The sequence below is a fragment of the Scyliorhinus torazame genome, chromosome 6, assembly GCF_047496885.1.
Source record: "Scyliorhinus torazame isolate Kashiwa2021f chromosome 6, sScyTor2.1, whole genome shotgun sequence".
Classification (NCBI taxonomy): Eukaryota; Metazoa; Chordata; class Chondrichthyes; order Carcharhiniformes; family Scyliorhinidae; genus Scyliorhinus; species Scyliorhinus torazame.
Genome location: NC_092712.1, coordinates 228,513,062 through 229,089,777, shown reverse-complemented (window position 1 = coordinate 229,089,777; position 576,716 = coordinate 228,513,062). Strand labels below are relative to the sequence as shown.

The following is a 576,716-nucleotide window of genomic DNA, read 5'->3' as shown; positions in this document are numbered from 1 at the left end:
GGATTCAACTCTTTTTAAGAAGAAGGTAAAGTTTGGACTACTGTACCCAGCCCGTCTTTGGGTTACACACGAAGAGCAACATTTCTACTTCAAGTCGCCCAAGGAAGCGATGTACTTCGCGAGAAGGAAAGGGCTGGTCGCGGACTGAGGTATTTGCACTGAACTTTGCTGCAGTGCTCATGTGGGTTTTTTTTTCTCTTCCCTTCAGTTCTTTTTTTCAAAAAAAGAAAAGTTTTTGTCTTTGAATGTTACTTGTAATGCCTTTTGTATTGAGTTGGGGTCTGGGGACGAGCTGTTTGAGTTAAAATTTGCATTTGCACTGATGGGTGGATGGAGGTGTGAATGTTAGATATTAGAGGCGGGATTCTACGACCCCCCCCGCCGGGTCGGAGAATCACCGGGGGCTGGCATGAATCCCGCCCCCGCCGGTTGCCGAATTCTCCGGCACCGGATATTCGGCGGGGTAGGGAATCGCGCTGCGCTGGTTGGCGGGCCCCCCCCCCCCCGGCGGTTCTCCGGCCCGCGATGGGCCGAAGTCCCGCTGCTGGAATGCCTGTCCCACCGGCGAGAATCAAACCACCTCTCTTACCAGCGCGACAAGGCGGCGCGGGCGGGCTCCGGGGTCCTGGGGGGGGGGCGCGGGGCGATCTGGCCCCGGGGGTGGCTCCCACAGTGGCCTGGCCTGCGATCATGGCCCACCGATCCGCGGGCGGACCTGTGGCGTGGGGGCACTCTTTTCCTTCCGCCTTCGCCATGGTCTCCACTATGGCGGAGGCGGAAGAGACCCCCTCGACTGCGCATGCATGGGGATGCCGTGAGCGGCCGCTGATGCTCCCACGCATGCGCCGCATGGCAAAGTCATTTCCGCGCCAGCTGGCGGGGCACCAAAGGCCTTTCCCGCCAGCTGGCGGGGCGGAAATCAGTCCGGCGCGGGCCTAGCCCCTCAAGGTGAGGGCTCGGCCCCCCAAGATGCGGAGAATTCCGGACTGATTCGCGCCATTTTTGCCGCCGGTTGGCGGACATCGCGCCGATTGCGGAGAATCCCGCCCTAGATGTTTGATGTTTGATCTTCCTTTTGATTTTCTTTGCGTGTTTCTTTTGGGGAATTGGGCTGGGATTGTTTACGTTTGTATATGTGTGCCCGAGTGGGGGCGGGGGGGGGGGGCGCGGGGAGGGGGGGGGGTAGGTGGGGGAACAACAGGTGGGAAAATGTCTGGCGCCATGGGCAGGGGCCACCAAGCTAGCTGGGCGGGCTAGCACACGGAAGCGCAGTGGGGGGTGAGCAGATGGTATGCTTGTTGGAGGGGGCTGTGTGTCTAGTGCTGTTACTAGGGGGGGAGGAAATGTTCTGCTGACGGGGGAGGGACTTTTGCTGTGGAACAATAGGGAGGTCGGGGATGGAAGCGGCCGGGGGCGGGCCTGCAGATGCGTGGGGCGCGGGCTGGAGACTGGCCCAAGAAAGGTGATGGCTGATCGGCGGAGGGAGTGGGGGGTGGGGGGGGGGGTGCGAGAAGCCCCCCAACCAGGTTGATCACATGGAATGTAAGAGGGCTAAATGGACCAGTTAAGGGGGCACGCGTGTTCACGCATTCAAGGGGACTGACGGCGGACGTGGCAATGTTGCAGGAGACGCACCTTGGAGTAACTGACCAGGTCAGGCTAAGGAAGCGGAAGTGGGGGGTCAGTACATAATGGTCAGTGGAAGGGCAGCACGGTGGCGCAGTGGGTTAGCCCTTCAGCCTCATGGCGCCAATGTCCTAGGTTCGATCCCTGCTCTGGGTCACTGTCCGTGTGGAGTTTGCATATTCTCCCCGTGTTTGCGTGGGTTTCGCCCCCACAACCCACAGATGTGCAGGGTAGGTGGATTGGCCACGCTAAATTGCCCCTTAATTGGAAAAAATTAATTGGGTACACTGAATTTAAATATATAAATAAATAAAATTATGGTCAGTGAAAAGCTGGAGGGGCTGCCCGTGTTACTCGTGAATGTGTAGGCACCGAATTGAGATGATGTGGAGTTCATAAGGAGGATGTTGGGGAGGATTGCGGACCTGGATTTGCATAAGCTGGTTATGGGGGGGACTTCAACACAATCATTCACCCATGGCTAGACCGATCTAGCTCAAGGACAGGCAGGGTGCCAGTCATGGCAAAGGAGCTAAAGGGGTTTATGGAGCAGATGGGAGGGGGTGGATCCATGGAGATTTGGGCGGCTGAGAGTGAAGGAGATTTCCTCCTATTCGCACATGCATAAAGTGTACTCCCGGATTGACTTTTTTATCCTGAAGCGGGCTTTACTGATGGGGGTAGTGGACACTGAGTACTCAGTGATCACGATCTCGGATCTTGCCCTGCACTGGGTTACCCACAGGTGAGCAAGGAAAGTAGCCAGCGCCAGCACTGGAGGCTGGACGTGGGACTTTTAGCTGATGAAGAGGTGTGTGGGCGGCTGACAAAATGTATCCAGAACTATCGGGAAGTCAACGACACGGGGGAAGTTTCAGCTGCGGTGGTCTGGGAGACGCTGAATACGGGCCCACAGGGAGAAGGCAGATAGAGCAGAGACAGACCGACTGATAAAGGAAATACTACAGGTCGACAGGAGGTATGGAGAGACCCCAGAGGCAGGGCTTTTAAGGGAACAACGGAGGCTACAGGCAGAGTTTGGCGTGTTAACTACAGGGACGGCGGTAGAGCAGCTGAGGAAGGTGAGGGGGGCGATCTAAGAATATGTGGAGAAGGCCAGTAGAATGCTTGCGCAGCAGCTTAGAAAGCAGGAGGCAGCCAGAAAGATTGGAAAAGTAAGGACAGAGATGGGAACCTGGTCGGAGATTCAGCTGGGGTCAATAAGACGTTCGAGGAACCCCCAGCTGGGCCGGAGGAGATGAGGCAATTCTTAGGGGGGCTGAAGTTCCCGAAGGTTGATGAAGACTTGGTAGAAGGGCTGAGGGCCCTGATCTGGTTGGAAGAGATAGCAGATGGGCTGAAGGCCATGCAGCTGGGTAAAGCACCAGGACCGGATGGGCAGCCGAGTAAAGCCCCATGACCGGATGGGTACCCAGTGGAGTTTTGCAAAATGTTCTCTGGGATGCTGGGGTCACTGCTGATGAGGACGTTTAATGAGGCAAGGGAGAGAGGGGGGCTGCCCAGGCCACTATCTCATTGATGCTGAAGCGGGATAAAGACCCGGAGCTATGCGGGTCCACCAGGCCGATCTCCCTACTAAATGTAGACGCCAAACTGTTGGCCAAATCATGTCCTCTAGGATTGAAGACTGCGTTCCGGACGTGATTGGGGAGGACCATACGGGATTTGTTAAGGGGAGGCAGTTGGCGGCCAATGTAAGAAGGCTGTTGAATGTTATCATGATGTCCCTAGAGGGTAGAGACGTAGATGTAGTGTCGCAATGGACGCCGAGAAGGCATTTGACCGGGTGGAATGGGATTATCTGTGGGAGGTATTGGGGCGGTTTGGATTTGGGTGGGGCTTCATTGACTGGGTCAGGCTGCTGTATCAGGTGCCCGTGGCAAGTGTTCGGATGAACAGGCTGACATCGGGCTATTTTAGGCTGCACCGGGGGACGAGGCAGGGATGCCCCCTCTCCCTGCTGTTGTTCGCACTGGCTATAGAACCACTGGCAATTGCGTTGACAGCCTCAAAGGGCTGGAAGGGACTGGTCTGGCGGTGGGGGGGGGGGGGGGGGGGGGGGGGGGGGGGGGGGGGAAGGTGAAACACAGAGTTTCGCTATTCGCGGACGATCTGCTCTTATATGTGTCGGACCCATTGGAAGGGATGGAAGAAATTATGGGGATTTGGGCCGGTTTTCGGGTTATAAATTGAACATGGGGAAAAGCGTGATGTTCGCGATCCAGGCAAGGGGGCAGGAGAGGCGATTGGGGGAGTTGCCGTTTAGAGTGGTAGGGGGAATCTTTTGGTACCTAGGCATCCAGGTGGCGCAGGAATGGGAACGGCTGCACAAGCTTAATCTGGCCCGACTAGTAGACCAAATGAAGGAGGATTTTCGGAGGTGGGACATGCTCCCGTTGTCACTGGCTGGGAGGGTACAGACAGTGAAATGACAGTTCTCCCGAGATTCCTGTTTGTGTTTCAGTGTCTCCCCATCTTTATTCCATGGTCCTTCTTTAAACGGGTCAATAAGGTGATCCCGGGCTTTGTGTGGGCGGGTAAGACCCCACGAGTTAAAAAGGGGATGTTGGAGCGCAGCTGGGGGGAGGGCGAGCTTGCACTCCCGAACCTTTAGTAATTATTACTGGGCGGCGAATATAGCCATGATTAGAAAGTGGATGGTGGGGGGAGTCGCTGTGGGAGCAAGTAGAGGTGGCATCTTTGAAGGGCACTAGTTTGGGGGCGTTGGTAATGGCGCCTCTGCCGTTCCCGCTGGCACGCTACTCCACCAGCCCTGTGGTGGACAAGGCCCTGAGAGCCTGGGGGCAATGGAGGAGACATGTGGGAGCAGAGGGAGCATCGGTCTGGTCTCTAATCTGCCATAATCACCGCTTTGCCCCGGGGAGGCTAGATGGAGGGTTCCGGAGATGGCAGAGAGCAGGGATCGAGAAGATGGGTGATATGTACATAGAGGGGAGCTTTCCTAGCTTTAGGGAACTGGAGATGAAATTTAAACTGACGGGAGGGAATGAATTTAGGTACCTGCAGGCGCGAGACATTCCTACGCAGGCAGGTCTCAACCTTCCCACTCCTACCACCAATGGGGATACAGGACAGGGTAGTTTCCAGAGTATGGATGGGAAAAGGGAGGGTTTCAGGCATTTATAAGGAGCTTATGGGGTCAGAGGAAACACAGACCGAAGAGCTGAAACACAAATGGGAAGAGGAGGTAGGTGGAGAGTTAGAGGATGGTCTCTGGGCAGATACGTTGAGCAGAGTCAACCCGTCCACAACATGTGCCAGGCTCAGCCTGATACAGTTTGAGGACATTCACTGGGCTCACATGACAGTGGCCCAGATGAGCAGGTTCTTTGGGGTGGAAGACAGGTGTGCAAAGTGTGCGGGAGGACCAGCGAACCATGTTCACATGTTCTGGACATGCCCGAAGCTTAGGGGATTCTGGCAGGGGTTTGCGGAGGTCATGTCCAAAGTATTGAAAACAAGGGTGGCGCCGAGTCCAGAGGTGGTGATTTTCGGAGTGTCGGAAAACCCGGGAATCCAGGAGTAGAAAGAAGCAGACGTTCTGGCCTTTGCTTCCCTGGTAGCCCGGACACAGATATTATTAGCTTGGAGGGACTCAAAGCCCCCGAAGTGGGAGACCTGGCTATCAGACATGACTAGCTTTCTCTGTTTGGAGAAAATCAAGTTCGCCTTGAGAGGGTCACTGTTAGGGTTCGGCCGGAGGTGGCAGCCGTTCGTCGACTTCTTTCGGGAAAATTAAGAGGGGGGTGGGGGGGTGGCATGGTGGTAGTTTAGTGTCGAGTAGGAGGCTAGAAAATGTGGGACCTATGAGAGAGGAAGACGGCTTTTGCACTATGTTTGTATTTGTATGTATAGTGTTTCTTCTATTACTGTTATAAAACCATAAATACCTCAATAAAATGACTCCCAAGGAGCTGCCTAGCTTGTCCTGAAAAGGCAAAAATTATCTCACGTGTTCGTGGGCATGCTGCATTGAATCAGGCCATTCTTCAGTGATGGTTTTCAACAGTTTTTGTAGTTTAGAATATTTCACCATTTTTCCTTTCACTTTGTGCAAAATGTGCAAGATCAATTTGGGATCATCTTCTAGTTTGATGGCAGTGAAGTCAAATTGTAAATCGAAGGATACATTTTCTCTTTTCACTGGGGTACGCAATATGCTCAGTGTATGCATTGTGGAAACCATGATATCTCACAGTCGTAACCTTGAATCTTCATCCTGCCAAGTTGCATTCTTGCCATTGTATTGATCATTGATTTTCGCCAAATCATCTCAATGACTTGCAGTTAATCTCTACGATATATCTGTCGTCAAATAGGTGTGAAATGCATGATTCCAAACACTAAAGATGTTTCCCACTTGATGTTGGAGTAGGCGGATTGCATTATAGACAGAGATTTTGAAGTAAATGCAATTGGTTTGCCATTTTGGAGTATGCATGCTCCCCAACCTCTCTGTGAGACATCTATCTCCAGGGTAATGGTCTTCCTGGGATCATAAAATTGAAATGTTGATTTTTCTGAGAATAACTGTTTCAGTGCTTCGAAAAGGTATTGGTGGGCTTCATGCCACAGAAAAGACGCATCCTTTCTCAAGAATTAACTTAGTGCTGAAAATTTTTGAATGAAATTAGGAATGTATCGAGTCAAGAATTGGAAGACGTACTTGAAGATCATCCTTATCTTAAGGAATTGACATGGCTTTAATATCCTCTAATTTACTTTAATCGGGATGTAAGCCAGTACTGGAATAAACAGAACTGAAGAAATTGATCTGCGGCATGCTCACATCACATGTTCTCAATGATCTGTCCTCTTTTATGACACGCAACTGAACTGTACTCTTGTACTCTTCTAATGATTCTACCTTTCTCCAGCTTGTCTAGTTTGACTTTCGATTTGTCTTGTACGTGAATGCTCCACTTTTGTGGTGGATCAATTGACAGATTTGCATTCTCCTGCAAGTGTAATGTTACAGATCTCTGGAAACTACCAATTTTGTGAAAAATTCTTCCGATTTCAATGTTAGGTCATGAAGTGAGATGATATGACTAATTTCCAACCTTGATCTCCCTTCTGATGTCTTACTGGCTTCATGCATTGTAACCAGTGCAAAGCCTTAACATGCCAGTAGACTTACAATAGCTGGGATTTTAATTTCAACACTATCGAACATCTGTGAAACCCGGCAGGATTGATTGTTCTTGTACACCACGACTATGGATCCTGCACATGGAAATAATGAACCAGTGTAAGCTGAAAGTTTCATAGCAGTAGGTTTCACGATGGCCTTCCACATCTGTGGATGCATGTGTTTTAGAATTTGCAGAAGTGGTGGGTGCGATGCAATGGCCACATCGCAACCGACTTGGTGTCGGATTGAGGCCGTTGCATCTCGCAAGAGGCACCTCATGAAATTCGCAATACTCAAGGGCGGAATTCTCCCCCACCCCCCACATCGGGTGGGAGAATCGCCCGGGCACCGCCCGAGTCCCGCCAAGCCGTACCGACGCCCGCACGCGATTCTCCCCCCCCCCAAACCGGCGTGGTGAGAATCACGGCTGGCCGCTGGTAGAATCGCCGCTCGCCATTGGTAATGGGTGAGTGGCGATTCTCCGGCCCGAATGGGCCGAGCGGCCTGCCCAACACGACAGGTTCCTGCCGGCGCCATCCACACCTGGTCGCTGCCGGCAGGAACAGCGTGGGAACGCTGGGGGGGCGGCCTGTGGGAGGAGGGGGGGCGAGGGCGGTTCCTGCACCAGGGGGGAGCTCATAAGGGGTCTTGCCCGCATTCGGTGCCCACCGATCGGCGGGCCGGCCTCTCTGAAGGAAGACCTCCTTCCCTCCGCTGCCCCCCAAGATCGATCCGCCATCTTCTTGCGGGGCGGCCGCGGGGAGGACGGCAATCGGGTTGACGCGCGGCGCCGCTTTTACGTAGTGTCAAGGCCCGGCGGGCGTAAATGACGCAGCGCCACTCCTAGCCCACTCCTAGGAGAGAGAATAGGGGGCTGGGAACGGCCTCCGATGCCGGAGTGAAACACTCCGGTTTTCACTCCGGCGTCGGGACTTAGTCTCCCGATGGGAGAATTGCGACCCCTATGCGTCGTGAGATTTAATGGGGTCTCGCGAGATGTCAAGGGCATCATTCTCCGATCCCCTGCCGGCTCGGGGAATGGCCGTTGGCCGCCGTGAATCCCGCCCCCACCCCCGCCGAAGTCTCCGGTACCGGAGATTGGGCGGGGGCGGGAATCGGGCCGCGCCGGTTGGCGGGACCCCCCGCTCAATTCTCCGGCCCGGATGGGCCAAAGTCCCGCCCAGAAATTGCCTGTCCCGCCGGCGTAAATCAAACCTGGTATTTACCGGCGGGACCAGGCGGCGTGGGCGGGCTCCTGGGTCCTGGGGGGGGGGGGGGGCGCGGGGTGATCTGACCCCGGAGGGTGCCCCCACGGTGGCCTGGCCCACGATCGGGGCCCACCGATCCGCGGGCGGGCCTGTGCCGTGGGGGCACTCTTTCCCTTCCGCCTCCGCTACGGCCTCCACCATGGCGGAGGCGGAAGAGACTCTCCCCACTGCGCATGCGTGGGAAACTTTCAGCGGCCGCTGACGCTCCCGCGCATGCGCCGGGAAACTGTCAGCGGCCGCTGACGCTCCCGCGCATGCGCCGCATTTCCGCGCCAGCTGGCGGGGAAACAAACGCCATTTCCGCCAGCTGGCGGGGCGGAAATCCCTCCGGCGTCGGCCTAGCCCCTCAATGTTGGGGCTAGGCCGCCAAAGATGCGGAGCATTCCGCACCTTTGTGCCGACGCGATGCCCGTCTGATTGGCGCCGTCTTTGGCGCCAGTCGGCGGACATCGCGCCTTTGGGGGAGAATTTCGCTCCATGATCTTGATCTCGCCCTCATGGAGTGTGATCCAGAACTGCTTATTTATATGATTGATTAGGCTCATTTAAGTATGCATTTAAGGCAGCATGGTGGCACAGTGGTTAGCCTGCTGCCTCACAGCGCCGAGGTCCTAGGTTCGATCCCGGCTCTGGGTCACATGTCCGTGTGGAGTTTGCACATTCTCGCCGTGTCTGCATGGGTTTCACCCTCACAACCCAAAGATGTGCAGGCAAGGTGGATTGGCCACGCTAAATTGCCCATGAATTAGAAAAAATTGAATTGGGCACTCTACATTTTTTTTTTTTAAAGTATGCATTTGCGGGATTCTTCCTGCGCCCGGGACCTAACGGCCACACCTGGGAGACCTCGCCAGGTGGCCATTTAATACTGGTTTCCACAAATGTGGACCAGTCATAATGGAACCTGGGCGGGGAGGGGAGGGGGTTCTCCCAGGCAATTAGAGACACCAGGGTGGGTGGGGAAAGGGTGGCACCCAGGCACCTAGGACCCTCCAGCCTGGCACCCTGGCAGTGCCACCCGAGTACCAGTTTTGCAACCATGCACTCGCAACAAGAAACTTCACCTCCTGCCAGTGCATAATGGAGAATCATGAATAGCTTTCCTGTGATTTTACAGTATGCACTGGAAGTAAGTGAGGTTCTCCACAGCCATTGCATAGCTGGAAAATGAAGACTAATTACTCAGTTTTCACTTAGCGTCATGGAAGCTGATTCAGAGAAAAGGATTCTTTTTCCCGGAAAATTTATTTAATTCATAATATTTACAAAACGTTTCAACTTGAAAATGATAAAAAGGGCCATTCCGATTTGAAGCTATGGCACAGTTTGCCTTTGAATGGACAGTACTGACAATCTTGCACCACAGGCCAGCTCTACATCTATTATGCTATTGTTAGGAAATCAGGGCTTTGTAGTTAGTATTTTGTGATTTCTTTGAATTATTCATTTTTAAACTGATTGTAGCGAAGTGGAGATTGATTCTATTTTTGATTCATTTCCCTTCTTTCCTTGCATAACAACCAAATGCTAAGCGCCTAAAGCAAAGGTTTGCAATGCATTGCTTTATTGGATACCATCTATCTAATAAACCATCAGTCACAATGTATCAAGTTCCTATTATTTCAGCAGGACAGTGATTAAATATGTACAGTATAGACAAATAGGAATGTTGCACAAATGGGAATCCTCATGGTGTTAAAATGAAACATAGAAAACATCTCTGGCATCATTGATATATTTTTCCATCATTTTATTGTAACCAGCAAAAACAATCTCCAAAGTGAATCTGGTTTTCCGGACATTAGCCAGCACTGCTTTTGAGGGTTTATGGTCAGCTTGGAGATCGTATGGGATACTATTGGCAGATAAAAACAGGAGACGAGAGTAATTTTAACTTTCACTGTTGAGAGAATAATGGGTGAGTTGGCTTTGGCCAACTTGCTGTTCCATTAAAGATGAGGGGCGAAATTCTCCTACCCGCCCTGCCACATTTCTGCCCCGACCGACCGGCGGGAGTCTCCGTAACACCGGCCGGTCAATGGGGTTTCCCATTGTGGGGCAGCCCCACGCCGTCGGGAAACCCCCGGGCGCCGGCAAAACGGAGACTCCCGCCGGCGGAGAATGATGCCCGAGGTGTGAAGCCAGCTGCGAAGTTACTGTCACTCATTTTTCACCCATGATAAAAGTTAAAATTCTCCCCTTGGAAACTTAAACTATCACATTTGGATTTGGATTTGGGTTTATTGTCACGCATACCAAGGTACAGTGAAAATTATTGTTCAGCATAAATTCCAGACAGATTGTTCCATACATGAAAAACACAGGACATACGATAGATACATAATGTGAATACATAGAGACAGACATCGGGTGAAGCATACAGAGTATCTTACTACTCAGTAGAAAAGATGCTTGGAGGTCTGGTATAAATAAAAGGTCTGGTGTAAATAAAATAGAGAATGAGCAGCTCTGAGGTGGCAGAGCAAAACCTATCACATATGGAGGCCAGGAGGTTTATTATTGCTTTATTGCACAGGATTTCGTTTTGCATTTTGTTTATATCAAGGGCTTATGCTGATAGTTCATGTTTCCCATGTATTTTATGCCACAGTAGGACATTGCCGGGAATTACTTTGAAATTAAGCAACTTATATTGTGGTAAATCAAATAACACAATAAAACAAATACGAAAAGAGACAGTAAAAGCAAACAGCATGGGGAGAGGCACACAAATTCAAAATGCTCCTTGAATGAATATACCCAGGAATATTTTACAGGATTGAGATAGTCAGTTGCTGCATTTCGCCATTTTTTTCAGCAAATAGCAAGCCATTTTAACTGACTTCTGACTTATAGAGTCTTTTTCATCTGACAAATGAAAATTGAATGCCTTTTCCATTGTTCATAGCCTATATTCAGTGTCAACAATGTACACTGAATGAATACTCATTATTTGCACTTGCGACTTTAAATGAAAGAGATCAATTTATTTTAAGATGAACTGTAAAACAAAATGTTTTCCAATCACTTTAGTATGATAGAACAGTGTAAATAAATTACAAACACACGGGTGGGATTCTCCAGCAGCGTTCGCCTGGCGACCGGAGAATCTCACCCGAGGTCAATGGGGGCGAAATTCTCCCCCAACGGCGCGATGTCCGCCGACTGGCGCCAAACACGGCGCCAATCAGACGGGCATCGCGCCGGCCCAAAGGTGCGGAATGCTTCGCATCTTTGGCGGCCTAGCCCCAACATTGAGGGGCTAGGCCGACGCCGGAGGGATTTCCGCCCTGCCAGCTGGCGGAAATGGCGTTTGTTGCCCCGCCAGCTGGCGCGGAAATGCGGTGCATGCGCGGGAGCGTCAGCGGCCGCTGACAGTTTCCCGGCACATGCGCGGGAGCGTCAGCGGCCGCTGTCAGTTTCCCGCGCATGCGCAGTGGGGAGAGTCTCTGCCATGGTGGAGGCCGTAGCGGAGGCGGCAGGGAAAGAGTGCCCCCACGGCACAGGCCCGCCCGCGGATCGGTGGGCCCCGATCGCGGGCCAGGCCACCGTGGGGGCACCCCCCGGGGTCAGATCGCCCCGCGCCCCCTCCCAGGACCCCGGAGCCTGCCCACGCCGCCTGGTCCCGCCGGTAAATACCAGGTTTGATTTACGCCGGCGGGACAGGCAATTTCTGGGCGGGACTTCGGCCCATTCGGACCGGAGAATCCAGCGGGGGGTCCCGCCAACCGGCGCGGCCCGATTCCCGCCCCCGCCCAATCTCCGGTACCGGAGACTTCGGCGGGGGCGGGATTCACGGCGGCCTACGGCCATTCTCCGACCCGGCGGGGGGTCGGAGAATGACGCCCTGGGTTTTTCCATTGTCGGCAGCTCGCCCATGGTGTTCTTGTGGCGGACAGGGCAGAAGAATCCAGCCCACAGTGGATGAGCTCCTGCTGTGAACTTGTCCGATCACTGGCTGGGTAGGAAATAGAATGGATCCGAAGGGCTGAGATCCGTCAAGTTCCAGAGGATGTGACGTTCAAGTCTGTCAGGGACCCTTTAACATATGGGGCGAAAGTCTCCTACCCGCCCCGCCACATTTCTGCCCCGACCGGCCGGCGGGAGTCTCCGTAACACCGGCCGGTCAATGGGGTGTCCCATTGTGGGGCAGCCCCACGCCGTCGGGAAACCCCGAGGCGCCGGCAAAACGGAGACTCCCACCGGCGGAGAATGACGCCCATGAACTGAAAGTAAAAAATTTGTTGTTCGGTAAGGAAGAATGTTTAATTGTTAATTTACTTTTGTGTTCTCTAGTATGAAGCCCAGCTTCTTTTTTTTAAAATCTTTTTATTGGCATTTCTCATATTTATAAACAGTTGTATATATACACATCAGGGGCGAGATTCTCCGACCCCCTGCCGGAAGTCTCCGGCACCAGATATTCGGCGGGGGCGGGAATCGTGGCGGTTGGCGGGCCCCCCCGCTCGATTCTCCGGCCCGGATAGGCCGAAGTCCCGCCGCTAATATGCCTGTCCCGCCGGCGTAAATTAAACCACCTACCTTACCGGCGGGACAAGGCGGCGCGGGCGGGCTCCGGGGTCCTGGGGGGCCGCGGGGCGATCAGGCCCCGGGGGGTGCCCCCACGGTGGCCTGGCCGCGATCGGGGCCCACTGATCTGCGGGCGGGCCTGTGCCGTGGGGGCACTCTTTCCCTTCCGCCATTGCCACGGTCTCCACCATGGCGGAGGCGGAAGAGACTCCCTCCACTGCGCATGCGCGGGAATGCCGTCAGCGGCCGCTGACGCTCCCGCGCATGCGCCGCCCGGCGATGTCATTTCTGCGCCAGCTGGCGGGGCACCAAAGGCCTTTTCCGCCAGCTGATGGGGCTGAAATTCGTCCGGTGCCGACCTAGCCCCTCAAAGTTGGGGCTCGGCCCCCAAAGATGCGGAGCATTTCGCACCTTTGGGGCGGCGCGATGCCTGTCTGATTTGCGCCGTTTTGGGCGCCAGTCGGCGGACATCGCGCCATTTCCGGACAATTTCGCCCCACATTTTTCTCGCCTGTGCTAATTTCCTTTATTATACAGAGGTTTAGTTTGTCCTTCGTTTAACTGACCCTACGTGCCTTTCATTGCCCTCTAGATCGGTCTATGGTTCCTCCCCTCCCCCCCCCCACTTTGGAACAGACCGACAAACTGCCCCCAAGTATCCAGGAAGCCTTCCTCCGACCCTCGGATGGCGTACTTAATCTTCTCCAGGTTGTGAAATTCCGAGAGGTCAGCGAACCAGTCTGCAGCTTTGGGTGGTGCTGCCGATCGGCAGCCGAGCAGGATTCTCCGGCATGCGATTAGGGAAGTGAAAGCAAGGGTGTTAGCCCCCTTCCCCATGAGTAGCTCTGACTGCTCTGATACCCCAAAGATTGCCACTATTGGGCATGGCTTCACCCTCACCCCCACAACCCTGGACATTGCCTCGGAGAAGGTGTCCAGAACACAGCAAGTTTGTGACAAGCCCAAAGCATGTGGGTGTGATTGGCCGGGCCCCTCTGGCACCGCTCGCATTTGTCCTCCACCTCCTGGAAGAACCTGCTCATTCGGGTTCTGGTCAGGTGCGCTCTGTGCACCACTTTCAGCTGCATTAGGCTTAGCCTTGCGCAGGCGGAGGTGAAGTTCACCCTGCTCAGTGCTTCACTCCAGAGTCCTCATCCTACCTCTGTCCCCAGTTCGTCCTCCCATTTTTGTATGATCTCGTCCTGTGGAGTCCGGGCTCTGTCCAGTAGCTGTCCGTATATTTTCCCACATAGTCCCCCCTTCCCGTTGCTTGTGCCTATCAGGTCCTCTAGTCGTGTGGTTTCTGGGTTCCCAGGGTACCCCACTGTCTCCTTGCGGAGGAAGTGTTTTATTTGGAGGTGTCTCATTTCCTGTCCTTTTGCTAGCCTCCACGTCCTCGTCAGTTCGTCTAGTGTCGCCAGTCTGTGCCCTACGGAGAAGTCGCCGACCGTCAATGTGCCCCTGTCCCGCCTCCATCTTTTGAAGGTGGTATCTAGCATGGCTGGTTGGAATCTGTGATTGCTGCAGATGGGGGCCATGGGGGACATTTTAGTTATCCCGAAGTGTTGTCTGAGCTGGGTCCATGTTCTCAGCATGGACGCTGCCACTGGGCTTGTTGTGTATCTTGTTGAGGGGGATGGGAGTGCTGCTGTAGCCAGGGCCCGGAGGGTCGTTCCTTTACAGGATGCCTCCTCCATTTGTACCCAATCTGTGTTGGGTTCTAGTACCCATCCCCTCACTCTTTCTGCCGTTGCTGCCTAGTGGTAGTATTGTAGTTTGGTAAGGTCAAGCCCCCTTTGATTTTCCTTCTTTGCAGTGTCTGATTTGGGATTCTCGGGTTCTTAACCCCCCCACACAAACGCCATGATTAGACTGTCTACGTTTTGGAAAAAGGCCTTTGGGATGAAGATCGGAATGGATCTAAACAGGGGTAAATCGCTGGCTTTGAAAGCAGACCAAGGCCAGCAGCACGGTTCGATTCCCGTAACAGCCTCCCCGAACAGGCGCCGGAATGTGGCGACTAGGGGCTTTTCACAGTAACTTCATTTGAAGCCTACTTGTGACAATAAGCAATTTTCATTTTAATTTCATTTCATCTTGATCAACTGCACTCTCCCCGCCAGGGAGAGTGGGAGTGAGCCCCACCTTTGAAGGTCTCTTCTTACTTCCTCCACCAGGCTGGTCAGGTTTTACTTGTGGATCTGTGTTCAGTCTCTGGCTATCTGGATCCCCAGGTAGCGGAATCTGTTCTGGGCTGTTTTGAATGGGAGCCCCTCCAGCTCTCTCCCTCCCCAGTTTGGGTTCACTGGGATTGCCTCGCTTTTGCCCAGGTTAAGTTTGTAGCCCGAGAAGGTTCCAAACTCTTTCAGCATTTGCAGTATTGCCTTCAGTCCCTCCTGTGGCTTCGAGACATAGAGGAGCAGGTCATCTGCATAGAGTGAGACTCTGTGCTCTCTGTCTCCTCTTCAGATTCCCTTCCAGCTTTTCGCGTCCCGCAGGGCTATCGCCAGGAGTTCGACGGCTAGCGCGAACAAGAGTGGTGACAGAGGGCAGCCCTGTCTTGGTCCTCTCTGCAGCTGGAAGTATTTAGAGCAGGTGGTGTTAGTTCGGATGCTCGCTTTGGGAGCGTTGTACAGGAGCCTCACCTAGGCGGTGAACCCCGCTCCCAGCCGAAACCGTTCCAGTACCTTGAGGAGGTATTTCCATTCGACTCTGTCGAAGGCCTTTTCTGCGTCCAGGGAGACGATCACCTCTGGTGTTCTCTCCCCAGAGGGGGTCATTTTTAAGCCCAGCTTCTTAAAGTTTTTGACGCTGCTTCATAATCAAAAGTGAAAACATCAGCAGCACTGTATTGGATTTTATGAGCAGGTGCTATGCATGATTTGCTGACTGTTAAGATTAACAGTAAGAAATAATGAATAGTATGTGTTTTAATTTCTAATATTCTGTTTGCAAATATGGGCTGCTCTTAAAAGCACTCAGAACTGAAGCCACAATTTAGCTCCCTGTCCTATTGTGGATATACTAAAGCACCAAGCTTAAGGAATAGCAAAAAAGGAAGTACAATCTATATTTATTCACTTGTGTCACATTTGGCCGACTACCAGAGAGCCCCACTGGAAATCAATGGATGGGATTTTCCAATCCCATCGTGTCAGGACCTTGCTGCAGGAAATATGGCCGCACAGCTAAAAGTCCATTGATTTTCAGAGGGACCGGATGATCGCAGCAGAGGGCAGGACTGGAAAACCACACTCAATGTGTTGCCCATCTGCAATCAGGACAGTTAGACACCTTTTATCCACAGAGGTCACCACAGCAACAGCCACACTCTCAAGCACACCTAAGGTGTATAAGTAGTTGCAGACATGAGTTTTGTCCCTGTATAACCCCAGGGCCAGAGTTAACAGCTCTGTAAAATTACACAAAACGTAAGAATGTTCAGTGTTCAGTGGAAAAGCTGAAGTCCCAAATTACACTGCTCAGCGATTTATCCATTTAAATGTTTAATTAACTTGGTAGATTAACATTATATTAGACGTGTTGAGTGATGTGTATGATAGATTTTTGAAAAAGTGTTATCATTGTGTTTATCTAAATAAATAAAGTTTGTGCATCTATGTCAGCCTCTATTATTTGAACTTTTATCTAACCAGTCTAATTATTTAATTGCACTGCCAGAAGGAGGTCACTCACACCCACACCAGAATGCAATTAAATAAAAGCCACTTCCCCTATCACTTTAATTTTCACTCTTATGTCAGATAATCAGGTTTTCAATTTGTTACGAATCGGTGAGGGACCAGTAACTTATTGCTTAAAGTAGACAAAATTTGAAATCCGAGGTAAGTATGAAAAGAATAAAGCCGCAAGGATCCATGGTATTAAACAAACAAAGAAACATTTACTATATAAACTCAGAAAATTAAGACAATTTACATTACACTATCTACCTTATATTCTAACATTAAGAATTAAAATGAGATAAATATGAATTAAGAGGAAAGCTGTAGTTAAATGCACCAAACTGTGTAATAAATGGTAGATGCAACCATGGCAGATTCCATGGATTTATCAGCATCTCCATGGTGCGTTACACAATCTCGTGAAAACTCTGTCTCCCTCACGAATGATTGCAAGCCTCCACATTTGAAAAGCTGGCATCTGAATTCCTTCAAAAGCCACTCTGACTCACACTGCCTCAGTGATCGCACACCTTCAATCTCTTCTCCAAAGACTGCCTTCCACGAGTTTCACAAAGCTGCACACCAACATATAATTACTGGTACACGATCAGCTGTACAGAAGACCACTGGCTTCACTGAGCTGCCATTGCCCCTGGGTTTCCCTGAACTCCAGTCTTCCAGGTCCACTGAGCTATAAATGGTTCCCAGGGCTTCTTCTGAAACTTAGCCCTTTCCAACACCGAACCAGTGACTTCTCTCACGTCACTGGCTGCCCAGGATTTCTCTGGAGGCCTGACAAAGGCAGCTGTTTTGATCACTGGAGCACCTTCTGCTTCCCAACACCACCAGTCACATGGGTTTACATTTTCCTGCCACCACGAGTCCTATTGTTGAGTTTCCATGCTGCCATTACTATGCAGGTACCTCGGTGATTCTGCCACAACCCCCGACAAACCTAGAATGCTGGGCTAAGCTTGCACAGCCTATCACTCTGCCGAGTTCCACGCAGGTGCCAAAACTCTTGGGCTTGTCAGGAAATGGAGTCCTTGACCTACACCCAGAATAAATTTATAAAGTATTACTATTGTGCAGTTGGAAAGAAAAACCTATGGAAGATAAGTATCAAGATCACAGTCATTAATTCTTCAGCATGCCTTTCAGACAGCAGTCAAACTTTCTCCAAGACTCATCCTGGTTCAGTCCAGAGAACAGAATGATGAGGAAGATTAAAATGGTAACTATATTATTGGTGGCAAGCTTCCAACAGTAATGCACCAAGATTAAATACAACGAGTGTCAGGTGCTGAATAAGGCAAAGAGGAGCTGCCACCTCACCTGAGTAAACTTCTTCAGTAGAGATTAGTGATCCGCATGCAGTACTGAAAATGATCAGCTTAAGTAAACTTCAAAGGAAAAGTCATAATTCAACTTGAAAAATCAGATGCTGAACTGTTTAAAGTTAATTTGACAGGTAAGATGCATTTCTATAGCATCTTTCACAACCTTAGGGTATTCCAAAGCTCCTTACAACTAATAAAGCACTTTTTAATAGGCTAGCTGCTGTTGTAATGCTTAAAATAGGCATCCAACTTGCACACAGTAGAGCCCTATAGACAATAATAAGGTAATTATCAGATAATCTGTTTTAGTGATACTGGTTGAGGGATAAACATTGGCCAGAATCCCAGGGAAAACTCTCATACTCTTCTTCAATTAGTGCCAAGGGTTCACCAACTGAGAGGAAAGGTGGGGCGAAGTTTAGCGGCGATCCAAAGGAAATCGCCTTTGACAGTTTCAAATTTCCTCAGCCCTGCACCAGAGGGGGTCTAGTGGTACCATGTGTATCATTCCTGTCTCTGAGCCAGCGGCCCTGGATTCAAAGCCCACACCAGGACTTGATGGTCAAAGGAAGGTGCACTCATAACACAGCCAAATGGGTTGTGCATTAACTTGTCAATCCTTCCAATATATGACAGGTGGTGAGAGTGGGAGAGAGTCTTCAGCGGCTATGTGATGGAAAGAAATTGAAGCCTCTACCATTGCTCTCCATAGCTAAAACATGTTGTATGTTAGCATGGCAACTTAGAGTCATAGACTCACTCAAGTCACTTGGCAGAACAGCCAGTGTGGATCAGATTGGGACCAACAGTGTGGGTTTGATCCCTGTTTTGGTTGGGCCCTGCCTCCTGACCCTACTCTTTTTAAATGATATCACAAGATGTAGCAGTTGTGGCTAAGCCATTATTTATTGCCCATCCCTTGAGAAAGTGATGGTTGCCTGTGTGGTTGATGACATAAAAAGCACCAATCAATCGTAAGGGATTGGGTAATCACATTGTGGGGTTATTTATTTGTTCTAGGCACATGTAAACAGTAAGCTGAACGACATGAGCCGCAGAGCTGTCAATGTGTGTGCTTTGCTTAAACACAAAAGTGAAACTAAAACTGGATCACATGACACACATCTGGACTAGTGATGGCAGGCTGCAATCTTTCAAAGACATATTACAACAGAGTTGCCTTCCTGAACTGCGACAGTCAAAATGGTGGAGGTACGCCCAGAGTGCAGTTAAAGACGGAGTTGCAGGATTTTGACTCAGCGATAGTGACAGAATAGTAACATAGTTCCAAGTCAGGCTGGTATGTGGCTTGCAGGGAAACTTGCAGGTGGTGGTGTCCCCATGCTCCTGCTGTCCTGGGGAGGGATTCTCCAAAAACTGGCGCGATGTCCGGGACCCAGCGCCAAAAACGGAGCGGATCACTCCGGCGTCGGGCCCCCCCAAACAACGCAAATTCTCCGGCCCTGAATGGGCTAGCAGCGGCGTGACGCCATTCGCGATGGCATCACCCGGCGTGGACGGTGACGCCGTACGGCGGCATTGACGCCGCATGTCATGACGGCTCATTAGATGCGCCCCCCCCACCCCGGAAGACCCGACAAGGTGGCCGCCCGCCGCGCAGCCCCGAGGTTCTAGGACCACGACATCGAGGCGCTCCTGGACACAGTGGAGGAGAAGAGGGAGTCTCTGTACCCCGGACACGGCCGGTGTCTGGGGAGGGAGGTGGCAAAGGCCATCAGCGCTGTGGCTCTGACACCACGGACAGGCACCCAGTGCCACAAGAAGGTGAACAACCTCGTCAGGGCAGCTAGGGTGAGTTCGCCCCCCCTGCCCGATGTACGGCACACCCCCAGGTGAAACCAACCCTAACCCTAACCTCTGTACTATATGCGCAACCGATGGCGTGCATTAATATACCTGTCTAACACTGTTGCCTTTTACCCCTGCCACCCACCCGCCCCCCACAGGAGAAGCATGCACACAACAATAGGGAGCATGAGAGGACTGGAGGGGGCCCAGCTGATGAGAGGCCACTCACCGTACATGAGGAAAGGGCCCTGGAACTGGGTGGCGGACCTGAGGACCGGAGGTTGCCGATGCAGAGGTTGGGGGCCCACCAGCAAGTGAGCCACCGACAGCCCGTCCCCATATCCCCTCTCCCCCATATCCCCCCTCCCCCATATCCCCCTCCCCATATCGCCCCTCCCCCATATACCTCCTCCTCCATATCACCCATATCCCCCTCCCCCATATCCCCCATATCCCCCTCCCCATATCCCCCTCCCCATATCCCTATTCCCCCATATCCCCCCACCCCCATATCTCCCATATCCCCCATCACCCATATCCCCCTCCCCCATATCACCTGATCACCGCCTGCGTGTGTAACCATGCATGCTTCATTGTGTATCGCAGGAGCAAATGTCGAGGCACCCATCCCCGCAGATGCCGGCCGCCCGCAGGCTGCCCCAGGGCAACCACTGGATACGGAGAGACGCGGACCCTCTGGAATGCGACGCCCGCAGGATGCCCCAGGGCGACCACGGGATACGGAGAGACCCGGACCCACTGGCACGCGACACCCGCAGGATGCCCCAGGGCGACCACGGGAGATGGAGCGACCTGGAGCAATAGGGAGACGACGCCCCTGTCTCGTGCGGGTGCGGCGACGCAGGCGTGTGCCACCCAGCAATGAGGGGGGCAGCCACAGGCCCTCGTCGCAGCCGAGCCACGAAACCACTACCCAGGACAGCCCTAGCCACGCCACCACTACCCAGGACACCCCTACCCAGGATAACCCTACCCAGGACGCTCCTACCCAGGACACCCTACCCAGGAAACCCCTACCCAGGACACCCCTACCCAGGAGACCGAAATGCAGGACAGTGACACATAGTGGATGGGTGGAGACGAACCGCCACCCCAAAGTACCATGGACTCAGAGTTGGACGATGCGCACGACACACAGCCACTGCTGTCACCAACACCCTCCACCATCGCAGAAACACTCACCTCGGTTGGGCACTTTAGTGATGAGGCGTCTGGTACACTCACTGGTGCGCACAACACAGCCGTACAGGTACAGCAGGTGGAGGTAGGAGCAGCAGAGGGGCCGGGAGGTCGGAGGGCATCCTGGTGCAAGCGAATATCTGCCGCCCAGATGGATCCCGGGTTCCTGGAGTTACCACACCCACCCATAGCCCCGATGCAACCACCGAACCTGGGACGAGCGAAGAGGGTGACGGCCAGCTTGCCGCAGCTGCAGTCGCAGGTGGAGGAGTGCACCCATCGTCCAGGAGCTGGGAGTCGTGCCGGTCATGCGTGCCACCCAGGCCGTCACCGCACGGGTGGCATCCGCGGTGGAGGCAATGGGTGCGACGGTGTCAGACATGGGGAGCGGTTTGCGAGGCCTGCGGCTTTCCGTGCAGGCGGCGTCTGTGGCCCAGGACATGGCTGCCCTCTCACAGGAGGCCATGAGCCAGCGCCAGCGGCAGATGGCAGAGGCGCTCAACGCAGTGGCCCTGTCTCAGCAGGCCATGGCCCAGTCTCAGCAGGCAATGGTCCAATCCCTGCAGGCCATGGCCCAGTTCAGCAGGCCATCACTGAGGACATGGGCGCCATTGCCCATGTGCTAGCTGGCGTCGCACAGTCACAAAGGCCAGGGATGGCCAACTCTCTGAGCTCCATGGCTGCAAACCTGCAGACCCTTGTCAATACCAGCACGGGCCTCCAGGACTGGCAGCGGCAGGTGTCGGAGGAGCGTCGGATGGCCGGTCCATTTGCACCCCCGACCAATGTAGAGGCCTGGAGGCCATTGGGCACCCCGAGGGAGGGGGAGTTGCTGGCAAGTTATTAAAATCACTTTAACACCTACAGAAGCTGCCTTTGTGCTCTGTCCGAAGCGTGCGGGGGTGTCATGTACGTTGAGTACCAGTGTGTGTGTGAGGGGTGGTCTTACCTCAGCCCCAGGTGAGTCTGCCCCCTTCCCCCTGGGCCGCCCTCACCATCCTCCCGGGCAGAGGACGGGACCGTGTGCTGCAGTGTCACAGCCGCATGCAGGGATGGTCCGGGTGGATGGTGGTACTGTGGCCATGGGTCAGACATCGTCCAACGTGGAGCCAGGAGCCCATCGCAGAGCGGGTTGTCATCATCCTCCGTGGCCTGCAATAGACACGCTTCCACCGGCGCCTGTGTGAGCGCAGCCGTTGTGCCGCAGGTGGATCGGCAATGGGGGGGTGGTGTGCATGCGGGTGGGGTGGGTGGGGTTGGGGAGGGGGGTGAGGGTGCTGGGTGGGTGGATGGGTGGGGGGTGTGGGTGGTCCGGTGTTGCCATGGTGTGCGGTCTGTGGCCATACTACCCGATTCCCACGCCCATCTAGTCAGTGAAGCGGGCGTCTATCAGCCTGTCCCATGCCCACTGGCCCAGCCGGTAACGGTGGACAGCCACCCGTCCATGTCTAGCACGTCTGCCCTGACCATTGCCCCCATCCCCCTCATCTGGGGAGGACTGCGCCTCTTCCTGCTGCTCCTCCACTCCGCCCTCCTCTGCCTGCGGCACATCGCCCCTCTGCTGCGCTATGTTGTGCAGGACGCAGCACACCACAATGATGCGGCCGACCCTATCTGACCGATACTGGAGGGCGCCCCCAGAGAGGTCCAGGCACCTGAAACGCATTTTGAGCATGCCAAAGCACCTCTCTATCACTCCCCTTGTCGCTCCATGGGCATAATTGTAGCGGTTCTCCGCCTCATTGCGTGGCCTCCGTATAGGTGTCATCAGCCACGATCGCAATGGGTAGCCCCTGTCGCCCAGCAACCAGCCCCTCAGCCGGGGGTGGCGTCCCTCGTACATGCCGGGGATGTAAAACCGCGACAACACGTATGAGTCATGTTCACCTCCCCCATACCGGGCGCAGAACATAAGAACATAAGACCTAGGAGCAGGAGTAGGCCATCTGGCCCCTCGAGCCTGCTCCACCATTCAATAAGATCATGGCTGATCTTTTGTGGACTCAGCTCCACTTTCCGGCTCGAACACCATAACCCTTAATCCCTTTATTTTTCAAAAAACTCTCTGTCTTTATCTTAAAAACATTTAATGAAGGAGCCTCTACTGCTTCACTGGGCAAGGAATTCCATAGATTCACAACCCTTTGGGTGAAGAAATTCCTCCTAAACTCAGTCCTAAATCTACTTCCCCTTATTTTGAGGCTATGCCCCCTAGTTCTGCTTTCACCCACCAGTGGAAACAACCTGCTCGCATCTATCCTGTCTATTCCCTTCATAATTTTATATGTTTCTATAAGATCCCCCCTCGTCCTTCTAAATTCCAACGAGTACAGTCCCAGTCTACTCAACCCCTCCTCGTAATCAACCCCTTCAGCTCTGGGATTAACCTAGTCAATCTCCTCTGCACATGCTCCAGTGCCAGTATGTCCTTTCTCAAGTAAGGAGACCAAAACTGAACACAATACTCCAGGTGTGGCCTCACTAACACCTTATACAATTGCAGCATAACCTCCCTAGTCTTAAACTCCACCCCTCTAGCAATGAAGGACAAAATTCCATTTGCCTTCTTAATCACCTTTTGCACCTGTAAACCAACTTTTTGTGACTCGTGAACTAGCACACCCAGGTCTCTCTGCACAGCAGCATGTTTTAACATTTTATCATTCAAATAATAATCACTTTTACTGTTATTCCTACCAAAATGGATAACCTCATATTTGTCAACATTGCATTCCATCTGCCAGACCCTAGCCCATTTACTTAGCCTATCCAAATCCCTCTGCAGACTTCCAGTATCCTCTGCACTTTTTGCTTTACCATTCATCTTAGTGTCGTCTGCAAACTTGGACACATTGCCCTTGGTCCCCAACTCCAAATCATCTATGTAAATTGTGAACAATTGTGGGCCCAACACTGATCCCTGAGGGACACCACTAGCTACTGATTGCCAACCAGAGAAACACCCATTAATCCCCACTCTTTCCTTTCTATTAATTAACCAATCCTCTATCCATGCTACTACTTTCCCCTTAATGCCATGCATCTTTATCTTATGCAGCAACCTTTTGTGTGGCACCTTGTCAAAGGTTTTCTGGGAATCCAGATATACCACATTCCACTAAATTAGTTAGGCACGACCTGCCCTTTATGAACCCATGCTGCATCTGCCCAATGGGACAATTTCCATCCAGATGCCTCGCTATTTCTTCCTTGATGATAGATTCCAGCATCTTCCCTACTACCGAAGTTAAGCTCACTGGCCTTTAATTACCCGCTTTCTGCCTACCTCCTCTTTTAAACAGAGGTGTCATGTTTGCTAATTTCCAATCCGCCGGGACCACCCCAGAGTCCAGTGAATTTTGGTAAATTATCACTAGTGCATTTGCAATTTTCCTAGCCATCTCTTTTAGCATTCTGGGATGCATTCCATCAGGGCCAGGAGACTTGTCTACCTTTAGCCCCATTAGCTTGCCCATCACTACCTCCTTAGTGATAACAATCCTCTCAAGGTCCTCACCTGTCATAGCCTCATTTCCGTCAGTCACTGGCACGTTATTTGTGTCTTCCACTGTGAAGACCGACCCAAAAAACCTGTTCAGTTCCTCAGTCATTTCCTCATCTCCCATTATTAAATCTCCCTCCTCATCCTCTCAAGCAGCAATATTTACCTTAGCCACTCTTTTTTGTTTCATATGCAGGATAATAATGAGGTGATAGCAGACCACCTGGATGTTCATGGAATAGGTCCCCTTCCTATTGGTGAACACGGCCCTGTTATCTGCAGCTGGCCGCACGGCGATGTGCATCCCATCAATCATGCCCTGGACCATGGGAAACCCGGCCACGGCAGAGAAACCCACGGCCCGGGCATCCTGGCTGGCCCGGTCGACAGGGAAGCGAATGTAGCGGTCCGCAATGGCATATAGGGCGCCTGTCACTGCCCGGATGCACCGGTGCACCGCTGTCTGCGAGATGCCGGACAGGTCCTCACCTGGCACCTGGAATGACCCCGGGGTATAAAAGTTCAGGGGCACCATAACCTTGACGGACACGGGGCGAGGGTATTCCCCACCCCCCCCCCCCAGTGCCACACGGTGCCAGGTGTGCCAGCAAGTGGCAGATGTGTGCCACGGTTTCCCGGCTCATCCGGAGTCTCCTCCTGCACTCCCGGTCCGTGAGGTCCTGGTACGACAGCCGGGGCCGGTAGACATGGGGCCTCCTCGGGTGCCTCCATTGCCATGGCGCCGCGACGTCCTCCTCACCCTCCTCGTGTTCCTCCTCCACTACGTGCCCCCACCGCTCCTCCTCCTGCTCGTCCTGTCGGGCGGGTCTCCCTCCAGCCTGGGTGGCTGCCGCCTGCCCCTCTGCGGCATACTCCTCTGCAGCAGCCTGCGCCGCCTCTCTGGCACGCTCCGCCTCCTCCTCCAGGGCAACATGGAGAATAGCGGCTGCCGCCACGGCGGCCAACATCGCTGGCTGATCAGAAAACATGACGGTCTGCAGGGGTGGGGGGGAAATGACGACATGTCATCATTGCCCGTATCCCCCCCCCACCCCCACCCCACCCCCCCACCCACCCCCAGCCATGTGGCATGGGCTGCATGGGCACGACTGTTGAAGGATGGCACCTGGCCAGGCGGACAAACTCCCTTGCCCTCGCACTCCCCGTCCCCGGCACTCATCCCCCCATACTCGGCACTCATCCCCCCCATACCCGGCACTCACCCCCTGTCCCCAGCACTCATCCCCCCGTTACTGGCACTCATCCCCCCCTCCCCGGCACTCATCCCTCCCGCTCCCTCGCCGGCAGTCACCCCCCCCCCTTCCCTGGCACTCCCCCGAAGCCCACCCCACCCCCCCCCCCCCCCACCCCCCCCCCCACCCCCGCCACACACACACCCACACTCACCTCTCCCACACACACACAGACTGCGGCCACGCCATCACCTCTCCTGCGGCCACCCACCAGGCCGTGACCTATCTCCGCGCTGGACGGCGTCAACCATCAGCACTGGTTGCCGCCGTTAGAAAGGTGTTTTGATTTACACCGACGTGACCCGACTTTTCACCCTTCGGAGAATTCGGCGGGCGGCGGGGGTGGGATTTACGCCGCCCCCCCCTGCGATTCTCCGACCCGGCGGGGGGTCGGAGAATCCTGCCCCTTGTCTTTTTAGCTGGTAATGGCCAGGTGTTTGGAAAATTCTGTCAAAGGAGCCTTGGTGACTTGCAAGCTGTACATCTTGTAGGTAGCACACACTGCTGTCAGTTTGTCAATTGTGGAGGGATTGAATGTTTAAGGTAGTGAATGCTGTGACAGACGAATGGTTTGCTTTGTCGTGGATGGTATCGAGCTTGTTAAGTGTTATTGGAGTTTCACTCATCCAGGTAAGTGGAGAGTATTCCATCACACTCCTGACCTATGCCTTGTGGATAGGCTTTGGGGAGTCAGAAAGTGACTTGCACTCTGCAGAATTCCCAGCCTCTGGCCTGTGCTTGTAACAACAGTATCTATATGACTGCTCCAGTACAATGTCTGATCAACGGTAACCCCCAGGATGTTGCTAGTGGGAGACACACAAATGATAATGTCAAAGAGAGATATTTGGATTTTCTCACATTGTAGATGGTCATTACCTGGCACTTGTGCAGTATGAATTTTACCCGTCGCTCCTTGGTGAAGATCACGGTGCTATGGATCAGACCTGCCCTCAGGCAAAGAACTCACAAAGAGGATTACACTGGTGTGTCAACCTGGATTATGTCTTCGCGTCTCTGAAATGTGATTTTAAACCACTGATTCAGGGTTTTTCAACATAAAGCCCAAGTAAGTTGAGACCATTGAAGATAAAAGAATAAAATGAATTGCAGCAGTATTTTTCCAGAACATTTCAAGAATAAACAAAAAAATTCCGTCCTGGATTAATAACATTTTAAAACAGGAAAAACAATCCCAGTAACCCAATTACCTGCATATTGCATTTCATCTAAAAACACATTTCATCAGTTTTAAGTGAGGTTATCAGATGTACCAATATAATGTAAGGAGGTACCTACCCTTTGTGAATTTGAGGTCACAAAAACTCTGCCACCCCTGTTTTAACTTGCACCAAGTCCTGTACCACTATCACCCTTGTGCTCGCTTATCTGTGCTGGCTCAGCATTAGTGAGAGCACAATGTGGTAAACCACTGTTGCACCTCTATTAGGTGATGTCCGGTAGGACCTGTACTACAGGTACATTGGTAGTCCCTGCCTGCTGGCTCTGCCCAGTAGGCGGAGTATAAATATGTGTGTCCTCCATGCTGCAGCCATTTCGCCAGCTGCTGTGGGAGGCGACACATCTTAGAGCAATAAAGCCTCAGTTGTACCCAACTCAAGTCTTTGTGCAATTGATCGTGCCTCACACAAGGATCTGCCCATCGTGTTGCTCTCTCTTTTCCTCCTTGGTTGCTATGGCGAGGCAAGCAGCAGTTCTTGTATGTCGAAAAGCATACAGTTAGAAGGGGTGGAGGTGGGGTGGAGTAGGATGTAAAGTATAAGGTCCACGATCATACCATCTGTAGCTTGTACTTCGTACCACATAGCAGGGTGAATGTGAGGTGAGAGTTGAGATGGGGTGTAAGACAGTAAGATGCCGTCATCCTGAATGCTCTCCATGCTGTCAGATTCTGAGAGGCCCTGGCTAATGCACTGGGGATCATACACAAATGGCAGCTGGTGGAATTGAATCATAGAATCTACAATGCAGAAGAAGGCCATTCGGCCCATCGAGTCTGTACCGGCCCTTGGAAAGAGCACCCTACCTAAGCCCACAACTCCACTCTATCCCCGTAACCCAGTAACCCCATCTAACCCTTTTTGGACACTAAGTGCAATTCAGCATGGCCAATCCACCTAACCTGCACATCATTAGACTGTGGGAGGAAACCGGAGCACCCGGAGGAAACCCACGCAGACACGGGGAGAATGTGCAGACTCCGCACAGACAGCGACCGAAGCCGGGAATTGAACCTGGGACCCTGGAGCTGTGAAGCAACAGTGCTAACCACTGTGGTACCAGGCTGCCCTAATTGGAGATGGATGGTTTGAGATTGGTGCCCTAGACATGGAATGCAAGCGAGGAGGAAGTTCCACAAGTCTCAGACAGGCAGTGGTCTCAGAGGACTGTAAGAGTGCAGTGGGAAGATGAGAGACTGGGGGAGTGTGCAAGAAGTGCAGGGTTGTGGCATCTCCAATGAGAAGTTCAAATCCATCACATGGCCACTCACAGTGCCTCAGTGGGGCACTTGCCCATTTTAGAGAGCCACCGTCATGCTTCCTTAGATACTTAGTCAGGATGTTCTTAAGGACATATTCTGTTCCTCCCTCAGGAGCACCATCATCTGGGTTAGTTGCGCTTCCTAGGGACACCCAAGAAGGAGCCGACAAGTGATCCGCTCTCTGCACCGAGCACCAGTGCAGATACAGACACATCAATGGGCTATAATGCATCGGCTCAGTTTGGACTGCACTGTGGTGACGGCACATCGCATGATGGAGCTGGCGGACACAGAGAGTTCCAGGGCGCCAGCAGTCAGAGGATTTCTGGAGGGCAGGACGATGCTGCGTCTGAGGCAGCTGATGAGCCTCTGGAGTCGTTCATCAGATGCCAGATGTTGGATGTCCAGCAGGATGTGTGGGAAGATCAAGCGGAAATCCCTGAGGGTCTACGTGCCATGGTATCTGTCATGGAGCAGTCTATGGTTGTTTGAGCGCTGCGATGAGCCTGAGCACCGAGCACACATCCTCCCCCTTTAGAGTGTGATTCTCATGGAGAGACATCTCCAGGAACAGAATCAGAGGTTCCTGGGGTCACGCTGGGATTGCAAGCTCACACAACGGCTGTGCTCTGTGGAGGCATGACCATGGCTGCATCTCTCTTCCACCTCCGACCCAGAGTGCCGGAGTGGCATCGTAAGTCACCTCTACAACGGATCTCCTTTGTCACCCAGCAACCAACCACTCAGCTGAGCTGGAGCCACAAACCGCCTTGGCACCTTGGAATGCCGCAGTGTGTATGCAACCTCAGAGCCATACCTCAAAATCTGTGCCATGAGGTCGCGTACCATCTGAATGGTCATGGAATGGTAACTCTTTCTATTCACAGGGGCACCCTGCTGACCCGCTGAAGTTTTGATGGCCACATGAGTGCAGTCTAGGATGTGGGGGAACCCAGCAATAACTGCAAAGCCTGCGCTCGCTCAGTCTGGCTGGCTTGGTCCTTCTGATAATGAATGAATGTGCAGACCCATCTGAACTGAGCATCAGTTATGGGTTTGATGCAACTATGAACAGCTGATTCAGACGTTCCATACGGATTCCCTCACTGATTCCTGGAATAATTCAGATACATAATAATTGAGCGCCACAGTGACCTTCAGAGCCACTGATATTGGGTGCCCAACCGTTTAGCTGGAGGTAACCTCAGCCCAAATATCAGGCATAATGATGTCCTGCTGTCCCCAGAGAGGGGGATCCTCCTGTGGTACTGGACCTTGGACATTAAGGTAACTGGATCACTGTCTGTACACTCTGGCAGCAGGATAGTGGCATATTCTGTGGTTCCGTCTGCCTTCCTGATCCTGCAGGCCCTCCACCCCCTGTACCTGCACCTCCCCTCTGATGGATCCCTCATACAATCATAGAATCATAGAATTTACAGTGCAGAAAGAGGCCATTTGGCTCATCGAGTCTGCACCGGCCCTTACAAAGAGCACCCTACTCAAACCCACATCTCTACCCTATACCCGTAACCCCGTAACCCAGTAACCCCCACTTAATCTTTTTGGACACTAAGGGCAATTTAGCATGGCCAATCCACCTAACCCGAACATCTTTGAACTGTGGGAGGAAACCGGAGCACCCGGAGGAAACCCATGCATACACGTGGAGGACGTGCAGACTCCGCACAGACAGTGACCCAAGCCGAGAATTGAACCTGGGACCCTGGAACTGTGAAGCAACTGTGCCAACCACTATGCTATCACGCTGCCCGCCTCTCCCTGCGACACTGCCTGAGGACACCGGACCTCCTCTCCCTTCTACTCCACACTTCCCCCGGCGCAGTGCGCAATCCCCACCTGCTGAAATGCAGATGGCATTGCCCCATGCGCTGAAGGCTGCAATGGGCAAAAAAAATAAAAATGAATTTCCGAGATGTGGGCGTTGCTGGTTAGGCCAGCATTTATTGCCCATCCCTAGTTGCCCTTCAGAAGGTGGTGGTGTGTTGCGTTCTTGAACCGCTGCAGTCCTCGAGGTGTAGGTACACCCACTGTGCTGTTAGGGAGGGAGGTCCAGGATGTTGCCCCAGTGCCAGTGAAGGAATGGTGATATATTTCCAAGTCAGGGTGGTGAGTGACTTGGAGGGGAATCTCCAGCTGGGGAGGGTTCCCAGATACCTGCTGCTCCTGTCCTTCCAGATGGTAGTGGTCATGGGTTTGGAAGGTGTTGTATAAGAAACCTTAGTGAGTTACTGCAGTGCGTCTTGTAGATGGGACACATGGCTGCCACTGTTTGTCGGTGGTGGAGGTTTTGAATGTTTGTGGTAGGGGAGCGGACTGCTTTGTCCTGGATGGTGTTGAGCTTCTTTAGTGTTGTTGGAGCTGCACTCATCCAGGCAAGTGGAGAATATTCTATCACATTCCTGACTTGTGCCTTGTAGATGGTGGACAGGCTTTGGGGGGTCAGGAGGGGACTTAATTGCCGTAGGATTCCTTGCCTTTGACCTGCCCTGGAGCCATAGTATTAATATGACTAGTCCAGGTCAGTTTTTGATCAATGGTAACCTCCAAGATGGTGATTGTGGGGGATTCAGCGATGGTAATGCCATTGAATGTCAAGGGGCGATGGTTAGATCCTCTCTTGTAGGAGATGGTCATTGCCTGGCACTTCTGTGGTGCAAATGTAAATGTCCAATGGAGTTGACAAAACAAAAGAGTATTCAAAACACAGTTATCAAAGCAAATACTTCAAAAGAAAACAGGAAAAGGTCTGAAATCTCAACAATAAAGCATTGCAAACTTTCACTAGAACTCCTCACTCAACCAATGCTCCAGCCTCCTTTAATCTCGCTCTTGGATGAGAAAAAAAGTGAAAAAGCGGGAATGCCACCTGCCCATGTTGCCCATGTGGCACAAGAGCAATTGCATGGGCAATGTCAAATTGGAGCCAATTACCCTTTTAAATGCCTGATGTGGCTGAATAGTTGTAGGCGGTCATGCAACCAACTCCAGCGTGTGCCCGCCAACTGAAATATCGTGTGGATGTGCGGTGACATTGGGACGCACACCCAACATCATCGTATGCGATTTAACATTCTTCCAGGTCAGAAGAATGTTAAATCCCAAAAATAAAATGGAAAATTCTGGCCCATGTATTTTCGCTTCAAGGGGGATATACCACCTTTAAGAACAGAATGCTGCCAGCACCATTTGGTCTCAGCGCAAAACAGTCAGCAGTGGCAGAGGAAGACAAAAATGAGGAACCTACTTTGTCCGGAGCACTACAATCCCAGTAATGAGGTGGAAGCTCTGGATTTGTGTGTTTTCCACCTACGAGTGAACCAGCCCAACCCCCGTCCCCCCAAAATAGAGCGTGCAAACGTTTAGTCAAAGTGTCCTTGTCAATGTGGAGTACAATCTTTCCCAGTAGGGACAGTAACCATTTATCTAACTTCAGAGAGCTCAAGGGCGAAATTCTCCAGAAACGGCGCGATGTCCGCCGACTGCCGCCCAAAACGGCGCAAATCAGACGGGCATCGTGCCTCCCCAAAGGTGCGGAATGCTCTGCATCTTTGGGGCCGAGCCCCAACCTTGAGGGGCTAGGTCGGCGCCGGACGAATTTCCGCCCCGCCAGCTGGCGGAAAAGGCCTTTGGTGCCCCGCCAGCTGGCGCGGAAATGACATCTCCGGGCGGCGCATGCGCGGGAGCGTCAGCGGCCGCTGACAACTTCCCACGCATGCGCAGTGGAGGGAGTCTCTTCTGCCTCCGCCATGGTGGAGACCGTGGCGGAGGCAGAAGGGAAAGAGTGCCCCCACGGCACAGGCCCGCCCGCGGATCGGTGGGCCCAGATCGCGGGCCAGGCCACCGTGGTGGCACCCCCCGGGGCCAGATTGCCCCGGGCCCCCCCCAGGACCCCGGCGCCCGACCGCGCCGCCTTGTCCCGCCGGTAAGGTAGGTGGTTTAATTTATGCCGGCGGGACAGGCATATTAGCGGCGGGACTTTGGCCCATCCGGGCCGGAGAATCGCGCGGGGGGGCCCGCCAACCGGCGCGGCGCGATTCCCGCCCCTGCCGAATCTCTGGTGCCGGAGGCTTCAGCAACCGGCGGGGACGGGATTCACGCCAGCCCCCGGCGATTCTCCGACCCGGCGGGGGGTCGGAGAATCTCGCCCCAGATATTAGTTACCAGGGCAAGGCTTGTTGACCTGAAAGAGTTTAAAACGGATGAAACTCTACCGTTCTACAACATAGAGCAGTGTTTTTCAAACTTTTTTTCCGGGGACCCATTTTTACCAACCGGCCAACCTTCGGGACCCAACCCGGCCGACCTTCGCGACCCACGCTGGCCGACCTTCACGACCCATGCCGGCCGACGTTCCCGACCGATGACGGCTGAGCTTTGCGACCCACGCCAGCCAGCTTTGCGGCCCACGCCGGCCGACCTTCGCGGCCCACACCGGCTGACCTGTGCGATCCACTATTTTCTCTTACCTTGTTTGTTGCTGACAAAAATGGAGAAAATGGTTTTGGGTCCCTTTGGCCCCAATGGTCCCTTTGTCCCTTTGGCCCCCCGAACTTGAAAAAAAGGCTGCGACCATATAACAGACAATGCGGCCGCACTGCGCATGCGTCCCAATCATCGGGCACTCATGCGCAGTGCGGCTAAAATTTTTAAATCTGTTCCTGGCCATTTTGAAGGCCGCTCACAGCTGGCATTATTAAAAGTCGGCTGCTGCAGCTGTTGCGCATGAATTTGCTCGATCGGGAGGGCCGCGATGGACGGCTTCACGACTCTCCCGACACCTGCCCACGACCCACCCGCGGGTCGCGCCCCCGAGTTTGACAATGCCTGGCATATAGCAGTCATTTTCAAACCCAGGGTCATGACCCACCATGTGTCTCAGCATTCCCAATCGCGGGGCCATGTGTCATGGCATTCCCGCTCATAAGGCCATGTTTCGCGGCATCCCCAATCGTGGGAAGAAGTGTCCAATGATGCGGCCGGTTTGTAAAAATGCCGGCCGTAACTGGCTTTCAGAATTCCAGCCGTTCCCGGATGTGTGCTCCCTCAGCAATGCGCTGACCTGGAGCCCAGCGGGTCAGAACTCCTGCTGATGTCAGCGCTCTGACCCAGGAGCATATTTTTTAAAACTCATTGGAGTTTTCCTGCCTGGAGAGGCAGCAGGGAGCAGGTCACGCTCTGACGTCACGTGATCTGGGCACACGCGAGAGATTCCTCCGTTTTGCAGCTGCCAGCAGTGCTGGTGTGAACTCCAGGGCCTCTGATGAACAACCCACGAAGAAGAAGCTGAAAGCAGAAACAAAGCAGCACAAAGATGATTCCTTGAGGTGCGGGTTATTAATTGTGCCACTGTAAATCAGGATGCAAACCTCATGTGTGTTATATGCGGGAAAGCACTGGTAAATGAAAGGTTAAAGCTCTCAAAACTTCAAAGTCATGGCGAGTTTGAGAACCAGCATCTTTAGTTTTTTTCAATGGATGCAGTGAGATCTTCAATGATCAGCTGAAGTCATTATCAGAAATGTAGCATTGAAAAACAAAACAAGTGAGATCGTGAGGACCGAACAGGCTCACCTGTCACATTAAAGGTAATGCAAATGGTGGGTTGCGAAGTTTGGGCGACGTGGGTTGCGAAGGTTGGCCAGCATGGGTCACGAAGGTCGGCCTTCGTGGGTCATGAAAGATGGCCGATTGGTAGAAATGGGTCAAAAAAGTTTGAAAAATACTGGCAAAGAGCCCTGATCAGTTCATATGGTTTGAGCAAGGACCAGTCTATTCAACAGACTTTAACTTGTGAGATTGTCTGGAAAGGCGTGTGAAGAATCCCAATGCCACTCCTCTTTCTGCCAATGTGTCTGTGGTAAGTGGTTGTTCGAGTTATTGTTGCACTTCTCCACATATCCAAGATTTACACTCCCCATGTGCTAATACTTTCGGACGTTCAAGGAGCTGCCTGAGGTTGGCTGATGGTTGGAGTCAGAATTACTGCCAAACTCTACATTTGTAAATGCTGCCAGATGCAGACAATAGTGTTTTGTGACTGTGCTAGTAATGAGGCACAAAGCAGCCCTGCAGACAGCGCTAGTATGTGCATTCTTCAAATTTACTGTGGCAGCTACTGCCCAGCTGGAGCTAACTTTGTGTTTCATTGAGTTTTTTTAAATCAGATAATGAATATCCAGATCAGACTTACTCCCCTGATTATTTTCCCAGCCTCTTCTTGTAAGCTGATTGGCTGTGGTGGATTTTGTTTCTCCATTTGGGACAAAGAATTTATTCTATTTTATGAATCTTTTGTCCTCCCTATTTACTGATATAAAGCTCTGAAATGAACCACTTTTGTTTTACATGAGCTTACCCACTGACTTATGAGACATAGAAAATATGGAGGATGAGGAAAATAAAAGTCAAAAATCTATTTAGAAATGTAAACATTCAAAAATCTGAAGCAAGATGGACTGGAAAGTATGAAACTATGAAACGTCCATATTGGGTGCTGCACGGGCATAGGAGCTTATAAAAGTCACAAAAATGGATTGCTTTTCCTTATCCTTCTTGGCTACTGCGTGGAGTATAATGGTTGGACAGGCACAGATTCAGCAAACTCAGTCTGTAGGATTATCTTACATTGGGTCAAAATATCCCTTGCACCTCTATCAAATAATAGCTTTGCAATTTGCTGTAGATTTACTGAGACTTACATCGAATGTCAGGGCCATAGGCTTTGATTTTCAGTTGTCTTTGGTGGAACCGCCGCGGGTGGAATTTGCAAATCGCATTGCAGAGAATAGCACTGGATCCCACTGTCACCAGATCACGATGAGATTTCCAAAAGGAGAGATGGAGGGAAGAGATTGTAAACTTGTTGTAAACTTGCACCCTGCCAATTAAGTGCTTGTTTAACTTATTGCTGAGCCCGTCAACAGGAGCAGTTTCATATTTTCATTTGGTAGGCTTTCGAGGACATGCAGGGCAGAATCCTCCAGTAAGCGGTGCAGAGGAAGTGAATGGCAAGACTACTTGGGGTGGGATAGCTGGCCACATGGGATCACACCGGGTCAGCCAATAAACTATGCATGTGCAAGGATCGCAGTGAATCATGCAGCAAGGACAGCGAGTGAGTTGCCACCCACGCTGTTACCCAGGGCAGAGAAAGGAATCATGAACCCTGGTGCTTCCCCTGTTTCCCAACCCCTTTGCCCCACCCCCCACACTCTCCTTCATTTTAACCATCCCTCTCAATCATGCATGATTGTTCCCCCTTCCAAGATTCAACAATCAATTCAAAGGTCCTAGTAAATTGATGATACCCATTGTTGGAATTTGGCTACAAAACGGTCTGATATATATGCAGCATAGCTCAATAATATTAAGAGTAGCAACAATAAAATGCAGTGTTAGTTTGTATGCAACATATAGGTGATCCCATCACAACTATTAAATAAACAGAGAGTACAAATGTTACTTTAACAGCATTGTGCTGTATTGTTAATTTGACAGGAAAATATCCCAACAGTTATTTAGAAGATGGTACAGATGATAAGATTGATTTTGGTGACTGCCTTAGCCCTCATTAACATGTTCTGCACAATATGAACATGGTGACAGCAAATCCATATGTGGGAGCGAGATTCAACACTTGCCCAAGACCTTTTACATTCTGCAGACGTAGATTACTTTTGTCTGCCTGGATGCATGATGTTCTTCAATATAATTATTTCATATGGGAGGTGTAATTGGATTCTATTTTCTCAGTAATTCACATGGTAGAAAGATCAAATGACTCTTGAGCAGCAAAGTGAATTTATTGAACAGAATAAGTCTTCACTGTCAGTGAGAAGAGTTGACGCCCTCAGGTGCCTCTGTGCGACATGGATAGATGGTGGCACAGTGGCTAACACTGCTGCCTCAGCACTAGGAATCTGGATTTAATTCCGGCCTTGGGTGACTGTTTGTGTGGATATTGCACGTTCTCCCCGTGTCTGAGTGGGATTGCTCCGGTTTCCTTCCGCAGTCCAAAGATGTGCAGGTTAGGTAAATTGCTCCTTAGTGTCCAAAGGTTAGGTGGGGTTATGGGGAGTGGGAAGGGGAGTGGGCCCAGATGGGGTTCTCTTTCAGAGGGTTGGTGCAGACTCGATGGGCTGAATGGCTTCCTTCTACACTGTAGGGATTCTATGATGCAACGTTTAAGAGGCCAGAGGACTGAATGGTTCACAATTGTATTTATGTTTTCTTGATATGCAAATTTGAAGACTCTGCAATATATTTTCAATATCGACGATGCAAACAACTTTATCATGATGTTTCAATACCTCAAAATCTCATACAAAGCACCAAATTAACCAAATTAAAGTGGGATAATAGATAAATAGACCAAAGGACAAGATTGAAGTCAATATAAAAGGAGTTGGATTCTCCGCAGCACCGTGTGATCGCGATTTTGGCGCGGGGCTGCGGAGAATCCAATTTCACGCCCGAATTGGGCCCGCCACAGGTCCGGCAATTCTCTGGGACCCGAGAATCGGCATGATCACAGAGTATGCCGCGCGGATGGGGGCCCATTGACAGAGGCCAGCCCAGCGATCCTCCGCTCCCGACCGGCCGATTTCCCAACGGCGTGGAACTAACCACCTATTGCCGGTCGCGATGCTCACATGGTGGCTGGGCACACAACCTGCGGCCTCCCTGGTGAGGGGCGGGGGAATCAGACACCGGGGGGAGGGCGGCCTTGCAGGCGGCCGGGGTTAGTATCTGCGCGGTCAGATCCTCGGGAGCGCGGCCGATCGGGGGGGGTCTACGTTTTCAATCTGCCTCCGCGGTCCGAGTCCGCCATGGCGCTCGGTGCGGCCACTGGAGGCCGCCGCTGTGTGCATGCGCAGACTCAAAACTGGAAGTGCGGGGGCCCGTATCCACAGCTAAAGCTGCGTGAATTACTCCGGGTCCCTGCCAGCCCCCTGCAGGGCATTGAGTTAGCTGATCTTTTTTGCAGGAAACTCCAGAGTACAACTCCAGCGTTTTTACGCCGGCGTGGGGACATAGTCCCATTTTGGGAGAATCCAGCCCAAGTTCTTTGAGAATCATGTGCAAAGTAAAACAAGTTACTGATTCACTATAAGCACACAATACACCCCATACCTGGCAATTTCATGCCCCAAAGCCCACTCACAGTAAATTTTCATTAGCAACAAAATAAACAAAATTCCAGCCATGATTCCACCCTTTGTTCGCAACATAATTATGGATGTTAAAGACCATCTCACCCAGTTCATCCCATCCATCCCAGAATTACATACAAACATACATATTAGAAGCAGGAGCTTGCTCTGCCATTTGATAACATGAAATGAAAATTGCTTATTGTCACAAGTAGGCTTCAAATTAAGTTAATGTGAAAAGCCCCTAGTCACCACATTCCGGCGCCTGTTCGGGGAGGCTGGTACGGGAATTGAGCCGTGCTGCTGGCCTGCCTTGGATTGTTTTAGAAGCCAGCTATTTAGCCCTGTGCTAAACCAGCCCCAGTCCATGTTATACAAATCATTATAACTCTAAAGTATCTAATTGGCAGCAAAGCACTTTGAGACATTGTGAAAGATGCTGTACAAATGTAGGTTTTGTCTTTCTCTCATTACACCTGTAGCAATTGTGAAAAGCAATCTCTTTAGATAATTAATCACTGAGCAAAACAGTTCAACTCTGTTGTGAACCTCCTCCAACTTCCTCCCCAGTGTCCCCTCCCATTGCCCTTATCTCCCTCCCAACCCCTAATTCCCAACTGCCCTCCAACCTATCCCTGATGCCCCTTCCAACCACTCAACCTCCACCTGACACCCCAACACTACTCCACCCTCCCCCCAAACTTGAATAAGCTCCCCCATGCTCATCCCAACCTCCTCCAATATATCCTAATCTTCTGGCCAATCCCCAAACTCCTCCCAACCCCCCTCTAACCATGTATCACTCCCCCTAACCGTCCTACCAAATGTCTCCAACCTCCCCAACCCCCACACTCCATCCAACCTCCCCCTAAACCTCTTCCAATCCTCCAATATCCCTCTGACATCATTTAACTTCCCCAAACCCCCCACAATTCCCCCAAACCTCCCTCTAAACTTTACCAACCCCAAACCCCCTCCACCCTCCACCTAGCCACCCCCATTTCCCTCAAACACCTTCCAAACACTCCAATTCCCCCAACTTCCCACAAACTCCCATAACACCCCTCAAAATCCTGCACTAACCACCACCTGACCCTCCTCCAAACCCCCCTAATCTCCCCTTCCAAACCTCCTCTACATTTCCCCTCCAAACACCCCCTAACCATTTCCCAACTCCTCCTCAGCCCCCCAAATCCCTCTTCCAACTCCCCACGTTCACATTTTCCCCATCCTCAAAACACGCCTATCCCCACCACATACAGCCTCCCCCACACGATCACACCCCACATACATACATCCCTCCACACAGATACACATAGCCACTACTCCCCCCCCCCACCTCCCACACAGACCCACTCCACACACACGTACACACACCCTGCCCCACACACACCCCACACACATACATACACCATCCAACTGGTTTTAAAAACTACAGGGATTTGACTTATCATTCTTCAAGCAGGAACACTCAAAGTTGCTGCACTGCTGCTGTTGACCTTCGGGCAGCTTTGTGATTTTCTGACAGGTTTTCCAAAAATGAAAAATTGGAACCATGAAACTGCCCGAAGGTCGGAAGCAGTACAACAGCTCAGTGAAATGGATCTGACAGGCCGGCTTTGAAAAGATCAGAACTCACAGCCTGACAGACCCATTATTTTTGAAGCCAACCTTTAGAACAAGACAAATCAATGACAAAATAAGGAGAGCTTCATCCGAATGAACCTTGTTTGTAATTATTTCATGGGATGTTGGGGCGTAGAATTCAGCGGCTTCCGCCTCTACGTCCTCCCTAATCTCTGCGCTGCCCTACGACTCGGCCTGGACGTCCAGTGTAACCTCCAGAGCCTAAACCTGAAATCCGGCGGGCCCCTACCACTACTTACTGTGTGCGGCCTCGCGACCCTAAAGGTCGATCCACCTTCCTTCTTCGCAAATCTAACCCCGATTACAAACCCGTCGCCACCAGGAGCAGACCTTACAACACGGTAGCATTGTGGAGAGCACAATTGCTTCACAGCTCCAGGGTCCCAGGTTCGATTCCGGCTTGGGTCATTGTCTGTGCGGAGTCTGCACATCCTCCCCGTGTGTGCGTGGGTTTCCTCCGGGTGCTCCGGTTTCCTCCCACAGTCCAAAGATGTGCAGGTTAGATGGATTGGCCATGATAAATTGCCCTTAGTGTCCAAAATTGCCCTTAGTGTTGGGTGGGGTTATGGGGACAGGGTGTAGGTGTTGACCTTGGGTAGAGTGCTCTTTCCAAGAGCTGGTGCAGACTCGTTGGGCCGAATGGCCTCCTTCTGCACTGTAAATTCTATGATATCCATGATAACACCCAGGACAGGACCTTCATCGGGTCCGAGGTCCAGCGGCTGCTTCGGGAAGGCATCATCAAGGCCATCAACAGCCCCTGGAGAGCTCAAGTGGTAGTAGTTAAAACTGGGGAGAAACACAGAATGGTCGTGGATTACAGCCAGACCATCAATCAGTACATGCAGCTCGACGCGTACCCCCTCCCATGCATATCTGATTTGGTCAATCAGATTGCACAGTACCGGGTCATCTCAACGGTAGACCTCAAATCCGTCTACCACCAGCTCCCCATCCGTAAAGCGGACCGTCCATACACTGCCTTGGAGGCAGACGGTCGCCTCTATCACTTCCTCAGGGTTCCCTTCGGCGTCACCAACGGGGTCTCGGTCTTCCAAAGGGAGATGGACCGAATGGTCGACCGGTACGGTTTGCGGGCCACCTTTCCGTACCTAGACAACGTCACTATCTGCGGCCATGATCAGCAGGACCACGATGCCAACCTTGCCAAATTTCTCCACACCGCCACTCTTCTAAACCTCACCTACAACAAGGAGAAGTGCGTGTTCAGCATGAACCGCTTAGCCATCCTCAGCTATGTGGTCCAGAACGGAGTTCTGAGGCCTAATCCAGACTGCATGCGCTCCCTCATGGAGCTCCCCCTCCCCTACTGCCCCAAGGCCCTCAAACGCTGCCTGGGATTCTTTCCGTACTACGCCCAGTGGGTCCCAAACTATGCGGACAAGGCCCGCCCACTCATACAGCCCACCCATTTTCCCCTGACGGCCGAGGCTCAACAGGCCTTCGCCCGTATCAGAGCCGATATCGCCAAGGCCGGGATGCACGCAGTAGACGAGACGCTCCCTTTCAAGTGGAGAGCGACACATCAGACATCGCCCTAGCCGCCACCCTCAATCAGGCAGGCAGACCCGTGGCATTCTTTTCCCGCACCCTTCATGCCTCAGAAATTCGGCACTCATCCGTTGAAAAAGAGGCTCAAGCTATCGTTGAAGCTGTGCGGCATTGGAGGCATTACCTGGCCGTCAGGAGACTCACTCTCCTCACTGACCAACGGTCGGCAGCCTTCATGTTCAATAACACACAGCGGGGCAAGATCAAGAATGACAAGATCTTGAGGTGGAGGATCGAGCTCTCCACCTACAATTACGAGATTTTGTATCGCCCCGTCAAGCTCAATGTGCCCTCAGGCCCCCTATCCCGAGGTACATGTGCCAGCGCACAAGTAGACCGACTCCGGGCCCTGCACGACAGCCTTTGTCACCCGGGAGTCACACGGTTATACCATTTTATAAAGGCCCGCAATCTGCACTACTCCGTCAAGGAAGTACGGACAATCACCAGGGACTGCCAGGTCTGTGCGGAGTGCAAGCCACACTTCTACCAGCCGGACCGTGCACGCCTAGTGAAGGCCTCCCGCCCCTTTGAGCGCCTCAGCGTGGATTTCAAGGGCCCCTCCCCTCCACCGACTGTAACATGTATTTTATCAGTGTGGTCGATGAGTACTCCAGATTCCCCTTCGCCATCCCATGCCCCGACATGATGTCTGCCACCATCATCAAAGCCCTCAACACAATCTTCGCTCTGCTTAGTTTCCCCGCCTTCATCCACAGTGATAGGGGATCCTCATTCATGAGTGATGAGCTACGTCAGTTCCTGCTCAGCAGGGGTATCGCCTCCAGCAGGACGACAAGCTATAACCCCCGGGGAAACGGACAAGTAGAAAGGGAGAACGGGACAGTATGGAGGGCCATCCAACTGGTCCTACCATCCAGGGACCTCCCGGCCTCCCGCTGGCAGGAGGTCCTCCCTGATGCACTGCACTCCATTCGGTCACTACTGTGCACCGCCACTAACAACACAACCCATGAACGTCTCTGTGCCTTCCCCAGGAATTCCACATCCGGGGTGTCGCTCCCGACTTGGCTCGCAGCTCCAGGACCCGTCCTTCTCCGTAGGAGCGGTCGAATCCACAAGGCGGACCCGTTGGTGGAAAGGGTGCAGTTGCTCCATGCGAACCGCCAGTATGTCTACGTGGCGTACCCCGACGGCCGCTAGTATACTGTCTCCCTCGGGGACCTGGCACCAGCAGGTTCCACACACCCCTCCGGCCCGGCGCCACCCTCCCCTCCACCAGCGCTCCCAGCAGCAACCCCCCCAGAACCATTCGTCCTCCCCCTGCCCACGCCCGTGGGTGAAGAGGATTTCAGCACGCTCCCGGAGTCACCGAAGACCAGACGAGCATCAGCATCGCCGCCACCACTGCGTTGCTCCCAGCGGCACATCAAGGTCCCAGACCGGTTGAATCTCTAACTGGTCCACTGGATTTCAAAAGACATTTTTACTCACAAAAATTGTACATGTAAAATTCAGTTGTTGTATATAATTCTCCACCACCCCCGCTGGACTCAATTTTAACAGGGGGTGGATGTGGTGAACCACTGTTGCACCTATATTAGGTGATGTATGGTAGGACCTGTACTACAGGTACGACAGTAGTCCCTGCCTGCTGGCTCCGCCCAGTAGGCAGAATATATATATGTGTGTCCTCCGTGCAGCAGTCATTTCGTCAGCTGCTGGGGGAGGCCACACATCTTAGAGCAATAAAGCCTCAGTTGTATTCAACTCTCGTCTTTGTGCAATTGATCGTGCATCAATTATCTGCTAAACTTGCATGCCAACTTTTTGTGATTTATTTACGAGGACCCGGAAATCCCTCTGTGCTCCAGCTTTCTACAATCTTTCTCCAGTTAAATAACATTCAGATTGCAATGGTGTTCTTGATCTAATGTCTATTATCTCTGAAGAGTGTGTTTTCTGTTATGACGTCTTTGAATTATGGCTGAATATGGGGTGGAAACATGGACATTTTGAGGAATATGAGCATCTTTGGAATTCTGAGGAATTATTGGATGTTTGGACATCTGTTGCTGGGGTAGTTCAACTGTAACATACACAAATAAATTATGTGGGAAATGATTCCTCTCTAGCAGGCCTCGGGTGGCTGGATGGTGGACTGCACTGGTCAGCTTTGATGGGTTGTGTTTTATTGGCATCACGATGGAGAGCGAGAGCTCGAGATTAAACACCTGTAGGAAGTTCAGCAGCTTTGGGACATCTCAACATCAGACTGCCCTACCAGTCCCCAACCGGTGGAAGGTAGATCCATACAGGTAGGGGGATGGGGAGAAAGGGGCCTGATCTCTGGAGGGTGGGAGTCAAAATGAGAGAAACCCATCCTACAGGAACTAAGAGGCAGCAAAATTCCAGCTTCTCTTATACTGGGTCACCAGCTGACGCAATTCGGTCCAGAAATAGCAATTGTGGTGCAAGGGAACATGACATCTTAACTGAAATAAAAAAATGAAAATGTTGAAAAGGCTCAGCAGGTCTGGCAGCATCTGTAAAGAGTGAAACAGAGTTAACGTTACGAGTCTATATGACTTCTTCAGAGTTAAAGAGAGGGAGAAATGTAATGGATTTTCGACCATATGACCATAAGATACAAGAGCAGAATTAGGCCATTCAGGCCATCATGTCTGCTCCGCCATTCAATCATGGCTGATATATTATACTGGTTAAGAAAAGTTAGAGCAGTTGGAGCAAAATGGATGCTCAGTGATAGGTGGGAGCTAGGAGAGATTTCATAAAGATGTCATGGGCACAATACAAAGAGTGTTAATAGTAATGTTAAAGACTAAAGAAGGTGCTGATAGCGACATAAAGGTAAGATAGCATAACTTAAGAACAAGTGACATATGGCCCGTTTGAGGGGGTGGGGGGGGGGGGGCGGCGGCAAAGGAACATTGGTTTGAAAAAGGGGCCAAGATGGAGGAGAGAGTTCATGGTCTGATTGTTGAACTCAATTGTTGAGAGGTTGAATCAACTCGGTTTGTTCTCACTGGAACGACGGAGGTTGAGGGGCGACCTGATAGAGGTCTACAAAATTATGAGGGGCATAGACAGAGTGGATAGTCAGAGACTTTTTCCAAGAGTAGAGGGGTCAATTCCCGTAACAGCCTCCCCGAACAGGCGCCGGAATGTGGAGACTAGGGGCTTTTCACAGTAACTTCATTTGAAGCCTACTTGTGACAATAAGCGATTTTCATTTTCATTTTCAATTACCAAGGGGCATAGGTTTAAGGTGTGAGGGGCAAGGTTTGGAGGAGAGGTGCAAAGCAAGTTTTTTACACAGAGGGTGGCTGGAACTCGCTGTCGGAGGAGGTGGTGGAAGCAGGGACGGTAGTGACGTTTAAGGGGCTTCTTGACAAATACATGAATAGGATGGGAATAGAGGGATATGGACCCAGGAAGTGTAGAAGATTTTAGTTTAGACGGGCAGCATGGTCGGCGCGGGCTTGGAGGGCCGAAGGGCCTGTTCCTGTGCTGTACATTTCATTTTTCTTTGTTCAATCTTGAGTCCTAAAGTCCGTAAAGTGCCTATTTAGAAGATGAGGTGCTGTTCTTCCAGCTTGCATTGGGCTTCACTGGAATATTGCACTAGGCCAAGGGGGGACATGTGGACTTCAGAGCCAGACGCTGAGTTGAAATAGCAAGCAGCAGGGAGGTCGAGGTCTTGCTTGCAGACTGAGCGGAAATGTTCTACAATGCCTTTAGTCTCCCCGGTGTAGAGGAGACTGCATTGGGAGCAGCAAATATAATAGACCAACTGAATGATGTGCAAATGAAACATTACTTAACCTGAAAGGATTTCAAGTGGTTTCCGATTGCATTTTAACTGGTCCACTGACTGAGTCAGGTTTCTGCAGCAAATTCGCTAGAATGACAGTGGGAATAGAGCAATATGTTATTTATTCCTTCCAAATTCCACCCCAGGACTGTTTCTGCCAGATATTTTGCTTTTGACCTATGAGTAGCACTGATTTTGCAGTCAGCGGTGAAGAAATTACAAATGCTGACTTTTTTCTTTATTTGTTCATGGATGGGTGCTGGGCCAGGATCTGTTGTCCATCCCTGAGGACATTTAAGAGTCAAACATTACTCTGGGTCTGGTGTCACATGTAGGCCAGACCAGGTAAGGATGACAAATTTCCTTCCCTAGAGGGCATTTTAGATGTGTTTATACAACAATCGACAATGGTTTCATGATCATAATTAGACCATTAACTGTAGATTTTTATTGAATTCAAATTCCACCAACTGCTCTGGTGGGATTCGAACCCATGTGCCCAGAGCATTACGCTGGTCTCCAGATTACTAGTCCAGTGACAATACCACAACGCCACTGCCTTCCCTTATTATGCATACAGAATTTTCATATGCTTTTGCATGACTAATTGTGATATTACAGACCTTGTTTAACATGTCACCAGCTACAGGGATGTGGGACCAGACAAGAAACAGTATGCCTCTTCAACCAATCAGATGTAGCAACTAAAGCAGGAAGCGTCAACAAGAATAGTTAATGAATTGTAAAATCTTATTCAGAAAGTTAAATAAAGATAACAAAGGAAGATAGGATTTAGAGAAAGACATAAAAGACAGAAAAAGTTTTTTAAACTCTTAAAATTTTAATGTGTAGCTGTTTCTAAATTTCCAACAATAATTAAAATCTGAAGGAATAATATTCTATTCTTATAAAAGTAAAGTTTCAGTGCCAGAGAGATTGTTGGTCAGCAATTATGGCTTATCGCACTATTAAAAATTCACTTACACTTGCGTGTAGAAGCCCAAACTTTTTCTGGTACATTTATTGGTTAGTTTGTGAGTAGCTACCATATTTTTATGCCCAGTTATTTCAATACTAAGTCTATGAGTGAGGTACCTGTGGTGATATGCCTAAAAAAAACAGTCGCAAGTAGCAAACAGCATCATGAAAGGAAGCAAAAGAGAAAACGACTAGTAACACAAGTATGGCAATCATGGACACAGGCCTTCCAAAGACACAGAGCAAAGAGCAAGAGAAACAAGAGGCCGGCACATAAATCAGTCTTCGAAGAGGCTGGCAACAGCTCGAATGATCACAAAGGTGATCCCATGGGGGAGGCACAATGATCTGTGCAAAGCAAACAGACAGTTGTCAGGCATGGCATCTTTATGGACACCTTAGTAAAACTCGTTCACTTTATTAGCCAAATATTATGAATGTATAAAGCTTAACGATCAATGTTGCTTGTAAAATTGTCTTAATATTTTGTGAGGAAGGGGATGTAGTGATATGCCTGTGGGATATATCATAGATGGATGGTGTGCAGACACACCATGCGGTCTCAAGACCAAGTTCATGTGACCAGTGACTCCCATATAAGGGGAGACACATCCGGCCATCTTCAGAAGAAGATTGAGAGGTTAATAAGACATATCAGTGAATGGTCAGTGCATGGTGCAGATTCTAGAGGAGTAGTTAGCAGACTCCATGATAACGTGCTCTGTAGCAGATTGCTATCTTACCACACGAGACTCAATAAAGGATTCTGGTTTGGAGAAGTCGCGGTGTTTGGTGGATTCCTTCGTAAGGTATAAAAGACCAAACACAACAGTATCGATGTGACAAAACACCTGGAACAGTAGGGCAACTTGGACAGCAACATCCTTTTTTAAAAAAATATATATTTTATTGAAATTTTTCAAACAGAAATTTTCCGTTTTTACAACTTAATAAAGGAATATACATTAAACATTATTTAAATAGTATATTAAACTAACAACAAATGAAAAAAAGAGATAAACATAAAGCAAATATCAACAACTGGCAAAAAACATGGGATAATACTCCACCCCCCCCCCCCCCCCCCCCGGTTGCTGCTGCTGTCCTTTCTGTTTTTCCATTATCGATCCGCGAGATAGTCAAGGAACGGTTGCCACCGCCTGGTGAACCCCTGAGCCGATCCTCTTAACGCATATTTTATTCGTTCCAGTCTCATGAACCCTGCCATGTCGTTTATCCAGGCCTCCACGACCGGGGGCTTCGCTTCTTTCCACATAAGTAGAATCCTTCGCCGGGCTACTAGGGACGCAAAGGCCAAGACGTCAGCCTCTTTCGCCTCCTGCACTCCCGGTTCTTCTGCAACCCCAAATATAGCTAACCCCCAGCCAGATTTGACCCGGACCCCCACCACCTTTGAAATCACTCTTGCCACACCCTCCCAGAACACATGCAATGTCGGACACGACCAGAACATGTGAGTGTGGTTCGCCGGGCTTCCTGAGCACCTTCCACACCTATCCTCCACCCCGAAAAACCTGCTCAGTCTTTCTCCCGTCATATGCGCTCTGTGTAGAACCTTAAATTGAATCAGGCTAAGCCTGGCACACGAGGACGAAGAATTTACCCACAGCCCCTCCTCGGTCTCTTCCCCCAGCTCCTCTTCCCATTTTCCCTTCAGCTCCTCTACCATCGCCTCCCCCTCGTCTCTCATCTCCCTGTATATTTCGGACACTTTACCTTCTCCAACCCATGCCCCCGAAATCACTCTATCCTGGATCCCTTGCGTCGGGAGCTGCGGAAATTCCCTCACCTGTTGCCTCGTAAATGCCCTCACTTGCATGTATCGGAAAGCATTCCCTGGTGGCAACTTATATTTTTCTTCCAATGCTCCCAGACTCGCAAACGTCCCGTCTACAAACAGGTCCTTCAGCTTCCTAATTCCTGCTCGCTGCCAACATTGAAATCCCCCATCTATCCTCCCCGGGACGAACCTGTGGTTATTCCTTATCGGGGACCACACCGAGGCACCCGTCACTCCCCTGTGTCGTCTCCACTGCCCCCAGATCTTCAAGGTCGCCACCACCACTGGGTTTGTGGTGTACCTTTTCGGGGAGAACGGTAGCGGCGCCGTCACCAGCGCTTTTAGACTCGTTCCCTTACAGGACGCCATCTCCAGCTTTTTCCATGCCGCACCTTCTTCTTCCCTCATCCACTTACAGACCATCGACACATTAGCGGCCCAATAGTAGTCACTCAGACTCGGCAGTGCCAATCCCCCTCTGTTCCTACTGCGCTGCAGGAACCCCCTCTTTACCCTCGGGGTCTTTCCCGCCCACAAAAAGCCCATAATACTCCTGTCTATTTTTTTGAAAAAGGCCTTCGTAATCAGGATGGGGAGGCACTGAAACACAAAAAGAAATCTCGGGAGGACCACCATTTTAACCGCCTGTACTCTGCCCGCCAATGACAGGGCACCATATCCCACCACTTAAAGTCCTCCTCCATCTGCTCTACCAGTCGCGTCAGGTTACGTTTATGTAGGGTTCCCCAGTTCCTGGCCACCTGAATCCCCAGGTATCGAAAGTTCCTTGCCACTCTCCTCAGCGGCAGCGCATCTATCCCCCTGTCCTGTTCCCCGGGGTGCATCACAAAAAGCTCACTCTTTCCCATATTTAATTTGTATCCCGAGAACTCTCCAAACTCCCTGAGTATCTGCATCACCTCTGGCATCCCCTCTACCGGGTCCGCCACATATAGCAGTAAATAATCTGCATATAGTGACACTCGATGTTCCTCTCCCTCTCTAAGCACCCCCCTCCACCTCCTAGAGTCCCTCAGCGCTATGGCCAATGGTTCAATTGCCAACGCGAACAGTAACGGGGACAGGGGGCACCCTTGTCTTGTACCCCTATGTAATCGAAAGTATCCCGATCTTTGCCTGTTTGTAACGACGCTTGCCACCGGGGCCGCGTACAAGAGTCGAACCCATCTAATGAACCCCTGCCCGAACCCAAATCTCTTCAGCACCTCCCACAGATAGTCCCACTCCACCCTATCGAATGCCTTCTCTGCATCCATCGCCACCACTATCTCTGTCTCCCCCTCCGGTGGGGGCATCATCATCACCCCCAGCAGCCTTCGTACATTGGCATTCAATTGTCTCCCCTTTACAAACCTTGTCTGGTCGTCATGTACCACCTCTGGGACACAATCCTCTATCCTTGTCGCCATCACTTTGGCCAGCAGTTTGGCGTCTACGTTTAGGAGGGAGATGGGCCTGTATGACCCGCACTGCAGCGGGTCTTTGTCTCGTTTCAGAATTAGCGATATCGTCGCCTCCGACATTGTCGGGGGTAATATCCCCCTTTCCTTAGCCTCATTAAAGGTTCTCGCCAAGAGCGGGGCCAGCAGGTCCATATACTTCCTATAAAATTCCACCGGGAACCCGTCTGGTCCCGGGGCCTTCCCTGCTTACATGTTCCCTATTCCTTTGATCACCTCATCCACCTCAATCTGCGCCCCCAGACCTGCCACCTCCTGCCCCTCCACCCTCGGGAACTCTAGCTGATCCAAAAAGTGTATCATTCCTTCTTTCCCCTCCGGGGGTTGGGACTTGTACAGCCTCTCATAAAATGTCTTGAACACCTCGTTCACTTTCCCTACTCTCTGCTCCATCTTTCCCGTTTCGTCCCTAACTCCTCCGATCTCTCTCGCCGCCCCCCTCTTCCGAAATTGTTGGGCCAACAGCCGGCTCGCCTTTTCCCCATATTCATACTGTATCCCCTGTGCCTTCCTCCACTGTGTCTCTGCCTTTCCCGTGGTCAGCAGGTCAAACCCCGTCTGTAATCTTCGTCTTTCCCTGTATAGCCCTTCATCTGGGGCCTCCGCATACTTCTTATCCACCCTCAAAATTTCCCCCACTAATCTCTCTCTTTCTTTACCCTCTTGTTTCCCCTTGTGGGCTCTGATGGAAATCAGCTCTCCTCTAACCACTGCCTTCAGCGCTTCCCATACTACCTCCACCTGGACAGCAACATCCTTAAATGGACATGTGCAGACAAACGTTACTGTTCAATTTACCCTCTAATAATAGTGAATGCCATTCACCTCATTATCATTCTTACTGCAAATTACTGGCTGTTAATTTCCTGCCTCCTAAATCAGTCTTCCATAATGAGTCTAGATACAATTTTCCATAAAAAAGAAACCTTCATCAAATTCTGGGGTACATTTTTATCTTTGCTGTCTGGGCATTAATTATTATTTGGGCCGCACATGAAAAAGGATAATCTCCCCTTGGGGAACGAACTGTCATTAACAGAACCCAGATAACTTTGCTTTCGGAATTCAGAGATGAAATATCTGGCAGGTTCTGCAATTGTCTAACTGTGTTTTGTGAACTGCATGACTGGAATTTTGTCATCAATACACACACACGGCAACCAAGGTAGCAGTGGAGGAGGGGATGGAGGTATGGCGGAACGGCAGCAGAAAATGGTGCAAATGCTGTTCAGTCGAGTCCCTGAAAAAAATGCTGCCTTAACTCCATTTTACTTGAGATGGACAGCGAGCCGGATGGGGAATCAGTTCACCAACTGAAAACAAGCAATTAATGGGCAATTAAAAATAATTGATAAAATAATTAAAATTGTTTTTACGTGTCCGCTTGCATTTTACATGATTAAGGTGTGGGCCATGTGGGTTGTTTGGGGGCGGGGGGGAGGGGATGATGGTGGGGAAGTGGGGACATGTCTCAACAGTTTTAAAAGGATTCCAACAGGACAGCAGCTGCAGAGGCCTGCTGAATTCAGGCAATTGTAATAGGGCATTTCATTAATTGATCAGACAAGGACAAGGATTCAGGACCCCTTGAGCCACTGGTCTTGTTGGCAGGCCCACAACTTGGAGTGGTGTCTAAAAAAGTGATGGGATGGTGTGGCTTCTCAACAATCACTGAAAGGGTGCCACTTTTATATATTCAATGCACAGGTGGCATGGGCACTGTGCATTTCAGTGGGATTTCCTCCACTGAGCAGTGTTGCCAAGGACTGTGTCGGTCTTAATGGACAGCACTGTGCAACACGATGGTGGTGGAGCTGAACTCCAATTGCTTGGTGGACATCCGATGCTTTTCAAGCAAATGGTTTTCAAGGTCTCTGTGGCATTGAAATTCAATGTCTCAGGCCCATTCCAGGAGCCTACTGGAGATATGTGCAACATCTGCCAACCTACTGCATATCACTGCATCAAGATGCCATCTTCAGGAAGGCCTGTCCATTGTCATGTGAGAGTACCTTTAAGAAATGGATGTTTAAGCAATGTACCTTTAAGAAATTGAGCTGATCATATTACTGAAGTGATGTCAGAGTATGAGGGGAGCTGACATCACTTCTGCTTTTTGAGTTTCGGTTTGAGAAGGCAGCTGGGAGTGTCTGAGTGTTTTGCTGTGAGCTGCATGAAGAAACACAGAGCTGGTCTGTTGATTTCTGTAATCCAAAGACTATAAATATATTGAATGTAACCTAATGTGCTCCTATTTTTGAAGGTTTGAAGTCTTTTGGATGTTTAAAGGAACAGTTTGAAGGATTATTTAGTGTTGTAATCTTTTGGGGTTATCTTTGAAGTAATGGGTGTTAAGATATTCAATGTTTGTTTTTAAAAGGTTAACTTGAGTTCAGAGAATAAACATTGTTTTGTTTTAAAAACCACTTGTCCATTCCTGCTGTATCACACCTGGAGAGTACGCCGTGTGCTTCCCACACCACAATCTATTAAAAGTTGTGGGTCGGTTGAACTCCATGAAACATTTTGGGGTTCTGTAAACCCGGACCCATAACAACATAAATGACCAAACATTTAGACTGAGAGAGACAGAGGTTTCAGCACCATTGCTGGATTTCCTCAGTGCAAGGTCTCATAAACTGTATGGCCATCAAGGTTCCAACAGGCCAGTCAGGGGCCTTTATCAACCAGAAGGGATTTCATTCTCACAATGTCCAACTCATCATTCCCATCTCCAGTTGGTGCAGCCATCTCTGCTTTAACCAGCTCCCCAAGTCCACGCTCTCCCCCGCCCCCCCTCCAGGATCCCCAAGATGTCCACTGCTACCACCCCTTAAGCAACGGCGCCACACCACTCCATCTGCGTCAGCAACCCACGCCTTCCCCCACTACCCCCAACATTCCCAACAAAGAACAAGAAAATGAAAATCACCCCACAGCCCACAACACATCAATCCTCACTTCACTCCTGTTAACTAGCCTATGCAATAGCATAGTGGCCCCCTCTTGAGGTAACTACCTTCCCCCAAACGCCCCCATCCCTCGCACCCGCTCCTCCATCATCTCACTTATACCCACAACCCTAATAACCCACGTAATATAAACAACGATACAACATTCAACCCAACCGAAGAGCACCAACACTCCCCCCAACTGATATCTCCAAAGTCCAGGCATTGTCAAACTCGGGGGCATGACCCGTGGGTGGGCCGCGGGGGAGTGTCGGGAAGGTCGCATAGGCGTATGTTGCGGCGCTCCCGATCGCGCAAATCTGCGCGCAACAGCCACAGCAGCCAGCTAATAACGCCGGCTGCTAGCGGCCTTCAAAATGGCCATGAACATGTAAAAGAAATGCAGCCGCACTGCGCATGCGTCCCAGATGCAGAAATCTATGCGCATGCGCGCTGATGATCGGGCACGCATGCACCGTGCGGTCGCTTTTTCTTTTAAATGGTCGCAGCTATTTGTTTTACAAGTTCATGGGGGTTTTACTCATTTTATTAATTTATTTTATTTTTATTTTTTTCATTTATTTTATTCTTTTATTTTTATTTTTTTCATTTATTTTATTGATTTTTTTTTTTACAAGTTCAGGTGGGGTTTATTTGATAAACTTTTACAGGAAAAAAATTCAGAATTTTGGGCAGATGGTGACTCCATACTTTCCGACCACGGAAGGCTTCACCTTCATCCAACAGGTTCCATTGGAGGAGCATGTACTCGGGCCAAAGGGACCCAAAACCATTTCCTCCATTTTTGTGAGCAGCAAACAAGGTAAGAGAAAATGGTGGGTCACGCAGGTCAGCCGGCGTAGGCCGCGAAGGTCGGCTGGTGTGGGTCACAAAGGTTGGCCAGCGTGGGCCGCGAAGGCTGGCTGGCGTGGGTCGCAAAGGTCGGTCGGTGTGGGTCGCGAAGGCCGGCTGCGTTGGGTTCCGAAGGTTGGCCGGTTGGTAAAAATGGGTCCCTGGAAAAAAAGTTTGAAAAACACTGCCATAGTCCAAAATTATTACAAGTCCCCAAATCTATGGTCTCACAAAAAGCTACTCGCCTTCTCCGGCGTGTCCATGTAGAACTCCTGGCCCACAACTGGGCTGGGAACAGCACCACAAACATCACTCCTCCCTTGAACAGGTTTGAACTACTTTGACCCTGTTAAACCCAGTTAAACCCACGTTGCCAGCTCTACACCAAAATCCTGGTTGTCCAGAATCACATTTCCTTCCCAGGTGCACTTCTTTGTCTCCTTCACCCACCACATAATCTTTTCCTTGTCTAGATATCTGTGCAGTCGTACCACCATCACCCTCAGCTGCTCACCTGCCTTCAGCCTCCTGTGCGCTCGATCCACTTCGGTCGAAGACCCCCTCCCCTACCAACATTAAGCAGATTCGCTACATATTTAGTGGCCTGTAATCCCTCAATGCCATAATCCAGAGATTCTGGCTCCTCGACCAATTCTCCAAATCATTCACTTCCTCCCTCAGGTTCCTTTGGCCCTCCGCCACCAGCGTAATCTCTGCCTCCAACAAGGCCAACCGGTCCTCATGGTCCGCCACCAAATCTTCCACATTTTTGGAGCGACGCACTGTGTCTCCACCCTCTGAATGACTACCCAAATCGGGTCAACCACCTTTGCCAGGTTTTGTGAGGGCTCCTGCTTTTGTTGCTGGAACTTGACCAGCAAAAACTCCACCAACTGTTCTGTGGACTGCTGAGTGGGCAACGACGTCACAGAGTTCTCCGTCATCTTTCCTTCTATTGCACTCCTTGAAAGCTCCTGGTCTGACTGTTGTCTCTTTATAGATGCACTCCTTGTTTGGTAGGGCTGAGACATAGCACCCCCCCCCCCCCCCACCTAAAGAGAATCCTCAGCTCTGTGTGTTCCTATACTTTGCACCATCAAACACCCCCGTAAATGGGTAACAAGGACCGAACAATTCTGCCTCAAGCAGGAACCACCAATTGTGCGACCACTCACTCCATGGCTGCCACCGGAGGTCTCCATATGGCCACCAGGCGGGCAGTTAGCGAGCTCCTGCAGCTACACCATCCCCCCCCCCCCCCCCAGCCCGCCCCCCACTAATCACATCACAATCAGCCCCACCTCCCCCGGAATGCACATCATCCCCCCAGCCCTGGATTTTCTGTGTCCCTCCCTTCCCCATGTACGGGGGGTGAACTGATCTGCTTCCCCTCCCACAGAGACCCCCTAAATAGGGGGACCCCAATAGAGACTTCCTATATGGGGTGAGCCCCCTGTCCCACAGAGAACTCCTAAATAGAACATAGAACAATACAGCGCAGTACAGGCCCTTCGGCCCACGATGTTGCACCGAAACAAAAGCCATCTAACCTACACTATGCCATTATCATCCATATGTTTATCCAATAAACTTTTAAATGCCCTCAATGTTGGCGAGTTCACAAATAGAGGGAACTCCACAGAGATCCTCTCGATAAGGAGATCCCCCAAAGAGACTCCCTAGATAGGGAAACCTCCCGAGAGACCCCATCGATAGGGAGACACCCCATAGAGACCACCTAGAGAGGGTGGACGCCCACAGTGACCTCCTTTCTGGGTGCGTTTAGATGTTGTAAAAGTTGCTGGATGTGTCTTTCTTTCTTCCTTTACCTATTCTAGGTCACATTCATGGGGCTGGTTTAGCTAGGGGCTAAAGAGCTGGCTTGCAATGCAGAACAATGCCAGCAGCGCCGGTTCGATTCCTGTACCGGTCTCCCCGAACAGGTGCTGGAATGTGGCGACGAGGGGCTTTTCACAGTAACTTCAAGAAGCCTGCTTGTGACAATAAGCTATTATTATTAAATAAAATGACTTCTCAAGGCTCGTTTTCATTGCTGGTTAGAATGCAAAACAATTTTCACAACCTAAAATGGCACAAAATAATATATGTCCCATTCTCTTCACTGCTTTCCAAATCTTGTTCTGATTTATTCTATGGCACAAGGGAGATGGTTTTTGTTTTCTTTTAGCATGGGAAGAAGATTAGGTATTACGTTTTTTGATCGCTATGTGCAATGCGCAGGTGTGTTACTGGTTCATACCAGTAATTAGCTGAAATGAGGGGCATAGAGAATGGTGTTTTTGTTAATGCCAGCAGTACTGGTATGGCGAGTATTCAAATTTCAACCAGTGCTCAGTTCTGAAACAATTCCGAAACAGCTGAATGCCTTATTTGCACTGCGCTAATTTTTGGAGTTATTACAAACCAGCTGGAGACAGAGCACCGGAAAAAATATTGGAAAACTGTAGTTTAACTTCCTGAGTGCCACATAACATTTAGACACGTACAAATACATTTAACTTATTTGACTACTGGAAACTAGACAATGCAGTAAAAGCAAGGTACTCACAGAATAATTCTTCAATTACATTCACTGGTGTATTTAAATTATAAAAAGGTCAAACGTAAATACCAATTGGATATACAGCCCTATTCTAAGGGTCTGGTTTAGCTCAGTTACCTGGACACCTCGTTCATGATGCAGAGTAAGGCTAGCAGTGTGGGTTCAGTTCCCATACCAGTTGAGGTTATTCATGAAGGCGCCACCTTCTCAACCTTACCTCTCGCCTGAGGTGTGGTGATCCTCGGATTAAATCACCACCAGTCAGCTCTCACCCTTCAAAGGGTGAAGCAGCCTCCGATCATCTGGGACTATGGTGACTTTACCTTTACCCACATTGCATGGAAGCAAAAATAAAGCACGTAATTGCAATGGTTTAACGATTTGCACCCGAATATCTTATCACAGTCCTTAATGTCCATCAAAAAATGTCCATCATTTATAATATAGAAGAGTTGTTTTGTGACAGTAGTCCAAGGTATTGATGATTGAACCTTCACCAAATAAGTTGAAAAGAACGAAGGATCTCTGCCACAATAAGAATGATAACTCTTTTCCTTGCCAATTTAATCTCTTTTCATCCTTCAGGTATTGATTCTTTGCATGATTTCATGAACCCCAGTTCCTCTCTAGTACCTTGCCCAAGGTGCTATTTTTTATATTTATGCTTTCAGGGTCAGCTCAAGGGTCAAATACAGTGGACACAACAGTACAATCAGGAGACAAATCTACTTTTTAATTACTTTCCATTTTAATTTGTACATTTACTCTTCTTCTAAATGCTGAATTGCTTATGTGGGTGTAAAGTCTCAGGCAAACGACCACTCGGAAGTGACGTCTGTAGCAAAAACTTTGATTTTATTCAGGTTACTGTGAACTCCTCATACATCCCGAAGGGTCTCCCACCCCCAGCCCTCAACTGGGCCGGGGTATTTATATCCCAGCAGCCCTTTGAACAGAGGGGTTAGCCCCGCCCCCTCACCTGGGTAGATCATATTTAGGAGACGCCTCCAGGATTCTGATGCTGCAGATCCCTGGGCCTCCTGGAGGGTTATAACAATGGGGTTGTTGAAAGAATTGGGCTTTTATAAAAATGTGCTGCCGTCACACAGACTGAAAGTGGTTGTTAATGATTGAGGCCCTGTATGACGCATTAACTTGTGACGTCTGACAGGGCATCAACTTTAGGAATGCTGCTTAAGATTCACAATCCTTACTCACATGAAGAATTCCAAGATTTTGTAGGTGATCCTAGACCAAGAATAAAAATAAGAAAAGCCTGCTATGTCAGTCAATAAGATCCCCAAAACCCTTAACTTGACTGGAGTTCAAAAATCTAACTCGGACTTGAATATCTATAATGTCCCAGGCTCCTCGGCTCTCTGGGAACAAGAATTCCAAAGATTCATGACACTCCGAGAGAATAAATTCATCCTCATCTGATGCTCAAAACCTTATTCTGAAACCATGCCCTAATGCACCTCTGTGAACTGCCTTAATTGCAAGTATATCCCTCCTTAAATGAGGGGTGGAATTCTTCAGCTGCGTCTGCCAGGCGACAGGAAATTCCCGTCCGAGGTCAATGGACCGCGTCCCATCCGTGGTGATCTTGAGGTGGATGTGGCCAAAGAATCCAGCCCCAAGACGCAAAATCTGGATGTAGTCCTCTGGATGGATAATAAAGATTATTATTATGTGCCGGGCCGAATTCTCCCAAAAAATGACTAAGTATAATTTTGAGCACATTTCGCGGGGTGATTCCTGTCGGGTGTTTGGGCACGATTCAGATCGGTACTCACCTAGACGTTTGGCGTGATCTATCAGCCGGTAGATGCCGGAGATGCTTCTTCCAAGCTTTATCTGGTTCGCAACTCCCTTGTGAAATTTAATGGAATCGTGCGAGACATCTCCATCTGAATACCGCCCATTGTGGGCGGGGATTAGTATTTGGCACATCTGTATATCAGAGTGAGACAGCTAGTCCCACTCTAATATACGCCGCCCGATCTACCAAGGTCCTTTGCCTTGGAGACCTCAGGGGCGAAATTCTCCGTTATCGGCGGAAAGTCCGCCGATCGGCGCAAAAAACGGCGCAAATCCGACTTGCGTCACATCGGAAAAATGGGTCGATAGTCTCCGGCCCGAAATGGGCTAGCAGCGACGTAACGGGATCCGCGCTTGCGCAGTGGTTCACGCCGTGCAGCGTCATACGCGCTGCACGGCGTCACGGCTCATAAGGCCGCGCTGCTCCCCCCCACCCGACCGCAACACCCGACCGCAACACCCGACTGGATGGCTGGCCGTCGCTCAGCCCCGAGGTTCGAGTCACGTGATGTGGAGGCGCTCCTGGACGCGGTGGAGCAGAGGAGGGACGCCCTGTATCCCGGGCACGGCCGCAGAGTTGCCCCACGCCACAGCCGGCGTCTGTGGAGGGAAGTGGCAGAGGCCGTCACCGCTGTGGCCCTGACACCACGGACAGGCACCCAGTGCCACAAGAAGGTGAACGACCTCGTCAGAGCAGGCAGGGTGAGCCTCCCCCATATCCCCTCCTCCCCCATATCGCCCCCTCCCCCATATCCCCCCTCCCCCATTTCCACCCCTCCCCCATATCCCCCCTCCCCATATCCCCCCTCCCCCATATCCCCCTTCCCCCTTATCCCACCTCCCCCATATCCCCCCTCCCCCATATCCCACCCTCCCCCATATCCCCCCTCCCCCATATCCCCACCCCCATATCCCCCATCCCCCATATCCCCCATATCCGCCCCTCCCCATATCCCCGCCCTCCCCCATATCCCCCCTCCCCCATATCCCCCATATCCCCCCTCCCCCATATCCCCCTCCCCCATATCCCCCGCCCCCCATATCGCCCCTGCCCCATATCCCCCTCCCCCATATCCCCCCTCCCCCATATCCCCCCTCCCCCATATCCCCCTCCCCCATATCCCCCGACCCCCATATCCCCCATATCCGCCCCTCCCCCATATCCCCCCCTCCCCCATATTCCCCCTCCCCCATATCCCCCCTCCCCCATATCCCCCTCCCCATATCCCCCGTCCCCCATATCCCCCATATCCCCCCTCCCCCATATCCCCCTCCCCCATATCCCCCGTCCCCCATATCCCCCCTCCCCAATATCCCCCTCCCCCATATCCCCCGTCCCCCATATCCCCCATATCCGCCCCTCCCCCATATCCCCGCCCTCCCCCATATCCCCCTCCCCATATCCCCTTCCCCCATATCCCCCTCCCCCATATCCCCCCTCCCCCATATCCCCCCCTCCCCATATCCCACCCTCCCCCATATCCCCCATATCCCCCCTCCCCCATATCCCCCCTCCCCATATCCCCCCTCCCCCATATCCCCCCCATATCCCACATATCCCACTTCCCCCATATCCCCCCTCCCCCATATACCCCCCCCATATCCCCCATACCCGCCTCCCCATATCCCCCCTCCCCCATATCCCCCATATCCCCCCTCCCCCATATCCCCCATATCCCCCCTCCCCATATCCCCCTCCACCATATTCCCCCTCCCCCATATCCCCCCTCCCCCATATCCCCCCTCCCCCATTTCCCCCCTCCCCCATATCCCCCCTCCCCCATATCCCCCCTCCCCCATATCCCCCCTCCCCCATATCCCCCCTCCCCCACATCCCCCATATCCCCAAGTGAATCCAGCCCTAACCTTAACCTCTGCAATGCACGCGCAACCGATGGCGTGCATTCATATACCTGCCTAACACTGTTGCCTTTTACCCCTGCCCACCCCCCCCCCCCACAGGAGAAGCGCGCACACAACAATAGGGAGCATGTGAGGACTGGAGGAGGTCCCGCTGATGAGAGGCCACTGACCGTACACGAGGAAAGGGCCCTGGAACTGGCTGGCGGACCTGACGACCGGGAGGTTGCTGATGCAGAGGGCGGGGGCGTACTAGCAAGTGAGCCACCGACAGTCCGTCCCCATATCCCCCCTCCCCTATATCCCCCTCCCCCGTATCACCTGATCACTGCCTGATGTCTAACCATGCATGCTTCATTGTGTATCGCAGGACCAAACGTCCAGGCACCCATCCCCGCAGATGCAGACCGCCCGCAGGATGCCCTTCGGAGACCACAGGAGACGGAGAGACCCGGACCCTCCAGCATGCGACGCCCGCAGGATGCCCCTCAGAGACCACAGGAGACGGAGAGACCCGCACCCTCCAGCATGCGACGCCCGCAGGATGCCCCTCGGAGACCACAGGAGACGGAGAGACCCGCACCCTCCAGCATGCAACGCCCGCAGGATGCCCCTCGGAGACCACGGGAGACGGAGAGACCCGGACTCTCCAGCATGCGACGCCCGCAGGATGCCCCTTGGAGACCACGGGAGACGGAGAGACCCGGACCCTCCAGCATGCGACGCCCGCAGGATGCCCCTCGCACACCACGGGAGACGGAGAGACCTGGAGCAACAGGGAGACGACACCCCCGTCACGTGCGGAAGCGACCACCCAGCGACGAGGGGGGCAGCCACAGGCCCCCGTCACATCCGAGCCAGGACACCACTACCCAGGACACCACTACCCAGGACACCACTACCCAGGACACCACTACCCAGGACACCCCTACCCGGGAACAGCACTACCCAGGAAGACGAAATACCGGACAGTGACTCAGAGTGGATGGGTGGAGACGAACCCCCATCCCAAAGTGCCATGGACTCAGAGTGGGACGAAGAGCACGACACAACGCCACTGCTGTCACCAACACCCTCCACCATCACAGAAACACTCACCACGGTTGGGCACTTTAGTGATGAGGCGTCTGGTACACTCACTGGTGCGCACAACACAGCCGTCCCGGTACAGCAGGTGGAGGTAGGAGCAGCAGAGGGACCGGGCGGTCGGAGGGCAGCCCAGCCCAAGCGAATATCTACCGCCCAGATGGATCCCGGGTTCCTGGAGTGACCACACCCACACATAGATCCGATGCAACCACCGACCCGGAGACGAGCGAAGAGGGTGACGGGTGGCTTGCGGCGGCTGCGGTCGCAGGTGGAGGAGTCCACCCGCGTCCAGGAGCTGGGAGTGGTGCCGGTCAGGCGTGCCACCCAGGCCGACACCGCACGGGTGGCGTCCGCGGTGGAGGCAATGGGTGCGACGGTGTCAGACATGGGGAACGGTTTGCGAGGCCTGGGGCCTTCCGTGCAGGCGGCGTCTGTGGCACAGGAAATGGCTGCACTCTCACAGGAGGCCATGGGCCAGTGCCAGCGCCAGATGGCAGAGGCGCGCAACGCCATAGCCCAGTCTCTGCAGGCCATGGCCCAGTCTCAGCAGGCCATGGCCCAGTCTCTGCAGGCCATCGCTGAGGGCATCGGCGCCAGTGGCCATGTGCGAGCCGGCGTCGCACTGTCACAGACAGGGTTTGCCAACCCCCTGGGCTCCATGGCTGCAAACCTGCAGACCCCTGTCGATACCAGCACGGGCCTCCAGGGCTGGTAGCGCCAGATGTCGGGGGGGCGTCGGATGGCCAGTCCGTTCGCATCCCCCACCCATGTCGAGGCCTGGGGGCCATCGGGCACCCCGAGGGAGGAGGAGGTGGTGTGGTCCGTCCCGGCTCCCTCTGTAGGGGAGGTCCCGGTACACCGCGACACCTCGGACTCCCCCCCTTCCGTCCCAGGTGCATCGGGTGGGCAACGGGCAGGACAGGCTGGCAGCTCGCCATCCCAGTCGCCCGGGCTGCAGCCTGGCCCATCTAGGCCAGGACGCCCCAGGAAACGGCCGCCAAAGGGATCCAGTGTCAGAGGGCAGGAATCACAGGAGTCCACCTCCAGTTCTGCTGTGCTGTCTGGGGAACCACGTAGACGTAGTCAAAGGGCCCGTAAGGCCAAACAATTAGACACTGAGTAAGTTGGCACGGTTGCAGGGCACAGATGAGTTTTAGGGGCTAGGGCACGTGCATGAACTCCTTTGGTTATTAAAGTCAATGTTACACCTACAGAAGCTGCCCTTGTGCTCTGTCCAAAGTGTACGGGGGTGTCATGTACGTTGAGCGCAAGTGTGTGTGTGAGGGGTGGTCTTACTTCAGCCCCAGGTGAGTCTGCCCCCTTCCCCCTGGGCCGCCATCAACATCCCCCGGGCAGAGGACGGGACCGTGCGCTGCAGTGTCACAGCCGCATGCAGGGATGGTCCGGGTGGATGGTGGTACTGTGGCCATGGGTCAGACATAGTCCAACGATGTAGAGCCAGGAGCTCATCGCAGGGCGGGTTGTCATCATCCTCCATGGCCTGCGATAGACACGCGTCCACCCGCAACTGTGTGAGCCCGCCCCGTTGTGCCGCAGGTGGATCGGCAATGGGGGGGGGGGGGGGGGGTGGTGGTGTGCATGCGGGTGGGGTGGGTGGGGTTGGGGAGGGGGGTGAGGGTGCTGGGTGGGTGGATGGGTGGGGGGTGTGGGTGGTCGGCTGTTGCCATGGTGTGCGGTCTGTAGCCATAATACCCGATTCCCACGCCCATCTAGTCAGTGAAGCGGGCGTCTATCAGTCTGTCCCATGCCCGCTGGGCCAGCCGGTAACGGTGGACAGCCACCCGCCTGTGTCTACCCCGTCTGCCCTGACCATTGCCCCCATCCCCCTCATCTGGGGAGGACTGGGCCTCTTCCTGCTGCTCCTCCACTCCGCCCTCCTCTGCCTGCGGCACATCGCCCCTCTGTTGGGCTATGTTGTGCAGGACGCAGCACACCACAATGATGCGGCCGACCCTATCTGACCGATACTGGAGGGCGACCCCAGAGAGGTCCAGGCACCTGAAACGCATCTTCAGCACGCCAAAGCACCTCTCGATTACTCCCCTTGTCGCTACATGGGCATCATTGTAGCGGTTCTCCGCCTCAGTGCGTGGCCTCCGTATAGGCGTCATCAGCCACGATCGCAATGGGTAGCCCCTGTCGCCCAGCAACCAGCCCCTCAGCCGGGGATGGCGTCCCTCGTACATGCCGGGAATGGATGACCGCGACAACACAAATGAGTCGTGTACACTGCCTGGGTGACGGGCGCAGACGTGCAGGATCATCATGCGGTGGTCGCAGACCACCTGTACGTTCATCGAATAGGTCCCCTTCCTATTAGTGAACACGGCCCTGTTATCTGCAGGTGGCCGCACGGCGACGTGCATCCCATCGATCGCGCCCTGGACCATGGGGAACCCGGCCACGGCAGAGAAGCCCACGGCCCGGGCATCTTGGCTGGCCCGGTCCACAGGGAAGCGGATGTAGCGGTGCGCCATGGCATATAGGGCGTCTGTCACTGCCCGGATGCACCGGTGCACCAATGTCTGCGATATGCCGGACAGGTCCCCACTCGGTGCCTGGAATGACCCCGTTGCATAAAAGTTCAGGGCCACCGTAACCTTGACGGACACGGGGAGAGGGTGTCCCCCGCCAGTGCCACGCGGTGACAGGTGTGCCAGCAGGTGGCAGATGTGCGCCACGGTTTCCCGGCTCATCCGGAGTCTCCTCCTGCATTCCCGGTGCGTGAGGTCCTGGTATGACTGCCGGGGCCGGTACACACGGGGCGCCCTCGGGTGCCTCCGTTGCCGTGGGGCCGCAACGTCCTCCTCCCCCTCCTCGTCCTGTCGGTCAGGTGTCCCTCCAGCCTGGGCGGCTGCCGCCTGCCCCTCTGCGGCAGCCTGCGCCGCCTCTCTGGCACGCTCCTCCTCCTCCCCCTCATCCAGGGCAACATAGACATGAGCGGCTGCCACCACGGCGGCCAACATCGCTGGATGGTCTGAAAACATGACGGCCTGGTGGGGGGGAGGGGAACGACGACATGTCATCATTGCCCATATCCCCTCCTCCCCCCAGCCAGGTGGCATGGACCGCATGGGTCCAACTGTTGTAGGCTGGCACCTGGCCAGTTGACCAACTCACTTGCCCTCCCATCCCCTCCTCGGCACGGACCCCCCCCCCCCCCCCAACCTCCACCCCAGCACGGACCCCCCCCAACCTCCACCCCGGCACGGACCCCCCCCCCAAACCTCACCCCGGCACAGACCCCCCCCCAACCTCCACCCCAGCACGGACCCCCCCCCAAACTCCACCCCGGCACGGATCCCCCCCCCAACCTCCACCCCGGCACGACACGAACACCCCCCCAACCTCCACCCCGGCACAGCCCCCCCCCCAACCTCACCCCGGCACGGACCCCCCCCCCAACCTCCACCCCAGCACGGACCCCCCCCCAACCTCCACCCCGGCTCGGACCCCCCCCCCAACCTCCACCCCGGCACGGCACGGACCCCCCCTGCCAACCTCCACCCCGGCACGGATCCCCCCCCAACCTCCACCCCAGCACGGACCCCACCCCAACCTCCACCCTGGCACGGCACGGACCCCCCCCCAACCTCCACCCCGGCACGGCACGGACCCCCCCATCCACCTCCCCGGCACGGACCCCCTCCCGGCACTCCCCCGGAGCCCAGCCTACTCTAACCACCCCCCCCCCCCCCCCCCCCCCGCCGCCGCACACACACACACACAACCCGAGACACACCTCTCCTCCTCTCCTCACGCATTCAGACTGCGGCCACGCCATTGCCTGCCCAGAGCCAACCCCGCAGGCCGTCACTCACCTCCACGCTGGTCGGCGTGAGCCTGGAGCACCGGGTCACGCCGATGAAAAGGAGGTTTAATTTACGTCGACGTGAACGGTCATCACGTCGACGGGACTTCGGCCCATCCGGAAGGGAGAATATCGGCAGGCCGAAAATCGGCTGCCTTGCGCAGACCCGTGACATTCTCCGCGGCAGCGGCGACATTAACGCCCCGCCGACCTTTCTCCCTTCGGAGACTTCGGCAACCGGCGGGGGCGGGATTCACGGCGGCCAACGGCCATTCTCCGACCCTCTGGGGGGTCGGAGAATGACGCCCCAGATGTGCACCGTTCAGTGCTGGCCCGAAATACTGGGACCAGATAGAACGGCGCTTGTAAAGGGGTCTCCCAGGGGATTAGAGGCCGCCAGGTGGTTGTCCTCTGGGCAGGGTGGCACCATGGTACTGCTGGTGCCACTTGGATTCTTTGGCACTGCCAGCCTGGAATACTGGCAGTGCCACCTGGGTGCCAGCCTGGCACTGCCAAGGTGCCCAGTTGGCACTGCCAGCTGGCAGGGGTACTGCCAGGGTGCACGACTGAGACCCCGGATTGCAACAATGTCCTGTCAGATAGCGTAGTGTTTCTCGGAGCTGTGTGCGACGGGAAACACCCAGCTAAAAGTGTTCGATACCGTACTCTGGTGCAGTTCGCCTAGTTCAGCCTATTGTATTTTCTTTGGCGCTTAGCTCTTCAGAGATCAATGGACCATTTTGAAAGAATGCACAAATCTCAAACTGAGGGTGGCAGTCCACCATATGCCCCACCAGGGATATCACGATCCCCCACAGACATGGCACCCTCAATCCTCTACCCTCCATCCAGAGGGGCAACCTCGCCCCCCCATCATTAAATGTCCGTGAGGCCCCACTCCACCACCACCCAGGCATGATAGTGACCTGGCCCGACACTCATCCATCCTTGTAGACAGCGCCCCACCCCCCGAGTCAGCATACCCAGCTATAATCATAATCTTTATTATTGTCACAAGTAGGCTTACATTAACACTGCAATGAAGTTACTGTGAAAAGCCCCTAGTCGCCACACTACGGCACCTGTTCGGGTATACAGAGGGAGAATTCAGAATGTCCCATTCACCTGATGAACTCATCTTTCAGGACTTGTGGAAGAAAACTGGAGCACCCGGAGGAAACCCACGCAGACATGGGGAGAACTTGCAGACTCCGCATAGACAGTGACACAAGCCGGGAATTGAACCCGGGTCCCTGGCAGACCAGCGAGGGCGTGATCCAGCTCGCGTCGGGTGTAACAGGTTGGGTGCATCACGCACGGTTCAGCAGTAGCGCAAAATCCGTATTTGGCCTCTCCCACTATGCACCCGGCATAACGGGATTGGCAGCGGAGCAACGCAGTTGAAAAATCGCATCCGCGGTGTCACCAATGCTCTGTATAGTTGTAACAAGACTTCCCTCTTTTACACTTCATCCTTTTTGTGATAAAGGTCAACATATCATTGACTTCCTAATTCCTTGCTGTGACTGCCTGCTAACCTTGTGTATTTCATATGTAAGGACCTTCTGTATTGCTGATTTCAGTGGTTTATCTCCATTTAAATGTTTTATTTCCTTAAAGTGTTTTCAAATATCTTTTTGTACTTTTCTGAGAGTTACTGGAATGTATTCTTTCCATCAACCAATTGGTTCACAGCTTGCCAATTTAGTATTATTTTTTTCAACCATGCTCCTCTGAAAACTACAGGAATATTTCCTTTTACCACATGAAATGGATATTTTTTAGATTCACCATTCACTTTATCCTGCCCCAAGATACAACCCTCATTGGAACCATCTCTTCCGTGTACGTTTTCAAGATTATATCACACGGTTTTAATGGTACGTCCTTGAGCTTTTGTTGAAATAATTAAGTATATAGGCTCCCGTATCTACTTCATTTTAATTTCATTCCCATTTAGTTTAGGATAGACCCAAATCTCTGTATCGCCTTAATCGATAATACACTGAGTTTTAGTTCATTGAACTCCGTAAACATTGTGTCTTCCTGGGAATTTTCATTATCTTTGGTTATTTAAAATGAATGATCTGTTTAAAATTAGGGTTCGCATGGTGGCACAGTGGCACTTCTGCTTCACAGCGCCAGGGATCCAAGTTTGATTCCAACCTTGGGTGACTGTGTGGAGTTTGCACATTCTCCCCGTGTGTATGTGGGTTCCCTTTGGATGCTCCAGTTTTCTCCCACAGTCCAAAGATGTGCAGGTTAGGTGTATTGGCCATGCTAAATTGCCACTTAGTATCCAAAAATGTGCAGGTTTGGGTACAGGGATAGGGGGGTGAATGGGGGAATAGACCTAGAGTGCTCTTTTGGAGGGTTGGTGCAGATACGATGGGCCGAACAGCCTCCTTCTACACTGTAGGAAATCAATGAAATTTGTTAGATTCTTGTTTTGGATTTAGGTTCCTTCTTGCATTTACTCATTTTGTTTGGTCCAGCACACCTTTGTTATGTGACCTTTCTTGCCAGAATGTTTCTCAACAATTTGTTTTCTCAACACCACCAGTCCTGAGGAGAATGTCCCAACTGGGCACGCCACGGCAAGCTTGCATGTTGTTCTTTCATCAGTGCTCGTTTTGTTTATTTTGGCGGCAGCTCTAATTTGGGAACCTTATTTAGCTGCCAATTCCATGTACGCTGCTACTTCGACAGCAGGTTTGCGTGTAAAAGAGCTTTCGGCCAGCAATTGTCTCTGGATTGTCTCATTTCTCAATCCGCATACAGCGTGTCCTCAAGAGTCAATCCAAACGCACAATCCTTTACTAGTTTCCGTAGTTTTGCTACAAATTGCGGAATATGTTTACCCTCTTCTTGACTACATAAATGAAATCTGAATCTCTTTGCTATGATTAATGATTTGAATGAGAAGTGTTCTTCAAGGGTCTATCTTAAGTCATTGTAAGTTATGGTCCCAGGCTTTGCAGAATAGACAAGATCTTGTAATAGGGTGAAGGTTTTCTGTCCTATTACACTCAAAGAAGTTGCTACTTTAATTTCATCCGGTATCCTGTTTGCAGCAAGGTAGTGCTGGAATCTCTTTTCATAGGAACTTCAATATTCCACATTCTCATCGAATGGTTCCATAGTGCCATCTTTTCCCGGCATTGCAGTTACCTGTTCTTAAGTTGTACTACTTTCTTTAATTTTTCCTCCCCTTTAATTTCTTTCTCTTCAAATTAATTTATATTATTTCTTTTGGTGTTTCTAAAAAGAAATTCTTGGCTGGATTGTGGCTTTAAAATAGGTTTTTTCCCACTTTTGCCAACGCCAATCTGTTTTTAAAAAGCAGATTTCAGCTATGATCCAGTTTAATGTTTGTTACTATCACTGGATTTGCCCTTTTTGGACAGTTACTTCCCAAAAGCAGGTCTCGCTCTCTCTTTCCGAGGGTCTGTCGCTGCAGCCCAACCCGTGCAAGTGCCCAAGGATGAAAAGACTCCCCAGCTTGGTAAGTATCTGGGGCGAGATTCTCCGACCACCCGCCGGGTCGGAGAATCGCCCGGGGTTGGCGTGAATCCCGACCCCGCCGGATTCTCCAGCACCGGATATTCGGCGGGGGCGGGAATCGCGCCGCGCCGGTTGGCGGGCCCCCCCCCCCCACGCGATTCTCCGGCCCGGATGGGCCGAAGTCCCGCCGCTAAAATGCCTGTCCCGCCAGCGTAGAATAAACCGCCTACTTTACCGGCGGGACAAGGTGGCGCGAGCGGGCTCCGGGGTCCAGGGGGGGGCGCAGGGCGATCTGGCCCCGGGGGGTGCCCCCACGGTGGCCTGGCCCGCGATCGGGGCCCACCGATCCGCGGGCGGGTCTGTGCCGTGGGGGCATTCTTTCCCTTCCGCCTTCGCCACGGTCTCCATCATGGCGGAGGCGGAAGAGACTCCCTCCACTGCGCATGCGCGGGAATGCCGTGAGCGGCCGCGAACGCTCCCGCGCATGCTCCGCCCGGAGATGTCATTTCCGCGCCAGCTGGCGGGGCGCCAAAGGCCTTTTCTGCCAGCTGGTAGGGCGGAAATTCGTCCGGCGCGGGCCTAGCCCCTTAAGGTTGGGGCTCGGCCCCCCAAGATGCGGAGCACTCCGCACCTTTGGGGCGGCGCGATGCCCGACTGATTTGCGCCATTTTGGGCGCCAGTCGGTGGTCATCGCGCCGATACAGGAGAATTTCGCCCCTCATCTTTTTACTGCCTTATTTTCTCACTTCCCGACTTTTCTTTTAGCCCACCAATAGTGCAAATTCACGGGCACAACAGCCAACGCTTGACTAAACGCCCCATCGCAGTCGTGTAGAAAAAAATTTAAGAATGGTTCTGAGCGCTTTTTAATCACATCTGAAATTAACATGCACTCTTAGCAAGTCTAAAATCTGTTCCCGACGGTCAGTTTTACCATACGTTTATGGACGATGGAGTGATCTCCCAAAAATCGATCTTTGCCTCGAGGTCCAAGTCTGGCTGTTTTTTTTCTTCTGACTATTTCATTGGAAAAGCATCTTTGTTGCTAGCTTTGTTAGAATAGCCAATGTTGTTCCTCTGTTTAAGAAGGGTAGCAAGGATAATCCAGGGAGCTACAGGCCGGTGATCCTTACGTCAGTGGTAGGGAAATTACTGGAGAGAATTCTTCGAGACAGGATCTACTCCCATTTGGAAGCAAATGGACGTATCAGTGAGAGGCAGCATGGTTTTGTGAAGGGGAGGTTGTGTCTCACTAACTTGATAGAGTTTATCGAGGAGGTCACTAAGATGATTGATGCAGGTAGGGCAGTGGATGTTGTCTATATGCTCTTCAGTAAGGCCTTTGACAAGGTCCCTCATGGTAGACTGGTACAAAAGGTGAAGTCACACGGGATCAGGGGTGAGCTGGCAAGATGGTTACAGAACTGGCTAGGTCATAGAAGGCAGAGAGTAGCAATGGAAGGGTGCTTTTCTAATTGGAGGGCTGTGACTAGTGGTGTTCCGCAGGGATCAGTGCTGGGACCTTTGCTGTTTGTCGTATATAAAAATGATTTGGAGGAAAATGTAACTGGTCTGATTAGTAAGTTGGCAGACGACACAAAGGTTGGTGGAATTGCGGATAGCGATGAGGACTGTCAGAGGATACAGCAGGATTTAGATTGTTTGGAGACTTGGGCGGAGAGATGACAGGTGGAGTTTAATCCAGACAAATGTGAGGTAATGCATTTTGGAAGGTCGAATGCAGGTAGGGAATGTACAGTGAATGGTAGAACCCTCAAGAGTATTGAAAGTCAGAGAGATCTAGGAGCACAGGTCCACAGGTCACTGAAAGGGGTAACACAGGTGGAGAAGGTAGTCAAGAAGGCATATGGCATGCTTGACTTCATTGGCCGGTGCGTTGAGTATAAGAATTGGCAAGTCATGTTGCAGCTGCATAGAACCATAGTAGGCCACACTTGGAGTATAATGTTCAATTCTGGTCGCCACACTACCAGAAGGATGTGGAGGCTTTAGAGAGGGTGCAGAAGAGATTTACCAGGATGTTGCCTGGTATGGAGGGCATTAGCTATGAGGAGCAGTTGAATAAACTCGGTTTGTTCTCACTGGAACGACGAAGGTTGAGGGGGGACCTAATAAAGGTCTACAAAATTATGAGGGGCATAGGCAGAATGGATAGTCAGAGGCTTTTCCCCAGGGTAGAGGGGTCAATTACTAGGGGGCATAGGCTTAAGGTGCGAGGGGCAAGGTTTAGAGGAAATGTACAAGGCAAGTTTTTTACACAGAGGGTAGTGGGTGTCTGCAACTCGCTGCCGGAGGAGGTGGTGGAAGCAGGGACGATCGTGACATTTAAGGGGCATCTTGACAAATACATGAATAGGATGGGAATAGAAGGATACGGACCCAGGAAGTGTAAAAGATGTTAGTTTAGACAGGCAGCATGGTCGGCATGGGCTTGGAGGGCCGAAGGGCCTGTTCCTGTGCTGTACTTTTCTTTGTTCTTTGTTTTGTTCTTATTTCTTAATACTGTTATGTTTTCAGAGGTTTTACTTTTAATCACGGTGCAGATAAAGGATAACCAGGTTGCCACACCGTCGGAGTGTTGTCAGAGTTTATTGCAGACGTGTTGCTTTCTCACGGTCGAAGATGGAAGAAAAGGAAAATCTCCCAAGTGCCTCTGATGATGTCACCACATAATCTTGTGACACACTAAAGTAAGTAAAGTCACCATAGTCCCATATGATCACAGGCTGATCTCTCCTTTGAGGGGGCGAGCTGACTGGTGGTGAATTAACTTGAGGATCACCACACCTCAGACAAAGGGCAAGGTTGAGAAGGCAGGGCCTTCATGAATAACCTCAGCTGATACGGGAATTGAACCCATGCTTTTGGCCTTGCTCTGCGTCACGAACCAGCTGTCCAGCCAACTGAGCTGATCCTGGTGCAGGCAATGTAAGGAGGCCCCTCCAAACCAGGGGTTCCTGTGCCCCAGTTTCTCAAGGGCCTGCAGATCAAGAATTGATCTCTTCAGTCATAAACCAGCATACCAATTATTACAGAGGCAAGCTTTCCCACGATCTTCACCAGCCAAGAATCTGCCATCATCACATCTACCTCCTTAATAATGAATTAAAATATTTTCCGAATGACAGAAGTTAGACTAACTGGGCTATTTTTTCCTGTTTTCTATCTTTCTTCTTTCTTGAATAGAGATGTTGGGCTAGATTCTCCAAAATGGGGCTATGTCTCCACGCCGGCATAAAAACGCTCGCATTACACTCCCGAGTTTCCTCTAAAAAAGATAAACCGATTCACTTAACTTCAGGTGGTTAGCAGGGACCCGGAGTAAATCCCGCAGCTTTAGCTGTGGATACGGGCCCCCCCACATTTCCGGTTTTGAGTCCACGCATAGGCACGGTGGAAGCCTCCAGCGGCAGCGCCGAGTGCCATGGCAGACTCGGACCATGGAGGCAGCTCCAAAATGTAGGCCCACCGGTCGGCCGCGCATCCTTCCATCGGACCGACCCGATATGTTCTCCGACTGCCTATAAGGCCCCCCGGTACCCGATACCGCCCCCCCCCCCCCACCCCCCCACCCACCCACCACCAGGGGCGGCCGCGAACTAAGTCCGCAGCTGCCATGTGTGGTTCCCGAATATTGCCTTAATAGGTGGTTAGAACCTCCGGTTGCAGCTATGCCTAGGTAGGTCGCACGTTCGGCGGCTCCCGCCGGGAATGGACTTTTGGGCTCTTCAGAGGGGCCCCAACGGCAATTGTTCGATGGCTTCCAGTGTGGGAAGGTGACAGCAAGGTCCCCCTGGCATTCTATGGATTGGACCAGGAGTGGAGCGGTTAAAAAAGTGATCCTGGTGCAGCGAAAAGTGCGAGGGAGGAAAAGCAAGATGGCGGCGGGTGGAGACCAAGCAGCGTGGGCGCAGGAGCAGCAGGAGTTTCTTAAACGCTGCTTTGAGGAAATGCTGGCGCCAATGAAGGCGGCAATTGAGAAGCTTGTGGAGACCCAGAAGGCCCAAGGGGCGGCGATCCGGGAGGTGCGGCAAAAAGCTTCGGAGAACGAGGACGAGATCTTTGGCCTGGCGGTGAAGGTGGAGGCGCACGAGGTGCTGCACAAGAGGTGGGCGGAAAAATTTGAGGACCTGGAGAATAGGTCGAGGAGGAAGAATCTTCGGATTCTGGGTCTCCCTGAAGGAGTGGAGGGGCCCGATGCCGGGGCATATATGAGCACGATGCTCAATTCGCTGATGGGCGTGGGAGCCTTCCCGTGGCCCCTGGAGCTGGATGGGGCTCATCGGGTCCTGGCAAGGAGACCCAAAGCCAATGAGCCGCCAAGGGCTCTAGTGGTGAGGTTCCACCGCTTTATGGACAGAGAGTGAGTCCTGAGATGGGCCAAAAAAGAGCGGAGCAGCAGGTGGGAGAACACGGAGATCCAAATTTATCAGGACTGGAGTGCGGAGGTGGCTAAGAAGAGGGCTGGTTTCAACCAGGCTAAGGCGGTGCTCCATCGGAAGGGGGTGAAGTTCGGGATGCTGCAGCCAGCGTGATTGTGGGTCACGTTCCAAGATCGGCACCACTATTCTGAAACGCCTGATGAGGCATGGAACTTTATACAGACTGAAAAGTTGGACTCAAATTGAGGGTTTGTCGTGGGGGGATGTTTCCTGTGTTTACCGTGTTTGGGGAATGTTCTTTTGTTTGAGTGCTGGGTGGGGATGGGTGAATGGATTTGATGTGGGCGCTGTGGGAGAGTGTGGGCGTCGGTGTTCGAGGGGCAGGGCCCCACGGAGGAAGAGGGGGGGTGGAGGCCCGGGGATGGGGAGTTGGGGTAAGGCCGCAAAAGGAGCTGCGCCAGAGGGGACGGGGCCGGCTCAGGAAAGCGCCGGCTTTTTCCCGCGTTAGGGAAGGATGGGGCGGGGCTGGGGGGGGAAGGGCGGTGCTGGAGAGGAGTGCACACTGACTGCCAAGGGGTGGGGGGATTCTCACACTGGGGGGTCGATGGAATGGCGGGAGAGCCAGGGTCAGCAGGAGTCAGCTGACTTACGGGAGTGTCATGGGGGGAGCAAAATGGCTAGATGAGGATCTAGCGGGGGGGAGGGGGGAGGGGGCGGAGGGGGGAGGGGGGGAACTGGGTTGCTGCTGCATTGGCCCAAAGGGAGCTGGAAGTAGGAGAGGTAGTCGGTGCGGGGGTCCGCCGCCTGGGGGACTGGAGGGTGCGGGAGGCGCAGGCACGAGGCTGGCCTAGAAAAGGAGATGGTTAGTCGGCGGGGGGGGGGGGGGGTGGGGGGGGGGCAGCGGGTGTCATTCGAAGCACTGACTATTGTAGTGGATAATGGAGGTCGATATGTGACTGTGAGTGGTAGGTTGCAGGGGTTGCGGGTGGTACTGGTGAACGTATTTGTTGAAAAATGTGAATAAATATATATATATTTTTTTTTAATAGGTGGTTAGAACCACGCCATCGCGAACTCTGTCGGCTGGGAGCGGAGGATCGCTGGGTGGACCTCTGGCAATGGCCCCCCAGCCGCGTGGAGTAATTCGCGAAAAGTCCAATGCTCGGGTCCCGGAGAATTGCCGGAGCGGCACCGGGCCCGAAAATTGATACTTCGCCCCCGCGCCAAACATGATTTTGGCGTGGGGCTGCGGAGAATCCAGCCCGTTACATTTGCTGGGTCCTATCCAGAATCTTGGGAACTTTTGAAGATTACAACCAATAAATCCACTACGTCTGCAATCCGTTTTGTTCTATGACCCTAGGATGCAGGGCATCAGAACCTGGGGACTTTAGTCCCATTGCTTTGCCTAGTATTTTTTTCCCTAGTGATCATGATTGTTTTAAGTTTCTTCCTTCTTTTTGCCCCTAATTTCTGACTATTATTGGGATGCTTTCAGTGGCTACTACCATGAAGTGAGATTCAAAATAGTTGTTCAAAGTCTCTGTCATTTCCTTGTTTCTCATTATTCCCCAGTCTCATCCTCCGAGGGACCAATGTTTACTTTAACAATTGGCTTCCTTTTCATATACTTGTAGAAGCTCTTACCATCTGTGTTTAGATTTCCTGCTATTTTAATCTCATAATCTATTTTCTCCTTTTTTAAAACCATCCTTTGCTTACTTCTAAAATGTTCCCGATTTTCTGTTCAACCACTAATCTTTGCAACATCGTGTGCCTTTTCTTTCAATTTGAAACCATTCTTAATTTGCTTCATTAAACACTCTTGGTTCATTCTTCTTAAAGATATATCCCAATGTAACATATCTTTGTTGAAATTGTGACGTATTTCCTGGAGATGACGATTGGACCAATATCTACCTACCCAGATGTGGTAAAGAAATACTAGCATAGTAATAACATTACTAAACTGACAATTCACAGGCCTTCTCCTTCCCATGCCGGGTGGGAGAATCGCCCGGGCGCCGCACGAGTCCCGCCACGCCGCCTCGACGCCCGCATGCGATTCTCCCCCCCCCCTCCAAACTGGCGTGGCAAGAATCACGGCTGGCCACTGGGAGAATCGCCGCTTGCTGTTGGTAACGGGCGAGTGGCGATTCTCTGGCCCGGATGGGCCGAGCGGCCTGCCCAACACGACAGGTTCCCACCGGCGCCGTCCACACCTGGTCGCTGCCGGCGGGGACAGCGTGGGAACGCTGGGGGGGCGGCCTGTGGGGGGGAGGGGGGTTCCTGCACCGGAGAGGGCCTCAAAAGGGGCCTGGCCTGCGATCGATGCCCACCGATCGGAGGGCCGGCCTCTCTGAAGGAGGATCTCCTTTCCTCCGCCGCCCCGCAAGATCCATCCGACATCTTCTTGCGGGACGGCCATGGAGAGGACGGCAACAGTGCATGCGCAGGTGACGTCATTTACGCGGCGTCGGTCGTGTCAATTTACACGGCGCCCCTTTACGCGGCGCCAAGGCCCGGTGCACGTAAATGACACGGGAGCGGGAGAATAGGGGGCTGGGAGCGGCCTCCGACGCCGGAGTGAAACACTCCGGTTTTCACTCCGGCGTCGGGACTTAGTCTCCCGATGGGAGAATTGCGCCCATGATTCTAAATCCACCAAAGTGGCTGAATATAAATTTGATTAATTAAATAAATGTTTTTAATACTTTGATGTGATGTATGAGTTCCTGGTAAGGCTTGCATTTATTGCCCTTTTCTAACTGCCATTGAACTGATACCAGAGGATGGTTAAGAGTGAACCAAATGGCTGTGGATCTGGAGTCATATATAGGCCAGACCAGACCACCTCCTTCTCAAGAGGCAGTTAGGAGGGGCAATAAGGGGAGACAGTGGTGTAGTGGTATTCTCAATGGACTATTAAACCAGAGACCCAGTGTAATGGTCCGGGGACCAGATTCAAATCCTGCCACTGCAGATGGTGAAATTTGAATTCAGTAAAAATCTGGAATTAAAAGTCTAAAGATGACCATGAAACCATTGTCAATTGTCGTAAAAAAACCATCTGGTTCACTAATGTCCTTTAGGGAAGAACATCTGCTATCCTTACCTGGTCTGGCCTGCATGTGACTCTTAACTGCCCCCTTGAGGGCAATTATGGATAGGCACTAAATGCTGGCACAGCCTGCGATGCCCACATCCCATGAACGAATAAAAAATAAATAAATAAATTGCCCATGTTCCATGAATGAATAAAAACAATTGCTGATTTCCTTCCCGAAAGAACATTAGTGAACTAAATGAGTTTTTAATAATCATGAAGGACATTTTCATGGTCTTCATTATTGAGACTAGGGGCGAATTCTCCGTTATCGGCGCAAAAAACGGCGCAAATCTGACTTGCGGCACGTCGGAAAAAAGGGTCGATAGTCTCCGGCCCGAAATGGGCTAGCAGCGACGTAACGGGATCCGCGCTTGCGCAGTGGTTCACGCCGTGCAGCATCATATGCGCCGCACGGCGTGACGGCTCATAAGGCCGCGCTGCTCCCCCCACCCGACCGCAACACCCGACCGCAACACCCGACTGGATGGCTGGCCGCCGCTCAACCCCGAGGTTCGAGTCACGCGATGTGGAGGCGCTCCTGGAACGCGGTGGAGCAGAGGAGGGAGGCCCTGTATCCCGGCACGGCCGCATAGTTGCCCCACACCTCAGCCGGCGTCTGTGGAGGGAAGTGGCAGAGGCCGTCGCCGCTGTGGCCCTGACACCACGGACAGGCACCCAGTGCCACAAGAAGGTGAACGACCTCGTCAGAGCAGGTAAGGTGAGCCTCCCCATATCCCCCCTACCCATATCCCCCCTCCCCCATATCCCCCCCCTCCCCCATATCCCCCCTCCCCCATATCCCCCCTCCCCCATATCCCCAAGTGAATCCAGCCCTAACCTTAACCTCTGCAATGCACGCGCAACCGATGGCGTGCATTCATATACCTGCCTAACAGTGTTGTCTTTTACCCCTGCCACCACCCCACCCCCCACAGGAGAAGCGCGCACACAACAGTAGGGAGCATGTGAGGACTGGAGGAGGCCCCGCTGATGAGAGGCCACTGACCGAACACCAGGAAAGGGCCCTGGAACTGGCTGGTGGACCTGAGGACCGGGAGGTTGCTGATGCAGAGGTCGGGGGCGTACTAGCAAGTGAACCACCGACAGCCCGTCCCCATATCCCCCCCTCCCCTATATCCCCCTCCCCCATATCACCTGATCACTGCCTGCGTGTCTAACCATGCATGCTTCATTGCAGGATGCCCCTCGGAGGCCACGGGAGACGGAGAGACCCGCACCCTCCGGCATGCGACGCCCGCAGGATGCCCCTCGCACACCACGGGAGACGGAGAGACCTGGAGCAACAGGGAGACGACACCCCGTCACGTGCGGGGAGCGACCACCCAGCGATGAGGGGGGCAGCCACAGGCCCCCGTCACATCCGAGCCAGGACACCACTACCCAGGACACCACTACCAGGACACCACTACCCAGGACACCACCCAGGACACCACTACCCGGGACAACCACTACCCAGGACACCACTACCCAGGACACCACTACCCGGGACAGCAGTACCCGGGACAGCAGTACCCGGGACAGCACTACCCAGGAAGACGAAATACCGGACAGTGACTCAGAGTGGATGGGTGGAGACGAACCCCCACCCCAAAGTGCCATGGACTCAGAGTGGGACGAAGAGCACGACATAACGCCACTGCTGTCACCAACACCCTCCACCATCACAGAAACACTCACCTCGGTTGGGCACTTTAGTGATGAGGCGTCTGGTACACTCACTGGTGCGCACAACACAGCCGTCCCGGTACAGCTGGTGGAGGTAGGAGCAGCAGAGGGGCCGGGCGGTCGGAGGGCAGCCCAGCCCAAGCGAACATCTGCCGCCCAGATGGATTCCGGGTTCCTGGAGTTACCACACCCACACATAGATCCGATGCAACCACCGACCCGGAGACAAGCGAAGAGGGTGACGGGCGGCTTGCGGCGGCTGCGGTCGCAGGTGGAGGAGTCCACCCGCGTCCAGGAGCTGGGAGTGGTGCCGGTCATGCGTGCCACCCAGGCCGACACCGCACGGGTGGCGTCCGCGGTGGAGGCAATGGGTGCGACGGTGTCAGACATGGGGAAACGGTTTGCGAGGCCTGGGGCTTTCCGTGCAGGCGGCGTCTGTGGCCCAGGAAATGGCTGCCCTCTCACAGGAGGCCATGAGCCAGTGCCAGCGCCAGATGGCAGAGGCGCTCAACGCCATAGCCCAGTCTCAGCAGGCCATGGCCCAGTCTCTGCAGGCCATGGCCCAGTCTCAGCAGGCCATGGCCCAGTCTCTGCAGGCCATCGCTGAGGGCATCGGCGCCAGTGGCCATGTGCGAGCCGGCGTCGCACTGTCACAGACAGGGTTTGCCAACCGCCTGGGCTCCATGGCTGCAAACCTGCAGACCCCTGTCGATACCAGCACGGGCCTCCAGGACTGGCATCGCCAGATGTCGGGGGGGCGTCGGATGGCCAGTCCGTTCGCATTCCCCACCCATGTAGAGGCCTGGGGGCCATCAGGCACCCCGAGGGAGGAGGAGGTGGTGTGGTCCGTCCCGGCTCCCTCTGTAGGGGAGGTCCCGGTACACCGCGAGACCTCGGACTCCCCCCCTTCTGTCCCAGGTGCATCGGGTGGGCAACGGGCAGGACAGGCTGGCAGCTCACCATCCCAGTCGCCCGGGCCGCAGCCTGGCCCATCTAGGCCAGGACGCCCCAGGAAACGGCCGCTAAAGGGATCCAGTGTCAGAGGGCAGGAATCACAGGAGTCCACCTCCAGTTCTGCTGTACCGTCTGGCGAACCACGTAGACGTAGTCAAAGGGCCCGTAAGGCCAAACAATTAGACACTGAGTAAGTTGGCACGGTTGCAGGGCACAGATGAGTTTTAGGGGCTAGGGCACGTGCATGAACTCCTTTGGTTATTAAAGTCAATGTTACACCGACAGAAGCTGCCCTTGTGCTCTGTCCAAAGTGTACGGGGGTGTCATGTACGTTGAGCGCAAGTGTGTGTGTGAGGAGTGGTCTTACTTCAGCCCCAGGTGAGTCTGCCCCCTTCCCCCTGGGCTGCCATCAACATCCCCCGGGCAGAGGACGCTGCAGTGTCACAGCCGCATGCAGGGATGGTCCGGGTGGATGGTGGTACTGTGGCCATGGGTCAGACATAGTCCAACGATGTAGAGCTAGGAGCTCACCGCAGGGCGGGTTGTCATCATCCTCCATGGCCTCCACCCGCAACTGTGTGAGCCCGGCCCGTTGTGCCGCAGGTGGATCGGCAATGGGGGGGGGGGGGGGTGGGGGGTGCATGCGGGTATGGTGGGTGGGGTTGGGGAGGGGGGGTGAGGGTGCTGGGTGGGTGGATGGGTGGGGGTTGTGGGTGGTCGGCTGTTGCCATGGTGTGCGGTCTGTGGCCATACTACCCGATTCCCAAGCCCATCTAGTCAGTGAAGCGGGCGTCTATCAGTCTGCCCCGTGCCCGCTGGGCCAGCCGGTAACGGTGGACAGCCACCCGCCTGTGTCTACCCCGTCTGCCCTGACCATTACCCCCATCCCCCTCATCTGGGGAGGACTGGGCCTCTTCCTGCTGCTCCTCCACTCCGCCCTCCTCTGCCTGCGGCACATCGCCCCTCTGTTGGGCTATGTTGTGCAGGACGCAGCACACCACAATGATGCGGCCGACCCTATCTGACCGATACTGGAGGGCGCCCCCAGAGAGGTCCAGGCACCTGAAACGCATCTTCAGCACGCCAAAGCACCTCTCTATCACTCCCCTTGTCGCTACATGGGCATCATTGTAGCGGTTCTCCGCCTCATTGCGTAGCCTCCGTACAGGCGTCATCAGCCACGATCGCAATGGGTATCCCCTGTCGCCCAGCAACCAGCCCCTCAGCCGGGGATGGCGTCCCTCGTACATGCCGGGGATGGATGACCGCGACAACACGAATGAGTCGTGTACACTGCCTGGGTGACGGGCGCAGACGTGCAGGATCATCATGCGGTGGTCGCAGACCACCTGTACGTTCATCGAATAGGTCCCCTTCCTATTAGTGAACACGGCCCTGTTCTCTGCAGGTGGCCGCACGGCGATGTGCATCCCATCGATCGCGCCCTGGACCATGGGGAACCCGGCCACGGCAGAGAAGCCCACGGCCCGGGCATCTTGGCTGGCCCGGTCCACGGGGAAGCGGATGTAGCGGTGCGCCATGGCATATAGGGCATCTGTCACTGCCCGGATGCATCGGTGCACCGCGATATGCCGGACAGGTCCCCACTCGGTGCCTGGAATGACCCCGTTGCATAAAAGTTCAGGGCCACCGTAAACTTGACGGACACGGGGAGAGGGTGTCTCCCGCCAGTGCCACGCGGTGACAGGTGTGCCAGCAGGTGGCAGATGGGTGCCACGGTTTCCCGGCTCATCCGGAGTCTCCTCCTGCATTCCCGGTCCGTGAGGTCCTGGTATGACTGCCGGGGCCGGTACACACGGGGCGCCCTCGGGTGCCTCTGTTGCCGTGGGGTCGCGACGTCCACCTCGTCCTGTCGGTCAGGTGTCCCTCCAGCCTGGGCGGCTGCCGCCTGTCCCTCTGCGGCAGCCTGCGCCGCCTCTCTGGCACGCTCCTCCTCCTCCTTCTCCTCCTCCTCCTCATCCAGGGCAACATAGACATGAGCGGCTGCCGCCACAGCGGCCAACATCGCTGGATGATCTGAAAACATGACGGCCTGGTGGGGGGAGGGGAACGACGACATGTCATCATTGCCCATATCCCCTCCTCCCCCCAGCCAGGTGGCATGGACCGCATGGGTCCAACTGTTGGAGGCTGGCACCTGGCCAGGTGGACCAACTCACTTGCCCTCCCATCCCCCTCCCCGGCACGGACCCCCCCCCCCCCCCCCAACCTCCACCGCGGCACGGAACCCCCATCCCGCTCCCCGGCACGGACCCCCCCCCAACCTCCACCCCGGCACGGGCCCCCCCCCAACCTCCACCCCGGCACGGACCCCCCCCCCATCCCCCTGCCCGGCACGGACACCCCCATCCCCCTCCCCGGCATGGACCCCCCCCCAACCTCCACCCCGGCACAGAACCCCCCCCCAACCTCCACCCCGGCACGGAACCCCCATCCCGCTCCCCGGCACGGACCCCCCCCCCAACCTCCACCCCGGCACGGACACCCCCATCCCCCTCCCCAGCACGGACCCCCCCCAACCTCCACCCCGGCACAGACCCCCCCCCAACCTCCACCCTGCACGGACCCCCCCCATCCTCCTCCCCGGCACGGACCCCCCCAACCTCCACCCCGGACGGACACCCCCATCCCCCTCCCCGGCACGGATTCCCCCCCCAACTTCCACCCCGGCACGGACACCCCCATCCCCCTCCCCGGCACGGACCCCCCCCCCAACCTCCACCCCGGCACGGACACCCCCATCCCCCTCCCCGGCACGGACCCCCCCCAACCTCCACTCCGGCACGGACACCCCCATCCCCCTCCCCGGCACGGACCCCCCCCAACCTCCACCCCGGCACGGACACCCCCATCCCCCTCCCCGGCATGGACCCCCCCCAACCTCCACCCCGGCACGGACCCCCCCCCCAACCTCCACCCCGGCACGGACCCATCCCCCTCCCCGGCATGGACCCCCCCCAACCTCCACCCCGGCACGGCCCCCCCCCCCAACCTCCACCCCGGCACAGACCCCCCCCCCCAACCTCCACCCCGGCACGGACACCCCCATCCCCCTACCCGGCACGGACCCCCCCCAATCTCCACCCCGGCACGGACCCCCCATCCCCCTCCCCGGCACGGACCCCCCCCCCAACCTCCACCCCGGCACGGACCCCCCCCCCCATCCCCCTGCCCGGCACGGACACCCCCATCCCCCTCCCCGGCATGGACCCCCCCCCAACCTCCACCCCGGCACAGAACCCCCCCCCAACCTCCACCCCGGCACGGAACCCCCATCCCGCTCCCCGGCACGGACCCCCCCCCCAACCTCCACCCCGGCACGGACACCCCCATCCCCCTCCCCAGCACGGACCCCCCCCCAACCTCCACCCCGGCACAGACCCCCCCCCAACCTCCACCCTGCACGGACCCCCCCCATCCTCCTCCCCGGCACGGACCCCCCCAACCTCCACCCCGGACGGACACCCCCATCCCCCTCCCCGGCACGGATTCCCCCCCCAACTTCCACCCCGGCACGGACACCCCCATCCCCCTCCCCGGCACGGACCCCCCCCCCCCAACCTCCACCCCGGCACGGACACCCCCATCCCCCTCCCCGGCACGGACCCCCCCCAACCTCCACTCCGGCACGGACACCCCCATCCCCCTCCCCGGCACGGACCCCCCCCAACCTCCACCCCGGCACGGACACCCCCATCCCCCTCCCCGGCATGAACCCCCCCCAACCTCCACCCCGGCACGGACCCCCCCCCCCAACCTCCACCCCGGCACGGACCCATCCCCCTCCCCGGCATGGACCCCCCCAACCTCCACCCCGGCACGGCCCCCCCCCCCAACCTCCACCCCGGCACAGACCCCCCCCCCCAACCTCCACCCCGGCACGGACACCCCCATCCCCCTACCCGGCACGGACCCCCCCCAATCTCCACCCCGGCACGGACCCCCCATCCCCCTCCCCGGCACGGACCCCCCCCCCAACCTCCACCCCGGCACGGACACCCCCATCCCCCTCCCCGGCACGGACCCCCTCCCGGCACTCCCCCGGAGCCCAGCCTACTCTGACCCCCCCCACCCGCCGCACACACACACACACAACCCGAGACACACCTCTCCTCACGCATTCAGACTGCGGCCACGCCATCGCCTGCCCAGAGCCAACCCCCCAGGCCGTCACTCACCTCCACGCTGGTCGGCGTGAACCTGGAGCACGGGGTCACGCCGATGAGAAGGATGTTTAATCGACCGTTCACGTCGACGGGACTTCGGCCCATCCGGAAGGGAGAATATCGGCAGGCCGAAAATCGGCTGCCTTGCGCAGACCCGTGACATTCTCCGCGGCAGCGGCGCCATTAACGCCCCGCCGACTTTTCTCCCTTCGGAGACTTCGGCAACCGGCGGGGGCGGGATTCACGGCGGCCAACGGCCATTCTCCGACCCTCTGGGGCGTCGGAGAATGACGCCCATGCTTTGTAATTCCAGATTTTTTATTCACTGAATTCAAATTCTACCACGGACTATATTGTGATTAGAACCCATCTCCCCAGAACATTAGGGTGGGATTTTGAATTCTTTAATACAGTGACATTACCACTATGCCACTATCTCCCCTATCTGGGCAAAAAAAGCGAGTCTCAGTAACGGTGACCATGAACCCATCAGATTGTTGCAAAACAAACCACATTTGGTTCACTACTATGCAAGAGAGAAGGAACTCTGCCAGCCTTACTTGGTTTGGCCTAAATGTGACTCCAGATCCATCAGAATAAGGTTGACTTTGAACTGCCCCCTGAAATGGCCTAGCAAACTATTTAGTTGAATCAAAATTCTACACAAAAGTAGAATCAGAATAAAATAATACAGCACACCTGGTATCAAACTGGACATCAAATGCAACAAAGGTATAATACCCTGCCCAGTGCGCCCTGAAAAATTGTTACTAACATCTGGGGATTGCACCAAAATTGAAGGAACTGTTCCACAAGCAACAGCCTGACATGGTTATACTCTCAGAATCATACCTCGCAAATAATGTCCCAAACACCTGTTCCATCATCCCACCGACAGGACAAATCTGCCAGAGGTAGAGGCACAGTGGTAGACAGTCAGGAGGGATTGGCCCTGGGAGTCCTTAACATCAACGTTTCAGTCCACATGTCTCATGGAATAGTATCAAAAATGGCCGAGAAAACCTCTTGCTGATTACTATCTACGTCCCTCAGCTGGTCAATCAGTACTCCTCCATTTTGAACAACATGTGAAAGAAACAATGAGGGTTGAAAGGGCACAGAATATATTGGTTCCTTGCGGAATGTAGAAGAGCACGCCGGGGCAGCATCAGGTACATTCATAAATGAGTTGTCAACCTATTGAAGTTGCAGGACTGAACTACATGCAGGACAAAGAATAGAAGCAGCATGCGGTATACAGAGCAAAGTGATCTCACAACCAGCAGATCGGATCAAAGCTCTGCAGTCTTGCCACATCCAGTCATGAATGGTGGTGGATAATTAAACAACTAAAGGGTAGATAAGGCTTCAAAGCCATCCCCATTCTCAATAATGACAGAGCCCAACAAGGCAGCACAAATAAAAAATAAGGCAGGTACACTTGACACCATTTTAGCCAGCTTGACAGTGGACGATCCATCTCGGCCTCCTCCGAAGGGCCTCAGCATCACAAATGCTAGGACTTCGGTCAATTCAATTCATTCCACCTGATATCATGAAACGGCTGAGCACATTGTATAAAACTAAGGGCAACGATCTCCAATAATATTCTGGTTGTAATGCTGAAGACTTGTGCTCCAGAACTAACTATGTCCCAAGCCAAGCTGTTTCAGTACAGCTACAGCACTCGCATCTATGCGACATTGTGGAAAATGGCCCAAATACGTCCATTTCACATGAAGCAGGACAAATCTAATGCAGCCAGTTACTGCCCCATCAGTCTTTTATTTATTCCCTCATTCATGGAATACAAGTCTCTCTGACTGCACCAGCATTTATTGTCCATCCCTAATTGTCCTTGAGATGGTGAGCCACCTTCTTGAACTACGGTATCCATGCGACGTAGGAACACCCACAGTATTGTTAGGGAAGGGATTCTGACCCAGCGACAGTGAAGGAATGGCGATATATTCCCAAGTCAGGATGGTGTGTGGCTTGGAGGCGAACTTGAAGATGGTGGTGTTCCCGCACATCTCCAACCCTTGTCAGGTCACGGGTTTGGAAGCCGACTTTCGATCATCATAAATGATGAAGAGTGTCATCGATATTGCTATAAAGTGGCATTTACAGGGGCAGTAACCTGCTCACTGATGCTCAGTTTTCCTTCCAACAGGGCCAATTAGTTCCAGACATCATTATAGTCTTGATCCAAACATAGACAAAAGATGTGTCCTCAAGAGGTGAGGAGAGAGTGCCTTCCCTTGACATCAAAGCATCAGAATGTGACCTCAAGCAGCCAATGGGCATGATTTAATGGCACCGTTGCGCTTAAGCAAAAGCGTGACGAGACAGTAAATCACAGGAGAGGCCAAAATGCAGAACCACGTATTCGCGACCTAACTGGCCTGCTCACATTGGCGAAATCGCATCCCGCCATAGCATGGCAAGAAACCAATAAGCACCACCTAAAACAAATCTCCATACAAGTAACAGGAACGACCCCCTATCTAACCATCCCCCGTGTTTTAATGGCCTTCCCAGTAAATGGTCATGGGGACGCCGATTAGTACTCGTTTAAAAACGTGAAGCTGATGGAAGGGCTGGTGCGGGGACCCGAGGAGGTGAGTAGTTATCTTTGCTCCCAGGTGAAGAACCCGGGGGACTGGGGTTGCAGGCCCAGTGATCAGAGGAGGGTGGGGGAGCCAGCCTCGGTCGGTGTGAGTCGCCATTAGGGGGGGAGGGAGTTGTGGAGCAGGGGTGGGGCGGCCATGGGCTCGGCTGGGGTTAGATGGGTCCTGCAGCACCCGGGGGTTGACCATGCCACGCCTGGATAATGTGGTCCCGTTTCGGGTGTAACCCGAGCCCCTGCCTGCCTGCCCCACTGACCACCCATAACTCAAGCTGACTGCGGAGAACTTTGGCCACACAGCTGAAAGATATTGCTAATGCGGAATAGATAGTTGTGGTTAAGTGAGCACTTCACACATCCCAAGTGAATTCCCATGGGTGGATGGGCCATGTAGCATGTGGGCATTATTGCCTATCATCCCAATCAGACCATGATGCCTGGATACTGTGCCTGAACACTGCGTTAGGCAACACCTAAGACGCAGTGGTCAACATCCGATCACCCAGGAGATGGCCCCCAGTCCCGGGAATGTCCCCGGCCGGAGCTTAAGTTTGTGCACCGGGGAGAGGACCAGTACCCAGTCCAGGAAACATTATGTGCTGGTGTCTGAGGAACGGGGTCTGGGGTCCAGTGTGAGCATGGGTCCCTGCTGGGGGTGCGTGGGCAGGGCATACTGGGTGAGGGGGAGGGGGAATAATGGGGGGGCTAGAGGGTTCCCGGGAGGAAGACACCGCTATTTGTCGGTCTCAATTCCTTACAGTTGTTAAACGGTATGGATGATATGCTGGACGCTGTGGAAGCAGCCCCAGTGGTGCTGCTGGCAGGCCAGGCGACCAGATGACTGAGAATACAGTGGCAGCAGCATTGACAGTGGTTTGAGGCGGCGGTGCATGTGCAGGGCCCCACCCCACACCCTGCAAACGCTGCCTTCCAACAGGCCAGGTAGGGACCGAGAGGGGGAGGCCAGAGATGGTCCAAGGTGTACAAGTATCAGTGGTCTTTCGAACAAATGACGGACAGCGTGTGCCGCAGAAGGCTCCGTCTTATTAATATAGTTAACACTCAGCGGCTTACAGATTTCTGCACAAAGTCCTTGGGAGAAAAGCTTTCAGAAGTCAGTCTGAGAAACGACCTCCTTTCCTCAGAAACCAGAGCACAACTCTAAAAATGAAACTAACAACAGCGCCTGAATCGCAGCTCTGGCAGATATATAATCTGGATACCTTAACCTAAATTCTTTTAAATCATTACTGCAACAGGCACATAATACAATATATATAAAAAATTCCTACATTCATCACACAATTACCTCCTCAAAGAATTCCAGTAGATTTGTCAAGCCTGATTTACCTCTCGTAAATCCATGCTGACTCTGTCGATTGTGCCATTCTGTTCCAAGTGCTCTGTTATTAAATCTTTTATAATGGACTCCAACATTTTCCCCACTACCGACATCAGGCTGGCTGGTTTATAATTCCCCATTTTCTCTCTATCTCCCTTTTTAAATAGTGGAGTTACATTAGTTACCCTCCAATCTGTAGGAACTGTCCCAGAGTCCTAAGAGTCTTGGAAGGTGGCCACCAATGCATCCGGTATTTCCAGGGCCACTTCCTCAAGTGGTTTGGGGTGTAGATTATCAGGCCCTGGGGATTTATCGGCCGACAATCTCATTAATTTCCCCAACACCATTTCCCTACTCATAGAATCATAGAAGAATCATTGAATCCCTACAGTGACGAAGGAGGCCATTTGACCCATCGAGTCTGCACCGTTCCACCGAAAGAGCACCCTATCTACATAGAACATGCAGTGCAGAAGGAGGCCATGCAGCCCATCAAGTCTGCACGGACCCACTTTAACCCTCACTTGCACCGAATCCCCCAAACCCAATAACCCCTCTGAACCTTTTTGGACACGAAGGGCAATTTATCATGGCCAATCCACCTAACCTGCACCTCTTTGGAATGTGGGAGAAAATCGGACCACCCGGAGGAAACTTACGCAGATACGGGGAGAACGTGCAGACTCCGCATAGACAGTGACCCAAGCTGGGAATCAAACCTGGGACCCTGAAATTAAATGAAAATCGCTTATTGACACAAGTAGGCTTCAAACAAAGTTACTGTGAAAAGCCTCTAGTCGCCACATCCCGGAGCCCGTTCGGGGAGGCTGGTACGGGAATTGAACCGTGCTGCTGGCCTGCCTTGGTCTGCTTTAAAAGCCAGCTATTTAGCCCCCTTGCGATCGCTCAAGATTTGCTGGTTAGCAGTGGCTACTTCACAGTGCCAACAACTCGGGTTTAATTCCGGCCTTGGATGATTGTCTATATGGAGTTTGCGCTTTCTCCACGTCTCTGCATGGGTTTCCTTCGATTAGATGGATTGGCCATGCTAAATTTCTCCTTTGCGTCCAAAGATGTGCCGGTTAGGTGGGGTTCTGCGGGCAGGGGAGTGTGCCTGGGTAGGATGATCGTTCAGAGGGTCGGTGCAGACTTGATGAAGTGAATAGCCTCCTTCTGCACTGTAGAGATTCTATGGATTCAATGGAGACATACAGGAGGCCAGCTGAATTCAGGATGAATGCGAATGAATCAGTTCATTCATCCTGAAATTCTCAATTTTCTTCTGCAATTCCTCTCTTCTTTGTAGCCGTTTCCTAAGCAGCCTCAAGACAAGGGCCAGAGTGAGTTTGTTCTTTCAATGATTTATTAGACTGCTTGCACAAAACGCTAACCAACACAGACTCAACAGGACCACACTGCTCGGCCAACTCACAGCCAGATCTCACGTTTGTTCCAACATCGGCGAAGCATTCAGAAAATATTGCGTACTTTAGGAACAACAAATTTCAAAATTATGCCTGAATGTAGTTGTCATAATGATTTTAATGAGTCTAAAAGAGAAAGGTTTGAGCTTATATCATCTGTCATGACCTGAGGTTGTCCCGAAGTACTTTGTAGCCAATGAAGTACTTTGAAGTGCAGTCATTGCTATAATGCAAGAAAATTGGCAGCGAATGTCCACAAAACCAGCTCACACAAACAGCAGTGTGAGAATAACCAGGTAATCTGTTATGGTGATGTTGATCAAGGGATAACTATTAACCAGCACCATGGGATAAACAGTTTAAGTGGCATCATTGTAAAATAAATGCAAAAAATATTAATTATTTAAATAGAGTTAAAATATTATTGGAGACGCAATCTACCCGGCTTGCTACACCTCGCCAGATCTAACATGATCTCGTGAGATGTCGCGATGTGAAGCCCGCCCATTGTGGGCAGGATCATGTTTTGGAAAATTGCACAACTAGTCTCATTCTAATATGGAGTTCCCAGAGGGAACCAAGGCATTGGGATCTATCCCCTTCGCCTTGGTTGAGCACCTTTAAATGCTGGTGCCACAAATGGGGATCAGACAGAATGCGCTCGTGGAGGTCTCCCAGGGGATAGGGGACCCCCAGGTGTTTGACCTCTGGGCAGGGTAGCACTCTGCCACTTCTGGTGCCCTGAGAAAATTGTTTTCTGCAAAATTGCAATGAGCCCATGTAGCACTGCTGCAGGCAGGGGCACTCGCAGGGTACCAAACTAGTAGTGCCAAGGTGCGAAGCTGGCATTTTATGCGCAGCAGTGATCGGGCCGAGGAGGTGCACTGCACGGGTGTCGGGGGAGTTCGAGGCCGGGGGTTTGAGGGGGGTTCAGGGTCGCATAGGAGCTCTAGAGATCAGGATGCCATTTAAAAATGGTATCCCGATCTCTCGCTGCACTGAGGAGTTCCGGCGAGTGGAGTTCCTCAGTACAGAAAACAGGGCTGAGTGCGACCCTGGGCACGCATTCCCCGCTGAGGCCCCATATCTAACTGGTTGGACATTAGATGGCGGGGTGTTTCTCGCCGCTGCAAGCATCAGGAAACACATGGCTAAATGTGCTCGCTATTGAACTCTGTTCCCATTTGGTTAGATCAGGCACAGTGTCCTCTGTGATCTGATCCCCGGCACAGTCAAAATACCAGCCTGTCAGCCTGGCAGTGTCCTGTCAGCACGGCAGTGCCATCTGGGCACCTTAGCACTGCCAGGATGGCATCCAGGTGACTCTGCCATGGTGCCCAGATGGCACTGCCAGGGTTCCAGGGCCACAATGCCTGGGTGGCACCAGCAATGCAAGGGTGCTATCCTGCCCAGAGGCCAACCACCCATGGGTCTCCGATCGCCTGGGAGGCCTCCTAACATTGAGTGGTTTATAGTTTGTCATGGTTAAATTTGGTAGTAACGAGGACCAGGAAAGAAGGTCATTCCGTCTGGTCCCCATTTGTGGGGACCAGTGCAAAGCGATGCCCGGCTGGGGTCTCTTCGTCGAGGCTGGTAGATGCTGGGTGGCCATTCGATCCGGCCTCAGCACGATTAAGTGCGTTTCCAAACACCGTGTGAGACTAGGTCCCATTCATTGTGGACAGGATTCGAGTTGTGACATCTGATGAGATCTGGTTAGGTCTCGCGAGGCTTTGAGACCGTCGGAGATCCCAAAAGAGGACTCTCCTGGGATCTACCAGCCATATCCTGTTGGAATCGCATCCAATATCTTTCCTCTCTATTGCGTTAATCTCCTCTTTAACCAGCAATGCAATCCCCTCTCGAATATCCTGTGACTGCTCTGAGATATCCTTGATTCTCACACCAGGGAGGCAACATACCATCCTGGAGTCTCATTTACGGCCACAGAAACACCTGACTTTTCACCTTACAATTGAAACCCCTATAACTATTGAATCTCTGTGCCTTTTGCTCCTCCCCTCTGCAGCAGAGCCAACTGTGGTGTAATGAATATTGCTGTTGCTGCTTTCCCCTGAGAGGTCATTCCCTTCAACAGTAACCAAAATGGTATATCTGGTTGCAGGGGAATGGCCACAGGAGATTCCTGCACTGCTTGCCCAGCCCTCTTGCTCTGCCTGATAGTCACCTATTCCCTTCCTACCTGTGGACTCTGAGCCTGCTGCGTGGCCACCTCTCTCTAGTGCTATCCACGATACTCTTTGCCTCGCGGGTTCTCCACAGTATCCCCAGCTGCCGCTCCAATTTTGAAACCCAGGCTTCTAGGAGCTGCAGCTGGAGACACCTCCTGCACACATGCTGGCCCCGGGCACTGGAAATATTCCCGGCTTCCCACATCGATCATGAGGAGCAAACCATGGCTTTGAGCTTTCCTGCCATGACTTACCCCTTTATATTAAAACTTTTGAAGATGTTCAATATCAAATTATAGTGGATTTTCTAGAAACCTTCTTTCTTGGTCCTCGTTACTACCAAATATAACCGTCACAAACTATAAACCACTAAAAGTCTTTTCAAAATATAAGTGATAAAAGTAGCAAAAACTTACCCAACGTTACCATTATTTACCAATTAGCTCTCTCCCGTGTAGCCTTGATTACTGCAGCACGGCAGGACCACTCTCTGAAAATTTTAATCATTACAAAGCAAGGAGAAAAAGCAAAAAGTAACTTTTTCTGCTCTGTACCGAATTCCCACTGTGTTTCAAATTCTTGAAACCCACATTCACTCTAGCTGTGTTTCACACCAGATGGGAAGTTAAATCAAATCAGTTCTCTCATTCACTCTCAATGTTTATGAAGCTCTGATGTGGAGATGCCGGCGTTGGACTGGGGTGAGCACAGTAAGAAGTCTTACAACACCAGGTTAAAGTCCAACAGGTTTGTTTCAAACACGAGCTTTCGGAGCGCTGCTCCTTCCTCAGGTGAAGCTCAGTTGTGCTCCACTCCTGCCTGGCGTCCGCTGAGACTGAGCTCTGCGCTCAGTTTTTTTTTAACTTCACATCTCCCTGATTCACCTAACTCCCTGTTTGCACCCAACTCCAAAAGCACTCTTGTTTAGCCAAGCAGCACTCACATGGCACTTTCTAGAGGACATCTGGGAGTTGAGTGAATAGGACATGCAACAAAGGACAGGATTTTCTCATGTGTTTGAGACCCTGACTTCTAGGCAAAATGGGATTCTGAGCCAACACTTGCCAACAGCAGTCTGGCACAGCGATATTTCAGAGGCTGCCTGCGAATTGGCCTCCTCCAATCTGACCATGACTTTGGGATGATGGGAAGACTCCTGAAAATTCCAGCCCAATCAGAGGAAAGCCGACTCTGAAGCCTTCAAGCCCCATGGGAAGACAGATAGGAGAACAAGAGGGTATGTTTGAAATAAAGTGCTGAGGGGTCAAATTGGCTGGACCCTGAGATCAGAGAAAAACCTTTCTGGATTTCTCATTGAGCACGGGAGATAGACTTCCACTTGGTGATGGAGCCTTTGACCCCTCTGGCTCCGAGGACTGACACAGAAAGTCTTCCTCCATTAAGCTGGTGGTTTCTGCATATGGCAGGGGACTGACTCCACCACCAGCAAAATGTCAACCCCTAACTGGAGCTTTAAATATGTAGGTTGTCTGCAGTGAGCATCCGATCTGCTTACTGGCCCATCCCAGGAAACATCCCTGATGATAGAAATGCATCAGGGAACCAACCAGATGTAGCTCCCTCCTATTTTTCCAGCTCATGCTCCCAGCACTTCCCCGGTTCCTGGCTTGCCATGCCGGCACCAGGAGAATTCAGCCCTCTCCTCAGCAATCTGATTGAATAATCCTCACTGCATCATACAAGAGGTGTATTTTTCCCCAGAGGGCGAATGGACTAGGGTACAGGTGGGGAATTAAAACCAACAAAACGCAAGTAAATCACACAAAGAATGGCAAGTAAATCAGGAAATGGCTCCAATTCACTGATTTCTCCATTTAACTTGAGCAGGTTAGGTTGTTTGCATATAATCCCTTTCCAAGAGGTGCATTCTCTGTTAACTAATTGCTCAATTGGAGCAATGTTTCAACTGACGTTCAAATTTAAAACTGCATTCATAGGTTTCCAAGGTTTCCTGAAACTTGCTGTTGAAGACAAGATGGTGGCAATTAAGAGGCTGAATCAAACTTATAGAAATACTGAGTTAAATGGTCTGCGTGGATTAACTCCAGGTGCTCTGGTTTCCTCTCACAGTCCAGAGATATGCAGGTTCGGTGGGGTTGCGGGGATAGGGTGGGGGAGTGGGCCTAGATAGGATGCTGTTTCCAACAGTTGGTGTAGACTCGATGTGATGAATGGCTTGCTTCTGCGCTGGAGGAATTCTATGGTTCTTACCTGATAATAGGTTTGCTGCAGTACCTGAGATTGCTGAGATTTGACTTTGGAGGATTTTTGAATAACAGTATGGTGCTTGGCAGCTTGATTGCTTTAGTTTGGACCTCAGATGGGAAGCAATACAAAACGCACCTATACCAGGAGCACCAGCCTTATTTCAAAAGACCTGTAGCTGGATGGCAAAAAGGGCAGAAGCAGAGAGTTTGACTTAAAGAGTTCAGGCTAGGAGCAGCAGAATAGCTGGAGAGGATGAAAAGCAAGACGGCGGGTGTTGGCATCAATTGGAGGGCCCAGAGGGAGTGCAAGCATCAGGGAGTGAGGTAAATAAACACTAAAAGTGATGCTGGCACAAGGAAAGGTGCTAACTGGTGAGTAGCTGGCGAGTTTGTTTTTATAAGTCTTGAATAAATCTTGAGTGTTAAGTCTAATAAATAGAGGCATGGCAGAGCATCACAGTCTCAGGGAATGCACATCCTGTTCCCTGTGGGATCTCGAGGAAACCTCTCTTAGCTTGGACAAACAATACTGGGAAATATTAAGTGAAGGAGCTTGCGCTCCCTGTTTTTCTGCATATAGCATGTTTCTGTAAGCAGTCATCATCCCACAGCTAATGGATGTGCAGACAGCGAAACAGCACCAAGATGCAGTATGGGAGTTCGCTGGGCACATCTCGATTTCCAACCAGTATTCAGCCCTGAATAGGGGTGAGGGAAATGGTTCTTGCCACAGCACCATCGGGAAAAGGACCTATTTTACCAAGTTGCGATGTGATTGGGCAAAATGGAGTGGAAACAGCTGCTTGAAGGTGAATCACTGTCAGAGCAGCGTTCATGGAGCAGATAAAGAGGGTTCAGAATAAATATCTTTCCACAAAGAGAAAGGGTGGAACTCCCAAATCAAGACCCCACTTAATGTTAAAAAGCATACAGTGTTCAATATGGCGAAATTAGAACACTTCAGTAAGATGCCAAAAGCTGAATGCTGCAGAAAGCCTGGAGGAATATAGAAATTAAATTGAAATTAAAAAGGGAATTAGGAAAGAAAAGCGAGTGCATGAAATTATATTGTCAAGTAAAATCATGGAATAGCCAAAGATGTTTTATAAATACATAATGAGCAAAAGGATAAGTAAGGAAAGAATGGGGCAATTACAGGCCAGAAATATAATAAACAGGGAGGGGAGAATAGCCCCTGTAATTACAGACCAATCAGCCAAACCTGGAATGAAGAAAATTACTGGAAAAAACTCCAAGAGATGTTTTAAATCATCATTTAAAAAGTCACAAATTAATCAAGGACAATCAGCATGGATGTCTTAAGAAAACCGCGTGTCTGACTAACCTGATTTCCCTGTTGTTCATGTTATATATCAATGATTAGACATTAATGTGATTCAAAACTTTGACAGTAAGAGAGAAAATTATAGGCAGCAGCAAGATATCAATGGATTGGTAAAGCGGGCAGAAAAATTGGCAAATAGAATTCAATCCAGAGAAATATGAGGGATGTATTTTTTAAAAATTCATTTACGGGTTGTGGCTGTCCCTGGTTAGGTCAGCATTTATTGCCCATGCCTAATTGCCCTTCAGAAGGTGGTGATGAGTTGCCCTCTTGAACTTTGAGGTGTAGGTACACCCACTGTGCTGTTAGGGAGGGAGTTCCAGAATTTTGCCCAGCGACAGTGAAGGAAAGGCGATATAAGTCAGGGTGGTGAGTGACTTGGAGGGGAACCCCCAGTTGGTGGGGTTCCCAAATATCTGGGAAGGACAAACAAGGCAAGACAATACACAATAAATGGCAGAATTCTCAGAAGTGTACAATAATAGCAGAAAAAGTCCGCAGAGTCCTGAAGGTATAAAAAGAGGCAGATAAGGTGGTTAAGAAGAAAAATTAGATACTTTCCTTTATTGGCTGAAGTCTACAGTATAAGAGCAGGGCAATTATGCTAGAACTGTGTAAAACATGAGTTAGAACACAGCCAGAGCACTGCATACGATTCTGGTCATCGCATAACAGAAAAGATGTGGTCACCTCAGAAAGGATGAAATGGAGATTTATGAGGGTTTTGCCCCAAGAATAGAAAATTTTAACTATGAGGAAAAATTTAATTGGTTGGTGTTCTTGACTTTGGGACAGAGGAGGCTGAGAGACGGTTTAATTGAGGATATATATAATCATGAGGAGCTTGGATACAGTGGGTAGGGAGGATCTATTTCTGCTAGCAAAGAGGTCAGTATTCAGGGGCATTGATTTGAAGTAACTGGAGAAAGGATTAGAGGGTAGTTAAGTGCTGGATCTTTGACCCAGAGGTCGGTGAGAGTCTGTAACTCACTGCCTGATAGGATGGTAGAGGCAAGAATCTTTACTGCATTTAAAACACACTTAGATGTGCACTTGAGGTGCTGTAATCTATAGGGCTGCTGAGAAAGATCTAGAAGGTGGAATTGGACAAGGTAGTTCTCTTTAGGCTGGCAGACCACGATGGGCCAGATGATCCTTTTCTGTTCTGTAAACTTCCTTGGTTTCTATGTTTCAAAAAGGAAAAAAACAGAAAGGATAGAAGCAGTGGAGGGCTGCAGTTTTCAGGAGGCTCCACATGCGACACAGGACGGACAGGCAGCGGCTGCATTTCCGTAGCATGCGTGAATAGAAGTGTTTCAGGAGGCTCAGATTATTGTAACAGGTTGTGGCAGACAGATGAAACCACCTAGAACAACACCTGCTGTCTGCTAGACCTGATGGCCATCCATTATCAGTAGCTGTCAAAGCCCTTAAAGCTTTAGCCTCTGCCAGAGACATATCAGGATTTCTAAGTCAGCAATCCACAAATGCATAAGACAGGTGTCTGGTTCCTTGTTTGCCAGAGCGGACAATAATATCCTTGGGCGAAATTCCCCTCCTCGCACTGCCGGTAGCAGAGTTACCGATGAGGCGGAGAATCCAGCGGTTGTGAAGAAAACGGAATTGGCACCTGATGTTCCTGTCTGGAAGCTACAGAGCAGTCCAAACCAAGGCAGTGAAAAAGAATCACTGCTTTAACACGCATCTGGGCCATACACCTGCTGGCTCATACACAGGAGGCAGCTCCCGTTAATTCCTGGAAAGGGAAAACCAGTCAGCTGGGTTTAAATCCCCTCAGATCTTTGATCTGCAAGCCATTCATTCATTTCTCTTTGATATTGATTTTATAAGGCTGTGATTGACAGCTTCGACAAACTCCATCTGTCAGCATTGTTCCATTCATCTTCCTTTACGGTTGAGGAACTCTGAAGCGCTTTAACCACAATGTTTATAAACATCAGGCTTTGAGTGAGAAAAAGGGCGGGATTTACACACCAACCTGCCATGTGTTTTCCGGTGGTGGAGCCGGCCCGCCGGCAGGATTTGCTGACCCCACCGTTGTCAACGGGATTTCCCATGCACCGTCCCAGACCAGGGTTCTCTTTTCTTAGGGGGGCTTCCTGACAGGTCTCTTTTCTGGGGGGGGGGGGGGCTTCTTGAAAGGGGTTACTTTTCTGGGGGAAATATGAATGCATCTCCATATTTAGGGTCTCTGATAGGTGTCTCTTTTTTTAGGGGGGCTCTGGGGGTCTCTTTATTTAGGGTGTCTCTCTAGGGGGGTCTATGTTAGGGGGGCTGGCAGTCGGGTCACACCCATTCTGGGAGGGAAGTTCGTAAAAGTCCACTACAACACTCATATATGATTAATGTGGGACTGAGTGTAATACTGCCCACACAGTGATGTAAGAGAGTACAAGACCAACACCGAGGGGCTAGTTGTGTCTTGGACAGAGCTGTGTGTACCAGCAAGCATGGAGACAGCTCATAGCTTGTAACATTTGCTGTATATTTGTAAATAATTCTAAGATTCAATAAAATCTTACTGTTAACCTATGTCTGACTACAATGACTTTTTCCCGACCTATCGAACTGTATCCAACACCTTACAACATGGTGGCAGTTTGTGGGAAAACCCAAAACCTCATGGAATTTGCAGAGAAAAACTAAAATGCTGGAAAATTAAAGGTGCAGTATTTTACCACACTGAAAGCACCTGCTGTGAAGATGCAGAGTAGACAGTCTGATTGCCTGAGAGTAGCTTGGAAGCAAGAGGCAGATGTTCAAAATTCCTTTCTGCAGCAGAAGACTCCATAGAATTCTTTAAAAGTTGAGCTTCTCACCCCAGAATGCAGAGTCAGTTGTCTAAGGGTTGAGCTTCAGGCTACAGCAAGCCCTGAGAAATCTTTAACTAACTCAGTCAGAAGACACTGGTCGATCCAAGGAGCCATTGTTGATATATTTTTCCGCTTGTTAAGCAGTAAAGGTACAGAGGCCAGGGAAAGCAATACCTGAACTCGCCAATAGAGCAAACATGTCAATGCTGTAGAACAAAGTACCCCACTCTGGTGAATTTAAGCCCAATGCTTTCAGTTCAACATGATTGGACACTATGGTAAACTGCAGAGCAAATTTCTGAAACACACAGATGGCCCAAAGATTATCCATGAGGTCAAGACTGCAAGTTTAGAAGACACACAGTCATGCTTCTTGGGTGAGGTCAAAGATCTTGGGCGAAATTCTCCCCCAACGGCGCGATGTCCGCCGACTGGCGCCAAACACGGCGCCAATCAGACGGGCATCGCGCCGGCCCAAAGGTGCGGAATGCATGCGCGGGAGCGTCAGCGGCCGCTGTCAGTTTCCCGCGCATGCGCAGTGTGGAGAGTCTCTTCCGCCTCCGCCATGGTGGAGGCCGTAGCGGAGGCGGAAGGGAAAGAGTGCCCCCACGGCACAGGCCCGCCCGCGGATCGGTGGGCCCCGATCGCGGGCCAGGCCACCGTGGGGGCACCCCCCGGGGTCAGATCGCTCCGCGCCCCCCCCAGGACCCCGGAGCCCGCCCACGCTGCCTGGTCCCGACGGTAAATACCAGGTTTGATTTACGCCGGCGGGACAGGCAATTTCTCGGCGGGACTTCGGCCCATTCGGGCCGGAGAATCCAGCGGGGGGTCCCGCCAACCGGCGCAGCCCGATTCCCGCCCCCGCCCAATCTCCGGTACCGGAGACTTCGGCGGGGGCGAGGGCGGGATTCACGGCGGCCTACGGCCATTCTCCAACCCGGCGGGGGGTCGGAGAATGACGCCCCTTGGCTTTTCAGTTTGGAATGTGGATGTTTCAGTCAATGGCCATTCAACAAATGAGATACAGGAGCTAGTGTAACAGTCCTACTGGACAAGGAACTGTCATGATATCCACATTAACATATCATGGTGCAATCACACACACACTGATGGACAGGTAGTTGGACCAACCAACACACACACAACATCGCAGCCAATCACCAGTGAGAGCACACGCACTATAAAACGGGGAACACCACAGTTCCCGCTCATTCTACCAGGAGATAGCTCAGAGCACAGAGCTCACAGCGTGCCACTCAGACATACACCATGTGCTGAGTGCCTCACTAAGATAGTGCTAGGGCTGGGTCCACAGGTTAGCTGGTGAAGTACGAACCACAGCCAGAAGTTAATAGTTATTATTGTACAGAATAATAAAACAGAGTTGTACCATCCACAACCGTGTTGGTTCGTTTGGAGTATCGGAACACCCAATGTCATGATATTCAAACATACATCATAACACATACATAATGATAGACAGACCAACGGACCAATTAGAACACATAACACGACAGCCAATCACAGACAAGAGCAGACACAGTATAAGACAAGAAGCACGACACTTCCTGGGCAGTCCATCTGGAGACAGCACAGGGCCAGGACCATATAGCAAGACACTCACACCGTCACAACGTGCTGAGTACCAAGTCTGATGTATAAATAGTTAGCTGGAATAAAACTGCGTTGTACCAATCGCAACCGTGTTGGTTCGTCTGTACCTCAGAGCACCCAACACTTCATGATACCAGGAGTAAATCGATACCTACCGGCAAATCTGCCATCCTGAGCCATGGACACCCGCAACAAACCGCAGCCGTTGCAAGTCGCTGGGAACCTGGGCACAAATTGGAAGCTCTTCAAGCAGCGATTCGAACTCTTCATGCAAGCCAATGAAAAACAGGGTGCCTCGGACGAAACAAAGATGGCCATGCTCCTCACTACCTCAGGGCAGCACGCCATCGATGTATACAACTCCGTGGTGTTCGCGGAAGGCGAGAACAAAGCTAAGTATGACACGGTCCTCCTCAAGCTCGACCAGCACTTCAACGTTGAGGTCAACGAAAGCTTTGAGAGGTATGTCTTTCAGCAGCGCCTGAAAGGTAAGGATGAGCTCGTTCAGTCCTTCCTGACGCACCTCCGCATACTCGCGCAGTCCTGCGGTTACGACACCACTTCAGAGTCCATGATCCAGGACCAGATCGTTTTTGGCGTTGCCTCCAGTGGCCTACGCCAGCAGCTTCTAAAGATTAAAGGCCTGACCTTAGCATCTGCAGTTGAAGCCTGTGTCCTGCATGAGAATGCGACCAGCCGCTATGCCCAATTTCAGGCGACCGAATCGGCACGGAGGGGGTCCCACGTGATCGAATTGGCAAGCCAGGCCGCCCACGAGGCCGAACGCATCCAGGCAATCGAGTTTCTCCCAGCCCGCGGCCCGGACGAGGGCGGCCATTTTGTGCGCTTTTTAAGGCCTCCCACGTTTGTGCGCGCCAAAACCTACGGCAACACTGAGGGACGTGCTGCGCAGGCGCGCCCGACGCAAGACCGAACTGCGCATGTGCAGTGGCGTAACGAACGCCATGACGTCATGACATGCGGCAACTGTGGAGCTGCACATTTAAAAGGGCAATGTCCTGCAAAAACCCGACAATGCCTACGCTGTGGCAAGATGGGCCACTACACTGCCTACTGTCGTGCGGCTCAACCTGTTGATCTTCCACATCTCCGACAACCTCGCAGGAACGTGCGGACCATTCAGCCTCCACATCACAACATCCAAACCGACGACACAGATGACCAAGACGCCTTCCGGGTTGCGGTCATTGATGCAAACCGGGTCAACACCATCAATCTGGGCGATGAATGGAGTGCCACCCTAACGGTCAACCCAAATTCGTCGCCCTCCTACTAGACTGGACTTATGAGACTGTTCACACGTCAAACTCTTGCAACCACTGTCTTATAACATGTCACTGTTTTATCGTTACAGGCCTCGTTTGATCGTTCCAAATTTCAACGTTGTTCTTCTTTTGTTATGGTACAACCTCGTTAGCATGTCACACCTGACATCGCCCCTTGTATATAGTTAAGCCCCATGTACATGATGTAAATATTACGCACACACACACAGCTTTAGCTGCACTCAGGACACATTTATATTTATAACCACGTAGGCACATAATCTTGTAAAAAAGGGGGATGTCATGATATTCAAACATACATCATAAAACATACATAATGATAGACAGACCAACGGACCAATTAGAACACATAGCACGACAGCCAATCACAGACAAGAGCAGACTCAGTATAAGACAAGAAACACAACACTTCCTGGGCAGTCCATCTGGAGACAGCACAGGGCCAGGACCATATAGCAAGACACTCACACTGTCACAACGTGCTGAGTACCAAGTCTGATGTATAAATAGTTAAATGGAATAAAACTGTGTTGTACCAATCGCAACCGTGTTGGTTCGTCTGTACCTCAGAGCATCCAACACTTCACCCAACACGACATGATACCAGGATTGGAAACTCGCCAGCGACTGTGAGACCTACCTGCACCTCTTCAGAAACCCACCATCCTGCGCCATGGAAACCATCAGCCCGCCGCAGCCGCTCCGGATCGCTGGAAATCTTGGCGTCAACTGGAGGCTGTTTAAACAGAGCTTCCAACTCTTCGTAGAAGCCACAGACAGGGAGAATGCATCGGACACCAGGAAGATCGCCCTCCTCACCACAGTGGGGCAACACGCCATCCACATCCATAACTCCCTGGCATTCGCGGAAGGCGAGGACAAGACGAAGTACAAGACGGTCCTTCTAAAATTTGAGGAACACTTCAGCATGGAAGTTATTGAGAGCTTCGAGAGTTACCTCTTCCAGCAGCACCTGCGGGGTAAGGATGAGCCTTTTCAATCTTATTTGACATACCTCCGTATCCTCGCGCAGTCCTGCGGCTATGAGGCCACCTCCGACTCCATGATTCGGGATCAGATAGGTTTTGGGGTCACGTCGGACACCCTACACCAGCAGCTCCTCAAAATAAAGCGCCTCACCCTAGCCACCGCCATCGAGACCTGCGTCCTCCACGAAAACACGACCAGCCGGTACTCCCACTTCCAGGTGGCCTAATTGGCACGGTAGGGGTCTTACGAGGCCGAGCGGGTCCATGCGATCGAGTTCCTCCCGGGCCGCGGCCCGGACGAGGGCGGCCATTTTGCGCGCTTTCCGAGACCTCCCGCGCATGTACGCGCCAAAAGAGGGGACGTCGACGCAGAGGAACGGGATGCGTAGGTGCGCTCTACGCAGGACCGCACCGCTGTGGCAGGATGGGCCACTACGCTGCCTGCTGTCGAGCAGCTCAACCTGCCAACTCTCCGCAATTCTGCCAGCCTCGCAGGGACGTGCGGACCATTCAGCCCCCATACACCGAGTCATACCCTGACGACATGCAGACCGGTGATACCGACGACCGGGAACCCTTCCGCGTTACGGTAATAAACAAGAACCGGGGGCGAAATTCTCCCGAAACGGCACGATGTCCGCCGACTGGCGCCCAAAACGGCGCCAATCAGACGGGCATCGCGCCGCCCCAAAGGTGCGGAATGCTCCGCATCTTTGGGGGCCGAGCCCCAACATTGAGGGGCTAGGCCGTCGCCGGAGGAATTTCCGCCCCGCCAGCTGGCGGAAACGGCCTTTGTTGCCCCGCCAGCTGGCGCGGAAATGACATCTCCGGGCGGCGCATGCGCGGGAGCGTCAGCGGCCGCTGACAGTTTCCCACGCATGCGCAGTGGAGGGAATCTCGGAAGGGAAAGAGTGCCCCCACAGCACAGGCCTGCCCGCGGATCGGTGGGCCCCGATCGCGGGCCAGGCCACCGTGGGGGCACCCCCCAGGGCCAGATCACCCCGCGCCCCCCCCAGGACCCCGGAGCCCGCCCACCCCGCCTTGTCCCGCCGTTCAAAAGGTGGTTTAATCCACGCCGGCGGGACAGGCAATTAACGGCGGGATTTCGGCCCATCCGGGCCGGAGATTCGACCGGGGGGGCCCGCCAACCGGCGCGTCCCGATTCCCGCCCCCGCCGAATATCCGGTACCGGAGACTTCGGCAACCGGCGGGGGCGGGATTCACGGCAGCCCCCGGCGATTCTCCAACCCGGCGGGGGGTCGGAGAATGACGCCCATGATGTCCCCAAGTCGGACCCACCAGCCGATGCCAGTGCACAGCATTAATCCGAGCGATGAATGGTGTGCCACCCTAACGGTCAACCGATTACCAATCGTATTCCGCTTCGACACTGGCGCCTCCGCCAATCTCATTGCATGGTCAGCCTTCCACACCTTGAAGGTTAAACCACCGATTCTGCCATCCCACTGTCAGCTGGTTGATTATAACGGAAACGTTGTCCCGGCCATGGGGTCCTGCCAGCTCGAGGTTGCACACAACTCACATACAGCCACACTGTCTTTTGAGATAGTTGGATCCTCGAAGGACTCTCTGTTAGGCGCACAGGCATGCAAGATCCTCCACCTCGTTCAGCGAGTACACACTTTGTCTCCAGAAGGCACGTCCGATTTCCCGGATGCAGACTTGAGGGCGCAGCTCCACTCGCTCCTCGCCCACAACCAGCAGGTTTTCGAGGCCATGGGCACACTGCCCTACACGTACAGAATACGGCTCAAACCGGACGCCACCCCGGTCATTCACGCACCACGTAGAGTCCCAGCACCACTCAAGGACCGCCTCCAGCAGCAGGACCTGCAGGACCAAGGAGTGCTTTCCCGGGTCATGTAGCCAACCCATGGGTCAGCTCCATGGTGTGCGTAAAAAAGCCCTCCGGCGAGCTCCGGATCTGCATCGACCCGAAAGACCTAAACAACAACATCATGAGGGAACACTACCCCATACCCAAATGGGAAGAGATCACGAGCGAAATGGCCCGGGCTAAAATTTTCACCAAGCTTGATGCCTCAAAGGTTTTTTGGCAGATTCAACTGGATGAGTCCAGCAGGAAGCTGTGCACTTTCAACACTCCCTTTGGCAGTTACTGCTACAATCGGATGCCGTTTGGCATCATCTTGGCATCCAAAGTGTTTCATCGCATCATGGAACAGGTGATGGAGGGCATCAAAGGGGTATGAGTCTATGTTGACGACGTCATCATCTGGTCCACCACACCACGGGAGCACATCAGTCGTCTCCAGCGTGTCTTTGCTCGGAGAACACGGCCTGCGCCTCAACCGAGCCAAGTGCTCTTTTGGCCAAACTGAGCTAAAGTTTCTGGGGGACCACATATCCCGGTCAGGGGTGCGGCCGGATGCCAACAAAGTGGCAGCTATCGCAGCTATGCCGCAGCCAGCAGACAAGAAGGCAGTGTTACGCTTCCTCAGGATGGTCAACTTCCTGGGGAAGTTGATTCCCAGCCTTGCCTCGCACACAACGGCTCTTCGCCACCTGATCAATAAGACAACGGAATTCCAGTGGCTGCCCGCACACCAGAAGGAATGGGATGAGCTCAAGATCAAGCTCACCACTGCCCCGGTGTTGGTGTTCTTCAACACCACTCGGGACACAAAGATCTCGACTGATGCCAGCCAGTCAGGCATTGGCATGTTACTCCTGCAACGGGACGGCACTGCATCATGGGCCCCGGTCACCTATGCCTCGCGGGCCATGACCCCCACAGAACAGCGTTACGCGCAGATTGAAAAGGAGTGCCTGGGTTTGTTGACCGGCATCGACAAATTTCACGACTATGTGTATGGTCTTCCGCAGTTCATTGTGGAGACCGACCATCGCCCCCTGGTCGGCATCATTCAGAAGGACCTCAACGATACGACCCCTCGCCTCCAGCGCATTCTGCTCAAGCTCCGGAGGTACGACTTACAACTTGTCTACACCCCGGGGAAGGACCTCATCATCGCGGATGCCCTGTCCAGAGCAGTGAACACACCGTCCGAATCGGAGGGGTTCGTTTGTCAGGTCGACGCACAAGTAGCCTTCACATCGGCCAATCTGCCGGCTACTGACACACGTCTGGCCCACATTCGCCGTGAGACTGCGGCTGACCCCCTTCTACAACGTGTGATGCGCCACATGACGGAAGGGTGTCTCAAGGGGCAGTGCCCACAATTCTACAATGTCCGGGACGACTTGGCCATCATTGATGGTGTCCTCCTAAAGTTGGACCGGATTGTGATCCCACACAGCATGCACCGGCTTGTCCTCGAACAACTGCACGAAGGCCATCTCGGAGTTGAAAAGTGCAGGCGGAGGGCCCGAGAGGCTGTGTACTGGCCGGGCATCAGCGACGACATCGCCAACATGGTGCTCAACTGCCCCACCTGCCAAAGGTTTCAGCCGGCGCAACCCCCTGAGACGCTTCAGCCCCATGAGTTGGTAACGTTCCCCTGGGCAAAGGCGGGTGTGGACATCTTTCATGCTCTCGGCAGGGACTACGTCATTATAATTGACTATTTTTCAAATTATCCGGAGGTCATACGCCTGCACGACTTGACATCATCAGCTGTCATCAGAGCATGCAAAGAAACCTTCGCTCGCCATGGAATTCCGCTCACCGTCATGTCTGACAACGGGCCCTGTTTTGCGAGCCGAGAATGGTCTTCTTTTGCCGCTTCATACGAATTCACATACGTGACGTCCAGCCCACTGCATCCCCAGTCAAATGGCAAGGCGGAAAAGGGCGTCCATATCGTGAAGCGGCTCCTCTGCAAGGCTGCTGATGCCGGATCTGACTTCTGTTTAGCCCTGCTGGCCTATCGCTCGGCCCCACTGTCCGCAGGCCTCTCACCAGCCCAGCTGTTGATGGATCGCACCCTCAGGACCACTGTGCCGTCCATTCATGTTCCTAAACCCGACCATGCTTCAGTACTGCAAAGGATGCGACAGCAGCGTACTCAGCAGAAGGTGACACATGACGCTCGGGCAACTGATCTTCCTGCCCTGGCGGCTGGAGTCAACGTCCGCATCCACCTACCAGAGGGTGGCTGGTCGACAACCGCCGAGGTTCTCCGCCGCGTGGCTCCCCGCTCGTTCCTGGTTCGCATGCCTGATGGCTCCATTCGCTGCCGTAATCGCCGGGCTCTTCGGCTGCTTCCATGCTCGCTACGTGATCATGCATCAGTGCCACGCCCTCCTGTTGTCCCTGATGTCGACTTCGTGGAGCTTCCTGACACTCTGCCTATTCCTCTATCGCCCGTGGCCAGGCCCATTCCTCAGCTGGTGGATCCTGACCCACCCTTGAGGCGGTCAACCCAAATTCATCACCCACCTAATAGACTGGACTCATGATCCTGTTTGTACATTGGACTCACTGAATTGTTTTGCAACAATGTTAACGTGTTTCTTTCTCGTCGTTCCAGAAGTTCTCTTTCGATATTTGATGATTACACTTGTTTTGTTTATGGTACAACCTCGTTGCTCTGTTGCACCTGACACCTTCCTATGTATATAGTTTAGCCTCATGTACATGTTGTAAATATTGCACACACATACTCAGATGCACTCAGTACACACCAATGTTTACTACCATGTAGGCACATATCCTTGTGAAAAGGGGGGATGTCATGATATCCACATTAACATATCATGGTGCAATCACACACACACACTGATGGACAGGTAGTTGGACCAACCAACACACACACAACATCGCAGCCAATCACCAGTGAGAGCACACTCACTATAAAACAGGGAACACCACAATTCCCGCTCATTCTACCAGGAGACAGCTCAGAGCACAGAGCTCACAGCGTGCCACTCAGACATACACCATGTGCTGAGTGCCTCACTAAGATAGTGCTAGGGCTGGGTCCACAGGTTAGCTGGTGAAGTACGAACCACAGCCAGAAGTTAATCGTTATTATTGTACAGAATAATAAAACAGAGTTGTACCATCTACAACCATGTTGGTTCATTTGTGTATTGGAACACCCAACACGACAAGAACCAAGGCCAAAACACTACTAGCTTTGAACAACAGACACACCACTCTGTGGGCCCAAACAAATCCAATTTCCAATTATAGGCATGATTCTGGAACCACTAAGGTGTGGGTAGCAAATAAATCTTCATCTTACATACATCATCCATAACAAGTTTTTCTCTCTCTTAAGCTGAATTGCCTGTGGGCCGCGCCCTGGATTTCCTCAAAAAGGCAAGCCAACCCCTGTCATTAATCATACAGAACTGCATGTTCCTGAATACAGAAACAAAAACAGAGAATCCTGACTGGGACGCCAGCTCAGGGGCTGGTTTAGCACAGGACTAAATAGCTGGTTTTTAAAGCAGACCAAGGCCGGCCAGCAGCACGGTTCAATTCCCGGAACAGCCTCCCCAAACAGGCGCCGGAATGTGGCGACGAGGGGCTTTTCACAATAACTTCATTTGAAGCCTACTTGTGACAATAAGCGATTTTCATTTCATTTCTGAACTGTCTTCTCTGTTGACCATTGTCATTACAAGTGCCAGAAAACCTTCAAGGGTCAGAACGGCCAACCACCCAAGAGATAACCACAACACCTCCAGGGATATTAAAGAGAGCGACCAGCAGCTTAGTGAGCCTCAACGTCTGCCTCTGGCGACGGTACAGCAGGTCAACACTATAACCACTGAACTTCGACAGCAACTCCAACCAGCATGCCAAAGCCACTAAAGATGCTGGAACTGACTTCCGGTTGCGGCTATGCGGAGCTAAGTCGCACATTCGGCGGCTCCCGCAAAAACGGACTTTTGGGCTCTTTTGAGGGCCCCCAATGGCACTTTTTCGACGTTTCCCGGTGTGGGAAGGAGATTACAACAATTCCCCGATAGTATATGGCTTTTACCAGGAGCGGGGCGACTTAAAAGGTGGTGGTGGACCCGAAGAAGGTGCGAGGGAAGAAGAACAAAATGGCGGCGGGCGGAGACCAGGCAGCGTGGAGGCAGTGGGCGGAGGAGCAACAGGAGGGTATCCAGCGCTGCCTCAGAGAGATTAAAGTGGACCTGCTTGAGCCGATGAAGGCTTCTATTGATAAACGGCTCCACAAGAAATGGCAGGAGCGGTTCGAGGAGATGGAGAATCGGTCGAGATGGAAGAATCTGCGGATTCTGGGCCTCTCGGAGGGGCTGGAGGGGCCGGACGTGGGGGCCTATGTGGTCACCATGTTGAACTCGCATATGGGAGCGAGGTCCTTCCAGGGGCCCCTGGAGCTGGAAGGAGCCCATAGTGTGCTAGCGAGGAGGCCCAAGGCTAACGAGCCTCCGCGGGTGGTGCTGGTGAGGTTCCATCGGTTTGTTGATCGGGAGTGTGTGCTCAGGTGGGCCAAGAAGGAGAGGAGCAGCAGGTGGGAGAACGCGGGGGTTCGAATATCCCAGGACTGGAGTGCGGAGGTGGCGAAGAGGATGGCCGGGTACAATCGAGCGAAGGCGGTGCTGCACAGGAAGGGGGTGAAGTTTGGCACAACTGTGGGTCACCTACAAGGACAGGCACCATTATTTTGAGTCTCCGGAGGAGGCGTGGGCCATTGTTCAGGCCGAGAAGTTGGACACAGATTGAGGGTCGGGATGGGCGTTTGGGGACTGCGGTTGATATGTTACTTTCTGAGGGGGGGTACTTTGCTCTTGGTTTCTTTTTCTTTGTGTTTTTCTCTTTCTGGTTGGTGAGGGTGGTTAGGGCGGATTGGGCACTGTTTTGGTTGGGTTGGTCGGGGGGGCTCTTGAAGGGGGGTAAGCAAATGGAACAGGTGTGAATGGCTGATGGTGAGATGGGGCCCCGCGGGGGGAGGGGGAGGCCAGAGTCGGGGGTGAGGGGACTGGGCCTGTAAAAGGAGCTGCGTCAGTGGTGGCGGGGCCGTGTAGGTGGAAAGCGCGGGCTTTTTCCCGCGCTGAAGACTGGAGGGGGCGTGGCCAGGGCGGGGAAGTGAGGGTTGTTTCCCGCACTTAGGATGGAAGGGGGAGGGGGAGCTGGAGCGAGTGGAGAGGGTCGAGACGGGGGTCTGCCGCCGTGGGGAACGGACCGGGTGTGGGGAACGGGCGCGTGTCTGGCCGAGGAGGGGTAATGGCTAGCCAGCGAGGGAGGGGGGCGGATAGCCCCCTGATCCGGCTGATAACCTGGAATGTAAGGGGACAGAATGGGACGGTCAAGCGGGCCCGCGTGTTCGCGCACCTGAAGGGGCTGAAGGCGGATGTGTTTATGCTCCAGGAGACACACCTGAAGGTGGCAGACCAGGTAAGATTGAGGAAAGGGTGGGTAGGTCAGATGTTTCATTCGGGGCTGGATACCAAAAAACTAGGGGTGGCGATCTTGGTGGGAAAGAAGGTGTCATTTGAGGCGTCGAGCATTGTGGCAGACAATGGCGGTAGGTACGTAATGGTAAGTGGTAAGCTGCAGCGAGAGAGGGTGGTACTGGTCAATGTGTATGCCCCGAGTTGGGACGATGCGGGTTTTATGCGATGCATGTTGGGTCGGATCCCAGACTTGGAAGTGGGGGGCCTGATAATGGGTGGAGACTTTAACACGGTGCTGGATCCGGCACTGGATCGCTCCAGGTCTAGGACGGGTAGGGAGCCGGTGGTGGCTAGAGTGCTGAGGGGGTTTATGGACCAGATGGGAGGGGTGGACCCTTGGAGATTTGCAAGTCTGGGGGCTAGGGAATTTTCATTCTTCTCACATGCACATAAGGCTTATTCCCGAATCGACTTTTTTATTTTGAGCAGGACGCTGATAACGAGAGTAGAGGATACCGAGTATTCGGCGATAGCCATTTCAGACCACGCCCCGCATTGGGTGGACTTAGAGCTGGGGGAGGAGCGGGACCAGCGCCCATTGTGGCGCTTGGAGGTGGGGCTGTTGGCGGACGAGGAGGTGAGCGAGCGGGTCCGAGGAAGTATAGAGAGGTACCTGGAAGCCAACGATAATGGGGAGGTCCGAGTGGGGATGGTATGGAAGGCGCTGAAGGCGGTGGTTAGGGGAGAGCTGATCTCCATTAGGGCCCACAAGGAGAGGAGGGAGCGGGGGGAGAGGGAGAGGCTGGTGGGGGAGATGGTTAGGGTAGACAGAAGGTATACGGAGGTGCCCGAGGAAGGATTGTTGAGGAAGAGGCGCAGCCTCCAGGCCGAATTCGACCTGGTGACCACCAAGAAGGCGGAGGCGCAGTGGAGGAAGGCCCAGGGGGCGATTTATGAGGATGGGGAAAGGCAAGCCGGATGCTGGCGGAAGCTTCGGAAACGGGACGCAGCTATGGAGATCAGGGGAGTTAAGGACAGTGGAGGGTGTGTGGTGCAGAGTGGAGTTGGCATCAATGGGGTCTTCAGGGACTTTTATGAGGAATTGTACCGGTCCGAGCCCCCACGGGAGGAGGGAGGGATGGGCCGCTTCCTGGACCAATTGGGGTTTCCGAAGGTGGAGGAGGGACTGGTGGCGGGATTGGGGGCCCCGATTAGGATGGAAGAGCTGACCAAAGGGATAGGAAGCATGCAGGCGGGGAAGGCACCGGGGCCGGACGGTTACCCGATCTAATTCTATAAAAAAATATATGGACCTGTTGGGCCCGTTGCTAGTTAGGACCTTCAATGAGACAAGTGACGGGGGACTTTGCCCCCGACGATGTCCCAGGCACTGATCTTCTTGATCCTGAAGCGGGACAAGGATCCCCTGCAGTGTGGGTCTTACAGACCGATTTTGTTGCTAAATGTAGATGCGAAGGTGCTGGCGAAGGTCTTAGCCACGAGGATTGAGGATTGTGTGCCGCAGATCATCCACGAAGACCAGACGGGGTTTGTGAAGGGGAGGCAGTTGAACGTGAATGTGCGGAGGCTTTTGAACGTTATCATGATGCCGGCGAGGGAGGGGGAGGCAAAGATAGTGATGGCGATGGACGCTGAGAAAGCCTTCGATAGGGTAGAGTGGGGGTACCTGTGGGAGGTGCTGAAGAGGTTTTCGGTTTTTGCCAGTTGGGTTAGGCTGTTGTATGAGGTCCCGATGGCAAGTGTGGCCACAACAGGAGGAGGTCCGAGTACTTTCTGTTGCACCGAGGGACGAGTCAGGGGTGTCCCCTGTCCCCCCTGCTCTTCGCACTGGCGATTGAACCCATGGCTATGGCACTGAGGGAGTCAAGGAACTGGAGGGGGTTGGTGCGGGGTGGGGAGGAGCATAGGGTGTCGCTCTATGCGGACGACTTGCTGCTATATGTGGCGAACCCGGTGGGGGAATGCCGGAGGTAATGAGGATCCTTAGGGAATTCGGGGATTTTTCGGGGTACAAGGCTCAACATGGGGAAGAGCAAGTTGTTCGTGGTTCACCCAGGGGACCAGGAGAGGCGGATTGGCGAGCTCCGACTAAAAAGGGGGGAGAGGAACTTCAGGTATTTGGGGGTCCAGGTGGCCAGGAGTTGGGGGGCCCTGCATAGGCTTAATTTCACAAGGCTGGTGGAGCAAATGGAGGAGGAGTTCAAGAGGTGGGACGCGTTGCTGCTGTCCTTGGCAGGTAGGGTGCAGTCAGTCAAAATGACGGTGCTCCCAAGGTTTTTGTTCCTGTTCCAGTGCCTCCCCATGTTTATCCCGAAGGCCTTCTTTAGGCGGGTCAACAGGAGTATAATGGGGATTGTGTAGGCGCGAGGGACTCCGAGGGTGAGAAGGGTGTTCCTGGAGCGGAGTAGAGACAGGAGGGGCTGGCGCTGCCCAGCCTCTGTGGGTACTACTGGGCCGCCAATGCGACGATGGTGCGCAAGTGGGTGATGGAGGGGGAGGGGGCTGCATGGAAGAGGCTGGAGATGGCATCTTGTGTGGGTACAAGTCTGGGGGCGCTGGCAACGGTGCCGCTGCCGTTCCCTCCAAGGAGGTATACCACGAGCCCATTGGTGGCGGCTGCCCTCAAAATCTGGGGGCAGTGGAGGCGGCACAGGGGGGAAAGTTGGGGCCTCGGTGTGGACCCCAATACGGGGGAACCACCGGTTCGACCCAGGGAGAACAGATGGAGGGTTTTCGGGATGGCACAGGGCAGGGATACGAAGGTTGGGGGACCTGTTTGTGGACGGGAAGTTCGCGAGCCTGGGTGAGCTGGAGGAGAAGTACGGGCTCCCCCCCGGGGAACACCTTCAGGTACTTACAGGTAAGGGCTGTGGTATGGTCAGGTATTGCGGAACCTAAGAGGCTGATGGCCATTGGTTAAACCTAGGAGTTTACCATTGGCTGTTGATATATAGCTCCGCCCTGACAGGCGGAGTATAAGAACCCGGTGCCGTCCCAGCAGCCTTCACTTTCTGTACCGAAGCTGCTGGGGAACAAGTTCTAGTCGATTAAAGCCTTCAGTTATGAAATCACTTCGTCCTGAGTGTAATTGATCGTGCATCAATTTAATCGACGAGACTTAAGCTGGAAGGATGGATCTGCGATTTAAACCGGAGTGCCTACAACTCAGCCCCCACGCGGAGAACTCTGCTGCAATATTTAAACACTGGCTGGCGTGCTTTAAAGGCTACCTCGAGACGGCCAGAGGCACCCCCTCAGAAGGACAGAAAATGCATCTCCTGCGCTCAAGGGTCAGCCCTGGGATCTACACCCTTATCGAGGAGGCGGAGGACGATGATGCCGCGATCGAACTGTTAAAAGGACATTATATCCGCCCTGTAAATCAGGTCTACGCACGTCACCTGCTTACAACTAGACGGCAAAGCCCCGGGGAATCGTTGGAGGATTTCTACCGGGCGCTACTGGTGCTGGGCCGAAACTGTGGCTGCCCGCAAGTTTCGGGGAGCGAGCACACGGAACTTTTAATCAGGGATGCCTTCGTAGCAGGTATGAGCTCCTCAGTGATCCGCCACAGAATCCTAGTAAAGGACACCTGGGACTTAGAGAGGCACGGGCCCTGGCAGGGTCCATGGACGTAGCCTCCCAAAACGCGCAGTCCTATGTGCCCGACCGCGCGGCGGCCCCCTGGGCTGCGTGGCACCCCACAGCGGCAGCCCCACAGGCCTTCCCCCTGACCCCGCAGGCCTGCGTGGCGAGACGGCCCGCTAACGCCGCCAGGCCCCGCTGTTTCTTCTGCAGGCAGGCGAATTATCCCCGCCCGCACCACCCCCTCCCCTCACTGGAGGGTCAGTACTCCCGCCACCCACCGACGCCCCCTACAGGCCGCCCCCCCCCGTGTCAACCGTTTGCCCAACAGCGCCGCCTAGGGGTGACGAAGCTGCTAGGGAGGCCGAAACCACGCTCCCGGAGTCGCAACCACCTGGACCCCCACCAGAATCACCACCGAAGCCCAGGCGATCCAGAAGGGCGACCAGGCCACCCGATCGACTGATTGCTTCGCTGTGACTTTAACCGTGAACGAACACTTTGTAAATATTCTCGACAGCCCTGTAAGGAGGTATCACGGTACCTCCATAGCTGATCATACCATGTTAAAGGCGACTGTTACCACTGGGCACCAGCCCCGCCGGACTTTTTTAACAGGGGGTGAATGTGGTATTATCAGGCATTGCGGTACCTAAGAGGCTGATGACCATTGGTTAAATCTAGGAGTTTACCATTGGCTGTTGATACGTAGCTCCGCCCTGACAGGCAGAGTATAAGAACCAGTGCCGTCCCAGCAACCTTCACTTTCTGTACCGAAGCTGCTGGGGATCAAGTTCTAGTCGGTTAAAGCCTTCAGTTATGAAATCACTTCATCTTGAGTGTAATTGATCGTGCATCAAGGGCGTTTGCCGACGGCAAGTGGTGGAATTCCCGCGGCTGCTGCCACACACAGTACAGGACAGGGTGCTCTCGGGGTGGTGGGTGGGAGTGGGGAAGATCTCGGAAACTTACCAGGTGTTGCAGGAGGAGGAGGAGGCCTCGGTGGTGGAGGTGAAAGTAAGTGGGAGGAGGAGTTGGGAGAGGAGATTGAGGAAGGGACGTGGGCAGATGCCCTAGGGAGGGTGAACTCTTCCTCTTCATGCGCGAGGCTCAGCCTCATACAGTTTAAGGTGCTGCACAGGGCACACATGACCGGGACAAGGATGAGCCATTTTTTGGGGGGTGAGGAGATGAGCGCAATGTGTTTCTACCCTGCAATGAGTAAGAGCAGCAACCACTGATGAGTGCAACAGCCTGACAGACCAAGAGTGGTTCAATACAAAAGAATGGAATAAAAGGATAGAAAGATACCCAGATGTCAGAACACCCACCAAACCAACTGAGAGAGACAACAGCAACAGAGCCTGTCACTCCTTCGACGTTTGTGCAAACGAGATACGGAAGAATTATGAGGCCGCTTGATCCTTTGAATTCAAGTACTTCAGGGGTGGGTTGGGGGGGGGGGGGGAGGGGGGGGGGGAGAGAGATGGTGTAGTGATAATATAGTAATAACAATGTAAGACATAAGGTAAACTGTAATCACGTAAAAAGCTTGACGGATGTGTGGAGCTAGGGTCTGGCACATATAGGGTAAATGTGGGACTGAGCACAGTACTGCCCACATCGTGATGTAAGAGAGTACATGATCTGTAGAAGGGTTAGTCGAGTGATTTGATTTGATTTGATTTATTGTCACATGTACCGAAGTACAGTGAAAAGTATTTTTCTGCGGCCGAGGGAACGTACACAGTAAGTACACAGTAGACAAAAGAATAATCAACAGAGTACATTGACAAATGGTATATCAACAAATAATGATTGGTTACAGTGCAGAACAAGGGGCAAAGCAAAGCAAATACGTGACCAAGAGCAGCACGGTAGCATAGTGGTTAGCAAAATTTCTTCACAGCTCCAGGGTCCCAGGTTCAATTCCCGGCTTGGGTCACTGTCTGTGCGGAGTCTGCACATTCTCCCCATGTGTGCGTGGGTTTCCTCCGGGTGCTCCGGTTTCCTCCCACAGTCCAAAGATGTGCAGGTTAGGTGGATTGGCCATGCTAAAAATGCCCTTAGTGTCCAAAATTGCCCTTAGTATTGGATGGAGTTACTGGGTTATGGGGATCGGGTGGAGGTGTGGGCTTGGATAGGGTGCTCTTTCCAAGAGCTGGTGCAGACTCGATGGGCCGAATGGCCTCCTTCTGCACTGTAAATTCAATGAAATAATTCTATGAAAGCATAGGGCATCGTGAATAGTGTTCTGACAAGGAACAGATCAGTCCGAGGGGGAGTCGTTGAGGAGTTTTGTCGCTGTGGGGAAGAAGCTGTTCCTATGTCTGGCTGTGCGGGTCTTCAGACTTCTTTACCTTCTGCCTGATGGAAGGGTCTGGAAGAAAGCAATGCCTGGGTGGTTGGGGTCACTGATAATGCTGTCTGCCTTCCTGAGGCAGTGAGAGGTGTATACAGAATCAATGTGGGGTGGCAAGTTTGTGTGATGTTTGGGCTGAGTTCACCACACTCTGCAGTTTCTTGCGATCTTGGACCGAGCAGTTGCCATGCCAGGCTGTGATGCAGCCGGATAGGATGCTCACTATCGTACGCCTGTAGAGGTTTGTGAGAGTCGATGCAGACATGCCAAATTTCTTTAGCTTCCGTAGGAAGTAGAGACGTTGTTAGGCTTTCTTGACTGTTGCATCAATGTGAGTGGACCAGGACAGACTGTTGGTGATGGTGATCCCCAGGAACTTAAAGCTATCGACCACCTTCACTTTGGAGCTATTGATGCAGACGGGAGTGTGTGTCGTGCTACGCTTCCTGAAGTCGATGATCAGTTCCTTGGTCTTTCCAACATTTAGAGAGAGGTTGTTTTCGGTACACCATGCAACCAAATGATTTATCTCCCTCCTGTAGTCAGATTCCTCGTTGTTTGAGATACGGCCCACCACAGTCGTATCATCCGCAAACTTATAGATTGAGTTGGAGTTGAATCTTGCCGCACAGTCATGTGTGTATAGGGAATACAGTAGAGGACTGAGCGCACATCCTTGCGGGGCTCCGGTGTTGAGGACTATTGTGGAGGAGGTGCTGTTGCCTATCCTGACAGATTGTGGTCTGTTGATGAGGAAATCAAGAATCCAGCTGCACATGGAGGGGTCAAGTCCAAGATTGTAGAGTTTGATTATTAGTCTTGTCGGGATAATGGTGTTGAAGGCGGAGCTGTAGTCTGTGAACAGCAGTCTTACGTAGGAGTTCTTGTTTTCGAGGTGTTCGAGTGTTGATTGTAGAGCCAGGGAGATAGCACCTGCTGTGGACCGGTTTCAGTGAAAGGCAAACTGGAGTGGATCGAGACCGTCTGGGAGGCTGGCATTGATCCGTCTCATGACTAGCCGCTCAAAGCATTTCATGATAACAGATGTCAGGGTCACCGGTTGGTAGTCATTGAGGCAGGCTACCTTGTTCTTCTTTGGTACAGGTATTATGGTGGTCTTCTTGAAGGAGGCGGGGTCCTCAGAGCGGAGGAGTGAGATGGTGAAGATATCTGCGAATACACTCGCCAGCTGATCTGCACAGACTCTGAGTGCGCGCCAGGGACTCCGTCGGAGCCCGTCGGTTTCCGTGGATTCACTTTCAAGAAGGCAGCTCTTACCTCTGAGGCTATAATAGTGGGCATGGGTGTGTGCAGGGTTGTTGGGATGGATGGCATTGGTACATTGGCTGACTGCTCAAAGCAGGCATAGAACTTGTACAGATCATCAGGTAGGGATGCTCCAGCTCCAGATATCCCGCCTGGCCTTGCTTTCTAGCCTGTGATCTTGTGTAGGCCCTGCCATAGTCGTTGTGGGTTAGTGTCGTTGGCCTGGGAGTGTTAGACAGAATCGTGTGTATCAGCAGGCTTGGAGGTGGTGCACAGCTTCCACCATTTACTGTATATAGAACATAGAACATAGAACGATACAGCACAGTACAGGCCCTTCGGCCCACGATGCTGCACCAACATGGGAAGTCAAAAAACAAAAGCCATCTACCTACACTATGCCATTATCATCCATATGCTTATCCAATAAACTTTTAAATGCCCTCAATGTTGGCGAGTTCACTACTGTTGCAGGTAGGGCATTCCACGGCCTCACCACTCTTTGCGTAAAGAACCTACCTCTGACCTCTGGCCTATATCTATTACCCCTCAGTTTAAGGCTATGTCCCCTCGTGCTAGCCATTTCCATCCGTGGGAGAAGGCTCTCACTGTCCACCCTATCTAACCCCCCGATCATTTTGTATGCCTCTATTAAGTCTCCTCTTAACCTTCTTCTCTCTAACGAAAACAACCTCAAGTCCATCAGCCTTTCCTCATAAGATTTTCCCTCCATACCAGTTTTGTACAGCTGCAACATGACCTCATGACTCCGGAACTCAATCCCTCTACCAATAAAGGCCAACACTCCATAGGCCTTCTTCACAACCCTATGTGGTTGGCAACTTTCAGGGATCTATGTACATGGACACCGAGATCTCTCTGCTCATCCACACTTCCAAGAACTTTACCATTAGCCAAATATTCCGCATTCCTGTTATTCCTTCCAAAGTGAATCACTTCACACTTCTCTACATTAAACTCCATTTGCCACCTCTCAGCCCAGCTCTGCAGCTTATCTATGTCCCTCTGTAACCTGCTACATCCTTCCGCACTGTCGACAACACCACCGACTTTAGTGTCGTCTGCAAATTTACTCACCCACCCTTCTGCGCCCTCCTCTAGGTCATTGATAAAAATGACAAACAGCAACGGCCCCAGAACAGATCCTTGTGGTACGCCACTTGTAACTGAACTCCATTCTGAACATTTCCCATCAACCACCACCCTCTGTCTTCTTTCAGCTAGCCAATTTCTGATCCACATCTCTAAATCACCCTCAATCCCCAGCCTCCGTATTTTCTGCAATAGCCTACCGTGGGAAACCTTATCAAACGCTTTACTGAAATCCATATACACCACATCAACTGCTCTACCCTCGTCTACCTGTTCAGTCACCTTCTCAAAGAACTCGATAAGGTTTGTGAGGCATGACCTACCCTTCACAAAGCCATGCTGACTATCCCTAATCATATTATTCCTATCTAGATGATTATAAATCTTGTCTCTTATAATCCCCTCCAAGACTTTACCCACAACAGACGTGAGACTCACCGGTCTATAGTTGCCGGGGTTGTCTCTACTCCCCTTCTTGAACAAAGGGACCACATTTGCTATCCTCCAGTCCTCTGGCACTATTCCTGTAGCCAATGATGACATAAAAATCAAAGCCAAAGGCCCAGCAATCTCTTCCCTGGCTTCCCAGAGAATCCTAGGATAAATCCCATCAGGCCCCGGGGACTTATCTATTTTCAGCCTGTCCAGAATTGCCAACACCTCTTCCCTACGTACCTCAATGCCATCTATTCTAATAGCCTGGGTCTCAGCATTCTCCTCCACAACATTATCTTTTTCCTGAGTGAATACTGACAAAAAATATTCATTTAGTATCTCGCCTATCTCTTCAGACTCCACACACAACTTCCCATCCCTGTCCTTGACTGGCCCTACTCTTACCCTAGTCATTCTTTTATTCCTGACATATCTATAGAAAGCTTTTGGGTTTTCCTTGATCCTATCTGCCAAATACTTCTCATGTCCCCTCCTTGCTCGTCTTAGCTCTCTCTTTAGATCCTTCCTCGCTACCTTGTAACTATCAAGCGCCCCAACTGAAACTTCACTCCTCATCTTCACATAGGCCTCCTTCTTCCTCTTAACAAGAGATTCCACTTCTTTGGTAAACCACGGTTCCCTCGCTCGACGCCTTCCTCCCTGCCTGACCGGTACGTACTTATCAAGTACACGCAGTAGCTGTTCCTTAAACAAGCTCAACATATCCAGTGTGCCCAACACTTGCAGCCTACTTCTCCAACCTAACCCCCCCAAGTCATGTCTAATGGCATCATAATTGCCCTTCCCCCAGCTATAACTCTTGCCCTGCGGGGTATACTTATCCCTTTCCATCACTAACGTAAACGTCACCGAATTGTGGTCACTGTCCCCAAAGTGCTCACCTACCTCCAAATCTAACACCTGGCCTGGTTCATTACCCAAAGCCAAATCCAATGTGGCCTCTCCTCTTGTTGGCCTGTCAACATATTGTGTCAGGAAACCCTCCTGCACACATTGTACAAAAAACGACCCATCTAATGTACTCGAACTATACTTTTTCCAGTCAATATTTGGAAAGTTAAAGTCTCCCATAATAACTACCCTGTTACTTTCACTCTTGTCCAGGATCATCTTCGCCATCCTTTCCTCTACATCCCTAGAACTATTTGGAGGCCTATAGAAAACTTCCAACAGGGTGACCTCTCCTTTCCTGTTTCTAACCTCAGCCCATACTACCTCGGAAGAAGAGTCCCCATCTAGCATCCTCTCCGCCACCGTAATGCTGTTTTTGACTAGCAGCGTCACACCTCCCCCTCTTTTGCCTCCTTCTCTGAGCTTACTAAAACACCTAAACCCCGGAACCTGCAACAACCATTCCTGTCCCTGCTCTATCCATGTCTCCGAAATGCCCACAACATCGAAGTCCCAGGTACCAACCCATGCTGCCAGTTCCCCTACCTTATTTCGTATACTCCTGGCATTGAAGTAGACACACATCAAACCACCTACCTGAACACTGGCCCCCTCCTGCGAAGTCAATTCTGTGCTCCTGACCTCTATACTCTCAATCTCTCGTACCCTAAAACTACAATCCAGGTTCCCATGCCCCTGCTGTATTAGTTTAAACCCCTCCAAAGAGCACTAACAAATCTCCCCCCCAGGATATTTGTGCCCCTCAGGTTCAGATGTAGACCATCCTGTCTGTAGAGGTCCCACCTTCCCCAGAAAGAGCCCCAGTTATCCAGAAATCTGAATCCCTCCCGCCTGCACCATCCCTGTAGCCACGTGTTTAATTGCTCTCTCTCCCTATTCCTCATCTCATTATCACGTGGCACGGGCAACAACCCAGAGATAACAACTCTGTTTGTTCTCGTTCTGAGCTTCCATCCTAGCTCCCTGAAAGCCTGCCTGTCATCCTTGTCCCCTTTCCTACCTATGTCGTTAGTGCCAATGTGGACCACGACTTGGGGCTGCTCCCCCTCCCCCTTAAGGACCCGGAAAACACGATCCGAGACATCACGTACCCTTGCACCTGGGAGGCAACATACCAAACGTGAGTCTCTCTCGCTCCCACAAAATCTCCTATCTGTGCCCCTGACTATCGAATCCCCAATTACTAATGCTCTGCTCCTCTCCCCCCTTCCCTTCTGAGCAACAGGGACAGACTCCGTGCCAGAGGCCCGTACCCCATGGCTTACCCCTGGTAAGTCCCCCCCCCACAAGTATCCAAAGCGGTATACTTGTTACTCAGGGGAACGACCGCAGGGGATCCCTGCACTGACTGCTTCTTCCCAGTCCCTCTTACAGTTACCCATCTATCTCCAATCTTTGGTGTAACTAATTCCCTGAAGCTGCTATCTATGACCCCCCTCTGCCTCCCGAATGATCCGAAGTTCATCCAACTCCAGCTCCAACTATCTTTTAATAGTTCTAAGAGTCAATAAAGATTCACAGTTAGAAACATAGAAACGTAGAAAATAGAAGCAGGAGGAGGCCATTCAGCCCTTCGAGCCTGCTCCACCATTCATTCTGATCATGGCTGATCATCAAGTTCAATACCTGATCCCATCTTCCCCCCATATTCCTTGTTCCCTTCAGCCCCAAGAGCTATATCTAATTACTTCTTTGAAATTACACACCGTTTTGGCCTCAACTACTTTCTGTGGTAGCGATAATTTCACATTTCCTCACCTAACATGTCACCTAACCATCCCATCTGACATGCACTTGCCCACTCACCTAACCTGTCCTTATTCCTTTGCAACTGCTTTGCATCCTCCTCATAACATAGTTTCCTACCTAAGTTTGCATCATCAGCGAACTTTGATACATTATTCAATACTCTCATCCAAGTGATTACTATAGATTGTAAATAGCTGAGACCCCAGCACTGATCTTGCAGATTGTAGCCCTGATGGTTATAACCTGCAAACCTGAAAATGACCCATTTGCTCTCTATATTTTAACCATTAATCAATTCTCAATTCATGCTATCATATTAACCCAATGTCCACAAGCCCCAATTTTGTGTAGTAACCGCTTGTGTCTTTATTGAATGCTTCTTCGAAATTTCAAATACACTACATCCATTACTTTCCCCTTATCTACTCTATTATCTACAAGCTCAAAAAAACGAATCAGGTTTGTCAAACAAGACATCCCTTTCGCCAATTTTGTGGATTCTAAGTATACTATGATTCTCTAAATATTCTGTTACGACATCACTAATAATAGATTTTATTATTTTCTCTATTATTGATGCAAGGCTAACTGACCTATATTTCCTGTATTCTCTCTCTCTCTCCTTTTTTGAATAATGCTATTATTTTGCTATCTTCCAAACAACGGAACTGTCCCCATACCTAGGAAAATTGAAAGCAATGCCTCCATTATTCCTTACATTAACATTTTTAAAACTTTAAGATGCCGACCATCATGTCAGAGGATTTGTCAACTTCAAGCCCCATTAGTTTTTCAGCACTTATTATTCGCATGGCTGGGGAAACAGTTATAGTTCAATGACAAGGTAAATAATCCATTCAAAATTTTCAGCTGGAGTAGTGTGAATTGTTGTGAGGTCCCCAGGAATGGATCTCTCAGGATAGAATACAGTCTGTGGGCAATAGCCCGAGTTGGATGGCCTGAGTCACAATTGGAAATGTTCCGCAGTGTTACAGCACAGAAGGAGGCCCTTCGGCCCATCTTGTCCGCACCGGCGACATGATCTGGCGCCACCTGTGGCCATATTGCCCCTCACCCATCTGTGGTGATATACATCACTGTAAGTACACAAAGGGTTAATGTACATACACTGCACCTAGCTAGACACTAGAGGGAACACCAGAGGCTTGACACACAGACAGTCAACCAATAGGTCAGTAAGATAGGACACGAACAATGGGCAGTCCCAAAACGCAAAAAAAAAAAATTAAAGCCGTAAAACCCGATTCCTTCACCTGGAACGACAGCACAATGCCTGAAATTCGACCAGTAGCTGAAAGTAACCTCCGCAGAACCCTGCAACAAGCAGTTAGCACCGCCCAAAGAGATGAAGACCATGACTCAGACCTTGAATTCTTCTTTGGACATCGCGAGCCCAATGCCAGCTCCAACACAAAACGTGATGATATGGTCTAGGAAGACAATGACTCAGACAAAGCTTTCACCTTGGGAGGCTACCCCAATACCAAATCCGATCCGCAACTAGACGTGTTGTACATTGAAGACCCTGACGACGAGTTCTTCGGATTGGGGAATCTCCAGCCCAGTAAAAAAACCTCCTCTGAGCAACCAGCAGCAGACAATACAAGTCTGCCACGCTCAAGTGAACAACAGAAAGACTATGACAGTCTACCACGCTCCAGTGAACAAGAAGAAGATTCTGACAGTCTACCACGCTCAAGTGCACAGTAAGCAGACTATGACAGTCCATCCAGATTATTTGAGCCACCATAAGAAGACTCTGACGGTCTACCCAGATCAAGTGAACGACAAAAATACACTGAGGCTCTACCCACTGTACGTGAGACAATTGACGACGACATCCCACTTCCCATACAAGATGTGCAACATGACAGACCTCAGCTAGAATGTACAGAGGCACTCGACAATCACAGTGAGACCACTGGTGACTCCGGTGATGCCACGTTATGTCAAACCTCATTCTCTTGAGCTTCTCCACAAGCAAATGCATTCCTGACTGAAATGGACGTGGAGCATCAAGAGACCTCAGAAGATTCAAGTGATCCTGAAATGGCTCCGGATGGGGAGCATCGACAAGCCAAAACTGACTCAGGTGAAGCAGACCAGACTCCAGACGGGGAGCATCGATAAGCCAAAGCTGATTCAAGTAAGCCGGACATGACTCCAGACGGGGAGCGCCGCGAACTCAGTGACGGCACGCTCAAGGAGACAGCAGATGCCACAAAACACGCTAACACGAGTAACTGTGTGAAGGACTCGTATTATCCACAGAGTGTGGTCCTTGAGCGCAGCAAACACGGCAACAAAAGCAACCACCACAACAACAACATCAAAGACAATAACAAGAAGCGTACCAAAGGCAACAACGTCGACAACAAGTGTGACAAAAACACCTATGGAACTACGACTGGTACAACATGGTACAACTCTGCAAATGAGGGACACTGTTACTGCTCAGCTCAGTACAATGACATACCATGGCAGGACGATGCATCTTACCAATTCACGTTTGCTGCACTACCAACAGGAAACCTGGCTTTCAGGACAGATGACATCAAGAATTACCACCACAAGCATCGCAGAAAAAAAAAAAGAGTCCAAATCAGACAATGAAGTGATTTGAGCACTTCTTAGTTTCTTCAGCACAGGGACACTGATGGCATTTACAATGCAATGCCACCATCAACATCACCAACTCACCAACCAAACAAGAAAGCCACTCAAACATAATAATTAATGAACTTTGGACTCATGCATATGATTTGGACTTAGTGTTTAATGATCACTGTTATCATAACTTGTACAGAATATCACTCATCTACCTAATTTATTCAATTTTCTTTCACAATGTACAGAAAAGAGGGGATGTGGTGATATACATCACTGTAAGTACACAAAGGGTTAATGTACATACACTACACCTAGCTAGACACTAGAGGGAACACCAGAGACATGACACACAGACAGTCAACCAATAGGTCAGTAAGATAGGACACGGCCAATGGGCAGTCACGATACACACAGAGGTGACACTACCACAGGAGGGCATTACACCAACCCATATAAAAGGATACATCACACATGCTCAGTCTCTTTCCAGTGGAGACTCTCAGTGAGTACAGACACAGGGTTGATTGAACATCACTCCCACCACGTGGATTGTAGCAGACTGGTTTGTCAGTCTGAGTAGCTATAGTAGGATTAACAGTAGCGTCGAATCCAAGTAGGAGAATTGTTAATAGTTTTATAAAAGTGTTAAAGCTATCTCCAAGTCTGAACCTTCCTTTGTCAGAGTGCACATCAAGGAAGCAGCTTATGCTATGACAAGAGCATAACAAAACACCATCCTCAAGCAGTTGAGGGTTGTCCCACCTCTTCATGGAAATTTGAAACCTGTAACTTCTCCACTTGAGCTGGTGCCCAGATGCTCGGGGATTTTCACAGTAACTTTATTGCAGTGTTAATATAAGCCTACTTGTTACAATAATAACGATTATTATTATTAGGATGTGGTTGGTGATGCTTGCAGTCAACCAAGAGATGTGGTATCGAGAGGTGGGGCTATCGTCAGTTTGTAGAGCGTGGAATGTGTCCCAGTAGGGGCTATGGGACATGTGTGTGGATTTTCTTTTAGGTTCAGTGTCGATGGTTGTGCTTTGTTAGCTGCCAGCTCTTTGAGAAGGATCTTTTTCCCTGCGGACATCAGAATGTTCAATGTGTACTAGCACAACACTATTTTGTTACTTATACTGATATCTCAAAATTCTTCATTTCCACTAGACCCAGTGATTCCAGAATAATTTTTTTGTGTTTTCTACCATGAAGACAGAAATATTTAATAAATGACTCACACATTTCCTTATCCCTCATTATAATTATAATGTCTTCTGTCTCTGGGTGGGATTTTCCATCTCTTCCCGGCATGTTTTGAGGCAGTGGAGGTGACTCACCATTGGCTGACGGCGTGGCTGGCAGGAGCAGCCAGAAAATCTCGGCCTATGTCTCTGAAGGACCATTTTTACATTCAGCTAATCACTTCTACTTTGCATCCCTATACAAACTCTTACGATCTATTTTTATGTCTCTTGCAAGTTTATTCTCAATCTTAAATCTATGCTCTCTGCTTATTGACCCCTTTCCTAAGAGGAGAAGTTTCTTCCTATCTTCCCTAGCTATGTCCCTCATAATTTTGTGCACCTCAATGAGGTGGCCCCTCAGCCTTCTCTGCTCTAAGGAGAACAACCCCAGCCTAGCCAGCCGACCAGCTGAAACGCTCCGCACCAGGCAACATCCTGGTGAATCTTCTCTGCGCCCTTTCTAATATACTCATATCCTTCCTATAGTTTGGCGACCAGAACTGCACACAGTCCTCTAGCTATGGCCTAATGAGCGTTTTATACAGTTTCATCATAACCTCCCTGCTCTTATGTCTATGTCTTGGCTAATAAAGGTAAATATCCAATATGCCCTCTTAATCACCTTATCTACCTATCCTTCTGCCCTCTGATCCATTGTATTTCCTCGGATCCAATCATACATTGTGTATTCCCGAGCTTTGTTTTGTCCTCCCATAATACACCACCAATGAAACCACACTATTCTGTAATTGCATGTCATAATGGCTTCTTTCTCAAATGCACTCTTATTGTTAATTAAGGAATAATTCTATATTTTTATTATCAAGAAAAAAATGATCATCGGTTAATCTGTTAAATCTTTTTCTGCCACAAATTATGGAAACCTTATCTAGCTATTGAGCTCACACCAGCTTTACAAATATCTTTTAGAATTGCCTGGATATCTTTGCACTCCCTTTTTATAGTTGCGTCCAATGCTCCCAGCTTCCTTTTGAAATCTCCAGAGTATAGCAAATGTTTGATTGAAGTGGGATTGTAGCTGGATAATGAATAGTATATAAATACATCTAACTCTCCTTTCGATCAATATTCTTACACCTGCAGATGTTACTAATTTTGCTCTGTAGGTTTACATTCCTATATGCACTGAGTGTAATAAAGTTGGTACTTTGATAATGAGAAGGCAAGATATTTTTATCTGTGCATTGTTGAACTGAATCTAATTAAAGAAAGGAAAGATAATAAAGGACAAAATCTTTGTTGACACAAGCAAGTTATATTACGAACTATTTACATTAAAGAGTAAAAAGGAGTCTGTGCTCTGTAGCATTGAGTAGCACTTTTACTTTTGTGAGCATACTTGAGTTTTGAAAGTTAAGGAGCCTGCAATATTATGGGTGCAATTTAACCACCAGGTTGTGCCCGGCGCGGATCCGGGCCTACCGGTTAAATCGTGGGCAAGGCCAAAATCGAGTTTCGCGTCAAGCACAAATCAGTTTTGCAATCTAACTGGCCCGCTCCTGATGGCAAGTTTAGGATCACATCCAAATATGACGCGCACATCATTGACCTCAATTTGCATAAATTTCCATCTCATCAGCGAGACTGAAGTCGAATGTAACAGCCTCCTGGAAATTAACCAGCTCCCTAGCGAGAAATCGCACAAGCGTCATTCATACTCCTTTTCAAAAACGTAAAGCTGGCGCAATGGCTGCTGAGGGCAACTCAGGAGGTGAGCAGCCATTTCCATTTTCCAGCATGCAGCTCAATGGCGCTGGAGCTGCTGCCCCAGTGCGCAAGACGGGAGGGGGGACCCCTCAGGAGGGTTTTATTTGGTCAAGGGAACGGAAGCGTTCCAGAATGTGGTTCACCCCTGGAAGGGGGCCTTCAAAGCATCTTTAAATATTGTGGATAACCATGACAGGGGCAAATCTAATAACTGCTTGTCTGTACTACCAAACACTTCCAGGACAGAATCCTGGGCGAAATTCTCCGTTATCGGCGCAAAGTCCGCCGATCGGCGCAAAAAACGGCGCAAATCCGACTTGCGTCACGTCGGAAAAATGGGTCGAAAGTCTCTGGCCCGAAATGGGCTAGCAGCGACGTAACGGGATCCGCACTTGCGCATGTGGTTCACGCCGTGCAGCGTCGCACGCGCCGCACGGCGTGACGGCTCATAAGGTCGCGCTGCTCCCCCCCACCCGACCGGAACACCTGACTGGAACACCCGACTGGATGGCTGGCCGCCGCTCAGCCCCGAGGTTCGAGTCACGGGATGTGGAGGCACTCCTGGACGCAGTGGAGCAGAGGAGGGACGCCCTGTATCACGGGCACGGCCGCAGAGTTGCCCCACGCCACAGCCGGCGTCTGTGGAGGGAAGTGGCAGAGGTCGTCACCGCTGCGGCCCTGACACCACGGACAGGCACCCAGTGCCACAAGAAGGTGAACGACCTCGTCAGAGCAGGCAGGGTGAGCCTCCCCATATCCCCCTTCCCCCATATCCCCCCTCCCCCATATACTCCCTCCCCCATATCCCCCATATCCCCCCTCCCCATATCCCCCCTCCCCCATATCCCCCCTCCCCCATATCCCTCCTTCCCCCATATCCCCCCTCCCCCATATCCTCCCCTCCCCATATCCCCCCTCCCCCATATCCCCCCTCCCCCATATCCCCCTCCCCCATATCCCCCTTCCCCCATATCCCCCTCCCCATATCCCCCTCCCCATATCTCCCCCTCCCCCATACCCCCCTCCCCCATACCCCCTCCACCATATCCCCCTCCCACATATCCCCCTCCCCCATATCCCCCCTCCCCCATATCCCCCTCCCCCATATCCCCTCCTCCCCATATCCCCCCTCCCCCATATCCCCCCTCCCCATATCCCCCTCCTCCATATCCCCCATATCCCCGCTCCCCCATATCCCCCCTCCCCATATCTCCCCTCCCCATATCCCCCCTCCCCATATCCCCCCTCCCCCATATCCCCTATATCCCCCCTCCCCCATATCCCCCCTCCCACATATCCCCCCTCCCCCATATCTCCCCTCCCCATACCCCCCTCCCCATAACCCCCCTCCACCATATCCCCCCTCCCCAATATCCCCCCTCCCCCATATCACCCCCTCCCCCATCTCTCCCATATCCCCCCTCCCCCATATCCCCCTCCCCATATCCCCCCTGCCCCATATCCCCCCATATCCCCACTCCCCCATATCCCCATCCCCATATCCCCCCTCCCCCATATCCCCCCTCCCCCATATCCCCCATATCCCCAAGTGAATCCAGCCCTAACCTTAACCTCTGCAATGCACGCGCAACCGATGGCGTGCATTCATATTCCTTCCCAACAGTGTTGCCTTTTACCCCTGCCACCACTCCCCCATATACCCCCTCCCCCATATCCCACCTCCCCCATAACCCCCATATCCCCCCTCCCCATATGCCCCCTCCCCATATCCCCCTCCCCATATCCCCCCTCCCCCATATCCCCCTCCCCATATCCCCCCTCCCCCATATCCCCCCACCCCCATATCCCCCTCCCCATATCCCCCCTCCCCCATATCCCCCTCCCCATATCCCCCCTCCCCATATCCCCCCTCCCCCATATCCCCCTCCCCATATCCCCCTCCCCCATATCCCCAAGTGAATCCAGCCCTAACCTTAACCTCTGCAATGCACGCGCAACCGATGGCGTGCATTCATATACCTGCCTAACACTGTTGCCTTTTACCCCTGCCACCACTCCCCCATATCACCCATATCCCCCCTCCCCCATATCCCACCTCCCCCATAACCCCCATATCCCCCCTCCCCATATGCCCCCTCCCCCATATCCCCCCTCCCCCATATCCCCCCTCCCCATACCCCCCTCCCCCATAGCCCCTCCCCCATATCCCGCTCCCACATATCCCCCTCCCCATATCCCCCCTCCCCCATATCCCCCTCCCCATATCCCCCCTCCCCCATATCCCCCCACCCCCATATCCCCCTCCGCCATATCCCCCCTCCCCATATCCCCCCTCCCCCATATCCCCCCTCCCCCTTATCCCCCTCCCCCATAACCCCCATATCCCCCTCCCCATATTCCCCCTCCCCCATATCCCCCATATCCTCCCTCCCCCATATCCCCCCTCCCCCATATCCCCCTCCCACATATCCCCGTCCCCCATATCCCCCCCTCCCCCATAACCCCCCTCCCCCATATCCCCAAGTGAATCCAGCCCTAACCTTAACCTCTGCAATGCACGCGCAACCAATGGCGTGCATTCATATACCTGCCTAACAGTGTTGCCTTTTACCCCTGCCACCACCGCCCCCCCCCCCCCCCACAGGAGAAGCGCGCACACAACAATAGGGAGCATGTGAGGACTGGAAGAGGCCCCGCTGATGAGAGGCCACTGACCGAAAACGAGGAAAGGGCCCTGGAACTGGCTGGCGGGCCTGAGGACCGGGAGGTTGCTGATGCAGATGTCGGGGGCATACTAGCAAGTGAACCACCGACAGCCCGTCCCCATATCCCCCCTCCCCTATATCCCCCTCCCCCATATCACCTGATCACTGCCTGATGTCTAACCATGCATGCTTCATTGTGTATCGCAGGAGCAAACGTCCAGGCACCCATCCCCGCAGATGCAGACCGCCCGCAGGATGCCACTCGGAGGCCACGGGAGACGGAGAGACCCGGACCCTCCAGCATGCGACGCCCGCAGGATGCTTCTCGGAGGCCACGGGAGACATAGAGACCCGGACCCTCCAGCATGCGACGCCCGCAGGATGCCCCTCGGAGGCCACTGGAGACAGAGAGACCCGGACCCTCCAGCATGCGACGTCCGCAGGATGCCCCTCGGAGGCCACGGGAGACAGAGAGACCCGGACCCGCCAGCATGCGACGCCCGCAGGATGCCCCTCGGAGGCCACGGGAGACAGAGAGACCCGGACCCTCCAGCATGCGACGCCCGCAGGATGCCCCTCACACACCACGGGAGACGGAGAGACCTGGAGCAACAGGGAGACGACACCCCCATCACGTGCGGGAGCGATGACCCAGCGACGAGGGGGGCAGCGACAGGCCCCCGTCACATCCGAGCCAGGACACCACTACCCAGGCCACCCCTACCCAGGACACCCCTACCCGGACAGCACTACCCAAGGAAGACGAAATACCGGACAGTGACTCAGAGTGGATGGGTGGAGACGAACCCCCACCCCAAAGTGCCATGGACTCAGAGTGGGATGAAGAGCACGACACAACGCCACTGCTGTCACCAACACCCTCCACCATCGCAGAAACACTCACCTCGGTTGGGCACTTTAGTGATGAGGCGTCTGGTACACTCACTGGTGCGCACAACACAGCCGTCCCGGTACAGCAGGTGGAGGTAGGAGCAGCAGAGGGGCCGGGCGGTCGGAGGGCAGCCCAGCCCAAGCGAACATCTGCCGCCAAGATGGATCCCGGGTTCCTGGAGTTACGACACCCACACATAGATCCGATGCAACCACCGACCCGGAGACGAGCGAAGAGGGTGACGGCCGGCTTGCGGCGGCTGCAGTTGCAGGTGGAGGAGTCCACCCGCGTCCAGGAGCTGGAAGTGGTGCCGGTCATACGTGCCACCAAGGCCGACACCGCACGGGTGGCGTCCGCGGTGGAGGCAATGGGTGCGACGGTGTCAGACATGGGGAACGGTTTGCGAGGCCTGGGGCTTTCCGTGCAGGCGGCGTCTGTGGCCCAGGACATGGCTGCCCTCTCACAGGAGGCCATGAGCCAGTGCCAGCGCCAGATGGCAGAGGCGCTCAACACCATAGCCAAGTCTCAGCAGGCCATAGCCCAGTCTCAGCAGGCCACGGCCCAGTCTCTGCAGGCCATGGCCCAGTCTCTGCAGGCCATCGCTGAGGGCATCGGCGCCAGTGGCCATGTGCGAGCCGGCGTCGCACTGTCACAGACAGGGTTTGCCAACCCCCTGGGCTCCATGGCTGCAAACCTGCAGACCCCTGTCGATACCAGCACGGGCCTCCAGGACTGGCAGCGCCAGATGTTGGGGGGGCGTCGGATGGCCAGTCCGTTCGCATCCCCCACCCATGTAGAGGCCTGGGGGCCATCGGGCACCCCGAGGGAGGAGGAGGTGGTGTGGTCCGTCCCGGCTCCCCCTGTAGGGGAGGTCCCGGAACACCGCGACACCTCGGACTCCCCCCCTTCCGTCCCAGGTGCATCGGGTGGGCAACGGGCAGGACAGGCTGGCAGCTCGCCATCCCAGTCACCCGGGCCGCAGCCTGGCCCATCTAGGCCAGGACGCCCCAGGAAACGGCCGCCAAAGGGATCCAGTGTCAGAGGGCAGGAATCACAGGAGTCCACCTCCAGTTCTGCTGTACCGTCTGGGGAACCACGTAGACGTAGTCAAAGGGCCCGTAAGGCCAAACAATTAGACACTGAGTAAGTTGGCATGGGTGCAGGGCACAGATGAGTTTTAGGGGCTAGGGCACGTGCATGAACTCCTTTGGTTATTAAAGTCAATGTTACACCTACAGAAGCTGCCTTTGTGCTCTGTCCAAAGCGTGCGGGGGTGTCATGTACATTGAGCGCAAGTGTGTGTGTGCGGGGTGGTCTTACCTCAGCCCCAGGTGAGTCTGCCCCGTTCCCCCTGGGCCGCCATCAACATCCCCCCGGGCAGAGGACGGGACCGTGCGCTGCAGTGTCACAGCCGCATGCAGGGATGGTCCGGGTGGATGGTGGTACTGTGGCCATGGGTCAGACATAGTCCAACGATGTAGAGCCAGGAGCTCATCGCAGGGCGGGTTGTCATCATCCTCCATGGCCTGCAATAGACAGGCGTCCACCCGCAACTGTGTGAGTCCGGCCCGTTGTGCCGCAGGTGGATCGGCAATGGGGGGGGGTGGTGTGCATGCGGGTGGGGTGGGTTGGGTTGGGGAGGGGGGTGAGGGTGCTGGGTGGGTGGATGGGTGGGGGGTGTGGGTGGTCGGCTGTTGCCATGGTGTGCGGCCTGTGGCCAGACTACCCGATTCCCACGCCCATCTAGTCAGTGAAGCGGGCGGCTATCAGTCTGTCCCGTGCCCGCTGGGCCAGCCGGTAACGGTGGACAGCCACCCGCCTGTGTCTACCCCGTCTGCCCTGACCATTACCCCCATCACCCTCATCTGGGGAGGACTGCGCCTCTTCCTGCTGCTCCTCCACTCCGCCCTCCTCTGCCTGCGGCACATCGCCCCTCTGCTGGGCTATGTTGTGCAGGACGCAGCACACCACAATGATGCGGCCGACCCTATCTGACCGATACTGGAGGGCGCCCCCAGAGAGGTCCAGGCACCTGAAACGCATCTTCAGCATGCCAAAGCACCTCTCTATCACTCCCCTTGTCGCTACATGGGCATCATTGTAGCGGTTCTCCGCCTCATTGCGTGGCCTCCGTATAGGCGTCATCAGCCACGATCGCAATGGGTAGCCCCTGTCGCCCAGCAACCAGCCCCTCAGCCGGGGATGCCGTCCCTCGTACATGCCGGGGATGGATGACCGCGACAACACGTATGAGTCGTGTACACTGCCTGGGTAACGGGCGCAGACGTGCAGGATCATCATGCGGTGGTCGCAGACCACCTGTATGTTCATCGAATAGGTCCCCTTCCTATTGGTGAACACGGCCCTGTTATCTGCAGGTGGCCGCACGGCGACGTGCATCCCATCAATCGCGCCCCGGACCATGGGGAACCTGGCCACGGCAGAGAAGCCCACGGCCCGGGCATCTTGGCTGGCCCGGTCCACAGGGAAGCGGATGTAGCGGTGCGCCATGGCATATAGGGCATCTGTCACTGCCCAGATGCACCGATGCACCGATGTCTGCGATATGCCGGACAGGTCCCCACTCGGTGCCTGGAATGACCCCGTTGCATAAAAGTTCAGGGCCACCGTAACCTTGACGGACACGGGGAAAGGGTGTCCCCCGCCAGTGCCACGCGGTGACAGGTGTGCCAGCAGGTGGCAGCTGTGTGCCACGGTTTCCCGCCTCATCCGGAGTCTCCTCCTGCATTCCCGGTCCGTGAGGTTCTGGTATGACTGCCGGGGCCGGTACACACGGGGCGCCCTCGGGTGCCTCCGTTGCCGTGGGGCCGTGGCGTCCTCCTCCCCCTCCTCGTCCTGTCGGTCAGGTGTCCCTCCAGCCTGGGCGGCTGCCGCCTGTCCCTCTGCGGCAGCCTGCACCGCCTCTCTGGCTCGCTCCTCCTCCTCCTCCTCCTCATCCAGGGCAACATAGACATTAGCGGCTGCCGCCACGGCGCCCAACATCGCTGGATGATCGGAAAACATGACGGCCTGGTGTGGGGGAGGGGAACGACGACATGTCATCATTGCCCATATCCCCTCCTCCCCCCAGCCAGGTGGCATGGACCGCATGGGTCCAACTGTTTGAGGCTGGCACCTGGCCAGGTGGACCAACTCACTTGCCCTCGCATCCCCCTCGCCGGCACGGACCCCCGATCCTCCTCCCCGGCACGGACCCCCCCAACCTCCTCCCCGGCACGGACCCCCCATCCCCCTCCCCGGCACGGACCCCCCCAACCTCCTCCCCGGCACGGACCCCCCCAACCTCCTCCCCGGCACGGACCCCCCCAACCTCCTCCCCGGCACGGACCCCAACCTCCTCCCCGGCACGGACCCCCCCAACCTCCTCCCCAGCACGGACCCCAAACTCCTCCCCGGCACGGACCCCCCATCCCCCTCCCCGGCACGGACCCCCGCCAACCTCCTCCCCGGCACGGACCCCCCCAACCTCCTCCCCGGCACGGACCCCCCCAACCTCCTCCCCAGCACGGAACCCAACCTCCTCCCAGGCACGGACCCCCATTCCCCCTCCCCGGCACGGACCCCCCCAACCTCCTCCCCGGCACGGACCCCCCCAACCTCCTCCCTGGCACGGACCCCCCCGACCTCCTCCCCGGCACGGACCCCAACCTCCTCCCCGGCACGGACCCCCCATCCCCCTCCCCGGCACGGACCCCCCCCCAACCTCCACCCCGGCACGGACCCCCCCCCAGCCTGCTCCCCGGCACGGACCCCCCCAACCTCCTACCCGGCACGGACCCCAACCTCCTCCCCGGCACGGACCCCCATCCCCCTCCCCGGCACGGACCCCCCACAACTTCCTCCCCGGCACGGACCCCCCCAACCTCCTCCCCGGCACAGACCCCAACCTCCTCCCTGGCACGGACCCCCCATTCCCCTCCCCGGCACGGACCGCCCCCAACCTCCTCTCCGGCACGTACCCCCCTCCCGGCACTCCCCTGGAGCCCAGCCCACTCTAACCACCCACCCCCCCCCCCCCCCCGCCGCACACTCACACACACAACCCAAGACACACCTCTCCTCACACATTCAGACTGCGGCCACGCCATCGCCTGCCCAGAGCCAACCCCCCAGGCCGTCACTCACCTCCACGCTGGTCGGCGTGAACCTGGAGCACAGGGTCACGCCGATGAAAAGGAGGTTTAATTTACGTCGACGTGAACGGTCATCACGTCGACGGGACTTCGGCCCATCCGGAAGGGAGAATATCGGCAGGCCGAAAATCGGCTGCCTTGCGCAGACCCGTGCCATTCTCCGACGGCAGCGGCGCCATTAACGCCCCGCCGACTTTTCTCCATTCGGAGACTTCGGCAACCGGCGGGGGCGGGATTCACGGCGGCCAACAGCCATTCTCTGACCCTCTGGGGGATCGGAGAATGACGCCCTCGTTTTTGGTTCGATGCTGAAAGTCAGTTTAATTCACTCTGACTGTGAGCAGCCTCTAGCTTCACAGCTGAAGGCTATAGTGAATAAGAAAGTGGCACACACGCACGAACAGACTCAAAAACAGCTTCTTCCCCACTGTCACCAGACTCCTAAATGACCCTCTTATGGACTGATTTCATGAACACTACACCCTGTATGCTTCATCCGATGCCTGTGCTTTTGTAGTTACATTGTATATGTTGTGTTGCCCTATTATGTATTTTCTTTTATTCCCTTTTCTTCTCATGTACTTAATGATCTGTTGAGCTGCTCGCAGAAAAATACTTTTCACTGTACCTCGGTACACGTGACAATAAACAAATCCAATCCATTGTTAGTTGCAATAGCATTTCACAGCTCTCAAGTGCCTTCTTGTGGGTACACGTGCCATGTCTCAGACAATGATTATTGCATCGCATTTCAATCAAAGTTTGAAGCCTCCACACTTTGCCTGACCTCTAGAAGTGTCAGCACCATAGAGGTAGAAACCAGTCAAACACTCAAGAGCTGGGCTCTGGGAATATGCTTGTGACCAAAGGATCAGTGTGTAAATCAGGGGAGAGCATCTGAGCACAGTCTCCCTAATGGTGCCGGCAGGAGTCTGCAGTGGCTGGGAGTTAGTGAGCAGAGCGAGGTTCTCCAGCGCGACAGGCTCACTGCATGGCACTCTGAAAGAAGGCATGACAGGTAAAGGTGGGAAAGGCTTGGGGGATTTGTAGGTTCCGGGGTTGAAGCCATAACTGATTGTCGGTCTATCTCTTTCCCCAATTCCTTACAGATACCAAAATGGATGGTGGTGTCGGTCTCGTCGAGGATGCCCTCATGTTGCTGGTGGCTGCCCAGGTGGCCAGACACCAGAGAAGGCAGCTGCGTCAACGCAGGCCGGAGGTGGCACCCCATGTGCAGGGGCCTCCACAATAGTGTAAACCAGGCCACCCATCAGGCCAAGGGGCAACCTAGAGGGGGAGGCCAGCGATGGCCCAAGGTGTACAGGCATCGCTGGTCTTTCGAGGAGATGACAGACAGCATGGGCCATAGGAGACTCCATCTCAACAAAGAGACAGTATGGCACCTGTGGACCTGGCACACCGTGGAGGAGGAGGACACCAGCTCCAGGTGGCCCTCAATGTCACTGCAGCCTTGAACCTTTATGACATCTGTTCGTTCCAGAGCTTGAGAGGGCACTTGTGTGGCATTTCACAATCTACAACACACAAGTGCTTCCATAAGGTCACAGACGGCCTGTATGCCCGGGCAGCTGACTATATCAACTTTGAGCTGGACCAAGCTCACCAAGATGCCCAGGCGGCAGAGCACCCTGCCATCACCGGGGTGTCCCAGGTCCAGGGGGTAATCGGTGCCTCTCATGTCACCTTGCATGCAGCAGGGCATTAGGGAGTGCCCTTCATTAACAGGAAGGGGTTCCATCCCTGAATGTTCAACTCGTGTGTGACCACCACCTCCGGATCATGCACGCGTGTGCATGCTCCCAGGGACCGTGCATGACAGCTACATCCTGGGACACTTGAAGATTCCCAGCTGCGGGGCTGAGTCGTGGAGCGTACAACGCGTCAGGGATGTCATAATATACACCAGTATATCCATGGTGCAGACACACACTGATGGACACACAGTGGGACCAATCAACATACACAACACCGCAGCCAATCACCAGTGAGATCACACGCACTATAAAGACAGGGGACATCAGAGTTCCCGCTCATTCGAGTAGCAGCTAGCTCAGAGCACAGAGCTCACAGCCAGCAACACAGACATTCACCATGTGCTGAGTGCATCAACTGTGTTTACCCACAGTTCAAGTATGTTTAAATAGTTAACCTTGTAATAAAACAGTGTTGCACTACTTCAAGTGTTGGTGACCTGTATGTGATCCAGAACATCCAACACACCAGGGGAGAGCCGCTTTCACACCAATCATCAGAGGGGTCCCGCCGGTGGTCCCTCCCTGACTAAACTGTCATCCAAGATTATGGAGGATTCTGTCTCCACATCTGTGACAGAGTCTTCCATCTTGTGTAGACCTCTGTTCTTGGGGAGTAGTGCTCCCTGGCTCATGGATGGGCAAGGAGGACAAGGGACTGATTCATCTGTCAGGGCTATCTCTGCTGCGGGGTCGCTTCCTTTAAGATCATCCACATGTTTGCATACAGTCCGATCTCTGGTTTTGACTGTGTAAGAGACTGGTCCTGTCTTCTCCACTATGGTTCCCGATATCCATTGTGCACCATCCCCAATATTCGGATGTACACAGTGTTCCCTGGTTTGAACGCTCTGTCTTGATTCCGGTGATCATGATACCTCTTCTGGTTTCTTTTCTACCTTCCCACCAAGGTTGGAAAATGTTAAGCTCAGATGAGTCCGTAGCCATCGGCTATCAGTAGCCGACGCCACCCTTGTCGTCATATGTGATCCGATAATTGAACAAAAGCGAGCCAGTTTTGTTTCAACTGACTCTGTGGTTTGTTTCTTCATGCCCCTCTTGAAATTTTGCACTGCTCACTCAGCCATACCTTTTGAAGAGGGATGATATGGGGCAGTCCGAATATGATTAACCCCATTCACCTGCATGAACCTCAAGAATTCCTTACTAGTGAAGGAGGTGCCGTTATCGGGGCCGAGCCCCTCTGCAATACCATAGCCGGGATTCTCCAGCGACCGGAGAATCGGCGGCGATCGCACCCGCGCGGTCGCTGCCGCACCGGTCGGGGGCCGTTGAAAGCGGCCCCCGGGCCGATTCTCCACGCTCGACGGGGCGAGTACCCGCCAAGTTCCACCAAGTCCCGCCGGCGTGGGTTACGTATGGTCCCACCCGGCGGGACCTCGGAGTTCTGGCTGCAGGGTCTGTCCTGGTGAGGGGGGCGGGGGAATCCAAGTCCGGGGGGGGGCCTCCACGGTGGCCAGGCCCGCGATCGGGGCCTACCGATCGGCGGGCGGGCTAATTCCAGGGGGGCCTATGTTCCTCCGTGCTGGGCCCCTGAAGGGCTCAACCATGTTGCCGGGGGGCCGGCGTGGAGACGGCAACTCACGGGCATGCGCGGAACCGTGCCGGCCATGCCACAACAGCTTTTGACCGCACAGCATTCTGGCACCATACAACCCTCAAGGAAGGGGTGAATGCCTGGGCCTGGAGACCCGTTGACGCCGGCGTCGCTTGCGCCGGTTTTGACGTCGGCATCAACACTTGGTCGGGATTCCTGGCTCATGAACGCTGAACAATTGGTGGAGCTTCTCTATGGTGGTCCATGAAGTGGTGGACGATATCCGGTAGATATCCATCCCTTTCAAGTGGGCATCTATTAGTAGTAGGAACACTGACCCCAAGAAAGGTCTGGCAAAGTCAGTGTGTAACTGCACCCAAGGCTTCCCTGGCCATTCCCGGGGGTGGAGCGAAGCTGATAATTGGAGTTTTTGATGGTCTTGGCATGTCACACACTGTTGCACCAACCTCTCCATATCATCGTCAGGCCCTGGCCACCACAGGTAGCTGCTAGTGAGCATCTTCATTTTGGACACTCTCGGATGTCCATTGTGCGGGTCCTGTAAAATGGCTTTGCTGTCTTGCCTCGAAACGAATACATGGGCTCCCCATGGGAGAATGGTGGCTTCAACACTCAGCTCATGTTGCTTGGTTGTGAATGCTCGCAATTCTTCAGGAGGTTTCCCCTGAAGTCCCCCAGGGTGCACAGTAGCACAGTGGTTAGCACTGTTGATTCACAGCACCAAGGTCCCAGATTTGATTCCCAGCTTGGGTCACTGTCTGTGCGGAGTCTGCACGTTCTCCCTATGCCTGCGTGGGTTTCCTCCAGTTGCTCCGGTATCCTCCCACAAGTCCCAAAAGATGTGCTGTTAGGTAATTTAGACATTCTGAATTCTCCCTCTGTGTACCCGAACAAGCGCCAGAGTGTGGCGACTAGAGGTTTTTCACAGTAACTTCATCGAAGTGTTAATGTAAGCCTACTTGTGACAATAAAGATTGTTATTATGTAGGACGACATGACAACTTTGTCAATGTAGGATCCTTTTGCATCCATACATGAATTTGCGAAGCCGTAATAGGCAATATCCATACATTTTAGAGCCAACATGGCTTTGTCCGCAACTGGCAGGGACAGGGGGCTCATAGACAATGGGTCGGCTAAGGGCATCCACAGGCACATTCTGCACACTCAGGTGACACTCATACACCGCCGACCGCTGGATCCTGGTCGACATTATCGATGGTATCATCTTGTCTTCTTTGAAAAGGCCATGGTCTGTGATGATTGCGAAGTGGCGTACATAGACATACTGATGAAATATTTTTACCGCGAAGACCACAGCCAGTTCCTCCTTTTCAATCTAAGCATACCTGCGCTCTGCATCAGCCAACGTTCTTGAAGCATAAGCTATTGGCCTCTCTCTCTGTCTCTTCGTCCCACCGATGGGACAACACCATCCTGATACCATACGGGGAGGCATCGCATGTGATTATGAGTGGTTTAGATGGGGCTTAGTGTGTTAGTACCTTAGTGGATAACAGTTGGGGCTTTACTTTGCCAAATGACTCCTCTTGTGGCATCTTCCATGCCCATTTCTGGTGCTACTTTAAGTGCACATGTAACGGTGCCAGTATGGTCGACAGATTTTGAATGAACTTTCCACAATAATTAATGAGCCCTAAAAATGACCTTAGTTCCATTGTATTCTCTGGCTCGAACCTTCTCTTCCACCAGGTGTAAACTGTCCTTGAGAACACGGTACCCCAGGAATATGACCTTACTCGCCTGGAAGAAAAACTTGCCCTTTTTCAGCCGGACACTTACCTCTGAGAAACGGCGGAGGACTTCATCTAAGTTAGCTAGGTGTTCCTTCTTGGAGGCTCCTGAAATCAATACATCATCCAGGTAAACCACCGCCCTTGGGGACCCTTGAAGGATGTTCTCCATAACCCACTGGAATAGGAGGATAATACTCCAACTGGGAGCCTGGTGTATTCATACAGTCCCCTGAGGGCATTGATGGCCACATATTTCCTGGACGCCACATCCAACTCCAACTAGAGTTATGCGTGGCTCATGTCCAATTTGGAGAAAGAATGACCCCCCAGCCAACTTGGCATAGAAGTCCTCCACGTGCAGCTTTGGGTACCCATCCAAGCGGGAGGCTTTATTTATCGCCATTTTATAACTGCAAGACAAGCAGACATTTGTCTGGTTTCTGCAATGGGATCACTGTTGCTGCTCATTCCACGAACTGAACTGGGCGAATAATCCCCAAGTTCTCCAGTTGGCTGAGTTCGTCGTTCACTTTGTACAGAAGGCATATGGAACTGGGTGGGCCCTGAAATGCTTTGGCTGGGTCTCTGGATCCATGGAAATTTTAGCCACGGCTCCCTTTATCTTTCCTAAACCATCTTGGCAAACTTCTGGGTATTTTCCCAGGACCTCACACAATCCACCTGTACCCATTCTTAAGACCTGTTGCCAATCTAGGCAGAGACCGTGTAACCTGTTACAGCCCAACAGACTGGGTCCGGGCCCCTGAACCACCATCTGTGGCAGGCAACCTGATTGTTGTCCATAAGTAACCAGGGTTGTTGTTGTCCCAATGATGCTTCATGGTTCTCTAGTCGATATCGCCAACCACGTCTTAGCTTCCCTTAGGCTCAGGTGCGAGAAAGTCGTACAAAGTTTTGTTTTCCAATGACCAAGACTACAGCCCCTGTATCTATTTCCATCTTTAAGGGGTGGCCATTTAGCTGGATGGTACTTTTGATGGGGGCTACAATTGGTGCCGTAATCCAATTTAGTTGCATGCAATCGTCCTCACCAGGCTGTGCTGAATGTAGAGTCCTGACTCGGGGTAGTTGTGTCCCCTGCCAATTCTAGCATTCCCAGCGCCCACAGTTCCTGCGACCACAAGTGCAACACTGATGAGAGTCTCCTTCTGTCGGTCCCATAGGCCCTGCTCTTGGGAGGAGCGTTACTCGCCAGAATGGGGGTGGGCAATGCTATGTTCATCCAACTCCATGCAGGCCTGAAGTTCCTGGACTCCCTTTTCTGTGTCTTCATGTGAGAGGGATAATTCTATGGCCCTATTTAAGTCTAACGAAGGATCTCCAACAATTTACGACGGGTCGCAATATTGTTAATGCTAAACACTAGGCGGTCTCGCAACATTTCTGGTAGGGATGGCCAGTAGTCACAATGCTCAGCAGCATGCAAAGGCGCGCCAGGAAGTCTGTGACCGACTTCCCCGTGTTTCGCCTGGCCGTGTTCAACCGGTACCTCTGCACGATCACCAACAGTTTGGGGTCATAATGTTCTGCAACAAGCACTGCCAATACATCAAAGGCCTTTGAATCTGGGGCCGCTGGGTAGGTGAGGCTTTTGATCAGACAGAAAGTTGGGACTCCACAGGCAGTCAGGAGTATTATTTTTTGCCAGTCGTCTCCTATAATAATATTTACCTGGAAGAAATGCCACATCCATTCGGTATACAGGGCGCAATCTTCCATGACTGCGACAAAGGCCCGGAGATTACCAAAAAGCGGCATTTGTAAATTCTTTCTGACCTTGCTCTTGTGCTGAGGAAATCAAGTGCAGTCCAGATGTCCAAAACCACAGCCGTACTCTTTCCTCATTGTCAGTATAAAATCTTCAGAAGACCCGAGAAAGGTGATACAACACAGGTTTATTCTCAAGGCAAAAGTCCAGGCTGTAATGCAGAATACAGCACATAGGTCCCAGCTGGGACTACCGATCATGCCGGTCCCAATTCGGGCCGGCTTTTAAGTTTCACAAGCACAAGCCGCTATGCCTCCGCCCCTCAGTGGGGGAGCTCATATTCCACAAGCCCCATGGAGAGATCAATTAAGTCATCCTCGTGAGTCTTGTGAGGGTTATTACAGATGAGCATTGGGATAATAATGGAGTTTGGCTCAGTGGGGAGAGAAAGCATGTGGAGGGTGATGGTTATAATGGTATGGGTAGTAGGGGAGGTTCAAGGGTAAAAAAGTGTTGAAGAATGGTTTTATTCAGTGGGTTATAGGTAATGTGGGAAGGTTGGCGGGTCACTGAAGGGGGATGCAAGATGTTGGAGGGGATCTGTAATTTGAAGTGCTCCATTTTTAAATGTCTTTGTGAAAATGCAGTCATTCTGAAAATATGATCCTTTGAAGTGGGTGGAGGGGCATTTTGAATGGGTGGAGTTAATGGTGAGAACAATTAGGCAACTAAGGTGATGCTCCAATGATTATGTCAACTGTTAATTGGATGAGAACCATGGACAGGTGTGTTCTCATCTCTATAGTCACCCTCCAAAACAGCATTGCCGCCTGACCCATGAGTCTCATTCAATTGAGATACCAATAATGTTAGGAAAAGGAGGAGAGGATGCGCTAAGGCTTCTGCTGACAGAGGGAGGATGGGAGGGAGTTGGCAACACCTTGAGTTCTTGCGGAGAATGGAGAGAGGATAATGGGCCATTAAAGGAACTTCAGTGTCAGAAGACCGTAGGTTGTGGGAAGAGCAAGGAACATTAGAAGAAGGTTATTCCCAAAGTCTCAAGACTTGAGGCTAATTCTGGGAAACTCAAGAATTACTGAGGGAGCGCCAAGGATGATGGATGGCAAGTTGAGATTTGGAGATGGGGTGTGGGGTGCAGGGGATGCTGTATCACTGTGCTGGGGGGAAGCTTGATGGTCCCAGATACGTACTCATGGCTGATAAGGGGGTGGATAGAACCTATTTGGGTACAAAGCAAGAGTGTTGGGCTGAGGCTGAAGAGGCTGAAGCTGAAGGCTTAGACTGAGTGATACCTGGATTCTTGTATTGCTATAAATAGTTGTTCAGACAGGTGGCAGCTGTGAAGGGCTCTGAAAACTCCACCTTTACAGGAAATGTCTGACCTGTAAAAAAGCACCAAAGCATTGGTAAAACAGTTGATAATCTCCAAAAGAGCTCCATAGGAGATGTGGGCCGGAATTCTCCCCCAACCGGTGGGCGGGCCGAACCAGCGCCAAAAAGTGGCGTGAACCACTCTGGCGTCGGGCCGCCTGGAGGTTGCGGAATCCTCCGCACTTCCAGGGGCTAGGCCGGCGCTGGAGTGGTTGGCGCCATGCCAACCAGCGCCGAAGGGCCCCCGCCGGCCGGCGCAGGTTGGCGCTTGCGAGCGGCAGTGTGTTCTGGCGCATGCACAGAATCGCTGGCCTGATCCCTCCGCATGCGCAAGGGGTTTCTTCTCCGCGCCGGCCATGGCTGAGCTTTACAGAGGCCGGCGTGGAGGGAAAGAGTGCCCCCACGGCATAGGCCCGTCCGCAGATCGGTGGGTCCCGATCATGGGCCAGACCACCGTGGGGGTCCCCGCCGGGGCCGGATCCCCCCGCGCCCCCCCGAGGACCCCGGTAACCGCCCTCAGAGCCAGGTCCCGCTGGTATGGACCTTTTGTATTTCACGCCAGCGGGACTGGCCGAAAACGGGCGATGGCTCGACCCATCGGGGCCCGGAGAATCACCGGGGGGCACTGCCAACGGCCCCCGACCGGCACGACGTGATTCCCTCTCCCGCCAAAAAACCAGCGCCAGAGAATTCGGCAGCCGGTGTCAGAGCGGCGGGGCGGGATTCACGCCGCCCCCCCCGGCGATTCTCCAACCAAGCGGGGGGTCGGAGGAGGCTGAGAGGCAGTGAAAATGAAACCAACTTGTAGCACCATCGATCACACACGAGGCGAGACGTAGAGAACTTCAATCGAGGCTTTATTGAGCAGACTTGTTCAGACTTGTTCCCCAGCAGCTCAGTCACAGAATGCAGCTGCGGGGAGTAAACCGGGTTCTTATACCCCGCCTATCTTGGTGGAGCCCAGTCGGCGGCAGATCCAATCGGGACCCAGCATCTGTCCTCCAATAGCTCCTCGGCATTCATGGTGCACCGTATTACCCCCAATACATACCACCACATTCTCCCCTTGTTAAAAAGGAACCTGGCGGGGTGGTGGGTGTTATGGTGGTAGGGGCTTACAGGGTCGGTGCCTTAACCATTGAATTATTTACAAAAATGCCGCTTTACTGGGCCACTGAATTATATACATCTTAAGTCGACTCGATGAGTCGAGATGGTGCTCTGGTCGCCCTCTCCGATCGTCTCAGCCCGGGTGGTGGTGGTGGTGGTGCTGGCTCGGGTCTGGTCGACTCTGGGAGCATCGCGCTGTCCCTCTCTGTTTCCTTACTCCTGGGCGGGCCTGGGAGGAGAACTGATCCCCCCGGGAAGGGGGTGGATGTGGGGTGCACTGGCGGGAGTGAGGGGGAGGTGATTGGTGTTGGGGGTGTGTGGGGAGTTCCGGCGGGCGCCAGGTCCCGCAGAGAGACCGTGTCCTGTCGGCCGTCTAGGAACGCCACGTAGGCGTACTGCGGGTTGGCGTGGAGTAGATGTACCTTTTCCACCAGATGGTCTGATTTGTGCGCCCGCACATGTTTCCGGAGCAGGATGGGTCCCAGGGCTGCCAGCCAGGTCGGAAGTGATGCTCCAGAAGCGGACTTCCTAGTGAAGACAAGGAGGCGCTCTTGAGGCGTTTGGTTCGTGGTGGTGCACAGCAGGGACCGGATAGAATGAAGGGCATCCGGGAGGACTTCCTGCCAGCGGGAAGTTGGGAGACTCCTAGACTGTAGGGCCAGTAGGACCGTTCCATTCTCCCTCCCTGTCTTGTTAATGAGGTCCTGGCCTTGTCCTGTCTCCAGATGGACTGGCCAGCAGGTGTCGTGTTTTTTGCCTTATACTGTGTCTGCTCTTGTCTGTGATTGGCTGTCGTGTTATGTGTGCTAATTGGTCTGTTGGTCTGTCTATCATGATGTGCGTGTTGTGATGTGTGTTTGAATATCATGACATCCCCCTTTTTTACAAGATTATATGCCTACGTTGTTATAAATATAAATGTGTCCTGAGTGCAGCTAAAGGTGTGTGTGCGTGATATTTACAGCATGTACATGTGGCGTAACTATATACAAGGGGCGATGTCAGATGTGACATGCTAACGAGGTTGTACCATAACAAAAGAAGAAGAACGTTTGAAATCTGGACCGATCAAACGAGGCCTTGAACGATAAAACAGTGACATGTTACAATACAGTAGTTGCTAAAATTTGACGTGTGAACAGTCTCATAAGTCCAGTCTAGCAGGTGGGCGACGAATTCGGGTTGACCGCCTCAAGAGTGGGTCGAGAACCACCGGCTGAAGTGCGAGCCTGGCCACGGGCGGCGACAGAAGGGACATGGTATATGGCAGCTCCACGAAGTCGCTATCAGGAACCAGTGGAGGACACGGCGTCTGTGTATGGTTCCGTTGCGAGTGTGGAAGTAGGCGAAGGGCTCGGTGATTGCGCCTACGCACGGATCCATCCGGCATGCGTACCAGGAACGAGCGGGGAGCCACGCGTCGGAGAAGTTCGGCAGGTGCTGACCAGCCACCGTCTGGTAGGTGAATGCGGACATTGTCTCCAGGGGCTAGGGAGGGAAGATCAGTTGCCCTTGTGTCGTACGATCTCTTCTGGCGATCGCGCTGCAGTTGCATCCTATGCAGTACCGGAGCATGGTCTATTGTTGGTGCCAGGATGGAAGGCACAGTGGTTCTGAGGGCGCGACCCATCAGCAGCTGTGTTGGCGAGCGACCCGTGGCTAGTGGGGCCGAGCGATAGGCCAGCAGGGCGAGGTAGAAGTCCGATCCGGCAGCAGCAGCCTTGCAGAGGAGCCGCTTGGCAATGTGAACGCCCTTCTCCACCTTTCCATTGTACTGGGGATGCAGAGGGCTGGACATCACGTGTGTGAAGCCATACGAGGCCGCAAAGGACGGCCATTCATGGCTGGCAAAACAGGGCCCATTGTCAGACATGACAGTCATCGGAATGCCGTGGCGAGCAAAGGTGTCTTTGCAGGCCCTGATGACGTGAGATCGTGCAGGCGTATGACTTCTGGGTAGTTGGAGAAGTAGTCCACTATGATAACATAGTCCATGCCAAGCGCGTGAAATAGGTCGACACCCATCTTCGCCCAGGGGGACGTCACCAGTTCATGGGGCAGAAGCGTCTCAGGAGGTTGCGCCGGCTGAAACCTTTGGCAGGTTGTACAGTTGATCACCATGTTGGCAATATCGTCACTGATGCCCGGCCAGTATACCGCCTCTCGGGCCCTCCGTCTACACTTCTCGACCCCCAAGTGGCCTTTGTGTATTTGATCGAGAACCAGCTGGTGCATACTGTGCAGAATCACAATCCGGTCCAGCTTCAGAAGGATCCCATCAATGATGGCTAGGTCGCATCGTACATTATAGAACTGCGGGCACTGCCCTGTGAGTCTTCCTCCCGTCATGTGGCGCATCACTCGCTGTAAAAGGGGGTCGGCCACTGTCTCTCGGCGTATGTGGGCCAGACTGGAGTCGTCAGCCGGCAGATTTGCCGCTGTCAAGGCCACCTGTGCCTCGACCTGACATACGAACCCCTCCGCATCTGGCGGCGTGCTCACTGCTCTGGATAGAGCATCCGCCACGATGAGGTCCTTCCCTGGAGTGTAGACCAGTTGGAAGTCCTACCTCCTGAGTTTAAGTAGGATGCGCTGGAGGTGAGGGGTGATCTCATTCAGGTCCTTGTTCATTATGCTGACCAGGGGGCGGTGGTCAGTTTCGACCGTGAACTGTGGAAGACCATCGACATAATCGTGGAACTTGTCTAAACCGCTTAGCAAGCCCAGGCATTCTTTTTCGATTTGCGCGTAGCGCTGCTCTGTGGGGGTCATGGCCCGCGATGCATAGGCAACCGGGGCCCATGACGACGTGTCATCCCTCTGCAGGAGCACTGTTCCAATGCCGGCTTGGCTGGCATCAGTTGAGATTTTGGTGGGACGAGACGTGTCGAAGAACGCCAACACTGGTGCCGTGGTGAGTTTGCGTTTGAGCGCCTCCCATTCCAGCTGGTGTGTGTGTTGCCACTGGAACTCTGTAGATTTTTTGACGAGATGGCGCAGAGTCGTTGTGTGGGAGGCAAGGTTGGGAATGAATTTCCCTAGGAAGTTGACCATTCCAAGGAAGCGTAGGACAGCCTTCTTGTTGGCCGGCTGCGGCATGGCTGTGATGGCGCTCACCTTGTCTGCATCCGGACGGACCCCTGACCGGGAGATATGGTCCCCCAGGAACTTCAATTTGGTCTGGCCAAAGGCGCACTTGGCTCGGTTGAGGTGCAGGCCGTTTTCCCGTATGCGGGCAAAAATGGGTTGGAGACGATGTATGTGCTCCTGCGGTGTGGTGGACCAGATGATGACATCGTCCACATATACGCGCACCCCTTCGATGCCTTCCATCATCTGCTCCATGATTCTGTGGAAGACCTCGGATGCCGAGATGATGCCAAATGGCATCCGGTTGTAGCAGAATCTGCCGAAAGGTGTGTTGAAGGTACATAGCTTTCGGCTGGACGGGTCCAGTTAGATCTGCCAAAATCCTTTAGAAGCATCCAGTTTCGTGAATATCTTTGCTTGGGCCATTTCACTGGTGATCTCCTCCCGTTTGGGTATGGGATAATGTTCCCGCATAATGTTATTATTGAGGTCTTTGGGGTCTATACAGGTGCGGAGCTCGCCAGAGGGCTTCCTGACACACACCATGGAGCTGACCCATGGCGTGGGCTCCGTGACCCTGGATAGGACCCCTTGGTCCTGGAGATCCTGCAGCTGCAGCTTGAGGCGGTCTTTAAGTGGCGCAGGAACCCTGCGAGGTGCGTGAACGACCGGGATGGCGTCCGGTTTGAGGCGAATTCGGTAGGTGTATGGCAGTATTCCCATGCCTTCGAATGCCTCCTGGTTGTGGGCGAGGAGCGATTGGAGCTGTGCGTTTAACTCTGCATCCAGGAAGTCAGACGTGCCGTCTGGAGAGAGAGAGAGAATTTGTTGCGCAAGGTGGAGAGCCTGACATGCCTGTGCGCCCAGCAGGGAGTCCTTCGATGAGCCAACTATCTCGAACGAGAGTGTGGCCGTGTGTGTTTTGTGTGCCACCTGGAGCTGGCAGGATCCCATGGCCGGGATAACGTTCCCATTGTAGTCGACCATCTTGCACCGGGATGGCTGGATTGGTGGTCTGACCTTCATGGCATAGAATGCTGACCATGCTATGAGGTTGGCGGAGGCGCCAGTGTCCAGGTGGAAAGTGATCGGCGATCGGTTGACCGTCAGGGTGGCACTCCATTCATCGGCCGGATTGATGGTGTTGACCCGGTTCACATCAATGACTGCAACCCGGAAGGCGTCTTGGTCATCTGTGTCATCGGTTTGGATGTCGTGATGTGGAGGCTGGATGGTCCGCACGTGTCTGCAAGGTTGTCGGAGATGTGGAAGATCCACAGGTTGAGCCGCTCGACAGTAGGCAGTGTAGTGGCCCATCTTGCCACAGCGTAGGCATTGTCGGGTTTTTGCAGGACATTGCCCTTTTAAATGTGCAGCTCCACAGTTGCCGCACGTCATGACGTCATGGCGTTTGTTATGCCACTGCGCATGCACAGTTCGGTCTTGCGTCAGGCGCGCCTGCGCAGCACGTCCCTCAGTGTTGCCGTAGGTTTTGGCACGCACAAATACGTGAGGCCTCAAAAAGTGCGCGAAACGGCCGCCCTCGTCCGGGCGGCGGGCCGGAAGAAACTCGACTGCCTGGATGCGTTCGGCCTCGTGGGCGGCCTGGCTTGCCGTTTCGATCGCTTGGGACCCCCTCCGTGCCGATTCGGTCGCCTGAAATTTGGCATAGCGGCTGGTCGCATTTTCATGCAGGACACAGGCTTCAACTACAGATGCTAAGGTCAGGCCTTTAATTTTTAGAAGCTGCTGGCATAGGCCACTGGAGGCAACGCCAAAAACGATCTGGTCCCGGATCATGGACTCTGAGGTGGTGCCGTAACCGCAGGAATGCGCGAGTATGCGGAGGTGCGTCAGGAAGGACTGAAAGAGCTCATCCTTACCTTGTAGGCGCTGCTGAAAGATATACCTCTCAAAGCTTTCATTGACCTCAACGTTGAAGTGCTGGTCGAGCTTGAGGAGGACCGTGTCATATTTAGATTTGTTCTCGCCTTCCGCGAACACCAAGGAGTTGTATACATCGATGGCGTGCTGACCTGCGGTAGTGAGGAGCATGGCAATCTTTGTTTCGTCCGAGGCGCCCTGTTTTTCGTTGGCTCGCATGAACAGTTCGAATCGCTGTTTGAAGAGCTTCCAATTGGTGCCCAGGTTCCCAGCGACTTGCAACGCCTGCGGTTTGTTGTGGGTGTCCATGGCTCAGGATAGCAGATTTGCCGGTAAGTATCGATTCACTCACTGGTACCATGTGGTGTTGGGTGCTCTGAGGTACATACGAACCAACACGGTTGCGATTGGTACAACGCAGTTTTATTCCAACTAGTTATTTACACATCTGACTTGGTACTCATCACGTGGTGACGGTGTGAATGTCTTGTTAACGAGGTTCTGGCCTTGTCCTGTCTCCAGATGGACTGGCCAGCAGGTGTCGTGTTTTTTGCCTTATACTGTGTCTGCTCTTGTCTGTGATTGGCTGTCGTGTTATGTGTGCTAATTGGTCTGTTGGTCTGTCTATCATGATGTGTGTGTTGTGATGTATGTTTGAATATCATGACAGAGTGGCGAATTTCTGAAGCGTGGAGGGTCCGGGAGAGAAAGGCCACGGGTCTGCCCGCTTGGTTGAGAGTGGCCGCCAGAGCTACGTCGGATGCATCGCTCTCGACTTGGAAGGGGAGGGACTCGTCAATGGCGTACATCGTGGCCTTTGCGATATCCGCTTTGATGCAGCTGAAGGCCTGGCGGGCCTCTGTCGACAGGGGAAAAGTAGTGGACTGGATTAGTGGGCGGGCCTTGTCTGCGTACTGGGGGACCCACTGGGCGTAATAAGAAAAGAAGCCCAGGCAGCGTTTCAGGGCTTTGGCACAGTGGGGGAGACGGAACTCCATGAGGGGGCGCATGCGTTCAGGGTCGGGGCCTATCACTCTATTACGCACTATGTAGCCCAAGATGGCTAGACAGTTGGTGCTAAACACGCATTTTTCCTCGTTGTAGGTGAGGTTGAGGGGTTAGCGGTCTGGAGGAATTTGCGGAGGTTGGCGTTGTGGTACTGCTGGTCGTGGCCGCGGATGGTGACGTTGTCGAAGTACGGGAACGTGGCCCGTAAATCGTGCTGGTCAACAATTCGGTCCATCTCCCGTTGGAAGACCGAGACTCCGTTCGTGACGCCGAATGGAACCCTTAAGAAGTGGTGTAGCCGCCCGTCTGCTTCGAAGGCAGTGTACTTGCGGTCACCAGGGCGAATGGGGAGCTGGTGGTAGGCGGACTTAAGGTCCACGGCGGAGAAGACCTTGTACTGTGCAATCCGATTGACCATGTCGGATATGCGGGGAAGAGGGTACGCATCTAGCTGCGTGTACCTGTTGATGGTCTGACTGTAGTCTACGACCATCCTCTGCTTCTCCCCTGTCTTCACTGCTACCACCTGAGCTCTTCAGGGACTATTGCTGGCCTGGATTATGCCTTCCTTCAGCAGCCGCTGGACTTCGGACCTCATAAACGTCCGGTCCTGGGTGCTGTACCGTCTGCTCCTAGTGGCGACGGGTTTGCAATCCAGGGTGAGGTTCGCAAACAAGGAGGGCGGTTCGACCTTGAGTGTCGCGAGGCTGTAGATAGTCAGTGGGGGTATAGGGCCGCCAAATTTAAATGTTAAGCTCTGGAGGTTGCATTGGAAGTCCAACCACAGGAGAGTGGGAGCGCAGAGATGGGGGAGGACATACAGCCGATAATTTTTGAACTCTCTCCCCTGCACGGTTAGGTTTGCGATGCAGAACCCTTTGGTTGCAACGGGGTGGGACCCCGCCGCCAGGAAAATTTTTTGGGTGCTTGGCCGAATTACAAGGGAACAGCGTCTTACCATGTCCGGATGAATAAAACTCTCCGTGCTCCCCGAGTCGATCAAACACGGCGTCGCGTGGCCGTTCACCAGCACCTTTGTCGTTGTCGTCTGGAGCGTCCGGGGCCGCGACTGGTCGGGGGTCACCGATGCCAAGCGTGGTTGGTGCATCAGATCGTTGTCTTCAGGCAGTGTGGAGCCGTCCACGCTGGGGTCCTTGCCTGTCAGCCAAGATGGTGGCGTCCATTGATCGCACGTTGCCGGGGGTGGACAAATTGGCCGCTCCCATGGGTCGCACGCGGCCGGGGGTGGACAAAATGGCCGCTCCCATAGATCGCACGCGGCCCGTGGGTAGGAAGATGGCGGCGCCCGTCCCCCCCTCGTGGTGTCCGGGGTCCAAAATGGCAGTGCCCGTTGGCCGCCCATGGGTCGCTGGGGAGGTTGAGCCCGTGGTCCCGTTTGTTCCCCGGAAATAGCGGCGACCCCACTGGACTGGCACAGCGCTGCGTAGTGCCCCTTTTTGCCGCAGCTTTTACAGGTGGCCGAGCGGGCCAAGCATCGCTGGCGGGGGTGTTTTGGCTGCCCGCAAAAGTAGCAGCGGGGCCCCCCCGGGTGGTCTGGGATTCTGGCCGTGCACGCTTGCAGAGGGGTGGGGGGTGCCGGGGGGTCAGTCGCGGCGGGGGTCCACGGAGCCCAAGGGGCTGTAGTGCGGTCGGGGGCATAGGCGCGGGCGTTTTGGGAGGCCACGTCGAGGGAGGCTGCAAGGTCCTGTGCCTCTGTGAGTCCGAGAGAGTCTTTCTCTAAAAGTCTCTGGCGAATTTGCGACGATGCCAAACCTGTTACGTAAGCGTCTCTGATCAGGAGGTCCGTATGTTCATTCGCCGTTACCGCTGGGCAGTCGCAGTTTCTTCACAGGATCGTCAGCGCATTGAAGAATTCGTCCAGCGATTCCCCGGGGATTTGTCATCTCGTCGCGAGCTGGTAGCGTGCATAGACCTGGTTGACGGGCCTAATGTAGGTCTGTTTCAGCAAGTTGATCGCCGCTGGGAATTCTTCCGCGTCCTCGATGAGAGCGTAGATTTCAGGACTCACTCTGGAATGCAGGACCCGCATCTTCTGGTCTTCCGTTGGTCTGCCGGGGGCCGTTCGGAGGTACCCCTCAAAGCACACCAGCCAGTGCTTAAACGCCGATGTTGCGTTAGCTGTTTGGGGGCCGATTTGCAGGCACTCGGGGCGATCCGGAGCTCCATATTCCTTTTTAAGTCTGCTCAATAAATTGTAGCACCATCGATCACACACGAGGCGAGACGTAGAGAACTTCAATCGAGGCTTTATTGAGCAGACTTGTTCCCCAGCAGCTCAGTCACAGAATGCAGCTGCGGGGAGTAAACCGGGTTCTTATACCCCGCCTATCTGGGTGGAGCCCAGTAGGCGGCAGATCCAATCACGACCCACCATCGGTCCTCCAATAGCTCCTCGGCATTCATGGAGTACCGTATTACCCCTAATACATACCACCACACAACTATTCAGCTTAGTCATAGATGGCCCATGAAAAATCCGGTCCAGCAGCAGAATCAAAGAACCGAGCAATAATCAAGGAAGAGTAAAAAAAACCTCGAAAAGGGCACAGAATCTTCGAAATAATGCTGCAGTAAGTAGGCAGCACTAGGCAAATTCCATCTTTAGCGAGCACTGGTTTCAATACATCCCGCAGTCCTGGTGTGAGGTCAGTGCCATTAGATACGGTAACTATGAGGCAGTAATTGAAAAATAAATTGGCTGCTTAATATGATTCCCCAATGGGAGGAAACAGTGAGAAGAGCTGAATAGTAACATCAGCGATTATTTTTAAAATTCTGTGACATTTTTGATGAGTGGAGGAATTTCAGATACATTGTATAGTATTTATTTGGTGCAGTAAGCATGAGTTAGTGTCTTTGTGACTGCTGCAGTCATATATTAAAAGAATCCTGGTTTGAAAGGTTGGGAGACAGGGGTGAAATTAGGGCATTATAAAAAGCTTGGACTGATGCAGTTATATTTGGATTTGTTTTTTATTCATTTATGGGATGTGGGTGTCACTGGTTAGGCCAGCATTTATTGCCCATCCCTAGTTGCCGTTCAGAAGGTGATGGTGAGTTGCCTTCTTGAACTCCTGCGGTCCTTGAGGTGTAGGTACAGCCACTGTGCTGTTAGGGAGGGAGTTCCAGGATGCTGCCCCAGCGACAGTGAAGGAACGGCGATGTACTCCCAAGTCAGGGTGGTGGGTGACTTGGAGGGGAACCTCCAGGTGGTGGGGTTTCCATGTATCTGTTGCTCTTGTCCTTCTAGATGGTAATGGGCATGGGTTTGGAAGGTGCCGTCAAAGGAACCTGCCAGAGGGTGCCAGGGTGTGCTGGGGCACGAGCGCAGTGATATGCTGTGGGGGGCGGAGGGGGGGGGGGGGGGGGGGGGGGGGCAGTACGAGATGGCGTTTCTGTCTGTGTTTGAAGATTTGTTCGTCACCAGTGAAGAGGGAGGGAGGGGGACATGGTGGGCGGGGTTGTTTAGGGAGATAAAGGTGAAAAATTTGACAAACCATGTGTGACATGTTTATTTTGAGATGTTATTTGTTGTTTGTATTTGACTGTGTTTGGAATAAAATATGTTTTAAAAATATATATATTGACATCTCTTCAACTGTTCTTTAGCCAGTCACAACGAATATACAACAGAAAGGACCAGAAGATTTTGCTGCTGGTGTCCAGAGACGCAAGGTGATGCTGCTGGCTTGCAGGGAATGAATGTAAGTCCAAGTGCCCTTTAAACATGTTGCCTGGACCTTCGACCCAGTGAGGTAATGGCAGTGGGTGGTCAACCTCCTGCCTGCCCCACAGCATAACTCACCATTCTCCTCGGCTATGTATAGTTAATTGATTGATTGCTGTACTGCCCAACATCCCTATCGCAAGCAGGATTGTTGTGCATTTCCTTTCCTACCACTGACAACTTCACTGCTACCGGAAGGTTCCACTGCACAATATTTCATATATCTCATACAAAAATCAACTGCAGTTTTTCAAGGATCATACACAAAAATTTTCAGATATAAATACCAATAAAAATCAATACCACAAATAAATGCTCAATTGATATGTTTAAGTTTTGTTTTTATTTATTCAAAGCACTAATACACTATCAGAAATGTAAAACATCACAATGTCATGGATTATGAGGTTGGTTTTGTGATAAATGTCTGAATTTCACATATATATTGTATTATGTGTATCAGGTGCACTAATGGTTAAAAGCCTGAGTTAGTGTCTGTATGTGAGTGCTGTAATAATATTTTTTAAAGTCCTGCTTTTAAAGACAGCCAGGCTTTTTGGCTACAGAGATGCAATTAACCGTCATTAAAAAATGAAGTCATCATTCATTTCAACCATGTATACTGTTTACCTGAAGTTGGGAAAATGGACTTTTGTTTACATAAAGAAGGTTCTCTGGGAGTTGATAATTAGGGACATTGGCCGCGATCCTAACGGCCGGGGTGTGCCAGGCGCGAATCCAAGTGAGCCGGTTAGATTGCCGGATAGCCTAAAATTGGGAATCGCACCGAGCGCCGATCAGTTTTCGATCTAACCGGCTCACTCCCATTGGCGAGATCTGGATCCCTGCGGTGTGGCAAGAAACCAACAATCACCAATTAAGGCTAATCTCCATCCCGTTAACAGGAAGGACCCCCTATCTAATGATTACCCGTGATCTAACTGGCTACCCAGTGAGCGGTCACGCGGCGCCCTTTAGTACACCTATTTAAAAACATGAAGCTAGCGCAATGACTGCTGTGGTGATTGGAGAAGGTGAGTAGCCATCTTGGGAAATGGGCAGTCAGCCCCAGAGCACAGGGACTGCTACGCCTGTACTCGGCAGAGGTGGGGGGAGGGTGCAAAGGGTGTGGGAGCCCCCGGGGCTGAGGGGCTGGGCGGGGGGTGGTCAACCACTATTAGTAGGGGGTCGCCCCTGGGCTGGTAGGGCAAGGGGCTCAGTGACTGTGGGGTAAGCATGCCACCCCACAGATCGTGTATACCCATACCAGGGGCAACTTCAGCTTCTGCCTGTCCGTCCCATGAAACACCTCCAGGACAGAGCCCCGCCTGTGGTAATTTTGTGAAGATCACTTTAGCACCCACCGACTGTGGTGGCCTTTGGCTGCACAGCTGGGAGGAAACCGGAGCACCCGGAGGAAACCCACACAGACACGGGACAAACGGAAAAACCCCACACCAACAGTGACCCAAGCCTGGGTCTCTGGCACTGTGAGGCAGCAGTGCTAACCATTGTGTAACCGTGCTGTCCCATCAAAGAGAACTGTAGCACTCGCACAGCTTATGTGTCCTTTAGCATCCAAATGTTTCCAAAGAGAAGAGAAATTGCTTTAAATTACATAATAAAATCATCATTTAAAAAAGATGCTGAGGAGTTAAAATATGCAATATTACTGCATGAAAATATGTCAGAAATAACTAACACAGGATAAGGAGAAGCAAATTCAGCTGTCAACACGCCAGCCAAACCTCATGCATATGTATGGAATTCATCCAACATAAATACTTGGGCATCCTCCATTTAGTTCATTTTTCTTTGTAATTTTTAAAATCCAATTTTAACAGATACATTTTTCACTTTTCATTTTTGTTTTATCAATTGTGTTTTGAGCACATTTCTTTCAACCGGAGGGAGCTTTCCATGGAGGTAATTTTGCCTTTCATTGAATGCTACTGGCTAAATATGGGGGTCAAGAAGGTAGAATGTTCGCTGCTGAAACAAAGTAATAAAAAAGAGAATCTAATCCAAGATGGACGGGATTCTGCGTCTCGCCAGCCCCGTTTTCAGGCATGGCGCATCCCCGCTAGCAGCAGGATTCTCTATTCTCACAGCTGAGCAATGGGGTCCACACACTCCATCGAGAAACGCACGGGCGTGGGTGCCCTGCCGGCAGGGCAGAAGATCTCGCCAACGGAAAATCCCATTGCTTGTATCTCTTTGATTAAAAACACCAATTTCCACAGAAACTTTTGGTCAGTGAGGCTGAGCAAAAGCAGCTCCAGCAAATACTGGGCAAAAGTAATAGTTGACTTGACAGGGGGGGCTATCTATGACCATGTTGCGCCCGAACGGGAACGTGATGCGGCCAGTAGATGCCAGAAGAGGTTCCACGTGAGCTTCCTGACAGCTAGTGCGCCTCGAGAGATCTCCCCAGATCTTGTGCGGTGTCGCAATCAGGATGAACCCACCCACAATGGGCGGGACCAACCTTGCACGTCTAAGTAGGTTTAAAACCTGCTTAGGGGTGCTGACCTGGGATCTATTGGGCTGCCGTCATCTACCGGCCTCCATAGGGAGACCCCAGTTGGGCACGGTTCAATACTGGTCCACACAAATGTGGACCAGGCAGAACGGCACCCAAGGAGTCTCCCGGGCCATCGGAGATCCCTGGGTGGTCACGGCCCCATGGCCCTCCCCCTGGCACGTGGGCACCTTGGCACTGCCACCCTGGCACTGCTAAGGTGCCTGGGTGGCACTGCAAAGCCAGAAGGAGCACTGTCAAGTGTCAGGGCCTGAGGAGGACCATGCCCATGAAAGGAGGGTGGATGGGGGTATGAAGTGTGGGGGAGGGACGCAGTGCGGGCATGAAGGGACTTCTGAAACATTGGGGAATGTGAAGGGTGGGGGTCCTGGAAGGGGGCAGGCCCAAAAGGGGCCTGGGGAGGCCTGAAAAGGTTGGGACCCCCTCAGCGACCCCATAGCAAGGTGTCATCACTTGGGGGAGTGTGGGGTACTACAGATGTGTGTGGGGTGTGGAGATCGGGGCACTCTTTCAAATGGTGGCATAGTCTCTGAGGAGCTGGTATGGCCAGCTGGTTCAGCTCCTCAATGATGAAAATAATTCTAAGTGTGGGCTTGACTGGGGAGAAACTCCCCAGGGCCCAAAACAGTGACTAAGTGAGGATAGATAATAATGGGGAGCTCGCTGACAGAGCCAGAAAGAAATTCCCAGAAAAACACACCGCAATGACACTTAGAAACATTTCCGTTAGATTGCACAAAGTTTTGTGAGCTTGCTGTCAACATGACTCTTGTGATGCCTATCCTGTGAATATTCGATGTACATTTTAACCCATACTCAATTGTGTTTTGCTGCGAAAGGTGACTTAAAATCCCTGTCCTTCTTTGGGGGATCATGATTGTCACAATGCCAAAACTGCGGACCGGATAGGGAGGTAAGGAGGGAGAGGTCAAGAATGGGAGGGTGATGGGAGAGAGAGAGAGGATCATGGGAAAGAGCGAGAGAATGGATCTTAAGTTCCTGGTTCCTCAGCATTGAATTTGAGGGGTATCCAAATGATGTGTTGGTATTCTTCTTGGAAATTCCCACCTAAGGGATTACCCAGCAATAGTCCAGAGGGCTAAATGTCCCTGGACAATTGCACTATGAACCATCTGACAAAGCGATTTAAATCGTGAACTTCCATAGAATCCATAGATTCCCCACAGTGCAGTACATTTGGCCCATTAAGTCTGCAACTGATCCTCTGAAAGAACACCCTATCTTGGCCCACTTCCTCCCCTTAACCCCACCTAACCTTTGAACACCAAGGGAAAATTTTAGCGCGGCCAATCCATTTAACCTGCACACCTTTGGATGGCTCTGCCAGTTTTACTCTGATAATGGGCTGGATTCTCCGTCCCGCCGAGCCACGTTTCTGTTTACCCCGCCGGCGGGATGCTCCGTAACGCCGGCTAATCAATGTGGTTTCCCATTGTGGGGCAGCCCCACGCCGTTGGGAAACCCCCGGGCTGCCGACAAAACGGAGCATCCTGCTGGGGAGAATCCAGCCCAATATATTTGAAAGTGTTAGAAGAAAAGAGAGCACTCATAACTTCAGAGTAACTGTATTAAACACCCAGACTGAACCGTGCGTGGTACATGCCCCCCCCCTTCCCCCCGGGATCCCCATCTCCATCCCCAATCCCCCCGTGAACCCCTGCCCCCACAGCAGCCCCTCCCCCCACCTCACGCAACCAAGCATCCCCCACTACCCGTCCAACGCAGCCTGACCCGAGCTGACACTGGTCCGACGCTCCTGATGTCTGTACCCGCATTCCCACTTACCATTGAAACTTATCTTCTGCCTTTCAAAAGTCCCTTTAAACACTTGCTTTATGACAGCTACTGCTGTAAAAAGATGTGTGTCCTTCCTCTCTGCGCTCTATTTGTACCAACCGGAGGCAGCTGGGGGCATGCTCCTGTCTCACCCAGCTTGAATGAGGAAAGCCAAACAAGTCAGGGGCTTCAGAATCTCAGCATAGGTAAATCCCTCCAGAGCGGCGATTGCCACTCCATGGAAGTTACCGGCCAAGGAAGCTACCGGCCAAGGAAGTTACCGGCCAATATCGCACTGGGGAAAGATTCTGGTGTCAGGGTAGTTACTGCTGAAACCTAAGGCTCAGCCTTATTAACATATTTAAATAACTAACCCTATTCTCGAAAGTTGGTTAGTCATTCATTACTAACCTGCTTCAGTTAAAACTGGAATTGGGGGTGTGCAAAGCAACTTGGGTTGGGTTTGAGACTTCTGAAATGTTAACAATATCCATCCACAATCCTATCCTGCCAGTCACAGGGCACTAAAATTCTTCTCTACGTCTTGGCTATTTCATTCTGCCAAAAAAAATAATGGGCGGGATTCTCCATTGCGCTGGCAGCGCACCCACGCCCGCAGATTTGCTGGCGGCGTGCAGTGGCCACAATGAGAAATCCCATTGGCTGCTGGCGAGGCCGCCCCGCCGAGGAACATGGCTGACTGACCAGAGTAACCCGATCAATTTGTTTCATTGGTCTGATCAGAGTTTGGGAGAGATAGGGGATCGGTCTTGTACAAAATTAAAGTGGTCAGTAGGAATGGCAATTCCAGAGCATGTATTGTGAGATTCAAATGCAGGCTATCAAATGTCGAAATGAAACTTTTATTGATGTTGGCTGGAGAACAGCAATGATGTAAATAAAGTGTTACAGCCAGGCTGGTCCCAGTAAGCAGAGAGGAAGATGTGGGAAGTGAGACACCTATTGAGAAGTTAAAACTTAAGCAATGGAAACCAAACATACATTTTGTTTTAACTTGAGATGAGGAGTGTTATTTCTATGGTGATGCATACCCACTTGAGCCTAAGTATCAACAAAAGAGAAATAATGTCAAAACTTTGGGAAAATAAACTATTTTTCATCCTGCTGTCATGTGAAAAACTGAGCAACCGGCGGAAAGCTAGTGAAAATACATGAGCAGGAGATTCAATAAGCCTCATCAGTTCAGAGTATAATAAAATCATTAAAAATAGTCAATAATACTTATAGAAAGAGGATCTGGATGACATGTTGAGAAAGGAAACATGAGGAGAAGAGAAATTTCTTGAAAATGATTGTAAAAAATAATGCACAGATTAAAACCAAACTGTAGATGAAGTGAATGATTCTAGGGCATGAATTTTTCACCCATCCGCTGTGCGCATTCAGCAGGCCCGGAAGCGGATGTGAAATGCGTTCCCAGCTGCGGTCGGTCCAAAGCAAAATGTCACACTGGCCAGCCAGTTAATGGCCATCCAGCATGAAACTCACTGTGTGAAAGGCTGAGCGCTTACAGGGAGGGCACGAAGAGGGCGAATGCTAAGAAAAGGGAAGGTGCGGCCTGGCATTTGTAATGTGCTTCCTCAGGGGGACAGCCACAGCTGACTCAGGGAGTTGCAGACACACAAAAAATAAATGTGTTAAAAGTATGCCACAGGTGTCTAGGCAGCACATCTAAACACAAACTTCAGTCCTCGGACACCTTCTTCATTTTATTTCAGCCCTATTTCAGTTCATCCTGCCCTGGATCAAGGTTGCAGCCAAAATGTAAAACCACCTGACCAACTGGCACACCCACCAACTGTAAAAGCAGACAGGCCGTGTAAAATTGCATTCAATTGGCCTCTTATTGGGCTAAATTGCCTGTTTAATTGTTTCCAGGTGTGCTTCTGACTCTTGCACACGCCCGCTGACCAATATATTTTGTGAATTCGTGATGATGTTGGATCATGTTCCTGATGTCCTTTCCTGCAATTTCACGGCTTTTGGGTTGGGTGAGCACCCACCCAATCGACATAAAATTATAGACTAGGTCTTTTAAAAATATTAGAGATGAATGGAACTTTGAGAAATTGTGCAGAATCGTAGTTTCAAACTAAGGCCACAGAAAAACTCAATGAAATAGTTTCCACGTGATCCTTATATGTCTCTGATCATTACCTGATATGTTGATGGGAATAATAAAAGCAGGAAGGAATCTCATACTGTTGCTGTATAGAAATAATTTTTTGAATATGTGCTACCATCAAAAAGCTATAGCCACTGCCATCTCTATCGGGAAATACTCTGTATGTCCATCCAGATCCCATGGCACAATGATTTCCCCGAATGAGTAAGATCAGCAGCAAGATCCTGGGAAATGTGGGCCATTTTCCATGTCTTGGGAGCCTCCTCTCGGCAAAGGCAGACATAGGCAATAAAAATCATCATCACCTCCAATGTGCCAACTCAGTCTTTGGACGACTGAGAAAAACCCCAAACTAAGGTCATGGCAGCAGTGATCCACGTACTCCTACATGCTTCAGAGACTTGGATAACCTGCAGCAGGCATGTCAAAGTACTGGAGACATACCATCAGTGGTGCCTTTGCAAGATCACCCAAATCCAATGGAAAGAAAGTCAGGCCAACAGCAACATCCTCCCACAAACCAACAGCACTGAGGTGCAAACCACTCACTGGGCTGGTTGGCAAATGTAGCCTGACACCATACTCCCGAGATAACTGCTCCACTCGGAGCTCGGCGGTGTCACCAAACTCCCAGGAGGACAGAGGAAACGTATTGTGGATGTCCTTAAAGCATCCCTGGAGAGGTCAAAAATCACTGCTGATTCATTGGAGTCTCTTGTTTGTGAGCGACCAAAGTGGAGAAGGTTCACCTGCGAAGGTACCGAACACATCGAGAGAAGTCGAGGCATCAGAGGGAGCACGCAAAACTCTAAAACAACCCATCTACCCAATCCTTAAAGCACCACCTGCCCCACATGTGGCAGAGTCTGAAGTTCACGCTTTGACTTATTAGCCATCTCAGAACCTATTAAACTGGAGTTGATGGATGGGATGTACATGAGATGGCTGGAGGAAGGGCGAGTGCCACATGTTTGTAGAGGACAAGTTTGCTGGGCTAGAGGAAATGCGGGAGAAGTTTGTTCTACCACTGAGGAGTGAGTTCAGATACTGGCAGGTGCAGGACTTTGCTCGCAATGAGCTGCCCTCATTTCCTCAGGTACCTGAATATACCGAGAAGAGTCTCCACCAACAGAGCACCCCTTCCCCGATGGACTCAATGTATTCCAAGCTCATTTTGAGCAGGAGGCAAACAAACAGTTGCCAACTCCGCAAACAGCCTCAGACACACCCATACATATGGTCAGAGCCTCAGAAGTTGGCTCGGCCTCCTTGAACGGAAACCCACGGAAAGCAACGTGTACTGACAGAGTCCCTGTCGTGCACTCAGATCCTGTGCGAACCAACTGACGGGTGTGTTCAAAGACATCTTCAACCTCTCCGTACCCCATTTCGAGGTTCCCACCTGCTTCAAGAAGAATGCCAAAGAAGAATCAGGAAATGTGCCTCAATGATTACCATCCAGTGGCTGTGACATCTATCATTATGAAGTCCTTCGAGAGGCTGGTCATGAGACACATTAACTCCATACTTCCAGACTGCCTTGATCCACTGCAATTCGCCTAGCGCCACAACCGGTCCACAGCAGACGCTACCTCCCAGCCCTACACCCATCCTTGGAACATCTCAACAACAAGGAATCCAACGTTGGACTCCTGTTCATTGACAACAACTCCGTCTTCAAGACCATAATCCCAGCCAGGCTCATATCCAAACTCCAAAACCTCAGACTTGGCTCCTCCCTCTGCAACTGGATCCTCGACTTCCTGACCCATAGACCACAATCAGTAAGGATAAACAATGACACATCCTCCACGATAGTCCTCAATACCGGGCCCTGCAAGGCTGTCTACTTAGCCCCCTACTATACACACGATTATGTGGCAAAATCCGGCTCCAACTCCATTTACAAGTTTGCTGATGACATGACCATAGTGGGTCGGATTTCAAAGAACAATGAGACAAAGTACAGGAAGGAGGTAGAGAACTTAGTGGCATGGTGCAACGAGAACAATCTCTCCCTCAATGTTAACAAAATTAAGCGGCTGATCATCGACTTCAGGAAGCGAAGTGTTGTACACAGCCCTGTCTGTATCAATGGTGCCGAGGTAGAGATGTTTGACAGCTTCAAATTCCTGGAAGTTCACATCACCAAACATCTGTCCCAACATCGACCCTACATCCAAGAAAGCACAATAGCGCCTATACTTCCTCAGGAAACTAAAGAAATTCGGCATGTCCACATTGACTCTCACCAGTTTTTACAAATGCACCATAGAAGGCATCATATCTGGCTGCATCACAGCCTGGTATGGCAACTGCTCAGCCCAAGACCCTAAGAAACTATAGGGAGTCATGAACACAGCCCAGTGCATCACGCGAAGCCGCCTCCCATCCATTGACTCTGTCTGCATCTCCCACTGCCTTGAGAAAGTGGGCAGCAGAATCAAAGAGCCCTCCATCCAGGTTATTCTCTCTTCCAACCTCTTTCATCAGACAGAAGATACAAAAGTCTGAGATTCAAAAACAGCTTTTTCCCCCACTGTTACCAGACTCCTGAATGGCCCTCTTATGGGGCGCGATTCTCCAACCCCCCACTGGGTTGGCGAATCACCAGGGGCTGGCGTGAAACCCGCCCCGCCGTGTCCCGAATTCTCCAGAGATTCGGCAGAGATTCGGCAGGGGTGGGAATCGCGCCGCACCGGTTGGCGGGAATCACGCCGGTCGGCGGGCCCACCCCCGACGATTCTCCGGCCCGTGATGGGCCAAAGTCCCGCCGCTGTCACCCCTTGCCCGCCGGCGTGGATTAAACCTCCTTTTGAACGGTGGGACAAGACGGCGCGGGCAGGGTCCGGGGTCCTGGGGGGGGCACGGGGCGATCTGGCCCCGGGGGATGCCCCCACGGTGGCCTGGCCTGCGATCGGGGCCCACTGATCCGCGGGCAGGCCTGTGGCGTGATGGCACTCTTTTTCTTCTGCCTTCGCCATGGTCTTCACTATGGTGGAGGCGGAAGAGACGCCCTCCCCTGCGCATGCGCGGGGATGCCGTGAGCGGCCACTGACGTTCCCGTACATGCGTCGCCCAGCGAAGACCTTTCGGCCCCGGCTGGCGTGGCACCAAAGGCCTTTGCCGCCAGCCGGTGGAGCAGAAACCACTCCGGCGTGGGCCGAGCCCCTCAAGGTGAGGGCTTGGCCCCTAAAGGTGCGGACTCCGCACCTTTGGGGCGGCCCGACGCCAGAGTGGTTCCCTCCACTCCATTACGCCGGAACCCCCCTCCCCGCCGGGTACGGGAGAATCCCGCCCAAGGACTGAACTGATCTCTCTATGCACCCTCTTTACTGTTGTAACACCACACTCCATGTGCTTCGCCCAATGTCTCTGTCTATGTATTTACATTATGTATTTATCGTATGTCCTATGATTTTCATGCATGGAATGATTTGCCTGGACTGTATGCAGAACAATACTTTTCACTGTATCTCGGAACCTGTAATGATAAATCTAAATCAATCTAAAAATCAATCCACGCTTTTGGAGAAGATGTTGCTTCCGGATGAAGGGGGCGATGGTAGGATTGGGGACATATATGGGTGGTTGGGAGAGAAGGGCATGACATCAGTGAAAAGGCTCAAGAGGAAGTGGGAGGAGGATTGGGGAATGATTTAGGATGGGGATTTTGGTGCAAAGTAATGCGTCGAATGAACTCAACCTCCTCCTGCGGAAAGGTGAGTCTTATACAGTTAATGGTGGTGCATAGGGTCCACTTGACACGGGCCGAGATGAACTTGTTTTCCCAGACGTGGTGGACAGATGCGAGAGGTGTGGGAGGTAGCTGGTGAACCATGCCCATATGTTCTGGAGGTGCATGGAATTAGAGAACTTTTGGGAAGCGGTGTTCGGGAACTTATTGAGGATTGTAGGGGTTGAGAATAAGCTGGACCTTATGGTGGTGGCCTTTGGAGTGTCGGAGGTGCTGGATCTGCTTGAGGAGAAGGGGCTCATGTTGTGGCCTTCGCTCTCTGATCGCCCGGCGACGTATACTTTTGAATTGGAGGTCTGCTACATGGTTGGGAGACTTGAACATGTTTCTCCAGTTGGAGAAAATCAAATTTTCACTGAGGGGTCAGAGGAGGGCTGCGAGGCCCGGTGGAGGTGGTTTATGACTATGTTTGAGGAGCTGTTTGTCACGGCGGTGGGAGGGGGGCAAATGGGGAAAATGTACAAACTGTATACTCTGTTGGTGTTAAGGTTGTGTTACTGTGTTGAACATGTTTGAATAAAATATCTTTTTTTTTAAAATTGGACTTGAATCAAGTTATCCTCGGTCCTGATGGACTGCCGGAGAATAAAAAGAAAATATCAGGAAATTGAGGCCACACTGTTCATGAATTAATTGAACTTCAGACTTAGCATTATGATTGCACTGAATTAAATCCAACAAAAGCAAAATACTGAAAATGCTGGAAATCTGAAGTTAAACAGAGTTATGATTTCAGGTCAAGACTGCAACTTTAGAGCAGCTTCAATAAAGACAAATTTTCTGCACTCACTTCAGCAATGTATATACTGAAATTGGAACATCGCAGAGAAGACAAGCATGGTACCTGTGCAAAAATGACACGTAAATTTATGAAGTGTTGCTTATTTATCTTGCAGTGTTTAAACCAGATGGTTAGTGCATGGTGCTGCTACCTGCAAAATTGCAGGTTGAATGCCAGAATTGGTGAAATCTGCTATTTTGGCTGAAGTTCACTTTCATGCTCCTGATCTTTGGCCACCTGGTACGGAGGGGAGTGGACAGGGCCGAGGACCAATTCATAGGACTGTTTCAAGGCCTGGCCGAGTGGCCAATCAAAAGTCCAGATCGTGGGTGGTCGAGGCAGGTGGGTGGGGGGAGGGGGGGGTGCGTGAGGGGGGGATGGTCATTGGCCCCAGATTGCTAACCATCCTTTGGGGTTATATTCATGCTTGGATGTCTGTGGAGATAAAAAATGCAGTGTCTTGAAGTCTCCCGTGACTGGTGTACACCAGGGAGATGAGAGTGCTTCAACTATAATCGGAATAAGTTTTGATGTGGTGAGTGACTTGGAGAGGAACCTCCAGGTGATGGCGTTCCCAGGTATCTGCTGCTCATGTCCTTCTAGATTCCAATGGTCGTGGGTTTGGAATGTGCTGTCTAAGGAGCATTGGTGAGTTACTGCAGTGCATCTTGTAGATGATATACAAGGCATCCACTGTTCATCGGTGGTGGGGGGTTTGGATGTTTGTGGAAGGAGGAGCAATCAAGCGGGCTGCTTTTTCCTGGATGGTGTTGAGCTTCTTGAGTGTTGTTGGAGCTGCACTCATCCAGGCAAGTGCAGAGTATACCATTACACTCCTGACTTGTGCCTTGTAGATGGTGGACATGCTTTGGGGGGTCAGGAGGTGAGTTACCCACTGTAGGATTCCTAGCCTTTGACCTGCCCTGGTCAAATGTGGCTAGTCTAATTCAGTTTCTGATCAATGGTATCCCCAGGATGTTGATTGTGGGGAATTCAGCGATGGTAATGCCATTGAGTATCAAGGGGCAATGGTTAGATCTTCTCTTGTATGAGATGGTCATTGTCTGGCACTTGTGTGGCATAAATATAACTTGCTTCTTGTCATTCCAAGCCTGGATATTGTCCAGGTCTTGCTGCATTTGGACATGAACTGAAGATCTAAGGAGTCACAAAGGGTGCTAAACATTGTGCAGTCATCCACAAACATCCCCACTTCTGACCTTATGATGGAAGGTAGGTCACTGATCAAGCAGCTGAAGATGGTTGGGCCTTGGGCACTACCCTGAGGAACACCTGCAGTGATGTCCTGGAGCTGAGATGATTGATCTCCAACCACCACAACCATCTTCCTTTGTGCCAGGTATGACTCCAACCAGCGGAGAGTTTCCCCACTGATTCCCATTGACTCCAGTTTAACTAGGGATCCTTGGTGCCATACTCGGTCAAATGTTGCTTTGCTGTCAAGGGCAGTCACTCTCACCTCACCTCTGGCATTCAGCTTTTTTGTCCATGTTTGAACCATGTTTATATAGCGAATGGTTAGGATCTGGAATGGACGACCTGAGTATAATGCGAGCAGATCTGATTGTGGCTTTCAAAAGGGAATTACATTATTATCTAAAAAGGAAATATTTGCAGGGCTAGGGGAAAAAACAGGAGTATTGAACCGGGTGAATTGCTCTTGCAGAGATTCAGCACAGTCAGGATGGGCTACGTGGTCTCATTTTGTACTGATATGTGTCTTTGGTAAGGGGGAGGAAAGAGAGAATAAACTGCAAAGTGAAAAAAATGGGGGCAGAGGTTACATTCTAAAGTTGTTGAACTTCAATGATGAGTTTAAAAATGTTGTAAAGTACCCAGTAAAACGACAAGGTGCTGTCCCTGAGCTTGTGTTGATTGAATATTGACAAAGGACAAGGACAGGAAGGTCAAGGTGGGAATAAGATGGAGCATTAAGTGACAAATGACTGGAAACTCGGAGTCACGCTGGTAGAATGAGGTATTGATTCGGGCAGTACTGTGGCACAATGGTTAGCACTCTGTCGCACAGCGCCAGGGATCCGGGTTTGATACAGATCTCGGGTGACTGTGTGGAGCTTGTACATTTCCCTCCTGTCTTCACGGGTTTCCTCCGGGTGCTCTGGTTTCCTCCCTCAGTCCAAAGATGTGCAGGTTAGGTGGATTGGCCATGCTAAATTGCCCCTCATTGTCCAAAGATTAGGAGTGGGCCTAGGTGGGCTGCTCTTTTGGAGGGTTAGTCCCGACTTGATGGGCTGAATGGCCTCCTTGTGCACTGTAGGGATTCTATAGATTCTACAAAATGGTCATCCAGTCTGCAGTTGCCCCCCCCCCCCCCCCAGTGCAGGAGAGACCACACTGTGAGCAGTGAACAGTGTGCCAAATTTGCTAAGTGTGAACGGATTAGTGGGTGATTGAGAAAAACCGAGTGGGAATGAGTCAGTGAACCAGTTGAAGTAAAGGTAATTATTGCTTAGAAATGGATTTGCACGGACTTTACTGATACTTTGCAGACAAAAAAAATTAGAGGTTATGGATTTAACCCTTTAAATACTGCTCGTCAATAAAGGCGTATTGCAGCCAGCAGTTCTAAAGGTGTGGATGGCGAGTAGCTGTGGCTGGGAACAGAGACACACTTGCCCACAGCCCTTTTCCTGAGCTGCGTGTAAGTGTGGGTCTGAGCCTGGGACTGAACTGCTGCCCACCCAGGGACACAGCCCCTGGCGCAATGATTGACAGCTCGGCGGGCTTGCCGATTGGCCAGAGCTCCCTGTCACTCAAAGAAGTGTGTGTGTGTGTGTCAGTGAAGAGAGCCAGAGATTTACTCACAAAGCCACATGTGTGAGGGGAGGAGGAGGAGGGGGGAGTCAGGAGTGGGGTTACTGAGTCAGTCAGTGCAACACTGCAGACAGATACAGTCAACACACACAGCAGAGGAAGAGAGATAGCAGCAGCTTCAATCCTCCTGCAAACTCACTGCACCCAGAGAGAGAGAGAAGCCAGCTTCCTGCAGCACCGAGAACCACATTCACCTCACTGGGAGGCGACAATCTCAGCAGAGCGACTCAACCCGGCTCCAGGAGTCCGGTGGAGAGCCAGTGTGGAGCGGGCTGAAGATCCAGCTTTCAGCCGGGGCTCCCGCCTGCCAATGTACCTGTCAACACAACCCAACCTCCTGACCAGCTGCAGTCCTACTCGGAAACTCACTGCATTGTGAAGCAAAACTTATTTATTGAACTGGTTTTTCCCCTTCCTCTCCCCCTCATCAAAACCTTTTCATCAGGTGTTCCAGTTAAAGGAACTCCTAATACTGAAAACATTAGAGAAAAAAAAAATGCAGCTTTTGGAGGATGCAATGGGCCCTTTACCTTTTATTGACAGGGGGTCACTTTTCAGAAGAGTGTTTGTAGTCGTTCAGCTTCTCATACTGATGGGTCTTCGCCTCAAGGCACGTTGGACTTGTCCATTTAAGTAGCCCCGTTGTCTTTTTGTAAACTGGAATGTGGATGTATTAGAACAGGTCGCTGTTGCAAGTGCCAAAGTTTCAGACAGACCCATTACTTCTGTGCATGTTCATTGGTGGCTGATTCTGTCTTTCAGAGTGACTTTGCTGGCGAAGCCATTCATGTCGCAACTGCTGCTGCAGGAGCTGGAGGTGAGAGGAGGACAGTCCATCATGTGTCACCGTTTGGGTGGCTGGAGCTGGATGACAACAGCGGTGAGTAGAGGGAGTTTGGGTGTGATCCCCTCTCCGCAGTGTCAACCCTCAGGCATGTTGCATTCATATTTACGTGGCGAAAGAAAATCACCGTTTCTCACTACAAGTCGAGTCCCACGTTAGAAGTAGGACGATAAGTGACCAAAACGCTAGAGGGTGCTCCCAACACACAACTGGAGCTTGCCAGTGGGGAAGGCTCTGAGTATTAATGAAGCGTCAACTACTTGAACCAGAACTCTTCAGCATTGGAATTTTACATTACAGCAGAATAATTTTAATCGCTTACAAATATTGGGGCAGTACTTGAATACATCTTAAATTCAACTTTAATTGTGTCTATTATTGAAATTCTATACCATGGGACCAATTGTCTAATTGTCCATTACAGTGTTTAAAAAATTCGACAGATCTTGCAAATCTGAAAACAGAAACAGAAACCATTGAAATATCATACAGGTCCAGCAGAATCTGTCAAGGGGAGGGAAATCAACATTTTAGGTATCAACTGAACCAGACTGTCCACAACCTTTCTGTCGTATTTGACCCCAAGAGAAGGTTTCAACCACAAACCTCTGTCACTTTGACTATGCTTTTTTCACCTCCTTAACATTACCGTATCCACCACTGCCTCAGGTCTGCTCCTGCTTTTGTTCACCATGCTTTTGTTCGCTCTGGACATGACTATTCTAATGCACTCCTGGTCGGCCTCCCATATTCTTGCACCGCCACCCCCGCCCTCCCCAACTTGAAGGCATCTGCTGCTCATGTTCTACCTCACACTAAATCCCATTCATCTATTACTGCTGTGCTCGCTGAATAACTCTGGCTCCTGGTTAAATAGCGCCTTAATTTTAAAAATCATGGGCTGGATTCTCCGCACACCGACGCTGAAATCGCGGCTGGTGCCGGGGTGGAGAATCCATTATGGCGCACGAAATCGGGACTGCCGCCGGTTCCCTGATTCTCCGGGCTCCGAAAAGCGGCAGACTCCAGAGTATGCCACGCCACGTATCGCCTACCTGCGGCAATTGCTGGAGGCCCGCCCCACCATTCTCCGTCCCCGACCATCCGCAGTCCCGATGGTGTGGATCTAACATAGTCCTGCCAGTTGGGATACTAGCGTGGTGGCTGCGGACTCAATCCACGGCCGCATGGTCGGGAGCGGGCCGATCGGAGGGCAGGGGGTCCTCATACGGCACCGGACTGATTGCGGGCGGCTAGGGTCGGGGGCACTACTTGGAGGGTCCAGCTCCGCGATCTGAGTCCGCCATGGAGCATGGCGCGGCTGCTGGAGGCTGCCGCCGTGCGCATGCGCGGCCTCCGATTCGGAAGTGTGGGGGCCCGTATCTAGCAAAAGCTGCTAGTTTCACACCGGGTCTCTGCTAGCCCCCTGCAGGGCTATGAATATGTGGCCCTTACACGCCAGTTTCTCTGTCGTGAAAGGCCACCGTTTTTACAATGGCGTGGGGACATAGTCCCAAAATGGAGAATCCAGCCCCACATCCTTGTTTTCAAATCCCTCCATGGCTTGGCCCTTTCCTATCTGTGTTATTTCCTCCAGCCCCACAATCTTTTGAGGTATCTATGCTCCTCAAAATCTGATCTCTTGAGCATCGCTAATTTTATGCCTGCAGTTGCCTCAGCCCTATGCTTTGGAATTCCCTCCCTAAACCTCTTTGCCTCGCTAACTCTTTTCCTCCTTTAAGACTTTCCTTAATAGCTACATCTTTCACCAAGTTTTTGGTCATCTGCCTTAATATGACCTTACGTGGCTCGGTGTCATATTTAGTTTCCTAATGCCTCTGAGGTGCCTTGGGGCACTTTATTATGTTAAAAGGTGCCATATAAACACAAGTTACTGTTGTAAACCCTTCCTTTAAGTTGATGAATGGCTTATAGACTAAACATAGACTATTGATTACATTGAAACTGTTTTCCAATAGTAAAGGTCTGCTGTCTGTATTTTTGAATGCTAAAACTGATATTATTCTGTGCCTATTTGTATATTCAAGCTAAAGTAACAAGCAGTGTGCCAATCAATTACAAAATATTACATAATCTCTTGGTACTCTTAAGCAGAAGTTTATTCCAGACCTGTAGAAATAATACTCATTAAACTGTATAGTTCATTGTAGTGCAGAAAATGATCCATTTTAGCATAATAGTTCATATACACACACACTTAGGAGCAAGATCACTGGACAGCAGTCAGGAGCAGGTAAAATGCATGTTTCTTCCCTTCCCCACCCCCCTGGGATAGCTATAGCACCTCAACTGCATAGCTGCTTACTGGTTTCCATGCCTCCTCAAACTGTGAGCACCCAAATGATTGAATCAGTTTGACACACAAGTACGGAACAGTAAAAACTGCTAATAATGCCACAGCGCTTTCTCTGACATTAAAATATGTCTATACATATTTCCCATGTATAAACAAGTTTTCCAACCTTTTAAACCAGTTTCTCTTCGACATGGCTGGATGCCTCAGGGGAATATTGAATTTATTTTTAAACTTCCATGCCTTCCTCTTATTCTAATAGGGTTGCTTTAAGTAGGTAATTTTAAAATGAAGTTGTGTTGATCCTGAGTTGTAAGTTTTGGATAAGTTATGTGTTTAAGTAGAATGTATGGTGCAGCACTTAAAAAGTAAACCAGCTGTTTAGTATAGTGGCTTTGATTAACTTGTAGCTATTGTAATTTTAAAGTGAAGAAAGGTTGGAATGCTGCACCCTCGGGTTTGAAATGCTGTCCTAATGCTCTGGAAATGAACTCACTTTGTCAGATTTCAAGAGTTTGGGTGTTCAAGTGTCAAGTACATCACTAAATGCATGCTTAATTCGTGAAGTAATCCTCAGTGTATATGTTCAGCATTATTTCATAGAATAATGAATGGGATTATTTTCCTCCATAATTAGTCATTAAGTAGATTATGTATCCTAGGAAACTTGAGTTTTGATTTACATGTGCGCTAAATTGCACAATAAAAGCACAATCACAAATCAACCAGTTGAACATGTTATGGCACTAGCCCTGGATTTTAAATCATTGTCCAGCTCAGTGCTTACTGTTTTAATTATATTTCTGTTCAAAAATTATCTTAAGAGCACCTATCCTCTTGTACGTGCAGTATAACATCTGCTTTCTTTCTGCTATATATGTTTGAGCATAATAATCAACAAGCCATTTTAAGGTATTGCTTACATTGGGGAGGAGATCCTCACAAGCACTCAGGTTGCTGAAAATATCTTCTTGACTGGCTATAACCTCAATATTCAATATCTATTTAAAATCACCCAATAGCTGGATATCGTTACCTTATCAACACATGTGCTATTTACATGGACACACTTAATCGCCCATGAAAAAACATGAAATTGCTTGTTCATCTTGATCCATGCAATAATTCCTGCCTTCAGTATCTCGATTCAGACTACTGGTCACCTGGAGAGGAACAAAATTTGGATAACCTTCTGTAAATACAAATTATTCCTAAAGATTGCAATATCTGTATTGATATAAATGCGGTCAGGTGCTGTCTTAAATTCTGTTGATTCCTACACTGATTGCATTTATATAGTGGGTGAAATTCTCCATTTGGGAGACTATTGACACCGATGCAAATGATAACTTTCAGGATCAACAAGCACAATATAATTCCAAATTCCTCCTCTTGCACGATGGTACAAATTTTGATTACTTGACACACCTAATAAGACCAACAAATTCCCTCAAATTCATTCGCCACATTGAGCAGCTGATATCATTAGTCATATTTAATAAGAAACAGTTTTCTGGAATTGACCAGAACAAAAGCAATTTCTCCTGAGTTCTTCATGCATCTATTAGAACATAGAGGAGAACCTATAACCATTAAGTAAAATATTTATTTTCAATTAAATGTTCTGCATTTCCCAGCCATGCAATAGAGATGATAGACTCCTCCTTTCTTTTATACCTTTGCTTCTTTTAATTAACCATGGGTCAAATTCTCCATTTGGGAGACTAAGGCCCGTATTCTCCGGTTTTTGCGATTCATTTTTCTGGCCGGCAGCACATCCCTTCCGGATTTCCTGGCAGTGTGGGGAAGCTTCAGTGGGAAAGCCCATTGGCAATGGCGGGAAGACAAAATCCCACCGCCAGTGAAGAGCACGCTAATGATAAAACACATGGTTGGGAACTGGAGAATCCTGCCCTAAGTGTTGACGCTGAGACTGAATTACGGGTGGTTCAACATTCCTGTTGGGGGTGCTACTTGTAGAGCAATTCAGGACACGCTAATGGGCCAGCACTCTGCTGACGTGAATTCCAAGCAATTCCTGGCCCAGTGGGCATTCTAACCGCTGGGGCTGAAGTTCACGCCAAACAGCCTGACAGCTGGAGCAGTTTTTTTTTTGTGTTTTTAAAAATAAATTTAGAGTACCCAGTTATTTTTTTTTCCAATTAAGAGGCAATTTACCGTGGCCAATCCACCTGACCTGCAAATCTTTGGATTATGGGGGTGAAACCCACGCAGACATGGGGAGAATGTGCAAGCCCCACACCGACAGTGACCCAGGGCCGGGATTCGAACCCAAGTCCTCAGCGCCGCAGTCCCAGTGCTAACCACTGCACCACATGCTGCCCTGGGCTGGAGATGTTTTTAAGCACTCCACTTACTTCACACTCACTGCAGCTGCCAAGATGGCTCAGAGAAGCCTGAGGCCTGGAGTCCAAGGTGGATCCACAGCTCCGTGCTACTGAAGAGCGGAGGGACACCCTCTTTCCTAGCATGGTCCACAGACTTGAGCCTGCCATTCTGAACACTGCCTGGGAGGCAGTGGCAAAGGCAGTCAGTGCTGCCAGTCTCACCAGGAGGAGACAGCCTGTGATTTGGAGGTCTGGGGGTCACTGGTAATTCCTGAGAGGGGCAGGGAAGCAATGAGGGTTCCAAAGTGCAAGTGTCCTCTGGTTGTGTGAACTCTGCTGATCCCCTGCTTCCTCTGCAATGGGGCAGTGCTTCTGAGGAGTACCAACACCTGGTGGGCCCCTGATTGAGCTTGTCTCTTGATGATACAGCTGGGGTATGTTGGTGTCCAGAAGAGTGGCCTGGGTGGGCTCCCAGATGATCAGAGGCCTTCTGAACATTCAAAGGACATCGGCAACATTCAGCAGTGTGAGCAGCCAAGAGCCAGTAAGTAGACCAAAGGAGTGCATTTAAAAGACAGACTACAGGAATGGCGATCATTATCAGGCCACCCCGATCCCGAGGCGGACACCCCAAGTTCTTGGGACTTGGTACCAAGTCACTACCCATTACTGCCCCTGGCCTGGGCAGCCATCCCCCAGCAAGTCCAAGATTTCTTTAGCCTCCCACTCCCCCTCTGCAGCCATGGCGCCCTGTCCATATTTGTAAACGCTTGTAATAATTCACACCCGCGAGATTTCCGCCTGAGAGAAGCAGAGCATCGCGGAAGGGCGGAGCATACTGTATCCAACCCGCTAATCATATTTAAATGCAGGCATCACATGCTGCCACCAGCAGGCAGGCAACCTTGTTATTGCCACCAGTGAGGGACCGAAGCATAGCACCCGAATCGGTACCAGGTGTCGGCCTCCAGTTTGGTTGGGCGCCCGATGCTTTGTCGATCGCAGTTTGCGTTTGCACATCACGAGGTGGAGTATCTTTACCATAATTAAATGTTCCAAGGAGCTTCACAGGGGCATGGTCAGACTATTTTCCATCTAAACTTTCTCGCCTGGCTCAGAAGCACATAAAAAGTTATCTAAGGCATACCAGTTAAAAACCGGTATTACAGTGAGGCTCAGTGGGGCAGTCATGAGCATTCATACCACACAATTTGACACTTGGTTACGTTATGGGGCCACACAGATCAAGTCTTCCAGGTTTGATTCTTTTGCCTTGCGTGGGGAGGGGGAGAAGCGCGCAGTTTACCTGTTCCTGACTGCCATCCAATGATCCTGCTAGGAAGTGTATAGTGTGTGAATATCAGGTGAGAACAACACTGGCTCTGATGTCACATTTGGTTAAATTGTTGTTAATACTTGCAGTCTACACTCCTAAAAAGAAGAATGGCCACTTGGTTAAGGTATTGGTTTTCTTAATTGGGTCGGTAGCTCCAAGATATTTAGGGAGAAAATAGTATTTTATTATTTTACCAAAATATATATTATACAATTATGTTGTTTCCATATAAGATAAAGAAATTGAAATTAATTATAAAGGAGTGACATATCATGTTATAAGCAAAAGTGAAAAGCATTGGGAATTATCAGCAGTATCTCATTTTCATATATTTTTAAAGATTTGTGAGTCAAGTGTACATGAATGATTTTTGTGTTTCTTGACAACCTGCTTTTGTTGTGTGATTTATTTTTCCATGAATGATTTAAACTAAGGAGTTGCATTAAAGGGGAGCCAATGACCTTTTATTGTTCATTCCAGACAAAAAGCATTGTCCGATTCTGTCTTAGCTTGTTTTAAAGAACTGAGCCATGGAGAGGCAGGATACAGCTTCATGGTTGTGATTTTCTCACGTGGAAAGTTTCCATTTCATTTGAGCCCAAAGGGACATGCTAAGGAGGATTGACAGATGCAACTCCTCAGGAAAGAAAGGCAGAATCTAAGCCCCCCCCCCTCCTCTTCCCCCCCCCCACCCCCCCAAGCTCTTGGGCCTAGGACAGGTCTCCCCCCCCCCCCCCCCCCCAAGCTCTTGGGCCTAGGACAGGTTATCAGCAGTCATAATTTCCAAATAGTGTGCGTGAGTGGGGTGACAAAGGTTCAGGAGAGAGCGACATAATGCCATTAATCTCTCATTTGCTTCTTGATTATCTCAAATACAGTGTTGAGGTATTTGAGTTAGAAATTCATGCTTGTAAGGTCTTCGGTGTTCCTTCAATTTACAATTTTGCTTGCATGTTTCAATAAGTGCTTGTTCCTCACTGCACCTGGTACCAGTAGCACTGGATTTGAATAATTTGCTATCAGTTTTCAATGGATACCAACCCAATAGATCTACCACACTACAGTTAATTTTAGTAGAAATTTCTTTCTTCCATGCTGTCTTTTCAGCATGACAGATTTCTGATCTTCCAGTTCTTCTTTTGATATATGTTTAGAGGTGTATTCTCGTGCTGCACATATTTATATTGTTTAAAGTTTTTATTCTAAAATATTCAAGGCTTTAAACCACCATATGAGTTGGTTTTCATTTTGTTAAATTTGTGTACTTCTAAATGTATTTAACTCTGGAAAGACTCAAATTGGACAATTATCTCTTACTACTTTTTCAGTAACCTCAAGCTTGAAGTAATTTTAAGGAGCATTAAGAACGAACACCCTAAAACTTGTAATAAGCATACACAAAAAATCTATTTTTAACTGATCAAATTTAAAATAGTTCCAACATTGGAATCATTGTAAATAGGGTTCTTTTTTAGTTCGGTTTTAACGTATGCTTTATGAGGCAGTGCAGCTTTAAGACCAAAATAGTAATAGATATGATTGTATTTTCACAGAATACGAAATTGTGACTCCGTATGAAGCTGACAGCAGTGGTGATTATATCTCTCTCTCGGTGATTCATCCGCAGAGAAAGAAGCGATCAGTTCATAATGTTGGTGATGAATCCCTCTACTTCAAACTCAATGGGTTTGGCCAGGACTTTCATTTGGAGCTAAGAACTTCTGAAGGCCTAATACCTCCTGGATTTACTGTTCAAACTTTAGGAAAACAAGGCTTAAAATCTGTAGAGCATTATCACCCAGAGGAGCTGTGCTTCTATCAAGGTGCTTTAATATCACACAACAACTCTTCAGTGGCACTTTCTACATGCAAAGGCTTGGTGAGTCAAACAAACTATTCTTTAAAGGTACTGAGTAATCATGGCAGGGTGGTATTTTGGAAGGGCAGCATACTAAACTGACCTCCGAAAAGGGACTACTTTGCCAAACCACCACTTCTTAATTTATGGGACAAGTTGTGAGACAGTAGGTACACTATTTGCTACAGCACAGTGTTTAACAAAAATAATTTTCTTATAAAAAAAGAAGCACTTGCAAATATATGCAATAATTCTAATGTTGTTGAATGCTGTAGTCCGTGCAAATCTGTGATTGAATTTTATTCACATGGTATTTACAAAGTAAATGCGTTGTCATGTTGCTATTTACTGCATGGTGATGGCATGGGTCCTTTGATGTTTTATTGTTTCTCCTTCCCCAAAGGGGTATTACAAATAGGGTCCGTTTTATGTTAAGCTTTTAAACAATCGGTGCTAAAAAAGAACTGGTTATAGTTAATAATATTTACACACCATCTCGCTTAAAACAAAATCAAGTTTCCTAACCTGGGATCTGCTGTTCTCTCTGTGGGAATTCATTTCAAGCAGTCACTGAAGAACTTGCTACAAAAGTGAAATGATACTCTCGCTGTCGTCTCCGATGTCGAAGGACGAACAATGATCATGATGATGATTGCACAAACAGATTTAATGCTTTACTCAATATGAGTTGAAATCACCTTTCATCTTATTATGTTAACTTTGGACACCCAAGGGTCAATTATAACTGCCAGTAAGAAGCCAACTGGAGCAGGTGGCATTCTTACCTGGGAATGAGAGTTGGATGGCTGACAGATTTTATTTGAATGACACCAGTTAGCTGCTCAGCTGTTTTGTATGGTTAAGAACTGATGGCTAAGTTACAGCGGAAGGATGTTCTGCGACATTTATGGCTGGGTAATGATGGGAACTATTACAGGGGCTGGTTTAGCACAATGGGCTAAACAGCTGGCTTGTAATGCAGAACAAAGCCAGCAGCGCGGGTTCAATTCCCGTACCAGCCTCCCCGAACAGGCAGCGGAATGTGGCGACTAGTGGCTTTTCACAGTAACTTCATTGAAGCCTACTTGTGACAAGAAGCGATTATTATTATTATTATTATTATTATTATTATTCAGCTGAAACCGGACCTTATTTGTGAGTTCTGGTTGTTATGGGCATATGGAAAGGTGGGAATTGACATGATGGGTATAACATAATGTTTATTGGACAAGGTAGTCAAGAAAGCATATGGAATGCTTGCCTTCATTGAACGGGGCATCGAGTATAAAAACTGGCGAGTCATGCTACAGTTGTATAGAACCTTGGTACGGCCGCACTTGGAATATTGCGCACAATTCTGGTCACCACACTACCAGAAGGATGTGGAGGCTTTGGAGAGGGTGAAGAGGAGGTTGACCAGGATGTTGCCTGGTCTGGAGGATGTTAGCTATGTGGAGAGGCTGAATATACTGGGACTGTTTTCATCAGAACGATGGAGGTTGAGTGGTGACTTGATAGAGGTCTACAAAATTATGAGGGGCATGATAGAGTGGATGGGCACTCTTTCCCAGGGTGGAGGGGTCAGTGACCAGGGGCATAGGTTTAAGATCCGCGGGGCAAAGTTTAATAGGATTGTGCGAGGCAGGTTATTTTACAGAGAGGGTGATGGGTGCCTGGAACATGTTGCCAGGGGAGGTTGTGGAAGCATTAGAATGCATTAACGGCATTCAAAAGGCATCTTGACAAATACATGGATAGGATGGATATAGAGGGATACAGCACTAGGAAGTTCTGAGGGTTTTGGCCAAGGGTGGTATCATGACCGGTACAGGCTTGTAGGGCTGAAGGGCCTGTTCATGTGCTGCATTGTTCTTTGCTTAGCTTTGCCTCAAAATATCAGCAGATGTTTCTCAAGTACCTGATCCTCCTTTCCTAAATGAATTGGATGCTCTTAAACCTTTTTCATTGTTGCAATTTTAAAAAACTGCTCGCAGGTCTTTGTTTTTCTTTTGCTTCTAATATCTACAAGAAGTTTGCATTTTATTAACAAACAACCAATTGCAGTGGAGCACCATTTCACACGTGGCGGTATATACATGATCACCCATGACATTTTTGAGACTTCAGTGTTCCTTTGTGCTCTGTTCCACAGCTAGTTAAATAAGCCAATATCATTGTTATCTGTAAAAGTGTAGGTTTCTGAGTCCAGTAAGCCTGCAGCTTTACTATTAAGGCAGAGGTGGATGGAGTCTTGGTAAGCAAGGGGGTGATAGGTTATCAGGAATAGGCAGAGTGAAGATTTGAGGCTACTATCAGATCAGTCATGATCTTATTAAATGGTGGAGCAGACTCCAGGGGCTGAATTGCTTTCTCCTTTGTTTGTATGTGTGTTTCAGACATTTGGGAACATTTGTGATGAATGTAGGAATTTTGGATTGTATTATATGTGATTAGTGTATTATATGTATTTCTGCAGTAAGGGTTAAAAGCCTGGGATGGTGTGTGATTGTTGCAGTCATGATTTTAAAAAATCCTGGTTTGAAAGACAGCTAGGCGTTTTGGAGCCAGAGGGTGCAATTAAAGCACCGTAACAGTTTGAACTAATGGATGTTTAGTTATATTAATAGGGTTCCCTGCAGAGTAGATGATTGGAGACATTGGCCGGGATTCACCCCCAACCGGCGGGCGGGCCGTACCGGCGGCAAAGAGTGGCGTGAACCACTCCGGGGTCGGGCCGCCCGGAAGTTGCGGAATCCTCCGCGCTTTCGGGGCCTAGGCTGGCGCTGGAGTGGTTGGCGCCATGCCAAATGGCGCTGAATGGCCTCCGCCGGCCGGCATGAGTTGGCGCATGCGCAGGAGCGACATTGTGTTCTGGCGCATGCGCAGAACTGCTGGCATGATCCCTGCGCATGCGCAAGGGGTTTCTTCTCCATGCCGGCCATGGTGGAGCTTTACAGAGGCCGGCACGGAGGGAAAGAGTGCCCCCACGCCACAGGCCCGCCCACAGATCGGTGGGCCACGATCATGGGCCAGGCCACCGTGGGGGCCCCCCCTGGGGCCGGATCTCCCCGCACCCCTCTGCAGACCGCCCTCAGAGCCAGGTCCCGCCGGTATGGACCTTGTGTATTTCACGCCGGCGGGACTGGCTGAAAACGGGCGGCCGCTCGGCCATAGGGGCCCAGAGAATCACCGGGGGGCGGGGGGGGGGGGGGGTGCTGCCAGGCTGCCAATGGCCCCCGACCTGTGCGGCGCAATCCCCGTCCCCGGCAAAAAACCGGCGCCGGAGAATTCGGCAGCCAGCGCGGAGCGGCGGGGCGGAATTCACGCTGCCCCCCGGCGATTCTCCGACCCGGCCCGGGGGGTGGGGGGGTCGGAGAAACCCGCCCATTGTGTTCAGCTTAGCAAGATGATGTAGTTAATGGGAGGAGCCAAATGTTGCAGCAGTCACGTGTTGGTGTTTTCCGGGATAGTGTTTGGCTGGATGGTGAACTGAGAAGGTTTATGAAGAAATATAGACAGAGATTTTGCATTATTCTGACATGGTGTTTGGTCTCCTTCTTTAAAGTAGTTTCAAAAGATCTTTCTTTCTCAAAGAGGAGTATCCAAGACATCTCTTTACATCAATTATTGCAGAATGCTAACTGTATTTAAAAGTGGATTGGGAACCAAGACTTTTTTTGTTGTTGTTTGAGTGGAAATAAAGATAGCAGTTAAGGGTTATTGTGTCACTATTGATTAGCATTGTTTAAGGTGTAATTGTAAGCTATTTTCTTGTGTGATGTCAAAGAAACTTTAATACTGTTAGTAATAAAGTTTGTTTTAATATACCGTATCCCTATTTTGTGTGAAATCACTCTTGGAGTGAGGTATCCTTTCCTCACAGTCTTACAAAATTCAAATTAAATTTTGGGGTTTCTGTACAGTATTCCAGCCACTTTTGGGGCCTGATCCAGTATTCTAATACCTTTCAAATGCAGGAACTTAGAAAATCTACCTTAATGTCAGATAATGTAGTGTTGCTCAGGAATTCTACTTGAAACCTTTGTCACAGGAATTAATTTGTACAATTCTTAACACTAATCTTTGGTTAATGTAAGAGTAAACCATGACCCCGTTATAGTTTAAGTTATAGGCAGAAATGGAAAAGTCTTTTCGTAGATTTCACTTGATCACAGACATTTTGACTTGTACAGCAAAATAAAGGATACAGCACTGTGCTAACTCTAATACTGCTGAAAAAAGTGACACACTGTTGAAGCTTTCATCTTGCACTCATCAGGACAATTCACAAGCACACCAATAGTAAAAGGAACAACAATTTATATTGCATGTGAAGAGAGTGCTGATTGGATGGTAAGTGGACTCGAGTGGAGGTGTTTCCATGCAAAATACACCAGTAAAACATTAACAGTCAAGGTTTTGTTCAAATTCAAACCCGGCAGGTCGACACTGGTCAAGGCATTGTCATGGGGAAAGAACCAGGGTATGTCTTCCCCCCCAAAAAAACTTTTGTTTAGTTGAAAAAGCTACAAATGTTCTTTCTGTCTGGATAGGGCAGATCTCTGTGAATTAATACATATAGCTTCTAGCATGCGTGAGTGAGCCTCATTGCTAGCCCAACTGATAATCTTAGATTGGATTTCAGTAAAATTCTTAGCACAGTCAGTATTATTTAGCAAGTGTTGACCAAGCGCAGAATCACATCTAATGTTGGGCACTATGTTTTGGGTTTTGAAAGCATGGGCTGGTTGGGTACAGCCTTTACTTTGTGATTAGCTGAAGGTACTTGTTGATGCACCAGCCACTGGGAGGTATGGTCAAATACCTGGCATCACACTGGCACTGAAATTCATATGCCACATTCCTCTTTTGTGTGATAGGGAAAATGTATTTTTGGCTCAATGGCTTCATCCTGTCAGTGGAAAATACCGGGCGGGACTCTGTGATCCTGAGGCTAAGTGCTGATGCCGTCGGAACCGCCGTCGCATTTCTCGGCGGCATCAACACTGCCTCAGGACCAGCAATTCTGGCCCCTACAGGGGGCCAGCCCGGCACTGGAACGATCCACGCCGCCCCAGCTGCTGATCCTGGCATGAACTAGGCGCCGCAGGATCCACGCATGCGCAGTGGTACCAGCGCCAACACGCGCATGCGCAGTGGCTCCCTTCACTGCGCCAGCCCTGACGCAACATGGTGCAGGGCTACAGGGGTCGGCGTGGAAGAACGGAGGCTCCCAGCCAGAGAGGCTGGCCCGCCGATCGGTGGGCCCCGATTGTGGGCCAGGCTGCATCAGAGGCCCCCCCCAGGGTCGGACCCCCCCTCCACCCCACAGGCCGCACCCGGACCCTTCCATGCCGAGGTCCCGCCGGCTGAGAACAGGTGTGAACGGCTTCAAGAGCATTTTGTTTCCAGCAATATTCAAGTTCTATACTATCAAATAACTATTTTCTAACCCTCTCGGTAATACTACTGAAGTAGTGATTGTAAAATAACATGTATGGGATTTCATCTACCAACATGGAGTCTCCAGCTCCTATCTGCATAAAGAGCTGCGAGTGCACTACCAGGGTTGTACCTTATGCAAAGTACAGCCTAAAGATACACAAAATGAACAAAGCTTATAATTTCAGCTGATGGTTTTCTAAAGCATAGCTACATGCTAGATACTAATGCATTTGTGTACATCACCAAGATTTGTCACCGTAGCTTCAGGAAAACATCAAGCGGCCCATGATAAAGGATTCACTGCTTTCTTTGCAATTAAAGCATATTTGTGCCTGAATAATGTCTTGTTTTTAAAGAGAAACCCTGAATATCACTTGATAGTTACACCTACATCTCAACCACCTGTTACCATTGAAAAATTGAAAGTGATCAGCCAAATTTCATAAATTGAATATTAAATCTTTTTAAGGCTGATTGGGTGTGTGTCGTGGTGCCGGCCACAGTGCGGACCCGCGCCGGCAGTGCATGGCTGCGTATCGGCACCGGAGCTGCGTGGAGCACTTCGTCACCATGCTGGCCCACTGTGGGCCATTGCATCGATGGGCCAAGAAGCCCGTTCGCGCTGGCGTGAAACACTCCGGGGTTTACGCCGACGTCAACACTTAAACCGAGACTTTGGAGAATCCTGGCCATGAATTGGTTCATACTACTGAGCAGAGAAGGGTTATTTTTAGTGTTCACTGTGATACCATAATGCCCAGTGAGTTCCATAATATGCCAGATATGGAAGGTGCTCTCAAAGCAAACGTGGCCATTTTCTGCCATGCAACTTGTAGCTGGTACGCAACATACTGTGCTCCTGTTAGAGGGAGTGAATAATTAAGGTGGCGGTAGATAGGGTGCTGATCAGCCAGACTGTTTTATCCTGGTTGAATTTCTTGAGTTTTGTTGGAGCTGCACTCATCCAGGTAATCCTAGTTTGTGTCTTGTATATGGTGGACAGGCTTTGTGGAGTAAGAAGATGTATCACTTGCCACAGAATTCCCAGCTTGTGATCTGCTCTTGCAGCACCAGGATTTATATAGCTGGTGTAGCTCTGGCCAGTGGTGGCCCCAGTGATGGGGGATTCAAGGATAAGAATGTCATTAACTGTCAAGGAGAGGTGTTCTAGACTTGCTCTTGTCAGAGAGGGTCAATGCATCACAACTGTGATGTGAATATTACTTGCCCAAAATAACTGGATGTTGTCCGGGTGTACTGCATGTGGACGTAGACTGCGTCACTATTGATAGGCTACAAATGGATTTGAAGGCTGAGCAATCATCAGCCAACATCGCTACTTGGGATCTTCTGTTGGAAGGAAGGTCATTGATGAAGCAGCTGACGATGGTTGGGCCTCGGACACAACCCTGAGGAACTCCTGCAGTGATGTCCTGGGACTGAGATGAATGACATCCAACCACCGCAATCATTGTCCATTGTACTAGGCCAGGCACCAACCAGTGGACCTACATCAAACATAGATAATCCTTTAATAGCCTCTTTCTAATGTCAGTCAACCAGTAAGCTTGGAAACCTCTGATGCGATAAATGTAGCTTTTTAAACTCCATCATGTATTCATAATGTAATAATAGTGCAACTTGGGAAAATGTCAGGAAAGAACAATATTGAAATGGCATATCAAATGCTACATATTTTTTAATCTGCAGGAGATGGCTTGTCAATCAAAGCAGTCCCACAGAAGTTGTTCTAAACATGCACAGGCAGCTTTTGTTTGCACTTAAAGTGCAGTGTATTTAAAAACCTTTAGATCGTGATAGTTATACAACTATATCCTCTCTTCAAGAGCATTTATGTGCACACCATCAATTTGTGACTTCCACACTGGTTTCAGACCCTTGCAATAGCCAAATGGGGTCTGTTTGAACTCTGAGTAAAAATGGCCCAATGAAGTTCCGGTTTCCCTCTTGTGTGAATCACGTCTTATCTCCTTTCCCCTGCTGGTTCACCAATGATGACTTTGGGATCATGCTTGCGATTTAATAAAATAAAACCGTCCTGTTTGGGCACAAATATTGGGGTGTTTCTCAGAGCCCGCAGTGCCGCGAACAACCCCACTATCAAACGGGACTTCGGTTTTGTTGGCCTCTGTTGGGAATGCCCAGCCAAGGCCACACTTACTTCACTTGTCACTGCAGGAAGATTTTGGGGTGCCATTTTTAAATGTCTCCCCAATCTTTGCACATGCCCCCCCACCCCCCCCCCCCCCCAGTGCCATTACACCTGGTCCTCTGTGTGGACCAGAGCTAACGTTCCCGCTTGAGGCCTCGATGGGGAGGCCGTTAGTTCCCGGGCGCTAGGATAATCCGGTATTTAAATGAACCTAATGGCTCATTTAAATATGTTAAACTGGATGAGATCCAAATCATGACCTCTTGCGAGATCCCGTTGGATCTCACGAGGCTTACTAACTGTAGCAAATCTCGTGAGCGACCTCGCGAGATTTAACGCCCTCGCACGTACTGAGTCGGGTGTGATGAGGCCGATTGATCGTGGCCCTTATTTATTTGTGGGCCATGTGCTGTGAACCTGTATCCACAACAAGCTAGATTGAGATTGCACAAATACGTTTCATGTGGAATACTACAGTAGAATTGAGGAAATTTTCATCTCATCAGTCAGGGTTGGACACAAACCCAGGTCTTAAAGGTAAAGGGCAAGTTGCTGATTCACTGCAACGCTCATTTGTTTAGCAGGAATCCTATTTATGTATTATTTAATTCCAATGGAACTGTTTGCATTATAGCTGTGTATTTTATATTTGAGGCTTAGGGTTTGGATTCGTGCACACTGTAGAAATTGACAGTTTTGTACTTGGCAAAGGGCATTTATGAAAATGGTTTGTTCAGTGTTTAGCCAATTCCTAGTTGTTAGGGACCATTATAAAAAAATGACACCATTAAAGAGCAATATTAAAATTCAACCCAAGAGCTCAAAAGCACAATTATGTGATCAATAGTGGGTATTGAGTTATTTGAGTTGGGGCTGTGTAAAACGAGCATCACTCTTATCTGTGCCACATTTAATCTGGCAACAAAATACTGTTGATAGTGGGCAATTGATATTGTTACAATCCTTGGCGAGACCCTGGGATGTGGGGGAGATCCAATTAGGGACCAATAATTTTTTGTATAAAGGAGATAAAGGATGAGATTTCAGATGCCTGCTTTTGAAATAAAACCATAAGAATCCACGGATTTGGAACCAACAAAATAAAACTGTACAATTCAGAGAGATAAAATAATTTACAAATCTGTTTTGCACACTCGCATCAGGGTAAGTATGAGGTACATGTATGTGAATTATCAGATGAACGGTGGTTGCACACTTAGCACTACAGAGTAAATGACTGATACACCCCAAACAGATTCTATAGATGTCTCAACAAATAACCCAGACATTAATCCCACTGTACGTCGAACAATCTCAATGAAATTTCATCTTTCTCACAAGAGTTTCCACCTTTGAAGATCTCTTCCTGGAATTGTCTCTAAACGTTGCTTCCACTTACTGGCTTTAACAATGGCCAACCTCTCAGATTTTCAGTCTAGCCTTCAGTCTTGACTTATTGGTTGAACTATGGGCAGCACGGTAGCACAGTGGTTAGCACTGTTGCTTCACAGCAACCAGGACCCTGGTTCGATTCCTGGCTTGGGTCACTATCTGTGTGGAGTCTGCATGTCCTCCCCGTGTCAGCGTGGGTTTCCTCCGGGTGTTACGGTTTCCTCCCACAAGTCCTGAAAGACGTGCTGTTGGATGAATTCTAAATTCTCCCTCTGTGTTCTAGAACAGGTGCTGGAGTGTGGCGACGAGGGGATTTTTTTTCATAGTAACTTCATTGCAGTGTTCATGTAAGCCGACTTGTGACACTAATAAAGAGTATTATTATATTATTAGGTCAATGTTGATGTGCTGAAAGTTTTTAATGGTTAGTAGAAAATATTATTCAGAACATATTGCCTCTATTGATGGGAGAAAGATAGGAAAATATTTAGAAGTTTTCAATTCCTGTCATATACCACGGACCAACAGCTTTCATTTAAGATCAAGTTTGATATAGAGTGTTAATTGAAACACCTCTTGCTACTATCCAGTCAGCTGAAGCAGAATCTTACACAAAGCAAATCCAGCCTTCTTTACAATTCTGACGTCAGATATTTATGAAGCAGAAAGATCTAAAACTAGGATATTATTAGGAGTGAAAATGATATCCTCTCAAGATATTTTCAAAGTATTATTATTTCAAAAATACAAGCAACACATAATAAAATGCGCCTGTTGGCTATAAAGCCCTAGGTAGCACAAAGCACTGACCACTGTCTACATAATGTATGAAGCTGCTAGCAGCTGGATTAGGTTCAAGTGCACTTGAAAATGCGCCAGACGTTTCAAGACTGATCATAAGAAGCAGGAGGAAGTTGAAGAAGTTCAATTACAGCACTTCAAAGAGCCAAGTTCCATCTGGAAACTGGCATTTCAGCAACATGGTGAATGACCCCATTAAGTTAACCCTTAGAACACTCATTTTGTTCTGATGACGGCCAGTTTTCAAGAACTCACAAATATTGGAATGAAAACAAAGTACTTCTGACTAAAGGCTAAAGGTTCCAGTTTAAGCCTTGCTAACTTGTTTTATCATGATAATCATGATCTACAGTTACAGCTAAGGAAGCAATACATTTGTCCTAAGTTTTATCTTCTGCAACCGATCAGTTGTGCAATCATTCTTATGATGATGTAATCCAGACTCAAAAGCACTAGTTGAGATAAATTTGAAATATAATTATTTATATTCTTCTATAAATATACCGTTCTATTGATTTATTCAAGCATGTTAATAATAATCTTTATTATTGTCACAAGTAGACTTACATTAACACTGCAATGAAGTTACTGTGAAAATTCCCTAGTCGCCACATTCCGGCACCTGTTCGGGTACACTGAGGGAAAATTCAGAATGTCCAATTCACCTAACAAGCACGTCTTTCGGGAATTGTGGGAGGAAACCGGGACACCCGGAGGAAAGCTGTGCAGACTCCGCACAGACAGTGACCCAAGCTGGGAATTGAACCCGTGACCCTGGCACTGTGAAGCAACAGTGCTAACACTGTGTTACCGTGCCGCCCATAGTCTCCTCCCACACATTTTCTCCTAATCACATGACAGATTTTCTTCACACAAAATGTCACTTGAAACTTTGACCTCTTCCAGAACTCCTGCCACCTGTGTTACTGCATTTATCTCTCAGGAGGCTGTCAGCATCCAATATGAAACCAGGAGATGATCACAAGCTACTAAGAGTTAAACTGGGAATAAGAATCTTTTGATACAGGAAAAAGCCATTTGACCCATCAAGCAACCCATTTGGTATAGGTTGGCTGGGCCTACCTGTCTTCTCGCTAAGAGCTGGATTTCCAAACTCAAGGCAGGTAGCGGAGTCAGGAAAATTGCCACCTTGGTCCACCATCCTCAGGAGGAAGTGTCAGGAAAGATGGGATTTTCATTCAGCAGGGGCGGATACAGACTGCAATCGGGCAAATCAATTCAGGAACATGTTTGGAAGCAGCCACAGGCCAAGTGCCGAGATGGAATGTTTAAAAGACCTGCCTCACCCTAGCATTACTATGCATTCTTGGCTGAGAGCTCAGAAATCCAGCCCCATTGACCTGTCAAGGTTGCAAAGAGTGGCATCTCTCTCTCTCTCTCTCTTCATGTAGCATTCTCATTGACAAAGGAATGCTATTCGTGGATCTCCATAAGTCTCTGTGCCATGATATAATGGGTTAAAGAGTAAAGACAGGGCTGAAGAGGTATGGCCAGCATGGGGATTGAACCTACCCCTCATTGTTATTGAGCACCAAACTCTAGCCAATCCAAACTAAACTGTTACCCAGGTGTGAAATGCATCCTGCGTAGGTCATCCTGCATGCACTCGCAATGTGCCGCACACACCTCTTGATTTGATTGACCACTGCCTCTTGCACCTTCTCCCGTTCACTCGTGACATGCTCATCTTCTAGTGCCCCGGGTAGGGGGCACACTGGCACTCCCCATGTCACCTTGGCACAACCACCTGGGTAGCTGGCAGTGCCAGTGTGCCCAGGTGTCAGGTTGCCCGCTAGCACAGTGGTTAGCACAGTTGCTTCACAGCTCCAGGGTCCCAGGTTCGATTCCTGGCTTGGGCCACTGTCTGTGCAGAGTCTGCACATTCTCCCTATGTCTGCGTGGGTTTCCTTCGGGTGCTCCAGTTTCCTCCCACAGTCCAAAGATGTGCAGGTTAGGTGGATTGGCCATGCTAAATTGCCCTTGGTGTCCAAAAGAAAAAGGTGAGATGGGGTTGCTAGGTGAAGGGGATAGAGTTGAGGTGTGGGCTTAAGTAGGGTGTTCTTTCCAAGAGCTGGTGCAGACTCGATGGGCCGAATGGCTTCCTTCTACGCGGGGGGGGGGGGGGGCCTGAGGACCCCGGAAGAGTTAAGCTGGGTGATGTGGCCGGGTCCTGAGGCTGTGGTGCAGGCGCAGAGGGCGTGAGGGGGGGTTTGAAATAGGCGCTCCGTACCGCGAGTCGTCCTCTGAATAGGAAATGACTTAAAGAGTGGCCTCAACTCCGTGTTCCTTGCTGAGGGTATAAAAAACGATCAAGTGCCAATGAATGCCCAGGGTCCTTCTCGACACTGCAGTTTCCAAGAAACATCCCGTTAAACGCGCCATTCAATGGACTGGAGTCCGCTCAATTGCACCCAATATTAAGTGCATTGACTGTTAACCTTTCCCAAAGGAATTTCAAATATCACTATCTCTTCTTTAGTATCGGAATAGCAAGCTGTTCTTCTGGGATCATATTGCACATCTGGAAGCATCTGCAGGAGGAATCATGGGGCAGCACAGCATTTCCAAGGGATACCTTTTAAATTACCATCAAGGTATTGCAATGTGTGCCGAAAATTCTTTCTCTTCTCCCCACCCCCACAAACAAAACTGGGAACTTTAACTTGATGTAAACAGGTCAAAATTCCTGGTAAGACCATGCTCTGCCTAAATTTCCCTCTGCCGCCACCTCTTTTGACACTACTCCATCCTATGAGAGATGTGGAATTTCAAACATTTCTTTATTTTTTTTTCTTTTTCTGCCTATTTCTATCCCTTCTGTTTGCTGAAGTACAGTTTTGTGGCCCGTGTGCTTTGATTGAGCACTTCACCCATGAGACAGGATGGTGAGTGCTCTCTAATTACTTGAAGGCATTGTTAACCAATGTAGCCTGCCCTTGCCCAGAAACTAGACAGAAATACGACCTCATGTCAATTAACATTTTTTCTTCCTTCCTTCTCCAGATGAGCAACGTTGAGCCAAATTCTGGTCCTCGCAGTGCCCCTACAATGGAGGCCTGCTCAGTCTCCACACATGTAAACTGTGCGGTAGGGATGGCCTACTCTGCATGGCGCAACTACACTCCACCTTAACCATTGACCATGACTCCAATATTTGTTGCTAAATCTACAACCAATTGCATTTACTGCCCAGTTCAGTGAGCTGTCACAGTCTTTAGCATGTCATCTGATTTGCAATTTAAAAAAAAAACAAATCATGTGATAAAGAATGTTTTTTATTTTTCTCATTATATAGTTGCCTTTCATTGGTGTGAGACTCAAAGTGTGTATAGCCAATCTGAGATCATGATTTAAATATCTTTTCAGAAAAGAACGGCCGTGCTTGCATTGTCTTCATGACATAGTTGGCACCACTCCCTGACAGTGATTAGCATTGCTTATGTGGGCGAGTGCGGTCTGTTTTGAACTAATTCTGGAGCTTTTCCAGACACCTGTAAGCACGGCAATGTTTTTACAGATCTGGAGCTGCTCCAGAGTAAACTTTGCCCTTCATGTAGTGTACATGCTGGTAATGAGGCGCGGTCAATGTGTGAGTGCTGCAATCCGATGCCCCTGATTTGAATTTGTTGTTGCGGATTTCCCGATTACTCTACTGTTCTCTCTGTACTGTTGCTATATGTTTCTCTCTTTATTTGGCTCTGAATATGGCAGTCAATATGGTCGCCTTCATTAATTCTAATTCCGTTTTGCTCTAGAGTCACCAGGTATCTTTCGATACCGCCACAAGGTTCAAACCGAATACTGATCAAAGACTTGATACACCAGTTAGTTAGTTCAAAGTCGAATGCTTATTTATTTACACACACAGTTAAATATACTCATGAACAAATACTGCAGACTAAACTATCACGACTGCTAAAGCCTGTACTTAGCTTTGGGCGTCCACTCAGTCAGAGGAACAATGGCCGTTGTTCGGTTCTGAGGCTGCTGGGGTCGAAGTGGTGAAGGGGAACAGCTAAGGTCGTCTGTCTGGTACCGTGCGTTGACCTTGGACTTACTTGTTCTGGTGCAGCTGTTGGGCAGGTCTCTCCTCGGTGAGAGCCGGAGGCAAGAGAGTGATCCTCTCTTGGGGATCCTTCTTATACCCAAAGGGGCTTCGCGTGCTTTTGGGTGGGCCTTGAACTTGGCCCCAATCAATTGGGCCGTTTCTCGATCGTTCCTATCGATTTCCTCCAATAAAGGGGTGGGTGCCCTGATGGCTGGGCGTGTCCTAAGTGTCCGTTGGCCTGCTTTGTTCTGGTCTCCTCTGGCGCCGGGGTGTCTGCCTTAGTATCGGTTACTCAAATGTTACTCTTTAGTTCCTGGAGATGGGCCATTAGTATGTTAATGGGCCTACAGTTTTGGTCTTGTCTGGGAGCTGCGGCTCCAATAGACAAACGAACCCTGAACCTGCTTGTTTTCTCAGTATTTTCCATTTTCCCTGCAATCTTTGCAAAGTGACCATTTTGTAATCTGGAAGTGGCCATCCCAGATGGCTACAGTACTTATGGTACTTTAGAATCTTAAAACATTGAGGAACAATTTAAATTTGGATAGCTCTGAAATTTGAGAGATAACCCCCACGGTAGCACAGTCATTAGCACTGTTGTTTCACAGCTCCAGGGTCCCAGGTTCGATTCCCGGCTTGGGCCACTGTCTGTGCGGAGTTTGCACGCGTGTCTGCGTGGGTTTTCTCCGGGTGCTCCGGTTTCCTCCCATGGTCCAAAGATGTGCAAATTAGGTGGATTGGCCATAATAAATTGCCCTTAAAGTCCAGAAAGTTTAGGTGGCGTTTATGGGCTACGGGGATAGGGTGGAGGTGTGGGCTTCAGTTGGGTGTTCTTTCCAAAGGCTGGTGCAGACTCGATGGGCCGAATGGCATCCTTCTGCACTGTAAATTCTATGATTCTATGATTTTCCCGAAAGAGTACAGGTTGATTTTCTGGCAGTTGATGGCCAGAAATGTGCTGAATGCCAGGGCCAGGGCTAATGTTGGCGGTACGGTATCATAATTGTTAGCACTGTTGCTTCACAGCACCAGGATCCCAGGTTTGATTCCCGGCTTGGCTCACTGTCTGTGTGGAGTTTGCACGTTTTCCCCGTGTCTGCGTGGGTTTCCTCCGGGTGCTCTGGTTTCCTCCCACAAGTCCCGAAAGACGTGCTTGTTAGGTGAATTCGGACATTCTGAATTCTCCCTCAATGTACCCGAACAGGCGCCGTAGTGTGGCGACTAGGGGATTTCACAGTAACTTCATTTGAGTGTTAATGTAAGCCTACTTGTGACACTAATAAAGATTATTATTATTATAATGGTTGAAGCACCCATCCCTAACTGCCAAACATTACAGTAATTTGGGCAGCACGATAGCATTGTGGATAGCACAATTGCTTCACAGCTCCAGGGTCCCAGGTTCGATTCCAGCTTGGGTCACTGTCTGTGCGGAGTCTGCACATCCTCCCCGTGTGTGCGTGGGTTTCCTCCGGGTGCTCCGGTTTCCTCCCACAGTCCAAAGATGTGCAGGTTTGGTGGATTGGCCATGATAAATTGCCCTTAGTGTCCAAAATTGCCCTTAGTGTTGGGTGGGGTTACTGGGTTATGGGGATAGGGTGGAGGTGTTGACCTTGGGTAGGGTGCTCTTTCCAAGAGCCGGTGCAGACTCGATGGGCCGAATGGCCTCCTTCTGCATTGTAAATTCTATGATTATAATTTGTTTCTGCATTCAAGTTTCCATTGTCCTGGATGTCTGATGTACACTTGCATTTTTGTCTACTCCTTCCCTTCTCTGTTAGTAACTGTGTCCAAGGCGGTGGACATTCCCTTTGAGACCTCCTTGCGTCTTTCCAAATGTTTATTTCCCACTCTACCATTGCTATTTGGATTTCCTGCTTCCACCAATTTTTGATCTTTACAACTCTGTTCGAGTCTGTACATGAAGCTATGCTAATGAGCTGACCATTGAAAATGAGGTTCAAATTCATGCCTGACTAAAACCCACTGGTGGCCATAATACTAGTTTTTGAAAATTTGGGCTGCAAATAACAAAATAAATTGCATGTATAATGTATAGTTCAAATCCCCTCCACGTCCTAAAATACCTCTCGATCAATTATTTTTTTAAGTAAGAAGTCTTACAACACCAGGTTAAAGTCCAAGAGGTTTGTTTCAAATCACTAGCTTTCAGGGCACTGCTCCTTCCTCAGGTGAAAGCTAGTGATTTGAAACAAACCTGTTGGACTTTAACCTGGTGTTGTAAGACTTCTTACGATGCTCACCCTAGTCCAACGCCAGCATCTCCACATCATTGCTTCTTTTTTTAAGTGCAGTCACTGTTGTAATGTAGCCAAACACAGCCAGCCTGCACACTGTAAGATCCCACAATTCCATGTTTTTACCAGTCTTGGGTGAGGGAGTATGTTGCCCCAAGATACTGGGAAAGACCTGCCTACAATGTTTCTAAAACTGCCGAGAGATCTTCAGTTAAAAGCGGATGCTGAAATCTGTAATAAATGCAGAAGATGCTGGACAACCTCAGCAGGTCTGACAGCATCTGTGGGGTGGGAACAGAGCTAGTGTTTCAAGTCTAGATGGCTCGTTGGCTTTGGCAGAGAGCCATCCAAATTTGAAATGTTAGCATCCCTTCTCTCTTGAGATCTTGGATGTTCATTTTGAAAGGTAGTTTACCATCCCATTGTGAGAAAAAAGTGACACTTCTGAAAATGTGGTATTTCAGCACAAGACCATGATGTCAGCCTGGTTTATAATTGGTTCTGGAGTGAGGACCGCACTCAAAACCTTGTGACTTGGAGAAAGGAACCCAGTGAATTATACAGACTTGGATGGAATTTGGATTTTGTTTATTGTCACGCGTACAAAGGTACAGTGAAAAGTATTTTCCTGCGAGCAGCTCAACAGATCATTAAGTACATGAAAAGGAAAGGAAATAAAAGAAAATACATAAAAGGGCAACACAAGGTACACAATGTAACTACATAAACACCGGCATTGGGTGAAGCATACAGGGGTGTAGTGTTAATGATGTCAGTCCACAAGAGGGTCGTTTAGGAGTCTGGTAACAGCGGGGAAGAAGCTGTTTTTAAATCTGTTCATGTGTGTTCTCAGTCTTTTGTATCTCCTGCCCGATAGAAGAGTGAGTAATCCGGGTGGGAGGGGTCTTTGATTATGCTGCCTGCTTTCCCCAGGCAGCGGGAGGTGTAGATAGAGTCAATGGATGGGAGGCAGGTACGTGCGATGGACTGGGCTGTGTTCACGACTCTCTGAAGTTTCTTGCAGTCTTGGGCCGAGCAGTTGCCATACCAGGCTGTGATGAGCCAGACACATGTTCACATGTTGAACACAATCGGGGTAGTTTTAACCCAACACAGGAAAATCATGAGATCATGTAGAGCATCAGAATTCCACCTTGCCCATTTTTGACTTCAAGCAGAGAGTATAATTGGGCGAGGTGAGAAATAAGTTGCAGCTGAACATCTCCGTTTCCAGAGGCGTCGATTCGGTTAAATTCCCCCTCATCCTGGGAATCTGGACAAATGGAATCCAGGACCAAATGCTGCTCTTTGGTTTTGTTTTTTGTTGGCTGTGAGTTGAGTCACAGAATTGAACACTCAAATTCTTTGCAGTTCAGCTGGGGGCAGAGGAAGAAAATTGGCGGAACTACCCTATTTCACTCTTCTCTGATAAAGAATAACACTGACTGATGCTGCTGGTGTAAGAATCTTTCATCCTACAAAATAAATACAATTCTATAAAAAGTATGATAGGGGGAAATAGCCTTTTGGCCATAGTTTCCAATGGATACGACAGTATACATGGTTTTGTCACTAGTCTATTTTCGAATTTACCTTTCTGTAATGCAGTGTGACTGCCTTGTGAAAAATTTTTCTGTTCATTGATATGTTCCTAAAACCCTCTGTAATCTGCAGTTAAAGCTGTGCTAATCAGTTGACCTCAGAAAACTGGGTGCAGCATTGACAGACCTAGCCAGTATTGCAGAATTTTTGGCAAGATATTAATCACATGATCTGAGAAATCTTTACTTTTGAAATGCGCTTTCCAAACCTTTTGCACTCAGCTTCCTTTTGAAAGAATGGGATCTTCCATTTAAAAGAAAACACATATAATCGATTAAGTAATTGATTACGAGTGCAACAGAGGTTGTTTTGCAGTCACAACCAGCAGCCAATTCGGGAACAGGAAAATCTGCAGAATTTCAGTTTCCCGTCTCACCTGAAGGACCCACTCCTCTGTGCAGAATTCTGTCTCTACCAGGTTGCGGTGCCAGTCTACGCTATGGCTGAATTTTTGGAATGGACCTTGGACTCACAGCCTTTATGATTCAGAGGAAACAAATGTTACATTGAGCCCAAGGTCCCCCAAAATAATGTGAAACCATTGCCCGCTCTTTTCTTCTCCATTGCCTGCAGAACTGGTCCAAAGGAAAACTTTCATTTATATAGTGCCTTTCACCACCTGAGGACATCTGAAAGTTCTTTCCAGTCAGTGAAGTGCTTTTGAAGTTTAGTTTCTGTCATAATGTAGGAAGATGTTGTGATGTACATAATCAATCCTGCAATGTATAGGTTCCTCCCAGTTACATCTAACATGATAATTAGGGTCTAGTTTATATCCTAAGACCCTGATTTCCCTATGGAAAATGACCTACCAGCTGAAACAAGTGTGCTCCAAAGTGGGCTCCCTTTTAAATGGTTTGTCCATGTCACCTGTTATGATGCCAGCTGATGTTAGTACTGGGCAGAATGGAATCCTGGGTCAAGAGACCTTAACTTTGACGTGGATGAACAGAGTCACAGGACTGCCAATTAACATTTCACAAAAGAATAAAACATTTATTTAATATGAAAAGATTTAACTGTATTGCAATACTCCTTCACCCCACCTATAATTTCGTAGATGCACACAGATTTTTAAGGATAGCAGAAGTTACAAAATATAAAATGGGGCAGTGTGGTAGCACAGTGGTTAGCACAGTTGTTTTACAGCTCCAGGGTCCCAGGTTCGACTCCCGCCTTGGGTCACTGTGCGGAGTCTGCACGTTCTCCCCGTGTCTGCGGGTGTTTCCTCCGGGTGCTCTGGTTTCCTCCCAAAGTCCAAAGATGTGCAGGTTAGGGTAGATTGGCCATGATAAATTGCCCTTAGTATCCAAAAAAAAGGTTAGGTGAAGTTACGGGGATAGGGTGGAGGCGTGGGCTTAAGTGGAGTGCTCTTTCCAAGGGCCGGTGCAGACACGATGGGACGAATAGCCTCCTTCTGCACTATAAATTCTATGATTTTATGATACCTTGTACTATAATGTTTTTGGCAAGTCCATAGACCATGTAAACAAGCCAACTGTGGTTAGACACACCACAGTCTGAAATTAAGTGGCAAATGCCACCTAATACAGCTTCTGTAGATTTTTCATTAACTCCCCTGAGTTGCTTATCACACTGTCACTGCAATTTGACATCCATCCGAGTATTTCCAAACTCATCTCTTGGAAAAACATGCTTTGGAACCTTCTCCCAAACAACACCTTCTCTTCACCCAGGATCCACTTCCAAGATTTCAATCTCTCCTTTCAATATTCCTTTGTCTTGGATTACCACATGCATTCAAGTTTCCACACTATCTCTCAGATACCTAGCCATGCCAAAATACCCCTCGTGTTTCACAAGACTGTATTAAGATGTCACCAAACTTCTGAATTATCTCGAATATCTGGCATCTCACTTTAAATCTGGTTCTTGTAACTGTCTCTTTAACTCCGAGCACTTTCTGCTTTTACTTTAACTTCACCCAACAGGATCTTGTTTGACTACTTGTTCTTTGTTCCTTTAACTTAGCTGAGTTCCTGGATCATACCTTTTTGTCCCAACTCCTTGGTTTCTGGACCTTCTTTTGTTCTTTGGTGACGTTTGCTCCCTCCAGCTCCCTTGTCCTGACCAGTTTATTCTGTGTTGAGCTTAAAACTAAACTCAAAAGTTCTTTCTAACTTGGGGTGGCCCCTGGTTGCTAAGCAATAACCTGGGGCGGAATTCTCCCACTCCCTGCCGGGTCGGAGAATCGGCGGCGGGCCGCGCGAATCGCGCCAGGCCGCCCCGATGCCGGGACGCCATTCTCCGCAGAGCGGAGAATCAGCGCCACTGGGGCCTGCGTGATCGGGGAGGCGCCGGTCGGGGTTTGCGCCGACTCTCCGGCCTGGATGGGCCGAGGGACTGACACCAAAAAGCCGAGTCCCGCCGGCGCCGTTCTAACATCATCTGAGCTGGCGGGACCTTGGCGATGAAGGTTCCGGGGGCGGCCTGTGGGGGAGGGAGGGAGGGGGGGTCCGACCCAGGGTTGGGGCTCCGTAGTGGCCTGGCCCGCGATCGGGGCCCACTGATCGGCAGGCCGGCCTCTCTGCCCCACAGCCTCCTTTCCTCCGTGCCAGCTCCCGTAGCCCTGCGCCATTTGGCGTCGGGGCCGGCGTGGGGAAGAAGGCCACTGCGCATGCGCTAGTTGGCGCTGGCCCAACTGCGCATGCGCGGACCCCCCGCCGCTGGGTTCAGGCCGGGATCAAACCCAATATATGATGCATTGACTAAGAACCCAATATTTCTGCCACCACTTGGGCTTCCTCCTTACATTATTAAAGCACAAATATCCTGCCTCGCAAAGTGGATTTAAAAAAAAAAGCAAATTTGTCTACATAAGGAACAAATCAAGGTTAAACAATGAAAATTTAATGCAAAGGTAGCATAATTGGTGAACACATGAATGAAATTCAGGGAGTTAATAGATAATTGGAAATAATACACTTGAATTGGAAACAGTTAAAGGAAGTTTGAATTCCCGTGCTACAGGAGAACAAAGTGGATGTGTTCAGCATCTCATGACAATGTGCATACAGTGTGTTAGCAAAACAGATCAAAGTACATATGGGTTGGGTTAGATATGGGTGATAAGTAAAATCTGCCTCAGTACACATTTTCTAGTTTTGAGTTGCGCCAAAGTGTGGCACATGGGGGAACAACACACTCAGGAACCGTTTCTCCTTGTTGCCAGTAGTAGTGCGTGGGAGTCCAATCACTTTCTGCAGATGCCTGCTGAAGATGCTGGTAATTGCTTCGGCACTTGTGCATCGCAGTGTCTGAGGCCAGTAGAGCTACATTTGGTCTTGCCATTACCTAAACTGGTTCATGGCTACCCAATCTGATATTGCCCACAAATGATCTGTTAGTAGTAGCGATGGAAATGCTCTTTCCTGGTGCTAAGCGAAGGATTTGTGCAAACTGTGAGGGGATTCGAGAGGGAGAGACAAACTGACAGAGGGTGGGAGTGCGAAGGAAAGAAACTAGGGGTAGGAGAGTGAGGGAAAGAGAAAGGAGGAGAGAGAGTGGGGGAAGCCCAATTGGTAGAAGCAGGAAGCAAGAAGGAAAGCGAGACGAGGAGAGAGAGAGAGAAGGGAAAAAGCAAATTTGGAGAAGTGGCAGCATTTGTCAAAGGCCTTTTGAGCAAGTGAAATGTGGGGGGGAGAAAGAACAAAATAGAAAGTCTATAATAAGGTGGAGGACAGGAAAGATTTAATAACAAACAGTTTCATGACACAAAAACCTAAGGGAGTGAGTGATAAGAGGACAAGTAAGAAGATAAATAGACTAGTCCCGTTTTGGGTGCAATAAGAGCGTGTTTCTCAGAGCCTGCAGCGCCAAAACTGACCCCACTTTTAAACAATACTTTTTTTTCCGCAGTGGGGGGGCCTCTGCGAGGAATGCCTCACCGAGGCTGCACTTAGTTTCATTTGCTGCACTGATGAGCTCAGTTTGTCCGTGCAGGAAGAGATTGGGGTGGCTTTAAACGCCGCGCCAATCTCTTCTACTGCGGCCCTCAACACTCAGCCTACCGATTAAGGGCCCTCAAGCACCCCTTCCCCCGCCTCAAGGGCAGGGCACCCCTGGCACAATCCCCTTCAAGTGTGTGCCCAGATGGCACTGCCAGACTGGCATCCTGACGTGCCAGGCAGTGCCACCTGGGCACACACCTGAGTGGTACTGCCAGGGTGGCACTGCCAGGATGCCTGGGTGGAAGTGCCAAGTTGCCCAGGTGCCAAGCCACAATATACTGGCAAAAGTGCCAAATGGGGCAGAAACCATATGACAGCCTGGCCACAATATCCCAGATTCAACAGTTTTGCCAAGCAAATAGTCTGCCAGTGCGATCTTCCAGTCCTGCTGCTGGCGACTCACCCCTCCTGTGGCACGTTTCTTGGCGGCGGGAGGTGTGGGGCATGCAGAATCTGGTATACATCAGCACCACCGGAAGATACCGACCCAGCCCATGGTGGGCTGCCTCTGCCACTGGTGTGTATGCCGCTGGGGGACCCAGAAAATCCCAGCCTGCATTTTAAAGTATTAATCATGAAGCACAGAGAAAAAAACAGATCTTTGTGTTGCCTTATTACACCTGAGGGCGAAACCTTTAGAAAGAGGTTACCTTTACCAGTGGAAATGATGATAGAGAAGCAGGGACAATTTTGCCAAACCATCACCTGTCCAAATTCTGAAGAATACACAAGAAACGTGGATGCATATTTACTATTTCTGTATATAATGTTATGTTTGGAAAAATACATAGGACAGAACTCATTTATAGCTTAGCAATCCTGTGAGTGTAATTGGTGAGTTTGAGTAGAGAAGCTAAAATCACAACAGCTGTGGGATTCTGTAGTTTTAGTGACTATTAGTTGCTGGCCTATTCCAAGAAATGGAGAAGGAAGCAGTTGGAGGAATCAGAGATGGACCAGGTGGAACAAAGAACAAAGAAAAGTACAGCCCAGGATCAGGCCCTTCGGCCCTCCAAGCCCGTGCCGACCATGCTGCCCGACTAAACTACAATCTTCTACATTTCCTGGGTCCGTATCCCTCTATTCCCATCCTATTCATGTATTTGTCAAGATGCCCCTTAAATGTCACTATCGTCCGTGCTTCCACCACCTCCTCCGGCAGCGAGTTCCAGGCACCCATTACCCTCTGCATAAAAAATTTGCCTCGTACATATACTCTAAACCTTGCCCCTCGCACCTTAAACCTATGCCCCCTAGTAATTGACCCCTCTACCCTGTGGAAAAGCCTCTGACTATCCACTCTGTCTATGCCCCTCATAATTTTGTAGACCTCTATCAGTTCGCCCCTCAACCTCCGTCGTTCCAGTGAGAACAAACCGAGTTTATTCAACCGCTCCTCATAACTAATGCCCTCCATACCAGGCAACATTCTGGTAAATCTCTTCTGCACCCTCTCTAAAGCCTCCACATCCTTCTGGTAGTGTGGCGACCAGGATTGAACACTATACTCCAAGTGTGGCCTAACTAAGGTTCTATACAGCTGCAACATGACTTGCCAATTCTTATACTCAATGCCCCGGCCAATGAAGGCAAGCATGCCATATGCCTTCTTGACTACCTTCTCCACCTGTGTTGCCCCTTTCAGTGACCTGTGGACCTGTACACCTAGATCTCTCTGACTTTCAATGCTCTTGAGGGTTCTACCATTCACTGTATATTCTCTACCTGCATTAGACCTTCCAAAATGCATTACCTCACATTTGTCCGGATTAAACTCCATCTGCCATCTCTCCACCCAAGTCTCCAAACAATCTAAATCCTGCTGTATCCTCTGACAGTCCTCATCGCTGTCCGCAATTCCACCAACCTTTGTGTCATCTGCAAACTTACTAATCAGACCAGTTACATTTTCCTCCAAATCATTTATATATACTACGAACAGCAAAGGTCCCAGCACTGATCCCTGCGGAACACCACTGGTCACAGCCCTCCAATTAGAAAAGCACCCTTCCATTGCTACTCTCTGCCTTCTATGACCTAGCCAGTTCTGTATCCACCTTGCCAGCTCATCCCTGATCCCGTGTGACTTCACCTTTTGTACTAGTCTACCATGAGGGACCTTGTCAAAGGCCTTACTGAAGTCCATATAGTCAACATCCACTGCCCTACCTGCATCAATCATATTTGTGACCTCTTCGAAAAACTCTATCAAGTTAGTAAAGTGGAGGTGATGGAATGGTGGAAATTGGAAACAAAGTTAATAAAATTCTCCACTTCGGGTTGAGAGCAGGAAACAGCACTGATATAATCATGAATATGCCAGAAAAAGAGCTGAGGGAAGAGGCCTGAATAGGACTGCAACAAAGAATGTACCACAAAGGCATCTATAACTAGGACCCATGCAGGTGCCCATAGCAACACCTTTTATTTGGAGGAAGTGATTGGGGTTGAAAGGGCGGTTTTTCAGTGTGGGAAGTATGGAGTGTGGTGGTGGATGGAGACTGTTTGGGCCTTAGTTCAAGGAAGTTCCAAAGAGCTCATAGACTTTCCTGGTGGTGTTTGGATGTGGAGAGAGATTGGTCATCCATAGTGAAGAGAATGTGGTTAGGGCATGGAAACAGTTGAAGTGGTGTCGGGCATCTGAAGAGTCAAGGACGTAGGTAGCAAAAGACTAGACAAGGGGAGAATAATAGAGTTGAGATCAGAAGGAATATGTTCAGTGGGGCAGGTATAGGCTGATACAATGGGTGGAAATAGGACAAAGCTGCTTATGGATTTTGGAAACTGAATTAGTTTAAGCTTGGTAATTTTTATTTTGCGATGTATTGTGGACAAATATCATGATTTCATGTCTCATGATTGTGGTCAGCGATTGACTGTAATGTGTTAAATATCACATGGTCAAATCGCCAGGAATTTGTCAAACTACCGTAATGTGAATAAGAACTGTAGTATCTTTTGATCTCAACCCAACCAAAAATTGTCTGGCAGTGTGGGTTTTATCAATAGAGTTTTATGTGGGGCTGGATACATTGAATGTAGGATTCTGAATGGGTTTTCTTTTGTTCCGCAGCAGGCAGAGGTAATGAGGCATATCTACATTCTTCAGTTTGTGGTGGCCTAGTTCTTATTCCCTTGAATTGCACAGGCTTTCTCGGGTTTGTTTTCTGATACCATGGAGTACAGTGCAGTGCAGTGGAAAGACAATCCCAATCGTCATTTGTATTGGATTTTCAGTGTCCTGAAAATGGTGTCTGATTGTAAACAGCAAAAACGTATGAGTGTACAGTATGAAATTTATTGCCAATATTCACTGTAAATCTGCAAACATGTGGTACATATACAAATTATGCTTGGGTTGCACCTTCACGCAGCAATTTGGCAAACTAACAAAAGTTGGTGAGTAGCTTCAGAACAGCTGCCAAACTCTGAAACAACTCAATATCAGCCCATGAGATGTGAAACAAATAAATATAACAAAACTGCAGTGATACCGGCTGTATGTGCATCCAATATTCATTTACTCATATACTCAAAAGGAAAAACAAACGTAAGGACTTGAAAGCATGAATGGCAATAATGACCATTGAAGATGTATGGTTTATTTTACAGCAACGTGAGGAAAAAATAATTTTGGTGCTTCATTTGGTGCTAACATTTTCAGTACATTGCAACCTACAATGAATATGGGTATATAGCATTTCATTCCTTTAAAAGGAAGGGACATTTGTTCAATATTATGGAAACAAACTCCGTGGGCATGATTTAACTGCAGAGTCCCGGCTTGGGCGCATTCAGCAGGGTGTTTGTCAGTGCCTGCAGAATGACCCCGCCATGAAACAGGCTTTTGATTTTGCATTTGGCGAGAAACATCTTGCTGAAGCTGCACTTGGCTTCATTTCCTGAGCTCGCCAGTGTAGGAAGAGATTGAACGCCATTTTTAAATGCCGCCCCGATCTCTGGGCCCCTCATCGCAGTCCCCGCCAGCCTGTCGGTGTCGCTCGGGCACTATGTCAGTGCCAGGGTGCCTGTGTGGCAGTGTCAAGATGCCAGCTGGCAGTGCCAAGGTGCCCGGGTGTCAGTGGGAGTGCCAGGTACCACTCTGCCCAGAATCCTGGGGCCCCTGATGGCCTGGGAGAGTCCCCCAGGTGCGTTACGCCTGATCCATGTTTGTATGCACCAGTGCTAAATGGTGCCATGGCGAAGTCTCCCAGGCGCGAGCATTTGATCCCAGGCCTTGGGAGAAACCACGCAGACATATTTAAATAAGCTTAACTGCCCACTAAATATGCAAATCTGGATCTCGCGTAGTGACGGCGAGATCCAGATCGTGATACCTCGCGAGACCTTGTTAGATCTTGCGAGGCGTCGCAAATCTCGCAAGAAGCTTCTCATGATATTTAAATGCCTCGGCGCATCCCGAGTCGGGTGCGATCAGGCCGTTCGATTGGGCCTAGTCTGTTTGTCACTTAGAAATTAATTATTTTCCATCATGTGCGTTGAAACATTTTGTTCTTTTCCAATAGTGCAAACGTCATCTGGGCCTGACATCTAGGTGTAAATAATGGCATGTAGCACCCTGTAGCATTGACCCTGCCAAGGTATGCAAGGTCAAGGGGAGATCATCTGATTTTAATATTATGGGAGGATACCAGTACCACTTGGGGGTCAGTGATGGGCACCAGCAGAAGAGAGAATTTGCAAATTGCAGTGAAAAACGTTTCCCCCTGCCACCCCCCACCTCCACCCCCGCCCACACCACATCAACATCTTCCCACAGGAAATGTTATTTGTATATCTCATTGGCTCTCTTTATAAGGAGGTTGAAAACATAGCTTTATAGCTTTTTCAAAATGTTGCCGTTTTTAGTTTGTGTGTCAGGCTTGGATCCTACTTCCAAAGTATACCGCAATTCAGCATTGAAGACGGAGTTTATTTATTTTGGAATGGTTACGTTTCTAAATAGATCCCCTTGCAATTTGTTTGCTTATCTCCCTTTTTAACAAATGTTAAAAATAAAGCACCCAATTGTACTTTTAAAATATATCCCGACGAGCTGTCAAAAATAGCAGGTATTTTTCACCAGCTAAGATCAAAAAGATGTGGCTTTTTCATATGCACTTCCTATGGCGGTGGTTCCAAAATAACCAAACACCAATTCAGAATTTGTTTTCAATTTTGTACATAGAGTTTATGTCATGTTTATGAAAAGAACCGGACAATCACAAGAACTGATAATAGAAACAACGTTCAAAGACCAGCATGCTTTCTTTTCGTTGTCAACGTGACCGCCAATTACATGCATTTTTCTGAGTTTAATGAAAGTACAGACTGTATAGACACAGGGATTTAACACATTCTAACTACAGGTTACACTCTGATAAGAGCGAGATGAAGGCAGATGCCTCAGGAAATACAAAAGGCCAATAAATTAGAGCTTGAGGAACAGCACCATTATCTTTTGACTCGGCAATCTACAGTCTTCTGGACTCGACATCGAATTCAACAACATCAGATCAGAGCCTCTGCCTTCATCTTTTTGTTCTCTTTCCTTTTGTCTTGATGAGTTATCCCAGTCATCTTTCCTTATCCTTTCATGTTGCATTCAGATGGTTTTTATATTACAATTCATGCTTCATTTGTACAGAAGCTTTGTTTCTTTAGTCCAAAGGTGTGCGAGTTAAGTGGATTGGCCATGATAAATTGCCACTTAGTGTCCAAAGATGTGCAGCTTAGGTGGGGTTACTGGAGACTGGGCCTCGGTCAGGTGCTCTTTCTGAGGGTTGGTGCAGACTCAATGGGCTGAATGGCACTGTACAGATTCTACCGTTCTATATCCATCACCACTCTCTTTGGCCGAAGCATCGTGAAATCTCTTGTTATTTAATCTCCCCTGCCCTCCAGCCAATCATAGAGCTTCCCTTTTATTCTTGCTCCCCTGTCTCCCCCCTACCCCACCCCCACCCACTCAACACACCAACCTCAACTCCCTTTAAAAACTCTTACATTTCTATTTTCCTTCAGTTCTGCTGAAAGGTCATCTCAGCCTGAAGCATTAACTCTGTTTCTCTTCACAGATGTTAAGTATTTCCAGTATTTCTTATTTGCCAATAAGTTATTGCTGTGCTCAAATACTTTGTTATCATAGGTTCCATTTTCAACTGGACTCATGGCTGTCTCAGACTGATGTACATTCTGTCCGGCCTGAATGTTGTGAAGCTACTTAGTACCGTGGTCAGGATGGGTTTGTGCAATGTGGAGGAAAATGTCAATCAGTCCTCAGGATTTATTGTTAATTTTGCCGAGCTCCTAACTTTTCAAATGGGTTCAATTACTGCTGGTGTCCCACAAAAGATCTATCTTTGACATACTACCTCTATGCAACATCATCCCAAATCATGGTGTCAGTTTCCACATGTATGATGATGATGCCCAGCTCTACCTTTCCTGAACTCTTCTCTGCCTCTAAAATTGTCTATTTGTCCGACATGCAGTATTGGATGAACAGAAATTAGCTCCATTTCAGTATTAGGAAGACTGAAGTCTTTAGTGTCTGTCTCCACTACAAACTTGGTGTGGTGTTGGGTGCTCTGGTGTACAGATGAGCCAACACAGTTGTATGTGGTACAACTCTATTTTATTTTAACTCTTATAATACAGTTCGTTCTGGATACTCTGCACGTGCTGTCTCCCTGAGTGTGCCGTGTAGCAGGTCTGTCCTGGTCCTCCTCTCCAGCTAATACTGACCACCAGGTGTCGTGTTTGTGCTTTTATATCTTTCTGTGATTGGTTGTGGTGGTGTGTGTTCTGATTTGTCTGTTGGTGTGTCTATCATGATGTGTGTGTTTGAATATCATGACATCCCCCCTTTTTTACAAAGATATGTGCCTACGTGGTTATAAATATAATCGTGTCGTGAGTGCATCTAAGAGTGTGTGCGTGTGTTGTGTACAGCGTGTGTATATGACGTAACTATTTACATGGGGCGATGTCGGGTGCGTCACACAAACTAGGTTGTACCATAACAAAACATGAATGCGAGAAAAAAAACAACTTGAACAGTGGTCCGGTCAGACGATATCTGGAACGATAAACAACAACAGGTTATAATACAGAAGTGTTTGACTTTTTGAACGTATGAACAGCGTTATAAGTCCAGTCTAATGGGTGACCGCCTCAAGAATAGGCTGGTCCTCAAGCCGGTTCAGCTGTGGAGATTTGGGTTCACACTGGTTCACCTTGGACTGTTGGAGGTGATGCTGTTGCCGAAGTCTCTACTTTTCCATTTGTTGTACTTCGTGCAGTGCTTGGTTTTTCATTCGTGCAAATATAACATTCAACATCTTTGTTAGTGTTGCCTTGGCTGTGGTTTGGTTCTGGTGGCGATGGAAGGGGCATGATCCGTGAGATCTCCACAAAGTCATCCTTGGGAACCAGTGGAGGATCCGGCGTGTGCGTACGGTTCAGTTGCGAGCGTGGAAGGCGGCGCAAAGCTCGCTGATTGCGCCTACGCACCAATCCATCCGCCCTGCATGCCAGGAACAAGGTGGAGTCTTTTTTCTTTTTATGTTTGTGGTGGACGGCATCTTGTAGCCGATGGGTCGTTGCCATCGAAGTAGCACCATCACTAATATCATGCAAGGCGATGACTGTGCCAGATGTGGAAGTTGGCCGAGACCGTGCACGCTGGTTCTGGCCACCTGCTGTGCCGGAAGGGCGACTCCGCAGAGAAACGTCGAAGCATGTCGCCTTGGAGAGAGAATTGTTGCTTGCATCAACGTCTGGCGATGGCGCGAATTGGTGTGTCCGTCTTGGACCGCCGGTGCTGGTCGCCACTGCCGACCCAGTGGGACTGCCACGCGATCCATTCCCTGTCGCCGTGGCATCCGCCGTCACCCTGAGCGTGCCATCACCGAGGCCCGACACCGCGCGTCCGGAGCAAGGTCTGGCGTGCGCGAATCAGAGTCGGCGCTTGGCTGCTCCCCATCTGGAGTCCGGTCTGCCTTCCGTCGATGCTCCCCGTCCGGAGTCCCAACAGGTTCACTGGAGGCAGCCGAGATTCCCTGAAGCTGCACTTCTGGAGTCGGAACATGCAGGAATGCACCAACCAGTGGAGAGGCTCGAGCCATCGAGGGTGGAAGCGGTGCGCCGCCACCGCAGTCGTCAGTGGTCCCACCGTGATCGTCGAGTGCCTCAGTACGCACTAGGTGAGGTCTGTCACCTTGCACCTTTTGCATGGGAAGTGGGATGCTGTCGTCACTCGTCTCTCATCCCGTGGATAGATCCTCATTAGCAGCTTGCTGTTCACTAGGGTTGGGTAAATTGTCAGAGTTTTCATCTGGTGGTGCACACCATGTCGGTGGACTGTCATTGTCTTGCCGTTGTCCTTCATTTGGGCTTTTCTTCTTTGGAATTTTAAATCTTCCCCCAGACATTGCAGAACCTTGTTGATTACCCCCAAATTCTCCCATATGTATGGTCTCGAATATAGGAGCCAATGTTTCTATCGACATTGTACTATTTTCCAAAGAACATTCCGTTTCACTTTTCTTCTCAGGTACCTCATATGTATCTTTGTCTAATGTACATGCCTTCATGGTCTCTGGGTCTGATTTTGCTGGGACTGGCATGGTCACAGTCTCTCTTTTACTGTTCTCAATTGCCCACATTATAGTCCCCATACATAACTGCTTAATCACTGGGGTTAGTGTGGTACAATGGATAATCGGGTCGACCTTATCTGCATCTTCACCATTAGTGGAAAGCACACTTGGTTCACTTGAAACTGTTGCGGGTTTTAAATTCGTTATCTGGCTACTCGATGTCGGTGTCCTCAGGATTCTTGCTCCAATGTTCTGCTCATTTATCAGTGGAGTGTGTATAGGTTCAATGCAATTAATGTTCCCCTCAAGGTTTGAAGAGTCATTACTGACTAACTGCTGGTCTCCGAAGTTGGGACTTTGCGGCGTTGTGTTGAAGGGAGACATTTGTCCCTGCTGTAGATATGATTCAGGTTGTGTTATTTCCATTACCTGAGGATCAATGTCTTGTCCATTTTTTCGATCCGTACTAAAACACTGGCAATTCTCAGTCTGCTCCTTGCAAGTTAAACATTCAATTAATTTCTTTAGCAAATCCTCAGCATCCTTCTGTGACCGTGCAGCATTATTAATCTCTGTTCGGCTATAATGATCCTGAAGGTCAGCGCATAAACCTTTTTTCTTCGGGCTTGGAAGAGGCGATTCCTTTGGCTTGTTTTCAGTTGGGCTTGAACAGTCTTCAGCGCTGTGCCCTTCATTGTAGCATGAGAGACCGTCATGGTCATGCTGCTGTGTAGTGGAGCATGGTAGGCTGTTATAGCCTTCTTGCTGTTCACGTGAGCATGGCAGACTTGCATCGTCTGCCGCTGGTTGGTCAGGAGAGGTTGCTAGACCCTCATGGTCTTGTTCCTGCAAGGACCGCACATTGGAGTCTTGCGTTGCTTCTATCGTGGAGGCTGTCCACCAGCTCTCTGTGGAGGCTTGTGACTCTGGAGTCACTTCTTGTTCATGCAAGGACTGCGCTCTGGAGTCTTGCGTTGCTTCTATCGTGGAGGCTGTCCACGAGCTCTCTGTGGAGGCTTGTGACACTGGAGTCACTTCTTGTTCATGCAAGGACTGCGCTCTGGAGTCTTGCATGTCTTCTTTCATAGAGTCGGGAACGTTGAGCGGGACGTGGGCCACGCTCTGTGTGGCAGCAGGGCGCTCTCCGTGTGCTTGCAGCGCTCCCTGTCTGTTAATGTCAGGCTGCAGCATCATCCGGTACTGATAAGTTGGGACGTCATATCTGCTGGATTGAAGATCCTCAAATCCGAAAAATGAATCCGCATCTGCGTCGGATTCAATGTGGGGGCCGCCAATGTGCAACACGAAAGGTTCGTCCGAGTCATAGTCGTATAGGACCACGGAGCTATCATTGGGCTCGCGAGGTCCGGAAACACTGTAAAGATCGTCATCGAAGTATTCGAGGTCGGAATCATTGGCTTGTGCGTAGGTAACTGCTTGTCGGAGGGTTCTTCGGAGGTCAAGTTCATCTCCTGGGTCAATATGCGGCAATGTGCTGTCATTCCAGGTGAGGGAAGGTTGTTTTACAGCTTTAACAGATTTTTGTTTTTTTGATTTGGGACGTTTCCCTTTTAAATTGGATTTGGGACGTTTCCCCTTTAAATTGGTGCGGTCTGGGGCCTCTGACATCCTGACGCTCGGTATGTAGCACGTAGGAAGCGACTGCGCATGCTCAGATCGCTGTTCCTTTACCAATGGCCGTTTTCTTGACTGCGCATGCGCAGCATCTCGCGCATGCGCAAACGAAACTTCCGGTTCTGCGCACTGCTCGCGCAACTGTGCTAGCGTGATACCTTTAGCAAGATGGCCGCCGACCTCGACCCACCCCTCTCTCAGGCCCGGGATTTCGGCCTCTGGGAATTCGGGCTCCGGGATCCCAGCCACGAGGTGAGTACTGCCGCTTTTCTTACCTTTACTTGCCGATTGGATTGCGTTTTCTTCACAGTACTTGGAGAATTTGTCCAGGATTGCCTGGTAATCGTACCTTTGCTGCCTCCTGAAGAACCTGAACCTTGTGAATATTTCTCTTGCCCTTGCACCGGCGATGGTGAGGAGAAATTCAATTTTTTCGCTATCATCCAGGTCTTGGAGTTCAGCTGCCACCAGGAACAATTTGAACACTTGCTGGAATCGCCGCCAGTTTTCGCGGAGATCGCCGTGGCACTGGAGCGGCTGCGGAACCGGGAGCTCTATCATTTTGCCTGGGCACTGCTGGTTGTCTGTGTACACTGAGGTATGCCGGCAGGTATCGATCCACTCCTGTACCATGTGGTGTTGGGTGCTCTGGTGCACAGATGAGCCAACACAGTTGTATGTGGTACAACTCTATTTTATTTTAACTCTTATAATACAGTTCGTTCTGGATACTCTGCACGTGCTGTCTCCCTGAGTGTGTCGTGTAGCAGGTCTGTCCTGGTCCTCCTCTCCAGCTAATACTGACCACCAGGTGTCGTGTTTGCGCTTTTATATCTTTCTGTGATTGGTTGTGGTGGTGTGTGTTCTGATTTGCCTGTTGGTGTGTCTATCATGATGTGTGTTTGAATATCATGACACTTGGTTCCTTGCAACTGACTCCATGGGCTGTGATTAACCAACCCCCTAGAGGCAGTGAAGGCTGTAAAATGATCAGGGAGAGTGGGGTTGTAATGCCTGTTATCTTCCTGCTGTCATTTTACTGGTGGCTATGTTGTGCATTGGCTCCTGATTGAGCAATGTCTCGATTAGTTTTCTTTTAATTCTCATCCTTGTTTCCCAATTCCTCCATGGTTTCGGCTCTCTAATCTCTTTCAACCCTCTAGCCCGCCCTACCCCACCCCTGTATTCCAAAATTGCTGGGGCGGGATTCTCCGCAGCCCTGTGCCAAAATCGTGTTTGGCGCGGGGGCGGAGAATCGATCTTTACTCGGGAATCGTAGCCGGTGCCACTCCGCGATTCTCCAGTGCCCGGAGAATCGCTCGTGCGCGGATTACGCAGCGCAGCTGGGGCGCCATTGACCGAGGCCCCCACTGCGATTCTCCGGGCAAACCTGGCCGAGTCCCTGACAGCGTGGTTCTAACACTGTATTGCTGGTTGGGAACCTTGGGTGGCGGCTGCGGACTCAGTCCGCGGCCACCCTGGTCGGGGGCGGGGGGAATCACGTAACGGGGGGGAGTGGGGGGATGGCTTATGGGTGGCTGGGGCAGCGATCGGGCGTGTTATACGTAGCGGCGCGGGGCCGATTGATGGGACCCTCTTTCCTTGTCCGGGTCTGCCGGCTGAGTCCGCCATCGGGTCCAGCGCGGCTGCTTGAGGCCGCCGCGGTGCACATGCGCGGACTCTGAACCGGAAGTACAGGGGCCCGTATCTGCAGCTGAAGCTGTGAGAAGCACCCCGGGATCCTGCCAGCCCCCTGCAGGTAGGAGAATAGCTGCTAATATTTTTAAGGAATCTCCAGAGTAAAACTCCAGCATTTTTATACTGGCGTGGGGACATAGCCCCATTTTTGGAGAATCCAATCCCCAATGTCTTAAGCATTCCTTGTTTAAATCCCTCCAGGATCGGTGGGCATGCCTTCGACAGCCTAGCCCCTAAAATCCTGTGTCAACTCTCTGAGCCTCTAAGCTTCGCTTCCTCTCTTTCCTCCTTAAGATATTCCTTAAAATCTATTGTTTTACCTTGGTTTTGGTCATCCGGTCTGATACCTCCTCATGCGGCTCAATGTCAAACTATGGCCGGAATATTCTGCCCTTCCTCATGGTGAGTTTGGCAGCAGGGGGCATTTAATCAGGCAAGAGGTTGGCAAGTGGGGACCCCGCCTCCAACCCGATTAACTCTATGGTTAACCCCCCCCCCCCTCCCCCAGATTCCACCTCACTGCCAATTGAGGCCCTTAAGTGTCCAATTAATGACAACGTAAAGGTCTCATCCTGCTGCCATGGCTATCAACCCAGTGGTGGTTGAAGGATCACCATGTGGGGAGCATGACTAGCAAACCTGTCTGGGGTTACTTAACGGCTCTCCGGGAGGGTCCCTTGTTCAAAGGCACAGCTGTGATCCACCACCCTGCCCTTTCTGCTGACCCCACTAACCGTCCCCTCCACCATAACCCTGTGATGATCCTATTCCTTGGGTGGGTGTCCTACTGGCAGCAGCCACTGCTCCTCTGGTGGCGCTGTCATTCAATAAAGCTATCAATCTCTGGCTGGTAGCTCTCAGCAGGCCATTCTTCCACCCCCAGTGTCCTTGATCACAGGGAGAGGCCCACTGCTGGCCTGTCAAGTGCCTGAGTGGCACATGATGCATTGTGCTTTCCCAGAAGAAGGAGATGGGGAGTCTAACCGGCTCTCCAGCGGTGGACAAGACCCCCTTTGCCTCCAAAAGATTCCAACCTATTTCCATAAAACGTCCAAAGTGCACGTAGGCTGCTTATTAGCTTGGGCTTTGTGATCAGTGGTGAAGCAATGGTGTTCGTCCCTGGCCATGAGGAAAGTTGCCAACAATGATCTAACGATCTCTATGGCAGGCCTTTCTCTATTCCCCATAGCAGTTCAAGTCTGTAAAATCCAGGGGTTGTCTTGGCGTGCAGCAGCAATGATGTCACCAAGCAGTTAGACAACCAATCAAAATATTTACACACTGTAAACCAGGAAGTTTAAAGCATTTAAAATCCTTAACTTGAAATATAAATCTTCAGATAGTGAAATAAATGGTATGATTGTATTGGGACGGAAGCTAAAATGAATATAAACAGACTTCTAAAAAAACTCTATTTTAAAAAAAAACTTGGAATTTTGAATCGTTATGGATATATGTGACATTCCATTAATATAAAATAAACTTTTCATGGCCAGTAAGGATGTTTATGAACTTATTATGAAATCGGTATGTGTCTTGAAAATTCAGTTACATCTCATTCAACAAGGTTTAACTTTTTTCCAGGGTCTCTTGCAGTGAGACGAACCTTGCAAGGGAGATAGTGGCCTGTGGGAGCCTTTTACAGTGCATCTTTATAGATGAGTTACAAACAGCAAATTCTGAATTTCTGTGTTTCGGCACACGTCTGAACTCCTGCAGTTGCTGCTAGATTCGGCAGAGGAATTGGTGATTTACTGTCATTAATAATAATAATCTTCATTGTCGCAAGTAGGCTTACATTAACACGGCAATGAAGTTACTGTGAAAAGCCCCTAGTCGTCACATTCTGGCGCCTGTTCGGGTACACTGAGGGAGAATTCAGAATATCCAATTCATCTAACAAGCACATCTTTTGGGACTTGTGGGAGGAAACCGGAGCACGCGGAGTAAACCTACACAAACACAGGGAGAACGTGCAGACTCTGCACAGACAGTGACCCAAGCTGAAAATCGAACCTGGCATCCTGGCGCTGTGAAGCAACTGTGCGAACCACTGTGCTACCGTGCCACCCGCAAAATGTGGGGGCATTATATTTAAAGTGCTATATAAATGCAAGTTGTTCAGGATACAAAGTGGGTGGAGCCAGGTCACTGCCGGGAATTGATGTGTAGTTAACATTAACATGACTCGCACCAGAGGAATGGATATAAGAGATATTAAATACAGATCCTAGGAATACTTATGCATGCCTCTCAATTCCCATTTGCGTGATAACTTACAATCGAGTATTTTTGAGGTTAATCCAATCCATAAAGTATGATGATTAACTTATGCATCTGTGGACATAATGCCTGTGCAGAAATGGCAAATTACAATACAATACATTACAATACAGCCCGAGGCAGAAATGCTTTTTTACTAAAGTAAGTAAAATCACCATAGTCCCAGATGACCAGAGGCTGCTTTGCTCTTTGAGGGGGAGAGTTGACTGGTGGTGATTTAACCTGAGGATCACCACATCTCGGGCGAGGTTGAGAAGGCGGAGCCTTCATGAATAACCTACCACTGTGAAAGGCGTAACCTGGAGTCAATATAGGTCACTTGAAGAAAACTCTAATGTCGCCATTCTGTTGTTGCTTGTTGTTGATCGATTGAGTATTTCTTTCCCCACCATTGACATCCAAATATATTTTTCTCCCTACCATGTACAATTTTAGTTTGCTTCCCAGTTAGGTCAGGTATGTGGCGGAGACATGTTAATATTTAATAATTTATACTACTTTGCAATTTCTTCACTTCTGATCTAAAATATTTAATCCTTTTGGAAAATGAATATTCAAAGAAAAATCTTCATAATCTACATTTAAATGCTGCAGTTGTGCAAGAGGAGAGACAACTTAGCCCTGAACATCCAACTGAGGTAAATCGGGTTCAGTCCTGTCACAAGAAAATTATAGGACTGAATGTTTCACAATTCATGTTTCCAAAGTTGATCGAGAAAAGGTTAACCACGTATATGCCACAGTGGCTTCTGATTTCTGAAATGCGTGACCAATGAAGCTGAAACAGATTCTGCACCAAATGTTATTTAACATTAAAGGGTTTGGTCAGTCAGAAGATAAATGGGGATCTAACGAGAGATCCTCTCCTGAATTTACACTTTCAGCACCTACTCAATATAGATCATTTACCAACTTGGAACTTGCGTTTGGATTGGATTGGATTGGATTGGTTTATTGTCACGTGTACCTAGGTACAGTGAAAATTATTTTCTGTGAGCAGCTCAACAGATCATTAAGTACGTGGGAAGAAAAGGGAATAAAAGAAAATACATAATAGGGTTTTAAGATGACTTGGTCCTTTGTTCAGCGAACTTTATAAATAAATGGCCCATTCCAAAAATATACATTGAGGGAAGCTGTAGGAATGTTGGTAATGCACAAATGATAAAGATTTTATTCTCCTAATTGCATTCAATGCAATTACATAGTTCATTTGTTCTGTTTTAATTATATGAAGTGGATGACAAGGGATATCCCAATACATTTTCAACATACAGTATAAAAGCTAGTTTCTCCGCCTGGGCCTCCAACCTGGCAGTGCCAACCTGTGCTGGGGCAGTGGCCGGACATGTCCCTCTCCCCCTGGGGGCTATGCTTACCTTTGCATCCCTGGGGGGGAGGGGGAGGGGAAGAGGGGCGGGTGGGGGAGGAAGGGGAAGGTGGGGTGGTGGGGTGGGGGGGGGGGGGGGACCCCTCGATTGATTCAAGTTTTTCCAAACCTGTCCTAAACACATTGGCGAGGTTTGAGTATTCAGTCAGTGTTGGGCGGCACAGTGGGTTCGCCCTGCTGCCTCACGGCGCCAAGGTCCCAGGTTCGATCCCGGCTCTGGGTCACTTGTCTGTGTGAAGTTTGCACATTCTCCCCGTGTTTGCATGGGTTTCGCCCCCACAACCCAAAGATGTGCAGGATCGGTGGATTGGCCACGCTAAATTGCCCCTGAATTGAAAAAAATAAATTGGGTACTCTAAATTTGTTTTAAAAAGAAGAATATTCAGTCCGTGGAGATCGTGTGGTGGGAAGCTTGTAAATTGTTTTAAAATGGATGTAAATCGCAGTAGCGATTTGACTGAAGAAGCATCATCTGGCAGAGGGAAAGGAGGGGCAAAGGACTGGGGAAAGGTGAAGCAAAGCGGCACCGCAAAATGCTTCGAGATATTATCCAGGGCATCACCAAACCAGCAATCTGCCATCTGGCTCGCCATGGCGGTGTCAAGTGCATCTCGGGTTCAATCTATGAGGAGACCCGCGGGAGCTGAAGGTTTTCCTGGAGAATGTTATCAGGGATGCGGTCACCTACACTGAAAACGCCAAGTGCAAGACAGTCACCGCCATGGATGTGGTTTACATTCTCAAACGCCAGGGCCGCCCACTCTATAGATTCGGAAGCTAGAAAATACACCCAGTTCGAACAAAACCCAAAGGCTCTTTTCAGAGGGGGCAGCATGGTAGCACAATGGTTAGCACAGTTGCTTCAAAACTCCAGGGTCCCAGGTTCGATACCCAGGTTTGGGTCACTGTCTGTGTGGAGTCTGCACATTTTCCCCGTGTGTGCGTGGGTTTCCTGCGGGTGTTCGGTTTCTTCACAGTCCAAAGATGTGCAGGTTAGGTGGATTGGCCATGCTAAAATGCCCTTCGTGTCCAAAAAGGTTGGGTGGGGTCACTGGGGTATGGGCTGGGGTGGGGGTGTGGGTTTAGGTGGGGTGCTCTTTCCAAGGGCCGGTGCAGACTCGATGGGACGAATGGTCTCTGCATTGTAAATTCTATGAAAATGAGGTTCTCACCTTTTTTGGGCATGACCCTTGTTATGTCACTAACGAGGGCCGTGGAAAATCAGGAAACGGGACCTTGCTGGCGAGAATCTCGTTTCCTGATTCTCGTGACATTTTGTGCCTGCGTCACCATTCCCACTGACAGGAGGACGTGGGCTCAATATTTCCCCCCTTGTGTCACTTTTAGCTATTTTTCAAGTCACCTTATGTCGGTGTCCTCATATCGATGGCATGGTAGCACAGTGGTTCGCACTGTTGCTTCACAGTGCGAAGGACCTGGGTTCAATTCCCAGCCTGGGCACTGTCTGTGCAGAGTCTGCACGTTCGCCCCGTGTCTGTATGGATTTCCTCTGGGTGCTCTGGTTTCCTCCCACCAGTCCTGAAAGACATGCTTATTTGGGGAATTGGACATTTTGAATTCTCCCTCAGTGTACCCGAACATTCGCCAGAGTGTGGGGTCTGGGGGATTTTCACAATAACTTCATTGCAGTGTTAGCCTACTTGTGACACCAATAAAGATTATTATTATTATTATTTGGTTCTCGACTCTTCTGCTGAGGAGAATGGTTTCTATGCTGTCTGCTCTGTCCAAACCCCTTTTGATTTTGAACATCTCTATTGAATCTCTTTTCTCTCCTCCCCTCTCCTTCCCTCTCTTCCCTTCTAATAACAGTCCCAGCTTCTAAAATCCATCCATGACTGAATTCCTAGATTCCACCCATTCGCATGAATCTTTTTACCCCACCCCCTCTTTAAATCCATCACAAAATCCCTACATTGTGGTGCCCAAAGTAGGGCACAATACTCTAATTGAGGCCGAAGTTGTATTCAAAAAAGGTTCATAATTTGCTTGCTTTTGTAAAGTAAGGGGCAGAGTTTAAAGGGGATGTGAGGAACCAGAGGGTGGTGGGAATCTGGAACTCACTGTCTCAGCCAGAGACCCTTGTAACATGTGGAAGTATTTAGATGTGTATTTATGATGCCAAGGCACACAAGGCCGTGGGCCAAGTACTGGAAAAGTGCTGGAAAATGGGATTAGCATAGATAGGTGTTTGTTTTTATCCAGCGCAGTCATGATGGGCCTAACGGCCTTTTTTGTGCTGTACACCTCTGCTCTATTGATAAAAGCCTTCATAAATGCCTTCTTAACCACTCTGTCACTTTCAACAATCTGTGCACATGAACCCCCAGGTCTCGCTATTCTTGCACCCCCTTTAGAATTGTTTGTATGTAAATCTAATTTGTACTGTTTCTCTTTTATTTGTACCAAAATATATTGTCATGATATTCATATAAACATATCATGGTGCAATCACACACACACTGATGGACAGATCAACGGACCAATCAACACACACGCAACATCACAGCCAATCACCAGTGAGAGCACACGCACTATAAAACAGGGAACACCACAGTTCCCGCTCATTCCAGCAGGAGATAGCTCAGATCACAGAGCTCACAGCGTGCCACTCAGACATACACCATGTGCTGAGTGCCCCTCTAAGATAGTGTTAGGGCTGGGTTAACTGGTAAAGTACAAACCACAGCCAGAAGTATACAGTAGATGTTATCAAGAATAATAAAACTGAGTTGTACCATCTACAACCATGTTGGTTCGTTTGTGTAGCGGAACACCCAACACGACATATATTACTTCAAACACCTCTTTATTAAATTTCATCTGTCACGTGTCTTCCCATTCCACTAGTCTGTTAGTGTTCTCTTGAAGCCTCTCCCTGTTCTCCTCATGGTTCACAAAGTTGCACATTTATATAAATCAAGAAAAGCAATGATCCTAATAGTAACCCCTGAGAAACTCCACTCTATACCTTCCTGCACGCTGATAAATAACGAATTACGACTATTTTGTTTCCTGTCACTCAGCCAATCCCCTATCCATGCTGTCACTATTCCTTTTATTCCATGGGCTTCAACTTTGTTGGAATCCCAACTATGTGGCACTTTATCAAATGTTTTTTGAAAGTCCAAATACAACAACAAGTTGTATGTTATCCTCTTCATCCCTTATTTTTGCTTCATGAAAAAGCTCAACCAAATTGGTTAAACACAATTTGTCTTTCACAAGTCAGTTCTGGTTTTCCTTAATTAACCCCCCACTCCAAGTGACAATTTTGCTTTAGATCATAGAATCCCTACGGTGCAGAGAGAGGCCAATGGGCCCATCGAGTATGCACCCGACCTATCTCCCCCCCCCCCCCCCCCCCCCCCGAGCCCCATCACCCCATCCTATCCCTATAACCCTGTAACCCCACCTAACCTTTTAGACGCTAAGGGCAATTTAGCATGGCCAATCCACCTTACCTGCACATCTTTGAACAGTGGGAGGAAACCATAGCACCCGGAGGAAACCCACAGAGACATGGGAAGAATGTGCAAACTCTGCACAGACAGTGACCCAAGGCTGGAACTGAACCTGGGTCCCAGGCGCTGTGAGGCAGCAGTGCTAGCCACTGTGCCACCGTGCCGCGATCATCATCATCTCTAAAAACCCTTTCCACAGTTGAGGTTAAGCTGACTGTCCTATAGTTGCTGGATTTATCCTTTGGCCCTATTTTGAACAAAGAAGTAACATTTGCAGTTCTCCGGTCCTCTGGTGGCAAACACCATTACCATCCTCCGTCCCCACCACTCCCCAACTACTTAAGGTGGATTGAAAGATAATGGTCAGAACCCCTCTGTAATTTTCACACTTGCTTCCATCAGTAATCTCAGATTCATCTCATCCAGTCCTGGTAACTTATAAACCTGAGGTGCAGCCAGTAGTGCCTCCTCTTTGTTCCATCCAGTATGTCAACTGCCTCATCTTTCACAATGCTGTTGGTAATATTGTCTTTCTTGGTAGACAGATGCTGCATAGTCCTCCAGCATTTCACCTCAGTCAGTAGTTCCTCTCTTTGGTCTCTTATGACCTGACCTCTTACTATCCTTTTGCTGATTATATGCCAGTGGAAAACATTTGGATTTACTTTAATGAGGGGCTGAATGGCCTCCTTCTGTCCCTTTATTATGCTATAAAATCTGGAGCTTGCCTGATAGCTCAGCAAGCCATCTATTGAATGGCTGAGGCATGAAGACCAGTACATTTCCAGAGTCCAACAGGTACCAAACTTAAAACAGATTTGAGGAAAACTACTTTTCTCAAAGGGTTGTGAATCTGTGGAATTTGCTATCCAGAGTGCGGTAGATGTAGGGACAATGAGTAAAATTAAGGAGGAGTTGGACAGATTTTTAATTGGTAATGAGTTAAAGGGTTATGGAGAATGGGCAAGACGGTGAAGTTGAGGCCAGGATGGGATCAGCCATCATCACATTGAGGGTGTTAGGCTTGGGAGGCTAAATTACCGACTCCTGCTCCTAGGTCATGTGTTCCGGGGAGGAGATGCTCTGGCTGGTTTTGCGATCCAGTTCTTGGTCTGTAACATTGTAGGTAGCAGATGAGGAACATATCAGCAATGATAGAATTGCGGAGCAGACTTGATGGGTCGAATGGCCTAATTCTGCTCCTATATCTCATGAATTTATGAACAGTTCTCTGATTCTTGGTCACAACAATAGTGCTTAGAGGCCCAGATTAGAGAGGAAAAAACCTCCTCCTCCTGATTATCAGCTAGCATGGGTTGAAAGTGCACACATGTTGACGTTAGATGAGGACAAATGTATTCAAATGTGCTGCTCACATAGCCTGCCAATAGCTGTTTTTGAGGCTTATCCATGAATGATGGGCTGTTGAGAAAGACAAAGGGGTTGAGTGGCATTCATTGAACTATACCACAGAGAACACCAGACAACTCTGCATTGAGCAAAAAATATTTGTGAGAAACTGTACCTTCAAGGATCATTCAAGGATATGCTTCGCTAATGATATGAAGTCCAGTGCTATAAATTGGCTATGTTCCAGAGTCGGATCAGGAATTTACTATAGAACTATGGAAACTACAAAAGTGCAGTAAATCTACGCCTTGTTGGAGTCATTTTTACGATAGTGATTTGACTGAAATGGCAATTGTAAAACAAGGTAGTGACGCATATACTGGATTTTATATTGTACAAAATTATCCTTTAAATTTCTTTTTGTACTAAAATATAAAAATCTTACACCGTGTGATCAAATATTTGTTAAAGATATTGTCAAGACTGCATCTCCAAGCAGATGTGCCTTTAATCATTTGATTTTGTGCCAAATACAACTTTATGCGAGATCTTAACTGGAATGAAAGAAAAATAATTATTTTAACAATGAGGAGAACATTATTCATTCCTCCTTTTGGTTTGTGTCGCTGTCCCTTTTTAACTATACTTTCCCTTGTTTGCTTATTTTGTCAAGAAGGTCGGTATGAATATTCAAGTTGCCATTTGTTTCCTGCCTTGTCACATTTCCCCTGTTTTATTTATGTGTGAGAATGTTTGTAAGAGGCGATTAGTGATCAACAATATTTCATAATTATTGTACCAGTTCATTCTCTGCTGCTGGCTTCCTCTGTTTGACATCCTGGACGCTTGTCAGTTATGTGGAGGTGCTTCATTACTCCATATTAATAAATGGGAGAATACAATTGGAACTCTGGATATTGAGAGACTGTTAGAATTGGACTTTTTAGCAATCATGGTGAATTCCATTTGGTAACCTGGAATAGCGAAAAACTGGCAACAAGTCAATTAATTTGGGCTTAACAGGTTCTTGGCAAGTAGTTCTGTTTCTCTACATGACAATTTGATGCTACACGGTAAACAATGATGTAATAACTCATCCGGCTCATTCATCTTTACGCTCGCAAGATTAGGAGCACCAGAGATGGGAAATAGAACATGGGCGGGATTCTCTGTCAGCGAACACCGGAATCTGGAAACGTGATTGGATGGATAATCGGTTCCGATGCTGAGATCGCAGCGGGGCTGATTTAATGCGAAATCGCAAATCTGCGTTGCCTCGACAGCGGCATCAGTGCATTCTAGAACGCACGTACAGTAAACACCGTTGGCATTGCATTAGCGGTATTCTCCAGGGCCTGCACAATTCTCCGCCTCCAGTGGGCCAAATTGTCCATGGCGAAGTTCACTTGTGTTTTTAAAAATTGTGAAACAGGCACCATGGCTGCTGAGGGAGAGAGAGACAGATGTGTCCAGCATTGCCATAGTTTTCTGACAGTTGTGCCGCTGGCCAGGGGTCTTCTAGCAGGGCCAGGGGGGAGTAGTGGGAGGTGACCGGTGGTGCTGTGAGCTCGGGGTGGATGGACGGGGACTACCATTGCCGCGGCCTGCAAAGCTACAGTGGTAAGTCAATGAGAGTGAGAGTGGGTCTGGAGTAAAGTTGGGTAGTGGCTGTCGTTGTGGTATTTGGTGGTTGGGGGTGGGGGCGGGGGGGTGGGTAGTGGTTGTGGTCAAGGGGAGTATGGTTACCCAGGAATCAGAACTGATTTTAATCCTTCTAACTTTTCCTGAATAACTATTCTGTAGGTGAGTTTGAACCATTTGAAGTGTCTGACTTTAACTGAGTTTTGGAGGGTTCCTGATGTAGGTTCCTGCATAGTCAGTGCATGGGGACTTCCAAGGGGTCACCCAGCACATCTTGGGGGTTCCTTTGGGGTACCACCATCTGGAGTTAAGTTCTGGACAGAGGGTATTTAATGTGATGTGCTTAATCTAGTGTCAAATCTGCACATGTGCAATCATGAAACAGTGCCTTTGCAATAGGTGATGTAAAAATGGTCGACAGGATGGACACGACTCAATGGCACAACAACAGAGTTCCGCATCGGCAGGCGCTGAGAAATACCCCACTATGCAACGGCACTTTGTCGTTTTTTTGTCCTCGACGGGGAATTCCCCGTTGAGGCTACACTCGTATCCTCTACAGGTCTCCACGATTTTGCAGGAAGAGTACTCGGGGATTGGGCGGCGGTTTTAAAGACGTCCAATCTTTCAACCCTACCCTTAGCAGCACCACCGGCCTACAGACCACCTCCCCCATTGCACCAAACATACCTCTTATAGGGTCCTCAAACTCCCATTTACCATGCCTTTTATGGGTGAGGCACCCTGACACAAGCAATCTGGCACCCAGGCAACTGGCAGTGCCACCTGGACACCCTGGCAGTGTCACCCAGACACTCTGGCAGTGCCAAAATGCCAGGGGGACTCCCAGGGTGCCAGCCTGCACAGACCCCGACCACCTGAGGTCTCTAATGGCCTGGGAAATCCCCCTTTGAATTCTACTCCTCCAGATATAAATGTCAGCATTTAATTCGTCTTTTGATTATTTTCTGTACCTGTTCTGAAATCTGTACTGAGATTTTAATGATTTGTGTAGATGGACCCCCAAATCGATCTGCAGCTCCACTTTTTCTCACTTCTCTCAATTTAGGAGGTATCAGGACAGCATGGTTTCGTAGTGGTTAGCATTGCTGCCTCATGGTGCCGAGGTCCCAGGTTCGATCCTGGCTCTCGGCCAGTGTCTGTGTGGTGTTTGCACATTCTCCCTGTGTTTGTGTGGGTTTCGCCCCCACAACGCAAAGATGTGCAAGGTAGGTGGATTGGCCACGCTAAATTGCCCCTTAATTGGAAGAAAATAATTGGCTACTCTTTAAAAAAAAAAAAAAAAAAAAAAAATTTATTTAGGAGCTATCCCGTTCTGAGCCTTTAAGGTCCAGAGTGGATGTCGTCACATTTACCTACATTGAAATCTATTTGCCACAGTTAGGGCATGTGAATATGTCATCTGGGTTGTTAATAAATGCAATTTAACAGTCGAGACTCCTGCATCGATCCTTGTATCACTAGTCAGATTTGCCAATTGCGATACCTGACCATTTGCTCTCCTGCTACTCTACATCAATTTCCTAACCGGATCTATCATTTGCCTTTAGTCTCTTAACAGAGACTGTAAAAGAAGTCGATATAAAAGACATCCATAGGAATATCTCTGTTCACTGCAATGGTCGCTTCTTCAAAAAAGATTCACTCAACTTCTTTATGCATGACCTATCTTTTACAAATCCATGCTGGCTCTCTCTGATCAGCTGAAACTTTTCAAGGTGTTCAGTCATTTTATCCTTTAATTATAGTAATTTCCCAACAACCAATGTTAGACCAACAGATCTATAATTCCCTGGTTTTCTCCACTGACCTTTCTTAAACAGTTGAGTGACATATTTTCTATCAAAAGGAATGGTTCCTCAATCAAGAGAATGTTGAAAGATTTATAGTTGGGCATCCACAGTATTCGCACCTATTTCCTTTAAATCATTTGGATGGAAACTACCTGGTCTTGAGGATTTGTCAATTACCTGTTCATGGGCAGCACGGTGGCGCGTGGGTTAGCCCTGCTGCCTCACGGCGCCGAGGTCCCAGGTTCGATTCAGACTCTGGGTCACTGTCTGTGTGGTGTTTGCACATTCTCCCCGTGTTTGCATGGGTTTTCCCCCCACAACCCAAAGATGTGCAAGGTAGGTGGATTGAACACGCTAAATTGCCCCTTAATTGGAGAAAAAATGAATTTGGTACACTAAATAAAAAATTAAAAAATTACTTGTTCATGCCTGAACTTGAGAAATAACCAATGCTTGATACGTGCTGAAGAGGTTGTGGTTGAAATCTGCCAGATTCTGCAGCAAAACTGCAACCTCAAAGTAGGGCAAGGACAGCATTGCTTTTGGCTGTCAACGTACTGCATAGCTTTTAATCTTTATGCACCTGGCTCTTTCCAGGCTACTGCTCGAAGATGGCATTAAATTTCTCAATTTGGCAGTGCACTACTGCATAAGAGAGATCATTAAGACCCTCGATACACAAGGAGGTGGCCTCATTTAATTTACTTTTATCAGTAACGAGCAGGCGGAGCGTGTTTGCATGGAGTTTTCAGTCTTCCACATGGTACAGGGTGTTATTAACCACACACATTGCCTTGCATGTACTTCATTTGAATTCATCCATTTTGAGGAACTGAAAGTGTCACGGAGTGCTGATTGGAACAGAGTGCATCTGAGTTTAGGTGAGTGACTGAGTGCTGATTGGAACAGAGTGTATCTGAGTTTAGGTGAGTGACTGAGTGCTGATTGGAACAGAGTGCATCTGAGTTTAGGTGAGTGACTGAGTTCGGGTGAGTGGCGAGAGAGGGCTGTGTTTTTGTTGGTGTTCGGGTTTATCCTTGAGGTTCTATAAAGAATTTTTTTTAAAAAATATTTAAATTAATTAACTAGTTGAATATGGCTGGAAAGGTGATGTGCTGTTGCTGTATGATGATGGAACTGGTGGATCCCATTGAGACCACATCTGCAGCAAGTGGCTGCTCAAGGAATTTCGGCTCAGAATTGATGAGCAGGAGACCGAGCTGCACACACTGTGGCACATCAGGGAGGGAGAACATTAACTGGATGCTTTGTTTCAGGAGGCAGTCACACCCGATAGAATAAGTTCTGTTAATTCGGACAGTGGTCAGGGACAAAGTGGTGTGACTGCAAGGGAGGCAGGTAGGGGGATCCTGAGTTTAGGAGTTCAGGAGCCTCAGCCCTTGACCTTGTCCAACTGGTATGAGGTACTTGCTCCCTGTGTGGATGAGGAAGAGGGCTGTAAGGAGGATGCGTTGACTGACCACTGCACCATGGTACAGGAAGCCATTCAAGAGGGGGGAGCAAAATGACAAGTGGTAGTTGTAGGGGATTCTATAATTAGGGGGATTGATGGCATCCTTTGTAAGCCAGATCGAGAGTCCCGCATGGTATGTTGCCTGCCCGGTGCCAGGGTGAGGGACATCTCTGGTCGGCTTGAAAGGATTTTGGAGAGGGAGGGGGAGGATCCAGTTGTTGTGGTCCACGTTGGGACTAACAACACAGGTAAAACTAGGAAAGAGGACCTGTTTGGGGATTATCAAACACTAGGGACTAAATTAAAGAGCAGGTCCTCCAGGGTTCTTATCTCTGGATTACTACCCGAGCCACGTGCCAATTGGCATAGGGTTGAGAAAATTAGAGAAATTAACACGTGGCTAAAGGAGTGGTGCGGGAAAGAGGGATTCCATTTCATGGGGCATTGGCATCAGTAATGGGGCAGGAGGGACCTGTACCGTTGGGACGGTCTTCACCTGAACCATTCTGGGACCAGTGTTCTAGCGAATAGGATAAATAGGTTGGTCACAAGGACTTTAAACTAGCAAGTTGGGGGGGAAGGGAAGTGTAAAGCTATGGACAGTATAATAGTTCATGGAGATCAAGGCAGCAGGTTACGTGACAGGTTATTATGTAGAGATATGGGTTCAAAGACAAGGAAAATTAGGAGAAAGGGTAAGAGGAAAAATAAATTGCGAAAAGTTACTGATCAAGGTGTTAGGATTCATAACAAAGACATAAAAAGCAGCATAAGTGTACTTTACCTGAATGCTCGTAGTATACGAAATAAGGTAAATGAGTTGATGGCGCAAATCATCGTGAATGACTATGATTTAGTGGCCATTACTGAAACATGGTTAAAAGATGGTCACGACTGGGAGTTAAATATCCAAGGGTATCAGACTATACGAAAGGATAGAATGGACGGTAAGGGCGGTGGTGTAGCTTTGTTGTTTAAGGATGGCATCCGGGCAATAGTAAGGGATGATATTGGAACTATGGAGGACAAGGTTGAATCAATTTGGGTGGAAATCAGGAATAGTAAGGCGAAAAGGTCACTGATAGGAGTAGTCTATAGGCCACCAAATAGTAACAGGATGGTAGGGCAGGCAATAAGCAAAGAAATAACGGATGCATGTAGAAATGGTACAGCGGTTATCATGGGAGATTTTAATCTGCATATCGATTGGTTTAACCAGGTTGGTAAAGGCAGCCTTGAGGAGGAGTTTATAGAATGTGCCCGGGATAATTTCCTGGAACAGTATGTAATGGAACCTACAAGGGAACAAGCGGTCCTAGATCTGGTCCTGTGTAATGAGGCAGGATTGATTAATGATCTCATAGTTCGGGATCCTCTTGGAAGGAGCGACCACAATATGGTGGAATTTAAAATACAGTTGGAGGATGACAAGGTAAAATCAACCACTAGTGTTTTGTGCTTAAACAAAGGCGATTACAATGGGATGAGAGAAGAACTAGCTAAGGTAGACTGGGAGCAAAGACTTCATGGTGAAGCAGTTGAGGAACAGTGGAGAACCTTCCGAGCGATCTTTGACAGTGTTCAGAAAAGGTTCATACCGACAAAAAAGAAAGACGGTAGAAAGGGGAAAAATCGACCGTGGATATCTAAGGAGGTGAGGGAGAGTATCAAATTGAAGGAAAAAACATACAAAGTGGCAAAAATTAGTGGGAGACTAGAGGACTGGGAAGTCTTATGGGGACAACAGAAAGCTACTAAAAAAGCCATAAAGAAGAGTAAGGTAGACTATGAAAGTAAACTGGCTCAGAACATAAAAGCAGATAGTAAAAGCTTCTACAAATATATAAGACAAAAAAGAGTGGCTAAGGTAAATATTGGTCCTTTGGAAGATGAGAAGGGAGATTTAATAATAGGAGACGGGGAAATGGCTGAGGAGCTGAACAGGTTTTTTGGGTCAGTCTTCACAGTGGAGGACACAAATAACATGCCAGTGACTGATGGAAATACGGATATGATAGGTGAGGACCTTGAGATGATTGTAATCACTAAGGAGGCAATATTGGGCAAGCTAATGGGGCTAAAGGTAGACAAGTCAACTGGCCCTGATGGGATGCATCCCAGAGTGTTAAAAGAGATGGCTAGGGAAATTGTAAACGCACTAGTGATACTTTATCAAAATTCACTAGATTCTGGGGTGGTCCCAGAGGATTGGAAAGTAGCAAACGTGACACCACTGTTTAAAAAAGGAGGTCGGCAGAAAGCGGGTAATTATAGGCCGGTAAGCTTAACTTCGGTTGTAGGGAAAGTGCTGGAATCCATCATTAAGGAGGAAATAGCGGGGCACCTGGAGGGAAATTGCCCCATTGGCCAGACGCAGCATGGGTTCACAAAGGGTAGGTCGTGTCTGACTAATTTGGTAGAATTTTTTGAGGACGTTACCAGTGCAGTAGATAACAGGGAGCAAATGGATGTGGTATACCTGGATTTCCAGAGAGCTTTTGACAAGGTGCCACACAAAAGGTTGCTGCATAAACTAAAGATTCATGGCATTGAGGGTAAAGTGGTAGCATGGGTAGAGGATTGGTTAACTAACAGAAAGCAGAGAGTGGGGATAAATGGGTGTTTCTCTGGTTGGCAACCTGTAACTCATGAGGTCCCTCAAGGATCAGTGTTGGGCCCGCAGTTGTTCACAATTTACATAGACGATTTGGAGTTGGGGACCAAGTGCAATGTGTCAAAGTTTGCAGACGACACTAAGATGAGTGGTAAAGCAAAAAGTGCAGAGGATACCGGAAGTCTGCAGAAGGATTTGGATAGGTTAGGTGAATGGGCTAGGGTCTGGCAGATGGAATTCAATGTTGCCAAGTGTGAGGCTATCCATTTTGGGAGGAATAACAGCAGAATGGATTATTATTTAAACGGTAAGATGTTAAAACATGCTGCTGTGCAGAGGGACCTGGGTGTGCTGATGCACGAGTCACAAAAAGTTGGTGTGCAGATGCAACAGGTGATTAAGAAGGCTAATCGAGTTTTGTCTTTCATTGCTAGAGGGATGGAGTTCAAGACTAGTGAGGTTATGCTGCAATTGTATAGGGTGTTGGTGAGGCTGCATCTGGAGTATTGTGTTCAGTTTTGGTCTCCTTACCTGAGAAAGGACATATTGGCACTGGAGGGAGTGCAGAGGAGATTCACTAGGTTGATCCCAGAGTTGAGGGGATTAGATTATGACGAGAGGTTGAGTAGACTGGGACTATACTCATTGGAGTTTAGAAGGATGCGGGGGGATCTTATTGAGACATATAAAATTATGAAGGGAATAGATAGGATAGATGCGGGCAGGTTGTTTCCACTGGTCGGGGAAAGCAGAACTAGGGGGCATAGCCTCAAAATAAGGGGAGGTAGATTTAGGACGGAGTGTAGGAGGAACTTCTTCACCCAAAGGGTTGTGAATCTCTGGAATTCCTTGCCCAGTGAAGCAGTTGAGGCTCCTTCTTTAAACGTTTTTAAGAAAAAGATAGATGCCTTTCTAAAGAATAAAGGGATTCGGGGATATGGTGTATGGGCCGGAGAGTGGAGCTGAGTCCACAAAGATCAGCCATGATCTCATTAAATGGCGGAGCAGGCTCGAGGGGCCAGATGGCCTACTCCTGTTCCTAGTTCTTATGTTCTTATGTCTCAAAGTTACAGCTGTGCGATCATAGGCAGCACTTCATGCAAGTAAATGCCTCTATTTCCAGGAGCAGTCATGATTGCTTTGTTCTGCATCCATCTTATGGACTGTTGTATTTGAATCAGCATGGCAAGTCAAAGGCTGGCAACTGGGTGATGAAGATTATCCATTCCAGACACTGGTCAATGAACAGATCCAAATCAGGCTTACAATTTTTAAAATCATCTATGGGATATGGACATCACTGGCTCAGCCAGTATTTATTCCCCATGAAGGTGATGGGGAGCTGCTTTCTTGAACCCTCCTGTGGTGAAGGGACATGCCCAGTGATATTACAGAGGGTCTTCCAGGATCTTGACCCACTGACAGTGAAGGGCCAGCAACACGTTTCTAAGTCAGGATACTGAGTGACTGGAGGGGAACTTATAGGTGGTGCTGTTCCCATGTATCTGCTGACCTTGTCCTTCTAGGTGGTAATTTTCACGGGTTTGGAAGGATTTGTGTAAGGAGCCTTGGTGAATTCCTGCAGTGCACCTTGTCGATGGTACACACAGCTGCCGCTGTTTATCGATGATGGAAGGAGTGAATGTTTGGCACCCCATCCACTGCTTTGTCCTGCATGGTGTGGAACATCTTGCATGTTGTTGGAGCTGCTCTCCTGCCCTGAGAGAGGACAGCACCACTGTCACTCTCCCAGGGCAGCTCTTAAGCAAATCTACTGAGTTATTGAAGAACAGATGAATGAAGTGTTGTGACAGCCTGGAAGCCCCTTTTGAACAGTGGTATCCATAGCCAGAGTGGCAGCACTTAGTTTGTAAGGTAATAGTCTGAGCTTCCACTGCACTCTGAAGATATTTGTGCGGCAATGGACGCAGTGACATTTGCCATTAGGTCCGGCATCAAGGTCAGTTCCACAGGTGTGTTGGTGGAGGTGATCTTTGGTTCTCGTTGTAGAGAATGTATTCCGTGTTCTGTGCAAGGTCTAGTGTAATTTTGGAGCCAGATTACTTCATGCTTCTTGACATTGAGCAGATTTCCTCTGCCACCAAGCATTTTGGTATATATAGTGCTGTGGTCAGTGTGGGGAATCCATCATGCAAAATAAGCAAATTTACTGATTGACCTCAAAATGAAGGAATTACCAATAAATTCTGCTTTCTGTAGCTTTTACTTTAACATGAATCATAAACTGCAAAAATTAAACATGAATTAACAGGCAAATGATGTTTCAAAAATGAAGCGAAGTTTCACTTTAAATAGCTGATACGGCAAAAATATGCTTTACACAACAGCCGCAACACTCCCAGCACAAATCTGGTACCATGTAGCTACATATTTACACAATATACGGTTCATTATTCACACACTGCAGGTCAGGAGTCACGGGCAGCATGGTGGCGCAGTGGGTTAGCCGTGCAGCCTCATGGCGCTGAGGTCCCAGGTTCGATCCCGGCTCTGGGTCACTGTCTGTGTGGAGTTTTCACATTCCTCCCATGTCTGCGTGGGTTTCGCCCCCACAACCCAAAGATGTGTAGGCTAGGTGGATTGGCCACGCTAAATTGTCCCTTAATTGGAAAAAATTAATTGGTTACACTAAATTAAAAAAAGGTCAGGAGTCACATCGATAACAAATTTCACCTTTGATTTTCACAGGTATGATTATCATCAGCATGACACACTTCTGAAGCACAGCTGCCTCAGCGCCAGGGTTCAATTCCAGCCTTGGGTCACTGTCTGTGTGGAGTTTGCACCTTCTCCCCGTGTCTGCGTGGGTTTCCTCCGGGTGCTCTGGTTTCCGCCCACAGTCCAAAGATGTGCAGGTTAGGTGGATTGGCCATGCTAAATTGCCCCTAAATATCAAAAAGGTTAGGTGGTTACAAGGTTGCAGGCATGGGGTGGGGCATGGGCCTGTGTAGAGTGCTCTTTCAGAGGGCTGGTGCAGACCTGATGGGCCGAATGGCTTCCTTATGCATTGTAGGGATTCCATAATGAGTCTATGATATTATCCCTTGAGTAATGAGGTGTAGCTTTCCAGAGTTTATTTTCAACCAACCAGTCAATAACATCATGGTTTGGTCACTTCTGGGAAACAGCATCTCTGAGTTATTCACAGTTTTCCCACGTTTAGATCTTTTAAACCAGCTTGCATAGTATCTCAAAGAACTGTCTCTTTTTTTCCTGCTAAACAGAACAATCCTTAATGATTTGCTTCTTTTCCTCTCAAAAATTCTCTTTTGTGTTTCCATCTGCTTTCTCTTTATGTCCGCATCTGTGTGCTGATCACTTTCACCCTCCAGCTCCTCTGCTTGTAAGTCTTCTTTGTGTCTGTCAGTGTCATGGCTGCTTTCTTAGCTTCCGTTCTGTTGGCATTTCCAGGTCAAGAGTCACCAGGTCATATGGACCTTTATTCTTATCCAAGAATATTGCAATCAAGCCTTTACAACTGATGCAAATTCTTAAAGTCCTTTCCAAGCATTTTTTAAAAGTACAGATTTGACAGAAATGTTAAAGAAATATTCCTTATTGTACTGCTTTTGTGCCAAAGGCTGTCACAGCATCTATTGGTCTTCTGTAATCTACCTCAACAAAGTCCTCAACTGACTTATTTGCAACTGAGGTTCGGTCAACCTCTCCCTTTGACGAGCTGGCACCTGCCCTATCCTTTTTTGCGCACATGCTCTCAAGTGTTTCACTACATGCAAATTCTTCTTCTATCCTCGCCTTTAAAATATAAGCAACATCAGTATCTGAGCTGGTGGCTGTGACTGGAAGATTTGGAGATAGTGTCTCTTCATCTTGACTGCTTTATTTTTCCTGCATTGACTGGGAAAATCCCTTTCCAAGTTGATAAAAGGCACAAAGGTTAGGAAGTGGTGAAGGGAGAGAAGAAATTAAGAAATGTATGACACCCTGGGGCAGTGCACAGCCAATTCCAGCCCCACTTGACCGGGAGTCCCAACACAATTTAAATTAACTATTAATTCCCCCCCACCCCGTGCCCACACCCTCTATACATACACACAAGACAGAAGGGAAAGAGGGGTGTAAAAAAAGTACTAAAAGTAAAAAGATAAGAGACTCTGGGCGTCATTCTCCGACCCCCCCCGCCGGGTCGGAGAATGGCCGTTGGCCGCCGTGAATCCCGCCCCCGCCGAAGTCTCCGGTACCGGAGATTGGGCGGGGGCGGGAATCGGGCCGCGCTGGTTGGCGGGACCCCCCGCTCAATTCTCCGGCCCGGATGGGCCGAAGTCCCGCCCAGAAATTGTCTGTCCCGCCGGCGTAAATCAAAGCTGGTATTTACCGGCGGGACCAGGCGGCGTGGGCGGGCTCCGGGGTCCTTGGGGGGGGGGGGGCGCGGGGCGATCTGACCCCGGGGGGTGCCGCCCCGGTGGCCTGGCCCGCGTTCGGGGCCCACCAATCCGCGGGCGGGCCTGTGCCGTGGGGGCACTCTTTCCCTTCCGCCTCCGCCACGGTCTCCACCATGGCGGAGGAGGAAGTGACTCTCCCCACTGCGCATGCGCGGGAAACTGTCGGCGGCCGCTGACACTCCCGCGCATGCGCCGCATTTCCGCGCCAGCTGGCGGGGCAACAACCGCCATTTCCGCCAGCTGGCGGGGCAACAAACGCCATTTCCGCCAGCTGGCAGGGCGGAAATCCCTCCGGCGCCGGCCTAGCCCCTCAATGATGCGGAGCATTCCGCACCTTTGGGCCGGCGCGATGCCCGTCTGATTGGCGCCATTTTTGGCGCCAGTCGGCGGACATCATGCCGTTGGGGGAGAATTTCGCCCCATGTTTCAGATGGACGTCTTCCAGTTAGATCTTTCTTCAGTGTAGGCCTCCAATTGGGTGTTCTTGTTTAATGGTTGTCAACAAAAATTCGTCAGGATCTCAAAACTTCTCTGCAGACTCAAAATTAGTAGGCAGGAAACCTTTGAGAGAAAGCGCAACACACAACCTCTCCTCAGCATCCAGAAGCTTTCTCGATTGTTGGAGGATTAGATATGCAAGTACGTGAATACTGGTGGTGATCAGCGCCTCAATAAAGCTTTCACTTGGTGGCAGCACTGTTGTCTCAATTGGGGTTAAATCATTCAGGCACTTGTCCTCTTTCAATTCTTTGCTGCTGCCTGTTATGCGCATTAAAAAGAGCTAAATGTGACAGTGAATGCCCTGCAGTATACGTGGTTGATGTGGCTGACATGTTTAAGTGCGAGACTTGCAAAAGTACAATGTGTGTGAAGATCAAGTAAAGAATATGGGGTGGATTCTCCATTGCGTCGGCAGTGTACCCACACCCGGGGATTTCCCGACGGCATGGGGCTGCCCACAATGGGAAATCCCATTGGTCGGCTGGTGGGATGGAGAATCCCGCTGTGGGCGGGGGCACACCGCACCAGAGAACTGGTACGTTGGGACGGAGAATCCCAGCATGATCAACTTTATGGCCTAGTACTGATTGTTGGAAGATGGTTAATTGAACAGTGGATGAGGCTAGTGGTAGGATTTGGCATTTCAAGATGATCTCACTTAGCTGCACTGTGTGAGATAGTTAAACTTCACCCTGCACCGCATCCATGATCTTGGAACTGAACTGCTGACATTGAGCTCAATTGCTTATTCTCTCACTGCCTCCTGAGACTCGCAGTATGGACACAGGGTTGGGATTTTCAATTGGTATTGGGGTTGACAACACGTGCGGGCGATATTTCAATATTGCTGGACTCCACGACCTATGGAACTCAACACTATTTTCAGTGGGGGTGGGGGAGGACAGGGAAGCTGATCAATTAACTACCTATTAAGCTCCTTGAGGGGCTTGTTAATGGGTCGGGCAGGGAGGGGCTTGTTAATGGGTCGGGCAGGGTGAGAAGGAAACTTTCAAAGCTGAAATCGCCAAATCGAAACAGTCTGGTGCCTATTAGTGCACAGCTGTTGGGTTCAAAGTGAGCAGATGTTCAAATTTTCTTTTTTTAAAAATTTGAGTACCCAATTCATTTTTTCCAATTAAGGGGCAATTTAGCGTGGCCAATCCACCTAGCCTGCACATCTTTGGGTTGCGGGGGCGAAACCCACGCAGACACGGGGAGAATGTGCAAACTTCACATGGACAGTGACCCAGAGCCGGGTTGGAACCTGGGACCTCGGCGCACTGAGGCAGCAGGGCGCACTGAGGCAGCAGGGCGAACCCACTGCACCACCGTGCTACCCTACAAATTCAGTGAACTGGGGATCTTGGGCCCGATCATGTGCTTCACATTCCATGTGGCCCTTTGACAAGGCAGCAGCAAGCCTCATCATGGCTGCCGTCTGCATGTATTGCTTTGACTCTTCTGCCGTCTGCATGTATTGCTTCGACTCTTCAGGCAGCTACTATCTCCTGTTAACACTCAGCATCCTAATTGGGCACCAGTCTCACCTCGGCCTATTAGGATGTTTAGATTTCAAGAGAGCACCTCCGAGTCAGGAGCCAGTAATTGTTGGTGTTGGATTTCTGACATGAATTTGAAAATTCAGCCCAGGCTGTTTCTTTCCTCCACCTCTTCCAGGAAGGCCTCCCATGCAGTGTTGAAAAACCTCAGTTCAAACTCCATCCCATGTTCAAACTTTTGTCAAAGTATCACTGCACAGATTGAGATATCACTACAGATTGAGTTTTCAAATGACTCCTCTCCCTTCCTGCAGCCAAAATATCTCTCCACTTTCTCGCCACTTGTGATTATAGAACTGCCTACTGATAAATGCAAGTGGTAGACATACCAATAGGGATAGTTGTCCACAATATTCATGTAAAGCTGCAAGCAGCACAGATATACCTTATGCCTGCAAGGCAATGAATGGGTTCAGTTTAATCGCGCATCCTGATACCCATACTGATTTTCAGGAATTATCCACTTTCTATCATTACACTTCGCACCCTTGCACCCTATCAATCTAGGTTTGATTTGAACCCATGTGACGGAGAGGAAGGACTACAATAACCCTGCTTTGTTCATGCATATGCAAACATCGATCATAATTGTTGATATATGTGTACTGTTTATTCCCTTATTTCCTCTTTTTTTAATTTTTCTGTTCTTATTTTTGATCCATGGATGAGTAATGGCCTTAAGGCAAGCAGCAGAATTTAGAAGTTACAGGAGAGAATGCTTCTGCTAGTCTCTGCTAGTTTAATCAGGTGTTCCAGACCTGCCAACACCAGACAGAGGGAGATGGGGTGGGACTCGGTTTGATTGAACAGCTGGTGATCAATGAATAGGCCCAAAAGGTTGTACTCAGCTTGGTAACAGGTGGTGATTGGATCATATCCCAGTGGAATGATTTTCAGAGTCCCAAGGACTTTCGCAGAGGCAGGAACCTGCTATATCTCTGTCCGGAAAGGCTGCTGTGATTGCTGTATTTCTGAACTTCTAGCATAACCATTACAGGCTGTGCAAAGAAAGACCTTAACCTGCAACATTGCTGTGAAGGAAGGTGTGCTTTTAAAAAATCACCATCTGAAACAAAGACTCTTTTTCCTTTTACTTACGAGTTTTACCGCGTTCCACATCTCTTGTTTGTCTCTTGTTTGTCTGTCATGCGTGTGTGTGTGTGTATGTGTAGAGGGTGGGGAGCAAGTTAAAGTGGGATGTTCAGACTTAGATAATAGTTAACCAGCTGTATTTGCTACATATTTTATTACAGTTCTTGTTATAAATAAACAATAATTGCGTTTACACTTACAAACCTGGTGACTATAATTATTGGGCAGCCAAGAGCCAAAGACATTGGGCGGGATTCTCTGCTCCCCGACATCGATTTTGTAATCAGCGGTCAGGCAGAGAATCACTTTTGACGCGGGAATTGGGGGGCGGTGCCTGTTTGACGCAGGTTCTGTATGCTCCGCCTCCTCTGAAATGGAGTCATCGTGGCGCGCGCCGCACACCATTGGGACGGCCACAGCACGTCACCTGAAGGCCCTCCCTAATGCTCCGCCCCGGATGGCCCGAGTTCCCGACGGCGTGGTTCACTTGTGGTCTCCACTGTGCAGGAACTCGGCGTGGCAGCTGCAGACTGTGTCCAGCGCCTCCACAGTCGGGCGGGAGCCGTGCTGCTGGCCAGGGGGGGTTTCCACAAGGGCTGGTGGGGGGCGGCCAGTGGGCCACAATCTGGCAGGTTGGGTCCACGCACAGCCAGCGCCATGTTTTGCGCGCGACCGCTGCAGTTCGATGCGTGTGCACGCGCGGCCATGTACCCGGCCGTACTCCTGTCGTTTATTTTGTGGACCAGGGGTTTTACATGGCGTGCTTGCCAGCCAATCACCGGTTGCAGCATCGGTGAGGGGCCGCCGACGTTTCTTTCCATGTAAAACGCCACAGATCCTCCGCACTTCACTTCAAATCGGAGAATCTGGCCCATTGTATTTTTCTAAGATTTATTGGTTAATTCACTTGTGTTGTGACTCCAGGTCAAGTGGGGCTGGAATTGACTGCGCAACAGCCCGGGGTGCCCTAACAGTGCAAATAATTTATGTGATTTCATGAAACAATTTGAAGTTGGAGTTTGCCTTAAGTCAAAGAAAAGTCACTCTGGCTCTTGGAGTTAATTGGTTTGGTCTTTCTAATGCAGTGCTCTCATTCCTAGCTCCCTTGAAATTACCAACTGAGCCATACAGACCAGGGGATCCCAGGTTCAGTTCCAGTTAGTGCTAACTGGCTTCAGCAAGAGTGGCTTGGAATTATTACTATTGGCTTGGACATTGGTAAAACATTATTTCCACTTCTGATCTCTATCCAGTTATCCCTGCTGGAATGTGCATATGTGGACGCTGGAGTGGGAGCTGCAATATATTCAGTGTTACAGCCTCTGTGATATAACAGTTTGGACACACTCGGTCTTTGGGCTTTTTGTGCAAATGGCTGCTTTTGCAAAGTACTGAAGGGTATTTTATCGAACTGCAACCTTTTGAGAGTAATTGCTTCAGGAAAGGAAGGGGCTTAGATACTTCAGAATGTCAGGGACGTGTTTCAATGGGGAAAAAACAGGTTCCTGTTTTGGGTGCGGTTAGCGGGGTGTTTTTCGGCACCTGCAGCGCTGAGAACGACCTCGTTAACAAACGAGACTCTTGGCCTCGGCAAGCAAAGCCCCGCCGAGGCTACAATTGCAGGAAGAGATCGGGGTGCCATTTCTAAATGCCGCCCCGATTGCTGGATCCACCACCACAGACTCCGGACACCCCCCCCCCCTTAATGCCCCAACCTAACTGTTGGGGGGGTCCTCTGGGGGGGCGGGGGCGGAGGGGGCTCACCCTACCTCAGAAGGGGAGGGGGGCCCACAACCCTGAGCCTGATCCCTGGCATGGGTAACCTGCCACATGGGAACCTTGGCATTCCAGCCTGGCACACTGGCAGTGCCCCTGCCAGCCTGGCAGTGCCACCCGGGCACCCTGGCAAAGTTCTTCATGAGATTTAACACGATAAGACTGTTTGATATCTCCCAAGATCCCTCATTGCCAAGGCGGTTAAACCGGTTTTTATTTGTATTTCTCAAATGAAAGAAAAAAGATCCCTTCTGCTGGCCATGCGTGGTTTCAGACAGCATGATGTGGTGTTTGAGGGGAGAGCAGCCATAAATAAATTGTTCTTTCCTTATACTGTCACGAAGTCACTTTGTAAGTGCCAATAGTTTAAAGCTGAAATGTAAACAGCAGTAATCGGAGATGTGTTCAGTGCCAAACCTGATCACATGTATGTCAAGTGTTAACGAGGATTAGTTCAGGATTTTGGCTCTCATGAGTCCAAAGAGTGAAATGAGCTAATTCAGCTGCAGTGTCCCCTTCCTCGAAGTATAACCACTGAATGTTTGTTTCTGAATTACTTGGCACTTAAAGAACCAAGGAAGGTCTAGAAATATCATTGAGAGTAGCATTATAAGAACTGTGAATTTGCTTTGTAAATTAAAGACTTAAAGTACCTTGAGTTCATGAACAAAACATTAATGTAACCTGCTGGAAATCTATTGTTGCAACATTTTCAGATTTAATGTTGCCACTAGTTTTGCATAAAGTTACTCCAATCAAAGAGAGTTGGATTCTTTCGAGTAGTGGAAGCTGGGACTTTAGGGAAGTGCTGGGGTCACAATAGACCTGGTGCATGTTGAGTATCCTTTGTTTGAAACTCTGTGGGCCGATTGCGTTTCGGATTTCAGATAATAATGCTTTCTAGATGCTGCATTTCGGCCTAGGTCTACGCCCTGGCTGACGCCCAGGCTAGCTATAGTCTAACATAAATAAAATGGCTAGAAAAGTAAAATGTACCACTGAATAATAAATACAGGATACCTGTAATAAGTTTCCACGCATGGTGCCATCTGCGATTTGACTTTAAAAAAAAAAATCTTTATTAGTGTCACGAGCAGCTTACATTAACACTGCAATGAAGTTGATACAGAGCTTCCCGCTGGTTCCGGCCTCCACATTGGTGGAGGAGGTGCTGACGACGTGGGAACTGGAGAAGGGGTTGTGTCGGCGTTTACTCGGCTATTTTGGAAGAGGAGAAGGCGCCGCTGGAAGGGATCAAGGGAGGAAGAGTTGGGAGAGGGTATAGAGGAGGGGTTCTGGTGTGAGGTGCTCTGGAGGGTGAACACCTCAACCTCGTGCGCGAGGCTGGGGCTGATACAGCTGAAGGTGGTATATAGAGCGCACCTCACGAGGGCGAGGATGAGCCGGTTCTTTGAGGGGGTAGAAGATGTGTGTGAATGTTGTATGGGGGAGGGCCCGCAAACCACATTCATGTGTTTTGGTCCTGTTCAAAGCTGGAGGATTACCGGAAGGAGGGGCGGGATTCTCTCAGCCCGGGCCGGGCCGGAGAATCCCCGCGACCGGGGCGAATCGCGCCACGCCGCCCCGACGCCGGGACGCGATTCTCCGTAGAGCCCTGCGGCCGCCACCCCCCCCCCCCCCCCGCCGATTCTCGTCCCGGGATGGGCCGAGCGGCCGTCGTAAAAACCCGTTCACAACTGCTCTCTGCCGGCAGGATCTTGGCGTTGAAGGGTCCGGGGGCGGCCTGTGGGGGGTGAGGGGGGGCGGGGGCGGCCTATGGGGGGTGAGGGGGGGGGGGGCCGGCCCCGGGGGGAGCCTCCGATGTGGCATGGCCCGCGATCGGGGCCCACCGATCGGCGGACCTGCCTCTGTGGCTGGGGGCCTCCTTTCTTTCGTGCCGGCCCCTGTTACCCTGCGCCATGTTGTGTCAGGGCCGGCGCGTTGAAGGGAGCCACTGCGCATGCATGCGTTGGCGCTGGTGCCACTGCTCATGTGCGTGTTGACGCCGGTGCCACTGCGCATGTGCGTGTTGGTGCCAGTGCCTCTGCATATGCGCGGACTCCGCGGCGCCCAGTTCACGCCATGATCAGCAGCTGGAGCGGTGTGGATCGCTACAGTGCCGTGCTGGCCCCCTGTAAGGGCCAGAATTGCCGACCCTGAGGCCGTGTTGATGCCATCAAGAAATGCGACTGCATTTCCGACGGCGTCAACACTTAGCCTCAGGATCACAGAATCCCGTCCGTGGGTTTTAGGGTAATCCCTAAAGTGGTGCACGTGAAACTGGATCCAGGCCCTCGTTAGGTCATATTCGGGGTGGCAAACCAGCCGGGGTTGGAAACTGGTGCGGAGGCAGATTTTGTAGCCTTCGCCTCGTTGATCGCCTGAAGTCGGATCCTGTTGGGATGGAAATCAACCTCTCCACCCTGTGCCCTGGTGAGGCAGGGGGATCTGCTGGAATTCTTGATTCTTCAGAAGGTTAAGTTTGAACTGAGGAGAAGAATGGAGGGGCTCTGCAATTCAGGGGCGTTATTTATTATGCACTTTCGAGAATTGGATTGCATTGATCATTAGGGGGTGGGGGGGGGACTGTATAAGTTAATAGTGACTATGGGTGATTCCTGATTCTTTTGTTATTTGTTTATATTAACATGTGGGCTGCTGTTTGGGGGTTTGTGGGAGGATGGGATTGTTGTTGTTGATATGGGGATTGACATTGTATTCGTTACTGCTTCTTGTTTATTGTTGGTGGGTGTAAATTTGGGAGAAAATGTGAAAAAAGAGGAGAATAAAATAAAAATATTTTGTAAAAAAACACTGCAATGAAGTTACTGTGAAAATCCCCCAGTTGCCACACTCTGGCGCCTGTTCTGGTACACTGAGGGAGAATTCAGAATGTCCAATTCACCTAACAAGCATGTCTTTAGGACTTGTGGCAGGAAACCTGAGCACCCGGACGAAACCCATGCAGACACTGGGAGAACGTGCAGACTCCGCACAGACAGTGACCCAAGTTGGGAATCGAACCCGGGTCCCTGGTGCTGTGAAGCAACAGTGCTAACCACTGTGCTACCGTGTTGCCCTCAAACATAAACCACTGCTCATGTAGGACTCCTGAACACTCCCCTGGACATGATGACTGTGAAGTTGTGAAAAGCATAGTGAGAAAAGGTTGTCTGCATTTGGAGTTCGCAACTACCACAGAATGGCATAAACATTGCAAATGTGGGCAATCTGAAGTAAAAATAGCAAGTTCGCTGTAGGCTCATCGCTATCTGAAAAGGGAAAAAGTTTGTGGTCAGCAAACTTGATTAAATATTTGATGAGGCAAGATGTACTATTAATGAGGTTAATGTGGTGTATATGGACTTCCAAAAGGTGTTTGATAATGTGCCGGGTAATAGGTCTGTCAACAAAGTTGAAGCCTGTGGAATAAACGGCACAGTAGAGGCATGGATACAAAGTTTGTTGAGTGAAAAAAGACAGAGATTATTGGTAAACGATTGCCAATTTTCAGACTGGAAGAAGGTAATCAGTGGTATTCCCTCAGAGCCATTACTAGGATTATTGTTTTTCTTGATATATATATATATATTAATGACTTGGATTTGGTCTACAGGGCACATCTCAAGAGAGGGTTCGCATTAGAACCGTGCAGACAAATGTCACAAGGTCTACTGTGCAGACAAAGAATTAGAATTCCCGCACTAAATGATATTGGCTGGAGGAATTTTCTGGCTGTACATGCTGGTGGTATCTTCTGGTCCCGCCGCGGATATCCTGCTGGTTAGGGGTGCATTCAACATGAAATCCTGTTGACAACAGGACCAGAAAATCCCGCTACCGGCCAATTAGGTGCTGCGTGCTGCCTCCACCACTGTGAAACCAGCGGAAAATGCTGCCTTTTGATTCTTTTTAAATTTCCATGAAGGATACCATAGAATCCACAGCTGAGGATAACTTTAGATTTTCACTCATTGTTATGAAAGGCCAAGGAATGTGGGATAACTTTAGATTTTCACTCATTGTTATGAAAGGCCAAGGAATGTGCATCTATTTTCTCTTGTACGTAAAATGAAGTTTATAGGATGCAATTTTTAAATAATGAAAGACGTAGACAAAATGAATAAGGCTGAGACATGTTGTAGATAGTAATTAAGTAAATGGAAACTTTATGCAAAGTGTAAAAGAAAGAAAAGCCTTTCCAATAGTTATTAATTTAAATTGACAGCCACTGAGTAAAATTGGAAACTGAGGGCACGATTTAACAGAAACATTTCTAAGTATAATTTTGGCCGCGCATAGCGTGGTGCTTCTCGACAGCCACGTAGGCGAGATCATGGTCTGTATTTAACGGCTCCGAGTGCCGGAAATGAGCCCCAATGAAATACTCACCATTGCTGGCTGTCTTGCCATCTGATTTGCCAGACTCACACCGAAGCAGCTCACTGCTAACAATGGGAAGCTGCATTTAAACAGTGCTTCATCACTCACTCCCAGTCAAAACACAAGCATGGCAGTGTGCAGACTGCTCCTCATTTTGGTGATGCTGATCTGGCCAGGCTTCTGGACGCTGTGGAAGTGGCACATGGCATCCTATTCCCCTGAGCGGGTCGGCGGACCAGCAGTAGGGTCACCAATACCGCCTGGGAGGCAGTGACAGCGACTGTCAGTGCGGGCAGCATGACCAGGAGGACCGCCGTCCAAAGTAGAAAGAAGACCAACGACCTCCACCGATCTGCAAGGGTAAGTTGCCTCTCTCGTGGCATCAGTCTTGCCTGCCACCCCTCAAATTCCAACACCCTTTCTCCGTGCCATCCAGCAAGCCGGTTTTGCTGGAAAACCTGGCTCTGTAAACAGCAGGAACCACTAGATTCCAGACCCCTGCGGGGAACATGAGGGAGACCGTGCTCAGGTGCCCTCCCCGGATTCACACACTCACACTTTGGTCATGAGGATATCTCCAGTGCTGAAGCCCAGTTCTTGAGTGTTTGACTGTTGACTGCTGCCTCTATGGTGCTGATGGTTCTATAGGTCAGGCTCACAGTTCAGGCTTCAAAGTTTGATTGAAATGTGTTGCAATAATCATATATAGCACTTGTACTCACAAGAAGCTACTTGAGAGTTGTGAAGTCCTGTCACAACTAACGAGGCAAATTTCCTATTAGCAATAGTCTTTTGCTGTGAAGCTGGCAGCTGCTCACAGGCAACAGGAGTTTGAGTGGCCTTCAGCATGTAACCAAGAACAGGGCTTTGACCTGGACGTTTTTGGTATGACAGATGGGCAGCAGCTGTAGTTGCCCCTGTTATGGGTATCTACAATATTTAAAGATGGCTTGACGCCCTCATAGGTGAAAATTCCCGCAACAATCGCCTCCCCCTCCCAACCCCTGCCCAGGATCAGGGACAACCCCTGACCTGGAGCACTTCGGCCTTGGACCAATCCCAACCTCACCTCCACAATTCCCTCAGCAGCCAATGCGCCAGCTTCACATTTTAAAAAAGTAGTACTAAACGACGCACCATGTGATTTCTCGCTGGGGGCTCGGTTCACTCCGGAGAGGCCAGGACATTCAACTTCAATCTCACTAATGAGATTGATATGAAACAAATCAGGATCAACGATATACTCACCACATTTGGGGGTGATCCAAAACTCGGCAACAGGAGCGAGCCATTCTTATAGCAAACTAATTTGTTATTGGCCTTTCCCGCTATTTAACTGACACGCCCAGATCCTCGCTGGGTGCAACACGGTGGCTAAATGGAGCCCAGAGTCTGCCAAATGATTCAGAAGTAAATTGAATCAATTCTCTATTTAGGGATGTGGGCAACCTTCAAGCTCACAAGTTCAGGACATCCTTTCAAAATGGTGGCTCGGTCTCTGAGGAGCCAGTCTGTCAGCAAGTTCAACTCCCCAGTGATGGAAAAAATTCAAAGTGTGGTCTTGGCCAGGGAGAAATTTCCCATGGCCTGAAAAAGTGACTGTGCCGTTATATAGTGGGGAGGAATTCGCCGACAGAACCGGGGAGAAACTCCCAGCCAAACCTGTCTGAAATTACACTTTTCCGTTAGATCACATCCCTTGTTTTTCTTTTGCACCAGGTCCTATTACCTGAGGGCAGTTAGAACTTTATCAGTGATCCAGTCTTGCTCTCATTTTTACAGCTGGGCTCTGATCACATGCTGGTTCCATTTAAATGAGGTCTGGAGTGTTTAACATACAGATGGCGTGATATATTTTATGTTACGAGACTGTAGTTTGACTTGGGTGGTTACCTCAAACTAGTTTATTTAGGTACAAGGTGTAGGCACATCTGCCCTGAGTTCTGCCGGCTGTACAGCGTCTCTATCACATGACTGCAGATGTCACTATTACATCATGGCTACATCACTCCTTGTCGTAACTATTCTATTAACCCATTACACTATGCCTCCCTCTGGGTATTGTTGCTATATTTACTCGCTGTAAATATGGCAGTCAATAAGGTTGCCCTTCTTTTGTCTAGATATTGATGTTATATTGCTTTCAGAGTCGCCAGGTATCAAATGATACCACCACAAGTTTCAACCGGATATCGATCAAAGACCCAACAACCAGTTAGTTAGTTCAAGTTCAATAATACTTTATTTACACACAAGAATAACTTATGCATGCACCATAAACACTACGAGCTAAATTACACCTAACACTATGACAACCTGTACTTAACTTCAGGCGCCCAGCTTAGGTCAGAGGAATAGTGGCCTTTGTTTGAATCTGGATCTGCTGGGTCTGGAGAAGTAACTGCGGTTCAGCTAGGCTCATCCGCCTGGTAGCGAGCGTTGAACTTGGGTTTGCTTCTGGTCGTGGTGCTGCAGTTGGAGATAGATGTTGCTGGAGCGCCAGGTCCAAAAGAGATCGAACACATGGCAGTGTCTCTCTTTATCCTTGGGGGGTTTCGCGCTCTTTTGGGCGGTCCTTAGGTTTGGACCCAATAATTCGGCAGACTTTGATCACTGCCTTCGATCTGAGCCAATAAAGGGACGGGTGCCTTGATGGCTGCTGGGTGTCTCCTAAGCGGTCATTGACCTTGGCTGTTTATGCTTCCTGAGTAAAGGGAGTGGCACCGATGTATCTGGAATTGTATCGGATACCTGAGTACCAGTCCTTTGTCTTAGGGAACTGGGTCATTAGAATGCAAATCGGCTGGAGGTTTCGATACTGTCATATTCTCTGCTTACAAATATACATTTAGGCTCTGAGCCTGCCTGAATCTTGTATTGGCCATATTTCCCTTGAGTCTTTGCAAATGTCCATGTTTCTTTGTAAGTGGCCATCCCAGATGGGTACGTATATTATCAGTTTTTTTTTAAATACTGATATTAACTATTTCCAAAGCATTTACAATGCCTTTACTTTGAAAGACTTACATTGAATTGGCTCTGCCATCTCCTCCCCCCAAAGTCAGAGGTGCCTTCACCTCTCCTGGACTACATTGTTATGATCTCTCAGCAACCTTGGTGGCCTGCACTGTGTCCTGAGGTGGGTCTGCATCTTGCAAACAGCTTGAAGTGTCCTTAGATTCTTCAATCCACATTGTATCGTGGGTACCGATGAAATCAAGGCTCTCCTTTTGCGCCAGATAGTACCAGACGGTGCTTGGGCTGGATATGACAGTCGGTGCTCTGTTTTGTGAAGGACCACAATGTTCTAACCCGCAAGTATCTTACGGGGTGGGATCCATTACTTCCCTGTGAACTTGGCAGAATACGGGCTCCCCCATTAAGGGGGCGAGGGACCTCTAAACAATGTATGGTTCTATGGTATACTCCTATTGAACTACTCCTTCATGGCCTTATAAAGCAGACCTTCTGAGTTACGATTCTGCATCCATGCCCTCTGAACTGGTGTTAAGGGTGCTAGAGTCTTGGCCTGTGTCTGGAGTTGTGGCACTGTTGTTTCTAACTGAGGACAATACACCACACAATCTGTATGTGAAACACTCCAAACCTCATTGAAATGGAACCAGCATAATATCAGAGCCCACCAGTAAAAATGGTTTAGCACACTGGGCTAAATAGCTGGCTTGTAATGCAGAACAAGGCAGCAGCGCAGGTTCAATTCCCATACCAGCCTCCCTGAACAGGTGCCAGAATGTGGCAACTAGGGGCTTTTAACAGTAACTTCATTAAAGCCTACTTGTGACAATAAGCTATTATTATTATTATAAAAATGAGTGCCATACTGGACCAGTCTCTCCCCCTAATAGTCAGCAGGGGCAGGCGCTGGAGGCTCCTTGCTCATAGATAAACTTGCATCTTCAGGTGTCGGTCCTCACCGAGTGAGAATGCGTCCGCTAGAGGTGTAACTCGGTCGTGTCACAAGGCTGAATGCCAGTCAGATTTCTTCGGTTTGTGGGTCTTGATGGTCCTCGGTGCTTGTTCAACCTCTCTGTTAGCTTATGGATGGAGACGACGACTAACATGGATCAGCAAACTACCTGAAGTAGCCATTGGCATATTTTTATCCAAGACGATTTCAGTGGGAAACTCATGGTGCGTAGAAGATAGTCTGCAGCATCCTGCTCACCAACTGTAGTAGTGTAGAGTCTGACCACTTCCAGCTGTCAGGAGAAGTAATCTACAGCAATGAGTTATGTCTTACCTGGATAATCAAACAGGTCGAGCCCCAGTTTCTGCTAATGGAGTGTGGGACACAGTCCCAGTTTCTGCCAAGTTGGGCCTGGGAAGCAGATGATACCAAGGGTTCTGTGGGTGTCTTGCTGTTAATTCTGCAGGTGTATTAGGAGAGAATGAAATGTTGGACAGCCTGTGTAATACCTAGATATCACACAGACTGCAGTCTGCATGCCCTGCACTTTGCAATCCTTAGGTGGTCTCCATGGAGTATATCGAGGATCTCACACACATGGATTTCGTTTTTAATAACCGCCTGGCCATTCTTAAGATGTCATCCACTAGTAAGTGTCTGCATTGCTTGTGGTATTCACGGAGGAGCTGGTCTGCAGGGCTATATTTTCAAGCAGAGTTCTTGTACTTTGGCACGTTCCGCATCCCCATTTTGGGGTCTTTGGATGTCTTGGAGCTTTGTAGCAGAGATCAACAACCTGTTCATTATGGTCAAAGAGAATGTTTCCACTTCTGAGACACGTGTGTAGTCCTGGGCAGTAGATTGGTCCGGTCCAGCTCTGGAGAAAACATCAGCTGTGGTTTGTGACTTAATTTGGAATGTACATGGCCATGTATTGATAACGCATCAAGTGAAGGTGGAAGTATTGAATGGGTATGGGTATTTTAATGATCAATGTGGTATTCACAAGGATAATGAACGGTTGTGATTGGTCTCTATGTGGAAGGGTAACTCCACTAGGTAGGGCAGTGTTGAATAATAATGTGCCAGCATTTCTGCAGAGACCTGCCGTTCTTTAATACATTGAAATACATTGATTAGTTCAAACCCCAGAACTACTGTTGACCTTCTCTTGGAGATCCCTAAAAGGTTGCTAGATTTGAGATAAACATACCAACCTGATTTGCCATTCTTGGGAACCGCTGGACTTCGGTGACACACTTTAGTTGGTGAAAGTTGCTGATAGCTTTCATTTTTTGAGAGTCTACCATGATGCCCTTTCTTTGAATTATTTGCTCCAGAAATATTGTGGCTATTCACCTCTTGGTGAAGAGCACTCTGTTGGTGAACATTTCCAGGCTTGTTGCCACAGATGCTATTGGATGAACTGTCCTCTGGGTTGCTTTGTTTAATTGCAGCAGGTTGAGAGGTTAATGCACAGGTCATTACTGCTACGGACAATATTTATGAGCTAGGCTACTGAGTAGGGAAATCTCTCTTGATTCTCTGTGTAGAATCTCTTTCACATGACTGTTGATGTTGCTGTTACGTCATGATCTACATGGGTGGCATGGTGGTTCGCTGTCTCACAGCGCGACGTCCCGGGATCAATTCCGGCCTTGGATGACTGTGTGGAGTTTGAACTTTCTCCCCTGCGTCTGCGTGGGTTTCTCCGGGTGCTCCGGTTTCCTCCCACAGTCCAAAATGTACAGGTTAGGTGGATTGGTCATGCAAAATTTTCCTTTGTGTCCAAGAATGTGAAGGTTAGATGGGGTTACGGGGTAGGGGTGGGCCTTGATAGTGTGCTCTTTCAGAGGGTGGGCGCAGACCCGATGGGCCGAATGGCCTCCTATGCTAACGATTCTAGTAGCCCATTTACACTGCATGCTGCCCAATCTTTGAGGAGTGTCTCACTGTTCATACCCGTTGCAGATAATTTTTAAAACATAGCTATGAGCACACTATAAAGTAAAGATATTTACCTTTGCAACATGTAGCATACTGTGATAATTCAGTAATGTGTTTCCATTGAAGAGTTGCAACCCCTCATTCAAATATTACCGGATGCATTTGCGTGATCTTAAATCTCAAACACAGGTGAGTCTATTACCGTTTTATATGACGTTTGATTATACCCTTTCAAACTTCATGCCATGGTAGCACAGTGGTTATCACAGTTGCTTCACAGCTCCAGCATCCCAGGTTCGATTCCTGGCTTGGGTCACTGTCTGTGCGGAGTCTGCAAGTTCATAGATTTCATAGAATTTACAATGCAGAAGGAGGCCATTCGGCCCATCGAGTCTGCACCGGTTCTTGGAAAGAGCACCCTACCCAAGGTCCACACCTCCACCCTATCCCCATAACCCAGTAACCCCACCCAACACTAAGGGTAATTTTGGACACTAAGGACAATTTATCATGGCCAATCCACCTAACCTGCACATCTTTGGACTGTGGGAGGAAACCGGAGCACCCGGAGGAAACCCACGCACACACGGGAGGATGTGCAGACTCCGCACAGACAGTGACCCAAGCCGGAATCGAACCTGGGACCCTGGAACTGTGAAGCAATTGTGCTGTCCACAATGCTACCGTGCTGCCCTGTATCTGCGTGGGTTTCCTCCGGGTGCTCCGGTTTCCTCCCACAGTCCAAAGATGTGTAGGTTAGGTGGATTGGCCGTGCTAAATTGCCCTTAGTGTCCAAAAAGGTTAGGTGGGGTTACTGGGTTACGGGGATAGGGTGGAGGTGTGGGCTTAGGTAGGGTGCTCTTTCCAAGGGCCGGTGCAGTCTCAATGCAGGCCTCCTTCTGCACTGTAAATTCTATGATTCTATGATATTTTAATATATTCTGTGGGATATACTCAAAAGCCAATTACTCAGGTCAGCACATCACAGTCCTGCATCAGGATTAGTGGTAGAAATGTGAATTTTTCTGCCATTCCTTTTAAGGGCGAGATTTTCTGTTCTCTTTTGTAAAGTCCTGATTCTTTTAAGAGAACTTCACCAAAACACTATAGAATCTGGGTGCTGTTGCCAGCTGTTGTCCATTCTAATTAGCTTGTTGTCACTATTTGCCATTATTATGATAGATAGCTGATGTAATTTATTCTGACTACCAGTTTGCTTTGTCATCTGTCTTTCCCTGTGGGCATAGAACTTCCTGTTGCACGAAAAGTTTCGTTAAAGAGGGCAGTTTGAACCAGCGACACTCTTTTTAATCTTGCTATGATAGATAACCTTAATTCTGTGACTCTTGTTTGGGTCAGGTGATGCAGGGCCTGAAGGGCAAGAGGAAAACCTTCCTGTCAAGAGGAGATTTCCTCATGTGCGACAGGGTAATTTATTGTTGTGTGTCCTCCTTTCTAGTTGAGCCCGCCCAAATCCCTGCTGAATGAGGGCTTAACTCTTTGACCTGAACACATGTAAGCCTGTGAATCCAGTTGGTTTCTGAGGATCCATCGTAACAGAGGGGAATCACTAAACGACATCCTTACTGCACCTATCTTTCTTCTTTTAGATGGTCAGAATAATATTCTCAAGTAATCGTTGACTGTTTTTCACAAAGTTCAGGTGAAAAAATATTTGAAATCAGTGAACGAATATATGCTTTTGCAAGTCAAAAATGAAAGTGTTCATAATCAGGAAATTCTGGTATAAACAGCAAAACAATTTTAGAAAGAACTAAAGTATTTTAAGTATTATAAATGCTGAAACGCTATAATGGTAAAAGCAGTTGACATGTCTCATTAGCTGCGTTCTAGTTCAACTTCCCCCCCCCCCCCACTGAATTTCATTCAGCCTCTGGTCATAAAGATTGAGGGTGCATTCTGATTCAATGCTGCCTGTCAGCATGTGTTGTATCAAGCAGGCAGCACACCTATAAGCCAGAATGGCAGTGATGTTGCTGTTAATGTTTCCTGGTTTCCTTTGGCATTTAACTGTCCTTTGGTTCTTCACCCCTGAGGGTAACATTCAGATCTGACCTTTCATGCGGAAGGCATGGATACTGGAGTGTAGACACAGATACTTAGTCCCTAAATTGTGCTATCAAATTGATTCTGCAATGAGGGGCTCTCAGCAAAGAGCAATGACTGTAGACAGCACTAAGCGGAATATTGCAGTCTGGCAGTGTCCGGTTTTCTCTCTCCATTAAATGGACAGAAAGTTGGGTACTGTGGACCTACAATTCCTGCTCAATATTCCCTTTGACTGCTGCTCTGAGCAAAAGCATGGAATCAGCCTTTATATCTGCTGTACTTGGTAAAGCATTGTAACTACTGATTTTATTATTTTCTCTTTAGGTCTGAAATTTATTTCTGCCTTTTCAACTCTTACTTTAAAAAAATTATTCATTCGGATGTGGGTATCGCTGGCAAGGCGAGCATTTATTGTTCATCCCAGATTCCGCTTGAAGATAGAGGGAGTTGGGCAGCACGGTGGCGCAGTGATTAGCATTGCTGCCTCACGGCGCCGAGGTCCCTGGTTCGATCCCAGCTCTGGGTCACTGTCCATGTGGAGTTTGCACATTCTTCCCGTGTTTGCATGGGTTTCGCACCCACAACTCAAAGATGTGCAGGCTAAGTGGATTGGCCACGCTAAATTGCCCCTTAATTGGAAAAAATGAATTGGGTTGTCTAAATTTTTAAGAAAGAAGATAGAGGGAGCTGCCTTCTTGAAGTGCTGAATCCCTATTGTGCAAGTACACCCACTCTGCTGTGAGGTAGAGTTCTAGGATTCTGATCCAATGCCGAAGAAGAAACAGCAATCGATTTTCAGGGTGGTGCGTGACTTGGAAAGAAACCTGCAGGTAGTGGTTGTTCTCATCTGTCTGCTCCTCATGCTCTTCTAGGTGGCAGTGGTCACAAGTTTGGAAGGTGCTGCCAAAGAGCGAGTCACATTGCAGCCATGGGGTGCCAGTGGCAGAGGGAGTGCATTTTTAAGGATGTGGATAGTATGCCAGCGAAAGGGGGATGCTTTGATCTGGGGTATGTTGAACTTCTTAAATGTTTGATGGAGTTGCATTCATCCAGGCATGTGCAAAGGATTCCGTCACAGCCCTGACTTGTGCCTTGTAGATCATACAAAGGATTTGGGGAATCAAGAGGTGAGTTACTTGATTCAGAACACTCTGCTTCTGACCTGCTGTAGCCACAGTATTTATGTGACTGGTCCGTTACGTTTCTGATAATTGTTAAGCCCCAGGATGCTGGGGGATACAGTGATGCTAATGCCAGGGAGATGGTTATATTCTCTCTCTTGTTGCAGATTGTTGTAAACTGGCACTTGTGTGGCATGCATATTATTTATACGTAATATAATAATAATATAATAATAATCGCTTATTGTCACAAGTAGGCTTCAATGAAGTTTTTTTTTTTAAATTTAGTGTACCCAATCCATTTTTTCCAATTAAGGGGCAATTTAGCGTGGCCAATCCACCTACCCTGCACATCTTTGTGTTGTGGGGGCGAAACCCACGCAAACACGGGGAGAATGTGCAAACTCCACACGGACAGTGACCCAGAACCGGGATCGAACCTGGGACCTCGGCACCGTCAGGCAGCAGTGCTAACCACTGTGCCGCCGTGCTGCCCGGCTTCAATGAAGTTACTGTGAAAAGCCCTAGTCGCCACATTCCGGTGCCTGTTCGGGGAGGCCAGTACGGGAATTGAACCCACGCTGCTGGCCTTGTTCTGCATTACAAGCCAGCTGTTTAGCCCACTGTGCTAAACCAGCCCCTTAATACGCAATACCCCAAAGCTCAGTGTTGTCCAGATCTAGCTGCAACAGACTAGGACTGAGGAGTTCAGACTGGTACTGTGTAATCATCAGCAAACATCCCTACCTCTGATATTGATACGACACTCTGGGCTAGGGTACGATCAATTCCAGCCCTCTTGACCCGGAGTCGCAACACAATTGAATTAGCCAATAATTCTTACAAAAATACCCAAAGTTTGTGGCCTGTAATTGCCCAATAACTACAGTCACCAGGTTTGTAAATTGAAACACGATTATTGTTCATTTAAACAAGAACTATAATGAAATATGCAGTAGTTAACAACTGGTTAACTATTATTTAATTTCTAAACCCCAACTTTAACATGCCCCCGCCCTCTACACAAACATACAAGACAGACAAACAGATGGGAGGAGAAGGATGAAAATAATAGGTAAAAGGAAAAATAATCTTTGTTTCAGATGGTTGTCTTTAAGAACATCTTTCTTCAAAGTAAACTTTCAGATCCAGGCAGCCTGTAATAGTTTTCCTGTAGATTCATTCATTCAGGTTATCTGTAGGTTCAGAAATTCAGTGCACAGCCTTTCCAGAGAGAGAGACATCATGACACTGGGATGAATCAAATCACCATCTGCTACCGGGCAGAGTACAGCATTTTGGGCCAATGCATTGGCGCCAGCCAATCAATCAAACCAAGTCTCACCCCATCTCTCTCTCTCTGGTCCTGAAAGGTCTGGAGCTCCTGTTCAGACTAGAAGGACGTTCTCCCTTGTAACTTCTGAATTCCTCATTCGCTCTGTTGCTTGATTTAAAGATACATGTCCATTAATTACCCATGGATCAAAATGATTAATAATAATAATCTTTATTATTGTCACAAGTAGACTTACATTAACACTGCAATGCAATTACTGTGAAAAGCCCCTGGTCGCCACACTCTGGCGCCTGTTCGGGTACACAGAGAGAATTCAGAATGTCCAATTCACCTAATAAGCACGTCTTTCGGGACTTGTGGGAGGAAACTGGAGTACCCAGAGGAAACCCATGCAGACACGGGAAGAAGGTGCAGACTCCGCACAGACAGTGACCAAGCGGGAATCGAATCTGGGATCCTGGTGATGTGAAGCAACAGTGCTAACCATTGTGCTATCGTGCCGCCCACAAAACGCAAAATAGAAAGGCAAAATAAGGGAATAAACAGGAAGGACCCATACGATGGTAAGAATAGAGGGGTGGGTTTGATGGGGAATGAAGTTACAAATTGTGCTGTGGTACAATTCTGTCACGACTGATGGCTCATAGTGTAAGGGTCCTTCTTGTTCCTTCTTGTTTATTCCGTCTATTATCTTGTTTTCCTTTTTCTTTTATTCTTACCGTTACATTTTTGATCCATGCATGATTTATGAACATGTGTCTTTAAGGCAGCCTGCCACTTTAATTCAGAAGGAAGCCATGGCCTGTACCTTTAATCCTTCAAGCAGATTCTAGAAGGCTGTGCAGATTCTAAACTGGTGATCTGAGATCAGCTGGCTTCAGTAATGACTCAGTTTGATTGACGTGGCTGGTGGCCAATGAATGGGCTCAAAGGCTGTTCTCTACCCAATAACGTGGTGATTGGATAATACCCAACTGGAATGTTTTTCAGATCCATGAGGGTCCATTTTAGTTTCACCTTTGGTCCTGGCAGAGGAGGAGAAAGATCCAGCAAGACTTTCTCCAGAAAATGGCTGCTAAACCTCTTCAAAAAGGATCCAGCTAACTCTCTCTCTCTCTCCCCAAAAAGCCAGTGGGTCTTAAAAGCAGCCTCTGTGTTTGAGTCTGTGTGTGTGCGCTTGCTTGCTTGCTTGCGTGTGTGTGTTTGTTTGTGTTAGCCCACACATCACTGGGGAGCTGCACTCCGTGTTTGGGCCGCCATTTGGAAAGACGATCTTTCCGACCTCCATGAAAGCTTGTGGAGACCCCACACTTCCCTTCCATGGGCAATGTCACCTCCTTGATGCAGCTGCATTACCCCCCATCCCCCAACCCCCCTCCCTCTAAGTGAGGACACCCCAATATGGGGTCCCTGGGGAAACCCACGCCCCCTTACAGGTTTCCGTTCCAGGACACCCACTCAGTACCCCCTCTCCAACCTCCTAGAGGCCCCTTCCTACTTGCCCTGCATCCCTCTACCCTCCTTTCATTGGCATAGGACCCCTCAGGCCTGACCCTTGGCAATGCCGCCTGGGCACCCTTTACATTGCCACCTTGGCTCCCTGACAGTGCTACTACTGGCTTGGCAGCGCCATCTGGGTACCTTGGCAGTGTCAGGATGGCAGTGCCAAGGTGCCAGCTGAGCAGTGTCAAAGTGGCCGCATTCCAGGGAGGGCCAGGAGGCCACCCTGCCTTATCACTTGGATCGATTTCTCCAATACTGGAGCCGTTCCCTGATCGCTGGGCGGTTCGTAAGTGTCCGTTGGCCTTCCTTTGTCTTGTTGCCTGCTGGTACCGAGGAGTTGGCCTTATTTACCTCAAATGTTTCAATTGTTCCCGGGGATCGCTCATTAATATGCAGATGGCTGTTGGTTTCAGTGCTGTCGGGTTTCTGCAAGTTCTAATACACAGGAAACTTTGCACCTGCTAGTTTTTCCTGGCTTGACTGAATTTCCCTGCATTTTTTGCGGATCTCCATTTTAAGTCGGGAAGTGGCCAACCCAGGTGGCTACAGGGGTGCGGGGGGATCCGGACCCGTGGGGAGGGGGGGGGCACGGTGGCCTGGCCCGCGATCGGGGCCCACCGATCTGCGGGCGGGCCTGTGCCGTGGGGGCCTCTGTAAAGCTCCGCCATGGCCGGCGTAGAGAAGAAACCCATGCACCAGAACACGCTGTCACTCCCAAGCATGCGCCAATTCGTGCCAGCCGGCGGAGGCCCGTTGGCGCGGCGCCAACCACTCCAGCGCCAGCCTAGCCCCCGGAAGTGCGGAGGATTCCGCAACTTCCGGGCAGCCCGACGCCGGAGTGGTTCACGCCACTCTTTGCCGCCGGTACGGCCCGCCCGCCAGTTGAGGGTGAATCCCGGCCAATGTCTCCAATCATCTACTCTGCAGGGAACCCTATTAATATAACTAAACATCCATTAGTTCAAACTGTTACGGTGCTTTAATTGCACCCTCTGGCTCCAAAACGCCTAGCTGTCTTTCAAACCAGGATTTTTTAAAATCATGACTGCAACAATCACACACCATCCCAGGCTTTTAACCCTTACTGCACAAATACATATAATACACTAATCACATATAATACAATCCAAAATTCCTACATTCATCACAAATGTTCCCAGATGTCGGAAACACACATACACGGGGGGGGGGGGAAACCGGCCCCGGGGGCCCCCCCACAGTGGCCTGGCCCGCAATCGGGGCCCACCGATCTGCAGGCGGGCCTGTGCCGTGGGGGCACTCTTCCCGCCGCGTCGGCCTCTGTAGGGCTCCGCCATCGCCAGCGCGGAGAAGAATCCCCCTGCGCATGCGCAGGCAACACGGCGGCGGTTCTGCGCATGCGGCAACTTGCGTCGGCCCACAGCGGCCCTTCGCCATTGTTTGGCGCGGCGCCAACCCCTCCGGTGCAGGCCTAACCCCCGGAAGTGTGGAGTATTCCGCAACTTCCGGGCGGCCCAACGCCGGAGTGGTTTACGCCGCTCTTGGCGTCGGCATCGGGTCATCCAGCCAGTTGCGGGAAAATCCCTCCCATGATCCTGAGCTTGACTCTGTCAGGCTTGCTTGCAAAGTCTGCAGGATAGCTCTCTCAATTTTGACATTAATGAAGACATTTTTGCAGGGTCGGTGGGGCTCAGTATGCATAGGTCCATGCTGGGTAGTCAATCTAGTTTTATTCTCGTTCGATATTTTTTTAGCAGTTTGATTCAATTAAATTAATTGCTGGTACATTAGAAAGTCAGCCACATTGTTGTATGTCTGAGGTCACAGATAGGTAAACCAGGTAAGAACTGCAGATGATAAAAACAAAAAGTGCTGGAAATACTCAGCAGGTCAGGCAGCAGCTGTGGAGAGAGAAACACAGTTAATTTTTCAGGGTGATGGCTTTTCATCAAAACTAAAGAAAGATAGAAATACATCTGAATGCAACATGAATGGATAAAGATAGAAACAAGCTCGCAAGAAACACATAGAACAGGTAGGGCCAGAGGTAATGAAGTAAAGTTGCTGAACTCCATATTGAGTCCAGAAGACTGGAGATTGCTGTCAAGAAAGATGAGGTGTGTTTCTTGAGCTTGCATCAATCTTCATTGGAACACTGTAGCAGGCCAAGGACAGAAAGGTCAGAGCAAGGTAGTGAATTAAAGTGACAAGCAACTGAATGGATGTGTTCTGCAAAATAGTTCCAGTTTATATTTTTTAATAATCTTTATTATTGTCACAAGTAGGCTTACATTAACACTGCAATGAAGTTACTGTGAAAAGCCTCTAGTCGCCACATTCGAGCACCTGTTCGGGTACATTGAGGGAGAATTCAGAATGTCCATATTTGATCTCTCCAGTGTAGTGGAGACCCCATCATGAACAGCGAATATATTATACTAAATTGAAAGAAGTACATGTAAATTGCTCTTTCATTTGGAAGGAGCCTTTGGGATCTGGGAAGGGAAGAGGCAGAAGGTCAAATGTTGCAGATCCTGCGCTTGCACAGAAAGGTGCGGTAGGGAAGGGAGTGAGTATTGGAGATAACTGAGAAGTGTAGCATGTCATGGGGGAATGTTCCCTATGGAATGCTGAACGGGGTGGGGGGGGGGGGGGCGGGGACGACGACACATAGGCTGGATTTTCTCAGAGCCGGGGAGACTTTATGGACCTGTAAAAATGGCCGCCAGGACCCTGTTCCGGGATTCCTGGCTCCATTCCCTATGTCCCTGTCAGTGCAGGACATTTACTGAGTATGCATTGTGTACTGAACCAATAAACCTTATAGTAACAATGCTGTGTGTGAGAAAAACATTGAGAAAACCAGTCACTCATTCACAAATTTCTTGGAAATCTCCTTTTACTACAGTGCTATAAAAGTGTTAATCAACCAGGCATTTGAAGTCTCAATAGCCGTGTGGCGATGAAAAAAATAAACTTCGAACAATTTTATACAGCTATCATTCATGAAGACTTGATTTTGAAAAACAAATCTCTCATTCATTAAATCTATTTAAAGCCTTTAAATCTCCTGAAGGGGTTAATCCTTAGAAAAACAAATTCAATTCTATCCCTCCTACATATCAAAGACAGCTAATTCTTTCATAGCCACTCCAAACTGTCAAATAGACTGAACTCAGGACATGCTGCTGAGACAATTGTCACTTTTGAAACTCAGCCAAGCTTTCATGATGATGTAATTTTAGCCTTTGGGGAAATGCCAACAAAGGGCTCTATTGAAACTGCATGAACTTTTACTACTTTTCTTCCCTAACCTACAATTGTCAATCAAAGCAGTTGAGCAGAGGTTCTTTTTTTTTTTAACTCTGACCGCTGACTTTAAAAATTTTTTAAAGTGTGGGACATTTAAAAAAACACTTCAGATCATGGCAGTTATATATAATGTATCCCCCTATCAAGAGCATTTCTCGACTCCAACAATTTGTGGTTCCCACACTGCAGGTTAAGGCCCTTTCAACAGCCAAAATGGAGTCTCTTTCAACTCAGCACTTGAGTTTAAATAGCCCAGCTAAGTTTGAGTTTCCTGTCTGTATGAATCACGCTCTGCCTCGTTTCCCTACTGGCAAAAAATTGAATCTGTTGGAACTGGGGTGGATTTCTGGACTCTGTCCACCATTTTTCAAGGCCCAAAGAGTCTTCCTGACTCTGCAGAAATCTGATCTGTAGTTACAAAACGCAGGTATAAATCTTAGTGAAGTCACCAATCTCCCTCCAAATGTTTTTACAACAATTCTCAAACTGCTGATTAAACAATAATTAACTATCGTAGACAGAAATCGAATTGTTAAATGTCCATGTAATTAGTTGCACGTATGTTGATGCATTGAGAAGCCTGTGGAATAACGAATAAAACATATTAAACTAAATAGTACATTGCAAAATTTTCAAACTTCCAACAGGCTTTCATCTTTTGCTTTCTCTCACTGTTCTGTCTGCCCCTTTTCTCGATTCCTATAATCTTTATCTTGAGATCTGATTCATTTCTTTCTAATTTTTTTTATCAGTGTAGTTTGCAGACTATTTCTTCCCTTGGTGTGTCATTATTTTCCCTTTTCTTGTTCCTTCTCTTCGCCTTTCTTAAATTATCTTGCTTCTTCTGAGTGAGAGGGTATTGTGATTTTCTGCATTAATCTCTCAACAAAATTGTACCTATATAACCAAGTCTTAAAATCTTGAAAATTCCCCTTCCCCTTATTGATGCCAAAGATTTTCAGTTGCACATATTCCAAATGATGATGAATTGTGCATTGAGAAATATTGTGAGTTAATGAGATGTGATCTGCACCGTACATTTATTTAATTCACTTTCTGTTCAATGCAGTTTGTGTATATTCTCTCAAGAGCTCTAGTTCCGTGCTGTTAAACTATTGTTATGCATACAGACCAGATATACATTATTTTTAAAATTTAAAATAAAGAAACTAAGGCATGCATGTCAGTATCTTTATTAATTATCAAGGGTTGCATGTCTGCCTGAATGATATAGAATATTTGTCTCATTTAAGTGAAAACCCTCAACCATTGGACAGCTGTGTTGTAATTGAATTTGTGAGTTAGTGCAAATTGACCCAAGGAAAACATATCCAGCAATAACCCAATGCTTTCATGTCCACATTCTCAAGGGTAACTAGGGATGGGCAGTAAATGCTGGCCTAGCCAGTGAAGCCAACTTCCCATGGAATGAGTTTCTTTAAAAATCCAACAGTTCAGGTGAAAAGATAATTCCTGTGAGTTTTTCTATTGGGTCAGATTGTCTTTTCTTTCTGAAAAAGCAAATATATCTCTTTTTGCAGAAAATGGTTAGGATTGCAACTTTAAGGGCGGTAGGCGGCGCAGTGGTTAGCACTGGGACTGCAGCACTGAGGACCCGGGTTTGAATCCCGGCCCTGGGTCACTGTCCGTGTGGAGTTTGCACGTTCTCCTCGTGTCTGCGTGGGTTTCACCCCCACAACTCGAAAAGATGTGCTGGTTAGGTGGATTGGCCATGCAAATTGTCCCTTAATTGGAAAAAAATAATTGGGTACTCTAAATTTATAAGAAAAAATAATAATTGCAACCTTAAAGTGATGCTGTTGTAATTACTAAATTATACACCAAAGAAAATAGGATCAGACCAATTGCATGATGGCCATATCTGGCACAATGAGTAGATTTTTTTATTTAGAGTGGTGAAATATCACAGAAAGCCTCTTCTCCCAAACCAATAATAAAAGGCAAATTTTCTCAAGCATATGCAGCCTGTTTATTGAAGCAGCCGATTTCAAAATCTTAACCTGTTCAGTAGCTTGCTGATGATAAGAAAGCACATTTGATTTGGTCCAATGCAACTAACTAAAATTGAGTTCAGAAATGAACTTTGTCTATCTTGACAAATAAGGATGTAAAAAAGTTCAGTATGGCATTTGTATTGCATGCATTTGAATACACAATCTACAAATAATTACCTCAGCTTCTGTAACTTTCTGCAGTAATTGTTCTGTATTTGCTGTTGTGCTTTTGAAAGATTATTTTCTTGCATTTATTTTCTTACAATTATGGCAAATCCTTTCCAGTAAATTTCCTGGCAAGCTGCTAGAAAATTGTGCAATCCATTTCATGGGCAAAGTGATTGTTTTCGAGCTACAATCTGATTCATATTGATTATACTCTTCAGAAGTTAGTTTGCAGTATTTTTAACTGCAAGTCAGAAAAGCTCCACATCTTTCTGAAACAACACAGGCAATTTAAAATGGATGGAAAGATAAGTTGCATATTGCTTGACTAGATAAGTCTTCAGTTCAAAGTTGGAGTTCTGCTGAGATTCATAAACTGATGGGGATTTTCTCCATTTCCTTATCTGATTCTCTTGGTTTCAAAGTGATATTGTAGCTGCCGCTGCCTTCCAGCACCCACACAGAGCATCTATAGATGTTCTATTGTGTCATAGATAACACAGACAGTGAACCTGATCATTCAAAACCTAATCAGCCAAGCACTGCTAATAATGGACTTGAGACTGATGGTGGTTATGGTGCTGGACTAGAAAACCAACAATCATGAACTTAAATACTAGCATGGCAAGTTTCTGAAGTATAATTCAAGATTGGTAAATTGTGGGTTAATACCAGGGGGGCAAAACATGCAAGCAACTGCTTTGTTGTAAAAACCTAGTTAATGTCCTTCATATGCAGGAATCTGCAACTTTCGCCTTTGTGATCTCAATTCACATCACGTGGCGGACTGTGGTGTCCTCGGTACAAATGTCTGGCCAGTGTTGCATCCCAGCAACCAATTCAAAAAACATTGTTCTGTATGTTGATTGTGTACAGTAATTCTTCATTTTTTCTAACCGGGCAATTAATCTCCAATTGTTGTACCCTGAAGATCAATCATTGGAGCTTACGGTTATGAACTGAAATGTCTCATGCAAATTGAAGCTTTGAGCTTAAATTTGGCATGAGGTATTTCAGTTTGAAACATCAAAAACATTTTATAAATTCTGGCGTTTTAGGAAAGTTTTGGGCCTTAAATTTCCTAGCGAATTGATCTGCAACTGTCATTTCTGGAAGGGTTTGGTGGAACCTCTTGTGCAGCTATGTTAACAGCCAATTTAGCCGGATTGTACAAATCTCTCCATTCAAAATTGCAGGAGATCAGGAGATGTCCGGTAGAAATAGAAGGCATGTCTGTTTTTTAGAGAAAAACTTGTGTTCCTCTTAAATATCGCAGTGCTTTAATAAAAAGTGTAACTTTTTCATAAATTATTTATCTGACTTTGAATTTCTCTCGCTGCATAAAAAAATCATATCTTAACCATTTTATGGATTCCCTATTCTGGACTAATTTTCATCCCCCAGAGTTATTGCGTCCATCAAATTTATCAGCGTCTAGCTCTTAAAATCTGCTAAAACGTGCTTCTGTTTTTTTCACATAATTAGTACTATTTTAAAGGATCGTGAAGTGTGTATTATTTTAATTTCATTTGGACACAAATCAATTTTGAGGATATGATTACTTTGCTCTTTTTAGACTTTGGTTCTGAATGACGAATCATTCTAGGTGAGTTCATATATATGAATGAGGGGGGGGGGGGGGGGGCGGTTGCAGGCGGAATATAGAATAATGGCCAGCAATAATTTAGATTCAAATCTGCACCACCAACAGTAGCTGGAAATCATAGTGTCTCAGCTGTGACCTAAATTTCCACTTGGCAGTCATCCATTTTTACTATTGGCATGTTTCTGATTTTTCTTACGTACTGATGGTAGCAAACTATCACATAGACACAAGAAAGGGCCATACCAGCTAATAAAGAAGCAACTTGGCAGAGTGACAGAAATTGTAACATTATGCTGGCAAGGATTCCAGATTTGTCTTGCGACATTCCTCCTCCCTTTGCTTTACTATATAACTGAAGATTGTGGGCGAATCTTTGTCTGGCATCAGGAAACCCCTGATGCAAACTGCACATCCAATCCATGTGTCATTTTCTCTTTCACAAAGACATTGGGCGCTATTCTCGCCCCCCCCCCCCCCCCCCCCCCCCACGCCGGGTGGGAGAATCGCCGGGGCGATGCGCGAATCGCGCCACGCTGCCCCGACCCCCGCACGCGATTCTCCCACCCCCCGGAAACCAGCGGCACACGATTCGCACCAGGCCGCTCGGAGAACCGGCGAGCGGCAGTTCTCCGGCCCGGATGGGCCGAGCGGCCGCTACGACACGACAGGTTCCCGAATGCGCCGTCCACTCCTGGTCGCTGCTGGTGGGAACTCTGCGGGAACGCTGGGGGGTCGGCCTGTGGGGGAGGGAGGGGGTTCCTTCACCGGGGTGGCCTCCGATGGGGTCTGGCCCGCGATCGGGTCCCACCGATCGGCAGGCCGGCCTCTACCCCCACCCCCCGGGCCTACCTCTTTCCGCGCCCGGCCCCAGAACACCGCCACATGTTGGTGAGGGGCTGGCTTGCGTAAGATGTTACCCACGCATGCGCAGGATGATGCGGCCCAACTGTGCATGCGCAGATTGGCACGGCGCCCATTTGTCGCCGCGTAAGGACGCTGGAGCGGCGTGAACTCTCCAGTCCGTGCTGGCCCCCTGTGGGGACCAGAATAGGTCGTGCCCGGGCGCTGTTCGCGCCATCGTGAAACGCGACGGCGTTCACGACGGCGTGAACACTTGGCCTCCATATCGGAGAATCGCCCCCATTGGGTTCACAGTGCTTTTTAATTGGGTGTGGGTGTGGAGGCAGGCTTGTTAGCAGGCCCATCTTGGTTCTCCGGGTTAGGATTAGGATTCCAAATGTGTTTTGCCCTTGACTTTCTTTGTCCATGCTAGTGTGTTTACATTTATGATTTTCTTAGATGATGCGATATAATGATTTAATATTGACTATATAAATAAAATCTACATCATCAGTGACATAAGAGCTTGGAGAGAGTTCCATGTAGAGCATATTGTAGAGACTACCTCATAAATAGTTAACATAAAGTTGAATAAAAGGTAGAGTTTGCTAACAGTATCACCTCTGTCCTTATCCGTATGTCCAGGACCATGAATATTACCTATCAGATCAAATACAACAATAACAGATTGTCAGAGATTTCGGCCTAATTTTTGCTCCAAAGTCAGAAAAACCTGAACAGTCCAATTTGCGATCTGGGGGTAGGTGTGTCAGGCCTGCAGTCCCTGGAAAGAGTTTAGATGCAGGTGCAGAGGCAGCCTGTGTGAAAGACAATGGGCGGGATTCTTCCCTACCCGGCGGGGCAGGCGGTCACGGCGCCGAGGAGTGGCGTGAACCATTCCGGTGTCGGGCCGCCCAGAAGGTGCGGAATCCTCCGCACCTTCAGGGGCTTGGCTGGTGCCGGCGGGGTTGGCGCCGCACTAACCGGTACGGAATGGGCTTGGCGCTGTGCCAACTGGGGCTAATTGGCCTCCGCCGGCCGCCGTGAGTTGGCGCATGCGCGGGAGCGCCGGCGTGTGCTGGCGTCATCCCAGCGCATGTGCAGGGGGGTTTGTCTCTGCACCGGCCATGACGAAGGTCCACAGCAGCTGGTGCGGAGGGAAAGAGTGCACCCACGGCACAGGCCCGCCCGCGGATTGGTGGGCCCCGATGGCGGGCCAGGCAACCGTGGGGGCACCCCCTGTAGTCAGATCCCCTCGCGTGCCCCCCCCTCCCCCCCGAGGACCCCGGAGGCCGCCCGCAGAGCCAGGTCCCGCCGGTAAGTACCAGGTCTAATTTACGGCGGCAGGACCGGCCTAAAACAGGCGGCCACTCGGCCCATCCCGGGCCGGAGAATTGCCGGGGGGCCGCTGCTAATGGGCACCGACAGGCGCGCCGCGATTCCCACCCCCGCCAAAACCTCGGCGCCGGAGAATTCGGCAGTCGGGAGGGGCTGGATTCAAGCTGCCCCCGGCGATTCTCCGACCTGGCAGAGGGTCGGAGAATCCCACCCAGTAAAACAAAAAAACAGCATCCATCCCTCTCCTCCCACACACTATGCCTCAACCATACTATCTTACGCCACCACATGCCTCACCCCCACTCTTTCAGGGCCACTCTGATTCCCCAGCCTAATCTGTACCCGTCCACCCACTCCATTTTGCTCTTATTGCCCCTATGTCAGCCTACACTCTATGACCTCCATGGCATTTTTAAGCTCCATACCAACATATGCATCTCTGCCACCCACTATGGCCCCAATACCAACATTGCACCAAATCATCCCGACCCGTGACCCACCCACTACCCTTTACATCCTCCATGTCAACTCACCCAGTATCCACAATGGGCAGACCTCGGGATCCATGCTGAGGTGAAATAAAATTAAGCTATTAGTGTCTTTTGCAGACTTTATTTACAAAAAATGTATTCATAAATAACCATTTATTAATTTAAAGTCATTCAATTACATAATCCCATTTAAAAATAAACATTTAATTCAAGTGCTTAATTCCATATGAAAGTAAACACTTGTATTCAAAGACTTTATAACGATTTGGAGCTGTCATTCAAATTAAACTGACAAGCACCCCATTAAAATCAATCATGCCGCACCAATTCTATAATGCCAACAGAGTGAAATAGTAAGCACTTCTTTAAAATTGTGGAGTGATTTTTTAAATTTACAAGATAGAATATTTAAATGCCATGACAACTTGATAGTTCCAATTACCATGACAGTTTTCTTGATAACTCCAATCAGCTTGACCGTTCCCTGGACAGCTTGACAGTTCCAATAAATTTATTCACGTTTCATACACATTTGTGTCTACTTTGAATCATTCCAGGGGTATTTGATCTCTCCCAAAAGTGTGCCTGGACCTCTCCAAATGGGTACCTCTTCAAAGAACTCGGGCAGTTTTAGACCTTCTAAAGGGCATCGGTTGTATTTTGGATATCCTAGTTCTGAAATTTAGACCTGTTTGAAGGCACTTTTACATGTGCAGCCACCTACATGAATCAAGGACCTCACTAGTGTACTAACATGAAGCATCTGCAACCTACAGTCTACATGTGGTACAATGGTCAATATTAGAATACAAAAGTACTGTATTACAAGGACAATCTTTTGAGGGCGATCTTTGTACACTGCCAAGTGCATAGAGAGAAACTATATACATACTTCCTGTGAATTGCTAGTAAATGTATTTATTATATCGATTTATTTTTAAAATGTCATGGGGAGAGTACTCATTACTAGCACTTGAATCTATACCCAAATTATATCTGAGTATCCAATATGCGGGTGGCATGGCTGCACAGTTGCTTCACATCTCCAGGGTCCCAGGTTCGATTCCCGGCTTGGGTCACTGCCTGTGTGGAGTTTGCACTTTCTCCCCATGTCTGCGTGGGTTTCCTCCGGGTGCTCCAGTTTCCTCCCACAGTCCAAAGAAGTGCAGGTTAGGTGGATTGGCCATGCTAAATTGCCCTTAGTGTCCAAAAAAGGTTGGGTGGGGTTACTGGGTTACGGGGATAGGGTGGAGGCATGGGCTTGAGCGGGGTGCTCTTTCCAAGGGCGGGTGCAGACTCGGTGGGCCGAATGGCCTCCTTCTGCACTGTAAATTATATGATTCTATGTTTGAAAATTTGACATTTTAAAAGTCCTATTCGCTCGATACCATTGAATATTTTCTTAACAATAAACAAACAGCAGAGAGAGATATGTTGGTTAAATGCCATAATAATATGTAGATTTACTTTCTGTTCTAAAAATGAATGGCAAAGAATTGGATAATTTGTGATCTCCATAATGTGAAGCCCTGGAATGCTTAATTCCAACAGCCATCTGTGTTGGTTTTGGCAAGTGCTGTGCAACTCATAATGTACCTAACTGTACTGTGAAGTATTTTAATAATTTACACAGTGTCAAGTAAAATTCCTCATACAATTTTTAAGTTAATAGAAATTAGCATACTTTGGAAAAATGAATAACTTCCTGCGCATAATCGGCAAAGTGGTTGATCAATTCAAAAGCTGCGGAGAAATTAAGTAAGACGCAAATTAATCATGGACACACGGAGAATATTGTTTGTGAATCTAGGTAGGATGATTTGGGAGGAGCAGAAACATGATTGGAGAGATTCAAAGAGGGAGCTGAGAGTGATGCAATGGGTATGTCAGGGAACAATGCATCCATGCCATACAGTGGCTGTAAAATGCACTGGTGGCTGACAACTTCAGACAGGCCTGAATGATTTTTATTACCTGCATATTTAACCAATATAGTTAATACTTAAATATCATTGACATCCATCTACGTATAACTCCTAACTCTTGGGTCGGGGGGGGGGTACATTTGGGATTATTTTGCAGCAGGGAGGCCCACTGATTATATTTAAATATATTAAAATGGGGTTCCTGCCATGCATTGACGGGAATCCTGTTACCTCACTGGCGGGGGAAAGGGACAATCGAGTGGGGAAATCCCACTAGCGTAAAAGCTGTTTTAGGTCCCCTTCTCGATTCTCTGCACTCTGTTATTCCCGCTGCCTGAAAACAGGATTATGAAGAAAGATTTGAGGAAATTGAAGATGGGAGTGTTTCTTTAAGAGTGAGATTGTTGCTGGAGGTGAATTAGGTGGAGCATCTTCCTGCTGGTCCAACCCAACTTCACTGTGACCCTTGTCTCTTCTCCAAGGTCAGGGTGAATTAACTATGCTGTGCTGACTCCCAGTGACATTGCTGCTCTTCATTCCACCTGTCGAGGCAGGAGATGTTAGCTCGGCAAGCCCTTGTTGCTGTTGCTAAAATGAGTAGGGGCCCATTGTAAAGAGAACCAAAACCCTTTAAATATGCTAACCCAAAAAGTGTATTTGGCTTTGAATATTCAATGTGAAAAGAAATTTTTTTAAAAGCAGTTTGAAGGATTGTTTGCAGGTCACTTGCAGCCTAAGAAGCTCCGCTTAATCTCTACAATTCCAAAAAAGATGCCATAATTAGTAAATAGGATAATAACTAATGTATAATAATTACACTGCAGTTATTCAGAAATCACATTCTGAAGCACTGATTTTGATTCTTGCTATAATCCCAGAAAAGTTACAACAGTATTATGACAAGACATTGGATTACTGCACATGATTATCAGTTAAAATACTTTTTCTGTTTTGTGTATCCTAGAGTGCATTTATTGCAGGAAGTAATTATATTGTCTAAACTTGACCATGTCACTGATCTTTGGTGTTCTATCTTGCAGTTATTTTGTACTTCTAGAAGTATTAATCCAGTTTATCATCCGTTATCAAAGGTGTCCACAAGCTGTAAATTTGGTATGCAAATTTTTAAAAAAATCTCTTGTATTTCTTTTTCTTTCTAGTCAGGTTTGATAAGGACAGAAGAAGCAGATTACTTTTTGACACCTCTACCTCAGCACGTCGCACTTAAGCACAATTACACAGCGCCTGAAGGGCACCATCCGCATGTCCTCTATAAGAGATCTGCAGAGCCCAAAGTGCATCTTCAAAATAATGAGGTAACCATGCACCAGAGGTCTATGGAAATTGGACATTATGATTTTAAATATCGTCATCAACACCGGCGCCGTAATGATTACAAGCATGGACCGCTTCAAAAGCAGCACTACTGCGGAAGACGCAAGAAATGTATGTAAGGGAATTATTTTCTTTTCTTAGTCACATTTCGTTTTTTTTTAATGTATTGAGTGATTAAATAATGGCAGTATAGTAATTGTATTGAAGAACTCAATGATTTCATACTCTTTGAACTGAAGGTCAGAGAATATTTGTTCATCAGCTGAACCCAATTCTAAATTATTGCCAAGCGGTCACTCTGAAGGCAGAATTTAATGTTCATGACGGGGGGGGGGAGATGCCACAGTGTCTTATTTGATTGCATTAATTGTCCCATTATGGGCCTCAATTAGTATCTGGACAGGAAGTCTGTCCACAAGCCTTCCCACCCCAAATTTAATTAGGGAGAGTTGGGAAAGTGGTGGGGTCCCCACCCCGTACCCTTCTGCCCGATTAGATGCCTCCCTGCTTTCAAACCCGCCGCTGGAGGACAAAAAATGTTGTCTCCACTATTTATACACTCGGCAGTTAACATTCAAAGTCAATTTTTACAATTTCTCTTTCTGTTTATGCTTGGTGCTTATTACTTTAACTGGAGGAGAACATTTTTTTTTGCTATAATCAGTAGGTGGGCTGCATAAAATTTGTCACAGGATGCAAAGGATTGAGTACACCAGGAAAGTGAAGAAGCAGTCGATAGGTTGGAGATAGGAAAATACAAATGTTAACTTAAGAATTGGAGGGGTCTTTTGTTTAGCTTAACAAAGCCAGAAAGTCTCTGGTGCAAGACTAACTCGATGACTTTATTCACTCGCATTTGCTCACAGCTTAATATCAGAAGATAACAAAGTGGCCATTAATTCCTTTGGCATATCAAAACTTTCTGAAATTGCACTTGAAATAGAGGTTAAGGTTTCAATTCAAAAACAACTGCCACTGAGAAATTATTCTATTGTTTTGTAGAATTATGATAATAGACAGATTTAATTTGTTTTCAAGGTTGTACAAGATGGTTTCATAATATAACTACAGTTCCGGAAGGTTACAAGGATGACAACCTGTCAGCTTGTGCACAGAGGCCATCAGACGAGTTATGCAAAATGGTTGTGGTTTTATTTTGCTTAACTAAGTAGAAGCTACTGAATAATTGTAGACTTAGATTGGGATAAGCAATATGCAGAAGAAATTTAATTTTAGATTTGATACTTTCAGCTTCCATTGAAACCCACTGTTACTGTTTTCCTACTTATTACTTCAAGCTATCACATTGCAAAAAAGATAGGAAGCTTGAGCTAAAGTTTACCATTCCAGATTGAAGTCTGTGATGATGGATGCCACTGTATCCTGGTCTTTGCTTTCATTTTCAGTATTGTAGTGATGGTGCCTTGTATTTAATTCTATTTTATAATAGCTGGTGTTGGGAAAGTGCACAGATAAATCTGGTTTACACTCAAAATAGATAACTGCATTTTGAATGCTATAAATGTGAATATTGAATATAGAATGCTTAATTTGAATAATAAAGCAACATATGGAGAAAAGGATATAAAAGTGATGTTAATCTTGTCATATTTTCATGAATAAATAATTTTATGGAAAGTTACTTTCTGAACTTCAGAATGTATATTGTCATTCAAAATTATGTTAGATTTCTTTGTTGCCGCAAAGAATCATAGGGGGCGGGATTCTCTGAACCCCCACCGGGTGGGAGAATCGCCGCAGCGCCGCGCGAATCACGCCATGCCGGCCCAACGCCGGGACGCGATTCTCCCACCCCTGTGAAAATGGGCGCACGCGAATGGTGCCGGGCCGCACGGTGAATCGCCGCAAACGGCCGTAGCGGCGATTCTCTGGGCCGGATGGGCCGAAGTCCTGCCGGCGCCGTTCCATCATGCTATAAAACAGCGCCAGCCGGACGCCGTTGGGCATGGGGACCCCGGGACGGGCAGCGGGATGGCTGTGTCTGCGGGTGGTGTGGGGAGGCTTGGGGGGGGGGGGGGGGCAGGGAGGTCCAACACATCCGGTGCCGGGGTGGGGGGAGGTGGGGTGATGGGATGGTGGTGTGGGTGGCCCCACACATCCGTTGGTGGGGGTGGGAAAGGTGGGGGGGTGGGTGGGGGGAGGTGAGGTGGTGGGGGGAGGTGAGGTGGTGGTGGGGGTGGCCCCACAAATCCGCGGCTGGGGGTGGGGGAGATGGGATGGCGGTGGGGGCAGTGGGAGCGCGGAAGGCTGCGGGAGGGCCACGGCCCGCCATGATGGCGGACACGTGGTCATCCACCCAGCCCGTCCACCGTCGTGGCCCACGGGGCCCGGCCACCCTGACGCATGTCAGACCCCCCCCCCCCCCCCCAGAAAGGCGGCACCCATCGGCGGGTGGCTCCAGGGCGGCACACATGTCAGCCCCACCATGAGGGCAATGCCAGCGGACAGTGGGCCTGACAGGAGGCACGGCCGACAGGTGCCAGGGCACCGAGGGGGCGGGGGTGGGGCGTGTGCTGGCAACCGGGCCTGCCATGCTGCCCATGGCACCTGGTCATGAAGGGGGATATACCAATGATGAAACCCTGTCTACTCCCACCCCCTACAGATCGTACAATGTTCCGCCACCTTCCAGCGTAGTTGGCCGCCGTGGCGGGAGCTGCTGCCCTGCATGAGGCCCAGTGGGAGCTGGAGCATGGGCGTGGCAGGGAGGTGGTGGAGCCTGCTAAAGAGCAGCGAGCTGCAGTGGGGCACGTGCAAGCCGCCCAGGCCACAGTGCCGCATGCCCGAGAGGTGCAGGAGGGGCACCATGCCGTGCGGGAGCCACAGCACGGGGATGTGGAGGAGGAGGAGGCTGTGCCATGGCCACGGAGGCATCCGATGCGACACCATGTGTACGGGCCCCGCATGTCCTTCGAGGACATCCCGGACAGGGTGTGCAGGAGGAGACTGCGAATGAGCCGCGAGACCGTCGCCCACATCTGCCATCTGATGGAACATCTGGCACCACGCGGGACTGGGGGTGGACATGCCATCCCGGTGTCCGTCAAGGTGAGGGTCGCCCTCAACTTCTTCGCGACGGGGTCTTTCCAGTCGCCGAGTGGGGACCTGACTGGCATCTCGCAGCCATCGGTACACAGGTGCATCCGGGCCGTCACTGACGCCCTGTATGACATCGCGGACCGGTTCATACAGTTCCCTGCAGACCGCGCCCACCAGGATGCCCACGCAGCGGGTTCGCCGCTGTTTCCCAGATGCCCATGGTGCAGGGGGCGATCGATGAAGTGCACATCGCCATGCAGCCCACGTCGGAGGAAAGGACCATGTGCCTAAATAGGAAGTGTACACATTCGATGAACGTGCAGGTTGTCTGCTACCACAGGATGACAATCCTGCACGTCTGTGCCAGGTAACCTGGCAGTGTACATGACTCCTTTATACTGTCTCAATCGTTCATTCCTGCCATGTTCGAGGGACACCCCCCACCCCGGGCTGTGGGGCTGGTTGCTGGGCGACAGGGGTTACCCATTGTGGTCGTGGCTGATGACGCCTATACGGAGGCCACAGACCGACGCGGCGCAACGCTACAACGATGCCCATGCAGCGACCAGGCGTGTGATCGGGAGGTGCCTTGGGCTGCTCAAGATGCCTGGACCGCTCTGGAGGGGCCCTCCAGTACCCGTCTGAGAGGGTCGGCCGCATCGTTGTGGTCTGCTGCGTCCTGCACAACATAGCCCAACAGAAGGGTGATGTGCTGGAGGAGGCGGAGGGTCAGGATGAGGGGAACTCCTCTCCAGATGAGGGGGCTGGCAGGACGGGAGTCGATGCACGGGACATGGGGGATGGATGGGAACACGAGGCTGCCCGGCGCCGCCGGCTGGGCCAGGATGCACGGCAGGCGCTGGTAGCTGCCTATTTTGGCGACCACGGTGGTCGGCAGCAGTGATGGGTATGGGCACAGGCAGCGGGTTCGGCACCTCCCCAACGGATGACCACCCTCACCTCCCCCACCCCCACCACCACCACAACACCCACATGCACACCACCCCTCCATGACACATCCGCCTGCGGCACAACGGGATGGGGGCACGGTCGATGGTGTACGCGGGTCTGCTACAAGGCATGGACGATGATGACAGCCTGCTCTGCGATGGGCTCTGAGCCAGACATCGTTCGACAATGTATGACTCATGGCCACATCATGACCCTCCACTCTGCACGCAGCCCTGACACTGCATCTCATGACCCTGTCGTATGGCTGGGTGCGGGCTGGCGTGGGGGAACGGTGTTGGGGGGGGGGGGGGGCAGGTCACACGCACCGGAGCCCAACCTCTATTGCAGCACTCCTCACACACACTGGCATACAGTCCCCGCCCCACCCCCGCACGCATCGGACAGAGTACAGAGGCAGCTCACATAGGTGTGGAATGTGTTTAATAACAGACGTCCTGTACATGTGCCCTAGCCCATCTAACTATTCTGTGCCCCGCACCCATGTCAACTTACTCATCAGTGTCTCCCTTTCTACGTCTAGGTGTTCCCCCAGATGGTACAGCAGAACTGGAGGTGGATTCCTGCCCTGTGACCGGGGGCCCCGTCGGCGGCCGCTTCCTGGGGCTGCCCGGTCTGGATGGGCCAGGCCGCACCTCGGGCAATTGGGATGGCATGGTGCCACCCTGTTCTGCCCGCAGCCCACCAGGTGCACCGGGGCGGTGGGGAGGGTGGGTGGAAGTGGCGTGGGGTTCCGGGACCCCCCTGCAGGGGCACCCAGGACTGGCCCCAGCAGCCCCCCCCCCCCCCGCCCCCCCTCGTGGCGTGCCCGGGGCTCTCCATGGGATGGGGGTGCGGGCGGATCCAGCACCTGGGGCACCATCATCACCTGGCGCTGCCAGTCTTGGAGGCACGCGCTGGTATCGACCAGGGTCTGGATGTTCACAGCCATGGAGCTCAGGGACTGCGTCATCCGTGTCTGGCTCTGCAACGCCGTCCATCACCCGGCCAGTGGCGCTGGTGCTATCAGCGATGGCCTGCAGAGACTAGGCCATGGCCTGCTGGGACTGGGCTGAGGCCTGCAGATACTGGGCCGTAGCCTGCTGGGACTGGGCTGAGGCCTGCAGAGACTGGGCCATGGCCTGCTGGGACTGGGCTGAGGCCTGCAGAGACTGGTCCATGGCCTGCTGGGACTGGGCTGAGGCCTGCAGATACTGGGCCATGGCCTGCTGGGACTGAGCCATGGCCTGCTGGGACTGGGCCGTGGCCTGCTGGGACTGGGCCTGGTTGTTGAGCGCCTCTGCGATGTTCAGCTGGCTCTGGCCCATGGCTTCCTGTGCGACGGCAACCCTTTCCCTTGCCATGGAGGCCTGTGCCCGGATAGCCCAGGCCTTGCAGGCTCAGACCTATGCCCGACACCGTCGCCACCATGCGGTGTTGGCCTGTGTGGCATTCACGACCGGCACAATTTCCTGCTCCTGGACGCGGATGCACTCCTGCACTTGCGTCTGTAGGTGCTGGAAGCCGGCCGTCACCTTCTCACGCCCCTGGGTTCCCGACTTCATCGGGTCTATGGGTGGGCGGGTGAACTCCAGGGACCCGGGACCCGTCCGGGCGACAGGTGTATACCGGGGCTGGGCTGCCCTACCACCGTCCGGCCCCTCGGCTGCTCCTACCTCCACCTGCTGTACCGGAGAGGCTGTGTGCTGCGCACCAGTTAGTGTCCCAGATGCCTCTCCACTAACATGGCCAACCGAGGTGAGAGTCTCTGCGATGGCGGGGGTGGAGGAGATAGCTGTGACGCAACCTCTGTCTTCATTGGACCTGTGGTCGGGGGTCCCCTGGGGTGCCCTGTCCTGTCTGTCCGTTCCCTCCGTGTTGGTGTCGTGCCGTGTCCGTCTGTCCCGTGTGCTGGTGTCCGTTGTGGTCGTGTTGTGTCCGTCTGTCCTCTGTGTGCTAGTGTCCTGTGTGGTCGTGTCTGTCTGTCCCCAGTGTGCTTGTGTCCTAGGTCGTCGTGTCATCACTGGACTGGGCCGGGGAGCTGTTGTTGGAGCTGCCCTCCCCGTTGCTGCGATAGTCCCTGTGGGCTGGCGACCCTGGCGCTGGATGCGCGCCGTGTCTGCCAGATGTGCCCGGTTGGTCTGCGTCGGCTGGCCGTCCAGGTGCTGGATGCGGGCGGTGTCCGCCGGGTGCTCCAGGTCGGTCACCGTGTGGCCCTGCAACACACAATATACCATCATGGTTAGACAGGTGCAGGGGTGTGTGGTTCGCGGTATGGCTGAGGGGGGAGGGCAGAGGGGGGAGGGCAGAGGGGGGAGGGCTGAAGGGGAAGGGCTGAGGGGGGAGAGGGCCGAGGAGGGAGGGGGCCAGGCAGGGGGGGGAATCTCACTTGGTGGCACGCCCCCGACCTTGGCATTGGCAATTTCCCGGTCCTCGGGTGCACCGGCTATGTCCAGTGCCCTCTGCTCGTGCACGGTGAGCTGGCGCAGGTCAGGTTCACCCCCTCCGGTTCGGGTTCGCTCCCGTTGGTAATGGGCGCTCTTTTCCTGGGGGTGGGAGGAATTACAGCATTGTTAGGCAGTCCACTGCATGCAGTTGGGTCTATGTTGGCATGGGTGCATAGGGCACAGGGCCAACGCGGCTTGTATGGGTGGCTGCAGCCATTTGCCTCGCCTGTTGTGCACTGCGGCGCCGCGTCATTTACGTGGCGCCGAGTCTCCGACGCTGCTCCGAAGCCGTGCCCCCGTGCTTCCCGTCACGCCCCTGCTAGCACCCTTGTAGGCCAGAGAATGCCGTCTCGGAACGGGCACTGGCAGCGAGGTAAAACTCGCCCGTTTTCCCACCGGCGCCCGCACTCTGTCGCTGGAGCGGAGAATCGCGGCCAGGATCCCTGCAGTGCAAAAGGAGGCCATTCGGCCCATCATGTCAGCACTGGTCCTTGGAAAGAGCACCCTACTTCAACCCTCGCCGCCACACTATTCCCATGACCCAGTAACTCCATCTAATCTTTTGGACACTCATGGGCAATTTGGCATGGTCAATCCTGCACATCTTTGGACTGTGGGAGGAAACTGGAGCACCTGGAGGAAACCCACGCAGACACGGGGAGAAAGTGCAAACTCCACACAGACAGTCATCCGAGGCCGGAATTGAACCCGGGTCCCTGGAGCTGTGAGGCAGCAGTGCTAACCACTGTGCTACTGTGCTGCCTCTAGAGAGAAAAGTGATGGAGATTCCCACAAACGGGGATCAGGCATAGCAGGCGATTGGAGACCCCGAATGCTCAGCCTTTGGGCAGGGTGGCACCCTGACACTGCCATCCGGGCACCTTGGCACAGCCAGCTTGGCATCCTGCCAGTGCCACCCAGGCACTCTAGCAGTGTCACCTGGGTGTAAGCCTGATACTGCCAGGGTCCCCATGTAGCACTGTCAGGTTGGCAGGGGTATTGACTGGGTGCCAGGCTGTCAGTGCCATGGTGCAAGGTGGCATTTTTCCATTGCTGGGGATCGGGCCCGGGGGTGCCCTGCCCTTATGAGATGGAGTGCGGGGTCTCGAGGGTCCCCCAGCAGGTAAGTTGGGGGGTTTTGGGGGTCATGTTGGGGGATTGTCAATTTGCTGTTGTGAGACATACTAAGAAATTCATCTCCGTGCATGGCCACCATGCTGTCAGCACTCTCAATATTTTCATTGTTCGCCAGTCAGCAATCCCACAGTCTTCAGGCCTCTAAGTGAGGCAATAGACTAGCTGCGCAGATTGCCACTTTCAAAAGGCCATGACCCCGCCCTATACCATCCCTCTATGGTCAGAAGGCCTGGGCCAGAGCCATGCAGCCACCCACAACACCAAGAACAAGCCAACTCACTGCTAACAAATCACTTGAGGGGATCTCTGTCAGTACACAGCCAAGATGTTTTTCATGTGTGTGGTGTTGGGCTCTACATCCTCGCAATTATGATGTTCCAGTCACTAATCCCGAGGATCTGGAGGCCGCCTGGGAATAAGGAGACCATATATGCTGGGACATAGTGAGAGGGACCATTTTGTGAAGCTTAGTACATCCATTTCAGATACCCCATCACAAAGTCCCCATGGCCTACATAACTTCGTAAACACCAAGAGCAAAAACCTTCACTAAACTTCTTCACGCAATCAGCATTACATCAATAACAAAAAAAAACTTAATCATCCTTGTGCATCCAGTGTCATATAGATATTTTTGCTTGGCCTAATGCTTTTTACGCAGTACTACCCCAGTGACTGCAGTGTAATTGGTGCACTTTCACTGGGGGAGATGGGATATGGCCTTGAAGGATGCCCTTGAAACGGGTCTAGGCAAAGGGCCCAGCTTTGTACTGCATTAACCTGCATGGGGTGACAGTCATCTGAGTGGCTGGTTGAGCGGTAACAAGAGAGACACTGGCAGAGTGGGTCAATGAATGCTGGGCGAGGTATAATATCAGAATTTTCATGGTGAGTCCTGAGTGTTAGGGTATGTTGCTGGGTGAGTGATGGGTGCATGCTTTAATGGGCAGTTTGAGAGATGGGTGGTGTGGCTTCAACGTGTAGTTACATTCACTCACCTTGACCTCCCAGGGAAAGTCAATGCCGCCATGTATTGTATGCCTCACTCTGAGCATTAGCCACAATTTCCATGTGTTCCAATTTTCTTCAGAGACTCAGTCTTGACGGCATCCTGATCACTGGCAGGAACATGGCCTCCTTCCTAGCTGCCATCTCTCTGACTAGTATGTCCAGGGCAGCATCACTGAAGAAGGAAGCTTTTCCTGGTGTGCAATTCTCCTCCTCCTTCAGTGCTAAAATCAGCTTTATAATAATAATAATCTTTATTATTGTCACAAGTAGACTTACATTAAGTTACTGTGAAAATCACGTAGTCGCCACATTCCGGCACCTGTTCGGGTACACCGAGGGAGAATTCAGAATGTTCAATTCACCTAACAAACATGACTTTCAAGACTTGTAGTCGGAAAACGGAGCACCCGGAGGAAACCCACATCGTCACGGGGAGAACGTGCAGATTCCACACCGACAGTGACCCAAGCCGGGAATCGAACCTGGGATCCTGGCGCTGTGAAGCAACAGTGTGCTACCGTGCCGCCCATATTCCGCAGTGTACTGCTGCAACTTTCCTTTTTTACAGTACGAAATCTTACAACACCAGGTTAAAGTCCAACAGGTTTGTTTCGATGTCACTAGCTTTCGGAGCGCTGCTCCTTCCTCAGGTGAATGAAGAGGTCTGTTCCAGAAACACATATATAGACAAATTCAAAGATGCCAAACAATGCTAGGAATGCGAGCATTAGCAGGTGATTAAATCTTTACAGATCCAGAGATGGGGTAACCCCAGGTTAAAGAGGTGTGAATTGTCTCAAGCCAGGACAGTTGGTAGGATTTCGCAGGCCAGATGGTGGGGGATGAATGTAATGTGACATGAATCCCAGTTCCCGGTTGAGGCCGCACTCATGTGTGCGGAACTTGGCTATAAGTTTCTGCTCGGCGATTCTGCGTTGTCGCGGGTCCTGAAGGCCGCCTTGGAGAACGCTTACCCGGAGATCAGAGGCTGAATGCCCTTGACTGCTGAAGTGTTCCCCGACTGGAAGGGAGCATTCCTGCCTGGTGATTGTTGCGCGATGTCCGTTCATTCGTTGTCGCAGCGTCTGCATGGTCTCGCCAATGTACCACGCTTCGGGACATCCTTTCCTGCAGCGTATGAGGTAGACAACGTTGGCCGAGTCGCACGAGTATGTACCGCGTACCTGGTGGGTGGTGTTCTCACGTGTAATAGTGGTATCCATGTCGATGATCTGGCACGTCTTGCAGAGATTGCCATGACAGGGTTGTGTGGTGTCGTGGTCACTGTTCTGAAGACTGGGTAGTTTGCTGCACACAATGGTTCGTTTGAGGTTGCGCGGTTGTTTGAAGGCAAGTAGTGGGGGTGTGGGGATGACCTTGGCAAGATGTTCATCATCATCAATGACGTGTTGAAGGCTGTGAAGAAGATGGCGTAGTTTCTCCGCTCCGGGGAAGTACTGGACGACGAAGGGTATTCTGTCGGTTGTGTCCCATGTTTGTCTTCTGAAGAGGTCGGTCCGGTTTTTCGCTGTGGCGCGTTGGAACTGTTGATCGATGAGTCGAGTGCCATATCCCGTTCGTACGAGGGCATTCCGAGCATTGTTTGGCATCTTTGAATTTGTCTATATATGTGTTTCTGGAACATACCTCTTCATTCACCTGAGGAAGGAGCAGCGCTCCGAAAGCTAGTGACATCGAAACAAACCTGTTGGACTTTAACCTGGTGTTGTAAGACTTCGTACTGTGCTCACCCCAATCCAACGCCGGCATCTCCACATCATGGTTTCCTTTTTTAGGCACTGCACCTTTGAAAAGGAAGGGTTACCTGGAGCACGTGGCTTCTTCACAATGCTACATGATCCCCTGTGGTGTGTAGAGGAAGCTGGAAGTTCAGTGAAGTCCAGAGCAGTATGATAACCACACATGGCTACACTGCATTCAGGAAAAGGAAGTTGGTAAATGAATTTTATGTGCTGCCCACCTCATTTGCAATGGATATATGCATACCACAACTTGCAGCAACTGAATTTCTAGTCCCCTATTTCTGTAGTGAGTAGTTAATTCAGCAGGGACTCGGGCACACACTTCTAGCACCTTGGTCTTTGTACCTCAATGTCACACCATAATACACATTTTTCATTGGTTGGGCATATTGTTTCTCCATATTAGAAACAACATTTTCTTTAAGAGTACCCAATTCTTTTTTTCCAATTAAGGGACAGTTTAATAATAATAATAATCTTTATTAGTATCACAAGTAGGCTTCCATTAACACTGCAATGAAGTTACTGTGAAAATCCCCAATTTAGCGTGGCCAATTCACCTTCCCTACACATCTGTTTGGGTTATGGGGGTGAAACCCATGCAGACACTGGGAGAATGTGCAAACTCCACACGGACAGTAGGCCTGGATCGAACCTGGGACCTCAGCGATATGAGGCAGCAGTGCTTGCCACTGTGCTGCTCAGAGAAACAACATTTTCAAGGCATTTACAGAGTGGGGGAGACAGGGCCATGAGATTTCCAGGGGATTTTAGACAATAATATTGTTTCTCTCAAGGGTTACAGCAAATCCCCTGCCCAATCTCCAAACAGGTTGAGAGAACCTCAATGGAATTTCAGGAGCTAGGTCAGCATCTAATTTTCAAGAGAAGTGGTATATCGGCAGACCTATGTGAACAGGAGTTGATGTCAGCTGATTTTTGGCACGTAAGTGTGACATTTGCCACATCACTTGTGCAAAATAATTAGGAGGTGACCAAAGTCTGAGAATTCATGCAAAAACCTCGTCGAATTTTGGAATTTTTCAGATTTCCGAATATGATGTGCATTTATTTTAAATATAAATTTAGAGTTTCAATTATTTTTTTCCAATTAAGGGGCAATTTGGCGTAGCCAATTCACCTACCCAGCACATCTTTGGGTTGTGGGGATGAGACCCACGCAAACATGGGGAGAATATGCAGACTCTGCACAGACAGTGATCCGGGGTCGGGATCGAACTCGAGTCCTCAGCGCCATGAGGCAGCAGTGCTAACCACCGCATCACCTTGCCACCCATGGAATATAATGTGCATCTGCAGCGGCTTGGGACCTGCCCATGTGCAGCGTGTATTGGGACCTGCACGTGCGTGGCATGCATTGTGACCGGCGCATGTGTGGCACGATTTGGGACCTGGGACCGTCGCACATGTGGCGCGGGTTGGGACATGCGCACGTGCGGTGCTGGTTGGAACTTTCCAGAGACTTATGGGTTTTCCCACTCTTGACGTCACGTCGACACTCGAAACAGAAGTGTGGATTTCAGAATGTTTCGATTTCTGGAATTTCAAATAAGAGATGTTCAAATTGTACCGTTGTATCTTTTTTTGGGTCTGCATAATTAATGTCACCTTCATGCATGTTTTGCGGCAGTGCGGGGTGGTTACAATGAGAAGTCCGACTGACGATCGGTGGGAAAATAAAATCCCGTCGTCAGTGAATGGCGAGCAGCCGAGGGACACGTGGCTGGCGGACTGGAGAATCCTGCCCAATGTATGCTTGCTGCACGGAAATTATTCTTTTAAAATCCTGTGCATCATTTATTAACCAAACCAAATGTTCTCTCTTTGTAGATATGCCTAAACCCCCAGAAGCAGATATATATATTCTACCAGATGAGTATGGATTCTTGCCCAGAAACAAACGTTCCTTGTTTAAGACCCGAAAGAATGTAAAGCTTAATGTGGAAACCTTAGTCGTGGTAGACAAGAAAATGATTGAAAACCATGGCAATGAAAACATCACGACATACGTGTTAACTATACTAAACATGGTAAGGCTGAGGAAACAAATATATTTAATTCGAATCAACCTTGTGTTTATAGTGGCAAAAAGGTTGTGCAATATTTTTGTCATAACATCCCTTTACAATTTGGGAACAGTATTTTAAGGAAGTTGCAATGTATTTTGTAATTACATTGTAACTGTTCTAATGTGCCTGCAAATTCAAGCTTGAGGCACTGAATACTAATGAAGAACGGCTTTTCGTAAGTCGTTCTGCTCCTTCAGTGAAAGGGAGATGTTTTCACCTTTTGTTGTTTAGTCAGTGAACTGACCGTTGGAACTAAACATACTCAGGAGGTCAGGTAGCATCTGTGTGAAGAGAAACAGAGTTAATATTTCAGGTCAATAACTTTCATCAGAACTGGAAAACGTGAGACATGTAATAGTTTTCAAGCATGTTAAGGGGGGATGTGGAAAAAGAATAAAAGGGAAAGTCTGTGATAGGATGGAAAGCAGTAGATGTTAAATGACAACGTGTTGGTGGTACAGGGCCAAAGGGAGTGGTGACGTGACCAGCAAATACACAAAAGATGCATTTAGATCAGTGTTGTCCAATGCTCTTGTCACTCACTACATGCGACGAATCGTACACAGACATGTGGTGCATGGATGCCCTTCATCTTTGGAGCTTGACAATACCGCATTGTGTTAAGTTGAAGTGGTGGAGGTGTGGTGAATGTATTGCTGTAACAATTCACCATGTACATATCTGTATTACGCTGTTGCCCATGTGGGTTCCACCTATGGACCATTGTCAGGTATAACCTATGATGTAGCATGTTGGGGCCTGTGTGGGCTCCGCCCCTGGCTCCACCCCTTGAGGGGAGATATAAAGTACAGTCTCCCTGTAGGTAGCTCCCACTAACAGATCAGTCGCAGGCAGGCACTGTTCTAGTTGATTAAAGCCACAGTTTACATCTACTCCTGGTTTCATGTGAATTGATGGTCGCATCAGGAAGTGAGTAAGGCTGAGTCGCTGGCTGAGTCGGTTCCTAATTGTGTATGGAAGAATCAACCACATTGTTAGACAAAAGTCTGATATCAGTCAGGTTGCAACCATGTTAATCAGATTATTTTTCAGGTTTCCAAAGACTTGGAAGCTGAAGGGCTACTTGCTCACTGAAACAAGAAAAATAGTCTGCCATTTGTTCCCTTCTCTGTTCTTGTTCTTTAAATGACAATACATTTAGATCTGCAGGACAGCATTTTGAACTGCTGCGAAAGCACATCCGGCCTACAGGGGTCCATTTGCTCTAAATTTAATTGGGCAATCTAATTACACAAGGTGGGAACTGAAGAACTTTGTTGTCTTCAGCTTGTATTTTACGGTTTTCGCAAAATGTTGCGATGTGTGACCTACAGACAGCACTACATCGTGATGTGCAAATCTTGCTCACTGGACATGTGCAGCAATATCTAAATGTATTCAGCCTTTATCTTAATTGAACTGTTGAAGCAAACTACTGAAAGGAATAGGGTGCTGTTGGCGTAAAAGGCGAGATTACAGGAGGTTGGCCATGACACAAATGTCTGTTAAATATCTGACGCCGTGTTTGATAATGGCAGGTGACATAACAAAATCAAAGCAAAGGCCGGAACACAAAAGCTAAAAAGTAGAGACCTGTCTATTCGTTTCTCTCCCTGAGTCTCCGAGTATATTGGGCACTGGTAGGGAGTAGTCCGGGAGTGACGAGCCTGGCCAAAGGGGAGGCACTATTGAGCAGGCCGGAACCGCGCACGGCCGCTGCAGGCCGCCGCCGTACGCATGCGGCCACAGGCCCGACAATTCTCTGGCCGTATCGGCAGCTAGAGCCGGGTGCTCTACGCTGCCTGCCTACTAGCCCCCCCCACCAAACGGAGAATCGGGGGCCATTTTGTGTCGAGTTTTCGGTCATAAAACGCCACCGTTCCCACGCCGGCATCAGGGCATAGTCTCCAAATCGGAGAACCCAGTCCCTCGCCTCTGATAAAATAAAGATTGTTTACCCTGAAAGTAATTTGTGTGTTTGAAATAAACCAGAGCACACTTTGAGAAACAGAACGCTTCAGTTAATCGATTGTCACCACTCTTTGTATACAGCAGGCTTCCTTTTTGGAGCAATTGGATTATAAAATCCTTTTGAAGCTGTTATTTTTGGCTCGGGTAGTGATTGTATCAGACTTTATTGCTGATAGTTTAAAATCTCAAACCTATTTTGTGCATATATTTTGTTAATGTTCACTTATTTGATAACATATGGTGACTTAATTGCCATAAGTTTGGCGAGCATCCAAATATTCAACAACGTTAATCTAGAGGAGGTGTGAATGGGAGAATGATGAACAGCTGCCATTTGAAAATAAAAACAAGAGAAAAACAAGAGTAAAATAGTTAAGGGGCAGGATTCTCCATTGCGAGTCCACCATGCTGCTGCTGTCGGCGAGGAAGGAGAATTTGGAGCTCAGTCAAATTCTCATTCATGCAGTGGGAATGGAAAATCCCGTCAGAGTGAAGGTACGGAGAATCAAAATCAAGACTGAAGCATTTGCTACATTCTTCAGCCAGAAGTGCCAAATAGATGATCCATCTCTGCCCCCTCTGGAATCCCCAGCATCTCAGATGCCAGTCTTCAGTCACTTTGAGTCACTTCACATATCATGAAATGGCTGAAGGCACTGGATACTGCAAAGGCTATGGGCCCCAGCAATATTCTGGCAATAGTATTGAAGCCTTGTGCTCCAAAGCTTGCCGTGCCAGTAGCTACGCTGTTCCAGTACAACTACTACACTGGCATCTACCCAGCAATGTGAAAAATTGTCCAAGTATGTCCTGTAGGCAAAAAGGAGGAAAAATCCAAATGGCCGATTGCCACCCATCAGTCTATTGTTGATCATCAACAAAGTGTTGAAAGGTGTCATCAACAGTGCTATCAAGCGGCACTTTCTCAGCAATAACGTACTTACAGATGCTCAGTTCAGGTTCTGCCAGGGCCGCTCAGTTCCTGACCTCATTAAAGCCTGGATTCAAACATGGACAAAACAACTGAACTCCAGAGGTGAGTGTGACTGCCCTTAACATCAAAGCAGCATTTGACCAAGTTTGGCATCAAGAAATCCTAATAAAATTAGATTCAATGGGAATTGGGTGGTAAAACTCTCCACTGGTTGGGATCATACCTTACACAAAGGAAACTGATTATGTTTGTTCGAGGTCAAGCATCTCAACTCCAGGACATCACTGCAGGAGTTCCTCAGGGTAGTGTCCTGCTTCATCTTTAGCTGCTTCATCAATGATTTTCCTTCAATCATAAGATCAGAAGTGGGGATGTTTGCTGAATGTTTGCCACAATTCACAACTCCTCAAACTCTATAGCAGCCCATATTCAAATGCAGGAAATCCTGGACAATATCCAAGCACCCAAGCTTGGGCTGACACGTGGCAAGTAACATTTGAACCCCACAGGTGACAGAAGAATGACCATCTCCCCATGACATTCAATGGCATTACCATTGCTGAATCCCCCACTATCCTGGGGGTTAGCATTGACCAGAAACTGAACTGGGCTAGCCATATAAATATTGTCTACAAGAGCAGGTCAGATGCTAGGAACCCTATGACAAATAACTCACTTCCTAACTCTCCAAAGCCTGTCCACCATCTACAAGGCACAAGTCAGGAGTCTAACGGAAAACTCTCCACATGCCTGGATGATTGCAGCTCCAACAACATTCAATATGCTCGACACCATCCAGGACAAAGCAGCCCCCTTGACTAGAGCCCCGTCCTCAAGCATATCGCTGTCTCCACTGACACACAGTAGCAGAGGCATGTACCATCTACAAGACACACTCCAAGGCTACTTATACAGCATCTTCCAAACCCATGACCACTACCATCTAGAAGGACGAGGGCAGCAGATACAGGGGAACACCACCATCTGATGTTCCCCTCCCAAGTTACTCACAATCCTGACTTCACTATCGCTGGGTCAAAATCCTAGAATTTAATTGCTAATAGCACTGAGGGTGCACCTACATCACATGGACTGCCGTGGTTCAAGAAGACACTCACCAGCACTTCTTGAAGGCAATTAGAGATGGGCAATAAATATTATCCTAACCATCGATGTTCACATTCCATGAATTAATTTTAAAAAGTGAAATCAAAAACTGTAAAGAAAAACAAAACTAACTGGGAACATAGGTTGGAGTCGAAAATTGTTGAGTTCAGTGTTGAATGTAGAAGGCTGCAGAATGGCTAATTGGAAAGTGAGGCGCTGTCCCTCGAGCTTCGGTTGAGCTTCATCGGAACACTGCGGGAAGCTGAGAATGGAGAGATCAGCAAGAGGGTAAGGTGGAGAAATGAAGGGACAGGCAATCTGAATCTCGGCATTATGTTTGTAAACTCAATGGAGGTGTTCTGCAAAGTGGCCACCAAACCGGCATTTGGTCTCCCCACGTGGAGCAGCGAATATGGTGTACTAACTCGGAAGAGATACAAATAAATCACTGTTTCACGTTGAAGGAGTGTTTGGGTCCTTGGATAGTTAGGAGGGAGGAGATAAAAAGGCAAGTGTTGCACCTCTGGTGCTCGCATGGAAGGTGCCTTGGGAAGGGGAGGATGTGTCATTTGTGATTGAAGTAAGCATCAGATTGTGCAGAAATGATGTTGAATGGTCAATTGAATATGGAGGATGGTGGGGTGGAAGGGAAAGATAAGGGGAACCCTATCATGGTGCTGGGAGGGAGAGGTGATGAGAGGGCAGACATGTGGGAAATGGAGCGCAGATGGCTGAGATCCTTTTCAAACACAGTGGGAGGGAGCCCTTGGTCAAGGAAAAGGACGTACCAGAAGTTCTGGTATGGAATGTTGCATCATCACATCAGAGGAAACTGAGCCGGAGAAACTGGGAGAATCGAATGGAGTCCTTGGAGGAAGCGGGGTGTGAGGAAGTGTAATCAAATTGGGGTGTCAGTGGGCTTACAGAAAATATTTGTTGATGGCTTATCCCCAAAATTGGAGACCGCGAACCCAAGGGCCCAACGTCACTATAAGAGCATAATTGCATAGCTGTCCAGCAGACCATCAAATGTTAATCGTGGAAGTGTTCACATTTGAGTCTGTAAAGTATTTGAGCTTCTCAGCAGATTACCTTGAGTTTTTGACATTGTACTTAAGTAGATCTTGCATGACGAAACAAGTACCTAGTACTTTGACCTTCTGCAAAATGCTTGAGTGATTGGATCAAAACATTTCAACACTTCAATATCAGACATTCAAAATAGAAAATAGCATGGTGTCTCCAGTTATGACATCAACTGTGATAGTAGTGGTCTTCTGTGATTAAAGGTATGTTGATGTAATGAAAATCCTTGGAGCAAGTAACATCAAACGGTTCGCTTCTTGCATCTGATGTGGTGTGCAAATCTGTGGTTCTGTAACTAAAAACTGAACATTCTGAATATCTAGATGCAGCTTTAGCTGGCATGCTTATACTAGCTTTCAGATATTGACAAATGATTTCCCCATAATAATTTAAAGGTGACAATCAGTCCTACGTGAGGAGACATCGTAACTTCCGCTTCAAAGTTATTTTTTTTAACTGTTCATTTTGTCATTTAAAAAAATCGTTCGTGGGAGTTATGTGTGACTTGAATTCAGTAGGTTTTTATCAAGATTTTAAAAAGTGGGCCATAATGTCCGAGCTCCAGGACAATGTATCTTGGGGTGGGGGTGGGGGAGGAGTACCCCAAAGATGCACTGAGGAATAATTCCCTCTCCCCCACCACCTGAGGTTCCCAGATAAGGATCCAGCTAGTGCCGTAGAAAATGGGGCATGACTTACTTACCTTCGACGCTAGGTCCCGGGGACGTGCTGCGCTGCCCAGATCTCGCCAGCTTGAGTCAGAAAGTCGGACGAGATTAAAAAGTCAGTTGAGATAGGAGTGGCTGGATTTTCAGGGAAGAATTTTCTTGTGGAGTGGCAAACCGACTCAGTTGCCACTCCATCGGGAGTTTACCGCCCACTTCAGTGCTGCTTATGGTTTTTAATATGTGCTTGTAGTATTCCATCAATTAAGTATAAATTTTCTGACAACTAAGAGATAAACCTGAAAATAATTTTTTGCCTCTTTCAAGGTGTCCACCCTGTTCAAAGATGGCACGATAGGAGGCAACATAAATATTGTAATAGTTGGGATTGTCCTGCTGGATGAAGATCAGGTATCCATTTTGAATTAAATTGTATAATGTGACATTATTGAATTTAACTACATCAGTGATAATATACAGTTAAATTGTACAAATGAGATGATTTACAGGGAACAATCTGAGACTATACCAGTCTATTCGCAACTTTGGTATCAGATTTAACCCCGAGTTGAGCTTCCAACTCCATATTCACACTGTCACTAAGACTGTCTTTTTGTAGCTGTGTAACATCGCCCAGCCTCACCCCTGTTTCAGTTAATCTGCTGCTGAAACCCCATTCATCCCCTTGTTCATAGATTAGCATAGAATTTACAGTGCTGAGGGAGGCCATTTGGCCCATCGAGTCTGCACCGGCCCTTAGAAAGAGCACCCTACCAAGCCCACACCTCCACTTTATCCCCACAACCCCACTTAACCTTTTTGGACCCTAAGGGCAATTTAGCATGGCCAATGTACCTAACTCGCACATCTTTGGACTGAGGGAGGAAACCGGAGCATCCGGAGGAAACCCACACAGATACAGGGAGAACGTGCAGACTCTGCACTGCCAGTGACCCAAGCCAGGAATCGAACCTGGGACCCTGGAGCTGTGAAGCAACTGTGCTAACCACTATGCTACCGTGTTACCTCTACTCTTGACCATTGCAACACATTCCTGGCTGGTCTCCCAGATTCCATCCGCTATAAACTAGAAGTCATCAAAAACTTGGCTGCCTGTGCCCTAAGTCACAGCATAGGCTGTTCACCCATCACCTCTTTGTTTACTGACCAACATTTGCTCCTGGTCAGGCATGCCTTGATTTTGAAAATCTCATTCTTGCTTTTAAATCCCTTCATGACCTCTCTCCTCCCTATCGCTGTAATTTTCTCCAATACAGTTCTCTTGAGTTATCTGCGCTCATCCAATTCTGGCCTCCTGAGCATCTCTGGTTTTAATTGCTCCACCATTGATAACCATACATTCCGTTCCCCCGGAACTAGTCTCTGGAATACCCTTCCTTCACCCTTCTGCCTCTCTAGCTCACTTTCCTCGTTTACAACACTTCTTAAAAGGTACCTCTTTGATGAAGCATTTGGTCATCTGACCTAATGTCTCCTACGTGGCTGATTGTAATTTGTTTTATAATGCACCTGCAAAGTGCCTTGGGACATTTTACTACATTAAAGATGCTAAAAGAGTACAAATTGTTGTTACAGTCAACTCCGCTTTCGATTCAGTTAGATCACAGTAACAGTGCTCTTCATAAAATGTTTAAAGCCTTAGACCTACATTCCCCAAGTTTAATTTTTCGTGACATTCATCGCAGAATGTCAAATATGCATCCACTGTCTGGATTTAACTTTGTCTTAATTTGCTGTCTTTGCAATTGCCATTAGCCTGCTGGATTTAACTTTGTCTTGATTTGCTGTCTTTGCAATTGCCATTAGGAATTTCAGGCAAGGCCAGTTTGCATAATCCAGCACTTGTCTTAAAATCACAAAATGATCAGCACATTCATCCTTTCATGAAGCACTGAACCATTCGATGAACCACAAAGGACTGTCTAGCCAGCTCTATTGCCTCTCATTATTATTTATTTGATCTTTCACAATGTTTTCATTTAATAGCCCAAGATGCAAGGGCCAATTTGTGATCTCCTTTGAACATTTTTTCCCCGCCTTTGTCTTTTTGTTCTGCAGCCGGGTCTTTTAATAAATCACCACGCAGACCGCACTTTGAACAGCTTCTGTCAGTGGCAGTCGGGATTGGTGGGCAAGGATGGTAATCGTCACGATCATGCCATTCTGCTGACAGGCCTTGACATTTGCTCTTGGAAGAATGAACCTTGTGATACTTTAGGTGACCTCATTAAATGGTTTTAAAATAGAACATTACAAAAAGTATTCTGATGCGAATTGTGACAAAATTATCTGTTTAATATGTAACGTTGAGCAGGTGAATTTATTTATAATTCTCAATTCCAGGGTGTTCTGCAAACTGTTGCACGATATTCCCAGTTTCTCAAACCGATCTGCTCAAAATGTTTTGTGTCATTTTGTATTATCTTCAGTGGTTTTGGTATTGATGTTTGAAAGGCAGAACACAAGAGAGAGTAGCAGCAAGTGAAATAAACCACAAAATCCTTGATCAATGTGAAGATTATGAAGAAAACTCCTATCTGCATTTGGGCCATTAATAAAATAGCTCAAAACTTCAGTCATGTCAATCATGGTTATCTTTCAATAGCATGATCCACTCCTCCCCTATCCATTATTTATTTCACCAAATAATGTGTTTCACATCATTTTATTTCTGTGACTGATATTTTTGTAGCATTATCACTGGTGCTATTGCACAACAGTGAAATGGAAATTCATGCTAAATCCGCATCATTAAAAGTAAATGTCGAAACAGTCCCAGAGGACAGTAGGCTGCTCTTCCCTTTGAGAACTGACTGATGGTGATTTAACCTGAGTGTCACCACACCTCAGGTGAGGGGCAGGGTTATGAAGGCGGGGCCTTCATGAATAACCTACCACTATGTTAACTGCGCAACCTGGAGTCAACGTACGTCACCCATGAATTACCGGAATCAGCTGGTATGGGAATTGAACCTGTGCTGTTGGCGTCGCTCCACATTACTGGTCAGCAATCTAGCCTCCCAGTTAAACAATACAGCAGTTGCAATATGGAAAATGATATTGATATCCCTGCATTTTACCTAGTAAAGGCATTGTAATACCCTTCTGTGTGAGATGTACCTGAATTTTGAGTCCTCTCCAGTAAAATAGTTCAGTTATGCACCAATCCTCCAATAGTCCATTCTATCATAGGCTTTAAGTGCAGAATGCAAATGTTGCAGCAACAGTGACCCCTGTTCATGCTGACTTACATTGGCTCCTGGTTAAACAATGCCTTGCTTTTTAAAATTCTCATCTTTGTCTTCAAATCCCTCCATGACTGTGCCCTTCTCTATCTCTGTAATCTCCTCCAGCCCCATAAATCATCTCGGCCTACCTGTGCTCATCTGATTGTGGTTCTTGAACTTCCTCGATTTTAATTGCTTCTCCATTGGTGACCTTGTGGCATATGAACACAAGGGACGTGATTCTCCGACCTCTCGCCGTGTCGGAGAATCGCCGGGGGCTGGCGTGAATCTCGCCCCCGCCGTGTCCCGAATTCTTTGCTACCAGAGAATCGGCGGGGGTGGGAATCGCGCCGGTCGGCGGGCTCCCCTCGGCGATTCTCCGGCCTGCAATGGGCCGAAGTCCCGCCGCTGTCAACCCTCGACAGCCGGCGTGGATTGAACCACCTACCTTACCGGCGGGAGCAGGCGGCACGGGCGGGCTCTGGGGCCCTGGGGGGATCGCGGGGCGATCTGGCCCCGGGGGGTGCCCCCATGGTGGCCTGGCCCGCGATCGGGGCTCACCGATTGGCGGGCGGGCCTGTGCCGTGGGGGCATTCTTTTTCTTCCGCCTTCACCATGGTCTTCACTATGGCGGAGGCGGGAGAGACCCCCTCCACTGCACATGCGCGGGGATGCCGTGAGCGGCCGCTGACACTCCCGCGCATGCGTCGCCCGGCGAAGTCCTTTCTGCGCCGGCTGGCGTGGCGCCAAAGGCCTTTCCCACCAGCCGGCGGGGCGGAAATCACTCCGGCGCGGGCCTAGCCCCTCAAGGTAAGGGCTTGGCCCCTAAAGGTGCGGAGACGCGACGCCGGAGTGGTTCCCGCCACTCCATTACGCCGGATTCCCCCGCCCCGCTGGGTAGGGGAGAATCCCGGCCCGAATATAAGAAATACTTGCATGCTTAAGATCCTGTTACTTTGCTATTATTGTTCAGAAATCTATTCTTGTTTTGCAGTACCTGTTAGAAATCAAACAAGACTGTGCTTATGGAATGCGCTTGAAGTTAAATGTAAAGGGTAGCGCATAACTCTAAATTCTAGCCCTCTGTTTCACACATTGAAACCATAAAATAATTTACAGTACAGAAAGAGACCACTCTATGAAGTAATCCAGTCCGTCCCATTTCCTTCTGGTCTCTAGCTCCTTCGCCCTGAAAGTTTATTTCCTTCAAGTGCCCACCCAATTTCCTTTTGAAATCATTGATCATCTCTACTTCTGCCATCCTCGTGCAGAGTTTCCGAATCATAAATAATTAAGATAAAATTATATCACGCCAATGAAATGAGGAAAGTAACACGATTCAAAAATCGAGGCAGATGTACATGCCATACATGTGCTGTCATAATATGGATTGCATTTTCCTTTGTTTGCTAACATTAATGATAAAATATAAGAAAAATCTGCTTATACTCTCATTATCCCATTTGTAAACATTTTTAAAAACTGGCGGGATCGTCTGAGCCATCTAAATTATCGCCGCATTAAATGTCTCACTTTGTGCACAGCTGAATTTTATTCCAAAAATCTTCAATATAAATGTAAGAATCTCATATGTTAGCATAGATCGTGAATCTAACTTTTGCCCATACTCCTAAAGTTGTACCTGGAGTGCACAGATGTTGAGCATGTTCATGCTTAGACTTGTCTTAATTTCTTCTGCTTGGTAAGAGGTTGTTAAGATGTAATTAAACTACGTCCCAAAATATTTCTATTCGACTTCAAAGCAGAAAAGGCACGTATAATACTTGCTCTTAAGGAGATATCTTTACTGTACATGATCATCAAAACACTTTAAATCTCTTTCATCTCCAAGACTTCTTTCTTCACTTCAGGGCTGAATTCCACTGTTTTTAATAAACTGGGGTAGTGCAGTGGAAGTAATGTGAAGGTGTAAAATAACCTGGAAGACAGATCAACCCATGGCACTCTGCACAAGTGAATATATTAGTCTGGATTTATAGAGCCCCAGGGAGCATGCTAAGAGGTTGTGATGTAGGGATGGGTGTGGGGAAGGGCCAGTGTCCCTTAAAGGAGTAAATTCCGGAAGTCAGGCAATTAACAGCTTGCTGCACGTAACATGCTGTTTGGGCTTCCATGACCATCCAAGGCAGGGTTGGCTCCCTGACTTTCTACCCAGTGGACAGGACAACCATTCCTCTGTAAAATCCTGACCATGGAGTGGCATGGAATTGGAGATAACCTGAAAAATTGGTTCTCCACTTGCTCCAAGCACCATGACGCGGGGACCCTCTGAACGTACCAAGGCCATTTGTTGTGTTTCTGTAATACCATATAATGTAGGTATTCTTCCTTTCAATGCCTGTAAATCATCATTGAACCAAAACAGAGAAGAGGGAAATGGGTGGAGGTCAGTTCTTTCCCATTGCATTACCTTGGAATTTCCTCAGACTTTGCAGCAAACCTGTGTACCTGTAGGAGACGCGGGTCTGGTGTTTTTATTTTTCTAAGGCAGGAAAAGACATTCATGGCCTCCCACCTCATTTTATGCTGCGTTCAACAGAAGAACCAATCAAAAACTAGCACTAATGCCTGGCCTAAGCACCTAATCAGAGAATTTGCAAAATTAAGATGGCTGGCTGATGATGCACCCCCCACCCCCCCAACAACAATTTGAGACACTTGAATCCTTCTGGATGCTACCCTTCACTTCAGTATCTGAACCTGGAAGTGTAGTTGCAGGAAGCTGAGCTCCCCTCCTGATTTCATTTGTAGGCACTTGGCCCAGACAGGACCAAGCTTATGTCAGCATGATAGTGGAGAGGAAAAGTAAGAGCAACTGTTTCTTCACAAGGGTCGCATTCTTGAAGTTCCTGGTGGGCAAAAGTCATGTAGATTGTATCTACATAATGACTGAGAGAAAGGATTTCTCTTCATTGCTGTCTTCAAAGGGAGACCTCTTATTTCTAAACCATGTCCCTAGTTTTCATCTTCTCAACAAGAGGAAAACATTCTCCCCGGTATTCACACTATCCAGTTCCCTCAGAATCTTATGTTTCAAAAAGATCACCTCTTATTCTTCTGAGCTTGTCTTATTCTTCTGAACTCCAATTGGTAGATGTTTAATTTGTTCAATGTTTTTTCATAAAATAAGCCCTTCATCCAAGAAATCTGGGGCGGGATTCTGCCGTAATCGGCGGGGCGGGCAACTCCGGCAGGAAGGAGTGGCATGAACCACTCCGGCATCAGGCCGCCCCACAGGTGTGGAATCCTCCGCACCTTCAGGGGCTAGGCCGGCCCTGGAGTGGTTTGCGCCCCGCCAGCTGGTGCGGAAGCGGCCTGGCGCCATGCCAACCGGCGCCGAAGGGCATCCGCCGGCCGGCGCGAGTTGACGCATGTGCGGGAGCGCCAGCGTGTGCTGGCGTTATCCCCGCGCATGCGCAGAGGGCTTTGTTTCTGCACCGGCCATGACGGACCGCTACAGCCGCCGGTGCGGAAGAATAGAGTGCCCCCACGGCACAGGCCCCCCCACGGATCGGTGGGCCCCAATCGCGGGCCAGGCCACCGTGGGGGCACCTCCTGGGCCAAATCCCCCCGAGAACCCCGGTGACTGCTCGTGCCGCCAGGTCCCGCCGGTAAGGACCTACTCCAATTTACGCCAGCGGGACTGGCAAAAACCGGGCGGCCACTCGGCCCATTGAAGGCCGGAGAATCGCCGGGGGGGCGCTGCCAGCGGCCGCCGAACGGCGCGGTGCGATTCCCGCCCCCACCAAATCTCCGGCGTCGGAGAATTCGGCAGCTGGCCGGGGCGGGATTCACGCCGAACCCCGGCAATTCTTCAACTCAGCAGGGGGTCGGAGAATCCCGCCCGAGTTGGGTGAACATTCTCTGAACTGCTTCTGAAGTAATTATACATTTCTTCAAATAAAGGGACCAAAACTAAACACCACACTCCAGATATGGTTTCACTAAAGCCAATACAGTTTCAGTAAAATTCCCCACATTTATAATCTATCCCTCTTGCAATAAATGCCAACATTACATTCAGTTTTACTTGGTCATATTTTCTAGACTTTCCAACAGAATACATGAGCATAGGCATACCCTTCGATTTAAAGGATTCCGCTGGAAGGAATCTTGTTGCGGTGTTGGGGTCTTGCCTGCCGGCTGGAGAGTAGTTGGAATAAATAGAATGAATATCGAGCCAATTCAATAATGGGTGAGCAAATTACTTCATGAGATACAGTGAACGTAGAAACATTGGGCGAGATTCTCTGGTGGCGTCCGCCCGGCGAAGGAGAATCCTGCCCGAGGTCAATGGACTTCTCCATTGTCTGCTTCTCGCCTGTGGTTTTCTTGCAGCGGGCAGTGCGGAAGAATCCAACCCATAGAAAATAGGAGCATCATGAGGAGGCCATTCGACCCTGCTCCACCATATGTTATGATCATGGTTTATCATGAAATTTAATAGCCTAATCCTGCCTTCTCGCCATATGACTTTATAATCCCACTGTCTCTCAAGTCGGCACAGCCAATGGATAGCAAGAGCTTGCATTTTTATAACATTTTTTATGTAGAAAAATGTCTCAAAGATGAACAACCAGGCAAATGGAGCAAGCCATGTGATAAGAAATACTTGGGATCATGACTAAAAGCTTGGCAAAAGAGGTGGACTTGAAGGATGTGTTGAAAGGAGAGTGAAGCAGGAAGATTGTGGTGGGCTGGAATCGCGAGAATCATTCATGAGCAGAAAGTCAAGGCTGGTGCCTGGCGCCCACTGGAATGCCAGGTTCTGGTGCCTCGACAGCGACGTGAATGTGTTCTATGCCGCACGCTGGCATGGGAATACAGATTGTACAGTATATTGTTAACGGGCTGGCCCCGGTATTCTCCATGCCTCCCGCGATGCTTCGCCTCCAGCAGGGGAAATTACCGATGCAAGGTTCACTTGTGGTATTTAAAATTGGGGAACGGATGCCGTGGCTGCTGAGGGAGAGAGAGGAGATAGGACATGTTCCCAGAGGCGTGGCCATGGGCTGCCAGTCCTGCCGCTGGCCGGGTGCCCCTTTCCCCTCACCCCCACCCCAACTGGGCACCACCATGTCAGCAGGGCATCACAGAGCCCACTCAAGGGAGACACTCACAATAGATCCTCCAGAAGGGTGTCGGGCGGGGCCGCAGACCATACCACAGCCACCGGTACCCCTGCCAGAGGCCCCCGTAGTGCCAGGTGTGCTATACGGAGGGCACTGCAAGTGCTAGGAAACATGCACTAAACGCACTAGCTATGGGACTTTGTTCCCATTTTGTTAAATCTCTTGTCTATTAAACAATTGGCAAACAAAGCACAGATAATTGTGTGTTTGGGTATTATCTTTACAAATTTAGATCATTTAGAGAATGCTGAGAAGGCAAATACAGTTTACCCGTTTCAAAAGAATGCGATCTGATAAAGTGTGCATAAAGACTATTAACTTTAACATTGGCTTGGCTGATGAATCCTAGAATCCCTTTTAGTGCTGAAGTTAGAAAATAAAACAGGGAGGTTACTACACACTAATACTGATTAAATCACTCCAAGTTGTACTTGTTTTACTCCCTAGGTTTTGCTCCTATTAGTGGGATGTGTAGCAAATATCGCAGTTGTACTATCAATGAAGACACGGGACTAGGACTGGCATTTACTATCGCTCATGAGTCTGGACACAAGTAAGATCATCTGTACATTATTCAATATGTCGCATTTTTGAGTGCTTAACTGCAATAAATTAACACTAATGCACCAGGTATCAGGAACTGCCTGTAGTTTATAAAACACATTTATTAGCAAGAGCAACAATCTTAAATTGCCTGGTTAATATTTTATGAAGGAAAGTGAGACTAAAGCCTGGCATCCCTCTTTTAATGGAAATTGTGGAAATATGTAGCCTTGAAATCTGACAATTTGTGATATTTAACACTGGAAGAAATCTGGGATTGCCTCACTCTTAAAAAAGGAACTTCGCCCATGGAAGATTTGTCACTTTGGTTCTTCTGCCTCTTGTCCCAAAAGCACAATTATAGGAAGTATCATCAGCTGGAGAAGCTGAAGCTCCTGCTTTCAGAGCTTGAACAGCAGCTAGTGTCACTGTTGGCAATCCAAAGTCTGAAAGTCAGATAAATAACATGTTGCTGGAGGTGGCCACCCATGCCTTAAAGGTGTGCAGGCAGGGAGAGCTTGGGTGACCACCACTCGATGAGGACCAAGTAGGAATGCACTTCATGCAGAGTGCATCTTTCTCTTTAACCAATCTTGAACCAATGTTTATTTTAGAATATTTGTGCGAATAATGATTCTGCTGGCAGGTTAAAACTAGAGGTAGGTCCACAGCACTGCAGGGGACTCAGTTGTACAGGGTTTGCAAAGGGAAATCAGGTAAGCAATAGGGGATTCAATAGTTAGGGGAGCAGATGTGACACCTGCTGCCGCAGACATGATTCAAGGAGGGTATATTTCCATCCTTGGGCCAGGGTCCAGGATGTCACTGAGCAGCTGCAGAACATTTTAAGGGGTGAGAATGTGCAGTCTGATTTTGTGGTCCACCGACATAGGGAGAAAGAGAGATGAGGGGCGGGATTCTCTGACAGCCCCCTCCGGGTTGGTGAATCGCCGGGGGCTGGCGTGAATCCCGCCCCCGCCGTGTCCCGAATTCTCCGCCACCAGAGATTCAGCGGGGGCGGGAATCGGGCCTCGGCGGGGGCGGGAATCGCGTTGCGCCGGTCGACGGGCCCACCCCTGGCGATTCTCCGGCCCACGATGGGCCGAAGTCTCGCCACTGTCAACCCTCTCCTGCCGGCGTGGATTAAACCACCTACCTTACCGGCGGGGCAAGGCGGCGCGGGAAGGCTCAGTGGTCCTGGGGGGGCCACGGGGCGATCTGGCCCCGGGGGGTGCCCCCACGGTGGCCTGGCCCACGATTGGGGCCCACCGATCCGCGGGCGGTCCTGTTCCGTGATGGCACTCTTTTTCTTCCGCCTTCACCATGGTCTTCACTATGGCGGAGGCGGAAGAGATCCCCTCCCCTGCGCATACGCGAGGATGACGTCAGCAGCCGCTGACGCTCCGGCGCATGCGTCGCCTGGCGAAGACCTTTCGGCATCGGCTGGCGTGGCGCCAAAGGCCTTTCTCGCCAGCCGGCAGAGCGGAAACCACTCCGGCGCGGGCCTAGCCGCTCAAGGTGAGGGCTTGGCCCCTAAAGGTGCGGAGACTTCCGGGTAGGGGAGGATCCCGCCGTTTTGGCCTGGCCACTCGGCCCCATCCGGGCCTGAGAGTAGCGGGGGTGCCAGAGAATCGCAAAACGCGATTGGCAGATAATAGGCTCCGACACTCAAATCGCGGAGGGTGGCGATTACCTGATTCCAAATCACTATTCTCCATCACCTCGACAGCGGCATTAATGTGGTCTGGAACGCACACACAGTAGACACCGTTTGCATGTCATTAGCAGGCCAGACCCGGTATTCTCCGGGGCCTTCGCGGTTCCCAGCCTCCGATGGGCCGGGTTCCTGATGGCGCGGTTCACTTATACTTGTAAAAATCATCAAACCGGTGTTGTGGCTGCTGAGGGAGGGGGAGAGAGGGGGTACGGAATGTGTCCAACATCGCCACAGTTTGCTGACAGTTGTGCCGTTGTCATACAGAACCCTCGGCTTCACAAATAGAGGCATAGGGTACAAAGGTCAGGAAGTTGTGATAAAACTTGCAATACACTGGCTCAACTGGAATAGTTTGCTCAGTTTGGATAGGATGTAAAATGAAAGAGGGTAGCAACAGTAAACATGGACATGTGAGAGGCAAACACAGGAAAAATTATAATGAGCACTAAACAAGTAGCAAAGACATTAATGATAGAAAACCCAAAATAGTTTACTGAAATGGTGCAGAACCAAGAGTCCAGTGATAATGAGGAAGTTAAAGATACTGATATTGGGGAAGGAATATTACTGGAGAAATTAATGGGACTAAAAGGAAGATGTGAAGGTTTTATAGAGGAAAAGGTTGAAAAGAATGGTTCCAGGGATGAGGAATTTCATTTTTGTGGATAGATTGGAGAAGTTGGGATTGTTCTCTTTAGAAAAGAGATGGTTGAGAGGAGATTTGATAAAGGTGTTCACAATCATGAGGTGGCTGGATAAATTGGACAGGACAAAACTATTCTTGTTGGCGGAAGGGTTGAGAGCCCAGAGAACACAGCTTTAGAGTGATTGGCAAAGCAGCCAATAACAATATGAGAAAAAACCTTTCTATGCCGTTCGTGGATGTGATTTGCAACACATTTCCTGGAGGTGTGAGGGTAAGGCAAATTCAAAAGTAGCATTTGAAAAGGAATTGGGTAAGCATCTGAAGGGAAATTTTGCAGGGCGACGAGGAAAGGGTGGACAAACAGGACTAGCTAAATTGTCAAGCAAAATGCTGGTAAGTGATCAAAAGGGTCGAATGACCTCACACCGTGGGCGAAATTCTCCCAAAACGGCGCGATGTCCGCCGACTGGCGCCCAAAGCGGCGCCAATCAGATGGGCGTCCGCCGCCCCAAAGGTGCGGAATGCTCTGCATCTTTGGGGCCGAGCCCCAACATTGAGGGGCTAGGCCGACGACGGAGGAATTTCCGCCCTGCCAGCTGGTGGAAACGGCCTTTGTTGCCCCGCCAGCTGGCGCGGAAATGACATCTCGGGGCGACGCATGCGCGGGAGCGTCAGCGGTCGCTGACAATTTCCCACGCATGCGCAGTGGAGGGAGTCTCTTCCGCCTCCGCCATGATGGAGACCGTGGTGGAGGCGGAAGGGAAAGAGTGCCCCCACGGCACAGGCCCGCCCGCGGATCGGTGGGCCCCGATCGCGGGCCAGGCCACCGTGGGGGCACCCCCTGGGGCCAGATCGCCTCACGCCCCCCCCCCCCCCCCCAGGACCCCGGAGCCCGCCCACACCGCCTTGTCCCGCCGTTCAAAAGGTAGTTTAATCCACGCCGGCGGGACAGGCAATTTATCGGTGGGACTTCGGCCCATCTGGGCCGGAGAATCGAGCGGGGGGGCCCGCCAACCGGCGCGGCCCGATTCCCGCCCCCGCCGAAAATCCGGTGCCGGAGACTTCGGCAACCAGCGGGGGCGGGATTCACGGCAGCCCCCGGCAGTTCTCCAACCCGGCGGGGGGTCGGAGAATGACGCCCCGTGTAACCATTTAATGATTCTATTTCCCTCAACTACTTTCTTCATCAAAAATCTCAATGAAATTAGTCAAAAAGGTTAATAAATCAGTAGTGCTGGTTCTCTTTTATAGAATCATAAAATCCCTATAGTGGAGAAGGAGGCCATTCGGCCCATCGGGTCTGCAGCAAACCTTTGAAAGAGCTCCCTACCTCGGGCAATCACTATCACCGAACCCTACCTGGGGACCTTTTAGCGTAATCCACCTAATCTGCACACCTTTGGGCTGTGGGAGGAAACTGGAGAATCTGGAGGAAACCCAGGCAGACATGGGACAAACTGCAAACTCCACACAGGCAGTCACCCCTGCTAACCATTGCTAACCATACTTGTCCAAGTAATTGTTATTTTTCTGAATATAGTTTCTCCCCACCATCAGTATTAAACTGACTGGCCTGTAATTATAGTTGTTATTATCCACAAATCAGTCATCTCAATCATGAATATATTCAACAACTGAGCATCCACAACTCTCTGAGATAGAGAATTCCAAAGACTCATAACTCTCCTTATGGATCTCAGCCTTAAATGGCTGATGCCTTACCCTGAGGCTCGGACAATTTCTCATCCTTTGTTACACTCTCTCTAAGACAGGTATATCCTTTCTTGAGACCAAATCATATACAGAACTCCCTTTGTGGTCTTACCAAAGGCCTCATTCATATCCCCAATTCCTTTGCATTAAAGGCTAACATATTGTTTGTTTTCCTTATGTTTGCTATATCTGCATGTTAACTTTGTTCGATTTGTGTGCAGAGACACCCCCTAAATATCAACATTTCCCAATCTCTCACCGCTTTCTGTGTCTCCTGGCAAAATGGATAACTTTGTGACTTCTTCACATAATATTCCAATTGTCACATTCTTGCCACTCACCTTAACTGGTCCATATTCTATTTTTAGCCTCTTTTCATTCACTTCACAGCTTACATTCGCAGCAAACTTAGAAAAGACATTGATATAGATTAACTCGGTGAGACGAAGTATTGATCCTTATTGTGCCTGCCTAGTTACAGCTTGTCAACATGAAAATAACCCATTTATTCCTATTCTGTTTTTTTTTGTCCATCAACTAATCCTCAATCCATGCAGATATGTTACCCTCAATCTCAAATCCCTTATATTTTAACAAAACTTCTTTCGTGGCACTTCATTAAAAGTTTTTTTTGAAAGTTCAAATACACTGCATCCAATGCTTTCCCCTTATTACCCTGCTGGTTGCATTCTCAAACAACTCTAATAGGTTTACTGGGGTGGCACGGTAGCACAGTGGTTAGTACTGTTGCTTCACAGCTTCAGGGTCCCAGGTTTGATTCCTGGCTTGGGTCACTGTCTGTGCGGAGTCTGTACGTTCTCCTTGTGTCCGAGTGTGTTTCCTCCGGGTACTCAAGTTTCCTTCCACAGTCCAAAGATGTGGAAATTAGGTGGATTGGCCATGTTAAATTGCCCTTTGTGTCAAAAAAAAATGTTTGCTGGGGTTACTGGGTTACGCGGTTAGGGTGGAGGTGTGGGTTTAAGTATGGTGCTCTTTTCAAGGGCCGATGCAGACTCGATGGGCCGAATGGCCTCTTTCTGCACTGTAATTTTATGCTTACACGTTCTATGATTTTTCTTTCATAATATTGTTTTGGTGCTGCCCAATTGTATCATGATTCTCGAAATGGCCTGTTACAATACGGCTAAGAATACATTGCTGCATTTTCTCTGTTGCTGATATTGGATTTGCTGGCTTATTGGTCCCTGTTTTCTCTCATATTTGAACAGTGAAGTTATATTTTCTGTCTTCCAATCCACTGGGACCATTCTACAATTAGAATTGTTGAAGATTAAAACTGATTCATCCGTTTCTGAATTAGCATCTTCCAGTCCTATTAATTTCTCCAGTAATATTTCTTCACCCATCTGAATCTCTAACTTCCTCATTCTTGCTAGACCTTTGGTTCTCCACTATTTCCAATTTTTTTTGTGTCTTCTGCCATGACAACTTTCTTTGCTACTTCTAGTTGTTTCCATAACATAACTGACCTAGAAAACTATCTTGAATCTATTGCACAAAATTATCCTTCACACATTACTGCAAATGTGGTTTGTCCAACCTATGTGAAGATTAAATGCATCTCTAGTAACTACTCTCCCTGCCATTATAACTATTGTTAGGGGCTTGGTAACTACTTCCACCAGTTTCCCGCACTTTAATGTTCTTTGGCTCCACCCAAACTGATTCTATGTTTTGACTTTCTGAACTAAGATTATCTCCCTCTACTGTCTGCATCCCTTCCTGTTTTATTGGAAATACCCACCCTTTTCTGTTTTGCCTATCCAATCTCCTGAAATTATTTCATTCTCGACCATGGTCACTCTGCAACTACATCTTTGTAATGACTGCTGGGGCACGATTTAATGGAAAAGAAACAGAGTCCCGTTTTGGGTACGTTAAGCGGGGTGCACAACCCCACTATTAAATGTGACTCGGTTTCAATTTTGGCATTGGTAAGGGACGCCCCACTGAAGCCGCACTTAGTCAGTGCAGGAAGAGATTGCGACACTATTATGAAATGGTGCCCCGATCTGTAGACCCCCCACTGTGGCCTCTGGACCCCCCGATGCCCCGACTTACCAATTAGGGTTCCTCGAGCCCCACCCCACCCCATAGGGCAAGGCATCCCCAGGCCTGATCCCCAGCATGGGCAAGATGCCATGTTGGCACTGGCAGCCCGGAACCCTGACAGTGCCGCCTTGGGACTGTGGCATTACCAGTGCTAAATGGCCCCTGCTTGGGGTCTCTGAGGTGATGCCCTTAGGTCCTATGCCTTGGGTAACTCCAATGTGAATATATTGAAGTGTGCTTAAATCTACATACTTAAATATGCAAATCTAAATCCCACCAATTAAGGCCGAAATCCAGATCGCGAGGCCTCATGAGATCTTGTTAGATCTCGACAGGTGTAACGAGCAGCGTAAATCCCGCAAGAGACCTCTTGCGAGACTTATCGGCCTCGTTACGTCCCGAGTCGGGCCCAAGGAGGCCATTAAATCGTGCATAGATAGAGCCATTTATTGCTATCAGTATTATTCCATTAATTATTTTTTGTGAGCACATCAAACATTCGGTTATGGTACATTTAGATTTAACTTTTTTCTATTTTTCCTGTTGCCACTTTGTAATCCTGGGCGAAATTCTCCCGAAACGGCGCGATGTCCGCCGACTGGCGACCAAAACGGCGCCAATCAGACGAGCATCGCGCCGCCCCAAAGGTGCGGAATGCTCCACATCTTTGGGGGCCGAGCCCCAACATTGAGGGGCTAGGCCGGCGCCGGAGGAATTTCCACCCCGCCAGCTGGCGGAAACGGCCTTTGTTGCCCCGCCAGCTGGCGTGGAAATGACATCCCCGGGCGGCGCATGCGCGGGAGCGTCAGCGGCCGCTGACAGTTTCCCACGCATGCGCAGTGGAGGGAGTCTCTTCCGCCTCCGCCGTGGTGGAGACCGTGGCGGAGGCGGAAGGGAAAGAGTGCCCCCACGGCACAGGCCCGCCCGCGGATCGGTGGGCCCTGATCGCGGGCCAGGCCACTGTGGGGGCACCCCCCAGGGCCAGATCGCCTCGCGCCCCCCCCAGGACCCCGGAGCCCGCCTACGCGCCTTGTCCCGCCTTTCAAAAGGTGGTTTAATCCACGCCGGCGGGACAGGCAATTTATCGGCGGGACTGCGGCCCGTCCGGGCCGGAGAATCGAGCGGGGTGGCCAGCCAACCGGCGCGGCGCGATTCCTGCCCCCGCCGAATATCTGGTGCCGGAGACTTTGGCAACCGGCGGGGGCGGGATTCACGCCAGCCCCCGGCGATTCTCCGACCCGGCGGGGGGTCGGAGAATGTCGCCCCAGATTACTGATTGTAAACTCTGTTCTTTGCTGATCTCATTCTTACCCAAATTACTGCAGCTGTAATATTTTGCTTTTAAATGTAACCTTTTCTGAATGCTTGATTATGCACCACTTGTGCTCAAATCCCAGTGCATTAATGCATTGAACAATGCCTCGCATTATGTTTTGTGCGGAGAGATTTTTCTTCATTCTTTCCATATGTTCTTCATTTTTCCTTTCTCCACTCCTGAAGTACAGACTCTTGCTGGGTTCAGTGCCCCAGGTGAAGAATCACTGTCAAGCCCATATCCTGGCCTTACTACGCACTTCCACATACACAATTTGCAGCAAGAATGACTTAAAAATTAGAACATTCAGTGCATGGCGCAAAACCTCTGATTGAGGTTTTTCACCTCTCCCTAGTCAGGAGGCATGGAAGACAGTTGTAAGTTACTTCTGTAGCCAAGACCAGCTAATTCACGACATATCAGTGAATTAATTTTGGACTTGCTGATCTTTATGGCTCAGTACTGCATCGGAGAGTGCATTTATAATTTTGTCCATTTATCTGCTGCTGCTCTGCAGGAGAGGCAGCAAACACTCTGGGCGGGATTCTCCGAAATCGAGGCAGAGTGTTTGCGCCGTCGCGATCGCCGTCGAGATTCACGACGGCGCGAAACGGCCCCTATCCCGACCGATTCAGGACCCGATAATTGGCTAGGAGCGGCGCCGCGTCATTTACACGGGCCAGGCCTTGGCGCCGCGTAAAGGCGCCGCCGCATACATGACGCGGCCGGCGCCACATAACCGGTGCCAACCCACGCATGCGTGGTTGCCGTCCTCTCCGAGTCCATCCCGCAAGAAGATGTCTGACAGATCTTGCGGGGCTGCGGAAGAAAGGAGGTCCTCCTTCAGAGAGGCCGGCCCGACGATCGGTGGGCACCGATCGCGGGCCAGACCCCATTTGAGGCCCCCCCGCAGGCCGTCCCCCCCAGCGTTCCCGTGCTGTTCCCGCCAGCAGCGACCAGGTGTGAACGGAGGCGGGGGGGACCCGCCGTTTTGGGCAGGCCGCTCGGCCCATCCGACCGGAGAATCGCCATTTTGGCTGTCTCGGGCGATTCACTGTACCGCGCCGTGCAAAACGCGATTGTGCGGGTCTGGACGCTTCCGTGAATCACGGGAGGGCGTCGGACCGGCGTCGCGGGAAAATTTGGCGACCCAGGCAATTCTCCCAACCGGTGCGGGAGCGGAGAATCGCACCCCCTGTTCCTAAGTTTCTACGGCATATCCATAACAGTGGCTCAGAGGTGCTGTCAGGTCATCATTTTTGGACATAATAATGATTTTCTAACAATAATAGTAAATGTACAATTTCTCATCACTTATACTATAACAGAGTGTCTCAATTCGGGTTCATGTGCAAGACCAGCTATGAGTCAACCATGATAGTTATAACATGTGGCTGCACAGAGTCCACTGACCATTAAGGGCTCTTGGGAAACCTAAACAGAGCAGCCACTTACAAATAAGTTTTTGTACCTGAGAGTAAACTGTTGTTTTTCAAAGTCTTAGCTGAGAGGCCCTGGTCATTTTGAGGATCATGTTTGATTTATTTACTGCTGGCGAATGATGTCAGTTCTGGCTGACAGTTTATTGGTTGGAGATGGGACACATGGGCTCCTCCACAGAGCTGAGTTCGGAGCATTATATCCTCCTGATCTCACAAGATACCTGTCAAAATGTGTACTTTTTCTAATCAGCCTATATAAGGACTATAGAAGTTTTAAAAATCTGGAGAAAAAAAACTTAATACCAATTTGCTGAAATAAATTGTGACATCTGAACGAACCGAATTACATAACCATTCATTGAGAAGGCTGCAATGCACTGGTTAAGGGTTCTCGTTGAAAATATGTTTTAGAGCAAGCAGCATGATTACTGCTCAGCGACTTCCCTTTTGAGCTCTATAATATGTGATCATTTTTTCTCCCTAGTGAGATCCAAGTTCTCTTACAAATGCCCCAAATGAATTATGTAAATTTGGGCAGTAGCAAAATTGAGTCAGCTTGTTGTGCATAATGCATTAAAGCCCAAGCCTAAATTATACCTCAAATAACCTGAAACTCAAAATCTGTTTCAGCTGTAATAAATGTAATAACTTTTAACACATCTAACTTCCTGTTCATAGTCAGCACTGGTCACTGTTCCTTTAAATCTGTACTGTATGTTTTATTGGGCAGAGGAAATCTATTTTAATTTGCGTTTTGTCTGATTTAAATATAGTAAAATGACTTATTTTCTATTCACCACAGTTATAATTGGATGTTTACACTGTTCTGTTTGGAGCTAAATTTGTGTTTGCATTTTAATTTGAAGGAACAAAATAAAATCTGATACTTTACACAGCTTATAATGCCTGTAAAAAATGAACAGTTATGTCCTGTCGCTTGTCTAAAATTGAGTGAAACTTAACCTTTGACAAAGCATTTTTGTTCCCTAATTAATATATTTTCTTCTTTGCTGAAAATGTTTCCTCTGGTGTTTAGATTTATCCCATCTTTGTAATCTTACCTGTTACATATACTGAGGGTGTCTGAATGTCAAAGATTTTGGAAAAAGAAATGTTTTTTATTTGAACTAAACTTCCCATTTTCCCTCTAGTTTTGGTATGATTCATGATGGAGAAGGGAATGTGTGCAAGAAGTCAGAGGGCAATATCATGTCACCAACACTTGCAGGCCACAATGGGGTCTTCTCGTGGTCAGCCTGCAGCCGGCAATACCTGTATAAGTTTCTGAGGTACATAATTGATTTTTTTGCATGTCTTGATGCATTTAAACAATATGGCTCGACCCTTGTATTGTACAAAGAATTAGCCTAAATTAATTCAATCCATATGTGGAATTGCAATAATTCATTGATGGGGTTATTGTCTCACTTTGAACTGTCGCAGGAAGCCTTGACACTTAGGGGCACATAATAGAAATTCGGAGACATTCACATGATTTCAATTAATTTCACACTTGAATTTCTGATGTGCACTCCTGCCTACCAAGGATCCCATCTGAGAACTAAAGTCAGAACATTACCCAGTATGTATAAAGTAATTGAAGACATATTGACTTGAGTAGTCACAATATAAATGCAAATTGTGGTTGCACGTCCACTTTACTTTTAGAGCAAAATTTATTAGGTGAAAAATAAAGTGCGCGGTGTTAGACTATATTATTTATTATGCTGAAGGCTTGATATACATTTATCAGCCCAAGCATCCACTATCTCTGCAAGTTACCACTCATTGGACAAGACTTGCTGATGCCATGGTTCAAATGAGAACTCTTTCCACCCTGTGCGTGGTGTCAGTACATGCTGAATAAGACAATATCATTAATTGTATGTGTGCATGGTGAAAAAATGTTTATGTTTGACTTGATACTAGTATGGATACTGGTCATTGATTGAGATGCAATATTTTTGAAAGACTTTGAAGCCATGGGCTGGATTCTCCGATGCTGGGGCTATGTCCCCACACGGGCGTGGGAACGGTGGTGTTTTATGCCAGAAGAAATGGCGCAAAACAGCCACCGATTCCCCGTTTTGATGGGGCTAGCAGGACAATAGCATAGAGCACCCGGCTCTAGCTGCCGATACACACCAGAGAATTGCCGGGTTCGTGGTCGTGCATGCGCAAGGCAGTGGCCTACAGCAGCCACGCAAAATAGTCTCCACTTCAGCCAGCTCACGTGCCCCGGACCACCCTACCCCCACAGTACCCCCAGCCCTCAATAATGTCCACCCTGACTGAGCCCGCAGCCACCACGCCGAGTTCCCGAGGGGTCAGACCATGAAGACCCTTGCCGTCAGGAACTCGGCTGGTCGGGAGCGGAGCATCCGGGAGCGGGTCTCAGGCAATGTCCTGAGGCTGTCGATACGTGGCGCGGCGTACTTGCAGAGTACGCCGCTTTGGAGGGGGGTGGAGCATCGCAAAAGTGGCGCTGTCCTCGATTTGGTCAGAATCAGGTATTCTCCGCTGATCGCCGAACGCGATTTCCGAACAAGAATCCCGCCCCATATCTGTAGAATATAGACTTAAAAACAAAAAAAGTCAGCATCTCTGAAGACAAAAAGTGAATTAGCATTTCGGGTCAATGAACTTTTGTTAGAACTGGAAGAAATTAGAAATTTCACTTTTTTTAACAAGTAGATACAAGCTAAGAATTGGGGAGGGAAGTGGGGAAGGGGCGCAGTGGGAACAGGAGGGGAGAAGACAAAAAATAACTGGCATTAAAAAAGTGCATCTCACCACATTGGGATGTAGTAAAGCACATTATGGTCAATAAAGTATATTTGAAGTGTAATCACTGTTTGAATGTAAGAAACACAGCAGCAAATCGACACACAGCAAACTCCGACAACAATGTGATAGCTTGTTTCCTTTTTAGTGCTGTTGGTTGAAGGATAATTATAGACCAAGGACGCAATTTAGTGGGACAGAAACAGAGTGTTTTGGGCACGTTTAATGGGGTGTTTCTTAGCGCCTGCAGCACCGAGAAACATTGCGCTATTTAACAGCACTTAGCCCTTTCTTTGGCCTCGGCGAGGAATACCCTGCTGAGGCCGCACTTACCTCATGTCCTACACTGACGAGCTCAGCTCGCCAGTGCAGGAAGACGACTCACAGCTCGGACTGCCATTTTATAATGTCGTCCCGCTCTTTCGACTCCCTCAGTCACCCAAACGCGAACGCCAGACCCCCGTCCGCCAATGCATCCAACTTACCTCTTGGGGGGTCCTCGAGCCTCCCCCAACTCACTTCTTAATGGCAAGGCATCCCCCGGGCCAATCCCTGGTGCGGGCAACGTGGCACTTCGGCACTGGCATCCTGGCAGTGCCCTTGCCCTTGTGTGGACCAGTGCTAAACGGTGCCTTGACGATGTCTCCCAGGCGACGCCGTTACGCCCCGACCCTGGGAAAATGTGTTGCAGATGTATTTACATGAGCCTAATGGCTCATTTAAATATGTTGATCTGGATGTCACCCAGTGAGGACAAGGACCAGATTATGACATCTGGTGATAGGTCTCTTGTTAAATCTTGCAAGGCGTTTCGAGCGTTGCGAATCTCGTGAGTGGCCTTTCGTGAGATTCAACAGCCTCGCCATATCACCAAGTCAGGCATGACGAGACTGTTAAATTGTGCTCCAAGTCTCTGGAGATAATTCCCCTCCCTTAGCAATAGTATCTTTTATGCCCACCTGTAAGAACAGACATGCAGGACCTTAGTTTAACTTCTTTGGGTCGATTCTCCATTGCCCAACCCTGTATTGAGATTCCCGACCAGGCGGAGAATGGTGGGTCGCCCGACAAACTGAATTGGTGCTGGGTGCGAGACCCACTGCAATACTCTGCTGCCCCGCTGCCAGCCTCCGCAAGCTACTCTCCCTGTGCTGGCGAGACTATGCAAATCCCTGATTTGCATGTATTTAAATCTGATTAACGGATTAAGCCCAATTCTACACCATTATGCTCCACCCCTCACACCTGGAAGTCACGCTGGCATGATTTGGTGCAAGTATTTACAAGGGGGGCCCATCACTTGCTCATCCCCATCTGTAAGGCCTGCCCACACACCAGCCTCTGAGCATGGAGACGAATGACTGCACAATATGAACATCTCCACCACACAACCAGTTGCCCCTGACCTGGTGGGAGAGCACAAGAACCATCCAGGGAAGAGATTCACAGTAGACCACACGGAGAAATAGGATAGGGGCCACAGAAACTATTGCTAATACCAGTTGCGGCAGGCGTCGGTATCCCTGTTGGCAGGGACGGGTGGTGAGGATAGAGGTTCCCCACGTCACAGGCCAGGTGCCAATCATTGTTGGGGACCAGGGTACAGTGTAGGCAACATTATCTCAAAGGTAAGGGGGGGGAGGGTGTGGAGACCTGTTGAGGGTGGCACAGCAGTACAACCCAGGGTGACCATGTAATCTGGTGGCATTGGATGGTCAAGGTAATCCTTCTCTTGCTGACATTCCCTCTCTCTCTTCCTCCTCCCCCTGCAGAGAAATGGATCTTGGACTACAGCCAGCTATGCTCGCTATCTACATGGCTGCTGCTGTCGTTGCTGATGCACAGTGGCGAGAGCGCCAGGGTCGGTCCAGATAGGAGCCTGCACAAGAGGAGCTTGCCCCATAAGAGCAGGGTCCAGCCGAAGAAGCTCAAGTGCCGGTCCTCCAACAGGCCACATCGGCCCCTTATACCATCAGCGCCTGTCCTTTGAGGAACTGCCAGACCACGTGTGCTGCTGACAACTCTTGCTCACCAGGGAGGTCAAGCACCACCTGTTCTAGATGGTGGCGCACCTGGCACCGCAGGGGTATGAAGCAGGGAACATGCTCCTGGTAGCCGTCAATGTGATGGTTTCCCTGACCCTTTATGCCTCTAACTCATTCCTTGGGCTCGTCCAGGGATCTGTGTGGGATCTCACAAACATCTGCACACCAGGCATCTGCGCTGTTACGAATCCCCTATGCACCAGGGCATCAAACTATATCACATTCAACCTGAACTAGGCTCATCAGGATATCCAGGCAGCAGGACGTGCCACCAATGCCCCAGGTCCAGGGGTGATCGATGGCATTCATGTCGCCATCCGAGCACCAGTTCAACATGGGGTGCCTGTCATTTATGGCTTCCACTCCATAAATGTGCAATTGTGTACGAATACCAGGTGCACATCACGCAGATCTGCCTGCAATATCCAGGAGCATGCTCAATGCATTCATCCTGGTGCACTCATCGGTTTTCAGCAGCTTTCAGGTGGTCCCTCGGGTGAGGAGTTGGCTAGTGGGCGACAAGGGTTACCCACTGAGGTCATGGCTAATGACAACAGCGTGGGCGTGGAGGCAACAGCCCAAGGTGGAGAACCGTTATTACGAGACCGATGCAACAACCAGGAGTGTCGTAAGAGTGGTGCATCAGTGTGCTCAAGATGTGCTTCTGATGCCTCGACCACTCTGATGGGAGTCTCAAAAATCGCCCTCGGAGGGTCTTGAGTATCATGGTGGCCTACTGCATCCTTCTTAACATAGCGTAGCAGCACGGTGACATGCTGGAGAAGGAGGAAGAACGGAAGGCTACATCTGATGAGGAGGACAAGGATGGTCTCCAGGCAGACCCGAGCATGGAGCTGAGCTGTCAGGGCAGCCGCCCAATGTGCATTCCAAGGCCGCCGCACATGGGACAACCTGATCACCTCCCGATTTACCAATTAGGAGGCCAGACCAATGGCAGCTCCACAGCCCTGCCACTTTCCTTCCCTCAACTTCAACTCCCCCACCCCCCCAACATACAAAATCCACCTTCCCTGAGTCACTCAACCCTCCCCTCTCCCTTAGTCCTCCTGCACTTCCCTCTCATTAGTCTTTCCGCCACTTCCCTCCGTCCTTCCCTCTCTTTTAGTCCTTTACTCCACCTCCCCCCCCCCCCCCCCAGCCTTCCACCCCTTCCCATGACTCTGCTGCTCCTTGTTGTCGAACAAAGTTTGATTCCTGTCACCATCCGGCTGGGTGATCCCCGCATAGATGTTGGCGATTCCTTCTCACAATCCCAAATATATTGGTGGGGTGAAGGGAGAGGGGGAGTTGAGGCAGATGGTGAATGGTTAGGGCTCACAACTCACTGGGGATGTTGTAATACAAAGCGGGCTCATACTGCTGCTCCCATGCCCTGCCACTTCTTAGTGAGGATGTTCATGTGTCCAAGGCGCCCAACCCTCACCCCTCCCGCCAATCTGGCTGACACAAAACACTCAGTCCCAGCCCTACCTTCATGCCCTTGAGACAGCAATTAGAGGCAGGTCGGACTGGTGATACAAAAGTGTTTAATGGTGAGTATTTACTGTGCCCTTGCCCCTTACATTCTCCTCTCTACCTCATCCGTGCCAACGTAACTGTCATCTATCATCCTTAACTTAGGTTAATTACTGCTCCTTCGTGTTTCCCCAGACTGTACATCAGAAGTGGAGGCAGCTTGTCCTGCCCTCGGCTCTGTGATCCCCTTGACATATGTCCTGTGATGGGCCCGGCCGACTTTTGGGGTATCACAGGTGATGACGTGTCAGCCTGTTTTGCTTGCTACCCAGCAGATGCGCCAGTGTCAGGTGGGGGGATTTGGAAGGGCTGAGGTGTTCCAGTTCATCCCCTGCAGGAGACACCGGAGAGGCTCCATCACTTCCTCCTCCCTCGGGGTACTCGCTGGTGCCCAGGCTGCTCCATAGGACGAAGGGGAGGCTCGAGTGTGCTGTCAGTCCTGGTGGCCCACCCTCGACTGAGCCATGGTCTTGATACCCTCAGCAATGGAATGCTGGGACATGTCCCTCAGCGACTGAGCCATGTCTCTCACTTCCTCTGTCATTTCCCTCTGTGACTGTGTTATGTCCCTCAGTGCCTCAGTCATGCCCCTCTGTGACTGGCTAAGATCCCTCAGCATCCAGCCAATACTCTTGATGCCCTTTGTGAATGGGCCAAGATCTGGAGCGTGGCAGCAATATCCATGTGGGCCAGGTACAGTCTGCCCGTGACTGGTGTTATGGGCCAGGGTTTAGAGAGCCTAAAGTGTATCATGGAGTTCACCTGACCCACAACTTTTAATAGATTGTGGTATGGGGAGCACACCACCCACCCTACAGGTATGGTACAGCAAAAATGGAAAAAGTATTTTTTAAAGCAAAACAATGTTTATTCTATTAACTCAAGTTAACCTTTTTGAAACAAACAGTGAACATCTCAGCAACCATTAATTCAAATACAACCCCCAAAGAATACAACACGAAGTCATCCGTAAGCTGTCCTTTTAACATCCGGAAGACTTTTAAAAAAAAACCTTTAAACAGAAGCACATCAGGTTAAAGTCACTACTGAGAGCAGTTATTAGTTTTAAATCACCAAAGGATCGATTTAAAGTTTATAGATTACACAGAGAGAGACTAATACCCCTTTTGGCTGTGACTGCAACTATCCAGCGCTTAAAACGAAACTAAAACACACCCTGCAGCAAACAGCCTTAAATGAAAGTAAAAAGCTGACAGACAGCCCACTGACAGACACTCTCTGAAATCACAGCAGTAATAAACACTCATTTCTTAAAGGTACTCTCACTACAGATATTTATATACACACCCATTAATAAACACCCATTTCTTAAAGGTACTCTCACATGACACTGGGCTATCCTGTCCTGCACCTCAGTCATGGACAGTACAGGCTGGCCCAAGCCTTGGACGTCCTGACACATGGATCTGATTACTTGCCCAGGCAGACTCCACCCTTTCAATGTTGGCCTGGGTGCCATTTCTTGTTGGCACTATCTGCCGTTCTTAATGATGGCTTGGTTCCTCTAACTGCTCTTGCAGGTGCTGGAAAGTTGCTTCTGCCGCTTCCTGTAGATTCTGGCTTTGCTTCTGATCCCTCACTTGCTCCCACCTTTTATATACACACACACACACACACACACACAAGAATGATATACACAGAGGGAGGAGAGCAGTGAAATATCAAGTTAAAGTAAAAAGAGTCTTTGTTTCAGATGGTTGCCTTTAAGCACACCTTCCTTAAAAGTAAGCTTTCAGATCCAGTTCTGGTTGCAACCTGTAATGTTTTCATGGTAGATTCATTCATTCTGGTTCTCTGTGGTCTCAGAAATGCATCAATTCACCACAATCTTTCTGGAGAGAGAAAGAGAGAGAGAAGAAGAGCTGGTTCTTTCCCCTGAGTGTCCAGGATTCAATCTGAGCTCCTTGGGTCTCTGAAAATTCTTCCACTCGGGTAGGATCCAATCACCACCTATTACCAGGCAGAATATGGGGCGTCATTCTCCGACCCCCCAGAGGGCCGGAGAATGGCCGTTGGCCGCCATGAATCCCGCCCCCGCCGGTTGCCGAAGTCTCCGAAGGGAGAAAAGTCGGCGGGGCGTTAATGGCGCCGCTGCCGCGGAGAATGTCACGGGCCTGCGCAAGGCAGCCGATTTTCGGCCTGCCGATATTCTCCCTTCCGGATGGGCCGAAGTCCCGTCGACGTGATGACCGTTCACGTCGACGTGAATCAAACCTCCTTTTCATCGGCGTGACCCGGTGCTCCAGGCTCACGCCGACCAGCGTGGAGGTGAGTGACGGCCTGGGGGGTTGGCTCTGGGCAGGCAATGGCGTGGCCGCAGTCTGATTGCGTGAGGAGGGATGTGTCTCGGGTTGTGTGTGTGTGTGTGCGGCGGGGGTGTGTGTGGTTAGAGTAGGCTGGGCTCCGGGGGAGTGCCGGGAGGGGGTCCGTGCCGGGGTGGAGGTTGGGGGGGGGGGGGTCCGTGCCAGGGTGGAGGTTGGGGGGGGGTCTGTGCTGGGGTGGAGGCTGGGGGGGGTCCGTGCTGGGGTGGAGGTTGGGGGGGGGTCCGTGCCGGGGTGGAGGTTGGGGGGGTCCGTGCTGGGGTGGAGGTTGTGGGGGGGGGGGGGGATCCGTGCTGGGGTGGAGGTTGGGGGGGGGGTCCGTGCCGTGCCGGGGTGGAGGTTGGGGGGGGGGTCCGTGCCGTGCGGGGGTGGAGGTTGGGGGGGTCCGTGCTGGGGTGGAGGTTGGGGGGGGGGGGGGGTCCGTGCTGGGGTGGAGGTTGGGGGGGGGGTCCGTGCCGTGCCGGGGTGGAGGTTGGGGGGGGGGTCCGTGCCGTACCGGGGTGGAGGTTGGGGGGAGGGTCCGTGCCGAGGAGGGGGATGGGAGGGCAAGTGAGTTGGTCCACCTGGCCAGGTGCCAGCCTCCAACAGTTGGACCCATGCGGTCCATGCCACCTGGCTGGGGGGAGGAGGGGATATGGGCAATGATGACATGTCGTCGTTCCCCTCCCCCCCACCAGGCCGTCATGTTTTCAGATCATCCAGCGATGTTGGCCGCCGTGGTGGCAGCCGCTCATGTCTATGTTGCCCTGGATGAGGAGGAGGAGGAGGAGCGTGCCAGAGAGGCGGCGCAGGCTGCCGCAGAGGGGCAGGCGGCAGCCGCCCAGGCTGGAGGGACACCTGACCGACAGGACGAGGAGGGGGAGGAGGACGTCACGGCCCCACGGCAACGGAGGCACCCGAGGGCGCCCCGTGTGTTCCGGCCCCGGCAGTCATACCAGGACCTCACGGACCGGGAATGCAGGAGGAGACTCCGGATGAGCCGGGAAACCGTGGCACACATCTGCCACCTGCTGGCACACCTGTCACCGTGTGGCACTGGTGGGGGACACCCTCTCCCCGTGTCCGTCAAGGTTACGGTGGCCCTGAACTTTTATGCAACGGGGTCATTCCAGGCACCGAGTGGGGACCTGTCCGGCATATCGCAGACACCGGTGCATCCGGGCAGTGACAGATGCCCTATATGCCATGGCGCACTGCTACATCCGCTTTCCCGTGGACCGGGCCAGCCAAGATGCCCGGGCCGTGGGCTTCTCTGCCGTGGCCGGGTTCCCCATGGTCCAGGGCGCGATCGATGGGATGCATGTCGCCGTGCGGCCACCTGCAGATAACAGGGCCGTGTTCACTAATAGGTAGGGGACCTATTCGATGAACGTACAGGTGGTCTGCGACCACCGCATGATGATCCTGCACGTCTGCGCCCGTCACCCAGGCAGTGTACACGACTCATTCGTGTTGTCGCGGTCATCCATCCCCGGCATGTACGAGGGACGCCATCCCCAGCTGAGGGGCTGGTTGCTGGGCGACAGGGGCTACCCATTGCGATCGTGGCTGATGACGCCTATACGGAGGCCACGCAATGAGGCGGAGAACCGCTACAATGATGCCCATGTAGCGACAAGGGGAGTGATCGAGAGGTGCATTGGCGTGCTGAAGATGCGTTTCAGGTGCCTGGACCTCTCTGGGGGCGCCCTCCAGTATCGGTCAGATAGGGTCCCCCGCATCATTGTGGTGTGCTGCGTCCTGCATAACATAGCCCAGCAGAGGGGCGATGTGCCGCAGGCAGAGGAGGGCGGAGTGGAGGAGCAGCAGGAAGAGGCCCAGTCCTCCCAGATGAGGGGGATGGGGGCAATGGTCAGGGCAGACGGGGTAGACACAGGCGGGTGGCTGTCCACTGTTACCGGCTGGCCCAGTGGGCACGGGACAGACTGATAGACGCCCGCTTCACTGACTAGATGGGCGTGGGAATCGGGTAGTATGGCGACAGACCGCACACCATGGCAACAGCCGACCACCCACACCCCCCACCCATCCACCCACCCAGCACCCTCACCCCCCTCCCCAACCCCACCCACCCCACCCGCATGCACACCACCCCGCCCCCCCATTGCCGATCCACCTGCGGCACAACGGGCCGGGCTCACACAGTTGCGGGTGTACAGGTGTCTATTGCAGGCCATGGAGGATGATGACAACCCGCCCTGCGATGAGCTCCTGGCTCTACATCGTTGGACTATGTCTGACCCATGGCCACAGTACCACCATCCACCCGGACCATCCCTGCATGCCGCTGTGACACTGCAGCGCACGGTCCCGTCCTCTGCCCGGGGGATGTTGATGGCGGCCCAGGGGGAAGGGGGCAGACTCACCTGGGGCTGAGGTAAGACCACCCCTCACACACACACTTGCGCTCAACGTACATGACACCCCCGCACACTTTGGACAGAGCACAAAGGCAGCTTCGGTAGGTGTAACATTGACTTTAATAACCAAAGGAGTTCATGCACGTGCCCTAGCCCCTAAACCTCATCTGTGCCCTGCACCCGTGCCAACTTACTCAGTGTCTAATTGTTTGGCCTTACGGGCCCTTTGACTACGTCTACGTGGTTCCCCAGACGGTACAGCAGAACTGGAGGTGGACTCCTGTGATTCCTGCCCTCTAACACAGGATCCCTTTGGCGGCCGTTTCCTGGGGCGTCCTGGCCTAGATGGACAAGGCTGCGGCCCAGGCGACTGGGATGGCGAGCTGCCAGCCTGTCCTGCCCGTTGCCCACCCGATGCACCTGGGATGGAAGGGGGGGAGTCCGAGGTGTCGCGGTGTACCGGGACCTCCCCTATAGAGGGAGCCGGGACGGACCACACCACCTCCTCCTCCCTCGGGGTGCCCGATGGCCCCCAGGCCTCTACATGTGTGGGGGATGCGAACGGACTGGCCATCCGACGCCCCCCCGACATCTGGCGCTGCCAGTCCTGGAGGCCCATGCTGGTATCGACGGGGGTCTGCAGGTTTGCAGCCATGGAGCCCAGGGGGTTGTCAAACCCTGTCTGTGACAGTGCGCCGCCGGCTCGCACATGGCCACTGGCGCCGATGCCCTCAGCGATGGCCTGCAGAGACTGGGCCATGGCCTGCTGAGACTGGGCCATGGCCTGCAGAAACTGGGCTATGGCGTTGAGCGCCTCTGCCATCTGGCGCTGGCACTGGCTCATGGCCTCCTGTGAGAGGGCAGCCATTTCCTGGGCCACAGACGCCGCCTGCACGGAAGGCCCCAGGCCTCGCAAACCGTTCCCCATGTCTGACACCGTCGCACCCATTGCCTCCACCGCGGACGCCACCCGTGCGGTGTCAGCCTGGGTGGCACACATGACCGGCACCACTCCCAGCTCCTGGACGCGGGTGGACTCCTCCACCTGCGACCGCAGCCGCCGCAAGCCGCCCGTCACCCTCTTCGCTCGTCTCCGGGTCGGTGGTTGCATCGGATCTATGTGTGGGTGTGATAACTGCAGGAACCCGGGATCCATCTGGGCGGCAGAAGTTCGCTTGGGCTGGGCTGCCCTCCGACCGCCCGGTCCCTCTGCTGCTCCTACCTCCACCTGCTGTACCGGGACGGCTGTGTTGTGCGCACCAGTGAGTGTACCAGACGCCTCATCACTAAAGTGCCCAACCGTGGTGAGTGTTTCTGCGATGGTGGAGGGTGTTGGTGACAGCAGTGGCGTTGTGTCGTGCTCTTCGTCCCACTCTGTGTCCATGGCACTTTGGGGTGGGGGTTCGTCTCCACCCATCCACTCTGAGTCACTGTCCGGTATTTCGTCTTCCTGGGTAGTGCTGTCCCGGGTAGGGGTGTCCTGGGTAGTGCTGTCCTGGGTAGTGCTGTCCTGGGTAGGGGTGTCCTGGGTAGGGGTGTCCTGGGTAGTGGTGTCCTGGGTAGTGGTGTCCTGGGTAGTGGTGTCCTGGGTAGTGGTGTCCTGGGTAGTGGTGTCCTGGGTAGTGGTGTCCTGGGTAGTGATGTCCTGGGTAGTGGTGTCCTGGCTCGGATGTGACGGGGGCCTGTGGCTGCCCCCCCTCGTCGCTGGGTGGTCGCTCCCCCACGTGACGGGGGTGTCGTCTCCCTGTTGCTCCAGGTCTCTCCGTCTCCCGTGGTGTGCGAGGGGCATCCTGCGGGCGTCGCATGCTGGAGGGTCCGGGTCTCTCCGTCTCCCTAGGTCTCCGAGGGGCATCCTGCGGGCGTCGTATGCTGGAGGGTCCGGGTCTCTCCGTCTCCTGTGGTCTCCGAGGGGCATCCTGCGGGCGTCACATGCTGGAGGGTCCGGGACTCTCCGTCTCCCGTGGTCACCGAGGGGCATCCTGCGGGCGTCGCATGCTGCAGGGTCCGGGTCTCTCCGTCTCCCGTGGTCTCCGAGGGGCATCCTGCGGGCGTCGCATGCTGGAGGGTCCGGGTCTCTCCGTCTCCCGTGGTCTCCGAGGGGCATCCTGCGGGCGTCGCATGCTGGAGGGTGCGGGTCTCTCCGTCTCCCGTGGTCTCCGAGGGGCATCCTGCGGGCGTCGCATGCTGGATGGTGCGCGTCTCTCCGTCTCCCGTGGTCTCCGAGGGGCATCCTGCGGGCGTCGCATGCTGGAGGGTGCGGATCTCTCCGTCTCCTGTGGTCTCCGAGGGGCATCCTGCGGGCGGTCTGCACCTGCGGGGATGGGTGCCTGGACGTTTGGTCCTGCGATACACAATGAAGCATGCATAGTTAGACATCAGGCAGTGATCAGGTGATACGGGGGAGGGGGATATAGGGGAGGGGGGATATGGGGACTGGCTGTCGGTGGCTCACTCGCTAGTATGCCCCCGACCTCTGCATCAGCAACCTCCCGGTCCTCAGGTCCGCCAGCCAGTTCCAGGGCCCTTTCCTCGTGTACGGTCAGTGGCCTCTCATCAGCGGGCCCTCCTCCAGTCCTCACATGCTCCCTATTGTTGTGTGCGTGCTTCTCCTGTGGGGGGGGGGGGGGGGGGCAGGGGTAAAAGGCAACAGTGTTAGGCAGATATATGAATGCACGCCATCGGTTGCGCGTGCATTGCAGAGGTTAAGGATAGGGCTGGATTCACTTGGGGATATGGGGTATATGGGGGTGGGGGGGATATGGGGGATATGGGGGAGGGGGGATATGGGGGAGGGGGTGATATGGGGGAGGGGAGATATGGGGGAGGGGGGATAGGGGGGAGGGGGGATATGGGGGAGGGGGGATATGGGGTGGGGGGAGGGGGGATATGGGGGAGGGGGGATATGGGGAGGGGGGGATATGGGGGTGGCTCACCCTGCCTGCTATGACGAGGTTGTTCACCTTCTTGTGGCACTGGGTGCCTGTCCGTGGTGTCAGGGCCACAGCGGTGACGGCCTCTGCCACTTCCCTCCACAGACGCCGGCTGTGGCGTGGGGCAACTCTGCGGCCGTGCCCGGGATACAGGGCGTCCCTCCTCTGCTCCACCGCGTCCAGGAGCGCCTCCACATCGCGTGACTCGAACCTCGGGGCTGAGCGACGGCCAGCCATCCAGTCGGGTGTTGTGGTCGGGTGTTGCGGTCGGGTGGGGGGGAGCAGCGCGGCCTTATGAGCCGTCACGCCGTGCAGCGCGTATGATGTTGCACGGCGTGAACCACTGCGCAAGCGCGGATCCCGTTACGTCGCTGCTCGCCCATTTCGGGCCGGAGACTATCGACCCATTTTTCCGACGTGACGCAAGTATGATTTGCGCCGTTTTGTGCGCCGATCGGCGGACTTTCCGCCGATAACGGAGAATTTCGCCCCTGGTCTTTTAGCCAATTCATTGGCCACCAGCCAATCAATCGAGCCGAGTCCCACTCTCGGGTGCTGAAAAGGCTGGATCTTGCTGGCCAAAGGTAGCACCATATACCATGTTGCAACCTCTTGAATTCCTCCTCCTCTCTGCTTCTTGACTTAAGGACACATGTCCATAAAGCATCCATGGATCAAAAATGATAACGGCAAAAATAAAGAAAGGGGAAATAAGGGAATCAGCAGGAAGGACCCTTACAACTAACACAAGGATAGTTATGTGATAGGGCGGAAGCAGGAGCAATTAAATGGCAAAGGAGATGATGGAGAAAGGTAAAAGCCATTGGTAATGCAATAAGTTCAAAGACAAGAAACGGGGCTGCAGGAACTGCAAATGGCTGCTTTCAACAGATGCTACTGCAAAAGCTTGGGAGCAGTAGTTATGATCTGAAAATGGTGAATGCAGAAGGCTTGAAGGTGCCTATTTGAAAGAAGTGCAGTTCCTTGAGCTTCCTTTGAACTTCATTGGAACATTGTAGGAGACCAAGAGATCGGAGTTAGCAGTGAGGCAAATTAAAGGGCAGTGGCCAGATGCTCAGGATCATGCCTTGTAGATTGACTAGAGATATGAGATATTCAGCAAGGCGATCACTCAATCTGTGTATAGTCTACTCAAAGTAGAGGAGACTGCATTGTGAGTCGTGAATCCTGTGAGGGACCGTTAACATTTAGAGAGAAATCTATAGACCCAGAGATTAACTGGCAACTATGCCATAAGACTTTGTGTTTTCAAACAAACACAACTTTATTGCATACGAGAATTAAAGCTTATAAACATTTATACTTTGAACGCCGTTCTACTTTTAACTTCCCCAACCACCACCCCTCAAGAATTCTCTTATACATTACAACAATGTTGAAGGTTTAGTTACTTCTGTCGGAACCAACTCACTGGTCTGCCACAGCCCTCAGAATTAATTCTAATTCTCCTCAGTGTTCCAGTGATTCTCTGAGTAAGGCTTCTACAGGGTTCTTCCATTAGTTTTTTTGGTTAAGCGACCTCCCAAACTTTTAAGCCCTCAGGTCTGTGAACGTTTGTTCTGGTTTCTGGCTGATACTCAACTGCCTCCCTCATCTTTCCAGGTTAAGTCTGCTGACTGTTTTCTGCCACAAGGCTCTGAGGACCACTCTAGATGTCTTCTCAAGCTACAAGCTGGATACAGTTCCTGCTTTTTTTTTTCCCTGATGAAATCTAAACTGGGCTCAAGGCTCACCTACAGTCCACCTGGTGAACATGTTAGTATTTTCTCTGAAAGTGCAGGTCTGATTAATAACACCCCCTAGAATGACTAGGGTAAGAGTAGGGCCAGTCAAGGACAGTAGTGGGAAGTTGTGCGTGGAGTCCGAGGAGATAGGAGAGGCGCTAAATGAATATTTTTCATCAGTATTCACACAGGAAAAAGACAATGTTGTTGAGGAGAATAGTGAGATCAGGCTATTAGACTAGAAGGGCTTGAGGTTCACAAGGAGGAGGTGTTAGCAATTCGGGAAAGTGTGAAAATAGGTAAGTCCCCTGGGCCAGGTGGGATTTATCCTAGGACTCTCTGGGAAGCTAGGGAGGAGATTGCAGAGCTTTTGGCTTTGATCTTTATGTCATCATTGTCTACAGGAATAGAGCCAGAAGACTGGACGATAGCAAATATTGTCCTCTTGTTCAAGAAGGGGAGTAGAGACAACCCCAGTAACTGTAGACCAGTGAGCCTTACTTCTGTTGTGGGCAAAGTCTTGGAAAGGATTATAAAAGATAGGATTTATAATCATCTAGAAAGGAATAATTTGATTAGGGATAGTCAACACGGTTTTGTGAAGGGTAGGTCGTGTCTCACAAACCTCATTGGTCACCTTCTCAAAGAACTCAAACAGGTGGACAAGGGTAAAGCAGTTGATGTGGTGTATATGGATTTCAGTAAAGTGTTTGATAAGGTTCCCCACGGTAGGTTATTGCAGAAAATACGGAGGCATGGGATTGAGGGTGATTTAGTGGTTTGGATCAGAAATTGGCTAGCTGTAAGAAGACAGAGGGTGGTGGTTGATGGGAAATGTTCAGCCTGGAGTTCAGTTACTAGTGGTGTACCACAAGGATCTGTTTTGGGGCCACTGCTGTTTGTTATTTTTATAAATGACCTGGAGGAGGGTGTAGAAGGGTGAGTAAATTTGCGGATGACACTAAAGTCGGTGGAGTTATGGACAGTGCGGAAGGATGTTGCAGGTTACAGAGGGACATAGATAAGCTGCATGCTGTGCTGAAAAGTGGCAGATGGAGTTTAATGCAGAAAAGTGTGAGGTGATTCATTTTGGAAGGAGTAACAGGAATACAGAGTACTGGGCTAATGGTAAGATTCTTGGTAGTGTGGATGAGCAGAGAGATCTCGGTGTCCACGTACATAGATCTCTGAAAGTTGCCATCCAGGTTGATAGGGTTGTTAAGAAGGCGTACGGTGTGTTAGCTTTTATTGGTAGAGGGATTGAGTTGCGGAGCCATGAGGTTATGTTGCAGCTGTATAAAACTCTGGTGCGGCCGCATTTGGATTATTGCGTGCAATTCTGGTCGCCGCATTATAGGAAAGATGTGGAAGCATTGGAAAGGGTGCAGAGGAGATTTACCAGGATGTTGCCTGGTATGGAGGAAGGTCTTATGAGGAAAGGCTGAGGGACTTGAGGCTGTTTTTGTTAGAGAGAAGAAGATTAAGAGGTGACTTAATTGAGGCATACAAGATGATCAGAGGATTAGATAGGGTGGACAGTGAGAGCCTTTTTCTTCGGATGGTGATGGCTAGTGCGAGGGGACATAGCTTTAAATTGAGGGGAAATAGATATAGGACAGATGTCAGAGGTAGGTTCTTTACTCAGAGAGTAGTAAGGGCGTGGACTGCCCTGCCTGCAACAGTAGTGGACTCGCCAACATTAAGGGCATTTAAATGGTCATTGGGTAAACATATGGATGATAATGGAATAGTGTAGATGGGCTTTGGATTGGTTTCACAGGTCGGCGCAACATCGAGGGCCTGTACTGCGCTGTAATGTTCTACTGTCTCCTGACTCTCCACTCCAGTGAACTGTTCCTACACCAAACCCATAAATTGCAGCTGTCTTTTATCAGTTTCCCAAACTGGATTGCTTGCTTCTGACAGTGAATACACGTGGCTAACTAAAGCAAAGTATCCCATAGCCCACCTCTATGACAATTTGACATGTTTTGAGATGTTTAAACAGAAATACAAAATAATAATTTTAACCTTCAATGTAACTCTTTGATCTGTAGCCTGTATTGTTAGTGAAGATTATGAATTGGTCATTCATCGTTAAAGTTTTTTCCACTATCAACTGACCTTGTAAGAAGTCTTACAACACCAGGTTAAAGCCCAACAGGTTGGTTGTAATCACTAGCTTTCAGAGTGCAGCTCCTTCATCAGGTGAGTGATCAAAACATCGAAAGCTAGTGATTCCAACCAATCCTGTTGGACTTTAACCTGGTGTTGTAAGACTTCTTACTGTGCTCACCCCAGTCCAACGTCGGCATCTCCACATCACATCAACTTGTAAGATAAATACAAATTCGCTTTTGTTGAGGATTAGCACAGGGGCGGCACGGTAGCACAGTGGTTAACACTGTTGCTTAACAGCGCTAAGGTCCCAGGTTCGATTCCCGGCTTAGGTCACTATCTGTGCGGAGTCTGCATGTTCTCCTTGTGTCTGCGTGGGTTTCCTCCAGGTGCTCCGGTTTCCTCCCGCAAGTCCCGAAAGACATGGGGCGTCATTCTCCGACCCCCCGCCGGGTCGGAGAATGGCCGTAGGCCGCCGTGAATCCCGCCCCGCTGAAGTCTCCGGTACCGGAGATTGGGCAGGGGCGGGAATCGGGCCGCGCCGGTTGGCGGGACCCCCCGCTGGATTCTCCGGGGTCGTGGGGGGGGGGGGCGCGGGGCGATCTGACCCCGGGGGGTGCCCCCACGGTGGCCTGGCCCGCGATCGGGGCCCACCGATCCGCGGGCGGGCCTGTGCTGTGGGGGCACTCTTTCCCTTCCGCCTCCGCAACGGCCTCCACCATGGCGGAGGCGGAAGAGACTCTCCCCACTGCGCATGCGCGGGAAACTGACAGCGGCCGCTGACGCTCCCGCGCATGCGCCGGGAAACTGTCAGCTGACGCTCCCGCGCATGCTCCGCATTTCCGCGCCAGCTGGCGGGGCAACAAACGCCATTTCCGCCAGCTGGCGGGGCGGAAATCCCTCCGGCGTCACCCTAGCCCCTCAATGTTGGGGCTAGGCCGCCGAAGATGCGGAGCATTCCGCACCTTTGGGCCGGCGCGATGCCCGTCTGATTGGCGCCGTGTTTGGCGCCAGTCGGCGGACATCGCGCCGTTGGGGGAGAATTTCGCCCATGCTTGTTAACGTAATATGGACAATTCTCCCTCCGTTTACCTGAACAGGTGCTGGAATGTGGCGACTAGGGGCTTTTCACAGTAACTTCATTGCAGTGTTAATGTAAGCCTACTTGTCACAATAAACATTATTATTATATTTCCTTTAAAAAAAAAAAAAAAATCTATTCTACTATTAATAAAACCAATGATTGCACCTAAATTTCTAACATAAATAAAAGCAAAAAAAATGGAAATCCAGCCCTTAGTCTCCAAAACAGCGAATGTGGTCCAAGATATTTGGCTTAATTTTTAGAGTCGATGAGAATAAAAAAATAGTTTAATTTAGTCTACGCCTACTTAGAAAATAGTAATATCACAAGATTGCTGTTATTGTGAATTTATATAATAGGTTAAAGTATCGTGCACAATTTAGTATTTTGGGAATGGGGAAATTAAAACTAAGAATGGTCATTAGTTTGGGCTCTTTAAATGTTACTTCCATGCTTCACAAAAACATGATGATCTTGTTCAGTTGTCATGCAGTCTACTATTGTTTTTTTTAAAAAAAAGGTTTTCCATGGTGAAAGATTTTGGAGTTTTTATAAGTATTGCAGACTCTGCAGCATTTAATCTTTTTAAACCACTTGTACACAGCACTTCCCAGGCGACTTGTCTTGTTGATGAACCAAAGCCAGCAAAGGAGTACCGATACCCGGACAAGTTGCCAGGAGAACTCTATGATGCTGACACACAATGCAAGTGGCAGTTTGGGGAGAAGGCCAAACTCTGCAGACTAGATTTTAAAAAGGCAAGAAAATGCTCTTGAATTTTAATCGTATTGTTGGCCTTGACCAGAATTAAGCTCTCCTTTTTTATCCTGTTAATTACACGCTTGATGATCAAGATATAGTATGTAATCTGGAATTAATCATTTAAGGGCTATCAGTTCCTTGACTGGGGAGGGGGGGGGGGGGGGGGGGAGGAAAGCAACTTCCAAAAAAAACCTCCAACAATTCTGAAATACTGTTACAGCTCCTGCAGTAAGTCCTTACTGTTTTTCTGAATTGATGGCTTCCTAATTCACAAAAACTTGTATTAGAAAATGTCAGTTATGATCCATAATATCCCTTGAGAATATGTATGTAAATTGCATGTTGTATTGGACAGAATTTCCCAAAATTTGCAGAGTGCTGGATCAGACGAGGGAAAGCTGTGTGAAACTCACTGGTTTCCCGATGTCTTTTCTCGCCAGATCAAATGGATTGCACAGCCAGCTGGGATGGGGTGGGGGTGGGGGAGGAGAGAGAAACTCACCTACAAAGCTGAGATTCAGAGATCGGAGCGCCCCAATCTCAAAGTGAAGTTAAAGGCCCAACCCCCCGCTGGACATCGGGACCCCTGGCAGTCAATGGGAACACTCCCAAACCACCAACAGAAAGAGGAACAAATGCCCCCCCCCCCCCCCCCCCCCATCACCACTCAATGGTTGTGTCACCCACCCCAAAACACACAGGTGTTAGGGTGACTCCTCATCCTCGCCAGCATTGAAGCACCCCCCCCCCCCATTCGAAGTCTTGCACCCCCCCCCACCGTCCCCAAATCCATCCAACTCCAACCACGACCTCCAGCATCGCCGCCCTCCCCCAAAATAATGGGACTCCCCCCACCTCTGCAATAGGGATCCCTAGAGGACTTGTCCCTGGCCCCACCTCCTGCCAGTGACAATCTGGCTCCACCCCCTGGCAGCGCCAACCTGTCACTGTGCTCTGGCACTGCCCTGCCATGTCCCTGACTACCCGGGGGCTACAATGGTTCCGCAACACCAGCGTGGTCATCTCGACTGCTGCAGAGCAGCAGTGATTCCGCCGGTGTGACCTCATGCTGGTGGGGGTGGGGAGAATGTATTGCAAACCAAGAAGTTAAGGCACTTTGCTGTTTAGGCATATTCACATCTATTTAAATTGATGGTAATCGGCCGTGAATCTTATTACATTGCCGGGGTGGGGGGGGGGGAGAGATCTCATTCTAAGAACCCTCTGGTGAAATCCCGTTATGGCCCTCTTGAGAGTTAGCGGCTATAATGGGAATTGTGTCTGTGGCGAATGGGCCCAGAAACACCCCCCCCCCCCCCATTATATCCAGCCCACAGTCGCTTGTTAAATTTCTGCCATCATGCTTTCACTGCAACAATTTTACTAACTGACCCAAAAATAAAACAGTAGCAAATACGAATTGAAGAGATAGCAGACACACAAATAAGAAACATGGGGCAGGATTCCCCGGTCCCCCAGCTGTGTGTTTCTCGGCCTTGTGCTGTTCATTGGCGGCGGGATTCTGTCATCCCCCCCACTTGTCAATGGAATTTCCCCTTGTAGCCATCCCATGCCGCAGGGAAACCCGTAGGTGTGGGTGCGTTGCTGGCAGGAAAAGTGATTCGCAATGACCGGAGAATTCCGGCCATGATTAGAAAACTGCCAAAGGAATGCCGCTCAGGACTTGTAAAAATAGCCAGTATCTTAAATGAGGTAGAAAACCTATCCATTTCCATAATGGTGAGACAGTTCAATCCTTCAGGATACGTTTTGACAAAAGTGCTGCAGCTTCACAACACTGGCATCTGAATTTAAAGAAAAATGAATTTGTTGGTAGGTACAGGAACAGATAAAGAATACCAAGTTGAACAAATCCGGTTCCAACTCTGCCCACCGCCAATTTTGACAAGGGGACCTAAAACAAAATGTCCATTTCCATGTCCGAGATTTTTGGAATGGCCTGAATGCATGTGCAGATTGGGATCCAGGCTGTCCTAGTGCTAAATCTGTCAACGCTGTGGTTGTTTTATGTCCAAGAAATGGATGGAATGCGTGCCAATTTCTTTCCCTTGAAATCTCCATTTCAGAGTTATAGGGTACATATAAGTATCCCTTTTACCCGACAGGTAAACAACATTAATGCAAGTGAGAATTGGGTAAATTGGTGCTTAGATTAGCTAGGAGTCTAGCAACGTTTTAGGCTTCGATATATTCTGCCTCATTCGAAAGGTTCGAAAGGTTGTGCGATGCCAATTTACGAGTTGGTGCTTGCAAGAGAAGTGTGTGTGATGGTGCATCTTCACTTGCAGATTCGCCCTCCTTCTCCACTTCTGACATTGGCCCCTGGATTTCATCAGGATCTGGGAAGAGAGAATAGAGAAAATGGTTAGTACCTAGAGGCAAATCGTATTTTGTTGCAAAACCGTAGTTTCTCAATGGAGCACCAGTAAATTGAGGGAAGAGGATAATTAACTGCTAATGGATGGATGATTACAGAGCCCACAACCTGTGGCATGAATCCTCTTGCCTGGCTCTGTACAGAAGCACCTTCTCCCCCTGCCCAGGATATCGATTGAAGCCTTTCTGGCAGCTGACAATATAGTAAAATGAAGGAGTACCTCCACGTGCAGGTGTACTCCCTGGAATTAAGTACTAGTTTGTCCTGCAAAAGGAATGGTGATTGTGTTAATGCATTGTAAAGTGAAGAGATTTGAAGATTTATGAGTGATTCTATTTGCTTAAGGAAGCACCGGCAGAGTATGCAAGTAACAGTAGGAGGAGTGCCGCTGAAGGTCGTTGCAGTGATTGGATGAGACGAACGTGACGCGGGTGGTGCCAATGTTTTTATTGACACTTAGAGCAAACAAATGCAGGACAGCAGTATTGAATAGTCTGTACCAAGCCATTCAACTCTTTTTACACTCCTTCTGGGTCAGAGGGTCTAAACTTCTGGTATATATACATTCCACTACCTCAGACAATCCTTCCATCGCTGGGTGGCAGGACATCTTTCTCTCATCTGGAAACAAGATATCCTCCTTCCTTAATTCTCCACTGAAGCCTCCAGGGCATTATTAGAAAATTTGAGACTTCCTTCAGTCAACACTTTTTGTCTTGCATTCCCCAGCAGTTTTCAGTTGTGTTTCATACGGAACAGTTAATCTCCCTTTAAGGAGTGCAGCCCATTAGAAACTGGGAGCCTGTCATACGTGCTCGGAATCCCTCTCTCTTTCCACTGCTGTGTAAAATGTCTACTTGCCAGTCTGAGCCATGCTGACAGAGGCTTGTGAATCTGTGGAACTCACTGCTGCAGAAGGCTGTGGAGGCTTAGTCAATGATTGTCTTTAAGACAGAATTAGATAGGTTCTTGATTAATTAAGGCATCGGGGGTTACGGGGAGAAGGCAGGGGAATGGGGATGAAAAACATACGAACCATGATCAAATGGCGAAGCAGAATCGATGGGTCGGATGGCCTAATTCTGCTCATATATTTTATGGTCTTATGACAGTTCATTGATGGATAGAATGAGGTATGAATTTGAAAGGGATTGTGCCTTTGTAGCGCACAAAGACTCCATGAGACGAATATAGTGAAGTCGATGAGGCTTTATTAAGCGTGTCTGTTCCCCAGCAGCCCGATAGTAAACTGGCCTGCGGGGGAAGACACCGGCTTCTTATACTTCGCCTTCAGGGCGGAGCTTGAGGTCAACGGCCAACCAGGACCTGGGATCTGTCAGCCAATGACATTAGGGCTTCCAGTCCCACATGACCCCCAATACATACTACCACAGCCTTGCCGGTGACATCATTGGCCAAGCAATGGTCCATGCACATCTCAAAGTATCCAGCAACAGATTACCAAATGGTTGGCTCAAATTAAGCCTAATCTGTTAAACTGCTGGACACGTATCTGCTCAACTAAACGTTTATTCCTCAAAAGCGCATTCATCAAACCCCTCCTACTGCTGCACAAAATTCATGACCCCAACATATTTGTCAACAATCAATTACTTATTGTCTACCATTTTCTTGTGTACCCTGAGCTTTAACAAACTTAAAAGATGAGAGTCAGATATGTCAATAAGAAAATTATTTATCGTTTTCATGGAAAAATATAGAAGAATACTATGTAGTAGAAAAAGGTTATTAAGTTACTGTTAGTCAACGGTTTGGATAATGCATTACATTTCATGTCACAGCTTCTCTTACTTAATCTATATTTAAAATAGTGAGCGGCCCTAACAATCATTATCATTTCACCTAGTGGTGGTCCTGTGTGGTCATGTTTTCTGATTTAAACTCCAGTCACATGACATGACAAATGTACAGTACCATTCCTAAATTCCCAAATCAACACAGAAATTGTTGTGATTTTTTTCAACCAGTAGAAATGGTTAGATTCACACTGTCAAAATCCATCTTGATTTAAAAGCCCCTCTCTAAATCTCCTCTTGGTCTTATATGCTCCATCCGGGTGTGTCAGTCAAATCTAAATCAAGCCTACATGAAATGCTCATTCAAGGATGCCAAGCAGTATTTAGTACTTGCCTTATTGTGGAAAGGACAGAGTAATGGTAAGATAAATATATTTTGGCCATTTATTACTTATTTCCCTTCCTTAAGTTTGTTTTGTCTTGTTTGTACTTGGGATCCCTTATGCCTTTGTATCTATCGGTGTAAATTTAATTATTTGTTCTTTCAAAATTGACTCCATAGTCTAACTGAGTTTTCTAATGGGTATCTCTCTATGACATATTTGGAAGAAGGCCAAATAACTGATAACATGCTATTCATATTGTAAAAGGGGTGATCTGCTAGCACTTGTATATTTACATTTGCTGTAGATATGTGACTAGTGCAGGCCAGGATCCCATTCCAAATTAAGCTGGAACAGCAGACCTGATGGCAACACTAATGTCTGTGAATGCTTCATGAATTGTCCTTTGGGATGCCTTCACAGAATTATCCCAATTAAGGTACTTCATGTTTTCCGTGGTGGTTCTGAAAGAAGGCAAGCCATGATGATCAACTGCCATTGGGCAGAATTTTTGCATAATTGCAGAGTGCTGGATCAAGAGGGAATAGCCGAGTGAAACTCGCTGGCTTCAAAGATGCTTTTTATTGCCTGATTAAACAACACTCTATGCAATTTTAAAGCGTTGGTGAGGTCGGTGTTGGGGGAGCAGGCAGGGGGGTGATGCTACAGACACCTTTTCCGATCTCAGAGTTACATTTTAGCTCCCCTCCCCCACATATATTGGGATTCCCCACACAAAAGGGCACACCCCCCCCTCCACACCATGTAGACATCAGGGTCACCAATCAGCACCCCCCACAGTTCAGCCGGCACCGGTGTAACCCCTCCTCGCTGGCACCAACTCTACCCGCCATTACTGGCAATGCCCTCAACACCCCCACCCCCCCGTCACAGTCTCTGCTCCCACCTCCCCTTCACAGTCCCCATTCCAATGCATACACAACTCTTCCCCCTCCCCCTCCCTCCCCAATATCAACAATCTTGCAGGCTCTCTCCCCCTATATATGGAGAACACCCCCAATGGTGTTCACCAGAAGGCCCACTGTGGCACTGCCAACCTGGCACTACCAGGGTGCTGGGGCAGTGCCAGGGGACAGTGACAGGACACTGCCTGGCCATGTCCCTCACCACCCGGGGGCTATGCTCACTCTGCGCTCCTGGCGTGGTCGTCATGACTGCTTCTTGTTTTCATAAACCAGTAGTGATTTGTGCCAGCGTGATGTCACGCTGCCAAACGGGGAAGATTGAACATGGTCGGATGCTATGGCCATTCAATTATATTAAATACTATTTTAAATCTCATAAATTAGGTTCACGCCCTATTGGGGTGTCAAACTGATCCCGCCATTAGCAGGGGTGGGGACGATCTAGTTCTAAAATCTAGCCAGCACAAATCCCATTATGTCCCTCCCGCAAGACTTTGCAGCCATAACAGGATTTGCGCCTACTGCGAACGGGATCTGCTAAATTCCGCCCATTGCCTCCTAATTGTCTGCACTTGCCAAAGTAACGTCGAACAGGCAATGACTGTGAGGAACTGTACAACAGATTTAAGTCAGCTCGCAGCCTGGTGAAAAACATGCCATGTGTTGCGAAGACTCTGCAGTTACCATATAATATAGGACTGGTGAGAATTGGTGAGATGAATTGTGCCATGGGCTTGTGCAGATGACCACCATTTCTGGGACTCCTGCTGTATTATCAGCTAAACCTCACCAACTATCAAGCTCAAGCTACTCTTGTTACCTAACTGCAAACTGGGGCGTCAGTCTCCGACCCCCCAGCGGGTCGGAGAATGGCCGTTGGCCGCCGTGAATCCCGTCCCCGCCGGTTGCCGAAGTCTCCGAAGGGAGAAAAGTCGGCGGGGCGTTAATGGCGCCGCAGACGTCGGAGAATAGCACGGCAGCCGATTTTGGGCCTGCCGATATACTCCCTTCCGGTTGGGCCGAAGTCCCGTCGACGTGATGACCGGTCACGTCGACGTAAATCAAACCTCCTTTTCATCGGCGTGAACCTGTGCTCCAGGGTCACGCCAACCAGCGTGGAGGTGAGTGACGGCCTGGGGGGTTGGCTGCTGGGCAGGCGATGGCGTGGCCGCAGTCTGAATGTGTGGGGAGAGGTGTGTGTAGGGTTTTGTGTGTGTGTGTGCGGCGGGGGGATGGTTAGAGTGTGCTGGGCTCCGGGGGAGTGCCGGGAGGGGGGTCCGTGCCGGGGAGGAGGATGGGAGGTCCGTGCCGGGGAGGAGGATGGGAGGTCCGTGCCGGGGAGCAGGATGGGAGGTCCGTGCCAGGGAGCAGGATGGGAGGTCCGTGCCGGGGAGGAGGATGGGGGGGGGGGTCCGTGCCGGGGAGGAGGATGGGGGGGTCCGTGCCGGGGAGGGGGATGGGGGGGTCCGTGCCGGGGAGGGGGATGGGGGGGGGGACCGGGGAGGGGGATGGGGGGGGGGGGACCGTGCCGGGGAGGGGGATGGGAGGGGGGGCCGTGCCGGGGAGGGGAATGGGGGGGGGCCGTGCCGGGGAGGAGGATGGGGGGGGGTCCGTGCCGGGGAGGAGGATGGTGGGGGGGTCCGTGCCGGAGAGGGGGATGGGGGGGGCGGGGGTCCGGGTGGGGGAGGAGGATGGGAGGTCCGTGCCGGGGAGGAGGATGGGAGTTCCGTGCCGGGGAGGAGGATGGGAGGTCCGTGCCGGGGAGGAGGATGGGGGGGGGTCCGTGCCGGGGAAGAGGATGGGGGGGGTCCGTGCCGGGGTGGAGGATGGTGGGGGGGGGGTCCGTGCCGGGGAGTGGGAGGGGGATGGGGGGGTGGGTCCGTGCCGGGGAGGAGGATGGGGGGGTCCGTGCCGGGGAGGGGGATGGGGGGGGGTCCGTGCCGGGGAGGAGGATCGGGGGGTCCGTGCCGGGGAGGAGGATGGGGGGGTACGTGCCGGGGAGGAGGATGGGGGGGGGCCTGCCGGGGAGAGGAATGGGTGGGTCCGTGCCGGGGAGGGTGATGGGGGGGGGGTCCGTGCCGGGGAGGAGGATGGGGGGTCCGTGCCGGGGAGGAGGATGGGGGGGTCCGTGAATGGGGAGGAGGATGGGGGGGGGTCCGTGCTGGTGAGGGGGATGGGGGGGGTTCTGTGCCGGGGAGGAGGATGGGGGGGGGTCTGTGCCGGGGAGGGGGATGGGGGGGGTGTCCGTGCCGGGGAGGAGGATGGGGGGGTCCGTACCTGGGATGGGGGTGTCCGTGCCGGGGTGGGAGATGGGGAGGGGGTCCGTGCCGGGGAGGAGGATGGGGGTGTCCATGCCGGGGAGGGGGATGGGGGGGGGGGGTCCGTGCTGGTTAGGAGGATGGGGGTGTCTGTGCCGGGGAGGAGGATGGGGGAGTCCGTGCCGGGGAGGAGGATGTGGGGGTCCGTGTCGGGGAGGAGGAGGGGGGGGGTCCGTGCCGGGGAGGGGGATTGGGGGGTCCGTGCCGGGGAGGGGGATGGGGGGGTCCGTGCCGGGGAGGGGGATGGGGGGGTCCATGCCGGGGAGGGGGATGGGGGGGTCCGTGCCGGGGAGGGGGGATGGGGGGGTCCGTGCCGGGGAGGGGGATGGGGGGGGTCCCTGCCGGGGAAGAGGATGGGGGGGGTCCGTGCCAGGGAGGGGGATGGGAGGGTCCGTGCCGGGGAGGAGGATAGGGGGTCCGTGCCGGGGAGGGGGATGGGAAGTCCGTGCCGGGGAGAAGGATGGGGGGGGGTCCGTGCCGGGGAGGAGGATGGGGGGGAGGTCCGTGCCGGGGAGGGGGATGGGGGGGGGGTTCCGTGCCAGGGAGGAGGATGGGGGGTCCGTGCCGGGGAGGAGGATGGGGGGGGGGTCCGTGCCGGGGAGGGGTATGGGGGGGGGGTTCCGTGCCAGGGAGGAGGATGGGGGGGGTCTGTGCCGGGGAGGATGGGGGGGGGTCCGTGCCGGGGAGGAGGATGGGGGGGTCCGTGCCGGGGTGGAGGATGGGGGGGTCCGTGCCGGGGAGGAGGATGGGGGGGGGTCCGTGCTGGGGAGGGGGATGGGGGGGGTCCGTGCCGGGGAGGGGGATGGGAGGGGGGGTCCGTGCCGGGGGGGGGAGGGGGGGGGGTCCGTGCCGGGGAGGGGGATGCAAGGGCAAGTGAGTTGGTCCACCTGTCCAGTTGCCAGCCTCCAACAGTTGGACCCATGCGGTCCATGCCACCTGGCTGGGGGGAAGGAGGGGATATGGGCAATGATGACATGTCGTCGTTCCCCCCCCCCCCCCCCCCCCACCCAAAATCAGGCCGTCATGTTTTCCGATCATCCAGCGATGTTGGCCGCCGTGGCAGCAGCCGCTAATGTCCATGTTGCCCTGGATGAGGAGGAGGAGGAGGAGCGTGCCAGAGAGGCGGCGCAGGCTGCCGCAGAGGGGCAGGCGGCAGCCGCCCAGGCTGGAGGGACACCTGACCGACAGGACGAGGAGGGGGAGGAGGACGTCGCGGCCCCACGGCAACGGAGGCACCCGAGGGCGCCCCGTGTGTACCGGCCCCGGCAGTCATACCAGGACCTCATGGACCGGAAATGCAGGAGGAGACGCCGGATGAGGCGGGAAACCGTGGCACACATCTGCGACCTGCTGGCACACCTGTCACCGCGTGGCACTGGCGGGGGACACCCTCTCCCCGTGTCAATCAAGGTTACGGTGGCCCTGAACTTTTATGCAACGGGGTCATTCCAGGCACCGAATGGGGACCTGTCCGGCATATCGCAGACATCGGTGCATCCGGGCAGTGACAGATGCCCTATATGCCATGGCGCACCGCTACTTCCGCTTCCCTGTGGACCGGGCCAGCAAGATGCCCGGGCCGTGGGCTTCTCTGCCCTGGCCGGGTTCCCCATGGTCCAGGGCACGATTGATGGGATGCACGTCGCCGTGCGACCACCTGCAGATAACAGGGCCGTGTTCACCAATAGGAAGGGGACCTATTCGATGAACATACAGGTGGTCTGCGACCACCGCATGATGATCCTGCACGTCTGCGCCCGTTACCCAGGCAGTGTACACGACTCATACGTGTTGTCGCGGTCATCCATCCCCGACATGTACGAGGAACGCCATCCCCGGCTGAGGGGCTGGTTGCTGGGCGACAGGGGCTACCCATTGCGATCGTGGCTGATGACGCCTATACGGAGGCCACGCAATGAGGCGGAGAACCGCTACAATGATGCCCATGTAGCGACAAGGGGAGTGATAGAGAGGTGCTTTGGCGTGCTGAAGATGCGTTTCAGGTGCCTGGACCTCTCTGGGGGCGCCCTCCAGTATCGGTCAGATAGGGTCGGCCGCATAATTGTGGTGTCCTGCGTCCTGCAGAACATAGCCCAACAGAGGGGCGATGTGCCGCAGGCAGAGGAGGGCGGAGTGGAGGAGCAGCAGGAAGAGGCCCAGTCCTCCCCAGATGAGGGGGATGGGGGCAATGGTCAGGGCAGACGGGCTAGACACAGGCGGGTGGCTGTCCACCGTTACCGGCTGGCCCAGCGGGCACGGGACAGACTGATAGCCGCCCGCTTCACTGACTAGATGGGCGTGGGAATCGGGTAGTGTGGCCACAGACCGCACACCATGGCAACAGCCGACCACCCACACCCACCACCCATCCACCCACCCAGCACCCTCACCACCCTCCCCAACACCACCCACCCCACCCGTATGCACACCACCCTCCCATTGCCGATCCACCTGCGGCACAATAACCGGGCTCACACAGTTGCGGGTGGACGCGTGTCTATTGCAGGCCATGGAGGATGATGACAACCCGCCCTGCGATGAGCTCCTGGCTCCACATCGTTGGACTATGTCTGACCCATGGCCCCAGTACCACCATCCACCCGGACCATCCCTGCATGCGGCTGTGACACTGCAGCGCACGGTCCCGTCCTCTGCCCGGGGGGATGTTGATGGCGGCCCAGGGGGAAGGGGGCAGACTCACCTGGGGCTGAGGTAAGACCACCCTCACACACACACTTGCGCTCAACGTACATGACATCCCCGCACGCTTTGGACACTGCACAAAGGCAGCTTCTGTAGGTGTAACATTGACTTTAATAACCAAAGGAGTTCATGCACGTGCCCTAGCCCCTAAAACTCATCTGTGCCCTGCACCCGTGCCAACTTACTCAGTGTCTAATTGTTTGGCCTTACGGGCCCTTTGACTACGTCTACGTGGTTCCCCAGACGGTACAGCAGAACTGGAGGTGGACTCCTGTGATTCCTGCCCTCTGACACAGGATCCCTTTGGCGGCCGTTTCCTGGGGCGTCCTGGCCTAGATGGGCCAGGCTGCGGCCCGGGCGACTGGGATGGCGAGCTGCCAGCCTGTCCTGCCCGTTGCCCACCCGATGCACCTAGGACGGAAGGGGGGGAGACCGAGGTGTCGTGGTGTTCCGGGACCTCCCCTACAGGGGGAGCCGGGACGGACCACAGCACCTCCTCCTCCCTCGGGATGTGCCCGATGGCCCCCAGGCCTCTACATGGGTGGGGGATGCGTACGGACTGCCCATCCGACGCCCCCCCGACATCTGGCGCTGCCAGTCCTGGAGGCCCGTGCTGGTATCGACAGGGGTCTGCAGGTTTGCAGCCATGGAGCCCAGGGGGTTGGCAAACCCTGTCTGTGACTGTGCGACGCCAGCTCGCACATGGCCACTGGCGCCGATGCCCTCAGCGATGGCCTGCTGAGACTGGGCCATGGCCTGCTGAGACTGGGCCATGGCCTGCAGAGACTGGGACATGGCCTGCAGAGACTGGGCCATGGCGTTGAGCGCCTCTGACATCTGGCGCTGGCACTGGCTCATGGCCTCCTGTGAGAGGGCAGCCATGTCCTGGGCCACAGACGCCGCCTGCACGGAAAGCCCCAGGCCTCGCAAACCGTTCCCCATGTCTGACACCGTCGCACCCATTGCCTCCACCGCGGACGCCATCCGTGCGGTGTCGGCCTGGGTGGCACGCATGACCGGCACCACTCCCAGCTCCTGGACGCGGGTGGACTCCTCCACCTGCGACTGCAGCCGCCGCAAGCCGGCCGTCACCCTCTTCGCTCGTCTCCGGGTCGGTGGTTGCATCGGATCTATGTGTGGGTGTGGTAACTCCAGGAACCCGGGATCCATCTGGGCGGCAGATTTTCGCTTGGGCTGGGCTGCCCTCCGACCGCCCGGCCCCTCTGCTGCTCCTACCTCCACCTGCTGTACCGGGACGGCTGTGTTTTGCGCACCAGTGAGTGTACCAGACGCCTCATCATTAAAGTGCCCAACCGAGGTGAGTGTTTCTGCGATGGTGGAGGGTGTTGGTGACAGCAGTGGTGTTGTGTCGTGCTCTTCGTCCCACTCTGAGTCCATGGCACTTTGCGGTGGGGGTTCATCTCCACCCATCCACTCTGAGTCACTGCCCGGTATTTCATCTTCCTGGGTAGTGCTGTCCCGGGTAGGGTTGTCCCGGGTAGTGGTGACCCGGGTAGTGGTGTCCTGGGTAGTGGTGTCCTGGCTCGGCTGTGACGGGGGCCTGTGGCTGCCACTCTCGTCGCTGGGTGGCACACGCCTGCGTCATCGCACCCGCACGTGATGGGGGCGTCGTCTCCCTGTTGCTCCAGGTCTCTCCGTCTCCCGTGGTCTCCAAGGGACATCCTGCGGGCGTCGCATGCCGGAGGGTCCGGGTCTCTCCGTCTCCCGTGGTGTGCGAGGGGCATCCTGCGGGCGTCGCATGCCGGAGGGTCCGGGTGTCTCCGTCTCCCGTGGTGTGGGAGCGGCATCCTGCGGGCGTCGCATGCCGGAAGGTCCGGGTCTCTCCGCCTCCCGTGGCCTCCGAGGGGCATCCTGCGGGCTGTCTGCATCTGCGGGGATGGGTGCCTCGACGTTTGCTCCTGCGATACACAATGAAGCATGCATGGTTAGACACGCAGGCAGTGATCAGGTGATATGGGGGAGGGGGATATAGGGGAGGGGGGATATGGGGACGGGCTGTCGGTGGCTCACTTGCTAGTACGCCCCCGACCTCTGCATCAGCAACCTCACGGTCCTCAGGTCTGCCAGCCAGTTCCAGGGCCCTTTCCTCGTGTTCGGTCAGTGGCCTCTCATCAGCGGGGCCTCCTCCAATCCTCACATGCTCCCTATTGTTGTGTGCTCGCTTCTCCTGTAGCGGAGGGGGGGGTTGGGGGTGGTGGCAGGGGTAAAAGGCAACAGTGTTAGGCAGGTATATGAATGCACGCCATCGGTTGCGCGTGTATTGCAGAGGTTAAGGTTCGGGCTGGATTCACTTGGGGATATGGGGGAGGGGGGATATGGGGGAGGGGGGATATGGGGGAGGGGGGATATGGGGGAGGGGGGTTGTGGGGGGGATATGGGGGAGGGGGGATATGGATATCGGGCGGGGGAGGCTCACCCTGCCTGCTCTGACGAGGTCGTTCACCTTCTTGTGGCACTGGGTGCCTGTCCGTGGTGTCAGGGCCGCAGCGGTGACGGCCTCTGCCACCTCCCACCACAGACGCCGGCTGTGGCGTGGGGCAACTCTGCGGCCGTGCCCGGGATACAGGGCGTCCCTCCTCTGCTCCACTGCATCCCATGACTGGAACCTCAGGGCTGAGCGGCGGCCAGCCATCCAGTCGGGTGTTCCGGTCGGTTGCTGCGGTCGGGTGGGGGAGAGCAGCGCGTCCTTATGAGCCGTCACGCCGTGCGGCGCGTATGACGCTGCATGGCGTGAACCACGTGCGCAAGCGCGGATCCCGTCACGTCGCTGCTAGCCCATTTCGGGCCTGATACTTTTCAACCATTTTTCAGGCGTGACGCAAGTCGGATTTGCGCCGTTTTTTGCGCCGATCGGCGGACTTTGCGCCGATAACGGAGAATTTTGCCCCAGATGCCTGAAAATTGGGTTTCTTTTCCTTTTATTTTTGCTTGCCTCTTCTTCCCCAGATTTGGCAAAGGATGGGTCAAAATGCATCTTCACGCTTCGCAAAGCTTTCAGGATTTTTATCACGGTATCGTTGTGATGCATCACTTTTAATTCCTTAAAGTTCCACTTACATTTCTTCTTTCTCAATGCAACTGTGTTCCCAATATTCTCCCTTACCTGCGGCTTTCCCAGTGAGCAGACCTCAGAAATTTGGATGCAAACATTCTATTCTCCCATTTGTGCGTCTGCAGCCAAACAAGAGCTGTTTTATCTAAGCCACACAGTTGCAGAAATTCTAGACTGATGTCTTGAAGTTAATTTGGAAGTTTGCGGGAGTGGGATGAGTTAAATTACTCTTACTGAGTGCTAGCATGTGCTTGACTGGCCAAATGGCCTCTTTCTGTGCTGAAGCCATTCTGTGATTCTTGTTGGACAATTGTTTGGCGACAATTGGATACATTTCAGCAGAAAAGTGGCTGACAGTTTTAGTGACAAGATAGGAAGCTGGGATTGATCCAACAAAAATTGATAGAATTAATTGGGCCAATTGGCTTTTTCATGTTCCAACAAATACTTGTGTTCTTTGCCAATGCTGATACCAGAATGCATTTGTTATTCCTTTGCTACAAGTTGAAAGCAATAACTCATCATCAGTCATTGTTCTCACTGAAAACCTTGTAATTGAATTGATTTTCTACCCTTTAGGATATCTGTAAAGCACTGTGGTGTCATAGAGTTGGCCGAAGATGTGAAACAAAATTCATGCCAGCTGCTGAGGGCACTGTCTGTGGGCTCAACAGGGTAAGGTAACCTTTTGCTATTTTCAGTTGATAATAGCTTCTGAATTGTACCTTTTAAAATATATCTGTTCATTTATTAAGCGATTTATAATAAAACTGGTTAGTCAATCCTAATTTGTATTTAGAAATCATGAAGAATTTTTATTTGCAACAATATGAACAGCCTTAGTTACAGCATTCAACTTACATTTCTGGTTAAATTCAACATGGAGGCAGGTGACACGGTGATGCAGTGGCTAGCACTGCTGTCTATGGCGCTGAGGACTCCGGTTCGATCCCCACCCTGGGTCACTGTGTGGAGTTTGCACATTCTCCCCATGTCTACGTGGGTTTCAGCCCCCACAACCCAAAGGTGTGCAGGTTAGGTGGATTGGCCACGCTAAATTGCCCTTTGGAAAAAATAATTGGGTACTCTAAACATTTTTTTTTTTACAATTCAACATCGAGGCAATACAAAGCTTTATGATACCGGGGTATATATTAATATACCCAGGCTAACCAGGGTGAGTTTGAAACAAACTGTGAATTACTTACTGCACAGAAAAATGTTCACCTCTTTGGTTTCCTGCAGTTGTACTAAATGGTCATGTGCTTGTAATAATTCTTCATGATTTCCAAAAACAAAATTATTGTTTTAATGAATTTGAAGACCGAAATTGAATTTGATTTGTGGGATAATTTTTTGTAAAAACAAAATCATTAGATTATGGATTTTTTTCACTGAAAATTTCCTCAATAAATTGAAAATATAAAGTGACTTTTCTCCCAATAGCAGTAAATTAGTGTTGATTTGATTAGGCATGTGCAGATCTTTCTATTGGTTGAAAATAGTAGGGCCTGCTGGGCATTGTACAATGGCTGGAGTGTATATTGGAACCATATGGAGATTAGTAGATGTTTTATGAATATGGCATAAGAGCCAAATATAAATAAAGATAAATTTCATAATGGACAGCGAAGGGGATTGGAAAGTTTGGTTTGGAGAGCAGCAGGCGGATTCTTTGAGCTGCTGTAGAGCAGGATCCTACACTTGGAGCAATGCCTTGAAAAATTTAGTCCAGGGTGTCACAAGTGTAACTAGAGAGGCCAAGTGAAACCCTGCATCATATTTATAGCAAAGGGTGCATTCACCTACGGCTTTTTAGTTTTCTCAGTTCTGTAAGCCTCTACAGAATTGTTGAGGGTAAAATTCAACTTGGGCATTTATACCCTAATATGTAAAACCCATTGCTATCTGTTTTGTGCATATGCTAAAGGTATTTTTTTACCCCTGCTATTTATGTGCCTGCTTGAATATGAGAAGCGGCATAATTTTTTTAAATGTCAAATTAACTCCAAATAGCTGATGTTGTTAATGTGTTTCAATTCAACTTCTGTTGATGGCTGTTTTTTAAAATCTATTGTAGACCGCCTTACATTGTACGATTATGGTCTGATGAGAGGGTTTTAATTAACAGACATAAAGAAACGTCAACATTTATTTTAAATTGTTAGCAATGTATAGCCACTACACATACTCTTATAGTAACACAGAGAATATACATATTTTTAAAAATAGCGGGCGGGATTCTCCCTTTTGGGGACTAAGTCCCCACGCCCACTGGAAAACGTGCGAGAATTACTCCTGACCATTTCCTCAAAGTCAGGGGTGATTCCCCATTTTCTAGGGGGCTAGCAGGGCCCCAGCGTGCGCTCTGCAGCTCTGGCTACCGGCAGGGCCCTGCTGTCCAGACAGCACGGCCACGCATGCGCACGCCGCCCGTAAGCGGGTCTATGCATGCGCGCAGCGGCCCACTTCGGCGCTGGGGGCCGCCGACCTGGCGGACCCACACAGCGGACCCGCGCGGAGTAAGATAGGTCCCCCTCCAGATCGCGATTGCCCACCGATTGGTGGCCCCCGATCGTAGGCATGGCCACCGCTGAGGCCCCCCCCCGCCCCGGAGTCAGAGACCGCGGTCGCAGGTCCGAGCTCCCACCGGGTGGTGCCAGATGTGAATCACGCCAGCGGGAACTCGGCTGGTCGACCGCGGAGAATCGCCGCGGGGGCCTCTTCCAATGGCCCCCGACCGGCGCCGCGCCGACTGCGCGTGCGCGACTGGCGGGCCCGCGGAGAATCTCGAAAACGCCGTCGCGCCGTATTTCCAGGTGAACGGCTAATCTCCGCCCCCGCACCAGCCGCAATTTCGCTGCGAAGGGTCAGAGAGTCCCGCCTATGGGCTCTGACCTGCTAATCCCAGTTTTCTGTGTTTTCACTAACTATTGGAATTATGTGGTAATTAGATATTAATCGGGCGGCTGCTGGCATCAGCTCATGAATCAATGTTGGTGTGCTGTCATTGTCTCTTAGTAGATAATTTGGTTCAATATCACGGGTGCGATTTAATGAATAAAAGAGTCCCATTGTGGCCGGGTTTAGCAGGTTGTTTCCCGCATTGGGAAATGACCCCGATATCAAATGGAACTCTGTTGCTTTTTCGGGCCTTGGCAGCGAACTCCCTACTGAGGCCGCACTCATCTTCATTTTTAAATGACGCCACGATCTCTCGAATCTCCCAACGCAGTCCCCTAAACGCTTCAACTTATCTGTTGGGGGGTCCACGAGGCCCCCCGCCCCCCGCCCCACCCCACCTCAAACAGGCATGCACAACTATGCCCGATCTCAGGCGCAGGCAAAATGCCACCTTGGCACTGTGGCACAAGGTGCCAAAGAGTAATTAGCAGTGCCAGGGTGCCACCCTGCCCAGTGGCAACCACCTGGGTACCTCCGATCGCCTGGGACCCCCCCCCCCCCCCCCAATTGCTATTCCGCCTGGTCCCAATTTGTGGAAACCAGTGCTGAATGGCGCTTGGCTGGGGATTTGATCCCAGGCACTGATTAGAGCCAGTGAAGACATTTTTAATTGTCCCTAACTTGCACACACATTTTGCAAATTTAGATCCTGCCCATTGTGGGTGGGATCCAGATGGCGACGTCTCGCAAGATCCTGTTAGATCACGTGAGGCGTGGCGAGCCGAGCAAATCTGATGAGAGGCCAATCACGAGATTTTACCAGCCTTGTTGCGAGCCCAAGTTGGGCACAAGGTGGCTGTTAGGTCGTGCCCTATATCTTTTGCTCTTAAGGCCTAAAGTCAGAAGAGTCTAAGTATGAGACAAGGCATCGTTAGTGACTATCTCTTTGGACTGGAATATATGAAACTGAGGATCTTTTAAAAGATTAATCAATCGAGAAATAAATCACATTTTAAACAAAAAAGAAAAGAAATTGGTAACACAGTATTTTAATATATTTATCAACATTCTCCAGAGAGAAACTATTTAAAAGTAGATGTCATGCTCAAAAATGGTAATTTGCCAAAACATCAAAGTGAGTGTTGCTGTGCTTGCATTACTTTTAATAATTCTAGCAACGAGCAACACGATTATAATTTTTAAGTGACAGGTTAATTGTATGCAAAAGCTGCAATGATTTTTCTTGGCATGAAATGAAAGACAAATGAGCAAAATGGATGTATAATTAGTAAGCCATCTACGCCAGGTTTCAATTTTAAGCACTTTGAGGAGTCAAGTACTTGTTGGCTGGTTATCAAAATATGACGTATGTCTGAAGTCCCAGGGTTCCTTGGAGGTATTTTACTCCTACAAATACAGAAGTACTTTTTTATGGTTATAGTACTAAATGAGCAGAAATTTCCCCCAGTTAAATATTGGGAAGACTGAAGCCATTGTCCAAACTGTGTTCCCGAGCTACTGACTCCATCCCTCTTTCTGCCAACTGTCTGGGACAAAACCAGACTGTTTGCAACCTTTTTGTCAGATTGGACCTTGAGATGAGCTTACGACCTCCTATTTCTGCCATCACTAAGACCGCCTATTTCACCTCTTAAGTTCAACATTGTCTCAGCTTATTTGCGGTTGCAACCATCATTCATGCATTTGTTACCTCTAAGCTTGATTATTCCAATGTGCCACTGACTGGTCTTCACACTGCCCCTCCATATGCACGAGGCCATCCAAAACATTGCTAACCTAGGGCGAAATTCTCCCCCAACGGCGGGATGTCCGCCGACTGGCGCCAAAGTCGGCGCCAATCAGACAGGCATCGCGCCGGCCCAAAGGTGCGGAAGGCTCCGCATCTTTGGCGGCCTAGCCCCAACATTGAGGGGCTAGGCCGACGCCGGAGGGATTTCCGCCCCGCCAGCTGGCGGAAATGGCGTTTGTTTCCCCGCCAGCTGGCGCGGAAATGCGGCGCATGCGCGGGAGCGTCAGCGGCCGCTGTCAGTTTCCCAGCGCATCCGCGGGAGCGTCAGCAGCCGCTGTCAGTTTCCCGCGCATGCGCAGTGGGGAGAGTCTCTTCCGCCTCCGCCATGGTGGAGGCCGTAGCGGAGGCGGAAGGGAAAGAGTGCCCCCACGGCACAGGCCCGCCCGCGGATCGGTGGGCCCCGATCGCGAGCCAGGCCACCGTGGGGGCACCCCCCGGGGTCAGATCGCCCCGCGCCCCCCCCCCCCCCCCCCAGGACCCCGGAGCCCACGCCGCCTGGTCCCGCCGGTAAATACCAGGTTTGATTTACGTCAGCGGGACAGGCAATTCCTGGGCGGGACTGGGCCGGAGAATCCAGCGGGGGGTCCCGCCAACCGGCGCGGCCGGATTCCCGCCCCCGCCCAATCTCCGGGAGCGGAGACTTCGGCGGGGGCGGGATTCACGGCGGCCAACGGCCATTCTCCGACCCGGCGGGGGGTCGGAGAATGACGCCCCTAGTCTTAACTCCCACTAAGCCCCGTTATTCAGTCTGATTTTTTTGTATCAATTCGGTAACGAATTCTGATATTTTGCTTCTGCTCTATTCTGTGTGTTTATTTGTGTTAAAGACAAGCATGCAAAGAAATTCCTCTATCTGAATGGATAAACTTGAGAAAAATCTAACATCTGGCATTAGGCTCCATTCATGACAAACCCAAAAGTTGTGCACACCTTTTTAAAAATAAATTTAGAGTACCCAATTCATTTCTTCCAATTAAGGGGCAATTTTAGCGTGGCCTATTCACCTACCCTGCAGATCTTTGGGTTGTGGGGTTGAAACCCACGCAGACACTGGGAGAATGTGCAAACTCCACACGGACAGTGACCCAAGGCCAGGATCGAACCTGAGAGCTTGGTGCCATGGGGCAGAAATTTGAACAGGAGTAAAACATTCGACTCAGTACCTGCTGTGTGCATAACTAAGCTCTGTGCATCACTATGGTCATATTACTATTGGCATACAAAAGTCTATTTTGATCTTGAATGTGTTCAATGACTGAGCATACACAGCACTGTGAGATAGAGAATTCCAAATATTTGCAACTCTCGAATATAATTTCTCCTCCTTCTTGGTCCTAACTGGCCAACCCCGTATTCTGACACTGTGTCCTAGATTTTCCAAGCTGGGTTACTATAACTTCCAGAATTTACCCTATCAAGCCCCTGAAGAATGTTATGGGTGCGATTCAACAGGAAAAATAGAGGGTGCGATTTACTGGCCGCATCCCGCCCACAATGGGCAGACCTAGACTCTCATAGTTAAAAGAGCTTAAAATCTCTCTCTGCAATACTGCCACCAGATCTAACGGCCACCCGGTATCTAGCAGCCTCGCCGAGGAGACCCCAGCCTGGCACTGTTCAGCACTCATCCCCACAAATGGGGGCCAGGCGAAATGGCACTGGGGGGGGGTGGTCTCCCAGGCGATTAGAGACCCCCGGGTGACTTGCCAGTTTTTATACTCTATGCCCCGTCCAATGAAGGCAAGCATCCTGTATGTTTTCTTGACTACCTTGTCCACCTGTGTTGCGCCGGCGCTGCATGCAGCACTCCGGCGCAGTGCTGGCCACCTGTGGGCCAAGGAACCGCTGGGCCAGGAGGCCCATTGACGCCGGCATGAAACACTTTGGTGTTTACTCAGGCGTCAACACTTTAGCCGCGATTTTAGAGAATCCCGGCCACAATATCCCTCGTTATCGAAGGCTCGCTAAACTTCCCATACTTATCCTTTGTTCTCTCAGGAACGTTACTTTCCTGAATCCTAATCAACTGTCGCTTGAAAGACTCCCACATGTCGTTCGCTAGCGCTGCAGGGAACGGCCCCGTTAATCCCGCCCAGAACAGACTCTATTTTTGTTTAGTTAAATTGTGCCCAAAGTCCCATTTTTAGCACTATTCAACGGCTCTCAGTTTTTTTTTATGGCTTTGGTGAGGAACCATCCCATCAAGGTTGCACTCAGCTTGTCAGTGCAAGAAGACATTGGACGGCATTTTTAATGATGCCTCGAATTCCTTGACCTCTGGACTCCCTCACTGCGGCCTCAGGACACCCACCCCCCAAATGTACCTGCTAGGGGCTCTTCGAGCCCCCCCTCATCCACCCCCCTCACCAACCCTCATAAGGGCACCCCGGTCCCGAATGCTGGCAGTGCCAACCTGCCATCCTTAAACCTTCTAGGCTGGCAGTGCCAGGATGCCAAGGTGGCAGTGCAAGGTGCCCAGGTGCCAGCAGGAGTGCTAGGGTATCACTCTGCCCAGAACCCCACCACCTGATTGTCTGGGAGACCCCCTTCCCCTCCGTACCATTACGCCTGGTCCACATTTTTGTGGACCAGCACTAAACAGCGTCACAGCGAGGTCTCCCAGGTGCAGGCATTTGATCCCGGGCCAAGGAATACTCCGGCACTGACATATTTAAGTGAAGTTAACTGCTCTCTTAAATATGCAGATCTTGCCCCACTGAGTGAGGGCGAGATCCAGATCGCAACGTCTCGCAAGATCTAATTAGAATGTCGCAAATCAACGAGAGGCCACTCTTGTTATTTAATGGCTTCGTTGCATCCCGACTTGAGCACGACGAGGCTGTTAGTTCAGGCCCATATGTTTCAATGAAATCACACCTCAGTCTTCTAAATTCCAGGGAATATAGGCTGTATGTACGTGCTCCCTCCTCATAGGGCAAATCCCTCATCCCAGGAATCGGTAAAACATTTGTTGCATTGCATCAATGGCAAGTATAAATTTCCTCCACTCAGGAGACAAAACTGTACATCGTACTCTCGGTGTAGTCTCACCAAGGCCTCATACAATTGTATTGAGACCACTCCACTCATATTCTACTCCCTTGTACTAAAGGGCGCGATGTAACTGCAACGTTTCCAAGTGTCGTTTCAGGCGGGTTTGGCTGGGCCTTTCAGCCCAGCTCTGTCGGCGGGTTCCCCACCACTATCTAACCACACTTAGTCACTGTTTTGGGCCCTGGAGCGTTTTTCTCCACGCGAGCCCACACTTGGAACTATTTTCATCACTGGGGGGCTGAACTCGCTCGCCAGACCGGCTCCTCCGAGATCGAGCCACCATTTTTAATGGTGTACCACAATCTCTGAGTGGGCATGAGGGTCCCCCACACCCCCACCCACCAGCCAAGTGCTGATACCCTGCTATGGGGTTCCTGAGGGGCACCCCTTTTCATGCATTCTTTTGGGATACTCTCTTCCAGGTCCCTCACCCTTCACCCACCCCTACCTTCCAGAGCCTCCTTCATATCTGCCCTGCACTCTCTTACCCTTCATACCCCGCCGCCCTCCTTTCATGGGCATTGTCCCCTCAGGCCCTGACCGTTATCTGTGCCACCCGGGCACCTGGCACTGTCGCATTGGTAGTGCTCCTGCTAGCTTGGCAGTGCCAGCCTGGCAGTGCCACGGTGTCCGTGGGCCAGAAGATATCATGAGGTTCAGCCTGTCCTATCTCTGACTGCCCAGGGTCCTCCAATGGTCTGGGACACTCTCTGTTCCGCTTGGTCCATGTTTGTGTGGACCAATACTAAGAGGCGCCTGGCTGGGCTGGCTGGTAGGTGCGGGAGCCGGTTAGATCCAGGATCAGCACAGTTAAGTTCCCCGTTTAGATATGGGACTGGGTACCACCCATTGTGGGCAGGATTCTGATCGCACTGCCTCATGAGATCTAATTAAATCTTGTGCGGCATACTAGCTGTCGGGAAGCCCGGGGCAGGCGTTTCCCGGCATCTACCGGTCGCGTCATGTCTCCATTTGGCCGCAACATGGCAGGTCGATCACGGCCAATGTCTGACACACAATTAACTTTACTAATTGCTTGCTGTACCTGCATATTAACTTTGTGATTCAAGTACAAGGACACCCAGATGAAAACTCAACATTTCCCCATTTAAAAAATATTGTTCTTTTATACTTTTCCTTCCAAACTGGGTAACTTCAGACTTGCCTCTATTATATTCTATTTGTCATCTTCTTGCCCATTCATAACCCATCTAAATCCTTGGCACCTTCCTCACAACTTACATTCCCACCTAACTTTACGTCATCAGCACCTTGGATACATTACACTTGGTTTAATATCAGTTCTCTCTTCAGCCAAAGCACCTGTTATTTTTAACATTTGGGACAAATGGTAACCTCTGTGCATTACCTCATATTTGTTCCTGCCACTTTTTCAAAAATAGAACAACATCGAGCCAGTACAGACACAATAGTTGGATTGCCTCCTGTGCTGTATGATTTTATGAAGGTTGCATTATTCTGTGACATGATAAGAAATTTGTACATTGTATTAACTTGGAAATTTTGCAATTTGGCTTTCAAGTGTGAACTGATGCCAATACAGCTGACGTATTAGACAATCTGGGCTGTGACTGATAAATGTATTAAAAATCTGTTCAGGCATGAAGGTTTTTCTTTAACCTTTTCTCTTCCTGCAAACTTAAATAAAGTAGTGACGTGGGTGAAAATGGGTGGGTTTCTCTGTCCCAGAGCCAAACTGCTCCCACCAGCGGAGGAACCAGAGTGATTCCCGCTGGTGTTAGGAGTGACCCCGACATGCCATTCCATGGCACTTGGGGAAACAAAGGCAGGAATTCTGCCGTTTTGGGACTAAGTCCCCATGCCCGCTGGAAAACGGGCGAGAATCACTCGACTTTTTCCTCGAGAGTCCGGGGTGATTCTCCGTTTTCCGGGGGGCTAGCAGGGCCCCAGCGTGCGTCCCGTAGCTCTGGCTGCCGGCGGGGCTCTACTGTCCAGACTGCCCGGCCGTGCATGCATACGGCGGCCGCAGGTGGGTTCACGCATGTGCGCGGTGGCCCACTTGGCGTGGGCACCGGCGACAGTGGGCCCGCGCGGATTAAGGTAGGTCCTCCCAAGACCGCAATGGCCATCCGGTCGGTGACCCCTGATTGTGGGCCTGGCCACCGCTGAAGCCCCCCCCCTCCCCCGAAGTCACATTCCCTCCCCCCAACCCCCACCAGGACCGCCACCGTGGCCACGGGTCGGAGCTCCCGTCGGGTGGTACCAGATGTGAACCATGCCGCCGGGAGTTCGGCCGGTCGCCCGTGGAGAATCGCCTCTTTCAACGGTCCCTGACCGACACCGCGTCGACCGCATGGGCGCGATTGGCGCCGATTCTCCAGCCGCCAGAGAATCACATCCTGGCGTCGGAACAGCAGAACCGGACATGGAGCCTGGGCCTGAGCCTCCCAATGTGCGCCATAGAGCCGCCACACATAGGCAAATCTGGAGGTGATGAGGTTGTCCTATGAGGAGGCCTGGCCACCAGCAGCTCCGCCACCCTGTCCCACCTCCCCATAATCTACACCCCCCCGCGCCCTTCCAAGTGGTACCCCCTTCCCCATAGCCGCTCACATCGTCCCCTATCCCTCCTCCCTTCACTCCATCCCACAACCCCAGCGGATCCTCACCCTCCGAGGGTCATACTAGCATCACTACAGGGTGTTGGTCCTGGGCAGGCAATATCAGTGGGCCTTGTCCACAGAACTGAGGGTAAGGCGACTCACTGTGACATGAGCTCTGGTGCTCCTCGTCGTTTGACAAAGTCCGACTACTGACTTCAGGATCACCTTCTACTGTCCGCTTGGGTGATCCCTGCATGTGTGCTGGCCATTCCATCTCATCTGTCCATATATTCTTTGGGGGGTGGGGTTGGTGATGGAGATGGTGAGCGGTGATTGGTCATTCACTGGGTAACCGGTCCTACAAGGCGTCCTCACATTCTGGCCCCGTTCTCTGCTGCCTCTGAGGGTGACACCAGGTGGAACATTCGTTCTGGGGGCCCTGCCCTGTGCCATCCTCCAATACCCACACCACCAACTCACCACATACCCCCACCCCTCACACTCTCTACATTGTTGCTCTTTTTAGCCTTAGTTTATTAGCTCTGATTATGTCACCTTTGCTCACGAGTCGCCAGGTATCTTTCTGATACCGCCACGTGGTTCAAGCTCGAGTTATGATTAATAAGTCAGCACACCGCTTAGTAAGATTGAAATCAACGGTCATTTATTATATACAACAGGTAATGCTTACACAATAATCCTACTATCTATATAGAAACCTATCACTACTGGCCAATACTTAACTTTAGGAAGGGCCCACCAGGTCAGGGAAACGAATGGCTTATCGAATCGGATCTGGCCCGCGGGATTCAAAAAGGCTGATACAGGTCGATGGCTAGGAGTCTTTATCGGGTAGCGATCGCTGGAGTCAAACTTACTGTTTCTGGTTGATGTTCTTGCGAAGGTATCGAGCAGGAGAAGAAGGGAGAGAGAGCGAGATCTGAACTTGGCCCCTTACTTTATAGGGTCCCGGGGCTTCCCGCCTCTTGGGGCGCCCCTTGACCCTGAGTCCCAAGTGATTGGACTTGTTCCCAATCACTGGGTTCGATACGTCCAATAACGGGGCGATTCCTCGATCGGGGGGGTGGTCGTTAACCTGTCTTTGTTTCGGCCACTGCAGGCGCCGACAGGTCTGGCCCGGCATTCAATTGCTAATATGTTGCAATTGCTCCCGGGGATAGCCGATTAAACTGCAGATGTCTGGGTTGATGTGCTGCTAATGGTCTTGAGTATCGATCTGGGCCGACTTCCCCAGAGCCGAATATGCTATTCTGTCTGCAGCTGTCCGTTTGTGTCCTGTTGGCTGCTTTTCCCATCAGCCTTTCCGGTTAGCCATTTTAAATTGGGTTTGGGCCAAATTAATCGGGAATCAGCCATTTTAGGTGGCTACAGCACCCAGCCCCGTCCATCCCTCACAGCTTTCGGACAGAGTTTTGAGGCAGGTTGGAATAAGGGCGGCACGGTTGCACAGTGGCTAGCACTGCGGCTTCACAGCTCCGGGTTCCCAGGTTCGATTCCCGTCTTGGGTCACTGTCTGTGCGAAGTCTGCACCTTCTCCAAGTGTTTACGTGGGTTTCCTCCGGGTGCTCCAATTTCCTCCCGCAAGCCCCGAAAGACGTGCTGTTAGGTGAATTGGACACGTAATTAGGTGAATTTCTCCCTCAGTGAACCCGAACAGGGCCTGGAGTGTGGCGACTAGGGGCTTTTCACAGTAACTTTATTGTCATAGTCATAGAATGTTTCAGTGCAGAAGCAAGCCATTCAGCCCATCGAGTCATTGCAGTGTTAATGTAAGCTTACTTGTGACAATAACGATTATTATTATTATTATTATTATTATTACCGTTCATCTGAGAGACCCATTCTCACTACACTGACTTTCATACTTATAGTACCGGCTCTGAAAATCCTACCCATCTAAGAAATCATTCAGTTCAGATCTCACCAGAGAATATTGATGAATTCTTCTTTGAGCACCACACCCGGGAATCGAACCTGGGACACTGGAGCTGTGAAGCAACAGTGCTACTCACTCTGCTACCATGCTGCCCAAGTAGGGTGCAAATAATTGGTGCACTCAGAGGGTGGTGAATCTGTGGAACTCTTTGCTGCAGAATGCTGTGGAGGCCAATTCACTGAGTGTCTTTAAGACAGAGATAGATAGGTTCATGATTAATCGGGGGATCAGGGGTTATGGAGAGAAGGCAGGAGAATGGGGATGAGAAAATATCAGCCATGATTGAATGGCGGAGCAGAATCGATGGGCCGAGTGGCCTTACTCTGCTCCTATATCTTATGGTCTAAGTAGGGTGACACGGTGTCACAGTGGTTAGCACTGCTACCTCACAGTGCCAGAAACCCGGGTTCAATTCCGGCCTCACAGTGCTTCCCATGTCTGCATGGGTTTCATCCGGGTGCTCCGGTTTCCTCCCACAGTTCAAAGATGTGCGGGTTAGGTGGATTGGCCATGCTAAATTGCCCTTTAGTGTCCAGGGATGTGCAAGTTAGTTTATGGGGTTACGAAGATAGAGCAAGGTGGATGGGTGATCTTTCAAGGGGTCACTGCAGGCTTGATGGGCCGAATGGCCTCCTTCTGCACTGTAGGGATTCTATGATTCTATGAAATAAGTGGCTAGAGATTTGCAGGACGATATGTATATATATTATTGCCCAAAGACTGAGTGAATTTTAAAATGGCAGCAATTTCCAGCGAGAGATGGACGGTCCCTCGTGGGTCCATATCATGACCAGGTATGGTGAATTAACATTTTACAGAGTGGCAGGAGGCTAAAGACGGGTTGAGCCCTAAAATGAAGAGAGGCTGTTATCCTGAAACTAGAATTTAAAAACTAAATTGTTAACCCCCTCACTTAGCTTAAAGACTTGGCTAAAGAAAAAGCACAATTTTGCGTGCAGCCTCTGAAAATTGCCAGGAAGTTGGGAGAGGGTTAGAGTGAGAAGTGCCATCTAGTGGTAGAAGAGTACAACTGCAACTGTGTCATGGAATCAAGGCTTGGATTTTCAACCTCAAGACAGGTAACCGGATCGGGAAAATTTCCACCTCACCCTGCATGCCTACGGGCTAAAGGGTGGGATTTTAATTATGGAGGGGGGGTGGGAAGAGAGGGAGATGGTGGTTGTGATGATATCACAAGCGTGGGCTGGAGTTAAGCTGCCGTCCCTTGAAAAGGTTCGGAGGCAGCTCCGGGGGCTGCCAGATGCAGAGACAGGCTGCTTAAAAGGTTTTTAAAAATAAAGACAGGCCCTCCAACCCTCATCGTCCAACATCCCCCCCCCCCCCCCCCCCCCGCCCCTCCCAAACACGCTCCCCATACCCCACCATGTCACCTCATAGCCTCTACTCACCCTTTAAAGGGCAGCACGGTAGCATTGTGGATAGCACAATTGCTTCACAGCTCCAGGGTCCCAGGTTCGATTCCGGCTTGGGTCACTGGCTGTGCGGAGTCTGCACATCCTCCCCGTGTGTGCGTGGGTTTCCTCCGGGTGCTCCGGTTTTCTCCCACAGCCCAAAGATGTGCAGGTTAGGTGGATTGGCCATGATAAATTGCCCTTAGTGTCCAAAATTGCCCTTAGTGTTGGGTGGGGTTACTGGGTTATGGGGATCGGGTGGAGGTGTTGACCTTGGGTAGGGTGCTTTTTCCAAGAGCTGGTGCAGACTCGATGGGCTGAATGGCCTCCTTCTGCACTGTAAATTCTATGAACAAATTCTATGATAAAGCCACCCATGACCCTTTCTCCCCCACCCCCCCCCCCCTTACTACACACTGTCGCCAACCAATGGCCCCTGTCATGAATTAGGGTGTTTCACAAAAGGCTTTGAAAAACAATAATTCAATAATAACTTTCCACTTCGAAAAGAAAAGCTCCTTTTTACTACAGCCCAATAAAAATGTCAATCTCCAGACCCTTTAAAATTTCAACAGCTGAAATTGCATGTAGTTGAAACTTCTTTATCTTGTGCAAACAGTGTGAAATTGACAGGATAGATCAGAGAGCCAAAGCTGTCTCTTAAGCAATGTTTTCCCTTGAGCTCAGGTATTTCAACAGGCCAATGGGTTTCTGGGCTTTTAGCCAAGTTTACTATGTGTTCCTTAATGTTTGATGAATATATTTTTTTCATAAAGTAGAATCATAGAATTATGTACAGGAGGAGGCCATTCAGCCCATCATGTCTGCATCGGTTCTTGGAAAGAGCACCCTACCCAGGCCCACATCTCCACCCTATCCCCATAACCCAGTAACCCCACCCAACACTAAGGGCAATTTTGAACACTAAGGGCAATTTAGCATGGCCAATCCACCTAACCCGCACATCTTTGGACTGTGGGAGGAAACCGGAGCACCCGGAGAAAACCCACGCACACACTGGGAGAATGTGCAGACTCCGCACTGCCAGTGACCCAAGCTGGGAATCGAACCTGGGACCCTGGAGCTGTGAAGCATTTGTGCTCACCACAATGCTACCGTGGCCAGCTACAACAGAGCCTGAAGCATCCAACATTTTTTAAAAGGTTTTCCAATTAAGGGGCAATTTAGCATGGCCAATCCACCTACCCTGCACATCTTTGGGTTGTGAGACCCACGCAGGCACGATAGAATGTGCAAGCTCCACGTGGACAGTGACCCAGGGTCAGGATCGAACCTGGGTCCTCAGCGACGTGAGGCAGCAGTGCTAACCACTGGGTCGTGCCACACCCGAAGTAGTCAACATTGCTGAGATCATTCAAGATGATAGTTACTGTCTTTATGCCCTTCCTCAACTCCCACTTTACCCTCATCCTTCTAGCTGGCATGAAGTGAAAGCTGCAGTGGCTCCCGAATTAAACTCTGCCCAGAACCTCAGTCCAGCTTTCCCTTGTTGACCTTATGTTTTCGAGAGAGAGCGAAGAGGAGCGGAGAGAAGAGAAGAGGAAAGAAAAGGAGAAAGAGAGAGAGAAAATAACATTAGACCACAGATGAGGAAGCATCTTTATCTCACATTTGAGCCACCTGATTAGATACTGGCAATACAAGTACCTTAGAGTATGAGCTGCAGCCAGGCCAGGGTGAAACGGTGGCTCATGTGGGTGGCACAGTGGTTAGCACTGCTACCTCACAGCAGCAGGGACCCGGCTTCAATTTTCGGCCTTGGGTGACTGTGTGGAGTTCTCACTTTCTCCCCGTGTCTGCATGGGTTTCCTCCAGATGCTCCGGTTTCCTCCCACAGTCCAATGATGTGCAGGTTAGCTGGATTGGCCGTGCTAAATTGCTCCTTAATATCCAAAGATGCGTAGGTTAGGTGTAGTTATGGGGTTACAAGGGTAGGGCTGGGGAATGGGCCGAGGTAGGGTGCTCTTTCAGAGGGTCGGTGCAGATTCAATGGGCCAAATAGCCTCCTTCTGCAGTGTTGGGGTTCTATGGTCCAATGTGCCAGCTCATCAGAGAGTGAGGCCGCAGACAAGTTCTGCTGCAGTGGAATCAGATGGGGAATGGAAATGTGTACACAAACAAAAATGTTAGGTGCATTGGCAAGCCTATCAGAGAGTCCCCTGTCACTGTCAAGGAGCAGGCTGGAGTCCTGCCCAAACTTGGTGAAGGGCATCACGCAGAGCTTAAAGACCAGCCTTTCCAGTCAGCAAATTGTGGCCAACTTCATGACAACACTTGCAGGCCCAACCATGATGCAGCGACTGGAGGCTGATGTGCTGCTGTGCAAACTGAGACAAATGGAATCCACCCAAAGTCTTTGTACTGCAGTGGAGCTCAGGCAGAGGTCTTGAGATTGATGCTTGTGGCTATGCAGACTCGGATGCTGCCATTATGGCTGTGCATCTCCGTGTTGAAGGGCAAGTCCACTCTCAAGAGCAGTCCAAAACCTGTCCTGCGATAGATTATTGTAATTGCTCTGTGGGAGCAGCAGTGGCTCCATGGAAGACAAACCTGCTGCCCATCTCTCAGCATGACAGCATTCAAAATCTCACCACTGCGACTCTGCCAATGTTGATGCCTCTCAGCACGGCTGCCAGCCAACCCGGTTGCAGTCTGAAGGCAGACTCTCAACGCCCAGGATTGTACATGGTCATCCTGAAAGACCATAATCAGTCTCCCCGAGTGCATGTCAGCAGTCATCCACAGCCGTGCTGCAGCCTCTGGGGAAACATGGTATGGCAGCAGCAGACAAGGCAAAAGTGCGCAGAAAAACAACACAAAGAGAGTGCATGAGGGTGAATAGCTCATTTTTGATTCATACAACTGGATGTATAAAGATATTGTGCAATAGTTGTTGTCAGTGACTTTCATTGCGAGATCTTGGCCAAGAGGAGGCCGTAACTGGGCATCTCAGTCATAGTGAAGCCATGGTGATAAAGTCCTGTCGACTTACAGGAAGCAGAGTCTTTGCATGCACTCTCTGACAAACCATGGAAACAAAAATTGGGTTACTGGGTTACATGATAGACTGGCGGTGTGGGCTTAAGTTGGGTGCTCCTCCAGAGGGCGGTGCAGACTTGATGGGCCGAATGGCCTCCTTCTGCACTGTAAATTCTATACCACATGATGTGCAGCATCATTTCCTCCATCAGTGCTTAGCATTGTTGCTTCACAGCGCCGGGATCCCAGGTTCGATTCCTGGCTTGGGTCACGATCTGTGTGGAGTCTGCACGTTCTCCCTGTGTCTGCGTGAGTTTCCTCTGGGTGCTCCGGTTTCCTCCCACAAGGCCCGAAAGATGTGCTTGTTAGGTAATTTGGACATTCTGAATTCTCTCTCTGTGTACCCGAACAGGCGCTGGAATGTGGCGACGAGGGGATTTTCACAGTAACTTCATTGCAGTGTTAATATAAGCCTACTTGTGACAATAATAAAGATTATAAAATTGTGCGAATGAAGGGGGCTGCACAAAGTTTGCTTACTGCCTGCTCAACAGGGACAAGCACAGGCAAATTATTCCCCCCCCCCTCCCCCACACACACCATATAATGGATACCAATTAATTTTTAGCTCATTCACTAAAATTCTGGTCAGAGATCTGTCAGAAAATATAATCTGTCAGAATTTCCAATTTTGGCGGGAATCTAAACTGGATGACATTGGACTGCCAGACATTTATACACACAACTTGTTTCTCCTATTCCATAGCCCTGAAAGCTGAAAGTTCTGTGCATCATTTACATACATTGGTTGAATCAAGGAAATGTAGCTCAGTCAGATTGACGTGAGAGTGAATGGTGTGTGAGTGGTAAAGAATCAAGAGCAAGGAGATGGAGAACTCCACTGGTAATGAAGGAAATAAGCATCACAGCACCAAAGGGTGGATAGTTTGGACTCAACCTGAGGTGAATGGCACTCCATTCCAAGAAGAGATAGTATTGGGACATTAGACAGGCCAAGAGTGAGAAGCAATCAGCCAGATTGGAAGAATGTGATGAAAAGGAAGACCGTCAGGGACAGCCATCCATATGGTGGGATATGGGTTAAGCAGACAGTTTCAGACATCAAAGTTATGAAGGACAAGGGGTGTTCAGCTAGAGTTCAAGATGGTACAATGACAGAAGAGATTGGTGAATTATAGTACCATTCTGTTACGACCATGTGAAGAGGGATAAAATATCCTCCTCTGTCCTACCTCTCGCGGGCACCTGAAAATCGGCGCAGGAGAATCGGCGAGCCAGCGTCAGGCGCCGTGGCGCGATTCTCGCCCCCCCCACTGACAATTCTCTGATCCAGTGCGGGGTTGGAGAATCCCGGCCCTGATTTCTCTCCCCACATTGATTTCAGAAGGTAGCTCACATCTGGAAAAAAACTATCAGCTATTGTCCTGTGACCTAGATCATTGTATTCTGTAATGCCCCAGTCATTAACTCCTGAATGGTCCATCACCAATCATGATGCGATGGGAAAAAACCCTATATAGCTGTAGTCCCGGTAGACCTTCTGTCTACATTTGTGAAATAGTTTTATCGAAACCTTTATTGAAAAACGTAAGGTCCAGTAATGTTTCTGTAAATCTTTTCAGTAGTTCTTGACATCAGCAGGTATGAAATTCCATTGCTCGATCATGTAGCATTTCTGAATTGGAATCTATATTGCAACCTTGTATAAACTGGTCCATTTGTAACACCAGATGTCAGGTGATCTGGCAGGTCAATATATGTATGATCAGCCGATGTTGATATCACTCATGCTCAAGTCAAACTATCATAACACATGGCGATATGAATATGTCAATGGTGAGGAATTTTAAAAAGATGAGGGAAGGTGATAGGGGATCATATGAAGGGGGTGAGTTGCATAACCCACAGACATTTTTGTAATACATGGAAAACATGGCCTAGAATTTGGATTGTGCCCAAATTGGTGCACGATCCTAATGCAGCAGACACTGCATGCTACTAATGAGGCCACAGGACCACAGCAAATTGCTCCACTGACTTAATTTATTATTACTGGCTCAAAGTGCCAGTCATGTCCCAGAGCGAGCTCACCGGTTCAGGGGAGGCATCAAAATTGACATGCTCTGATGTCAGTGTATATCCTTAAAAGTCAGAGGGAGAGCAAGAAAATAAGGAGGTGAATGGGGTGGAGGGGATATTTCTGTTCCTCCTAGCTCCATGATAAGCGCATTTTGTTTTCAACTTTATCAAACCAACCTTTCCAACCTTTTAAGAACTGTCGGCTTAGGCAGCAAGTGCCTGATAAGAATTATCACTGCATGCAGGCACATGCTGTGGGTATGTGCAATCAGCTTTGCAAAGGGGTGGGGGTCGGTGAGCAGCCATTAAGTTTTACTTATCCAAATAGAGAGCCTGAAGCCTGCTTTTGGCATGGATTCTGCAAACATACAGAGGAGCCCTAACCATTACAGCAGCCAAAGCATTTTCAACCACCGTATTGTACTGTTAAATACCCATTTTACACCTGCTAATCAAACACAAGATTCAATTTGTAAGCCATATATTTTGATTAACGTGAGGAAAATTGCAGGAGATTTCATAATACATTAAATAATATTTAGCTGAGAACTTATCTGCCACTAATTTTATTTATCAAGTTAAACATTAATGTTATCCTGTAGTTAAATCACTCGTGGCTAAATGGATTGTATCACTGACTGCTAATAATGTAATTATTTAGCCAGTTTTCAATTCTACCTTTTATTTGTGATACAGTGGTGCCGCCGTGGACAATGTGTGAAGCATGGGGATTCAGGACCAAAGCCTATAAATGGTCGTTGGTCAAACTGGTCAATGTGGTCACCTTGTTCGAGGACCTGTGGGGGAGGAGTAACGAACAGAGAACGTCAGTGTACAAATCCGAGGTAAAGCAGCACTCTCTATTGTCGTTTTTTTCCCCCCTGGTATCTTGAGAACTTAGTGGCCTGGAAATCCCAAGTGGGTTCTCGCAACTTTTTGCCACAAGTTAAGCAGAGTCTTCTGGTGAATCAGCATAAGTGGCTGAAAGTGGAGTTATGGGTGGAGGTGGTTAGCACCCTCTAGTGCAACATTGCAAAGGCTAGTGCAAACTGACGAAGTGAAACATTTATCGCATGAAGCTCAACCCTACTTCCCGTTACCACAATCGTTCGCTAATGAGGAATATTTTGTTGTGCCTAAACCACAGTTGTGTCTTTAACCCATATAGGATAGACAAGAGACCACAAGTTGTTTCATATAATAATATAATTTATTGGCTAGCACACAAAGTTAAGGTTATTCCAATCACACACATATATGTTGAACTATAAAGTTTTTACATGCAAGACCTTGGGCGTCATTCTCCGACCCCCCGCCGGGTCGGAGAATGGCCGTTGGCCGCCGTGAATCCCGCCCCCGCCCCCGCCGAAGTCTCCGCTCCCAGAGATTGGGCGGGGGCGGGAATCCAGCCGCGCCGGTTGGCGGGACCCCCCGCTGGATTCTCCGGCCCGGATGGGCCGAAGTCCCGCCCAGAAACTGCCTGTCCCGCCGACGTAAATCAAACCTGGTATTTACCGGCGGGACCAGGCAGCGTGGGCGGGCTCCGGGGTCCTGGGGGGGGGCGCGGGGCGATCTGACCCCGGGGGGTGCCCCCACGGTGGCCTGGCCCGCGATCGGGGCCCACTGATCCGCGGGCGGGCCTGTGCCGTGGGGGCACTCTTTCCCTTCCGCCTCCGCTACGGCCTCCACCATGGCGGAGGCGGAAGAGAATCTCCCCACTGCGCATGCGCGGGAAACTTTCGGCGGCCGCTGACGCTCCCGCGCATGCGCGGGGAAACTGACAGCGGCCGCTGACGCTCCCGCGCATGCGCCGCATTTCCGCGCCAGCTGGCGGGGCAACAAACGCCATTTCCGCCAGCTGGCGGGGCGGAAATCCCTCCGGCGTCGGCCTAGCCCCTCAATGTTGGGGCTAGGCCGCCAAAGATGCGGAGACTTCCGCACCTTTTTGCCGGCGCGATGCCCGTCTGATTTGCGCCGGCTTTGGCGCCAGTCGGCGGGCATCCCGCCGTTGGGGGAGAATTTCGCCCCATAACTTAACTTTCAAGTGACTGGCAAATACCGGGCAAATATGGCCTTTATCTGGAGTCCACGATCTGGCAGTCTTGATAGTCTGAGGCTGGTCGTCATTGGCCTTGGCTCTGGTCCTTCCGTCGATGACGCGGATTGTCTTCCTCTTCTTCGACCAGTAAAGGGTCACCGCTGTTGGTTGCTGTCGAGAGAGCGAGTTAGGGGTTACGCAGCACCTTTTATCCCAGGGAGCTTTGTGCCCTTTTGGGCGACCCTAGGTGAACTTACAATCAATCGATCAGGGTGGTACACTGGCACCCGCACTAGCACCCAGGCACCGTGGAAATGCCACCTGGGCACCCTAGCAGTGCTATCCTGGCATTGCCAGGGTGCCCAGGTGGCACTGCTAGGCTGGCCATGGCACTGTCAGGTTGGCAGTGCGAAGATGGTCAGGTTGCAGGCTGTCCATGGCAGGGATCAGGCCCAGGGGTGCCTTGTCTGTAAGAGGTGCGGTGCGGAGGGCGTTCAAGGACCCCCCAAGAGGTAAGTTGGGTGCATTAGGGGTGTCCGGAGGCCACGGTGGGGCATCTGAGGCGGGTCAAAAAAATCGGGGCGCCATTTTGTAAGTGCCACCCCGATCCACAAGTCATCTTCCTGCACTGGCGAGTTAAGCGTGTCAGTTCAGGAAATGAGGTAAGTACGGCCTTGGTGGGATATTCCTCGCCAAGGTTAAAAAATACAGCAAAGTCCCACTAAATAGCGCGATGCTTTTCGGTGCTGCAGGCGAGAGTTACAAAACGGATTATTGTCCCGTTAAATCACGCCCCATGTCTGATGTGATCAAAAATACCCCAACCTAACTGAGGAATTCAGATATGTAGCATAAGGATGAAATTATAAAATTATGTGCAGTGACAATCAAAAAAGATCTTAACAATAATGAATGGAGATATTTCTGAAATTTTATTGGAACAATAATTAAGTAGATTACAATGTAATTTATAAATTCTAGCAATGGTATTAATTAAAACCATTGCATGCCCACTGGCATGCTGTTGGAAGTTGAGTCTGTCTTTAATTTTGTTTTTACAGTTATGTTCCAGTGATCTAATAAATCCAGGTTTAATGCTTTATTTGTCTATAAAGTTTAGAATTAGTCCTAAGGTCTCAATTTGCCATGATCAGGGAGTTCAGTCTGTTCACAACCAGGCTATAAGAAATGCATGCCTCCCGGTTGAGATTTAAGTGAGCAAGTTTAAACAGGAATCTCGCTTCAGATCAATCCTTGAAAGATGCACTGGTCAGGCAACATTCACAGCTGACACATGTGGCATGAGATAACGTGTTAAGAACCTTGATAACTCGTACAGTCTTTCCAACTTTAGGCAGAAATCTGCTGAGCCTCAGCATTGTCCAGATGGGTGTGAAGCTGAGTGACACATCTTCTAACCAAGTCTTAAAGTGACCTTGAGGCAATGTTTTCCCTGCTTAACTGCAGTCATGTACACTGCTTAACATAGCTGTCTCAAGTCCAACACAACATACAATTCCAGTTGACACTAATACTCCAGAGGAATCAGATGTGGCTGCCAGACCTTCCACTAATATCTGTCTAGAAAACATAACGGCATGATACAGATTTAAAAAGGACTCCACTTCAAACTGCTAAAGACATTACTTGGCATTTTTTCTTCTGCCACATAAAATATTTGACAATTCTGTTGAGGTGGCTACTATAGTGTTTCCTCCAATAAAGGTAAATTATCACGCTTTTGATAAAAGAAAGCTAAAAGCATTATGATGATGTCCAAAACAGCTGCCTAGGTGAAGGTACTGTTGATTTTTACAAGATAGCAAGTTTTACTATCAGCAACTAGAATAGGTCAAGTCTTACTTTGTTTTAAACTACTTAATTCTCTTGTCAGGGCTTCAGTCTGTGCAGAATTGTCTGTGCACAATTCAGGCTTGCAGAATTGTTCTGAAATGTTTGAGAAGTAGTGTGTGACAAAACAGCAACTGATTTCTCGGTTTCAAATTGTTACAACACCCTGGGTGAGTGCGCAGTCAATTCCAGTCCCACAGGCCTCGGAGTCCCAACACAAGTCAATTAACCAATAATTTATATATAGTTTCTGAGATATTTGACCCTTGACTGCTCCAATGACTTACAGGCACCAGATTTGTAAGTGAAACACAAAAAACTTTGTTTGTGAGATAAAACGTGCATTGATTATCATAGCATATCAGCCAGCTAATCGATTACTTACCTCCCTTTTACCATCCCACCCTCTACTCAAACACACACACGGGAAAAGGGGAAAATGATGGGGATTAAATGGAAGAAGGAGAGATGAGTGTCCTTGCTGCTGAAATCGAAGTCATTGTAGCCGGCTAGCTCCCTGGGACGTGGACTGTTGAAACCACCAGTTGGTTTGGATCTTCTGGCATGTGCATTCAATCAGAACTCTCAGGCTGTAAGAATTCCGCTGGGGAGTCACTTTCACTTTTATGAACCTGAGCCGTCAACCAAAAGAACCGCTCCAGGCCTGTGTAATTCTTTTTTTTAAATTTAGAGTACCCAATTATTTTTTTTTCCCATGAAGGGGCAATTTAGCATGCCAATCCACCTAACCTGCACATCTTTGGGTTGTGGGGGTGAAGCCAATGCAGACATGGGGAGAATGTGCAAACTCCACGCAGACAGTGACCCAGGGCCAGGATTCTAACCCGGGACCGCAGTCCCAGTGCTATCTACTGTGCCACATGCCGCCCTGGGCCTGTGTAATTCTTATCTGTTGACAGCTTCAGCAGACTGACCAACGGTTTGTCTCAGTTAAACAGAGTACCAGAAAACTAGCTTCCACGTGGCCTTAGTGCGGTCTGGATGCTTTACAGGGAGAGAAATCCAGAAAGTTCCCTATGGCTCTGTCTTCAGGCATTAAACACTCACCAGCTGGATAGAGAGAAAAAAAAGGCTGCTCTGTTTATCTGGAGTGAGCACCAATCAAAATATTAGAGAGAGTTCTACCTTTTCTGAGACAGAGACATTTAAAAGACCATTCAGCTCTTGAGTTCAAACTGGAACTGGCAGCACGGTAGCATTGTGGATAGCACAATTGCTTCACAGCTCCAGGGTCCCAAGTTCGATTCCAGCTTGGGTCACTGTCTGTGCGGAGTCTGCACATCCTCCCCGTGTGTGCGTGGGTTTCCTCCGGGTGCTCCGGTTTCCTCCCACAGTCCAAAGATGTGCAGGTTAGGTGGATTAGCCATGCTAAATTGCCCTTAGTGTCCAAAATTGCCCTTAGTGTTGGGTGGGGTTACTGGGTTATGGGGATCGGGTGGAGGTGTTGACCTTGGGTGGGGTGCTCTTTCCAAGAGCCGGTGCAGTCTCGATGGGCCGAATGGCCTCCTTCTGCACTGTAAATTCTATGTTAATCTATGTTAAAATAGGGTCTGCCTTTCTTTGCAGAACATTCTGGAACAGCCAACACCAATCCACATTGAGGGTTAGTTAAATCCCGGGAATCTAAAACAGTCCATCAAAATGTGTCATCACTGAGGCCAAACCAAGCACCACATCTCACTGGGGGTGTCCGGAGGCCAGACTAAATGGCACATCTTGCCGGGGGTATCCTGGGCGCGGTTCTCCGCTCCTGCGCCGGTTGGGAGAATCGCCTGGCACGCCTTTTTTCCCCGCGACACCAGTCCGACGCCCTCCCGCGATTCACCCAAGCAGCGAGAACAGTCCCGTCGAGTTCCACGCGGCGCAGGCTGGAGAATCGCCCTGGACACCCAAAATGCCGATTCTCCGCTACACCCGCTATTCTCCGGCTCGGCTGGGCTGATCGGCCTGCCCAAAACGACGGCTTCCCACCGGCGCCATCCACACCTGCTCGCTGCCGGCGGGAACAGCGCGGGAATGCTGGGGGGGGGGCGGCCTGTGGGGGGGGGGGGGGGGGGAGGGGGGTTCTTTCACCGGGGTAGGACTCAAAAGGGGTCTGGCCCGCGATCTGCCCACCGATCGGCGGGCCGGCCTCTCTGAAGGAGGACCTCCGCACCCCGCAAGATCCATCCGACACCTTCTTGTGGGGCGGCCTCGGGGGGGGGGGGGTGGGGGGAAACCACGCATGCGCGGGTGACGCCAGTTACGCGGCGGATGACGCTTTTATGCGGCGCCAATGCCCGGCTCGCGCTGACGACGCCGCTTTCGCGACACGCCCCCCCCGAGTTTCTCGCGGCCCCGCTCCTAGCCCATTTTCGGGCCCTGAATCGGTCGAGAACAGGGCCGTTTCTCGCCGTCGTGAACCTCGACGACGTTCACGACGGCGTGGGCACTTAGTCGCGGGAGCGGAGAATCGCGCCCCTGGTTTGAACAGGAGGATCCTTATTAAATAGCAAGGAGAATTTAAAGATTACTTTCAATGTAACACAAAGTAGATGCTGATGGAGAACTCACTTAGTTTTTTTTAAAAAAAATTTTTTATATGTTTATTCAAAATTTTTCAATAAATTTTTACAGAACACTCAAGAAAGGAAAGAAAATATACAACAGAGAAATAAAAAGGGCATTACGCCAACACACAAAGCAACTTAATCCTCTAATCATTAAACTATCTAACAAACTAAGAACAAAAATGAGGCAAACGCCCCTTACGTAAACCAAAACAAGAAACACCCCCCCCTCCCCGGGTTGCTGCTGCTGTTGACCTCCACCTAACGTTCCGCGAGAAAGTCTAGGAACGGTTGCCACCGCCTGGAGAACCCCTGCACAGACCCTCTCAAGGCAAACTTTAGCCTCTCCAACCTGAGAAACCCCGCCATGTCATTGATCCAAGCCTCCACACTTTGGGGCTTCGCGTCCCTCCACATTAGGAAGATCCTTCTCCGGGCTACCAAGGAGGCAAAGGCCGGAACTCCGGCCTCTTTCGGCTCCTGCACTCCAGGCTCATCTGATATCCCAAATATTGCTATCCCCCAGCTCGGTTTTACCCGAGTATCCAAGACTCTGGACATAGCCCTTGCAAAGCCCCTCCAAACCCCTCAAGTGCCGGACACGCCCAGAACATATGGGCGTGATTTGCTGGGCTCCCCGAACACCTCACCCACCTGTCCTCTACCCCAAAGAACTTACACATCCTCGCCCCTGTCATATGCGCCCTATGTACCATTTAAACTGGATCAGGCTGAGTCTGGCGCAAGACGAGGAGGAGTGAACATTGACCAGGGCATCCGCCCACAGGCCCTCATCCAGCTCCTCACCCAGCTCCTCCTCCCACTTGCCCTTCAGCTCCTCCACCGAGGCTTCCTCCGTCTCCTGCAGCTCCTGGTAAATCGGCGAGACCTTACCCTCTCTGACCCACACACCAGAAATCACCATGTCCTGTATCCTCCGGGCAGGCAGCAGTGGGAATTCCCCTACCTGCCTCCTCACAAACGCCCTAACCTGCATATACCTGAAGGCATTTCCCAGGGGTAACCCAAATTTCTCCTCCAGCGCCCTCAGACTGGCAAAAGTCCCATCAATGAATAGGTCCCCCATCCTTTTAATTCCCGTCCGATGCCAACTTAGGAATCCGCCATCCATCCTGCCCAGTACAAACCTATGGTCGGCCCATATCGGGGACCAAACCGAGCCCCCCCCCCCCGCGTGCCGTCTCCACTGCCCCCAAATCCTCAGTGTTGCTGCCACCACCGGGCTCGTGGTGTACCACCTAGGTGGTAGCGGCAACGATGCTGTCACCAGTGCCCCCCCCCCGTCCGAGGCCATCATGATCACATTCAGGAGCCTCCACACATTTGCATTCAACTGCCTACCCCGTCTGATCCTCATATATCACTCCCGGGACACAATCCTCAATCCTAGTGGCCAGAACCCCCCCCCCCTCCGGGGGTTCTGACTTGTACAGGTTCCCGTAGAAATCCCTGAAGACCTCATTTATTTTGGCCGGACTCCGCACCGTGTTCCCCCCTCTATCCCTGATTCCTCCAATTTCCCTCGCCGCCTCCCTCCAACGTAGCTGATGCGCCAGCATCCGGCTCGCCTTCCCCCCATACTCGTACGCTGTCCCCTGCAGCTTCCTCCACTGGGTCTCGGCTTTCCCCGTAGTCAGCAAATCAAACTCCGTTTGGAGGCTCCGGCGCTCCTTCAGCAACCCTTCTTCAGGGGAATCTGCATATCTCCTATCCACCCTCAGTATCTCCCCCACCAATCTCTTCCTCTCCATCCTCTCCCTCTTCTCCCTATGAGCCCTGATTCAGATTAGCTCTCCCCTGACCACCGCCTTCAGCGCCTCCCAAACCACACTAACCGGTACCTCCCCATTATCTTTGGCCTCTATGTACCTTTGAATGCAACCCCGGACCCGCCCACAGACCTCCTCATCCGCCAGCAGTCCCACATCCATGCGCCACAGTGGGCGCTGGCCCCTCTCCTCCCCAACTCCAGCTCCACGAACTCACTGTTAGTTGAGAAAAAATATTAAACATAATACCCTGAATTGGGCAAGGCAGTCATGACACAGAAGAAGATTCCAAAAGGCAGGGGTTATTATTTTACTCTTGAGTAGCGACAATGAATTATTTGAAGCCGTAGAGAAAATATTTTACATTGAATTAGATAATTAACAGCATTGAAACAGGCCATTTGTTGCAACTGGTCAATGCCATCATTTATACTCCACACGACCCTTCTCCCACCCTACTTCATCTAACTCTGTTAGCATATCCTTCTATTTCTTTCTATCTCATACTTACCTAGCTTCTCCAGAACTTGAGTATAAATTGTGAATTTTTATGCAGCATTTTCTGTTTTTGAGTATGTTGAATTTGTGAATGAGTTTTTATCGATAGCAGATTAAGAACATCCAACGTAAGGTGTATAATCCACGAGCCGTTGACAGAACATTATGATCGATGATCAGTGAATCATTCACAGTCAAATTACGAGATGAATACAAGTGGCTGAGCGTATTTTACAAATCCCAGCTCAGCAATCCAAAAAGTTTATAGAATTTAGCAAACGAGATGATGGAATTTCATTGAATTGACAAATAATTAATGAAGAACAGTACTATGTGCAGTGGGGCCTTGCAAAACTATTTCAAAGTGTTTCCTTTCTGACAGCAGAAGTCGTTTTAACAGTGAGGATTAACAGACATGGCCAAAATTGAAACACTGCTCCATTGTAGATCCATAGGACATGTCCAATTTCTAGGTCCATGGCATTAGAAAGAAAAGTATTTGCTTTACGTGTTTAATCAGTATCTGGGGCGGCATTCTCCGACCCCACCCAGCGGGTCGGAGAATGGCCGTTGGCCGCCGTGAATCCCGCCCCCGCCGGTTGCCGAAGTCTCCGAAGGGAGAAAAGTCGGCGGGGCGTTAATGGCGCCGCTGACGCGGAGAATGTCATGGGTCTGCGCAAGGCAGACGATTTTCGGCCTGCCGATATTCTCCCTTCCGGATGGGCCGAAGTCCCGTCGACGTGATGACCGTTCACGTCGACGTAAATCAAACCTCCTTTTCATCGGCGTGAACCTGGAGCAGCGCGGAGGTGAGTGACGGCCTGGAGGGTTGGCCGCTGGGCAGGCGACGGTGTGGCCGCAGTCTGAATGTGTGAGGAGAGGTGTGTCTCGGGTTGTGTGTGTGTGTGTGTGCGGCGGGGGGGGTGGTTAGAGCGGCCTGGGCTCCGGGGGAGTGCCAGGAGGGGGGTCCGTGCCGGGGAGGAGGATGGGGGCTCCGTGCCGGGGAGGAGGTTGGGGTCCGTGCCGGGGAGGGGGATGGGGGGGGGGGGTCCGTGCCGGGGAGGGGGATGGGGGGTCCGTGCCGGGGAGGAGGATGGGGGGGCCGTGCCGGGGAGGAGGATGGGGGGTCCGTGCCGGGGACGGGGATGGGGGGTCCGTGCCGGGGGGGGGTCTGTGCCGAGGAGGGGGATGGGGGGGTCCGTGCCGGGGAGGTGGATGGGGGGTCCGTGCCGGGGAGAGGGATGGGGGGTCCGTGCCGGGGAGGAGGATGGGGGGTCCGTGCCGGGGAGGGGGATGGGGGGGTCCGTGCCGGGGAGGAGGATGGGGGAGGAGGGACCGTGCCGGGGAGGAGGATTGGGGGGGGGTGTCCGTGCCGGGGAGGGGGATGGAGGGGTCCGTGCCAGGGAGAGGGATGGGGGGTCCGTGCCGGGGAGGAGGATGGGGGGTCCGTGCCGGGGAGGGGGATGGGGGGGTCCGTGCCGGGGAGGAGGATGAGGGGAGGGGGGCTGTGCCGGGGAGGAGGATGGGGGGGGCGTCCGTGCCAGGGAGGGGGATGGAGGGGTCCGTGCCAGGGAGGAGGATGGGGGGTCCGTGCCGGGGAGGAGGATGGAGGTTGGGGGGGGGGTCCGTGCCAGGGAGGGAGATGGGGGGGTCCGTGCCGGGGAGGAGGACGGGGGGTCCGTGCCGGGGAGGAGGATGGGGGGGGGTTCCGTGCCGGGGAGGCGGATGGGGGGTCCGTGCCGGGTAAGAGGATGGGGGGTCCGTGCCGGGGAGGGGGATGGGGGGTCCGTGCCGGGGAGGAGGATGGGGGGTCCGTGCCGGGGAGGAGGATGGGGGGTCCGTGCCGGGGAGGAGGATGGGGGGTCCGTGCCGGGGAGGGGGATGGGGGCGTCCGTGCCGGGGAGGAGGATGGGGGGTCCGTGCTGGGGAGGAGGGTGGGGGTGGGGTCTGTGCCGGGGAGGAGGATGGGGGGGGTTGTCCGTGCCGGGGAGGGGGATGGGGGGGTCCGTGCCGGGGAGGAGGATGGGGGGTGGGGGTACGTGTCGGGGAGGGGGATGGGGGGTCCGTGCCGGGGAGGAGGATGGGGGGGTCCGTGCCGGGGTGGAGGATGGGGGGGTCCGTGCCGGGGAGGAGGATGGGGGGGTCCGTGCCGGGGAGGAGGATGGGGGTGTCCGTGCCGGGGAGGGGGATGGGGGGTCCGTGCCGGGGAAGGGGATGGGGGGGTCCGTGCCGGGGAGGAGGATGGGGGGAGGGGGGGACTGTGCCGGGGAGGAGGATGGGGGGGGCGTCCGTGCCAGGGAGGGGGTTGGAGGGGTCCGTGCCAGGAAGGAGGATGGGGGGGTCCGTGCCGAGGAGGAGGATGGAGGATGGGGAGGGGGGGCCGTGCCAGGGAGGGAGATGGGGGGGTCCGTGCCGGGGAGGAGGACGGGGGTTCCGTGCCGGGGAGGAGGATGGGGGGGGGGTGGGTTCCGTGCCGGGGAGGCGGATGGGGGGTCCGTGCCGGGTAAGAGGATGGGGGGTCCGTGCCGGGGAGGGGGATGGGGGGTCCGTGCCGGGGAGGAGGATGGGGGGTCCGTGCCGGGGAGGAGGATGGGGGGGTCCGTGCCGGGGAGGAGGGTGGGGGGGGGTCTGTGCCGGGGAGGAGGATGGGGGGTGTTGTCCGTGCCTGGGAGGGGGATGGGGGGTCCGTGCCGGGGAGGAGGATGGGGGGTGGAGATCCGTGTCGGGGAGGGGGATGGGGGGTCCGTGCCGGGGAGGTGGGGTGCGAGGGTAAGTGAGTTGGTCCACTGGGCCAGGTGCCAGCCTCCAACAGTTGGACCCATGCGGTCCATGCCACCTGGCTGGCGGGAAGGAGGGGATATGGGCAATGATGACATGTCGTGTCCCCCCCCCCCCCCCCCAACCAGGCCATCATTTTTTCCGATCATCCAACGATGTTGGCCACCGTGGCGGCAGCCGCTAATGTCTATGTTGCCCTAGATGAGGAGGAGGAGGAGCGTGCCAGAGAGGCGGCGCAGGCTGCCGCAGATGGACAGGCGGCAGCCGCCCAGACTGGAGGGACACCTGACCGACAGGACGAGGAGAGGGAGGACGTCGCGGCCCCACGGCAATGGAGGCACCCGAGGGCGCCCCGTGTGTACCGGCCCCGGCAGTCATACCAGGACCTCACGGACCGGGTTTGCAGGAGGAGACTCCGGATGAGGCGGGAAACTGTGGCACACATCTGCCACCTGCTGGCACACCTGTCACCGCGTGGCACTGGCGGGGGACACCCTCTCCCCGTGTCCGTCAAGGTTACGGTGGCCCTGAACTTTTATGCAACGGGGTCATTCCAGGCACCGAGTGGGGACCTGTCTGGCATATCGCAGACATCGGTGCATCCGGGCAGTGACAGATGCCCTATATGCCATGGCGCACCGCTACATCCGCTTCCCTGTGGACCGGGCCAGCCAAGATGCCCGGGCCGTGGGCTTCTCTGCCGTGGCCGGGTTCCCCATGGTCCAGGGCGCGATTGATGGGATGCACGTCGCCGTGCGGCCACCTGCAGATAACAGTACCGTGTTCACCAATAGGAAAGGGACCTATTCGATGAACGTACAGGTGGTCTGCGACCACCGCATGATGATCCTGCAAGTCTGCGCCCGTTACCCAGGCAGTGTACACGACTCATACGTGTTGTCGCGGTCATCCATCCCCAGCATGTACGAGGGACGCCATCCCCGGCTAAGGGACTGGTTGCTGGGCGACAGGGGCTACCCATTGCGATCGTGGCTGATGACGCCTGTACGGAGGCCACGCAATGAGGCGGAGAACCGCTACAATGATGCCCATGTAGCGACAAGGGGAGTGATAGAGAGGTGCTTTGGCGTGCTGAAGATGCGTTTCAGGTGCCTGGACCTCTCTGGGGGCGCCCTCCAGTATCGGTCAAATAGGGTTGGCCGCATCATTGTGGTGTGCTGCGTCCTGCACAACATAGCCCAACAGAGGGGCGATGTGCCGCAGGCAGAGGAGGACGGAGTGGAGGAGCAGCAGGAAGAGGCGCAGTCCTCCCCAGATGAGGGGGATGGTCAGGGCAGACGGGGTAGACACAGGCGGGTGGCTGTCCACCGTTACCGGCTGGCCCAGCGGGCACGGGACAGACTGATAGCCACCCGCTTCACTGACTAGATGGGCGTGGGAATCGGGTAGTATGGCCACAGACCGCACACCATGGCAACAGCCGACCACCCACACCCAGCACCCTCACCCCCCTCCCCAACCCCACCCACCCCACCCACATGCACACCACCCCCCCCCCCCCCCCCCCATTGCCGATCCACCTGCGGCACAACGGGCCGGGCTCACACAGTTGCGGGTGTACAGGTGTCTATTGCAGGCCATGGAGGATGATGACAACCCGCCCTGCGATGAGCTCCTGGCTCCACATCGTTGGACTATGTCTGACCCATGGCCACAGTACCACCATCCACCCGGACCATCCTTGCATGCGGCTGTGACACTGCAGCGCCCGGTCCCGTCCTCTGCCCGGGGGGATGTTGATGGCGGCCCAGGGGGAACGGGGCAGACTCAGCTGGGGCTGAGGTAAGACCACCCCTCACACACACTTGCGCTCAACGTACATGACACCCCCGCACGCTTTGGACAGAGCACAAAGGCAGCTTCTGTAGGTGTAACATTGACTTTAATAACCAAAGGAGTTCATGCACGTGCCCTAGCCGCTAAAACTCATCTGTGCCCTGTACCCGTGCCAACTTACTCAGTGTCTACTTGTTTGGCCTTAGTGGCCCTTTGACTACGTCTACGTGGTTCCCCAGACGGTACAGCTAAACTGGAGGTGGACTCCTGTGATTCCTGCCCTCTGACACGGGATCCCTTTGGCGCCGTTTCCTGTGGCGTCCTGGCCTAGATGGGCCAGGCTGCGGCCCGGGCGACTGGGATGGCGAGCTGCCAGCCTGTCCTGCCCGTTGCCCAACTGACGGAAGGGGTGAGTCCGAGGTGTCGCGGTGTTCCCGGACCTCCCCTACAGGGGGACCCGGGACGGACCACACCACCTCCTCCCTTGGGGTGCCCGATGGCCCCCAGGCCTCTACATGGGTGGGGGATGCGAACGGACTGGCCATCCGACGCCCCCCCCGACATCTGGCGCTGCCAGTCCTGGAGGCCCGTGCTGGTATCGACAGGGGTCTGCAGGTTTGCAGCCATGGAGCCCATGGGGTTGGCAAACCCTGTCTGTGACAGTGCGACGCCGGCTCGCACATGGCCACTGGCGCCGATGCCCTCAGCAATGGCCTGCAGAGACTGGGCCATGGCCTGCTGAGACTGGGCCATGGTGTTGAGCGCATCTGACGCTGGCACTGGCTCATGGCCTCCCGTCAGAAGGCATCGTGTGTCCTGGGCCACAGACGCCGCCTGCACGGAAAGCCCCAGGCCTCGCAAACCGTTTCCCATGTCTGACACCATCGCACCCATTGCCTCCACCGCGGACGCCACCGTGCGGTGTCGGCCTGGGTGGCACGCATGACCGGCATCACTTCCAGCTCCTGGACGCGGGTGGATTCCTCCACCTGCGACCGCAGCCGCCGCAAGCCGGCCGTCACCCTCTTCGCTCGTCTCCGGGTCGGTGGTTGCATCGGATCTATGTGTGGGTGTGGAAACTCCAGGAACCCGGGATCCATCTGGGTGGCAGATGTTCCCTTGGGCTGGGCTGCCCCCCCCGACCGCCCGGCCCCTCAGCTGCTCCTACCTCCACCTGCTGTACCGGGACGGCTGTGTTGTGCGCACCAGTGAGTGTACCAGACGCCTCATCACTAAAGTGCCCAACCGAGGTGAGTGTTTCTGCGATGGTGGAGGGTGTTGGTGACAGCAGTGGGGGAGGGGGGATATGGGGGAGGGCGGATATGGGGGATATGCGGGAGGGGGGATATGCGGGAGGGGGAGATATGGGGGAGGGGGAGATATGGGGGAGGGGGAGATATGGGGGATGGGGGAGGAGGGGATATGGGGGAGGCTCACCCTGCCTGCTCTGACGAGGTTGTTCACCTTCTTGTGGCACTGGGTGCCTGTCCGTGGTGTCAGGGGCAACTCTGGCCAACTGGCGTGGGGCAACTCTGCGGCCGTGCCCGGGATACAGGGCGTCCCTCCTCTGCACCACAGCGTCCAGGAGCGCCTCCATATCCCGTGACTGGAACCTTGGGGCTGAGCGGCGGCCAGCCATCCAGTCGGGTGTTCCAGTCGGGTGTTCCGGTCGGGTGGGGGGGGAGCAGCGCGGCCTTATGAGCCGTCACGCCGTGCGGCGTGTATGACGCTGCACAGCGTCAACCACGTGCGCAAGCCCCATTTCGGGCCGGAGACTTTTGACCCATTTTTCCGGCGTGACGCAAGTCGGATTTGCGCCGTTTTTTGCGCCGATCGGCGGACTTTGCGCCGATAACGGAGAATTTCGCCCCTGGCCTCTTTTGGATTTATAGTGTTTAATTTAAACAACTATTGTATGAAATAGTCCGTTCTCCATGGGGCAGAAGGAACTCCACAGATGAGGAGTGTGTCAAATCTTTCACCTGTTTCAGATGCCCAATCCCAGCACTGTTCCACTGATTAAAGCACAGGTGAAGGTAGACTGTTCCTACTGACCTTGACATTGTACCCAGTAACTTTCTACCAACAGCTCCAGCTGCATTCAGGTTACTACAGCTGAACTAATACTTGCCTATTTAAAATTCTCAACCCTATTTTCAAATCGCTCTATGGCTTTGCCTCTTTCTATATCTGTAATGACTTCCAACCCTACAACCTTCCGAGATCATTTAAACAATGTTATTGACCTTTAACAGGCTGCAAAACATGTTGACATTAAGTATTTGATGGATGACGGCGAATAGGTTTGCTGTGCCTTTAGTTTAGGGCGAACTATTAAAATATTAAATTTAACTGACCAGTTGTTATTCATTGTAAAATGAAAATCATTCTGTAACCAGGTCACACATACCTACCAGAGGGAAAGTTGAGTTGTTCTAAAGAGAGAAGTAAGGTTTGTCTTCCTTGAGAGCTGTGCAGAAAAGCGAGAATAAATATCAGTTTGGATGTGAATCAATAGAACTATATATCATAGATTATCATAGATTAAGATGTTTGCACCATAAGTAAAGTTCTGTATTTTTTTCATGTGGGCGTGTAGTTTTGTATCTGCTTTCCACTAATGATGTCAATTATGCAGGGAGCATTTATGTCCTCAGGCAGCTTTGTTTATTTCAATATGGGCTGGCAAATTGAACCAATCTGGAGTTGCCCAGTGCCAGGAATATATCTGCAGTCCAAATGTGCAGTTGTGGCCAGGGAACTTGTGATAAGCTTCCAGACTGCCCAAAAGTAATGACTCCTGTTGAGACGATTGGAACCACAAAAATATTTGGACAACTTCTCATAACCAGCATCAAACAGAACTAAGCAGAGTAGGGGGCGGGATTCTCCCCTACCCGGCGGGGCGGGGGATTCCGGTGTAATGGAGTGGCGGGAACCACTCCGGTGTCGGGCTGCCCCAAAGATGCGGATGTCTCCACACCTTTAGGGGCCAAGCCCTCACCTTGAAGGGCTAAGAATGGTTTCCGCTCCGCCGGCTGGCGGGAAAGGCCTTTAGCGCCATGCCAGCCGGCGCCGAAAGGTCTTCGCAGGCGACGCATGTGCGGGAGCGTCAGCTGCTGCTGACATCATCCCCGCACATGCGCAGGGGAGGGGGTCTCTTCCGCCTCCGCCATAGTGAAGACCATGGCGAAGGCGGAAGAAAAAGAGTGCTTCCACGGCACAGGCCCGCCCGTGGATCAGTGGGCCCCGATCGCGGGCCCGACCACCGTGGGGGCACCCCCCGAGGCCAGATCGCCCCCCCCCCCCAGGACCCCGGAGCCCGCCCGCGCTGCCTTGTCCCACCGTTGAAACGGTGGTTTAATCCACGCCGGCTGGAGAGGGTTGACAGCGGCGGGACTTTGGCCCATCACGGGCCGGGGAATCGGCGGGGGTGGACCCGCCAACCGGCGCGATTCCCACCCCCGCCGAAGCTCTGGTGGCAGAGAATTCGGGACGCGGCGGGGCCGGTATTCACACCAGCCCCCAGCGATTCTCCGACCCGGTTGGGGGTCGGAGAATCGCACCAGGATATCTGAAATCTCGGGTCTCAGCGAAATGTTAAGTGCAGCATTATTTCAACACTGGAATGTATGTGTGCGTATTCTAATACTTTTCCAGAAGGAGGTGAGAAGATTATTGTGACTAGAAACTACTTTCCCCTATAATTTCTTTCCCCTTTAAATGGAGAGGGACTGATATTCTGTTCATTAACACACCTCCATGAGTTCATTGTTTCTACTGCTGACTGGATAATACTACTTGTACTGGTTTGGTATTATTCTCCAAATACCTACATCCTGAAGTTTCTTCCCTAGACAACTTAAAAATTCATGGAATCTCAAATGTTAAGAAATAGTTGGGCTTTTCATAGTAACTTCATACTTGTGACAATAAAAGGTTATTATTAAAATCTCGAAATTACAGTCTAGAATATTTAATTGCAATATTTGTCATTACATGAACATTTCATTACACAGTAACTTAATTGCAGTGTTAATGTAAGCCTATTTGTGACAATAATAAAGATTATATTATTATTATTATCAAATCGGTATGAAGTTAATTTTGCCTGGAAGACTGCTATAAACTATGGCCATTCTTTCCCGAATCTTAGTTACTCTCCCACAGAAATCTAATCAGTACATAAAAATCTCAAAGTTATAAATCTCACCTATAACATTTACTGGCATAGTGCAAGAATTTTGGTGGTAGAAATTTAATTTCTACATTTATTAATATATTTTATATTTGTGTTAAAGTTAAAATAGTTTATGGTAGATGTTAATCGGTCGACCTGTTGACACATTTTCAATTTTGTAGCTCATATTGAGTCTGCAATGAAGTTTTTGTTTGCAAGTCACAGTGGCCTCCCCTCTGAATCATTTGGTAGAATATCAAAAATTATAACAGCCAAATATTGATGGAATGGTCGCATCTCACAGCAAATTACATTATTGAATTTTTATCCTCATCATTCAGATTGCACTCTATTTGCTTTGCACATTTCTGGAAATGTCAGTTGATCAAAGCATGTCTATGCGACAGCCGTATATGGGAGCTCATCCTTGCCCGATGGACTATGACTTTAACCAATGAAATTTAAGAATAGAAAAATAAACAGTGAACAAAGCAGAATGAAATTGGGTAAATTAGTGTTGAATTAATTACAGAAAGAGAAATAGAGGGGGAAGGAAAGAAAGAGAATGGCCAAAAAAAAAATCGAGAAAAGAGACCAAAAGTAAAAACAAGAAAATAAAAATTAAAAGGACAAGTAGAAAAAGAGTATACAGGAATCCAGTTGTGTTTGGGAACTGTTGAATTGGTCCTTGAGAACTTAATATTGAGTGAATGCGAGAGTATATATAAATAAAAAGGACAAACATTCCTCCTCATTTATCCCAGAATTATTTACCGAAATAAATCTAATCCATATTGCGTTTCTGAGGTTTTAAACAGCTTCATATTTAGAAAATTGGATACTAATGGGTGTTGTTGCTAACTTGCTGTTCTCTCTTAATTTGGCTCTGTTTAATTACGTTTGCTCAAGAGTCGCCAGGTATCTTTCGATACCGCCACAAGGTTCAGAACCAAATACTGATCAATGATTCGATACACCAGTTAGTAAGTTCAAAGGCAATGCTCATTTTTTTTTTTTTTTTTCTCCTCCTTTTTCACGTTTTCTCCCACATTTACACCCATCAACAATAAACAATAATCAACAAGATATGTCAATCCCCATAATAACAACAATCCCATCCGCCCACCAACCCCCAAACCTCAACCCGCATGTTTACGTAAATAAATGACAAAAAGGAATCAGGGATTACCCGTAGTCACCCTTAATCTACACGGCTCTCCACCCACCCCCCCAACCAACGCCATCCAGCCTCTAAGAGAGTACCGTACATGATACCCCAAAGTTGTACCCCCCCCCCCCCCTCCAAGTCTCCAGCTCCTCCCGTCCACTGCCTCTTGTAAAACTCCTCCTCCCAACCTCGGTTCCCTCCCCCAACCTCGGTTCCCTCCCCCCAACTTTCCACCCCGGCTAGACCACTCGGACCCTGTTCTGTCAGGCTCCGATGGCCGCAGCCCCTCCCCCCCACCTCACTCCCATTCACTGGCCGGCTTAAACCGGCCAGCGTGGAGGCCCCCGCCCGGGTCCCTTTCCCCCTTGCCCGGCCCTAGGAAGGCCCAAAGATCCCCTTACAGCACACAAACCCCGCATATCCACCTACACCCCAAAGAGCCCTCCTTTCGAGTGAAAGTCCCGTCCCTTCCCTTGTCCAAATATATGCAACATTGGCTCCTTTACCCTCTACACCCGCGCGCAGTGAGATTAAAAAAAAAAGAAGAAAATACAGTCATGAGGTTACATCGGCACATGACCATTCCTCAATTTTTCAGTTCTACCACAGTCCTTCTGCCTATGCAAACTCCTCCGCTGCTTCCACCATTCCAAAATAAAAGTCCCTGAGCTTGTAAGTCACCCTCAGCTTCGCTGGATATACAATGTCGCACTGCACCTTGCCAATGTACACTGCCCTCTTCACCCGGTTGAAGGCAGCCCGCCTCCTCGCCAGCTCCACCGTAAAGTCCTGCTATACACGTATACCAGCTCCAGCCCACTGCACCACCCGCTTCTGCTTGGCCCAGCTCAGGACCTTCTCCTTCACCCTGTACCGACGGAAGCACAGAGTCACTGCCCTTGGCGGCTCACTCGCCTTTGGTACAGGCCTCCACGACCGATGAGCCCGATCCATTTCATATCGGGAGGGGTCCTCCCCCTCCCCCAGTAGTTTTGCCAGCATCGCGGCAAAATACTCAGTCGGCTTCGGTCCTTCAATTCCTTCGGGCAGCCCCACGACCCTCAAATTCTGTCGCCTGGATCTGTTTTCCAAATCTTCCATTTTTCCTCGCAGATTCTTGTTCGTGTCCATCACCTTCCGCATCTCCTTCCCCATCGAGGCAAGTTGATCACTGTGCTGCAATACCGTCTCCTCCACTTCCTTCAGCGCCTCCCCTTGCTCTCGCACCTCCGCCACTGCGCTCGCCACTGCCGTCTTCACCGGGGAAACCGCCTCCTCCACCAGCACATTCAAAACCTCCCTCATCTCCTTCCTCACCATCTCCATACATTTCTCAATCTGCGCCAACTGCTTTTGGAATTCCGCAGCCATCACCTTAGTTAGTTCTTCAGCCGTAAGCACTGCGGCCTCCCCTGGTGCTCCAGCCTCTGTTTTCTTTGTTGACCCCGCGATGACCTTTCACCTCTCCAACGGACTTTCAGCCGCTTTTTTCCCGGCATTTTTTTTGGTGTTTTCCGACATCCTTCTTCTCCTTGCGCTATCTCCCGACTTTTACTGCCGTCACTGGCCCTAGGACCGGGCGTTACTCCCCGGAAATGCCGTTCCCGAACGGGAGCCCTCCAATGTGTGGCTGCCTCCCGCCCGCCGTCACCGGAAGTCCCGCAATGCTCATTTATTTACATACAGTCAAATCTACTCATGCATAAAACTCTACAATCTAAACTATCACTATAACCACAAGCCTATACTTAGCTTCGGGTGCCCACTCAGTCAGAGGAACAATGGCCGTTGCTCTGTTCTGAGGCTGCTGGGTCGAGCTGTTTACAGGATAGCAACTAGGAGCGTCTATCTTGTAGCGTGCGTTGACTTGGAACTTACTTGGTCTGGAGCAGCTTTGGCGGGTCTCTCCTCGCTGAGAGCCAAGGCCAAGAGAGCGATTCTCTCTTGGGGAATCCTTTTTATACCCCAAAAGGGCTTTGCGTGCTTTTGGGTGGGCCTTGAACTAGGCCCCAATTAATTGGGCCGTTTCCCAATCGTTTTATCGATTTTCCTTCAATAGAGGGGTGGGTTCCCTGGTTGCTGGGCGTGTCCTAGGTGGCCGTTGGTCTGCTTTGTTTTAGTCTCCTCTGGCACCGGTGGATGTCTGTCTTAGCATTGTTTACCTAAATGTTGCCTTTTGTTCCCGGGGTTGGCTCATTATTATGTAGATGGTTCTGCAGAACCGGTCCTGTCTGAGAGCTACAGCTCTAATCAACAGACAGACCTTGCACCTGCTTGCTTTTTCGGTATTGCCTAATTTTCCCTGCATTCTTTGCAAGTGTCCATTTTGTAATCGGGACATGGCCATCCCAGATGGCTACAGTGTGGATATCAAAATTGATACAAAAATATTGCCACAACAGATCAATAATAACATTTTAAAAACCTCTACGCTCAATTCACTGCTGAATTGGGTGGATGATTTGTGCTACTCTACCGTTGCAATCTTTTCACTAAAGTTTAAAAGCATGTTATTTAATTAATAGATTTGGTTTGTCAGTGCAAATTAATTCTGCTACTGCCAAATAAGATCTGAAACTCCATTGCTTCATTGTTCCTTTTCTGGGCCTCCAAGGTTGAATTTCGTGGAAGGATCTAAATCAGGTTATTAATAGAGTTCTTATGATATGAATTTTCAGCCTAATAACGGTCTTGAGAGTAGAGGTGTCCTGCTGTTGACAGTGGGGGAGCAGGAGGTGCAGAGATGCTATTGGAGGGGAGAGAACAGTGATCATGTGGCGTCAGGAGGAGATCATGGACACCGGCCAGATAAATTATGCAGTGGATTTGTTTGGATTTGTTGGATTTGTTTGTTTATTGTCACGTGTACCAAGTTACAGTGAAAAGTATTTTTCGGCGAGCAGCTCAACAGATCATTAAGTACATGAAAAGAAAAGGAAATAAAAGAAAATACATTATATGGCAACGCAAGGTACACAATGTAACTACATAACACCGGCATCGGGTGAAGCATACAGGGATGTAGTGTTAATGAAGTCAGTCCATAAGAGGGGCGTTTAGGAGTCTGGTAACATTGGGGAAGAAGCTGTTTTTGAGTCTGTTTGTGTGTGTTCTCAGACTTTTGTATCTCCTGCCAGATGGGAGAAGTTGGAAGAGTGAGTAAGCCGGGTGGGAGGGGTCTTTGATTATGATCAGTGGGGTGATTGCTGGCTTTACAGAATTAGTTTGTTGAGCCTGGAGGAAACACTCTAATGGGCACTTCCCTAATGGATCCAACCCTTAATCTTGCCCCCTGTTAATCTGCTGGTTTTCCCATGGCCTGAGAAGCACTCTCAGCATGAGCTTAAAAATAGAAACAGTGGTAAAATGGAGGCATACATCATCCTTAAAAGGATTGAGTGACTGACCGAACGCCGAAGAGCAATTGCTAACCTCCCCCTGCCCCATTCCATCTTGATTGGAAGTGGGCAGACCCGTGGCAGCTTGTGTTTGGATTTGAAGCCTTTAGCGTTTTAACTTCTTATCTGACCCGAACCTACCCGTTTATAGAGCTACATATCCCAAGTGACTGACTAACAACTTTCTCGGCTTATGATGCCACTTTCAAAGACTTATGGAAACCAAAGGCCAGCCCCAGTCAATCTCTGTTATTGCTTCCACTTTAAAATCATACCCCATAGCTAACATTACCTCTCCTCATTATACAAAATAAATCACTTCACAATGTGTTAAATTTCAACTGCCGTTGTCTTACCATTATTGCCTATGTTGTCCTGGAGTCTGTAGCAATCTTCTTCACTATCAATACACCACTTTGCATCATGACACAAGCATACTGGTGTACTGAATTGATTCACTGCATTTAACAAGCGACAGGATGAAATTGTTGCTCTGATGGTAAACTGAGAGATATGTGAAAGATTAGCTGCACAGAGATTGGTGAGTTGACTTTGAGGAATGCTGTTGACTGCAGGACAGCTAAATGTTGTTGCCACTTGTTACATGGGAGAGATGTAACCAAGACCCAGCCCAACCGCCTTTAATGGACAGGGCAGATGCATTTCCCTTTTAAGGGGGAAAGGGAGATGGTGGCGTGGGATAGGAAAGATGGTCAAGAGATTCCTTAATCATTGCATGATATAAAGAAAGGCTGTGTAGTCTGTGTCTAAAATGACTTGACATTTTAAAAAATCACACCGTATTTTAACATGCATGGGGAAAGAGCGCTATGTATCAATAGATAGGTAACATCATAAGAACGTAAATGCTTGTTCTATTCTTAACAAAATTGATTGATCATGGTAGGTTAAGAATTCTAAGCCAAATAAGACTTGTTGCAAGATAAATACATAGCAGGTAGTAAAATGAAGAACTGGTGCATGATTGTTTTCCTTGGCTTATAATAATAATAATCGCTTATTGTCACGAGTAGGCTTCAATGATGTTACTGTGAAAAGCCCCTAGTCGCCACATTCCATTGCCTGTTCGGGGAGGCTGGTACAGGAATTGAACCCGCGCTGCTGGCCTTGTTCTGTATTACAAGCCAGCGATTTAGCCCACTGTGCTAAACCAGCCCCTTATATAAATATCTGAGAAGGAATGCACCTATCCACAACCGTGTAATTGATTGCTGTCACAGGCCTTAATGGTCATGTATTGAAATATCAATGCAGCTTTGTCAAATATCATTGGGGCTGGGAGCACATTCTGTGTTTCTGTAGAGAGATGTTTCTGCTGAAAATAAAAAACTGAAGCTCTTTGATTGCTTGAATGCTGGGTTTTAATCACTTTTACAAAAAATTCAAATCAGGAATACAAATCATTAAACCATCAATTTAGAAACATGGGTTCCCTTCCTTTTGATGCTAGATGCAATTTCCAGTGCCTTAAAAAGATTAGGGGTGGGATTTTCCGTTAACCGATGCCGAAATCAGGAAATGCAATTGGGCGGAGAATCTGTTCTGATGCCAAAATGACAGCAGGTGCCGATTTGACGCCAAATCGCAATGCTCCAGCACCTCCACAGTGGCGTCAATGCGTTCCAGAATGCACATGCGCACATTTTGAATATCATTGGTGGGCCGACCCGATATTCTCCGGGACCTCCACGATTCTCCGCTTCCGATGGGCCGAGTTCCCGACAGCGCGGTTCACTTTTTATCATAGAATGTACAGTGCAGAAGGAGGCCATTTGGCCCAGCGAGTCTGCACCGGCTCTTGGAAAGAGCACCCTACCCAAGGTCCACACCTCCACCCTATCCCCATAACCCAGTAACCCCACCCAACACTTGAGGGCAATTTTTAGCCTGGCCAATCCACCTAACCTGCACATCTTTGGACTGTGGGAGGAAACCGGAGCACCTGGAGGAAACCCACGCACACATGGGGAGGGTGTACAGACTCCACACAGACAGTGACCGAAGCCGGAATCGAACCTGGGACCCTGGAACTGTGAAGCAATTGTGCTATCCGCAATGCTACCGTGCTTTCAAAAATTGTGTAACTAGTGTGGCGGCGGCTGAGGAAGCGGGAGGGGATATGTTGTGCCGCTGGCTGGGGGTCTTCTGCCAGGGCTGGGGGGAGTAGCGGGGTGTGGCCAGGAGGTGGTCTATTGGATTTGGGTAGACCGGCATGGAGCACCATTGCCGCTGGTGGGAAGACAGCCATGCAGCTGCGCACACCGCTAACAGCACACTTTGAACTTAGCGCCACGGATTGTATAGGTGTCCCCCTAGGGCACCCCCTGGATGCCCTATGGTCCCAACCGACCCATCAGCTGTATGGGTGCACTTCAGCACAACCAGTGCCATCTTGTTGGCTGGGATGGGTGTTTGTGGGGATCGTAATGTGTATATGCAGCTGCGGCTTATCAGCTGTCCGAGTGTCGATCACAGACCCGGCAAATCTAGAACCGTTTTTCATTGGAATCAATTGTGTTCCACACGGCACCGGTGCTAGTCCCTCAATAGTAGCAGAATCGGTCCAGGTGTGGCGCCAGTTTTTCTATTGTGAAAGTCCACGAATTCTGCATTGGCGTCAACACTTAGTCTCAAAAACAGAGAATCCTGCCCAAGATGTACGTGAATGCATTGCGCTGTGTCAACATCTGAATCAGTGATTGCCATTTAAAAAATATATTCAGGATCTAAACATCCTTGTATATTGCAATTTATTCACCTTATATTAATGTCTTACTGTCTCGAGCCTTAACCCTCACCTCATGTATACCATTTAATATTTCTTATAATAAGATGGCATTTTGACTTATTTCTTTCGAGAGTGTCGAGCTGAATTTTCTTTAATGTTTCCTCATAGCTCATCTCCCTCACACTCGGGATCACTTACATCGCTGTTTTCTGTACTCTTTCTAAAATAAATAAAATTATGGCTAAATGTGAACTCAGTGAGATAGATTTTATGGTCTATAAATTTGATTAAACGCATTTTTAGTTGAAAGCAACCCCAACCTAGCCAGCCTCTCATCATAGCTGAAACGCTTCAGCCCAGGCAACGTCCTGGTGAAACTCGTCTGATGCAAACACATCCTTCCCGAAAGAAAAAATATCTCTTGGTTATGGGATGTGAATGCTGCTGACTGGGACAGCATATATTCCCCATTGCTAATTACCCTTGAGAAGGTGGCGGTCAGCTGCTTTTGTGAACTGCTGCAGTCCGTACGTGTAGATGCACCCACAGTGCTGTGAGGGAGTTCCAAGATTTTGACCAAGTGATAGTTCCAAGTCAGGATGGTGTGTGGCTTGGAGGGGAGTTTGCAGGTGGTGATGTTCCCAAGCATCTGTTGCCCTTGTCCTGCAAGGTGGCAAGATGTCACACGTTTGGAAGGTCATGTCAAAGGAGCCTTGGTAAGCTAGTGCCACTAGTTCTGAGGAGGGGACAGAACCAAAACCTAGCCCAACAGTAACTAATGGATAGTGAAGATGCTTTTCCCTTTTAAGGTGAAAGGGAGGGGGGGGGGGATATTGGGTAAAAAGAATGTCAAAGGAATCCGTAAACATTGCATGATGTAAAGAAAATGTTGCATTCTACTGTTAGAAACAATTTGACTGTTCTTTAAAACTGCACAGTATTAATTTTGGTTGATATAGTCTGACCAAGATATCAGCATAACGTCTACAGACTTTGGGGTTTTAATGAAGGTGTTCACAGTTGGTTTTTAGCATCTATTTCTTGATGATAATGTTAGTTCTGATGCTGTGTGACTCATAACATTGGTGAAAAATGCATTTGTTTTTTTAATAGGCCACAATATGGAGGAAAGTTCTGTGATGGTACTCATCGTACATACAAACTTTGCAACAATCAAAAATGCCCAAAAGCTAGCATTGATTTTAGATCACAGCAGTGTGCAGAATACAACAGCAAGCCATTCCGTGGGTGGTACTACAACTGGAAGCCATATATTCACGTTGAGGGTAAATACGTTTTCTTTTTTTAAATCTGCAATAAATTGATTTGCAAATCATGAACAATATTATGTGTCCTGTGCAGTCAAATGCTAATATTGTTTTATTTTGCGAATACAAAAGTAATGTAAATTTCAAAATAAGCATTATAACTGTAAGCTTACAATAATAACAGCAACCTGCGTTGTGTGGCATCTTTAACATCATAAATTGTCTTGAGCAGTTTCACTTAGGAGAGAATAGGCTGAGCATTAGTAGGAGAATCAGAAGACAAAAAGCATTATCAAAAAATATGTCTGGGGGTTGCTTTTAGAGTCTGGGTAAAGTCATGAAAAAGAGGTTTAAGAATGGGATTTCAGAAAGTGGGACTTCAACAAGTAAGAGATGCAAAGAAGAGCATATCATGCAGAGGTGGGGGGGTGGTAGAAATGTGCCCAGGGAAGAGTTGAAGTATTGTAAAACTGGCCTGGGACGGAAGGCTGAAAAATTACAAACTTAAGTTGTTGTAAGGCCATGGTTTGATTTGTAAATAAGGGCAAACATTTTGAATTTGAAACCTTGAAACCGCAAATGTGCAGATATTTCGTAGCATGAGCATGAGGTGGAACAGAGTTTTGTAATGTTACCTAGGTGCAAGATTAGATTTCCTGCCCCATTTTGCAGGCATAGGTACTGAAAGGTCAAATTTGGTGGATAGCAGGCAGACGGTCATTCCATGCTGGAAGTGCACGATTTGCCACATTGGAAAAGGCTCCACTATAATTGTCCCGAGAGCATGCAAATGAGTATTAGGCTACTTTCATAGACAAAAGTTCACAGCATGCATAATACAGCCTGTTTTGGGGGCACATGAAAACCAAACCCAACAATCTTAAAATAAATCACTAAAGGCTGCTACCCAAAGTGCAAGTTTGAGCATGTTCAGTCATCATCTTTTGGAGCCAGAGGATCTGGAAAACTGAATTGCACCGTAACACGGACAGGGTGTAAATTGGACCTGTTTCCAACTGTCTAGTTAGAATCAAATTCGGGCTGTGGGGTTGGAAGCACAGATTTGGGTCATCAGAAAGTGCAGATGAATGTGTGGCTGAGGAATGGTACAGCAGGATGGCTGTAATTCCTGCAACATTGGGACCAGTGCTGGAGGGAGTTGCAACCAGTCCATACAAGACGGGTTGTACCACAACAGGGCTGGGACAAATGTCCCTGTGAGGTGCTTTGCTGGTGCTGTGGGAGAATATTTTAGCAAATTAGCTTAAGCAAACAATGCGGTGGGATTTAGGATGTATAGCATTACAAAGGAGAAGCAAGGTGCACAAAGAATTAAGAGACATAGAGCACTATTTTGGCACTGGAGGCCAGTTCTCCTGGTCACACTCATCGAGCTCACTGCTGCCGCCACCTCTTCCCAGGAAGCACTGCTGCCCTATGGCTCACCCTCCGTGACCCACCGGGGAACAAGACATCCTCCTGGCTTCCACCGTGTCTTGGAGCATACCCAGGACTGCATCACTGAATATTGGGGCCAGTCTCCTAGGCGCCATTGTTGCAAGCTAGCTGGGGTTGGCTGAGCAAGTGCAGCTTAAGTGCTGCTCGACTTTGTTCGTGGGGGGGGCTGGCAAGTGCGATCCTGGTGAATCAGCTGGCGAGCCTTCATTTTTGGCGAGAAGCCCATGAGGCCTCGTGAAGTGGACCACTTAGCATTGAATTGCATTGCTGGACTCACTGGGCCAAGGGATGGGAAGCTCACGGCAAATATCGCTCGCTATCGCACTTAGAATTCTTTCCAGGAATTCACACCTTGAGTGTATACTTGGGAGTTTGGTGATTGATGCACTATCAATTACGACGAGACGAGAGTAGAACGTAATCGAGGCTTCATTACACAGAGATGTGTGGCCTCCTACAGCAGCTGACGGAATGGCTGCTGTATGGAGAGCACACATATTTATATTCTGCCTACTGGGCGGAGCCAGCAGGCAGGGAACTACCCCCGTACCTGTAGTATAGGGGCCTTACCGTAAAACCCATATATATACAGTATAATACATCAGTGGTGACTACCACATTCACCCCCTGTTAAAAATGAGTCCAGGGTGGGGTGGTGGAGAACTATATACAGACAAGTTGCTTTTAAAAATCACAGAATATTACAAATTTAGGCGGTCCGGTGCCTTGATCTGTCGTTGAGAGTGCCGCAGTGCTGGTGAGGGAGCGGTGGTGGAAAGTGGTTTATGCTGTCAGTCTGGCGAGGCGCGGCCTGATAGAATGAGTTCCACAGAAATCGGGATGCCATCTTTAAAGGGCGAGAGAATCTCATTTCCCGACCCTCATGAGATTTAGCGCCGTTAGCAATATCGCCCCCATTATGTTTTGGATATTTTAAGCTTGTATTGCATTTAAGACTTATCCTTCTTGCAGTGTGTTTAAGTCTACTTTGTGATCTGTATATTTATTCCCTCATTGACACTAAATCTAATCATGTATCCATTTGCCCTTTTACAGACCATGACCTTTGCAAACTCTATTGTGCGGCAGAGGATTTTGACTTCTTTTTTGCCCTTTCAAGTAAAGTCAAAGATGGTACACCATGCTCTGAGGAAAGAGCTGATGTGTGCATAGATGGCGCATGTGAGGTAAAAATGGATTGATTATGACTCCTTCCACACACACCCTGCCAGAGATCACATGGATTGATACCACTTTAAAATCTGTGCAACAGTACAGTTGAAAACTATACAATATGTGGTTTTGTTTTAATACCCTTCCTTCAAAAGAGCAAGAAGTCAGCATATGGCATATGCAACGTAAATTTTAATAATGAAACAAGAAATTAAATTCATTCTGCTGCTGGTACTCCACTCGAGTAATTAAAAGATAAGTCAGATCATAAATCCACAGCCATTCTGACAACTGAGGGTGGATGGTTGGAGGCAGATGGGAGGGAACAGATTAGGAAGTAGCAAAAACATCTCAAACATACCTTCTTCCGGCTGGTTTTAACTGAAGTGGATCGAGGATTGGGCAACTAATCTGCTCTCAAGCGGTGGGTCGCTCACTGAAATCTTTTCATTTTAATCCGTGGTGCCTGGTTTCCCAGGGCAGGTGGGTTGCAGCAGGGAAAAGGAGGTGAAAGTGACGGGAGCCAGATGGTAAGTTTATTTTAAACCACTGTGCGGGGGTCAAGAGGTACAGAAGGACTTCCTCCAGGCTCAACAAGTTTTCAAAGTGCATTTCCATCTCCACAGATGCTGCCTTTCATGCTGAGTATTTCTCGTATTTTTTGTCGTTTAAGCTGACAAATCTGCCTCTTCATAGATCATTGAATGGAGTAAAGATTGGGGATCTCCAACTCCTGCAAGGCACCGCTCTACACTACCTGTAATGGCCAAGTGCTCACCCTCAATCTCTGCCACCCCTCAATAATCTCTTACTGACCTACCATTGCACCCTGATTGATTTCCAGCCTGGGAGGCCTGACTGTAGGCTATTTATTTTAAAGATATTTTCTTTCTGCCCTGAGGAAATGTTGAGGGCTGTCGTGTCATCATACTGGAGCAAGCAGCCAAAGGCCTAAAAATTAAACTGTGACATTGAAACTGTGGTACCCAGCCTAGTATCCAAATTTTAATGTCTCCATTGAAAGGTGAGTGATGCAGGAAGAAGCAGAACCAGAAACAGGGACTTCCAACATTGCAAGTGCCTGCATCTCTCTGGAGGAAACTGGGGGCATTTCTTCAATTTATCAGGCCACTAAATAGCGCACATGGGCTCCTGTGGGCCTAGCTGGGATTGTGGCTTGGTTACCCAAAGATCAAGCAAATTTTGTTCATATTTAGGCAGCCTACTTGCAAAGAAGAATGCAGAGGAAGATCTATAATTCTTCCTGAAGGACAGAGGTCCCTTACAGTTATTTCCTTTTCAGCTAATGTTGTTACAGTTTATGGCCTCTGTGGTAGTTCAGCACACCAGCTGCGTCCCTAGTGGTGTGAGGGCCTGCCGGTGATGAACAGTTAATGGATACCACCAATTCTGCAAATGCTGGTGGAGTCAATTGCAAAGGTTCTTGCTGGGCGCAACCTGGTATTTACTGTGGGAGGCAACCTCCATGTCTCCCATGGAGTTTTTAACCAAATGATGTTCTGTTCTAATAGAATGCCAGGGCCTAAACTATGTCAAGTCGCACTAATAATTAGGATCGGACTTGTTTCAAATATTATTCTAATTCATTGTGAGGCACTTTAACCATTAATGAGCAGCTTATTACAATAACTTCCATTCTCGATTTAAAGGACAGTCACAGAAATAACCTACTGGAGATAACTACCTGAGTGAGGGAACAGAATTGCAAAGTGTTAATTTTTACATATACATCAACCAGCAACTGTTGTTTCACTATTACATTATGACGAGGCAATCGTTTTGGCTCTTTCGGCAAAGTTTCTTATACAGTGCCACCCATTTTCCATAGGGATAGCAGAGGAAAATGCAGCAACATTGGATGGCGTCCTAGTATTGCACTTACCACCACCACCTGCAAAAACCATCCCCCACCCCCACGAATCAGACAATCAACTCCAGCTCCATTTCCTTCCCCTGGACTGCTGTCAACAATGTTTGATGCAATCACTGCATGTAAATCTCAGCAGAGAAGTACCTGGTTCCCTGTCCCAATTCCCACCTGTCCACCATTCCTGTTACAGCTCTCTGGGGAAAGGTCGCCATAGACCAGGGGTAGCAGCAGTTATGGCCATGATTTCTATAACTAGAGGGGATGGTCTAGTTGAGGCCAAGTCTCATTCTAGTTCAGTCGCCAACAACCTATATTTGTAGGCCTCTACTTTGCACCAAAGCCTACAAAACTGATGGCTTACTTCTTTGGAGTTATATGGCCCTTTAACGTTCCTCACTACTTGATTAGGGACTGCAGTGGTAGCCAAAGTATAGTTCCCCCTGATTTTCATTGTTGATATTGCCGGTCTTTCTCTTGGCAGAGAACTTTGCCAGAAGCCCATCCTTTGTGCTAAGGAGCCACAGGATGTAATACATCCAATGCCCCTAGTGCCCAGTGTGATCTATTTCCACATTCCTGCTGCAATTGTTTAAATTGTCTTGTCAGCTCAAATTTAAAATGAATTATTCATTAGAGATTATTTGCAGTATTCAAGCAGTCTCCCATTAGCCAGAGTTGTTTATCTGAACCTGTCAGTGCTCCCTGTCGGAACGACACTTATAATAAAGATGTAAGCCTTCTTACTAGCTTTACAAAATCCTCATGGAACAGTCACTGTCAAATTAGTGATTTAGACTGAGTGAAGATAGATGAGTCTAGTAGCAATAATTGAGATATTTCAATGTTACCAAAGCCCCCCGAGTATAATTTTCAATGAGAATGACACCCTTGTTAGGATTCTTACTGAGCATAGTTTTGTAGTGGTTTCTAATAATTTTTAAATAGAATTATGTTTCTTGTGTTCACAATGATAAATTCAAACCAGAGACATGCTGCCATTGTATAATCCAGTCAAAATTATGTGCAAATTATAATGCGTAATATCTTGCTGATGTGCTTTTATCTGTTTCCATTGTTCACAGGCAGTTGGATGTGACCGTGTACTGGGTTCTAATGCTGTGCCAGATGTATGTGGGGTCTGCAAAGGAAACAATTCGACATGTAAAATCTACAAGGGCCATTACAGCAAACAGCACTATGTCAACCGTATGTTATGATCCATGTAATGTATTGTGCCTCCCAGTGTGTTACTCATGACACCCACTTATCTATGGAGCAGGAGGATCCAAAACATTATGGGCACAATCCTCCCGACCTGGGACTAAGGGCTCCCGCCAGCGGGAAAACCAGAGTGATTCCCATGCAATGGCACTTGGAAAATCTTTTTTGAAGAATTGGCTTTTCCATGCCATTCCATGACCCACCATGGTCCGCGCTGCATTTGAGAGGGGCGGGACCTAATCTCGCTGACAGACGTCTAGGGATACAGATGAGAAAACTTTCACTTTGTTATGACAAACCATCAAATTTTTCATACTGACCGTTTAATGGGTTTAAAAGCTGCAAATTGGGAAAGCAGCCAAATGAGCCCCATCCCAGGGAAGACCCCTGACCTGAGCCCATCCAGCCCAGCACAAACCCCCCGAACACCCCACCTCCCATGAAGGACATGTGGTGGGGAGAGGGTCACCTTCTGCATGTGCGGGGTGTTCCCCTTATCCGTTGGCACGTCATTGGAAGGCCCTCCCACGATGCTCCGCCCCCAATGGGCCGAGTTCCTGACTGCGCGGTTGACGTGTGATCTCAGCGGTCGGGAACCCGGTGAGGTGGTTGCAGATTGTGTCCAGCGCCACCACACTCGGCGGGGATCCGTGCCACTAGCAAGGGGGGGGGGGGCCTTCCCCGAGGGCTGGGGGACTGGTGGGGGGAGGCGAGGGGGTGGCCTGTGGGGTCGCAGATGGCGGGTTGGGTCCGTGCATGGCCGGTGCCATATTGTACAGCGTGACCACTGCAGGTCGTCACTGTGCGCATGCATGACCAGGGACCCAGCCATTCTCCTGCTGTTTTCGGTGCAGGAGCCGGTCCTGGAATCGGTGAGGGTTCAGCGCCGATTTTGGCGTCATAAAATGCATGTGAATTCTGCATGTGAATGTTTGAGCCGGCACTTAGCCACTGAAACGGAGAATCCATACCCTTGTTTTTGGCTGCTTGCATGATTTAGCAGCCAGTAGCGGTTTTGCGTCTGCAATCAATGAGGCCGGATGATTCCACCCATAAAATTTAGATTCACGCTCTCATTAATTTGCTCATTTCTTACCTGTGGTTGTCAACAGGCCTAGGTGTTATATATCTAGCCACAAATGTGGCAAGAAACCTGAGTCAGTCCCTGTTAAAACATCAAGGCCCACAAAATTACCAGGACAAGCCAATGAGAAAAAGAATATATAAACGCAAGTAACATTTTTTTATGGAAGTCAGACCAATTGCCAGGTTGGAAGGATTGCACATGTCCTCCAGGCCATAATTTCACATCTGTGCTATGGATGGGTTGACTATATGTAATTTTCTTCTCCCTGCATTAAGATACTGAGTCATGTTTGGCACATCTACATGGCAGTCCTAATTTATCCAATCCATACAATTCATTTCCGAAAATCAGAGGCAGCTCAAATTTGGACCACAGGGATCTCCCTGCCAGATTTTCAAATCTCCACTCCCATCAGGGAAGGCTTTGCAGCAGAAGCAAAGTCGCCCAATTTTTACCATCTGTTTTCTTTGGTTCAGTACTACTCTGGAAGAATATGTTTATGGGAGTCTGAACACAGGACTTGCTATTCTATTTGTGTGCGTTTTGAAGTAGAACACCGAATGTTTCAAAATAAGGAGTGATTTATATTCTAAAAATATATACAGTGTATAATGAATTGAATTTTCCTTTCTCTCCATTAGAATACTACACAGTCGTTGCTATTCCTGCAGGGGCATATAGCATTCGTGTATATGAATTAAACATCTCCAATGCTTACATTGCCGTTAGAAACCAACAACAGCAGAAATACTATCTCAATGGCCATTGGACATTGGATTGGCCTGGACGGCACAGATTTTCTGGCACAGTGTTTGACTACAAAAGGCCGTACAATCGACAGGAAAGCCTTTCTGCCATGGGTCCTACTAATGAAACATTAGTAATAGAGGTATGTTTGTCCATTTTCTCAGTAAAATGCACCACGTTTCCTGAGATTTTATACCATAATTCGAGCTTTGATAACCACGATTATGCAATGTACAGTTTTACACCTCTTCGCTGGCATGGTTTCAAGAAGTAGTAAAATTTCCGTGCAGTGAGATTGTCAGGGAAAGGAAAAACCTACATTGTCAGCAATAAGTGTCTTCTGTCCATTGAAGCAAAAGCACCATCTGAAACGAATGACCACGCTTCTAATTATCTGTCAGCTGAAAGATGCTTATGGATATTATCAAGAAAGCTGAAGGATTTATGTGTGAATTTCATGACCATAGTTACTGAGTGATGATCAAAGGCAGGATCCCCTGCTAATGTTTTACCTCATACACTCAGCCAGCAATCGATACCTTATTAAGATTAGCGCAGATCAGAAAACTGTTGCCTGTATAATTCAGTATAAGTCCAAGCGCTGAATTGCCTCATGATTAACAAAGTCCATACTAAATATTTTACTTCTGCTTTATGTATTATGAGTCTGACCCAGAGGGAAGTAATTATTGATGACTCATAAACTTTAATAGATCAAATTTCAACCTGTGGTATTGCTATTATCAAATGGAAGCACCTTTTTGAGACAAAAGACAAGAATAAACGTAAATACAATTATACCATGCCATGAGGCTTTCTTTAGATGGGTCACCACTTGCTGTAGGTGTCTCTGGATTGAAAGCCATCATTTTATTTTCCCTGTCATTGAATGCTAATCCTCAAGTTGTGCAGTCCTTCTATTCTTGGGATAGAAATATGTTTTTGCAGTTTACTTTAGTCAGTCACTGGGCAGCACGGTGGCACAGTGGGTTAGCCCTGCTGCCTCACGGCGCCGAGGTCCCAGGTTCCATCCCAGCTCTGGGTCACTGTCCGTGTAGAGATGGCACATTCTCCCCGTGTTTGCGTGGGTTTCACCTCCACAACCCAAAGATGTGCAGTGTAGGTTAATTGGCCACGCGACAATTGTCGCTTAATTGGAAAAAATGAATTGGGTACTCTAAATTTTTTTTTTCAATTAGTCAGTCACTGAAAGTTAGTTGCAAAACCCTATTCAGTCTTACTTTCTGGATATCAATCCTGTTTTTCGACTATCCCAATTAAAGCTTTTGTGAGTTTCTTCTTATCAATTTTCCGTTCTCCCTGCCTGACCTGAAAACTGTTTATTCATATCATTCCCTGAGCATCTATAACCCTCCTTTACCTAGTCCAAGTGGTTGTTATTCATTTCCAAATGTTGACAATAGTTTTATTTGATCTTAAAGAAATATTGTTGAGCCTAATGCTCTCTAGCAAGGCTGTAGATATATGAATCAGAAGCAGATCTCTTAAAAATGTCTTCTCTCATTTTAGCTGAAATTACCTGATTTAATATAGACCAATGGTGCAAAAATGGGCAAATTTTTAGCTATCTCCCTATATTCCCCTGTATCACTGAAGACCAATTTCACCCCACAGGAGTCAAACCTGGAAGCTTTATGTTTGTCACTGAATGCTGAAGAATTTGTCTTTTAACTTCATTTTCCCCATTCCCTCTGAACTTCCACAGTTTTCCCAAATGGCAATAAAAGGGGGGAGAAAATAGACTTTTCAGTCTCAACCAAGAAAAAGGCAAGAACAGAAAAGTAAAAAATAAGAAAAGTAAATAAAGTTGAAGTTAGAGGAAAGAAGCAGAGGAACAGGAAGAGAGAAAGATATGGTGAGGAAAAGAAATGAATGAGAGAAAAAAAAGAGTGCAATGGAACTAAAAAAGAATAAAAATGGATACCGAGGAAGAGAAAGAACAAAACACAAGCAAAAGAATAGAGAAAAAGGAAGGAGAAAAAGAAAGCGGAAAACGAAAGGTAATGAAAGAGAGGATGAGATTTGGAGGAAGGGAGACAGAGGAAACAAAATGAAAGAGAAATATAATCGAGAAAGGGTCTTTCTTCTGCAGATTTTAGAAGCACCATTATCTTCGTATCGGGGGTTAAAGTAAAGTTGCCATAGTCTCAAGATGCCCCTTTGAGGGGGAGAGCTGACAGGTGGTGATTTAATCGGACAATCACCACACCTCAAGCAAGGGGCAAGGTTGAGAAGGTGGACCTTCATGAATAGCCTCAGCTGGTACGGGAATTGAACCCGTGCTGTTGGCCTCTCTCTGCATCACAAACCAGCTGTCTAGCCAGCCGAGCTAAACCAGCTATGATTACGATGTTGGTCGGCTCAACTTGGAATTTGAAATGGTAAGAACTGGTTTCGAAAAATTTGAAAACTACTGCCATAATATATGAAAGTGTTCTGTTCCATAGTGCTCATACTATAACCCGCTGCACCCCTTAACACCAAACCATGACCTGCTTATTTACTTACTGCCAATCTTCTTTCCTATGGATCAGAGCTTGTCCCCTTTGGGGTGTACGCATATGTGTATCAAAGAGATAGTATAAAACAAAATAAGCAAAAGCTTTATAATTTACAGAGCTACTCAATGATAGTTTTGTGATGGTAGCTTTGAGCAAATCAGGGCTCAAGATTGTAACAATATGCAATGGGCATCTCATTTGATAAATCACTCCTGACACAATGCCACTGTGCTGTGAAAACTGAGTTGTGGATGAAATAATCTTCATATCTGTGTCCATGAACATTTTTGTGACAAACCACGAATGTATTGAGCCATAGACAATTTCTCAACATGTTCGGTTGCAACATGGCCGGTAGATCACGACATGGTCCGCAGAGCATTACCATAGATCTCTGGATTATTAGGCCAGTGACCATACCACTATACCACCTAAGGATGTTGCCAAATTTGAACAGGCAGTGAAAGTGTTGCAGTGTTTGAAGTTGGTTGAATCAGGTCTTCCATGATACTCCCACAAGTGCACACTGTATTGAGGAAAAATCTTATTGTTCATTTCAAATGCCTGTATTGCCATTAGCGCACCAGGATTGAAAATTAAATGATGTGTGTTTCTGTAGGATGGATGGGTGTAACGCTGAAGTATGATCTAACCTAATCTAACCTAATAATATTTGGAACACCTTAAATCCATACAGAACTTAAAGATTTTAATCAAGATAATATTGTTCTTGATTGAAAACATGCCAGCCCTGTAGAATCTCCTGAGACCAAGGATGCAGAATATGGAATGTAATGGTAAATTGCCAAGAGCTATCACAATGCAGCATTTTCAGTAACCCATAATGTGCCTAATAACAGGCATGTTAAAAAAAGTTTGAGTAGCGACATGGGACTATTATGAAATCTTGTGTGGTAATTTTGCACAAATTGTCTTTGTGTGATTATTGTTGCAAGATGGAAAATGTAATGACACCAAAAACCCTGGGCGGGTTTCTCCGTCCCACCGTCGGGGTACTCCGTTTCGCCGGCTGGTCAATGGGGTTTCCCATTGTGGAGCAGCCCCACGCCATCGGGAAGCCCCGGGCTGCCGGCAACACGGAGAATCCCGACGGTGGAGAATTCAGCCCCCTTTGTTGTTTGTCACCCTTTAAAGGTACCAAATTCCTTTGAAATCCACATATCAACTTTCAGGTTCAAAACATTACAGTAAAAATAAAATTGTGAGCTTTTGTAAACATTCCCCCTGTCATATATTGTAACATTGTGGGAGAGCTGCAAGGCAACAGGAAAGGTTGTGGGGCAATGTTATGGGCTGTTTTTTGATGTGTTATCAGAGAGTTGATGAGGGTAATGTTGTTGTCACATAATGAAATTCCAAAAGGTGTTTTAAAGGAGCCATTTAACAGGCAAAGTTAAAGTCCATGGAATTAAAGGGACCATGGAAACATGGATACGAAGAAAACCGAGACTAATGATGAATGTTTGTTATTCAGACTGGAGGAGAGTGTAATCTGAAGGGTATACAGTGGGGGCAGTACACGGACCACAGGTTTCCTTGAGATACATTAAGGGCAGCACGGTAGCATTGTGGATAGCACAATTGCTTCACCGCTCCATGGTCCCAGGTTCGATTCCGGCTTGGGTCACTGTCTGTGCAGAGTCTGCACATCCTCCCCGTGTGTGCGTGGGTTTCCTCCGGGTGCTCCGGTTTCCTCCCACAGTCCAAAGATGTGCAGGTTAGGTGGATTGGCCATGATAAATTGCCCTTAGTGTCCAAAATTGCCGTTAGTGTCGGGTGGGGTTACTGGGTTATGGGAATAGGGTGGAGGTGTTGACCTTGGGTAGGGTGCTCTTTCAAAGAGCCGGTACAGACTCGATGGGCCGAATGGCCTCCTTCTGCACTGTAAATTCTATAATAATCTATGACCTAGACTTTGATGTACAAGCTACAATTTCAACGTTGCAAATTACCTTCAAGGGGACATAGACAGACTGGAGGAATGCACGGACACGTGGCAGGTGAAATTAATGCAGAAAAATATGAAGTGATAGATATTGGTAGAAATACTGAGGAAAGACAATATACATCAATGTGTACAATTCTAAAGGGGGTGCAGGAGCAGAGTGACCTAGTAGTATGTGCATAAATAGATGAAGCTGGCGGGCAGGCTGAGAAATAACTTTTTTTAAAAGGCATACGGTACCCTGGGCTTTATAAATAGAGATGGAATTTTCCAGCCCTTTCCGTCAGTGGGATCTTCCAGTCCTGCCAAAATCAATCCGCGATGAGGGAAGATGACCGCCTTGCCTTTTTCTCCCGGTGAGTTGCTCAACAGCCTCAAAAGTGATGAGACTGTGACCTCCCGTTATGAGGCTGCTTCCTTCCATTGCTCACAGTATCTCTCGGCATCCTCTCTCTGCGACATAGCACTAATTAATTCGGCACAAATTGACCACCCACTGCTGCCAGGAGGGTAAAGGCTGGCAGATCAACCCCGCCTTCAGCAAGGTCACTCGCTGAAGCTGACCTCACACAAACTGACCCTCAAAAGCAGCCTCCGCTAGGTTTGGGAAGATTCTGTTCATTGTGTCTAATTCTGCGATCAACTCTTTAGGAAGGGTGTGAAGGCTTTTGATTGGGTGCAGGAAAGATTTAACATATAAACATAGAAGATAGGAGCAGGAGGAGGCCATTCGGCCCTTCGAGCCTGCTCTGCCATTCGTCACGATCGTGGCTGATTATCCAACTCAATAGCTTAATTTTGCTTTCTCCCCATAACCCTTGATCCCATTCACCCTAAGTACTATATCTCGCCGCCTCTTGAATGTATTCAATGCCTTAGCCTCAACTACTTCTATGGTAATTAATTCCACAGGCTCACCATTCTTTGAAGAAATGTCTCCTCATCTCTGTCCTAAATGATGTACCCCGAATCCTCAGACTGTGACCCCTGGTTCTGGACGCACCCACCATTGGGATCATCCGACCTGCATCCACCCTATCTAGTCCTGATAGAATTTTATTAGTCTCTATGAGATCCCTGAGATTACAAGAATGTTTCCAGGATGAAGGACTTCAGTTACATTGATAAATTGGAGAAGCTGGGATTATGCCCTTTGGACAAGAGGAGATTGAGTAACTATTTGATAGAGGTTCCCAAATCAATTGCAGTCTAGAGTAGGCAGGGCCAAATTTTTCCCACTGGTGAAAGGTTCATGATAAGAGAGAACTGTTCACAGTACTCCAGGCATGGTTTTCCAGGGCTTTGTATAGCTGAAGCATACCTTCTGCCCTCGTGTATTCTAATCCTCTAGATCTAAAAGCCAGCATTCCAGTAACCTATTTGTTTTATTTTATTTGTTTGTACCTATTCATAACATTTTAATGATCAATGTACCGAAATACTCATATCTCTTTGGATCTTCACCTTTTCTACCTCTTCTCCATTTAGAAAATAGCCGGTTCTATAATCTGTAGATTCTCAGATTTGCCTACATTGAAATCCGTTTGCTTGTTTTTGCCCATTCACTTGATCTATCTCTGAGTAATTTTATGCATCGATATATACTGACAATGCTGCCTATCTTTGTGTCATCTATAAATTTAGATATGTAACTTTCTATTCCATCATCAGAGTCATTAATAAGTATTGTGATATGGTTAAGACCCCAGTTCAGATACTTGGATGCATTCAGTGGTCACATCTTATTAGTCTCTGCAAATTATCCCTACTCTCTGTCTCCTTCTGCTCAGCCAACTTCCCAACCAAGTCAATCATTTGCCTTCAATTCCATGAGTTTCAACTTTAGCTCCCAGTATCTTATGAGGGACTTTATCAAATGCCTTCTGGAAGTCCATATAAATAACACCTGAGACATCCTTCCGCCTATTACTTTAGTGTAGTGAGGGAATGTGATATGTTTGTTTCATGTTTTCTTTTGCAAGTTCTCTCTCTCATGTTAGCAGAGACAGCAATTGATTTATTCAAATGCCTTAACATTCTGCTTAAAATAGAGTGAGAGAGGAATTTGACTAATGCATCATTCATATACTAGTATCACACAGCATTGACTCAAGAGTCTTATTTTTAAAATAGGTTAATCGATCAACAGCTTTTTGCCATAGTTGATTGGGTTTTAGACAATCCATCTATCCACGTTAAATCTTTAACAAACTTGAAGCTTTCCAAAATAAATTTGGATGCACCTAAGTAAATTGAGAACTATTTGCAGTTTTATAAACCTTGAGCACCCAGCCCTGTCTGAAGGAACAATTTACATAATTTTAAGAATGTCAAACTTGATCCAGTTATACTTTAAAATAGAAAATGAAAAGGTCCAAAGTAATTCTCTGTCTGATAAGGTCCTCAGCTTTCTTATTGATGCTTCAACCAGCTATACAAATACAAGGACTGAGATTACATTTACACTAAATTAAGAAAGACTCCAGGTTAATTCCTTTAATTTATCTTGGGCTGGATACTCCCTTCGCCTTGCGACGCCAGAAATCCGAATTGCGCATCGGCAGTGAATCGGGCATCCGCACAAGTTGAGGTCTGCTTCGGGCGCCATGCTCTGGTCTCTTCGCGGCGGAAACGAGGATCACACCTCATGCTAGCGGTGGCATGCAAAACCAGCATTTGCATGTATTTAAAGGTGGTTAGTGGCTTGGACACTTCATACTCCACCCTTCTGCGATGCTCTGCCCCTCTCGGGTGGAGGTCTCGCAGGCGAAAATTACTACACGTATTTCCAAACGGGGACTGAGCGCAATATTTTGCAGGGCGAGAGCGGGAGGCTAATAAAATACTGGAAAAACGTTGAAAACTGTCGGGCTTGTTAGGGGGTGGATGCCCAGGCCGAGGACAGTACTGCGGAGCAACTTGCTGCCGAGACTGTGGATCGGGGTGGCCTGGCTCAGACCACCAATACTGCAGTCTGTCATTTAAATGCATCCCTTTAGTGCTAATTACAGGCTCCGGATGCTCCCACTGCTGCGTGCTGCCTGTGTGCTTTGAATACTCAGGTGGCTTCTGGTCATCTAGGAGACCATCCAGACTGCCCCTTTGGGCACCTTCATTTCCCCAGCTGTTTCATGAAGGGGATAAGCGTGACCAAGCCAATCAGGGGATCAGCGGAGCTCACTCCAGCCAGAGGGCACCTGCACTGTGGCCTTTCGAGCCTTCCCTGGTTCTCTGCTCCTTTCAGGGCAGAGGCCTCATTAGTGACCCTCTGGATCACCAGCTGTCTCCTCCTGGTGAGGCTGGCAGTGCTCTCTGCCACCATCAACTACACAGTATTCAGGAGGACAGGTTTGAGTCTGCAGCTCATCTTGCGGAAGAGGGTGTCCCTCCAGCCCTCATTGGCATAGAGCTGTGGGCCCAATCCAGACTCCCTCAGGGGTCAGGTCTTCTCTGAGCCATCTTGGTGGCTGCAGTGAGTGTGTGGTAAGTGGAATGCTTAAAAATAGCTCCAGCTGACAGGTTCTTTGGCGCTAACTGTGGCCCCGGCAGTTAGAATGCTCGCTGGGCCAGGAATTGCTCTGAATTCGCCCCGGCAGAGTGCTGATCCATTTGCATGATCTAACTCTCTTACCGAATAGCGCCCCCAACTGGAATGCGAATCGCATGCAGTTCACTCCGGTGCATTCTACCAACCGCGTAGCACCAAAACGGGAGCGCGACGCGGCCGGTAGGTGCTGGGAGAAGCTTCCCGGCAGCCAGTATGCCTCGCGATATCGACCCAGATCTCGCAAAGTGTGACGATCAGGATCCTGCCCACAATGTGCATGACCAAGCCTCGCGTGCTTAAGCAGATTTTAAACCCACTTATGACTCCCGGCATCAAATGGCCTCCCCATGAGGTCCCCAGCCATGCGCCATTCAGTACAGGTCCATACAACTGTGGATTAGGCGGAACGATACCTGGTTGGTCAGGGACAGGTCACGGTGGCCCTCTGGTCTCCACTGGGAACACTGGTACCTTGGTACTGCCACCCGAGCACTGCCAAGGTATCTGGGTGACACTTCAAAGCCGGCAGGAACACTGCCAGGATGGCAGTTCCAGGATGCCCAGCTGCCAGCATGGCACCGGCAAGGTTCAGGGCCTAGGGGAGCCATGCCCACGAAAGGATGGGGGGTGCAAGGCGGGTATGAAGGAGACTCCGGAAGTTTGGTGGGGGTGAAAGGGTCCGCGATCGGGTAGGGCCCGAATGGAGGCATGGAAAGGCATGAAAACGGGGACCCTCAAGTGACCCCATAGTGGAGCGTCATCACTTGAGGTCGGGGGGGTGGGTTAAATGCTCATGTGTGTGTGGGGTGACATTGCCCATGGGTGGGTTGTGTACCTACAAGCCCACGTAGGGATCAGGGCACCGATTCAAAATGGTGGCCTGGTCTCTGAGGAGTCGCTCTGGCCAACAAGTTCAGCTCCTCAGTGTTGAAAATAATTCTAAGTGCGGGCTTGACCGGGGAGAAACTCCCAGGGCTCAAAAAAGTGACTAAGTGACGTTAGATAGCCGTGGGAAACTCGCCAACAGAGCTAGTGGGAAACTCCTAGCAAAGCCCGCCACACATGACACTTAGAAACATTTCCATGTGATCGCGCTTTTAGTCTCCCAAACGGAGAATCCTGTCCTGAGTATAAAGAGAAAACAAATTGACCTGCCTTTTTTGAGTATATCCTGTTGAACCGTACCTTAATAACTATAAGGTTATAATGTTGAAAGCTGGCAATTTTTTTTTCAGATTTCGGGATTAGTAAATAAGGGGAAGGATGTCCACATTGGAGAAAAATAATTTATTCTGCTTTTGACAGCTGATATCAGCACCAAGCACACCTGGTGAGGTCAAGCCTCCCTCCAGTATGCTTCAAAAAGTTGTTAGGGCTTCAGTCTAAATGTTTTTATATTCACGCACTATCTGTTCATACAACCTCCACAATGAGACTTTCATTTTGGTACGGTGGCAGCAAACAGGACACCGCTGAGAAATACGCGGCTGGGGGAATCGGAGAATCCCGCCCCATATTTCAGTTCTGACCAGGAACATTTCAACAGTACTGTATCATAAATACTGGGTGTAGGCCAGCCAGACCTCTGAGCATGCTCTGCCATTGGTGAGCTCGATAAGTGCTGCTTATTTAATCCTAACCATTATTGCATGTCATCTAATACCCTTGCTTCCCAAAAAAGCATCTCTGTCCCTTTTAAGCACCTCAGTTAATTTTACTTCTTTGGCCTGTTGGAACAGTAGGTTAAATGCTCATCTTTATTGCATGAGCTGTAACCTGGCAGAGCAGACCAAATGATTTTAAGTTCACTTAAAGTTTGCAGGTTGTACAATAGGTGAACACTCTGTTCCCCTCTGCCAAGTTACCACCCAGACAAAGAAGGCAAAAATCTATGGCTATATGAGATTCCTTTTCACAGACATACATGTAAGACGTTTTCCCTATATTTACTTCAGATGACTTGATCTCTAATTTTAAGATTATGCGCAGATTTTTCATTCAAAGTTGTCACAGTTGGAGCTGATGTGAAACTCGCTACCGTCCAAGATCACGCTGTTAACGGGATATTACGCTGGCTGGCCAATTGATGGCCGTCCAGTGAGAAACGTGCTCTATGAAAGGCCAGAGAGGGCGGGTGCCATGAAAAGGGAGCGTGCAGGCTGATGGCTTCAATGTGCTACCTCAGGGGGACAGGCGCTGCGGAGCTATCTCCGAGAGCTGCTGACCCTTGAAAAATAAATATCAGTGAAAGCGCGATGCAAAGAGTGGCTCGGTAGCGCAGTCATACACAGTCTTGAGTCCCCAGACACATTTATTATTTTTATTTTAGCCTTGACTTTCACCCCTCCCTCGATCCAGGTTACAGTTCAAACGTAAAGGCTGCCTGGTCAGTTGACCCACCCACCAACCGTAAAAGCAGATGGGCTGTTCAATTAATTTAAACTGGCTTCTTAATTGTCGGCGGGCATGTATCCAAATCACACCCCTACCCGCCGATGAAATATTGCACAATGGCCCGATGACATCAGAAGCACTCAGCGTCTTCATGCGTGATTTTACCCACTTTCGGGTTGGGTGCAAACCCACCTGAGCAACTCAAAATTCTGGCCCACATGTCCTTTTTGGGTTTCCTTTACTAAATTGAATAGCCACTCCTTAACTACCCTACTGAATCCTTTCAGGATTCTTCAGCACCCACTGCGAGTAGCGGATTTCCCGATGCGACGGAGAATCTCAAACCGCCGATGGTGCTTCGATCCCTTGTTGGTGGCAGCATCGAGGTTCACGCCCCGCACCGGTGGGAGGATACAAGTGGGTCATTTGAAACCATTTGCATCCTATTAACGGGCTGGACACCAGATTCTCCAGGCCTCCATGATGCTCCAGCCCTCTTTGCCAGGATTAACACAGGCGGAGATTGGTGGCCGCATGGCCCTCACACAGCGGACTCGCAGTGGGTCAAGGGGATAAGTATTTAACGTAAGTGCCTCCAAAGTCCACCAGAGGGCCCCCTCCTCCACAACATAAATCCTGCCAACCCCCCCAACAGAGACCCCAACAGAACCCTCCTACCAGAAATCTACACCAAAGACCCCCCCCCCCCCCCCAGAGAGTGGGGATAAATGAGTCTTTTTCTGGATGGCAAGATGTAACTAGTGGGATGCAACAGAGTTCAGTCCTTGGGCCCCAGCTATTTATAATCTGTATTAATGACTTAGAGACAGGAATAGAAGGTTCTATAGCCAAATTTGCAGATGACACAAAAATAGGTAGGACAGTCAAGTTGCAATGAGAAAATAAGAACTTTACAAGTGGATATAGATAGGTTAGAAGAGTGGGCCAAAATGTGGCAGATGGAGTTTAACATGGATAAGTGTGAGGTCTTGCATTTTGGTCAAAAAAATGGAACGGCAACTTATTATCTAAATCGGGAGAGACTTTGGGGTGCTCCGATGCAGAGGGATCTGGGTGTCCTCGTGCATGAGTCACAGAAAAGGAGCAGGCAGGTGCAGCAGATAAGAAGGGAAGAAAATGGAATACTGATATTTATAGTAAAAGGAATTGAGTATAATGGTAAGGAAGTGTTGTTGCAACTATACAAGGCATTGGTGAGGCTGCACCTGGAGTATTGGGCACAGTTTTGGTCCCCTTATTTGAGGAAAGATGTTGTGTCATTAGAGGCAGTTCAGAGGAGGTTCACTAGATTGATTCCAGAGATGAGGGTTTGTCGTATGAGGAGAGATTGAACAGTTTAGGCCTATACCCTCTGGAGTTTAGAAGAATGAGCGGAGATCTAATTGAGGTATACATGATACTAAAAGGTATGGATAAAATAGACGTGGAGCTGATGCTTCCTCTTGTGGGCCATTCTAAAACTAGACGTCATAATCTTAGAATAAGAGGTAGCAAATTTAAAACAGGTTTGAGGAAAAACTACTTAGTTAGATAGACTTTTAGTTGGTAATGAGTTGAAGAGTTAAGGAGAACGGGCAGGATGGCGGAGTTGAGGCCAGGATGGGATCAGCCATGATCACATTGAGGGTGTCGAGGCCCAGGAGACTAAATTGCTTACTCCCACTCCTAGATTATGTGTTCCAGGGAGGAGATGCTCTGACTGATTTCGCAATCCAGTGCTTGGCCTGTAACCTTCTGGTAGCAGATGAGAAACATATCAGCCATGATAGAATGGCGGAGCAGACTCGATAGGCAAAATAGCCTAATTCTGCTCCTACATCTTATGAACTTATGAACCCAATAACTCCACCTAAACTTTTGGACACTAAAGGGCAATTTAGCATGGCCTATTCACCTAACTTGCACATCTTTGGACTGTGGGAGGAAACCCGAGCACCCAGATGAAACCCACGCAGGCACAGGAGCAAAGTGCAAACTCCACACAGACACCCCAGGCAGAAATTGAACCCAAGTCCCTAGTGCTGTGAGGCAACAGTGCTAGCCACCGTGCCACCCAAAATTAGGTGCATTCAAGCGTGAAGGGAAATTAAAATAAAAAATTCAGCCACTTGGCTGTCTGGAAGTTATTACCCTGTCAATTACAGCCTACTAAAAGTTATTTCTCTTTGAAAGTGAATAGAAGGATCTGGGGTCATTTAAAGCCTTGTGATGTGGTTTGACTTTCTGCTCACACTGCTCTTTAGCTTCCACATATGGATGACTGATGGTGCGAGTTCTCTGATATTGGGGCCTCTCTGATCGGGGTCTCTAATGGGGGTTCTCTGGTAGGGGTATCTAATGGAGGTCTCTGGTGTGGGGAGGGTTGGGTCACCCTCATGAGTGCTGTGTGGGGTGGGGGAGAGTGACCCAGCAATTCCTGTGGTGTAGGATGCCCCTACTTGTCAGCAAGGAGGACAAGGGGGAGGATGTACGTTGTGTGGGGCAGGGGGGCCAGCCGCTGTGCCTCTGTACAGGGCTGGCCGCTCAATATGGCGCATTGATTGAGGGATTCAGAATGGAAATGCTCGAACTCCCCGCCATGCATAAATTAGTACAGCAAGAGAGTAGGAATCATTCTTGAGGGCTGCTCCTAGCACCATTGCAAACCAGAGCGATTAATTTCCAGAATGGGAAAATAGTTTCCCAAACGGAGGAACCTGCCATTTTGTTTTTGAATAGCTGCATCACGTAACCCTTTAAATCTCTCTAGGCCCTTAGAATGTAATCCATATTTGTTCAATTGCTGGTCATTGCTGTACTTTTATCTCCGATATAATCCTAGTAAATTGCCTCTGAATTTTCTTCAAAGTTAATTTCCTTACTGGGTTTGATGACCCAATTTAAATGCAATATTCCAGGTGATATTACTCACATAGGCAGGACAATGGACACCAAGACTATGGACAGCACAGTAGCACAGTGCTTAGCACGGATGCTTCACAGCACCAGGGTTCTAGGTTCGATTCCCGGCTTGGGTCACTGTCTGTACAGAGTCTGCACGTTCTCCCTGTGTCTGCGTGGGTTTCCTCCGGGTGCTCCGGTTTCTTCCCACAAGTCCCGAAAGATATGCTGTTCGGTAATTTGGACATTCTGAATTCTCCCGCAGCGTACCCGAACAGATGCCGGAGTGTGACGATTAGGGGCTTTTCACAGTAACTTCATTGCAGTGTTATGTAAGCTTACTTGTGACAATAATGATTTTTATTATACGATTCTGGCACTCTCCCTGGTCCATAGAGGGGTGCAGTGCTCTGACTGTGAGATGTGGCAGGTCCTGGAGGCTTCCAGCTTCCCGGATGGCTTCATCTGCAGAAAGTGCACCCAACTAGAGGTCCTCACAGACCGCATGGTTAGGTTGGAGCAGCAGTTGGATGCACTTAGGAGAATGCAGGTGGCGGAGGTGACCTGTGGACCTGTACACCTAGGTACAGGTGCAGGCAGAGAAATGGGTGACCACCAGAAGGCGAAGGCAGTCAGTGCAGGAATCCCCTGTGGTTGTCCCCCTCTCGAACTGAAGGATAGGCAAGGGAATCTATGTGTGGAGCCAGAGGAAATGGGCGAGGTACTAAATGAATACGATGCATCAGTATTCACCAAAGAGAAGGAATTGGTGGATGTTGAGTCTGGAGAAGGGTGTGTAGATAGCCTGGGTCACATTTGAGATCCAAAAAGACGAGGTGTTGGGTGTCTTGAAAAATATTAAGGCAGTTAAGTCCCCAGGGCCTGATGGGATCTACCCCAGAATACTGAAGGAGGCTAGAGAGGAAATTGCTGAGGCCTTGACAGAAATCTTTGGATCCTTACTGTCTTCAGGTGATGTCCCAGAGGACTGGAGAATAGCCCATGTTGTCCCTTTGTTTAAGAAGGGTAGCAAGGATAATCCAGGGAACTACAGGCCGGTGAGCCTTGCGTCAGTGGTAGGGAAATTACTGGAGAGAATTCTTCGAGACAGGATCTACTCCAATTTGGAAGCAATGGACGTATTAGCGAGAGGCAGCATGGTTTTGTGAAGGGGAAGTCGTGTCTCACTAACTTGATAGAGTTTTTCGAAGACGTCACGAAGATGATTGATGCAGGTAGGACAGTGGATGTTGTCTATATGGACTTCAGTAAGGCCTTTGCCAAGGTCCCTCATGGTAGACTGGTACAAAAGGTGAAGTCACACAGGATCAGGGGTGAGCTGGCAAGATGGATACAGAACTGGCTAGGTCATAGAAGGCAGAGAGTAGCAATGGAAGGGTGCTTTTCTAATTGGAGGGCTGTGACTAGTGGTGTTCCGCAGGGATCAGTGCTGGGACCTTTGCTGTTCGTAGTATATATAAATGATTTGGAGGAAAATGTAACTGGTCTGATTAGTAAGTTTGCAGACGACACAAAGGTTGGTCGAATTGCAGATAGCGATGAGGACTGTCAGAGGATACAGCAGGATTTAGATTGTTTGGTAACTTGTGCAGAGAGATGGCAGATGGAGTTTAATCCGGACAAATGTGAGGTAATGCATTTTGGAAGGTCTAATGCAGGTAGGGAATATACAGTGAATGGTAGAACCCTCAAGAGTATTGAAAGTCAGAGGGACCTAGGTGTACAGGTCCACAGGTCACTGAAAGGGGCAACACAGGTGGAGAAGGTAGTCAAGAAGGCATACAGCATGCTTGCCTTCATTGGCCAGGGCATTGAGTATAAGAATTGGCAAGTCATGTTGCAGCTGTATAGGACCTTAGTTAGGCCACACTTGGAGTATAATGTTCAATTCTGGTCACCACACTACCAGAAGAATGTGGAGGCTTTAGAGAGGGTGCAGAAGAGATTTACCAGGATGTTGCCTGGTATGGAGGGCATTAGCTATGAGGAGCAGTTGAATAAACTCTAGTTTGTTCTCACTGGAACGACGGAGGTTGAGGGGTGACCTGATAGAGGTCTACAAAATTATGAGGGGCATAGACAGAGTGGATAGTCAGAGGCTTTCCCCAGGGTAGAGGGGTCAATTACTAGGGGGCATAGGTTTAAGGTGCGAGGGGCAAGGTTTAGAGGAGATGTACGAGGCAGGTTCTTTTTTTTTTGAAATTTTTTATTTAAAACAGATTTGTAACATTTACAGAAAAAAAAAGAAGGCCATATACAAAAGCCTTAACATATTGAAAACGAACAGTGGGAAAGAATAAACATATTAATAAGGCACTTCCCTATCAACTGTTTGCCTATGTCCTTTAGTTCAAGTCCAGCTTCTTTTAATAAAAGTCCATTCCTTGTCAAAGCAAGCTAGGTTAACAGACCGCCGCCACTGTACAGCACTGAAGAAACTAAGTGCCCGTTAGTTCAAGTCCAGCTTCTTCTCTTTAATGAAGGCCCAAACCTATTCTGGTGTCTCGAAGTAGTAATGGAGTTCCTCAAACGTAACCCAAAGCTTCGCAGGAGACAGCATTCCAAACCTCACCTGCTTTTTGTAGAGGGCTGCCTTTACCTTGATGAATCCTGCACGCCCCTTGGCCAGCTCCGTTCCCAAGTCCTGGTAGATGCGCACCTCGCAGTTCTCCCATCTGCTGCTCCTCTCCGCCTTGGCCCATCCGCCAGCACACGTTCCCGGTCAGCAAGCCGGTGAAAGCGAACCACCAAGGCCCTCGGTCGGTCGCCCGTCCTGGGCTTCCTTGCAGGGGCTCTATGCGCCCTATCCAACTCCAGGGGTTCGAGAGAAGGCCTCCAGTCCCATCAGCGCCCCGAGCATACCCATCGCGTATGCACTCGCATCCGATCCCTCTCAGCCCTCGGGGAGGTCAACGATCCTCAAGTTCTGCCTCCTGGCTCTGTTCCCCAGCTCTTCAAGCTGCTCCTGCATCCTCCTCTGGCGGGAGTTCAGCTCCTCCACCTCTTGCTCCAGCTCCGTTACTGTGTCCGTCTGGCTGGAGAGCTTCACCTCAACCTCCCTTGGCGCCTTCTCTTGGACCGCTTGCCCCTCGACCATTCGGTCCATCACCGCCCTCATCGGATCCAACGTGTCCCTCTTCAGTTCGGTGAAGCAGTTCCTAAAAAACTCCATCTGTTGCTCCCTTGGCCAGTGGGCCTCTGCTCCCTGGTCCCTGCCGACCGCCATGCTTCGCCGCCCGGTCTGGGGTCACCGCTGCTCCTGCTTCGATCTTTGCCGCTCCACTCGACCACTTCTGGTCCAACTGTCCATACCCCGGGGGGAAAACCTCTTCCTTTTGTCTCCTCCACCGATTCAGGTCGTCAGGTCCAGAAAAAATCCTGTGAAACAGGTCCGTTTGCCCATCGCGGGCGGGAGCGATCCGACCTGCGACCTGCTTCCTCGAGGGTGCCACCGGATGTCACAAGGCAGGTTTTTTTACACAGAGGGTAGTGGGCGCCTGGAACTCGCTGCCGGAGAGGTGGTGGAAGTAGGGACGATAGTGACATTTAAGGGGTATCTTGACAAATACATGAATAGGATGGGAATAGAGGGATACGGACCCAGGAAGTGTAGAAGATTTTAGTTTAGACGGGCAGCATAGTCGGCACAGGCTTGGAGGGCCGAAGGGTCTGTTCCTGTGCTGTACTTTTCTTTGTTCTTTGTTCATAGCAATATCTTTCTGTCCAGCCCAGATCGTGTCCTGCTCCGGGAGGTCCTCCTTAAATGTACTTCGCTGGGCCTTCTTTGGGAGGCTCCATCTTCTTCTTCCATCTGGCCGTATCCATTCCAAAGAGTTTAGGTCCAAGAGGCAAATTACATGTGCTGCCAGTTTCAGTTGTCTCTCCAACACAATGTCCCACAGGCACCTCTAGCCAGTTGGTAAAAGTTGCTCAACTTAGGTGCCCCCCCCCCCCCCAAGACGGCACGGTGGCGCAGTGGTTAGCACTGCTGCCTCACGGCGCAAAGGATCCGGGTTCAATCCCGGCCCCGAGTCACTGTCCTTGTGGAGTTTGCACATTCTCCCCGTGGGTCTCACCCCCACAACCCAAAGATGTGCAGGGGAGGTGGGCTGGCCACGCAAAATTGTCCCTTAATTGGAAATGTTTTTTAAAAATGCTACGACCCCTTTGATGTTCCCTTCCATCTCTTGCTGCTGTAGATTTCAACTATAATTTGATATTTGACTAGAACCCTTTATATTCTAATATTCTTCTAACAAAGACACAAAGTTGAACATTTTAATCAACATTGTACTTCTAAACTAACTTTTAATTACTCGAGGAGGTAGACCATTAAATTCTGTTGTTAATTCAGTGCTTCCCCATTTAGCTTCAGCAGTGTTTAATGTTAGTGTATCTGCTGCTGAACAAAATCCCCACAAACCAATCCTCCTTCCAACAATTCAAATTCATGAGGCGGGATTTTGTCCATTTTTCTACTGTCACTAAGTTGATGGGGCTTTTACCATAGCATCCATGCTTATTTTTATGGTTAATACTGCCTTCCAGCATCACTTTGTCATTGCTGAAAAAGTCTATCCTGATAAGATGGCATATTCAAATGAGACAAAAAAATTCTGAGATGTTTTGCATTCATTTTTTCATCTTTATCAACTTAAAACATTATGCACTATGCCTGCTCACAACTGGTATCTAGGATTTTATGCCCTGTGTTTCTGTCCATTGGTCATCCCTGTACTGAATACAATCAATGCAGAAGTAGTCAGTGGGGATCAATACAGCGTGCATTTCTTCTTTAATATGAAAGGCAACAAAATCTGTACTTCAAGGCTCGTTGGCCCTTTTACCCTACTTGGGGCATTGGATTCACGGAATTAAACATTTCCATCCTGCCTAGAGACAGGTAAGATTACTGACCTGTTGTCAGCAGCAACTCTTGCCTCTTCTCTCCGTCTCACTCCACGTCTTGAGTATAAAAATCAAGGCTGACACTCCAATAATAGAATCCCGAAAGTGTAGAAGGAGGCCATTCAGCCCATCGAGTTTTCACAGACCCTCCAAAAGAGCAGCCAACCTAGGCCCATTCCCCCACCCTATCCCCATAACCCCACCTAACATTTGGACACCACGGTAAAAAATACCATAGCAAATCCACCTAATCTGCACATCTTTAGACTGTGGGAGGAAACCGGAGCACCAGGATGACAAGGTGGGAATCCAACCCAAGTTTCTGGCGCTGTGAGGCAGAAGTGCTAAACACTGTGCCATAGTGCAGTACTGCACTCTCAGGTGGGCATAAAAGATCCTATGGTACAAATTAGAAGAACAGGGGAGTTTATCCTTAGTGCTCTGGTCAATATTTATCGCTCGATCACCATCTGGATTATCTGGTCGCTGACACTTGCTTTGCACAAAATAGCTGCCTATACTTCAGAAGTGCTTAATTGGATGTAAAGCACATTGGGAAATCCAGCGGTTGTGAAAGCCACTTTATAATTGCATGCTTTTTGTTCCTGTCTCTTTCTCCCAACTGATGCTGCCAGTTCACCTGAGTATTTCCCAAATTTTCAGGGGGTTTTCTTTCATTATTCATCACGCTAGTTATGTCTCCTTTCATGCTGAAGCAAAACTAAACATTGAAAGGCTTCCAAACTTTGGACCTTGAGGCTGGGGACAGTGGCAGCACAACCCCGCCCGCGGGTTTCCTGGCGACGTGGGGTGGTTACAATGGGGAACCCCATTTACCAGCAGCGGGAAGATGGAATCCCGCAGCTAGAGAATGACACGTAGCTGAGAAACATGCAGCTGGGGAAGTGGAGAATTCCGCCCAGTATGTTGATTTTTTTTTTTAATAAACATTTTATTGAGGTATTTATGGTTTTACAACAACAAAATAAACAATGTACATGAAAATATAAACATAGTGCAAAAGCCGTTTTTCTCCCTTACAGGTCCCACCTTTACTAACCCCCTACTCTAAACTAAGCTAACCCCCCCCCCCCTCTCTACTGACGGTTAATTTTCCCCAAAGAAGTCGACGAACAGCTGCCACCTCCGGGCGAACCCTAACATTGACCCTCTCAAAGCGAACTTGATTTTCTCCAAACAGAGAAAGCTAGCCATGTCAGTTAGCCAGGACACCGTCATCAGGGGTTTTGGGTCCCTCCAAGCTAACCGTATCCGTCTCCGGGCGACCAGGGAAGCAAAGGCTAGAACGTCTGCCTCTTTCTCCACCTGGATTCCCGGATCTTCCAACACTCCGAAATCGCCACCTCTGGATTCGGTGCCACCCTTGTTTTCAATACCTTGGACATGACATCCGCAAACCCCTGCCAGACTCCCCAAAGCTTTGGGCATGCCCAGAACATATGGACAGGGCTCGCTGACCCTCCCACACCTTGCGCACCTATCTACTACCCCAAAGAACCTGCTCATCTGGGCCACTGTCATGTGGGCCCGGTGAACGATCTTAAATTGTATCAGGCTGAGCCTGGCACATGTTGAGCACACGTCCGCCCAGAGACCACCCTCTCTCTCTTCCTAACTCCTCTTCCCACTTGCGTTTCAATTCCTCGGTCTGCGTCTCCTCTGACCCCATGAGTTCCTTGTAAATGTCAGAAACCCTCCCTTCTCCCACCCACACTCTGGAAACTACCCTGTCCTGCAAGCCCCTTGGTGATAGGAACGGGAGGGTGAGACCTGCCTGTGTAGGAAGTCCTGCACCTGCAGGTACCTAAACTCCCCTCGCCAATCCAAATTTCTCCACCAGCTACCTCAGGCTAGAAAAGCTCCCCTCCATAAACATATCTCCCATCCTCTCAATCCCTGCTCCCTGCCATCCAGCCTTCCCGGGGCAAACCGGTGTTTATTACAGATTGGAGACCACACCGAAGCTCCCTCCGCTCCTACATGCCTCGTCCATTGCCCCCAGACCCTCAGGGCTGCCACTATCACGGGACTGGTGGAGTACAGTGCCGGCGGGAATGGCAGAGGCGCTGTTAACAACACCCCCAAACTGGTGCCCTTGCATGATGCCGCCTCCACATGCTCCCATACCGACCCTCCCCCCATCATCCACTTCCTGATCATGGCTATATTCGCCGCCCAATAATAATTACTAAAGATTGGCCTCCCCCCAGCTCCGCTCAAGCATCCCCTTTTTTACTCACGGGGTCTTACCCACCCATACAAAGCCAGTGATCACCTTATTGACCCGTTTAAACACAAACAGGAATCTCGGGAGGACCGTCATTTTCACTGTCTGCACCCTCCCACCTAGTGACAACGGAAGCGCGTCCCATCTTCGAAAATCGTCCTTCATTTGGTCTACTAATCGGGCCAAATTTAACTTGTGTAGCCGTTCCCATTCCTGTGCCACCTGGATGTCTAGGTATCGAAAGCTTCCCCCTACCACCCTAAACGGCAGCTCCCCCAATCGCCACTCCTGCCCCCTTTCCTGGACCGCAAACATCTCACTTTTCCCTATATTTAGTCTACACCCCAAAAAACAGCCAAATTCCCCCAGAATCCTCATAATTTCTTTCATCCCCTCCAGTGGGTCCGAAACATACAGGAGCAGGTCGTCTGCGTCAAGCGAGACTCTGTGTTCCACTCCTCCTCCTCCCCCCCCCCCCCCCCCCCGGCCCAGCCCTTTCCAGCCCCTTGAGGCTCTCAGTGCAATTGCCAGCGGCTCTATGGATAACGCGAACAGCAGTGGGGAGAGGGGGATTCCCTGTCTCGTCCCCCGATGCAGCCTGAAATAGTCCGATGTTGACTGTTCTTCCGTACGCTCGCAACAGGAGCCTGAAACAACAGCCTGACCCAGTCAATAAAGCCCCGCCCAAATCACCCCAGTACCTCCCACAGATATTCCCATTCCACCCGATCAAAAGCCTTCTCTGCGTCCATTGCGACCACTACCTCCACATCCCTACCTTCTGGGGGCATCATAATCACACTTAACAACCTTCCTACATTGGCCGCCAACTGCCTACCCTTAACAAATCCGGTCTGGTCCTCCCTAATCACGTCCGTAACACAGTCTTCACTCCTAGAGGACAAGATTTTGGCCAGCAGTTTGGTGTCCACATTTAGTAGCGATACCCGGGTCCTTGTCCCGCTTCAGGATCAATGAGATAGTAGCCTGCGACATCGTTAGAGGAAGCACCCCACGTTCCCTTGCCTCATGGAATGTCCTCATCAACAGTGACCCCAATATCCCAGAGAACTTTTTATAGAACTCCACTGGGTACCCGTCCAGCCTGGGGCTTTACCCGACTGCATGGCCTTCAGTCCCTCTGCTATTTCCTCCAACCCGATCGGGGGCCCCAGTCCTTCTACCAACCCCCCGTCCACCTTCGGGAAATTCAGCCCCCCTAAAAAGTGCTTCATCCCCTCCGGCCCAGCTGGGGGTTCCGACTCATACAACCTACTGTAAAACTCCTTGAACGCCTTATTAACCCCTGCTGAATCTCCGACCAGGTTCCCGTCCCTGTCCTTTACTTTCCCTATCTCCCTGGCTGCGTCCCTCTTTCTAAGCTGCTGTGCAAGCAATCTGCTGGCCTTCTCCCATGTTCATAGGTCACCCCCGTCGCCTTCCTCAGCTGCTTCACCGCCCTCCCTGTAGTTAATATGCCAAACTCTGCCTGTAGCCTCCGTCGCTCCCTTAGAACCCCTGCCTCTGGGGTCTCCTCATACCTCCTGTCGATCTGCAATATCTCCTTTATCAGCCGGTCCATCTCTACTCTGTCTGCCTTCTCCCTGTGAGCACTTATCGAGATTAACTCCCCTCTGACCACCGCCTTCAATGCCTCCCAGACCACCACAGTCGAAACTTCACCCGTGTCGTTGACTTCCAGGTAGTTCTTAATACATTTCCTCAGACGCCAGCACACCTCCTCATCAGCTAAAAGTCCCACGTCCAGCCCCCAGTGCGGGTGCTGGCTACTCTCCTTGCTAACCTGTAGGTCAACCCAGTGCGGGGCATGGTCTGAGATTGTGATCGCAGAATACACCGTGTCCACTGCGCCCTTCAGTAGAGCCCTACTCAGAATAAAGAAATCAATCCGGGAGTACACTTTATGCACATGTGAGTAGCAGGAGAATTCCTTCACTCTCGGCTGCCCAAATCTCCATGGGTCCTTCCCCCCCCTCTCTATACCCCCCATCTGCTCTATGAACCCCTTTGGCTCCTTCGCCATTGCTGGCACCCTGCCCGTCCTTGAGCTCAACCGGTCTAACCCAGGGTCGATAACTGTGTTATAGTCCCCTACCATGAACAACGTGTGCGAATCCAGGTCCGGGATCTTCCCCAACATCCTCTTTATAAACTCCACATCATCCCAATTTGGCGCGTACACATTCACTAGTACCACCGGCAACCCCTCCAGCTTCCCACTGATCATAAATGTACCGATCTCCCACATCCACAACTATTCTTCCCGCTTCAATAGCACTCGCTTATTAATCAGGATCGCGACCCCTCTAGTCTTCGAGTCCAGCCCTGAGTGAAAACCTGTCCAACCCATCCCTTCCTTAATCTAATCTGATCAGCTACTCGAAGGTCCGTCTCCTGTAACATTACCACGTCCGCCTTCAGTCCCCTCAAATGCGCGAATACGCGTGCCCTCCTGACCGGCCCATTTAGCCCTCTCACATTCCATGTGATCAGCCTAGTTGGGGGCTCTCCGCCCCCCCCCCCCTCCCCCTTTGCCGATCAGCCATCACCTTTCTTGGGCCAGTCTCCAGCCCGCACCCCACGCATCCGCCGGCCCGCCCTCAGTCAGCCTCCACCCCCGACCTTTCTGTCCCTTAGCAAGCGTCCCTCCCCGTCAGCAGAACATTCCCCCCCCCTAGTATAACAGTACTATGTAAACCAACCCCTTCACCAAGCATAACATCTGCTCACCCCCCACTACGCCTCCGTGAGCTAGCCCGCCCAGCTAGCTTGGTGACCCCCGCCCATGGTGCCAGACATATTACCACCTATTGTTCCCTCCCCCCGCTTGGACACACACATTCAAAAGAAAAACAATCCCAACACAATTGCCCGAAAAAACCCCACGAGAAACAAAGAAAGGATCAAACGGAAGATCCAACATCTAACAATCACACCTCCATCAGTGCAAATGTAAACTTTAACTCACTCAGCTCTGCAACAGGCCCCAAATCAATACAGAAGGCATTACAGATAGCATCCAAAAAACAAGAAACTTTTTTAACATGAGCGCTGCAGCAAAGTTCAAAGACCTCAGTCCACCACCAGTCCTTTCCTTCTATCGAAGTCCATCGCTTCCTCGGGCGACTCAAAATAAAAATGTTGCTCCTCATACGTGAACCAAAGACGGGCCGGATACAGCAGCCCAAACTTCACCTTTTTCTTAAAAAGAGTCGACTTTATCTGATTGAACCCCACTCTTCTCCTGGCTACATCCGCACTCAGATACTGATAGATCCATAGGATACTGTTCTCCCATTTACATCTCCATGTCTGCCTGGCTCACCGTAAAATACACTCCTTGTCCAAGTACCTGTGGAATCTCATTACCATTGCCCTCGGGGGGGGGGGGGGTGTCTCCCACTCGCGTCTTCCTCGCTAGCGCTCTGTGAGCCCTGTCCACCTCCAAGGGTCGGGAGAACATCCCATCCCCCAGTAACTTCTTGAACATGCCCGCTATGTATGCTCCAGCGTCCGCTCCTTCGGACCCCTCCGGGTGACCCACGATTCTCAAGTTCTGCCGGTGGGATCTATTCTCTAGGTCCTCCACCTTCTCCAGGAGCCTTTTCTGCTGGTCTCTCAGCATCCCCACCTCCAACTCCACCGCAGTTTGATGTTCCTCCTGCTCAGCCAGCGCCTTCTCTACTTTCTGGATCGCCCGGTCTTGGGCATCCAGTCTATGTTCCAGCTGCGCAATCAATTCTTTAATTCGGTCCAAGCATTCCTGTTTCTGCTTGGCGAAGCCCTCCTGAATAAACTGCACCAGCTGCTCCATCGACCGCTGGGTCGACAAGCCAGGACTCCAGTCATCCGCCAAGCTTTCTCCTGCTTCAGCCCAAGCCTTCTCTGTTCGTCTATTTCTTTCTTTGCGAGCACTTCTAGTCTGCCTCTCCATGCACTGATGTGGGAATCCACTCCACAATTGCCTCCACCATCAATTTACCGAATCAAGTCCGACAAAAAATCGGGGGAAAAGGTCCAAAGGTCCGACCCGAGCGGGAGCCACCAAATGTGCGTCATAGCCGTCACCGGAAGTCCAGTATGTTCATTTTGAGCATATGATCATCTAAAGGGGACCACCAGGGGCTGGTTTAGCACAGGGGCTAAACAGCTGGCTTGTAATGCAGAACAAGGCCAGCAGCACGGGTTAAATTCCCATATCGGCCTCCCTGAATAGGCGCCGGAATGTCGCTACTAGGGCTTTTCACAGTAACTTCATTGAAGCCTACTTGTGACAATAAGCGATTATTAATTATTATTATTATTATTACTGCTAAAGTGCTTGAATAATGGGCTATTTCATACAAAAAGAAATGAAGACAATGACAGATCAATTGGGAACTAAAATACTGTACAATTAAGGAGGAGCTGAATCCATGGATAAAACCCCGAGAAAAGCAAAGCATCACCTGTATACTAAAAATAACACTCATTTGAAATACCCAGGTTTTGCATTCGAACATGCCGAAAATAGAGAAGTATTTGCAGCTTAATATCATGCTTGGAAAAGCTCATTTGTCGGAGAGTTGTTCTAACAAATACATGTCGACTGCTGTGTGTTTACGTCTCTACTGAGAGGATATAATATTTAACAGTATTCAGTCCAAGAGGAGTTCTGACCTGACCTGTGGTTTCACAGCTGAGTCATGGAGCCTGTGGTGTATGGAATGGTGGGAGCAGCCAACAGTCTTGCATTAGACCAACCATGTAGAAAAGCAATGGTAGTGAACAAGACTACTAAGCCAGCAAATCATTTTCAAGCTCTAAATAATAGAAAGAAAGTGTATTCGTGCTTCGAATGCTGCCCTGATCTCCATTCTTCCAGCACCTTGCAGGTTGAGGTCAGATGCACTTCGAATGAATCAAATTTGGAGTTGAACGGAATGAAAGGAGTGAATGTGCATTAAATTTAGCCTTTGGGTTTCTTTCAGCCTTTATTTAGGGGTGATGGGGAGGTCACATGACCCCATCACCTCTGGTCAGTATTCCAAGAAACATTTTTGTTGATGGCACAAACTACTGAATAACGTGAAGAATTACTTGCTACTCTTTATTTTTTAAAAAACACACCCGAGACTGTTCCATTGAGCAGCACGGCAACACAGTGGTTAGTACTGTTGTATCACAGCACCAGGGACCTGGGTTCGATTCCCGGCTTGGGTCACTGTCTGTGCCGAGTCTGCACGTTCTCCCCGTGTGTGCGTGGGTTTCCTCCGGATGCTCCGGACTCCCACAAGTCCCAAAAGACGTGCTTGTTAGGTGAATTGGATATTCGGAATACTCCCTTTGTGTACCCGAACAGGTGCCCGACTGTGGTGACTAGGGTATTTTCACAGGCAGTGTTAATGTAAGTCTACTTGTGACAATAATAAAGATAATTATTATAAGTAAACTGGTATGAGAAAAGGTGTTGCATTTCGATATGCTTTAATTTAATAAAGGTCAGCTGCTCTCAGGCAAGCTTCAAAACATTGATAAATGGAAAATGTTAAATCAATTTTTGCCGACTGTTAAATAAGGTTATTTGTTTGATTAAGCTGTAGTGGAACCCCTCTTAACAAGATGGAAGGTGAAGTGACGAGAACATTTTTTCCAATCTTTATTTTGTTTATCCAGATACTACTTCAGGGCAAAAATCCAGGGATCGGATGGGAATATGCCTTGCCAAAATCGTTGACTGAGAATAAAACAGCTCCAAAACACAATTACACATGGGCTATTGTTCGTTCTGAATGCTCAGCTTCGTGTGGAGGAGGTAATGTTTCCATGTACAATCACGCAACCTGAATTTACAAAATTCTGAGATGGACCTTTCCCATCATCAGTTAGTGGAAGATGTGACTTGTGCATCTTCCTGTTGAAAGGAACAGTTGTTAATCTATTACTTCAGAATAAGTGGGATTAGCTGTTGGCTTCAAGGCTGCGCAGATGAAAAGGAAAAAGGCTGAATAAACAGGGTGGGATTTCTGACTTTAAGTAGGTAGCCCTAAGAACAATGGACACATGTTTCAGCTTATTCAACAATATCCTTTGAATTTTCCCTTGTTATTTTGGGTGTTTCATCCACTGCTTCCTTCCCTTGGAAATAAGCACATTTTGACTTTGTTTCACTGCATTTTAAAAGATATGGCGATTGGGTTAGATGGGTAGAGTGCAAGTCTGGAGCATAGATACTGACATAAACCAGTTGGGCCAAATGGCCTATTTCTGTATCTAAATTCTGTGTTATTCTATTCTTATCTGTTTGTCGACACACCTGGAACTCTTTACCATACCAAGACTACACTCTGCTTAATAGTTCAAGAGGTTGATATGCAATGTACTTATTCTGTTTTAAAATGTGTTTCAACATTGTAATTACAACTTATTTTGCTGCATAATCCATTACATTTCTACCCCTCTTCAGTTCTGAAGACGAGTCATTTGGACTCTAAACATTGCGCAGAATTTTTCCATTGCTGCAAAGAATGCTGGCTGAGGCGAGAAAACTTGCATGCAGCTTGCAGGCTGTGCGGCTGGCTTTTCTAGCCACATTCTATGATTGTGCAGCACTCTGTGCAACACAGAAATGGAGTGGTGGCCCATGCCATCAGGCTGGTGGGGCAAGGCACCCCACGATCGGGACACGCATTATAAAATAATAGGAGCCACCCCTGAATCTCCATGCACACAGGTGACCATCCCCCCAATGGACACAGGGAACCACCCCCCCCCCCCCCCAATGGAACTCCACAAAGGGACACTCCGGCATTGCCAAGGGGCAGTTCAAGGATACTGCCCATGCATGTCCCTCTCCCCCTGGAGGCGACACTTACCAGTGCAGTCCCGATGGATTCCCCCCATCTGGTTCCCGTTTTAAAAAACCTGTTGTAAATCTCGCCAATGGTAACATCATGGCAGCGAGGGGGGAGATCCCAAATTGGGGGGACAATACGGGGAGGAAGTCCTTTAATGTTATTATAATTTATTTAAATCAGGTTCCCCGCCTTTATGGGCTAAACATCGTTACGTTGCTGGTGGGGGAAGAGAGAGGGGCTCAGTGGGGGCGGGGGGGGGGGGGGGGGGGGGGTGTGGAGGGGTGGAGGGAGAACTAAAAAGATCCCGCCGGCGACATTCTTGTTTATCGACTCACGGGATTTTCCGCTCACATCACCATTGCACTGGCACAAAACTCGGCTGCTAACTTTCTCTCTCCACAGATGCTGCCAGACCTGCTGAGTTTATCCAGCATTTTCTGTTTTAATTTATTATTGTTTGCTTAACTAGTAATTTCTACCATGATACATTATTCCATTTGCAATTTTAAGCATACCTTTGTGTCCGTGGAAAATAACACGTGTTTTCTTGATACTTCCTGCTGTCTGTATTTCTTTCTCGCCCTATTCGCTCAACACACAGAATATAGTGCATAGACTAATGAGGCGAGGGATATGCACACAACCTAACTTCAATTTGATTAATAATTCCAGTGAAAATTGTGTGAGAATGCAAAGGTGTTTTGGTATCCCAGTGGGTAATTTAGAATGGTATCATTCTAGGAACAGGTAGCAACTATGAAGGGAAATTAGTACAAGTGGGCGGGATTCTCCGAAATGGAGGCAGAGTGTTCGCGCCGTCGTGAACGCCGTCAAGATTCACGACGGCGCGAAACGGCCCCTATCCCGACCAATTCAGGGCCCGATAATGGGCTAGGAGCGGCGCCGCGTCATTTACGCGCGCCAGGCCTTGGCACCGCGTAAAGGCGCCGCCACATACATGATGCGGCCAGCGCCGCATAACTGGCATCACCCGCGCATGCGCGGGTTGGCCGGCGCCAACCCATGCATGCGTGGTTGACGTCCTCTCCGAGTCCGCCCCGCAAGAAGATGTCAGACGGATCTTGCGGGGCTGCGGAAGAAAGGAGCTCCTCCTTCAGAGAGGCCGGTCCGACGATCGGTGGGCACCGATCGCGGCCCGGACCCCATTTCAGGCCCCCCCGGTGTCGTGGGAAAATTTGGCGACCCAGGTGATTCTCCCAACCGGCGCGGGAGCGGAGAATTGCACCCATGATACTTATTTTAAGTAGTTTTTTACTTGTCAGAAAAAAAATGCAATCCTTTGCAAAACCAGAGGGAGGTGGTTATACCAAGAAGGTATACTCGTAAGCCTCCATTGTGAGGTTCACAAGACATTACAATACTTTAACATTTGATCAGTGGAATATCTGGAGAAACCATATAAATATCAACATTACAGAAGAATCAGGTGAATACCCACAGGAATTCAATCTTTAACCTGCTAGAAGTTGGAAGGCAATATGTGGCTTCTGAAAAGAATTTGTAGAAATGTTTCTCAGAGATCCTACTGAGCAACAGTCAACAAGTGCTTAAACATTGTTCAAGTCAGTGTTGGTGCTCTGCATGATTAGTTTAACTAGCCCCATTTAACCAGCTTTTCCCTTCAGCCTTGCAAATATTTTATCTTCAGGTAAGTATTCAATTCCCTTTGAAAAGCATGATTGAATCTGCCTCCATCACTGTTTCTTCAGACAGCACATTCCAGAACCTAATCATTCACTGCATGTTACCATCAGTTTTTTAACCAATTAACTTAAATCAGACACTCAAATTGGGCGGCACGGTAGCACAGTAGTTAACACAGTTGCTTCACATTTCCAGGGTCCCAGGTTCGATTCCCGGCTTGGCTCACTGTCTGTGCAGAGTCTGCACGTTCTACCTGAGTCTGCGTGCGTTTCCTCCAGGCGCTCCAGTTTCCTCCCACAGTCCAAAGATGTGCAGGTGAGGTGGATTGGCCATGCTAAATCGCCCTTAGTGTCCAAAGAGGTTAGTTGGCGGTCGGGTGCAGGTGTGGACTTAGGTAAGGTGATCTTTCCAAGGGCCAGTGCAGACTCAATGGGCCGAATGGCCTCCTTGTGCACTGTAAATTCTATGATCTCCAGTCGAAGTTGAGCCAGTGTTTTATAAAGATTAATCTCAATTTCCTTTCTTTTGTATTCTATGCTTCTACAAATGCCTGTTCAGCCACTTTCTCAACCTGCCCTTCCACCATTAGTGCACGTATATCAACATATCTCTGTTCCTGTACGTCACTAGATTTGTATTGATTATTTTATGTTGCCGCTCCTCATTCTTCTGACCAAAATGCATCACTTCATACTTCTCTGCATTAAGTTTTATCTGCAATGTGTCCATCCATTCCACTTGTCTGCATGTTCTCTTGAAGACTATTACTATCCTCCTCAAAGTTCACAGTACCTCCATGTTTCATGTCATCTGCATATTCTAAAATTGTGATTTGTGCACCCATGTCCAGGTCATGAGTATCTCTCAAAAATAGCAAAATTTCCCCTGGGGAAAGACACTGTCCTTGTTATTCCAAGGGTATCAACTTAGCTGGCAACCTATTATGTGACACTTTGTCAAACACCTTTTGGATGCCATGTACCTGGCAACAACTACATTACCCTTGCCAACTCTCTCTCTTACCTCATCAGAAAACTCAAGCAAGTTAGTTAAGCATGATTTCCCTTTCGCAAATCCACACGGACTTTCCTTAATTAATCTACACTTGTCCAAGTGATTATTAGTTTTGTCCAGATTATAGATTATAACAGCTTTCCAACCACTTATGTTAAAGTGACTAGCAATTTGTTGCTAGGTTTATCTTTTTTTGAGCAAAGGTATGACATTAGCAGTTCTCCAGTCCTCTGGCATCACCACCATATCTAAGGAGGATTGAAATGTTAAGTCCAGGGCCGCCATAATTGTTACTGTTCTCCATATCCTTGGATTCAGCCGATCCAAACTTACCAACTTTAACAACCAGCCTATCTAAGACCTCCACTTTGGCAATTTTTGACTCATCTAGTGTCTCAACTATTTTCTCTTTCACTATGGCTTTGGTATCTTCTTCCTTTCTAAAGACAGATGCAGTGTAGCCATTGGGTCCCTCTGCTTCCATATTAGATTGTTTTGGTGTCCCCAACGTCTCTTCATTACCCTTTTACTATGTATATGCTGAAAAAAGACTTTTGGATTCCCTTCCTTGTTAGCTGGCAGTCTTTTGTCAAACTCTCTTTCTGTATTCTCTTATTTCCTTTCCCACTCTGCTTCGGAACATTCTCATTACAGCCTGGTACTCACTTGCACTATCAACACAACATCTGTTATCACCCCCTTTTTCTATTTAATTTTATTCCCGATCTTTTTCATCTTCCAGACTTTGGTTCCCCTTCCTCTTCTCCTGCGAATATACCTCGACTGTGCCCAAACAATCTCCTCTTCAAAGAAAGTCCATTGCTTCATCATAGTTTTGTCTGTCAATCTTTGATCCCAATTTACAAGGGACACGTCCATTCTCATTCCACTGAAATTGATCCTTTTCCAATTAAATATTTCTATTATAAATTGCAACTTGCCCATTTCCATTGTCACCTAAATTTTATGATACTTATGATCACTCTTCCTTAAATGTTCCCTTACTGTCATTGGGGCTGAATTTTATATTTCAAAAGTGGGATTTTTTTAATCTGGAGGAAGCGTAATATACAGCTTGGTGATATTGGGCCGCAAACCTGACATCATCATGCCAGTCAGCAATAATAAGGTTGGTGGGTAGGCTCAAAAATCTGGAGCTCGCCTGCCATTTTGAATTGAGAAATTAGCAATCATTTAAGTCTATCAGCAGTCCAATCAAGCTCAATAATACGTCCCGGGTGCCATAACACGTTGGTGTAGGGATAAAATATTGTCATGGATTGAAGATTGGTTAGCTAACAGGAAAGTGTTGGCGCAACTGGGTCCTTTTCTGGTTGGCAGTATGTGATGAGTGGTGCTTCACAGGGATCAGTGATGGGGCCTCAACATTTTACAATTTGTATCAATGACTTGGATAAAGGGATTGAAGTATGATTGTTAAATTTGTTGATGACACAAAGATGGATAGGAAAGTAAATTGTGAAGTAGACCGAAAGAGGCCCAACTCCGGACGCGACAAGGCCATTAAATCTCAGAAGAGGCCTCTTGCGAGATTTAACAGTCTCGTTACGCCTCGTGAGATCTCATTGGCTCTTGCAAGGTGTCACAATCTGGATCCTTCCTACCATGGGAGTAATCCAGATTTACACATTCAAGTGAGCAGTCAGGTTCACTTGAATATGTTTGTGTCAGACTTACCCAAGGCGCGGGATCTAACGGCCATGCCTCGGAGACCCCAAACAAGTGCCACTTAGCACTGGTCTCCACCAACATGGACCGGGTGTGCCGACACTTGGGGAGGGTGTTCCAGGTGATTGGAGGCCCCAGGTGGTTGGGCTCTATGCAGGGTGGTACCCTGACACACCTGATGCCACCTGGGCACTGGTACTGCCAACCTGGCACCTTGCCCAGGCTGGCAGTGTCAAGGTGCCTGGGTGGCATCTTGCCCACACCAGGGATCGGGCCTGGGGTTCCCTGCCTTTATGAGGTGGGGTGAGGGGGTGCTCGAGGACCCCCTCATTGATAGATTGGGGCATTGGAGGAGTCCGGAGGCCATGGTGGGGGGTTCAGTACTCTTCATGAACTGCCGAGTGGCACTCGTTAGTGCAGGAGTTAGGATTAAGTGTGGCATCGGCAGGGTATGCCTCTTCAAGGCCCAGAAATGAAGCACGGTCCCATTTAATAGCGGGGTCGTTCTCACGGAGACCCCACATGATTTGGGTCACTGTCTGTGCGGAGTCTGCACATTCTCCCTGTGTCTGCATAGGTGCTCCGGTTTCCTCCCACAAGTCCCGAAAGATGTGCTATTAGGTAACTTGGACATTCTGAATTCTCCCTCTGTGCACCTGAACAGGTGCCGGAGTGTGGCGACTAGGGGCTTTTCAAAGTAACTTCATTGTAGTGTTAATGTAAGCATACTTGTGACAATAAAGATTATTATTCTAAAATGCCCTCTCAGCCTTCTTTTCTCCAAGGAAAATAATCCCAACCTCTCCAATCTGTCTTCATGTCCAAAATTCCTTATCCCTGGAATAATTTTTGTGGATCTTCTCTTCACGTCTTTCCTCAAGTGAGATGTCCAGAACTAGATTTAATGCTCAAGCTGAGGTAGAATTAGTGGCATATTCAAGTTCAACATAATCTCTTTGCTCTGTGCCCCTTTATTAAAAAGCTTAGGATCTGTATGCTTTTTAACTACTCTCTCAACCTGTCCTGTCACCACAATGACTTGTGCACATAAACACCCAGGTCCCTCTGTTCCTTCACCCCCTTTAGAATTGTACCCTTTATTTCATATTGTCTCCATGTTCTTCCTACCAAAATGATCCTCCACCTGTCTGCCCATTCCACCAACTTAACTATGTCTTTTTTAAATTCTACACTATCCTCCTCGCAATGTTTCCAATTTTCGCATCATTTTCAAATTTTGAAATTGTGACCTGAAACCATGGTCTTGGTCATTAATATATATCAGGAACAGGAAGGTTCCCAACACTGGGAGCTCTACTACAGACCTTCCTCCAGCCTGAAAAACATCCATTCACCACTACTCACTGTTTCCTGCAACACAGCCAATTTCCTATCCGAGTTGCTACTTGTCCTTTATTCCATGAGCAATAACTTTTCTCACAGGTCTATCATGCAGTATTCCATCAAGTGCCTTTTGGAAGTCCGTTTATAACACATTAAAAGCATCATTGCCAGCAATCCTTGCTGTCACCTCTTCTAAAAAACTTCAAGTTAGTTGAACTTTGATTTTCACTGCATAAATCCAAAATGATGTTCCGTAATTAACTCATATTTGTCCATGTGACTATTAATTTTGTCCCGAATAATTGTCTCTAGAGGTTTTCCTACCATTGAGGTTAAACTGACTGGCATGTAGTTGCTAGGCCTACCTTTGCACCCTTTTTGAATAAGGTGTAACATTAGCGATTCACCAGTCCTCTGGACCACTCTTGAGTCTACAGAAGGCCAGTGCCTCCGCAATTTCCATTGAGCTGGAAACATGCTGATATAATAAATTCTCCTGAACACACTACAAAATCTCTTCCCGTCTCTCTCTACACGATTACTATCCCAGTTTGTATTAGATTAATTCAAGTCCCCCAATATCATTAATCCATGGTTTTTGTGTACTCTAATTTCCCTGCAAAATGTATTCTCTATTTCTGATTAGTGCTGGCCGAGTGTGCACTCAGTAGTGTTGTGACCCTTCAGTTGTTCCTTAACTCTAATCATATGTATTCTGTGCTTGTCCTTCCAGAATCTCCCCTCTCCCCGGTACTGTAATATTCTCCTCAATTAATACTACCACCCCTCCCATGTCGCCTGAACATCCTGCATACAGAAACATTTATCACCCAGTCCTGGCTTTTTTGAACCAGCTCTCTGTTATCATCACAACATGATATTCCCATATGGTTTCTGCACTCACATACATGCATTTAGACTTTATTGTATGCCCTCTTAGTCTGATCCCACCTTATATCATACTATTTCTTATCTGAGCGCTATTTGTCTCTCTCAATCCTTTGGGCACTTTATTTCTAATTTCTAATGTACTGGTACCCATCCCACTACCAGGTTAGTTTGGGGCAAAACTGTCCCAAAGGGCATTGGTCCCAGATCTGTTGAGTGCTATTGTTGCAGAGTACATGATTATAAATAAAATTAATCTTCTAGGTAGGTTGTTGTTCATAAAAGAATTGTATTTTTCACAGGGACTTTGTGCACACTAAGATACAAACAATGACTAAGGTATGATTTTATTTCCAAGCTAAAAAAGAAAGAGATTTGTATGGCCAAAGGTAATAAAACTTTGAAATGTAGCTTTGATGGCTTTAATCGATTTTTGCTGGATCATTTCACATCTTGTATGATTTAAAACAGCTGTTAGCATCTGTGGTCTCAACAAAGAAATGAGGTTTAATATGAATTTTTATACAGAAATTTATTATTGTAGAGGAAGGAAAGGATTATGCTTTAATGTTTTGTAGGAGTAAAAGAAATGACAGATTTTATTATAATAGATGAGATTATAAAACATTACTTTAGGCATTGGCTTACTTCCCAATATAAAGCATTCTTCTTTTGATAGGTAATCAGTGCAGGTTGCTGTAAATCCACTAGTGCTCAGTACTCTGTTCTTTACTCTTACTCAACACAGCAAGCCAATGTAGTCTTTGTACTCGAGCCTTTATTTTCAGGTGAGTGAAATCGCAGGAGACTCTTCTAGCAGCAGAACATGCAGACCTCCCTCATTCAGCTGCCACTGAGACGACATCTAGGAGAGGCACTGGCTAGGCTTAGAAGCACATCTCTACATCTTGGCACCGTGGGGAAGCGCCATCGCCTTCCCTCTTCCAGATTTCCTCCTGGAATGCCCTTGGATCTGGTGGGGAAGCAATGAAGTCAATAAAGAGCCTCTGTAGGCCAGAATTCATTCTTTCCCAGTCAGTATACTGCTTCCATGCTGTGTCTGCACCTCACTAACTTGGAGAAGTTGTGGGCACAGTAGAAACCAACTCGATAATAACATGTTAAAGGTTGAAATCTAAAACCAGTGCTGACAGAAGCAGTCTCTTTCAGTCTAAACGCACTAAATTAGTTGGTGAGTGCAACTTTGTTCAACAAGTGCTTTGGATTCCACCGAGGGTAATCGTGCCTTGCCTGTGAGAATTTACTGTTGCATGTGAATGACGTATTCTGCAGTTGTTTGGACTCCTTAAGAAAAAGTACAACTTACTGCAGCCCAGTAGCTGGTGTGACAAGGGGAACAGCTCCAGAAGCAATCTTCTCCACAGTCACATGCACAGGGCAGCACTTTGAAAGAGCCAATACTGTCAACACAGGGTGTAAGGCTCCAGGTCAACTTTATCTCAGCGATACTGCCGAAGAAGGCTCGGGCTCTCGCTGCAGGTTGTCGCAAACATTGGCAGCCTTTTGAAAGAAGACCTTTGCCCAAGAGGAGCAGGAAGCCTCACATTGCCCTTGCCTCATTTTCTTCACAACCGGGTTCTTCCAAGGATTTCCTGGTGACATGATAGAATCTTGCAATTTGAGGCCCATGACCGCATCACCCAAATCAACGGTGCTTTCTTTGCAAAACCTTCCAACTCTATTCATTTTTAACATCGGCAATGCTAGTCAAACCCTGAGGGCCGCCAAGCTTTACTTCGCTCACAGGATTGCCATAGGTCATGGGGGTGCTAATTGCATTTCTGGAAATCAAGGTGTTATCAGACCAATGAAGGTGTCTTCATTCATGAGAATGACTTCCACTCGCTAAAAATGCGGCTGGCTTGTGACCACTGTAAGAGCATAATGCAAGTCTGCGACAGGTATTCAAGGAACTTCTTTGGCAGCCTTAGGTCCCATAGGCGTTCTCTCCACCAGACAGTTGAAGCAGTTGGCCCCTGGAAGATGAGGACTACTCACTTGAGATCTGGCTAATGGCCCCAGTGAGGACCTGGAACAGCCCTTCAATATACCTCAGCAAAGGTCTCCAGGATTGTTGTGCCTGCTGTACCCTTCCTTACATGGCATGCTGAGAGGACTGGAGTTGGTACCAGCAGAAGGTGAGAACACAAAGCATCCTAAAAGGAATCGGAAGGGCGGCACAGTGGTTATTATTGTTGCTTCACAGCGCCAGGTACTTGGGTTCGATTCCCGGCTTGGGTCACTGTCTGTGCAGAGTCTGCACGTTCTCCCTGTGGTTGCGTGGGTTCCCTCCGGGTGCTCCGGTTTCCTCCCACAAGTCCCGAAAGACGTGCTTGTTAGGTGAATTGGACATTCTGAATTCTCCCTCCATGTACCCGAACAAGCACTGTAATGTGGCGACGAGGGGATTTTCACAGTAACTTTATTGCAGTGTTAATGTAAGCCTACTTGTGACCCTAATAAAGATTATTATTATGCGCCATTGGTGATCCAGCAATTACAAATCCACTTGTCAGAGAAGCCCACTGTGGTCTCATCTGTTTGCTTCACATGAAAAGCATGCTTGCAGAATTGCAAGTTTTCCAACAGGAGCCATGTGTAATCCTCCCTTCCCCTTCACCAGGCAGCCCCTCCCTTCCCCCAACCCTCACCATCCAACCTCCTCCATACCATCACCTAGACCTCTTCAACTAAGCTGAATTAACTTGACCAAGGAAAAGAAGTAGTAAACAAAGTAGTGGGGATGATAATGAATAGTTCACATAAATTGATTCTTTCAATGAAATAAAGACCACTAATGGAACAGGAATAGTGTAATGAGCACCCAAATTGCTCCCTTTGAGGAACTAAGATGTCTTTCTGTTATTTGTATGTGGTGCTACCCTTGTGGATTCAGTTGAGCTGGAAACGGTCTGCTCTGACAAATGACATGCCTGTCACAGATGTGCTTCCTGTTTGGGAGCTATATGGGTCCCAACAAAGACTGCTTCACCTGCACCTATGCATGGTGTAAACTCGATTATCAAGGCAGGACCTATTTACGGGGGGGGCGGGGGAGTAAGGGCGTGCAAGAGCGGAGAAATGGGACACCTTGAATAAAGCTTCCATCGCCATGTGGTCTTCATCTACCCTCTCGTGACCCACTTGCACTTCCCTGCTAGCCAAGAGCAGTAGGGTATGGGCGATACAATGGCACAGTGGTTAGCATTGATGCCTCACAGCACCAGGAACCCGGGTTCAGTTCTGGTGTTCGGTGACTGTGCAGAGCTTGCATATTCTCCCTGTGTCTGCGCAGATTTCCTCTGGGTGCTCCGGTTTTCTCCCACAGTCCAAAGTTATGCAGATTAGGTGGATTGTTCATATTAAATTGCCCCTTGGTGTCCAGAAATGTGCAATTTATCTGGGGTTATGGGGATTGGGCAGAGGGTGGGGGGGGGTTGTGGTCTAGGTAGGGTGCTCTTTTGGAGGTTTGGTGCAGAAATGATGGACTGAATGGCCTCCGTCTACAAAGTAGGGATTCTATGAAGCACTTAGCTCCATATTTTCAAGAAGTAATTTCAAGAAGGAATTAGATATAGCTCTTGGGGCTAAGGGGATCAAGAGATATGGGGGGAAGGGTATTGAACTTGATGATCAGCCATGATCACAATGAATGGCAGAGAAAGCTCGAAGGGCCAAATGGCCTCCTCTTTCTTCTATTTTCTAAGTATGTTTCGACGTACATGAGTGAGGCATTCAGCCCACAATCTCAATGCTTCGCTTAAGGTTCTGTAAACTAGCAGCCAGAGTGCGCAGGCCATTGTTGAGAGCCAGCACTCAGTGGCCTGAATCATCTAATTCTCTGAGGTTCGCCACCTTTCAATGGAGCTAGTTGTCGGGCTTGATGAGACTCCTACTAAAGATGGACTCCTCCATTTTCTCTGCAAGGACACAGAATGCTGACAAAACCACACACGTTTCCTGCTGCTCATCCATAGATATCTATTTAATGAGTGGCACCCCAAGGCTCAGCATCTGTGTCCAGCTGATCAAAGCTTAGAGTTTCCTTTATCCTCCAACTGGGAATCCCCAGTGTCTATCCTCATCTTTACTGCCTACTCCTGCATACTTGTGATCTGTCACTCACCATGTGCCACCTTATCTATCTGTATTGTAGGACTCACTGACAAATAGAACATAAAGTGTAGAAGGAGGCCATTCGGCCCATCGAGTCTGCACCGCCCCACTTAAGCCCTCACTTCCACCCTATCCCCGTAACCCAATAACCCCTCCTAACCTTTTTGGACACTAAGGGCAATTTAGCATGGCCAATCCACCTAACCTGCACGTCTTTGGACTGTGGGAGGAAACAGGAGCACCCGGAGGAAACCCACGCACACACGGGGAGAACGTGTAAACTCCGCACAGACAGTGACCCAGCGGGGATTGAACCTGGGACCCTGGCGCTGTTAAGCCATAGTGCTAGCCACTTGTGCTACCGTGCTGTCCAAATGCGTCGGAAGGAGTCATATGAATAGTCCATTCTTAAGAGTGCTAGTTCTTCTGAGTATTCCTCGGGCTCCTCCCTCAGCTCCTCAATGTACTTGTGGTAAATGAAAGACACTATGGCTGAACCTTATGAAATTGGGATCCAGGTTAGCAGAGTGCAGTTCATGACATTCAATGTAGTGGTCAAGTTAATTCACAATCAGTGACAGTTAAGTGCCAAGTGACAGTGCGATATCTAATGTTGCCACCAGATCACAGCGCCACCCTGTCTCTCCATTGCTCCATTGCCAATATTGCTGCTACCCTGCCAATCCCAAGGTCTTCCATTGCTGTCAGGGTTAGCCATGGATGCTGGTCTACTCTTGATTCCTGCTTTTTCCTGGAGTTCTGGGCTCTCTTGATCAAGCAGTGTGAGAAGTGAAATGAGTGCCGAGGTGGTCATCATGCGTTTTGCCTCCATTCTGTAGCAGCTGCCACCTTTCCACTGACATCTTGAATTCTGCAGTTAATGCTGCCATTGTGAGCCCTGCTGGGGCCCTTATACAGATTCCTCATTGCTTGTTACGGCACGTCACCCAGCCTTCCCCTTGTGGTTCATGAGGAACTGTGAGGAATGGAAACAGAGAACTCACATTTGGTCATCTTTTTGTTCTTGGAATGTGTGACTACACTCGTCAAAACAATAGTGAACACTAGTACCTCAATTAAAACAGCTCGCAGCCCCTCTTGTCATTGCATCATTCAATGGTACACATTATAAAAATAACTACCTGTGGTCGTATTAAGTATTTGCTCAGGAGAATAATAAGCATTTTCTCTCTCTGGAGGCATGAAGTGGTTTCTGTCAGGTACAAAATAAACCTGGATATGCTCATGATCATTATGCTAAAGCTTACGGAAGAATAAATCTTCAAGTGGCATACCTCCTTTTGAATTCCCTTGTCGCTAATGCGGGTCTTATGTAAGAGAATGAAGAATAATAAATTGGGCTGTGGCTCACCTATTCACTTCCTGACATCACCAACTCAGCCTCTGCAAACATACTGGCTGTAATTATACATTGAAGCAATTGTGCTAAACTATGGATTTTTAAAAAAAACACTGTCCAAACTACCTGCCTTCATTGCAGTTGACCGAAGAATCAGACCTCAGCTACAACTAACTAGGTTTTCATTCAGCGTAGGACAAAGTGTGCAGACTGAGGGAGCGAGAAAAAGAGAAGGAAATGCAGGATAACGAACAAAAAAACCGAAAGAGGAAAGTAGTGAGAATGGGGATAAGAAACAAAAAAAAATGTGCTGGCCATTCAATGCTATATGACCGAATGCAGGAAATTAAACCATTAACGTTTCTTTCTTTGTTTTGCAATGAAGATTACTTTGGTTTAATTTAAACTGCTCCATTCACCTTCTGAGGATGTTCTTCAGCTCTTGAATGGAGATCCTTTTATTGACAAAGTAAAAGCTCAATTTAGATTCCTTGGTGGATTTTTAGGTTTTTCTGACCCACTCATTTATTTGTCAAGTTCACTGGTGAGCCAGGGTGAAAGTAGTGTCTGAGGAGAAAAGAATCACTGCTGAGTGGCTTAGCGTTTAGTTGCTAGTATTGTCCATTAAGTGTTACTTGAACCTGTGCGTGCTCTTCACACCCACACCAATCTTAAACATAGTTTAACAGCGTTCATGATTGATAGTTTGGCTTTTCCATCCCTATTCAGATGGATATGGTTATGATCATGTCACTGTACGGTCAGGTTTGGGGAGATTTCTCATTCTTTGCAACACAAATTCAAATGAATTGGGCAGGATTGGCAGCTAAACGTTCCAGGATTTAGATGTTTCAGGCGGGATAGAGGGGGATGTAAAAGGGGAGGCGGAGTTGCGCTACTGGTTCGGGAGAACATCACAGCTGTACTGCGAGAGGACACCTCAGAGGGCAGTGAGGCTATATGGGTAGAGATCAGGAATAAGAAGGGTGCAGTCACAATGTTGGGGGTTTACTACAGGCCTCCCAACAGCCAGCGGGAGATAGAGGAGCAGATAGGTAGACAGATTTTGGAAAAGAGTAAAAACAACCGGGTTGTGGTGATGGGAGACTTCAACTTCCCCAATATTGACTGGGACTCACTTAGTGCCAGGGGCTTAGACGGGGCGGAGTTTGTAAGGAGCATCCAGGAGGGCTTCTTAAAACAATATGTAGACAGTCCAACTAGGGAAGGGGCTGTACTGGACCTGGTATTGGGGAATGAGCCCAGCCAGGTGGTAGATGCTTTAGTAGGGGAGCATTTCGGTAACAGTGATCACAATTCAGTAAGTTTTAAAGTACTGGTGGACAAGGATAAGAGTGGTCCTAGGATGAATGTGCTAAATTGGGGGAAGGCTAATTATAACAATATTAGGCGGGAACTGAAGAACATAGATTGGGGGCGGATGTTTGAGGGCAAATCAACATCTGACATGTGGGAGGCTTTCAAGTGGCAGTTGAAAGGAATTCAGGACCGGCATGTTCCTGTGAGGAAGAAGGATAAATACGGCAATTTTCGGGAACCATGGATGACGAGAGATATTGTAGGCCTCGTCAAAAAGAAAAAGGAGGCATTTGTCAGGTCTAAAAGGCTGGGAACAGACGAAGCCTGCGTGGAATATAAGGAAAGTAGGAAGGAACTTAAGCAAGGAGTCAGGAGGGCTAGACGGGGTCACGAAAAGTCATTGGCAAATAGGGTTAAGGAAAATCCCAAGGCTTTTTACACGTACATAAAAAGCAAGAGGGTAGCCAGGGAAAGGCTAGGCAAGGGAATCTATGTGTGGAGCCAGAGGAAATGGGCGAGGTACTAAATGAATACTTTGCATCAGTATTCACCAAAGAGAAGAAATTGGTAGATGTTGAGTCTGGAGAAGGGTGTGTAGATAGCCTGGGTCACATTGAGATCCAAAAAGATGAGGTGTTGGGTGTCTTAAAAAATATTAAGGTAGATAAGTCCCCAGGGCCTGATGGAATCTACCCCAGAATACTGAAGGAGGCTGGAGAGAAAATTGCTGAGGCCTTGACAGAAATCTTTGGATCCTCGCTGTCTTCAGGGGATGTCCCGGAGGACTGGAGAATAGCCAATGTTGTTCCTCTGTTTAAGAAGGGTAGCAAGGATAATCGAGGGAACTACAGGCCGGTGAGCCTTACTTCAGTGGTAGGGAAACTACTGGAGAGAATTCTTCGAGACAGGATCTACTCCCATTTGGAAGCAAATGGACGTATTAGAGGCAGCACGGTTTTGTGAAGGGGAGGTCGTGTCTCACTAACTTGATAGAGTTTTTCGAGGAGGTCACTAAGATGATTGATGCAGGTAGGGCAGTGGATGTTGTCTATATGGACTTCAGTAAGACCTTTGACAAGGTCCCTTATGGTAGACTAGTACAAAAGGTGAAGTCACACGGGATCAGGGGTGAGCTGGCAAGGTGGATACAGAACTGGCTAGGCCATAGAAGGCAGAGAGTAGCAATGGAAGGATGCTTTTCTCATTGGAGGGCTGTGACCAGTGGTGTTCCACAGGGATCAGTGCTGGGACCTTTGCTCTTTGTAGTATATATAAATGATTTGGAGGAAAATGTAACTGGTCTGATTAGTAAGTTTGCAGACGACACAAAGGTTGGTGGAATTGCGGATAGCGATGAGGACTGTCGGAGGATACAGCAGGATTTAGATTGTTTGGAGACTTGGGCGGAGAGATGGCAGATGGAGTTTAATCCGGACAAATGTGAGGTAATGCATTTTGGAAGGTCTAATGCAGGCAGGGAATATACAGTGAATGGTAGAACCCTCAAGAGTATTGAAAGTCAAAGAGATCTAGGAGTACAGGTCCACAGGTCACTGAAAGGGGCAACACAGGTGAAGAAGGTAGTCAAGAAGGCATACGGCATGCTTGCCTTCATTGGCCGGGGCATTGAGTATAAGAATTGGCAAGTCATGTTGCAGCTGTATAGAACCTTAGTTAGGCCACACTTAGAGTATAGTGTTCAATTCTGGTCGCCACACTACCAGAAGGATGTGGAGGCTTTAGAGAGGGTGCAGAAGAGATTTACCAGAATGTTGCCTGGTATGGAGGGCATTAGCTATGAGGAGCGGTTGAATAAACTCGGTTTGTTCTCACTGGAACGAAGGAGGTTGAGGGGAGACCTGATAGAGGTATACAAAATTATGAGGGGCATAGACAGAGTGGATAGTCAGAGGCTTTTCCCCAGGGTAGAGGGGTCAATTACTAGGGGGCATAGGTTTAAGGTGAGAGGGGCAAGGTTTAGAGTAGATGTACGAGGCAAGTTTTTTACGCAGAGGGTAGTGGGTGCCTGGAACTCGCTACCGGAGGAGGTGGTGGAAGCAGGGACGATAGTGACATTTAAGGGGCATCTTGACAAATACATGAATAGGATGGGAATAGAGGGATACGGACCCAGGAAGTGTAGAAGATTGTAGTTTAGTCGGGCAGCATGGTCGGCACAGGCTTGGAGGGCCGAAGGGCCTGTTCCTGTGCTGTACATTTCTTTGTTCTTTGTTGTACTATGTGTGTGTTTTGTTTGAAAGGTCTCTTGCATATTTACCAAAGAATAGCTTTCCCACAGGGTTCAAGTGTAGTTTTGCTGCACTTTTACTATGACTAAGGTCAGCAATGGCTTCTTTGTGGCACAAAAGTGGCCAGGGTAAGATGGCTTATTGATCAAGATTGTGTGCAAGTTTATTCATTCATGTTTTATAAAGCTCTGGGAAGCTCATTCATCCCACAATACACGCTCCCAACTTTGTGGGTGGGGTGGGGGATTCAGCAACCACCTCTCAAACAAAGAGCAGCATTAAATATATATCAATTAGTTATGCAGTTCAGATTTGCAAGTGATGTGTTACTTATTTGGATGATACAGAAGATGAGCACGAATGATGGGTAGCTGAAGTAGATTAACTTTAACCAAATATTTTGTGAGCAGCTACCAGGAAAGTAGTAATCTGCTTTAGTCCATGAAGGACCATAAGTCCATTACAGAGAGACAATTGGTTATCTAGCTCGAAGGCAACCACTCCGCTTCAAGCATGGAGCAAGACCTGGAGGTAGCCCTCCATGAACCACCACAACCGGTATCAGGGTTGAACATGTGCTGTTGGTGTTATTCTGCACACAACTCTCTTGCCATCTCACCAGTTGAGTTAACCAATCAAGAGAAAACTCAGGAGAGATCACTTTTTTTAATGAAAGATTTAATACTATGTGATTTATTTTTATTCAGAAGGTTGTGAGGAATGCGAAAGAGAACATTTGCAAGGGAAGGAGCAGGGGAGTCCGACAGATTGGATAATTATCTCAAAGGAGACAACATAGACACAAAGGGCTGAATGGCCTCCTTCTGTATTTTATAACACGGCCTACACCATCAGCATTCAATATAAATGAATGTTACTAATCTGACGATCACTGCAATGGGAAAAGAGACCAAGTTGTTGCCCAGAATATTAGAACACCCCCTCTGCTCTTTTTCATTTAAAGTCATAAAGATTTTTCTTTACATCCAATTCAAAGGGAAAATGACATCTCAATTTAACATCTCATCCAAAGGTTTGTACCTCCACGAATGTAGCACTCTCATATATTGTCAGCTGGATCAAGTGTTCAGGACTCTATATGAGACTTGAACACATGACCATGTGATTCAGAGGTAAGAACACCTTCACAGTTGTTCCGATTATCCGTATTTTGCAGATCTGAACTTAGCGGATGCACAATTAACATGTGTTATAACCTGCCTTCTTACCATTGGCTGGGGACTAATGACAATCCCACAATCCTGTGGGAGTATGAGCTTCCCCAATGAGGGGGGCGGAGACACCATTAGTAAACTCCTAGTATAAATAAAGCTGGCCAGTTTAGGAACCAGCAGGGAGGAGTGTGCAGCAAGGGAAGTTGCTGCTGCTGTTATATATATGTTATTGTAAATAAATGTTATTACTTTGTATCCTTAAAACTTGTGCTGGATTCTTCGTGGCCCTCTCAAAACTGGCGACGAAGGTTAAAGTGAATAGCTGTCTACACTGCTGAAGCCACCTCCCTGGATTTTTGTTGGATACAGGTTGGAAGTTGTTTTCTATCATACCATGCCTCTGTACAGACGTTTGGATGTTTTTGATGCTGCTCTGGAAAGATGGAACCAATACACACAACGGATGCGTTACTATTTCCGGGCAAACAATATCACCGAAAACGAGCGCCAGGTGGTCATATTGCTCACCGACTGCGGCCCGCATACGTTTGGGGTGATTAGGAGCCTTACGTACCCAGCTGCGCCGGACACCAAAACATTTGATGAACTTGTGAATATAGTGGGGCAACATTTTAACCCAACCCCGTCCACGATAGTCCAGCGTTACCTGTTTAATACCGCTGAGAGGACCCCTGGAGAATCCCTTGCCGATTTTCTATCCAGGCTACGCAGGATTGCGGAGTACTGTGACTATGGTGAGACCTTGTCAGAAATGTTACGCAACCGTTTGGTTTGCGGTATTAACAATGCGACCACCCAGAGAAAGCTGTTAGCTGAGCCAACATTGGCTTTTCAACAGGCCATTCAAATAGTATTGTCCCGAGAGAGCGCAGAACGAGGAGTGCAGGAGCTACAGGGAATGGAAGTGCATGCCTTGGGGCGCAACCCATTCCGTCCGAAAACGTCCCCCCGCACTCCTGCAGTACCTTGGGCGAGGCAACGCCCGGACCGACGCCAGTGGCCGTCGGACATTCCTCTCCGAAGGGAGCCTTCTCCAGAACCAATGGATGAGGAGCCATGTCCGTGTCAGACTTGTAGGCGCTGACTCCGTCGCGGACGGCGGTCCAGGGGGCGCCAGAGGCGCCGTCGTTCCGACCGAAACTGGGACCAGCCCAAGGGCCGTAACTGGGACCAACCCAGGGGCCGTACCTTCCATGTGGATGAACCTGCGGCGACTACTCCTGAGGACGTGGAGACGGAGGACGACTGCCTGCAGTTGCATTGTGTGGCAGCGCCCCGTGTGGCCCCCATTAAGGTGACAGTACGGGTCAATGGTCACCCGCTTGAGATGGAGTTGGACACTGGCGCAGCGGTCTCCGTGATCGCCCAGAGGACATTCGACCGCATCAAGCAGGGTATACAGACCCTTACATTAACCGACTCACAGGCCAGGTTGGCCACCTACACTGGGGAACCACTGGACATTGCAGGAACTACAATGACCCCTGTTGTTTATGGACGCCAGGAGGGGCGTTTCCCACTTATCGTGGTGCGCGGCCATGGGCCCAGCCTGTTGGGTCGGGACTGGTTGCGCCATTTGCGGTTGCAATGGCAGCACATCCTCCAAACAGTTTCTGAAGGGTTGACTGAGGTGCTAGGACGATACCCAGATGTATTCCAGCCTGGTTTAGGGAAAATAAAAGGGGCCGTAGCCCGTATCCAAGTCGAACCAGGAGTCATGCTGCGTTATTTCCGGGCGCACCCGGTGCCTTACGCCTTGCTCGAGAAGGTATAAGGGGAGCTTACTCGTTTGGAGAGTTTGGGTATTATCAGGCCTGTCCGTTTTGCTGACTGGGCAGCACCAATTGTACCTGTAATGAAGCCAGATGCCACAGTTCGCTTGTGTGGCGACTATAAACTTACAGTGAATACGGCTTCCCGACTCGACCGATATCCAATGCCTCGCATAGAGGATCTCTATGCAAAGCTTGCAGGTGGACGCTCGTTCACAAAATTAGATATGAGTCACGCCTACTTGCAGTTGGAGCTGGACCCTGCCTCCCGACCATATGTAATGATTAATACACACCGGGGCCTGTATGAATATACACGGTTGCCCTTTGGAGTATCCTCTGCCTGCTCAATTTTTCAACGTGTTATGGAGGGCATTTTGAGAGGTTTACCACGTGTTGCTGCCTACTTAGATGACGTTTTGATTACAGGGACGTCGAAGCAGGAACATTTGGAAAATCTGGAGGCTGTCCTTAGACGCCTTTCGGAGGCTGGAGTCCGTTTACGTCGCACAAAATGCGTATTTCAACCAAAGGAAGTAGTCTGTCTATGTTATCGGGTGGACCGCGAAAGTTTGCACCCCGTTGCAGAGAAGGTGCGATTCAACAGGCCCCCGCCCCGACTGACACTTCGCATCTTCGTTCTTTTCTCGGTCTCGTAAACTATTACGGGAAGTTCCTCCCCAATCTGGCAACTACGCTGGCCCCTTTGCACCTTCTGCTAAAGAAAAATCACACCTGGGTTTGGGGTCAGCCGCAAGAAACCGCTTTCCGGCGGGTAAAGCAACAATTGTCGTCGTCTGGTTTACTAACCCACTATGATCCTGGAAAGCCTTTGCTCGTCACATGTGATGCATCCCCTTATGGTATTGGGGCCGTCCTGTCCCACAAGATGGAGAACGGGGCCGAGCGACCGATAGCTTTCGCCTCCCGCACATTGACTGCAGCGGAGAAAAAGTACGCGCAGATCGAGAAGGAGGGCCTGGCAGTGGTTTTTGTGGTGAAACGCTTCCACCAGTACGTGTATGGCCGCCATTTCACTATCGTGACTGATCATAAGCCTCTGCTGGGACTTTTCAGAGAGGATAAGCCAATATCGTCCATTGCTTTCGCACGGATCCAGCGCTGGGCTTTGTTGCTTGCTGCATACGAGTATTCTCTGGAGCACAAACCAGGTACGCAGATAGCAAATGCCGACACACTGAGCCGATTGCCTTTATCGACCGGCCCCATGCCGACCCCCGCGACCGGTGAGGTGGTTGCAACCCTACATTTTATGGACACCTTGCCTGTCACGGCATCACAGATCCGTGAGTGGACCCAGACGGAGCCAGTCCTGTCAAAGGTTCGGCACATAGTCCTGTATGGTGGGCAGCATAGACAGCTCCCAGGCGAGTTGCGGGCATTTTCCTCCAAGCTGTCAGAATTCAGCGTGGAAGACGGCATCCTCTTGTGGGGGATGCATGTGATTGTCCCGGAAAAAGGCCAGGAGCTGATACTAACAGACTTGCACAATGGGCATCCAGGTGTGACCAAAATGAAAATGTTGGCCCGGAGTTATGTCTGGGGGCCAGGCCTCGACACCGACGTTGAGAAGGTGGCCCAAAACTGCTCCATTTGCCAGGAGCAGCAGAAGCTTCCGCCGGCCGCGCCCCTACATCACTGGGAATGGCCAGGGCGGCTTTGGGCACGCTTGCATGCAGATTTCGCAGGCCCTTTTCAAGGATCCATGTTCCTTCTATTAATTGACGCCCAGTCTAAATGGCTAGAGGTGCATAAGATGCAGGGGACAACGTCCTGCGCAACAATTGAAAAGATTCATTTGTCGTTTAGTACGCATGGCCTCCCCGAGGTGCTGGTCACGGATAACGGCACTCCATTCACGAGTGAGGAGTTTGCGAGGTTCACGAAGATGAACGGCATATGCCATATCCACACTGCCCCTTACCACCCGGCTTCAAATGGGTTGGCAGAGCACACAGTGCAGACATTCAAAAGAGGCCTAAAGAAGCAGTCTTCCGGATTAATGGACACGAGACTGGCTCGCTTTTTGTTTACGTAAAGGACCACCCCCCATGCGGTGACTGGGGTAGCTCCCGCAGAACACCAAATGGGCCGGAGACTTTGCACCCACCTTAGTATTGTTTTCCCGGATATTGGCGCAAAAGTACGCCGCACACAAGAACGGCAGGGACAGGGATTTTCTCGGCATCAGCCGATTCGGCAGTTTGCGCCCGGTGACCCAGTCAGTGTGCATTCGGAATTTTGCTGGTGGTGCCCAGTGGGTTCCTGGTGTAATCTTTCGCCAAACGGGCCCTATATCTTACCAGGTGCAAGCCCAGGGTCATCTCCAGCGCAAACATGTAGACCACGTTCGGTCCAGAAGACTATCCCCTCAAAAGATTCCCCGCCCCCGGAGCTCATTTCTACAGCTGCAGAGACCAGAGACAAGGGAAGGTAGTCCTCACAATCTTCCACTGGTGCCTCACTCGAAGCCTGCGCAGGTCGTTACAGAACCGAATGGAGATAGAGACGCTGACATGACGGAGGCAGCAGACTCTGACTCCGAGATGGAGACTCAGGATGCATCAGAGGGGGAATCCTCGGGTCCACGGGCCTTGGATGTACAACCGTTGCACCGTTCATCACGGAAGCGACGGTCTCCGTCTCGTTACACGCCGCCTGATCCAGCGCCGCGTGCAAATGGTGTCTGGCCTGCGGCAAAACGAGTCCGACGCCCTCCTTCGCCAGGGTCTTCGGTGGATTCCTTGGACTTTGGGGGGGGGAGGGATGTTATAACCTGTCTACTTACCATTGGCTGGGGACTAATGACAATCCCACAATCCTGTGGGAGTATGAGCTTCCCCAATGAGGGGGGCGGAGAAACCATTAGTAAACTCCTAGTATAAATAAAGCTGGCCAGTTTAGGAACCAGCAGGAAGGAGTGTGCAGCAAGGGAAGTTGCTGCTGCTGTTATATATATATATATATATATATATATATATGTTATTGTAAATAAATGTTATTGCTTTGTATCCTTAAAACTCGTGCTGGATTCTTCGTGGCCCTCACAAAAACATGATCATTTTGGTCGACGTTTGCTGACCCCAATATCCTGACTCCAACTCTGACCAGCAAACCTTAACCAACAAATTGAGCCAGTCTTGACCTTCATTTAAACTTTCTCGAGTAGATGTTCTTTGGATCTGTGTTCATGTGCATTGGTCCATCTGTAAAGAAACTCACCGAATTTCTTTCCATTGCTGGATTGTCATCGCCCAACAAGATTAAAGACAATTCCTAATGGAATCTTATGAGAGAGAGTCAGTAAACCCTAAAAGTCAACAATCTCCTTACACTTCTTGGTGTTTGAGTAACAATTCATACAAAAAGGGGTTAAACCATGTAGCATTTATCAAAATGGCTTAAGTGAGTCTAAATCTACAAAGTGCAATATCTGAGTTTCTTTTAATGGGATCTAAGGCAGAATACATGGAATACAAATTGCTTTCCACATACCATCCATTTTAAAGTTGAGCTTTGTTCATTGGAAATGTGCTTCTGGTGTCCTAACAACCCCTTACACCTTGAAGGTAGAAAATATGTCAGTGACTTGCATAAATAATCAAATATACATCTACTGCAAAAATATTACTATTATTTCAAGCAGTGAGGTACATGTTTTTCTGACTTGGCTATCTTTCACTTCGACTGACAAAGCAAAAATAGTTGTCGGTTGACTGGGTTATTGTTGCTTCAGAGGCTATTCATTTAAGTACAGTGTCACTTGTATTCACGGCTTAACACACTCTTAAAAGTTGCGACCCCCAGTGGCTCTGTCAGAAAATATCCCGCTAAGTTTTGGACTTGCAATTATTTGCTATTCGTCTAATTGGACAGATCAAACATTTTATAATTTTTTTTACCTCAAAAATTGAATGTGGGCCTGAAAGATTGTAGTGAATTTCATTTAATGAGGCATTGGCACTAGCACTGACTGGAAAGGGAGCTATACCATCGGGATGGCCTTCACCTGAACCTCACTGGAGCCAGTGTCCTGGTGAGTTGTATAAGTAAGGTTAGAGGGCACTTAACTAAGTAGTGGCACAGTGGGGGCTTCATATGGGGGGAGATTTGGCAAGTTAAAAAGGACAAGGTATTAATGCGGGGTACCGTACATAATGTTACCCAAGTGTGACAGAAAGGGCAGAGCGTGGAAACGTAAAAGCATACCAGCAAATAATAGAGGAGGGAAAATGGCTATGATCTAACAGAGGTGTTTGGGAGGAGGGTGGGGTTCAGGTAAAGGCAAATTTAGAAATCCAAGATAAAAGTTGAGGCAATAAAGAGGTACATCGATGTAGGTAAAGGCAAGCTGGGTGCGAAGCCACACGCACCGCCTGCGGTGTCAGCGGCGTAGGTGGAAAATATAGCAAGAATCAGGAAGGGATGTGAACCTCATTTGAATGGATTTTAATATTATTAGACCCCCATCCTCTGTCCCGCCCAAATGATTCCCCCTCGCTAAATATTTGCAGCAGGTTTGGCCAGATAAGCAATCGCGGAAATCGCTCGGGGGGGTGCAAAAGGAAGTATAGCCCCCAAGGGGCTCCTGGGGGTCTCCCAGGGGATCGGAGGCCCGAGGTGCATGCCGTTTGGGCAGGGTGGTACCCTGACACTACTGGTGCCATCTGGGCACCCTGGCACTGGCACGCTGCCAAGCTGGCATTTTTGTACAATGGCGAGCAGGCCGGTGGAGCACCATGCTGGGGGGGGGGGGGGGGAGTGCAGAGACCCTCCCATAGTGAATTGGGACTTTGGGGGGATCAGGGGTCGCTTTGGGGGCTCCAGAGATCGGTATGGCTTTTTAAAATGGTTGTCCGATCTCGCACTACACTGAAGTGTTCCGGTGAGCGGAACTCCTCAGTGCAGACAACGGGCTATGTGGAGCCTTGGCCACGTGTTCCCCACTGAGGCCCCCTATCTAACATGAGTGCCGTTTTATAGTGTTGTGATTTTCACCGCAGTGAGCGCGGGTAAAGGCACTCGCTATGGGACTTTCTTCCCATTTATTTAAATCCCACCCATTGTCTCCACTTCCGCACTGCCAACCAAGTTTGTAGTGATAAAAGGTCAACAATTGGTGATGGCTACTTTTAGGGCAAGGGTCATGGCTCCTGATCTACCCACAAACATTGCTGTTAAGGTAGGCAGCATGCAAACTTGGTCATTTCAGTGATTGTAGTGTTAGTCTGAGCAAGTCCCGTGCTGCTGGCTGCCTCACTGCTCAGCAGGCAATCAAGCAGCAGGTGCCGATCTCATATGTTGCAGCCAAACTACTCATCTTAAAGGCAATTTGTTCATACCAATAATTGAATATGGTGGAGGAATAATACAGCAGTTTGTCTTTTACCTTCAGTAAGTTTGTTCTTCATGCTGCTCAGTAGAATTACAAACTAGTTTATGGTTACCCCCAACAACAATTGTGCCAGCTGTGTCCATTTATACTCTTTTGCATGTTGAGTCAATGATCATCACCTGATTTTAATAAGTGTGAATGTTACAGCAGCAGCTCTCTGCCTTTCACACAGGGGTCTTTGGAGGTGATTCCTTCATTTAGGGGGTCAATTTTTGGGGGATCGCTTTAGTTACAGTGTCTTTCGGGGGGCCCCATTAGTTAAGGGGTCGCTGGGGTGATTCTCCTACTCGGGATCTCTGGGGTGGTCCCCCTATCCAGGGCGTTCTGGGGTGGGGGGGGGGTGCAGGTTGGCTCGGGTCACCCCGTATTTGGAGGGGGGGGGAGGAGAGCTAGAAAATATGGGGGTTGTATTGCAATGTGGGGCTGCTTTGGGTTGCTGGCGGGGGGGGGGGGGGGGGTTGGGATGATCCGCGATGCACAGGGGATGTGGGCTGCTTTGCGAAGCCAGGAGCAGGAAGTGGGTGTCCGGCTGCAGGATCTTGCTATCACACCGCATGCTCAAAATGGCAGCTCGATAGCAGGATTCCCTTGCGAATCCCTTGTATTGCTCTCCATGCATAAATTTGCGTGGCGGAAGAAATCAGTTCCAATTCGCTTCCAGTGGGAGAACATAGGGCGGGATTCTCCCAGCACTGCGCCGGGCCGGAGAATCCCCGCCAACGTGCCATGCCACACCGATGCTGGCACACGATTCTCCGCAGTGCTAGCTGTGACAAAGCCTGTGGCAGCCAGAGAATATTGAGGTTGACTGTGTTCCTGCCTTATTCCCATTCTCAATTCCTAGCTTACCCTCATCCTGCTTTCTGGCGGGATGTGCACGCTGCAATGGTGTGTTCATGGACCTCTTGCTTCCCACCCCACACCTTTTCCTCACTTCAATCTTCCCCTTTCTGATTTCCTGCTTTCAGCCACCCAAGAACTGCCACCTACCCAGCCACATCACACTCAGGAATAAACGAGGGAAGAACACCCACGCTACAGATGAAGGAGCACCATCACTTGGTCTGACACTCACATCCCACTCCGATACGGGCACTGCATCTATCTTAGAAGCTAGTATAGAGTTGAGACCTGCACATGGTGAACCAGCAGACACAAGTGGGCAGCAGCCAGGCTGGGGGAAAGGATAGTTTGTGTGCCAGCTCCTCGGTGGGAGAGGGGTGGGGGCAGGGTGGAGGAGGTCACAGAATGTGGGGTTCAAAGGAGGATTCTGATGTGGAAGCACACTGGAAAACACTGATGATGATGCCCACCAGGATGCTTGGTGCAGTTGTTGGCCTACCAGACAACTTCCTGCCACTGTTGAGGAAGATGGAGCTATCTGGCTCCAACTTGGTAGAGGGCAGCTTGCAAGCTTTTCTTCCCTTCAGCCTCCACTTCTTCATCTCCTTGTCATATTGTTGACCAAGCAAAATTGCAACTGCGGCCCCCATACCTGTTGAAGCCTTTGTCACCAAATCCTTTGTCCTTCTTGTGAGGATGCGGTAAACCACCCTGCCAAATCCAACAACCACCATACTTTGGAAAACAATCCACATTGCATCCAAGGACTTTGCAATCTCAGAAGCTAATGTTAATCACCTTACCTGCACATAGGATGACTGACCATTTAGGTAACACGAGTGCTGGGTCCCTCTTTTTTTAAAAAGCTCTGCACATATTATTTGGCTTTAATGAATGACGCGCAAATGTTTAATGGCTCTGTATGACCCACATTTGGCGATCACCTATCAAATCAGTGACACAGGCTGCGCTGGAAACAGCTGAAGTGTGCACCACTTGGAGAGCCTCCAGCTCCAATAATGTATGCTCCAGCAAACTACAGATCTAATTCCACACCCAAAGATCTTTTTTAGGCCACCCCATTTCTCTTTCGCTCTCCCGCATTTTCTTTCTGTACCTCATCTGATATTGAATTCACCCAGTATAATTCAGGCTCCTTCTATTCTTGTGCTGTTTATTTCACAATCCTTCAATTTTATTGGTTAAAGAGGCATACAGTTGCTTCTCCTAGTTACTCAGTTCCCAAATGCCTGGTTTGCCTCGATATCATCTACTTCAAGAGACCCGGGCAGGTTACACAAGCAAAGGTTTATTTGGCACCAAAAGTAAAGGCCTCAACACAGCGTACAGCACAAGTCCCAACAGGGACTACCGATTATGCCGGTCTCCATCCAGGCTGTTTTTTAAGCACCAGATTCACGAGCCCCAGCTACTAGGCCTCCGCCCCTCAGCAGGGGAGCTTGTACTCCACAAGCCACTTGGGTCATCCCCCGTGGGTCTTGTCACGGTTATTACAACCTCAATCATGTTTTTTGTGTACACCTTTGACAACTTGTGGCACAAAATATTTTTAAAACCTAAATGCCGAAGGGCAAGTCCAACCAACGACAAATGTTCGATACCCTGCTATGGCAGGATCTTGGCCAATACAGCTGGAGGCATGTCCATTGTACAAGACCTTGATGTCCTATTTTCTATCATACTTGAGTTTTCAGCTTCTTCTCATTATAAAATTCCTTTACCCCGCCACCTGCGCAAAGAACATGTGGAACTATTATTGATTTTAAATTGGTAAAAATGTGAATTTAAGTCTCCTCGGGCGGGATTCTCCGACCCCCCACCGGGTTGGAGAATCGCCGGGGGCTGGCGTGAATCCCGCCCCTGCCGGTTGCCAAATTCTCTGGCACCGGATATTCGGCGGGCGTGGGAATCACGCCGCGCCAGTTGGCGGGCCCCCCCCCCCCCCGGCGATTCTCTGGCCCGCGATGGGCCGAAGTCCCGCTGCTGGAATGCCTGTCCCGCCGGCGAGAATCAAACCACCTCTCTTACCGGCGGGACAAGGTGGCGCGGGCAGGCTCCGGGGTCCTGGGGGTGGCGCGGGGGCGATCTGGCCCCAGGGGGTGCCCCCACGGTGGCCTGGCCCGTGATCGGGGCTCACCGATCCGCAGGCGGGCCTGTGCCGTGGGGGCACTGTTTTCCTTCCGCCTTCGTCATGGTCTCCACTATGGCAGAGGCGGAAGAGACCCCCTCCACTGCGCATGCGCGGGAATGCCGTGAGCAACCGCTGACGCTCCCGCACATGCGCCACACGGCAAAGTCATTTCCGCGCCAGCTGACGGGGCACCAAAGGCCTTTCCCGTCAGCTGGTGGGGCGGAAATCAGTCCGGCGCGGGCCTAGCCCCTCAAGGTGAGGGCTCGGCCCCTCAAGATGCGGAGAATGCCGCACCTTTGGGGCGGCGCGATGCCGGACTGATTCGCGCCGTTTTTGGCGCCGGTCGGCGGACATCGCACCGATTGTGGAGAATCCCGCCCCTCATCTTTCACTGCAGCCTGCTTTTATAAACAGGCACAACTTTCATGAAAATGTGGCAAAGCTCTATTCTATGCATAATGGTGGAATGGGATGAATTGCATTAAAGCATGTCATTGCATGATTCGCAAGTAATGTGATGAGAATGATTCATTGCCATCCACCCCACCCTATCCCCCCCCCCTTGCTACAAGATACATCTTCCTAGTACTTTTACATGAGAATGATGCCCTTTATTAAGAAAAACCCAGTTCATCTTGAATGTTTTATAAAGTGAACAAACACACTGGCTATGTTACTATCACAATGGATATATTCATTGAAAATGTCAAACATAATTTCACCAATTAACATGCTGGGCACGACATATTACTAAATGGATACTATGATATCTGGTATCCTAATTAATGTAATACTTTTATTTGAGTACAAGATTCTGGTGCTCTCTTTCAGCTCAGTTCATCATTGTAGATCATTATATGGTGAAGTATTAGAAGTTCATAGAACTGTCCCATATGTATTTACTAATTTCCTTTTTTCTCTCTATCTTTGTCCTTTTCTTACCACTGTTTGTAAGTAGTTGTGTCATATCTGTTGGGAATCCCCAATTTGAGGTGGACATGAGGATTAGTTCCAGGCTTAATGGAATATTAATAATGGATCTGTGGGTGGTCAATAAAATGGCATGAGTTCACTCAGCTTAGATTTTGGTCCTCACCCTCCACTTCACCAGAGGGTTCATCTTCATCTGTTGAATGTAGTTTAATATTAACAGAATATTTTTAGGACTACAAAAGATTAAATTGAACTTTCTAATTACAGTACAATAAAACAAACTTTGAGAATAGTTCTGATAGAATTGTGTTTGATCAATGTTTGGTACAACCCAATCTGGATTAATTGTGGTGAGATTTTTGATCTAAACAAGGAGTGAACTTGGGCGAAATTCTCCGGAAACGGCGCGATGTCCGCCGACTGGCACCCAAAACGGCGCAAATCAGTCGGGCATCGCGTCGCCCCAAAGGTGCGGAATGCTCCTCATCTTTGGGGGCCGAGCCCCAACCTTAAGGGGCTAGGTCGGCGCCGGATGAATTTCCGCCTCGCCAGCTGGCGGAAAAGGCCTTTGGTGCCCCGCCAGCTGGCGCGGAAATGACATCTCCGGGCAGCGCATGCGCGGGAGCATTAGCGGCCGCTGACAGCATTCCCGCGCATGCGCAGTGGAGAGAGTCTCTTCCGCCTCCGCCATGGTGGAGACCGTGGCGAAGGCGGAAGGGAAAGAGTGCCCCCACGGCACAGGCTCGCCCACGGATCGGTGGGCCCCGATCGCGGGCCAGGCCACCGTGGGGGCCCCGCCCGCGCCGCCTTGTCCCACCGGTAAGGTAGGTGGTTTAATCTACGCCGGCGGGGCAGGCATTTTAGCGGCGGGACTTCGGCCCATCCGGGGCGGAGAATCGCGCGGGGGGGGGGGGTGCCCGCCAACCAGCGCGGCGCGATTTCCGCCCCCATCGAATATCCGGTGCAGGAGACTTTAGCAACCGCCGGCGGTGGGATTCACGCCTGCCCCCGGCGATTCTCCGACCCGGCGGGGGGTCGGAGAATCTCGCCCCTTATTTTTTCTTGTAAAATTAGATTTCATTATTTGAGCAAATTCCTTATTTTTTTCGCAATGAATATCCCATAGTCTTTTTTTAATTCTTCTGTATGATATTGAGAAGTTTATTTAATGAAGCTATTTAAATTAAGACAAAAAACAATTTGCCAGCGCTAAATAAAAAGGTTTTATTGATAATAACTGAATGAAAAGTAAAACACTTGAACCAGTCATGAAATAAATACAGAGAATGCTAGCCTGACAGCATCAGTGGAGAGAGAAATAGACTTAACGTTCCAAGTCTGTATGAATTTTAAGAGCTGAAGAGGGGTACATATGTGATGGATTATATAGTTGGAGTGTGGGATGGAGAGTATGGAGCAGAATAGAAGGTCAGGGGTAGGTAAGAGCTAAGGAGGAATTGAAAAATATGTCATGGACACAAGACAAAAGGAGTGTTAATGGTAGCATTAAGGACTAAAGAAGGTGCTGCTATGGGCATGAAGGCAAGATAGCATAACGTGCTAAGAGGACATCAGGGCAGCACTGTGGTGCAGTAATTAGCACTTCTGCCTCATGGTACCGAGGACCCGGGTTCGATCCCAACCCTGGGTCACTGTCCGCGTGGAGTTTATACACTCTCCCCGTGTCTGCCTGGGTCTCACCCCCACAACCCAAAGATGTTCAGGGTAGGTGGATTGGTCACGCTAAATTGCCCGTTAATTGGGAAAGAAAGAGGACATCAAAGGTCAATGCTCAGTGAAAGCAAAATTAAAGTGACAGATTGCCCTGAAGGAGGAGGAGGGGATGTGCTCTGGGGAAAATAAAGAAAACAAAAAAGTGGTCCAGGAGGAGAAAGTTCACAGTCTAAAATTGTTGAACTCTTGTTAAGCCCAGAATGTTAGAACGTGTCTAATCAGAAGTTGAGGTGTTGGTTCCTCACTTTACGTTGGGCTTCATTGGAGCATTGCGACAGGCCAAGGATGGACATGTGGGCATGAAAGCAAGATGCTAAGTTGAAATGGCAAGTGACAGGAAGGTTGGGTAATGCTTGTGGACTGAGTGAATGTGTTCTGCAAAGCACTCACCCAGGTTCCGTTTAGTATCCCCAATGTGGATGAGATCATATTGTGAGCAGCGAATACAGTACATCAAAGTGAAGGAGGAGCAAGTGAAATGCTGCTTCACCTAAAACAATTTTTTTTAGGCTTTGGACAGTGAGGAGGGAGAAGGTAAAGGGGCAGGTGTTGCACCTTCTGCAATTGCATGGGAAGGTGGCATGGGAAGGGGATGAGGAGTTCATAGAATCATAGAATTTACAGTGCAGAAGGAGGCTATTCGGCCCATTGAGTCTGCACCGACCCTTAAAAAGAGCACCCTACTGAAGCCCACGTATCTACCCTATCCCCCGTAACCCAGTAACCTCCACTTAAAATTTTTTGGACACTAAGGGCAATTTAGCATGGCCAATCCACCTAACCCGCACATCTTTGGACTGTGGGAGGAAACCAGAGCACCCGGAGGAAACCCATGCAAACACGGGGAGAACGTGCAGACTCCGCACAGACAGTGACCCAGCCGGGAATCAAACCTGGGATCCTGGAGCTGTGAAACAACTGTGCTAACCACTATGCTACCGTGCTGCCCAGGTGTTGGTTGTAATGGAGGAGTGGACCATGGTGTCACAGAGGGAATGGTCCCTGTGGAATGCTGACGGGAGGGGTGATGGGCAGATGTGTTTCATGGTGGCATCATGCTTGAGTTGGTGGAAATGGCGGAGGATAATCCTTTGAATGCGGAGACTGGTGAGATGAAAAATGAGGAGAAGAGGAACCCTATCCTGATTCTGGGAGGGAGGGGATGGGGGGAGTACAGAGTTGTGGGAAATGGGTCAGCCACAGTTGAGTGACCTGCTAACCACAATGGGAGGAAACTGCAATTGAGGGAAAAGATAACAACAGGTAATAATTTGTGCATTTTTTAAAACAGCATGGTATATGAACAAAAAGGTGTTTTCTTTATTTAGGGTATTCTGAGAAATAAAGGTATATATTTCTATCAATTCAGTTTGTATGATTCTTTTAAAAGTATTCCTAAATTAACAATGGTCTGAAATCTGCTTTAATTTGTATTCTCTGGTGAAGGAAATAGGAAAGACGGGAGGCGATTTTCAGCCCACGATCACCATCAGACAGAATAGCAACCTGGGGGGAAAATCCGGAGAGAATCGCATGACGCAATTCCCTCTGAAGATGTCGACTTTCCCGATTTTTTTTTTTTTTTTTCTTTTTTTTCCACCCCTCACCAGCGACGTCACAAGGTTCATGCCCACAAACAACAGGAGCCGCATTTAAATGGCTTTTAATAAATTTTAATACAATTAACAGGCCCCCAAGCCACATGATTCCCCCTTCAGTGAATATTCATTTGTTTACAACAACTTTCAAAAACAAGCAACAATCGAGTGGATCCTTCCGGGGGCGCAAAGGGAAATATGGCCCTTGAGAGGTAGAGGGACATGCCTGGGCAATGTCGTGGCAGTGCCCACGGCACAGGTGTCGGTCGACTGGCTGTATCAGGCCCCGCCCACCACCCCAAACCCTGCACACTCACTTTGTTCTTCAAATAGGCTCAAGGTCTGGAGTGCAAACTAGTCTGTGTAACTGGAGAGCTATACACCAGTTTTCAGTCTGAGCCTGACACTTGGCCAAATTCTGGTAAGAGTCTGCCCAAAGAGAGTGACCTGTCTTCATTGAGAATCGTAGCAAATCAACATTGTATGTGGAAATGGCAAAATGAAAGCTAAAGTTTTATTAGACCTTTTTAGTGACATCATTTCAATTGTTTTGAATAATTACGGTTTCTTAATCATTGTCTTTCCTAAGTACGAAGCTTTTCAGCAATTTCCTAAATATAATGTCCAAACTCTCTGTCAATTACCTTTCCTTGGGCTCATCACAACAACAGCTTGCATGTACATAAGTGACTTTAGCATAGTCCCTTCTCCAGTTACCATTTTTGGCTCCTACCTTATTTTATCCATGATTACTTCAATAAGGTCACAGGGTGTCCACGCCGAATAAAAAAATAAATAAAGAACTTTGGTTTATTTACAGTTATATACCACCCCTGGTCGATCCCTACTGGGCCTTTCCTGGGTCAGTGCCTTACTGGCCAATCTTTTATACATAGCTGAATGGAGTTCCCCTGCCCCTCAGATGGGGAGCTCGTACTCCACAAGAATCACGGGGAAGATAAGTCCCGTATGGGATATGACAATGTCTGTCTTTCATTGTCATCATCTGGTTCCCGCTTTTTTTTTTTACAGTCATTATCTTATAGGTAATGTCTATCCTCTCCTTTATTGTCTTTGTCCTGACATCTGCCCTCTCCACCTTTGCCTTACATTTACTGCCCGTCTTTCCCAAATGTACTTTTATCTTTAATTTCTACACTCTGCCTGGCTCTTGTTATTTGATCCCCGTGCTAAACGCTTGATACTGTTGTGTGTGTGTGGGGTGGGGCGCAGCATACTATGCTACTATGCTATCGAATGGGACTTTGTTGCAAACAGGGGTCTCAGCGGGAAATGTCCCGTCGAGGCTGCACTTAGTCGCATTTACTGGCTGGGACACCACTTTTAAATGTCCCCCCCCCCCATAAAGTGACCCCCGCATTCCACCTCATATGGGCAGGGCATCCCTCAGCCCAATGCCCAGCATGGGAAAAATGCCAACTTGGCACCTGGCAGTGCTACCCCACTAAAGGAGGACCCCTTGAAATCCTGTACCTTGAAGGACAGCTGGAACACTGAAGAGAAATGAGAGTAAAGTCCAGAGAGCAGTGATATACATTTGATTTGGTCCCATGAGGAAGTGAATGAACTGTTTGGATTTTGTAAAATAAGGAAAGTCTTGGATGGAAATAAAAAGTAGAACTGAGCTTATAGCATAAGTCTTTATAAATTATGTTAAGTTAATGCCGTTTATTTTTAAAATTTCTCTCTACAGACAATAAAGTTAGCTCTCTCAGTTAATTACTGAGTAATTGGATTTCTTCTTTAAATGTCAATGGTCCCTAACAGGATTGTTCATCATACAAAATATATATATGTATGTGTAAATTATTTTTAAAAAAAAAAGATTTTGTGAAGTCAGAAGGGATATTAATGTTTGATTTTTTTTGTAATGCCCAACCGTCTGTGCTCCTCAATCAGGATTACTTCCTCTCCCTTCCAAGATACCTGGACTGAATACGTCCTGTGGTGGAGCCACCAGTTTTCACAATCCCTCTGCTCAGCAAGCTGCTCGCCAACAGAACGCTAAAACAATCTTCAAACATTTTGCAGTTGGACATTTCATTAAACTCATTAATGTTTTCATGAAATGTATAAAAATGTGCTTTTTTCACTACAGGTCAGATGGCAGCAAAAGTCGCGTGTTACCGTGATCTTCGTACACAAGTAAACCTCTCTTTCTGCAATCCAAGAAGTCGACCAGCCACTGGAGTGATCTCTTGTAATGTACAGGCTTGCCCTGCGAGGTAGGAGCTTAAAGTACTAAAATAACATATTAACTAAAAATTTAAATGTGGTTTTTGACTTTCCTTTCAAGGTAATTTAGATGTTTTCATCCTAAAATCTGCAAGTACTAAGTTTCAGTAAGGCCCATAGGGAGTTGCCACTACAGTGTCCCAGCCTTTTGGTGTCTGTTGGTACATGTCATTAAGTTTTCTGATGACGATAGATATTATAAATTATGACATTTCCATGATTAAAAATGAGATTTTTAAAATAATCGGTGAATGCTATTGAATAACTCTTGCTACTAAAATATGCCTTTATAATAGATCATTATTACCAGGCTTTGTTGACTTTCTGGTCAAATAGAGCGAAAAGGATTGTTACAAAAACATGCCACCCAAAAATATTTAACTTTACAGTAAATACATGAATTAAACTGAGCAATGTGGCATCATTCTAAGTACAATTGTCTAAAGCTATATGAGCATTTAGAAATTGGATGGGGTGGGGGAAGAAAGTCCTATTGAAATACATTAATCACATTGTTGAGTTGATTTTAAACACAGACAACATGGATTGCATGCTTTGATTCTTCTCAATCATTTACATTATTTGCTCAAAGGCATTGGAAAATGGGTCACTATTTTGATTTTTGTCATGGTGTCAGCTTAAAGCACTCCAAGGTCAAGTACAGGATAGCAATGTTGCTTACAGTCATCCTGTGTGGAACATTGCACATTTTTTCATGAACAATCCAACCAATTTTGTTGCCTATAAATTAGGAAACTAATTAGGTTTGACGAATGGGCGGGGGTGGTGGGCAGGGTGGGGGAGTTGGCTTTTCAGCTTGTGTTTTTGTGCAGGATTGCTGAACTAGAATCAGCCTGATTGACAGGCCTGGCTTCCAGTTGTGCAGGAAGCAGACCAGAGTAGCCCTCAGTAATGGCCCTGCAGCTTTTAGTGGGAACATGGAAGACTTCTCATGGGTTCTAAATCCTAGATCCAATGAGAAAGCCTGACTCCCAACTGGGTTGGTGGGCAGGGGCAGGGGGAGGTGGGTGCAGGGGGGGGGGGGGGGGCGGGGGTGTATGGCAAGGGATCTAATTAAAGGATCAAGTGAGCTGCCAGTGTAACAGGCACGTACGTTTATTGTGGTGCAGACAATCTGAGTGATCACTCGGTGGAACCCCTTCCAGTTCACAAAGGCTCCCAACTCATTTTCATGAGAGCAGTGGATGGTGTGGTGTTGGGCGTTCTGACACACAGATGAGCCAACACAGTTGTATATGGTACAACGCTATTTTATTTAAACTTTCTATGTACAGTTTTGTCTCGATACTCTGCACGTGTGGATTCCCTGTTTGTGATCTTGTAACAGGTCTTGTCCGTGTCTTTGTCCCCAGACCTACTGTCCACTAGGTGTCGTGCTCGTGCTTTTATGTGGTTGGTGTCCTTGTGTGTGATTGGTTGTGGTGTTGTGTGCTCTGATTTGTCTGTTGGTGTGTCCATCATGATGTGTGTGTTTGAATATCATGACATCCCCCCTTTTTACAAGGATATGTGCCTACGTGGTAATAAATATGATCGCGTCGTGAGTGCATCTAAGAGTGTGTATGTGTTGTGTACAGCATGTGCATATGACGTAACTATTTACATGGGGCGATGTCGGGTGCGTCACATGAACAAGGTTGTACCATAACAGAACATGAATGCGAACGAGAAAAAAAAACTTGAACAGTGGTCCAGTCAAACGATATCTGGAACGATAAACAACAACAGGTTATCATATAAAATTGTGTAACTTGTTAGACATATGAACGGTGTTATAAGTCCAGTCTAATGGGCTTGCGACGAGTTCGGGTTGACCGCCTCAAGGGTGGGTCAAGAACCACCGGCTGATGTGCAAGCATGGCCATGGGTGGCGATGGAGAGGGCGTGATCTGCGGCAGCTCCACAAAGTCATCCTCGGAAGCCTGTTGAGGATCTGGCGTGTGCGTACTGTGTGGCTGCGAGCGTGGAAGTCGGCGAAGGGCGCGCCGATTGCGGCGACGCACTGAACCATCCGGCATGCGAACCAGGAACGAGCGGGGAGCCACATGTCGGAGCACTTCGGCCGGTGCTGACCAGCCACCATACGGTTGATGGACGCGTACTTTGTCTCCGGAGGACAGGGGAGGCAGGTCCGTCGCTCGTGTGTCGTACTGACTTTTCTGGCGATCACGCTGCATTTGCATGTTCCGAAGAACCGTCTCATGGTCTGTTGTTGGTGCCAGGATGGACGGTACCGTCGTCCTGAGGGAGCGACCCATTAGTAGCTGCGCTGGCGAGAGACCCGTGGATAGCGGGGCCGATCGATAGGCCAGCAAGGCGAGGTTAAAGTCCGATCCGGCAGCAGCCGCCTTGCACAGGAGCCGCTTGGCAATGTGGACGCCCTTTTCAGCCTTCCCGTTCGACTGTGGATGTAGAGGGCTGGATGGCACATGAGTGAAACCATATGCTGCGGCAAAGGACGACCATTCACGGCTGGCGAAGCAGGGTCCATTGTCTGACATGACAGTCCTTGGAATGCCATGGCGAGCAAATGTTTCCTTGCACAGGAGCCGCTTGGCAATGTGGACGCCCTTTTCAGCCTTCCCGTTCGACTGTGGATGTAGAGGGCTGGATGTCACATGAGTGAAACCATATGCTGCGGCAAAGGACGACCATTCACGGCTGGCGAAGCAGGGTCCATTGTCTGACATGACAGTCCTTGGAATGCCATGGCGAGCAAATGTTTCCTTGCAGGCCCCAATGACTGCGGACGACGTCAGACCATGGAGAGGCATGACTTCCGGGTAGTTTGAGAAGTAGTCTATAATAACGATGTGATCTCTGCCGAGCGCGTGAAATAGGTCAACACCCACCTTCGCCCAGGGGGACGTCACCAACTCGTGTGGTAGAAGCGTCTCCGGAGGTTGCGCCGGCTGAAACCCCTGACAGGTTGTACAATTGAGCACCATGTTGGCTATGTCTTCATTAATACCCGGCCAATATACCGCCTCTCGGGCCCTTCGTCTGCATTTTTCGACGCCCAAGTGGCCTTCGTGTAGTTGATTAAGAATCATCTGGCGCATGCTGTGCGGAATAACGATCCTGTCTAATTTCATAAGGACCCCGTCTATGTTGGTAAGGTCATCTCGCACATTATAAAACTGGGGGCACTGCCCTTTGAGCCACCCTTCCGTCATGTGGCGCATCACTCGCTGCAGAAGGGGGTCTGTCGCCGTCTCTGCGCGTATGTGGGCCAGACTTGGATCATCAGCTGGCAGATTTGCTGCTGTCAGAGTCACGTGTGCCTCAATTTGACGCACGAACCCCTCCGCATCTGGTGGTGTGCTCACTGCTCGGGAGAGCGTGTCCGCCACGATGAGATCCTTCCCCGGAGTGTAGATCAGTTCGAAATCATACCTCCTGAGTTTAAGTAAAATGCGCTGAAGGCGAGGGGTCATGTCGTTCAGGTCTTTGTTAATGATGTTGACCAGGGGGCGGTGGTCAGTTTCAACCGTAAATCGTGGCAGGCCATACACATAGTCGTGGAACTTGTCCAGTCCAGTTAACAAGCCCAGGCATTCTTTTTCTATTTACGCGTAGCGCTGTTCGGTAGGGGTCATGGCTCGTGAGGCATATGCAACCGGGGCCCATGACGACGTGCTGTCTTTTTGCAGAAGTACCACTCCAATACCAGATTGGCTGGCGTCTGTTGAGATCTTTGTAGGGCGAGTCGTGTCAAAGAACGCCAGCACTGGTGCCGTGACCAGTTTGTGCTTGAGCTCCTCCCATTCCAGCTGATGTGATTGCTGCCAGTGTAATTCTGTTGATTTTTTTACGAGATGGCGCATATTCGTTGTATGAGAAGCCAGGTTGGGAATGAACTTCCCAAGGAAGTTGACCATGCCCAGGAATCTTAGGACAGCCTTCTTGTCAGCCGGCCGTGGCATGGCTGTGATGGCGCTAACTTCGTCTGCATCGGGACGGACCCCTGATCGTGAGATGTGGTCCCCGAGGAATTTCAGCTCCATCTGGCCGAAGGCACACTTGGCGCGGTTGAGACGCAGGCCATTTTGTCGTATGCGGGTGAAGACACGTCGTAGACGATGCATGTGTTCCTGCGGAGTGGTGGACCAAATGTTGATATTGTCCACATATACACGTACCCCTTCGATGCCTTCCATCATCTGCTCCATAATGCGGTGGAAAACTTCAGATGCTGAAATGATGCCGAATGGCATCCGGTTGTAGCAGAATCTGCCAAAAGGGGTGTTGAACGTGCATAGCCTTCGGCTGGCCGGGTCCAATTGGATCTGCCAAAATCCTTTGGACGCATCCAATTTGGTAAATATTTTGGCTTGCGCCATCTCGCTGGTGAGGTCCTCTCGTTTCGTGATGGGATGGTGTTCCCGCATGATGTTGTTATTCAGATCTTTAGGATCTATACATATGCGGAGCTCGCCAGAGGGCTTCTTTACACAGACCATGGAGCTGACCCATGGCGTGGGCTCCGTGACCCTGGATAGGACCCCTTGGTCCTGAAGATCCTGCAGCTGCAACTTGAGGCGGTCTTTGAGTGGCGCAGGAACCCTGCGAGGTGCGTGAACGACAGGGATGGCGTCCGGTTTGAGTCGAAACTTGTACGTGTATGGCAATGTCCCCATGCCTTCAAAAACCTCCTGGTTGTGAGCAAGGAGGGAATGGAGATTTGCGTGGAACTCAGCATCCGGGAAGTCGGATATCTCATCTGGAGAGAGAGACATAATGCGCTGTACCAGATGAAGGACCTTACACGCCTGTGCACCCAGTAACGAGTCTTTTGATGAGCCGACAACTTCGAAGGGGAGTGTGGCCGTCTGCATCTTGTGAGTTATCTGTAGCTGGCAAGATCCTATGGACGGGATGACGTTCCCGTTATAATCAACCATCTTGAGCCGGGATGGCGTGATGGGTGGTTTGACCTTCATGGCCTGGAATGCAGAATATGCAATCAGGTTGGCGGATGCGCCAGTGTCCAGACGGAAGGTGACGCGCGATCGGTTGACCGTCAGGGTGGCACACCACTCATCGGCTGGATTGATGGCATTGACCTTGTTGACATCGATGACGGAAACGCGGAAGGCATCCTGGTCATCTGCATCACTTAACTGGAAGTCTTGATGCGTGGGCTGGACGGTCCTGACTTGTCTGCGAGATTGTCGGGGATGTGCAGGATCCATGGGTTGAGCCGAACGACAGTGGGCAGCATAGTGGCCCATCTTGCCACATCTGAGGCACTGTCGGTTTTTAGCAGGACATTGCCCTTTTAAGTGTACAGCTCCACAATTGCCGCACGTCATGACGTCACGGCGTTCGTTGCGCCACTGCGCATGCGCAGTGCGATCTTGCGGTGGGCGCGCCTGCGCAGTGCGTCCCTCGATGTGGCCGTTATTTTTGGCGCGCACCAGCGCGGGAGACCGCGAAAAGCGCGGGAAGCGGCCGCTGTCGTCCGGGCCGTGGGTCGGGAAGTAATCGACGGCCTGGATGCGTTCGGCGTCGTGGGCGGCCTGGCTTGCCGATTCGACGGCTGGGGACCCCCTCCATGCCAACTCGGACGCCTGAAATCGGGCAAAACGGCAGGTTGCATTCTCGTGGAGGACACAGGCTTCCACAGCAGACGCTAAGGTGAGGCTTTTTATTTTAAGAAGCTGCTGGCGTAGGCCACTAGAGGCAACGCCAAAAACAATCTGGTCCCTGATCATGGACTCTGTGGTGCTGCCGTAACCGCAGGACTGCGCTAGAATTCGGAGGTGCGTCAAAAAGGGTTGAAAAAGCTCCTCCTTACCTTGCAGGCGTTGCTGAAAGAGGTATCTTTCAAAACTTTCATTCACTTCAACCTTAAAGTGCTGGTCCAGTTTGAGGATGACCGTGTCATACTTGGATTGGTTTTCGCCTTCTTCGAACACCAGTGAGTTGAAGACGTCGAGGGCGTGCTGACCTGCGTAGAAGAGGAGCATTGCAATCTTCGTTTCATCCGAGGCACTCTGTTTTTCGTTGGCTCGGATGTACAGGTCAAATCGCTGCCTGAAGAGCTTCCAATTGGTACCTAGGTTCCCCGCGACTTGCAACGGCTGCGGTTTGTCGGTGCGGTCCATGTCCAGAATGGCAGGTTAGTTGGCAGGTATCGATCCACTCCTGTACCATGTGGTGTTGGGCGTTCTGACACACAGATGAGCCAACACGGTTGTATATGGTACAACGCTATTTTATTTAAACTTTCTATGTACAGTTTTGTCTTGATACTCTGCACGTGGGGATTCCCTGTTTGTGATCTTGTAACAGGTCTTGTCCGTGTCTTTGTCCCCAGACCTACTGTCCACTAGGTGTCGTGCTCGTGCTTTTATGTGGTTGGTGTCCTTGTGTGTGATTGGTTGTGGTGTTGTGTGCTCTGATTTGTCTGTTGGTGTGTCCATCATGATGTGTGTGTTTGAATATCATGACAGATGGCACCCTGGATGCTGAGTAATCACTACGAAGCCACTGGCACACTCAGCCTGACTGACTTCATCCATCCGGTAATGTCATCACCTGTCTGAAGAGAGTGTAAGGCATGAGCTTGACAAAAACTGTGGGGAACAGATTGTGATGTACAGATCCCCCATTGAACTCTAGAAAGGAATGAAGGTGGGGAAGTTGAGGGCCATTGTGTCTTTTGAGCACTGGCATTGGGTGGCCGCCCACATAGTTGGAGGTGATCTCCGACCCACTCATCTGGCATGTGGTGGTGACGGTGTCCCTGGAAAGGAGGAGCTTCCTTCGGCACTGGAGCTCGGATATGTGAGGTAATTTGACCGCTGCCTGCAGACCCTTCTGCCTTGCGCTCCCTGCTGGCCCTGCAGCCCCTGTGCCAATGCTTTGCTCCCACAGGTAGCTCCTTGAGATGTTGCCTGCGGACACTTGGCCTCCTCTGTCCCTTAAGGCCCCCTCTTCTCAGAAAATGTCCGAGTAGCTGAATATACAACACCTATGATCAGAAATGCACAAGGCAGCACGGTAGCATTGAGGATAGCACAATTGCTTCACAGCTCCAGAGTCCCAGTTTCGATTCCAGCTTAGGCGGAGTCTGCACATCCTCCCCATGTGTGCGTGGGTTTCCTCCAGGTGCTCCGGTTTCCTCCCACATTCCAAAGATGTGCAGGTTAGGTGGATTGGCCATGATAAAAATTGCCCTTAGAGTCCAAAATTGCCCGTAGTGTTGGGTGGGGTTACTGGGTTATGTGGATAGGGTGGCGGTGTTGACCTTGGGTCGGGTGCTCTTTCCAAGAGCCGGTGCAGACTCGATGGACCAAATGGCCTCCTTCTGCACTGTAAATTCCATGTAAAAAAAATAAAAAATACACCTATGGGTGCACTCTGCTGAAATCGCCAGACAAAGATGACAGGAAGAAGTATTCCAGAAAAAAGCTATCCACGTGTGGAATGCACCAAGAATGACAGAGATGGAAACATTAATTATGTGCAATGACCAAAAGTAAACATTGAAAAAATTCTTCAATTTTTTCTGACAAATCAGCTCTTAATGGTGATCTTTGTGGTGAGTGCAGCTTTTGTGGTCTACCTCTGACTGGTATATTACGGCCAGCAACACAGCTGCCTGGATCTGTGGGTGCACGACACTGGAAATTTAAAGTATTTCATGTGTCGGGTTACTCTCAAGATTCAAAGCGGTTAGACTAACCAAATCCTCTGGGCTCCAAAATACTGTAGGGTGTTGAAGTGCTATAGATCTGGGAGTTCCTGAAGTGCGAACACATTTTAAAATGTTTCTTCAGCTAATATGAATAGCATTTCCTTGCCAGTTTTACCATCTGGCAGCAGCCATTCTGGCTTATGAAGGGTGAAAGCCAGCAAGTATCTACCTTTCCCCATCTGATTACCTCATGAAAAATGAAATGAAATCAAATGAAATGAAAATGAAAATCGCTTATTGTCACAAGTAGGCTTCAATAAAGTTACTGTGAAACGCCCCTAGTCGCCACATTCCGGCCACCTGTTCGGGGAGGCTGGTACGGGAATTGAACCGCGCTGCTGGCCTGCTTGGTCTGCTTTAAAAGCCAGCGATTTAGCCCAGTGTGCTAAACCAGCCCCTATTCAGGTTCATCTCGATAATCAGACCAGACAAACTGTAATATTATAGTCATCAGATTGGAATGTCCGATTCTCAGTGTCAAGTTTCAGCCTTGAACCTGCCAACATCACAACGTCAGCAGATTGCGTGGTTCCTATTTCTTTTAAGTGTCAGCTACCACCTTCCCCATCTATAAGCTTTACAAAAACACCTAGAATGCTGTCCAACCTGTCCAAAGAAACTCCGCTAAAAGCCATGAACTGCCAGTGGGGAGTTGAATTCCCCGATGATATTTCTCTCCTCATGCTGGAAATGGGTCGCAGAGGAACTTCGACCCACCATTTTGAGCCCACTGTAAACCCACTTTTCCTGGGCAGGCTCACTATCTGTGCAGGATATGTGTTCCCAGTGTGATGCACGATCAATTGCACAGAGACGAGAGTTGAATGCAACTGAGGCTTCATTGCTCCAAGATGTGTGGTCTCCCACAGCAGCTGGCAAAATGGCTGCTGCACGGAGGACACGCATATATATATACTCTGCCTACTGGGCAGAGCCAGCAGGCAGGGACAACCATCATACCTGTAGTACAGGTCCTACCATACATCACCTAATATAGGTGCAACAGTGGTTTACCACATTCACCCCCTGTTAAAATTAAGTCCGGCGGGGCTGGTGGAGAATTCTATACAACAACATTTTGTGTGCAATATTTGTGAGGAAAAAAAATGCCTTTTGAAGTCCAGTGGACCAGTTAGAGATTCAACCGGTCCGGGGCCTTGAAGTGTCGCTGGGAGTGACGCAGTGATGGCGGCAATGCCGGTCTGGTCTTCGGTGACTCTGGGAGCGTGCCAAAATCCTCTTCATACTCGGGCGTGGGCAAGGGGAGGACGGGTGGTCCTGGAGGGGTTGCTGCTGGGAGCGTCGGGGGAGGGGAGGGTGGCGCCGGGCCGGAGGGGTGTGTGTGTGTGTGGGGAACCTGCTGGTGCCAGGTCCCTGAGGGCGACAGTATCCTGGCGGCCGTCGGGGTACACTACGTCGGCATACTGGGGGTTCGCATGGAGCAACTGCACCCTTTCAACCAACGGGTTCGGCTTATGGATTCAGATGACCCTATGGAGAAGAACGGATCCTGGAACTGCCGGCCACGTCGGGAGTGACACCCCGGATGTGGACTTCCTGGGGAAGGCAAAGAGACGTTCATGGGGTGTGTTGTTAGTGGCGGTTCACAGTAGTGACCAAATAGAGTGTAGTGCATCAGGAAGTCCTCCTGCCAGCGGGAGGCCAGGAAGTTCCTGGACCGCAGGGCCAGTTGGACGGCCCTCCATACCGTCCCATTCTCCCTCTCTACCTGTCCGTTTCCCCGGGGGTTATAGCTTGTCGTCCTGCTGGAGGCGATACCCCTGCTGAGCAGGAACTGACACAGCTCATCACTCATGAATGAGGATCCCCTGTCACTGTGGATGTAGGTGGGGAAACCGAACAGAGCGAAGATTGTGTTGAGAGCTTTGATGACGGTGGCAGATGTCATGTCGGGGCATGGGATGGCGAAGGGGAATCTGGAGTACTCATCGACCACACTGAGAAAATATATGTTACGGTCGGTGGAGGGGAAGGGCTCTTTGAAATCCACGCTGAGGCGCTCAAAGGGGCGGGATGCCTTCACCAGGCGCGCACGGTCCGGCCGGTAGAAGTGCGGCTTGCACTACCTGGCAGTCCCTGGTGATTGCCCTGACTTCCTCGACGGAGTAGGGCAGATTGCGGGCTTTTATAAAATGGTACAACCGTGTGACTCTCGGGTGACAAAGGCTGTCGTGCAGGGCCCGGAGTCAGTCTACCTGTGCGCTGGCATATGTACCTCAGAATAGGGCGTCTGGGGGCTCGTTGAGCTTGCCAGGGTGATACAAAATTCGTAATTATAGGTGGAGAGCTCGATCCTCCACCTCAAGATCTTAGCATTCTTGATCTTGCCCCGCTGTGTGTTATTGAACATGAAGGCTACTGACCATTGGTCAGTGAGGAGAGTGAATCTCCTGCCGGCCAGGTAATGCCTCCAATGCTGCACAGCTTCAGCAATAGCTTGGGCCTCTTTTTCGACGGATGAGTGCTGAATTTCTGAGGCATGAAGTGTGCGGGAAAAGAATGCCACAGGACCTGTCTCCCTGCCTAATTGAGGGTGGCGGCTAGGGTGACGTCTGATGCGTCGCTCTCTACTTCAAAGGGCAGCATCTCATCTACTGCGTGCATCCCAGCCTTGGTGATATCGGCTTTGACACGGGCGAAGGCCTGTTGAGCTTCAGCCGTCAGGGGAAAATGTGTGTACTGAATGAGTGGGAGGGCCTTGTCCGCATAATTTGGAACCCACTGGGCATAGTATGAAAAGAACCCCAGAGAGCGTTTGAGGGCCTTGGCGCAGTGGGGGAGGGGAAGCTCCATGAGGGAGCGCATGCGGTTGGGATCGGGCCCCCGAATTCCGTTCTGGACCACATAGCCGAGGATGGCTAAGCCGTTCGTGCTAAACACGCATTTCCCCTTCTTGTACGTGAGGTTTAGGAGAGTGGCGATGTGGAGAAATTTGGCAAGGTTGGCATCGTGGTCCTACTGATCATGGATGCAGATGGTGACGTTGTCTAGGTACGGAAAGGTGGCCCGCAAACCGTACCGGTCGACCATTCGGTCCATCTCCCTTTGGAAGACCGAAGGGATGGTAATGCCGAAGGGAACCCTGAGGAAGTGATAGAGGCGACCGTCTGCCTCCAAGGCAGTGTATGGACGGTCCGCTTTACGGATGGGGAGCTGGTGGTAGGCGGATTTGAGGTCTACCGTTGAGAAGACCTGGTACTGTGCAATCTGATTGACCATATCAGATATGCGTGGGAGGGGGTACGCGTTGAGCTGCGTGTACCGATTGATGGTCTGGCTGTAGTCCACGACCATTCTGTGTTTCTCCCCAGTTTTAACTACTATCACCTGGGCTCTCCAGGGGCTGTTGCTGGCCTCGATGATGCCTTCCCGGAGCAGCCGCTGGACCTCGGACCTGATGAAGGTCCTGTCCTGGGTGCTGTACCATCTGCTCCTGGTGTTTGCTATCCGGGATTAGATTTGCGAAGAGGGAAGGTGGATCGACCTTTAGGGTCGCGAGGCCGCACACAGGAAGGGGTGGTAGGGGCCCGCCGAATTTCAGGGTTAGGCTCTGGAGGTTACACTGGAGGTCCAGGCCGAGTAGTAGGGCAGCGCAGAGATTAGGGAGGACGTAGAGGCGGAAGCCGCTGAATTCTACGCCCTGGACCATGAGTGTGACTGTACAGTACCCCCGGATCGCCACGGAATGGGATCCGGAGGCCAGGCAGATTCTTTGATTGGCGGGGTGTACCGTGAGGGAGCAGCGCCTTACTGTATCCAGGTGTATGAAGCTTCGGTGCCCCCGGAGTCCAGCAGGCAAGAGGTCACGTGTCCGTCGATTTTAAAACTGGTCGATGTGGTAGCCAGGTTGTGCGGACGAGACTGGTCGATGACCACTGAGGCGAGTCGTGGTTGGTCGTTGCTGGTGTCGGTTGATGGGGTGCCTGGGGGGCATGTGCCCTGGAACGCTGGTGGTGCCCAAGTGCTGTGAGGGAGAGAAGATGGCAGCGCAAAAGATCTTGGGGAGGACAAAATAGCAGCGCCCATGGGCCGCATGTGGCGGGGGTTGAAAAAGATGGCGGCGCCCATGGGCCGCACGTGTTGCGCGGAGGGGAAGTTGGCGACGCCCACTGGCCACGCTTGGTCTGAGGGGGAGAAGATGGCGGCGCCCACTGGCCGCACATGGTCCAGGGAGGTGAAGATGGCGGCGCCCATTGTCCATAAACGAGGGGGCTGGGGGCGATAGCGGCGACTGCGTGGGCCTGGTACACCGTGGCGAAGTGCCCCTTCCTACCGCAAGCCTTACAAAGGGCAGCGCGGGCCGGACAGCCTTGGCGGGGGTGCTTGTGCTGGATACAAAAGTAACATCGGAGACGCCCAGGGTTCGCTGGCTGGCGCATGGTGCAGGCGTATTCGCTGAGTAAGGCCCCCGCTGGGGCGGTCGTCTGTGGGGTCCACGATGCGTAGAAGGGGTGTGCTGTGTGGCTGGGGGTGTAGGCCTGGATATTGCGCGAGGCTACCGTCATAGAGAGCGCTAGTTTCTTTGTCTCTGTGAGATCGAGCGTGGCCCTCTCTAGAAGTCGTTGGCGTATGAGGTCCGACCCAATCCCTGTAACAAAAGCGTCCCGCGTAAGGAGGTTTGAATGTTCCATGGCCGTAACGGCCTGACAGTCACAGTCCCGGACTAGTGGGATTAGGGCCCGCCAGAAGTCTTCTATGGACTCACCAGGAGTTGAGAGCGAGTGGCGAGTACGTGCCTGGCGAAGAGCGTGTTTGTCCTCTGGGCATAATTTTCTTTGAGTAGCGTCATGGCTTTGGCGTAGTTTGGCACGTCCTGGATAAGCGGAAAGACATTGGAGCTCAACCTCGAGTACAGTATCTGTATTTTCTGAGCCTCCGGAACAGGGCTTGGGCCCGAGTTGATGTACGCCTTGAAACAAGCTAGCCAGTGCTGAAAGTCCTTTTTGGCATCGCTTGATTGCGGGTCCAGCTGCAGGCGATCCGACTTGATACGGAGGTCCATGAAGTGTTGGGTACTCTGGACACAGACGAACCAACACGGTTGCGATTGGTACAATGTAGCTTTATTTCTTTTAACTATTTATATAACAAACTCTGGTACTCAGCACATGGTGACTGTCTGAGTGTCTGGCATGGAGGTCCTTGCCCTGAGCCGTCTCCTGCTGGACTGCCCAGGAAGTGTTGTGTTCCTTGTTTTGTACTGTGTATGCTCTTGTCTGTGATTGGCTGTCGTGTTGAGTGTGCTAATTGGTCCGTTGATCTGTCCATCATTATGTATGTGTGTATGTGCTGTGATTTTCACTTGAATATCATGACAGTCCATCTTCTGAAAATCTTAGAGCAATAAATTGATGCACGATCAATTGCACAAAGACGAGAGTTGAATACATCTGAGGCTTTATTGCTCTAAGATGTGTGGCCTCCCACAGCAGCTGGCGAAATGGCTGCTACACGGAGGACACACATATTTGTACTCTGCCTACTGGGCGGAGCCAGCAGGCAGGGACTACCATCGTACCTGTAGTACAGGTCCTACCGTACATCACCTAATGTAGGTGCAACAGTGGTTTACCACACAGTGGAGTTCCTGCCGCCGAGATGGAGCCTTCCGCTGCTGGGGGTGCGTGGCTGAAAACGTCAGAAGGAGCCATCGCAAAATCAGTTGCAGAGGATACCAGGCCCAATGTAAGGGTACAGAAGTACCCCAAACTGGGTCAAGGCCTAAACAGGTCAGTTTTAAATTCTGAAAAAGAAGACAATGTGCCCATGACTGGACTCGCTCACTCCAGCAATGACATCCCTGGGCATTTTCCACAGCTGCAAGAACAACTACTATCCTCGCCATCACGGAAATGCAGCTAGGTGGGAAACAAGTTATTCCCTCACCGAAGGGGAATGAAAAGATTGCAGATGTCAAACTTCCTGCTTTGACTAATTTTCATATTTTCCTTCAGGACTGGGCTGACATAAGAATGAACAATTGCACACAGGCAGGAAGGGGAAAGGAATTCTGGGAATCTTTTAGGCCTTAAGGGCAGCAGTAACCTTAAAAGGGCAGAAGATGGAAACCCCATGATAGAACTTTCTTATGGGAAAAACGTTCATTTGATCAATTTCTGATGGATTTCGGCATATTTTTAAATCCCTTTGTGCTGGCCAGAAGCATGTAATTGGTCTTCACATTTATTTTAATGCTTCATCTCTTGTGGATGTATTTGTATTGCTCAGCTTCTGCAGTCTGCTTTGTTGGAGCGGCTGGATAGCAGGGAAGTTGTAAAAGGGCAGCATTGTGGTGCCAAGCAGTAGGTGGTGTAAAAGGGAGAACAAGTGTGAAGAATGATGGCGTGGGAGTGGGAAGTGGGTACTGGTATGAATCTGCGACATTTTCTATTCATGCTAGGATAAATGCTGTGTAATTTTCCTATCTGTACAGGAAGTTTTACAGTATCTGGCACCCCTGTCTCATTGCAGATTTACAGCAGATACATTTATGTGCCTAATTTTGTAATAAGCAATAGCTTTGATTCTTTTTCACAGAGCATTCCCCCAGTGGCATTATAATAGAAAATCAGCCCACTAAAGTTCAGACCTTGTAGGACAGGATTTTCCTTATTGTTTCATGCCACATGAATTGTGTTACTGATGTGGGCAGCTGAGGAAAGCCAGAATGGGTTCTGAAACCAAAACCAATTTCTAGCAAGCCAGATTTTTTGGGCAATGTGGGGCGGAATTCTCCCCCCCTCCCCCCCCGCAGGCCGGGTGGGAGAATCACCTGGGCGCCGCACGAGTTCCGCCACGCCGCCCCGACACCAGCACGCGATTCTCCCACCCCCTCACCAAACCGGCGTGGCGAGAATCGCGGCTGGCCGCTGGGAGAATCGGCACTTGCCAATGGTAACGGGCGAGCGGCGATTCTCCGGCCCGGATGGGCCGAGCAGGCTGCCCAACACGACAGGTTCCCGCCGGCGCCATCCACACCTGGTCGCTGCCGGCGGGAACAGCGCGGGAACGCTGGAGTGGTGGCCTGTGTGTGTGTGGGTGGGGGAGGGGGGGGAGTTCCTGCACCGGGGTGGGGGGGGCCTCAAAACGGATCTGACCCACGATCGGTGCCCACCGTTCGGCGGGCCGGCCTCTCTGAAAGAGGACCTCCTTTCCTCCACCGCCCCGGGAGGATGGCAACCGCGCATGCGGAGGTGACAGCATTTACACGGCACCGGTCGCATCATTTACGCAGCGGCGCTTTTACGTGGTGCCCAGGCCCGGCGCCTGTAAATGACGCTCCTGGCCCCCTAGGGGCGGGAGAATAGAGGGCGGGGAACGGCCTGCGACGTCGGAGTGAAACACTCCGGTTTTCACTCCGGCGTCGGGACGTAGTCTCCCGATGGGAGAATTGCGCCAGTGACATCAGCCCAAGAAGTTGCCTGGCTGTCCCGAGCACTAAGAATGTATGTAAAGAAGAGGAATCTAGTGTTGCTACTATTGAATATGTTTTTACCGCCCTGATCAGGCACAGTGGGCGAAATTCTCCCCCAATGGCGCGATGTCCGCCGACTGGCGCCAAAAACGGCGCCAATCAGACGGGCATCGCGCCGGCCCAAAGGTGCGGAATGCTCCGCATCTTTGGCGGCCTAGCCCCAACATTGAGGGGCTAGGCCGACGCGCGGAAATGCGGCGCATGCGCGGGAGCATCAGCGGCCGCTGACAGTTTCCCGGCGCATGCGCGGGAGCGTCAGCAGCCGCTGACAGTCTCACGGCGCATGCACGGGAGCATCAGCGGCCGCTGACAGTTTCCCGGCGCATGCGCGGGAGCGTCAGCAGCCGCTGACAGTTTCACGGCGCATTCGCGGGAGCGTCAGCGGCCGCTGAAAGTTTCCCGCGCATGCGCAGTGGGGAGAGTCTCTTTCTCCTCCGCCATGGTGGAGGCCGTAGTGGAGGCGGAAGGGAAAGAGTGCCCCCACGGCACAGGCCCGCCCGTGGATCGGTGGGCCCCGATCGCGGGCCAGGCCACCGTGGGGGCACCCCCCGGGGTCAGATCGCCCCGCGCCCCCCCCAGGAACCCGGAGCCCGCCCACGCCGCCTGGTCCCGCTGGTAAATACCAGGTTTGATTTACGCCGTCGGGACAGGCAATTTCTGGGCGGGCCGGAGAATTGAACGGGGGGTCCCGCCAACCGGCGCGGCCCGATTCCCGCCCCCGCCCAATCTCCGGTACCGGAGACTTCGGCGGGGGCGGGATTCACGGCGGCCAACGGCCATTCTCCGACCCGGCGGGGGGTTCGGAGAATGACGCCCAGTGATTCTAAATCCTAACAACTCATTGTGTAACTTTATTTTTCTCAGGATTCCTCTGGTGCCTTTGCGAATAACCTCTGGGTATTGATCCTTCAGCAATTGGAAACAGCTTCACATTATTTACTCTGCGCCTTGCATCATTTTAAAAACTCTTATCAAATCTCATCTTGGCCCTCTCTACTCTGAAGCCTGTCCACTTAACTGTGACCTCTCATCCCTGGAACCGTTCTAACAAATCCTGTCTATATCTTCACAATTGCTTCACAGCTCCAGGGTCCCAGGTTCGATTCTGGCTTGGGTCACTGTCTGTGCGGAGTCTGCACATCTTCCCCGTGTGTGCGTGGGCTTCCTCCGGGTGGTCCGGTTTCCTCCCATAGTCCAAAGATGTGCAGGTTAGGTGGATTGGCCATGATAAATTGCCCTTACTTTCCAAAATTGCCCTTAGTGTTGGGTGGCGTTACTGGGTTATGGGGATCGGTTGGAGGTGTTGACCTTGGGTAGGATGCTCATTCCAAGAGCCGGTACAATCTCGATGGGCCGAATGGCCTCCTTCTGCACTGTAAATTCTATGTTAATCTATTAATCTATGGAATGTGGGTGTCACAGGCTGAGCCAGTATTTGTTGTCTATCCCTAATTGCCCTTGAGGGGGCAGTTAAGAGTCAACTACATTGCTGTGGGTCTGAAGTCACATGTAGGCCATATAAGAATGGCAAATTTCATTCCCTAAAGGACGTTAGTGAACGAGATGGGTTTTTACGATAATCGGCAATGGTTTCAATGTGATCATTAGACTTCTCATTCCAATTTCACTATCTGCAGTGGCGGGATTTGAATCTGGGTTCCCAGAGCATTACTCTGGGTCTCTGGTTTAATCCAGTGACAACATCACTATGCCATCGCCTCTCTGTGATAGAGAAGGAATTGTCTGGACTGGATTTATTCTGCTTTTGTGACATAACTGGTCAATCTTCCAAATTGTTGGGTAGGTGTCCAGTGTACTGGACCAGCTTGGCTAGGCAAGCGACTACTTCTGCAGCACAAGTCTTCAGTACTATAGCCATGGTGTTGACAGAACACATAGGGTGCGATTCAGTGACCCCGTTGTGTGGACCAAACGTAACGGCACCTGGGGGGGGGGGGTCTCTCGGTTGATTAGAGGCCCCAGGGTGGTCGGGGACAGGGCAAGTGGTACCCTGGCATCCCCACTGGCACCTGGGCCCCTTGACAGTGCCGCCCAGGCAGGTTCAAGGCTAGCAGTGCCAGAGTACTGGGTGGGCACTGCCACGGGGGCCTTTCCACTTGCAGATGGGTGAAGTGAGGGGGGATTCCAAGGGGGCCCCCCAAGGTAGGTAGGGGGAAAGTGGGGCGTGCGGGGGGGGGGGGGAGAAGATCAGGGCAGCTGATCAAAATCAAAATTGCGCTCCAATCACAGACAGCCTTTCTCGGCAGAAGGAAATCACTTCTAAGTGTGGCCTCGGTGGAGAAAAACTCCCTGAGGCCAAAAGAAACGTCAAGGTGCCGTTGAATAACAGGGTGTTTCTCGGCGGGAGAAACACCCCGCTAAACGTGCCTCACAGCAGACTTAATATGAAGTCCACTGAATCCCGCCCAGTGTCTTTGCTGTATCCAGTGAACTCAGTTGTTTCTTAATAGCTCGTAGAGTGAATTTTATTGGCTGGAGACTGGCATCTCTGTTGACGAGGACCTCAGGAGGAAACCGAGATGATTCCTCTCCTGGCACTTCTGCTTAAAGCTGATTCCAAATGCTTCAGCCTTGCCTTTAGAACTTCTTTATCTTGATAGCTGTGTAAACTGCTCACAATTGCTTTGACTCTTGATTCCCAGACTATATTAAAATAGTATCGGACATTTATTTTACCTTTAGAAGGCTGCTGCCCCACTTTAAACCTGGTTACTACAATTGTCTATAACTCAGAACACTTTGTTTACTCTTCCTTGAATTCTTCTGAATAATAACTTCATTTCTTGTTCACTTAACTCCAGACTTCTTGGACACTTCTCTTCATTTCTCTAGATTCTTAACTAGCTAGACTTTAGATTTTCCGACATCTGTTTTCTTAACCATTACTCCATAGTGTGTTTTTTCTTCTAGCAATTCTGAGAGCGATGTTTCCTCTTTAGCCTTCTCAAACCAACTGCTTCTAGCAGAACAGTGAGAGCTGCCTTCTCGCTCACTATATCTTCAACTACAATCAAAATAGCTACTTTAAAATCTCTGTACCTTATGAGGCCCCAGTTGCTAAGCAACAACTGCTGATTTATTTATTTTTAACGACATTTCTAAGCACAATAGAAATACAGTTGGAACCTAAGCAACCCCCACACATACGAACACCTTTGTCCACCATGAATATAACTATAAGTTTTACCCTTCCAGGCACAGAAATATTAAATTAAATCCACTTAAAACGATACCAGGGGCGAGATTCTCCGACTCCCCGCCGGGTCGGAGAATCGCTGGGGGCTGGCGTGAATCCCGCCCCTGCCGGTTGCCGAAGTCTCCGGCACCGGAGATTCGGCGGGGGCGGGAATCGCGCCGGTTGCCGGGCCCCCCCCCCGCTCGATTCTCCGGCCCGGATGGGCCGAAGTCCCGCCGCTAAAATGCCTGTCCCGCCGGCGTAAATTAAACCACCTACCTTACCGGCGGGACAAGGCAGCGCGGGCGGGCTCCGGGGTCCTGGGGGGGGGCCGGGGCGATCTGGCCCCGGGGAATGCCCCAAAGGTGGCCTGGCCCGCAATCAGGGCCCACCGATCCGCAGGCGGGCCTGTGTCGTGGGGGCACTCTTTCCCTTCCGCCTCCGCCACGGTCTCCACCATGGCGGAGGCAGAAGAGACTCCCTCCACTGCGCATGCGTGGGATTCTGTCAGCGGCCGCTGACGCTCCCACGCATGCGCCGCCCGGAGATGTCATTTCCGCGCCAGCTGGCGGGGCACCAAAGGCCCTTTCCGCCAGCTGGCGGGGCGGAAATTCGTCCGGCGCTGACCTAGCCCCTAAAGGTTGGGGCTCGGCCCCCAAAGATGCGGAGCATTCCGCACCTTTGGGGCGGCGCGATGCCCGTCTGATTTGCGCCGTTTTGGGCGCCAGTCGGCGGACATCGCGCCATTTCCGGAGAATTTTGCCCCTTATTTCTAATGTTTACCAATACAAATATAAATCCCTTAAAACCTCCTTGTGTTCCTAACAGACGTCACCCACTATTCTCATCTGTAAATGTATTGTCGCTGGGTAAAAATTCTGGACTCACAAAATAACAGCACTGTGAGAGTTACTGCACTCGATGGACTGCAACAGTTCAAGAAAGCGACTCATCACGACCTTCTCAGGGACAGTTAATGTTGGAAAATAAGTGTTGGCACAGCAAGCATTGCTTACATTCCACGAAAGAATAAAAAGTACTTCACCGAGTGGTTGTTAATTTTCTTCCAGATCATCAAACTGAATTTTCAATCGCTCAAGGGGACAAATTTGGTTGTAGATGGAACCAGAAAATCACACACTCCAAAGTCATCACTGGTTCTTAATGCCCTATGAAGCGATTCGATTTTCAAAAGGAGGGTGGGTCCAGAAACCCGCAAGCCTTCAATGAATTGCTTGTTGAATTAATTATAGAGTTTGTTAGGAGTATGGGGAGCAACAGTTTGTAGTTTTCAAATGTTAAGCGCAGGGAATTTGGAGAGTTTGGGACTCTTTGAACATAGCTGTTGGGAACACAGCTGGGGGTGATTAATGCTCATGGCTGCAGACTGGAAAAGGGTGTATAAAAGGGGAGTTTACAAAAACATTAAAAATAGGACAAAGAATGGGTAATTCGGCTCAACAAACCTGCTCCAGCATTCAATCTGGCCTTAACTCCACTTTCCTGCCTGCTGGCTTGACTCCTAGGTAGATCCGCGATTTGTCAAATTCAGCCTTGAATATATTAAATGACCCAGCATCACTGCCCTTGAATAGAGAATTCCAAAGGTCAATGACCACCAGAGAGAAGAAATTCCTCCTCCTGCAGTAGCACAGAGTTGCTTTCGCTGGAGGGAGGAGCTTGATTTTCTGAGGATTGAGTGTTTGGACTCGTTGGTGGAATGTGAGGCTACAGGCAACCATACCCATCTGTAGCCAGGCCTGCTCACTGGAGCTCTTCCTGTTCATGGAGGGAAGAGTACAGCACACCAGTCCGCCACAGCATTGATCCGGTCTTAAAGGGAGGCTTCAGAAAAAACGGGAACTTCTCGGGATAGTTGCCCAAACCAACTGTGGCCCTCTGCTCTACCTGCTTATCCATTTACAAAGGCAATGGCAAGCCTAGTCATGACTGCTGTTTGCCTTTAAAATTATCCCCCGCATCTCGCTCCCGCATCCTGTCCATGTCCAAAGCCCTGAATGGGAACTTGCCTCTGGGAAGATTAGCTTTTGTCACAGTGCAGGGTTGAGACCTGAAAATGTTTTTATGCTTCGGGTTCCGGAATATTCAGCCTATTCGGTGGAATTCTCCTGTTCACTCGACAGCGGGTTCAATGGTGGGTGGGGGGGGGAGGAAGTCGGCAGGAGTCTAAAAATCGATTTTACGTTGATGTGAATTTCCTGCAGGATTTTCCTCTGGTGCTCTCTAAGCCGATTGGGAAACCCACTGGAGGCCAATGTGAAACTAATTTAATGGGATGCAAATATAGGCCCAATCATAATCTTCACCCCTTGCCCAATTCTCCGCAACGCCAGCAGGAAGTCATGCCGGTCCAGAACACGTCTGGAACAATGTGGTGTGCAGAAGTCGGGACTTACTTAAACAATACCTGGGGCTGCCTCCAGAGTTCAAGATGGAGTCTGCCAGCGACCTTGTGCTCGCGAACACCATGGGCCGGTTCGTCTTCCACTTTCAGTGACATTGAGGGGCTCCATCTCCGGCATCGGAATGTTCCTGGAGATCCATCTTCCTTTTCAGAAGGTCCATCTTCCTTCTTCAACTGTGGGTTAGCGATGTTGGGGCATCGTTTAAATATGACCCCCAGATATGATGGTGGGACCCGTTCCATCCTGCCTGCCGCACAATGGAACGCGACGCTAAAACCCCAGGTGCATAATTAATGAGGGCAGGGCTAGAGGATACGACATGGTTTCCTGCTGGCCTCCGAAGCAGGAAACAGTCCCCACCCCCACCACAGGACTTAGTCCCAGATGGGAGAATTCTGCCATTGTTTCCAAAAGCTTTCCCATCATTGATGTCAAACTGACTAGCCTTTATTTAATTTCCTGGTTTATCCTTTTTTTTAAACAAGCTTTCAATGCTTTGGCACCACCCCTGTATATTAGGAGTGCTGGAAAATTGTGGCCAGCTCTTCTGCAATTCCTTCCTTTACTTTTCTCAGCAAATTGCATTCAAGAATACTTATAAAATGTTATTCGTGCCGTTGTACCCAAATGAACCAGCTCAATTTTTACAGTCTCCTTTGAGGCCTGAAAACGGGCATAGTTAATGAAAGTTCCTAGTGGTGAATAATTCCTCCTTTTAACATGGTCAGTTTTTGGGCAAGGCTAGATCAAATGATCAGGAAAACTTGGGACAGAATTCTCCCATCTGAGACTAAGTTCCATGACAGGAACATGGGAGTGTTTCCCGGCATAAAGGCCGACGGGAAACCACATCATATCTTCCGGCAAACCTAATGAATTATGCACACGTGGGTTTAACGGCGTGTTCCGTGTCGGAATGGGTCCCGCAATCATATCTGGGTACCATATTGAAAAGGCACACATTATCATTGACCAGGCATTGAAGAAAGAAGATGGACCTCTTGAGAAATAAGATGGATATCCAGGAACACGCTGAGGCTGGAAGATGGACTTCCTTGAAGACACTGAACCTGTAGTAGATGCGCTTACCCACCCACCCACACTCTCCCCACCCCTACCCGGCCTCCTCCTCCCCTGTTGTGATGTTTCAGGGGCCGGGGCCACTGGCGGCCTCCAACTTGAACTCCAAAGGCAGCCTCAGGCATTGTTCAAGTGAATCCTGACTTCTGGGCCGGGATTCTCCCCTACCCGGTGGGGCGGGGGGTCCCTGTGGGATGGAGTGGCGGGAATCACTCCGACGTCAGGCCGCCCCAAAGGTGCCGATTTCTCCGCACCTTTCGGGGCCAAGCCCTCACCTTGAGGGGCTAGGCCCGGCAGGAGTGGTTGGCGCGCCGCCGGCCGGCGGGAAATGCCATTGGCGCCACGCCAGCCGGGGCCGAAGGGACTGCACCGGGCGGCAGAAGTCCGCGCATGCACGGGAGCATCAGCGGCTGCTGACGCCATCACCGCGCATGCGCAGGGGGGGCTGTCACTTCCGCAGCGGTCATTGCGGAGTCTATGGCCGAGGCGGACGGAAAAGAGTGCCCCCACGGCACAGGCCCGCCCGTAAATCGGCGGGCCCCAATCGCGGGCCAGGCCACCGTGGGGGCATCTCCCGGGGCCAGATAGCCCTGCACCCCCCCCCCCCAACAGGACCCCGGAGCCCGCCCACAGGTAGGTGGTTTGATTCACGACGGCAGGACTGGCATGTCACCAGCGGGATTTCGGCCCATCGCGGGCCGGAGAATCGCCGGGGGGGCCGGCCGACCGACCGGCGCGGCGCGATTCCCGCCCCCACCGAATTTTCGGTGCGGAGAATTCGGCAGCCGGCGGGGGCAGGATTCACGCCGCCACCCGGCGATTCTCTGACCCAGCGGGGGTTCGGAGAATCCCGCCCCTGATTACCATTTGTTCCAGACATGTTCTGGACTAGTGTGTTTTCCTCCTGGCATTGCAGAGAAGCGGGAGCATGAGGAAGATTCTGGTTGGGCCTTCATCCCCATCCCATAGCGGGATGCAAATCAGTCTCACGCCAGCCTCCAGGTTTACCAATCCCCCATGACGGGCACCATCGGACCATTCCACAGGAAATTCTGGAATCGATTTTTGGAATTCTACCCGCGATCGGTGCCAACAGATCGGCGGGCCGGCCTCTCTGAGGGAGGACCTCCTTTCCTCCTCCGCCCCACAAGATCCATCCGACATCATCTTGCGGGGCGGCCTCGGGGAGGACGGCAACCACGCATGCGCAGGTGACGTCATTTATGCGGCGCCGGCCGTGTCATTTACGCAGCGCCAAGGTCCGGTGAGCGTAAATGATGCAACACCGTTCCTAACCCCCCGGGCGCGGGAGAATAATGGGCTGGGAGCGGGCTCCGGCGCCGGAGTGAAACACTCCAGGTTTCAGTCCGGCATCGGCCCTTCGACTCCCGATCGGAAAATTGCACCCCATATTTTTTCATTTTTTTATATAGATTTAAAGTACCCAATTCATTTCTTTTAAAGGGGCAATTTAGCATGGCCAATCCACCTACCATGGCCAATCCACCTACCCTGCACATCTTTTGGTTGTGGGGGACCCACGCAGATACAGGGAGAATGTGCAAACTCCACACAGACAGTGACCCAGGTTATAGGCTGCGTGAGACAGCAGTGCTAACCGCTGCGCCACCGTGTCACCCGTGATGAACATAACTAGATCATACTCGGGCTGAATTAGAACATAGAATATAGAAAAATACAGCACAGAACAGGCCCTTCAGCCCACGATGTTGTGCCGAACCTTTGTCCTAGATTAATCATGGATTATCATAGAATTTACAGTGCAGAAGGAGGCTATTCGGCCCATCGAGTCTGCACCAGCTCTTGGAAAGAGCATCCTACCCAAGGTCAACACCTCCACCCTATCCCCATCACCCAGTAACCCCACCCAGCACTAAGGGCAATTTTGGATACTTACGGCAATTTATCATGGCCAATCCACCTAACCTGCACATCTTTGGACTGTGGGAGGAAACCGGAGCACCCGGAGGAAACCCACGCACACACGAGGAGGATGTGCAGACTCCGCACAGACAGTGACCCAAGCCGGAATCGAACCTGGGACCCTGGAGCTGTGAAGCAATTGTGCTTCCACAATGCTACCGCGCTGCCCTTAAGAACAAATTAATCTACACTATATCATTCTACCGTAATCCATGCACCTATCCAATAGCTGCTTGAAGGTTCCTACTGTTTCCGAGTCAACTACTTCCACAGGCAGTGTATTCCATGCTCCCACTCCTCTCTGGGTAAAGAACCTACCTCTGACATCCCCCCTATATCTTCCACCATTCACCTTAAATTTATGTCCCCTTGTAATGGTTTGTTCCACCTGGGGAAAAAGTCTCTGACTGTCTCCTCTATCTATTCCCCTGATCATCTTATAAACCTCTATCAAGTCGTCCCTCATCCTGCTCCGTTCTAATGAAAATGAAAATCACTTATTGTCACAAGTAGGCTTCAAATGAAGTTCCTGTGAAAAGCCCCTAGTCGCCACATTCCGGCACCTGTTCGGGGAGGCTGGTACGGGAATTGAACCGTGCTGCTGGCCTGCCTTGGTCTGCTTTAAAAGCCAGCGGTTTAGCCCAGTGTGCTAAACCAGCCCCTAATGAGAAAAGGCCTAGCACCCTCAACATTTCCTCGTAAGACCTACTCTCCATTCCAGGCAACATCCTGGTAAATCTCCTTTGCACCTTTTCCAAAGCTTCCACATCCTTCCTAAAATGAGGCGACCAGAACTGTACACAGTACTCCAAATGTGGCCTTACCAAGGTTTTGTACAGCTGCATCATCACCTCACGGCTCTTAAATTCAATCGCTCTGTTAATGAACGCTAGCTAACGATAGGCCTTCTTCACAGCTCTATCCACTTGAGTGGCAACTTTCAAAGATGTATGAACATAGACCCCAAGATCTCTCTGCTCCTCCACATTGCCAAGAACCCTACCGTTAACCCTGTATTCCGCATTCATATTTGTCCTTCCAAAATGGACAACCTCACACTTTTCAGGGTTAAACCCCATCTGCCACTTCTAAGCCCAGCTCTGCATCCTATCTATGTCTCTTTGCAGCCGACAACAGCCCTCCTCACTATCCACAACTCCACCAATCTTCGTATCGTCTGCAAATTTTCTGACCCACCCTTGAACTCCTTCATCCAAGTCATTAATGAAAATCACAAACAGCAGAGGACCCAGAACTGATCCCTGCGGTATGCCACTGGTAACTGGGATCCAGGCTGAATATTTGCCATCCACCACCACTCTCTGACTTCTATCGGTTAGCCAGTTTGTTATCCAACTGGCCAAATTTCCCACTATCCCATGCCTCCTTACTTTCTGCATAAGCCTACCATGGGGAACCTTATCAAATGCTTTACTAAAATCCATGTACACTACATCCACTGCTTTACCTTCCACATGCTTGGTCACCTCCTCAAAGAACTCAATAAGACTTGTAAGCCAAGACCGACCCCTCACAAATCCATGCTGACTATCCCTAATCAAGCAGTGTCTTTCCAGATGCTCAGAAATCCTATCCCTCAGTACCCTTTCCATTACTTTGCCTACCACCGAAGTGAGACTAACTGCCTGTAATTCCCAGGGTTATCCCTATTCCCTTTTTTGAACAGGGGCACGACATTCGCCACTCTCCAATCCCCTGGTCCCACCCCTGTTGACAGTGAGGACGAAAAGATCATTGCCAACGGCTCTGCAATTTCATCTCTTGCTTCGCATAGAATCCTTGGATATATCCCGTCAGGCCCGGGGGACTTGTCCATCCTCAAGTTTTTCAAAATTTCTATTCTCCCCCCTCCCTTCTGAGCCCCAGAGCCAGACTCAGTGCCAGAGACCTGGCCGCTAGGGCCTTCCCCCGGTAGGTCACCCGCCCCCCCCCCCCCCCCCCAACAGCATCCAAAATGGTATACTTGTTTTGAAGGGGAACGGCCACGAGGGATCCATGCACTGTCTGCCTATTTGTTTCCTTTCCCCTGACTGTAACCCAGCTACTCTTGTCCTGTACCTTGGGTGTGGTTACCTCCTTGTAACTCTTCTCTATAACCCCCTCTGCCTCCCGGATGATCCGAAGTTCCTCCAGCTCCAGTTCCCTAACACGGTCTCTGAGGAGCTGGAGTTGGGTGCACTTCCCGCAGGTATAGTCAGCGGGGACACCGGTGGTATCCCTCACCACCCACATCCTACAGGAGGAGCATGCAACTGGCCTAGCCTCCGTCCCCTCTTACCTTACAGAATATAGCTGCCCTGTGGACCAACTGGACCTCTGTCCTCCGACTCTGCCCCCACAATGAAAGGAGCACCTTACTCCCTCCTCACCTAACTCCCTCAGTCACCAAACTCTCACTAGAGCACTCAGATGCACCAAATTCAGCACTCCCTCAGTCACCAAACTCTCACTAGAGCACTCAAATGCACCAAATTCAGCACTCAGTGCAAACAAAGTCTGCACTGTAGGGGATCACTTTTATACTGTGAATCTAGCCTCTGAAAACTGGCCTAATCCAATTAACTAATTAACAAGCTCCAGCTGCAAGTAGCTACAAGTAGAACCTTTGTTTAAAGCTGATTGAAAATTCACCTTCTTCTAAACCAAACAGCAACTTTTAAGTTAATTAACTAAATAAAATAAAGACTAGACTTCAGATGAAAATGAACCCTTATTATCCCTCAGTCACCAAACTCTCACTATAGCACTCAAATGCACCAAATTCAGCACTCAGTGCAAACCAATTGTGCCGAAGAACCAATGTAACCGAGCAGAAAGTGTACCACGCCATGCCTTCTACTTTCTCGTGGCTTATGAAACAAAAAGGGACTTCGACATTGGAACTGAAAGTGCTGGAAATCCACAACAGGATATCAAGTTCCAAAAAGGAAGTAATTTAATGTTTTGAGTGGGAAATTTAATCCAGAGTTGCATCAGGGTTGCCATGACTTTTGCATGCTACATTCAGTAGTGTTACTGATTCGACTTCTATATGTGTGGAATTTGAGGAACCAGTACCGTTTGGTACCAGCTATGTTCTGATAGACTTTGGCACCAGACTCGCAACATGACAGGTGTTTTTTTTGCATGAGAGAGTAGTTTGCTGCGACACAGCTGTTAATTAAGTTTCCCGTTGAAAAACGTGACCCATAATTTTATACTTTTTATATAAACATGTCAAGTTTAACTTCCCCCTGACGAGAAGTCAAATGCTATCATTGGAAACATCTAATAAAACTCCGTCTTTAAGAACTAATTTGCACTTCCATCATTCAACACATTAAGTAACTTGGTTGGTTCTCATGAATTTTATTTCCTGTGCTCAATCCTCTCCCCAAATCCTCTCTGTTCATCTGAGTGCCCTTTTACGAGCAGCACTGGCAGATGTCAAATAGTCTTCAATTTAGGGGAGGGACTTCAGTTCAGATTCTTTAAAATACAAATTATTGCTCAAATCCCAGCTCTTTTGTCCCCCAAAAATAGATATTTTAAAGAAACTTAATTTCAGAAAGCACTGAACTCCGCGCAATGTTTAAAGCAGATGGTTTGAGTTACATAGGAACAAACTGGTTTTGACCATGACCTGCTACCTACTGGAACTTACTGCAGATTGCTCAACACTTCTCTCACAGTGAGAATGTGATCCGTAAAAGCAGTGGTGGCAATTCAACTCAGAGTACGATCTTACATTCTTGTGAGGCAGCAAATTCCCCATCATCATCTTAGCACCTGACGCAAGAACCTGTTGTTATATTTCTCTGACCTTTATTATGCAGGATAAAATATATACCATCTTTATATATAAATATCAGTGTGATTGGGCAGTTTACAGCACTGATCAGGACCAAGATAATTCATTATATATAGCTTCCAAAGCTCCAGTGCAGCCAAGAGCAAAATGCAGCCCCACAATTTCTGCCCTACTGTCCTTATTCCAGCAGTTAAGAAAAGGCATGGTCTTCTCTCCCAACTTCTGTCTTGGCTCCTGCTGTTCTTTCACATGTGTTCATTCCTGCTGTTACTGTCTATCGCACTAATTGCTAATTCCGATTACAAATTTCTTCCACTGAGTGCCTGTTCTAATTGCTCTCTCTCTCTCTCGTGTTATCTTTTAATTCTTTCTTTCTCTGCTTTGTGCTAAGCCCTTAGTATTTAGGCTCTTTCTCTTATCTCTTTCATGTTCCCCTGCAAATATAAACGCAGCTGCTTATTCTAGGTCTAGAATTTTATGCTTCCCCCACACGCTCATCCCCTGCCTCCCCAGCAGGTTCTGAGATGGGGGAACGTGAAATTACATGGACGGGGTTCCCTCCGGGACCGTGCCTGCCTTGACTCGGTAGTGATTTTACGCTGGGACAGATGGCCTCAGACCAGAAGCTTACCTTTGCCCCAGTCAAGGCTTATGAGTGACCACTTAAGGGCCTTTTCTTGCCTAGCCTCAATTTCTAGGCTGGTGGGCAGACAACAGATTTGTGGGGTGGGACCCCCAAAAACAAACCGATTTCAATCTCAGGTGGTGGTGGGAGGGGGGGGGGGGAGTCACAAGCCCCAATTCTGATTGGGAGAGCTCTCTCCTTGAGGTCTGGTGGCCTCTGTACCTCCCCAATCCCCGGAATCCTGTTCACCCCCATTGCAATCCCCCAGGTTATCTCAGGGGATGGGCAGAAGCCCACATTCATAGAATCCCTACAGTGCTGAAGAAGGCCGTTCGGCCCATCTAATCTACACTGACCTTCTGAAAGAGCATCCCACCCAGGCCCATGACCTATTCCTGTAACCCCACGTAACCTTTTGATACTGAAGGGAAATTTAGCATGGCCAATCAACCTAACCTGGACATCTTTGGTCTGCAGCGGGAAACCTGAGCACACAGTAGAAATATACACAGACACACGGAGAATGTGCAAAATCCACACACATAGTCACCCAAGACCGGAATTGAACCAGGTCCCTGGAGTTGTGAGGCAACAGTGCTAACCACTGTGCCACCGTGCATTATGCCAATTGATGCCTTTAATTATGTGAAATGACATGAGGCCTGCTGAAGTGGTGCTCCCTGTCAACTTTAATTCAGGTCTATCACTGTCCTCCGATGAGAGCCAGCTCCATTGCTCAGATTCCCTGGCTGGGACTCTCCGGAAATGGGGCTATGGCCCCACACCCGCCGGAAAACAGGGGCGAATCTCCGATTTCAAGAGGGATAGCAGGGCCCCAGCGTGCGCCCCGCAACTCCTGCTGCCGATACGGGGCCCTGCAATTCCGGCCGCGGGTCCGCACATGCGCACGCTGGCCATTTTCGCGCTGGCCCCTGCGCAATATGGCGGAGACACACTGCGGGCCAACGCAGAAGATAGGCCCCCGCTGGATTGTGCGCTCCCGCCAATTGATTGCGGGCCCGGCCGTCGTGGAGGCCCCCCCCGGGAGTCTGATACTCCCGCCCCCCACACCAGGATGGCCAGCGCGGCCGCGAATCCGAGCTCCCGCTGGGTGGAACCAAGTTGGAACCATGGCGGGGGAACTCGGCCGGTTGAGCGCAGAGAATTGCCGCGGGGGCCTCTTTCAACGGCCCCCGACCAGCGCTGCATTGACTGCACACATGCGACTGGCGCCGATTCTCCGGTCTGCGGAGAATCGCGTCTCAGCGTCGGAGTCGATCGCAGGTCTGAGACCCCATTCTCCGCCCCCGCGCCAAGCGCGATTTCGTCTTGGAGAAATCCCGGCCCCGATTCCTCATCAACATTCTCTCTGTCTCTTTCCTTCTCACGCCCTCTCCCCTGTTGTGTTGGGTGCTCTGCTACACAGACGAACCAACACGGTTGCGGATGGTACAACTCAGTTTTATTACTAACAATATTTACAATGGTAAACTGGTTACTGTGGTTCGATCATAACCCATGAATCTGTGGACCTATCCCTAACACTGTATTGGAGTGGCACTCAGCACATGGTAGATGTCTGAGTGGCTTGTTGTGAGCTCTGTGCCCTGAGCTGTCTCCTGCTGGAATGGACGGGAAGTGTCGTTTCCCCGTTTTATAGTGTGTATGCTCTTGCCTGCGATTGGCTGTGGTGTTGTGTGTGTATTGATTGGTCCGCTGATCTGCTCATCAGTATGTATGTATGTTTGCACCATGATGTTTACCTGAATATCATGACATACCCCCCTTTTTTACAAGAACATGTGCCTATGTGGTTATAAATAGAGATGTGTACTGAGTGCAGCTGGATGTGTGTGTGTGTGTGTGTGCAATATCTACAGCATGTACATGAGGCTAAACTATATACAAGGGGCGATGTCAGGTGCGACATAGCAACGAGGCTGTACCATAAACAAAAGACGTGGAAATGTTGAACGTCAAAACGAACTCCTGTAACGACAAGGAAAAATAGAAACATATTAACACAGTGGTATGATACAATGTTCAAACAGGCTCATAAGTCCAGTCTAGTAGGTGGGCGACGAATTCGGGTTGACCTCAAGGGTGGGTCAGGATTCACCGGCTGAGTATTGGGCCTGGCCATGGGCGACGACGGAATGGGCATGGTGGCAGGAAGCTCCACGAAGTCGACGTCAGGAACAACAGGAGGGCGTGGTACCGGTGTAAGTTCCCGTAGCGAGCGTGGAAGCAGGCGAAGAGCCCGGCGATTGCGCCTGCGAATGGAGCCATCAGGCATTTGAATCAGGAGCGAGCGGGGAGCCACGCGTCGGAGAACTTCGGCAGGTGCTGACCAGCCACCTTCTGGTAGGTGGATGTGGACGTCGTCTCCAGGCGCCAGGGCGGGAAGATCAGTTGCCCGTGTGTCATATGCCATCTTCTGGCGAACGCGCTGCTGTTGCATCCTGTGCAGTACCGGAGCATGGTTGGTTATGGGGACCAGAATGGATGGCACAGTGGTCCTGAGGGTGCGACCCATCAACAGCTGGGCTGGTGAGAGGCCTGTTGCTAGTGGGGCCGAGCGATAGGCTAGCAGGGCTAGGCAGGAATCCGATCCAGCATCAGCTGCCTTGCAGAGGAGCCGCTTGACGATGTGAACACCCTTCACCGCCTTTCCATTGGACTGGGGATGCAGAGGGCTGGACGTCACGTGTGTGAAGCCATACGAGGCTGCAAAGGATGACCATTCCTGGCTGGCAAAACAGGGCCCATTGTCCGACATGACAGTAATCGGAATGCCGTGGCAAGCGAAGGTGTCTTTGCAGGCCCTTATGGCAGCAGACGATGTCAAATCGTGCAGGCGTATGACCTCTGGATAGTTTGAAAAGTAATCAATGACGATTACATAGTCCCTGCCGAGCACGTGAAAAAGGTCACCTTCGCCCAGGGGGACGTGACCAGCTCATGGGGCTGAAGCGTCTCAGGAGGTTGCGCCGGCTGAAACCATTGGCAGGTGGGACAGTTGAGCACCATGTTGGCAATATCGTCACTGATGCCCGGCCAGTATACTGCCTCACGGGCCCTCCGTCTGCACTTCTCAACCACCAAGTGACCTTCGTGTAGTTGGTCGAGGACCAGCTTGTGCATGCTGTGCGGAATCACAATCCAATCCAGCTTCAGAAGGACACCATCAATGACGGCCAGGTCGTCTCGGACATTGTAGAACTGCGGGCACTACCCTTTGAGCCACCCTCCCATCACGTGGCGCATCACACGTTGTAGAAGGGGGTTGGCCGCAGTCTCTCGGTGAATACGAGCCAGACTGGAGTCATCGGCTGGCAGATTTGCCGATGTGAAGGCCACCTGCGCTTCGGCCTGACAGACGAACCCCTCCGAGTCGGGCTGTGTGCTCACTGCTCTCGATAGGGCATCCGCAATGATACGGTCCTTTCCCGGGGTGTAGACCAGTTGGAAGTCGTACCTCCTGAGTTTGAGTAGGATGCGCTGGAGGCGAGGGGTCATCTCGTTCAGGTCCTTATGTATGATGCTGACCAGGGGGCGATGGTCAGTCTCAACGGTAAACTGGGGGAGACCATACACGTAGTCATGGAACCTGTCTATTCCGGTTAGCAAACCCAGGCACTCCTTTTCGATCTGCGCGTAGCGCTGTTCTGTGGGGGTCATGCCCCCGAGGAATAGGCGACCGGGGCCCATGACGCAGTGTCATCCCGCTGTAGGAGTACTGCCCCAATGCCGGACTGGCTGGCATCAGTCGAAATTTTAGTTTCACAAGATGTGTCGAAAAACGCCAATACCGGGGCTGTGGTGAGCTTAATTTTGAGCTCCTCCCATTCCTTCTGGTGTGCAGGCAGCCACTGGAACTCCGTGGACTTCTTGACTAGGTGGCGAAGAGCCGTCTTGTGGGAGGCAAGTTTGGGAATGAACTTCCCCAGGAAGTTGACCATGCCTAGGAAGCGTTGCACTGCTTTCTTGTCTGCCAGCTGCGGCATGGCTGTGATGGCGCTCACCTTGTCTGCATCCCGACCGACCTCTGACCGGGATATGTGGTCCCCCAGAAACTTCAGCTCGGTTTGGCCGAAAGAACACTTGGCTCGGTTGAGGCGCACGCCGTTTTCCCGTATCTGCGCAAAGACGCGCTGGAGACGATTGATGTGCTCCTGTGGTGTGGTGGACCAGATGATAACGTCGTCAACGTTGACGCGCACCACTTCGATGCCCTCCATCATCTGTTCCATGATCCTGTGAAAGACCTCGGATGCTGAGATGATGCCAAACGGCATTCTGTTATAGCAGAACCTGCCGAAAGGAGTGTTGAAGGTGCACAGCTTCCTGCTGGACTGGTCCAGTTGGATCTGCCAAAAACCCTTCGAGGCATCCAGCTTTGTAAAGATTTTAGCCCGGGCCATTTCGCTCATGATCTCTTCCCTTTTGGGTATGGGGTAGTGTTCCCTCATTATGTTATTGTTGAGGTCTTTCGGATCAATGCAGATCCGAAGCTCGCCAGAGGGCCTCTTAACACAAAGCATGGAGCTGACCCATGGCGTGGGCTCCGTGACCCGGGATAGCACCCCTTTGTCCTGGAGATCCTGCAGCTGCTGCTTGAGGCGGTCTTTGAGTGGCGCTGGGACCCTGCAAGGTGCGTGAATGACCGGGGTGGTGTCCAGTTTGAGTCGTATTTTGTAGGTATAGGGCAGTGTGCCCATGCCCTCGAATGCCTGCTGGTTGTGGGCGAGGAGCGATTGAAGCTGTGCCCTAAATTCTGCATCCGGGAAGTCTAATGTGCCTTCTGGAGACAGAGCGTGGACCCGCTGCACGAGGTGGAGAACCTTGCATGCCTGTGCGCCTAGCAGGGAGTCCTTTGATGATCCGACTATTTTGAATGACAGTGTGGCCGTGTATGTGTTGTGTGTCACCTGGAGCTGGCAGGATCCCATGGCCGGGATAACGTTTCCATTGTAGTCGACCATCTTGCAACGGGATGGTCGAATTGGTGGTCTGACCTTCAAGACGTAGAATGCTGACCATGCTATAAGGTTGGCGGAGGCACCAGTGTCCAGATGGAATGTTATCGGTGATCGGTTGTCCGTTAGGGTGGCACACCATTCATCACCCGGATTGACACTGTTCACTGGCATCGGCTGGTGGGTCCTGCCTGGAGACATCCAGTTCCTATCAATGACCACAACACGGAAGGCGTCCCGGTCGTCTGTATCACTGGTCTGGATATCGTCTGGGCACTACTCGTAGTATGGAGGCTGAATGGTCCGCACTTCCCTGCAAGGTTGTTGGAATTGGGGAGCATTGGCAGGTTGAGCTGCTCGACAGCAGGCAGCGTAGTGGCCCATCTTGCCACAGCGGAGGCATTGTCGGTTTTTTCACGGACATTGCCACTTTAAATGTGCACCTCCGCAGTTGCCGCACGTCGTGACGTCATGGCGTTCGTTGCGCCACCGCACATGCGCAGTTCGGTCTTGCGTCAAGCGCGGCTGCGCATCACGTCCCTCTGCGTCAACGTCTTTTTTGGCACGCACAAACGTGGGAGGCTGCGGAAAGTGCACGAAATGGTCGCCCTCGTCCGGGCCGCGGGCAGGGAGGAACTCGATTGCCTGGACCCGTTCGGCCTCGTAGGGCGCCTGCCTTGCCGATCCGGCCACGTATGACCCCTGCTGCGCCGATTCGGCCGCTTGAAATTGGGAGTAGCGGCTGGTCGCGTTTTCATGAAGGACACAGGCTTCGATTGCGGAGGCTAGGGTGAGGCCTTTAATTTTGAGGAGCTGCTGGCGTAGGGTGCCAGACGTGACCCCAAAAACAATCTGGTCCCGAATCATTGAATCGGAGGTGGTGTCGTAACCGCAGGACTGCGCGAGGATACGGAGGTATGTAAGGAAAGATTGCAAGGGCTCATCCTTACCCTGCAGGCGCTGCTGGAAGAGATACCTCTCGAAACTCTCATTTACCTCGACGTTGAAGTGTTGGTCGAGTTTGAGAAGGACCGTCTTGTACTTGGTCTTGTCCTCACCTTCCGCGACCACCAGGGAGTTGTAGACATGGATGGCGTGTTGCCCTGCAGTGGAGAGGAGGAGGGCGATTTTCCTGGTGTCCGAAGTGCTCTCCCTTTCGGTGGCTTCCAGGAAGAACTAGAAGCACTGTTTGAATAGCTTCCAATTGATGCCGGGGTTTCCAGCGATTTGTAGTGGCTGCGGCGTGCTGACGGTGTTCATGGCGCAGGATGGCAGATTCCTGAGGATTCGTAGGTAGGTCTCACAGTTACTGGGTTCCAATCCTGGTACTATATTGTGTTGGGTGCTCTGCTACACCGATGAACCAACAAGGTTGCGGATGGTACAACTCAGTTTTATTACTAACAATATTTGCAATGGTAAACTGGTTACTGTGGTTCGATCATGACCCATGAATCTGTGGACCTATCCCTAACACTATCTTGGAGTGGCACTCAGCACATGGTGGATGTCTGAGTGGCTTGTTGTGAGCTCTGTACCCTGAGCTGTCTCCTGCTGGAATGGACGGGAAGTGTCGTGTTCCCCGTTTTATAGTGTGTATGCTCTTGGCTGTGGTGTTGTGTGTGTATTTATTGGTCCGTTGATCTGTCCATCAGTATGTATGTATGTTTGCACCATGATGTTTACCTGAATATCATGACATTCCCAACATACACAACAGCCAGCTCCCACTTTCAAGCTCTGCAGAGATAAATATTCAGTACATATGCTTGTAGCACTGTATGCAAATTGGCACTTAGGCAGGACATTTGGGAGATTTTTGCCTGCAAGATTTACTTCCCAAACCAAAATTCAGGATTTTGGACATCCCATGTGAATTCAGGATTTTTTGTTGGTATTTGGAACAATGAATCTGTTACATTATCTTATAGAGGTAAGCAAAATCACAAATGAAATGGAATAGATAAATCTGGAATATTAGTTTAAATTAAATTGTGGAATTTGGATAAGGGAACATAGGTTCAGACTAATAAAAGCTAACGTTAAGACTTGTATCGGCATGCTCTTTCTATAAGGGCAGGTCGAGACCTAGAAATGACTGGGTGTTGAAGCCCTATATATGCTGTGGGATGCCCATCCCATTTTCAAGATGCAGTATTCATCTATGTTTTAAAAAGGCAGATATGCCCATTCCCTCATTACTTATAGATCCATCTGCAATCTATTTATCTTGATTATGGTTCCTACTCCTGACAATTTCTTTGTATTGCCCATGAGCTTGCAGGCAGTATCCCCAATGCCGAGCATTGATAAAGATGGTGAAGACCAGTGATCCTAACACCTACACCTGAGGTTTCCATGAGTAAACAGTTCCAACATATAAGTGTATTAATGTTAATGATTACCTTCTGTCTCTGAAAATACAACTAGTTTCTTCATCAACCCAAAATCTGACCATCCGTTACTTGGGACTCGAGCTTATTTAGTTGGCAATTTGGGATTTAATTGTCAAAAGATTTTATTTTTAGAATTAAGATACATGACATCAACAGAACCTCGTGCATCCACAGCATGTTGGTAAGGCAGGACCTTCTTCACCAGAAGCCATGTTGAAAGTTCCTAATAATCACTCTGTCAAGGATGTTATGTAACCTTTCCTTCCAATAACGTCCTATAACCAAAGTCAAACTAATTTCCAGGTTTTGACGCTTATCATTGTGAGCAATTAGTCACACCTTCTATCAACACCACAAGTGGCCTTTAAAGAGCTGCTGCCTCTTAATTATTGCTGATTCATCAGACTTCACAGCCAAGTGTGATACTGTCAATGTGCATAGGCAAGAGCTTTCTCTGTGCCAGTAGCTTAATTATAAAGGGAAGAGTGTCTTATCTTTGAAAACGTAGTATGGACCAGCTACCAGGGCAGTTGAGTGCTTGCCATCGGCTGGCTAAACCTCACTGTTGCTGTCACCAGGAAATCAGGGCCATTGTGCACATTGGGCCCTCAGTGCACCAGTACATTTTAGGGTTACAAGTGACAAAGATCATTTCCCCATCAATGAGTTTCTCTAACATCGTTTAAAGTGGACTTGAACAGTCCAGTCCATATCAAACCTTCATTCCTGTCTCCATTTAGAAACGTTGTCAGTCTCGATCAGAAAGCGATTAGTTATTCTTAGTGTACTGTACTCAATGCTAAGTAAACATTGTTTATGGCTGTGGTTTGATTTTTGGGGGATTTATTTTGTTGACTTGAATATCAATGTACTCAAACTCTTTGAATCATTGGATGTCTTGGTTAGTATTACAACAGTGACATGATCAATTAGGAGAACATTAATAGCATATTGATAATGATTTTTTTGGGTATTATGACCATGTTACCACAGTCTCTTCTGATGTTCTATGTACAATAGTTGTACCTTTGTCAGATATATATAGACTTTTGTGTACTCGTGCATGAGAACAGAGCAGATATCAGGAGTCAGAGTAACTGCAATGATTGCACTGTAGTCACGCAAAAGAGACATCGTTATAGGAGGTGACATCATCCACATGATTTGCCTTATTAGTGATGTACATTGGCATTAAAACATTGCATAAGCTGTCCAGTAAATGCCATTCACTGCAACTGATATCTTTGACCGTTCTTATATGTAGACTGTGATCTTTGGCCATGAGCCAAATCTTATATATTAAGTCAGCAAAAAAGAGCACTTGCTTCCCTTAGCTATGAATCGTAAATTTAGTTCAGTAATAAAGGCAATGTTTACTACTATGGCTGAGGATGAAACATTGGAAGTGTTTTACTGACCAGGTTATGACATTTTGTCCAGTTAATAAGCACTATTTCTAATTGTGAGAGAATGGATCAACTTAACTATGGAGGTAATGTGCACAAGTGCTGACAGATGTTTTTTTGGCTGTCTCACTGGTGGTTTAAGTTACAGTCTGTGAGTTCTTTACTTCCATTCTCTGTTGAGCTGTGAGCCAGCCAGCTGTCATCGGCTTGCTTGCTGCACAAGCACGAGATGGGTAGTTGGGCATTTAATGACAAATGCAACCTACCAATGACCATTGGAGGCCCAAAGCAAGTTCAATGATCTGCATTACAAACTTTTGTCAAAACATAGTTGTGAAGTGTAAATTGAAGTGATTATCAGGTCCATTGTAACACTTTGACAAAATCGTAATTCCACAACACCTGTTCAGTTTACACAAATAAGAACTCTTTGTTCTGCAAGTATTTTTTTTAAACCCACGGGGAGATTGTAAAGTATCTTTCTGTAACCTCTTCAGCCTTAAAATACCATAGGCATTCAATTTTGATTAATAAATCTAATACTTAGCAGACTTTGACATGGTTATAATACATCCCCATCACAGATAAGGTTGAGCTTTTCCTCTAAATGGTGGTAGTGAAGTGTCATTCATACTTGAGGATGACTGTGCGAGCATTGTATGTTCATGTTAGATGGTTGAATTGATGTCTGTGCAGATCGCTCCGTGACGTATAAGCACATTGCCACGGTTCACTTATTGATATTTCCGATGATCATTCCATCTCCCATTTCATGCCTTCACACATGCATGTACAAGTAATTAGAAAGGCAAATGGAATGTTGACCTTTATTGCAAGGAGTTGAAAAGTTGGGAAACTTTGCTGCAACTGTGCAGCTATGTATTCCCTCTTGAATATTTCTGTTGAACTTCCGTCCTCCACACCTCCTGGTGAGCCTTGCCACTGTTCTTGCATATTGGGCAAACATGCATGTGCCATCCACAGTCCCCTATACAATGATTTTTCATCCTTGAAGCATGCGCTGAAAAGTATGACCATCAGTTGTTTGTTATAAATTAAAAAACAGTTAACTTCAAAATATTTTAAAATGTACGATTTATCTGCACACCATTTGTTAAAACACCGGCCGGGATCTCGTTCCCCCCCCCCCCAAATGGTTGGCCGGTGGTGCAGGTGTCTAGCCATTGGCTGCCAATCCGGTTCCATCTGAGTCAATTGCCATTTGCGTTGCCTGCCAGCCGCACCGCTAGGGGGCCACTGCGGGGATGCCATTTCAGCAGGACTGGAAGATCCTGCCAGGAAGATAATCCCGGCTACTGTTTAACTATTATCTTTAAATAGAAAGCATTTTTTGTGAAACTCCGGTACCATCCCATTTTGAATCATGCTTAAATAGCTACCATTAGCAATGTTTTTGTTAATTTTGTGGCTGAAAATGTATTGGTTTGGAAATTTCCAAGTAGAAAATCTACCATGGACGGCATGGTAGCACATTGGGTAGCACTGGTACTTCACAGCTCCAGAGTCCCAGGTCCCAGGTCACTGTCTGAGCGGAGTCTGCATGTTCTCCCCGTGTCTGCGCGGGTTTTCTCCGGGTGATCTGATTTCCTCCCACACTCCAAAGATGTGCAGGTCATGTTAAATTGCCCTTAGTGTCCAAAAAAGTTAGGTGGAGTTACTGGATTACGGGGATAGGGTGGAGGTGTGGGCTTATGTAGGGTGCTCTTTCCAAGGGCCAGTGCAGACTCGATGGGCTGAATGGCCTCCTGCACTGTCAATTCTATGATTCTATGAATGGCTGTTTGAGTGATTAACCCACATGAAGCAAATGCCTTCAGGGAGGGAGTAAAGAATACTTCCAGAAATATTTATTAGACTTACCATTAGAATGCATCTAATTATTTGAAGTGCCATTGTCTGGTCTCCGATATTGTCACGAAGTGAAGCAATAACTGGAACAGGACCCTGACCAGAAAATGTCTGGAGAATTTCCACTTTTTCATGGTTGATCCTTGTCTGGAGCACTTAGCAAGAAATGTTACATATTCAGTTTGTGATTTTTCCATCTATTAGGTACCTGGTGTCGGGTGATTCGGTGGGGGGTTGGTTCTGGATATGTTTCCAGTATAAACTCTAGGTGTTTAGCAAATGTGTCAGGGTAGCAAAGAGTTTCAATGCTCAAGATCTTTCAGCAAATACGTGAAAAGTATATATGACATCATCAATCCAAAGTTTAGTTTTTACAGACCCTACTTCCAGTTGATGACTATATTAAGATAAATGTATGCTTAACAACCCAAATTATTATTGAACTGCAAGGTACACTTTTAATGTAATTGTTCTAATGTTTGCTAAATCTTGCATCATAATCACATTGTGGTAACACCATAGAGTGTTGAAGAACCCATCGGGGCCATTTAACTAAATAGACGAAAGATCAAGGTCCTTGATTTTCTCTGACCAGGACCCTCTGCAAGCATTCAATGTATTCAGGTAAAGCTTTTGCAAAGATGACCAAATAGAGGCTTTATGAACCTCTAGAATAGCACATTGAAATTAAATGCACATTAAAACATCTGAATGACAAGGCACAAATTAATGCAGGTTTTTATAAGCCATGTCAATGTAAATGATCCTATCCAATCCTCATTTGGATCACGTGGAACTACCATGGGGTGACTGACTCATGACCCAGACAATGATGTGGTTAGAGGCCAAAGCTCATGTCTGTGTTTATTACTGTGGTGATGTGCATCACTGTAAATACATGTAAGCTAGACAGACACTAGAGGGAGCACCAAAAACATCACACACAGACACTCAACCAATAGATAAGTTAGATGGGAGGCGACCAATGGACATTCACGATACACAAGGAGGTGACACGACCACAGGGGGGCATTACACCAACCCATACATAAAGGACACCACACACATGATCAGCCCCCTTCGGCCAGTGGAGACAGTCAGCGAGGAGAGGCACAGGGTTGATTCATTATCATACCCACCACGTGGAAGACAGCAGCTGGTTAGTCAGTTTAGGTAGCTACAATAGGATTAGCAGTAGTGTCGAACTTAAGTTATAAAAGTGTACATAGTGTAAATAAATGAGTTGAAGTTATTTACACGCCTCAACCTTCCTTGACAAATGCAACACAAGGAAGCCGCTTATGTTACAAAGGAAACATAACAAAACATGGTACCAGTAGTGAACTGCTTAAATCCAGATAGCCATACCTCAACGTACAGCGACAACTAGCAATACCCAGGCAAGATGTACGACCTCCTGGTTCCGCAGCCGCTCCAGTGCCACGGCGATCTCCGCGAAAACTGGCAGCGATTCCGGCAAACGTTTTAACTCTTCCTGGTGGCAGCCGAATTTAAAGACCTGGCCGATGATGTAAAAATAAAGTTTCTCCTCACCATCGCCGGTGCAAGAGCAGAAGAAATGTTTCAAAAATTCAAGTTCTCCAAGGGGCAAAACAGGTACGACTTCCAGGCAGTCCTGGACAAATTCGCCAAATACTGTGAGGAAAACACACTCCAATCGTCAAGGAAAGGTAAGAAAAGCGCCAGTACTCACCTCGAGGCCGAAATCCCGGACCAGAGAGCGATTTGTTGGGTCGAGGTCGGCAGCCTTCTTGCTAAAGGGATTACACTAGCACAGTTGCGCGAGAAGTGCGCAGAACCGGAAGGTTCGTTTGCGCATGCGTGAGACGCCGTGCATGCGCAATCAAGAAAACGGCCATTGGTAAAGGAACAACGATCTGCGCATGCGCAATCGCTTCCTACATGCTACGTCACGCGCGTCATGACGTCAGAGGCCCCAGACCGCATCAATTTAAAGGGGAAACATCCCAAATCCAACTTAAAGGGGAAACGTCCCAAATCAAAGAAAAAATCTTTTAAAGCTGTAAAATAACCTTCCTTCACCTGGAATGACAGCACAATGCCTCAAATTGAACCAGGAAATGAATTTAACCTCCGAAGAACCCTGCAACAAGCAGTTACCTACGCACAAACCGATGATTCCGACCTCGAATACTTCGATACCGATCTTTACATTTTTTCTGGACCTCGCGAGCCCAATGACAGCTCCATGGTCCTAGACGACTATGACCCGGACGAACCTTTCGTGTTGCACATTGGCGACCCCCGCATTGAATCCGACGCAGATGCGATTCATTTTTCGGATTTGAGGATCTTCAACCCAACAGATATGACGTCCCAACTCATCAGTGCAGGATGATGCTGCAGCCTGAAATTAAGAGACAGAAAGTGGTACAAGCCCACAGAGAGCGGCCTTCTGCCACACAGAGCGTGGTCCACGCCCCGCTCAGGGTTCCCGACTCTACGAAAGAAGACATGCAAGACTCCACACCGCAGTCCTTGCAGGAACAAGACGTGACTCCAGTGTCACAAGACTCCACAGCAAGCTCGTGGACAGACTCCACATTTGCAGAAACTCATGACTCCGATGCGCAGTCCTTGCAGGAACAAGACCATGAGGGTCTAGCAACCTCCTCTGACCAACTAGTGGCAGACGATGCTCACGTAAACAGCAAGAAGGCTATAACAGTCTACCACGCTCCACTGCACAGCAGGACGACCATGACGGTCTATCATGCTACAATGAAGGGCACAGCGCTGATGACTGTTCAAGCCCAAATGAAGACAACCCAAGAAGGATGCTGAGGACTTGCGAAAGAAATTGCTTGTATGTCGAACTTGCAAGGAGCAGACTGAAAATTGCCATTGCTTTAGTATGGATCGAAAAAATGGACAAGACATTGATCCTCATTTAATGGAAATAACACAACCTGAATCATATGTACAGCAGGGCCAACTGTCTCCCTTCAACAGAAAACCGCAAAGTCCCAACTACAGAGACCAGCAGTTAGTCAGGAATGACTCTTCAACCCCTGATGGGAATATTAATCGCATTGAACCTCTGCACACTCCACTGATAAATGAGCAGAACATTGAAGCAAGAATCCTGAGGACACCGACATCGAGTAGCCAGATAAAGCACTTAAAACACGCAGCAGTTTCAAGTGAACCAATTGTGCTTTCCAGTGATGGTGAAGATGCAGATAAGGTCGACCCGATTATCCATTGTACCACATTAACTCCAGAGATTAAGCATTTATGTCTGGGGAGTAGAATGTGGGCAATTGAGAGCAGTAAAAGAGAGACTGTGACTGTGCCAGTCCCAGCAAAATCAGAGCCAGAGACTATGAAGGCATGTACATTAGAAAAGGATGCATATGAAGTAACTGAGAAGAAAATTAAAACGGACTGTTCTTTGGAAACAAGTACAATGACGAAAGAAACATTGGATCTAACATTTGATGCCCTACATATGGGAGAAATTGAGGGAAATGAACAAGGTTCTGTAATGTCTGGGGGACGATTTAAAATTCCAAAGAAGAAAAGCCCAAATGAAGGATAACGGCAAGACAATGACAGTCCACCCACATTGTTTGCACCACCAGATGAAAACTCTGACAATTTACCCAACCCTAGTGAACAGCAAGCAGCTACTGAGGATCTACCCACGGTATGTGAAACGAGTGACGACAGCATCCCACTTCCCATGCAAAAGGTGCAAAGTGACAGACCTCAGCTAGTGCGTACAGAGGCACTCGACGATAACTGTGAGACCACTGGTGACTCTGGTGACACCACACTACTTCCACCCTCAATTGCTCGAACCTCTCCACTAGTCAATGCATTCCTGCATGTTCCGACTTCAAACGTGCAGCTTCAAGAAATCTCAGCTGACTCCAATGAACCTGCTAAGACTCCGGACGGGGAGCATCAACAAAAAACAGACCAGACTCCAGAAAGGGGAGCAACCAAACGCCGACTCTGATTCACGTAAGCCAGACAGGCAGTGTCGCAACCTCAGTGATGGCACGCTCAAGGTGACAGCAGATGCCACAATGACAGGAGATGGATCACGTGACAATCACACTGGGTCAGCAATAACAAGCAGCAGCTACAGTCCAAGAGGAATACACCAATTTTCACCACAGCTATGTCCACACATTTGTTCCACACCGACAGTGCGGCCAATGACAGCTCATGCTGGACAAACCCAGCATTCAAGCCTGCCGCAGCCAGCAGTCTATGCAGCATATTCTCAAACAGGCCAGCATTACGGATTGCCCACTAATGGAATCAAGACCGAAGGAGGACTACCGCCAGCGCAATCTGCACTACAGACTGGATGCCTTAGTCACTGCCCAGGATTTGCTGCACCCCAGCCTGGCCAGACAGCATATTCCTATCAGATGCAAGGTTCTAGTTTCACACCATCACCAGACATTGATGCGAGCAGCAATTCTGTCTCCAAATCGACATGCTTCAACGCTTCTCAGCAGAATCACCCTTCCAGCACAGCATGTGGCCAGAACCAGTATGCACAGTCTCATCCGACTTCAACATCTGGCACATCCATGACCTCAAATGATACTATTGATGGTACCTCTTCAATGTCCATGACCTATCAACTACAAGATGTCATCCGACAGCACCACCACAAACATAAAAAGAAAAAAAGAAAAAGACTCCAAAGCAGACAGCGCAGTGATTCGACCACTTCTTGGTTCCTGTTGATGGCGTTCATAACCAAGAGAGACATTTGACCATGATGATTGATGGTTTATGGACTCACATGAATGATTTGGACTTTTTGTTTAATCACCGTTCCCATGACTTGTATATACCTTACCTTCGCTACCTGTTCTTTGTTCAGTTTTTCTTAAAGTGTACAGAAAATATGAACATATAAAAAGGGGAGGATGTGGTGATGTGCATCACTGTAAATACATGTAAGCTAGACAGACACTAGAGGGAGCACCAAAAACATCACACACACACACACACACACTCAACCAATAGATAAGTTAGATGGGAGGCGACCAATGGACATTCACGATACACAAGGAGGTGACACGACCACAGGGGGGCATTACACTAACCCATACATAAAGGACACCATACACATGATCAGCCCCCTTCGGCCAGTGGAGACGGTCAGTGACGAGAGGCACAGGGTTGATTCATTATCACACCCACCACGTGGAAGACAGCAGCTGGTTAGTCAGTTTAGGTAGCTACAATAGGATTAGCAGTAGTGTCGAACTTAAGTTATAAAAGTGTACATAGTGTAAATAAATGAGTTGAAGTTATTTACACGTCTCGACCTTCCTTGACAAATGCAACACAAGGAAGCCGCTTATGTTACAAAGGAAACATAACAAAACAGTTACCACTGTTGATATTATTGTTTTGGATAATACAGAACAGTACTGAATCAGAACCACTATTTCAACCATTCTCCTCTTATGATAGAGGCAAGTCTAACATGCTTATCAAGTGCACCATCATTTCCCTTATTCCTTTAGCCATCAACCACTATGTCATAAAAGATTGAGCAGCTTCTTTTAAAATAATTTAATGTCTTTGCGGTATATCTTTATGAAAACACTTTTTTCAATAATAATCTTTATTAGTGTCACAAGTAGGCTTACATTAACACTGCAATGAAGTTACTGTGAAAATCCCCTAGTCGCCACCCGCCGGCGCCTGTTCGGGTGCACTGAGGGAGAATTCAGAATGTCCAATTCACCTAATAGCACATCTTTCGGGAGCTGTGGGAGGAAATCAGAGCGCCCGGAGAAAACGCACAGAGACACGGGGAGAACGTGCAACTCTGCATAGACAGTGATCCAAGCCGGGAATCGAAACCTGGGTGCCTGGCGCTGTGAAGCAACAGAGCTAACCACTGTGCTATGTGTCACAGCTTATAATTTTAGAACATGGGAGGGGCTTGTAACACTCAAATTCAGGAAAGAATGAATTAAATTTATTCAGTACAAATTGGGGATATTTACAGCCATTTGACTATGCAGTATACCATCTGGATGATTGCAAAGATTTATCACTGACTTGATTTGAGTGATTTTGTGCTAATTTAGTTAAAACAAAACAAATGCATTCAACTTCCACCAAGATAATCCATTGGCTCTGTTTGTGAGTGTGTTTCTAATAGCCAGATTGTTAGAGCCATTGGATTGGGTTAATGCAGTCACCAGTAACAAAGAACTGTTATTGATGGGACCATTAAGAACTGTTGAGCTCTGAAGCCTTTGGAGCTGATTTTAACCCCTATTTGTGGCAGGTTTTGAGCAGGTGGATGGAAGGGCAAGGCACTTTGCAGGACCGGTATAATTTAACTCCAGATCCTCTCTACATGTCCATTTTCCACCTGAGGTGGGCATGAAGAGGGTGCAAGGTGGCAGCTGGCAGAGCGAGATTAGACGGTCCATGGCCACTTGCTAATTTGGGCATAAGTGGCAGAAATGGGGTTTTGGAAGTCTCATGGGAGACAGTGGTGGGAAAAGGGAGAGCGCAACTTTAAAGAACCCAGAGAAAAACTTCTCATGGCCCCACAAAAGAAAACATTTACTTACCCTGTAGTTCTTTTTCTGTCCTCTGATCAGCTTTGGCGATTTTCCACTCCGATCTGTTCAAGTACAATCAGGGTCCAATTGATGTTACAGGACCATAACTTAACTAAATCAATTAAGCTGGGCCTTAATCCAGGGCTTCATTCACCTCCAAAATCTTGCAGGGTGAAATTCAGAACAGCATAAGAGTAAGAGTAAGTAACTTGCTGAATTTTAGCTGCACGCACACCTGGTTTCCACCAGGTAATTAGATTCCCTTTGGCGATGGAATAGTTTTTGAAACTGGGCTATCACTTTTAAATGTTAATTTAGTCGAATTTTCTTCATATCATTATAATTTAACTAATTTGCTGCTAAGACCTACTAAATTAACACCTGTACACAGTTCTAAATTTAAAACGATCCATATGAGCTGATCTGGCTGTCCAACTATTCTGAAAGGAGAATCTTCTATTCCATTATTATGAGATCCATTTGCAATCTCTCTGCAATCTTCCAGGCCTTTGGATCATAAAGGACAGCATGAACGCTTAATTTATTTTTGATAGACAAGAAGGACGATAAGGTTGATTAAAGATTAAAGCTTCAGTATATCTTGAATGCAAATTAATGCACCCAAAAAAGCAAGCTGACTCTGGAGTATGGATCCAAAGTGAGCCATGCAGATTTAATGTTACTTAATTTATTCAGTCGAATGCACTTTATTCTGTTCAAAAGCAGTATTAGTGTGGGATCAGGTAATCTTCAGAGTAAGCACGACCTTGCATTCCAGGTTTCTGATAACTGTCAGTTTTAATCCTCCACTTTAATATGTGCTTGTGAACTGTTGTGATGTTTCTACAGCTGGGCTGTTGGCGACTGGGGAGAATGCAGCCAAACATGTGGAAGAGGTGAACAGAATAGACAAGTCCGCTGCACCCGAAGACTTGCTTATAATAAGCTCGAGGATGTGCATCACGCGTTGTGCCCATTTCCAATGCCAATACGAAAGCAAGCATGCAATACTCGCCACTGTCCACCTGCATGGAGTGTCGGAGCTTGGTCTGAGGTACATATCAAAATTACTGGAGGAATTCTGATTATTCAATGGTAATTTTCAGCTTGAATTTAGCCGAGTGTTTTAACAGATGCAAGACTCCACGTTCTAACCTAGAATATAACCAGTAATATATTGCAATCCGGTGGGGATTAAAAGCTTGTACCACTTAACTGTTGAATTCATCACGGACTGACAATGTACAAGTAACACTGGTGATGTCTGTTGGTTATTTGCTTCCTGGAGTTGCTCAATGGATGTGAATCCCTAGAATCTAATGCTGTATGTTCTATAAATGGCAGCATTTTATTGCAATGTTCCTTTTCAGTTCACCCTACCAGTACCCCTGGTCTTGTAAAACATCAGTTTTAGTTCTCAATTATGAAATAGTCAACAGAATCTGATCCACTGCACCTCAGCCCACACACGTGTTCTGATCTACTAATTCTAAATTAGATGTGGCTATTGAGGAGGTGAAAGCATGGGTAACTCAATTACTTGACCTTAACTGTTAAAGCTTTGTGTAAGTCTTTCCATCTCTGTTGTATATCTGTTTGTATTTGCCTCATAATTTGCTATTACTCACAAATAGTTCAGGAAAGCAAAATATTTAAATTGCCAGTTGTAAGATTTGTTGGTGCTGATCGTACACAGTTGCAGTTTATGAAACACATGAAAGGTTGGCTGATTCTGTTATAGCTGCCTTATTTTCTGTTGGAAACAGCGAGATGAATTCTCCGCCTCCCCAGCTGTGTGTTCCTCGGCAGCACACCGTCACCAGCAGCAGGATTTTCCGTTCCCGCCGTCGGCCAATGGGACTTCCACGGACAGGAAAACCACGGGTGAGGGGATGCTGCCGGCAGAACGGAGAACCCCCTCGGCGGAGAATTCACCCCAGCATATTTCAATTCTAAACATTTGGAAATTTGAACAAAATATTACATTTGAATTATTTCAGTCAGATCTACTTATGGTGCAGTCACTGATTAAGCTAACTAATGCAAACAGAGTTGAGGCTGAAATATATCAGCTAACGTAGTGGGCAAAAGTTTCCATTTGGGAGACCGCGCGATTCTCCCAAAAGGGAACAAAGTCCCCTAGTGAGCGCATTTGGCGCATGTTTCCCGGAGCTCGCAGTGCCAAGAAACACATGGCTATTCAACACGACTCGCGTTGTATAAGGGGCTGGAACAGGGAACGCATAGCCAAGACCACACATAGCCCCGTTCTGTACAATGGGGAGCTCCGCTCGCTGGAACTCCCCAGTGTAGTGAGAGATCAAGACATCAGGGCTCCTGAAGGCTGGAGTCAGATTTTGCCAAACCATGAAGAGCACCAGAGCTCATTAGCGAGTCCTCATCATCCTCCGTCGCATAGACAAGACCGACTAATACTGCCTGCGCAGAGCTAACATCCTGTAGTGATGCTGCTTGGGCCCTCGGAGGGGGGAGCTGAGCGGTGGCATGGTGTGAAGGGAGGGGGGGACAGGAGGATATAAGCGTCAATGGGGAAGGGGGCACCCCTTGGAAGGGGGTAAGGTGGGGAAGAGTATGGTGAGGTGGAACAGGATGGCAGAGCTGCCGGTGGCCAGGTCTCCGATTAGGCAAATCTGGGGGTGGTACGGCGGCCCTGGAGCACACATTGAGCGTTCTGCCGTGCCAGCCCAAGCTCCATGCCCAATTCTTCCTGGCCATCTTCCTCGTCAGATGAGCCCTGGAGTTTTTCATCCTCTTTCTGCATGTCCCTCTTCTGCTGCGCGATGTCATGCAGGATACAACATTCCAGCACGATATTAGAGACCTTTCTGGGGCTATATTGGATCACGCCACCGGAGCAGTCCATGCATCAGAAGCGCGTCTTGAGAATGCCAATGCACCGCTCAGTGACGCTCCTGGTTATTGCATGGGCGTCATTATAGGGGTTCTCCGTCACGTTCTGGGGCCTCCAGACAGGCATCATTCGCCAAACCCTTGTGGGTTACCCTGTCACCCAAGAGCCAACCCCTCGCCTGAGGGAGAGCATCAAAGGTGCCGGGAACCAACGAGCGTGGCAGGATATATGCGTTGTGCATGCTGCCTGGATATTGGGCACAGACGTACATGATGTACAGCTGGCAGTCACACACCAAATGCATATTCAAGGAGTGAAACTCCTCCCAATTGACGAAGGGCACCCCCTGATGAGCCGGTGCTCGTAGTGGGACATGTGTGCCATCCCCCTGGACCTGGGGCATGCCAGCGATGGCAGAAAATCCTGCTGTATGGGCATCTCGGTGTGCCTGGTCCAAACTGACGTTTATATAGTCTGCTGCCCAGGCACATAGGGTATCCGTCACAGCGAGGATGCACTTGTGTACAGATGTCTGAGAGATCCCGGACAGTTTCCCCCTCGGCCACTGGAAAGACCCCGAGGCATAAATGTTCAGGGAAACCATTATCTTGATGACCGCCGGGAGTGGATATCATCCCCAAACCCTTGTGGTGCCAGGTATCCAATCATCTGGCATAGGCGGTGCACGGTCTCCTTGGTTAGCCAAAGTCTTTGGTCCGGCATCTCCTCGAAGAACAGGCGCTGACGGTATATAGATGACCTGATGCATCACCTCCTTTGCTCTTCTGGGGCAGGCTCATCTTGTGCAGGGACTTTCCCGAACAGGCCATGTGGCACCAGCCTCCGTGTGTCCGCAACGGCCGCTGCAGCCAGGTAGCGAGCCATCATTCCTGGCTGTACTCTAAAATTCATTCCCTGCAGGGGGAAAGAGAAGACATGTTAGCAAGATGAGTATTCCCTGGTCCATCCAAATGCAGCAGGCTACATGGTGACCCTGAGTTGCACTTCAGCTCCACCCTCCACATGTCCCTCCTAAACCCTTCCACACTGCACCCCACAGCCATTAGCCCGATATGTTGCCTTCCACACTGCACCCCTGTCCCTATCAGGGAGTGATACAGGAGAGCCTCTACCACCCGTCCCTGTCAAAAGGGGTACCGGTGGCTGCCACAGCCCATGTCAGCGATAGGCTCTGCGGCCCCACTCTAGTTTCCACAGTGGGTGTCCTCATTGGGTGGGCTGTGTGTTATTCCATCAGCAGGGTGGCACCTGGTTGTGCGGTGGAAAGGGTGACCATTTGGCACCAATCGCCTTCACTCCTAGAGGGTCATGTGTGGACAGGTCCTACAGATGGGGGTGAGGCAGGGAAGTATGCGTCTGCTGGGAGCAGAGCTGCAGTGTGATGTGTGTCCTGGATGTAACGCAAAAGTTGTGACACACTATCCGAAGGTGGGGGGCTGGCAGCAGGACCATGGTGGGCAGGCAGGACTTGAAGACAGCTGTTGGCCCTGTGGAGTGGGCCGTTAGTGTCACTGGTGAGGCTTCTGTCCTGAGAGGGGCAGTGTGTCAGGGAGGGTGCCAATGGCCACAATGCATGTGTCCTTTGTTTGGGGTGATTTCTACTATTCCCCTGCAATGGGGCTGCGCTTCTGAGTGAACTGAGGAGTGGCAGCACCTGGTGTGCCACTGATTGAGCTTAGCCACGCCCATCCCATTGACGGGTCTGAGGGTGTCCAGAGGAGTGGCCTCGGTGGGCTCCCAAATGACCAGAGGCTCTGTGAACATTTAGAGGACATAGTGAGCAGTCAACAGAGAGAGCAGCCAGGGGCCTGTAACTTATACCTAATGGGCGTGTTTATAACAAATACTGCAGCAATGAAAGCCTGAGCCAGTCCACCCCGATCCAGAGGGGGACAACCCGAATATACAGAACTGTCGCCGTGTCACTCCCCACTAATCCCCCTGGCCCTGGGAGCCAACCACAACAAGCAGTACAATTTTTTACAGTTTTACAAACTTTGCTTATCTTCTCTCTCCCCCTCAGTAACCATTCCGTCAGTCCCCGTTTGTAAATACCTGTAACAAATCACACCCACGTGACATCTGCCTGAGAGGGGCAGAGCATTGTGGAGGCCCGGAGCACGGTGGGTCAAACACGCTAATCAGTTAAATGTGGGCAGCACGGTAGCACAGTGGTTAGCACTGGTGCTTCACAGCTCCAGTGTCCCAGGCTCGATTCCCGGCTTGGGTCACTGTCTGTGTGGAGTCTGCACGCTCTCTCTGGCTGCGTGGGTTTCCTCCGGGTGCTCCGGTTTCCTCCCATAAGTCCCGAAAAATGTGCTGTTAGGTGAATTGGATATTCTGAATTCTCCCTCTGTGTACCTGAACTGGATTTTCACATTAAGTTCATTGCAGTGTTAATGTAAGCCTACTTGTGACAATAAAGATTATTATTATTATTATTAAATGCATGCAAATGCCAGATTTGGATGTATTCTGCAAGATTAACCAATGATCAATGGGGCTGGTTAAGCACAGTGGGCTAAACAGCTGGCTTGTAATGCTTGTAATGCAGAACAAGGCCAGCAGCACAGTTCAATTCCCGTAACAGCCTCCCCAACAGGCGCCGGAATGTGGCGACTCGGGGCTTTTCGCAGTAACTTCATTGAAGCCTACTTGTGACAATAAGCGATTATTATTGTATTATTATTATTATTGCAGTCTGCCCCTGGCGGGGGCACAAACCTAGATATTGCCACCAGCGAGGGACCGGAGCATGGTGCACGAATCAGCACCGGGCGCAGACCTTAATTTGGGCCGGACATCCGATTCTCCGCCCGATCGTGGTTCACGTTCGTGGTGCCGCGAGGCGGAGAATTTCATCCGTGTATATAAATTCTAGCATCAAATCATGTAGCAAAATTAATTGTTCTTTGATTCTATGTTCTGTGTTTTCTGGGTTTTCAAATACATTTTAGAAGGTAGCGCTCATACTGCGGTGTTCTGTTCCTTGAGGGATAAAGTAGATAATTGAACACGGATCAGCAAGCCCAATTTGACTCCTCCCAATGTTCCCAACAGTGGGACACCAAAACAGATGTACTGACCTCTAGTGGCCAGAAGTCAAATTTTTCTCCACTGTAGAATGACACAGCGCAGGAGGAGGGAGTCCATTCAGCCCATTGTGTCTACACTGGTTCTTCAGTAGAGCCAATTAAACCCACTGCCCTACTCTTTTCTCCGAATTAATTGATTTTCCTTTCAAATACTCATCCAATTTTCTTCTGAATGGTTCTATTAAATCAGCTTCCACCACCCATTCATGAAGTACATTCCAAGTCATAACAACTCGCATTTAATTAAAACATATCCTCCTGTGATTGAAAACATTTTCTCTTTATTTACTCTTGAACACATCTGTCAAATTTCCACTTCACCTTCTCTGCCCTATGGAGAGCAACACCAGCTTCCGCAGCCTCTTTGCATAACTGAAAGCTCTCATCCCCAGTCTTCTGCACCCTTTTCCAAGGCTTTCACATCCTTTCTCCCGAGTGAAGAAAAATACTCCAGTGAGTCATAACTAGTGTTTTACAGAAGCTTAGATGATGTCCTTGCTTTTGTAATCCACACCTTTATTAATAAAGTGTTGAAATCCGTATGTTTTGTAAAAAAAATCTTTTTGACATGCCACTACCAAAGGTTTAGGTACATAAACCCCCAAATCGCCATGTTCCTGCACCCCATTAAAATCCTAACATTATGTTGAAATTGCTTCTCCTCATTCTCCCTGCATAAAATTGTATCACTTCATACTTCTCTCCAGTCTGAATACAACAATTCACCACTACTCTTTGCTTTCTGTTACTTCTGTTATTTTCAACCCCATGGCCTTCAAGTTTGTTAACAGGTCTATGGACTTGATTTAATGGCCTCATCGCGCCCTACTTGGTGATGTGACAACGGCATTTAATCTCACGAGAGATGTTTGGAACTCCTCGCGAGAACTCCTCGCAATCTAGATTTCGACCTCACTGCGTGAGATCCAGATTAACATATCCAAATGAGCCATTCGTCTCATTTAAATATGTCGAGTCCAAGTTCTACTAAGGCCCGTGAACTACCTGCCTCGCCTAGGAGACCTCACCATGGCACCGTTTAGCTCTAGTCTACACAAACGTGGACCAGGCATAATGGCACCTGGGGGGGGAAGTCTCATAGGTCATTGGAGACCCCAGGTGGTCGGGCTCTAGGCAGGGTATCCTGGCACTCCTGACAACCTGGCACCTTGGCACTGCAAAGTTGCCTGTGCCAGGGATCAGGCCCGGGGGTTCCCTGCTCTTAAGAGATGGAGTGAGGGGGGGTCTCGAGCACCCTAAGAGGTAGGTTGGTCAGTGGGCGGGGGGAGGGAGTGGTGGGGGAGGTGGTAGTCCAGAGGCCATAGTGGGGACCGGGGGGGTCGAAAGATCGAGCCGGTGTTTAAAAATGGCTGAGCTTGTCAAGGCAGGAAATGAGGTAATTACAGCCTTCCCTGCAGAGCCCTAAAAAAATGGCAGAACCACGTTAGCCTGCGGGGTCGTCCTCCGTGCTGCAAGTGCTGAGAAACAGCCCGCTATACGCCCAAAGTAGGACTCTCTTTTTACGTTAAATTGTGCCCAATATGTGGTGGTATATTAAATGCCTTTTTGAATATCCATGTGCACAATATCAACTGCACTACTGTCATCCATAATCTATTAATTCATCAAAGAATTCAATCAAGTTAGTCACACACGATTTGTCTTTCACATTCATTTGACATTCATTTATCAGCTTATATTTTTCAAAGTGCCAATTAATTTTGTAGCATTGTTTGAACTTACTCTTACTAATTATATTAGACTGACTCACCTGTGAGTTGCTGGATTTATACCCCATCCTATTTCTGAGCAAATATATCATTTACAATCCTCCACTCCTCTGGTACCAGCTCCATATGTTAAGGAGGATTGAAAGATTGTGGTCAGGAGCCACTGCAATTTCCACCTGTAACTCTTTCGATAACCCATTCAGACTGGGTGACCTTTTCTATTTTGAGGACTTTTTATCCTATCTCCTATTCCTGTTTAACTGCTACAATCTCGTATTTAGTAAAGACAGGTACAAAGTATGTATTTAATACTATAGCCATGCCCTGTTCCACTGAAAGAAGGTATTTTTGGCCCTGAATCAACCGCCCCTCGCTTTGAAAATATTTTAACTGTTTGCATGTTTGTATAAAGACTTTTAGGTTCATTGTACGTTAGCCGCTGATCTACTCTCGGTCTCTCTTTGCCTCTTTTATTCCCCGTTTTCAAGATGATTTCTTTACTTTGTGAATTCAGCTTTATTCTTGTTGTATTATGAACCTTAAATTGTCATAAGCCTCTTTCTTCCATCTTCTTTTAACCTCTGTATCTTTAGTCATCCAGGGATCTCTAGCTTTGGATGCCTTATTGCTTTTCTCTTCATAGGTATCTGCCCTGTACCTGATCCATCTACTCTTTGAAGGTTTCCATTGTTTAGTTACTGCTTTGCCTGCTTTGTAATTTGCCATACATATTCTAAACCTGGTGAAATTATAATCACTATTTCTTTCCAAATGGTCTCCGACTGAAACATGCTATACTTGCCCTGCTTCAGACCCCAGAACCAGAATCAAACACTGTTTCCTTCCTAATTGGGCTCTGAGCACACTGGACAAGAAAGTGTTCTCATACACATGTGCTGCCCGTACCAAAACTGAAACCAGACTCAAACCTTGGAACTCGGAGAAATATCCCAGTAGAATAGGATCGAATCACCACCTGTTCCCAGGCAGCGTACAGCCTTTTGGCCAATCCATCAAACCGCGTCCCAACCCATCTCTCTGTTACTGATGCTGGCCAGTCTACAGCTTCTGTTTAAACCAGCACAGCCTTCCAGATTCTTCCTGCTTGAATTAAAGATCCAGGCTTCTTGCCTGAAAAATACATGTCCAATACTCATCCATGGGTCAAAAATGTAACAGCAAAAATAGAAGAAAAGAGGAAATAAGGGAATAAACAGGGAGTAAATAGGAAGGACCCTTACAATATATATTTAAAAATTCCTCAATCTTTCTGATTATTTATATTTACTGTTTATATTGGCTTAAATTATTTTGCACCTCTTTCTCATTTGCTCCAAATTCTCATTTCCACTCTCTTTAAACCACTCAATTTATTAAATACTCCCAATGGTAGATATCCCTCTCATGTTGGATGTCAGCTTGATAAATGACCAGTAAAATGTCCTCTCATTTTAACATCGCCTCACAGTTTTATAAAAGGTTTGGCATTAATTGAGCCACTGTTTGAGTACAACATCTACACTTACTTGAATAAATAAACTTTCTGAAGCTCCTCTCATGACACTGCATCAATGGCAGTCGAACGAGTGCCAGTTTTATAGAGGAGGCTACAAAGAACAAGTAAGCGAGGGTTCACTTTTTAGGTGTTAATTATGGCAATGCGACATTAAGACTTCAGGCTCTATTTTTCCTTTGCTTCTGTTGTAGGTTACCTCTGACGTTATGAATTTCATTCAGTGTTCTGACTACAAGGATCACCTCTGCACCAATTTGGGGGGGATGTGACTTAGAGATAATGTCACTTAACTAGTAATCCAGAGGACATGGGTCAAATCCCACCATGGCAGGTAGTGGGATTTGAATTCAATCAATACATTTGGAATATAAATTTAGTCTCAGTAATGGTGACCCTGCCAACTATTATAAATTGCCATAAAACCCTTCTGGTTTATTAATGTCCTTTAGGGAAGGAAATCTGCCATCATTATCTGGTCTGGCCCACACGTAATTCCACACACACCGAAAATGTGGTTAACTTTCAACTGCCATCCGAAATGGCCTGGCAAGCCACTTAGAACAAGGGCAATCAGTGATGAGCACCAAATGATGGCCTTGCCAGCGATGCCCACATTCCATGAATGAATAAAGAAAAAAAAAATGTTCATGCCTGATAGAAATCTAGTTTTAATATATAATAAGTTTAAAAGGAAGAAATGGTTCAAAATCAAAATGGCTTATTAAAATGGTTCAGGATCAAAATGGTTCACTAAGGTCTCACAGTTCAAACAGACAAACAGTGAAAACTGCTGAATAGCATGAGAATGATCAGATTAAAACTCCAGACAGACACATTTGTTACACATTCGTTAGTATGTGATTCTGGGCAAAGTTCCTAGTTCAGTGTTCATGAGAACTGATAAAGTGTGGTGGGAACGAGATGTTCCAGTCACCCCACACTAAAAATTTAATGGACAGCCATTTCTATCGAATTAAAATGAACTATAATTGTTATGACCCAATCACAGACAGAAAGGGGACAGAACATTAGCAATAGCAATTACCTTAAAAATGGGTGCCGATTTTGAGCAAATTATTCCGGAATCATCTTACTTCCTGTCTTTAACTATTTCCTGCGCTTTGCTCTGAAAGCTGCCATTTTGTCTATTTTCAACTTCTCTGTATCATGTATTTTAATTTGAAGAAATCATCAGGAACTGTAATTTGTATTGAATTCAACTCAGACACCTGTATTTGCTTGGACAAAACAAACTTTTAATAACTCTGCTTTTGCAAGAAAACTGACTTGATCAAGAGACATCTGAAAACTGACTGAATAAAGCTTGAATTTACTTCACGCATGAAGCTCAGTTTTAAGTTCTGTCGAGTAATATATTGTGCGGCGACACATAAGATATATTGACCAAAGTACAGATCCATCAATGCCCTAGGTTAGAATCTGTTTAACTGTGCTGTTTCTCAGTCCCAGTAAAGAGCAACCGAAATTTGCAGTGGAAGTTTAAAACTAAAAGCAATGCAATTCCTTGGATATAAAATTGAATTTAAAGGATAGGTTCGATGGATAAGTCAAAAGCAAAAATTCAGAAAACCGAGCTAGGAAATTAATATTGAAGATGAGTAGTTTTTATACTGAAGGTGACTGAAGCAACACAGCAGTTAAGCTGAAAATATAAACTGGAAGAACATCATTTAAGTCAGAATGGTATGGTTTTTAATCTGACCCAGCCAGTCATTGTACATTTTTTTTGTTCTCTAGTGTTCCCGAACATGTGGAAAAGGATGGAGGAAGAGGACTGTCGTTTGCAAGAGTACGAATCCTACTCCCAGGACTCACATCCTGCATGGTAGCGCCTGCAAGACAGTACCAAAACCCAAAACCCAGGAAACCTGCCTGCTGAAACGCTGTCATAAACATCGTAAAATGCAATGGTTTATATCTACATGGGCTGAGGTAGAGTAACCAGTTTATTTTTAAGAGACAACAGTAATTTATTGATCAACAAAGCAATAGATAATAATGGATAAGCAGCAATGATAGAACAGAAATAATGAAGCATGTAAGGTTTCCAATGAACTGAATCTCAAAATCAATTGATAATGTTAACGGCTTGCAACATCAACAAGACCACATGTTGGGGCGATTTTAAGCCCACATTCGATGTCAGAGAGAACTGCGACACGAGCAGAAAATCTAGAGAGAATCGGGAAATGCGATTCTCTCCGGAGAGATCACAGGCGGGGTTCTCTCAGCCCAGGCCGGGCTGGAGAATTGCGGGGCCGGGCACGAATCGCCCGACGCCGCCCCAACGCCAGTCCGCCGATTCTCAGGAGAGCGGAGAATCAGGGCCATTGGCGCCAGCGCGGCACCGGTCTGGGGCCGCTCTACGGGATGAGCCGAGCGGCCATACAAAATATCCGAGTCCCGCGAGCACTGTCCATGTGTGGTCTTACCCGGCGGGACCTCGGCGTGCATCCATCTGGGAACGGCCTGGTGCGGGGGCCTCCACTGTGGCCTGGCCCGCGATTGGAGCCTACCGATCAGCGGGCCGGCCTCTCGAGCTAGGGACCTCTTTTGTTCCGCGCCGGCCCCGACGCAACATGGTGTAGGGCTACAGAAGGGAGCCACAGCGCAATCGTGCCGGTCGCACTGCGCATGCGCAAACGCGCGGCGGCCATCTGACGCCGGTATTGGCAGCTGGAGCGGTATGGGTCGCTCCAGTGCCGTGCTGGCCCCCTGTAGGGGCAGAATCGCTGCTCCTGAGGGCATGTTGACACCGTCGAGAAAGGCGACGACGTTTACGACAGCGTCAACACTTAGCCTCAGGTCAGAGAATCCCGCCCCACATTTCCCGAATTTCCCCACCACTGGCTGGTGATACCACGAGGTTCGAACCCACAAAGGACGAGAACCTAATTTCAATATATTTTAATATCATTATCCAACCCCCGCCCCATCATATGATACCCCCCTCGTTGAATATTCAAACATCACTTTGGCGAGGTTTACAACAGCTTTTAAAATTAATTTTTTTTAATTAATTTTTTTAAGGATGTGGGCTTCGCAAGCTAGGGCACCAGTTGTTCCCCATCATTAATTGTCCTTGAGAAGGTGGTGGTGAACCGCCTTCTCGAACCGTTGCAGGCCGTGAGCTGTAGGTACACCAACTGTGCTATTAAGGAGGGAGTTCCAGGATTTTGACCCAGCAATAGTGAAGGAACACTGATATATTTGCAAGTCAGGATGATGCGTGACATCGAGGGGAACTTCCAAGAGGTGATGTTCCCATGTATCTGCTGCCCTTGTCCTTCTATATGGTAGCGTTCGTGGGTTTTGAAGCTGCTGCTGAAGGAGCCTTGGTGAGTTCCTGCAGTGCATCTTGTAGATGGTACACACTGCTGCTACTGTGCGTCGGTGGTGGAGGGAGTGAATATTTATGGATGGAGTACCAATCAGGCTGACTGCTTTGTCCTGGATAGTGTCAAACTTCTTGAGAATTGCTGGAGCTGCACTCATCTAGGCAAGTGGGGAGTATTCCATCTCACTCCTGACTTGTGCCTTGTAGATCATGGATATGCTTTGGTGAGTTACTAACTGCAGGATTCTTAGCCTCTGACATACTCTTGTAGCACAGTATTAATATGGCTAGTCCAGTTCAGTTACTGGCCAATGTTAACATTCAAGATGTTGATAGTGGGGCATTCAGTGATGGTAATGCCGTTGAATGTCATGGGGCGATGATTTGATCCTCTCATTGGAGATGGTCATTGGCTGGCACTTATGTGGTGTGAATGTTACTTGCCATTGTCAACCCAAACATGGATATTGCTCAGGTCTTGTTGCATTTGCATATGGACTGCTTCAGTGTCTGAGGAGTCGTGAATGGTGCTCAACATTGTGCAATCATCAACGAACACCCCCACAACTGACCTTATGATGGAAGGAAGGTCATTGATGAAGCAGCTGAAGATGGTTAGGCCTAGGACGCTACCCTGAAGAACTCCTGCAGCGATGCTGGGGACATCTGGAGAGACCAACATGGATCATCCACTCGGCACTTCTAGCTGAAGATTATCACAAATGCTTCAGCATTGTCTTTTACACAGGTGTGCTGGGCTCCTCCATCATTGAAGGTGGGGATATTAAAGGAACCTCTTCCTCCAATGAGTTGTTTAATTATCCATCACCATTCATGACTCAGCGTGGCAGAGCTTAAATCTGATCCGTTGGTCATGTGATCATTTAGCTCTGTCTATCACTTGCTGCTTATTTTGTTTGGTATGCATGTAGTCTGATGTTGTCACTTCACCAGGTTGACACCTCATTTTTCAGTAAGCCTGGTTCTGTTCCTGGCATGCCCTCATTGAACCACGGCTGATCCCCTGGATTGGTGATAATGGTAGAGTGGGGGATATGCTGCGCCATGAGATTACAGATTGTAGGGTAGATTTTTTAAAAAGAGATTACAGATTGTGCCCGAGTACAATTGTGCTGCTGCTGATGGCCCACCTTTTTTGTTTTTTTCTAAATTTAGAGTACCCAATTCATTTTTCCAATTAAGGGGCAATTTAGCATGGCCAATCCACCTTGCCTGCACATCTTTGGGTTGTGGGAGCGAAACCCATGCAAACACGGAGAGAATGTGCAAACCCCACACAGACAGTGACCCAAAGCTGGGATCGAACCTGGGACCTCGGCGCCGTGAGGCAACAGCACTAATCACTGCTCCACCGTGCTGCCCCACCCAGTCTTTAGTTACTGGATCTGTTCATCCCATTTAGCACATGGATAGTGCCACACAACACAATGGATGGTATCCTCAATGTGAAGATGTAACTTTGTCTCCATAAGGACTGAGCGGTGGTCATTCCTACTGATACTGTCATGGACATATGCAGCAGGAAGGTTGGTGAGGATGACATCTAGTATGTTTTTCCCTCTTGTTGGTTCCCTCACCACATGTCGTAGACCCAGTCTAGCAGTTATGTTCTTTAGGATCCGGCCCGCTCAGTCAGTAGTGGTTCAATGATAGTGAAGTTCCCCACCAAGAGTACATTCTGTGCCATTGCCGCTCTCCGTGCTTCCTCAAAGTGGTTTTCAATGTGAAGGAGTACTGATTCATCAGCTGAGGGCGGATGCTACGTGGTAATCAGTAGGAGGTTTCCTGGCCCATGTTTGGTCTGAAGCCATGAGACTTTGAGGCCCAGAGTCGAAGTTGAGGACTCCCAGGGCAACTACATCCCGACTGTATATCATTGGCCGCCACCTCTGCAGGGTCTGTCATGCCAGTGGGACAGGACATACCCAGAGATGGTGATTATGGTGTCTGGGAAGTTATCTGTCAGGTATGACTCCCTGAGTATGACTATGTCAGGCTGTTGCTTGACAAGGCTGTGAGACAGCTCTCCCAATATTTGCACATGACCCCAAATGTTAGTAAGGAAGACTTTTCAGGGTCCACAAGGCCATTTCATGTCCAGTCCCTAGGTCGATGCCAGGTGGTCCGTCCAGGGCTCTCCTTATTATTGACTTTTCATTACCAGATATTTATTGGATTCAATTTCCATCATTTGCCATGGTGGGATTTGAACATGGGTCCCCAGAGTATTACTCTGGATCACTGGCCCAGTGACAACACCACTACTCCACTGCCTCCTTCAGTTCAGTTTGAGTGGTTCCCTCCAGCGGTGCAAAGGTAAGTGTAGCCCCCAGGGGAGAAGGGTATGAACTGCCCCCAGCACTGCACCTGGCACAGTGGGGGGGGGTTTAATATTATGTGCGGTGAGGGGCGGTGGGGTGGGGGAGAAGAGCACCAAGGCCATTTATCGGGAACCTGTAGGCATGGGGAAGTGAGCAGGTAGTGAGGGGTTGGGTGGAAATGTGTTGGGGGGAGAGGGCCTGATGACTTGGCGGGGGAGGGGGAAGTGGAGTGGGAGATCCCAATCATTGTGGATGGGGGGGGCGGGAGTTGATAAGTTCTGATTGGGGTGCCCTTTAAAGTTGACACCCCGATCTCTATGGAGCCTGGCTGGCCGGTTCTAAAAGGTCCCGCCCAAAAACCAAGGCCCCTTATGCCTCATTGACCACCTTCTCAACCTGTTCTTTCACTTTCAATGATTTGTGCCCCCACTTTTTAATGTTTCTGCCGCCACTTTGGAATTGTACCTTTTGGATTGTATTACCTCAGATGTATCCATATATCATATGTATATATCAAGAAAATCAGTGGTGTGAGTGCCGACCAAGGGGACACCCACTATATAACTTTCTTCAGTCTATTTACTATTTACCACCACTCTGTTTCCTGTCACTCGAACAACTTCTTATCCATCTCCCTTCTATTCATATGTAGTTTCAACTTTGCTGGCAAAGTTATTTTGCAGCAGTTTATCAAATACCTTTGGAAATGCACAGGGATCACATCAACTGCATTACCTTCATCAACTGTTTCCTTTTATCTCATTTAAAGAATTTTCTTTTTTCTCCTTTAAATGTTTTCCAGTGTTCTGTAAGTTGTGGAAAAGGGATTCAGAAGAGACACTTAAAGTGTGCAGACAAAGACACTTCTGGAAAATATAAAGAATTTGCTTACAAAAGGTGTAATCACTTGCCAAGACCTAACCTGGAGTTGGAGAGAGCATGTATTCTGAATGCATGTCCAAAAGCATCAAATGAAAGGGCCTTCAGCAATGCACTAGCGAGCTGGTATGCCTCACCTTGGTCTCAGGTAGGGGATGTTACAGTTACTTTATCTTGGGATTCATGTTTGATATTTCTACGTTTGTTCAGTACTTTTCAGGAATCAAGTGGAAGGATTGTAATTTCTGCCATTGCTTTAATATCATAATTGGCATTTTAGCTTTATCATAGTATGCCGTGATTGCCAAGTAAAACCCAAATTTAAAGCCAGAATCTTACCAGCAGTGACACTTTTAAAGTTCAGGCACTTATAATTTGGAATAACATTAAGGTTACAATTATACGGTATCAAATACTTTCAGATCAATAAACAGAAAGACCCAAATCATCCCACCTCTGGATCGTTAGAGACCAGGCATATGACCCAAGATGCACATCTGGAGTCCACAGAGGTCTGACACACTGACCTCCGTGGGAATTGCCCAGAAGGTTTGACCCCTGCTCACTCCATAGAAGTCAGTTGTTGACTTTGGATAGTTACCCAGGGAATATTAGTCAGAAACATCTAGTGTAACACTTGGGCAGCTACCCAATTGAAACCCCACCCTAATAACTCATAATGATCTCTCTGAACCCCACCCCCAACAACACCTGCACCCAACATGACTAACCTCATGACCGGACCTGACTGCATACCCACCCCCCTTTCCGAACTCCGACCTGACCTGACTAGCCACTGATCAGACTTGGCTACCCCTCACTGCCCAACCCACCTACCACCTCACTCATCTTCCATCTCACCCACTTGTCACCGTGCTCGCTTGCTTCACCTGTCCTACGCACTTAGCACATCTACCTACCTACACAACCATGCTACCTATTCACTAATTCATGTACTCATCCATTCATTGGCATTCATCCAATCACTTATACGCAAATTAGAACTTTAAGCTTATATGGAAGCTAGTGCCATAACAAGGGTGTGTATGTCCGCCTCCCTGTTCTCCACCCTCTCCCTCCCCACTCTGCCACGCTCACACTAGAGTGATGGATGCTGTGCTCTGCATTCCTGAAGAAGCTGGGCTCTGAAGGCCTGATAAGAAATGCGGAGCAGCGTCTGGTAGTGGAAATGTTTGAGCAGAGGAGCAACCCTATAATGATTGGCACTTCACAGAAGGTCCGAGCCAATATCCTTTTCACCCGATTACATTATTTAAGCATTGTGACTGTTTTTGAGACCGTCAGATTCAGGAGAGCGAGTTCTACTCTGTGATTTGGAAGGCCCACTTCCTCAATACATTTAAATAGATTATAAGTACAATTACAAATGTCAGGAGGTCCAAGTAAACACTTGGTAAACCAGACTAGAACTTCACTGGACTGATATTCCAATCAGTTTCAAACCCAGGCGTTGTGAGATTGTTCCTTCGTAGTTACTTTGCAACAGCACTAACATTACGTTATGAATGCACTCCAGGTCCAGATTATTGTGTGGCCTTGGGGATAATCTGACCAGCGTACATCTGCACCTTCTGGAATGCACACCAACCCATGTGTGACTTGTCCCAGGATTTTTGTCATTTCACACACAGGTCGACTTCACAGTGCATTTCGAAGCTGTGATGGCATGTATGAGGAGTGATGGTGTAGAGGTGGGCCATTTAGAAGGCCCACCTCAGTTCTTCAACACAGCAGCCCAGCACCCAATGCTGTTTGAAGGACTACTAAACCTCACCTCTCACCACCCCAGGCAGCCCCTACCACTCCATGTCCCCTCAGAACCTCATGCCCCCACCATCTAATCTGTGTAGCCACTCACCCATTATCCACTGTGTACAGTCCTCATGACTCAAATAATATCAATGGGAATTATTTTAAAAGCATTTGAAAATTACTTTAAGCCTCCAACAATCTAAAAACTCTGAATTCAAATACACCATCATTAATTGTGGAAAGAAAGAAACACCTACCCCAATGCAAAAATGTAAACCTTTAAGTGCCTGTTATGTTTGCAAGCAACTAAGAAACCATACCAAAGGCATAATCTGTTTTTACAGCCTTCTTGCATCAATGGACAACCTGCTGAGCTGAAGTTAGTTACAACTTCTGAAACCAAGGAAAGCATTCCTAATGGCTACAGCTGTTATAAAATAGTTTCTAGTTATATTGCCTGAAACTGACAGAAAAGAATGGTGTCCCATTTCCATTTCAAGGCAGGGTGCTGATTGATCAATGGAGGAAGGCAGATGCAGAGATTTAGTTTTCAAATTTTCAAAAGCAGGAATTTAAAAAAAAAAATTTATTGAAGCATTTGCAATGTTCACAATTTAACATATTGACATTTCAAAAACAACCGCACCAGTCGATGCACAAAATGCCCCCTAAAATAACAACACACAATAAACCACATGTGTTTTATTGGAAAATGCCTCCCATTTTCCTTCACCCCCGCCCTTTTCTTTTTCCCTTTCCCCCTTACTGCTGACGTTCAGTTTTTGTTAAAGAAATTGAGGAACGGCTGCCAACTCCGGGCGAATCCCTGTATTGATCCTCTTAAAGCAAACTTGATTTTCTCCAGACTGAGAAACTCTACCATATCGCTGACTCACACTCCTGATTTTGGGGGTTCAGAGTCCCTCCATCTCAGCAAGATCCGTCTCCGGGCCACCAGGGAGGAGAAGGTCAGGATATCGGCCTCCCTCTCTCCGCCCCCCTTGCCCCCGGATCCTCCAACCCCCCCAAATATTGCTAATTCTGGACTCGGAGTTACCTTACCTTCCAGGACTTCTGACATAACATCTGCAAATCCCTGCCAGAATTCCTTCCGTTTCGGACATGCCCAAAACATATGAACATGGTTGGCCGGGCTACCCCAACACCACCCACATCTGTCCTCCACCTTCTCGAAGAACCTACTCATCCGGGCTACCGTTATGTGGGCCCTGTGGACTACCATGAACTGAATCAAGCAGAGTCTAGCACAGGACGAGGATACATTTACCCTTTTCAAGGCTTTTTCCCACAGTTCAGTTTCCAGCTCCCCTCCCAACTCCTCTTCCCACTTCCTCTTCACCTCTCTGATAGGGGCCCCTTCCCACTCTAACAATTCCCTGTATATGTCCGAAACCTTCCCACCTCCAACCCCTGTTTCTCACAGCACTTTATCCTGTAGTCCCTGTCATGATATGCAGGCACACACACACACATAATGATATACAGACAAGCAGCTAATGGACACAGAGAACAGGACATGACCAATAAGCAGGCAGGACACTCAGGGGTGGGATCTGACTATAAAAGACACAAAGCACTCACACTCTGCCTCTTTCCACTGATGAACATCTAGAGAGTCAGTCAAGGGTGTTGTTACAATCTCACACCTCCACCACGTGGCTAAGAGCTCGTCTGGTTCAGCCAAACAGCGTAACCACACTTAAGTTAGCAGAGAGTCGAACTCAAAGAGAACTGTGCTAACTGTGCTTTTAGTTCAATAAACCTGATTGAACTAACTTCAAGGTCTGGAGTATCTTTCTGATCTAAGCTGCATCCAGTTGCAGCCAGTGTTAGACCAGTGTACCTAACACAACATGATACCAGGAGACTACTAATTTAAGGTGGCTTACCTCAGTCCGTTCCGTGATGACCAGCAAATGTATCCCGGCACCATGGAGAAGATTCAGGCTCCTCACCAGCTCAGGACCTCCGGCAATCTCAGTGCCAACTGGCGGATATTCAAGCAAATGTTTCTGCTGTACATCGAAGCCTCAGGCCTCGAGGGTGCGTCTGATGCAAGAAAGATTGCGCGTCTCCTCTCAACAGCGGGTGATCAAGCCATCAAACGCTTCAACTCGTTTAACTTCACCGAAGGCCAGGACAAGACAAAGTTTCAGATCATCCTGGACAAGTTCGAAAGTCACTATGAAGTGAACACCAATGAAATCTTTGAGCGCTACATATTCAAACAACGTCTTCAAGGTAAAGATGAATCTTTCAATGCCTTCTTAACTAGCCTCCGCCTGCTAGCGCTGTCCTGCAGCCTTGGTGATATTGCTGACTCCATGATCAGAGACCAAATCGTGTTTGGAGTTCACTCTGATCCTCTGAGAGAGCAGCTCTTAAAAATCAAGCATATGACCCTGCCAGTCGCGATTGAAACATGTACAGCGCATGAGCACGCAAAAAATCGGTATTCCCAATACAAATCGGCTGAAAATGAGAAACTTGCCTCCCACGAGGCAGAGAGTGTGCAGGCCATCTCCCGGATGTAGCGCCTCAGCATTGAAGACAGCGGCCATCTCGCGCGCTTTTCCCGGAGCCCCACGCATGCGCGATGCGAACGGGATAACGAAGCGGCCGACACCCACAGTGCGCAGGTGCAGACGTCTGCCGACCGCACTGTGCAACGACGTACACCGTGTCACGACGCCGACGTCATGACGTGCCCGATCTGTGGCAACGCCCACTTAAAGGGACACTGCCCTACAAGAGACAGGCGATGTTTAAACTGCGGGAAGCCTGGACACTATGCAGCCTTGTGCAGGTCTGCACCATCAGTCAGAGGCCAGCGCTCCCAATTTCGACGACGGCGTGTCCAGAATGTGCAACGACAATTACAGGATTCTGATCCTGGCAGTACAACGGATCCAAAGGACGAGTGCCTGGAGTCCGCCTACCGAGTGGGCATCATTACCACACGTGAACATGCCACATCTAACTCATCTTGCATTCAGTCCATCCTCGCTGTGGAATCTGAGGACGAATGGCCTGCGGTGATGCAGGCCAACCGCTGCTCCATCCAGTTTAAGCTGGACACATGTGCTTCTGCCAACCTCCTCTCACAGGCAGACTTCAAACGCATCAAGAAGCCCCCCAATGTCCTTCCAGCAGCCTGCCAGCTCCTGGACTATAACGGTAATGCCATCACGGTACTGGGATCCTGCCATCTACTCGTCTCCAACCGGAGTACTCATGCACGGCTAAGGTTTGAAATTGTCAAGCCGGACAGGGCATCCCTACTGGGCATGTCTGCAAAAAACTAAACCTGGTGCAGCGGATTTATTCAACGACATCCTCCAATGTGGATCTTCAATCTGGCATGATCCAGATTGGGCATGGCTGGAAGAGTCGTTCACAGGTCTCTGTTCATCAGGAGGTGAGCCGGCGACATGCCAGTGGACAGTGGGGTCGCCCTGTACGCAAGCAGCGCAAAGTGAATGTCAGATGCAGAATCCGCAGCCTTGCAGATGAGCTGGTTCACTATGTGCACCCCTTTCTCAACTTTTCAGTTTGACTGCGGATAGTGTGGGCTGGAAGTGACGTGTTTGAACTGATTCGACTGGGCAAACAGAGACCATTCATGGCTGCTGAAGCACGGGCCATTGTCACTCATGACAGTGAATGGGATACCATGCCTGGAGAACGTCTCCTTACAGTTCAGTTCAGTCACACTTAAGTTAGCAGAGAGTCGAACTCACAGAGAACTGTGCTAACTGTGCTATTAGTTCAATAAACCTGATTGAACTAACTTCAAGGTCTGGAATATCTTTCTGATCTAAGCTGCATCCAGTTGCAGCCAGTGTTAGACCAGTGTACCTAACACGACAGTCCCCTCAGTGGGAGGCGAGGAAAGCTTGGGACCTGTCTCCGTACAAAGTCCCGCACTTGAAGATACCGAAACCCGTTCCATCCCGGCAAGTCAAACTCCTCCTCTAATGTCTCCAAGGTCGGGAAGCCCTCCTGGATGAATAGATCCCCAAACCTCTCAATCCCTACCCACTGCCTTACCTTAAAGCCCCCAACCAGCCCCCCCGGGACAAACCGGTGATTGTCACAGATCGGTGACCACACTGACGCCCCCTCCAGTCTCATATGCTGCCTCCATTGCCCCCACACCTCAGGGCTGCCACCACCACAGGGCTTGTGGAGTACCGAACGGGAGAGCCAATCCCCCTTCCCCGCGGGGCCCGTTCCAGGAGTACCCTCTTTACACTTGGGGTTTTACCCGCCCATAGAAACCTCAATATCTCCACATTAATACTTCTGAAAAAAGCCTTTGGGACAAAAATCGGGAGACACTGAAAAAAGAAAAGCAGTCTCGGAAGGACCGTCATCTTCACCGTCTGAACCCTCCCCGCCAGCGTCAATGGGAGCATGTCCCATCTACAAAATCCCTTCTCATTTGATCCACTGCTTCGCCCAAATTTAACTTGTGAAGCTGCCCCCAATCCTTGGCCACTTGAATCCCCAGATACCTAAAACTCTTCCCAACACTTTAAAAGGTAGTTCCTTCAGCCTCCTTTCCTGCTCCCGTGCCTGAATCACGAACATCTCACTTTTTCCCATGTTTAACTTATAGCCTGAAAATCGCCCAAATTTTCCTAATACCTCCATGCTTTCGGTCATCTCCCCCACCGGATCAGTGATATAAAGCAGCAAATCGTCCGCATAGAGAGAGACCCTGTGCTCCACTACCCCACTCACTATTCCCCTCCAGGTATTCGCTGCTCTCAGAGCCATGGCTAAGGGTTCTATAGCCATGGCAAACAGTAATGGGGAGAGCGGGCATCCCTGCCTTGTCCCCCGACAAAGACTATTTGCCCCTTTTACCTTCCTCAGCTGACCCTCCGCCTTTCCTGTGGAAAGGAGCACAAACTCCATTTGAAGTTTCTGACGCTCCTTCAGGAGCTCCTCATTTGGAGACTCCGAGTATCTCCTGTCCACCTGTAAGATTTCTCCTACCAACCTGTCCAGCTCCGACCGCTCAGTTTTATCCCTGCGGGCTCGAAGCAAAATACATTTCCCTCTAATGACCGCTCTCAGTGCCTCCCAGACCACCCCAGCTGCAGTCTCTCCCGTGTCATTGATCTTTATGTACCCCTGAATGGCCTCTCTCACTCACTCACAAATCTCCTCATCCGCTAACAGCCCTGTATCCAGTCTCCACTGTGGGCGCTGGGACATTCCCGTGTCTGCCCGTAGGTCTATCCAGTGTGGTGCATGATCTGAGACCACAATTGCTGAGTACTCAGTGTCCTCAACCCCTGCTAGCAGTGTTTTGTCCAGCACAAAGAAATCTATCCTGGAGTACGCCTTATGCACATGAGAGTAGAATGAATATTCCCTGCTCCTTGGCTCTCAAATCTCCACGGATCCACCCCTCCCATGCACTCCATGAACCCCCGCAGTTCCTTAGCCATTGCTGATAGCTTCCCCGACCTAGCACTCGACCAGTCCAGCCTCGGGTCCAGGACCGTATTAAAGGGGGTATTAGGGGCTGTTTAGCACAGGGCTAAATCGCTGGCTTTGAAAGCAGACCAAGGCAGGCCAGCAACACAGTTCAATTCCCATAACAGCCTCCCCGAACAGGCGCCGGAATGTGGCGACTAGGGGCTTTTCACAGTAACTTCATTGAAGCCTACTTGTGACAATAAGCGATTTTCATTTTAAAGTCACCCCCCCCCCCCCGATGATCAGCCTGTCAGTCAAGGTCTGGGATCTTCCCCAGCACCTTCCTGATAAACGCGACATCATCCCAGTTTGAGGCATATATATTCACCAGCACCACTGCCATTCCCTCTAACTTCCCACTATACATAATAAACCTGCCTCCCGGGTCTACCTCTATCCTCCCCACCTCGAATGTCACCCTTTTATTAATCAGGATAGCCACCCCCCTTGTTTTAAAGACCAGTCCTGAGTGAAACACTTGCCCGACCCATCCCTTCTTTAATGTAATTTGGTCTCCCAGCTTCAAGTGTGTCTCCTGTAACATAACCACCTCCGCTTTTAACTGTCTCAGGTGTGCAAACACACAAGCTCTCTTAACCGGCCCGTTCAGTCCACAAACATTCCATGTAACCAGTCTGGTCGGGGGGCTTCTGCCCCCTTCCCCTGTCAGTCAACCATGACCTTTCCTAGGCCAGCTCCTAACCCATGTTCCACACCTCGCTTGATCCACCCCTCGGCGGCGACTGCAATCTGATCTCCATCTCCAGTCTCCTAACTGTCCCTTACCCGTCAGCAGTACCCCCCTCCCACAGCCCCCATCCCCCCCCACTTCGTCTTTCTTCAGCTCTCACCCCACTTTGCTCCCATGAACCAGCTAGCTCAGCATCTCCCACCCTCTGGCGTCAAAAGGCCTGCCAACTGCCAGATTTATTCATACCTAGCAATAAAACAAGCACTCAACACAGTAACAATAATCCCAAAAAGCAAACATACCCTCCCCAACATGCAGGCAAAGAGGCAAACCCCTCCCCCTTTAACCTATTCTTATCAGTCCTATCACCTTCAAACAAAATCCAACACAAAGGAAGAAGCTTCAAGCAGCTTAAGTGAAATTATGCATGCAAGAATCAACCATCATTCTTGTGGAAACTAAAACAGCCCATTGCATCTTAAAAGTTCTTCCCTCTGTGATATCATACATAAAGCGGTAAATCAAAATCAAATTACACAAGAAGAGAGGAAAGAGGGAAAAAAAATTAAAACTCCTAAACCCTTCCCTTCCCGAACATCGCAACTTAACTCACAGAATTAAAAGACCAAAATTTTAAACAAGATATAGCAAAATACAGAACCATTTTTCTCACTTCCCCGCCATCCTGTCTCCTCCCCCAAACTCAGACCCCCACAGTTTGAGTTTAAAAGTCGTTACACCAGAATGCCAGGTTCTACCCCTCCCCCTTTAACCAATTCTTATCAGTCCCATCACTTTCAAAGAGAATCAAACACAATAGAAGAAGCTCCAAGCAGCTTAATCAAAATTATGCATGCAAGAATCAACCATCTAAATCAAAATCAAATTACACAAGATGAGAGAAAAGAGACAAAAACATTTTTTTTTTAAATAAAACACCCAAACCCTTTTCTTCCCGAACAACTTAACTCACAGAACTAAAAGACTGAAATTTTAAATAAGACAAAGCAGAACACAGAACCATGTTTCTCTCCCCCCTGCCACTCCATCCCGTCCCTCAAAATCAGTCCACCACAGTTAGAATTTAAGAGTCCTTAATTTAAGAGCCTGATTATTGTCTGTCATGAAAGTAACCACCTCTTCCGGAGAACTGAAGTACAGCTCCCGGTTCTTGTAGGTCACCCAAAGATGCGCCGGGTATAACAGTCCGAATTTAATGTCTTCCTCAAACAGGGCCGCCTTAACTTTGTTGAAACTTGCTGTCCTCTTTGCGAGTTCTGGTCCCCAGTCTTGGTACACCCGGATCTCTGATTCTTCCCACACGTACCGTTTTGTCTGCCTGGCCCACTTCATGATTCGCTCCTTGTCAAGGAATCGATGTAGCATCAAACCATGGCCCTTGGGGGCTCACGACCTTGGGGTTTACATACGAGCACCCTATGCGCCCGGTCCACCTCCAGCGGCTTGTCAAACACATCGGCCCCGAACATCTCCTGCAACATCTTCCCCACATACGCTCCCGCATCTGATCCCTCCTTCCCCTCTGGCAGCCTGACGATTTGGATATTTTTCCTGCGAAACCGGTTCTCCAAGTCCTCCACTTTATCAAGCAGACGTTTCTGTCTCTTCTGTAGTATGCTAATTTCCAAAGCCATTGCAGTGGACTCCTCCTCTCGTTCAGTCCCCAGCTCCTGCAGCTTTAGAATCTCCTGTCTCTGGGTCGTTATTTTCTCCTCCACCCGGTAACCACCTCTTTAATCGAGGCTTTCACCTGGGTTACATCTTCTGTACACTCCTTGCGATGCCGGGCGAACTTCGCATCCAGGTACTCGACCCATTGCTCCATCGACCAGTGGGCTGGCGTGGTCACGCTTTGTCTCGTTACCATTGAGCTCGATGACCTCTGATTCTTGCTTTCACTCATCTTTTGGTTTCTCCTTTTTCGACTCCTATTCGGACACAATTCCATAAATTGAGGGTCATCTCCTTTTCCTCTCCCTTCGATCAACTTATGTTGAGAAATCTTCTGAAAAATCCGGCTTAAACACCATTAAAAAAAACACTAAGGGCGAGAGCTGCTGAATGTGCGACCGTTTACTCCATGGCCGCCACTGGAAGTTGCAGGACTTTTTTTAACAACCAGAGCCAATCAGTTGATTTAAATCACAGCACAAAACATGACAACAGAAGTTAACAGGACATTTATTTTTATATTTTTATGCATAATGCATTCTGGCACTTTTGACAATTAGCAAAGTACTATGATGCATGACAACATTTGCACAATGCCGGTCAGTGTAAGAGTCAACTTATCTTTGCAGGACAGAACCCTATGGTCTACCGTACAATATAGCATCTAATATTGACAATTCAACAGAATATTCCTGGTTCCTCAGCAGGTTTTCACAGTGGTCATGACCTCTCCAAGGAGACTTTTTTTTTAGGATTTGCAAACCCTGCACCACCAGAACAAAATGGTGTGCAAGAGAGAATACAATTTTCCTGTAGTCCACAAAATGGGGACCTCAACCTTGGAAGAGGTGTGTGTGCGTTTTGCACACCAGACCTTCCTGACCTGTGCAAAGGCCATATGAAAACGGGGTGGAGTTGTTCCCCGAAAAAGCACTAGCTGCACCGTTTGCATCCCAATTCCAGCCTCCATTTGGAAATTAAAATCTAGCCCCAGGACATTCTTTCCATGGTTTTTGTGGATTATTATATTACTTCAGGGACTTAAATCATGAATGTAAATTTTGGGAATCCCATGATTTTTCATCCATCGGAGAAAATTATAGGGAGAATAGCTGAAATTTCCCAACAGCAGAATTGCTTGACCAGATAGTGGATTTAGAATTTCAACCTTCTTCAGTTCATCCTGCTGTGGATCCTATCCCGTGGATAGGCAGCTAATCAAAACGTCCTAATTATTCATCCATTTCTGTAACTTTGTTATTCAGTCTTGATTTGCAATTGCCTTAATTCCAAGAGCACAGGAGTCATTATTCAGAATCTTATCAGACACACAGAGGCAGCTATGGAGGAGTTGGGAATTGGAATTTTAGAAAGGTTGTACATTGGGTCATCGACCTAAAGCACGTCCAAGTCTGAGCAGTGTTGTGGGAGCGGGTCATGCTGCACTGGCTAACCACCTGACACTGCTGGTTAGGCAATTAGTGGTAATTAAATGGCCACTTTGGGACAGATTGCCGACAGCAGATGGGCCCCGGCTAGAGCTGAAACCCAGCAGATGCCCTTGTGGACCTTCACATAGCAGCAGCCTCCACCTATCCTGAAGGGTCTGCTGACAACCCACAGCCTTGATTGTTGCAATTGGCCCTTCTGCCTGTGCAACGCACTGGCTGCCCTTAATTGAACAGGGTTCTTAGAGACGGCCTGTTAATTGGCCACCTCCTGTAAGATCAGGCAGATGGGTGGACCTCTTATACCATCTGGTCCAGAAATTGTTTTCAGTCAGTGTTCGAAAGCAAAATCACTAAGATTCTGTCCCATTGTGTTCCATGAGATATTTGATAATAACAATCACATTTATCCTTATAACCTGTATTCTTATTCATAACCAGATATACATCAAAAGTATTTTTAAAGACATTATCTGACACAACCTCAAGTGTTAACATATAGGATTGTGTGTTATATATGGCAAAAAGTAATTCTCTCTAACCTCATGATTTGCTCATTTTAAACCCGGTCGACGTGGGAACCATTTACATCCCCAAACGCATTTGTTTAAAGACTTGTCAACATCCATTCCCTTCATTTAAAAAAAATGTATGACACTGAATAAATATTTTGTGACTTTTATGAATAAATGGTGACAGTGATTAGGACTAGTTGATTAAAGATGAATTCTTCTTTCAATTACATGTTTTCCCCGAAGGTTAAACTGCTTTCTCTGAGGGGCAGATTGCCTGTGGCATGGGTTTTTGGGAACCAATCTGAATCCAGCAAATGTTCACTAAACCGGTTGTTGGGCTGAGAGGATTGTCCTAATTAGGGCAGCACGGTAGCATAGTGGTTAGCACAAATGCTTCACAGCTCCATGGTCCCAGGTTCGATTCCCGGCTTGGGTCACTGTGCGGAGTCTGCACGTTCTCCCCGTGTGTGCATGGGTTTCCTCCGGGTGCCGGTCCGGTTTCCGCCCACAGTCCAAAGATGTGCAGGTTAGGTGGATTGGCCATGCTAAATTGCCCTTAGTGTCCAAAATTGCCCTTAGTGTTGGGTGGGGTTACTGGGTTATGGGGATAGGATGGAGGTGTGGGCTTGTGTAGGGATGCTCTTTCAAAGAGCCGGTGCAGACTTCGTGGGCCGAATGGCCTCCTTCTGCACTGTAAATTCTATGAAAAAAAATGAAAGGCTGAGTAAATTGGGCCCATATTCTCTGGCGTTTAGAAGAATGAGAGGCAATCTTGTTGAAACACAATATTCTGAAAAGAGACTTGATAGATTTGAGGAGATTGTTTCCACTGGCGGTGGAAACTGAAACACGGGGCACGGTCTCAGGATAAGAGGCCGACCATTTAGGACTGAGATGGGGTGAAATTACTTTACGGGGTTGTGAATCTGTGAAATTCTCTATCCCAGAGGAATGTGGAAGCTCCACCGTCAAATACATTTAATAATAATAATCTTTATTGTCACAAGTAGGCTCATATTAACACTGCAATGAAGTTACTGTGAAAAGTCCCTAGTGGCCACATTCTGGCGCCTGTTCGGGTGCACTGAGGGTGAATTCAGAATGTCCAAATTACCTAACTGTCTTTCGAGACTTGTGGGAGGAAACCGGAGCACCCGGAGGAAACCCACGCAGACATGGGGAGAACGTGTAGATTCCACACAGACAGTGACCCAAACCGGGATTCGAACGCTGGAAAGCAACGGTGCTAACCACTATGCAACTGTGCCACCCATTTAAGGCTGGGATAGACAGATTTTTGGTGTTTCAGGGAATCAAGGGATTTGGGCAGCGGTAGGAAAATGGAGTTGAAAGCCAAGGGGCTGGATTCTCCGCAGCCCCACACAAAATTTGTGTTTGGCACGGTGGGGGGGGAGAGAATCTAATTTTGCGCCAAAAGCAAGCCCGACGCTGGTCTGGCAATTCTCCGGGACCCGAGAATCGGTGTGTTCGCAGAGTATGCCGTGCAGCTGGGGGGGCCCATTGCCAGAGGCCCGCCCAGCGTTCGTCCGTTCCCAACCGGCCAAGTTCCCGACAGCGTGGTTTTAACCACCTATAAACTTTCGGGAAGCTCTCGTGGAGTCTGCGGCCACCCTGGTGGGGGGGCAAGGTGATCGGACACCGGGGGGGGGGGCCTTATGGGTGGCCGGGGGACAGATCAGGTCGGTTGGATCTTCGGGCGCGCGGCCGATCAGGGTGGCCTACATTCTGCAGCTGCTTCCGCAATCTGAGTCCTCCGTGACGCTCGGCGCAGTCTCTGGAGTCCGCCGCCTTGCCAAAACCAGAAGTGTCGGGGCCCGTATCCGCAGCGAAAGCTGCATGAATCACTCCAGATCCCTGCTAGCCCCCTGCAGGTGAGTGAATCAACTGGGGCGTCATTCTCCGACCCCCCAGCGGGTCGGAGAATGGCCGTTGGCCGCCGTGAATCCCGCCCCCGCTGATTGCCGAAGTCTCCGGCACCGGATATTCGGCGGGGGCGGGAATCGCGGCGCGCCGGTTGGCGGGCCACCCCCCGCGATTCTCCGGCCCGGATGGGCCGAAGTCCCGCCGATAAATTGCCTGTCCCTCCGGCGTGGATTAAACCACCTTTTGAACGGCGGGACAAGGCGGCGTGGGCGGGCTCCGGGGCGATCTGGCCCCGGGGGGTGCCCCCACAGTGGCCTGGCCCGCGATCGGGGCCCACCGATCCGCGGGCGGGCCTGTGCCCTGGGGGCACTCTTTCCCTTCCGCCTCCGCCACGGTCTCCACCATGGCGGAGGCGGAAGAGACTCCCTCCACTGCGCATGCGTGGGAAACTGTCAGCGGCCGCTAAACGCTCCCGCGCATGCGCCGCCCCGAGATGTCATTTCCGCGCCAGCTGGCGGGACAACAAAGGCCTTTTCCGCCAGCAGGCGGGGCGGAAATCCCTCCGGCGTCGGCCTAGCCCCTCAATGTTGGGGCTCGGCCCCCAAAGGTGCGGAGCATTCCGCACCTTTGGGGTGGCGCGATGCCCGTCTGATTGCCGCCGTTTTGGGCGCCAGTCGGCGGACATCGCGCCGTTTCGGGAGAATTTCGCCCCTGATCTTTTTCATAGGAAACTCCGGCGTGAAACACCAACGTTTTTACGCCGGCGTGGGGACATAGTCCCATTTTTGGTCCCATTTTGGGAGAATCCAGCCCAAGGTCTTCCATGATTGAACGGAATGGTGAAGCAGGTTCAGTGGGCCATCGTGTCTACTCCTGCTCCCTATCTCTTGTGCTCTTGAATAACTCGTTTTTCAGGCTAACAGCAGATTGTAGCTCAGTGATTGATTTGTATTTTTAACATGTTACCTCCTAGTGTTCTGTGAGCTGTGGCGGAGGTGTGCGTGCCCGTGCAGTGCAGTGTCTTGCATATGGCAGGCCTACCTCAGGGTGCCTTCTGCATCAAAAACCTGTCGCCACAGAAGCCTGCAACACCAATTTCTGTCCTCTACCTGAAAAGAAAGGTAAGCGCCAAAGTAATGTTTTGCATGAATACTTTTATTATAAGATGTGTTCCTTTTAGAAATTATGGTAGAATTTCAATTACATTTTAAAATATAGTTGTTTTTTTTCAAAACACATAATTCCAAGTATCTTTCTAGATCTGCCTCTCCGTTTTCTAGGACATAACAATTGTCTACATGAGATTATGGGCTGGGTTTTATGTCGCCCCCCACCCCGTTCCACCGACGAGTTTGAAGACTGGTGAACTGGATCAATCCAGTGGGGGCCAGCCTACTGTTGCGGTTGGAGTGGCAGCAGGTGGCCCACCAGTGGGTCCTTAGCCCAAAGTAGAGAATTAATTCCAACTTAAAGGCCTTGTCCCGCCACAGGCAGCTGGATGGTCCATGCTAAGCGACCAACCCGCAGGTAACCCTGCACAGACTGTTGGCGGCCATGGTGGGGCCACAGATATCCCTTCACAGATTGTTGGTGAGCAAGGTGGGGCCACAAGTATTTCTGCAGAGACTGTTGGCAACCAAGGTGGATCCATGGGTATCCCTGCACAGGTTGGTGTTGCGCAAGGCAGGGCCATGGGTATCCCTGCACGGGCCTTTGGTGGGAAAGGTGGGGCACAGGTCTCCCTGCACAGGCTGTTGGTGAGCAAGGCAGGACTACGGGCATCCCTGCACAAGCTGGTGGTGAGCAAGGTGAGATCCCTCATTTGCTTTTCCCCTGGCCAATTGGAAGTACCCCCCCCCCCCCCCCTCTCCACCACAAATGTTTTACTCCCCCACATGGCCCTCCCCCACTTTTGACCTCTCAAGCCTCATCTCCGCCCTCTTCACTGGGGTTTGTCAGCTGGGCACTAGACGAGGCCCCTCTTTGCCAATCCTGATCCAACACTGGATATCTCTGTCCCAAAAGTGCTGAAGAGCTGCTGGCCGGCTGGCAGCCCTCTGAGGTGGGACTTGCTGTTCCTGAGGAGCAGAAATCCTGCCTCCAAACTATTAATGGCCAATTTTCCATTAGGTTATCATGGGGCCATCAGTGTTCCCTCAATCTCCCCTGTTGCATCAAGTGTCCATCTGGATCTGGCTGTCAACTATGTGAAAGATATCTCCAATGGAAATTAGGTATTGAATCCTCAGGCTACTCCAACCAATATTAATTCCTGAAGTATGACAACTTCAATTAAAACTGACACTCCTGTCTTACTAATGCCTGCTGTATTGGCAATATGAGGTCTCAGAACACCAATAGCTACATTGACAGAGTGGAAAATCCTGGAGGAAGTAAACTCAGTTTGCAATACTAGCCCTAGCTTAAAATGTTGCTGATGCTGTTCCCATTCTGTTATCCAACATTGTGGGCTGCATGTACAACACTTTGAGTCAGCCACATTGGTATCGTCATCAGGAGACGTTTCCAAGGCTCTGAGAAGGTTATTCGGTACTTTGGATATGCAAATAACAATAATCTTTATTGGCACATGGAGGCTTACATTAACACTGCAATGAAGTTACTGTGAAAAGCCCCTAGTCGCCACATTCCGGCACCTGTTCGGGTACACAGAGGGAGAATTCAGAATGTCCAAATGACCTAATAGCATGTCTTTCGAGACTTGTGGGAGAATTAGCACATAATATTTATTTGAGGCCCCCTGTGGAAAACTGAGTTGCCTTAAATGCAGTGAGCGGGAGACCAGCTGCATTCAGGAAACCGTGGTCTCTATCTAGCTTAACTGGTGCACTTAAAGACACCGCTGGAGTATAAACGTACTTGAATGTTGGCTCCGATTTCTCCTGGCTCCACATTAAAATTGGTGTGGTGGGGATGGGGGGGTCACCACTGTTCGCTCTCTTCCCAGCCACTTCCGCCCTCCCACTCCACTTTCTTACATCTCTTCTTTCTCGACCACTGCATCCCTCCCTCTTCTTGATTACTGCCTTCCTCCCTGCTAAGCCATCTATTGAATGGAGAGAAATTGAGAAAGAGATGTGTATTGATCAGAATACTGTGACTGTGTTTGGGGAGAAGGATCAGTGGGTATATAATGGTGTGCGGTTGGAAAGCAGATGCTTACTGAAATACCTCCAGCTTTATACCTGTCGGAAGTTACCTTTAATGCATTTTATTTTCCCTACAAATATTTACCCACCATGAGGGGAAATGGAACAATTTAATGGTAAATTCTAATTCAAGGTGTAACATGTGACTGTGCATAAATAATGCAATTCATTTTTCCCCCTCTCCTATCTCTTCCCTCCTATGTTCGCACACCGAAGATTTATTTTGCAAGGATTATTTCAACTGGTGCTACCTGGTGCCCCAGCATGGCGTTTGCAGTCACAAATTCTACGGCCAGCAGTGTTGCAAATCATGCTCCAAGTCAAATATATAGAAGAACCTATGAATGAACAAACAACATTAATTTTGCTATAAGGAAGCTGCACATTGTAATTTCGGTTGCATCTGACGATTGAAGAGGTAAAGACGATTCAGGTTCTCACTTGTACATGGAACCTGACAGCATTCCACCTGTCAATCAATAAAAGTTATACGACAGCTTTTCTTATACATTACAACCACGAGATCAACAAAATCTTTGCAGCGCTGCCCACATTGGAATTCTTAGATTCACCAGCGACAAAGAACAATGTCTGAACAAGGCCATGTACTTAAGTGCAAGATTGAAAAAATATCACCATCTAGTCAAAGGAAAAGTCATGTTATTGACTTACAAAATCGGGCTGTATGAAATAAACTAAGCAAAGATTTAGAAAACCAGAAGGCATTTAAAATACTGTGTAAACAATGAGCGGGCTGGGGGAGGGCAGTGGAAGCTGAAGTGAATTTTCCCAACTATTTATTTTGCCTTGTTTGAATAAAGTGATGACCAGTAAGTAAAACACACTGTTCTATATTAAAACTACTGTAGCTATTAAGCCATTGTAGTGAACCCCTTGACCCACTGGTTTCAAGAAACATTTAGTCTTTAAATGATTCAATGGTGCTTTACTTTTAAGACAGTAAGAACATGTAACTGTCAATTATTAAATGATGCTCTCAAAACACATACTCAAGATTGCAGAAGCAGATACAAATGGACTATTTTGAGAGTGGAGATAATAATTAACGTCAGTACGTGACAAAAATTTGAAGGTGCTTTATTTATTTGTCAAACTGATGGGTCTTCTTAGAACTGGCGGCCACCTTTACTGAAAATGAAGTTCCACTCTGTGCACTACAGCTTATTGTGCACCATATCAGAGATACAGAAACAAACATTATCCAAATGACATTTTTAAAAATCATTCAAGTAATACTTTCACTTTATTATTGTTGAGCTTCATGGTAGCACTAAATTAACAATGGTGCTTTCAAGTACAGCCTTATTAGAATTTTTTTAAGGGAAACGTTCTAATTTATTTACAATTATCTTGCAAATTTTTTGAAATGTTTGCCTTTTGCAAAAAAAAAAAGCACAGTTTAAAATAATCAGAATTGTTGAAGTATCATGGTTACTTTAAACTTTATTCAATTCTGTGCAGTAATACTGTAAAAGTTTTTCACCCAGCTGTGAGAAAAATATTTATGTTTTTATGGAGTTTTGTAATAAAATTTCATTGGAAGTACTGTAAATATCAGTCCATTGTGTTTATGTTAGACCTCTAAATGTATACATTCAGGCCTAAAATACAAAGCCTCTCTGCCCCTGTTATACATTTCACTCTGTATTGGGATAGGAGCTTTGTTTGGCAAAACCAGACCCATCCTCACTATCCCTTCAGTAGGTGATAGGTGGGCTGCCTACTCAAGGTGGGCTGCCTACTCAAATTCTAACAGTCCTTGTTGTGAAATTGCTCCCAAAATGTGTTGAGTGGAGAATTGGCTCAGTTTGAATTAGTGCTCATAAAATAATGGTATACCCGTAACAGCCTCCCCGAACAGGCGCCGGAATGTGGCGACTAGGGGCTTTTCACAGTAACTTCATTTGAAGCCTACTTGTGACAATAAGCGATTTTCATTTCATTTCATTTTATATGACCATGTTGGAATGGTTTGTAATTTGGGGCGAAGTTTGGAGGGGGCGGTGTCCCCTTGTACTTGCCGCCCTTATCCTTGTGGGTGATGGGGGTTGTGGGTTTGGGAGGCACCACTGGTGAACTATGTAGTCAATATGTTTCTCCTTTTGCAAATGTTTAAATGCACATGTTGTAAAAAATTGTAATAGATTTGCATGATCATTGTTTTTTTGAAACCCTTTCAATTGTGTTTGACTGACATGCCAGAATTTCCTTACAAACTGCAGATTCAAAATGGTGATCTCAGTTGAATGTATCTTTTTGAAGATGATGTTGATTTACCTAGACAGAGGGTTTTTTAAAATGTTACACCTCAGCAAATACTGTATTAGCATTAGGCGGCACAGCTGTCAAACACATCTTCTCTCGATCTGTCTCAGGAGACCTGGAATCTGATCACGCCTAGAGTTGGGAGTTAACTTCTTGCCTTCCTGACAACTGTTAGAAACTACAGTGAATTGACTTGAAGAAGTGTCTATGTGTTCCCCAATGGGCAAAAGTATATAGAACATGCTGGCTTTGGCTCAGCCTCTAATTAGACTGTCTCATGCCTCAGAGATCCAGGCTGTGGATATATATAATTACTTATTTTCCTAAAACCCAGTTGCCAGTCGTGTCACTCTGGTGTCAGCCATTTTTGAAAACTAAGTAAGTATGTCATGCCGGAAATGTCTTGCTACGATGTGTAGGTACATAAAAGACGGTCATAAATAAACTGAAATAGATCAAAGAATTCCCTGTAGAACTTGTTAGAATATTACATTGAAAAACAATCTACGAGACGCCTGAAACTCAGCTGCTTTGGATTTTTTTTGTATTGCATGTGTGGGGACGACAGATGCAGGGAACAATGTTTAAACTATGTACTTGGAACTGAAAGCTTAACGGTCAAAGCACCATCAGAAGCCTTAACATTGCTGCTGCTTTCACCAAACTATACAACAGCAGTGTTCGGCCACTGGTTAACCTAGATCTTGCAGGTGATCTTTTTTTATTGTTATTGTGCGAGCAAGACAAAAAGCCAAAAAAATAGCTCATTTCTAGTGAATAGCCTCAAACCATTATCTTATTAGTTAAGCCACAGTTTCCCAAACGCTAGGTCCCCCACCCCGTGACATTGTGAGATGAGCAATTACGGTCACAAGCCCCAAGGCAGTAATGGTGGCCTGTGGAGCAGAGATTCCGAGCTGCCAGTAATGGAATCGGCTGCAAAGCGCTCCCCCCCCCCCCCTTTTTTAAATATTTGTGTGGTTCTGTCGATGGATATGGCCCAATAAAATCAGCTTTGAGACGTGATCGCAGCCAGCAACAGAGCCTGCAAAATGGTGATTGTATGAATTCCCCTCTCTATCACCACTCCATGTCCAAGTATATAAAGTAATTGGGGTTACAGGGATGGGGCAGGGGAGTGGACCTAAATAGGATGATCTTTCGGAGAATCAGTGCAGACTCACTCGGCTGTATGGCCCCATTCTACCTTGTTGGGATTCAGTGATTCTATGAAAAGCATGTGTGAGGTCTCTTTCTTACATGTGCAAATACACTTGCTTAAATATGTGGATAAGGATGCCTGTTGTTTATCCTTTACCAAGATAGGGTCGCACAATTTGCAGCATAAGTGAGCACATGCACACAACACACGCTGGTTTGGTCCACAAACAGCATCTCTCACATCCAAATAATATCACCGATGGACACTGCAAATCCCAGTGTTGTGTTCCTTGGTTCATGTCCATCAACCAACATTCTATCCACCCCGCCAAATTGCCTCTCCTACCATGCATCTGAAATATTCTAACTGTTTTGCACAGAAGCTGAGAGGCCTCCAAGATGGCATCGCCGTTCACTGCAGAATATTCAATTTCCAACGCTTGGAGAGTTTTGCAGGCTTTATAACATGGTGGCGGCGCACTTCCAGAAGAATGCTTCCATGCGTCAACTGTCTTGTCAACTTGATTTATTCAGGGATGTAGCATTGCGAGACGGGGGCATTTAAATTAACCCCAGAATTGCTATTTAACAATTCAGACAATTGCGAGTTTTCCAGTACTTAAGTTAATGTTATGTTCTGCGCTCTCAAGACAAAAGAACGTGGAGGTGTAGCACGTGAGAATGAATGCAAATAACTATGAAGGTTTATTGAATGGCTGTTTGCTCCACAAAGACTTGATCTGGACCAAGGTTCTTCAAAGTGTGGGCTGCCACCCTTGGGTTGGTTGCAGGAGGCTGTTGGGTGGGTCGCAGAGCAATCGGGCTTGACATTCCTGTGGTGGACCGGATCATAGGAGAAGTGCCTAATGATCGCAACTGTCATTTTTATTGAGAATGGTGGCCACTCCCGCATTTTAACTGAGAAACAAATTAAGCTGTGTGCAGTCTTTCAGCCGTATGCGGCAGCAGTGAGCAGGTCATACGCCCTGCCGGTACACTTGACGTCAAGCTCCCTCTATGTACGTGCTTTTGGCACCAAATCAGGGAGGAGAGCTTCCATTTTCTAGCTGCTGGCAAGCAAGGCAAAAGGATTGTGAAGGTGAATCATTTTCTTTCACAAGCAAGAGATGACCAGAGACTCAAATAGGCAGTGTACCTAATCGTCAGGATCTTGCATATGAATCTGCTGGAGAGAGCTGGTCAGGAAGGTCCAGGGCCAGATGGAGCAGTGCTTGTGTTAGCTCCGTACAAATCTCCAGGGTCTCTGGCTAACAGCCTACAAAGAAGAAACTTAACTAGGAACAAACCAGTATAAAAACGACTTATTGAGGTATCGTTTTGTCAATTGTGCCAATGTCAAGCCCATGTGTGTTATATGTAGGGACATATTGGCAAATGAGAGGAGAAGTTTAAGATTTTTAAAGAGAAGTAGTGGGGAAAAATTCTTTTTGAGGTTGAGACCCCGGAGTCAGTTATTAAATTTCAGCTGACTCCAAATAAAATGACTACCCGACTGTACCTTCCATGTGACAGCACGATAAACATATGCCAAAAAACCATGCTGCTGTCAGCATTCTGGAGTATCATCTCCCAGGATTATTCAGTGCTGAGTAAAACAAGCATTTTGATGTTATTGCCCTTGATGATAACCTACATGTGAGAGGTTGGAATTTCTGTTCTCACAAAGATGAAGATGGTACAAACGAACTGGCTGAAGTCTGCACCTGATGCACATTGCCTTTTCCTCCTGTGGACCTGATTGGAGTGAGATCATGAGGACCAAGCAGGCTCCCCTTTTGCATTAAAGGAAAGAGAATCTGGCGTGGGTCATGAAGGTCTGCTGGTTGGCAAAAGTGGGTCCTGGGAAAAAAACACTGATCTAGACTAAGGAAAAGCCCATGAAGCTGCCGATGATGGCACAAATTCTACATGTGACTAGACTCTTAAAGTGACCACGCAACAACACAACAACAACCCCAAGTATACAACAACTCTCCCCCTTTTCTGCTAAGCCCCCACAACAACAGTCAAACATAGTGGGTTGGATTTTCCATACCATGACGCCGGATTGCATTCCCCGATGGGTCGGCGAATCGGGCATCGGTGGGCAGCAGGGTAGCACAGTGGTTAGAACTATTGCTTCACAGCTCCAGGGTCACAGGTTCGATTCCCAGCTCGGGTCACTGTCTGTGTGAAGTCTGCACGTTCTCCCTGTGTCTGCGCGGGTTTCCTCCGGCTGCTCCGGTTTCCTCCCACAAGTCCTGAAAGGCTTGCTGTTAGGTAATTTGGACAATCTGAATCCTCCCTCTGTGTACCCAAACAGGCGCCGGAATGTGGCGACTAGGGGCTTTTCACAGGAACTTCAATGCAGTGTTAATGTAAGCTTACTTGTGACAATAAAGATTATTAAAATCCGAATTGGTGCCGGGTGCCAAGCGTGATGTTCCAACCCCGCAATCGAGGTCCGCGGTGTATGACAGCAGAAACATGTAAATGAATGCAAAATGAATCTTAATGACGCATTTGCATCCATTTAGCGGGCCCGGAGCCCCATGCTCCGGCGCCCCGTGATTCTCCAGTCTCCATGGCCGGGAATCACATGGGTGTGGATCACTTGTGGTCTCTACCCCCACCAAGGAGTTACCCCCTTGGCCCACCCCAAGGTCCACCACACCAGGGCCACGCTGGTGGAGCCCAACCGAGGGATCAGGGTATTGAACTTGATGATCAGCCATGATCATAATGAATGGCAGAGCAGGCTCGAAGGGTCGAATGGCCTCCTCATGCTGCTATTTTCTGTATTTCTGTGCAACGTCCACAGTAGCCCATGCAGGAGGCCACCGGACAGAGGCTGCAGAACGTACCCCTGGCATGGTAGCGCCAGCCGCTGGTACCACGCAGCAGGGATGGGCACCAGGGCCAAAGGCCCCCATGGTGCTGGGCACTGACTGGGCCAGGGGTGTGGATAGCGGAGTGCCAGGGCAACGTGCAGTGGATCGTGTGGGAAGGGGGGAGGGGGACATCCAGGGACACCATGTTGCCCTTTGGACCTGATTGGGCACAGGGTTACACACATTGCTAACATGTCTGACTTTCATTTCTTGCAGACAATGGACTTCGGAATCCAACCAGGATTGGTGGCCTTCTAGTCGCTGCAGCCCTGGGGGATGCATAGAGGCTGTTTGAGCTGGAGCTGAAGGGGGACCCTGCAGCAGCGGAGCTTGTGCCAGAGGAACATGAGGCTGCCGGTGAGGATGGGGAGCCGGCCGCCCAACAGGCTGAGGAGGATGGGGAGCCAGCCGGCCTACATGCGAGCTGGTCATTCCATCATATGGTCCCACCGAACCCTTGGAGTTGCGGATGTGGGGACTGTTGGGGAGTCAGGGAGTAGGAAGGGAGGGGAGGCGGGTGGCGAGTGAGGAGGTGGGGCACTGGACTGGTGAGTGCTAGCTGAACTGGGGTCCGGCCTAAGTCCACCCCCACCGCCTGCATACCCCCCACCCCCAGCGCGCGCTCGGCAGCTAGCACAACCCTCCCTCACACCCATCTGACAGAGTACAGAGGCTGGTTGAAACGTGAACATGTGTTTATTGTGCAATGGTGAACATATATCTACAGGTTTGTGCACTAACCCCTAATGCTATACTGTGTGTTGCATCCATGCTAACTGGTGTCTACCTTATGGGCCCTAACGCTATGGCCATTCACTTGGAGTGTTATCTTAATTGCAGCTACTTTTAGTGGGTAATGCAATTTAGTTGCATGCAATCATCCTCATTGGGCTGGATAATATGTAGAGCCCTAGCTCGGGGTACTTGACCAGGGCGATGTATTCTCTGTTGATTCTGGTGCCCCAGCCATGGCAAGGGTAGCACCGTTTTGAGACTTCTTCCTGGACCTCAGGGGAGATGTCTCATTGGGCTGCGGTGGTTCTTGGTCAATGTGTCTGGCCACAACGCTGTTCGGGTAGCGACTGGGCCCCATTGACCCTGCTCTTGGGTGGGCATTATTAGTTGGAATGGGGGGTAGCCAACACTATGTACATCAATGTACATGGAGCCCTGGAGTTCCTGGACCCCCTTTCCTACATTTTCATGAGAGAAGGATAATTCTATGGCCCTTTTAAAATCAAAGGACAGTACCGCCAACAACTTCCATTGGGTCACCATGTTATTAACGCCACACACTGACAGTCTCGCAACATCTCTGGGCGGAATGGGCCGTGGTCACCATGTTCAGCCAGCTTGCGAAGGCGCATCAGGAATCCCATAATCAATTCCACCGAGGTTCGCCCGAGCGTATTGAACTGGTACCTCTGCACAATCGCTGATGTTTTAGGGTCATGATAGTCTGTGACAAGCTCTACAAGCTCATTAAAGGTCTTCGAATCTGGGGCTGCTGGATGGGTAGGGCTTTTGATCGCACTGAAAATGGGGCTCCCGCAGACGGTCAGGGGTATTACCTTTTACTTGTCGTATCCTACACTAGGTCGTCTCCAACAATACGCCTGGAAGAAATACCGCATCTGGTTGGTATACTGGGCCCAATATTCCACATTTGCATCAAAGACCTCTAGCCTTCCAAAAAGCGGAAGTTTTCAAATTTTCTTCGACCTTGCTCTCGACCTGAGGAATTCAAGTGCGGTCCGGGTGTTCGGAATTGCAGCGGTAGTTTTCCTTGTCGCCTGTATAAACGTTTAGGACCTCCAAGAAGGTGATTCAAATAAAGATTTATGTATAACCAAAACAGAAGGCAATAATGCAACGTACAACATAAATGTCCCAATCAGGCCGGCTTTTAAAGGTTGACTCTCTGAATCCAAGCGAATTGGCCTCTGCCCATCAGTGGGGGAGTTTGTATTCTACTAGCCTCATGGGGAGATCAATTGGGTTATCCCAGTGGGTCTCATGAGGGTTATTACACCTTCACATTCTACATTATTTTTCTCTATTAGTTTCTTGATCCTCCTATGCTGAATCTGGAAATGCTCCCTATCCTCATGCTTACATTTTCTCTGGAATTCTATGGGTGTCTTCCTTTGATCTAATACCCTCTTTAACTTCTCTTGCTAACTGTGGTCGGATCACCTTTCCTGTTAGGCTTTATCTCAAAATAATGTGAAACATGTGTTCATTCTTTTAAGGTCAATGCATGTACAGTAAATACCGTTTGCATATCATTAGTGGGCCTGACCTGGTATTCTCCAGCGCCTCCGCGATGTTCTGCCTCCGATGGGCTGAGTTCCCAACCGAGGGTTTCACTTGTGCTTTTAAAAATCGTGAAACCGGCGTGGCGGCTGCTGAGGGAGAGAGAGAGAGGGGTACGGAAAGTGTCCAATATCGCCATAGTTTGCTGACAGTTGTGCTGATGGCTGTGGCCTTTTGCCAAGACTGGGGAGAGTAGCGGGGGTTGGCCAGGCGGAGGACTGTGGGGTCGGGGTGGACGGGCACAGAACACAATTGCCGCAGCCTGCCAGGCAGCCATGCAGCTGCGCACGCCGCTGACTGCCCACTGTGGACTTAGGGCCACAGGTCATGTAGGTGTCCCCCCCCAGGCCACGCCCCGAGGAGCCCTCTGGCCTCAGCCAACTTATCCGCAGGATAAGTGTGGTACAGCAGAAATGGAAAAGTAATTTTTAAAGCAAAGCAATGTTTATTCTATGAACTCAAGTTTACCATTTTGAAACGTACAGTGAACATCTTAGCAACCATCAATTCAAATACAACCCCCAAAGAATACAACACTAAGTAATCCTTAATAACTGTCGTGTTGGGTGTTGCGATACACAAACGAACCAACACGGTTGTGGATGGTACAACTCTGTTTTATTATTCTGTACAATAATAACTATTAACTTCTGGCTGTGGTTCGTACTTCACCAGTTAACCTGTGGACCCAGCCCTAGCACTATCTTAGTGAGGCACTCAGCTCATGGTGTATGTCTGAGTGGCACCCTGTGAGCTCTGCGCTCTGAGCTATCTCCTGGTAGAATGAGCGGTCACTGTGATGTTCCCTGTTTTATAGTGCGTGTGCTCTCACTGGTGATTGGCTGTGATGTTGTGTGTGTGTTGGTTGGTCCATCAGTGTGTGTGTGTGTGATTGCACCATGATATGTTAATATGGATATCATGACAATAACTTCCCAAACAACATCCAGAAGACAGAAGAAACACCTTTCAACAGAAGCACATTAGGTTAACATTCATTACTGAGAACATTTATAATTCTGAATTCACCAAATGATCAAGAGATAGTCTTTTGATGGCAGAGAGAACAGCAGTACACCTGCTTGGTCTGGCTTCAGCTCCAACACTGAAAATAAAACTAAATCACACCCTGCAGCAAACAGCCTAAAACAAAAGTAAAAAGCTGACAGACAGCCCAGCTCCACCCACACTCTGACATCACTGCAGTAATAAACACCCATTTCTTAAAGCGACACTCACTACAGATATTTATATGCACACCCATTTATAAACACCCATTTCTTAAGGATACTCTCACATGACAATTGGAATCTATAATGTTTCATGTGGTGCCGGTGCTAGTCCGTAAACAGTCGCTGAATCAGATCAGGCTCGATGCCAGACTTGCTATCGTGAAAGTCCATGAATCCTGCCTCGGAGTCAACACTTAGGGCTGAATACTCCGGTTTTGAGACTAACTGCCGACGCCGACATAGGAACCGCCCATCACCTCCTTCAACCCGTACCCGCCTCACCCCCTCACTGACTCAGCCCACACCCCCCTCAGCCCATACCCCCCTCACCTCTCTCACGCCCCTCAACCCCGCCCCTACAATCCCCAGCCCACTTTCTAATCATACATGTTGTCCGCTGCAGCTTCCCCCTCCTCTCTGAGTGGCCCCCGCTCATGCGGGCACAGGGCATCTCGCAGAGCTGCGACCATCACCACGGCAGCCAGCATTGCTGGTTAAACGCCAAATGCCATTGTCAGCAGGGAGTGGAGGGCCAACATGTTAGCATGCCACATGCTCCCGTGCCCATCCAGGTTCCATGGGTTACACGGTGGCCCCTGTTGCCTCCGCCCACGCATAACCCTCCCCAACCCCCGCATCCCTACCCTGTTGGTATCCGGCACCATTGGTGCCTTTGGTCCTGACGCCCGTCCATGCTGCCAGGGGTACCATTGGCTGGCACTGCCCTCACTGCGGACTGCCTTGGGTGTGGCGCTGGGTGGTCCCCCGGTGGGTGGCGGCCGGGTGGGCGGTGTGTTTGGGGGCGGGGGGGGGCGCTGTGGCAGGGGGTGGGGTGCAGGTGTGGGTAGGCGCACCCATACAGCCAGTGTCACTTTGTAGAACCAGGGGATGATGTTGGTGGTCAGTGGGTGCGCAGCATGATGGCCGCCGAAATGGCGGTCGGTGCCTGGACAATGCCCCAGTCCTGTGGGAGGGGCACCCCGGCTGCTCGGCCTGTACCCCCCCTCCTCTGGCCCTGGCAGGGCCCCCCCCCACTCCAGCCAGCACGGCCGGCATCTGGGACGGCAGCACGCAGTCATTCCACACCATTTCCTACCTCCTCTCTCTCACTCAGCAGCCACGACGCCAGGTTCATGATTTTTGAGACCACAAGCGAACCACTCCATCAGGAATTCAGCCCATCAGAGGCGGTGATTCTCGGAGACCACGGAGAATAGGGTATCGGGCCCGCTAATGATATGCCTACTGTATTTTAACCCCACGCGGTGAGTGACACATTTACGCCATTTTGGGCGTGCCAGAGCATCCCGATTTGGCGTCAAACCAGCGCCTACCCCGATTTTGGCGTCAAAGGCTATTCTCCACTCAATCACGTTTCACAATTTTGGTGTTGGCAAATGGATAATCCCGCCCTTAATCTCAGAAATGGAGAATCCAGCCCAATTTCTCTTTTATAAAACTATGCTGACTTTGTCTGATGATATCATGACTTTCTAAGTGCATTGGTAAGACATCCTTGCTAAAAGACTCGAGCATTTTCCTGATGGCTGTGTCAGGCTAACTGACCTGTAGTTGCTGCTTTCCCTCTCCCTCCTTTCTTTGAAATAGCGCTGTCACATTTGTTAACTTCCAACCAACTGAGACTGTTCGAAAAGCCTAAAAGTTAGGGAATTTTGGAAAGTGATAACCAAATCCACAATGTCAATAGCTGTTTTAGAACTTAAGGATGTAGACCATCAAGTCTTGTGAATATACCATTTTCAGTTCCCTAAGGTTTGCTAATACTTTTCCTCTGTTGGTATTAATTGCTTTGAGCCCCTTGGTTACTCTTTATTTCTGGAATGTAATTTGTGGCATTCACTGTGGAAACAGACATAAAATATTTGTTCAACGTCTCTGCCACTTCCTAATTTCCTGTGATAGTTGTCTCCAAGGGACCAAGGTTTACTTACTTCAGCTACTCTCCTTTTCTTTATAAATTTGCAAAAGCTCTTACAATTGTTTTTTATATTCTATGTTAATTTACTCTTCTATTCCCTTTTAACCACCTTTTCTTGATTTTAAAATTCTCCCAAACCTAAGGTTGCCTCTTATCCTTTGCAGCATTTTTAGTTTCTACTTTTAATCTTGGACAATCCATAACCTCCATAGTAAACCATGGATGGATTTTTCTTACTCAGTTTTTTCAAGTCTTTTTAATGGAATGCATATTTGTTGAATATTTTGAATTATTTCTTTAAATGTTTCCCATTGTTTATTTAACACAATACCTTTCAGTCTCCTCAATCTGTTGTGTAGCAGGGCATATCAGGAGCTGAACTAGATAAACCTAAAAATTAGGCACCAACCCTGATGAAGCTACAACATAGGACTAAGTGCATGCTACAATGGGAGGCACAGTAGCTTCACAGTGCCAGGATCCCAGGTTCGATTCCTGCCTTGGGTCACTGTCTGTGCGGAGTCTGCATGTTCTCCCCATGTCTGCTTGGGTTTCCTCCGGGTGCTCCGGTTTCCTCCCATAAGTCCCGAAAGACGTGCTGTTAGGTAATTTGAATATTCTAAATTCTCCCTCTGTGTACCCGAACAGGCGCTGGAATGTGGAGACTAGGGGCTTTTCACGGTAATTTCATTGCAGTGTTAATGTAAGCCTACTTGTGACAATAAGAATTATTATTATTAAATATGCTAAGTGATTTCACAACCAAAGGTTCAGAGAAAAGATCTGCAAACCTGCCATTTACAATTCTGCATAGCAGTGGACAATTAAACAATTAACAGGAGAAGCCAGCCCCATGAACGGTCAATATGGCACAGCACAACAGTTGGCTCAGAAGTGCGCAGATCCCCATCCTGGCCTCTTCCTGAGATCCCATCAATACTATTTCAATCTGCTCCACATGTTACCAACAGTGACAGAGCACATTGAATACATGAATTGATTTGGGCCTGGACAATATCCATGTTGCAAGCTAATGGTCCGTAACTTCCTGCGTGATTCGCGACTGAAGTCGTTGGTGCGTCGCACGTGCATGGCGTGGCGACCCAGAAGTGCGGATGTTCAGGCATGCGTGCTGGAAGCATGTAGCATTCAAATTTCTGGCCGCTTTATTTTTCCCTGCGCTGCGCTGGAGCTGCTAAATGGAAAATTCAGCTGCAGCACTAGCTTGGGCCAGTTAGCCAGATGTTTGGTGAGTTTTTACACCTTTTTATTTACGCAGGAATTTTTCAATCTCGCAGAGGCAGGAGACATTGGGAGACATATTTTTGGGAGGTTAATATTTTATATTATTAGTGTTTGGCATTTATAAATATGTTTAAAATGCAAATAAAATGAAAGAAATCTTTTTTTTAAACATTTTGTTTGTCTGTTAATTCCATTAAAAGGGTAGTTTATTGTATAAAGTGAGTTTGAAGTCACAGAAGGTGAAAGAATTTTGTTTTTAAACTTTGGTTTGTTGTGAGGATGTTATTCCATTAAAGGAGCTATAATAGATAGAATGCAGTGATCACTCGCTAACGGGCATGATCGTCCACCTAAGATACTGAGTGTTACTGGGCACAGGTTCTGTGGGTCCTTGCATGGCTGATGAGCCTGATCCTAGAGCCACATCTTCATTCGCTCATTTGCCAGGAGTTTCCAAAAGGAGGTATCGATCCTTGCAGGCTAAATTGTGGGTATTCCTTTCTCAGGCTCCTTTTTCGGGTCTCCTTTTGCCGTTGGTATTCTCAAAGAATTGTCACCCTCCAAGTAGGTCTCATCTGAGCAAAGGTCTTCCAGGCATTGACGTTGATGTCGCATTTCTTCAGCAAAGACTTCAAGGTGTCTTTGAAGAGCTTCCTTTGTCCTGCTCTTGTTTGGGATCCTTCCTGAGCGGGGTGAAGAAAATTTGCTTTGGCAGTCGGGACTCTAATCTCCTAAGCATATGGGCGGCCCAGTGGAGTTGGTTTTAGATGATCATGGTCTGGATATTGGTGCTATTGACTCTGTCAAAGACACTAACGTTAGCACGTCTATCCTCCCAGCTAATTCAGAGCTAAAGTAGATTCGGATTTTGCAAAGTATTGTAAGCGGTGTTGTTTAAGAGTCTTCCTGATGTAATGTTCATCATCTCAAACCTCAGTGATTACTTCAAAAGCTTTAACATTAACCATGCCTTAGTTAATGTATGCAAGCCCCCTGAAAGCTAATGTGAACAATCTCATTGACAGGTATTGCAGACTTCAGTGCAGATTCAAACTCTGTAGTCATGCTCCACCTCCGGTGGGGCATCACACAAAGCCCTTGAACTTCTTTTGCGGCGTCGACGCCTCCGCAGGGATCATGTAAGAGTAAGGCATCATCTCTGCCTGGTGAGGAAACAAATCAATTACCCACCCCTAAGAGTGTACAGACAAAGGATATCATATGAAATTATGTCAGAGGAGATGTGTGCCAGGAGATTGCGCTTCAGCAAGGAAGCAATGGGACGCCTTTATGAAATATTGAAGGAAGACCTGAAGCTGAACTCTAACTGCTGCACTGCCTTAAAGTGAAAATGAAACTCACGACAGCATTGGATTTCAACATGGCATTAGTGACATATGTAACATTTCACAGAATGCTGCCAGGGCCTGCATTCACCAGGTAATGCATACAGTTTTTCATAAGGCTTTGACGCTTATTATCTTTGATACATCACCTGAGAAGATAAAGGAGAGGTCCATTGCATTCTACAGGATTGCTGGTTTACCAAACATGATTGGGGTGGTGGCTGGGACACACATTGTATTGAAGGCACCAAGAAATTACAGTGATTCATTCTTCAACAGGAAGGAGTTCCATTCATTAGATGTGATGATAGTGTGAGATGAACAAATGAGGTTCCTCTCTGTAAAAACAAACGGTAACTGAGAAAGTGCCCATGACTCGTTAGACCTTGAAAGCTCAATATTACACCGGTCCATGACAACACCACCAGGAATTAAAGGATGGTTCTGGCTGATAAGAGATACCCATTGAAAGCACGGATTATGACACTGATGCTCGATCAATGACTCCAGAAGCGAGATTGGATGACAATTGAAGGCTTTATTGGACTAGATGTTTCTCCCAGCAGTGCAGGTATAGAATGCAGCTGCTAGGGAGACACAGACTCTTATACTCCACCTTACTGGGCGGACCCAGCAGGCAGGCTTCACCAATGATTTTACAGCCTCAACCTAGGTACCGTAATATCCCTAATACCGACTATCACATTCACCCCCTGTTAAAAAAAGAGAGTCCGGCAGGGGTGGTGGTCTCACGTCATACAGTGGTAGAGGTTATGGGGGTACCCATCGGTGGTACAGTGTTTTGCCTTATTACATGTCACAACAATTTACAGTATTCACTTTACATGTACATATCAGAATGAAACAATTAATCGATCAGGGGCCCTGGTCGTTATCTGTGATCGTCGCAGTTTCGGCGGTGATGCAGGCGCTGGCTCGGGCATCCGTTACTCCGGGAGCGTGACTTTGGCTTCTTCGGTAGCTTCATCACCCCTGGGTGGGACCAGTGAAAGAACCAATCCACCTGGGAAGGGGGCAGCCGTGGGGTGTGCCGGTGGGTGGGAGGGTGGGGTGGGTGGGGGAGGGGGGTGGGTTGGGATCCAGCGGGCACCAGGTCCCGTAGGGAGACCGTATCCTGCCGGCAGGCGGGGTACGCCATGTAGGCATACTGAGGGTTAGCATGAAGGAGGTGGACCCTCTCTACCAATGGGTCCGACTTGTGCGCTCACACGTGTTTGTGGAGCAGAATGGGTCCAGGAGCTGCCAGCCAGGTTGGGAGCGAGGTCCTAGAGGAGGACGTCCTTGGGAAGACAAGGAGACGTTCATGGTGTTTCGTTTGTCGCGGTACACAGCAGTGATCGGATGGAGTGGAGTGCATCGGGAAGGACCTCCTGCCAGTGGGAGACTGGGAGATTCCTGGACCGTAGGGCCAGTAGGACGGTCTTCCAGACCGTTCCGTTCTCCCTCACTACCTGTCCGTTTGCCCGGGGGTTATAACTGGTCGTCCTGCTCGAGGCGATGCCCTTGCTGAGCAGGAATTGAAGCAGTTCGTCGCTCATGGAGGAGGATCCCCTATCGCTGTGTATGTAGGCGGGGAAACCGAACAGGGTAAAGATACTGTGGAGGGCTTTTATGACGGTGGCTGCGGTCATGTCGGGGCAGGGGCTGGCGAATGGGAACTGGGAATACGCGTCAATCACATTCAGGAAGTACGTGTTGCGGTCGGTGGAGGGGAGGGGCCCTTTGCAGTCCATACTGAGGCGTTCAAAGGGACGGGAAGCCTTTATCAGGTGCGCTTTCTCTGGCCTGTATAAGTGCGATTTGCACCCCGCGCCGATTTGGCAGTCCCTGGTGGCTGCCCTGACCTCCTCGATGGAGTAGGGCAGGTTGCGGGTCGTGATAAAATGGAAGAATCGAGTGACCCCCCGGGTGGCAGAGGTCCTCATGGATGGTCCGGAGTCGGTCCACTTGTGCGCTGGCACATGTGCCGCTGGATAGGGCATCAGGAGGCTTGTTTAGCTTCCCGGGCCGATACAAGATCTCATAGTTGTAGGTGGAGAGCTCGATCCTCCACCGTAAGATCTTATCATTCTTTATCTTGCCCTGCTGTGCATTATCGAACATGAAAGCTACCGACTGTTGTGTCGTGTTGGGTGTTCTGCTGCACAAATGATCCAACATGGCTGTAGATGGTACAACTCTGTTTTATTATCTTAACAACGGTTACAACTAACTGCTGGCTTGGGTACGTGCTTCACCAGTTAACCTGTGGACCCAGCCCTATCACTACCTTAGTGAGGCACTCAGCACATGGTCTATGTCTGAGTGGCACGCTGTGAGCTCTGTGCTCTGAGCTATCTCCTGGTAGAATGAGCGGGAACTGTGGTGTTCCCTGTTTTATAGTGCGTGTGCTCTCACTGGTGATTGGCTGCGATGTTATGTGTGTGCTGGTTGGTCCAACTGCCTGTCCATCAGTGTGTGTGTGATTGCACCATGATATGCTGATGTGGATATCATGACATCCCCCCCTTTCACAAAGGATATGTGCCTACATGCTAATAAATAGAAATGTGTACTGAGTGCATCTGAGTATTTGTGTAACAATGAGCTGGCAGGACCCCGTGGTCGGGTTGACGTTTCCATTGTAGTCAACCAGCTGGCAGTGGGATGGCAGAATCGGTGGTTTAACATTCAAGGTCTGGAATGCTGACCATGCGAGGAGATGGCGGAGGCACCAGTGTCCAGGCGAAATGTGATCTGTGATCGGCTGACCGTTAGGGTGGCACACCACTCATCGCCCAGATCAATGCTGTGCACTGGCAGCGGCTGGTGGTTCAGACTTGGGGACATCCGGTTCTTGTGGATTACCGCAACGCAGAAGGGCTCCCTGTCTTCGGTATCGCTGGCCTGCATACGGTCAGGATATGACTCGGTGTAGGGCGGCTGAATCGCCCGCACGTCCTTGCGAGGCTGGCGGAATTGTTGGGAGTTGGCAGGTTGAGCTGCTCGACAGCAGGCAGCGTAGTGGCCCATCCTGCCACAGCGGAGACATTACCGCTTTAAGTGGGCGGAGCCACAGTTGCCGCACATCGTGGTGTCATGGCATTCTTTGCGCCACCGCGCATGCGTGGTGCGGTCCTGCGTAGAGCACACCTGCGCATTACGTCCCTCTGCGTCAACGTCCCCTCTTTTGGCGCGTACAAGCACGAGAGGCCTCAGAAAGTGCGCGAAATGGCCGCCCTCGTCCGGGCCGTGGGCCGGGAGGAACTCGATCGACTGGACCCGCTCCGTCTCGTAGGACCCCTGCCGTGCCGTTTCGGCCGCCTGGATTTGGGAGTACCGGCTGGTCGCGATCTCATGGAGGACGCAGGTTTCGATGGCAGTCGCTAGGGTGAGGTGCTTTATTTTAAGGAACTGCTGGTGTAGGGTCTCCGAGATGACCCCAAAAACTATCTGTTCCCATATAATGGAGTCGGAGGTGGCCTCATAGCCGCAGGACTGCGCGAGGATACGGAGATGTGTCAGGAAAGATTGAAAAGGCTCATCCTTACCCTGCAGGCACAGCTGGAAGAGATACCTCTCAAAGCTCTCATTGACTTCCACGCTGAGGTGTTCCTCGAACTTCAGAAGCCCCGTCTTATATTTTGTTTTGTCCTCGCCTTCCGCGAATGCCAGGGAGTTATAGATGTGGATGGCGTGTTGCCCCGCCGTGGAGAGGAGGAGGGCGATCTTCCTGGTGTCCGATGCATTTTCCCTGTCTGTGGCTTCTAGGAAGAGCTGGAAGCGCTGTTTAAACAGCTTCCAGTTGACGCCAAGATTTCCAGCGATACGGAGCGGCTGCGGTGGGTTGATGGTTTCCATGGAGCAAGATGGCAGATTTCTGAAAGGGTGCAGGTAGGTCTCGCAGTCGCTGGTTAGACCCCACTCCTGGTACCATATCGTGTTGGGTGTTCTGCTGCACAAATGATCCAACACGGCTGTAGATGGTACAACTCTGTTTTATTGTCTTAACTACGGTAACAACTAACTGCTAGCTTGGGTACGTGCTTCACCAGCTAACCTGTGGACCCAGCCCTATGACTATCTTAGTGAGGCACTCAGCACATGGACTATGTCTGAGTCGCACGCAGTGAGCTCTGTGCTCGGAGCTATCTCCTGGTAGAATGAGCGGGAACTGTGGTGTTCCCTGTTTTATAGTGCGTGTGCTCTCACTGGTGATTGGCTGCGATGTTGTGTGTGCTGGTTGGTTCAACTGCCTGTCAATCAGAGTGTGTGTGATTGCGCCATGATATGCTGATGTGGATATCATGACACGTTGGTCAGTGAGGAGCGTGAATCTCCTGCCAGCCAGGTAATGCCTCCAGTGCCGCACAGCTTCTACTATGGCCTGAGCCTGCTTTTCAACGAAGGAATGACGGATTTCTGAAGCATGGAGGGTGCGTGAGAAGGCGGCCACGGGCCTGCCCGTTTGGTTGAGGGTGGCCGCCAGAGCTACGTCGGACGCGTCGCAATCGACCTGGAAGGGATTCATTGATTGCATGCATAGTGGCCTTTGCGATGTCCGCCTTTATGCGGCTGAAGGCCTGGCGGGCCTCTGCCGACAGGGGGAAAACCGAGGATTGGATTAGTGGGCGGGCCTCGTCCCCATAATTGGGGACCCACTGGGCGTAATCTGAAAAAAATCCCAGGCAGCATTTCAGGGCCTTGGAGCAGTGGGGGAGGGGAAACTCCATGAGGGGGCGCATATGTTCGGGATCTGGGCCCATGACTCCATCATGCACTTCGTAGCCGAGGATGGCTAGACGGTCGGTGCTGAACACGCATTTGTCCTTGTTGTAGGTTAAGTTAAGGGTTTTTGCGGTATGGAGGAATTTGCGGAGGTTGGTGTCGTGGTCCTGCTGGTCGTGGCCACAGATGGTGACGTTGTAGAGGTACGGAAATGAGGCCCGCAAACCGTACCTGTCAACCATTCGGTCCATCTCCCATTAGAAGACTGAGACTCCATTTGTGACACCGAAGGGGACCCTTAGGAAGTGGTAGAGCCGCCCATCTGCTTCGAATGCAGTGTACTTGCGGTCGCCCGGGCGGATGGGGAGCTGGTGGTAGGCGGATTTGAGGTCCACTGTGGAAAAAGACCTTGTATTGTGCAATCTGACTGACCAAATCAGATATGCGGGGGAGAGGGTAGGTGTCGAGCTGCGTATACCTGTTGATGGTCTGACTATAATCGATGACCATCCTGTGCTTCTCCCTGGTCTTTACAACCACTACTTGAGCTCTCCAGGGGTTGTTGCTAGCCTCGATAATACCTTCCTTCAGTAGCCGCTGGACATTCGACCTAATGAAGGTCCGGTCCTGGGCACTGTACCGTCTGCCCCTGGTGGCAACGGGTTTGCAATCCGGGTGAGGTTCGCAAAAAGGGAAGGCGGGTCGACCTTGAGGGTCACGAGACAGTGAGGGGGGTATAGGGCCGCCGAATTTAAAGGTTAAGCTCTGGAGGTTGCACTGGAACTCCAATCCCAGAAGCGTGGCAGCTAGGTGAGGGAGGACGTAGAGTCGGAAATTTTTTAATTCTCTTCCCTGGACCGTGAGGTTCGCTACGCAGAACCCCGTGATCTCTGCAGAGTGAGACCCGGAGGCCAGGGAGATTCTTTGATAAACTGGGTGTATGGGAAGAGAACAGCGCCTTACCGTGTTGGGGTGTATGAAGCTCGCTGTGCTCCCAGAGTCGATCAGGATGTTTTGCGCCCGTTGATGAGCACGGTCGTCGTCGCAGTCGAGAGCGTTCAGGGCCGAGACTGGTCCAGTGTCACCGAGACGAGTCGTAGTAAAAGTTGAACATTTTCCTCGGGCGGTGTGTGGTCATCCGAATTGGGGTCCTGAGACTCCAGCCAAGATGGCGGCGCCCACGGGTCGCACATGGCTGGGGGTGGGCAAGATGGCGGCGCCCACGCATCGCACGTGGTCTCTGCGGAAGATGATGTCGGCACCCGGGGCCCGCACATGGCTCGGGAAAATGAAGATGGCGGCGCCCGCGGCCCGCACATGGTCGGGGGGTATGCCAGGCCCAGGAGATAGCGGCGACCCCTTGGACCTGGCATACCGCCACGAAATGGCCCTTTTTGCCACAACCTTTGCGGGTGGAGGAATGGGCCGGGCAGCACAGCCGGGGGTGCTTGGCTTGCCCGCAAAAATAACAGCGGGGCCCCCCGGGGTTGCCCGGTAGCCACGCAGCACAAGCTTGTGGGGGGGGGGGGGGGATGGAGGATGCAGCGGGGTCGGCTCCACGCTGCCCAAGGGGCTGCCGCGCAGTCGGGGACGTACGCGTGGGCATTTCGGAAGGCCACATCCAGGGAGCTAGCAAGGGCCCGTGCCTCCTTGAGGCCTCGTGTCTCTTTCTCCAGCAGCCGCTGACGGATTTGGGAGGACCGCATACCTGCAACGAATGCGTCCCAGATTAAAAGTTCTGTATGGTCGCTGGCTGAAACTTGCGGGCAGTCACAGTTCCTACCTAGTACCAGGAGCGCGCGGTACAATTCATCCAGCGATTTTCCCCTGGATTTGTCACCTTGTCGCTAGCAGATGTTGGGCATAAACCTGGTTTACTGGCCGAATGTAGTGTCCTTTCAACAGGGCCATCGCGGCCTCGAAATCGTCCGCATCCTCGATGAGAGTGTAGATCTCTGGGCTCACCCTCGAGTGGAGAACTTGCATCTTCTGGTCCTCCGTGGGTGCAGTCGTGGCCGTCCTGAGGTACCCTTTGAAGCACGCCAGCCAGTGTTTGAAGGTTGCCGCTGAGTTGCAGATCCGGCTTGATTCAGAGCTCCAATCTTTAAAATCTAGTCCAATAAATTGATGCTCGATCAATGACTCCAGAAGCGAGATTGGATGACAATTGAAGGCTTTATTGGACTAGATGTTTCCCCCAGCAGCGCAGGTACAGAATGCAGCTGCTAGGAAGACACAGACTCTTATACTCCGCCTTACTGGGCGGAACCAGCAGGCAGGCTTCACCAATGATCTTACAGCCTCAACCTCGGTACTGTAATACCCCTAATACTGACTACCAGAGGATCCAGAGGAACAACAATGAAGCACAGGAACAATACAACCGTGTGCATGTAGCAACACATCAGGTAGTGGAAAGGACAATTGTGTTTTGAAATCGGGTTTGCGATGTCTGGACAGGTCGGGGTTACTGTATGCACCAGTGATAGTCTCAAAGATTGTTATGGTGTGTTGTGCATTGCACAACTTTGCCATTCAGCATGGATGGAGCGTTCACCCGGAAGATGTCTTGCCACCAGAGAAGGATGAGCTGGAGGAAGGTAATATGGAGCCTGATGCAGGCATGCCTCCTGGTGCGCATGTGCAAGCCCAGGCCCCAGGTGATGCAAGGGCCATTCAAGATCGCCTGGCCGCTGCTGCTTTCAGACATTGAGCTTGTAAAATTAACCATTGATATATCAAAACCCTCCCTTCCCCTTGACCCCTCTTCCCTCCAGTCCCCATTTATGTAGAAACATACATTTTATTGACTGTTGTGTTTAAGTGAGATAATACATTTTTGGCAAGAAATTTGTACAAGGTGATGTGGATTGATGTTATTGTTCAGCTGATAAAGTTATGTTAAATGTTGGCTGGTTTCAAAATTCTCTATTTATAAAATTATTTTTGGAAAAAATGTTTTACATTTAAACTTTACAAGTTTCTACAAATGTCTTACTGAAACTTCAGAACACAGAAGTTTAATTGGGGTAATATAAATGAATAAAATAATTAAGTAAACAAGGCAGAAACGTATTTAACACAGTGGCACACTAGCTAGCACTTCTGCCTCGCAACACCAAGGATTCATGTTCCATTCAGACCTTGGGTGATTGTACATTCTCTCCGTATCTGCATGGGTTTCTCGAACCATGGAATAGAACCATAAAATTCCTACCATGCAGAAGGAGGCCATTCAGCCAATCAGGTCGGCAGTGATCCTCTGAAAGAGTGCCCTACCTAGATCGACTCTCCAGCCGTATCCTTAAAACCTAATCTGTACATACCTGGACACTAAGGGGCAACTTAGGTATAGTCAATCCTCCTAACCTGCACATCTTTGGATCGTGGGAAGGAACCAGAGTGGGAGGTAACCCACGCAGGGGGGAAATGTGTAAACTCCACACAGACAGTGACCCAAGGCCGGAATTAAACCCGGGTCCCTGAGCTGTGAGACAACAGTGCTAACCACTGGACCGCCACCATTTCCTCCGGGTGCTTCAGTTTCCTCCCACAGTCCAAAGTGTATTAAATCCACGGAGGCAGAAGTCCCATCACCAGAATTCCTTTTAGTTACAAACCCAATAGCTGAACAACCATATTGTTCACTGATGTCCTCACCAGTGGTGTCAGAGGGGCGTGAGTAGTTTGTCAGGGTGGACTCTCCATGGTCCTTGGTATGCTGGTCTGAGTCAGCTCCGGGGGAGGAAACAAATCTGAGGCCCGCACCTGGTCCAGGTGTTTCTTTATTACATGTTTGCCCTCATGTATCTCATACGACACAGGTCCTGTCCTGGCCTTGGCTGTTCCTGCTACCCATGTGGGGCCATTCGCATAATTTCTGACCCATACATTTTCACCCATGTTGAACTGCCTTTCTCGGCGAGTGTTGTCATGGCCCCTGCATTGGGCCTCTTGGTTTCACTCTATTCTGCCACCTAAATTCGGGAATAGTAGACTCAGCCGGGTTCGGAGTCGTCTGCCCATGAGTAGCTCCGCTGGTGCTATTCCCGTTGTGGGGTTTGTTGGAGAGAAGAAAAACCTCAAAGTCTGTTCTCGACTGCGTGGTGTTGGCAAAACTTTGTTTAATTTGGAAAAACTATGTGCACACAGGAGAGATAGATTCCGCGACTATCCTGTAGCTAGCAAAAGCCAGCTCTGCCTGTCCTCAGATTTACGTGCATATATATTTAACGTTTTTCGGAGTCACAAGCAAGTATTGACGTCACTGAATCATTTGGAACAATACAAAGTGATCAGTAAGCATATTCTCTGGTCCCCGTAATGGGAAAACGATTAAAGAATACAATGTATCCTTACAATCTCATTGGTTTGTGCTTAACACATTTAACTTCTAGAAGAGGTGCGAATATGTTGGACAATGGATCCCTTAGACTTACTGGGGCCTCCTGTGTTTCCCTTTTCATATTCAAATGCTCTGTGAGATGATTAAATCATTTCCAATATGGGTGACTTTAACCCCTTGCTTGCTGGTTTTCCCTTGGTATATGTTTAACCCCTTGCCTGCTGGTTTGCCCTTGACCTGTGCTATTACAATACTTTGATACATCTTTATTATACCAATCCTGACACATGCAATTTCCTCCGCTAATAGGGTTGTTCTGTAGTCAAATAGCCAGCGCGACAGTTTGGTGTCCAATGATGCTGCGGACTGTTTATTCAACACGACTTTAAGGTCTGGACTGCTCTCTCTGCCAAACCATTCGATGCCAGGTGGTGAGGTGCCGTCCTTATGTGCCGAATGCCATTTGACTTCATAAATTTTGTGAAGTCCTGGCTGGTGAAAACCGATCCATTATCCGAAACTAACTAACACCTCCAGGATACCATAAGTTGCGAACGAGGTGCGGAGTTTTTCCAATGGTAGTTGTTGAATTTGCAGAGTTCATTTTGTAGACGTCCAGCCATTTGGAATGGGCGTTTACTATTATAAAAAACATTGAACCCATAAACGGGCCTGCAAAATCGACATGAAGTCGCGACGATGGTCTACATGGCCATTCCCATGGGTGCAGTAGGGCTGCTGGTGGTACCTTCTGCCCTTGTTGGCACCGACCTACCAATGCCGCTATATCTCTGTCCAGGCCCGGCCACCAGACATGGCTTCTGGTCATCAGCTTCAGGTCAGCATCTTCATTTTTGAGACTCCAGGGTGCTCATGATGTAGTTCAGCCAGTATGGCTAGACAGCCTTGACTTGGAAGCATTACTCGAGCCCCCCATAGCAGGATCCCGTCTTCCACGGTGATCTGCTCTCTTCTACCCCAGTAGGGTGGAAGTCCACCTGGACCGGTCTTTCCATCTCCCCCTTTAGCACCATGTGTTTTATTTTTGATAAAACGGTGTCCCTTTGGGTCCATAAACAAATGTTTTGTGCAGCCACTGGAAGGGTGTCCAGGAAGTGTAACGTCATTACCGTTTTCTCTATTTTGGGTACTACTGGCAGGGTGTCCGGTAATGGCAGCCTGCTTAGTGCATCGGCGTTTGCCACCCAGGTTCCTGGCTGATGCTTCAGTTGATACTGATACGCCGCCAGTAGTTGGATCCGGGCCAAAGCTATTGATGGCATTGCTTTGTCTTCTTTCAACAAACCCAGCAATGGCTTGTGGTCTGTAATTATAGTGAATTTCCGCCCGTACAAGTACTGGTGAAATTTCTTCACCGCGAAGATCACAGCCAGTCCTTCCTTTTTGATTTGGGCGTACTTTCATTCTGCTGCTGCCAGCGTCCTGGAAGCAAACGCTATAGGTCGTTCCTGTCCGTTTTTCCCTCCGTGTGCCAAAACTGCACCAATGCCATATGGAGACGCGTCGCACGCGAGTACCAGCTCTTTCCTGGGGTCGTAGTGTGCCAAGACGTTCTCGGAGGAAGCTGTTCTTTTATCTTCTTGAAAGCCCTGTCATGGCGGGCAGAACACTCCCAGGCTCGCCCCTTTTTTAGTAATAGGTGTAGGGGGTCCAAAATCGAAGATCTGTTCTGTATGTACTTTCCATAATATGTCACCAGTCCTAAAAAAGACCTTAACTCCTTGATTGAGGTGGGGACCGGGGCATCTTTAATTGCCCGCACCCGATCCTCCAAAGGATGTTGCCCTGATTTGTCAACCTTGTACTCCAGATAAGTCACTGGAGGTGCTAGGAAAACACATTTCACCCTCTTGTTTTTCCTGTAATGAGGATGTCGTCCAGGTAAATGGCGACTTGTGGTAGCCCTTGCAATATGTTCTCCATTGTCCCCTGCAATATCGCACAAGCTGACGATATCCCAAAGGGTAATCTTGTATATTTAAAAAGGCCCTTCAGGGTGTTTATCGTTGAGAATTTTTGGGACTCTTCATTCAGCTTCAGCTGTAGATATGCATGGCTCATATCCAGCTTTGAGAATAGGAGTCCTTCAGCCAGCTTTGCATACAAATCCTCAATCCGGGGAATTGGGTGTTTGTCCAGTTGTGAGTAGCAATTAATCGTTTGTTTGAAATCTCCGCAAAGGCGGACCGAGCCATCCGGCTTAAGGATAGGCACCATGGGTGCCGCCCACTCTGCAAACTGGACCGGTTTTATTATTCCCTCACGCTCTAATCATTTTATTTCCATATCGACTTTCTGCCTTAATACGAAGGATACTGGTCCTAATTTTCCTTTGCTTGGGAGGGCTTCTGCGAGTGGGCTTGGTTAACTTAGTACCCATGTAATTCCGAAGGGTGGCTATGCAGTTGCCTATTCCCCAGCGGTAGTCCCTTAACTCCGTTTCACTGGTATGGGTGTCTACCTCCATCGGAGTACCCTGTAACTCATTTCACTTGCCGCTTTTTCTAAGGACGAAGCCTAGCTGCAATGCCTGTTGGCAATCCAGCTCGGCCTCTGCTAACGGACGTTACTTTATTGCCAAATTATTTATTCCACATACCAAACGGTCTCGGAGCATCTCGTTTAGTGTCAGGCCAAATTCACAAGCCTCTGCTAATCGCCTTAATCTTATTAAAAAGTTTGTAACTGATTCCCCACTGTCTCGGAATGCGGAGCAAAACCAGTACCTTCGCAGGATCTGAGGTGGTTTAGGGTCATAGTACACTTTTCCTAAATCCGTAAATTCCTGGAAAGTTTTTGTGTCCGGTGCCTCCGGAAAAGTGAGACTGTGCATAATGGCAAAGCTGTTGGCCCAAACGCGGTCAGCAGAATAACCCGTTGCTTTTCATCCGGAATTATATCGTTTGCTCTAAAGAAGTACTTCATTCACTCTACATATTGGGCCCAGTCTTCCACTGCAGGGTCAAAAGAGTCCAACTTCCCAAATAAAGACATTTTGCCTGCCAGTGGCTTACCCTCAATGACGAGCAGGTTTCTTCGGGTCATTCCGTTTTCCTCGTCGCCACTGTAATAAGTCCACGGAGGCAGAAGTCCCATCACCAGAATTCCTTTTATTTACAAACCCAATAGCTGAACAACCATGACCATTCCGTCGGCTGTCTACACCGGGAGTGCAGAGGATCTGACACTCCCTGTTAAATACACAGAAAGGGGTTCCCTGATTGGGCCACTAATCAAGGAACTCGTATTCCAATTGGCCAATCTCAGAGGCCTGGCCTAAGTCATTGCACCAAGATATGTAGGTTAGGTGATTAGCCTTGCTAAATTGCTCCTTCGTGTCCAAAGATTAGATGGGGTTATGTAGTTAAGGTGGGAGCATGGGCCTGGGTAGGGTACTCTTTCGGAGTGTCAGTGCAGAGTTGATGGGCCGAAATGTGTTCTTCTGCACTGTAGTGATTCTATAAACACTATCCAAAAATATCAGTGGCCGGATTCTCCGTTCCTGAGACTAAGTGTTGACACCAGGGCAAGATTCGTGGACTTCTACGATAGCAAAGTTGGCGCCACACCTGGACCAATTCACCGACCGTTAATGGGCTAACACCAGCACCACATTGAACATGATCGATTCAATGAGAAACTGTGATGGTTTCTCCAGTTTTGTGATTGACACTCAGGAGGCTGACAAGCTGCAGCCACATATACACACTGCACTCCCCGCACACCACTATCCCAGCCAACAAGATGGCAGTGAGGAGAGCGGCACCTTGTTTCAAGAGCACTGAACTAGAAACCCTGCTAGACACTGTGGAGGAGAGGTGGGTGAACCTGTACCCCGGGGTAGGAAGGAGGCTGCCAAACGGCTCCATTCACTATGCCTGGATGCAGGTGGTAGAGGCCATGAGCGCTGTGGGCAGCACCGTCAGAACCGGCCAGCAGTGCCGTTAAAAACTGCATGACATCTTCAGGGCGGCCAGGGTGAGTATGCAGCACTGTGCCCCTAGCACCAACCCCCGTTCCACACACCCATATAACCCCACCGCCCCTCACCATGCACCACATGCTAGCACCCATACCGGCCATCATGTATGGATGCTCTGGCCACGAAGGCCACCAGCTACCCACCCTCTGGGCTGCACACATTGGACTGTCTAACATCATGCGCTATCTGTTTCCACAGCCCCCTACCCCCAGGAGAAAGCCGTCATCATCACGGTGAGATGGAGAAGACTGGAGGGGGACTGCCAGACCCGCGGTCCCCCACCGCAGCAGAACAAAGGGCACTGGACATAGTCGGTGAGCCCGGAGAGAGAGCAGTCACTGAGACAGAGGTCAACATAAGGCGAGGAAGTGAGACCCCACTGAGTTGCAGTTCCCCATGGCACTTGTGTCACCCCCGAGGTGTCACCCCCGAGGTGTCACCCCCGAGGTGGCGGATGGTCGGCGGGTGGGCTGATCCCAGGGACTAGGTGCCGTCCAGACCAGTTTCAGGCTTCTGGAATGGACGGTCCCATCGATTGTGGAGATGCGGTCGCAGAGCCAGGGACGACATGAGGGGCTGTCGGCGAGCACCCAGCACCTGCAGGTGCAGTCGGAGAAGTCCAAACGTCTGCAGGTGCAGGGGATGGAGACAACCACACATGCCACCCAGGCCAACACCACACAGGTGGCGTCTGCAGTGGAGGCCTTGGGTGCGAAGGTTTCGGCCATGCGTCAAGATGTCCAAAGCCTGGGTCAATCTATGCAGCGGTGGTTGAGGCCTGTGATAGGGCTGCCTTTTCGCAGGCAGCCATGTACCAGAGCCACCTGGACATTGCAATGGTGCACCAGAGCGTGGCCCAGTCACAGCGGGCCATGGCTCAGAGCATCAGCGGCATTGCCCGGACGCTGGCCGAAATGGCACAGATACAGAGGGAGTGGCATGGTCACTGGCTGATGTGGCACAGACCCACAAGGTGGTGGCATAGTCACATGGTAATGAGGGCCATCCCAGAGGGAGATGGTCCACTCCACGTGTACCATTACCACGAGCATGGAGACCCTAGTCAAGATGCAAGTGGGTTTCCAGGGCTGGCAGTGCCATATGGTGGAGTAGCTCTGCCTGCACCCTCTTCCAGGAGTAGCCCGGGGGCCAAAGGGCACCTCAATGAAGGAGGAGGCGATGGGACTCGTGCCGGTGACTTCTGCAGGGGAGATTCTGGAACACCGCAGCACCTCGGACTCCCCCGTCCCCAGTGCATCACATGGGCAGTGGACAGAACAGGGCAACACCACCCCACCTGAGATAACCAAGCAGCAGCCGGGCCCATCAGGCTTGGTCGCCCCAGAAGGCGGCCACTAACGGGGGCCCAGGTCGCAGGGCAGGAATAACAGCAGGCTGCCTCAACTCCTGATGTACCATCTGGGGATCTGCCTGAACATTGCGTTGGGGCCGTAAGGTCGGAAAGTTAGATACTAATTAAGTTGGCACGGTTGCAGAGCACAATTTAGTTATGGGGCTATGGCACAAACCTGTATAAATATGTTCACAACAAAGACCTGTGAACAACATTACAACCTGCCTCGGTGCTTTGTCAGATGGGTGTGAGGAATGAGTAGAGCTGGCTGCAGAGGGGGTGCTGGAGGTGGGGGATTTACTGGGCAGAGGGTCGGGGGGGGCTTGGGACAGGCACACCAGTACAGCCAGTGCTCAACGCTCCCGTGCCCAACCCGCATTCCGCACCCCGCCCCCACCTCCAGCACCCCAAGGGTTTGGTAGGACTGTGTGGAGGAATGGCCAGTTCGCATGTAGGGATTGTCATAATATACACCAGTATATCACGGTGCAGACACACACACTGATGGACACACAGCAAGACCAATCAACACACACAACACCGCAGCCAATCACCAGTTAGAGCACACTCACTAGGGCATCAGTTTTCCCGCTCATTCGGGATGCAGCCTCTCAGAAGGATAGAGCTTACAGCTTACAGCACAGATCTTCACCATGTGCTGAGTGCATAGACTGGTTAGGACAGGCATAGGTCTTTAGTTTAATCTAACATTGTGTTCACCTACAGTGAAAGTATGTTCCACAATTTCTAGCTTAATAAAATAGTGTTGTTCGATTTTAAGTGTTGGTGGCCTGTATGTGTTCCACGGAACCAAAGCACCCAACACATCAGGGATCACCCAGCTGGACGGTGGAACATGCTACCGTGGGCAGGAGTCAGACATTGTCAAACGGTGTGGAGCACCAGAGCTCATCACAGAGCAGGTCGGCATCATCCCCATCCCATGGACCAGACCCACTGTTACTGCCAACCCAGCCCCCGCACCCCGTAGGGAGGCAGGTAGGATTCACAGAGAGGGTTGCAGGGGGGGAGGGGACATCGTAAGGGATGTTTTAATGGGAGGGCATGGTTGGCTGGCGGCGGCAATGGGGTGGGATGGCATGTCCATGCCGCTGGCCAGGGCCCCTAATCAGTGAACCTGGAGGGGATTAGAGCATCGCATGTGGGTTGGCCCAGGCGCACGCATTGTGCGGCCTCCCATGCCTGCCCGGCTCCATTTCCTGGCCATCCCCACCCTCTGCCACATCTTCCTCATTGCCCAAAGCCTGACGTTCATCCCCCTCCAGCACATCACCCCTCTATTGCGCGATGTTGTGGCGGATGCAGCAGGCCCCCACTATGTGGGAAACCCATCATGCGCTATACTGGAGGGCGGGGATGGAGAGTGGGGGCTGGGGTGTGGTGGGGTTGGGGCACCCATTTGGCCAGTGTCACTCTGCAGAACCACGGGCCACGGTGGGTGGTCAGCGGAGTGCGCAGCAAGAGGGCTGTCTTGTAGGCCGCAGTAATGACAATCCGTGACGGGACACCCCGGTCCCGTGGGGGGTCAGCCCCGCCCTATGGCCCATTCCCTGGTCACCCCCTGTCACCCCTCGCTGCCCCCCCCTCCCTCCACCCCAGCTAGCCTGGCCAGTGTCAGGACTGGCAGCCCACTGTCGCACCTCTATACCTCCTATTTTCTCCCTCTCGCTCATCAGCCGCGGTGCCTGTTTTCCGATTTTTAAAAGCACGACTGAACCTCACTGTTGGGAATTCCCCCCAGTGGAGGAAGAGGATCGCGGAGGCCCTGGAGAATACCGAGTCAGGTCCGCTTATGATATGCGAACGGCATTTACTGTACGTGCAGAGTAGAATGCATTGACGGAGAATCGCGATTTGGCGTGAACTTGGTGCCGGCCACGTTTTCGACGTCAAGTTCGATTCTCCCCCCAATCGCCTTTCCCAATTTCGGCATCGGCCGACAGAAAATGAAAATGAAAATGAAATGAAAATCGCTTATTGTCACAAGTAGGCTTCAATGAAGTCACTGTGAAAAGCCCCTAGTCGCCACATTCCGGCGCCTGTTCGGGGAGGCTGGTACAGAGCATCCCGCTCCAGAAGATACAAGGGTAGTGACAGCAAAAAGCCATGGCGTGCTTTTAAAATCTTATGACCATAATCTAAACTAAAACATACGAAGATTTTAAGCATGCTACAGGTAAAGTTGCAGATTAAATAGTTTCACAGATTCACAAATGTTCACTTTTATCATAAAAAATAAAATTAAAAATGATTTTAAAAGAATCAACAACAGTAGGAATGCCTATTTAAGAGAAAGAGCAAAAAAACTGTTTAAAAAAAAGTCGACAGACCTTTAAAATACTTGTTAAAATCGTTGCCTGTTGTTTTCTATCTGTTTACATGTCTGCCCTCAATGGACGTTCCCAAGCTGGCCGTGTCATAAGGGGGCAGGGCTTACAGGCCATTGACTTGGGCACACACCTCTAATCAAATTGTTCCAGTGCAGCTACGGCACTAGCAACACTACTATCACCAGAAAATTGCCCTATCCACAAAAAACAGGAACAACCTAATCCAGCCAATTACCAGCCCACCCTGTCTACTCTCAATCATCAGCAAAATGATGGACGATGTTGTTGAAAGTGCTATCAAGTGGCACTTACTCACCAGTGCTCAATTTGTCTTGATAACTGAACAAATACTGTAAGAACTGTCTAGATATAGTAAGGGTAGAGTACTGGAGTCAAAGATCATCCAAAAAAGGGATCACATTCAAAATAAATTTAAAGCAGCTAATTAAGTAGTTTATTAAGAAGCAACAGTTTAAAAATAATGCATGAGGTAAATAGACAGGAAAGGTATATGATCCATAACAGGCAAGGATGGTTTACCAGACGCGCAGGCTGAAGAAATGGGTGAAGCCGGTTTCCGCAGTTGGGGAAGGCAGTCTCTTGTCCTCTCTATTTGCAGCCACCTTCTCCTTTGTTCTCATTCTTCTTCTATTAACCCAGGTGCCAGGAAGCTCTCGCTCCATAAAATAATTCCTACAGTGCAGAAGGTCATTTGGCCCATCGAGTTTGTACAGATCCTCTGAAAGAGCACCGTACCTGGGCCCACTCCCCCGCCCTATTCCCGTAATCCCATAACCTGCACTTCTATGGACTCGAAAGGGGCAATTTAGTGTAGTCAATCCACCTAACCTGCACATCTTTGGACTGCGGGAGAAAACTGGAGCACCTGGAGGAAACCCACGCAGACACGGGGAGAACGTGCAGACTCCGTACAGTCATCCGAGGCTGGTATTGAACCCGGGTCGCTGGGCAGCAGTGCTAACCACTGTGTCACCGTGCTGCCCAATCTTTCTCCATCTGATGAAGACCTTCCAGCATGGATCACTTAGAAAATATTTTTCCTGTTCAAAGTAACATTTTTTCCCTCAGATAGTTGGTTTACAGATCTGTTCGTAGACGGGACGTTTGCGAGTCTGGGAGCGCTGACGGAAAAATATGGGTTGCCCCAAGGGAATGCATTTCGGTACATGCAACTGAGGGCTTTTGCAAGGGGAATTCCCGCAGCTCCCGACGCAGGAGATTCAAGATAGAGTGATCTCAGGGACATGGGTGGGGGATGGTAGGGTGTCGGATATATACAGGGAAATGAGGGACGAGGGGGAGATCATGGTGGATGAGCTGAAGGGGAAATGGGAAGAAGAGCTGGGGGAAGAGATTGAGGAGGGGCTGTGGGCTGATGCCCTACGTAGGGTAAACCCGTCGTCCTCGTGCGTCAGGCTAAGCCTGATACAATTCAAGGTTTTATACAAGGCGCATATGACCGGAGCAAGGCTCAGTAAATTTTTCGGGGTAGAGGATAGGTGTGGGAGATGCTCGAGAAGCCCAGCGAACCACACCCACATGTTTTGGTCATGCCCGGCACTGCAGGGGTTCTGGGTGGGGGTGGCAAAGGTGCTTTCGAAGATGGTGGGGGTCCGGGTCGAGCCAGGCTGGGGGTTGGCTATATTCGGGGTTGCAGAAGAGCCGGGAGTGCAGGAGGCGAAAGAGGCTGCTGTCTTGGCCTTTGCGTCCCTAGTAGCCCGGCGAAGGATATTGCTTATGTGGAAGGAAGCCAAACCCCCGGGCGTGGAGACCTGGATAAATGACATGGCAGGGTTTATAAAACTAGAACGGATAAAGTTCGCACTAAGGGGTTCGGCTCACGGGTTCACCAGGCGGTGGCAACCGTTCATTGACTACCTCGCAGAACGGTAAAGGAAATGGGAAGGTAACAGCAGCAACCCAGGGGGGAGGGAGGAGGGCTCGGGCAGGTCCTCAGGGGTGTTTTTGTATAGATATTTGTACTAGGTTATGTATAATGGATTGTTTGATTTTATTTTTGGAGAGTTATTATTTTTGTTATGGCAGTTGCCATTTAGTTTATATATTATTTATTTATTTGTTAAAACGGCCACTGTTATTTATATTGTTTTATTGTTGTAAAAAGGAAAACCTTTATATTGTTTTGTTTGGCCGAAAAATTTGAATAAAATATATATTTTTTAAAAACTCATTACACCTGCAAAGGCACGAAAAGCCACCCTCTATTCAGGGTTTTCCAAACTCAGGGTTGCGACCCCCAGGTGGGTCACGGGCGGGTGTCGGGAGTGTCGCAGAGTGATCAGTCGCGGAGTTCCCAATTGCGGAAGAAGTGCCCAATAGCCGTGAACGGCTTTTAAGTTGAGAATGCCAACCACGACCGGCTTTTAAACACAAACTATGGCGTCTTCCTGTCAGAAGTGGTGGCAGAGGGCAGGTCATGTGCCCTGTATGTCCGTGCTTTGGGTGTGAAATCGCGGAGAAGAAATTCCTCCATTTTGCGGCTGCCAGCAAGAAAGTAACAGGACTGTGTGAAGAACTGAAGATGGACCATTTTCTAATAAGGAACAGAGGGCCAGAGACACAAACAGGCCAGGACCTCACAACTGAATCTGCTAGAGAGGTGCTGTTCAGGAGAGTCCACCACAGGACAAAGCAGTGCTGGGATGAGCTGTATACAGAACTCCAGGGTCTCTGGTGAACAATTCATTAAGAAGAAGCTGAAATCGGGAACAAAGCAGTATAAAGATAATTTCTTGAGGTGTGGCTTTTTTAATTATGCCAATGCAAATCAGGATGCAAGGCCCATGTGTGTTATATACAGGGAAGTACAGGCAAATGAAAGTTTAAAAGCTCAAAACTTCAAAGGCATGTGAAGACTAAGCGTGACGATTTTGAGGAAAAAGTCTTGATTTTTTTCAAAGGATACGGCGAGAACTTAAGTTGTCAGCTAAAGTCCTTAGTAGAAATATAACATTGAATGACAAAGCAAATGAGATTGTGAGGACCAAGCAGGCTCACCTGTAGCATTAAAGGTAAGCATTAGTGGTGTGTCATGAGGTTATGCTGGTGTGGGTCACAGAGGTTCGCCAGCATGGGTCACGAAGTTCGGCCGGCATGTGTTGCAAAAGACGGTTGCGTGGGTCGCGAAGGACAGCTGTCGTAGGTCCTGAACATCGGCCGGCATTGGTCGCGATGGTCAGCCAGCGTGGGTCACGAAGTTTGGCCGGAGTGCGTACCCTAGGTCGTCTGGTTGGTAAAAGTGGGTCCCGGGGAAAAAAGTTCGAAAAACACTGCTCGAGGGTGATCAATGGATTTTGACTAGAAGCATAGAAACTGCTTGTTAGCCTGAAATCGACTCATTAATGGACAACATTAGATTGTCTAGGTTTCTGGCCTTTGGGAAGTTAACATTACATGTCTAGACTCGCAACTCAGTCTGCTGATTAAATTCTAGTCTGTAACCATCAATGCAGGAGTCCAGACTGTCCAACAACCTAAGACCATAAGACATAGGAGCAGAATTAGGCCACTCGGCCCATCGAGTCTACTCTGCCATTCAATCATGGCTGGTATGTTTCTCATCCCCATTCTGCTGCCTTCTCCCCATAGTCCCTGATCCCCTTATTAATTAAGAACCTATCTATCTCTGTCTTAAAGACACTCAGTGATTTGGCCTCCACAGCCTTCTGCAGCAAAGAGTTCCATAGATTCACCACCCTCTGGCTGAAGAAATTCTTCCTCATCTCTGTTTTTAAAAATCTCCCTTTAGTCTGTGATTGTGTCCTCTGGTTCTAGTATTTCCTGCAAATGGAAACATCCTCTCCACATCCACTCTATCCAGGCCTTGCAGTATCATGTAAGTTTCAATAAGATCCCCCCTCATCCTTCTAAACTCCAACGAGTGCAGAACCAGAGTCCTCAACCGTTCCTCATATGACAAGCTCTTCATTCCAGGGATGATTCTTGTGAACCTCCTCTGGACCCTTTCCAAGGCCAGCACATCCTTCCTTACGTACAGGGCCCAAAACCGCTCACAATACTCCAAATGGGTTCTGACCAGCACCTTATACAGCCTCAGAAGTACATCTCTGCTTCAAGTCTAAGCCTCCTCAGAGTCTGTTTGTCTGGATAATTCCTGCCACCACCTGCCAAGAAGACCAAGTCTCTGTCTACAAACCTTACCTTGCTGCATCATCATTAACTTTAAAGGAATTCTGAAAATCCTGCTTCAGCGGGTTGAACCCACCTGAACTGTAGCTCCTCAATGAAGGAGCCCTCACTGGACTCCGACTTTCTGGATTCTGACCATCATGTGATGATATTCAGAACTATGGTACATTTTTAAGCTATTCTTAGCTCCTCTTTCCCATCTTCTGATTGTGTGATTGTGTGTGTGTATATGAAGTTGTGACCATTCCCCAGGTTTGAATATGTGAATAAACTGTACTACGACTTAACCCTAAAGGCAGTTTGCTGCAAGTCACTTTAAAAATTGACCACACAAATAGAGGGTTTAAGGAAACACGCCACAGCCTATTACAAACATGGAAAAAAGTCTGCTGTTGACTTCTTTATTTCTATGTGAACCACAAGCTGTTTTTTATATTGACCGAATGACCACACAACCAGTATATTAGTTCAAAAGACAGTTTATTAACAAACACAAGACTTATTTCTATATGCAATGATTCACCCGGCTACGCACTAAACTAGGCCTAATAACTTAGATGACCTTTACTTAACTTCGGGGTGACCGTCCGGTGGTGGCGGCGACGCTGACGATCTGGGGGCAGTGGAGGCAACACAGGGGCGAGGTGGGAGCCTCGGTTTGGTCCTCGATTCGGGAGAATCATCGGTTCGTCCCGGGAAGGATGGATGGGGGGTTTCGGAGCTGGCATCGGGCAGCGATTAGAAGAATGGGGTCCTGTTCATCGATGGGACGTTTGCGAGGCTAGGGGCGCTGGAGGGGAAGTTTGGGCTACCCCCGGGAAACGCTTTCAGGTACATGCAAGTGAGGGCATTTGTGAAGCGGCAGGTGAGGGAATTCCCGCTGCTTCCAGCGCGTGGGATTCAGGACAGGGTGATTTCGGGTGTATGGGTTGGAGAAGGCAAGGTTTTGGCGATTTACCAGGAGCTGAAGGAAGAGGAGGAGGCCTCGGTGGAGGAGTTAAAGGGCAAGTGGGAGGAGGAGCTTGGGGAGGAGATAGATGAGGGTCTGTGAGCTGATGTCCTGAGTAGGGCTAATCCTTCCTCCTCTTGCGCCAGGCTCAGCCTAATACAGTTTAAAGTTACTCACAGAGTGCATATGACAGGGGCGGGGTTGAGTAGGTTCTTTGGGGTGGAGGACAGATGTGGGAGGTACTTGGGGAGCCCAGCAAACCACATCCATATGTTCTGGTCATTCCCGGCACTGGATGTGTTTTGGAGGGGTTTTGCGAGGACTATGTCCAAGGTGGTGAACGCCCGGGTCAAGCCGGGCTGGGGATTGGCATTATTTGGGGTATCGGACGAGCCGGGAGTGCAGGAGGCGAAAGAGGCCGGTATTCTGGCCTTTGCGTCCCTGGTAGCCCGGCGGAGGATTTTGCTGCTATGGAAAGATACAAAGCCCCCTGGTGTTGAAGCTTGGATCAATGACATGGCAGGGTTCATCAAGCTGGAGAGGATAAAGTTTGCCTTGCGAGGGTCTGTGCAAGGGTTCCTCAGGCGGTGGCAACCGTTCCTAGACTATCTCGCAGAGCGTTAGGAGGAGGTCAGCAGCAGCCCAAGGGCGGGGGGGGGGGGGGGGGGGGGGGGATGGGGGGGAGGGAGGGGAGGGGTTCTTTTGTGGTGGCGTTTGGGGGAAGGTGATCCCCTATTTGTGATTTTAAATGTTATATGGGGGGTTATTGTATATGGGGGAAATCCAATGTATAATTTCTGATTGTTGTTTCTTTTTTTTGTGGGGGGGGTGGGGTTGTTGAAAAATTTGAATAAATATATTTATTTAAAAAAAAACACTTCGGGGTGACCGACTCTGTGCGGCAGATAAGGCCTTTATCTGTGTCCACGTGGGTCGGTTGGAAGTCGTCAGGTTCGTCTCGGCTGGGCTCGTCCTTCAGGTAGCAATCGTGGGTCCTTGAACTTGGCTGGTTGATGTGCTGCAATTGGTCACACACAGGCCGGTCCAAAAGAGGCCGATTCCTGGTGCACAGGGCTTCTTATCCTTCTTCTCTTTTGCGCCCTTTTGGCTGGTCCTAACTGCAGAGCCACTCAGCACATTGTGACTGCACTGGCTCTCCAACTGAACATTATGACTTCGTGCCATTTCCCTGCCTTTTCCCCGTACCCCTGCATATTATGTCCATTGAAGTAAACATCTAATGCCCTCTTGGATGCCTCAATTGAACCTGCCTCCACCACACTTCCAGGCAGTGCATTCCAGACCTGAACCATTCGCTGTATGGAAACGTTTTTTCTCACATCACATTTGCTTCTTTTGCAAATCACTTTAAATCTGTGCCCTCTCATTCTTGATCCTTCTAGGAGGGAGAACAGTTTCTCCCTATCTACTCTGTCCAATCCCCTATGACTCTGAACATCTCTATCAAATCTCTCTCCAAGGAGAATAGCCTCAACCTCTCCAATCTAACCTCATGACTGAAGTTTCTCATCGCTGGAACCATTTTTGTGCACCTCTTGTGTATCTTTTCCAATGTATTCACAACCTTCCTGTATACTGCAGCTGAAGTCTAATAAAGCCAAGGATACTATATACTTTATTAACTGCTCTCTCCATCTGTCCTGCTACCTTCAATGCACATATTCATCCAGGTCCCTCTGCTCCTGCACCCACTTAAGAATTGTATCCCTTATTTCATATTATCTGTCCATGTTGTTCCTACCAAAATGCATCATCTCACACTTATCTGCGTTGAACTTCATCTGCCACGTATCTGCCCAATCCATCAATTTGTCCATGTCCTTTTGAAGTTCTGCACTGTCCTTTTCATGGTTTACAATGTTTCCAAGTTTCATCTCATCCACAAACTTTGAAACTGTCCCCTGCACACATCTAAATCATGCCTATAGGATATCTAACTGATTGCAGTTATTCAGCAAACAGCATTTTATTTTGTGCGGCTAGTTACAAGTGTCTGTGGTGACTTGGAGCTGATGTTGAAGAAAGTCTCACTAAAAGAGCTAGCAATCTTTGTGGCGAGAACATTTTCTCTCACATCATGTAGTGGGTTGTAACACTCTTCAAAGGGGAGCTGCAGCTATGCCATCACACTGTCCAAACAACTAATCATATTAAAGAATGTTCATAGACAGGCAGCCAGGATATGATGTGCACTAAACCTGAATCGTGTTTTAACATTTTGAGTAAAGAGTAACAAAAATGGAGACTACACATTTGTTCACATATCACTTGTGTCACCCATTGCTTTGATTTACAGAGAATAGCTCTCAGTAGTGCAATGCACCTGAACCATCTTTTCCATCCCCAGTGCACCTAGAGACGCGCAACATCTTTATTATCAGCATTCATTATTTCCTGTCAGTCCAGACGTATCACCCATATCCATACTTCACGACAAATAGAATTTGTTTCTGTTCTTCTAGAGATGAACCCCAGTTCTTTGTTTGCACTCTTTCAAGGGTTTTTTGACTTGCCTTGCTACTTTTAGAAACTTGTGCATTTGTATTCCAAGATGTTCTTATTTCTCCTGTGAAAAATTGCCACCTCATACTTCACAGCATAGAATTTCATTCACCATTTATCTCTCCACTCTGTGAGCTTGTTTATATAGTGCTGCATTTTGGAGCACCTTTTTGATTTGATTTGATTTATTATTGTCACATGTATTAGTATACAGTGAAAAGTATTGTTTCTTGCATGCTGTACAAACAATGCATACCGTACATAGGGAAGGAAGGAGAGATTGCAGAATATAATGTTACAGTTAGAGCAAGGTGTAGAGAAAAGATCAACTTAATACAAGGTAGGTCCATTCAAAAGTCTGATGGCAGTAGGGAAGAAGCTGTTCTTGAGTCGGTTGGTATGTGACCTCAAACTTTGTTATCTTTTCCTTGACGGAAGAAGGTGGAAGAGAGTATGTCCAGGGTGCATTGTGTCCTTAATTATGCTGGCTGCCTTTGAGGCAGCGGGAATTGTACACCGATGGATGGGAGCCTGGTTTGCGTGATGGACTGGGCTACATTCACAACCTTTTGTAATTTCCTGCGGTCTTGGGCAGAGCAGGATCCATACCAAGTTGTGATACAACCAGAAAGAATGCTTTCTATGGTGCATCTGTAGAAGTTGGTGAGAGTCGTAGCTGACATGCCAAATTTCCTTATTCTTCTGAGAAAGTAGAGTCGCTGGTGGACTTTTTTAACTGTAGTGTCGGCATGGGGGGACCAGGACAGGTTGTTGGTGATCTGGACACCTAAAAACTTGAAGCTCTCGACCCTTTCTACTTTGTTCCCATTGATGTAGACAGGGGCATGTTCTCCACTACGCTTCCTGAAGCCGATGACAATCTCCTTCGTTTTGTTGACATTGAGGGAGAGATTATTGTCGTTGCACCAGTTCACCAGATTCTTTATCTCATTCCTGTACTCTGTCTCGTCATTGTTTGAAATCCGACCCACTACGGTGGTGTCATCATCAAATTTGAAAATCGAGTTGGAGGGGAATTTGGCCACACAGTCATAGGAGTACAAGGAGTACAGTAGGGAGCTGAGGACACAGCCTTGTGGGGCACCGGTGTTGAGGATGGTCATGGAGGAGGTGGTGTTGCCTATCCTTACTGATTGTGGCCTGTGGGTTAGGAAGTTCAGGATCCAGTCGCAGAGGGAGGAGCCGAGGCCAAGGCCACGGAGTTTGGAGATGAGTTTCGTAGGAATGATGGTGTTGAAGGCTGAACTGTAGTCGATAAATAGGAGTCTGACATAGGTGTCTTTGTTATCTAGGTGTTCCAGGGTAGAGTGCAGGGCCATGGAGATGGCATCTTCTGTGGACCTGTTGCAGCGGTAGGCGAACTGTAGTGGATCAAGGCAATCCGGGAGGCTGGAGTTGATTCGTGCCATGACTAACCTTTCTGGCTGTTGCTTCCCCTTCTTGCCACAATTTGGTGCCATCTGCAAATTTCAGTAACATGCCTCTAATTCCTGAGCCCAATTCATTGCTGTGTGTGCTAAACCAGAGATTCCCACCATGGATTCCCTACAGGACAACACTCTACCAGTCGAAGAAACTTCCCTTAACTTCTCCCCTCCATTTTCTACCCCATGACCATCTTTCAAGCCATTCTGCTACATGAACCCTGACTCCACATGCCCTGAACTTTGTCATGTATTTCTTATCTGGTACCTTAGTGAAAACCTTTGGGATCCATGCTCCTATCACCTGCAAAGGATAGTTGCAAATTTCCTGCAAAACAGCCTGTGGAGGAGGCATGTACTCCCATCACCCAGGATATCAACATGCTCTTGTTTGTACAGTCCTATTTCCTCAATAATGTATGGGAATAAAAGGTGGGAGGACCAAGCAGCAATTTTACGACATAATGAAAAGCTCATTCTGAAACACGACAGAATCATTTTACAATATGAGATAAAGGGATTCTCACTCATGTAATTACAACCAAACTATTTCTGAAGAAACAACTGTTCGAAGACATTTGCCTCCATAGAAATAGTTATTTCACTCTGGGGGCGATTAATTGGCAATTGTGTTTTATAGGTTAGTGCTCTCTGTGTGGAAACTCACTCAAAGAGAGGGCAGATATGATCATTATTAACAGAGCTCAATGTACTGGGCTAATACATGGGGTCAGCATGGTAGCACAAGTGGATAGCACTGTGGTTTCACAGCACCAGTGTCCCAGATTTGATTCCCCACTGGGTCACTGTCTGTGCGGAGTCTGCACGTTCTCCCCCTGTCTGTGTGGGTTTCCTTTGGGTGCTCCGGTTTCCTCCCACAGTCCAAAGACATGCAGGTTCGATGGATTGGCCATGCTAAATTGCCCTTAGTGTCCAAAAAGGTTAGGAGGGGTTATTGGGTTGCGGGGATCGGGTGGAAGTGAGGGTTTAAGTGGGTCGGTGCAGACTCGATGGGCCAAATGGCCTCCTTCTGCACTGTATGTTCTATGTTCTATGTTTTAGTAGTACAACAAATGGATGGAAATAATAATTGCCTGCAGTGAGCCTGGAGGTGGGGAAGCGTTTAATCATGCAGGAGGGTTCAGGGTAGAGATCCTGCCAACTTCTTGCCACCATTCAATTAGGTCCACAATTAATGTCCACTTAAAGGGATCATTAGCTCAGTGGGCTAAAACAGCTGGTTTGTAATGCAGAACATGGCCAGCAGCGCAGGTTCAATATCCCGTACCAGCTGAGAATTCTCCCTCCATGTACCCGAACAGGCGCCGGAATGTGGCGACTAGGGGCTTTTCACAGTAACTTCATTGCAGTGTTAATGTAAGCCCACTTGTGACAATAAAAAGATAACTAAAAGATTATTATTCTGCCGCTGTTCGTATACAACCAATTGTTGCCCAAAAAGCAATCCTGACATGGACTTCTAGGGGAGGGGGCTCCTCATTTAGAGGCCGAGAGCCACACTCTGGCCTTTCTGTCAAACCCCTCCCCACCCATCCAGCAACCCCCTACCGGCGACCCCCATCCCACCCTCACTCACCTCTGGCCTGGGTCCCGATGCCCTTTGTTGGTGCATTACTGACAGCTGCCACCACTCCCCAGGGGAGCTGCTGGAAATGGAGAGTTGCTGGCTTCTGATTGGCTGACAGCTCTCAGGGGTGGGAGCTCTTCCCTGGGGTCCCAAGTCCCAGGGAAGATGCAATTGACACCTAATAAGCACTTAAACCTTTCCCAATTGAGATACCGTGGGTCTTGTCTGCTCTCTCCAACTGGCACTCAAGGGGTGGGATTCTCCGAGCCCCCGCCGGGTCGGAGAATCGCCGGGGGCTGGTGTGAATCCCGCCCCCGCCGGTTGCCGAATTCTCCGGCACCGGATATTCGGCAGGGGCGGGAATCGCGCCGCGCCGGTTGGCGGGTCCCCCCCGGCGATTCTCCGGCCCAGATGGGCCGAAGTCCCGCTGCTGGAATGCCTGTCCCGCCGGCGTGGATCAAACCACCTCTCTTACCAGCGGGACAAGGCGGCGTGGGCGGGCTCCGGGGTCCTGGGGGAGGGGGCGCGGGGCGATCTGGCCCCGGGGGGGGTGCCCCCACGGTGGCCTGGCCCGCGATCGGGGCCCACCAATCCGTGGGCGGGCCTGTGCCGTGGGTGCACTCTTTTCCTTCCGCCATGGCGGAGGTGGAAGAGACCCCCTCCACTGCGCATGCGCGGGGATGCCGTGAGCAGCCGCTGACGCTCCCGCGCATGCGCCGCCCGGCAAAGTCAGTTTCACGCCAACTGGCGGGGCGGAAATCAGTCCGGCGCGAGCCTAGCCCCTCAAGGTTAGGGCTCGGCCGCTCAAGATGTGAAGGATTCCGCACCTTTGGGGCGGCGCGATGCCGGACTGATTCGCGCTGTTTTTGGTGCCGGTTGGCGGACATCGCACCGATTGCGGAGAATTCCGCCCAGACCTCTATTGCCTAAATTAAATTCCATCCAATGTGTGGAAAATTGGGAGCTTCACAACCAAGTGAACTGACCCCTGCGGAAGATTTGTTCTCTTGTTGATCAGGCCTTAATGTCGAGAGCTCTTGCTCATAAAGTGGCTCCAAGTGTAAACATTATTGGACGATCAGATGAACTCGCATTCCCCACCCACTAAAAATCACAAATACATATACCTTTGGATGTAAGCACAATGTTACAGCAACACAGTATATCGATGGCAAAAATATCCAGCCAGTATATTGAATGACATCTGGATGAGTTTTGTGGGGTGTTCCAGCTGACTTTCTGGGTGAGATCCACATCAGTATTCACCCATACTTGGGGCGTGATCAAATGGCCTCATTGCGCTCGATTCATTAAAGCTTGCGAGAGGCCTCACATGAGATTTGTGATGCTTGGAACCCCTCGCGAGATCTAACAAGATGTCATGATCTGGATCTCGCCCTCCGAGGCGAGATCCAAATTAACATAGGCTCATTTAAATATTTTGACGCCTGATTCTCCCGAGGCCTGGGAACGAACGCCCTCTCCTACAGAACACGCCATGGTGCTGTTCAGCACTGCTCCACACAAACTTGGCCAGGTGTAACAGCACCTCGGGGGCCTCCCAGGCCAATGGAGGCCCCCGGGTGGTCGGGCTCAAGTTAGGGTAGTACCCTGGCACTCCTGCCACCTGGGCCTATCAACTTGGCACAGTCACCTGGGCACTCTGGAAGTGCCAGGGTGGCACTGTCATGGTGCCCAGGTGGCACTGCCATGCTGGCAGGGGCACTGCCAGTGTGCAAAGCTGGCAGTCCCAAGTTGCCCATGTCAGGGGTGCCCTGCCCTTAAGAGGTGGGGTAAGGGGGGGAAATCAAGGATCGCCTTAGAGGTAAGTTGGGGCATTGGGGGGCGGGGGGGTCCGTGGGCCATGGTTGGGATTCCGAGGGTGGTCGAGAGATTGGGGCGGCATATAAAATGGTACCCGATCTCTTCCTGCATTGACGAACTAACGTGCAGGAAGTGAGGTAAATGTGGCCACAGCCGAATAGCTCATTTAAAGATGGATATCTGGATCTCGCTCAGCCCTGGCTAGATATAGATCACGATGTCTTGTGAAGTTCGGTTGAATCTCACGATATGTCTCAAGCGTTGCAAACCTCTTGTGAGATTCAACGGCCTTGTCGCGACACCAAGCCGGGAATGATGAGGCCAATAAATCGCGCCCTAATTCTAAGACAGGGAATAATTAACAAAGACAAATTTAAAAGAAAAATACTTTGTTAAAACTACCGATAAATATGAAAAGCGAAAGCTATGAACCCAAGTAAAGAGTAACAATATGTTTTAAAAATTTTAAAGGCAAAAGGCATTTGTTTGACAGTGATTTTTTTTTTACATCAAGTTGGAAATTTTTGGCATAGCCACAGTCCCACCAAACCGAGATAACAAACCGAGAATGTGTGAACTGTGCACAGTGCAAACGTGGAGGAAAAATGAAATGATGCTGACTGCTTGTTTACAATGATGTGACTGGGAGAAATAAAATGGTGACCACTTCAAATTAATAGCAGCATACTTAATTTCAAATCAGTTTGAGGTGTTATATCAATTTTAAACTGAACTGTTTCTGATGGAGTACAAGAGTATCTCGTATCATTTAGGCACAGAGAACACATGGAATATATGTGGTAACACAATCCGATGATCAGGGTTTAGAAAACAAAGGCTGAAGAACATTCAACGCAAACTGATGTAACATAACAAGGAACTAAGGGAAGCATTATAAGATACAGGAAATAGATTCGAAGACTATGATATGTGAAAAATATGGCACTAATAAAAGATCAAGCCAAAGGTCACTTGAGTTACCCAGAATCCTCAGCCTTCCTTTACAAACCCCCATCCCATTCTTATCTTAATCATTAATCACTAATCCTGGAACTAGTTAATCGCTTTCTGAGCGTTCTATTTATAATATCAACTGAATTTTCCTCGTCCATCCTCTCAGTTATTTCTTCAAAAAGCTGTCACAGGTTTGTTAAAGGTTATTATATGCTCACTGTTAACAATTTATATTCTTATGTGTTTCGCCTTGAGATCTTTCCAAAAGTTGTCAAATATTTCCCCAACAAACAGACCGTCATTTGGCGTTAGTTTCCCATCACTCATTTTTATAACTAAGGACCATTTAACTACATTATTGAACTTCATTCATCTAAGTATGAATTTGTGAAGATCCTTCTATTAAGCACTCTGCTTCTCAGTCTCTCTTTTCTCTTTTCAGCTACATCTTAAAATCTAGCTGTTTGACAAACATTTTGGTCATCGGTCCCATCATTTCCATGTATGATTTGTTTTGTATCACTCCTCTGTAACACCTTGAAACATTTCACTGTATTAAAACGACTATAAATATAAGTGCTGCTATTAAGTTATTCTCAACTCCTGGGCGGCACGGCGGCGCAGTGGTTAGCACTGCTGCCTCACGGTGCCGAACTCCCAGGTTAGACCCTGGCCCCGGGTCACTGTCTGTGTGGAGTTTGTACATTCACCCCGTGTTTGCGTGGGTTTCGCCCCCACGACCCAAAGATGTGCAGGGTAGGTGGATTGGCCACACTAAATTGCCCCTTAATTGGAAAAAAATAAATTGGGTACTCTAAATTTTTTTTAAAAAAGTTATTTTCAACTTTTATTCCATCCAGATCACAATGAGGATGTGAAGTTTGTTTTCAACAATTAGCTCTGCATTCTCTCGCTCCTTGAATCCAGTCCCAGGAATCTATTCTGAATTTGGTGAACTTAGAACAATGTCAGTTAAAGATTGACTAATTTCAATCCACATCTTCAATATGACCCATTGGTGCGTGTTTACTGGACCAGTAGGGGAACGGGTAGGATTCCTAGAGCATAAAAATAAATATTTCCCTTAAAGCTATACCTGCATTTTGTGTTGTCTACATTTCTCAGTTGTTTTCTTTTGTATTATGTGGAGGTGAGCCAGAACATAGCGAGTAACTGTTAAACTGGAACAAGTATAGGCAGATGACAAACTAAATCTGCATTCCTCCACCTTTTTCAACATGGTTTGTTCACACCACACATGAGGGAAGGCCACCATTCACCTCTTCATTATCCTGCTGCATTTAAATGATGATGGAGAAGATGGGATTTAACAACCGGGTAGATTTCTCTACTTTCTGATGCTGGCAATCACGGCAACCACCGGAGAGGAGGGTCAATAAGGTAGTAATGGAAGGCCTGATGATGCACCTTTTAGTTGGGTAGGGCTCAGTATTGGGCACCCTTTTCCTCTCCTTAGGCCTCAAAACACTAACCTTTATTAATTGCCAATTTAGGCTGAGCTATTCGTTTTTGAGACATTCTGTTTCCATTGGTCTCTTTTCTCACCACAACATAATCTGTATTTGCTTCTCTTGAAAGGGGCGCCTTCCTCTCGCTGGCAGATCTCCTGTCAAGACCCCACCATGTAAATATAAACAACTCCAACCTAGGAAAATGGGCCAAGGTGGGGGGGAAAGTTCAATCCTGATTAAGTCTAGCCCCAAGACACCATTCCTGTCAGGTAAATTCCAACTTCGGCATTCAGACCAAACAACAGTTCATCCAGATCCATTTCTAACACCTGCTTTGTTGAAATGGGAAACAATAGGTCAAATCTTCTGTGGCATTGCAATTCCCCTTTTTATGGCTCTATTTGCCATTTTCCACTTTGATAAGCAAGTGTGTAAGGTAAGGGGGTGAGGAGGAGGATGGGAGGATTGTCGGGGTAGTCGACGGTAGAGGTAGTTGGGAGGGTTGGGTGAGTGGGGGTGTAGTTGGGGGATTGTTGGGGTGGGGGAATTTGTGGGTAGTTAAGTCAGAAGGCTATTCGGGAGTGTCCGATGGGGATTAGTTGGGGGTTTATGGTGTGTAGTTGGGGGGTGAGGGGTTTAGTCAGAAGGTTCGGAGCATAGTGGGAGCATGGGGACTAATTGGGATTAACAAAGAACAAAGAAAAGTACAGCACAGGAACAGGCCCTTCGGCCCTCCAAGCCTTAGCTGACCATGCTGCCCGTCTAAACTAAAATCCTCTGCACTTCCGGGGTCCGATTAAAAGGGTTGTTGGGCAGTAAGGGGATAGTGGTTTTGTTAGAGTAGTTGGGTTGGGTGGCTGGTTGAGACAATGGGGGAGTAATGCACGGCTCAGAGTTAATTGGGGGTGAGAGATTAGTTGGGAGATAGTAGGGGGGTCAGGAGGGTAGTCAGGGATTGGTGCTGTAGTCAGGGGTTGGGAGTGTAGTTGAGATAATGGGGGGTAATGCAAGGGTCAGAGTTAGATGGGGATGGGGAGGTTATTTGGGATATAATCAGGCTGGTAGGGGGTTTAGTCGGGGGCGGGGATAATCGAACGCTAGTAGGGATGGTAGGAGTAGAGTCAGGGAATGGGGATTAGTTGGGATGTCGGGAGCATTTTGGGAGGAGTGGGCATTGTAGCCAAGGGCTGGGTTGGTAGTCAGCCGGTCCAGCTATTGAACTGGATGAGGCTTCAGCTGTTGGAGGGAGCATGGGTGGAGTTGATGAAAATAAGGCAGGCATTCTACAAAAAGCAAGCCAAAAGTCTACCTTTTCACAGATTTTTGTGCAGCGGCAATAGGGCCTCAGAGAGAAGTTCATTAGCCCAGTTCACCAATGTAAAAAGCATGGATTTAAAGGGGCCTTGCAACTGTTAGCATTCAGTCTCAGCTCCACGGCAGCCATCGATGGTTCTGAACTCGTGATCCCAAACTCTAATCTCAAGGCCCTGCCGGGGGTCACGACCTACAGTATGGGAAGCCCCTCTTTACACATTTTCTATCTTCCGTCATTTTCTTTTTGAAAGCTATGAAATGCTTTTAATTGTTGCAGAAAACAGAAGTCACTGCTGAAATGCTAACAACAATGCTATCAATCAAGACTGCTCTAAGTGCCTGGTCCTTAGCTTGCATCTACTGCTTGTGTGGAATAATTGAATTCTTAGGTTTATGTGAAACTAACTCAAGTTACTAAGTAATTCAATAATTCCACATCAAATTCACTTCATGTTGCTCATGGTACCATTGTGGACTAATGTTCAGGAAATAGTTTACCTGATAACTATTCAGCACTCTATATTGTCTTCTGTGTTTAGTTGGTATGCACTGACCCCCACCGAACTCATCAATACCAAACAATGAGCATTCTGTGAGGAAACAAAAATACTACATTATTCCAACTGTTGATTCTAATGACTTATTGATCCATACATGAGAATCACACTGAAGTAGATGAACTGCTCTATACATTCCTGTGAATTCCCTTCAACATTATCACCCTGGTTTTCTAAAGTATTTCCTTGTGGTACACCTTTGTGAAGGAATCACATTATTGGAACAATGATGGTGGAAACATTGTGTCAGCATTAAAATATAAGATGAGATAATGCCACAGAAAATGAAATAATTCCAAAGATTTAATTGTTTCTTTCCATCTGCTGAAATAGGATTTATAAAAAATATTGTATTTAGAAAAAGAAGAAAAAAGTCCCAGTGTATGCAGCATAGTTAACCCCTCTGTCCAATGTCAGCCAATAAATCAAAAACCATCTGGAAACAATAATAGTGTCAGAAGCAGATTATAGCTTTTGAATCAAACAAGTTGCTGAGGCAATGTGTCTACTGCATACTGAACATTCGATCTGTGCATACAGAGTACGCGGCTGTGCCATTGTGATGTTAAGTTTGTACAAAATGGTTTGTTGACTGTTAACAAGACAACCATTATTTATGATCAATGTTAGCATTCTCAATGCAAATATCCTCACAGAGCCAATGAGCAGAATCTTGTGAGGGTGATGGGGTTCTCGGCTGCTGGCTGAAGAGACGGTGAACCCCCGTGTCGCTCTTCGGGATACCCCAATGCACCTTGTCCCATTTCAGCCACTTGACAGAAAAGAGGTGGGCCTTCCCCCAGGATCGAGCACTCTAGGGTGGAGATCCCACTCACCAAGAGTTTCTGATCAATCAGAGGCTGGCAGCACTATTGAGTCACATTGTCACCGGGGAGACGGTGGCCAATATGGGCAGGGAGATGGTTCTCAGCAATCCCTGCCTTTCTGATACCAGGTCCCTCAATCAGGTACTGAGTGCGTTTGAAAGGGGGACTCCCCCAGTAACCTACAAGCAACATTGCTTGTTTTGCCTGTCATGCAGCCGGTATGGCGAGCTCGTCACTGCCCCTGGATTACTACCGGCAGCAGTGGGAAGAGGCCCTTAAGTGGGCATCTGCCTGATCAAATGCCCACCCTCATCTCCAATCTCTTCCCAAAGGAGAACACAGCATTCTGCAGATTAGGATTTCAGCTGAACAGCCTGGATCAAATAAGGAGTGCAGCTATTCAAAATAAATCCAAGGATTTGTAACACACCTAGAATATCCTGATTTTGCAAAAGCTAGCAGCAATTTATGTTACTGGAAATGTATAATCAGCTTTTTATCCCAGTATATTCAGGCTAAACATTTGGCACCGAGTCCATTGAATTGCAGTCCTTAAGTGGGCTGGACAGATTTTCAAAATCCCAAATAACTTTCTGCTCCCACTTTTCTGAAGGCACTGCTCCCATTAATCAGAATAATTCCAAATCGAATTTCTTTTCATTAAATTTGTGTTAAATTAATAACAATTCAAAAATGGCACCTTTTACTGTGACTTCAGGCAGTCATTTTGTGGGTGGTGTTTGATGATAAACTGTCAGCATTCGCCCTCTGAAACTGACTGTCATTTCAGAATGTAATGCGAAGGCAGATTCATGTGGGAATCGTGAAGTTGTGGTCTGTCACCCATGACTCCACCACCAGAGCCAGCAATCATTCAAATTTGTTGATTTTGCAAATGCTTCCCCTTGCTGAATGGCCCTCTTATGGACTGAACTGATCTCTCTCAGCATTTTCTCTACTGTTGTAGCACTACACTCCGTATGTTTCACCCAAAGTCTATGTCTATGTCCATGTATTTACATTGTTATTTATTGTATGTTTTTCATGTATGGAACCATCTGCCTGGACTGTACGCAGAACAATACTTTTCAATGTACCTCGGTACACATGACAATAAATATAAATCGAATCTGAATCTAATCTAAATCTTTCAGCTCTCAAATTACAGTTATAAATCCCATAACATGTTTTGCCCTGTTCAATCAGAATGTAAGAGCCAACAAAGACATTTGGGTTGGAATGTTTAGGCCCTCTGATGAATGGCTGTGACACAAGAAGGCTGGCAAAATGGTGCAGGTAGGCGTTGGGTAGGAAATGCTCAACATCTATGTCACTTTTCTAGCGGTGGAATCACCTCTTTTGCCTCCCCCTCCACCTGGCCCTGGCTTTTCCCAAGAAGCCTTACCTCCCTTTGAGGGTGACTGGCCATTAAGAGACCTTCTCCTTACAGTTGCAGCCTCAGTCATGACCATCACCAACAGAAATGCCACCAAGGCTGCTGAGCTGTCATTCCTCTGATTCAGCTGGCAGCTCTTGGTGGTGGGGAGAGTGCCATCCTTATTTGAATCGCAAACCCGGCAGTGACCACTGCCGGCAGAATGTGGTCCTAGATCCCACCGACAGCTTCAGCCCTGGCGGCAGAAATGTTGCCACCTCCGGAGCATCCAATTCTATTTTTCCCGTGGTCCAGAGGAATACACCTACATTGGAGACCAAACTGCCATGGTTGGAAGTGGCAGAGGTGGTGAGCTGCAGGAGTCTGCTGCCTCATTCCTGGGTATAGTACTGCAAGAGGTTCAATAATCTCAGCAGGGCAGGAAAGGGATGTGTGATGCCTGCTCATTATAGTTCCCTCAGTCTTTTCCTGCACTCTCCAGTCAACACACCCTACAGGTAAACCCATTCCTCTTTCGAGGCACTCATATCCCCAGCTTGACTGCTCGCCATTGGCGCTTGCCCTCATCGATTGCCATGTCACACCCATCCCTCACAGTGACCTTCCATAAGTGTGTTCTTCCATCTTCCCATTCAAGTTCTCAATTTTATTCCTCTATTCTTTCTATCCTGTGGAAGAAGAGAGTGTAGAAAGCCAGGAGCAGGTGGAGAACAAGGGTTTGCCCTCCAGTTATCGTGACCCTAACCACTGCAGCGGACGATGCACTGGAGATAAACAGAATTTTAGAATTGATGGCCATTGGCGAGGAGGAGATGGATGTCCCCTACTTACCTGGTGGCAGAATTAGGTATGGCAAATTTATACAGCGCTCAGCACTTGTTTATGTTGACTTGGTGTCAGCAGGCATTGAAATATGATAATCTACACAATGAGGACGGAAGACCCTTTCACTTTGTCAATTCTCATTCATATCTGTCATTGCCTATAGTTCCTGCAAACATTTTTCAGTAGCGGGTGCTGGAGAAGGAGGAAGATTCTGCAGGGAAGACCATGCTCACTGAGGAAGTATTGTTGCATGACCCGTGCCACATTCTCCACCAGCTCAGATGTGCACTCCTTGGTTGGCCTCCAAGACAGTTGTTGGGTTGTCACAAGGTCATAGAAATTATCTCCACCGTATTGGAAATTACCTTCAAAGTAGTGAAATTACACTCCCAGGTCTATGTGTCTTAATTAAAAGGGACTGAATTCAAGTCATCTGATAGTTCAATTTTTTCGCTAAAAAATCCCATTTTCTGTGATATTCACGCTACTCAATTCAAATTGTTTGATAGTTAATGTTTTTAGCATGACAAAGTTTGAATTATTGGCGTAGACTGCATAACTGACATGTCTCCTAATGTAAGAAATTGTTGGGAATACCATTAGAAGAGCATAATTCAACATATCTTTATAAGAGCTGGGAGTTAATCAGGTCTTCTCATGTATTAAAATAGGAATGTACAAATCCAGCTTCTCCTGTACTAAAAATTAAACTGTCAGATATCAAAAGAGAATTGAGTTCACAGACTTAGTCCACCTTGCAGTTCCATTGACAGTCATCACACTGTGGTTGCAGGATATCTACACACATCCATTAGGGATGAAGGTATGACACCTATTCCCTACCATTAGATGATGTGAACAACATAGCCACCAATTGAAGGTGGCTTAATTACCAAATTACTGTAAATGGATGGATGCAGAGAATTTGACAATCTGAAGAATCCTAGAGGGAAAGTGGTGAGTCAGATTTCTGTTCAATACACAGAAATACATTTTGGTTAGACCACGCCCAGAGTTAAGATGAATTATAATAGCCATGAAAAGAAAAAGAATTCAGACCACAACATTCATAGAGAGAAAATATCAAGCACCCCTATATTTTTCACTGATAGTTTGCAGGTGTACCAGTTTGCCTTCATGGTTAAGCTGTTTTGAGAAGCACATTTCTTTGGTGTCACTGAAGGCTGATGACTTTTGGACAGGAAGATCATAAGTTAAAAAGCTGTATTTAGATGTCAGTGTAGACACAGTGAAGACATTGAATCATGCAACTAGGAATGTTGATGGGTCACAGTCTGGTCAAAATTGTGGTGTTTTGTCTGGAGCTGTCTGAAAACAATGTGAAATGAAGCAGATCAATGTTGTATGGACCTTACTCTCTCTCTCTCTCATCCACCTTGTCAACTAGACATACAACCAGTGCTTTTGTAATTCCTGAAAGTTCATAGTAACTCTTTAATCAAACAAATTGCAACAAAAGTGATTCATCGCCCTTATTCCCACAAAGGGATTCTATTGTCATCATCCACTTTGGTTCGCATGGAATTGAAACTCTCCTCAGATATTTATGCCATTTTGCATTTAGAAGTAGTTTGTGTTGGGGCAGCTAGTGTTTTATTTCCATGATTATTCAGCAGTTGAAATCCTACTTTTAGAAATCTCATTATTTGTAGTAGAGTTAGATAAATGAGTCTGGAGTGTCACCAAGATGGATTGCTCATTGCTTATGTTACACACTACCCCATTTTTCTTCCTCTTGTTAGCTCCTGTTTTCACTTCTTGATAATATTTTATATCTCCTAAGACCTTATGGACAAATAAGAAAGTTATCCTTAAATATTTATATTCTATCACTTCACAAATTTCTGCGTGTTGGCTATGTTTATCCACGTCAAACATTAAACATAAATGTAACAGGTCCAGCCATTTTGTTAGCTAGTTGAAAGAATGAACATAATATAATTTATATATTATACACACACACACACATGACAGGCATTATTTCTGTAATTCAATACCAAAATTAATTAGATAATGTTTCATCGGGGTTGATGTGTTGGGTACTCTGCTACACAGACGAACCAACACGGTTGCGAATGGTACAACTCAGTTTTATTACTAACATTTATTTACAGTGGTAAACTGGTTACTGAGGTTCGATCATAACCCTAGAATCTGTGGACCTATTCCTAATACTATCTTGGAGTGGCACTCAGGGCATGGTGGATGTCTGAGTGGCTTGCTATGAGCTCTGTGCCCTGAGCTGTCTCCTGCTGGAATGCCAGGGAAGTGTCGTGTTCCTTGTTTTGTAGTGTGTATGCTCTTGCCTGTGTTTGGCTGTGGTGTTGTGTGTTTGTTGATTGGTCCGTTGATCTGTCCATCAGTATGTATGTATGTTTGTACCATGATGTTTACCTGAATATCATGACATCCCCCCTTTTTTACAAGAACATGTGCCTATGTGGTTATAAATAGAGATGTGTACTGAGTGTAGCTGGATGTGTGTGTGTGCAATATCTACAGCATGTACATTGGGGCTAAACTATATACAAGGAGCGATGTCTGGTGCGACATAGCAACGAGGTTGTACGATAAACAAAGAACGGGGAAATGTTGAACGACAAAACAAACTCCTGTAACGACAAGGAAGAACAGAAACATATTAATACAGTGGTATTATGAGTTCAATGTACAAACAGGCTCATAAGTCCAGTCTAGTAGGTGGGCGACGAATTCGGGTTGACCGCCTCAAGGGTGGGTCTGGATCCACCGGCTGAGGAATGGGCTTGGCCACGGGCAACGACGGAAGGGGCATGGGGCAGGAAGCTCCACAAAGTCGATATCAGGACAACAGGAGGGTGTGGTGCCGATGTAAGTTCCCGTAGCGAGCGTGGAAGTAGGCGAAGAGACCGGCGATTGCGCCTATGAATGGATCCATCAGGCATGCGCACCAGGAACGAGCGGGGAGCCACGCATCGGAGAACTTCGGCAGGTGCTGACCAGCCACCTTCTGGTAGGTGGATGCGGACGTCGTCTCCAGGCGCCAGGGCGGGAAGATCAGTTGCCCGTGTGTCATATGCCATCTTCTGGCGAACGCGCTGCTGTTGCATTCTGTGTAGTACCGGAGCATGGTTGGTTGTGACATGGCTTAGGTTGCTCCCCGTTGCCCTCTTCCAGCTGTGGGTTACACCTGCGGGACCGGCCCGGCTCTCTCCCACCGAGATTCTTTATGGCAGGCCTCTTAGAACTCCCTGGAGCCTGCAGGTTCCCAGACTGGTTCAGTTTCATCAGATGACTGAAGAGATGACCACCTATGTTCTAGCCCTCACGCAAGTGCTCAAGGAACTCCATGGCCAGGTCCGCGCGGCTCACCAGCCATCGCCCCCAGTACCTAGCTCACTTTCAGTCCAGCCCGGTAGTTATGTCATGGTCAAAACTTGGACTAGGAAGGGGTCGGAGCCGCGATGGGACGGGCCCTTCCAAGTTCTCCTTACCACCCCCACAGCAGTTAAAGTGGAGGGGCGAAGTGCTTGGGTCCACCTACATCACTGTAAATTGAGTCCATCTCCACTACTGTAAAAGGTCGGATACTAACCTGCCTCCCTTCTCCAGTGCTATTTTACAGGTGTGGAGCATGATGGAGTGGCTACGCATCGTCTGTATGATATTTGGCCTCACTTCGCTTGGCGTGTTATTGGCGATGGACATGGAAAAGGGGAATATTATGTATCTGTGTAG

General features: G+C 49.6%; 2 protein-coding genes and 1 non-coding gene across 3 annotated transcripts; all 3 read left to right on the top strand.

The window, feature by feature from the left end:
* Positions 1 to 161,254: 161,254 nt before the first annotated feature.
* Positions 161,255 to 161,361, top strand: LOC140425915 (U6 spliceosomal RNA). Its single transcript, XR_011948068.1, has one exon. It is a non-coding gene; the product is annotated as a U6 spliceosomal RNA (small nuclear RNA).
* Positions 161,362 to 164,138: 2,777 nt separating this feature from the next.
* adamts16 (ADAM metallopeptidase with thrombospondin type 1 motif, 16) lies at positions 164,139 to 523,489 on the top strand. The gene is made up of 23 exons (XM_072509492.1): positions 164,139 to 164,719; positions 164,872 to 164,989; positions 172,505 to 172,830; positions 260,940 to 261,225; positions 273,332 to 273,531; positions 279,661 to 279,744; positions 281,413 to 281,572; positions 288,182 to 288,287; positions 298,335 to 298,472; positions 316,732 to 316,885; positions 331,027 to 331,122; positions 349,966 to 350,114; positions 375,200 to 375,372; positions 377,869 to 377,999; positions 380,959 to 381,082; positions 382,826 to 383,073; positions 409,115 to 409,253; positions 443,725 to 443,851; positions 490,266 to 490,470; positions 500,409 to 500,603; positions 505,153 to 505,377; positions 519,720 to 519,867; positions 522,133 to 523,489. Exons 1-23 carry the CDS (start codon positions 164,606 to 164,608, stop codon positions 522,246 to 522,248), a joined length of 3,762 nt encoding a protein of 1,253 aa, XP_072365593.1. The 5' UTR covers positions 164,139 to 164,605; the 3' UTR covers positions 522,249 to 523,489.
* Positions 210,559 to 210,910, top strand: LOC140425655 (histone H4-like). Its single transcript, XM_072510154.1, is given in 3 exon segments — positions 210,559 to 210,618; positions 210,621 to 210,768; positions 210,771 to 210,910. Coding segments are annotated over 3 exon segments (348 nt in total).
* Positions 523,490 to 576,716: the final 53,227 nt, after the last annotated feature.

Coding starts and splice junctions, on each gene's coding strand:
- adamts16 (XM_072509492.1), top strand. CDS start 164,606: ATGCAGCTTTTGGAGGATGCAATGGGCCCTTTACCTTTTATTGACAGG. Junction 172,831..260,939: donor TTTCTACATGCAAAGGCTTG/GTGAGTCAAACA, acceptor TTTTCTTTCTAG/TCAGGTTTGATAAGGACAGA. Junction 281,573..288,181: donor TGAACCTTGTGATACTTTAG/GTGACCTCATTA, acceptor TTTACTCCCTAG/GTTTTGCTCCTATTAGTGGG.